The 545,386-nt window shown below is 42.9% G+C and overlaps 2 protein-coding genes, 2 long non-coding RNA genes and 1 other non-coding gene across 5 annotated transcripts; 2 read left to right on the top strand and 3 right to left on the bottom strand.

Annotated features, from left to right (window-relative positions):
• Positions 1-9,711: 9,711 nt before the first annotated feature.
• Positions 9,712-43,127, bottom strand: LOC138737128 (myelin and lymphocyte protein-like). Its single transcript, XM_069887680.1, has 4 exons — positions 42,895-43,127; positions 24,589-24,756; positions 16,068-16,190; positions 9,712-12,283 (listed from the first exon to the last, which is right to left on the bottom strand). The coding sequence occupies exons 1-4, from the start codon at positions 43,000-43,002 to the stop codon at positions 12,209-12,211; spliced, it is 474 nt and encodes a 157-aa protein (XP_069743781.1). The 5' UTR covers positions 43,003-43,127; the 3' UTR covers positions 9,712-12,208.
• Positions 43,128-78,246: 35,119 nt separating this feature from the next.
• Positions 78,247-351,862, top strand: anapc1 (anaphase promoting complex subunit 1). Its single transcript, XM_069887679.1, has 48 exons — positions 78,247-78,421; positions 86,088-86,324; positions 89,183-89,344; positions 96,491-96,533; positions 105,974-106,074; positions 106,453-106,535; positions 109,004-109,077; positions 110,687-110,835; positions 113,169-113,395; positions 116,620-116,829; positions 123,292-123,387; positions 124,428-124,518; positions 147,191-147,260; positions 151,061-151,194; positions 153,723-153,863; positions 154,312-154,372; positions 154,539-154,726; positions 162,276-162,350; positions 166,522-166,787; positions 170,872-170,963; positions 188,631-188,779; positions 194,978-195,056; positions 198,776-198,812; positions 198,915-198,985; positions 201,780-201,958; positions 203,572-203,798; positions 217,116-217,234; positions 226,586-226,857; positions 240,603-240,837; positions 242,364-242,455; positions 250,753-250,887; positions 252,468-252,550; positions 265,171-265,249; positions 276,947-277,021; positions 291,593-291,654; positions 298,210-298,300; positions 298,427-298,480; positions 301,499-301,692; positions 304,343-304,429; positions 308,177-308,294; positions 328,017-328,094; positions 329,926-329,993; positions 330,101-330,239; positions 330,396-330,482; positions 333,169-333,264; positions 336,893-337,088; positions 349,009-349,143; positions 351,539-351,862. The coding sequence occupies exons 2-48, from the start codon at positions 86,112-86,114 to the stop codon at positions 351,652-351,654; spliced, it is 5,829 nt and encodes a 1,942-aa protein (XP_069743780.1). The 5' UTR covers positions 78,247-78,421; positions 86,088-86,111; the 3' UTR covers positions 351,655-351,862.
• On the top strand, positions 317,342-322,116 carry LOC138737127 (uncharacterized). Its single transcript, XR_011340776.1, has 2 exons — positions 317,342-317,414; positions 321,813-322,116. It is a non-coding gene; the product is annotated as an uncharacterized lncRNA (long non-coding RNA).
• A 55,477-nt stretch (positions 351,863-407,339) lies between the features above and the next one.
• LOC138737120 (uncharacterized) lies at positions 407,340-433,774 on the bottom strand. The gene is made up of 4 exons (XR_011340775.1): positions 433,673-433,774; positions 416,931-417,096; positions 412,604-412,729; positions 407,340-412,498 (listed from the first exon to the last, which is right to left on the bottom strand). It is a non-coding gene; the product is annotated as an uncharacterized lncRNA (long non-coding RNA).
• Positions 433,775-460,796: 27,022 nt separating this feature from the next.
• trnat-ugu (transfer RNA threonine (anticodon UGU)) lies at positions 460,797-460,870 on the bottom strand. Its single transcript has one exon. It is a non-coding gene; the product is annotated as a tRNA-Thr (tRNA).
• Positions 460,871-545,386: the final 84,516 nt, after the last annotated feature.

Below are 545,386 nucleotides of genomic sequence, written 5' to 3'. Positions count from 1 at the left end.
CCCAGCTGAGTTTCTCCAGCACATTTGGAGACTTTCTTGTATGACTGGTTTTTCCAGCAGTGGTCTTTCCTGAAATAACTCTTCCTCTTTCACTCCTTCCTTCCAGACCGCATTCACTCTTAATTCTGTTCACCAGCCCCTTTCTGGATGCGATAAAGGGATAATCATATGTCAATGTTAATAAGCTGGCTGCCTCCACATGATAATGCCCTTGTGCCATGTTGGTGAGAGTTTGAGGGATGATGTGCCCTGTGGTCACGGTTGCCAACCCTTTCAATTGACACCAATACAAATCAGGCAAACAGCATGCTGAGGTGGCACACTTGGAGCTTCACCTGCTTCTGGATCCATAACACAGTGTTTCACATGAAAATGTTACTGACTTTTGTTCATTCAGAACAGCAACAAAAATGAAAAATATCCATTTGTTCAACTCCAAAACTACAAAGATACTATATATATTTAAAAAATCACAACATCGTACAGGCCCTTCAGCCCACAATGTTGAGCTGAACTATGTAAACCTACTCCACAACAATCTAATCCTTCCCTACTGCAGACCCATAACCCTCTATTTTTCTGACAAAATATGAAGACTATGTAAAGATTTAATTATGAAGTTGTGGCAACTCACCAATAGGCAGGCGAACCGGCCCCGCTTGTAAGCCACGCGGTGGGGCAACCAGCCAAAATGGCGCCATCGGAGGTGTTCCCTTCCTCCCAGCACGGGGCTTAGAAGCCCGCGCTGGGGGACCATGTGACACCCGGGTGACGTCAGCGCCCTCCAGCGCGGTTCTCAGCCAGGTCCGGGCTGGGAGTATAAGTACAGCCCAGCAGCCTGCAATAAACCAGTCTGCTCACTGAGCTCAACCCATCTGGTTGTGTGTGTTCTTTGAGGAGCAGTGTAGCTGCCGCTACAATTGGTGACCCCGACTGGTTCAAACGTCTTTGAACCCATCATGAGTGAGCCTGGGATCAGTGCTATAGCCATGAAACTGCCTGAATTCTGGGTTCGGAGCCGGAGACCAGGTTCAATCATGTGGAGGCTCAGTTTCACCTCCCCCAGATTTCATCCGACACGACCAAATTCTATCATGTGGTCACTGCCCTGGACCAGGCCACCGCCAGACACGTGCTGCACCTCGTTCAGCACCCACCTGCCAAAGACAAATACGAGACCATCAAGCAAGTGCTTACCGGATCCCTCGGACTATCCAGACACCAGCGTGCCGCTCAGATGCCGCACCACGATGCCCTGGGGGACAGGTCCCCGATGGAGCTGATGGACGAGATGCTCGCAAACCAACTGCCCACTTTTTAAGCGTATTTTCCTCGATCATATGCCCAGGGACATCAAGCCGCTCCTGGTCCAGGAGAGCTTCACTGACCTGAGGAAGGTCGCCCAGAAGGCCCAAGAGCTATGGCTCGCACGATTCCCGGAGGGGTCAGCGGTCCAGCAGGTCACGAGGCATGACCACGCCAAGCCTGCCCCTAGCGCTGTGGTAGAGCATCCAGCCCCCAGGAGCATAACCAAGGCCACAGCATCCGCTCCAGGCCTCTGCTTCTACCACCAGTGCTGGGGAGCCAAGGCTCAGAAGTGTCGTCAGCCCTGCTCATTCCAGGAAACAACCAGGCCGGCCGCTGTTAATGGCTGCGGCGGCTGGTCAAGGACACAGCCTCCTCTCTGTGGGACTCAGTCAGCAGCTGGCGGTTCCTTGTTGACACTGGAGCCCAGATCAGCATCATCCTGGCCATGGCCGTCGAGTTCAGGAACCGACGTCGTGGACCTCCCCTCCGTGTGGCCAACGCAACAGCAATCCGGACGTATGGAGACAAGACAGTCCACTTCCAGATCGGCCAATGAAATTTCGCATGGACGTTCACCGTCTATCCCTCCTGACTGCCATCCTGGGTGCAGACTTCCTCCACGCACATGGGCTTCTGGTGGACATTCGAGGCAGGCACCTGGTGGAGGCCCGTACCTTCAAGGCTGTTTGCCTCGACACTTCCTACTCGGAGTAACTGCAAATGGCCACGATCAGCACACCCAGAGATGAATTCCAGCGAATCCTGGACGAGTTCCTGGCACTCCTTTTTGTAATAATTTTTCATTTTTCATATTGTGAACCATATCAACCAAAATATGTACAAACGTATCTCATTAAATTTACACAGTGGTCTTTTCTCCCCTTTTCCCCCCCTCTTCCCTCCCTCCCCTCTACCCACCCCCCTCCAATACCCATAAATAAAACAATATTTTCACACAAAGGAAAATAAACAAGAAAAATGCGTCATCTATTTATTACACACTGAATCTAGTCGTTTTGTCTTCTTATCATTTTCATTCTCATTTTAGGGGATGGAGGTCGTAGGCAGGCTCTCTCTGATATGTTTCATGTATGGTTCCCAAATTTGTTGAAACATTGTGACTTTATTTTTTAAATTATATGTTATTTTTTCCAATGGAATACATTTATTCATTTCCATGTACCATTGCTGTATACTCAGGCTCTCTTCCATTTTCCAAGTTGACATTACACATTTTTTTTGCTATCGCTAAGGCTATCATAATGAATTTTTTTGCACTTTATCAAATTTGAGGCCTAATTCTCCACTTCTTATGTTACTTAAAAGAAATATCTCTGGTTTTTTGGTATGTTATTTTTTGTAATTTTATTTAGTATCTGACTTAATTCTTCCCAAAACATATTCACTTTCTCACATGCCCAAGTTGCATGTAATGTTGTTCCCATTTCCTTCTTACAGTGAAAACATCTATCCGATAATGTTGTATCCCATTTTTAAAATTTTTGATAATATACCCTGTGTAACCAATTATACTGTATCATACATAACCTTGTGTTTATTGTATTCTTCATCGTTCCAGAACAAAACTTTTCCCATACTTCATTTTTTATCTTTATGTTTAGATCCTTTTCCTACTTCTGCTTAGGTTTATAGTTTATTTCATTTTCCTTATCTTGCAGCTTAATGTACATGTTGATTATAAATCTTTTAATTATCATTGTGTCTCTAATCACTTATTCAAAGCTGCTTCCTTCTGGTAATCTCAGTCTGTTTCCCAATTTATCCTTTAAATAAGCTTTCAGTTGATGATATGCAAACATTGTGCCATGAGTTATTCCATATTTGTACTTCAACTGTTCAAATGTTAATAAATTATTTCCCAAAAAACAATTTTCTATTCTTTTGATTCCTATTCTCTCCCATTCTCTAAAGGAAAGTTTGTCTATTGTAAAAGGGATTAGCGGATTTTGCATCAATAGTAATTTTGGTATTTTATAATTCTTTTATTTCCTTTCTAAGTGAATCTTCTTCCATGTATTAAGTAAATGATGCAGTACTGGTGAGTTTTTTATTGCACCAGCTTTTCATCCCACTTAAAAAGTATATGTTCCGGTACCTTTGCCCCTATTTTATCTAGTTCTATCTTAGTCCAGTCTGGTTTTTCCCTTGTCTGGTAAAAATCTGATAAATACCTTAATTGTGCGGCTCTATAATAATTTCTAAAATTTGGTAACTGTAAACCACCTTGATTATACCTTTCTGCTAATTTATCTAATGCTACCCTTGGATTCCTCCCTGTACACAAGAATTTCCTTATTATTCTCTTTGGTTCCTTAAAGAATTTTTCTGTTAAGGGAATTGGTAACGTTTGAAATAAGTATTGTATCCTTGGGAACATGTTAATTTTAATGCAGTTTACCCTCCCTATCAACGTTAGTGATAATTTTTTCCATTGTTCTAAGTCTTCCTGTAATTTATTTATTAGTGGCTGATAATTTAGTTTGTACAAGTGGCTTAAGTTATTATCTAACCTGATCCCTAGGTATCGGATTGCTTGTGTTTGCCATTTAAATGGTGATTCTTTTTAAAATTCTGTATAATCCGCATTATTCATTGGCATCACTTCACTTTTATTTGCATTGATCTTGTACCCCGATATTTCTCCATATTTCTTCAATTTCTTGTAATTCTTTTACTGATACCTCTGGTTCTGTTAGCTATACTATGATGTAATCTGCAAATAAGCTGATTTTATACTCCTTCTCCTTTATTTTATCCCTTTTATTTTACTTTCTATTCTTATCAGTTCTGCCAAAGGTTCTATTGCTAAGGTGAACAATGAGGGGGATAGTGGACATCCCTGTCTAGTTGACCTACTTAATTTAAAGTGACTCAATACATATCCATTTACTGTTACCTTCGCCAATGGTCCATTATACAATGCTTTAATCCAATTTATATATTTTTCTGGTAGATTGAACTTCTGTAATACTTTAAATAAGTAATTCCACTCTACTCTGTCAAAGGCTTTTTCTGCATCTAGAGCAACAGCCACTGTTGGTTTTTTATTTCCTTGAACTGCGTTGATTAGATTAATAAGTTTACAGACATTGTCCGCTGTTCGTCTTTTCTTATTAAATCCAGTTTGATCTTGTTTTAATATGTTAGGTACACAATTGGTCAATCTGTTTGCTAATAATTTTGCTATTATCTTATAGTCTGAGTTAAGTAGAGATATTGGTCTAAATGATGCTGATGTTAGTGGATCCTTCCCCGTCTTTGGTATTACTGTAATTATTGCTGTCTTACATGAATCTGGCAAGTTTTGTATTTCTTCTATCTGGTTCATAACTTCCAGGAGAGGAGGAATTAATAATTTTAAATGTTTTATAAAATTCTATTCGGAATCCATCCTCTCCTGGTGTTTTATTGTTTGGCAGCATTTTTAATATATCCTGTACTTCTATTTCAAATGGTTTTATCAGTTTGTTTTGTTCCTCTTGCAATTTCGGCAGTTCAATTTTAGCTAAAAATTCCTCTATTTTATCATCTTTCCCCTCGTTCTCAGTTTCATACAATTGTTCATAAAATTCCTTAAAATTTTCATTAATCTGTTGGATTATATGTAATTTGTTTGTCCTTTTTCCTTGATGCCAGTATCATTCTTTTAGCTTGTTCTGTTTTAGGTTGCCAGGCTAATATTTTATGTGTTTTTCTCCCAGTTCATAATACTTTTGCTTTATTTTCATTATGTTCTTCTCCACCTTGTACGTTTGTAATGTTTCGTATTTAATTTTTTTTCCCGCCAGTTCTCTCCTTTTTGTTTTATCATCCCTTTTTACTAATTCCTTTTCTGTACTTACTATCTCCTTTTCCAACTGCTCTATTTCCCGATTGTAGTCCTTTTTCATTAACTTATTATCTGCCCTCTAATGAAGCCTTTCATTGCGTCCCATAATGTAAATTAGTCTTTCACTGATCCTGTGTTTATTTCAAAATATGTTTTAATTTGGCATTCAATAAACTCCCTAAATTCCTGTCTTTTAAGTAGCTTGGAGTTTAACCTCCATCTATATGTTTTTGGTGGGATGTCCTCCAGTTCTATTGCTAATAATAGGGGTGAATGATCTGATAGTAGTCTAGCTTTATATTCAGTTTTCCTAACTCTCACTTGAATATGGGCTGACAAAAAAAACATATCAATCCTTGAGTAAGTTTTGTGCCGACTTGAATAATATGAAAATTCCTTCTCTCTTGGGTGTTGCCTCCTCCATATATCCTTAAGTTTCATTTCCTGTATTGATTTAACCATCAATTTGGCTACTTTATTCTTTTTACTTGTCTTTTGTCCAGTTTTATCTAACATTGGGTCCAAATTAAGGTTAAAATCCCCTCCTATCAATATATTTCTTTGTGTGTCTGCAATCTTTAAAAAAATATCCTGCATAAACTTTTGATCCTCCTCGTTTGGAGCCTATACATTGAGCAAATTCCAAAATTCTGAATATATCTGACACTTTATCATTACATACCTCCCTGCTGGATCTATTATTTCCTCCTCTATTTTGATTGGTACATTTTTGTTAACTAGTATGGCTTCCCCTCTAGCTTTTGAATTATATGATGCTGCTGTTACTTGTCCTACCCAGTCTCTCTTTAATTTGTTATGTTCCGCTTCAGTTAGATGTGTTTACTGCACAAATGCTGTATCTACTTTTTCCTTCTTCAATAAATTTATAATAATTTCAATAAGTGTCCACTTCAATAAATGTATGTGGTAGATCATGTCAAACCAATCATATAGAGTTGTTTGATAAGGTTACCAGGAATGTTGATGAAGGAAAAGCAATGGGAGTTGTTTTAATGGACTTTAGTCCTGCATGGGAGGTTGGTCCAGAATGTTCATGCAGGATGAGGTAGTAAATTAAATTGGACATTGTTTTTGTGGGAGAAGTCAGAGAGTGGTAGTAGAGAATTGCCTCTCTGACTGGACGTCTGTGATTAGTGGTGTTTCTCCGGGATCAGTGCTGGATCCGGTGTTGTTTGTCATCTCTATCAGGGACATGAATGATAACGTAATAAATTGGATCAGTAAATTTGGAGATGACACTTGCATTGGAGGTATTTTCAACGGCAAAGAAGACTTTCAAAGCTTCCAGAGAGATCTTGACCAGCTGGAAAAATGGGGTGCAAATGGCAGATGGAATTTAATAAGGAACAGTTTGAGGTGTTGCACTTTGAGAGGACAAACTAGGCAAGGTGGCGAACTGCAGTGGAGTGGGACAGAGGGATTTGGGAAATCAGATACATAATTCCCTGAAAGTGGTGTCACAAATAGGGTTGTAAAGAAAGATTTTGATATGTTAGCCTTCCTAAATCTAGGTATTTACATGAAATAATTAACAGAATCAGTTGTTTATTAGTAAAAATAATCAAATAATCAATATAATGGACACTAGAAAAAAAAGTATTCCTTATCATTAGGATGGAAAAAAAAGCCATATATCTAAAATCTCACACTTTAGCAAGAAAAAAATGAATGAATAAGGCAGACTTACTTAATGCAGCTGTTCGAGAAGAGGAATGGTCTGACAGGATCTAACCAACAATTGAAGTCTCCACCCATTACCAGAGAATATATGTTTAAGTTCAGTAAGGAAGAAAAAAAAACGTTTAAAAAAGCCCAGGTCATCAACATTAGGACTATAAATATTAGCAAAAGTAATCCTTCTATTATATAATTTTCCATGAGCAATAAGAAAAGGAACCTTTGTGTGTCAGAGACAACGTTATGATGAACAAATGGAATAAATTGGTCAATTAAAATCGAAACCCCTCGCCTTTGGCATAGAAGATCCATAAAAATGCTACCCCTTCCAATATCAGAAAGGATGCAAAATGCCATTCAAATGGATAGGCATTTCTTGTAAAAATATAATGTCAGCTTTAAAAATTTTAATGCACATAAATATTTTCTTGCACTTAATAACATTAACATTAATAACTTTATTCATGATGTAGCAGGCGCACATGCCACGCAAACTTTTCAGCGGCTTATGGATGCTCTAGGCAGAGATTTAGACTTTGCGTATATTTAATTGGACAACATCCGTGTAGCAAGTCAAAATGAGCAAGATCACCACCTGCATTTGCGCCGCCTTTTCCAACGGCTCCAAGACTTTGATCTGACAATTAACCTTGACAAGTGTCAATTTGTCAAGTCATCCATAGAATTCTTAGGGCATAAAATTACAGCAGATAGCATATCTCCATTATCAGGCAAGATAGATGACATCTGTACATTCTCCAGACCTGTCACCGTCAAAAGGGCGAAGATTTTGGGAATGACAAGTTTTTATCACAGATTTATTCCCAGAATTGCTGACATCCTGTAACCCCTGTTTGACATCATCTCTGCTCCAAACAAAAACATTACCAGGACCGCAGAGACAGAGGCCGCATTTATGTCCGCCAAAGAGGCATTAGCCAAAGCAGTAATGCTTGCGCATCTAAATCCTGAAGCTGCTTTGGCACTTAGCACAGATGCCTTGGGAACAGCTATTGGTGCAGTTCTGGAACAATACATCAATGGCCATTATCAGCCCCTTGCCTTCTTTAGTTGTCATCTAAGACCAGCGGAAATAAAGTACAGAGCCTTTGATCGAGAACTATTAGTACTTTATCTGGCTATAAGGCACTTTCATTATATCTTGGAAGGTCGATATTTCACCATATTCACAGACCATAAACCGCTCATTTTTACCTTTAGCAAGGTCAAGATCCTTGGTCAGCAAGACAACAATGACTACATTTTGGAGTTTACTACAGACATACGTCATATTTCGGGAAAGGACAATCTGGTCGCAGATGTGCTCTAGATCAAGTGTGTGCCATATTCAAGGTGGAGTCAACATTGCTGAACTGGCTGCGGCACAATCCGCGGATCCAGATATACAGGCATACAGTACAGCTATCACTGGGCTCGACATTCAACAGGTGGCACCACAACAAGGTAGTCCAAAACTCCTTTGTGATATATTGTTGGTCTATCCTCGACCATTGGTCCTATTATCTTGGAGATGGCACCTTTTTGATGACATTCACAATGTATCACACCCATCCATCAAGAGTTCAGTCAAAATAATGTCAAACAAGTACATGTGGCATGGGCTGAAAAAAGATGTCACGCACAATGGGCAAGAACGTGTATATCCTGCCAATCTGGGAAAATTCAACACCACACCAAGGCACCCCTGCAGCCTTTCCCGACAATACGCAGAAGATTTGAGCATGTGCACGTGGATCTGGTTGGACCATTACCAGTATCACAGGACATGAGGTATATTCTCACGGTAGTAAACCGCTTCACACACTGGCCAGAGGTCAGTGATACTGAGGCATGTGCTAGAGCATTCATCTTAAATTGAATTGCTAGATTTGGAGTGCCTACACACATAACTTGGACCGTGGACCACAGTTCACTTCGGCGTTATGGGCTTCCTTGGCTCGTTTTTGTGGTACACAGTTGCACCACACTACTGCGTACCATCTGCAGTCCAATGGCCTGGTGGAACATTTCCATCGACAACTATCTTCACTGAAGGCCTGACTCACCGGCCCCAACTGGGTCGATGAACTACCTTGGGTTCTACTAGGAGTACAAATAGTTCCGAAAGAAGATTTGTCTGCATCGTCTGCAGAATTGATGTATGGTATGGCCCTTATGGTTCCAGGAGATATTCACTTCACAAGCAATTCAGGCGTGGACATCCTGCAACAACTCCGCAAGGGTATTGCTAACAGCAAACCATCCTCTACCAACTGGGTTGGCAAACCTAGGCAACAAGTGCCCCAATCACTATTAAACACTGAATTTGTATTCGTATGAAGACCGGTTCCAGGGGCACCGTTACTAAAACCATATGAAAGACCATTTTGTGTGATTAAGAGAGATGGAGTGGTATATACATTAGACATCAGAGAGCATCTGCAGCTATTCAGCATGGACAGACTTAAACCCACCCACACGGACCCTACTTCACCAGTTCATTGCCCTCAACCCAGGCGACGTGGACGTCCACCTAAGTCAAGCGTATCTGGCATCTTAAGTTATGATGACGATTCTGGGGGGGGGGGGGTGGGGGTGATGTAGCAGGCACACAGTGCAGTATTGCGAACCGCCACCATCAGTTCACAGACTTACCTGACACATCGTGGGCTAGCAGTTCTGGGCGCCAAAGTACAGCGAATGGATCAGATGAAGCCCCTGCCAAAAGGCACAGGGCGCTAATGGCTCATAGCTTTAACCTGCTGGTCCTGTGGACCAGCCGCTGTCGAGCTCATTAACAGGCAGGGAATAAAAGGTGTGTATGTCTGCAATAAACCACTCTTGAGTTGACGACCTTTGTGTGTGTTTGCCTTTATTTAGTAGCATCTACCATCGTAGCCACTACAATATTTAATTAAATTAAAAGCAAAGATATTTGTAAAGAAAATTCATAAACCAAATAACTGTTTGGCTGTGAGATTGGAAAAGCTCGACCCAAGAAGGAGTGTAAGCAAATCATAAATCACCAGAGCAAACTTCAAAAAGGAATCCAAAAGCAAATCCTTCCTCCTCCCCCCCCACCCCCTCACCAAAACTATCCCAAATGATAGCAAGCTAAAACTCAAACAATCCATCCTCCCAAATTTTTCCTTGAAGGCACCATTAAATCTTCCGGTTAAACTGAACTTGTGACTAATGTCTAAATAGCAAGGTCGGATTTAGATAGCTCAACAGAAAATGGCCATTAAAAAAAATTACAAGATGAACAATATGACTTTGATGTAACAGGCCAATTAAATTTAAAATATCTTAAAATGTTCGAGAAGAGTAAGTCAAAGTACCAGATAATTAAAAAAATCAAACCTCTAAGAATATCAAACCATAACATATGAGAAAAAACATTATGAATAAAGTAATATATATATATATATATATATATATATATATAAAAAGAGATAACTGGAACATCCTTATTTCTCATACAGCCATGTATAAGTGGAGTAACCTTAAACAATCAAAGAAACAAAGAAGTAATTATTGATTCACAGTAGAAGAGAGTTCATTGAGAAATTTGTAGGCATCTGATGGTGAGCACAGCCAATGTTTTGAATTGTTCGGGTGTGTGATCTGTAGGTGTGCCAGGAAAATGTAGGGAGGGTTTGCAGCCTCCTCTTTGCAGCCTGGACTTAACTTCTTTATATTCGGCATGTTCTTTCATCACCTCCATGGGATAATGTTCAATGATTCTGATTTTCTGTTGACGATATGTTCAGCCACGTTCACGTATTAGTAAGTCTTTTACTTGGAAATATTGTAAACAGAGAATCACCAAATGAGGTTTATCCCTGGGGCGGGCGATCTATGAGCTCTGTCCAGTTGAGGCAAAGTAGGTAGCGATGTCTTACCAAACACTTCCCGAAGTAATTCTGCAAAACATTTTGTAAATTCTCTCTTTCAGACCAAGAATTCTCAAGTTGTTTCGTCTGCTTCTTGTTTCTACGTCAGCCACCTTCTTCCGTAGGTAGCCATTTGATTTGCTTAATCGAGTATTAATTGCTTGTATATCATCCAGCTAGGATTCCAAACATTCTGCAGCCCGTTCAAGAGACTTAATCCATTCTTTATGGTCTTCAGTTACCTTATGAATTTCATTGGACTTCACGTCTATTTGATTAACTGTGGCTTTGATATCTTTAACACCATCAGTTCCTTAATGTATTCCATCAAGGAACTCATTGAACCTAAAAGTGAAGGGTTTTCCTCTTCTTTCCTCCCACCCTTAACACTTCTTGTTTAGGTCAATTAAAAATTACAATAATTAGCTGAAAAATATCTGAAGGAAAGGAAAAAAAATCTTTTGAAATAAGGATGTAGGAAGTGGAAGGTAATTAAAAAATTACGAGAGTCTGCAGTTAGCTGCTCTTCCATCAATTACCTGCAGGGAAGTCTGACTCCTCATTTAAGGAAGGATGTACTGACATTGGAGAGGGTTCAAAGGAGGATCGCTGGAATGATTCCATGAATGAAAGTGGTGAATGCGGGCTCAATTTTAACAGTTAAGAGAAATTTGGACAGGTAGTGGATCAGAGAGATAGGGAAGGCTATGGACTGGGTGCAGCTCAGTGGAACAAGGCAATAAAAATGGTTTGGCACAGACCAGAAGGGCTGTTTCTGTGCTATGATTCTATATGAGAAGTGGTTGGCAGCTCTTGGCCTGTATTCTTTGGAATTTTTGAGAATGGGGGGAAATCTCATTGAAACATTTCAAATATTGAAAGGCATGGACAGAATAGATGTAGAAAGGTTGTTCCCCGTGGAGGGAGAGTCCAGGACAAGAGGGCACAACTTCAGGATTGAAGGGCATCTGCTTAGAACAGAGATGTGGAGGAACGTCTTTTGTTGCCGCAGGCAGTTGTGGAAACCAGGTCATCGGGTGTATTTAAGGCATTGATTGATTGGTTCTTCATTATCCAGGGCATCAAAAGTTATGAAGTGAAGGCCAGGTGGTGAGGCTGAGCGGGGGGGGGAAACAATGGATCAGCTCATGATTGAATGGTTTATTTTTGTTCCTATGTCTTATGATCTATGTTGAATATGAATTGGGGGCAATTTAAGTGTTGAAAATACACAGAAAATTATAGCACCGTTATACCTCATTGCCGTTGAGGCGAGTTGAGAGAAAATGAACTAGCCTCTGGAGACCAATCACTATCTTCTACAGATTCAATGGACTGATGGGATATTTGGCCATTGTTAATTACCTGAGTGGAGTGGTAGAATTTGAGAGAGGATAAAGTGGGACTAGAATGAACTTATTCTGTAAACATCTGACTATTGTGATCACGAAGAAGGCTAAACAGTTTTCCATCTTTTGAATGAGAATATTGCGTGAATCACATAGAGCACAGTGGCTACATAAGCGAATACCTGCAGGGAGAAAAGAAAGAGGTTCTATTGTACATCGCCACCTTCAATCACCATTTAAGTTTATCATCATCTGGACCATATGTACAATCCAAACAAACAGCATTTCTCAGCTGTAGTTCACACACAAACACACGCTCACCTTCCCACTCACACATGTTCTCTCTCTCTCTCTCACGATCTGGGCTGGACCCTCCAGCACGATAAAGGCACCATGTGTTCTTTGTTCTCTCTCTTTGCCAGCTTGGGACCACCCTGCTTCACTGCAAGCCTAGTAATGTGCAAGGGCGCTGGAGAAACTGTTGGTAAGATGTTTATTGTTCAAAGGGTTGGGAGCTTTTAATTAGTGTCCATTGAGGCATAGAGCTGTGCCTGCACTGAGTCAAGGGGTGTTGGAGTGATTTTTCCCTGATCACTGTTTGTATGTGTGTGTGTGTGTATTTTGTTCTCATGCTATTTTCCCCACATTCATTATTAATTGTCCGCTATAACTTTCCCACAGCTGCTGTAAACAATGTGTGTGTGTGTGTGTGTGTGTGTGTGTGTGTGCTGCATCAGTTACCATTTCCCATGCTTGCCTTCTGTCAATAAAATCCTTCCCCATCAAAACTCTGTGTCCAGAGTCCTTCCCTTTGAGATCTACCAAACCTGTTTCCTTGCTCATAACAGGTGGTAATAGCAAACACCAAAAGACAACTGTATAAGGTGAGCAGAGGAAAGTATCGGGGAGATGTCAGTTGAATTTTTACTCACAAGGTGGTGGGTGCCTGGAATGCATTGCCAGAGGTGGTGGTGGAGGCTGGTACAATTCTTTCTTTTTCTTTGGCTTGGCTTCGCGGACGAAGATTTATGGAGGGGGTAAAAAGTCCACGTCAGCTGCAGGCTCGTTTGTGGCTGACAAGTCCGATGCGGGACAGGCAGACACGATTGCAGCGGTTGCAGGGGAAAATTGGTTGGTTGGGGTTGGGTGCTGGGACATTCAAAAGACATTCAAAAGGCATGTGGATTTAAGAAAAATAGAGGAGTATGGGTATGAAGTAGGGAAGGGTTAGATTGCGGTGGAGTAGATTTACACAGGTCACCTCAGGGCCTGCACTATGCTGTAATGTTCTATTGAACTTGCCTCCACCATTACCCCTGGCAATACATTCCAGGCATGCATCATTTTAAAAAAATTGCCTTCCACATCTCCCCTAAACTTTCCTCCACTCACCTTAAACATGCCATTGTTTTTTTTTAATACTTTATTTATATATTTTCAAATTTGAACTCAGTTTACAGCTATCAATAGTTACAAGTTTATACTGATTGCAACTTATTCTTATCCAACCTATGTGGATTTTTTTCTATCGAGTCCAAGCCTAACACCCTTCCCTCTCTCTCCCTCCTCCCGCTCCATTCCCCCAACACACAACCAATCAAAGAAGAACATTTAAGACATTAGAAACTTTTACAACATAGGAGTAAATCATAATGGGGAGTCATAGGTCTGGTCTGGCCCAGCAGCCTGAGATTGGGCCGATTTTTTTTTTTTTTCCCCTAATTTTACTTGGCAGGAATGAGGTTGACCCCTCGTCCCTCCACCCCACCCCACTACCCCCACCCCCCCAGAATTGGGGAGGAATTGGAGCAGACCGGTTCCCAAGGCAAAATTATCCTCTTCATAACCGCGCTCCTATGCAGTTCAGGTAAGGCTGCCAAACTTTTTGAAAGGTGCCATACCTTCCCTTCAGGTTAACCTTCTCCAGGGGAACACAAGCTTGCATCTCCTTGCTCCATTCCGCAATGCTCAGGTGAGAGACGGATTTCGAGGTTGCCGCTATGCCCTTCCTGGCCACTGCCAATGCGATGATTACAAATTGAATTTGGAAAGTTTCATTTTAAGTCTTGCGTCCATTATGTTGCCCAACAGGAACAACTCAGGGTCCTGCAGGAATTCCTTACCTACAATTTTCCCTAGGGCTTTACCTAGCTCCACCCAGAAGGGCCTCACCTTGGTACATGTCCAGGTTGTGTGCACAAAGGTTCCTGTCTCAATGCCGCATCAAAAACATTGGTCTGATAGTTCTGGTTTAGATCTGTTAATCTTTTGCGGCATCAGGTACAGTGATGATTGCAGTCATGCCGGCCCAACACAGGCTGGACCAGCACCGCTCATCAATCATTACTCCTAAGTCCACTCCCATCTCTGCCTCGTTTAGGTCCTTCCAGTTGGAGCAGGAAATACATTGCCGAAATAAATTTCCATGTGATTCCCCATCAAATCCTGGGCTCGATGTCATTGCACTTTGGTAGGACCATGGGTGGACCCAATTTGTCCTGTAGAAAAGATCTTAAATGAATGTAGCAGTGGAATGACTTACTTGATAAATCATATTTCCGCCGAAGTGGTTCAAATGACATTAATTGCCCCTGCTCATAACAGTCCATTCCGACGCCAAGTTTCCAGGGTCTTGTTACCTACTGTCATAGGTATTAATTGATTTGAAGTTGGGGTGTTTTTGGGGACAGCCCCACTTTTATTCCTAAATATTGGTTAATTTGTTTTAATATAAGGCCGTCTGTTTTTCCATCCCATTTATAAATAAAGCCTTCTGCTATGCTCTCGTCCACCAAGTTCAAACAAATTTGTGTCTAGGATGTTACCTCTTCTACCCCCCCCCACCCCCAAAGAGTGAGGAGATGTACCTCAACTGGGCTTCCCAATAATATTTTTTAAAATCCGGAATTTGCAATCCACCCAGACTGTAATCCCAGGTCAATTTCTCCATAGAGACCCTGGCCACTTTCCCTTTCCATAGTCATGAGAGCAGGGTTTGAAAAATTGTTGCCCTGAGAAAAAGGTGCTGGGTGTTCACTTGTATTTATGCCTCTAATATTCTTATGCGATTTAGTGAGTTGTCTTTGGTGAAGGTGCTCTCGCTGTTCTGTGGGAAAGGAACTCTCTGAATTTTGCGTCCACTGACGATGGTATGTGACTTGGTGGTGTTGTTTGGTGGGTGATGGTGACAGTGGTCCTGTCCATCTCCTCTCATTGTTACTCCTGTTGGGGAAGGGTGTTAACTTTGAGAGCTGTTGGTGAAGTTCCCCAGCAAATTATTGAAGTGCATCTTGTCGGTGAAAGATGCTGTAGCCTGGTGCAGTGGGGGAAGAGAGGATGAATAATAACACGTGGGTGGGGTGCCAACCAAGTGGGCAGTTGGATTTTGGAAGATTCCTCAGTGTCAGTGAAACTGCTGCCTTCCTTGCCCTCCCTTGAAATTTTTGCAAGCTTTTTGTTTGAGCGCCCCGAAGCATTGAAGATTAAAAACAGAGGATGCTGGTTTGGGACGCTGTAGGCTTGGAACATATGACCTTCTAAATGTTTCTCAGCATCTGTTTTATTTCAGGCCTTAGACATTTGCAGTAACCCCGCGACTCAGTTGACCCAGGAAATGCTGTGATGCACACCGCACACACCCCTGCTCACACGCACATGCACACGGACACGCACCAAGTGCTCACGCAGACAGGCGGCGAGAAGATTTTCCCACAAGAAGCAGTACGCATCAGCTCTCTCTTCTCATTTGCGTTCATGGCATTTCCACATCTGACACTCTGAGAGAAAGAACGCACTGAACACAAAGGCCTTGGTTTTCCAATTGCGATGCCGTTTGTGAAATCTCGATACATGCGCATTTCTCTCAGATGGCACCGGTTATTATTTTTTGCGACTATGTTGATGAAAGCAAGATTTGAGAAGAATCGTTAGCATTGCAACATTTAAGCATTGGGAGTGTTTAGTTACCGAGGCAGCAATGAGAGTGTCGTATATCTTTCCAGGCAAATTGTCCCGACGTACAGTAGCATTGGCCACCAGTACTGCACCGCTGAAATAGAAAACAGATCCAATCCCATGGTAGAAAGCATCCTGTTGAGAGAAAATGGGAAAAGTTTGTATCATTAAAACATTTAGCGTAATCTCAATGTAATCTCTAAGCAGGTGGGAAACTACAGAGTTAAAGAAATTTAGACACCTATTTGCAAAAAAAAACTGAGTTGAGGAACTCAGACCATCATACAAACATGCTGTCTCCTACCCCGCCCCACCACCACCATCCCCCACAGTACACAATGAATCCCAGCCTTGGATAAGCAGCCAACATATTGAAAGACATCCCACTCCAGCCACTCTCCCCCCCCCCCCACCGTTGCAAAAGAGATTCATGGTTGTGAGATCATGCACCACCAAATTCAACCTCATTTTCTTTCCTGCCATGATTAGACTCCTGAATGGTCCCCACATTAGTTTTTAAAATGCTGCTGTTACGGAGTCCAGAGGACCCCAAAAACCAGAAGCAATAGATATGCACCACAACACAGGGTTACTGAAACAAAAGTAGTTTTTAACTATATTTGAACAAGAAAACAGAATTCAACTTTAACTTAACACTTAACCTACCTAACTACTTAATCCCCCCTCTAATACTAAGCGCAGGTGTGTGTAATGTACATTTAAGATTAGAAAAGTTCTTTGGTTCACAGTCCAATCTCACTGGTTGCAGGCAATTCTTGTGCTGTGCACAGAAGTTAGCATTAACAAAGTTCACCAGTCTTTGGTGCTTAACAGGCAAATGGTTACCACTCAGGAGGGTTCTTGTTGGTTTTCAGAGAGAGATTCTGTTTCCAGAATACTGATTCCTTCTCAATCAGTCTTGTTGACGAAACTTGCCCCCTTCAGGGTTCTCCAGATGATCCTCTTTCTTTCAGGTCACCTTTCAGACAGCCAGTCTTCTTTGACCAGACAGCCTTCCAAAGTTTGCCACCTTTGTCCTTCCAGAACTGATTTCTGTCTCCTTTCTCTCTGTTTCACACCCTCCATCTCTGAGAGCAAAACTGTTCTCACTCCCTGCAAAGATCACATGCTCTCCAAGGCATGGGGTATTCTGCAACTTTGTTGCTTTCTGCAAAAAGCATTCTGCAAAAGTCCTGCAAATATTCTGTTTGAAAATATTTGTGTGCAATCTGATCTAACAATTCCTCCCAAACCGTCTCGAAATACTCTGTCACACTGCCTTTGCTCCACTTTAACTGATACTTCTCAGCAGCTCTGCAGCTGTACGTCGGTGCTCTGTACATGATGATTAAATGGGCTGATCTCAAAATGAACTTTCTCACAGCACCTTTGGTACACATGGCAAACTTGAAACTGGGGAGGAAAGGTTCAGAGGGATGCGGACCAAATGCAGGCTTTAGCCTTGATAGACATCTTGCTGCACACAGACAAGTTGGGCCAAAGGGCCTGTTTCTGTGTTGTTAAAACTCTGTTTGTCTATGAGCCTTACACAGAGCCAGAGCCACAACCTGAGTTTCCTTCAGACACCAACCTGATGTTGAAAGTTTTTTTTCCAAATTTAGATATACAGCATTTCGGCCCACGAGCCCATGCCACCCAATTGACCTACACCCATGGTGAAGGGAGGGAGGAAACCAGAGCCCCCGGGGGAAACCCACGCAGATACGGGGAGAAAGTACAAACTCCTTATAGACAGCATGGGATCGAACCCCTCGCCCCCATTCCCAATCGCTGGTGCTGTGAAGGTGTTGCGCTAACTGTGTCATCCTTGTGTCAATGAGCAATGTCCATTTTGCTCTGTATTGTGAAACTGATCATAAAGGGGGCTTCACAGTGGTATGGGTGGGCATGCTGAGTGAGTGGGTGGAAAATGACAGGTGAAATGCAACATAGAAGGAAATGAGGTTTGGTGAAATTTATTGTGACAATAAGAGAGAAGCAGCAATTGGATAGTCTTGATGCTCAAAAGGACCAGGGCATGATTGTAGAGTGAAGACCAACTTGCAGGTGCAGTAGGTAAACAATAAGCTCGTCTTTATTCAAAGGGAATTTCTTCTCTGTCCATTCACAGAGCCACTCACCGTCCCTCCCTTATCCACCTCTTATCTCCTCCCTGTGAGCCTGTGATCCTCCCTGCCCCACCATTTTGTTCTTACTTTGATGAAGGGCTCAAGCCTGAAACATTGGTCATGTATCTTTATCTTTGCTATATGACAGAAAACTGTTTGACCTGCTGAGTTTCTCCAGCACTGTGTTTTAACTTTAACCACGGTGCCTGCAGACTTTCGTGTTTTACTCCTTTATGATGACAGGGACAAGGAAGTCTTATTGCTGATATATCGGGCTTTGGAGAGACAACAGCTGGAGTTCTGTGCAGAGTATTCTTCTTACCCAAGAAAAGGCGAGTTTGTCATCAGGGCGATGTCGGGAATATTAATTTAGTTCCAAAGATGGCAAGATTGTTTTACAAAGAGTGATTGAGACTGAATCTGTATTCTCCAGAGTGTCTTGCAGAGATTTCATCAAAGTCTTCCAAATTCCCAAGTTTGATGTAGGGAAGATCTTTAGCCGGGAGAGAAGGCAAAAATAAAATCGCAGATGCTGGGATCATGAGTGAGTAACCAAAGAGAAGCTGGAGGGACTTAGCAGATGATCAGGCAGCGCCCATGGAGAGAAAATGGTCAGTCAACATTACGGGTCGGGACCCTATAGCAAGACTTGGACGTCATAAAATTGGAGGGTCATGAGCTGTAAAGGTAGGGTTAAATTAATGTGGCGTAGGTTTCATGGGTCAGTGGGCTGAAGGGTCCAGACTGAGCAGCAATGTTCAATTTTCTTTTTTTTTCAATGCAAGAGGCTCAAAAGTGAGATGACATGGTTTAAAGCAGTGGTTCTCAACCTTTTCCTTTCCACTCACCTACCACTTTAAGTAGTCCCTATGCCATCGGTGCTCTGTGATTAGTAAGGCATTGCTTAAGGTGGGATGTGAGTGGGAAGGGAAGGTTGAGAATCACTGCTCTAAACCCAATTGTTACTGAAATATTTTGCTTGAGAAAAATTGTCATTGGCCCATTTCCTTTGGAGTTATGAAACCGTGCACATAACGAGTCAGTTAGATACGATTAAAACAATGCAGCTGGCTCCATTTGAAGGTCTCGATGATTTCTTCACAGAACAACACCTTCATCTGTCTGAATGGTGTATAATCTTGGTTGGACTTCACTAAGGACAGATCCCTTCTGAGTCTTACTTGGTCACCAGTGTGGAGTTCCGATAGGTTTTTCGTTCCTCTTTCAAAGTAATTCTTTTCTGTTGTTCTTTGAAGTTCCTCACTTTCTCCCCCTCTTTTGTTTTTAGGAGGTTTTCCTGAATGGGTAGGTTTGATCTTAGCCTACTTCCCATAAGGAGATGTGCTGGTGACATATCACAATCGAGCGGCGTTGTGCGGTATACTAGTGTACTCTGGTAGAAGTCCGTTCCACTGTCTTTTGCCCTGTACATCAGTCTTTTCACTGTCTGTACCGATTTTTCCTGAGATCATTGGACTGTGGAAAATGAGGACTTGATGTGATGTGTACAAAGTCTCACTCTTTGGCAAACTCTTGGAACTTTAAATTGCAAAATTGGGGTCCATTGTCTGTGAAGACCTCATTTGCCACACCATGTCTGGAGAATATGGCTTTCATACCTGTTATTACAGCATCTGCAGTGGTGGTCTTAAGTCTACACACCTCTGGATACAGTCTGTGGTAGTCCTTCTGTTGATATTCGAATAGATCAGCGCCTACTTTCTGGAAAGTTCTGTGTGGTGCTGGGTGTGACTTTAATGGTTCTGCAAGATTTCTTGCTTGATATTTCTGGCATATTGTACAGTTTGACACTTCATTTGTTGTATCATTGTTGATTCCTGGCCAGTACAGCACCTCTCATGCTCTTTTTCTTACACTTTTTAGTTCCAAGATGTCCTTCATGGATCCTTTTTAGCACCTCTTTTCTCAGATTCTTTGGGATAAGGATTTTACTTCCTTTGTAGATGATGTCTTCAACCACTGATAGTTCCTCCCTGCAGTTCTAGTACTCTGCAACATCAGGTGGGCAGTCCTGCTTCATGTTGGCCCATCCATCCAAGATGCTTTTTCTCAGTTGTCCCAGTGTTTCATCTTTGTTTGTCTCTGACTTTGAGCTCCATTTTTGCATCTGATATGGGCAGTGAACTTGTGATCATGTCCACGAAGGTGTTCACGTCTTCATCCATTTTGGTGTTTGTGGGCTCTCCAATGTCAACAGCTCTAGACAATGTGTCTACCATGTACATTAGCTTACCTGGAGTGTACGCTACATTCAATGTATAGCATTGCAGTCTAATCGTCATTCTTTGTATTCTCAGTGGACATTCATTTAATGGCTTTTGGAACAATGGAATCAAGGGCTTCTGGTCAGTCTCTACACTGATTGCTTGTCCTGACACAACCTGATGAAATCTCTCACAGGCGTATGTGATGCTGATCAGCTCCTTTTCAATTTGAGTGTATCGCTTCTCCGCGTCTGTCATTGAGCCTGTTGCATACATGATGGGTTGCCAATCATCATATTTTTGCAGATGAACTGCACCAAGTCCACTATATAATGCATCTGATGATATCTTGACAGGTCTCGGTGGGTCGTAAAATCTCAGAACTGGTTCCTCTGTGAGCAGTTTCTTTAGTTCGGTCCATGACTTTTCACGCTCCTGATTCCACTCCCATTCAATGTTCTTTTCTGTTAGTCTTCTCAATGGAGCCATCTTTTCTGAGAGGTTGCATATGAATTTACCCATATAGTTGACCATTCCATTAAACTTCTGTATGTCCTTTATGCCTTGTGGCCTTGGCATGTTCCCAATAGCGGACACCTTTCTGGGATCTGGTCTGATGCCCTCACTGCCAATAATATCTCCTACAAATGTTAGTTCTGTCACCCCGAGCTGGCATTTCTCTCTATTCAGCTTCAGGTTTCCTTTCCTTGTTACTTCCTCCATTTTCCTTTGTCTCTCATCCTGCTCCATTCTCACGGTTCCCCAGACTATGATGTCATCCATTGAGGTATCAACTCCGTCCGGGTGCTCATAGACCACATGGATAGTTTTGTGATACATTTCAGGACCTGAGGCAACTCCGAATGGTCACCTTAGGAATCTGTATCTGCCAAATGGACTATTGAACGTGCACAGTCTTGAACTTGCTTCATCCAATTTTAACTGGCAAAATCCTGATGATGCATCTAACTTGCTGAAAAACTTTGCATTTACAAACTGTGACATGATTTCTTCACGCGTCGGAAGCTTAAAATGTTCTCTCTTTATTGCTCTGTTTAGATCTCTTGGATCCAGGCAAATTCTAAGCTTTCCATTCTTTTTGTCCACAACAACGAGTGAATTCACCCACCTGTTGGCTCATCTATCTTCTGAATCACATTCAGGCTTTCCATCCTGTCCAACCCTACCTTTAGTTGCTTTTGAACTGCAAATATAACTTTTCTGCATGGATGTATTATCGAAGGCACAAGTTTATCCACTCTGATCGTGTGTTCTCCTGGAAGGCAGCCTAGATCCTGAAAAAGGTCATTGTACTTCATCATGAGTTCATCATAGACTGTCTCTCCTTCGCTTTCCACAATGAGGACTCTTTTTACCAGGTTCAGTTTTTCACAGGCAGTTAAACCTAGTATGGCCTGTACATCACTTGGTACCACGTTGAATGTTAGCTTGTGCTCTTTGTCCTTGTGTTTCACTTTGACCATGTATTCTCCTTGCCCTGGTATATTGGTACCTGAATATCCTGTCACCTTCAATTTTTTTCCTTACATCTTTGGTCTGGGTCTAATTTTTTTTAAATCAGTCTCTGATATCACTTTAATTTGTGCTCCAGTATCAAATTTAACTGAAATGTATATGTCATTCATTTTTAATCTCAATATCCAGGCTCTGTTTTCTTTCTTGTTTTCAGTCACAGCATCTACATAGATTTCCTCTATCTCCCTTTCATCTACTGCATGAACCTTGCTTTGTTGCACTTGGTTTCTATAGCAACGGGCATAATGGTTGCTTTTGTTACACATATTGCATGTTTTACCATAAGCTGGACACTTTTTTGGTAGGTGTTGTGTACAGCATCGACAACATGGATTTCGATTGTCCCTTTCATTTTTGTTTCCTGGCCATGCCTCTCTTTCCACTTTGGCGCATTTTTTGTTAAACAGTTTATGTCTGTTCTTGCTCACTGCATCTACGTTGCAGCTAGTTTCACTGAACAGCTCTTTTGCCTGCAATTTTACAGTTTCTGCAGCCCTACAGAGTGCTATGGCTTTTTCCAGGTCTAGATTTTGCTCTCTTAGAAGTCTTTCCCTTAGACAATTATCTGGAATACCACACACAAATCTATCTTTTATCAGTCAGTCTGTCCACCAGATTCACACTTTTTGATTCTTTTTCTCAATTCAGTCACATACTGATCAATACTTTCTTCCGTTTTCAGTAAACTTGTTAAAAATCTGTGCCTCTCAAATTTCATGTTATGTTTAGGTATGCAGTGTGCCTCAAACTGTTCCATTATTTTTTCCAGTTTCATTTTGTCCCCTTCAGCAGCAAATGTGAAGTTATTATACACATCCAGGGCTTCATCACCCACGACATGTAAGAAAACTGATGCATTCACTTTATCAGTTTTCTCGTCAGCTCTGACTGCCACTAAATACAATCCAAAATACTGTTTAAATCTGTTCCAATTTTCAGCCACTTTAACTGTCAGCTGAAGTTTCACTGCTGGATGTAATCCTTCCATTTTTCCACTTTGTTATCTTCTCCTTACTGATCAGTTGCTGACTTTAGATTTTACCTTTGAAAGTATTTCCTTCTAATTTGCTTCAGCCCACTTCTGACACCATGTTTCATCTTGTACTCATATGTGTGTGTTCTTAAGACAACACTTAGATGAAGGAAAAAGTTCTTTAATTTAAAATTGATGTTAGCAGCACCATGAGGCTGCAAGCCTCCATTACAGATCTGCATACTGTGTGCGTCATCCCCCTGCTGGCAGCCAAGTCTAATCAAACAGTAAGGCATTGCTAGTTGCCATGCAAATATGATCTGTATCATTACCAGCACCCGTCTGCTTTTTACTCATTCCTTGAAGAAGGGATCAGGCTTGAAATGTCGATTATATTATCTTTATCTCCGGTGGATGCTGTGAGACCTGCTGAGATCCCCCAGCATTTTTGTATTTTTACCACAATCTGCAGATTTTTGTGTTTCGCATGGTCTCACCAACTCCTCAATCATGAGCTCTCATATTTTGAATCAAACAATGCTTTGCTGTTAAACTCATTTGCTCCCAAAACACTTTTTTTCTTGCTATTTATTTATTGATAAGCTGTAGGTACTCCTTGCAAGAGTAGCCTTCGTTGCCTTCTGCCAATCATCCTCGAGAAGGTGAAATGGCCTTCTTGTAATAACAAATAGGAGCAGGAGTTGGCCCTCTGGCCCGTCGAGTCTGCTCCGCCATTCAATGTGATCATGGCTGACCTGATAATATGCTCATTTCCATCTACCTCCAAATATTGCTTAATTCCCTTACGATGTAAAAATCTATCCAGCCCCTTGTACTGAGGTTACCTCCACTGCTTCAATGGGCAGTAAATTCCATAGATTCACCAACCTTTGGGAAAAGCAGTTCCTCCCCACTCTGTCCTAAATCTACAACCCTGAATCTTGAGGCTATACCCCCTAGTTCTCGTCTCCCCCACTAATGGAAACAACTTACCTACCTCCATCTTATCTATGCCTTTAATAATTTTATGTTCCATAAGATCCCCTCTCACTCTTCTAAATTCCAGTCAGTGCAGTCCCAGGTGGCTCAATCTCTCTTCACAGGCGAACCCCTTCATCCCTGGAATCATCCTGGTGAACCTCCTCCAAAGCCAGTCCATCCTTCCTCAAGTAAGGAGACCAGAACTGCATGTAGCAAGCGTGGGGAGTTGGCCATCTGGTGAAGGTACTCCCACAGGGTGACAAGGAGAGGACTGCAGGATCTCTGACCCAGCAACAATGTCGGAGCAGCGATGTAAAATAAACTCCGCCCCCTCCCCATACCTGCCAGAACTTGCCAGTTGAGTTTGTGTGTTGCGAGGATTGGCAAACTGAGTGCTGGAGGGCGCCAATTTAAAACTTTTGTATTTTTTACCTATTTGCTTTCCGCGAGTTTTTTTTGCCAGTTGCTTGAATTCCAGATAACGAGTTTTACCGTACTTCCAAGACAAAGTGGGGCATGATTTGGTGTTCCCTCTAACTGCTTCTACCTCAGCGGTCTATGTCTTAGATAACCCTCAGCAGTTTGAAGGCCACTTTTTACACTTGATCTCATTATTTCAGTAAATAACCCAATGACTCAGCTTGGCAATAAAGCCCCCAAGGTGATCAAAGGACGTCACAGACCCTTACCAAGAAGCACCACGCCGATGAATTTCGGGGCAACCCAAAGAGGTAGCAGAAGAGCAGCAGCAGCGTTAACGCGAACAAGAGAAGAGAAACAAATATCACCCAACCGAGAGTATCTGGATCGTAAACCTTGATGGAAGCCACCAGAATCCAGACTAAGCCACCGAAGACCTGGAGGAAGAGAAAAAAAAAATTAGTATTGACTTTAACGGTTCCCTGACTTCTCCTGCATAATTATTTAACTGAGGCACCAAGAAAACCTGGTTGCAAACAATATTGGTCCCATTTGTGGACAGGGTGACCTTTGATCTCTGGTAGAAATTGCTCCTCTCCATCCCCCAATGCTGCGGCCACTGCCCTCTGCTGAACATTATCAACAACCTGGCATCCACGAGGAATCGAGTGGACCTGTGGCTGACAACCTCCTGTGATGAATCTGTGTCATGCTGTCAGTCTTTTGGTATACTTAGTCTGCTCTACTGATATTGGACAAGTATTATCTTTACCACTAAAGACTCTCCCCTTGGCTATAACTGTGTATGCACCCATTATCATTCAATATTGTACTACTTAGTTTCTACTAATAAAAGCCATGATTCCTGGTTAACTGCACAGCCTTCGATTTCTTCATTAACCGGCACTTCACCTCCCTCCACTCTCTCCCACCACACGAGGCTTAGGCTATTCAGCCCATCGAGTCTGCCCATCATTCTTCCTGTGACCAAATTCATCTTAATGACTTGGATAAGGTTGCAGCTTAAAGGCACCGTATGCGCATCTTTTCAATGATTAATTTTGGCATCTGTCAACGTGACTCTCACATCAGAGTCAAATCAGAATATTATTGTCGTGTACGTCACAAAATTTGTTGATCTGCGGCATCACAGAGCAAACATTTCGACAAACCACCTTACAAAATAAAAAAAAAATGCAAGTAAAAGAAAATGCAAAGTACAGAGGTGTCTTTGGTTCATTGTTTATTCAGGAATCTGATGGCGGGGGGGGGGGGGGGAAAGAAGCTGTCCTTGTGCCGCTGAGTGCTCGTCTTCAGGCTCCTGTACCTTTTTCCCGATGGTAGCAGAGTAAAGAGGGCCATGGTCTGGGTGGTGGGGAGCCTTGGAGGATAGAGGCTGCTTTTTTAAGACACCGCCTCATGTAGATGTCCTCGATGGAATGAAGTCTGGGGCCTGTGATGTCGCAGGCCGAGTTAACAACCCTCCGGAGTTTATTCTTGTCCTGAGAGTTGGCACCTCTATACTAGGCAGTGATGCAACCAGCCAGAATGCTCTCCACAGTGCACCTGCGGAAGTTTACGAGTGTCTTTGTTGACATGCTGAATCTCCTGAAACTCCTCATAAAGCCTAAACACTCAGTTGGCCATTATGCAGCAAAGATAAAGGCACATAACCAACATTTTGGCTTGAGCCCTTCATCAAGGTATGAACAAATGTCAGCAGGTGCCTGAACAAAATGGTGTGGCTGGGGAGTGGAGCATGGTCCCAAAGGCATGCGGTAATAGGTGGATAAAGGAGGGAGGGCTCACCAGCAAGCAGGGGGTGGAGGGAGGGCTCAAGTCTGAAACATTGGTTATGTATTTTTATCTTTGTTACATAAAGTACACTGCTTGACCTGTTTAGTTTCTCCAGTGTTGTTTTTAACTTTAACCACTGTAAGACTGTGACAGAGTATACAGAAATGTTTTTGGGAGATAAATTGGGAAAGGTTTGTTAGAGTAGGTCTTATGCAAACACTTTAAAATAGATCTTATTTGAAATACTGGAGCTATGCTCGACATAGTGGCTTCTCACACCTTTTTGCAAGTGCTTTGAAGAGGGCTCAAGAGATGTCACTAATGGGTTGTTGTTTACAAAATCCACAGTTGGAAGAGAATGCTGGCACCACTATTGGCTGCAGGAGAGTTTTGCTGTTGTAAGACAGTCATGTGGTTTTGCAAGCAAAGAGAGTCAAACAGGCTTTCTCTGAGAGTGTGTGTGTGTGTGTGTGTGTGTGTGTGTGTGTGTGTGTGTGTGTGTGTGTGAGTGTGTGAGTGTGAGAGAGAGAGATCGAGAGAGAGAGAAGTAGAAATCACTTGACAGTGTCAGCCAGCAGAAGTTGCTGAAACTGGAACAGGACAAGCTGGCAAGCTTTTGGAATATAGCCTGATTGAAGCCCTTGTGGTTCATACAAGAGGAGAGGATTGGCTGTCTAATGTTTCACTTGGAATAAGAGAAACAGAAAGGAACACTGTGATGACCTGAAAGAAAGAGGTTATCATCTGGAGAACTCTGAAGGGGCAAGTTTCATCAGGAAGACACTGGAGTGTAGTTGTGGATGTCCTTGAACAACAAATCTCTCTCTGAAAACCAACAAGAACCTTCCTGAGCGGATACTATTTACTTTTCAAGCACCAAAGCTGGTGAACTTTATACATGCTTGTGGTGGTACACCACTGGCCTACTGCAGGGGGCAACCTCTGCAAAAGAGAATGGGAACAAGACAACACCTGGCCAGCTGTCAATCAGCCAACCTGAATGGACCAAGCCCCACCTGGTCAGGTGTCAATCACTTTCTGGGATATAAGCCTGAGCCGGCCCTTCGAAGACACTCTCAGAGTTTACAGCAGACAGCACCACACTCTCACAACTGGCTCTGTGGAGTTTTACGTCGAATAAAGCCTGTTGTCCAGTCTTTTGGTTTTGTGTGTTTGCTTCTGACCGACAGTGCACCACAATTTATTCAATGTAAAATTTTACAAGCTGCTATGGAAAAGCTCCTGAGTGCAGGGAGCCTCGAGATCGACCCACGCCACCCGGAACCACAAACACATGTCGAGATCTGGAGGCACACGGTCGAAGCGATCATCGAAGCTCACACTGACGACATCCTGGACTCCAATCAAAAGAGACTCATCTTACTCCGATCCAAGCTGGGTCCCTGAGCCTTCCAGGATCTCAAAGACTGCACTGGGTACTCGGAAGTGATGAGCACCCTTGAGGCCATGTACAAACCTCCCACAAATGTGGTATTTGCAAGGTACCTCCTGATTATCTGAGTCCAACAACCTGGGGAAGTGGCCTAGTCCTACTTGGGAGCTGAACCTGGGGTAAGAGAAAGGGAGGTCGAGTTATCAGGGATGCCTACATCTGAGGGCTATGTGCAAGGGCCACCAGGCAGAAGCTACTGGAAGAAAATATCTACTCACTGGCCAAAACAGTGGAAGTAGTTCAAACCCTGGAGGCAGTAGTTCAAACCCTGGAGGCAGCAGTCCTGCACCCTGAAGCCTTTGACTCCAGGCTCCCTCAGGCCTTTTCGTAGTCAGCACATTTGGCTGCTGTGGCCCTGGATCAAGCTGGGGAAGAAAACTTCACTGCTGCGGGCGCCCAGCACCCCTGTAAGTACTGTGGGTCCCGGTGTGGGTCTGATTGTTGATCACGCCAAAACTGCCCGGCCAAATCCCAATATTGCTCGAGGTCCAGCAAGAAAGGCCACTTTGCGAAAGTATGCCTCTCAAAGCCAATTGGCAGCTCAGCGGCCCTCTACAATCTTCCCCCCCTCCCTCACAGCCACTACCACATGCAACTGCCAGGCGGCGCCATTGCTCACGCAGCCACTTCCTGCCTCCCCAGCCCCGGCGACCCAACTTCCGGCCTTGATGGCAACAATCGCCACATGTGCACCATGTGCTTGGCCCAGCCCTCGCTCTTGCCAGCGCCACCCGCCAAAGACTACAACGACATCACTTCCGGTCGATGGAATAATGTCACTTCCACCAGCCGTGATGATGTCACCCTCCCCGACAGCCAGCAGAGTGATGTCACTTCCCCCGATGCACCGAGCGAAGCTGGAGAAGAAGGATGGCCATGCCTCACCCTCCCACGCGGTGCCACCATCGTGGACCAGACCGATACAGACACCTCCATCACCGAGGTCCCCCCAGGCTTCCAGCGACGATGACGTGGTCAACATAGGCGCTGAGCAGGCCACCCTACTGATGCACTCCATGCCTCTGGACGCTGCCAACCGCCGCACACCACACCCCACGACTACGGAGAGCACCACTGATTGACACTCACCTCTCACGATATCTTCAGTAGACTCTGACAACCACACCTCGCCTCCACTGTCGGGAAACGACGACTCGGATCCCGAGATGGTCCTAGCACCCACTACCCTGACCAGGAATATTCCTCACGAGTTTGGGCACTCCATCATGGACATTAAAATCAATGGACAGGTAAAAAAGTGTCTAATCGACAGTGGCAGCAAGAGTTTCATTCACTTGAGCGTGGCCCACTCACTAAAGCTAAAATTCCACCTCACCACCTTCTCTATCACTTTCGCCACCAAAGAATGGACTATCAATACCCTCGGGTACTGCTCGGCCGATCTGACTGTGCGAGGGGAGACATACACTGGGTTCAGGCCCCTGTTCATGCCCAAACTGCATCCCAGTCCTCCTGGGCTTAGACTTCCAGTGCCACCTGCAGAGCATCACCCTCGCCTTCGATGGGCCCCTACACCCAGTCACGCTCCACAGCACACCTTCCAACCAGCCCCGGCCAACCTGCAGCCTCTGCACCCTGCGCATTGCCCCTCCCGCCCTCTTCTCACACCTCACACCAGACTGCAAACTGATAGCCGCCAGAAGTAGGCGCTACTGCACAGTGGACAGAGAGTTCATTAGAGTGGATGTGCAGCGGCTTCTGGGGGAAGGTGTCATAGAGCCCAGTAACAGCCCTTGGATAGCCCAAGTCCTCATGGTCAAAGGAGGAAGCATGCCGAGGATCGTCATGGACTATAGCCAGACCATCAACCGGTACACCCAGTTGGACACCTATCCCTTACCAAGAATAGCCAACGTGGTCAACGAGATAGCCCGTTACCAGGTCTTCTCCACAATTGACCTGAAGTCGGCATATCACCAACTCCCCATCCACCCACAGGACAAGCCCTATACTGCCTTCGAAGCAGACGGGCCCCTCTACCAATTCTGCTGGGTTCTGTTTGGGGTCATGAATGGGGTCTCCATCTTCCAGCAGGAGATGGATCGAATGGTAGACCAGCACAAGCTAAAGGTGACTTTACTGTACCTGGATAATGTCACCATCTGGGGCCACGACCAGAAGGACCATGATGCCAACCTGGAGAAATTTCTCCTGACGGCCGAGGAGCTGAACCTAAATTACAACAAAGAGAAGTGCGTGTTCAGCACCACCCGCCTCGCCATCCTGGGGTACATCGTGGCTCATGGTGTAAACAGCCCAGATCCAGAACGGATGCACCTGTTAATGGAGCTGCCCCTCCCCACCATGCTCAAAGCCCTCCACATGTGCCTTGGCTTGTTCTCTCATTACTCCCAGTGGGTTCCCTGCTTCTCGGACAAGGTCTACCCACTGACCCAGGCCACCATATTTCCCCTCCCACCCAAGGCGCAGGGAGCCTTCACGCACACCAGGCAGGATATCACAGATGCCATGATGCATGGTCATAGACGAGTACTCCCGCTTCCCCTTTGCCATCCCTTGCCCAGACACCTCCACAGCTCCATCATTAGGGCACTGACACAGATTTTCACCATGTTTGGCTATCCTGCATTTATCCACAGAGATCGGAGGTCTAGCTTCATGAGTGAGGAACTGCGCCAGTACCTGACATCAAGGGGCATCGCGACTAGTTGCACAACTAGTTACAATCCGAGAGGTATCGGGCAAGTGGAATGCGAGAACAGGGTGATCTGGAAGGCAGTTCTTTTGGCTATTACGTCAAAAGGGTGGCCATAGAGTACTGGCAGGACGCTCTTCTGGACTTGCTCCATGCCATTCAGTCACTTCTGTGCACGGCTACAAACGTGACCCCTCACGAATGTCTGTTTTTGTTCCCCAGGAGATCGGCAATGGGAACGTCTCTCCTGGCATGGCTCGCGTCCCCGGGTCCGGTGCTCCTGCAAAGACTCGTGTGGGCGTACAAGGCCAAACCCCTGGTCGAGCAGGTATTCCTCCTACACGTGAACCACAACTATGCCTACGTTAGGTTCAGCAGGGGCACCGTCTCAATCAGGAACCTGGCACCGGCAGGAGCACCCACCATAACACAGCATCTAGGACCCCGCCGGCCTGACACACACCCCTGACCCCGAACAGCTAAGGGGCCACTCAAGACCTCTTTGGGCACTCTTTGCTACAAATGTGGGAGATGAACCTGCTCCCCTGACCATCCGATGCGATGCACACGACCTAACTCCGGCCTCACCTCCGCGCCGCACCTCACCAGCCGCTCTGGCCCCTGCCCCAAGCCCTCCCACACCCTCACCGACCAGTGTCCAGGAGCCAGTCCTGTGACGGTTGTAGAGACTCCGACTGTCGCTGGACCATTTTAATTTGTAAATATTGTATATGTTGTGGCTTTTACTGCAACTTCCCCCTCCCCCACCCCGGGTCAATTTTAAAGAAGGAGGTGAATGTGGTGGTAAACCACTGGCCTACTGCAGGGAGCAACCTCTATACCTGCAAAAGAGCATGGGGACAAGACAACACCTGGCCGGCTGTCAATCAGCCGACCTGAATGGACCAACCCGCCCACACCCCCCCCCCCCCACAACACCCTCGGTCGGGTGTCAATTACCCTCAGGGATATAAGCCTGAGCCGGCCCTTCGAAGTCACTCTCAGACTTCACAGCAGACAGCAGTACACTCTCACAGCTGGTTCTGTGGAGTTTTACGTCAAATAAAGCCTGTTGTACAGATTTTTGGTTTTGTGTGTTTGATTCTGACTGATAGCGCACCACAGTGTTAAATTCTGTGCTTAGTAGAAGAAATGCTTGCGACCAGTGAACTTGGAGGAATGAGAAGTGAAATTGGACTGTGAATCAAATAACTCACGTGCGCTTAGAATTAGAAGGGGGTTAAGTTAATAATAGATAGGTTAAAGTTTGATTCTGTTTTCATATTTCAAGATAATTAAAAGCAACTTTTGTTTAAGTAACCATTTGTCTTGGTGAATATCTACTGCTGCTGGGTTGTGGGGTCCTCTGGGCTCAGAACAAGACCTTCTTGTTTTACTTTTTTTCCTTACAAAGTGTAGCCATTGGCGAACCTTCCTATGGAGGTAACTTAAAAATGTGATCAAGCAGTCTTCCAAAAATCACTACTGTCTTCAAACCAAGGACCTGACTGGAATTTGAAGAGAGCAGTGATTTTGGATGCCTGCAAGGTTATAATCTAGTAGTAAAAACTTAGCCTTTCCCTGGAACTCCAGCTCTCTAGTCCTGTCAATTTTCTGATGAATTCTCTCTGCATTCCCACAGTTTTAGTTGTGAGCTCTGCCTCTAAACCTCCCCACCTTATGACCTCATTTGCACCTTTCACCACTCCCTTTGGACTACCTCATTGACTAGATGCTCCAAATCATACATTTTAACATCTCCATATTTGGTTCACTTTGTTACACACCCATGACCTGCTGTTGGAGTGGAGTGAAATAAATGACATTTCCATGCAACAGTTTCTCTCAGGTCCCCAACTGCTCGATAATATTAACCTATGGCAGGTGATTAATTGTATTTCAAGGTAGGATATTTGGCCCACTGTGTATTCTGATTTGTTTGGAGCAAAAAGATCCCCTAGATGAGTTGAAAACTGTCTGCTGTTCTGCTGTGTCGTTCAATGATTACCTCCCTGGCTCCCTCTCTTTTCTTTCCCCTCTGTCTCCTTTCCTCCACCTCCCCACCCCCTTCCTTTCCGTTTCCTATCTGAAGGTACCCTCCCCCCATCACTTCTCGGCTTCTTTTCTCTACTACCCTCCCATCTGTATCCACCCTTGATCTCTTAACTGGTAGCCTGTGCTCCTTCCCGTGCCCCTTCCCTCCTCCCCCACTTTTTCATTCAGACGCCCGTCTGTTTTTTTGCTCATACCTTAACGAAGGGCACAGGCCTGAAACCTTGGTTCTGTACCTTCCATACATAAAGAACACTGCACTGAGTTTCTCCAGCACTTCAGTGTATTGAACTCAACATTAAATGTCTGCAAACTTGGGAGGAAGTCACGTGATGCAGTAGTGACCGGTAAGAAAATACCAGCCCTCTCCAGAAAAGTTAACATAAAGTAAAGAAAAAGCAAAGCCACAAACACAGAAACCATAAAAAATTAAAAATAAAAGTGTGGAGAAAATGGCAGCAAAGAAAGAAAAACCAAAACCATGGGAAGAAAAGAGGAAGGAAAGACTTAGGAAGAGAAAGATGAAGGCCTTACCTGTACGAGGAGGCCCGCCGTGGAGAGAGAAGCCCACTCCCTGAGGTCAGTGGAAATCCCGAGCGCAGGACTACAAAGATGGCTCACGGAGCCAAACAAAAGTGTGCAACCGCGGATGACAAAAACAACACCGACAGGAGGGGGAACCAGCTGAGGAGTAGAACTCCACAGCAGAAACAGACAAGTATAACACGACAGCAAGACTCTCAACAGGAAAACATAGAAAATAACGGGAACAAGAAGGAAGAGAATAAAAATAAGAAATCAAAGAAACAACAGATGACCAACCCAGAGGAAGAAGACCAACACCAAGACACTTCTAATAAAAATAAGAAGACCAAAAATACTCAACAAAATAAAACAAACAACCCAACAAGAAAATCAAAAGAGACAGTGGTAAAGGACACAGATCCTGGAGTGGACTCAGAAGAAGAGGAGGGAGAACATCAAACTCTACACAGAGAAATGGAAGATGAAGGGAAGGGACAGTACATGGATAAAAAAATTTTTAAAGAATATATGGAAACAGTAAAAGAATGGCTGACACAAGAATTCGGTGAAATAAAAAGGTACAGAAGAAAAAAGTGAATAGATTAGAGATGAACATGACAGATATAGGAAAAAGAGTAGACAAGGTGGAAGAATGAGAAACAGCCATAGAAATGGAGGTAGATGACTTAAAAAAGAAATTAGAAGAATCTGATAAAAATGTTAAAGAAACACAGAAGTTGTTAGCTCAGAAGATGGATATAATGGAAAACTATAATAGGAGAAACAATATAAAGATAGTGGGCCTGAAGGAAGATGAAGAAGGCAAAAATATGAGAGAATTTATAAAAGAATGGATCCCCAGGGTCCTCGGAATGCCAGAATTACAGGAAGGAATGGAAATAGAAAGGGCACACAGAACATTTGCCCCTAAACCACAGCCACAACAAAAAACAAGATCCATTCTAGTAAAATTTCTAAGATATATGACAAGAGAAAATATACTGGAGAAGGCAATGAAAAAAATAAGAGAAGACAAAAAACCACTGGGATACAAAGGTCAAAAAAATTTTTTCTATCCAGACATAAGTTTTGAACTCGTGAAGAAGAGGAAGGAGTTTAACGCAGCAAAATTGACCCTATGGAAAAAAGGTTATAAATTTATGTTAAAATATACAGCGGTGCTTAAAATAGTTATCCCGGGGCAGCAAAGCAAACTCGGATTGTTCTCAGATCTGGAAAAAGCACGAGAATTTGCAGAACACCTACAAAACAGACAGAGAGATGAAGAGATGTAACAAGAACAAAAATGACAACAAACTATATATAAAAAAGAAGAATAAAGTATAAGTAAGAACTAAGAAGGGAAAGAAAGGGAAGAAAGGAAGTAAGGAGGGAATTAAGAGAGTAGCTTTGTTATATATGAAGACTAAAATCTTTTCTGGGGGGCTGGGTGGGGAAGAATAACAGTCACTGCGAAATCAGTTGACGCTTGCGAGCCGATTCGCAAATCCAAATGGAGAGGGGAGATGTGGTTGCCCGACAAGGGACAAAGGGAAACTCAGAGAGGGGAGGGACTATTGGGGTTAAAGGAATTTTAGATATGGGAATAGTGGAAATATTTTATGTTTTAGAAATGTTGTCTTATAATGTGTTCAAAAAAAGAAAGCAGAAATGGATAAGGAGGGAAGGTGGTGATGAGGAAACGGAAAGGAAAGATAAACAAAGTATGAAATGGCCATGTTGAACTATATGACTTTAAATATTAACGGAATACATAACCAAATCAAAAGGAAGAAGCTGTTAAATTTACTGAAGAAAGAAAAAACTGATATAGCATTCGTGCAAGAAACACACTAAACTGAAGTGGAACACAAGAAATTAAAGAGAGATTGGATAGGGCATGTAACAGCAGCATCGTATAATTCAAAAGCTAGAGGAGTAGCTATATTAATCAGTAAAAATGTACCAATCAAAATAGAAGAGGAAATAATAGATCCAGCAGGGAGATATGTAATGATAAAATGTCAGATATATTCAGAATTTTGGAATTTGCTCAATGAATACACACCTAATGAAGAAGATCAAAAATTTATGCAAGATATCTTTTTGAAGATCGCAGATACACAAGGGAATATACTAATTTGGACTCAAACATGGATAAAACTGGAAAAAAGACTAACAGAAAGAACAAAGTAACCAAATTTATAATTAAATCGATGCAGGAAATGCAACTTTTGGATATATGGAGGAAACAACACCCAAAGGAAAAGGAATATTCATATTATTTGGGTAGACATAAAACATACTCAAGGATAGACCTATTCCTGTTATCAGCCCACATTCAAGGAAGAGTTAAGAAAACAGAATATAAAGCTAGATTGTTATCGGATCACTCACCCCTGTTATAGGCAATAGAGCTAGAGGACATCCCACCAAGAATGTATAGAAGGAGATTAAACTCCATGCTACTTAAAAGACAGGATTTTAGAGAATTCATTGAGCGACAAATTAAAATGTACTTTGAAATAAATACGGAATCAGTAAAAAATAAATTTATACTATGGGACGCAAAGAAAGCCTTCATCAGAGGACAGATAATAATTTATGTAACTAAGATGAAGAAGGACTACAATCGAGAAATAGAACAATTGGAAAGGGAAATAACAAATACAGAAAAAGAATTAGCAATAAAGCAAGATATAACTAAAAGAAGAAAATAAAATATGAAACACTACAAACATATAAGGTGGAGAAGAATATAATGAAGACAAAACAGAAATATTATGAACTAGGAGAAAAAACGCACAAAAAAAAAAGCCTGGCAGCTTAAGACAGAACAAACTAAAAGAACAGTATTGGCATCAAGGAAAAAGGACAAACAAATTACATATAACCCAATGCAGATCAACGAAACTTCAGGGAATTCTATGAACAACTATATCAAACTGAAAACGAAGGGAAAGAAGACAAAATAGATGAATTTCTAACTAAAATTGAACTACCGAAATTACGAACAGAGGAGGAAAATAAATTAATAAAACCATTTGAAATAGAAGAAATACAGGAGATATTAAAAAAACTACCGAACAATAAAACACCGGGAGAGGATGGACTCCCAATAGAATTTTATAAAACATTTAAAGACTTATTAATTCCTCCTCTCCTCGAAATAATGAACCAGATTGAAAAAACACAAAACATACCAGATTCATGCAAAACAGCAATAATTACAGTAATACCAAAGACGGGGAAAGATCCACTAACACCAGCATCGTATAGACCAATATCTCTACTTAACACAGATTATAAGATAATAGCTAAACTTTTACCAAACAGAATGGCCGACTGTGTACCAAAAATATTAAAACTAGACCAAACTGGATTTATTAAAAAACGACGAACAACGGACAATATCTGTAAATTCATTAACTTAATCCATGCAGTACAAGGAAACAAAACTCCAACAGTAGCAGTTGCTTTAGACGCAGAGAAAGCCTTTGACAGAGTAGAATGGAATTATTTATTCAAAGTACTACAAAAATTCAACCTACCAGAGAAATATATTAATTGGATTAAAGCATTATATAAGGGACCATTGGCGAAAGTGACAGTAAATGGATATATATCAAAACAATTTAACTTAAGCAGATCAACAAGGCAGGGATGTCCACTATCTCCCTCACTATTTGTGTTAGCTCTAGAACCACTAGCAGAGCTGATAAGAACAGAAAATAAAATAAGAGGGATAAAAATAAAGAGAAGGAATATAAAATCAGTCTATTTGCAGATGACGTTATAATATACTTCTTCTTTGGCTTGGCTTCGCGGACGAAGATTTATGGAGGTGTAAATGTCCATGTCAGCTGCAGGCTCGTTTGTGGCTGACAAGTCCAATGCGGGACAGGCAGACATGGTTGCAGCGGTTGCAGGGGAAAATTGGTTGGTTGGGGTTGGGTGTTGGGTTTTTCCTCCTTTGTCTTTTGTCAGTGAGGTGGGCTCTGCGGTCTTCTTCAAAGGAGGTTGCTGCCCGCCGAACTGTGAGTCATCAAGATGCACAGTTTGAGGCGATATCAGCCCACTGGCGGTGGTCAATGTGGCAGGCACCAAGAGATTTCTTTAGGCAGTCCTTGTACCTCTTCTTTGGTGCACCTCTGTCACGGTGGCCAGTGGAGAGCTCGCCATATAACACGATCTTGGGAAGGCGATGGTTCTCCATTCTGGAGACGTGACCTACCCAGCGCAGTTGGATCTTCAGCAGCATGGATTCGATGTCGTCGGCCTCTGCCATCTCGAGTACTTCGATGTTAGGGATGAAGTCGCTCCAATGGATGTTGAGGATGGAGCGGAGACAACGCTGGTGGAAGCGTTCTAGGAGCCGTAGGTGATGCCGGTAGAGGACCCACGATTCAGAGCCGAACAGGAGTGTGGGTATGACAACGGCTCTGTATTCGCTAATCTTTGTGAGGTTTTTCAGTTGGTTGTTTTTCCAGAACCAGAAATATCAATAAAAGAATTATATAAGAAATTGAAGGAATATAGAGAAATATCGGGGTACAAGATCAACGCAAATAAAAGTGAAGCAATGCCAATGAATAATGCGGATTTCACAAAGTTTAAGAAAGAATCACCATTTAGATGGCAAACACAAGCAATTCGATACCTAGATATACAACTAAATAATAATCTCGGCCATCTATATAAACTAAATTATCAGCCATTAATGAAAAAATTACAAGACAACTTAGAGCAATGGAAAGACTTACCACTAACACTGATAGGAAGGATAAACTGTATTAAAATGAGCATCTTCTCAAGGATACAATACCTATTTCAATCATTACCAATTCACCTTACAGAGAAATTCTTCGAGGAGCGAAAGAAAATAATAAGGAAATTCTTATGGAAAGGTGGGAAACCGAGGATAGCACTAGATAAATTAACAGAATTGTACAAATAAGGAGGCTTACAACTACCAAACTTTAAGAATTATTATAGGGCAGCACAATTAAGTTACCTATCAGATTTTTATCAAACAAGGGAAAAACCAGATTGGACCAGATTAGAACTAGATAAAATAGGGGAGAAGATACCTGAACATATACTATATAAGTGGGATGATAAATTGGTGCAACGTAGGAATTCACCAGTATTGCACCATCTGCTCAACATTTGGAAGAACATTCACGTAGAAAGGAATAAAATAAATTATCAACTACCAAAATTAATATTGACACAAAATCAACTAATCCCTTTCACAATAAATAACCTTTCCTTCAGAGAATGGGAGAGAAAAGGGATCAAAAGAATAGAAAATTGTTTTTCAGGAAATAAATTATTATCTTTTGAACAAATGAAGGACAAATATAATATAACTCATGATACAAGGTTTTCATACCACCAACTGAAAACCTACTTGAAGGACAAATTGGGAAACAGTCTGAGGTTACCAGAAGGAAGCAATTTTGAATATGTGATTACAGACACAATGATAATTTAAAAATTTATAACAAACATGTACATCAAACTGCAAGAAAAGGAGAACGAGGAAACTAACTGTAAACCTAAACAAAAATGGGAACAAGATCTAAACATAAAGATAAAGAATGAAACATGGGAAAATCTATGGTCCGGAACTATGAGAAATACAATAAACACGAGGTTACGCGTGATACAATATAATTGGTTACACAGGCTATACATCACACCCCAAAAGTTAAATTAATGGGACCGAACAGTATCAGACAGATGTTTTCACTGTAAAAAGGAAATGGGAACAACAATACATGCAATTTGGACATGTGAGAAAGTGAAAAAATTTTGGGAAGATCTAAATCAGGTATTAAATAAAATGACAAAAGCAATATACCAAAAAACCCAGAGATCTTCCTTCTAAGTAATATAAGAAATAAAGAATTTGGACTTGATTTCGATGAAGTACAAAAAAGATTTATTATGATAGCCCTAGCTATAGCAAAAAAATGTATTATGTCAACCTGGAAATTAGAAGACAACTTGAGAATACAACAATGGTACATAGAAATGAATAAATGTATTCCATTAGAAAAAATAACATATAATTTAAGAAATAACATCACAATATTTGAACAAATATGGGAGCCATACATGAAATACAATAGAGAAATCCTACCACGGACCTCCACCACCTAAAATGACAGAAGAAGAAGACAATGAAATGAACTGACTCAGTATATAAAAGTAAAAGATAAAAATTTCTTGTTTATTTTATTAAGTGATGACATTAACGGGTTTAATGTATCTTATAGATTGAACTTTGAATAAATAGGAAGGGGTGTGAGGGAGGGAGGGAAGGGGGGGGAAAGGGGAGAAAATGACACTGTATATGTTCAAGAGAAAAAATATCTGTATGTATTTTGGTCAGTTTGGTTTATAGTGTGAAAAATAAAAAAAATTAAAAATGTCTGCAAACTTTCCTGTTTAATTACACTGGCCAATGACGATTTTGCTTCCTGAAAAACTTTGGGGTTTATTTGATGGATTTTGGGCTGCTGATCACGAAAAGCACCTTAACATTTTCCCATCACATACCTTTTTTTTTAGATATAACCCATTTTTGTGATTCCTTCAAGTCTACTTCAAGCATTTAAAATTCACTTTCTGCCTTTGCTCTTGGATTTCTTCCTTGCTGATCTTGGTGCAGCCAGTGACGAACACGGTGAAAGGTTTCACCAGGACATTGAAAAATGGTATCGGGGCAACCGGAATCCATCGATGTTGGCCAACTATTGTTGAACACTGACACGAGAGGCATCAGATGCAGAGTACAAACGAAAATCAGTGGCCAGTTTTTAGGTCAGTTGAATCAATGCAATGTGTCAGCATTAAACATGTTAGAAATTCAGTAAACATTAATTTAATGTTTCTCCAACTTCCTACATAATAGAGCAAATCTGCAATTATCTTTGTGTTCAGCTTGAAGTTGTCTATCATAATCCCCAATTTTTTTTCAGGAAGCCAAATTTATGGAAACATTTGTTGTTCAGTGTTATATCCATCTTTTCTTCTTTGCAGCTCCTCAAGTTTGAGGTTGACTTTCATTCACTTCTTTCTGAAATGGCCAATGAACCCAGTGTGGGAACTGAAGATTCCTCCACAGATGAGTCGAGGTAGGGGTCGTTTGCATTCCTTCTGTTGATCATGCTCATGGCTTTGAGGTTCTCAGTTCCATCCCAAATGTTCATTCTCCACCTTGAATAAACATAAATATGAAAGCTACACTGCAAGATGCCAACCATGGCACTGCATCTTGCAGTGTAGCCTCTGTATTTCTGTTCGTGAGATTTTGTGAGGACAGTCGTCATTGACATATCCGCACCTGCCTCCTTAAGAGTGTTTCTGATCTGTTGGACATACGTTTAAGGATTTTTCCTCATTATGATTAGAATTCTTCCTTGGCCAACCAGTCCCTTTGCGATTGCTAAGTTCACCAGTCCGCTCTTTCTTCCTAATTATGTTCTAAACTGTTGATTTTGGTCATCCTAAGGTTTGGGCGGTGTCTCTTACTATATTATTCCTGTTTTACAGCCTCATAATGGCTTCTTTGACTTTGATTGGGCATAAGTCAGACCCTCATGTAGAAAAATGGCAACTACAGACTCCAAAGGTGATCTTTGAGGTCTAACAAACACCTGTGAAGCCAAATGTCCCAAACATTCTGGTGTCCTGAAATGTATAGACCAAAATGTATACAAATAACCTTGAATAAAATCAGGAATGTGCACTTTAATTACATGTGAATTGTTTGATTACGAATTTAAAAATGTGGAGCACGGGCAAATAAAGGAAAAAAGTGTCTTTGTCCCAAATATTATGGAAGACATTGTAAATTTAAGTCTTCCTTTCACCAAGTCCTGCTCCTTTCTTCCATTGTGCCTGGAGCCCACCTACCCAACATGGTAAATAGTATGTTGTGCAAAATATTTTAAAAATCAGAGTGAGCTTGTATGGGTGTGGGATTCGTAGAAATATTGACACCAAGGAGCAGGAGTAGGCCATTTGGCCCTCTAGATCCATTCCTCATATAATTTCCCCCCCCCTTTTCTCCCCATTGTCCTTGGTCACATGATCACATTTACAGAAGCAGGCCACTCGGCCCATCGAGTCTGTTCCGTGACTCTACACTAAGCCGAATTACGCCCACACCTAGTTCCAACTTCCAGCCTTTTCTCCATATCCCTTTGTGAGAAATAATGGAATATGGGAAGTCAAGCAAGTGCTAAATAGGAATGAATTAGGATGGGGTGAAGGGATAACGGAATATGGGAAGTCAAGCAAGTGCTAAAAAGGAATGAATTAGGATGGGGTGAAGGGATAATGGAATATGGGAAGTCAAGCAAGTGCTAAATAGGAATGAATTAGGATGGGGTGAAGGGATAACGGAATATGGGAAGTCAAGCAAGTGCTAAATAGGAATGAATTAGGATGGGGTGAAGGGATAACGGAATATGGGAAGTCAAGCAAGTGCTAAATAGGAATGAATTAGGATGGGGTGAAGGGATAATGGAATATGGGAAGTCAAGCAAGTGCTAAATAGGAATTAATTAGGATGGGGTGAAGGGATAACGGAATATGGGAAGTCAAGCAAGTGCTAAATAGGAATGAATTAGGATGGGGTGAAGGGATAACGGAATATGGGAAGTCAAGCAAGTGCTAAATAGGAATGAATTAGGATGGGTTGAATAAGGGTGGAGTAAGAATGGAATGTGAGGAAGGGTTAAGCAAGTATAATAGAATGGAGGTCTTATAGCAAGTAGATAGATTTAGCAAGTCCTGGGGGTTGAGATTTATGAATAAGAACAAAGACATGACATTTCCTGGCGAACAAGTTTACAGAAAGGCACATAAACAGCACGTAGGCAGAATTACCTAAGCTAAACCAATCCAGGAGGCAGAAGAATGTTAAGGGAGGAGGTACCTCTGTACTGAAATAGAATGTATAAAAAGTTGGGTAAGCCCCAGTATGTGTGTGTATTCCCAGGGTAAGGGGAAGCACCCAACTTTGCACTGTTGTAAAATAAATGTTCTTTGTTCTCAATTTTTGTCTCGAGTGAAATCTGTGAAGGCACCTCTGCGTCTCACACCTTGATACCCTTACTAATGATACTTATCCAACTCTTGTTTAAACGCTCCCAGTGATCTGGCCTCCACTGCTTTGTGCGGCAGTGAGTTCTACAGATCCACGACCCTCTGACTAAAGAAGTTCTTCCTCCTCTCTGTTTTAATTGGACCCCTTGTCCTTGATTCACCCATCAAGGGAAACATCTTATCTGCATTCACTTTATCAAATCTTTCAGTATTCAAAACGTCTCTCTGAGATCCCTCCCCTCACTCTCCTATGCTCCAACAAATACAACCCAAGAGCTGTCATACGTTTCCCATACTCCAGCCCCTGCATTCCAGGAATCATCCTAGTAAATCTCCTCTACACACTCTCCAACAATGTCACATATTTTCTAAGATAGGGGACTCAAAACTGTACACAGTACTCTAGATGGGGTCTCACCAGTGCCCCCCAGAGCCTCATTAACACCTCTCTACTCTTAAACACTATACCTCTCGAATGAATGCTGGCATTACCCAAGGTTCAACAGGCTTGACACTTTTTTACTGATTTGCTGATTGTCATTTGATTAAAACGATTTATTTTTTTTAAAAAGGGCGATTGAAACTGTCCATCAGGGCTGGTCAAACGAAGCCCACCAGGCCAACTGTGGCCCTTGCCCCTTTTGAAGTGGGAAGAAGAAGGCAGCAGCGGCGCTGCTGTTGGTGCGGACCCACGGAGAGCAAAGTCTCAGTGCTCCCTCCGCGGGGTCCAACCACCCCGTTTGACTGCCCTCGGCTCTGTACAGGCAGTTGAAAACTGCACTGCACTTTTCCACATGTGGCCCACAACCAAAAAGGTTTGCCCACCCCTGCTTGCACATGAACGCAAAGAAAATCCATCTGCAAACACACAAGTTTCCCTAATACATCAGCAAGTCAAACCGAGATCTGTAAATTCTTTTTCAGTGAATCATCCTTTTTTCTACTCACAAGCTCCGGAAACATGAGAAGATCTGGGATGCTGGTTAGTAATCTTATCCCTGAAGGAATAATGGAATCCGATGGAGCTTCAACATTCCCGGCTGCTGGTGATGCCATGATATTTTACCACCGTCCCCCCAGAGAAAACTGCTAATAAACCCTCGTGCTTTTATGTCGTCCGCTACAGTCAGCAACCAAGGCAGTGCGAGGTGAGCCCAGACCTGGACACACCTCTTCCAATCTTTTCACCCGAAAAACTGGTTTTGGCCCCTTGTACCTGACACTCCCAAACACACCACAGTTTCTCATTCAGATGTAATCGCTCTCTTGGTGACCAAATGTGAAGAAACCAAAAACAAGTCGCTTGGATTGTCAGAAGCAGGTCCACGTGGATAAAGTGGCCCGAATCGCTAAGGTTTTATACCTTCCTCTGTGTAGGTGGGCTCATTGAAATGCGAAGCTTGAGATTGAATTTGATTTGCAGCCTGCTCCCACTGAGAAACCTACACCACTCATGAACATGTTAGTTAGCCTGTTTGACAGAAACAAACAAATGATGTTTATCATTCAGGCATGTGGGAGAAACACTGCATTGGGGAGCTTCAAGTGGAAACAACCTGCTTAAAAGTGAATAAAAGGACTCCGATCAACCTGGCCACACAATGGTTGGCAACAAAGATTAGAACTAGGACTGGGAAGCTTTTAGGATTTGAGTAAATGCTGTGGAATACAGACTTTTACAAAGGAATGGTTGGAGAGCTTGCAGTCATCATTCTACCCAGGAGGGATCAAGCATTTTGAGGTGTTGGAGGAATAAAGGAAGTGTCAAATAGAGCTAAATTTGGGCGACACAGTTAGTGTAGCAGTGACCACAATACTATTACATCACAAGCTACACGGGTTTGAATCCAGCGCTGTCTGTAAGAGGTGTGTACTTTTTCCCCATGTCTGCTTGGGTTTCCTTGCACATTCCAAAGACATACAGGGTTAGTAGGTTAATTAGCCACATGGGTGTATTTGGGCAGCGCGGGCTTGTGGGCAGGAAGGGCACATTACCGTGCTGTATCTCTAAATTTAAAAAAAATCATGTTGCCAAGGGCATTAATGTGTCCTGGTGCAATGTCTGTGATGAGACTTCACAGAATCTGACTACCTCACACATTTCAGAATCGGAATCATGAGCGTGTGTCACAACATTTTGTTCTTTCACTGTACTGTGTAGAGTGGAAAATTACAAGAGATTACAATTACAGTATTGTTGGGCAGGGACGCAAGTCACTTGGCAACTCCAATCACAGGAGTAGATTGCACCAAAATGTGCATGACTAATACTTGATGTATCTTGTCGTTTGGTGCCCACTTGTTAAGACAACTCTTCCAACGACAATTCAGGAGCATGAAAATTCAAGTTGATACATCATTAACCTCAATTTAGGTCTAATCATTTTAATATTACCCAACAAAAATAACATCGGGTCCTGTGGTAGTGTAACTCCTAATATTTTCTACAAAGAATGTCCTACCTGTAACCAAAATGGTTTTTTTTTACCCGAGGACACCTCCATGTAGAATGCAAAAAAGAACTGAATTCCTGACCACATCTAAAGCATAAATCTGATAATATTGGGTTCAATTTTTAAGGGGTTAAGTATAATTGATGCAAAAATAATTATATTGAACCAATCGATACCTAACATTAATAATTTTTATCATATTTTCTTTACATAATTGCACCCAATCGCAATACAGTTTTCTCTCCACTGAAAGGACAATCCTTTCTTTCATCCCAAGAATTAGTCTGACAAGTCTCCTGTGGTTAGTTCACTCTTGGGTGAGTGGATCAAATCTATGCATCACCAGAAACCCAATTGTTATAAACCATTTACCCTCTTAGCAACTTGTTGCACCTGAGGCTTGTGGCAATAAGTCAGGTTCGTACTGAATGGCAATGCAAGCTTGAAGGATCTGGCAGAAGATTACCTGTGATCCTGTGTGATACACTCTATCAGTGACTCCAAAGCCGTAGGGTGAGGAATCATAGACTTTATTACACTTTAGACGTAGCTGGCCTGATTCCAAGTGCTCGACTGAGGACAGGGAGAGGGAGGTCGGCCTTTATTCCAGGGTCACAAGGGGAGGAGTTACCAGGGAGTGAGTCACCAGTGGGGGATGGGCCACATTCACCCCCTCTTTTAAAACAAAACACTGCTGGGTTAAAAATCCTAAAGGCTCAGCTGGTCGGGTGGTCTCTTTTGCCTCTGTGACCGGTGCAGTTCTGCCAGTGGTATAATGTTCGGCTCCATTGCCAGTCATGTGTCTTGAGGCTGGGGAAGGAGGGCTGGGTCCATAGGAGATGGGGCTTGGCTGTATGTGGGGACAGTCATGGTCGGAGCAGCTGGAGTAGGGTCCAGGGTGTATGGCGTGGTGGGTGGGGGTGAGTCGCTAACCTTCACCAAGACCCTGACGGGGGCAGCATGGGTGTAGGTTGGATCTGGGTTGAAGGGGGTGGAGAGTAGGTATGGGTCTCTGACATGCGCCAGGTCCCGGATGGAGACCATGTCTTCGTGGCCATCTAGATACACCATGTAGGCATACTGAAGGATAGCATGCAGGAGTTGCACCTCTTCGACCAATGAGTTGGACTTGTGACCTCTCTTATGTTTCTGCAGCAGGACAGGTCCCAGGGTGGAAGTGTGGTTGCCGACTTCCTGGAGGAAGGAAAATATGCGTTTATGTGGGGTTGAGTTGGTATCGGTGCATAACAGAGATCGGATGGCATGGAGTGCTTCTACAGCAGGACTTCCTGCCAATGGGACACTTGCCAGGCCCTTGGATTTGAGAGCCAGGAGGACAGCTTTCCAAAACTGTGGCATTTTCTCTCTCTACTTCTCCGTTCCCCTGGGGGTTGTAACAGGTACTGTCGCAGTGTGTTGCTCATAAAAGAGGACCCCCGATCACTGTGAATGTTAATTTGGGTACCTGAAGAGGGTATATATACTGCGGAGGACCTTTATGAAGGTGGCTGAGGTCATGTCAGGACAGGGGATGGCAAAAAGGAACCTGGAGCGTCAGTGACGTTCAGGAAATATAAGTTTCTGTTGGACAAGAGAAGGGGCCCCCTGAGTCAATACTGAGTCATTCAAAGGGGTGCATGGCCCTTATGAGGTGCGACTTGTCGGGCCAGAAGAACTGTGGTTTGCAGTCCACGCAGACCCAAAGGTGTCTGTGAGCTGACATCCTCAATAGAGTAGGGAAGGTACCATGTTTTCACGAAGTGGTCAATCTCGTAACTCTGGGGTGGAAAAGGTCATCATGGAAGGACTGGAGGCAGCCGAGATCCATGCTGGTGCACGTCCCCCAGGATAGGGCTTCTATGGGTGGGGGGGGGGGGTTCATTGAGCTTGTCTGGCCGGTATAGGATGTCGTAGTTGTAGGTGGAGAGCTCAATTCTCCACCTCAGGATTTTGTCATTTTTGATCTTACCCCGCAATTTGGGATTGAACATGGTCCATTAGCAAGGTAAATCTCTACCTGGTCAGGTAATGACGCCAGTGGCATACCACCTCAATGATGGTCTGTGCCTCCTTCTTGACGAAGTAATGCTGTGTCTCAGGACTGTGAAGGGTGTGGGAAAAAATTGCTACTGGCCTGCCTGCCTGGTTGAGAGTGGTGCCCTGTGCGAAGTCAGAAGCATTGCTTTCCACTGGAATGAGATGGATTCATCCATAGCTTTGGTAATGTCTCCCTTGATCTGCTCAGGCTTTTGTTGATATGGGGAATATTGTGGATCTTACCAGGAGGTAAGCTTTATTGGCATAGTTGGGCACCCATTGGGCGTAATAGGAGAAGAACTCTAGGCACCTTTTTAATGGCTTGAGATTAAGTGGGATCGGGAGTTCCACAAGGGGACGCGTGCGGAATGGGTCGGGGTCAATGACAACATGTACTACAATGCATATGAGAGGTCCTTGTTGTCGGTCAAATTGAGGGACTTGGCAGTGTGGATGAACTTGACGAGGTTTGCGTCGTGGTCCTGCTGGTCGTGGCCGCAGGTAGTGACATTGTCTAGGTGGGGGAATGTGGCCGTCCGTTTGTTCTTGTCCACCATTCGATCCACTTCTCTCTGAAATACGGAGACACCTGCTTGATGACTCTGAAGTGTAGCCAGAGGAAGTGGTAGAGTCTGGCATCCGCTTTGAATGCGGTACACTGGTGGTCCCCTAGGCGAAGGAGAAGTTGGTGGTATGTCAACTTTAGGTCAATGGTGGAGAACACCCTATACTGGGTGATCTTATTGACCATGTTGGCGATCTGGGGAAGGAGGATATGCGTCCAGCTGCGTGAAGCAGTTAATCGTTTGATCTACTTTCGCCCCTGACCACCACGACCCTGGCTTTCCACAGGCTGGAGCTATGCGCTATGACCCCCTTCACCAGGAGTTGCTGCACCTTGGACTTTATGAATGCCCTGTCCTCAGGGCTGTAGTGTTTACTCTTTGTGGCTTTGGGCTAACCTGAACACTCCTGAACTGACTCTGGAAGGATCGGTACGCAGAGTTGAGGCGTAACAGTAAACGAAAATTGTCATTACATTCGCCTCACACTGTCAACGATGAAATACAATACCCACGGATCTCGGCAGATTGGTCCATTTCGGCCATTGTTATCGTGCTGCTCATTTGTCTGACAAGGAGAGAGAGTTTGTGAGCAGTGTCCAGGGTGGATGAAGCTTTCAGTGTTTCCACCATCGAACAGACAGTTAGTTCATTTCCCATTTACCTCAATCTCCATCATCGAGTGGGTGATCGGGTGAGGGCTGCCTTGATCTAAGATGATGGATGCCAGTACTGGATCACTGTTGCTGTTGGAGGGGAAGCGGGTTTGGTAAGATGGCGGCCCCAATGTTGACCATACGGGTGCACCAGGAGAGGTAGATGAAGATGGCAGAAGTGACATCATCCACGATAGTGGAAGTAGAGTCAGGTAAGATGGCGACCTCCAAGTCCTGCATGGGGTCGAGTCGTTCAGGCCAGAAGTAACGCCATCGCTCGGGGAGGAAGTGGAGTCAGGTTCGATAGCTGACGCCCGAAGATGCACGTGGCGCTGCTCAATAGGAAAAACTTCAACTTACACACTCTCTCGTAGTGTCCTTTCTTCCTGCATCCTGTGTAGGTGGCTTCTCTTGCCGGGCAGCGTCACCGTTGGCTGTAGAAGTAGCACTTCGGGCGTTCAGCTGTGGCAGCAGTGGGGTTGGGGCCTTTCTGTACAGAGGCGGTCTGTAACTTCATGTCCCAAAGATGCTGTGCCAGCGGCCCACACGTGGAGGGCCCGATGCCGGCAGCAATGGGTTCAGCATGGCGGTGAACTGAATCTAGTCTTGGTGAGCTGGAGAGCTCTCTGCAATGGCAGCCTGTCTTCCTCTAGCAGTCACTGATGAATATAGTCTGACCTCACACCAGCCACGCAGGCGTCCCGGATCAGCTCTTCCACATACTGGTCTGCCGACACTGGGGCAGGGATATTGCTCCTGCATTCTCACCCCAGATCATGCAGGACCTGAAAGAAATCATCCAGGGACTCACCAGGTTTCTGTTTTTTTGTGGCCAGTAGGTACTGTCAGTAGACTTCATTTCCCCGTGGTCTGTAAAGGTTGTGGAGCTCAGTCAGGGTACAGGGTAAGTCATGCAGCCCCTGATCGCCACGTGTGCACAGTGGCCCAACCTTACTCTCAGTAGCTTGAGTTTCTTCTCTTCAGAGTCCATGAGGTCCTCAGAAGCTTCCAGGAAGTCTGAGAAACATTCGATCCACTGCTCGTACGGCTCCAGGCATCTGTGGGTCGAGGACTAGCCTGTCGGGTCACAGCAGTTTGTCCATCCTGTGTGGAAAATTTAGAGTGTAATAAATTTATACACTCTATCAATCACTCCAAAGCTGTAGAGTGAGAAACGATAGGCTTTATTACACTTTAGACGTAGCTGGCCCGATTCCAAGAGCTCGACTGAGGACAGAGAGAAAGGTCAACCTTTATTCCAGGGTCACAAGAGGAGGAGTAACCAGGGAGCGAGTCACCAGTGGGGGATGGGGCCAGCTAGTCACATATCTCCTTTGGCTTGGCTTCGCGGACGAAGATTTATGGAGGGGGTAAAAGTCCACGTCTGCTGCAGGCTCGTTTGTGGCTGACAAGTCCGATGCGGGACAGGCAGACACGGTTGCAGCGGCTGCAGGGGAAAATTGGTTGGTTGGGGTTGGGTGTTGGGTTTTTCCTCCTTTGCCTTTTGTCAGTGAGGTGGGCTCTGCGGTCTTCTTCAAAGGAAGTTGCTGCCCGCCAAACTGTGAGGCGCCAACATTCACGGTTTGAGGCGATATCAGCCCACTGGCGGTGGTCAATGTGGCAGGCACCAAGAGATTTCTTTAGGCAGTCCTTGTACCTTTTCTTTGGTGCACCTCTGTCACGGTGGCCAGTGGAGAGCTCGCCATATAATACGATCTTGGGAAGGCGATGGTCCTCCAATCTGGAGACGTGACCCACCCAGCGCAGCTGGATCTTCAGCAGCGTGGACTCGATGCTGTCGACCTCTGCCATCTCGAGTACTTCGACGTTAGGGATGAAAGCGCTCCAATGGATGTTGAGGATGGAGCGGAGACAACGCTGGTGGAAGCGTTCTAGGAGCCGTAGGTGATGCCGGTAGAGGACCCATGATTCGGAGCCGAACAGGAGTGTGGGTATGACAACGGCTCTGTATACGGTTATCTTTGTGAGGTTTTTCAGTTGGTTGTTTTTCCAGACTCTTTTGTGTAGTCTTCCAAAGGCGCTATTTGCCTTGGCGAGTCTGTTGTCTATCTCGTTGTCGATCCTTGCATCTGATGAAATGGTGCAGCCGAGATAGGTAAACTGGTTGACCGTTTTGAGTTTTGTGTGCCCGATGGAGATGTGGGGGGGCTGGTAGTCATGGTGGGGAGCTGGCTGATGGAGGACCTCAGTTTTCTTCAGGCTGACTTCCAGGCCAAACATTTTGGCAGTTTCCGCAAAACTGGACGTCAAGCGCTGAAGAGCTGGCTCTGAATGGGCAACTAAAGGGGCATCGTCTGCAAAGAGTAGTTCACGGACAAGTTTCTCTTGTGTCTTGGTGTAAGCTTGCAGGCGCCTCAGATTGCAGTCTCACATATCACTAGACTATGGAATAACACCAAAGGCACAAATGGCCATGGGTTGAGTCATGGATATTTGTTATGCTTGCTTTCGTAGGCTGAGGCTCAGAGTGTAAGAGTTGGTTCGACCACAGTTCTGTGCACCACAAACCACAGGTGGATTTGGCAGCATTTGAAAGAGAGCAGGAGATTCATCAATGATGTCTGAAATGGATATTTTAATTTTAAAATAATTCCAGCCCATGAAACCCATTCAGCCCAATTACACCCAATTAACCTTCCAAACTCGCACGTTATGGACGGTGGAAGGAAACCAGAGCACCCCAGGAAAACGCACGCAGGCCATCGGAAGAATGTACAAACTCCTGTGGCAGATACGGCTGGTGCTGCAATAGCGTTGCAGTAACTGGGAGATCTGCAGTCAGAACGAGAGATTGACTGGGTTTATTCTCACAGGAATCTGATGGAGGTTTATAAAATGACAAGGGGATGACAAATAGGACAAACAGTCTGATTTTTTTTCATGAGGGCAAGGGAGAAATGGAGGGCACAGGTTTAAGGTGAGAAACTTTAAGGAGATCTACAGAGTAAGTTCCTCACCCAGAGGATTCTGGAAGTATGGTATTGTTAGAAACAGAAGTACCTTCACAGAAATTGCTCGAGACAAAAATTGAGAACAAAGAACATTTATTATGCAACAATGTAAAGTTGGGTGCTTCCCCTTACCCTGGGAATACACACATACACTGAGGCTCACCCAACTTTTATACAGTTGATTTCAGTATAGGAATACCCTCCCCCTTACATTCTTCTGCCTCCTGGATGAGTTTGGCATTAGGCAATCCTGTCTGCCTACGTGCTGTTTCTGTGAACTTGGAGGACCAGGGGGTATCCTGTCGGTGTCCCATCATGTCATTGTCCTTATTCACACCTTCCTGACTCTCAGGGCTTACTAACTTCTTACATGCAGAACTTGATAATTCTGTCTAAGGCTAGAAGACCCTTATCTTATTCAGACTAACTTTACTTCCTACATTCTATTATCTATTCTTATCCTATTCATACTGGCTTTATTCATTACACATATATCTATATTAGTTTCCTCATCATCATATTTTTATATCAGTTTTACTCATCTCTCACAATCCTCACTTTTCTTTTAGCTACGCTTCGTGAATTCTCAACTGAAATGTATTACTTGCAAACTTGGTCTTTTTCCCAGCTGGTCAGTAAACGAAGTGCAGTCTCAGCATCATCAGACAGAATTTGGGAAACATATATCCTTTGGGTTATAGTGTTCTGACGAGGGGTTCGATGAATTAAATACTGCACACAAGTCTTTAGGCAGGGGAGCACCATAATGGCCAGAATAGCGAGTCCAGCTGCTATAAGGGCAGTGGGTATCAGACTCCAGTTACCAATGAAAGGTCTAGTCCATCCCACACCGGACCAAGGTTGCCAAGTCTGAATCTGGGCATGGGAAGATTTTGGAACTCCTGAAGAAGTGTCTTTAACCGCCTGACCGTTGTGAGCTTTGTCATTAACCAGTCTTTCACAAACGCTGCCTTCAGCAGCCAACGAGGAATCGAGAGCCAGGCGGTTTTGTTGAACTGTGGCTCGTATCTGTCGTCTTTCTTCAGCCCCTAAATTCAGGGCCATCACTGTCTGTTCGGTGATGATCTCCAAGGCTGGAGTCTGATTAAACTATTTAAATGCCAAGCAGCTGTGGTGTTCTGGAGCAGCTTACGTCGTTTACAACTGGAACTCCCCTTACAGTCGTGGTTCTTAACATTCCAAATGTCTGTAAAGGATGATTTACAGGAGACCAAGTTGGGGAGGGGTGTTTCTTGTCACTTAACCTGTGAGTTGCAGCTTGTCTGCGAACATTTAGCATAAGTATCATTGAACCTGTGAGTTGCAGCCTGTCTGCGAACATTAGCATATGTATTCACTCTATCTGCTACATGTACAATCCTGACTAACATTCTGTCTGTCTTTGTCCCACCATCTTCTTTGTGCTATCCCTTTAAAACTCCTCTTTTTAATACCTGTAGAGGCCAAAATACAAATCAAATCTACTCCTCTAGAACCGTTCTGTTTCCCGGTCCATGTTGGGATCCTATATTAACCCATACCCCACTATGACTATACTTTATATCTATGCCCTGTCTACATTCTAAAGGTAAATAATTGTCACCTCTGCTGCCCCATTCCAGGAGGACTTAATACATCATGAGTAATTTAGGGATGTCCCAAAAATTGGGAACCAACAAGTAAACAATACAGTAAATGGTAAAAACAACATTACAGCACTTTTTCCCGGCGTAGTGTAACTTTCAGATCAGAAGGATGAAGGACAGCACGCCAGGTGGAGGGTAGATTATCAATGTCGTTAGTGTGTGGTTCAGCAGCTCGTTTAATTTGTTGGATGTGGCTCCATCCCTTTTCTTTCGTTCGCACGGCAGTGTCTGTAATCAAAAGTACACAATAGGGGCCATCCCAGACAGGTTTTAGTTGGTGATGTTGCCATGCTTTTACATATACCCAATCACCAGGTTTAATAGAATGAATAGGATACTCCAGGGGTGGGCAGTAACAGCTGCATGTCTATTTTCTCCGTGAGCACAGCCTGTTTGGCAGCTGCATCTGCCTGTCTGTACCCCTGTGCTTCAGGACTGTCACCACTTTGATGGCTTTGTACATGAACTACAGCTATTTCCTCAGGTAATGTAAGAGCATCTAGAGATTGGACAATTAAGTTTTCATGGATCAACTTTTGTCCTTTTCCAGTTATCATTCCCCGCTCTTTCCAGATCTTCCCAAAGGTGTGCACTACACCAAAAGCGTATTTTGAGTCCGTGTAGATAGTGCCCACCTTGTTCTCTAGACCCTGGAGAGCTCTACAGAGGGCATACAATTCACAAGATTGTGCTGACCAATGACCGGGAAGGTGACTGGCTTCAATCACCACTCCTTCTTTCCCATCCACTACACTATACCCGCTATAGCGAGTGCCATCAATGCAACGGGAAGATCCATCAATAAACCACCTTTCACCCTCCTGTAAAGGCTCATCGCTTAAATCCTCTCTAACTTTGGTCTGTAAATCTATTACCTCTAAACATACATGTTCGAACTCATTTATGGTATTGTCAGAATTTGGAGAAACCAAGAAAGCTGCTGGATTGTGTTCTTTATTCGTAATCAGGGTGAAATCATCCCTATCCATTAGGATCGCTTCATATTTTAAAATTCTAGAGTCTGTGAGTCACCTTCCAGCACGTTGTAAGAGAATATTGCGGACTGTGTGAGGGGTGTGAACTATCATCGGGGCACCAAACGTAATCTTTCGTCCTTCCTCAACTAAAATAGCAGTGGCTGCGATGGCTTGCACACATTCTGGCCAACCATGACAAACAGGGTCTAAAACTTTTGACAGAAAAGCACTGGTTGTCTACAGCCTGCCCTCTCTTGTGTTAGTACTCCGGTGGCTACACCTCCTTTCACATTGATATATAGGTCAAATGGCTTATTTAGGTTGGGTAAAGCCAACACTGGGGCACTAATAAAGCGCTGTTTCACCAAGTTAAAATCTTTAATCTTTTCCTCTGTCCAGACAACAGCTTCGCCCCCTAGAATTGTGAGTTTATCATAGAGAAATCTGACCAGGCTAGAATAATTTTCAATCCAGATTCTACAGTATCCCACTAAACCAAGGAATTTCCTAAGTTCTTGGGCATTCTTGGGAGGTGGGATCTGTAGAATATCACGTAGCCTCTCTGGATTTATTTTCCTAGTTCCCTGGCTTACCAGATGACCTAAGTATTTAACTTCTGATTGAACAAATTGTAATTTGGATTCACTCACCCTGAGACCCTTATTCTCCAGAAAATTCAAAAGTTCAACAGTATACTGTTTAGCTAATTCGTACGTTTTTTCCGTAATTAACAAATCATCAACATATTGTATCAACTGGCAATTCTCTCTCCGAGGAGCCTCATCTAATATTTGTTCTAAGACCTGGCCGAATAAATTTGGTGATTCTGTAAAGCCCTGGGGAAGGACCGTCCACCGGTATTGATTCTTGCGTCCAGTAAAAGGATTTTCCCATTCAAAGGCAAACATGTCTCTGCTCTCTGTTGCTAACGGACAGGTCCAGAAAGCATCTTTGAGGTCAATCACACGAAACCATTTACTATGGGGATCGATTTTACCCATTATTGTATAGGGATTAGGTACAACCGGGTGACAGGTGAGAATAATTTTGTTCAGCTCCCTCAAGTCCTGCACTAATTGATAGGTACCGTCTGGTTTTTTGACAGGTAAAATTGGGGTATTAAAAGGTTCGAGTATCCCATCTTTCACCAACTGGTCAATTACTGGCTGCAGCCCCTTTCGGCCAGCCATCGGAATTGGATACTGCTTTCGTCTAATTACTTGCTCAGGATCTTTTAGAGTAACTTGCAGGGGAGGAATATCTAACACTCCTCTATTGTCTCTTTCTGCCCATACTCCAGGATTTATTAGTTCTCGATCTTCCTTGCTTAATACATACAATTGAACCCCGATACCCGATTCCTGTGGTTTGGTGCCGATAGCCAATTGGTCCTGTAAATCTCGTCCTAACAAACAAACTCCAGCTTGGGGAATTAGTAAAATATCCTTTGTTATTATCTTTTCTTCCATTTGTATTCTTACATCCCTTAATACAGGGACTGTAAAGTCTCTTCCTCCTACTCCCGAAACTATCACTGTCCCCTCTATCCTAACACCCTCGGGTGGTTGTAAAATACTTGTCCGGGCTGCCCCAGAATCTACTAAAAAGGTCATCTTGTCACTGTGGGGTTCTATGCTTAAATTTACCAATGGTTCTCCGTGCAGCCCCACGGTGTGTATTGACTGAGAACCGTGACCCCTCCTATTCATAATCTGCTTCCATCTGTCTGACTCTGGCTTTACCCTACCCTTAATTTAGTCTATGTGTCGTCTGAGTCCAGCGTGTTCGTTAAATGAAGTGATAGGAGAAGGTATTCGGTTCAACAATCAGTTTATTACACAGCACAAGAATAAAGCTTAACAGAGCTCTGGTTCAGTCGTTAGTTCATAGGTCACCTGCACAGTGAGCTATTCCCCAAGAATGACCTCTACTGTCCAGTCTCTACAGTTTATATAGCTCAACCTTATCATACAGAACAAAAGTTGGCTTCCTTTGCTAGATTTCTTGCATAAGATTTATCACAAGTAATTTCCTGCTCTGCAGATATCTGGGGTGTAGAGCTCCCATCTTTCTTTTTAATCCTCAAGGTCAGAATATCCTGTTGTTTTGATCAGAAATCAATTCATACCCCAGATATTTCTAATTATTTCTTTGTTCTCATCTGGCCATATTCTTCTGTTCTACTCAACACCTCCTTCTGTCTTAGCTTCTTACTGATTCCATTCTCTTTGTTTCTGACAGTCTCTGTCAGGATTCTTTTTGTTTGTGCTAATCAACACCTCCTTTTGCCTTAACCTTCCTACTAAAATGTTTCATACATATCCTCTCTTTTGTATTTTGGGAGTAGACGATTCTAAACCTACTGTAATCAGCCAACTTTGCTACATACTGTGGCTGCCCCTTACTTACATTACTCTTTCCCTTCAGCATGAGGTAAATATTAACAATGGCGTGAAGCAAGACTGTGTTCTCGCACCACCCTCTTTTCAATCTTCTTCAGCATGATGCTGAACCAAGCCATGAAAGACCCCAACAATGAAGACGCTGTTTACATCCGGTACCGCACGGATGGCAGTCTCTTCAATCTGAGGCGCCTGCAAGCTCACACCAAGACACAAGAGAAACTTGTCCGTGAACTACTCTTTGCAGACGATGCCGCTTTAGTTGCCCATTCAGAGCCAGCTCTTCAGCGCTTGATGTCCTGCTTTGCGGAAACTGCCAAAATGTTTGGCCTGGAAGTCAGCCTGAAGAAAACTGAGGTCCTCCATCAGCCAGCTCCCCACCATGACTACCAGCCCCCCCACATCTCCATCGGGCACACAAAACTCAAAACGGTCAACCAGTTTACCTATCTCGGCTGCACCATTTCATTGGATGCAAGGATCGACAATGAGATAGACAACAGACTCGCCAAGGCAAATAGCGCCTTTGGAAGACTACACAAAAGAGTCTGGAAAAACAACCAACTGAAAAACCTCACAAAGATAAGCGTATACAGAGCCGTTGTCATACCCACACTCCTGTTCGGCTCCGAATCATGGGTCCTCTACCGGCAACACCTACGGCTCCTAGAACGCTTCCACCAGCGTTGTCTCCGCTCCATCCTCAACATTCATTGGAGCGCTTTCATCCCTAACGTCGAAGTACTCGAGATGGCAGAGGTCGACAGCATCGAGTCCACGCTGCTGAAGATCCAGCTGCGCTGGGTGGGTCACGTCTCCAGAATGGAGGACCATCGCCTTCCCAAGATCGTGTTATATGGCGAGCTCTCCACTGGCCACCGTGACAGAGGTGCACCAAAGAAAAGGTACAAGGACTGCCTAAAGAAATCTCTTGGTGCCTGCCACATTGACCACCGCCAGTGGGCTGATATCGCCTCAAACCGTGAATGTTGGCGCCTCACAGTTTGGCGGGCAGCAACCTCCTTTAAAGAAGACCGCAGAGCCCACCTCACTGACAAAAGGCAAAGGAGGAAAAACCCAACACCCAACCCCAACCAACCAATTTTCCCCTGCAACCGCTGCAACCGTGTCTGCCTGTCCCGCATCGGACTTGTCAGCCACAAACGAGCCTGCAGCTGACGTGGACATTTACCCCCCTCCATAAATCTTCGTCCACGAAGCCAAGCCAAAGAAGAAGAAGAAGTACTGGATTCATGTATACAAACTGAATAGTACATAAGCATATATTCTACATATTTTCTATGATTAATTAACCCCTATATTCCAACACATCAGTGCGTAAGATCGCATCTCCCTGGCTCGTATTGGGCATTCCCTCTTAAAATGTCCCTCCTTTTTACAATGGTAGCAAACTAATGCTGTTGTTTCCCAATTCCTACCGGGATTACCACGAAGTCCCGGGAACGGTCGCCGTCCCCGGAATTCCCCTCTACCCTTGCCCCTGCTCTGGTCTCTACTCTCCCACTCCCGGAGCTCCTCCCAATGTCCAGGAGCTGGCACACAGCCCCTACCCTTTCCTTGCTGTCCCTCCATGACTTCCTTGACTGCCTGCATCAAAATCTTAGCCTTTCCTTTCTGTTTATTGGGCATTCTTTCTTAAAATTACGCACCTCCGTACTAGTCAGGGGCATATTTACAAAACCGAGACCCCCTCCCATGGGAACTTCCCGTAAAGGTCTCATCCAGTTAATTTCTGGCTGAAAATGTCTAGATTCCTGCTCTCCGGGAAATGAATCAAAGGGTTCAGCCTTTCCCTCCCGGAGGGTCTCACACTGTTTTGAATCAAAGTCTCCTCCCTCTCTTGTCAATTTAGGTGGTAATCTAGTACTTTGTGAACAGGTCATCATACCACCGGTACTTTCTTCTCCTTTCTTTAGCTGTGGGGGAGGAGGGGAAGGTGCAGAAGGGTAGAGCATAGGAGAGAGGGGAAAGATAGGAGCCGGCATAGGAGGAGCATAAGGTGGAGGAAGGGAATGTAACACATCCCATCCTTGTGTTTCAGGGACAAAAGGTTCCTTATCTTTCTTGTCCTTGCATTCCTTTTCATTCAAAACCAGTTGATCAAACGATCCCCTGAGCCAGCAGGCTGCATATTCCCTGCTCTCAAGATTATCTCTTTTGGTTTTGATAGAGCCAGATGTTCAATGCCTGACACATCCAGTCATCCTCGAATCCGAGCTTTGGCCAATATACTGAACTCCCTTTTATCGGACTTTTAACCCATTCCAAGCAGCAATACCTGACCATGGTCAGTTTGTCTTTCCCACGGGTTCTCCCCGCACCCCAATCAGATAACATTAATCCTAACGGACTTTGCTTGGTTATCTGATCTTCCCATCCTTACTTAGGACTCTCTTCCTTGCTACTCACACCTCCCATACTAACAGGTAAGTAAAATTTCTCTTACCGAGATCCAGTAGCTAGCTCTAGCACGCTTCCTTAACGTCCTCTCGTTATTTGTTCTCAATGCCTCTTCTCGGATATCACTCGCTTCATCCACTGACCAGTCACCCTTCGTCTGTGAGTCCAGCTGAATCAGCTGGGGTGCATCTACCCCCGTCGTCGGGCACTCTGTCAGTGGAGGGAGTGGGATCCCAGACGAGACCCCATTTGTTAGAAACAGAAATACCTTCACAGAAATTGCTCGAGACAAAAATTGAGAACAAAGAACATTTATTATACAACAATGCAAAGTTGGGTGCTTCCCCTTACCCTGGGAATACACACATACACTTGGGCTCACCCAACTTTTATACAGTTGATTTCAGTATAGGAAAACCCTCCCCCTTACATTCTTCTGCCTCCTGGATGAGTTTGGCATTAGGCAATCCTATCTGCCTACATGCTGTTTCTGTGAACTTGGAGGACCAGGGGGTATCCTGTCGGTGTCCCATCATGTCATTGTCCTTATTCACACCTTCCTGACTCTCAGGGCTTACTAACTTCTTATATGCAGAACTTGCTAATTCTGTCTAAGGCTAGAAGACCCTTATCTTATTCAGACTAACTTTACTTCCTACATTCTATTATCTATTCTTATCCTATTCATACTGGCTTTATTCATTACACATATATCTATACTAGTTTCCTCATCATCATATTTTTATATCAGTTTTACTCATCTCTCACAATCCTCACTTTTCTTTTAGATCAGTGTTACTCATCTCTCACAGTATTAACTTCCAGAGGTCTTGGGAGAAACATACAATTAGAAGATTTCAATGGCAAATGGACAAGGATGGGAAAGGCATGGAGGGATACAGGCCTAATGCGGGCAAATGAGATGAGTTTAAATAGGTTGGCATGGACAAGGGGCGGCAAGGTTGGCGTGGCGATTAGTGCAACGCCTTGGCAGAGCCAGGGAATGGGACCGGGGTTTGACTCCCACGTTGTCTATAAGGAGTTGGTACGTTCTCCCCCTGTCTGCGTGGGTTTTCCCCGCGGGCTCCTCCCATTGTTCAAAACATAGCAGGGGTGTAGGTTAATGGGATGTAAAATGGGTGGCAAGGACTCGTGCGCCAAAATGGCCTGATACCATGCTGTCCGTCCAAATTAAATTAAATTCAATTTAGAAGATTCTTTGTTGTTAAATAGGGTTCTATGATTGTAACCTGCTGAGTTTCCCCAGCACTTTTGTGTACTGGGCTATGATTCTTCCTTCTGCATCTTAAGTTGTTGGACTAGGCCAGTTCAGACTTGTTTGCTGACATTGGTAGGTTCCCTTTGTTAAATTGTAAATGCAATTTGTGACATTCAAATGCAACAATTTAGTGCAAAGTGAAGTCAAGTTTAGTAAAGTTATTTTCCTGATATTTTTAGCTTTAAATTTAAATTTTTAATTTAGATATACAGCACAGTCACAGGCCATTTCGGCCCATGATAAACAAGACAGCCATTGTTCAGGTAAAATAAAGGTGTTAGTAGTGTGTTGGAACGCTGTATTGCAGACATTGTACTGGCTGGCTCGTCCCTGATACTGTAACTTCTCCCCTGCCCTCCAGGATTCCTAATAAAGGTAGTATTGCCCAATCCTTTCCTTCAGTACTCAGTACTCCCTTGGAATCAGGTAAGATATGCCTGTAAATTTGTAGCAGTTAAAGGCTATTAATCTCAACTTCTAATTGATAGCGCTACAATTTAATCGTTATACCTACATGCCATGGACAAGGCTATTCGAATGGAGAAGCTGGACACTGACCCTAAGGACCCAGAGGCCTCTGTAAAATTTGACCAGTGGCTGCACTGCCTGAACACCTCCATAAGGCGACACGACATCTAGGACAAGGACGATAAGAGAGACCTGCTGTTTGCACAGGTCGACCACTGTATCTTCCAGATGATAAGAGACGGTGGGACCTACTCAGCTGCTCTGGGGCTCCTGAAGAAGCAATATCTGGCCCCGAAGAATGTTATCAATGCCAGATACTTCCTGGGCAGCCGTCGACATACACCTGGCGAGTCTGTTGACGAATACATTCGGGCCTTGCAAGAGCTGGGGAGAGCTTGTGGCTGCACTGACGTTACGGCAGCCGTCTACCAGGAGGAGCTGATCAGGGACACATGTGTGGCCGGTCTCAAGTCTGATCATATCAGACAAAGGCTCCTGGAGAAGGGCAGTCAGACCCTGCAGGAAGTGGCCGATCTCGCAAAGGCACTAGAGACGGCCCAGCAAAACGTGGAGGTTTACTCCACCGGCAGCACGGCCACCACGTGGGGAGTTCAGGCGCTGCCATCTTAGGATGTGGGGCCCCAAACAGCAGCCCCTATTGCCGAACACCTGAAGCCAGACAAAGCACCCACGGAAGAACTGCCCTGCCAGTAGTGCGACCCGATCCTGCTGTGAAAGAAAAGGACACTAAGCAAGGGTCTTAGACATTCCCCTTGCAGTGCTGCATGTGAACAATAACCATTGCCATCTTGGACCGTGTCACTTCTGGGCCCCACTTCCGGTCATGGAAAACAGCAGGGTGTGGGGCTGAGTGCGACAGCCAGGGCCGACATCTCTTCCGGTGGCGATCGCATTGCAAACCATGGGGGCAGCCATCTTGGAGGCCGCTGACACGCACATACAGTAGCAGCAGCTCAGACAACAAACTGATGCTGGCATCCATCATTCTGGATCAGAGCAGCCCATTCGCAAGGTCTACTATGGACATTGAGGTAAATGACCACATTGCAAACTGCTTGTTTGATATGGGAAGCACCGAAAGCTTCATAAACCCAGGCACTGTACAGCACTGATCTCTCACAGTGACCACAGTCCAGTGTAAAATCTCATTGGTTTCCAAGCCCCATTAGAGAGCGCAGGTGTGAATGTCTCTTTCTCTTTGGCTTGGCTTCGCGGACGAAGATTTAAGGAGGGGGTAAAAGTCCACGTCAGCTGCAGGCTCGTTTGTGGCTGACAAGTCCGATGCGGGACAGGCAGACACGGTTGCAAGGGAAAATTGGTTGATTGGGGTTGGGTTTTTCCTCCTTTGCCTTTTGTCAGTGAGGTGGGCTCTGCGGTCTTCTTCAAAGGAGGTTGCTGCCCGCCGAACTGTGAGGCGCCAAGATGCACGGTTTGAGGCGATATCAGCCCGCTGGCGGTGGTCAATGTGGCAGGCACCAAGAGATTTCTTTAGGCAGTCCTTGTACCTTTTCTTTGGTGCACCTCTGTCACGGTGGCCAGTGGAGAGCTCGCCATATAACACGATCTTGGGAAGGCGATGTTCCTCCATTCTTGAGACGTGACCCATCCAGCGAAGTCAACAGAATTTAGGGGGCTGTGATGGACACTATGTGGGGACTATGGGTGATGTTGTTCCTAGCCCTTGAAGCATCTGGAGAAGGAAACAACTGTACAAAGTGTTTGTGATCAGCCTGGGAGGCCCATAACGAACTGAAACAGTACTTTGCGGATTGGACTGACGTTCCTGAACACAGTGTTGGGGCCCCCACTGGACTGAAGTGTGTTCATAATGGCCAAGTTTGTGAGGTTAAGTTTAACAAGGGGTCAGAGATGTCGGTCCTTGCAAAAACTCCTGAGGTCTTGGTCCCATAAGTTAACTGGTGGTTGGTCTAATTTTCATGAGACCAAAAGGGGGACTGTTGGAATCTAGGGGTTAAAACATTATGAAAGAAATGATTAATTAATAATTTTATATTTACTGTATGGTTCAGGGAAAAAGAGGAATGTGATTAAGTGGCAATCTCAGCATGGAGCAAAGTTGGCTGAGCAAAATTGTCTGCTCCCAAATACAGGGAGAGGAAATGCATAAAACGATTTAGGAGGAATGCTCAAACTGAAGGAGGTGGTGAGTAGCACAGGAGACACAGGCCAGATCAGAACAAAGAATGGCCTGTAAGAAACAAAGGGAATGGAAAACCAGTCTAGGAGGAAGATTAAGGGAGGAGGAGGTGTTAAAGAGAACAGCAGAAATTGGCCAGACAAGAACAGAATGGTGATTAGAAATATCTGGGGATGAATTAATTTCTGATCAACACAACAGGATAGTCTGGCCTGGAGGATTAAGATGGGAGTGCTACACCCCAGATATCTGCAAAACAGGAGATGACTTGTGATAACCCTTATGCAAAAAGATCCAGCAAAGGAAGACAACTTTTGTTCTGTATGATAATGAAATCTAGCAAAGGAAGCCAACTTTTGTTCTGTATGATAAGGTTGACCTATATAAACTGAACCAACTGGACAATAGGGGTCAGTCTTGGGGAGTAGCTCACTGTGCAGGTGACCTATGAACTAATGAGTGACCCAGAGCTCTGTTAAGTTTTATTCTTGTGCTGTGTAATAAATTGACTGTTGAACCGAATACCTTCTCCTATCACTTCATTCAAAGAACACGCTGGACTCAGACCACACATAGACTAAATTAAGAGTAAGGTAAAGCCAGAGTCCGACAATTTGGTGACCCCGACGTGATGAAGATGGAGAAGTGACGGAAGAAAAAGATACGAAACACCGGTCGATTGTGGTGTGGTGATAACAACAAGTGACCATTCAACAAAGGGAGGTAAGCAGACGCCTGTTTAAACGAAGTTCTGCTATTGGCAACGATAAAATTGTGTGTTGTCACTACTCTGCAAAAGCCCTCGTTAAAGCCAAAGAATAAAACAAAAGGGGGTTGGATTCCCCCTAGTAGAACGGGGTTGGAGTCCCCTGTAGTAGAAGGGGGTTGGAGTCCTCCTAGTAGAACAGGGTTGGAGTCCCCTGTAGTAGAAGGGGGTTGGAGTCCTCCTAGTAGAACGGGGTTGGAGTCCCCTGTAGTAAAAAGGGGGTTGGAGTCCTCCTAGTAGAAAGGGGGTTGGAGTCCTCCTAGTAGAATGGGGTTGGAGTCCCCTCGTAGCGATCTCGAGAGATAGCTTTAGACACTTGGCCAATTTGAATAAGGTGTATGGTGATGGTTATTTGCTTCTATAGTGTGTAATAAGTATTTGACTAAGGATCGTGTGCCATAGTAGTGTATAAGTATCTGTATAAGGTGCATTGTGATGGTTATTTGTTTTCATAGTGTGTAATAAGTATTTGATTAAGGATCGTATACCATAGTAGTGGATAATCAGTATCTGTATAAGGTGTATTGTGTTATAGTTATTTGCTTCTATAGTGGATAAGTATCTGTTTAGGAATCGTCTAGTGTATCATAATAGTTTATAATAAGTATTTGTTTAAGGATCGTGTGTAGTGTGCCGCTGGTCTTCATAATAACGTGGGAAGGGACGAAGTAAATTGCAGGGTGTCAAAATCCTACCAGGGGAGAGACCCAGTGAAGTACGAAGTCTAAAGGGTAAAAAATCGGAACATAAGATGGAAGGAGTAAATAGGGATGTAGGGCAAGAGCTCGGGGGAGACAGAGGGGTTCCCCCATCTGTAAACCGACAGTGGGAAAAAACAAGGAATCAATTACTGGGAGGATTACTGAAGGGAGAGGAGGTACAGGCTATGGCACGGTACGAACAGATATGGAGAGAGCTGCAGAATCAGGGGAAGGTACCACGAGGGTTTGAAAAAATCCGGCTGGTACTGTACTTAGGAGAAGCAGAGAGGGAAGCAGCCAAGGAGGTACAGGAACATGAGGCAAAGGGACAAGGATCTATATGGAATAGAAGAAGGCTTAAACAGCAGAAAGAAGTGAAGGAACAGAGAAAGCCAGATTTACACAATATGACATTGGCTTGCATGGCTGTGGAAGCGAACCTTCAACATGATATTAAAAAGGGATCCCATATCACAAAGGAGAAAACGGGGGAGGTTAAGCCGTCAGCCCCGCTATATCCAAAGTTACCAGAGACATTGCCACCACCTTATCCTATTCCCCAGATGCCAGTGATGCAGATAAATGAGGGAATAGTGAATGTCACTGAATTAGCAGGTCACGAACTCCAGGAGGCGAAGGAGAGACTTAAGAGAGTTATGCAGGAAAGGGTGGAGGAAATGAAGGAGTTAACAAAGGAAATACAGAATGTATGTAAAGTAAGGGAAACTAGTATGCCACTGGAAAAAACAAATGAGAGAGAGCAAGAACAGACACTTGAGAATGCCTTCTCGGTAGGAATGTCAGAGGATCACACCACCCCCACTCCTCACAATAGACAAAAGGAGTCAGAGGATGAGGAGATCTTGACCTTTTTGAGTCAGTGTAAGGAGAGTTGGACGGATAAAGCAGGAGTACACCCAGCCACAGATCCCTTGCAGACTACACTCTTTAGGGCTGCAGTAACGAGCGGACTGCCAGCTGTAGTTAGGGAGGCGTTAGAGAATAACCCTGATATTCCTGGTTGCTCGAGTGAGCAATGGGAAAAACATTTGACCCATCACATGAAATGTTACAGGGCTAAGCAAAAGGAGGACAAACAAACTACGGAGTCGGCACAAGTGCAACTCCTTAAGCTTCAATTGGCAGAGGCTAGGCAAAAGGCAAATGAGGAAAAAAAAAGATTTCCTCAAAGGGTGCGAACCAGATGATTCAGCAGCCAACGCAGCCACCACAAGGGAATGATACTAATTGGCACCCGGCCCCATATTGGGCACCGGGTCCCACCTATGGGGGCAGAATGGGAGGTCCAATGGGGGGATTCCGAGTAAGAGGGAGAGGTCAGGGTGCTCCACGAATGCAACCAGCCGTATGTTTTGTATGCGGTCAGCCAGGACACTGGAAGAGAGACTGCCCCCTAGCTTGGGATCCTCGGGACACTGGGGGAATGGGATATGGACCACCACAAAATGAGCATTGGGTCCAGCCCCAGAGATCGTCAGTGCCACCCCCGGTACATCAGGCACCCTATGCGGCTCTAGCTCCGAAGAGACAATTCCCTTTACTGACAGGAGGAGCAATATTGCCCACAGTGACGGAGCCCAAGCACCCACGAGCAGGCTAGGTTGGCAGACCCTTTCCTGCAGATTAAAGTAATGGACATGGAAGTATCCTTTTTAGTGGATATGGGAGCCAGATTTTCAACACTCACTGGCGCTGAGTTTCAAGATAAAACATCATCCTCTAGCATCCAGCTGATAGGGTTCTCAGGTACACCAGAAAATCTGCCGTTTTCTACACCACTAGTCACTTCTGTGGCGGGACAGACTTTTACACATCAATACATTTTGTCAGCCAGGTGCCCTACCAATCTTTTGGGCAGAGACCTGTTGGTCAGGTGCGGAGCATCGATCCTTTGTGGACCCAGCGGAATAGAGGTCACCTTTCCAAATGGATATTCTATGAACTGTTCAGTAACTACACTTCATTCCGGTTCTCAGATGTTGTTGGCGGCAGCTGGAGGATCCGCGTCTGAGGGACAATGGGCTGACATTTACTGGGGGCTGTTGGAACCAGAGGACCCACAGAAGGGAGGGCTGATAAAGCTTTATAATCAATGGAAGCCGTGGATCCAGACGTTACACCCGTATACCCCTCCCTCGGACCCTCCCCATATGACTCTCTTTTATGATAGGGATGGGGATGAAATGTATCAGCATGCCTTTTATGAAGAGGTAGAGGGCAGGCAATGGGAGATTAATTCGGACTACATAGTGGTAGGAAAGGAGAGAGTGGCCGCTACGGTAGCACTGACATCTGAACAGCTGGAATGGTATGAGATGGCAGGTGAAGCCATTCCTCATGTCACCCTTGCAATTGGCACTACTCACCAGGCAAAAGATTTGGGACCGATGTGTCGGAACTTGATGTCCCTAAGTGACTGGTCTGACACCCAAATACCGACTGCAGTTCTCCTCATCTGGTCAGGCATACAGAATTTTGTCTCCGACATATGATCAAGTCCTCCTTGAGCATAGACAGATTGAACGCTTTCATGGTAGAGAGAAGATGGATCACCCCGACTCGGCCCCTATGCTAGATTCTCTCCCTGAGAACCTGTGGTCAGTGGGACCAGCAGATGTGGGTTTTTGTCAGCAGGTTGATCCCATAACCTTCGAACTGTCAGATTACACCCCTATTTGGCAGATGCAGTATCCCCACAAACCTGAAGCTGAGGAAGGTTTGGCAGAGACCATTGATGGCCTTATGTATTCAGGGGTGTTGGAACATTCGCGTTCTAGTTGGAATACACCCATTTTACCTGTTCCTAAACAAGACACGGGCAAATATCGGATGGCCCATGACTTAAGGCGCATCAATGGTATTGTGCGAACACCCACAGTTCCAGTACCAAACCCATATACTGCCATGACTGCTTTAACCCCTAACCACAAGTGGTTCTCTTGCATAGATTTAGCGAATGCTTTCTTTTGCTTGCCGCTGGCAAAACCATTAAGAGATGTGTTTTCGTTCACGTATAGAGGTAGAAAGTTGCGGTATACTAGGCTTCCGCAGGGCTTTATCTTATCTCCAGGGATTTTCAATCAGGTGTTGAAAGAACAGCTGGGGGGGCTAGCACTGCCAGGTGGGGTAGTTCTGATCCAGTATGTAGATGACATCCTATTAGCAGCACCTGATCATACTTCCTGTTTGGAGGCCACACGTCTCCTGCTTGTGCAGCTGTTCAAGGCAGGTTTTAAAGTCTCTCGCTCAAAGCTGCAATGCTGCAGGCAGGTGGTCACCTTTTTAGGTAGAATGGTCTCAGCGAAAGGCACAGGGATTTCCCCTGCACATCGAACAGCGATACTACATCATCCAAAACCAAAGACAGTAAAGGAGATGCTTTCGTTTTTGGGTTTGACAGGTTATAGTAGGCAGTTTATCCCATCGTATGGTGAGTTGACACATCCACTGCGAACTTTGGTGAATGAGCAGGGGATGAGGAATCTGGGAGCTACACTTGATTGGACTGCACAGGCTGAGATGAGTTTTATTCTACTTAAGCAAGCTCTTACAACAGCTATAGATTTGGCGATTCCAAATTATAGACACTCTTTCTTTTTGGATGTTTCTGAAAAAGCACACACGATTGTTGGTGTCCTTTTCAGAAAAAAGGGGGTGGAAGATGCGTGCTCATGGATGTGAGTATCACACTAGACCCGACGGAAGACAGACACCCACCATGTACGAGACATGCAGCGGGAGTAGCAAAGATTTTACAAAAGGTGGCACACATAGTAATGGGACATGGCCTGATGGTATTAACAACACATAGTATTGTAGCATTTGTGAGCTCGACAGCATTTACAATGACTTCGCTAAGGCAGACGAGACTAGAAAAGATCCTGAATGCTCCAAATGTTATGTTTACCCATGAAGGCATTAACATGGCAGACAATATGGGAGAGGGAGAACCACACTGTTGTGAGAAGAGGGCAGTAAAGGATATTAAAATAAGACCTGACTTACAGGCTACACCCTTAAGAGAACCAGATGAAACCTTGTTTACAGTTGGGTGTTGTTACAGACACCCCACAAATGGATTGAAAGCTGCCTATGCGGTGGTACGAAAAACTACAGGAGGATTTGAAGAAATCATTACAGGGACAGTGAGAGGAAAGGAGTCAGCACAACTCGCAGGGAATGATAGCAGCATTAGAATGGGCAGAAGGGAAGGAGGTCAATATATATACAGACTCGGCATATGTGGTAGGGACAATTCAGGTCGAACTTAGTCAATGGATTAGAAGTGGGTTTTTAACAGCAGCAATGACCCCAATTAAACACGAGAAGGATGTTAGGAAACTGGCTGAGGCCCTCCTGAAACCAAGGGCATTAGCAGTTCTTAAATGTAAAGGACATGATAGAACAGATACGATGGTGGCTCGGGGAAATCAGGAAGCGGACATGGCCGCTAAAAGGGCAGCAGGATACGGCCCTCAGTTTATTATGATACAGACAGACAGAACAGCACATGACTTATTACCACCGTGTAGGGTAGAAGTAATAATACAGGAACAAGCAAAGGCATCACCTCAGGAAAGGATGGTATGGGAGGAAAGGGGGGCAACCGAGGATCAAGGACTATGGAGATCGATAGACTGGAGGCCAGTTTTACCATCTGGACTCATGAAACCCCTCCTCGAGGAGGCGCATGGGCTAACACACTGTGGAAAGAAGCAGATGATAAAGTATTTGATACATTGGTGGCACCACTTCCTGCCGGCGATGGTGGAGAACCATATTAGAGAGTGTGAGGTATGTATAACTTTCAATGTCAAGGCGACTGTAAAGCCACATGAAGGACAGTTCCCGTTACCTAAGTTACCAGGGCAGGAAATTGTACTTGATTATACGGACATTATTGAGAAGGTAAGTGGCTATCGATACCTCTTAGTAGCAGTAGATGTGTTCACAGGGTGGCCGGAGGCAATCTCTGCCAAAAGAGAAGATGCAAGGACGGTAAGTAAATTCCTGATCAACCAGTATATTCCGAGACACGGATTTCCTAGAAAAATTAGGTCCGATAATGGAAGTCATTTTAAGAATAACGATCTACAGGAGGTAGAAGCAATGTTGGGATTGAAACATGCCTTTGGAACGGTGTACCATCCGCAATCCCAAGGGAAAGTGGAGAGGATGAACCAAACAATAAAAGGTAAGATCGGGAAAGTACAGGCACGAACCAAACTAAATTGGGTGGATGCGTTGCCCCTGGCATTAATGTCAATAAGGAGTTCGGTAAGTTCTGTGACAGGATTTACTCCATATGAACTACAAACAGGGCACCAGTTTCCAGGACCGGGAGCCGGAATTCAGACAACGAAGAATGAGGTAAGCTCAATGGGATGCAAGCTTTATTATGAAAAACTAACGGCTCTGGTGTCAGATTTTTCACAAAAGGTCACAAGTCCCAACAGAGAAGGGGAAACACCGATACCTTCAGTCGCGGAGTGGGTTCTGCTAAAGGTCATCAAAAGAAAGTGGTCGGAGCCCAGGTGGACAGGACCCTACAGAGTGGTGGAGAGGACATCCCACGCGGTTCGACTAAAAGGAAAAGGCGAGACGTGGTATCATTGGAGTCAGTGAACAGCAACGGACCCACCGACACGGACACTGGAACAGATTCAAACGGAGGTGACTGAGAACCTGTGAAGCAACCACGGACTAAGAACACTTAACGTCCCTTTTTAAAGAGACTATTGGACTACGGTGACTGTATTTCAGTATTCAAAGTGATATTTCTATATTGAAGTCAACAGAATTTAGGGGGCTGTGATGGACACTATGTGGGGACTATGGGTGATGTTGTTCCTAGCCCTTGAAGCATCTGGAGAAGGAAACAACTGTACAAAGTGTTTGTGATCAGCCTGGGAGGCCCATAACGAACTGAAACAGTACTTTGCGGATTGGACTGACGTTCCTGAACACAGTGTTGGGGTCCCCACTGGACTGAAGTGTGTTCATAATGGCCAAGTTTGTGAGGTTAAGTTTAACAAGGGGTCGGAGATGTCGGTCCTTGCAAAAACTCCTGAGGTCTTGGTCCCATAAGTTAACTGGTGGTTGGTCTAATTTTCATGAGACCAAAAGGGGGACTGTTGGAATCTAGGGGTTAAAACATTATGAAAGAAATGATTAATTAATAATTTTATATTTACTGTATGGTTCAGGGAAAAAGAGGAATGTGATTAAGTGGCAATCTCAGCATGGAGCAAAGTTGGCTGAGCAAAATTGTCTGCTCCCAAATACAGGGAGAGGAAATGCATAAAACGATTTAGGAGGAATGCTCAAACTGAAGGAGGTGGTGAGTAGCACAGGAGACACAGGCCAGATCAGAACAAAGAATGGCCTGTAAGAAACAAAGGGAATGGAAAACCAGTCTAGGAGGAAGATTAAGGGAGGAGGAGGTGTTAAAGAGAACAGCAGAAATTGGCCAGACAGGAACAGAATGGTGATTAGAAATATCTGGGGATGAATTAATTTCTGATCAACACAACAGGATAGTCTGGCCTGGAGGATTAAGATGGGAGTGCTACACCCCAGATATCTGCAAAACAGGAGATGACTTGTGATAACCCTTATGCAAAAAGATCCAGCAAAGGAAGACAACTTTTGTTCTGTATGATAATGAAATCTAGCAAAGGAAGCCAACTTTTGTTCTGTATGATAAGGTTGACCTATATAAACTGAACCAACTGGACAATAGGGGTCAGTCTTGGGGAGTAGCTCACTGTGCAGGTGACCTATGAACTAATGAGTGACCCAGAGCTCTGTTAAGTTTTATTCTTGTGCTGTGTAATAAATTGACTGTTGAACCGAATACCTTCTCCTATCACTTCATTCAAAGAACACGCTGGACTCAGACCACACATAGACTAAATTAAGAGTAAGGTAAAGCCAGAGTCCGACAGTGGCCACTGTCATTAAGTCCCTGTGTAACCTCTTCATGCTCTTCAGATACCCGAGTTATATTCACAGTGACCGGGGATCCTCATTCATGAGCGAGGTGTTGCACCAATACTTGCTGGCCAAAGGCATAGCCCCTGAGGGAATGGCCAGGTGAAAAAGGAGAAAGGGAGTCCTCCTGACCCTCAAGTCAAAAGGGACACCCGATTCCCAGTGGCATGAGGTCCTATCAGAGGTGCTTCCACGCCACCAGGTCCCTCCTCTGCAGAGTGACGAATGTGACTCCGCATGAAAAATTTATTCTCATTCCCCAGGAGGTTGGCGTTGGGAACCACGCTACAGGTCTGGCTGTGGACCCCAGGGCCTGTGTTACTCTGGAGACACACCAGAACTCACAACACAGACCCCCTGGTCGAGAAGGTCCATGCAAACTCCCAGTACGTCTAAATGCAGTACCCGGATGAGCGGACAGACCCTGTTTCCGTTCAGGACCTGGCATGTGCAGGGGCCCCTGCAACTGAACCATCCGCAGTCGATCGACCAGCACCCCCCCTCCCCACGACTAGCAGAGACACTGTCGAGAATCCGATCCCACCATTGGTACCAGCTGCTCCGTTCCAACTCCAAATCACACCTACCCCCCGCACCAACTGAATCTGTTCAGCCACCTGAATCGCAGTCCGTCACACAGAGCACTGCCCAGGGGCCTACACCAACACCACAGCCGGCACTGCAACGGCCAGTTCGACAGACATTTTCAACCCTTTAGACTGTGTCCCAGTTTTCAGTACTTTCAACAAGCGCATATACTCCGTGTGAAGAGCAAAGGAGTACAGGCACGGAAGGGAGGTGACCAGAGGTGATGAGGTTGGTGGTGGTGGCTTGATGTGCTGTGGTGGATAAGTAGGAGGAGGTATCTGACACCAGTTGTCTTGATGAAGAGCTGAAGCCTGAAACATTGGTTATTGTCGGACTCTGGCTTTACCTCACTCTTAATTTAGTCTATGTGTAGTCTGAGTCCAGCGTGTTCTTTGAATGAAGTGATAGGAGAAGGTATTCGGTTCAACAATCAATTTATTACACAGCACAAGAATAAAGCTTAACAGAGCTCTGGATCAGTCGTTAGTTCATAGGTCACCTGCACAGTGAGCTATTCCCCAAGACTGACCCCTATTGTCCAGTTGGCTCAGTTTATATAGATCAACCTTATCATACAGAACAAAAGTTGGCTTCCTTTGCTAGATTTCATTATCATACAGAACAAAAGTTGTCTTCCTTTGCTAGATCTTTTTGCATAAGGGTTATCACAAGTCATCTCCTGTTTTGCAGATATCTGGGGTGTAGCACTCCCATCTTAATCCTCCAGGCCAGACTATCCTGTTGATTGGATCAGAAATTAATTCATTCCCAGATATTTCTAATCACCATTCTGTTCCTGTCTGGCCAATTTCTGCTGTTCTCTTTAACACCTCCTCCTGTCTTAATCTTCCTCCTAGACTGGTTTTCCATTCCCTTTGTTTCTTGCAGGCCATTCTTTGTTCTGGTCTGGCCTGTGTCTCCTGTGCTACTCCCCACCTCCTTCAGTTTGAATTCCTCCTAAATCGTTTTATGCATTTCCTCTCCCAGTATTTGGGAGCAGACCATTTTGCTCAGCCAACTTTGCTCCATGCTGTGATTGCCACTTAATCACATTCCTCTTTTCCCCTGAACCATGCAGTAAATATAAACTTATTAATTAATCATTTCTTTCATAATGTTTTAACCCCTAGATTCCAACATTATGTATCTTTATCTTCGCTAAAGTTTGACCTGCTGAGTTTCTCAAGCATTTTTTGCATATACTCCATCCCAGTTTTTAGGATTGACCAACAAGCACATATACTCTGTGTCCCCATTTTCTGGAAGTAGCTAACACCCAACCTCCAGTTGGTTTGTACTGGTGTTCATACATCTTCCTCTGTAAAGAAAAAAATCCATGTTTGCCCAAACGCTCCTTATAGTTCATACCCTCTAATCCAGGCAGCATCCTGATAAACCTAAACCAAGGGCTTCACAACCTTCCTAAAATGGGGATGGCCTGAGTTGCACACAATACTCCCAGTGAACCTTCTGAAATGCTACCAGGGAACGTAGGCAGATTTAAGTTCTTGGGAGTTACCATCTTGGAGGATCTTTCTAGAGCCAACACACTAACGTCAGCGCCTCTACTTCGTCAGGAGTTTGCAGAGGTGTGGTATGACATTGGAAACCCAAGCAAATTTCTACAGAGGTGTGGTGGGATGTGTACTGACCGTCTGCCCCACGGTCTGGTATGGGAACACCAATACCCCTGAGCATAAAGCCCTGCAAAAAGTAATGGATGCAGCCCAGGACATCACAGGCAAACTCCTCCCCACTATTGAGTACATCTATAGGGAACGTTGTTGTCGAAGAGCAGCAGCATTTATCAAGGATCCACATCACCCAGCACATGCTCTGTTCTTGCTGCTACCATCAGGAAAGAGGTATAGGTGCTACAAAACTCACATCACCAGGTTCAGAAACAACTGCTACCCCTTCACCGTCAGACTCCTCAACAACAAACAATTAGGGTGTAGCTGTGCATGCGTGGAGCCACTGACCAGCCCACAAAGTGGCCAACAAATGCGGTGTCCACGTGGACTTGGGGGGGGGGGGTGACACCGGTCATTATCCCAGGTGACCTCAGCACTGCGGGAATATTGGGAATGCTGCCCAATCTTATGCCAGCGCTCCGAGGATGCGGGGTCCTGACGACAGCGCCTGGGGCTCATAAAAGCGCGACAGCCAGAGCAATAAACCAGTCTCGTTTTCAAAGACTTTGGTGTGTGCGTCATTCTTCTCCACACTCACGTAGCACAAATGCTACATTGGTGACCCCGACAGGTCCAACTAGCAGTTGAACCTGAAGATGATGGATCAAGCAGAGCCAAGGACCATCCACACGGTCTCTCTCAGGCTCCCAACGATCTGGGTGTTGCAGCCACACGTGAGGTTCAAGAGGGTCAAGGCTCAATTCCAGCTTTGCCGCATCACCACTGACAACACCTGCTATTTCTACGGTATGAGCACCCTTGATCAGGACACAGCGCCAAGGTTGTAGGCAGCCTCTGGAGTAAAGCAAATATACAGCCCTCAATGAACTGTTAACCCGCACTTTCGGGATCTCCCAGCACGAGCGTGCCGCCTGATTGCTGCATATGAACGAATTGAGGACAGGGCCCCGTCTGCCCTAATGACTGAGGTGCTTGCTCTAACAGAGGGCCATAAGCCTTGCCTGCTCTTTGAGCAGATCTTTCTGGAGCAGCTGCCCGACGATATCCGACTCTTGCTCATGGACAAGGGTCGCAGTCCAGGAGGACATGCTCTGGAGAGCAAAGAAGGATACCAGCACCACCATAGACCAGTTCAGCAAGCCCCACAAACAGCCATCTGTGAAATCAAGACCAATTCAGGGGCAAGTTAATACCCCGGGATAATTCAGCTACCACCATCAGTGGAGGGGTGTGAAGACCCATCGATGCCGCCCACTCTCCGGGTTTCCAGGAAATGCCCTGGCCAACCGTCATTGATGGCTGCGGCGGTTGGCCCACGCGATAATCTCCTCTATGTATGGGACTCCTAGTCGGGCATGCGTTTCCTGGTCAACATTGGTGCTGAAATAAGTGTCCTACCCACCCCCCCACCCCCCCAGCCGGCCTCAACACCCGCAATGGCAAGCAGGGCCTAGCACTGAGGGCGGCCAACAGATCCTGCATTCAGTCTTTTGGGACCCTCATCATTCCTCCGGTTCAGCAACAGCCAGTTTACATGGACCTTCACCCTTGCAGCAGTGGTGCAACCGCTCCTGGGGGCCAACTTCCTCCGGGCCCACTGCTTGCTGCTCGACCTCAAGGGAACCTTTCAGTCTCTGCCTCTGGGGAAGGCGAGCTGCCCACCCCCCGCCCACCTGGACTCTATAACACCTTCGGGCAACGAGTTTGCCCGCATCCTGGTGGAGTTCCCCTCGATAGTAGCACCACAGTTCTCTGTGGCTGAGCCAAAGCACGGGTGAGGTAAGGTACCACATACTGATCGAGGGCTACCCCACTCCATGCCAGGGCACGCTGACTCCCTCCTGAAAAGTTCAGCCTGGCAAAGGAGGAGCTCAATTAACTGGAGGAGCTTGGGATTGTGCGGCGCTCTGACAGTCCCTGGGCCTCCCCCCTTCCACATTGTGCCCAAATCAGCAGGGGGTTGGAGACTATGCGGCGACTACCGCCACCTCAATGAGGCCACCACGTCCGACAGATACCCTGTGCCCCACATCCAAGACTTCGCCACCACTCTGCACGGGGCACGAGTATTATCCAAGGTAGACCTCATCTGGGGTTATCACCAAATCCCAGTTCACCCCCCGGACATCCCCAAGACTGCAATCATAACTCCCTTTGGCTGATTTGAATTCTCTGCATGCCTTTCGGTCGAAAGAACACGACACAAACTTTCCAGCAGCTGATGGATGCAGTTGGCTGGGACCTCTCATTTACATTCATCTATTTGGATGATATTCTCATCACCATCTGCAGCCGCAAAGACCACCCGGCCCTCCTGAGACAGCTGTGCACCCGGCTGAATGAGTTTGGGCTGACCACCAACCCCACAAAGAGCCAATTTGATCTGAACACCATCAAATTCCTGGGGCACAAGATAAACAGACATAGGGCTACACCCCGCCGTGAGAAGGTCAAGACGGTCCAGCACTTTGCTAAGCCACGCACAGTAAAAGGGCTACAGGAATTTGCCAGTATGATAAACTTTTACTACAGATTCATACCAGCAGCGACACACATCTTGCACCCCACACCCCCCACCCCCACTTTGTACTGATGGCAGGCAAGTCAAAAAGTCAAAAGACATTACTTGGGACAATGAGTCTTCCAGGATCTTCCAGAATGCCAAAGTTACGCTGGCCAACGCCACCCTGCTGGCCCTGACAGTCAATGCCTCCAGCACAATGGTAGGGGACATATTGGAACACCTCATTGAGGGCCAGTGCTACCCCTGGCCTTTTCATCAGGCTCCTCTGCCCCCCAGAGCTCAAATACAGCGCTTTCAACCGGGAGCTATTGGTGCTGTACCTGGTGGTAAGACATTTCAGCTTCTTTTTGGAAGGCCGGCAATTCAAGGACTTCACTAATCACAAGCCGCTGACCTAAACCTTCCATAAGGTATCAGACCCGTGGTCACAAAGTCACTTGTCCTACGTGTCCAAATTTACAATGAATGTACAGCACAACGTGGGGAAAAGCAACATGGTAGCCAATGTTCTGTCACGCCCTGCCCAAAAGGGTCGACTACGTGGCCCTCGCCAAAATGCAGCAGCAGGACTCTGAGATCCCTGCATATAGGACAGCCGCCTCCGGTCTCAGGGTGGAGGAAGTTCCCATCGGCCCAGGTAACCTGACAATGCTGTGCGACTTCTCTAATGGCAACCACTGCCCCATTGTTCCGGCTGCATGGAGACACCATACACAACCTGGCGCACCCTGCAATCCACACCATGGTCAAAATGGTGGCCAGAAGGTTTGTCTGACATGGCCTCCATAAACAGGTCAGCCAGTGGGACAAGTCCTGCATATACTGTCTGTCCTCCAAAGTGCAGTTTTACATGAGAGTGGCCACACAGACTTTTGAACTAGCTCAGTGCACACATCGACACAGTGTGTCCATTACTGGTTTCCCATGGGGCGAGATACCTCTTGACCATGGTTGACTGTTCCACAAGGTGGCCGGAGTTGGTCCTGCTGGTTAATACCACCATAGAAACCTGCGCTAGGACACTCATCAATACATGGGTGTCTAGATTCAGGGACCCAGAGCACCTAACCTTGGAGAATGGGGCACAATTCATCTCTGGGCTCTAGGCAGCGCTGGCTAACTTTCTGGGGACACAGTCCACTACACCACAGCGTTTCACCCTCAGGCCAATGGGTTGGTGAAGCGGTTCCACAGGCACCTCAAGGCAGCCTTAATGGCCCGGCTCAAGGGTCCCAACTGGGTAGACGAACTGTCTTGGGTCCAGTTGCGGATTTATACTGCGTCAAAGGAGGTCTTCAATTCCCGGCCCCTGATAAATGCCCGGAAGACCCTACTGCAACCTTTGAGAACTTGCAGTGAAAACTAGTGTCCCTGGTCCCATGGCAAAACTCATCACACGGCCAGCCCAAACATAATGTATTCGTGAGAAGGGCTGACCCTATGAAGGGCCCTACAGGTCGTCAGGGACGACAGTCCCACCTTTGTTCTCAACATCGGCTGTAAGGTGGAGACTTTACCACTGATCATTTGAAACCAGCATATCTCGACTATAATGAGTCAGTCTCCATTCCTCCCCCGCGACGCAGGGGCAAACCGCCCAAGGCTACAGTCATTAGCCTGGTCGCCGGATCTGGGAGGAGTTGCGCAGTGGCCTGCACACGGAGACATGGTTAGGCCCTCAAAATGGTCAACTGACTGCGTGGACCTGGGGTATTCTGGCAGGATGGCCAGCCAGTCCCAGGTCGGCGTTCTGATGACGCAGGGCTATGACATCAGTGCCTGGGACTCATATAAGCGCAACGGCCAGAGAAATAAACCAGTCTTGTTTTCCAAGGCTTTGGTGTGCATGTTGTTCTTCTCCACACTCGCGAAGTGCGAGCGCTACCGTGGACTCATTTAAAGACTCTTTTGCACTTTATTGATTTTTCTTTTCCCTCTCTGTATTGCAGTCATTTTGTTTACATTTCTTTATTTGTTTACATGTCCATGTATCTTTTTGAGTCCAGTTTTTTGCACTCCCAATAAGTAGTAATTCTGCCTCACCCACAGGAAAAATCTCTCAGGGACAATAAATCTGAAATTGGGATCTAAGGGGATAAAGAGCTCTAGGAGCCCATGAGTAATTAAAATCACACAGATATGTATCATGTGGCATGATGCCCTCTCCCCACGATGCCCCACAGATATACCACCGTCCTAAATATTTTGATGACCTCCTTTACTTTGTACTATTCCAGTTTCTCGGTTGGTCTGTATCTCAATCTACTCAAACACCCAATTGAGTAACTCCACATTGCACTTTTTGTTTGGTGTAAACATTGGTTCATGGTAAGGTGGACGAGATCTGCTCGGCAGGCCAGAACGATACAAGCCAAGCAGCCTACCAATAGGTCCCACACCTGCCGGAGAGCTAGAGCAATCATCAAGGAGCCACACCACCCTGTTCACACTGCTACCATTAGGAAAGAGGTAGAGATGCCACAAGAATCACACCACCAGGTCCAGGAACAGCTGCAACCCCTCCACCATCTGACTCCTCAACAACAAACTCAATCAGGGACTCATTTAAGGCCCTTACTTTTGCACTTTATTGTTTTTTGCACAGTTTGCTTTCATTTCTTTATTGGTTGACGTGTCTTTAAGTGGCAATTCTGCTTCACCTGCGTGAAAAAGAATCTCAGGGTTGTATGTGATGTACAAACTTGGACAATAAATCTCCTGACATCAACTACAAGTTGATCCTTAGGGAATCCTGATCTTGCATTCCTAAAGGCACCTCCACTTTCTGAATTCTCTCTCCATTTTGAAATTAGTTTTTATTCATTGGTTGGGGTGGGAGGGGGAGATAGTGGGAAGAGGGAGGGTTCAGACATGGACTGACTCACTGGGAGAAAGAACAGGTCAGTTCCTCCAACTGCCGGCCGGTGGCGCTCTCTCTCTCCCTCTCTTCCCACCCCGCAGCGAGAGCGACTCGAATGCGCGTGCGTTGGGAGGGGCGCGGTGACTGACGGGAGTCCAAGATGGCGGCGCCCATCCGAGTCTGTAATTCGGATCTTCAGTGAGTTTCGGATTTGGCGCCGATTCCCGGCTGTCGATTCACTGGCGGGGCCGCGCATCGAGCGGCGGGAGTGCGGGGAAACTCAGCTGCAGGAGCTTCACTTGTTGTTTTAACAGGTCGGTTTGATCTCTGGAAGCGGAACGGAGAACGTGGGGGAGGATGGGCTCGATCCGTGCAGTATTACCTCCCCCCCCCCCATAATACTCCCCTTAGCCTCAACGATGCTCCCCTCGCCCCCAAACGATACCTCCCCTCCCAACGATGCTCCCCTCACCCCCCTAAATGATGCTCCACTCATCCCCCCCACCCAGTGATGCTCCCCTCACCTTGGATGTAAAAAGGAGGGTTATAGATGTTAGGTATTAGATTGTTGTGAAGTAATTTTATGAAGATTGGCACGGCATCATGGGCTGAAGGGCCTGTTCTATGTTCCACAGTACAGGATGCCAATCTAGCTCGTAACACCTGCCTGCACAAGATGCCTATCCTTCTATTCTCCATCCATTTGCGTTTTTGTCCAGATACCCCTTAAATGTTGCTGTTGTATCTTTTCACCATCTCTGCTGTCAGCATGTTCCAGGCACATATCACTCGGTATGTTTAAAAAAAAACTTGCCTTGCAAATCTCCTTTAAATTACCCCATTACCCCATTTCACCTTAAACATATGCCCTGTGTTTAGCTTGCGCTGCCAGTGATGTTTCATGTTGATGCTCAACCAAATATTAAGTTCAGATTTAAAAAAAATATTTAATTGTTTTCATCATTACAGGAAAAAATGGATTAATCAAATATTCCTAGCCAATTATACAAAAAAATGTACTTTTATATATTTTCTCCCCATCCCCCCCTCCCACCCAAAGGAAAGAAAAGAAACACCTACCATTTAATATACAATATTAGCATAGACAATCATTAATTGTTACTAAAAATTACTTATTGTTCAGATTCAGATTTTTAATCAGATTGCATAAGTGACATCACATACATCCCTGAAATTATTTTTCTTGCAGGCAAGGCAAAATTACCACTTATTAGCAATGCAAAAAAAAACAGACTCAAATGTACACATGTAAACAAACAAAGAAACATAAACAAACTGTGCAATATAGAGAAAAAAATCAATAAAATACTGTAATGGATTATAAATATTTGGGAGAATTTGGTAAGATTACTGGGTGACATGCACTCACACATTTTAAAACTGATCCTATTTGAAAGACTGAAAAATTCATATTCAATAACATTGCAGGATCTCTGGAGAATGTGATGCACATTTCACAAGTAGGTGCTACTTGAAATGATGTCATAAAATTAAAGACCATTATTTTGGAGCAGACAAACTGACTACAAGTATCTTTTTGCAAATTGCTCACAGAAAGGTCACTCCTGGGTTTTGTTTATCTAAGACAACATGGTGACTAAGAGAAGAACTCCTGTTGTTTGCTGGAGAAGGTAGGGTTTTCTGGCAGTTGGAGAGAGAGAGAGAGAGAGAGAGACAAGTTAACAAGCTCTCCCAGTTAGTGTGGGTGTGACACTAAAGGAGCTGAACAGTGCAAGCCAGGAAGAGCTGGTTGGAAACAGAAAGTTCTAAAGCAGTGGATGGCTGGAAGTCCTCTATGTCTGATGGTCTCTTGGAATAAGTGGAACAGAAAGGAACTCTGTGATAGCCTGAAGAAAGAGGTTATAATCTGGAAAACCCTGATGGGGCAAGTTTCATCAGCAAGACATTGAGGTGACTAATGGTGGTACCTCAGTTGTGGAAATCCTGGAACAACACATCTCTCTCTCTGCAAACTTACAAAGAACCTTCCTGAGTGGTAAACATTTACCTTTCGAGCACCAAAGCCTGATGAATTTTTTCATGTTAAATTCTGTGCACAGGATAAGAATTGCCTGCATCCAGAGAACTTGGAAAAGGGAGAAGTGAGATTTGTCATGATAATGAATATGTATGAGATGTACCGGAAGTCACGTGGTATGAGAGAGAGAGATAAGAACACAAGCAGGAGAACAAAGGAAACGGGAAAATAAAGCCACTGAGAAGTTTACCTGATAAAACTTGTGTTTAATGTTTTATTAACTTCACATTTCGGGCCACAAATGTGACATTGGCGACGAGGATGAAAGAAGCTTGAAGAAAATTAAAGACTAAATAAGATTACAGAGGATTACAGACAACTTCAAGGTGATAAGAATTTTCTCTTTGTCTCAGTACTTTTGGGGCTTGAATATTTCCTCATGGCTGGGGCAGACGGTAACTTTCTAACACATAGTAGATTTGCTCATTTTGACCCAACAGGTGATTCAAGCACTGTAAGTGTGAAGTGGAAGGCATGGCTGGAAGAATTTGAATCCTACGCCGACAGTCGTGGCCTATTTCTAGATACCGGTACAGTTGAACAAAAAGGGCAGAGAAGGGCGTTACTTCTTTTCACTGCAGGACCCTCAGTTCGGGAAACATTTAAGACACTTTTGAATACTGGAAGAAAGGATGAGTACCAGAAAGCGGTAGATGCATTAAATGCACACTATGTAGTGACACCGAATGCTACATTTCAACGCCATTTGTTTCGGAGAACGAGACAAGAAGATGGCCAGACAATTGCTCAGTACGTGACGAGACTACGCCAGCTAGCTGTTGGATGCAATTACATGCCAGCTGATTTGGACAACCAATTATTGGATCAAGTCGTACAGCACTGCAGATCAGATAAACTCAGAAGACGTCTACTGGAAAGAGGGAGTGAGTTGGAACTCACCGATGCTTTAACCATTGCTGCTGCATTAGAGGCTGTTGAAGGGCAATTTCATACCATGACCCTGAAAGACAACTCAAGCCAGCAAATTAAGAGGCTCTCACATCGCCATAATCAGCCAAGATATACGTCGACACATGACGTGGAGTGTTATCGATGTGGATACCGAGGTCACTTTGGAAAAGACCCATATTGCCCAGCCAAAGGCAAAGTTTGCAGAAAGTGTGGAGGTAAGGACCACTTTGCAAAGAAGTGCAAAAGCAAGTCCAATGCAGACCAGAAGAGGAAGAGTACAACTTCTAAAGGCAAAGCGGGTGGGGGAAAGGAAAGTATCCTGGAAGGAAAGATACCATTCGCCAGATAGACGGTGACGATGATGATACCCAGGAGGAACAGAGTTGTTACCAATTCATGTTGAATGAAGTACATCATGAGAAGGTCCCAGTGATCATTGGTGGAGTGACAGTGCAGGTCATTGTAGACTCAGGCAGTGATAGTAATGTGATTGATCAACATTTATGGGAGAAGTTGAAAAGGAAAAAGATCATCTGTACCTCAAAGAAGTGTTCCAAGAAACTGTATCCATACACAGCAACCAAGCCATTGCAGACCATTGGATGTTTTACTGCAACTGTTGAAGCTGGCGATAAGTACACCGAAGCAGAGTTTATGGTCATAGAAAAGAGGGGAGAACCATTGCTGAGTAGAAGCACAGCGCAAGACCTGGCAATACTTCATATTGGAGCTTGTGTCAATTCAATTCAGTCATACGAGGATATGAAGCAAGAATTCCCCGCAGTCTTCCAAGGAGTAGGAAAGCTGAAAGGTCGACAATTGAAGCTAGCGGTAGATGAAGCGGTCAAACCCAAGGCACAACCAATGCGCCGAACTCCGTTTGGACTTCGTGGGAAAGTCGAAGCCAAAATTAAAGAATTGATCGAACAAGACATTATTGAACCGGTGGAACATTCGACACAATGGGTCAGTCCCGTAGTGATTGTGCCCAAACCAAAGGGTGACATAAGACTATGTGTTGACATGAGAATAGCCAATGAAGCTATAATTAGAGAACGACACCCTATACCAACAGTGGAGGAAATACTTCAAGAACTAACTACCAGCAAGGTATTCTCAAAAATTGATCTGAAATGGGGCTATCATCAATTAGAGCTGGATCCAGGTTCCCGAGATATGACAACATTTGTGACTCACTGTGGATTGTATCGTTACAAGAGACTATCATTTGGAATTAATGCAGCTTCGGAGATATACCAGTATGAAATCCATCGAGTGATTCAAGGCATTCCTGGAGTTGCCAACATTTTTGACAACATCATAGTTCATGCACCAACGAAGGAAGAGCATGACAAACGGTTGAGGCGTGTACTATCTAGACTACAGGAGGCAGGCCTTACCGTGAATGGAAACAAGTGCCAGTTCGGTTTGTCAGAAATGGACTTAATGGGACACAGACTTACACGGGAAGGACTAAACCCTGCAGAGGCCAAGGTGAAAGCTATTGCAGAGGCACGTGCACCTCAGAACGCAACAGAGGTGAGGAGTTTCCTGGGATTGGTCAATTTTTGTGCATAGTTCATTCCTAATTTCGCTACAGTGGCAGAACCACTAAGGAAACTAACCAGGAAAGGTGTACCATTTCATTTTGGATCTGAGCAGAAGAAAGCGTTCACAGCGCTGAAGCAAAGCCTGACAGATGCAAAAACTCTTGGATATTACGATCCGGCGGCATCAACCAAAGTCATAGCGGATGCCAGCCCAGTTGATTTAGGAGCAGTGTTGGTCCAGATGCATGATGGAGGACCAAGAATCATTGCCTATGCCAGCAGATCGTTATCGGATGTGGAAAGAAGATACTCTCAGACAGAGAAAGAAGCACACGGACTTGTATGGGCCTGTGAGAGGTTCCATGCATATTTATACGGCATTGAATTTGAACTCATCACAGATCATAAGCCATTAGAGGTGATCGATGCACCTAGATCCAAACCATGTGCCAGAATAGAGAGATGGGTACTCAGACTACAACCCTACAAATATAAAGTAATCCACATTGCAGGGAAAACAAACATTGCTGATCCGCTGTCCAGATTGGTGAAGGATAGTGGTCCACAATCCAAGTCAGAATTGGGAACAGAAACAGAGAGCTTTGTACGCTTCGTAGCTATTCAGGCGACACCGAAAGCTGTGACTACGAAGGAAGTCGAGAGAGAATCCGAACGTGATCCAGAACTCATGGAAGTAAGAGAATGCATACAGAGTGGACAATGGGACAAGTGTACTCACAAGGCTTACATTCCCATTAGAGACGAACTTTGTTGCATCGGACAGTGTGTATTAAGAGGTTGCAGATTGCTGATACCGCAAAGATTGAGACCGAAGATCGTATCCTTAGCACATGAAGGACACCTAGGTATTGTTGGTACCAAGCAAAACCTCAGGACCAAGGTATGGTGGCCAGGTTGTGATAAAGACACAGAGAAATTTGTTAAAACTTGTCACGGATGTCAAATCACAAGTAGGAATAATCCGCCAGAACCGATCCGGAGTACGCTACTCCTGACTGGACCATGGATCGACGTAGCTGTTGATTTTCTTGGACCTTTACCGACGGGTGAATCAATTATGGTAGTGATAGATTACTACAGCAGATACTATGAGTACGTGGTGTTGAAGTCCACAACCACTGAAAAAACAATACAAGCGTTAGCAGAGATATTCGCAAGATATGGATTACCTGTTACATTATATTCTGACAATGGTCCACAATTCATTTCAAAGACATTTGCGGAATACATGAGGACCACAGTAACTCCGAAATGGCCGCAAGCCAACGGAGAAGTAGAGAGACAAAATCAGTCCATTGAAAAACGATTGAGGATTGCACACGCAGGACAAAATTGGCGAGAAGCATTGCTATCTTATGTGGCTGTCTATCGAGCAACGCCTCATGCAACCACTGGAAAAAGTCCTGCAGAAGCATTTTTTGGGAGAAAAATCCGCACAAAAATGCCAGAAATAAAGGAAATCCGAGACGACCAGGAGATGAGGGACCACGATGCTGAAAAGAAAGGTGCAGCAAAGCTGTACACAGATTCGAAACGTGGAGCCAAGTACTCAGACATCATGCCAGGAGATAATGTTCTTGGAGGCATGAAACTGGTGGTAAGCTAGACACACCTTATTACCATCAACCCTATACTGTCGTATCCAGAAGTGGCAGTATGGTGACAGTCAAGTCTCCGACTGGAGTCCTGTATAAGAGAAATGTATCAAGTGTAAAAAGGTACCAGTCCAGAGATACATCGAGCGAAGAGGTTAAAGGCCAATACGAGATGCTGAAACTGAGAGACCTGATGATGTTCCAGAGGCAGTTACCAGCACTCCTGATGAAGTGACTAGAGCGCCAGAAACACCTGAAGCCGTGGCGAGCAGTATTTCCGACGCCAAGAGTGAACAACCGAGAAGCGACGACAATATCGCAGGCAGGCCGAAACGAAACCGGAAAGTGCCCAAACGATACGAAGACTTTGTGCCATAGTTTTAATAAGAACTTTGGGACAGTATTTTAATCTTATATCATAAAGTGCATGTATGAGTACTGTAGGAAGTAAATTTTATGTAGTTGAGTTATAGTATTACCATTAGTTACGATGTTTGTATGTTTCCGAGGGATATTGGTAAGTGAAGGTAAAGTTTATTTCTGATTAAAGGAGGGATGTCATGATAATGAATATGTATGAGATGTACCGGAAGTCACGTGGTATGAGAGAGAGAGATAAGAACACAAGCAGGAGAACAAAGGAAACGGGAAAATAAAGCCACTGAGAAGTTTACCTGATAAAACTTGTGTTTAATGTTTTATTAACTTCACATTTCAGGCCACAAATGTGACAAGATTGAACTGTGAACCAAAGAACTTTTCTTAAATTTACACACCCATTACATACACGCGCACTTAGAATTTGAAGGGGGTTAATTTTGGTTAGTTAAGTATAGAGATAAGTTAAAGTTTGATTCTGTTTTCATGTTTAAAGTTGATTAAAAATAACTTTTGTTTTAAAAACCACTTGTCCTGGTGAATGTCTATTGCTGCTGGGTTTTGGGGTCCTTTGGGCTCATAACAGTACTAAAGTAAGAGTCCTTAAATTGGTCCCAGGTTGAGTTTGTTGTTGAGGAGTCTGATGGTGGAAGGGTAGCAGCTGTTCCTAAACCTGGTGGTGCGAATCTTGTGGCACCTCTACAAATGAGAAAAAGTGTGCGCTGGGTTGTGTGGAACCTTGATAATTGCTGCTGCTCTCCGGCAGCACCATTCCTTGCAGATGTTCTCGATGGTGGGGAGGGTTGCGATCCAATTTAATGAAGTCATCTCTGATAATTCAATATTCATTTGGAGAACATCGTTGGGGAGATCAAATAACAAGAGTGGAGATAAAGCACGGAACAGGAGGCGAAGAAGAGAAAGAAGATCAGACGGTTGCGACATGGGTGGGAGAACCATTTTCTGAAAATATCTGCGCTTTGCATCGAATGGTAGCTGGCTTGGAGGAGGTGATTATGCACCTTTTAGTGCTGTCACATACATTGAAATCTTTGTCATAACCCTGCTTGACGACAAGCCTTAAGGCTTCCTTTGTATTCCGATGATATCAAGATAGTATTTGGCAGTGACATGAGTTACCATTCTCTTTTTGTAATTCAGCAAGGTACATGGAACACTTATTAAATGTGTCCTTAACAGTTAAAAGAAAATAAGTGAAAAATAAGCGATCCAGTCCATTAACTCTTAATCTCCCTCTCACTATTTCTGTTTATTCCTGTCACACTTGGTCTCTTACCAAGTATTTCCATTTTGTTCTTTAATTGCAGATTTGCAGCTTTGACTCTTGCTTCTGTGCTAGACAGTTTAATTACGACCTGGTCCTGCAGCAAATGTATGACCATTGGAGCACGTGGAACAAAAGGGCATACTTTGAATTTGTAAATTTCTTGTTTTCTCCAAGCAGAAATAATGCTGATATCTGGAACCCATGTCGAACGTGTATGAAGAAAGGGTAACGATGATCGCAGCAGGGGAAATGCAGGAGTTTGTTCCTTTTGGCCGTGACCACTGCAGGCGCCACCCTAATGCCACGAACCTTCAGCTTCGGCAGCTGCAGCCTGCGTCAGAACTGTGGTCCTCTGATGGAGACGCCGGATTGGTGGGATCACTGAGGGAGGTTACAATCCATGAGAAACAAAAGGTACATGCATGATTCAGAGTTGCATTGGAAAGCATGAGTTGATCCTCGGGTAAAGCAGATGTCTCTCCCGTGTGTGAAAAATGGAATATCATCTGGATGAATTTTTAAAATATTTAAAGGGTTAAAGGTCAATCCAGACACAGGGTCGAATGATCACAACAGATGGGTGTGTGGAACTGTACAGCGCAGGAACAGGCCCTTCAGCCCATGAGGAAAAATTAAACTACAGTCCTTCTGCCTGTACCTGATTCATATCAGTCCAAACACTATATTCATGTGTCTATTGGAAAAAACCTCTTAAAGTTACAATCATTTCTGCTTCTACCACTACCAGACAGGCCATTGCAGGCATCTACCACTCTGTGAAAAAAAAAGGTCCCATACACCAAGTTTAAATTTTTTCTCTTTCATCTTAAATGCACATCCTTTAGTGTTTGACATTGGGGGCGGGGTGGAATACTCTTTAGGCCTTTCATAATCTGATAAACTTCCATCAGATCTCCTCTCAACTTCTAGCACTCCAGAGTAAACAGCCCATATTTTTCCAATCTTTCCCCCCCCTATCTCATTGACATCCTGGTAAATCTCTTCTCTACTCTTTCAAAAGCTTCCACATCCTTAATGTAATGGGGTGACCAGAATTGCGCTCAATAACTTAAACTCAATCGATTAAGTAATTATGATAAGAAGCTAATGTTGAAAATTGTGCTGGAGTGTCACAACTTTTTGCAAGCTGTCGGTGTCTGCTCACATTACCCAGGTTTTCACCATCTCCGTAAGCCTTACAGTGAACAATTCAAATCAATTCAATAATGGTAACTCAATTGCAGAAATGCCATGGCTTAGTCGAGGCCTTGCACCTGATCAGGGCTGTTCCTGTTCTTGGAAGACCGACCTGATCAGTCCAGTTCCACAGCCTTTACTTTTAAATCCATGCAGATTATTTTCTCAATGCCTGTTCAACTCGATTAAAAGTTTTGGTTTCTACCGCCTTACAGATCCCCCTTCAAGTTAAGTCAAGTTTATTGCCATCTGATTGTAGAAGTACAACCCGATGAATCAACGTTCTCTGGTCCTCGGTGCAAAACACTCAGACATACAATCAGACATAGCTCATATACAGACAATCAATACATCGGCAGGACAAGTATTCATCTGTACAAATAAATAAATAGATATTGTGTCATGAATGCAAGAGTCCCGGATGGTCAGTGTGAGCAGTTCCTTTGGTCGTTCAGCATTCTCATTGCCTTTGGGAAGAAGTTGTTCCTCAGCCTGGTGGTGCTGATGGGAGCAGCTGAAAGATGCTGTGTACAGGGTGGAAGGGGTACTCGATGATTACGCATCCTCTTCCAACAGTGATCCTGGTAGTCCATGTTGATGTGGTGGGGGTGGGGGGGGGAGGAGGAGACTCCCCTCCCCACCACCTTCCACTGAGGAATTACTTTCCTTGTTTTGGATTCTAAGTAGATTTGATCTCTCTCTCATCCTTTTTTTTAAAAAGTTTGATCAAATCACTCTTTGCTTTCTAATTCTTGAGAATTGAGCCCTGTTTGGTGATCTCTAAAACAGGGTTAAATTCTCCAGCATTAGAAAGCAAAGACTAACTTGATCAAACCTTTTTAACTTGTGGAGGTCCAGGTATTGTTTTGGTTTAAATAGCAGATTAAGTAGCATATGTGGAGAGAGAAACAGAGTTAAAATTTCAGGTGATGACATTTCATCAGGAAACATTACCGACCTGAAGGATTCTGATAAATTCATCAGGCATTTTCAATATTACTTCAGATTTCCATCATCTGCAGTTTTAATTCTTAGAAATTCATACGTTGCTTCTTCAAAATTAAGATATTAAAATTAAACACACAATGCTGAAGAAACTCAGCAGGTCAATCATTTAACACTTAAATCAGGTCATTTCATCCATAATTTTCCATCAGATCGCCTCTCAACTCTCAAATTAACCAGAGGACATAGTGTCCTTTATATAGCAAAGATAAAATTACACGACTGACGTTTCAGGCTTGAGCCCTTCATGTTATCTTTATTCTGATATGGGACCGGAGCAACTCAGCACCACACATTCTATTTTCGTAATGCATTTGTACCTTCATGTCCTTATGGCTTGGTGAATGACTGAATAAATCCACCAAACCATCAGAAATGTTGGTAGAAATTCTTCAAATTAATTTAAAAAGAAAAAATCCCCTTGCTGATGAATCCATGTATCAAATTTTAAATTACTCTTGAAAATTTGTTTTTTAAAAAAATATCTTGAAGTGAAATTAGAAACATCTGTGCGACCAAATAACTTTATTCAATTGCTATCTTGGAAATGTTCCAGCAATAGTCATCCAATGACAGATTGCCTTTGGGTGTGATTAATACTGATACTGGAGGGGCATTACCCTGCCTACTCATGCTCAATGGGCATGTGACGTCATGTTTAAATTTAGAGATGATTAGATGCTCAAGTTCCAAGTTGAATGTAAATTTTCAAACTCTGTGGGGACCCTTTTTAAATTACTTTTATAATCTTTGATTTATTATGAAGGTAGAACTGTTGATTAGTGAGATAATTTATCATTCTGATAAGAATTCTGTCTTTTTTTTTGGCCAAACAGCTTCTTTCTTGGTAGTGGGTTTATATTTTCCTTTATTATAGTAAAATATCAATACAATACAATCTGTTTGATTAAATGTGGGGTACCTTGGATGAAATGATATGATTTAAATGTAATGTATGCTTTTGAATTTTAACATGTATCTTTATGTTCTTTGTACTTTTGGATGTGAAATTTCAATGTTAATAAAAATATTGAAGAAAAAGAATACTGATGTTGGTGGTTTTGATGCAGGAGAGCTGGCACCTGAGGAAAGGCTGTTGCGATGTTGGTGAAGAGCTGGACTTTGATGAAGAGCTTTATGTGACTGGAAACATGGTCACCTGGAGCCGAGGAAGTAAAAACCATGCCTCTTCAGTTTATAAAGCATTCACAGTGGATGGCCCAGTCCTGCAGGTTTGATAATGATTTATGCAAGCCCACAGAAATAGACCTGCACTTGTGTTCACTCAGATTTGATCAGAATTGACCTCATTCCTGGTTCTCTTCAATCTCAAGTGTAATTGTGTTTGTACATTTGAAATAATTAAGAAACCTATTTTCAACATTGAGTTGGGGAGGTCATGTTGCAATTCTCTAAAGTGTTGATGAGATCCCATTTAGAGTATTGTGTTCGTTGTGCCATCGGAAGGATGGAGAGGGTGCAGAGAAGATTTAGGAGGATGTTGCTGATACTGGGGGGTTGGGGGGGGGGATGGTTGCTGAGCCATAGGGGGAGATTGAGCAGGATGGTACATAGGTGTACGCAATCACCAGAAGAATAGATCGAGTGAACGCAGAGAGTCTGTTGCCTTGAGTCGAGGAATCAGTAACCAGATGACAGGTTTAATGTGAGGGGGGGAGAGATTTAACAGGAACTTTTTTACACCGAGGGGCAATATTCTAGCAGACTTAAAATATGACAGGAAATCAATAAAATAGGTTATATCTAAAAAAAATGGTATGTGATAGGAAAGGTTTAAGGTGATTTTCATGATCAACTGCCAAAATCCAAAAATACACCCAAAAAGTTCAGGAAGCAAAATCTTCATTATCCAGTGTTGTATGTTGGAACATAGCATTGAAGCACCTGGATCTTCTGCAATCCTTCTGGTGATGGTATTCCTACAAGTTGGGATTGGGTGGGGGGGACGACAGGTGGGGGGGGCATGGGGTCAGAATTTTGAGCAAGTGATGCTGAACGAAAATGGATTTGCTTTTAAAATCAGAAGATGACGTGATGAGGAGGGAAACTAGCAGGTGTCCCTCTTGTTGTTAGAGGGTGTGAGGTGCCCTAGCATTGGGCTTACAGTTCACAGCCATGGTGTACCAATGGAAGCCATGTGTACCTTGTCCAACAGTCAACTCTGCTGTTGCCTTGGATGTGCTGTTGTTCTTTTCAGTCTATGGGACTTGACTAAATGGGAGGTGAATCACATTCACCTTAGAATATTGATTTCATGGTTGGTATTGTTAATTTCGTGATCAATGGTGACTCTTAGGATGTGTATGATTCAGCAGTGGAAATGTCTGAGTCGATCAAAACACAGAAATGCTGGAGGAACTCAGCCAGTCTTGCAGTGTCCAAAGGAGGTAAAGATATATTACCGACGTTTCCAGCCTGAGCCCAAAACGTTGGTAAATATCTTTACTTCCTAAGGATGCTGTGAGACCAGCTGAGTTTCTCCGGCATTGCTGTGTTTTCACTACAATCACAGCGTCTGCAGACTTTCATGTTTCGCTTCTGGCTGACTCTATATCTGACTGTATTGTTGGGGACATTCAATATTTGTGAATGTGGTGCCATTTAGTAGCCTGTAACTTGGCGTTGTTCCGGTTTTCCTGCACGATTTGTAGATTTTGCTTTGGATGTTGTCCTGGAACGGTGCCAGTACATCAGCCCTTTTGTGGATCTACCATGCAACTTCCCATGGAGGAGAGAATAAATGCCCCCAGTACTTAAAAAAATAAATAAAATAAAGTGAATCAGAATTTCTCTTTTTAACTTAGCACGTAAGAAAATGAAAAGGTCAGAAATAAATCATAATGAACTTGTGACGTTGAGAGAAAGAGGGGAGAAGGCCCAAAAGCAAAAATCTCAGATGCAGAAAAATCTGAAATACGAACAGGAAAAGATGGTCAGGCAGCTTCTGTAGAGAGATCCTTAATCAGAAATTTAAGGTCTGTGATGGGATAAGTCAATGGTGAAACCAAGATGGGCAACACTGCAGAGCGTCTAAACAGGGATTGTACAGACACAAGGTGTGACTCCAGAGGTAGAATGAAAAGGAATAATATATTTATTACTGGACATTTTTGGGCCCAGAATCTGTCTCATTAAGAAAGATTAAACTAAGAAAATGCTGCAAAATACAGGAGTCTGCAGACGTGATTGTTGTGAAAACATGGAATTGCTGGAGGAACTCTGCTTCCATAGGAGGTAGAGATATGTTACCGACACTATGGGCCTGAGCCCAAATTCAAGGTGTAGGTAAAATGCAGGCAGGCGTGATGAGGAAGAAGGAAAGAAAAGACAGGGGGAGGGGCGCGGATGAACAGACAAAAGGTAATAATTGGACATGGGAGGGAAAGGTGAGAATTGATGGGAGGCTCTGTGAATCTAGAGCTGGATGAAAGGAGACAGAGGGAAAAGGAAAAAGAGAAAGATAAAGCTAGAAGAAAGAAGAAATAGGGATAGATGGGGGAGCTAATGGAAACCGGAGAAGTCAATGTTGATACCTTTTGGAGGGAGGGCGCTCTGATGAATAAGAGGTGTTGTTCCTCCAATTTGCAGGTGGTCTCAGTCTGACAATGCACAAGACCATGGACAGACATGTTGGCATGGGAATTATGGGGTTGGGGGGGATGTGTGTTATTGAAATGGGTGGCCACTGGGAAAGCTTCACCACCTTTTGGGGCCCAAACAGTTCATCCAAGTGAAGCAACACTTGTGAATCTGCAGGGGTCATCTACTGCACCCTGTGCTCCTGTTGTGGACTCCTGTGCATCAGACAAGAAAAAACACAATGCTGGAGGAAACTCAGCAGGTCAAATAGTGTACCTGTACTTCACGTAGCAAAGGTTTCAAGCTTGAGCCCTTCATCTGGGCGCAAACCAAGAGATCTCTTCATTTGAGCACATTGTCTCTGTCCATCACAGTATGTCGTTTTTCCGCTCTGGCAATCCTCAGACTATCCACAACACAACCCACTTTCAAGTTGAGTTTATTACAATTGCAAACCAACAAAACAGCATTCTATGGTCCTTGGTACAAAACATGCAGACGTACAACTAAACAATACACATACAGGACAAGTATTCTTCAACACAAATAAATAAATATTGTTTTGTGAATATGTGAGTCTTGGATGGTTCATGTCATTCTCAAACTTGCTCACCTACCCTTCCACTTCCTCATCCAGATAAACATCACAATGAGGTAGAGTCCCAGAAAAGATCTCTTTGGAACTCAACTGGTCACATACCTCCCTGTATAATCCATCTGTAATCCCCCTTTTGCAAGCAATGTTCCCTCTAATTTTTAAGTAGTTAGCGTGTGCAACACTATTATGTTGTGCAAATTCTTTTCCTGTGACAAAAGTATGTGTGCACTGAATGCTTGTGCATAAGTAAATTTGACATTATTTGAAGATTAGCCCATCTTTCATGGCTAATCAAACTATATTGGCATGTTTTAATATAATACAAGTTTATTTTCAAGAAGTATAATTATTAATGACTACATTATTTTAGGTAACTAACCTTGTGTACACACATTAATTTCCTTTGCGCACTGGTGGCCAAACAGGTGTGCGTGCGCACAGCTTTGAGGGATGGATTGGCAAGCCATTTTGGTCTCCACAAAGCAAGGCCTCCCTGGATTCCTTGCCTTTTTACTTTCTGAATGAATCTTGCATGGGGAACCTTTCTGAAATCCATATACATTACTCTTCCTTCATCAATGCTTTTTGTTACATCCTCAAAGAATTCAATTGGGCTTGTGAGATGTAGCCTTCCCTTGAGGAACCCATGCCTGATCAGAATATCCTTCTCTAAGGTCCTCTCTCTCAGGATCTTCTCCAAGAGCTTGCCCACCACTGAAGTAAGATTCACTGGTCAAATATTCTTTGGTTATCTCCTTTTCTTGAGCAAGAACATGACATGAAGAATAGTGGTGGTGTTGACAGTGAGGAGAATATTCTTTTACCACAGGGTGACATTGCTAAGTTGGTAAAAATTGGAGGAAAAATGGTACAGTAAAACTTAATCTTGAAAAATGTAATGGGATGCATTTTGGCACGATTGAGAAGGCCAGGATATGGACAAACAGGTAGCACCCCAAGAAGTACAAAGGAACAGAAATATTTTGATGTACGAGAAAAGGATCCCTGAAGTCAGAAATAGAGGTTGATAATGTTTTGAAGAAGGCATATTTACTAAAAATGATGAGCTTAAAATGGAGCACTTCAGCTCACCAAACTATAGAAAGGATGTGATTGCGCTGGAGAGGGAGGAAAAGAGATTCACCTGGGATGAAGCATTTTATTTACATGGAGAGATTAGATGAACTGGGTTTTTAATTTGATGGGGAGAAGGTTGAAGGAGGGTCCTGATTGAGGTATAAGGGGCTTAGATAGATTGGCTTCTGAGAAACCTTGCTCCTTCGCCGGTGTATGTATAATCAGAGGGCATTGTTTTAAAATAAGGAGTGGGGAATGCAGGACGTTTGGGTAGGTTTTTTCCACCCAGGTGATGGTTCAAACCCGCAGACATTCTTATTTGGATAAGGACTTGAAGTGCCATTTTGTTGAAGGCTGATGGTTGAGTACTGGAAAACTATTAGTAAAGATAGGGGATCAGTGAGTTGAAGGTCCTGTTTTTATGGAGAATGACTGACATCTTGTTGAATGGCAGAGCAGGCTTGATCACCTATTCCTTCTTCTCTTCCTGTCCATGTGATATTCTTGTGTTCTGAATCTCTTTTTTTACCCACCTGTCTTCTTCTGAAGATTACACTTTGCCCTGACCCCATGTGAAACCACAGAAGTGAGGCTAGTACTGAAGTGAATTTTTGCATCTCACGTGCAGCTACTGTATAATGTTTGGTTGATGACATTTTATTGTCCCATCCATCTCCTCATTAGTATTATGTGGCAGGTTGCCTGTGTTCTGAACTGGTCCAGGGTATTTGAATAATTGATCTGGGTTGCCTTAGAACTGATCTGGAAAAATAAAAATCAAACACAAGTAGTTGTGAAATCATACAGTATGGAAACAGACCCTTTTGGCCAACTTTGCCATCCCATTCAGGTTGCCTGTTGAAGCCAGCCTGCAGTAACAACAAAAAACTGGAGAAACTCAGCAGGTATTGCAAAGGTAAAAATACGTAACCGACATTTCGGGCTCGAGCCCTTCAAGATACGGAAAAATGTCAGTGGGGGGAGGGGCAAGGTGTGGTCACAAAGGCTGGAGGTGATAGGCGGAGAAGGGAGCGATGTGACAGCAATGATCAAGGGGTGGAGGGATCGCTTGGTGAAGGGAGGGAGAAGAACTGAAAAAGGGAAGGGAAGGGGGAAGAGGAGAGCAGGTTATAAGAAATGGAAAAGTTGATGTTAATGTTATCTGGCTGGAGAGTGCCCAGATGGAAAATCAGGTGGTGTTTATCCAATTTGCGGGTGACTATCCCACCAAGACCTTTAACATCGACTTTTCCAGTTTATGCTCACCTCTCCTCTTCCCCCTCCCCCTTTCCTTTTCCAGTTCTCCTCCCTCCCTTCATCAAGCCATCCCTCCTCCCCTTGATAGCTGCTGTCCTTTCCCTCCCTTCTCCACGTATTGCCTCCAGCCTTGACCACCCCTCCCCCTACTCTATTGTTCGGATGCCTGCCGACATTTTTCCAAACCTTGATGAAAAGCTCTAGCTTGAAATGTCGGTTATGCATTTTTACATTTGCTTTATAAAGGACACTGCTTGACCTGCTGAGTTTCTCCAGCTTTGTGTTTTTACTTCATCTATGGTGTCTGCAGATTTTCATGTTTTACCTCATTTGCCTACATCTGGTTCATATCCCCTCTGAACATTTATGACCTATGTACCTATCAAAATATCATAATCGTATCTTTCTGCACACCTTCCACTGGCAACTTGTTCCATACCCTCTGTGTGAAGAAGTTGTCCCTTAGGCTCCTTTTAAATTTCCCTGCATCCCTCTCACTTTAAACCATGGGTGGCTAAACTATGGCCCCTGGCCAACTGTGACCTGTTGCCCATTTTTAAGTGGCCTGTTAGAGCATAGTCTTTAACCATAAATGGCACTGCATGTACATTGCACTTCTTAGTTTCAACACTAGATGTCACTGCCATTTTGACCAACAACTAGTTTCCACTCACATACCACTTTAAGTAATCCCTGTGCCATACATGCTCTGTGATTAGTAAGGTGGTATGTGGGTGGAAAGAAAAAGTTTGAAAACCACTGTTATGTGCACAGTTTCAGAACTCCAAAAAAATGAGCCAAGGACAATTTTTCTCAAGCAAAATATTTCAGTAACAATTGGGTCGAGAGTAGTGATTCTCAACCTTCTCTTCCCACTCATATCCCACCTTAAGCAATCCCTTACTAATCACAGAGCATCGATGGCACAGGGATCACTTAAAGTGGTATGTGAGTGGAAAGAAAAAGGTCGAGAACCACTGGACTAGACCAACTGTTGGAATGTTACTCATCGATGAAAACTTTTACCTTAGTTAAAAAACCACTTAACTCAGTTGATTAAACATGGCGGAACTGAAAAGACGGAAAATAGCAAGTGATTGCCGAACATATCAGATGTGGTGGGGGAAATGTATACTTTTTCCACAGAAGTCAAGGGGAAGTGTGTTTGTTTGATTTGCAAGGAATCTGTTAACTTTATTCGCCCATCCTTAATACACCTTAATCATTAAGGTGGGCATTTGGGCCATTGAACTATATTCACTGAAAGTTGTCGAGGAATGTTGGAGACTGCCTTGTCCCCTTCTTGATCTTTTTTCCTGTTCTTATTTTGCACTGCTTTTTGAATGAGAGTTGTAACGAGTTTTATTGTATTCATTTAAATTAAATTTAATAGCAGCAGATACAGAAATGCCTACTGTAGCATGTGAGCATATCAATAAACTACTGTAATATCAAAGTTAAACTGTTCAGTTATTTTGATAGAAGATGAATTTTCTATTGCATTAGGGTTTTCAGGTCTAAAACCATCGTTCTTGTGTAATTGGTTGAAAACTGCTGAGCTCAATATTGTTTGGACCATGACTCTTTATATTTTTCTGTATGTGGCCCACAACCAAAAAGATTTGGCCACCCTCTGCTTTAAACATATGCCCTCTAGTTTTAGGCTCTCCCACCCTGTGGGAAAGACTGTGTCCGTTATCTTACCTATGCCCCTTATTATATGGTAGGGCTCTGTCAGACCCCCCCCCCCCGCCTCCCATAGCCTCCTGCACTCCAGAAATAAAAGTCTTAGCCTTTCCAATCTCTCCCTATATGATCAAAAGGTTTCTTTCTGTCTTGATTTTAGGCACTCTGGTGCGACTTCTGTATACCACAGGAAAAGACTGAAGGTAAATTCCCATGTTAAATTTTGACAGATAAAAGGGTTTATTTTCATATTTCAATTTATGGATGAAAGAATGAAGTTGTGAATTTTCTCTTGGCCTCTTTGCTTGGATAAACTGGAAGTTGATTAATGTTCATATCTGTCGTAAATTGCTTTTACAACAATAATTAATGTTGACTGACTTGTTTGCCTTACATTTTGTGTGATATCCAACTGCCATCATTATATTTTTCTACACCTCTTCTGTTGCAATTTGAATCGCAATCTGAATCTACATATGGTACCAATGGTGAAATATCACTGAACTATCAACCATTAGCCCTCTCTGACAATTTGAATTTCTGAATTTTTCAGTTGATTCACAAGATGACTATTGCATAGAAACATGGGAAGTAGGAACAGGAGTAGGCCAAAAATGGCCCATCGAGCCTGCTCCGCCATTCAATACGATCATGGCTGATCTAATTTATGACCTAACTCCACCTACCAGCCTTCTCCCCATATCCCCTAATTCCTCTATCATGTAAAAATTTATCTAGCAGAATTTTAAATATGTTTAATGAGGCAACCTCAACCACTTCCTTGGTTAGAGAATTCCAAACATTCACTACTCTCTGGGAAAAACTATTTTTCCTCATCTCTGTCCTAAATCTACTCCCCCAAATCTTGAGACTGTGTCCTCTCGTTTCAGTTTCCCTGGCCAGCTCAAAAAGCCTTCCTACATCTATCCTATCCATACCCTTCATAATCCTATATGTTTCTATAAGATCTCCTCTCATTCTTCTGAACTCGAGCGAATACAATCCTAGACGATTTAATCTTTCATCATAAGTCAACCCCTTCATCCCAGGGATCAACCTAGTAAACCTCCTCTGGACCGTCTCCAAAGCCAGTATATCCTTTCTCAAATATGCAGACCAGAACTGGACACAGTACTCCAGGTGCGGTATCACCAGTACCTTATACAGTTCCAACATTACCTCCCCACTCCTGAATTCAATTCCTCTAGCGATGAAGGCCAACATTCCATTTGCCTTCTTAATAACCTGCTGCACCTGCAACCTAACTTTTTGCGATTCATGCACAAGCCCTCCCAAGTCCCTCTGCACAACAGCATGCTGTAGTTTTCACCCTTTAAATAATATTCAGCTCTTTTATTTTTCTTGCCAAAGTGGATAACCTCACACTTACTAACATTGTACTCCATCTGCCAGACCTTTGCCCACTCATCCAGTTTAACTATATCCCTCTGCAGACTCTCCACATCCTCATTACAATTTGCTCTTCCACTCAATTTGGTGTCATCCGCAAACTTGGCTACACCACATTTTGTCCCCTCCTCCAAGTCATCAATGTAAATGATGAACAATTGTGGGCCTAACACTGACCCTTGCGGCACCCCACTTACCATTCTCTGCCAACCTGAAAAACTCCCATTTATCTCGACTCTCTGCCTCCTGTCAGACAACCAATTTTCAATCCAGGCCAATATACTTCCCCGGACTCCACTTTCCTGTAACTTACTGATAAGTCTCTTGTGCGGCACCTTATCAAACGCTTTCTGGAAATTCAAATATACAACATTAACCTGTTCCCCTCCATCCACCGCACCCATTATATCCTCAAAGAATCCTAACAAGTTTGTCAAACAAGATCTTCCCTTTCTAAAACCATGCTGCGTCTGCCTGATTGAACCCTTACGTTCTAAAAGTTTCACTATTTCATCTTTAATTACGGCTTCAAGCATTTTTCCAACTACAGACGTCAAGCTAATTGGCCGATAATTTCCACTCTTCTGCCTACATCCCTTCTTAAAAAGTGGCGTGACATTTGTTGTCTTCCAGTCTGCCGGGACCTGCCCAGAATCCAAGGAATTTTTGTATATGACCACCAATGCATCAACTATAACTTCTGCCATTTCCTTCAGAACCCTTGGATGCATATCATCAGGACCAGATGATTTGTCTGGCTTTAGTCCCATTAGTTTCTCAATCACTACTTCCTTTGTAACAACTATTTTATCAAGGCCCTCCCCAACATTCGCATCCTTAACTCTGCACTTGGGCATGGTGGACGTGTCTTCCACCGTGAAGACTGACACAAAATATTTGTTTAATGCCTCGGCCATTTCCTCATTTTTTGCTACCAGTTTTCCTTTCTCATCCTCCAAGGGTTCTACTCTCTGGCCTCCCTCTTCCGTTTTATACATTTATAACATTTTTTGCTTTCTGTTTTTATATTTTGTGCCAATTTACTTTCATAATCCTTTTTCCCATTTCTTATTACCCTCTTTGTAACCCCTTGTTGTCTCTTAAAGTTTTTCCAATCTTCCAGTTTCCCACTGCTCTTTGCAGCTTTGTACCCCTGCGCCTTCAATTTTATACTCTCCTTTATTTCCTTTGTTAGCCACATCCTTCCTTCTTTTTCAATCCTTTTATTAATCATATTAGAGATAAACAATACATAAGGAGACTAGGAGTACAGAATCAAAATATATGTTCTCATCTCAAGATGGAATCTAAAAAAAAAGAATGATTTTATTATATAAAACCCTATCTACTCTAAGAAAAAGACTGGACAGCCTTTCTTGAGAATTTATTGATTAAAAATTAATCACCTCGTCTTCACCAACAAAGAAAAAGAGAAGTAAAATATTGTCCGCAAGGGAAAATAATGATACAACCTAAGTCACATGGAAATAATTTATAAAAGGTTGCCAAGTCTCTTCAAATTTAACAGTCATATCAAATTTCCTCTAAACTTGAACATGACATAATTTGAGAGAGCCATTGAGCCAAAGTAGGTGGATTGGAATCTTTCCATTTAAATAAGATAGCTCTTCTAGCCAACAATGTAGAAAAGGCCACAACCCAATGTGTGGAAGTGGGAACTCATCCCACGTTTGGAGGTATAATTCCAAAAGGAGCTGTCAATGTGTTAGGTTGCAAACTAATATCCAGTATAGCTGTCAAAGTCTTAAAAAATATCTATCCAATACCGCTCTGACATAGGGCATGGCCAAAACATATGAGTTAGAGAAGCCACTTCCCATTTACATCTATCACAAATAGGACTAACGTTATAAAAAATACAGGCGATTTTGTCTTTCGATGTATGAGCCCGATGCACCATTTTAAACTGAATCAAAGAATGACAAGCACATATTGAAGAGGTATTAAGCAATTCAAAAAGCTTCTCCCATGATCCCTCAGGAAGATGTCACAGAAGTTCCTCTTCCCAGACCATTTTAATTTTGTCATTAGAATTTGATTGCAATTTTAATAACTTATTATAAATGTTACCTTTTAAACCCTTATGAGAAGGGTTCAAATGAAAAAAGTATCAACTAAAGACAAGTTGTCTTTTGCATCCTGGGCTGATGATTATTGCATCATCCTGATTGCCTTTGAGAAGCTGTTGATCTCTTCCTGCTTCTCCTCTAAGAAGAGAGTGGGGTCTGGCACCTGGGTTGGCTGACACAAAATAAAAAAATCCTTCACCCATTGAATCTTTGGATGTCTCTGGCTGAGAGGGCTGAGGTGCTGAGTATATTTGAGGCAGAGAGGAGAGGTAGCTGATGTTCTGGTCAATGATCAACCAAGCTCGTTGAATGACAGCATTGACATGATGGCCAAGTCACCAAATCTTGTAGACATCTGCTTCATAACTTCTTGCATTTGTTTAAATCTTGTGGTAAAATATAGCTCTTTTAATGTGGTTTTAGCTTATCTGCCCCAATATATGGCTCAAATTATTTCTTTATAGCATTCCTGGGAAAATCTTTAAGTACCACCAGAATGAGACTCAAAAAATGGTCAGACAAATAATCCAGTTCTGCTGCTACAGGAAAATATCTCCAATTCTCAAATAAACCAGTGGAGAACAGCAGGTGTGAAACGAGAAGGCCCACAGACACAGTGATTATTGGAAAAAGCACGGAAATAGTGGAGGAACTTAGCAGGTCTTACAGCATCCATAGGAGGGAAAGGTGCCCATGTCCTTCTTCAAAGTAGAGAGAAACAGTTAGGATTTTTGGTCTGACCTTTCAACAGAACTGCGAAAATCTTGAAATCAAACAAGCTTCAGATTTCAGAGAAGGGGAGGAGAGATGGAAAGTACGAAGGGAAACCAATGGCAGGTTTGAGATTGAATAATGAAATGGTAAAGATCTGCCTGAAGGGGGTGTAAGTAGAAGGAGGAGAGAGAAAAGAAAAGCTGGCGCGCGAGAAACAAAACATGAGAACACGAGTGACTGGAAATCAGAGATAAATGAGAGTGCAGGGAAAGAGAGAGAGAGAGAGAGAGAAGTGGGGGGGGGGGAGTAATTGATCCATCATCAGAACAAGGCAGTTCTAACATAAACCATAAATGCTGATGCTTTTGGAATTAGGCTGAAGAACCTGAGGGGCAACATTTTCACTCAGAGCGTAGTCCGAGCGAGCTGCCAGAGAAAGCTATCGAATCAGGTATATTTACAGTGTTGAAAAGGCATTTGAAGGATTTGGAGGGACAGGGACCAATTGCAGGGAAATGGGACAAGCCCAGAATGCTAACTTGGCATGGATCAGTTGGGCTGAAGGGCCTAGTCTCTGCTGGGTGGATGCAAATTCTAAGAAAGAAGGTGCAGGCAGAAGGACAGGAAATGGAGCAGATGCAGCTGTGAACCTGTCAACTAGGTTGGCGGGGAATCCACCAACAAGCAAAAAGGAAGACATCTCTGAAGCACTGACGTGGAACAGAAGAACATAAGAAATAGGGGCAGGAGTAGGCCATGTGGCTTGTCGAGCCTGTTCTGCCATTCAGTGAGATCATGGCTGATCTGATGATGGGCTCATCTCCACCTACCTGCCTTTTCTCCATATCCCTTAATTCGCTTACTATGTCGAGACCTATCCAACCTTGTCTCCACTGCTTCAATGGGCAGTGAATTTCACCGATCCACCACCCTCTGGGCAAAGCAGTTCCTCATCTCTTTCCTAAATCTACTACCCTGAATTTTTTTTAATGCTTTTTTTAAAAAAAACCTGATTTATTTGAAAAATCATTAGTAATAATACAACATACATTCAAAAAAAACAATTTTATATAAGTATATATTTAAAAAAATAATCCCCACCCACCCTCCCACCTCGTCAGCCAGCTCTCTTAAGGAGAGCCCAAATATATATGTTTATAAACTAAAACTCTCTTTGTCGATCCTTGCATCAGATGAAATGGTGCAGCTGAGGTAGATAAACTGGTTGACCGTTTTGAGTTTTGTGTGCCCGATGGAGATGTGGGGGGGCTGGTGGTCATGGTGGGGAGCTGGCTGATGGAGGACCTCAGTTTTCTTCAGGCTGACTTCCAGGTCAAACATTTTGGCAGTTTCCGCAAAACAGGACGTCATGCGCTGGAGAGCTGGCTCTGAATGGACAACTAAAGCGGCATCGTCTGCAAAGAGTAGTTCACGGACAAGTTTCTCTTGTGTCTTGGTGTGAAGAAACACACAATGATCAGCGTTTACAGAGCCGTTGTCATACCCACGCTCCTGTTCGGCTCCGAATCATGGGTCCTCTACCGGCATCACCTACGGCTCCTAGAACGCTTCCATCAGCGCTGTCTCCGCTCCATCCTCAACATTCATTGGAATGACTTCATCACCAACATCGAAGTACTCGAGCTGGCAGAGTTCGCAAGCATCGAATCCATGCTGCTGAAGATCCAACTGCGCTGGGTGGGTCACGTCTCCAGAATGGAGGACCATCGCCTTCCCAAGATCGTGTTCTACGGTGAGCTCTCCACTGGCCACCGAGACAGAGGTGCACCAAAGAAGAGGTACAAGGACTGCCTGGTGCCTGCCACATTGACCACCACCAGTGGGCTGATATCGCCTCCAACCGTGCATCTTGGCGCCTCACCGTTCGGCGGGCAGCAACCTCCTTTGAAGAAGACCGCAGAGCCCACCTCACTGACAAAAGACAAAGGAGGAAAAACCCAACACCCAGCCCCAACCCACCAATTTTCCCCTGCAACCACTGCATCCGTGCCTGCCTCTCCCGCATCGGACTTGTCAGTCACCAACGAGCCTGCAGCAGACGTGGACATTTACCCCCTCCATAAATCTTCGTCCACGAAGCCAAGCCAAAGAAGAAAGAAACTAAAACTAAAAACTAAGAATCTATAATAAAGCAAAATATATCTAAATACATATATTCTGAATATGATAACCACTTGTTAACAAAAAAAATAATTATCATGCAAATTATATATAATTTTTTCCATAACAATACAAGCTTTCAATTCATTCTGCCATCGCTAACGGCTCAATAGCCAATGCAAACAGGGCTGGTGACAATGGGCAATCTTATCGAGTTGAAAGTGTCAATTTAAACAGTAATGAAACTTGACCATTTGTCACCACCCTAGCAGTCAGGTTCGTATATAAAGCTTTAACCCAACCAATAAAAATCAAAGGCTTTTTCCGCATCAAGCTCCTGTCGATATGCATTGACTAAACTAATCAGTCGAAGAATATTATCTAAAGCACACATGTCAAACTCAGGCCCGCGGGCCAAATTTTGGCCCGCAAGATCATATCAAATGATCTACCGCTGGCCGCCGCACCAGTATAGTGCATGCACAGCTAATACCACAAATCCCAGAATGCTTTGCAAATGCGTTGGCGCCGGCTAATCGCCCCCACCTCCTCTCTTTACTTTCACTAGCATCTGCGACCTGTCGCCTAACTCACATGTAATAAACCCCTTACGAAAAATGGCCAAACCAAAGACAGAAAACAGGTCCTTTCAAGACAGGTGGGAGGCAAACTCTGACCCCAGAGTTTGATGAACTTGCATCTAAGAAGAGATGCCAAGTATCTGGTTTAGACCCAGGTGCATCAGAGTAAATCACAGTGTAGCAAGCTAAGCTTGGATTAATATTTTCTTTGGTCAACTTTAGACTGTTCATAGTTGAAAGATTGGATTTTCATTGAAGCAAGTTTTTTTTTGACTTGTTGGCTTGTGAAAAAAAATACATTTAAAAGGAGCTTAAAGGCTATAGAGAAATATTATTTATTGAATATTTTATTTCTCATTTCTTCTGGAAAGAGTTTAACCAAAACTATTATTAAACATTTATTTTAATAAGAAAAAGTTTAACATTACATATGTTGAAAGAAGAGAAAACATGCAGATGTTGTTGAAAATTTTCAATAAATATTTAGTTTGGCCCACGACTTAGTCCAAGTTTTTAATTTTGGCCCTCGGTGAATTTGAGTTTGACACCCCTGATCTAAAGCATTTCTGTGCTTAATAAAACCTGTTTAATCAACATGTATCAATTTAGATAAATACTTAGCAAATCAATTTGCTAGCTACTACCCTGAATTTTGAGGCTCTGTGCAATCTCTTGCCATTCTTCCATTTTTCCTTCCAAAATGGATAACCTCTAGTTTCCCAACATTGCACTCCATCTGCCAGACTTAACCTATCTATCTCTCTGCAGATGCTCCATGTCCACTGCAAGCTTTGATACACTAGACTCTGACCCCTCTTTAAGATCGTTTCAATGTTAAAACGAACGTGATGGGATAAAGTGGGAGCGTGAATTGAATCTATACAAGAAACAGCATGGTCAATGTATCTGTGGTGATCACTAATCAGACAGAAGTCCAGCACCTCTCGGTCCAGAACAGTTTTTTGTCCAACAATTCTGAGACTCCTGAACTTCCCCATATCGCTCAACTCCACATCAATGCAATCATGAAGAAGGCCCGCCAGTGGCTATACTTTGTAAGGCGTTTGAAGAGTTTCTGAGCCAATTCTCAGGACAAGTAAAAACTCCAGAGGGTTGTTAACTTGTCCTGAGACGCCACAGGCACCAGACTCCACTCTATCAAGGACATCTGCAAGCGGTGTCTTTAAAAAGCAGCTTCTATCTTCAAAGACCCCCCCCACCACCCTTCACTCTGCTCCCACCGGAAAAAAAGTACAGGACCCTAAAGACAAGCCCTCTTCCCCACTGCCATTGGATTCCTGAATAATCAATGAGCCAAAGACCCTGCCTTACTTTTTTTTACACTTTAAATAAATTTATTGTAGTAAAAGTGGTTTTATATGAATGTTTGCAGAATGATGCTCCCTCAAAACGCCGAATTTAATGACTTGTTCATGACAATAAATTCTGATTCTGATTCTAAAACAATAACTACTCTGGGATCACCAAAAGATCTGTCTGTACATTGAAATGTCACATTTTTTGCTGCACTAATTATAATAATGAATATTTATTTTTCCTTTTTTTTAATCAATTATCTCTTTTTCTGTTTTGCCATGTTGTGATAATTTAATGGATAGTACCGTAGTTGGTGTTTCTTATGTACCTGCGTGGCTAATTTTGAACTTGTGTCCCTGGAGATGGAGGTGTATCTCTAATTTTGTTAGTTTGAACAAAAAAATACATTGACCTTATATTTTCTCTTTTGTTGTGATATTCACCCTCCTGCACAGAAGGATTCAGCAAGGATAAATGCATCCTCTGTGTCTGGGATTCTTTCAACTTAGTTTCAGTTAACCTATTGTTTAATGCTTGATACAAATGCTGGCCCCAACCAGAAGATCTTTGGTGATTTTAAATTTAAATTTAGACACACAGCACAGTATCAGGCCCTTTCAACCCATGTGCTTGCGGTACATTTTTGAGCCGTGGGAGGAAACCGGAGCATCGGGGGAAAGCCACGTTGTCTCGGGGAGAACGTACGAACTCTTTACAGATGGGCAGATTCAAACCCTGGTCGCTGGTGCTGTATCTGTGCTGTCCCTACTCTTAGAAAAATAGTAATATTTTAACTGTATTTTGTCTGAGTTGGATGTTCCAAAGCTTTCACTTCTGGTAATTAGACTCTTCTCTCCAAGGTTCGAGGGGTATTGTGCATTTCAGAATTTGCAAATTCAAACTCTACATAGGTAGGTTTTAGAATCCCTCAGACCTGTTGTTGGGTTTTGGTAATAAAAACGCTGGAGGAACACAGCCAGTCGTTTTAGTATTTACAGAAGTCAAAGATATATTGCTGATGTTTCAGGCCTGAGCCCTTCTTCAAGGACTAAGCAGAATAAGTGAGAAGCAGGAAATCTCAGGATTCAAACAATGAGGGACGAATCCAGACGAACAAAAGGTGTTAATTGGAAAGACATGTGGAAGCAAATCTAGGTGAGAACATGGTCGTATTGCTTGAGAGCAGCTGGAAGTGCAGATGGGGAGCAGTGAGAGAGACTCTCACAGACCTCCCTTTGAAGAGTGGCGAACTTCTTACCCAAGCAGACCACACACAGAGCATTTGACTGAAGCGCACCATCAGATAGCACTGTTGTGGTAAAGGATGTCGTAACTTGTCAATTTTATTCCAAATTTCCCTTATTTGCTTTGCTTGCTCATGAACTCTAATTAAAATACTTTCTCCTTCAGCTCAAGAGAAGAGGGAGAAGTGCGTTTGCATTGTGCAAAAATCCAGTGTAAACGTGCACACCATCGATGGAAAGGATTACATTGCCCCTTTACCTTTCCAGGTAGTTAATGATGTTCATAAGCATTTCTTGGTCAACACCCTTTCCTCAACCAGCATTGTTCGAAATATATAATCAATATGTAATTTTTAAAAGTAAATATATCAGTTGGAATCAAATGATGACTCCATTTATTGAGACGGCAACCTGACTTGATTTTCATAAAATATTTTGACATTCTGGGAGGTCTGGTGCAGTTGCAAGTCCCCTCTCTCTTAATTACTAAACTGGGAAGAGATAGTAATAGGATTTGAACAAGTTATGTCCATCTCATTAAAGTAAAAAGATTTTATAAATTATGACTTTGTGGTTTAAACTCATTGAAACAAGCTGGTTGAAAATTGCTCACACCCTCAAGTTCTCGTGCCTTCTCTTTATTAGGTAGCAGATGTATGGGCGACTGCGTACGGACTAATGTTTGAACGTAGTAACCCTGTTCAAGAAATTCCTTTAAGTCCTCTAAGGTAGGAATGTGAAAAACAAAAGCACACGCATTGATTCAGTTAAATTCTCTTGCAAGTGTATCACTGACTTCTGCAAACAAAGAATTACTGGGGGCAATCAGCTAGACAGACAACATCCATGGGTAGAAATGGTCAGTCATTGTTTTCAGGTCGATACCTTTTGTCAAGAGTATGATAGAATGGGTGAAATTGTGGACACAAAGGGGGGAAGAAGCTGGGGGAGGGAGGTGATGGGGTGTGGGAGGTGGAGAGGAAGAAACCTTAAGGGGGGGGGGAAGAGGATGGAAGAAATGTTAGAGAGAGAAAAAATAAGCATAGCAGTAGATAAAGAAGAGATGGAAACAGTTGAATCAGATGAGGGTGGGTTACCTAAAATGGGAAAAAAATTAGGTCTAAGGCTGTGCAGGAGAAATACGATTTCCTGGTGTACCTCAGATTCTTTGTCTTGGGAGACACACTTGGGTTATTTGGGGATAAATACCCTCAAAATTAGATTCAGACTAGTATAATGGTAGGAAGACAAATTATTCTGAGAGGTTGGAAAAATTTGGGGGAAACAAAGTGGCTGCCTTTGAGTGGATGTCTTTAAAAAAAATTCAATAAATTGGATGTTTATATATACAAAAATGGGGCAAATATCTAGATTTCCTTGGGGAGGGTGGGAAATAGTGGTGGCTGTCGTGTTGAAGCATATTAATGAACGGCATTTTTTTCTGTTATTAGAGGTCGAAATAGACACATATGGTTATTGTATTGACTTTTTTGCTGCCATGTTTGTTTCTATTTTATTGGATAAGTTCATGTGATTTACGTAACTTTAACACTGACTCAAGGGTTTTGGGAATTTTTTTTAAAGAACTCAATAAAATTTAAATCATTAAAAGAAAGAAACTTTCCTGATAGTTTATCCTTCGTCTCCACCTCCCGCATCTGTGGTTGCTCACCTTTGGGTCCCTCCCCTAGCTTCTTTTCCCCCTTTATATACAGAATTTTACCTATTTTACCTCAATGAGACCCGAAACATTGGCCAACTATTTCTACCCATGGACGCTGCCTGACCTGCTGAGTTCCTCCAGCAATTCTTTGTCTGCCCATGTAACACCACTGTTTGCTCCTTCTCAGCCAAATTTCAATCCTCGCCAAACCATGCTGTTTAATTTTATCTACTAAACTGTTGGGAGAAGGGTGGGGGAATATTATTTTCTGAATGCCCTCTGAAAATTCAAGTGCACCACATCTACTGGTTCTTCCTTTTCCATTCTAAAATTAACACCTCAAAATTACTCCCAATAAGTTTGTTCAATGGTTTTTCCATTTCATAAAGCTATAACCAGTCTCATCCCACAACGAAAGATATGCTGATGGATAATTGGTAACTGTAAATTTGCCCATGGAGTAGGTGGCAAAAGAATCAAAGGGGAGTTGCTGGGGAAGAGAGCGAAAGTAGGAGTGGAAATGGGACTGAGGGATTGGTCTGCTGCGAGACGGTTTAACCCAATGTGCTGAATAGAATAATTCAGAACAGAAATGGGTCCTTGGAGCCCTTCTCATCCATGCCAATCTCATTATCTATTTATGCGAATCCCATTTGCCTGTATTGGTCTCATATTCCATAATGCTGTTCTGACCTAAGTTCAAATTCCTAATTGTATCTCTGTATGTCACCTCCACAAGCAGTTTGTATTGGATAACTAGAACCCTCCGTGTGAGGAACCCCTGTCAGATTTCCTTTAAATTTCTTTGCCTTACCTTAAACCTGCACCCTCTAGTTCTGGACTCAACTGGGACAAAGACTCTATCTGTCCCATCTCTGCCTTTCATAATGAATCTGTGTAAAGTCATGTGCCTCCTGTGTCCTTATTAAATAAAGTCAATCTGTATAATCTTACATTATTAATGAAATGTTTCATTCCATGCAACTTTCTGTGGTGTAATGAGTAACTTTCCCATATGCAGGGGAGATTAATAGAGGCAAAGAGTTTCAAGACAGAGTAACGCTCATACCGACCAAATTGTCTACCCAAGCTAGTCCCATTATAAGCATTATAAGCCGCTTTCAGGTGGCCAGAATACCCGACTGTAAAGCCGCTTATTCTACCCCAATGCGGCTGTCGGCTGGCCTCCGGCCAGGAGGAGTACTTACCTAACCCTCCTCGGGTAGGTATATTCTCTGGCTCGGAGAATCCCCCGTTGCACCTGAAAGCAGCAGTGGGAATACAGCCACAATCCACAGGAGCCGGCATTCACTCGGATATGGCTCTCTTCAGCCGGCACGTTCAGGTGACAGAGAGGCGACCTCTCCGCAGCCCAGCCACCTGAACATCCCAGCTTCACTCCCACAGCCGGGTCTGCTGGCGCATTATCTGCGTCCGAGCACCTGAAAGCGGCTATAGAGTAATAGAGTTGTGCCTTGTATAATCATGTTGCAGTATTAATTTCAGTGCCTGTTGCTGTGTAACTGATTGCAGGGAGCCATTACCCACAATGTTCAGCATGCTGCACCCACTGGACGAAATTGCACCTGTTGTCTGTAAACCAGGAGGTGAGTACCACAGCAGGCACCAAATTATATTACCCATTTATATGTGGGTGATCTGTCCTGCATCTCAAGGGAATTTGTGACGTGAAATATCGTGTGATCTTCAAAGAGGAAACAGGGAAAGTTGTTCATTCATTCCAAAATTTCCCCATGTTGGGATTCAGAAATCTTTTCTTCTTGTTGTCAAGGAAGCTGTTTTAGCAAAGTCGAATTGGAAAATTTCACTGAGCAAAAGGAAAGAGAAATATTATGCGGCACATGTATTTAGAAGGGGGCTGCAGAGATGATACACTGTCAAACAGAAACACAAGGGGCTGTTATGCCTTCAGTAGAGTTATTAATTTAGTCCCATGTTGCTTCACTTACCCCGCTATCCTGAAATGTTTCTTGTATTTGTCCAGAAAATGTTTTTAATTATTAATGTTGAATGTTAAGTTTATTCCAAAGGAACCAAGAAATGTTCTGCAGATCTTATGCTTTAATGTGACAACGTTTATCCAAGACACCTCATGCAAACAAAAACGACGTTCATTAGTGCAAACATGCAAGCATCTGAATCCTGAACCAAGCCTTGAGGAGGAAGGGGAGGCAAAAATATTTGGGGAAGGATTTCCAGGGATGATAGATGAAAAGGTCAAAATTTGAAGAGATCCAGAAATCGTGAAAAAGATTGCCAATTCTGGAGAGGTTTCGACAAGCAGGGATGAGGATTTGAAAATTGAGGGATTGCTGAACCAAGCCAGCATGTGCAGCTGTAATTGGTTAACAGGACTTGACACAAGGAGCAGAGTTACTAATGATGTGGCCATGAAGTCCAGGGCTCAGGTTGCCAGCAGTCTGGTTCAGTTTCAGAAAGTTACCATAGTGAGGGATGAAGTTGAGGAGGGAGCAGTTTCTGTTCATCCATTACTGTACATCAGATGAAATATCACCTCAGTTAACTTCCATTAACAATGTTTATCTCCTCCCAGAATTATATTAAGTTTGGTTACTAATACTCCTGTTGTGTAACAATGCTGTTCAAATCTACCCACAACTTGTATTTTTATTTGTGAGGCACATTATAGAATCTTCTGTTTGTATTCAAATTGCTTGCATTATTTGATGGAGGAAATTGGTTCTCTTGGTGCAGATTATGCGCTAGTTGAATCATAATTTATTGCATTCAAGAGTAAATGTGCAATTTTTTTTACATGTTGAATTTATTTGACTTGGCAAATATAAAACAATTTAAAATGCTGGGTAAAGTCGCAAAGGGATAAAGATTGTTAATGACTTCTCGAGATGTCAAGGATTTTGAATGTAATATGACAAGAAATCAACAGACAAATGCAGCCTAAAGAGAAATAGACTCTTAATATTTCAAATAAATATAGTATGCAATTAATGGGAACTAAATTGCTATTTACAAGAAGAAAAAAATAACACTTGGAAAATTAATAATTATGCTACCACAGTATATTTGAAAGCCAGAATTGTGATGAATCAGTTTTTAGGATGCCTTCTGTGAATTTAGTATCAGAACTATTTTGATAGTATTTCAAATAACATCGGAACGCAAAGCATTTGTTTACTGAATGTGACAATTAAAGTAATATTTTCTCCCTTCCAGGAGGTGTGACCAGTGCAACAAGAGTACAGTATGTGGCGGACTACACCCTGAAAATAGTTTTCTCCAGCACAGCACCTTCAATCATCTTGACTTACGATACAGTACAGTGTTTGCACACCGTGTGGGCATTGCGCAAAATTAAAACAGAGGTGCCTGTTCTATTGAGATTTTTTCTTTTTCCAACCTCCTGAAGTGGCGATGGAGATTCTTTGCTGTTTTCTTCGGATACAGAACTCTGTTCATTTGAACAGAGTTATGAAATTGGATAGAATAGAAAGAGGAGCTGGATAGAGGAGTGTTCAAGTTTATTATCATCCGACTGTACAAGTACAACCCAAGGTGCAAAAACATAAACGCTCAGACATAGCTCACACACAGACTAATAATGTGTGTGTCGTACCTGCATATTTATACATCTCTTAAAATAAGTATTAACTAAATAGTAAAGACTCAGAGGGTTGTGTGATGTTAAGTAAGAAGCACCATTGAGGTTTTCAGGTGAGGATGGTGAAGATACATGAAACAGGTTATTATTAACTGGCTTATTGAGCGAGGCATCACACACTGATGGCTGGAGTATTATAACAATAAATCTCTCCTCTTGTCAACTTCACAGCTTGAGTTACTGGATCCATAGAAGTCATAGTTTACCAGCACAGAAAGAACTGAGCCAATTGCCCACCCAAGCCAGCCCGACCCGCTTGTGCTTGGCCCATATCCCTCTAAACCAGCCATTCTCAACAGGGGCCCTTACTGACCCTGGGCAGGGGGTGGCCAACTTTTTCATTTTTAATTTATATATACAGTATGGTAACGGGCCATTTCGACCCATGGGTGCATGCCACCCAATCAGTCTTCACCCCTGATACATTCTCATGGGCCAAAATGGGCTGTTACCATGCATTTAATGTTCATCTGGTGGCTCATTCCACACTCCCTCCACTCTCTGCAAGAAGTTCCCTCTAATGTTCTCTTTAACTTTTCCCCTTACACCCTTAACCAATGTCCTCTAGTTTTTCATCTCTCCAAACCTCAGTGGAAAAATCCTGTGCACTTATACTATCAATATATATTTTTTTCTCTCTCTCAAACTGCTCTATCAGGTTGTATCCAGCTGTATTGACTTAATCTTTCCACGCTCCTCTGACTCCCACTCAGGACCAGCTGCGTCAGGTCACCTAATGTAGATCAAGCTGAAATAACCCTCAACAAAACTGTGGTTATTGCAAGATTAGAATGCATCAACTTTGCAGCTGTACCTTCTATACTGGGCATGCTCAGTGAAACCGTTTCTGCCGCCACCATACTTCGATTAATAATAGCATTATAGAATCTGGAATAGTACAGCACGGGAATAGGCCCTTTCATCCCACCATATGTGTGCTGTGAATGTGATGTCAAATAAAATGTAATCTCTCCTGCTTGCACGTGATATCCTTTTCCCTGTATTCCTCGCATATCATGACCTTATTATTACATTCCATGTCACAACTTCCAAGTCCTGATAAGAGGCTGTAAATTGGAGCAAAAAACAAATCCGCACCAGTGGGAGCAAAGCAATTGTCGACAAGTAGTTCCTCCAGCAGGTTGATATGTGACTGGATCTGGGACTTGAATCCCACTTCTGGACATCCTCGAGGTTCAAGAACAGTTTTTCCCCAGCAGATGTCAGGTTTTTTTTGGAACTCCACTCATGAATTGGGCACACCAGCAAACGGGGGGCGAGGGGGGGGGGGAATGGCTCTGTAAATGGAGATGGAAAGGGGTGAAGAGCTAGAGGAAAGAAGACAGAGGGACAGGGGAGAACGAGAGTGGGCGAGCAGAAACCAGAAAAGTGGAGGCTAATGCCATCCGGTTGGATAGTGCCCAAGTGGATATGTATCAGGGGTGTAGACTGATTGGGTGGCATGCACCCATGGGCCAAAATGGCCTGTTACCATACTGTTTATATAAATTAAAAACTAGAGGACATTGGTTAAGGGTGTAAGGGGAAAAGTTTAAAGGGCATCACGAACTGTTCTGGCACAATAAAAACGATGTACTATTGAAACACCACGCTTTTGCATGATTGTAACTGACTATTAATTATCTTTTACATTTATTATTTCTTTCCGTGCGGTCATTCAATTTATACTATTGAAGTTATTCCAGTTCCTTTTTTTTAAACGAAGTACCATCTTGGCTGCTACATATAAGAATTTTAGTGGATATCCGTATTGCACTTAGCGCCAGTGATTGGGACTGCGCTGTCCATTCTCCTAGTGTCTGCTTGGCTTTTCCCCAGGGGGCTTCGGTTTCCTTCCACCATTCGAAATGTACTGGGGGTGTAGGTTAATTGGGTGTAAATTGGGAGGCACAGACTTGTGGGTTGAAATGGGTGTACGTCAAAAATAAGATTGAGTATTAATAAACTCATTATCAATATTCTCACTCGTGGTTTCTCTTAATTCCTGGCAATAGTCATTATTCCTTCCCCCAACAGGAGCAAAGCACAGTTCTCCGGAACCCTGGCACATCTGGGACTCCTCAGCAGATAGCCACGAGCAGTTCCCTGACTGCTCACCTCCGAAGCGTCTCAAAGGGAGAGTCACCAATAGCATCTCCGTTCCAAAACTTCTCCTCCTTTCCCGGCCAGAACAGATCCGGTGCCTCTCCGGGAACGCACTCTCGCTCTCATTCTCCTTCCATCTCAAGCATGGCGGCCCTGAGGTGAGCAATTGCACAATGGCCTCATTGTATTTGGAGAAAGCAATGGGGAAGTGGTGGAAATGGTAGTGCAGGGTGAACCAACTCCTGCACTGGCCTGGTGGGGTGATATGATGTTTATTTTATAATGCTATGCAAATTGTTTTGCTTCTGACAGAAGAACATTTGCCTCTCCCCCACCCACTCCTCCCCCCCAACACTTCTGTGTCCCCCTCCAAGCCAGTGTCTTCATTCAATGGTATCACATCTTTCACCTTCACTTTCCTGTTTCATTGCAAATATTCCAGGTTGAAATGAGGGAGACAGTAAAACTGGAGGCTGGGGAGTGGGGTTGAGTTGGACACTGGATCAGTTCATGATTGAATGGTGGGGCAAACTCGATGGGCTGAATAGCCTATTTCTGCTCCAATGTTTTATGGTCTTATAAGAAGGCAATAGAGACTTCATGGGATGGAATTAAGGAACAGGAAATAACTTAAATCTACATTGGGAATTGTGATTTTTGAGTAGTTGTGAAGTGGTGGAATCCATCAATACAGAGACATATGTGTGTTGTAATCTCATTTGTATTGTGGAGCATTTTAATTTGTTTTTTGATGGGAATCGGTTTTGTTAAAAACTTTTAAGTTGGAGATAATCTTGGCATGCTTACTTGTATTGCAGTGTAGGTTATGTGAGTATGTCTTCATTTTTAAGTTATAGTTCATAATTTTGTCAATGGCCATGTCTGCCTGTGGCCCTCATCTTTCTTTCTGGTCTCCTTGCACATGGTTCCACTCTTTCACACCTCCACACGTGCGTGCAGACGTTATTCATCCACTTCACTTAGTCATTCACTGCACAGCTCAACACCATCTTTTGCAGCTGGGCACAGATCAGCTTCAAGCAAACCAGCTCCTACCATTTCCGACCTCTGTTCAGGGTTCCCCTTCGTTCACGTACAAGGGATGCAGCTTTTGATCTTGATCCCCTGCAGGATGTGTGCAATGTGGATGCAGGCTGCTTCCAAAATTTGGTCCCATTGAAGTCAGCAGAATCAATTTTCCAAAGTGCACTGCACTGCTCAACTGCAATCATTTGTACTTTTAACGCATGATGTAGGGTAATATTCTACCCTTCAGCCATTTTGCTTTCTCCTCTCTCCCACCTCTTTTATTTTTATCTAACATTTTTGTGTTATCCCAGATAATAAGAATTTTTAAAAAATCTTAAGACTTTGCTAATGTTTGATTTACCTCTTGCCTTCTTGAGATCTGTTACCTCAAAAAGACAGCCTGAATCATAAAGACCCCCATCACCCTGGGCACAATCTCTTCTTACTGCTACCTTTGAGCAGAAGTTACAGAAGCTGAAAGACCAGTACCACCAGGTTCAAGAACAGATTCTTTCCAACATTTATCAATGAGTTAATTAATTTAACACTAACTTGAACACTTTGTCATAGGACGGCAGACACCATTGTAAAGCTGATTTGTTTTCCTTTTCTTGCATGATGGTGACTGAATATGCATGAATTAATTATTTATGTTTTGTGATTATTACCTATTTTTAATTTAATTTACACTATTGTCGTGTTTATTTTTTTATGAAATACCTGTTCGGCTACAGCAGGGAAGAATTTCAGCGCAAATCTACATTGTGCATCATAAATTTTGCTTATTTCCCCACAGGTACATCTGAAATTTCCAGCCTTTTTTTTATCTTTGTGGATGCAATTTGTTGTTTTTGTTGTCTTGAAATGGGGATCAGTGAGCGATCGCTTCACTGAACACCTTCGCTCTGTATGCATCCATGACAGGGATCTCCCAGTGGCCAACCATTTCAATTCTGCGCCCCTCTCTAGCGCTGACATGTCTGTCTATGGCCCCATGTACTACCAAAGCAAGGCCACTTGAAAATTGGAGGAGAAAATAGCCACTTGAGTACTTTCCAAACGGATGGCAGTAGCCTCCACTTTTCCGGTTTCTGCTCGCCCACTCTCCATTCTCCCCTGTCTCTCTGTCTTCTTTCCTCTAGCTCTTCACCCCCTTCCATCTCAATTTACAGAGCCATCCCCCCCTCCCCCTGTTTGCTGATGTGCCCTCCCTCCCTGATCCTCCTATTAACCCCTGCCCTGCCCCACCCCCACCATTTTGTTTGGGCATTCGCCTACATTTTCCTCATACCTTGATGAAGGCCTCAAGCCTGAAACATTGGTTCTGTATCTTTATCTTTGCTATATAACCAGTTTACCTATCTCGGCTGCACCATTTCATTGGATGCAAGGATCGACAATGAGATAGACAACAGACTCGCCAAGGCAAATAGTGCCTTTAGAAGACTACACAAAAGAGTCTGGAAAAACAACCAACTGAAAAACCTCACAAAGATTAGCGTATACAGAGCCGTTGTCATACCCACACTCCTGTTCGGCTCCGAATCATGGGTCCTCTACCGGCATCACCTATGGCTCCTAGAACGCTTCCACCAGCATTGTCTCCGCTCCATCCTCAACATTCATTGGAGCGACTTCTTCCCTAACATCGAAGTACTCGAGATGGCAGAGGCCGACAGCATCGAATCCACGCTGCTGAAGATCCAACTGCGCTGGGTAGGTCACGTCTCCAGAATGGAGGACCATCGCCTTCCCAAGATCATGTTATATGGGGAGCTCTCCACTGGCCACCGAGACAGAGGTGCACGAAAGAAGAGGTACAAGGACTGCCTAAAGAAATCTCTTGGTGCCTGCCACATTGACCACCGCCAGTGGGCTGATATCGCCTCCAACCGTGCATCTTGGCGCCTCACCGTTCGGCGGGCAGCAACCTCCTTCGAAGAAGACCGCAGAGCCCACCTCACTGACAAAAGACAAAGGAGGAAAAACCCAACACCCAACCCCAACCCACCAATTTTCTCCTGCAACCGCTGCAACCGTGTCTGCCTGTCCCGCATCGGACTTGACAGCCACAAACGAGGCTGCAGCTGACGTGGACATTTACCCCCTCCATAAATCTTCGTCCACGAAGCCAAGCCAAAGAAAGATAATGTACACTGTTTGACCTGCTGAGTTTCCCCAGCTTTATATTTTTATTACAATGATCCCTTTGCATTAATTTCAGCATTAATGCTCCAAATCAACCACTTGTCCTTCATGAGTAGCACTGGTTGAAAATATATTGCTGGATTTGTCTGTCATCATCATCTAGTCCTAGGCCTCTGCTCATTCAAATTTTTCTCTTTCCTTCTAGCCGTTCTCACTCCCCTTCGCTGGGATCTTCAGCTTTCTCTGGTATTCAGCGATTCAGCTTATCAACCTACACCCCGTCTCCGAAGCGAGGCCGGAATTCCCATTCCCTGAACAGCACTCTCTGTGATTCTCTGCTTGTATCTGAAACGGAACCAGTCATTCCAGAGCTGTGTCTTGACCACTTGTGGACAGAAAGCGTGTTCAGCATGAGGTCAGTCAAGAGATTTTTTTAAATGATTGTTAGTTTCTCTTCAAACATCAATCCATGGTTTCTTTGAGGCACTGAGTCATTTCTGCTTATTGAAAATAACTATTTTGGTTATATTGGTATCTATATTTCTGTACGATCTTGATGACTTGTGAATTATCTCTTCTAATTAACGACATGGGTTATAATCTCTAACTTTGTGTCCAGCCAGGTTTTACATGCTGCCAAGAGGTTAAACAAAGATACTTTTTTATGGGTTATATTATTATGGTTATGGATAAATATGTCTATAAAAGAAACAATAAAACCACAAAAGACATCTCATTTAAAATGCAAGAGTTTTGCTGAAGCTCGACGTTGAGGCTCTGGAGAGACAATGGAATTGCTTTGGAAAGAACTTCAAGAGGAGGTGCAAATTGGAACAGAGTCAGGCTCAAGTACTGATAAGATCTTTCAAAGTTTGGGTTTGGAGCCTTGGGAGAGGTCATTTGGTTTTTACAAGTAAAGAGAGAAAAAAACAAACAGGATTCTTAGAGAGAGAGAGAGAGAGAGAGAGAGAGAGAGAGAGAGAGAGAACTGAGTTCTACAGTTGTAGTTGAGGCTGCAACATGGCAAACTGGCAGGCTTGTTGAAAGACCCCATTTTGAAGACGGGTTGTGAGTTCTGAGTTCAGCCTGTTCAAAACCCTTGTAGTCCTTACAAGAGGAAATGACTGGTTAGAGTGTTTCACCTGAAATAAGGGAAACAAGAGGAACTCTGTGGTGACCAGGAAGAAGAAGTTTTCATTTGGAAAACCCTTGATGGGGCAAGTTCCTTCAGCAAGACACTGAAGTGACTGACCGAGGAAATCCGTTTGTGTGTGTCCAGCGAGCAACAAATATCTCTCTGAAATCAACAAGAACCTTCCTGAGCAGTAACCATTTAACTTTAATCCCCAGAGCCTGGTGAAGATTCATAAATATTAAATTCTGTGCACAGTGTAAGAATTGCCTGATACCAGTGAACTTGGAAAAGTGAATGATTGGGCAAAGAACTTTCCTGAACATATACACATTACATGCACGCGCGCTTAGAATTAGAAGGGGGGGTTAAGTTTAAGATTGATCTTGATCTCATGTTTAAAGAGAATTAAAACCAACTTTTGTTTCTGTTGCTGCTGGACTTTGAACTCGTAACAAGTTGCCGGAGGAACTCTGGGTCAGGAAGCAAAGAGTTTAATGTTTTGAGTGGCAACTCAAATCAGTGACTTTCCATTTCCCTCTGTAGAAGCTGCTGGAACTGCTGTGCACCTCCAGCAAGCTGGTTTTCAAACTTGATTCCAACAGTTGGAGTCTCTTGTGTGTCCCAGCAACGGGTTAATTTGCCAGCTCCAGACATTTAGTATGAAGGACAATTGCTGGCCAAAATAGTGGAGAACTTGCTCAGTTTCCTTTTGGACCACAGTGGTGCACCCATACCATCGCCATGCATCCATGGAAATGGACACTCTGTCCAAGTTTCTGAAAGTAGGAGTTGCCTCGATTTTGTGACGCAGTATCTGTATTCAAAGTTGAAAACCACAGCTGCATTTGAATAAACCATTCTCCTCAGTAATCAATGTATATTTCAAAGCAAGCAAAAACAAACTGCTAGAGGAACTCAATGGAGGCTGAGAGAGGTGGTTGACAGCCTGGATCCTGATGCAGGGACTCGACCCGAACGGTCTACCGACCGTTTGTTTCCACAGATGCCACATGCTGCCTCCCCTACTGAGTTCCTTCAAGCAGCTTGCTTTTGCTCCAGATTACAGCATCTGTGGTCTCCTGCATCTCTGTATTATTCGATTCACCACTCAGGTTGTTTTGCATGACATATGAACGATCAAAGAAACTGCTCACACGAACCATCCGAAACTCTCATAATTACACAAAAATATCAATTTATTTATTTATATATATATGTGTCTATTTGTCCAGTGTATGTCATGCTTGTGTGTGACGTGTCTGGTTAAGTGTCTGTGTGTTGGGCACTGACCACCGGAGAACTTTGTTTCATTGGGTTGCACTTGTGCCATCGGATGATAATGAAGTTAAGATACCTTGCACTGATGCAGAATTTTTTCTGCATTCCTTTTGGGACGTTACCGAGCACCTGATAGACAGTAAAGCTAAATTGCAGACATCAGTAACCACCACATCCAATTTCTGCAGCAGGTCACCACAAGCACCAATGTGACAGTAACCTGGTCATGCAAGCTGAAGAATTAATGTAAGGCAGGGCATTGAGGGTCACATATCTGGCTAAGTTTGAAATAATGCTTGGGGATCTCTTGTGTCCCGTTGTCGTCTCGGATCAGGAATTGTTGGTGTGACACCTCGAATGAAAAGCACTACCTTTGACTGTGCAGCAGTACCTGAAATGATGAGGGAGGGTCAGGGTAAATTTGTTTTGGCTTTGGTTTCCCGAGTGAGACTTGAAACCTGCAACCTTCTGACCAAGAGGCAAGTTTGCTACCAATAACTACTTGCAGTCGAAGTCTGAAAATCCAGACTGCTGGCATTTGGGTTGGTCTGGAATTCGGATTTTCCAGACTCTTGGGCAGTACTTTTAAAATTCAAATTTAAGAAGGAATAAAGAAGAGCTTCACAGGGACATTTTAGTCATTTATTCATTTGCAAATGCAGGATGCTTCATTTATCAAAATGAACAGTTTTAAAGAAAAATAAAGTGACCGTTTGTTGTTGTTGTGCATCTGTGGCACTTATGCATGCACCTGTGCACACAAAAGCCCATTAAATTTAAAAGGTTTGAGAGTTTTCAAAAAGTCCAGATATTTGGGTGGTCTGGATTTCTGGTGTTCGGATATTTGGACTTCTACTTATGCAACTAACAACCATCCATACATATGGCCGAAAAAAAACTGTATAAATTAAAAAAAAAATATATATATTTAAGTATAAAAACTGCGTCAGGTCCTGGGGATCCAGGGATTGTTTATTCTGATGGACCAACACGGCGTTGGCCACGGACCAGGAGGGCATTGAGACTCCGCTGCTGCCGAATGGGTTCTATTTTCGGGACACAAATGCGGTGCCATGCCCGATGTTCAAGGTGAGGAGGTGAGCGCAGGCCAGGTGATGACGACAATGGGTCTGTCCAGGACTGGGCCGTGGACGAAGTGCTGTGGCTCCCGCTTAAGAATGTGTCAGCATACGTCTGACTTGCGTCCGTTTTGAGATCCTACCGGGCAGTCAGAACAGAACTTGGACATGTATCGGGGACCATCTGTACAAGGTTTTATCGAGGGCCACTCTCTCACAGGTGTTTTTCTTGCGTTATTCCTAAGGAAGTAATGGGGCCACATTTAAAATATCAGTGTTAATGCCTGTTCCTTCATTACTTTTATCGACTGTTATCTCCCTCTAAAGCCCTTGGTGAAATATGGGGGTGAATCAGGGATATAAGTAAGTCAAGGAAATGGCTTCCACAATACTTTGGTTATTTGTTAATTCAAGTTTCAGCTCAATAGCTAAAATGTAGTGGTTATTTTGTTTTGATGTGTAAAAGGGCCATGTGCAGAAACACATCGTTGCATTTAACATATAAACTATTGCTGCATCCTAAAATGAGTTTAAGACTGGAGTGCAAAGTATGTTTTATTATCAGGGCAGGGAATGCACTGAAACATGAATTGAGTTTATTATTTCCTGTTGCAAAATCTGACTGCCACATGTGGGAGCATCTCATTTGCATTATGATGCCGAGTGTTGATGAAAGAAATAAGCTCTTTCATGTGGCACTTCAATAAGTAATTTAAAAGAGCAAAATAAATTGTGATGTTGCTATGAAAAGGGCAAAATTAAAGCAGGATATTATGTTAAAGCCCAGTTTGGATTGTTTGGACGTCATTTGATACTTCAATTCTGAACCCTCTTAGTTTGGTCTTTGATATTCCCTAGCTCTTTAATTCTCTCTGCAGTCGCATTATAAAAGCAACGTGATTCATTTTACTGAAGAAACCACTTTGGAAATTCTGAGTCGACTTGAAATGTTCACTGGAATGCAACTGTTAATCAGCAAGTCCTGCTTTTGATTTGTGGTTGGTGATAAGTGCTTTGATCTCAGTCTGCGCAGCAGTGAAAGTTGTCTCAAATCCTATTTTAACTTAACCACGTTTCCTTACCACAGAGAAGACTGCCATTCGGCCCACTAGATCAATGCTAATTTGCCTAAAAATTCTATTAATTGCATTCTCCAAGTTAATTCCCTGTAACCTGTGCTTTCTCACAGGCTTAGCAAGTCTCCCCCTGCCCCCCCCCCCCCCCACCCTCAGATCGATCACCTACCTAAAGTAAGGGTAATTTTACAGGAGCCGTTTAACATACAACCACCATGTCTTTGGTATATGAGAAGAAACAGAAAGCCCCGAGGGAAAATCACCAAGTCACGAGGAGAACATGCAAACTCCCCACAGACAGCACCGTTAACATAGCGGTTAAGGCGATGCTTTAGCAAGACCAGTGACCAGGGTTTGAATCCACCGCGGTCTGTCAGGAGTTTGTATGTTCTCCCCATGTCTGCGTGGGTTTCCTCCCACTGTTCAAAAACATTAGGAGCATTTAAGAGACTCCGAGACAGGCACATGGATGAAAGTAAAATAGAGAGTTACATAGTTTGATAGGAATATGTAGGTTGGGACAATATCGAGGGGCAAAGGGCCTGTATTGTGCTGTATGTCTAAATTTAAAAATAACTTGAGCAAATTTCAATATATTTTACTACATTGGTGCAATTATCAATGTTGGATCAGAGAAAGGGGGGTAACACACATAGAATTAACAGGAAGACATCAGTGTTTTATCTTTCTGTGTGGCTGATGGTATATTTGGGCAGCATGTTCGACGTAGCAGTTAGTGTAGTGCTACCACAGTGCCAGCGACCCAGCTTTGAATCCGGCACTGTCTCAGTATTTGTACATTCTCTCCGTCTTTTTTCTGGGTGCTCTGGTTTCCTCCCACATTCAATTAAACATGCGGAGTTGTTCGGTTAATTGGGTGGCACCGCTTTCAGTGGCTGGAATCAGCTTCTACCTGAATGCTCGTACCTCTGCGACAGCAATGCAATGTTAATCAGAGCTGCCGCATTGGAAAATCATCCAGAGCAAATCAACAGCACAAATCTGACCACATTCTCAATATAGACCGTTCATTATTTCAGGCTAATTCATGCTTCCGTCAGCTTTGAGCTCAGTGATAAATACATTGGTTTGAGTGCTCCTAGATTTGTATCTGGAATCTCATTTCCCAGGCAAATGGTTAAAGGTTAGGAAGGAACAACTGTGGTACCTTTTGTTGTTTGAAAAATACTGTCAGCACTTGAGTCCCAACTCAAATTTGACAGATGTCACCCCACAAAAATTACACCAATATGAACCTGAGTTATCAGAGAGATGTTTAGGTGTGGTAGAGAGGTTAGTGTCTTCTTACATTCTACCTGTCTTTGCACAAAGGTGAGGCCCTTCTGGTATGACCTCTGTGACACCCTGACCAAGATCAGGGGAGTCACCTTCCCAGTCGACCCAGAACTTTGTCTTTTGGGGAACTTTACCACAGTTGGTAGATCATTAACCAATTCTTAAATTTACAGAAATTGCCTCATTTGTGGCCAGGAAATGCATAGTAGTAACGTGGAAGTCTGGTTGCCATCTACTCATGGAGTGGTGGTCTTCGGAGATGAATAGCTGCATCCCACTTGAAAAGGTCACTTACAGTCTCAGGAAGGGATCTAAAAATCTGGCAGCCTTATTTAGAACATATTGATAACCCTCTGGTAGCAATATAGGGTGACGATTGCAACTGGCTAGCCAGTAGACCCCTGTAGAGATCTTAACACTGTGATATTATCATGACTCCTATGTTTTACTGTTTGCACTGACAATGGGATGATTTTTTTTGGTGTTTCTTTTTCTTTGTTCTTTCTCTGTTTAATAGGACTTGTATAGGGGGGTGGCAGGAGGGGTTCTCTTGATGTTTTGTGTTTGGTATGATCGTTGATTGTTAAATATATTTAAAATAATTTTAAAAATTACAAACAAAAATTGACACGTGACCCATGTGAAGAAAGTTGTGCAGAACTTGTGGTATTATAAGGGGCCTCCAGAGAGACAAGAACAGTGAGATAAAAGGTTAAAAAAAATGTTGCTGTAGTTCAGATGAAAAAAATGCAGATGGTAAATAGTATTTAAGTAGAAAAAGCATGGAATTAACCAAATGAGCTCCTCAAGAGAGTCTGAAATTAATTTTCATTATATCCACATATCTGAATTCCACTCTTCTGTCTGGTTATAAAATCTTTTCTCTGAACCCTCAAGATGATAGGTATGTAAGAAAAAATGGGGATAAATGTTTATGGGTGAACCCTGATCAGATTACCAGGCTTTAACCTCAGTAGCAACACTTTACCTGATCCTAAATTCTGCTTTCACAGGGAAAAGAATTCCCAGGCCACAAAAGTATTTATCACCAGTGATCTCTGCGGTCAGAAATTCTTGTGTTACTTGGTGGAATCTCGCCATCAGCTGCGGTGAGTGCATTCACTTAAGAGCTTGTCAAACTTACAAGACCTTGGCGTTCTGGATAATCTGGATGAATATTTGGAAGGACAATTTAAAATGAAAACATGGAGATTTGAAATAAAGCAGAAAATATTCAGCGTTCAGGTAGCATCTGGGCAGAGAGGAGCAGGGTTGATCTCTCCTAGTTCCTTATGGTAAATTTGGTTTTAACCAGGAACCCCCTTGTTTTCCTACTTTGCTCTCAGTATGGTCTTTCTTTTTTTTTAAGATTAGTTAGAGGGGATTTTGCAATAAAAAAAATTTTTTCCTCTCTTTTTTATTTTGATTTTTCTAGAGGAGATTTATGGTTAATATATATTTGTTAAATTTCTTACATGCTTGCAAATACATGAATGTAATGTAACCCTTGTGTATAAGTTCGATATAACTCAATAAACAGATTGAAAAAGAGTTGATCTGCTTTAAAAGCTCTTCAACCTGAAATGTGGAAGTTTTCTCTCTCCACAGATGGTGTCTGACTCACTACATATTTCCAGTTTTATAAGAAACTATAAATGGGGATCCAGCGTGTTTTTGTTTGATTTAATTTGGGGACTCGGATACATAACTCATTCCAAGCTATGTTGCACTCTTCTCCAGAGGTGCTTGATTTTGCTGTAATTTATATTATTACACAAGCTTAAAGATTTTTAGTACATTTATTTAATTGCCATGTAAATGCATAATTTCTGACCATTACTCTACCTTCCATTCAGAGAATGTTATTTACTGATGTTCAGAAATTGAGTGAAATCCACAAGAGAAAAAAGTTACAGACAGGACGAACTTGTAAGGGCTTTACTTGCACATCCCAGACATTTTCCCGCATCACACATTCCTTCTGGAAATTTGATGAGATTTAAAGATTGTACAATTCATTTTTAAATGTTTGCTGTGGTGCTTTCCCATTGAAAAAATTTGGTCAAGCACCTGGTTGCTTACTCAGTGTTGGGAAATGCTGGTGACCTGCCATTCTTAGGCCTCATGCCTCCGCTTAAATCCTCAACAGGTGTGTGAAATTTGAAGAAAGCAGTACTTTAACTCAGCTAATATTTGGAACGATTACAATCATACAAGCAAAAGATGCTGCTCCTCTGGAGGTGAGTTGAACCCTGCGTGCAGAATCCGCGCACAATCGCTAATAATTGACAATGTTTTTCCTCTGAATTTTCCTTTAATTGAGATCGGTGTTAGGATCCCTGTCATTTGCTGTGATTCAGCTTAGCTGGGCTTACCTGTATTTCAAGCTCTGTCTGCCTAATTTCTCCCTTCTCCTTGTGCACTGCAGCAGGAGACATCCATTCAAATTGAAATGGGACCACTTTTGGAATGGTATCCTTAAACTGATGTATGGTTCTCACATGATCTTGTCCAATTTCATACCCACGACATTCACCGGGCTACTGCCAGGACAAGAGGGCCTGAATGATAGGGAGAGGTTAGATCGGCTGGGTCTTTATTCCAAAGAGCGTCGGAAGCTGAGCAATGACCTTGGAGAGGTTTATTAAATGATCAGGGTCATAAATAAAGTGAATGCTCACAATCATTTTCCCGGGATAGGTGATTCTTATACAGGAGGACAGGATCGAAGGGCCAACTTTTTCACTTAGATGGTGGAGCGTATCTGGAGTGAGTTACCAGAAACAGGTACAGATACAACATTCAGAAACATTTGAACTGGTGTATGGATCAGAAGGACCTTGAAGAATATGGATCAAAAGCAGGAAATTGGACTAGCTCGTTCGGTTGGTATGGATGTGTTAGAACCGCCGAACAAAAGTAGCCCCTTCAGCCCATCTAGTCGCTGCAGAACTCTTTATTCCACCAGATCCTCTCAGTCTGCACCCAGGCAAGAGCCCTCCATACCCCAACTATTCTTGTACTTCAATGTTGAAACAAGCCAGCATTAACCATGTCTGCTCATTCCACACTTTCACCATCCTCTGAGTGAAGAAGTTCCCCCTAATGTTCCCCTTAAACATTTCACTTTTTGTTATCCTCTAGTTCTTGCCCAATCCATCTTCAATGGAAAAAGCCTGCTTGCATCTACTCTATCAATATCCCTCTTAATTTTGAACACTTTTATCTAATTGTTCATTCTTCTACACTCTAGGGAATAAAGTCTGAACATATTCAAACTTTCCCTACAACTCAACTTGAGAAGTCCCGGCAACATCCTTGTAAATTTTCTCTGCGCTCTTTCAATCTTAGTGACCTCTTCCCTGCAGCTAGTTGACTAAAACTACATGCAATACTCCAAATTTGGTCTCATCATTGTTTCCTACAACTTCAACAAAACATCCCAACTCCTTTATACAATACTTTTATGAAGGCCAACATGCCAAAAAGCTTTCTTTACGACCTTATCTACCTGTGGTGCTACTTTCAAGGAGTTGCATATCTATATTCCAATATCTATCTGTTCTGCCACATTCCACAACTCCCTCCCATTTACCTGTAAGTCCTACCCTTGTTTGTCCTCCCAAAATGCAACACATCACACTTGTCCACATTAAATTCCATCTACCAGTTGACAGCCCATTTTTCCAACTGGTCCAGATCCTTCTGCAAGCTTTGAAAGTCTTTCTTGCTGTCCACTACACTCCCAATCTTAATATCAGATTTTAAAATCTAATTTATCACATAATTACTGGACATTATCTCATGACAAACAGAAATGGACCAAGTGTTGATCTCTGAGGTACACCACCAGTCACAGTCTGAGAGTCAATCCTCTGCTATCACTCTCTGGCTTCTCCCACAAAGCCAATGTCTATAATACATTTTATTACCTCATCCTGGAAGCCAAGTGAACCTTTTGACTAACCTTCTGTGCAGGACTTGCTAAAGTCCATGGAGACACATCTACTACCTCTCCTTCATCAATTTTCCTGTAAACTCGAAGATTGATTAGCCATGATCTACCACACAAAGCTATCTTGACTATCCAAGTAATTGTATATCAGGACTTTTCCAACATTTCACCCCCCTACTGATGTCAGGCACACTGGCCTAGAATCTCCCAGATTATTTTTAGAGCTTTCTTAAACAACTTTACCGATCCTCCGGTACCTCACCTGTGTCTAAAGAAGTTTCAAAAACCTCTGGTAGGGGCCCTACAATTTATGCACAAGCCTCTCTCATGGCCCAAGGGAATATCTTGTCAGCTTGGGGATTTACCCACTGTTACAAGATCAAACCAGCAACCACAAAGAAGGCATATCACACAGGGGTAAAGATGAACAATTACTTTATTAACAAAAATTCACCTTCAAACTTTAATTCAAAATCCCCCCTTTTATAACAATGCCCACTGGTTACTATGCAAATTTCTATAACAGTGTAAAACTAATAAATTCCACAGCCTAAATATAACATATGTAATCAAAGTCTAAGTTATATTTCCAACCAGCCCACAGAAAAACTTAGACACAAAACACATAAGACTCACAAAACTTCGATCTCAACCGAAGCAAAGATCATAAACAAAATTCAGTTTGTTTGGTAAACTGAAGCCAAAAGATCTTTGAGAGAGAGAGAGAGAGAGAGAGAGAGAGCACAAAATTCGAAGTTGTCTTGTGTTGCTTGCAGACAGAGGAACAATGGCTTGGTCCGGATCCTTCTGGCTGCCTTCGGAATGTTCCTCCCTTTCAAAATGTCCAACATTCTAAACTGTCTTTCAGACAAAGACTCATGTTTTGGGCCTCCTTCCACTCCACAGCCATACCCAGTGGTGGTTTGTCTTCCAAATCCAGAAATTTTTAGATCATTTTCTGCACTTCCCAGTCCATCATCTCCCACTCTCTCAGCAGTCCACCTTCACCTTGGCTCTTAAAGGCAAACTGTCTCTTTTTAACATAAAACCAAACAACACATAGGTCAATACACAACACAGAACTCTGTAACACCACCTTTATTTGACTCAAGACAGCAAACATCTCCTCCTCTTTAATCTCTATGGGGTCCATGACCTCACCTGTTTTGCCTCACATCTGTAGACTGTGTACATCTCCCATGTAAATACAGATGCAAAAGCCCATTGCAGATATACTCAATGTCTTTGGTTCTATGTGTAAATAACCATTTTGATCTTTAAAAGGACTAATTTTGACCCTTTTTGTCCTTTTGCTCTTAATTTATCTGTAGGATCCTTGAGGAATTTTTTTCACATTGTCCACCAGAGCAACCTTGTGCCTTTTAGGACTTCTGATGTTTTCCTTAAATGTTGTCTTGCTCCTCATTTGTTTCTTGTTGCCCATGTCTGCTCTGCACCCCCTTTCTCATTATCCAGAGCTTTAATATCTTTCGAAAAAACAAGGTTGCTTTGACCTGTTAGTTTTGCCTTTAATTTTGACAGGAACACACAAACTTTGTACCCCCAAAATTTCACTTTTGTGGCCTCCCACTTATTAATCGCAACTTTGCCACCCAATCCACACTTGCCAGATTCTTTCTGATTCTATCGAAAGTGGGCTTTCTCCATTTTAAAATCTCAACCTGAGGACCAGACTTATTCCTTTCCACAATTATCTCAAAACTAATGGGATTATGATCACTAGATCCAAAGTGTTCCCTTGCACACTTCTGTCACATGCCCTGTCTCATTCCCTCATAGGAGATCTAATGTTAGACTCTCCCTTGTTTGGTCATCAATATAGAGATTAAAGAAATTTTCCAGACAAACTCGCCCATCCAGCTCCTTTACTGTATGAGACTCCCAGTCAATATGTGCGAAGTTAAAATCATCTACTGTCACAACCTTATGTTTCTTTCTATTGTCTGTGATTGTTACAAGAACAAACCAGCAACCACAAAGAAGGCATATCACACCAATGAACAATTACTTTATTAATAAAATTTCACCTTCAAACTTTAATTCAAAATCCCCCCTTTTTTAACAATGCCCACTGGTTAATATACAAATTTCTATAACAGTGTAAAACGAATAAATTCCCCAGCCTAAATATAACATATGTAATTAAAGTCTAAGTTATATTTCCAACCAGCCCACAGAAAAAAACTTAGACACAAAACTCATAAGACTCACAAAACTTTGATTACAATCTAAGTAAAGATCTCAAACAAAATTCAGTTTGTTTGGTAAATTGAAGCCAAAAAATCTTTTAGAGAGAGAGAGAGAGAGAGAGCACAAAATTTGAAGTGGTCTGCTTCTGTTGCTTGAAGAGAGAAGAAAAAAATGCTTAGTCCGCATCCTTCTGGCTACCTTCAGAATCTTCATCCCTTTTAAAATGCCCAACATTCCAAACTGCCTCCCAGACAATGACTCATGCTTGGGCCTCCTTCCACTCCACAGTCACACCCAGCCGTGGTTTGTCTTCCAAGTCCAGAAATCTCTAGATCATCTTCTGCACATGCCCAGTCCATCTCTCACTTTCTCTGCAGTCCACCTTCACCTTGGCTCTCAAAGGCAAACTGTCACTTTTTAACATAAAACCACAATACACATAGGTCAATACACAACACAGAACTCTGTAACACCTCCCCTGTTTAAAAAAAATTGGTTGACAAGAACAAATTTTTTAACAATTAATGGATATTACATAAATAAAATGAAATAAACACTCCATTTTTACAGTAAGTATGTCATTAGATTCTATTCTACCCAGATTAACATATTGACAGATAATCTATTACACTATCCGTCCCCTTTATGTGTGTAATAATTCAATCATACTCTTGTAATAGTAAGCTCCAGTTCAATAACCGTCTGTTCTTATTTTCCATTTTAGACAAAAAAACTAATGGATTATGATCAGTATATATTATTAATGGTTTTTGAGCAGTACAAATATACACATCAAAATGTTGCAACGCTAAAACAAGTGCTAATAACTCTTTCTGAATGGTCGAGTAATTTCGTTGATGATCGTTAAACTTTTTCGAGAAGCACAAAATAGGATGTTCTATTCCATCACCATCCTTCTGTAACAATACAGCATCAACCGCTTTGTCACTGGCGTCCAAGGCTAAAGAGAATGGCTTTTCAAAGTTAGGGAGCACAAGTACAGCTGATAGCATAAAATGGCCTTTAACTTCAGAAACGCTTCCTGGCATGCATCTGACCAGATAAATTTTTCTTTCTTTCCAAGTAGTTTTGTTAATGGGAGTGCAATTTCTGCAAAGTTTTTACAAAATCAACGATAGTAGCCAATCACACCTAGAAATCTCCGAAGCGCTTTCTTATTACCAGGGATAGGGAATGCAGTGATAGCCAATACTTTCACTCCAACTGGTGCCACCTGTCCCTGTCCTACCACATAACCCAGATAAATTACAGTGGCATGTCCAAACTCACTCTTGTGCAAATTCTCTGTGAGGTGCGCTTCCACCAGTCTCTGAAATAACTGCTCTAATTCAAGCATGTGTTCTTCTCATGTATTCGTACTAATTACTAAATCATCGATATAGGCTCCTGTGTGCTCTGAACCCTGAATGACTGCATTAATCATTCTCTGAAATGTGCCAAGTGCATTTTTCATCCCAAAAGGCATAACATTATACTCATACAATCCCGAAGGTGTAACAAATGCAGAAATCTCCCTGCCTTTCTCTGTCAAAGGAACACACTAGTATCCTCTTAAGAGATCAATCTTTGTAAGAAACTTGCCTTCCCCACCTTACCTATACAATCATCTATTCTGGGAATAGGGAACGCATTAGTCTTTGTCACCATGTTTACCTTTCGATAATCTGTACTGAACCTAATTGAGCCATCTGGCTTTGGCACCAGAATACAGGGTGAACTCCAATTTGAATTTGATTTTTGGATGATGTCATTTTTGAGCATATAATCCACCTCTTGATTCAACAATCTGCCCTTTTCCTGATTAACTCGGTAAGGATGCTGCATCACCGACCTCCACATCATGACAAGCCACAGTAGTTCTTTTTGGAACATCTGGGAATATATTCTTAAATTTCATAAGTAATGTCTTCATTTCTTCCCTTTCTAATTTAGTCAAATGCATTAACTTGGTTTCTAAGTTTTGCAAAACTGTGGAATTTTCCAGTCTGGGGCTTATCACTTTCTGTGCTCCATGACCTTCCACGAAACTTATCTCCTCCTTACTTTTCTCCATAACTAGCACCTTGGTTGGAATCCTAGACTCCCCCTCAGTCATTTCTCAAAGTAAGGTTTAACATGACAGACCTGTGTCTCTCTTCAACAATCAGGCATCTCAATGACATGGTTAATTTTTGATTTCACCTTATATGGTCCTGAAAACCAAGCTCTCAAAGGGTTTGACTGCATTGGAAACAAAACCAATACTTTGTCACTAGGTTTAATGTCCCTAATTTTTGCTTTTTGATTATACCGAATTTTCATTTTTCCCTGAGCAGTTTTTAAATTTTCCATTGCCATCTCGCAAGACTGATGTAATCTCTTTTTAAATTTTGAATACATAATCGAACAGATTTGATTGTATATCATTATGTATCCACTGTTCCTTCAACAATAGTAATGGACCCCTGACTTCATGACCAAACACCAACTCAAATGGACTAAAGCCAAGAGACTCCTGAGTTGCCTCTCTAACAGCAAACAATAACAAATGGATTCCTTCTTCCCAATCCTTTTTATTTTCCACACAATAAGCCCTCATCATATTTTTCACAGTTAAATGGAACCTTTCCAAGGCCCCTTGACTTTCAGGATGATAGACAGACGACACAATTTGATGGGCTCCCAATTCATACAACACCTGTTGAAATATTCCAGACATAAAATGACTCCCTTGGTCCGACTGAATTTACCTTGGTTGGCCAAACAGTGTGAAAAAATGTAGCATAGCCTTCACAATCGTCTTCACTTTAATGTTTCTCAGGGGAATAGCCTCTGGAAACCTTGACGCTGTGCACATGAGTGTTAACAAATATTCATTTCCCACCTTGGTTTTTGGCAATGGGCCAACATAATCCACTATCACTTTTGAGAAGGGCTCCCCGAAAGCAGGGATGGGTTGTAAAGGTGCCACTGGTGGTCCTTGATTAGGCTTGCCCACCAGTAACAAGTGTGGCAGGTTCTACAAAAGTTCACAGCATCCTTTCTTAATTTTGGCCAATAAAACTGTTTCCTTATCTTTTCTACCATCTTTTTCACTCCAAGATGACCTCCTAAAGATGTACTATGAGGCAACTTTAATATTTAATTCCTGTAAGTTTTAGGAATTACAACTTGCCTTATTACCACCCAGTTTTCACTGGCAGGTATAACTTGTGGTCTCCACTTTCTCATCAATATTCCATCTTGAACAAAGTAACCTACTGGCACAGTTTCAATCTCCTGGTTAGACAGAATCTTATCTCTTATCCCAGCAAGATCAGGATCATGCTTTTGTCTAGCTATTAATTCTTCTCTTGATAACATCAAAGCTGGATCCTTAGGTTTGTCCCTCAATGCTTGCCTCCAGTACAGGATCATCACAGACTTTCTCTACCTCTACCTTTTTTCTAGACATGGATCTAGTAATGGCACACGCAGGGTAGATTTCCAAATTCTTTTTGGACTCAAACCAATGGCTTACTTGTGCGTTTCACCACAGGTATGACTTTACCCTCTGCTAAATCATTTCCTCACAAAAGAGAAACCCCGTCCACCGGCAGACTTGATCTTATCCCTATCGTAACCGGGCCATTAACTAAGTCTGATTTCATCACTATTCTATGCAAAGGTGTAGTCTCTGCTTCACCATCAGTCCCTTTAATCAAATTCACATCTCCAGATTCGGTGTCCTCACCAAAGTTCAAAATGTTGCTTAATATGTGATTAGGCTGTTCCAGTATCCCGCAGGATTTTAACTGGCACTTGATTGGATCCTTCTTTAACCAAAATGAAACCTTCATTCATGAATGGTTTAAAAATATCCCTAACTTTCTCACTCTGAACACAGGCGGATGGTACTATCCCTTTCTCTTTCTTCCTTTTCAGTACAGGACAATTTGCTATTATGTGCCCTGGCTTCTTACAATAGTGACAAATAACACTCGAAAATTTTTCCTTCACCCATTTCTCTTCCTCTCTTCCTTTAACCTCACTTATAGATTTTCTTTCTACTCTACTTGGATTATCAGCAGTATTCCTTTGAAAAGTTTTCCCTGGTGTCCACTTAGGCTTGTGGGTTAAAGCATATTCCTCTGGGAATTTAACGAATTCTTGCCGTTTTTATATTTTTCTCTGCCAAGTACACTTGAATATTGTCAGGAACACAATTTTTAATCTCCTCAATCAGAATGATTTCCCTCAATAAATCAAAATTATTTTCTACTTTCATTGCGGCACACCACCGATCAAAACACACAACCTTCCTATAAACAAAATCCAGGTAAGATTGGGTTGTTGCTTTTTTTAAACTCCTGAACTTTTGTCTATAAGCCTCTGGGACTAGTTCATAAGATCGGAGTATAGCCTGCTTTACGAATTTGTAATCAGCTGCTTGTTGTACATTGAGACACGAGTATACCTGTTGGGCTTTCCCTTTAAGAACACTTTGTAGCAGGAGTGACCACTGGTCTGGTGGCCATTTTAAATTTACAGCTACTTTCTCAAAATGCTTAAAATACTGGTCTATTTCAGCTTCATCAAATGGGGGAACTAACCTCACTTCTCTACTGACCAGAAACCTCTCCTCCTGACCAGCACGTGGGTTTTGGGCTTCTTCCTCTCCTTGGGTTAGGGTCTACCTCAATTTAGCTAGTTCTAGCTCAAGTTTCCGTTGTTTTTCTCTCTCCTCCCTTGCGGCTGCCCTTTCATCCCTTTCTGTCTCCCTTACTGCTTCCAGTTCGGCTTTCCTATCTGCCTCTCTTTTTTCCTCTCTCTCTCTCTCTTCCCTTTCTGCCTGCCTTACTGCTTCCCGTTCGGCTTTCCTTTCTGCCTCTCTTTTTTCCTCTCTCTCTCTCTCTCTTCCATTTCTGCCTGCCTTACTGCTTCCCGTTCGGCTTTCCTTTCTGCCTCTCTTTTTTTCCCTCTAACTCTAGTTTTCTCAAAGCCAACTGTACTTCCTCTGAAGTTTTCTCCTTTGGAAATTGTTCTAATGCAGCTTCTTCAAATACCCCCTTTCCTACATAGTGCTTAACAATCTTTCGGACAATTTCCTTTTTTTTCATCCCAATTCTTACTGTAAGAAGTTTTAACTTGCCAAATATAACCATCAGTTCTGACTTTTTAGCCATTTTTAAATTAACCACTGAAGGGTTCGCGATGAACTGGTCAATATTCATTGTTGCTGGTTTTTCTGCTGGTCATTTATACACTCACCATTTATTTTTAATTTCAAGCTGAAGGTTGAGTCTAACTCAGACGACTGATAATTAAGCACAAATCAATTGTCCCTAAAGCTTCCAAATTGGTTTGATCCCGGACGATATACCCAAATTATGTTACAAGATCAAACCAGCATCCACAAAGAAGGCAGATCACTCAGGGGTAAAGATGAACAATTACTTTATTAACAAAATTTCACCTTCAAATTTAATTCAAAATCCCCCCCTTTTATAACAATGCTGACTGGTTAATATACAAATTTCTATAACAATGTAAAACTAATAAATTCCCCAGCCTAAATATAACATATGTAATCAAAGTCTAAGTTATATTTCCAACCAGCCCACAGAAAAATATTTAGACATAAAACTCACAAAACTTCGATTACAATCGAAGTAAAGATTGTAAACAAAATTCAGTTTGTTTGGTAAACTGAAGCCAAAATATCTTTTAGAGAGAGAGAGAGAGCACAAAATTCAAAGTGGTCTTCTTGTGTTGCTTGCAGACAGAGGAACAATGGCTTGGTCTGGATCCTTCTGGGTACCTTCGGAATGTTCCTCCCTTTCAAAATGCCCAACATTATAAACTACCTCCCAGACAATGACTCATGTTTTGGGCCTCCTTCCACTCCACAGCCATGCCCAGCCGTGGCTTGTCTTCCAAGTCCAGAAATCTCTAGATCATCTTCTGCACATGCCCAGTCTGTCTACTTACAAATTTACTCCTCCAATTCTTGCTGACTATTGGGTGGTTTATAATATATTCCTCCTAATGTGGCTATCACTTTCTCATTCCTCAGTACCACCTCAGTGGATGACCCCTCTTGTCTATCCTGTCTGTGCACTGTCGTGACACTTTCCCTGACTAGTAAAGCCATGCCTCCCTCTCTATTACGTCTAAAACAGTGGAACCCTAGAACATTAAGCTCTCAGTCCTGGGCCTCCTTCAACCAAGTCTCAGGGCTGATATCTTAATATCTTCATTGAAATAACTGCAACTCAGAGCATCATTCCCACCATATTCAACCTTTCTATACCTGCCTTTGCCTGCAGGCCCAACATCTTTTTCCACAACCTGCTCTCGTGCACTGATTCCCATGGAACTATATGGCAAACATTCCTCAAGGATTGCTCCCCTTCCAGGTGGGTGGAAGAGCCTGTTCTGTGCTGTATGATCCATGGCTCCCATTTCTTCACATTTCAAAATCTTAGTTTTACTGCTAGAAAAAGACCCTTTTGCCCATTTTGTCCATGCTAACCAAGTTTTCTACCCATGCTAATCCCATTTACCTATGCTTAGCCCATGGCCCTTGTCTTGGGTAAACTTATACCTCTCATTTTGTTTGTTTTAGATTGGTCACAGCGTTTGAGCTACCGAAAGAAAATAGACACACACACCGAGAGCAGTTCAGTTTATACAAATGTTTATTACAAATTCAAAAGCTGATTTCACACTACAATATGCAAGCCCTTCCCAACTATACTTATCAACGCTTGGACTGGTCCCAACTGCCGAAGAGAGGCAATGACTCCACACTTGTCGTAGGTTGTCAGGGCGCCGGTAGCAGCTTGTCCACCTCCCCTGACCGGGATGTTGGCTGGACTCCAGAAGTTCTTCTTCTTGCTGAGAGATGTTGCCACCTCTTGGAGAGTCTCAAACTTCAGCAGCGGGACCATGGCTTATATTACCCAAAAGCTGCTTACCCACCTATTCCCAGCACAGCAACAAAGATAAGCAAGCAAGCTAGCATGCTAGGCTTCTAACGAATAACATAATTTTCAGCTTATCACTTTGAATACAATGGTTTATTTTGCATCAAGGCTAGGCTTCTGACAGTCTGTGACCAAAACAAGCAGGAAGATTAAATGTTCTTGGTACACAGATGTCCTTTAAATTCCACCAAGGGGCCAGAGATGCTGTTATCTGACGAAAGGACATCTGTGTACCAAGAACATTTAATCTTCCTGCTTGCTTATGTCTGCTGATTCTAAAACACAAGCAGGTTCTCAGCCTTGCAGAACCCAGAGCTGCAAGTTTAAAAAAACAGGTTAGAATCTTCCATTACAGCCCTGTAAACATTTGCTATCCATGTACCTGTCTAAATGTCATTTAGAACCATAGAACATTACAGCACAGAAACAGGCCTCTTCGGCCCTTCTAGTCTGTGCCGAACTATTTTTTTTGCCTCATCCCACTGTCCTGCACCGTCTATAGCCCTTCATTCATGTACCTGTCCAAATTCCTCTTTTTTTTATTTAATTTTTTATTTTTCACACCATAAACCACATTGACCATGATACATACATTTTCCTTTTCAAATATATACAGTGTCATTTTCTCCCCCCACTCCCTCCTCCCATCCCACCCTCCCTACCTCCCCCCCATCCATTTAAAGTACAAAATCTAAGATACATTAAACCAGTCAAACAATGTTGTCATTCAATAAAAATAAACAAGAAATTCCACTGAGTCAATTCTTTTCATTTCCTTCTTCTTTCGTTAATTTAGGTAGTGAATGTCCCCGGTAGGTTTTCTCTATTGTGTTTCATGTAAGGCTCCCATATTTGTTCAAATATTTCAATATTATTTCTTAAACTATATGTTATTTTTTCTAATGGAATACATTTATTCATTTCTATATACCATTATTGTATTTTCAAATTATCTTCCAATTTCCAGGTTGACATAATACATTTTTTTGCTACGGCTAGAGCTATCTTAACAAATCTTTTTTGTGCACCATCCAAATCAATTCCAAATTCTTTGTTTTTTATGTTACTTAGGAGGAAGATCTCTGGATTTTTTGGTATATTGTTTTCTGTAATTTTATTTAATATCTGGTTTAGATCTTCCCAAAATTTTTCTACTTTCTCACATGTCCAGATTGCATGAATTGTTGTTCCCATTTCTTTTTTACATCGAAAACATCTGTCAGATACTGTTGGGTCCCATTTATTTAACTTTTGAGGTGTAATGTATAGCCTGTGTATCCAGTTATATTGTATCATACGTAACCTTGTATTTATTGTATTTCTCATCGTTCCGGAACATAACTTCTCCCATGTTTCCTTTTTTATCTTTATATTTAAATCTTGTTCCCATTTTTGTTTAGTTTTACCATTTGTTTCCTCATTCTCCTTTTCTTGCAGTTTAATATACATATTTGTTATAAATCTTTTGATTATCATTGTGTCTGTAATCACATATTCAAAGCTACTTCCCTCTTGTAACCTCAGACTGCTTCCTAATTTGTCCTTCAAGTAGGATCTCAATTGGTAATATGCCAGCACTGTATCTTGAGTTATATTGTATTTATCTTTCATTTGTTCAAAGGATAATAATCTATTTCCTGAAAAACAATTTTCTATTCTTTTGATCCCTTTTTTCTCCCATTCTCTAAAGGAAAGGTTATCTATTGTAAAAGGGAGTAACTGATTTTGCGTCAATATTAGTTTTGGTAATTGGTAATTTGTTTTATTCCTTTCTACATGAATCTTCTTACAAATATTGAGTAGATGATGTAATACTGGAAAACTCCTACCTTGTACCAATTTTTCATCCCATTTATATAATATGTGTTCAGGTATCTTTTCCCCTATTTTATCTAGTTCTAATCTAGTCCAATCTGGCTTTTCCCTTGTTTGGTAAAAATCTGATAGGTATCTTAATTGTGCGGCTCTATAATAATTTTTAAAGTTGTAAGCCTCCTTGTTTATACCATTCTGTTAATTTATCTAGTGCTATCCTTGGTTTCCCCCCTTTCCATAAAAATTTCCTTATTATTTTCTTTAACTCCTTGAAGAATTTCTCTGTCAAGTGTATTGGCAATGCCTGAAATAGGTATAATATCCTTGGGAAAATGTTCATTTTAATACAGTTTATCCTTCCTATTAGTGTTAATGGTAAATCTTTACAATGCTCTAAATCGTCCTGTAATTTTTTCATTAGTGGATAATAATTGAGTTTATATAGATGGCCGAGATTTTTATTTATTTGTATACCTAGGTATCTTATTGCTTGCATTTGCCATCTGAATGGTGATTCCTTCTTAAATTTTGAGAAATCCGCATTATTCATTGGCATTGCTTCACTTTTCTTTACGTTAATCTTGTAACCCGACACTTCTCCATATTCCTTCAATTTCTTATGTAATTCTTTTATTGATATTTCTGGTTCTGTTAAGTATACTATAACATCATCCGCAAATAAATTGATTTTATATTCCTTGTCTTTTATTTTTATCCCTTTTATATTATTTTCTGTTCTTATCAATTCTGCTAGTGGTTTTATAGCTAACGCGAACAATAAGGGTGATAGTGGGCATCCCTGCCGTATTGACCTGCTTAAGTTAAATTGCTTTGATATATATCCATTTACTGTCACTTTCGCCAATGGCCCCTTATAATGCTTTAATCCAATTAATATACTTCTCTGGTAAACTGAATTTTTGCAATACTTTGAATAAATAATTCCATTCTACTCTGTCAAAAGCCTTCTCTGCGTCTAAAGCAACTGCTACTGTTGGTGCTTTACTCCTTTCTACTGCATGAATTAAGTTAATAAATTTACAAATATTGTCTGTTGTGCGTCTTTTTTTAATAAATCCAGTTTGGTCTAGATTTACCATTTTAGGTACATACTCTGCTAATCTGTTTGCTAATAGTTTAGCTATTATCTTATAATCTGTGTTAAGTAATGATATTGGTCTATATGACGCTGGTGCGAGTGGATCTTTCCCTTGCTTTAGTATTACTGTAATTCTTTCTTTTTTTTCTTTGGCTTGGCTTCGCGGACGAAGATTTATGGAAGGGGTAAAAAGTCCACGTCAGCTGCAGGCTCGTTTGTGGCTGACAAGTCCGATGCGGGACAGGCAGACACGATTGCAGCGGTTGCAGGGGAAAATTGGTTGGTTGGGGTTGGGTGTTGGGTTTTTCCTCCTTTGCCTTTTGTCAGTGAGGTGGGCTCTGCGGTCTTCTTCAAAGGAGGTTGCTGCCCGCCAAACTGTGAGGCGCCAAGATGCACGGTTTGAGGCGTTATCAGCCCACTGGCGGTGGTCAATGTGGCAGGCACCAAGAGATTTCTTTAGGCAGTCCTTGTACCTTTTCTTTGGTGCACCTCTGTCACGGTGGCCAGTGGAGAGCTCGCCATATAACACGATCTTGGGAAGGCGATGGTCCTCCATTCTGGAGACGTGACCCATCCAGCGCAGCTGGATCTCCAGCAGCGTGGACTCGATGCTGTCGACCTCTGCCATCTCGAGTACTTCGACGTTAGGGATGTAAGCGCTCCAATGGATGTTGAAGATGGAGCGGAGACAACGCTGGTGGAAGCGTTCTAGGAGCCGTAGGTGGTGCCGGTAGAGGACCCATGATTCGGAGCCGGACAGGAGTGTGGGTATGACAACGGCTCTGTATACGCTTATCTTTGTGAGGTTTTTCAGTTGGTTGTTTTTCCAGACTCTTTTGTGTAGTCTTCCAAAGGCGCTATTTGCCTTGGCGAGTCTGTTGTCTATCTCATTGTCGATCCTTGCATCTGATGATCTTTCCCTTGCTTTAGTATTACTGTAATTATTGCTGTTTTAAATGAATCTGGTAAGCTTTGTGTTTTATCAATCTGGTTGATTACTTCCAGGAGGGGAGGAATTAATAAATCTTTAAATGTTTTATAGAATTCTATTGGGAATCCATCCTCTCCTGGTGTTTTATTATTTGGTAATTTTTTTATTATCTCTTGTATTTCTACTATTTCAAATGGTTCTATTAATTTATTTTGTTCCTCTATTTGTAATTTTGGTAGTTCAATTTTAGTTAAAAATTCATCTATTTTGCCTTCTTTCCCTTCGTTTTCAGTTTGGTTTAATTGTTCATAGCATTCTCTAAAGTTTTCCTTGATCTCCGTTGGATTATATGTGATTTGTTTGTCTTTTTTCCTTGATGCCAATACCATTTACTTAGCTTGTTCTGTCTTAAGCTGCCATGCTAGAATTTTGTGCATTTTTTCCCCTAGTTCATAATATTTCTGTTTTGTCTTCATTATGTTCTTCTCCACCTTATATGTTTGTAGTGTTTCATATTTTATTTTTTTATCTGCCAATTCTCTTCTTTTAGTTGTATCTTCCTTCATTGCTAATTCTTTTTCTGTATTTACTATTTCCCTTTCCAACTGCTCTGTTTCCTGATTATAGTCCTTCTTCATCTTGGTTACATAACTTATTATTTTGCCCTCTAATGAACGCTTTCATTGCATCCCATAGTATAAACTTATCTTTCACTGATTCCGTATTTATTTCAAAATACATTTTAATATGTCTTTCAATGAATTCTCTAAAATCTTGCCTTTTAAGTAGCATGGAGTTTAATCTCCATCTATACATTCTTGGAGGGATGTGCTCTAACTCTATTGTCAATATCAAGGGTGAATGGTCCAATAATATTCTAGCTTTATATTCTGTTTTTCTTACTCTATCTTGCATACGAGCTGATAACAAAAATAGGTCTATTCTTGAGTATGTTTTATGTCTACCCGAATAATATGAATATTCCTTTTCCTTTGGGTGTTGTTTCCTCCATATATCCAAAAGTTGCATTTCTTCCATCGATTTAATTATAAATTTGGTTACTTTGTTCTTTCTGTTAATTTTTTTCCCAGTTTTGTCCATATTTGAATCCAAATTCAGGTTGAAATCTCCTCCTATTATTATGTTCCCTTCCGTATCTGCTATCTTCAAAAAAATATCTTGCATAAACTTTTGATCTTCTTCGTTAGGTGAATATACATTGAGTCGATTCCAAAACTCCGAATATATCTGACATTTTATCATTACATATCTCCCTGCTGGATCTATTATTTCCTCTTCTATTTTAATTGGCACATTTTTACTAATTAATATAGCTACTCCTCTTGCTTTTGACTTATACGACGCTGCTGTTACATGTCCTACCCAATCTCTCTTTAATTTCTTGTGCTCCAATTCAGTTAAATGTGTTTCTTGCACAAATGCTACATCAATTTTTTCTTTTTTCAGTAAATTTAGCAGTTTCTTCCTTTTGATTTGGTTATGTATTCCGTTAATATTTAAAGTCATATAGTTCAGCGTCGCCATTTTATACTTTGTTTATCTTCCCTTTCCATTTCTCCATCATCACCTTTCCTTCTTATCCATTTCTGCTTTCTTGTTTTGAACACTTTATAAGACAACATTTCTAAAACATCAAACATTTTCCTTATTCTCCTAGTTAAAACTTCTTTAACCCCATTCTCCCCTCCCCCTCCTGAGTTGCCCTTTATCCCTTGTCGGGTTTCCACATCTCCCCTCTCCATTTGGATTTGCGAATTCACTTGCAAACGTCAACTGATTTTGCAGTGACCGTAACTCCTCCCCACCCAGCCTCCTTATTCCCTCTATTCCCTTTCCCTCCCTTATTAATTCTTATCTATAATCTATATATTTTCCTCTAAATACAGATACATTCATGTATACACACTATATATATACATACATATACCCCTATACACACATACATATAGTTCGTGGTCATTTTTACTCTCATTACATGTCTTCATCTCTCTTCTTGTTTTGTAGTTGTTCTGCAAATTTTCTTGCTTCCTCTGGATCCGAGAATAGTCTGTTTTGCTGCCCTGGAATAACTATTTTAAGTACCGCTGGGTACTTTAACATAAATTTATATCCTTTTTTCCATAAGATCGTTTTTGCTCTATTGAACTCCTTCCTCTTCTTCAGGAGTTCAAAACTTATGTCTGGATAGAAAAAATTTTTTTGACCTTTATATTCCAGTGGCTTTTTGTCCTCTCTTACTTTCTTCATTGCTTTCTCCAATATATTTTCTCTTGTTGTATATCTTAAGAATTTTACTAAAATGGATCTTGGTTTTTGCTGCGGTTGTGGTTTCGGGGCTAAAGTTCGATGTGCCCTCTCTATTTCCATTTCTTCCTGTAATTCTGGTCTTCCCAGGACCCTGGGGATCCAATCTTTTATAAATTCTCTCATATTCTTGCCTTCTTCATCTTCCTTAAGGCCCACTATCTTTATATTATTTCTTCTATTATAGTTTTCTATTATATCTATCTTCTGAGCTAACAGCTCATGTGCCTCTTTAACTTTTTTATTAGATTCTTCTAATTTCTCTTTTAAGTCCTCTACTTCCATTTCTACAATTATTTCTTGTTCTTCCATATTTTCCACTCTTTTTCCTATCTCTGACATGGCCATTTCCATTTTATTTATTTTTTTCTTCTGCATTCTTAATTCTTCTTTTTATCTCATTAAATTCTTGTAATTGCCATTCTTTCACTGATTCCATATATTCTTTAAAAAAAGATACATCCATTGTCTTGCCTTTCTCTTCTTCTTCCACTTCTTTCTGTTCTTCTTCTTTTTCCTCTGGGTTGACCATCTGTTGTTTCCTTGTTTTCTTTTTACCCTCTTCTTTCTTGTTGTCGTTATTGTCTGTGTTCTGCACCTGCTGCTGTGTTGCAGGTGTCTCTCTCAGCTGTGGAGATCGACTCCGCAGCTGTTCCCCCTCCCGTCAGTGTGGTTTTTTTCATGCGCATCGCGCATGTGCGACTCCTCGCGCATGCGCGGTTGTGCACTTTTACTCGGCTCTGTGAGCCATTTTTGTAGTCCCGAGCCCGGGACTTCCACTGACCTGAGGGAGCGGACTTCTCTCTCCGCGGCGGGCCTCTTCGGACATGTAAGGCCTTCACCTTCTTCTTCCGACGTTCTTTCTTCCTCTTTTCTTCCTGTTTTCGACTTTTCTCTCTTCGCTGCCATTTTCTTCTCACCTTTATTTTTACTTTGTTGTAAATTTTAATCTTGTACCTTTGTGCTTTGTGTGTTTTTTTTTAACTTTTGGGGAGAGGGCTGGTATTCCCTGACTGACCACTACTCCATCACGTGACTCCTCTTTAATGATAAAATTGAGCCCGCATTCACCACTGCAGCTGGAAGCTCATTGCACACTCCCACTACTGTCTGTGTGAAGAAGATCCCCCTCACATTCTCCCTAAACTTTTCCCCTTTCATTCTTAACCCATGTCCTCTGGTTTGTATCTCACCTACTCTCAGTGGAAAAAGCCTATCTACATTTACTCTTGTCTGTCCCTCTCATAATTTTAAATACCTCTATCAAATCTCCCCTCATTCTTCTACACTCCAGGGAATGGTCCTAATCTGTTTAACCTTTCCCTGTAACTCAGTTCCTGAAGTTGGGGCAACATTCTAGTAAATATTCTGTAATGTTAAAATTGTGCTCACTTCCTCTGAACCTCATTCCATATACTCACCACCTTCTGTGTGGCACTCCCCGATCCCTTTTAAATCTTTCCTTTCTCACCTTGAGTCCGTGCCCTCTTGCTTCAGATTCCCATTAACCCAGGAAAAAGACTGTGACAAGTCACCTTATCTATGACGCTCATGATTTTGCAAACTTCGACAAGGACCCACCCCACCACCCCCCCTCCACCTCTGCCTCCTACACTAAAAAGAACATAATAACATAAGAAATAGTAGCAAGAGTAGGCCATTCAGCCTGTCAAGCTTGCTCCGCCATCATGGCTGATCTGATGATGGATTCATCTCCACCTACCTGCCTTTTCCCCATAACCCTTAATTGCCTTACTATATAGAAATCTATCCAACCTTCAATGGGCAGCGAATTCCACAGATTGACCACCCTCTGGGAAAAGCAGTTCCTCCTCATCTCAGTCCTAAATTTACTATCCTGAATCTTGAGGCCTAGTTCTGGTCTCCATTTTCAATGGAAACAAATTCCCTTCCTCAACCTTATCTAGGCCTTTCATAAATTTTTATTTTATTAGATCCCCTCTCATTCTTCTAAATTCCTGAAGCACAGTACCAGACAACTCAATCTCTCCTCTTAGGCTGACCCTTTATCCCTGGAATCAACCTGGTGAACCTCCTCTGAACCGCCTCTAAAGCAGTACATCGTTCTTCAAGTAAGGAGACCAGAAGTGCATGCAAGTACTCCAGATGCAGTCTCACCAGTACAGTTGCAACATAACTCCCTGTCCTTAAATTCAATCCCTCAAACCAAGAAGAAAAGTCCCAGGCTCTCCTGATAATTCATGCAAACATCATCAGATGAGCCCATCATCAGATCAACCATGACAGGCCAGATGGCCTACTCCTGCTCCTATTCCTTATGTTCTTATTCTTGTGAAACTTTTCCTTTTAACATTCTCTCACATTCCTTTTATCATCACCTACCCCAAATTTTACTGACACCCACCTACACCAGGGGAAGAGTGGAAACTGGTACACCTTGGGGAGATGCACCCAGCCACAGGAGAGCATGCAAACTCCGCATGTTCAATAATGGTTATATAGGGGCCTGTACCCCTTCTACAATCCCTTTCTTGCAGAAGACCTTGACTGCACATTATTCTATCGCACTCTTCAGAGGTTAGGAACCAGAAATTTACAAGGCTAGAGAAGTTTCTATTCATTAAATTTAAGTGGAGATTTAAGTTTTCTACTGATCCATCAAGGAACATTGGGAAGAGAAAGTTGCAAGAACTCCATCTTTGAACAATAAAGAACAGCATCCAATTTTCTATGTGGTCGCCTTCAGTTCCATCTGGATGAACGTTGAGAAGGGCAATGCTAGAACTTTGCGCAAAGATTTGCTGGAGGAACTCAGTAAGCTAGACGTGGTCTATGGGTAGAAATGGTTAGTCAACATTTCAGGCCTTGTCAAGGAATGCTATCTGACCAGCATTGAATTTTCCAGTTTCAGGTAACCCATGCCCCCTGTGTTCATTTCCCATTCTTAGGTTCTCCTGGGTTCTTTCCCTTTGCTTACTTTTCCATTCCTCCCCACATCCCAGGTTGCATTGACTTGTCACCATCATCCCACCAGGGTTTCTTATCCCTTGGCCTGCCCTTCCTATTCCTTTCCCCATTTGGTTCCATCTGCTCATTATCCTTCTATAATCGTTCCTTTTTATCTCATCTTAATCTTAACTCTCATCATTCCCCCTACCAGACTCTATCGGCCCTCCCTTACTGTGGTTCCACATCATCTTCCAGTCTCATTCTCTTACTTACCCCTTCCCTTCCCCTTCTCCCACCCCCAACCTGGTTCCATTATTGTTCTTTTCTGTTCCCATCTATCACCTGCTGCATTTGTCTCTTCATCTGCACGTCAACTCCGTGACCTTGGAAGCTAAGCAGGCTCAGGCGACTGGGAAGGGAGACTGCCTGGGAATACCAGGGTTTTTGTGAGGGGCGCTGGACAAAGATAGACAAAGAATTCCATGTACACTGCATTCTAAGTGTTGTATCACATGACAATAATGGAACCTTTGCCGATATTCCTCCCCCTCATTTCTCCTTCATGGTGATTTCATAAGTAGTTTATAGTTTGGGTCATACGGAGAGGTTCAGGAGCTTGACAGCTGCTGGACAGAAACTGTTTTGTTGGACCTGGAAGTGCTGGACTTCACGCTTCTGTACCTTCTGCCCGAAGGTAGCAGCAAAAGGAGGTTGTGTCTGGGTTAAGGGCAACCTTCATGATGCTGGCTGCCTTCTTGAGGCAGCGCCTCACACACTGAACAGGAGGCCAGTCAGTGCCTGTGATGGACTTGGCCGATGACCATTGGGAATGTGAGGAAGAGCTTCAAAAGCCCTGGAATGAGCACATCAGCTGCCTTGCTACATCGCGCCCCTCCTCACTGTGCATGTGTGGCAGAGAATCGGCCCTCTTGTCTCACAGAGATCAGGAGGGAAAAAAAGTCTGCCAAAAAGGAGATGCGTGGATAATAAACTAATTATTTTATTTACTGAGAATGAAATGGGCAACAAAACCCGTGACCACAAATAAAAATTAAAAGTGTTCAGAATGTGGTGATGGGAAAGATGCATTTTTTCGTCAATATTGATGGAAGTGATGCGGTTTATAGTGCAATTTGAAACTTTTATGATTTGATAAATACTGGGCCATTTGATAGATCGAACACCTTTTTATCTGCCTGTGTTCGTCCATTGACAATAGTTGCTAATATTGTCAACATCTGAATTTTTAAAAAAAACTCAACTGCTGATACTGAATCCAAAGTGAAAACAAAACACTGGAAATACTCTGCAAGTCAGGTCACATCTGTGGGAAGAGAACCAGTGGGTGATCTGGTCAAATATTTGTGTTATTATCAGCTTAGTTTGTTTCAGCCATTTTATCTTTGTTTTTGGGCAACAGCATACCTCTGGTTGCTTCTGTTCTACAAACCCACCTTCAGCTGTACTCAAAAATACAATTAAATGTCTGGAAATTTTCTAAAAAAAAAAGCCATTTTATCTTTTGGAATGGAAGACATGCCCCACCTGACCTGCTGGACATGTCCTCCTGCCCAATATTTCACGACTCCTGCGCTCTTCTGTCTCTGTTCCTTTGTCCATGCTCTCACACCCTAACTGCTCCCATTCATTCATTGACCAGGTAACCTTGTTTACAGCTTATCCCCCTGGTCAGCCTAGTTTTACAGAGACATCCCCCTCCCCATACTCTACAGATAAACAAATTTCTCTTCTTTCCTTTCCGGTCATGACAAACGGTTCTCAGCCTGAAGAATTCATTTTGTTTCTCTTCCTTCGGATGCAGTTTCCAACATTTTCTGCTTTTATCGTCAGTATTTGCACTGATTTTAAAAGTTTCCAACTGCCAATTAGTGATTGTTAATGAACTTAATGCTTGATCTGGTCCGAAATGCTTTTAATGTAGCGTGTATCAGATGGGAGCACCTTTGTAATAATTTATTTGGGAATATCCTTGGGGGAGATCTAATCTGGTGGGATCATAAACTTGAACATGCACCTTGTTTGAATAAAGCCCTCCATTCCATTTCTCACCACCTGGCTATGTCATTAATGTTGAAGTTTCTGTGGTCATTGTACATGTTTGTGTATGACCCATTTGGAAAAAAAAGGTAAATATTCCATTATTGTCACATAATATTACATTTAGAATGTAACATACATGAAATTCTTTAATTTTTGTCCACTGTAAGGAAGTCAGAGTTGCCACTTTGTCGAGCACCCGTCACAGAAACCTACAGAACCAGGTGTTCCTCGGCGGTCTCCCCTCCAAGTACTGACTAGTCCTACAGTCATTCAAACCAGTTCCTCCACCAGTTATCCCCATCTCCCCAATCAATGCTGGGACCAGAAGACATTCCTTTCCAATCCCAGGTTTGTGTTCAGGAAGAAAAATTTTAATTAAAGAAAAAATTTAGACATCCAACACCGGTAACAGGTCCTTTTGGCCCCACGAGTCCGTGCCATCCAATTTCACCCAATTGACCCCTTAGGCTTTGAAGTACAAGTAATATAATTTTTGAATTGATTAAATAATTGCAACAAAGTCTTTTTTTAAAAAAAAGATAGATAAGCTTCACATAAACCAAATGCAAGAATTAAATGTGCAACTTGACCCTTTTTGTTTTTGTGTTGTGAACAGAGTATTGACACCATGGTGGTCCTGGAATGTAGCGGTAATCTGGTTCTGTACACTGGTATTATTCGGGTAGGTTTCTGTATGATAATTTTACATGGCAATTTTTTTTGCTATATAGTGATTTCTGAAAATGTTTGCAACCATTTGCATTGATCCAATTCAAGTTTATTATTATCTGACTGTCCGTATACTACCAGATGAAACAGTGTTTCTCCAGACTACGGTGCTCGCTCATACACAATACCTGGCGCATAATAATCACATAGATACATGAAGATATAATTTAACATAAATAAATGTATATATTTTTGGAGGATTAACTCGATTGATAGGACACTGTTCATCAATCTCACAAGCTGCTATTTCCCAGCCCGGCAGACCTGATTTTGATGCTCCTGTACCACCCCCTTGATGGGGGTGTTCTGGATGGAAAGGGACCTCTATAATTTGAGCCCTATTTAACCCCAGTTTCCAGTAAATGCCATCAATAGAGGCATTCATCTTCTGTTATCTTCTCGGCTGTTTTGAGAATCCTCTGTATTAATTTCCAGTCCTGTGCTTTGCTGCTGCTATGCCATGCAATGATGCAGCCAGGCACTCTCAATTGTGCTGCTCTTAAATGTTGTCAAGATGGAGGTCAATAGCCTTGCCCTGCTCAACCTCCCAAGAAAGTGCAGATGCTATTGCATGTTCCTACTTTTAGAGTTTGAACAAAATCTGTTGTAATATTTTATGTCAGACCTGTGCAAGAAAAAAATGTTTATCTAGTTAGTAATGGAGAGAATAAATGCTGAAAGGATGAGCTTATCGTCATATACCGTTCACAATGCACCCATGCATCAACATTGATTGCGGCTTAATAGGTACTTTGGGGAAAAAAACCCAGTTACAGTAGTATACTTAATTGAATTAAAAAGAGACAAAAAATACAAAAGATTGCTAAATATTTACAATGATCCTAGTGCAAAATAAAGTGACTGCAACAGCGCAGACAGTCATTTAACCATATAACCATTTACGGAGCGGAAACAGGCCATGTCGGCCTTTTGAGTCCGCACCAGTTCACTAGAACAACTCCACTAACTCAAACCTCCCGCTCACCGCCAATAACCCTCCAACCCTCTCACCTCCATGTGCACATCCAACGTTCTCTTAAATGACAGAAGGGACGCTGCCGCAACTATCTCATTCGGAAGTTCATTCCATTCTGCCACCACTCGCTGAATAAAAAAGCCACCTCTAATATTTCTCCTCAAGTGTTGCCCCCTTACCCTTAACTCGTGGCCTTTTGTACCAACCTCCCCTGCCCTCAGGGGAAAGTGTCTGTTTATGTCTAGTCTTTCTATTCCTTTCATAATTTTAAATACCTCTATCAAGTCCTCTCTCAGTTGTCAAGTCAGAAGCCAGGAATTTACTGAGTCAGGGTCCAGTGGAAAAGGAATACTGTCCGAACGCTGGCATCAGATGACATCATCTCACTGCCTATCCCCAATGTTAGCTGACACTGGCACGCTGATTAAAAAAAACCATTGGAATCAGTAGAAAGTCACCCATTTCCAGTTCAGGGTAGAACACTCTGATCCCCTGGGATGGATGAATTCAGTGGAAAAGCAATTAGTGTGTCCCAGTTAAGGGTGGCCGAGTGGAAATGGCACAAAGGGCTTCCTATCCCGGGGACACTGCTCGGCCAATTAATTGGGATGCCAGTGGAAAAGGGGCTAGAGCAGTCCCAGATTAGCATAACAAGGGGAGATTCAAGCTCCTGATGGCTGTTGGAAAGAGTCTATTTTTAAACCTCAAGTTGCTGGCCTTCAGGCTTCTCTCTTTCTGCCCAAAAATAGCAATGAAAAGAGGTTGTGACCAGGATGATGGGGGTCCTACATAGTGTTGAAATAAGGCTGATGGATGGTAGGAAGAATAGCCATAGTTAAGAGAGATGGAATACATCCAGGTACTCTTGAATGCTCTAGCTCAATTTTGGTGGGGAAAAGGAATGGATAAGCATTGAATGACCAACCTCATTGAACCTTTGGAAGAGGCAACTTAGCTTAGATAAAACTTCTGTAGGTGAATGCAATTTCTAAAAATTCTGCAAAGTCTTTGTTAGTGTTCTACACAACAGATCAACATCAGAACATTAGGGTGAGCAAGTGCAAGTAGCAGATTGGACAGCAATCTATCCACTATTTAAAAGACATAGAATATGTGTCCAGTCCATCAATTATTTATTTTTAAAAATGTGGATATACAGCACTGTAACAGGCTAATTCGGCTCTATGAATCCATGCCGCCAAATTTACACCCCATAAACTTGGTAGGGTGGGAGGAAACCAGAGTCCCTTGAGAAAACTCATGCAGATACGGGGAGAATGTATAAACTCCTTACAGGCAGCGTGCGGTTTGAACCCAGGTCCGGTCCTGATGGCTGGCCCTGTAAAAGCATTGCGCCAACCATACCATCAACTGCTACACCAATCGTGCCGCCAATCAGTTTAGAATGCCTCCAATCAAACAATTAGAATCTCCCAGTAGTCAACCACTTCAATTCTGCATCCGACTACCATACTCACATGTCTGTTCATGGCCTCATGTACTATCCCACCAAGACCACCTGTAAATTAGAGGAGCAATATTAATTTTCCATCAGGGCACTCTCCAACTGGATGGCATTAACATTGACTTCTCCATTTCTGCTAGCCTATTCTCTATTCTCCCTTCCCTTTTCCCTTTGTCTTCTTTCCCTCAGCTCTCCATCCCATTTCCTCTCTGTTCACCAAGCCATCCCTCCTCCCCCAGTTGCTGGTGTGCCTCCCACCCTCCCTTATCCACCTATTACCTTGTGCCTTTGGGTATGTGCTCTGCCCCCTACCCCTCGCCCCCTAACATCTTGTTCTGGCGCCTGCCAATGTTTGTGCATACCTTGATGAAGGGCTCAAGCCAGAAACAATGGTTATGTATCTTTGCTATATAAAGGACACTGTTGGGCCTGCTGAATTTCTCCAGCATTGTATTTTTTCTCAACCACGTTGTCTGCAGACTTTTGTATTTTATGTCTTCAAGCTGTTTAGAATGACAGATTACAAGCAAAGTTCTGCAGAAATCACTGCTGGGTCCATTATTGTTAAAAACACGGCAGCAGTTCATATTTTAGAATGGGAAGTAATACTATATTTGTGGTTGACACTAAATGAAAGTTTGTGGGGGAAGGATTGGATAGGGTGAGTGGTCAATGCTGAAGGCGAAAACAAATAAAAATAAGGTAGTTATTAAGTCCCAGAGCCGGCAAATTAATCTGCTTTGCAAGTTAGTGATGCTAGTTTTGAGAGGCTATAGCACAGAAAACAGGTCCTTCGGCCCTTCTAGTCTGTGCCGAACTGTTCATCTGCCCAAGTCCCACTGCATCTCCTTACCTTGCCTATCCATGTACTTGTCCAAAGTCTTCTTAAATGTTAAAATTGAGCCTGCATTCACCAATTCAGGTGGCAGCTCGTTCCACACCCCCACTACTCTTTGTGTGAAGATGTTGCCCATAAACGTACCTTTCACCCCCGAGTCCATGTCCTCTGATTTGTGTCTCTCCTCAGTGGAAAAAGCCCACTCTGTCTATACCCCTCAGAATTTTGTAAACCTCTATCAAATCTCCCCTTATTCTTCTATGCTCCAGGGAGTAAAGTCCTAACCTGTTTAACCTTTCCCTGGGGCTTTTCGTTCAAACCAACGTTTAAGTACACCCTGTAATTCCCTTTATTGCCCAGTTTTGTTTCCTCCTCACCATCTTGTTTTGTGTAATTTGAATTTCCAAATGATGACTGATTTTTCTGTTTGTAAATTATTATGCATGTTTAACTGTACCACTTCTGTTTTTAAAGGTAGGAAAGGTTTTTATTGCTGGCCATCCAGCACCCTCGTTATCCATGTCCAACCCAATGCCACGACCTAGCACTCCAATGGGCAGTGTTAGTACTCCAGCTAGGCCTTTGAGCAGGCATCCTGGCGCACTGGATGAGGTAGGAAATTATGTCATTTTGTTCTTCTAAATGTGGTTGACAGAACTCTATGACAGGAAGTGATTATTGATTATTGTTTCCGGCTGAGGTAGCAGCTTGCAGTGCAGCAATAGGATTGAGTTTGTCCGATTCTGTTCGACTGTTTGCAATATCCCCTGTTCTAAATGTGTAGCAACGGCATCTTATTGTTTTGTATCGAGCTTTTCAATTCTGTCACTGGCCCAAATTGCATTCAGATGAACGTATTCCACTCCCTTTGCTTGGCTTTAGTGTCTCAAGCACAGAATAATGCTATTCTATTCATAACCGTTCTATTCATTATTGGTCATGAGAATCATATTCGTACAATGTTACATGCAGCTGATACTCCTGGTTTGTACTGGTGACTACCTCTTGCTCAGAGTTCTGGAGCTTTTTAATTTTAGTCAGTACAATACTAGTTTTTAATGCTATATTTAAGAAAAATACAGTAAAATTCCCATTATCCGCCACCTACAGAGATCGTGGATGCCAGAAATGCCAATGTTCTGGTTGACTGAGGCTTAACTCTTACAATGCCTAACTAATACACCATTTAAAGTGCAAAATGTAAAGTAATTTGAAAAAAAAACAGTATTGTAGTCTTTAATGATGTAAAGTTCACTTTAAACAGAAATTCCCATAACTTACAAAATTTAAATTCGATCGCCATATGCTACGCTAACCTTGCTGCTGTTATAATTAACCCCACCCCACCCCCCAAGTTTACAGATATACCTATTACAAGTTTACTAATATACTTACTACTAATAAAGATTTCGACTCTTACTAGGCAGAGATGGGGAGACCCTTTGGGAGAGTCATCCCAGCATCAAGAGGCATCAACCAGCTCTTCATCCCAGTGTCCCAATCAGGCCCTTGGCACATCTTGACTCATCTCCATGCAAGTGTCCTGCTCAGGCCCTCCGCACGCCTCCTTTAAATTCGATCCTTGGTCGGTGGCACTGCAACAGCGTTACACTAACCGCTATGTGAACCATGCCTTTGCCATAATTCTGCCCCCCCCCCCCCCACTCTCCCAAGTTTAATAATATACTTAAAAATATACTAATAAAGATAAATACTTTTACCTGGCAGGGATAGGGAGTCATTTTGAGAGAGTCATCCCAGCGGTGAGTGGCATTGGCTGGCTCTTCAGCCTGGGCACCACCATTTTATTCAAACACAACTTTATTGAAACTTTATTCAAACAGCTGCTGCGGGCGGGGAACGACCGGGATATTCCGCTGGCTGAATGTTTGCTCCCAAGGGGTTGTTTGTTGCTGTTGAGAACATTTACAGTTTAAAATTTTTATTTAAACTTCTATTTAAAACTTCCTTTATACTTAGTTTTTTTAAAAATCTTTTTTTTTTTCAACGGTTGCTTGAATTTCCGTTTGATTGAATGCCGGTTCATGGGGATTTACTATATTGGCAAAAATTGTGATTTTTCAACAGTCTTGTCAGGTTTTACAGTAAGAATGTTTTTAGTTGGTATGTCACTATTCAGACTATTGGAATCAACCTGCTTTCCTTTGAGACATGCTAAGTATTTTACAAGCCAATGTTTTACAAGACACTGGCAGAATTATGAGGAAATAATTTGGCATACAAACAGAAAATGCTGGAACTATTTAGTGGATCAGGCAATATGTTTTGGAGAAAGATTTAACATTTCAGTTCAGAGACCAGATGTTCTCATGAAAATACATGAATTACAGTTTATTGTGTATATAAATAAATATGTACAGTTGCAATGAAATTCTTACTTGCTGCACTTTCCCGGTGATGTAAAACATGTTCACAACAATTGGAGTATAATTAAGATGCCATAAATAGAAAATAGTGCAAAAATTGTGCAGATAGATCTTTGGTTTTGGAGTAGTGTTGCAATTTGGGTGATATGGGGAAGTTCAAGAGCCTGATGGCTGTTGGAAAGAAACTGCTCGTGAACCTTGAGGTGCTAGGCTTCAGGCTTCTGTACCTTCTGCCTGGAAATAGTCGTGAGAAGAGAACATGGGTTGTGAGCTGAGAAGTCTTTGAAATGAAATGTAAAGTCTGATTCTCTCACCACAAATTCTGCCTGATCTGCTGAGTATTAGAACTCTATAGCACAGTGTTGTGCCGACCTCCAAACCTACTCTGCCAAGGGTCTGGAATTTCATAACACTCCATTTTTCTCAGTTCCATGTACCTGTCTCATAGTGCTCCAATCGAGCTGCCTGCATCACCATTGCTGGGAGTGCATAACATGAACCCCCCCCCCCCCCCCCACATAACCTACCTCTTACATCCCCTCCTGTACTAACTCCCAAGTACCTTAAAGCTCTCTCCCCTGGTGTTAGGCATTTCAGTCCTGGGAAAAAGACTCTGGCTGTCCAAACCATCAGTGCCTCCCATCTCCAAGTTTTATCATTTTTTGGGGGGTCTGATTTTATTTCAGATTTTCAGAATCTGCAGTATTTTGATTTTACATTATTATCAATTGGTGTTTGATGCTTTGTTTTAAGACTCTGTGGCCCTCTCCAGTCCCAGAGCTGAGTGATTCCAGTAAAATTCCGGACTCAACCTACATGGATGATTGTACTTTCCATCAGATGGGAACGTATATTCACTCTCTTCGGGATCCTGTCCAAAACCGAGTTACCCTGGTAAGTCTGTGCAGTGGACTGAAGTACATCACAAAATTCTGTAGACACCATGGTGGAAGTATCGTTACCGTTGCGACATAAAGAACACTGCTGAGCTTCTCCAGCATCTTGTGTGTTTTTTTGTGCAGTGGACTTGCTTGTTGGAAATATTATTGTCACGATAAAGATCTTGAGACTCTGGTTAAGAAGAAAGAGGAGGTGCATGAACTATTTTTTTTTCTGAAGTTCATCTTCATGGGCAGGTGTAGCCCCAGAACTGATGCCTTTATAACTCGTATCCCTCTCCTCCCAGCTTTCTGACCAAGCTTATTAGACACAGCTGACATAGCATAAAATATGGCCATACAGTCACCTAAATTGGTTGTTAAATTAATTTGCTTTTATAAATTGAGCTTTGTGTGTGCATCTTCATTCATTGATAGGGTCTTTTGCATTTTTCTCTGTTCAGGAAATGAGTAACGGCAATTTAGTTAGGATCGCAACGCCTGAAATAACCAACTCTCAGTTGGGTAAGTGCAAGAAAATGTTGATATTCTTCAATGCTCTTAAATGCAATTATATGGGTGAAAAAAAAGTCACAAGATGTGATAAATTCAGTGAGGCCTTGGCCATTTGTTTTCACTGCAGAAGAAATCATCGTCCACTCATACATTGTTTTTGTTTACTCTTTAATAGTGAAAAAATGCTTGCAAGCTATAAAATACATCCTCCCGAAAGAGGTAGCGGTGCAGGTTTTGATTAAGTGGTACAACACCTACAATGCTCCTGGAGGACCCAACTATCATTCAGAGTGGAATCTGTTTGTGACCTGCCTAATGAACATGATGGGCTACAGCACAGATAGGCTTGCATGGACTCGCAACGTAAGTACTCCCTCGAGGTGTGAGCGGATTTCATGTTGCCAGGAGAAGGGGCAGGAGTTTAAAACAATATGGCTTTAATGCTCTGATTAAATAGAGGTTGCAAAAAACATGCGTTGAAGATGCAGCACATTTGTTTGGCAGCATTGGATGACTGGGAAATCAGGATTGATCCACTTCGCACATCCTAAGTTGTTTTCCAACTTAACATTGTGTTCTTGGAGCTCTTTCAAGTTTATGAAACCCATGGGAAAAATGCATACATTCTGATCATTATTTCTTCCATGTGGTATTCATTGATGCATGCGTTATATTGTTCCAAGAAGTGCTCGAGTAGACACTGGCTAACTCGAACTTTTACCTCTTCCAAATTTTCGTGAATTGTTACTGTTAATCAATTCAAAAGTAATTTGGCTCATTTTGCATGGCAGGAAGTAAGCTTTGAATGCAAAGGTAGCACCCTGGTCCATGAACCTCAACAACAAAATGGTTGGGGTGCAAAAACCATCCCTGGATGTTGTCAGCCATGTCTTCCATGTTAACTGGATGACAAGCAAAATCCAGTCTGTTCCTCACTCTTCCACTGTAGCTGGAAGGTGTTGACAGACGTTCTATGTGCCTAATTGGCATTGTCGTATCTTCCTCAGATGGAGTAGGATTGTTCTGGGGTTTGGGTTTCATGTTCAATTTTTGGCAAAATTTTTATGTACTCCTATGGCGACCCACTTACCAGTAAGTGAACTGGTTCCAAAATGGCGGACGTGCTGTGGAAAACGTGGGAAATTGACATGCATCCACCACAGGTTTTTATCTGGGCTGATGACATCACCAATGATGACATCACTTCCTGTCCATGTAACAGAAGCAGCAATGTATATAAGCCCAACATGGAAACCTGGAGATGTCAGTCTTGCACTAGACTCCACAGTGTGTACATTGACTTCCCCGCATTGTGACCTGCCTAATGAACATGATGGGCTACAGCACAGATAGGCTTGCATGGACTCGCAACGTAAGTACTCCCTCGAGGTGTGAGTGGATTTCATGTTGCCAGGAGAAGGGGCATTGTCAATGTGTACAGTGATTTCACAACATGTACACCGATGTCTATACTAGCTTAGTGTAGAATACTTTGCTACATTAGTGACCCCAACACGGAAAACTTTTCTTTGATGCATGCCCTGGCTCGGAAACTGCCAACATTTTGGACTTCGCAACTACGTGTATGGTTTGACCAAGCAGAAGCCCATTCCAATTGAGGCAGATAACATCTGATTCCATGTGTTACTATGTAGTAAGTGCCCTGGACCAAAAGATGGCATGCTGAGTTTCTGATTTTCTGCAGCGGACTCCAGAGGAGGGCAAGTATATGGCGCTCAAGAGACTGCTTATCCATACTTATCACGTTGTGAGTGAGGAGCCCGTTTACTTCACTTGGATGGCTTGGGAGACAGGACCCCTTCCGTGCTCATGAATGAAATGCTGCCACTAGCCTCATGTTCGAGCAGGCTTTCTCGTAGCAGTTGCCAGAAGTTATCCACATGCTGCTGGCCGATGAGGATTCCAGTGACCATGGAGAGTCATGGCCCGTGTTAACGTTCTATGGCAGGCGAAGCGAGAAAGCATGACAGGTCACCAGATCCTTCTCACAGCAGCAGGACCATGCAACTCCAACATTAGTCCGGCAGCAGGATTGATCAAATCTGTTGTCAGACCTCCAGTCGACCAGCAGACAACGGGACAGAGGTAGCACCCACTGGTGTTTCTACCATCAACGGTGGGATGCTGCCAACCTCCCTATGCATTTCAGGGAAATGCCGTGGCCAGCTGTCGCTAATGGCACATCAAGGGCGGAACACTCTCCATTGCCTTGAATGTTACCATTCTTCCTCTGTAAAGCTCAGAGTGCAGCAAAGCGCAATAGGCTGATGAAGGCTGGCCGTCGGGACAGCCTTTTATATGTCTGGGATACACATTCCAGCCAGCGTTTCTTGGTGGATACAGGGGCTGAGATCAGTGACATGTAACAGAAAACCCGGGTCATCATTGAAAGCTGTAAAACGACAACACTATCCAGACATTTGGCACGTGTTAGGATCCCGCTTCAGCTCGGCGATACGGAGTTCACGTTGGGTATGGTTGCACAACTGCTAGGGGAGGTGATTTTCTCAGAGCACATGGCCTGCTGGTTGATCTAGAGGGATGAAGGCTTGTATGTACCAACATTTCCAGACCTTCGCCCTGCGTGACGCCAACCTGCCAGGCCCCACGTTTAGATTCCGTTACTCTTTCGGCGAATGAATTTGCCAGGTTGTTGGCAGATAAAAATCACCTCGGCAGATGCCGAAACGTTGGGTGCAGTGCCACATAGCAACCAAAGGGCCACCACTGCATGCCTGAGCTTGCAGGCTCCCTCCAGATAAACTTCATCTGGCCAACGAGGAGTTTGAAAGGATGGAGGACATGGGTATTTTACAACAGTCTGATAGCTCCTGGGCCTCCCTGTTCCACGTGGTACCCAAGGCCACAGACGGATGGATAACCTGTGGTGATTACTGCAGGTGGAATGAGGTTACCGCACTGGATCGCTACCCAGTAGTGCATTTATAGGACTTCGTGTCCAACCTGCAGGGAGCCCACATTTTTTCCAAGGTTGACCTGGTCTGGGGGTATCATCAGATCCTGGTCCACCCAGAGAACATTCCAAAAATAGCTATTATTATATCCTTTGTGATTTTTTTAAATTCAGAAGGATACCTTTTAGGCTTAAGAATGCCATGCAGACTTACCATTGTTTAATGGACAGAATCTCGACTTTACCTTCAAATACCAAGATGACATACTTATCGTTAGCCACAGTCATCAGGAACATCTGTCCCACCTGCACAAGCTTTTCACTCATTTGAATGAGTTTGGGCTGACCATCAACCCGGCCAAGTAACCATCGACTTTCTGGGCCTTAGAATCGACAAACATGGTGCAAAGCCACAAACGGCAAAGGTTGGGGCAAGGCCAGCACAGTTAAAGACCTCCAGGAGTTTGTTGGAATGATTAATTTTTATCGTTGATTTCTACCATCAGCTTTTACAGACCACAAGCTGTTTACATTTTCCTTCACTAAGGATTCAGATCCATGGTCAACTCATCAACAGAGACATTTATGATATATTTCTGAGTTCACGATCCATCGAACACATCTCAGGAATGCCCAGCTGTACAATCCGTGCAGACCTCAGCACAAGAGGTCTTGTGAAAGCGCAACAGGCAGACGAAGAAATTCTGCGCTACGGAAGAAGAGTCTCATACCTGCAGCTGGAAGAAATTCCAGTGGCCCGGAAGAGCTCAAACTCCTGTGTGACGTATTTGCAGGTCGTCCTCGCCCAATTATCTGGAGGCGGCAGGTATTTGACGCACTGCACAGGATGGCACATCCATCGATCAGAACATCTTGAACTACAGCCCAACAGTCATGTGATAGATATATTATGTGGCAGTTTGATTATTGAAAGAAATGAAAACATGCACACATGTGCACGTATGGGCACACCTGATTTGTAAAGCTCAGAGTGCAGCAAAGTTAACTTTTATCAATAATGTAAGGAAATAGCACACCTTTGTTATGAGTATGAAAAGCTAATGACCGTGTATAAATATAAGCTCTTCAGAAGGGCGAGATTGGGTGATTCTTTGGGTATTATGTGGGAAGGGAAATGTTTGGTGGGTTCAAAGGGCAATGAGTCTGGACACAGGCTGAACACGGGATCGCAACAAAGATAACACACACTAGTACTCTCAGTCACACAACACAGTATTATCAGTCACGTTGGACTCCACACTACCGATACTAGCAACTGCTTACACACGTACAAGCACAGTACAACCCAATCGCGTCAGATACAACGATTACCGATACTAGCAACTGTTCATACAGACTTGTATCACAACGAAGGACTGCAATAGGCTGCCTGCCTTTCCTCATCTGACATGGGTATGGCTCAGTTGCTATCTACAACACTGTACAATAGCCCCTATCCCTACGTAGTGCATACCTTCACCTTCCCAATGAATCCTCCAGCATTGTCCACAGTTCACGACCTGGAGTGGAGCAGGGTTTGTCTCAGGCCCGAAGAGCAAAAGACTTTAACAGTAAGCTAGAGGGTCCAGCCCAAGTATTTGCTAAATGATTAAAAGGGCCAATGGTCACGAGTAATTGGTCGGTGATGCGACATCTGACGAGTTGGTATTCTCCTGTGACAGACGAGATTCTCTACACTACAGGTATTAAGAACATTGAAAAACAGTATTGGAAGCCAAATTAGCAATGGCCTTTTGTAGTGTGTCGAGTATTTTTTTGAGTATTTATAGTACTTAACTATTATCAGCGAGCAGTTAGATGTGACAGTCTACATAAAGAAGCTCTGTAATCACATACCAATCTATGATTATATGAAAGGTAACATGGGCTGCTTTTTGAAAACTTGTCTGAAGACATATGCATATTGAATGGAATAAGTTTTGCATTTTTTTTTTGCAAATTTTATTTTTTAATCAAAATAAGTTATACAATAAGAATACACTTAAATGCATAATATTTTATCATATTTAATCCCCCCGCCCCATAAACTACCCCAAAGAAAAGAAAGGAAAAGATAGAGTAAAAGAGGAGATCAACTTGCATAACAACCTTCAACTTTTGCCATGGTTTGGTGCAACCCCAACAACTGTGGGGAAGAAAAACTTACAAATTCAAACCCATATATCTCATATATGGGCTCCAAACTTTAACAAAGGAAGGATAATTATTATGGAAATTGTATGTTATTTTTTCCAATGGGATACAAGATCTCATCTCCGAATTCCACCGTTGAATACTCAAATCAGTCTCATTTTACCAAGTAATTGCCAAACATTTTCTAGCCACAGCTAATGCCAATCTCAAAAGGGCAATTAGAGACTTAACTAATTTTAATTTCAAACTCAATTTCTTAATATAACCCAATAAAAATACCATGGGATCAAGCAAAATTTTAAATTTAAATAAAATTTCCAAAAGTTCCTTAATTCTATTCCAAACAGGTTTCACATAACTAAGTAGAGTGCAAGAAAGAGCCAACTTGCTTATGGCACCTAAAACATAAATCAGAAGAAATAAATTTATATTTCCTTAACTTCTCAGGAGTGAAATATAACTGATGAATAAAGTTATTATGAACCAATCTAAATCTTACATTTACAATCTTAGTCATACTATTCTCACATATAGTCATCCAATCATCTGGAGAAATAGATATGGATAAATCTTTTTCCCGTTTTAATTTAGATTTATGAATTTCCGGCTTAGGCATTCCATCCTGTAATAAAGCATACATCTCAGATATAAATCCTCCTCTTGTACACCCAAAATTATCCAACAATAAGGCTTTAACTTGTTAATAAGTAAACAAAGTATTTGAAGAAATTTCATATTTCTCTTTCATTCTTTGGAACGAAACAAAACACCCAGCCTCATAACAATCCTCTACCAATTTAATTCCTTTCTGTTCCCACACTTTCAAAAGTTGATTATTGAATGTAAAAGAAAAAAGCATTTTGAAATAAAGGTGTTTTAGCCGAGATTTTGCCTTCCGTACCTGTAATTCCATTCTTCTTAGTGCCTAACACCATTAAATGTTTCAACACCAATAAATTATAACTCTGTAAAAGCTGAAGATTCCATTTATAAATAAAATGATCTATCTTTTCATCAATCTGAGATAATTCAATCTTGGCCCAAACCAAAGTTTTATCCACTTCAAACATCCAATTAATAAATTTCAACTCCGCTGATTCATAATAATTCTGAAAATGAGGAAGTTGCTGTCCTCCTAAAGCATATTTCTAAGTCCATTTCTGCAACGACACTCTCGCCATTTTACCTTTCCATAAAAATTTCCTCACCAAAGCATTCAAATCTTTGAAAAGTTTTTGGGGAATTCTACAAGGAATAGACGGAAAAAAATATTGAATACGAGGAAGGACATTCATCTTCACACGATTAACTCATCCTATTAACGTTATTGTTAAATCTTTCCACCGATTTAAATCATATTTAATTTTAGACAACAAAGGTAAATAATTTGATTCATATAAATGATTATACTTACTATCTATTATAATTCTTAAATACTTAATTTGATCAGATCACTTAAATTTCTCAATATGTTTACAAGATGAATAATCTGCATCAGTCAAAGGTATAATTTCACTCTTATCCCAATTAATCTTGTATCCTGATAATTCACCATATTGCTCCAGTCTTGCATGCAAACTCCCCAAAGATTGCATAGGTTGCGTTAAACATATCAAAACATCATCTGCAAATAAATTTACTTTATATTCATCCACTTTCATCCTAATACCCTTAATATTAATATCTTGTCTAATTGAGCCAAAGGTTCAATGACCAATGCAAATAGAGCTGGTGACAGCCCTGTCTAGTCGATCTAGATAATACAAAAAAAGATACCTGTCCATTTTTCACAACTCTAGGCGTAGGATTTCTATATAAAGCCTTAAGCCATCCAATAAAAAGAGGCCCAAATTTTAACTTTTCTAACACTTTAAACAAAAAAATCTCCATTCCACTTTATCAAAGGCCTTTTTGGCATCAAGAGCAATTACCATAGGTTGGTTGGATTTCTCTCGAGAAATATTAATTAAAGAAGTCAACTTCACAATATTATCTGCTAAATACTGATTTTTAATAAAACCCGCCTGGTCTACATGAATCAAATCTGGTAAATATTTAGCTAGTCTATCAGCTAGAACCTTGGCAACAATTTTATAATTACATTTAATAGAGAAATAGGTCTATAAGATCCCACTTTCAATGGGTCCCTATAGGAATAACTGTAATAAGTGCATTAGAAAAAGAATCCGGAAAAGAACCAGTCTCCTTTGTCTGCTTCAATACATCTATCAATATAGGAATTAATAAATCCTGAAATTCTTTATAAAATTCAGAAGTAAAACCATCCTCTCCTGGAGATTTCCCACCAGGCATTGATTGAAATGCATCCCTCACCTCTGTAACAGTATATTCTTCAAAGACGGCAAAGCCAATTCTGACAAAAAAGTATCAATTTTAACATTGTCCTCCAATACTTCAGAAGTATATAATTTCTCATAAAATAAACGAAATTCGTTGTTAATTTCCTGAAGCTTGTAGGTAATTAGCGAGTCGTGTCTAACAGCATTACTATGAGTTGGCTGAAAGAGCCCATAAAGTATTAACATGGCAATTAAAGACTGAACAGGCCTCTCGAACAAGTTTTGCATTGTCGTGAGCAGATGTGTATGTATAGTCTGGCCCATAAAAAATGCTGGTTTATTTTTATATTTTCCACAGTTTTTTTGCATTAAAAATAAACAAATTTATTTTGGGACTCTGTGCATTATTAAAAACTTCAAAATGCTGCATGCTTTAGGAATATTGGAGACAGTTGGAATTTAGTCTGAAACAGTTGTGATTCAATGAAAACATGACAGATAAAATTTCTATTCATTCACGCAGCTTGATTTAGAAGGCTCGCTGTCGCCTGTGATCGCTGCCAAAAAAGCCAGGCCTTCAGAAGTTGGCTCAGAGGAGGTAAGGAAATTGTTCTGCAAAATACTTCATCAGGAAGCAATCTGGAAGCTATTGTTTTTCTGGCGGGGGAGCAAGTCTTATTGTATTGAACTATTAGTACTGGATGGGTGCAGTATCCTGGAGACTCTTAAATTAGACTTGAATTGCAAAGCTCCAACCCTACCACATAACAATAAATCTATTTGTGAAATAACTAGTTATTAGTTTTCATCCTTCTCTTCCATCCATCATGTAATGTGCAGGGCCTCCTGAATCACATCGACCATTCTTGTTTTTCCTGGAGGACTCTATCCTCCATCTCCCTGGCCACAGCAACCTATTCTGGTCAGCCTTGCTGCTACCCCTCATTGGCATGGACTAGAAGGACTGAACTGGCCTGTTTCTGTGTTGTAATTGTTATATATGGGAAGAATTTGGTTTGGTTTTATGGGTTCCAATGTGGCTAATAGGCAATGAGGCATGCATGGATATTTGTGAGCTAGTATTCTCCTGTGACTGACACATGCCTTCTGCATTCTCCTGATATGTGGTCTCAAGGATCTCAATACCACCCCAAATGCTCAATTTTGACTTAGTGCATTAGAAGTTCCCAAAAATCGTAAAGGGGAAAAAGTAGGAGTTTGCTGTCTGGCCCATTGAGCCTTCTCTGCCATTTAATAAGATCATGGTTGATCTGGCTGTGCACTCAGCTCTACCTACCTGCCTTTTCCCCTCAACCCTACTATGTAAAAATTTGTCTTGGCAAGGTAACCTCACTTGCTCTTTGCAACAGACGGCAGGTAGGGGTGGGAGCAATGAACAGCAGGGTGGTGGGCCATGGACAGCCGGGGGTGGGGGTGGAGGTGACGGATAGCCAGGGGGCAGGGAGCGACAGCTGGGGTGGGGACGGCAGGGTGACGGACGGGCGAGGGCAGGGCAATGGATGCCCGGGGGGAGACAGATGGCCAGGGACGGGCGGGGGCAGGTGAGGTGGGGTGACAGACAGCCGGGGTGGGGGGACGACAACAGAAGGCCGGTGAGTGCATAACACATCATCGCGGGTGAGGGGGGGGGTGGCAAGATGGATGGCCAAGGACAGGGGAGGGAGGCAAGGCGATGGCTGGCCGGGAAAGCAATGGATGGCTGGGGGAAGAGCGGGAATGATGGGAGGCCAGGGGTGGGGGGGGAAACGACGACACTTACTCCTGTGAGTGCATAATGCGTCATCACTGGGGCCGGGACCCCATCCCCTAAATTGCTGGGGAGGGAAAATTAGAGAAACTTTGGACCGCTGTGTGAAAGGCCTGGTAGGTCCTGGCTTCCCAGGAATTTCACCTGGGACCAAGTAGGGTCACCGCTCGCCGGTGATGTGAAAAGGACTATAATGTAGCTTTGTTTGGGTCACTTAGATTGGTTAATTTGCCGACCTCTTGGCTACTCTCATGGCTTGCAAACCCTTCTGGAGACAAATTCCTGAGGGAAGCCATGAAGCTGAATTAGTATTTGTGGCCTCCTATTTGATGGAAGCAAAGGTTTTAGCAAGGTCAAATTTGGACATGTACAGCAGTTTCTCCCACTTTTGTATTGGAGTTATTGTGACTCAGGATGGACAGAACGCAGACACTAATTCTGGGAGGAGCTGTTTAACCACAAGGAAAAGGTTAATACTATCCTTCCGACAGACCCCACAGGGACCCCTCTAATTCTCACAACTGGACATCTCCTGTCTTGAAGATGGTTAAAATTATGGAATTACCAAAGGCCCTGCTATATCTCCCAGATGTAGATAATGAGATTTTAGATTTATAACTGAATCTCTTAGCATATGAATTTTGGCACCACATTAGTCTGCTATGTTTGGTTTAAGAGATGGTCATCATGACCTCTCCCCGATCAGGAGTAGCAGCAAGGTTGACCAGAATAGGTTGCTGTGGCCTGGGGTTTGGAGGATAGCGTCCTAGTTGAGGTCTTCAAAGTGAGAAACACAAAAGCTGCAGTGGTTGGAGTCTTGACTGGACAAAATCTTCAAGGGTTCAGACCTAAGATGTTGACTGACCATTTCTATCCCTGGATACTGGTTTGGCTTGCAGAGATCCTCCAGCAATTCTTGTCAACTTAAGGTTTTCAAGATTTTTTTTCTCCCAACAAGCATTTCCAACTGCTTGTCTGCCCTTGATCAGTTCACCTACCATTCTTGGTTCTCAGGGTGGAACATTTGGTGCCGAAACAGAACTGTTGGAGGATCTCAGCAGGTTAGACATCCATGGATCAAAATAGTTTTGTGTTTGTACTGTTTATCAAGACAAAGACTAATTAATGTTCTAATACACAAAATATAATTGTACATTAAATTCGTCTCAGCTTTTGCATGCCTTAAAGTGCTTCTGCAGCCACTCCTAGTCTCCTGTTCGCTCAATTGGAAAGATACGACAGATGATGTGAGAGGTGGAGAGACGAGTAGAGGGAGAAGCCATTAGAAAGGACAAGGGGGGGAAAGTAGATGGAAAAAGCATTTGCCAAATAAATTGCAGAAAATAGGTAGGAAAAAATACTGGTTTAAAATTGGCGCTTCTCACCGTTAGTTCGCCAGTCACACAATCTCAAGCAACTGTAAAATTCACTTATCTGGCATCTACCAATCCCCAAAGGTGCCAGATACCAGGGGTTTTGCTGTAGTGAGATCAGGTGAAGATGGGGGTGACCTACATTTAGAAAAAAACAATGTTCGTGCCATTAGGACATTTTGTGTTTGGGTCATGGATGATTTTTCTCGCATAAGAGCCTGTCAGCAAGTTCTGTGCCTTTTATCCTGCATAAAGTTGGTGCTTCCAATCCAAAAACAGCTGATGTTTGTGGTTAATTAGCTGCTCAATTGCCTTATCATTCTCATGAAACAAGACCCTGTACCTCCTGACAGAAAAGTCAAGAGTCTCTTCATGGGTGCCTATTTTGCCAGCTTTACCCATAAACTTTGTGCACACTCCTGAAGGCTGGGACTTGTCGGGTTGTGTGTGTGGTGCTGTGTGAGACACGCTGCCTCTTGTTGAGCTCTTGAGAGTTTTGCCATGAATTTTCGTCTGTTATGTCAGATAGAGGGAGCAAATGATGGGGCTAATGTTGTGCATGAGGCCATGGTTGACCCAGCAGTCATGGGTGGCTGTCTTCAACATCCTTGTGGTCCCTTGTTTGCACCAATGTTTGCACAAGATTTTGATATGACAGCCTGTGCCTGGCTCCTTCCCTGATAAAGGGTGTTGGCCTGAAACATTGCGACCTGCTGAGTTCCTCTAACATCCTGTACTTTGTTTACTCTGATAAGACTGATCTCTGGCCATCTTGTCAAGAGAAGGACCATGTTGGAGTTGGTCTCCCTTGCTCACTGTTTTATGGGTTGAATCTCATCCTTGCTCATTGTTCTTTGGGTTGAATCTTATCCCACTTTAGCAGTGATGTGGCCCAGGAGGATTGATTCCTTTTGATGTCGAGATGCCTCAGTGGCCTCATCAAAAGCTTTCCATAGTTTGGTCTCTTGCATGGAAGACACCAACCTGTTGGTTTTGAGATTAAATGAACCAAAGGGTCATAAACCTCTGCTAGTTCCAGTTAACTGTGGACAAAAGCCTTTCAGTTACAGTATATGGAGAAAACATCATGCAGGTTGATAGATTAATTGGGCACTGTAAATCACCCCTACTCTGTAGGTTGAATCTGGGGACAGTTGATAAGAATGAGGAGAGAATTAAAGATGGGGTGAATATCAAATTATTGTAAATGGACGATTGATGGTTAACGCAAATGCAGTGGCACAAAGGGCTGTTTCCATGCTGTATAATTCTATGACTGTACTAGATCAACTTGCATGTGCAGATGAAGACAAGTTATCACTGGCAAGGTCAGGGCTTGAACAGAATTGTTTCATCATTTGTATTTTGAGGGTAAGAATTTTGCAGAAACCTGTGATTTATACTGAACTTATACAATTGGATTTATACAAGTCAGTTTGTTTATATTTTGTTATCTGTTTACAGTTCTCTATTTGTTTACATTGTGTAAGTTTTTTTTTCGTACTGCCAATAAGTAGTGATTCTGCCTCGACTGCAGGAAAAGAATCTCAGGGTTGTATGTGATGTCATGTATGTCCTCTCACAATAAATCTGAAATTTGGCTTAATAAAAATATATCGTATTTTCAGGATTGGGACTACCTTTTGGCATGTGACTACCACCGTAATTTTGAGTCTCATCTTTTGGCTGGAGCTCTGCATTTGGACCCCCTGAAGGTGCTGCGTCCCAAGGACGAAATATTTCCCAACCTTGGTCTGGATTCGACCACTCTTCTTTTTAGCCACATTCCTACCATCTTGTTTGTTCTTCACTTGATTTACGAGGAGCTGAAGCTGGATAATCTGATGCGAGAAGGAGCACGATCGCTTGTTGTTCTCCTGCACCAGTTGGCAAGGTACCAAAGCATCTCTTTGAAAGGGGCACTAGTATTGTCTTTCCAATGTGGCGCCTTAACTAGTGCAGGAAGAGATTGCCATCAAGCTAATAAAGAACTTTGGCTGTCCCAAAAATAAATCACGTTAATAAATAAAAGCAGAAGTCCATATGGGACTTCATTCCCATATGGTGGTGGGTATGAGGAAGGTAGTCCCTGAGGAAGTGGGAGAGGTGTAACCTTTAAAAGACATTTAGACGAGTACATGAATAGAGTGAAGTTTGCGGGTGCTGTAATTGCAATGAAAGCACAGAAATCCTTGAGGAACTCAGCAGGTCTTGCGTGAGTCTTTCTTCAAGGTATGAGTAAAAAGCAGGAAGATGTCTGAAAGAAAGGGCATGGGGAGGAGGACAGACCAATAGTCAAAAGGTGATCATTGAACATGGATGAACAGAGGAACCTTGGGGTCCAAATCCATACATCCCTCAAGGTCACCGCACAAGTTGATAGGATTGTTAAGAAGGCCTAAGGGATGCTGGGCTTTATTAAGAGCAGAGGACATGTTGCAAATCTACAAATCTCTGGTGAGACCACACTTAAAGCGTTGTGTTCAGTTCTGGTCACCTCATGATAGGAAGGATGTGGAAGCTATGGAGAGGGTGTAGAGGAGATTTACCAGGAAGTTACCTGGATTGGAAAATAAGCCTTATTAGGCAAAGTTAGTGGGCTGGGACCTTTCTCTTTGGAGCGTAGAGGGATGAGAGGAGACTTAATAGAGGCCTACAAGATTATGAGAGGGTGAACAGCCAACACTTGTTTCCCAGAGTTGGAATAGCAAACGCCAGAGAACATGTGTGCAAAGTTAAGGGAGGGAAGTTTAGGGGAGACATCAGGGGTAAGTTTTTTATTCGGAATGTCTTGCCGGGGATGTTGGTGGAGGCTGAAACATTGAGACTTTTAGACAAGCACATGGATGGAAGTAAAATAGAGGGTCACGGGGGTAGGGAGGGTTTAGTATTTCTTTACAAGAATATATGGATTGACACATGTTGAGGGCCAAAGGACCTGCATTGTGCTATAGTGTTCTATGGATAGGAGGACAGGAGAGGAAAGGTGAGAATTGATTGGGGGAGAGGCAATGAACAAAGGTGCTGGAGAAACACAGCAGAAAGCAAAGGTGTGAACCCCTCCCCAAGGCATAATCAAAAAGCAGGCAGGCACTGGAGCAAAAAGGATGAGGAGTGGAGGATGGGTGAAGACTACCGGCCAAAAGGCCAGAGGTGGACAAGTTGGGTTGAAAGGTCTGTGTCCATGCTGTAAAATTCTGACTCTGCTCCTGTGCAGCCAATCATTAGGATGGATTGCTGTTTTCCCTCAGTACACTTTACCGTGCTCGACATAACCCTCGAATCCTTTAATATTCAATGTTTGAGTCTGCATGACCTCTTGAGTAGAACGCATCATCTAAGAAAGATTTAAAGGGATGCGGTCCAAAGACAGCCATTTGAGACTTATTGGCATGGACGAGTTGAGCCAAAGGGCACGTTTTCCTTTTCTTTAGGTGTCTGTCTCTATGATGCTCCAGCTCTGCAGGATTCCCAAAATCCTGCACTGGCATTCTGATGTTAACGTTGAGGTTAGATTAAAGCCACAAACTTAGGACCAAAATGAATGAGTGTGGTTAGCTTAACCACACTGGCATAGTACACAAGTTTTATTTAATCATAATTTGGTTCAACATGTGTACTACAAATGAAAGCTGAAAATGCTGGAAACACTCCACAGACCCTGGCTGACATGCTGAAAGAGAGTCAGATCCCCTTTGACCTGAAAGATTGGCTGTTTTTATCTCTCTCACAGATCCTGCCTGACTCCTGGGGTGTTTCCAGCACTTCTTGTGCTTCATTCAGATTTTCACCATCTGCAGTGTTTTCTTCATTTTAATTTGCTAGAAACATCGGCAACATAGCTGAACAATGTTTTAGAACCATGGAATACGCAGCACCGAAAACAAGCACTTTGGCCCTTCTACTTTGTGTCAAACTTTTATTCTGCATTGTTCCACTGACCTGCATTCATTCCATCTCCCTCCATGCCTGTCAAAATATTTTCTTGAATGTTAAAATTAAGCCTGCATTCAGCACTTCAGCTGGCAGTTCGTTCTCTACTCCCAGCAGCCTCTTTGCAGAAGTTCCACCTAATGTTCTCCCTAAACTTCTCCCCTTTCACCCTTAACCCATGCACTGTGGTTTGAATCTCACCTGAGTGGAAAAAGCCTTCTTGCATTTACTTTATCTATTCCCATCATAATTTTGTATACCTCTATCGAATCTCCCCCTATTCTTCTACGCTCCAGGAAAAAAAGTCCTAACCTGTTTCAGCTTTCCCTGCAACTCAGTTCCTGAAGTACTGGCAACATCCTAGTAAATCTTCTCTGCACACTTTCAATCTCATTGATATCAGGACAGTTATGGTTCAAGAGTCCATGCGCCTAATTTACAGCCAATTAAGTTACAGCCCCCAGTAAATTTTGAACGGTGGGAGGAAACCTGAAGCTCCGGGAAAAACCCATGTAGACATGGGGAGGATGTACAAACTTCTTACAGACAGCGCGGGATTTGAACCCCAGTCACAATTTCTGGTGCTGCAAAGGCGTTGCGCTAACCACTGTGCCACCGTGCCATATGGTTACACAATATTCCAAATTTGGCCTCACTGATGCCTTATACAACCTTAAGATATGCCAGCTCCGATATTCAGCTCTTTGATTTATGAAGGTCAATATGCCAAAAACCTTTTACGATCCTATCTATCTGTGACATCACTTTCATGGAATTCCTCAGTGTCCTACTATTTACCACATTTGTCCAACCTTGGTTTGTCCTTCCAAATTGCAACATATCAACACTTGTCTGCATTAAACTCCATCTGCCATTTTGCAGCCCAATTTTCCAGGTGGTCTGGATCCTTCTGAAAGCTTTGAAAGCCTTCGTCACTGTCCACAATCTTTGTGTCATCTTTTATCAAACTTGCATTTTGATGTGCATAGTTCATCGTTTCCAAGAAAAAATGATATTAACTAGATAATTTGTTATGAATGAATTTTAGTGATCCAATATATTTGGTAGTGTTATGCCTCCTACTTCAACAGTTCTGGGTCTCAGAACGGGCACTGCAGGATTCTGGCCTTGACAGTGATGTCTTCATCCTTTAAAAGAATCAAAAGCTGCAATGGCTTTGTCCCCCATGTGGTCACTCATAGTTTTCTCCAGTAAAATAAATGATCAATTGTTTTAAGTACTATTCTTTTAGACCAGTGGTTCCCAACCTTTTTTTTTCTACTCACATACCACTTTAAGTATTCCCTAGGCCATAAGTGCTCTGTGATTAGTAAGGGATTGCTTAAGGTGGTATGTGGGTGGAAAGAAAAAGTTCGAAAACCACTATTTTAATCGTACCTAATTGATTCATTATGTGCACGGTTTCATAACTCCAAAGGAAATAGGCCAATGACAATTTTTCTCAAGCAAAATATTTCAGTAACAATTGGATCTGGAGCAGTGATTCTCATCCTTCCCTTCCCACTCACATACCACCTTAAGCAATCACTTACTAATCACAGAGCACTTACGGCATAGGGAATAAAGTGGTATGTGTGTGGAAAGAAAAAGGTTGGGAACCACTGTTTTAGAGGGTCTAGCAAAAAGCATTTTATTTGTGTCACTGTGTGTTTTGAAATGGAGATCAAAACATTAGCCTAGTTAAAATTACATTTGCATAAAAAGGATAATTTTCTAACTACTGCTGCAAAGTAGCAAAAATTTAACAAATTTCTGAAATGTCATAAAATGAGAAATTTTGTTGCTCTCTCAAGGACCTTCTCAATCATTGTGAAAGCCAGTGCAAAATAACTGACCGTGGATAAGATTGTGAGATCCTGATGTTTCTTTTCGTTAACCTTGTTAAATGTTATGAAGGCATTTGAACCTTGGAAATTAAAATTTATAAGCAGGGAAAACTTAAGGCTATGATGGCTGTTTAAACCATTGACAGAGGGATAGCACATTGAAAGTATATTTAAACGGCTTATTATTTTCTTTACAAGGGATTTGAAACTGGATGCCTACATGGATTCTTATTGGCGGGACTACCCTTTGTTGGTGAAAAACTTGAAGCAAAGCTGTAAAATTGATCAAGGTAACACTGATTCAGCAATTGTGTCTTATGTTTGGGGAAAAGTAGCATCTGCCTTTGCTCTACATTAATCTACTTTGAAGGATTTCAAATGCAGGGATCAGAGGATAAACTCAAGATTCAATTTATTGGGGGGGTGCCACACAATGACGTGGGGTTAGACTTGGAATCCCTTCTCTCTCTAAAAAAGTTTTTTTTAAAAAAGAGTCCAAAAAAGCTGGTGAGTTTGAAAAAAAAAGAAAAGATGTCAGAAGGCCTACAGAACAAAACAGAATGTCACCAAAGAAGGATAAAACAACTATTACTTCTCTAGAAATCAAGCAAAAAAAAAACAGATAAAGAAGGGAGGCTTGAAGAAGGATCCTGGAGCTGTCCAGAAGGTAGGAGCAGGTGGAGACAAGCCTGGAGCTGGGGAGACCTTGGACATCGCTGTACAATGGCCGTCTGCCACGGGTGAAGAAGTGAGCACAGAAAAAAAAACGGAGGTAATTTTAAAAAATGCTCATGAAACCTCCTGCTCCAGTGATCAGGAAGAAGAGGAAGAACAAGAAATGTATGTAGAACAGAGAATTTTGACTAAAAAAAACAGGAGAAACTGAAAGAGACATATCTACAACAGAAATGAAGAAATATTTGGATACTTCTCAGCCATCTTTGCTGCAATTGACAATGGAAGTGAATAAGTATAATGAGAGTATAGTTGAGAATATGAGCTTTAAAAAAAAGGCAGAAATGATGTCACAAATAGATAAAAAATTTAAAGTTTTGGAAGAAAAAAATTAAAGGGAGCTCATTTAAAATACAAAAATGTTAAAGAACAGATGAAAAAAATTCAAGTAGAAGCGGCCGCAACAAAAGATCAATTAACTCAAAAAATTGATACGCAAGAAAATTTCAGTGTAGAACAAATAATATAAAAATTGTAGGACTCAAAGAAGATGACAAAGGACAAGACATGAAGAGGTTTTTGCAACATTGGATTCCACAATCTTAGGGGGTAATCTAATTTCAAGGAGACCTTGGGATTGAAAGAGCTCATAGACCAAAACTGTAGCCAGATCAAAAGCCATGCTCGATACTGGTCAAATTACTTTGTTACGAAGTGAGGGAAAAACCTTGGAACTGGCAGCCAAGCAAGCGAAAGAGAGGCAATCACCATTAATTTATAATGGAAATAAGATATTTTTTTTACCCTGACATAAGTTTTGATTTGTTGAAAAAAAGAAAATAATTCAATGCTGTTAAAAATGTGTTATGTCGAAAAGGTTATGCTTTTGTTTTAAGGTACCCGGCAGTATTGAAAGTTTTTGTTCCTGTTGGGAAAAAATAGATTTTTTATGGAACCCAATGAGGCAAAAGTGTTTGCAGATTCATTACCTGAGAAAGAGAGAAACAAGAAGTGAGTGATGTTTGAAGTGAGAGAGGAAGTAGAAAGATTACAGCCGAAGATTTCGAGAAGAAAAGAAATACGTTTTGAGAGAGAGAGAATATTAGGGAGGAAAGTTCTTACCTGGAAGAAATGGACCTTAATGAATGTGTATGCACCAAATGTAGATGATGGTAAATTTATACGAGAAGTTTTTATGCAATTATCAAATACCAAGGGAAAATTTATATAAGGGGAGATTTTAATTTTGCTTTAGACCCTAAAGTGGATAGATCAGGAGATAAAATGACAAAAAATAAAATAGCAAAATAGCAGTAGATTGAATGAAAGATAGGGATCTAGTGAATATTTAGAGAAGAATTCATCCAAATGAAAGAGATTATTCCTTTTATTAATTTCGATAAAATATATTCACGAATAGATATGTTTTTAATTTCTACACAATTTCAACATAGAGTACAAAGTGAGGAATATAATAAGTTAAAGTTGGTAATCGGCAGAGATTGAATGGATCTGAGGCAATAAGAGACAGTATAATATTTTGGGGGAGTCTGTTGGGAGTATGAGCCTAGCTTCTGCGGACTCATGCATGCGGATGTGGTTTTGACCACAACTCCTATAGATCAGGGGTAGAAGGATGTATTATTAATAATGTATGCCTTGGTGGGGTTGGGGTTTTATCTTTTCCTGTGCTTCCCTTTTTCTTTCTTAATACACCTAAATATAATAATTATATTATGAAACATACTATTAATGTTTTAAATGTGAGTGGAAAGATGGATGGTTAATAGATTTAGTGGAAGAGTTGATGGTTAAAAAGTTAAATTTTATTAGTATTAATATTAATGGGATACAGAACCAAATAAAGTGGAAAAAATATTACTATATATGTAAAAACTAAAGTGGACATTACCTTTTTACAAGAAACACATTTAACAGAAAAAGAACATGAAAAATTAAAAAGAGACTGGGTAGGAACTGTAATTGCATGATTGTTTAATTCTAAGGCCAGACGTACTGTAATATTGATAAACAAAAAATTACCAGTAAAATTATTAGCTACTAATGTAGATGTAGCTGGAAGATTTGTTATGGTAAATTCAGATTTACTTGGTAAAATGGACCTTAATGAAGGTGTATGCACCAAATCTAGATGATGGTAAATTTATACGAGATGTTTTTATGCAATTATAAAATACCAAGGGAAAATTTATATCAGGGGGAGATTTTAATTTTGCTTTAGACCCTAAAGTGGATAGATCATGAGATAAAATGACAAAAAAATAAAATAGCAAAATAGTAGTAGATTGAATGAAAGATAGGGATCTAGTGAATATTTAGAGAAGAATTCATCCAAATGAAAGAGATTATTCCTTTTATTAATTTCGATAAAATATATTCACGAATAGATATGTTTTTAATTTCTACACAATTTCAACATAGAGTACAAAGTGAGGAATATAATAAGTTAAAGTTGGTAATCGGCAGAGATTGAATGGATCTGAGGCAATAAGAGACAGTATAATATTTTGGGGGAGTCTGTTGGGAGTATGAGCCTAGCTTCTGCGGACTCATGCATGCGGATGTGGTTTTGACCACAACTCCTATAGATCAGGGGTAGAAGGATGTATTATTAATAATGTATGCCTTGGTGGGGTTGGGGTTTTATCTTTTCCTGTGCTTCCCTTTTTCTTTCTTAATACACCTAAATATAATAATTATATTATGAAACATACTATTAATGTTTTAAATGTGAGTGGAAAGATGGATGGTTAATAGATTTAGTGGAAGAGTTGATGGTTAAAAAGTTAAATTTTATTAGTATTAATATTAATGGGATACAGAACCAAATAAAGTGGAAAAAATATTACTATATATGTAAAAACTAAAGTGGACATTACCTTTTTACAAGAAACACATTTAACAGAAAAAGAACATGAAAAATTAAAAAGAGACTGGGTAGGAACTGTAATTGCATGATTGTTTAATTCTAAGGCCAGACGTACTGTAATATTGATAAACAAAAAATTACCAGTAAAATTATTAGCTACTAATGTAGATGTAGCTGGAAGATTTGTTATGGTAAATTCAGATTTACTTGGTAAAATGGACCTTAATGAAGGTGTATGCACCAAATCTAGATGATGGTAAATTTATACGAGATGTTTTTATGCAATTATAAAATACCAAGGGAAAATTTATATCAGGGGGAGATTTTAATTTTGCTTTAGACCCTAAAGTGGATAGATCATGAGATAAAATGACAAAAAAATAAAATAGCAAAATAGTAGTAGATTTAATGAAAGATAGGGATCTAGTGAATATTTAGAGAAGAATTCATCCAAATGAAAGGGATTATTCCTTTTATTAATTTCGATAAAATATATTCAAGAATAGATATGTTTTTAATTTCTACACAAGTTCAACATGGAGTACAAAGTGTGGAATATCAAGCACGTGTTTTATCGGATCATTCACCTTTAATTTTTGTCAATTTTATTGGAAGGAGAGCAAAAGAAAGGCTTTGGATGGAGGTTAAATGCCACCTTATTGAAGAAAAAATAATTTTGTGATGATATGAGACAGCAGATAAAAGTTTTTCTTGAAACCAATAAAGATTCAGTAACAAGTAAGCTTACAATATGGGACTCTGAAGGCATAGTTAAGAGGTCAAATAATAAGTTATACTTCAAAGTAAAGAAAAAATATATGAAAGAATTAGACCAGTTAGAAATTGAAATTGACCAAATACAATGCCAAAAAATGAGAAGAGAAAACTGTTAGAGTTTAAGAAATGAAGATTTAATACAATACAGACTTATAGAATGGACTATACTATAAAGCAACTCAATTGAGATTCTTGTCCTCCTGTTATCAAAGGGGTGAAAGGGCGCATAAAGTCTTAGCAGAGCAATTAAAAACTGAACACCTTTCTAGAACAGTAACTACAATTAAAAAAACCTACAAGCCAGATTACTTAACAACCACAGGAAATAAATGATAATTTTAAGGAATTTTATACTAAACTTTATCATTCAGAATCTTTGAAAGATAACAACAGAATAAAGAAGTATTTGAGACAAGTTAACTTGCTTGTGCTAAAAGATGATGAAAAGCTAAGGTTGCGTAATAATTTTTCTGAAATATAAGTTTATGGGACCCTAATGTCTTTACAGAATAATAAAGTACTGGGTGAGGATGGTTTTCCACCAGAGTTTTATAAAGAGTTTAAGGAGTTTCTCTTTGGCTTGGCTTCGCGGACGAAGATTTATGGAGGGGGTAAAAAGTCCACGTCAGCTGCAGGCTCGTTTGTGGCTGACCAGTCCGATGCGGGACAGGCAGACACGATTGCAGCGGTTGCAAGGGAAAATTGGTTGGTTGGGGTTGGGTGTTGGGTTTTTCCTCCTTTGCCTTTTGTCAGTGAGGTGGGCTCTGCGGTCTTCTTCAAAGGAGGCTGCTGCCCGCCAAACTGTGAGGCGCCAAGATGCACGGTTTGAGGCGTTATCAGCCCACTGGCGGTGGTCAATGTGGCAGGCACCAAGAGATTTCTTTAGGCAGTCCTTGTACCTTTTCTTTGGTGCACCTCTGTCACGGTGGCCAGTGGAGAGCTCGCCATATAATACGATCTTGGGAAGGCGATGGTCCTCCATTCTGGAGACGTGACCCATCCAGCGCAGCTGGATCTTCAGCAGCGTGGACTCGATGCTGTCGACCTCTGCCATCTCGAGTACCTCGACGTTAGGGGTGTGAGCGCTCCAATGGATGTTGAGGATGGAGCGGAGACAACGCTGGTGGAAGCGTTCTAGGAGCCGTAGGTGGTGCCGGTAGAGGATCCATGATTCGGAGCCGAACAGGAGTGTGGGTATGACAACGGCTCTGTATACGCTTATCTTTGTGAGGTTTTTCAGTTGGTTGTTTTTCCAGACTCTTTTGTGTAGTCTTCCAAAGGCGCTATTTGCCTTGGCGAGTCTGTTGTCTATCTCATTGTCGATCCTTGCATCTGATGAAATGGTGCAGCCGAGATAGGTAAACTGGTTGACCGTTTTGAGTTTTGTGTGCCCGATGGAGATGTGGGGGGGCTGGTAGTCATGGTGGGGAGCTGGCTGATGGAGGACCTCAGTTTTCTTCAGGCTGACTTCCAGGCCAAACATTTTGGCAGTTTCCGCAAAGCAGGACGTCAAGCGCTGAAGAGCTGGCTCTGAATGAGCAACTAAAGCGGCATCATCTGCAAAGAGTAGTTCACGGACAAGTTTCTCTTGTGTCTTGGTGTGAGCTTGCAGGCGCCTCAGATTGAAGAGACTGCCATCCGTGCGGTACCGGATGTAAACAGCGTCTTCATTGTTGGGGTCTTTCATGGCTTGGTTCAGCATCATGCTGAAGAAGATTGAAAAGAGGGTTGGTGCGAGAACACAGCCTTGCTTCACGCCATTGTTAATGGAGAAGGGTTCAGAGAGCTCATTGCTGTATCTGACCCGACCTTGTTGGTTTTCGTGCAGTTGGATAATCATGTTGAGGAACTTTGGGGGACATCCGATGCGCTCTAGTATTTGCCAAAGCCCTTTCCTGCTCACGGTGTCGAAGGCTTTGGTGAGGTCAACAAAGGTGATGTAGAGTCCTTTGTTTTGTTCTCTGCACTTTTCTTGGAGCTGTCTGAGGGCAAAGACCATGTCAGTGGTTCCTCTGTTTGCGCGAAAGCCGCACTGTGATTCTGGGAGAATATTCTCGGCGACACTAGGTATTATTCTATTTAGTAGAATCCTAGCGAAGATTTTGCCTGCAATGGAGAGCAACGTGATTCCCCTGTAGTTTGAGCAGTCTGATTTCTCGCCTTTGTTTTTGTACAGGGTGATGATGGTGGCATCACGAAGATCCTGAGGCAGTTTACCTTGGTCCCAACAAAGCTTGAAAAACTCATGCAGTTTGGCATGCAGAGTTTTGCCGCCAGCCTTCCAGACTTCTGGGGGGATTCCATCCATACCTGCTGCTTTGCCACTTTTCAGTTGTTCGATTGCCTTATATGTCTCATCCAGGGTGGGAACCTCATCCAGCTCTAGCCTTAGGGGCTGTTGAGGGAGCTGGAGCAGGGCGGAATCTTGGACTGAGCGGTTGGTACTGAAAAGAGATTGGAAGTGTTCTGACCATCGGTTGAGGATGGAGATCTTGTCGCTGAGGAGGACTTTGCCGTCTGAGCTGCGCAGCGGGCTTTGGACTTGGGGTGAGGGGCCGTACACAGCCTTTAGAGCCTCGTAGAAACCCCTGAAGTCGCCAATGTCCGCGCTGAGCTGTGTTCGTTTGGCGAGGCTAGTCCACCACTCATTTTGGATCTCCCGGAATTTGCGCTGAAGATGGCTGCATGCGCGACGGAAGGCTTGTTTTTTCTCTGGACAGGACGGCTTTGTAAGGTGAGCCTGGTGGGCAGCTCGCTTCTTTGCCAGCAGCTCCTGGATTTCCTGGCTGTTTTCGTCAAACCAGTCCTTGTTTTTCCTGGAGGAGAAGCCCAGTACCTCTTCAGTGGATTGCAGTATGGTAGTCTTCAACTGATCCCAGAGGGTTTCAGGGGACGGGTCCGGGAGGCGGGTTGCAACGTCGAGCTTTGCTTTGAGGTTTGCCTGGAAGTTTCCTCTCGCTTCGTCTGACTGCAGGTTTCCAACATTGAACCTCTTTCTGGGGGCTTTATTGTTCCTGGGCTTTGGCTTGAAGTGAAGGTTGAGCTTGCAGCGAACCAGCCGGTGGTCAGTGTGGCATTCCGCGCTAGGCATGACCCTGGTGTGGAGCACATCTTGTTTGTCACTTTCTCGCACCAGGATGTAGTCCAGGAGGTGCCAGTGTTTGGATCGGGGATGCATCCAGGTGGTCTTAAGGCTGTCCCTCTGCTGAAAAAGGGTGTTTGTAATGACAAGCCGCTGTTCTGCGCAGAGCTCCAACAGGAGGCGCCCATTGTCGTTGCACTTGCCGACGCCATGCTTGTCCAGGATTCCTGGCCAGGTTTCTGAGTCTTTGCCGACACGAGCGTTGAAGTCGCCCAGGATGACAACCTTGTCGGCTGTAGGGGTACGTTGGATGAGGTTGCGCAGGTCGGTGTAGAACTTGTTCTTTTCTGCTGGTTCCGCCTGGAGGGTTGGAACATAGACACTGATGAGGGTGATGTGATGCTTGTTTTGAAGTGGGAGTCGCATGGACATGATTCGGTCCGAGAGGCCTGTCGGAAGGTTTTCGAGTTTGGAGGCAATGAAGCTCTTGACCATGAAGCCTACACCAGATAGGCGTCGTTCATCCGAAGGCTTGCCAGACCAGTAGAGTGTGTAGCCCGCGCCGCGTTCTTGGAGGCTGCCTACATCTGCCAGGCGGACTTCACTGAGAGCGGCTATGTCGATGTCAAGTCTGAGGAGTTCATGTGCAATGAGGGCAGACCGACGTTCAGGTCGGTGGCTGTCAGTCTTGTCTAGCATGGTTCTGATGTTCCAGCATGCTAGCTTGAGTTTGTGAGCATCTTTTGAGGGGGAGGACGTGGAGGGGGAGGACGTGGAGGGGGAGGACGTGGAGGGGGAGGACGTGGAGGGGGAGGACGTGGAGGGGGAGGACGTGGAGGGGGAGGACGATGAGGGGGAGGACGTGGACCTGTCCTCGGGCCTGCGCAAAGGAGCTTTTAGGTGGAGTGCAGTGCGCGCAGTACTGGCCCCACCCTTTACACCCATGGTTCGTGTGCCGTGGCCAAGCAAGCTGGGACGTGGCAGCGAGGTCCTTGGGTCGTAGGTTTTATATCGGAGTGGCCTTCTCCTATGCAGGTTTCTTACCCGGGCTGGAGGGGCCTGCCTCCCCTCCTAGGTCGGTCCATACTGCCCGGACCGGGGCCGAGGCCGCCGCAGTTCACCCTGTGCCTGGACTGGGGCCACCGCCTCCCACTCCCTGCCCGGACAGGGGCCTCCGCCTGCCTCACTCGACCGAGGCTGGGGCCGCCGTCTCCCCCTTGCTCCTGCCCGTATCGGGGCCGCCGCCGTTTACCCTTCGCCCGGACCGGGGCCGGGGCCGCTGCTGCTCTCCCTGTGCCCGGACTGGGGCCGCCGTCTCCCCCTTGCTCCTGCCCGTATCGGGGCCGCCGCCGTTTACCCTTCGCCCGGACCGGGGCCGGGGCCGCTGCTGCTCTCCCTGTGCCCGGACTGGGGCCGCCGCCTGCCTCACTCGACCGAGGCCGGGGCCGCCGTCTCCCCCTTGCTCCTGCCCGTATCGGGGCCGCCGCCGTCTACCCTTCGCCCGGACCGGGGCCGGGGCCGCTGCTGCTCTCCCTGTGCCCGGACTGGGGCCGCCGTCTCCCCCTTGCTCCTGCCCGTATCGGGGCCGCCGCCGTTTACCCTTCGCCCGGACCGGGGCCGGGGCCGCTGCTGCTCTCCCTGTGCCCGGACTGGGGCCGCCGTCTCCCCCTTGCTCCTGCCCGTATCGGGGCCGCCGCCGTCTACCCTTCGCCCGGACCGGGGCCGGGGCCGCTGCTGCTCTCCCTGTGCCCGGACTGGGGCCGCCGTCTCCCCCTTGCTCCTGTTTCTAATAATAAAGGAGTTTCTAATACCTGTATTATTGGAGGTATAAAGAGGTACATGATTTTGCATTAGCAATTGAGCCATTAGCAGAAATAATCATAGCTGATAGAGAAATTAAAGGGTTTGAAGTAGATAATAAAGAGCATAAAATTAGCCTATTTGTAGATGATGTTATAGTATATTTAACAAGACCAGAAATATTGTTAAATAAGTTGAATAAGTGATTAGAAGAGTATGGATGAGTATCGGGTTATAAAATTAATGTTCATAGAAGTGAGGCGATGCCTATGGTAGATATGGATTATTCTCAGTGTAAAAGATTGATACAATTTAAGTGGCAAAATGATGCAATCAAATATTTAGGAATAAAAATGATAGAGATATAAATAATTTGTTTAAGTTAAATTATTTACCATTATTGTAAAAAAGATGGAAGAAGATTTGTGAAGATGGAAAAAATTAGCAATAATGCTAATAGGATGGGTGAATTGTATTAAAATGAATATTTTTCTGCGAATACAATATTTATTTCAATTGTTACCCATCCATGTACCTAAATTATTTTTTCAAAGTTTGAATAAAATGATACGAGAATTTATTTGGAAAGGTAAGATGTCAAGAGTTGATCAAGAAAAATTAACATGGAAATTTGATCAGGGTGGACTAAGATTACTAAATTTTAAGAATTATTTAAAGCAGACCTCCTGTTATCAAAGGGGTGAACAAACAGCTTGGGTTCGAATTTAAATGAATAACATTGGAGAATCTATCCCAGAACAAATTTTATAGAGATGTAATAGTGAGTTGTTTAAAGGGATTAGGTAGACTTTAGTTTTAAAACATATATTTAAAATATGGAATAGAATTCATATGGAGAGAGGACTTAAAAACTATCAACTATCAAAAATGTTGGTAAAACAAAATCAACTTCTTTTACTTTGAGTAATTCTTTATTTGATAATTGGTTCAGTAAAGGTTTACAGAGAATAAAAGATTGTTTCTTAGGATAATTCTTTTTAACTTTTGAACAATTAAAAGTTAAATATAATATACAGACTTGACATTGTGAAGTCCGCCTTGCAGATGTAGGCAGCCTCCAAGAATGCGGCGCGTGCTACACGCTCTACTGGTCTGGCAAGCCTATGGATGAACGACGCCTATCTAGTGTAGGCTTCATGGTCAAGAACTCCAATGCCTCCAAACTCGAAAACCTCCCGACAGGCCACTCGGACCGGATCATGTCCATGCGACTCCCCCTTCAAAACAAGCGTCGCATCACCCTCATCAGTGTCTATGCTCCAACCCTCCAGGCGGATCCAGCAGAAAAGGACAAGTTTTACACTGATCTGCGCAACCTCATTCGACGCACCCCTACATCCGACAAGGTTGTCATCCTTGGCGACTTCAACGCTCGCGTCGGCAAAGACTCAGAAACCTGGCCAGGAATCCTGGGCAAGCATGGTGTCGGCAAGTGCAACAAAAACGGGAGCCTCCTGTTGGAGCTCTGCGCAGAACAGCGGCTTGTCATTACAAACACCCTTTTTCAGCAGAGGGACAGCCTGAAGACTACCTGGATGCATCCCCGATCCAAACACTGGCACCTCCTGAACTACGTCCTGGTGCGAGAAAGAGACAAACGAGATGTGCTCCACACCAGGGTCATGCCCAGCACGGAATGCCACACTGACCACTGGCTGGTTCGCTGCAAGCTCAACCTTCACTTCAAGCCAAAGTCCAGGAACAGTAAAGCTCCCAGAAAGAGGTTCAATGTTGGAAACTTGGAGTCAGACAAAGTGAGAGGAAACTTCCAGGCAAACCTCAAAGCAAAGCTTGAGGATGCAATCCGCCTCACGGACTCGTCCCCTGAAACCCTCTGGGATCAGCTATCAACTGAAGAGGTACTGGGCTTCTCTAGAAAAAACAAGAACTGGTTCGACGAAAACAACCAGGAAATCCAGGAGCTGCTGGCAAAGAAGCGAGCTACCCACCAGGCTAACCTTGCAAAGCCGTCCTGACCGGAGAAGAAACGAGCCTTCCGTCGCGCATGCAACCATCTTCAGCGCAAACTCCGGGAGATCCAAAATGAGTGGTGGGCTAGCCTCGCCAAACGAACCCAGCTCAGCGCAGACATTGGCGACTTAAGGGGTTTTTACGAGGCTCTAAAGGCTGTTGATGGCCCCTCACCCCAAGTCCAAAGCCCGCTGCGCAGCTCATATGGCAAAGTCCTCCTCAGCAACAAGATCTCCATCCTCAACCGATGGTCAGAACACTTCCAATCTCTTTTCAGTGCCAACCGCTCAGTCCAAGAATCTGCCCTGCTTCAGATCCCTCAACAGCCCTTAAGGCTAGAGCTGGATGAGGTCCTCACCCGGGAAGAGACATATAAGGCAATTGAACAACTGAAAAGTGGCAAAGCAGCAGGTATGGATGGAATCCCCCCAGAGGTCTGGAAGGCTGGCGGCAAAACTCTTCATGCCAAACTGCATGAGTTTTTCAAGCTCTGCTGGGACCAAGGAAAGTTGCCTCAGGACCTTCATGATGCCATCATCATCACCCTGTACAAAAACAAAGGCGAGAAATCAGACTGCTCAAAGTACAGGGTAATCACGCTGCTCTCCATTGCAAGCAAAATCTTCGCTAGGATTCTCCTAAATAGAATAATACCTAGTGTCGCCGAAAATGTTCTCCCAGAATCACAGTGCGGCTTTCGTGCAAACAGAGGAACTACTGACATGGTCTTTGCCCTCAGACAGCTCCAAGAAAAGTGCAGAGAACAAAACAAAGGACTCTACAACTCTACATCACCTTTGTTGACATCACCAAAGCCTTCGATACCGTGAGTAGGAAAGGGCTTTGGCAAATACTAGAGCGCCTCGGATGCCCCCCAAATCCAACTGCACGAAAACCAACAAGGTCGGGTCAGATACAGCAATGAACTCTCTGAACCCTTCTCCATTAACAATGGCGTGAAGCAAGGCTGCGTTCTCGCACCAACCCTCTTTTCAATCTTCTTCAGCATGATGCTGAAACAAGCCATGAAAGACCTCAACAATGAAGACGCTGTTTACATCCGGTACCGCACGGATGGCAGTCTCTTCAATCTGAGGCGCCTACAAGCTCACACCAAGACACAAGAGCAACTTGTCCGTGAACTACTCTTTGCAGACGATGCCGCTTTAGTTGCCCATTTAGAGCCAGCTCTTCAGCGCTTGACGTCCTGTTTTGCGGAAATTGCCAAAATGTTTGGCCTGGAAGTCAGCCTGAAGAAAACTGAGGTCCTTCATCAGCCAGCTCCCCACCATGACTACCAGCCCCCCCACATCTCCATCGGGCACACAAAACTCAAAACGGTCAACCAGTTTATCTATCTCGGCTGCGCCATTTCATCGGATGCAAGGATTGACAACGAGATAGACAACAGACTCGCCAAGGCAAATAGCACCTTTGGAAGACTACACAAAAGAGTCTGGAAAAACAACCAACTGAAAAACCTCACAAAGATTAGCGTATACAGAGCTGTTGTTATACCCACATTCCTGTTCCGGCTCCGAATCATGGGTCCTTTACCGGCATCACCTACGGCTCCTAGAACGCTTCCACCAGCGTTGTCTCCGCTCCATCCTCAACATTAATTGGAGCAACTTCATCTCCAACATCGAAGTACTCAAGATGGCAGAGGCCGACAGCATCGAATCCACGCTGCTGAAGATCAAACTGCGCTAGGTAGGTCACGTCTCCAGAATGGAGGACCATCGCCTTCCCAAGGTTGTGTTATATGGCGAGCTCTCCACTGGCCACTGACACAGAGGTGCACCAAAGAAGAGGTACAAGGACTGCCTAAAGAAATCTCTTGGTGCCTGCCACATTGACCATCGCCAGTGGGCTAATATCACCTCAAACCGTGCATCTTGGCGCCTCACAGTTCGGCAGGCAGCAACCTCCTTTGAAGAAGACCGCAGAGTCCACCTCACTGTCAAAAGACAAAGGAGGAAAAACCCAACACCCAGTCCCAACCCACCAATTTTCCCTTGCAACCGCTGCAACCTGTCCCGCATCGGACTTGTCAGCCACAAACGAGCCTGCAGCTCCATAAATCTTTGTCCGCGAAGCCAAGCCAAAAAGAAAATAATATACAAAATAATACAATCTTTGCATACTATCAGTTAAAATTTTATTAAAAAAAGGAATTGGGAACAGATTTGAGGCTTCAAAAACAAAGTCAATTTGAAGATACATTTATGTTAAAGAAATTTATTGATCATATGTATGTAAAATTATAAGCAACTACGAGGAAAAAAGATTTATATAAATAAAAAATGCGATGAGAAAAATATTTAAACATTCAAATTCAAGAGGAATGTGGTCAAAATTGTGTCAAGAAAGTGTTATGAATACAGTTAATGCCAGATACCAAATGGCCCAATATAACTTTCTCCATCAATTTTATTATACTCCATAAAAATTAAATGGACTTAATTCTAATTATTCCAAAAAGTGTTTTCGAGGTACAAAAGAAATATGAACTTTTTTAACATGCGGATGGTCTTGTGAAAAATTGGAAAGGTTTTGGTATGATTTGACTGTTTTACTAGTACAAATTATGAAGATAAAGATTCAAAAGGACCCAAGAATATTTTTACTTGGGAATATAAATGAAAAGGATGTAAAGTTGAAATTGGATAATTGTCAAGAGAAATTTTTAAGTATAGCAGTAGCGACTGCAAAGAGATGTATAGCAATAACATGGAAAGCTGAAAATGTATCACTTCGAAGATTGCATAGTCAAATGCAAAATTGTATACCTTTAGGAAAAATAACATAGTTGAAGGAGTTGAGTTGAAAATATCTATTATATTTGGAAGCCATATATGGATTTTATGAATAAATTTCCATCCACGTCTTCCAGCATACCCAACCCTTTTCAATTAGAGACTATAATAATTATGTATATGCCAACAATACTTCTTCTTTGGCTTGGCTTCGCAGACGAAGATTTATGGAGGGGGTAAATGTCCACGTCAGCTGCAGGCTCGTTTGGGCAAACAAGTCCGATGCGGGACAGGCAGACACAGTTGCAGCGGTTGCAGGGGAAAATTGGTTGGTTGGGGTTGGGTGTTGGGTTTTTCCTCCTTTGCCTTTTGTCAGTGAGGTGGGCTCTGCGGTCTTCTTCAAAGGAGGTTGCTGCCCGCCGAACTGTGAGGCGCCAAGATGCACGGTTTGAGGCGATATCAGCCCACTGGCGGTGGTCAATGTGGCAGGCACCAAGAGATTTCTTTAGGCGGTCCTTGTACCTTTTCTTTGGTGCACCTCTGTCACAGTGGCCAGTGGAGAGCTCGCCATATAACATGATCTTGGGAAGGCGATGGTCCTCCATTCTGGAGACGTGACCCACCCAGCGCAGCTGGATCTTCAGCAGCGTGGACTCGATGCTGTCGGCCTCTGCCATCTCGAGTACTTCGACGTTAGGGATGAAAGCGCTCCAATGAATACTATTTATGTAACAAATGGTGTTCTTGCTTTTCTTTTTTTTCTTTCTTTCTGGAGGGGGGGTTAGGAAGAAAAATTTAAAGGTCCTTTTTATTGTATCACTATGGATGACTAAATGATTAATGTTATATTATTGAATTATTTTTTACATGATACAATGATAATTAAAATTTTCAAAAAAAACCAAAGATCCAATTTCTTGTCATTGTAATAAAACAGGGCCATATTACATGAAGTTGCTTTTGCCTGCTGTAAGGCAGACACGTTCACCATCGGCCGAAATTGCCTGAAGCACCTCTTACAGTCAGGGAAAGAGAAGCAAAATAGAGTCCACCCCCCCCCCCCCCCCAACATAGAATCATCGAATGTCCGTAGAGTCCAGTCCAAACCATTGCAACCCGAGCTCCAAATCTGAGACTCTGACATAGTCACAAACTCTTCAGCGGCTTCAGCACCCCCTGGCATCCCGGTACCCCTTAAGCCAGTTTCAAGCCGGGTTTCAGCTAGTCCATAGCCTGGCGCGAGACTCCCGATAGCAGTCCACAACCTTTGTGGGTTCTTCGCCTCGAGTCGTTAAGCAGCCCGCTGCATTCATGGGTCTATCAGCCGCAGAACCCCTTCACTGGTCCGCCGCTGTGGTCACTGTCCCTTGGGTCGTCTCCTCTGCTTCTCCTTCTCAGATGGGGAATGGTCTTCCCGTTTTCTGGTGCCCCGAGCCAGTCCACAGCTCCCCGGGAGTCTACAACCCCTTGAGGCTGCTGCCGATCAGAGGCACCGCCATCTTGGGTCCAGACCCTGCAGTCGCAGGATTTTAAATAAAACTACCATCGGCTTCTTTAACAGGCCATTCAAAGCCTGTGTGGAGCCGACGTCAGTTTACTGGGTGGTTGGACCTCGCGGGAGCACCGTATCTCTGCTCCTTGCTCTCCGCAGGTCCACGCCAATGGCAGAACTGGATTTCCGCAGGAAAGCTAGTACTCTCTTGCAGAATTTTTAGCTGTGTAATTGTATGAATGTTTGGGACCTCCTAGGAGCATGTAATAATGCCGAGGTCACAAGCTTTTGTTCAACGGACTTGAAGGTGACTCCTAATTGACCGTTGGACTTCTCATGGAGCCCAGCAACAGATGCGAATCTCTGCCCATTTCTCGGCTCTCCTCACAGATATTTGTCTGCTTTCAAGCCAACCCGTGGTCTAATGAGCTCCTTCATTATTGCACAGAGAAGCGCGACTGCAAGGGGGAAGAGTCATTTAAAAAAGAATCACACAATTTTGATTTCATCATGGTAATTTAAAAATGATTATTTGTTTGTCTTCAATTGTGTTCAATGCTCCCATTTTATATTAAAATGCTTTAACTTTAAATCCATTTGAACAACCTTTCATATTTTTTGAAAGAAATAATTTTCAGGATCTGGCAATTGTAGGCAAGGCCAACATTTGTTATCTATCCTTAAGTGCCCTTGGGAAGTGCTGGTGAGTCAACTACATGGGTAGGTCTCGAATCTTGAGCAGCAGTGGTATATTTTCTCCCCTGAAGGACATTGGAGAACCAGATGGGATTTAGGGCCATCAGTAGTTTTCTTTTTCATGGTCATGTTCTAGTGACGTGGAACATAGAGTACTGCACGGGAATGTGCCCTTCATTCCATGATAGCTGCTGAACATGATGTCAAATTAAACTAAATCTATTGATGCATATCCCTCTTTTCTCTGCATATTCATGTGTCTATTTAGAAACTTCTGTTTTTTTCCAAATTGTTAAGAATTCCGCCATTAACCATATACTCTGCCTTCAAGTCATGATGTCTGCTGACTTTCGGATTTTCCTCCTACTTCGGCCTAAAGCCTCTATCTTCTGTGGGTCAGCCAATACTGAATCTAAACTATCAATTCATCAAGGACCCTATGCATCCTTGCCTTCTTGATCAACCTACCATGAAGAAACTTATGAAATGCCTTTCATTCATCTTTCAGCTCCTTTCCCCTCCCACCCACATCCATCTGTCACCTGTCCTCCGCGTCCTTCCGCCCACCCTTATTCAGGCATCTGTCTAATTCTCGGCATTCCTGAAAAAGAGCTCGGGCCTTAAACATTGTCTACCTTTTGTTTTTTTTGTGCACGCTGCATGACTTAACTGAGTTTCTCCAGCATTATGTTGTACTGCACTAAACCTCAGCATCTGCAGGTTTCTTGTTCACTTCAATAAAAGCAGGAATAACTTGTAAGCAGGATACCAAGGGGGAAGAGATGCAGGAGCAAAATCTGAGGCAAAGTAAATACTTTGTGCCCGAATGAAGGCAGATAGTAAACCAGATTTTGTTCATGAAACTTGAAATGTTCAAAGCATAAATGTCTTGATGAACTATTGAAATGAGTGGTGATCGTAGTTGGACCCTGAATATGAGAGAACATACATCTTCATTCTAGAGCAGTGGTTCTCGACCTTTTTCTTACTTTAAGTAATTCCTATCCCATCGGTGCTCTGTGATTAGTAAAGGATTGCTTAAGGTGGGACGTGAGTGGAAAGGGAAGGTTGAGAATCACTGCTCTAGACCCAATTGTTACTGAAATATTTTGCTTGAGAAATATGGTCATTGGCCCATTTCCTTTGGAGTTAGGCAACCGTGTCTGCCTGTCCCGCATCGGACTTGTCAGCCACAAACGAGCCTGCAGCTGACGTGGACATTTACCCCCTCCATAAATCTTCGTCCGCGAAGCCAAGCCAAAGAAAAAAGAAGGAAACTGTGCACTTAACGAGTCAATTCGGTAGAATTAAAACAGTGGTTTTTCAAACATTTTCTTTCCACCCTCTTATCACCTTAAGCTATCCCTTAGCACCTATGGCTTAGGGAATACTTAAAGTGGTATGTGAGTGGAAACCTGTGGTCTAGAAATTGCACTATTAAGTTTGATCCTCCTTCCCCCATTATTTTACATAGACAACACTGATACTGAGGGGTGTTTCATCCAGCAAAGTGACTACCACGCAGTTTCTCGTCCTTTGGTAACAGCTGATGATAATAACATCATAATTTTTGATTATGCTTGTGGGTTTGCATCTGCTTCATGATGAGATTTAATTGCAGGTTGTTGCAGTGCTTTTTGTAACCATTGGCCTAACCAAGGATGAAAAAAAAGTCTTGGTGGAGAAGTTCTCTACACCCCTCTATTGCCCTGAGATGAATGTTGAGGGAAACCTAAACCTTAGAACATTGCAAAGCCATTGAGATTCAAATTTTTTTCTCCTTCTTCAATGCAGCGCAAATGAGACTCATGAACCAGCCGCCTTTCCTCACTGTGGAGCCTCCAAGCATTTATCACTGGCTCAGTTCGTGTCTGAATGGTGATGTGATATGTCCTTTCCCATACCTGCCTGGCATCTGTGAAAGAACAAAACTCGTGGTGCAGGTAAGGTGCTTTTGAATGGCAACCTAGATCCAAAATTGGCTTGGTGATGGGAGACAGTAGTTGAGGGTTTTTTTTTCCTGATCAGAATCTAACCAGTAGTGCATTCAAACGACAAGTGCTGGTTCCATCGTTCTTTGTCTTTTTTTAAGCATTTTGGGACACCGTATGCTAATGTCAGGAATCTCAAGAGTTTTTATCAATAGAGGTGCATATTCACACCGAGGAAGGCATTCAACGTGCCCACCTTCACAGGCTGAGGCGAAATGAAACCAGCTGATGCTGGATGTACTGAACAGGTCAGGCTGCATCAGTGGGTTGATACACAGAATCTATAGGCCTTTGCATGTCAGGCCTCCACCTGGAGGCCGACTACAAGCATTGAGGGAAACCGTAAAACTTTTTTTTCATGGAGGAGCCCTAAAAGGCTGCTCCTGCGCTCCAGAGCCAGTGAGGGTGAGGTGGGGAGGAACTGGTGCTGTAATGCCACCCATCACAAATACATGGCAGAGCAAAGGCCATCATCCCTACCCATAATCCACCACGCAGCTAGAACCGCTCTGTTTTCCAGGACATTTCCAGCTGCCTGGGACATAATGAGTAGGGAAGACGGCCATTGCTCTGTTGCATTTTGAGCCGCAGAGAGTGGCCACAAAGGCCGAAGCGGCCCAGTGAGATGCCGGAGCGGCCGGCGGGGCTGTCACAGCCCACGCTGGCTTCTCTCTGATGGCCAATTTCCCCTGACGGCCCCTGCCTTGATGGCTCCTGCTGGCTGCCCCTCCCTGACAGCTCCCGCTGGCCCTTGCTCCCTGACAGCTCCTGGCCGGCGCCCCTGCCCTGACGGCTACTGTTGGCCGCCCCTGCCCTGACGGCTCCCGCTGGCCTCCCCTGCCCTGATGGCTCCCGCCGGCCGCCCCTGCCCTGACAGCTCCCGCCGGCCGCCTCTGCCTTGACAGCTCCCGCCGGCCGCCTCTGCCTTGACAGCTCCCGCCGGCCGCCCCTGCCTTAAGTGGGTCATGAAAGGAGAGGGGTGAGTGGGGAGATGGGTTGCGGGCTGTCAGCGTCATCAGCCTGCCCCAACCAGCCACTTGTTGTGGGGCAGAGGAGCGCAGCGCCCTGCCGATTATCCTTCCCCAAGTGGAATTGCAGTCGGCTACGGTGCATTCAAGAAGGTAAGTCTCCCGATGTTAGGGCAGAGAATCTCTGCCTTTACAGTCGGGATTTTTCTTTGCATGTTTCAGGTTGGATTTCCTTCATAAGAACTGGAAAGAAGATAAAAGAAGCTGGTAAAGCTTCAATGAGAATGAGGGAGGTGGAATATCTGATGGAGTAAAACTGCAGTGACCAAGGGGATAAGCTGTAAACAAGGTTAAGATTCCTTTATGGTCATTCAATAATACATACAATTTAACAACGTGTTCACCGTAAAGGCAAACAAAGAGGCGCCACCCAACAATAAGAGAAAGGGAAGCAGGTGAGAGCCCCCTTAGAGAGGGTGTGAATTTGCCTCCAGTGTTCCCACAGCCTCCGCTGCTGCACAGCCACCTGTGGGATCCATTGGTGAACCCAAGCATTTCTACCCATGGATGCTGTCTGACCAGCATCTGCAGCTATTGTGTTTCTCTATTGCACCATCATCTGTCATTTACAGATCAGAGTTAACAAGGTGAAACACCTTCTCCAAGTAAAACTAGAGTAATTTCTCTAAATAAACAAAATGAATGGAGATTAATCACATACAATTTACAAGGACAGGATTGTGGTGTGGTCACAAAGCGAGATTGATATTGAATGACGTTTTTGATCCAAATAGTTGTCAATCTGAAGCTAGCCAGAGTAGCGATGGTGAGGTCATTGGTAAACTAAAAGCCTGCAGGTGCTGCAAATCTGGCATAAAAACAAATTGATGTGAACACTCAGCAGATCAGACAGAATCTGTGAGGACAGAGAGTCAACATTTCAGGCCATTGTGGAAATCCAGATATTATTTAAACATCAATACATGTGGAGAATATTACCTGTCCACAGATTACTTTGTTTTTGACTGAGAATGCTAATTCGGTAGATAGTCGCTTTGTATTATGGGATGCATTAAAAGCTTATTTAAGAGGGCAGATTATAAGTTATACTACTAAAGTTAAGAAACAGTATATGGCAGAGAGTTTGGAACTGGAGAAGCAAATTGCTGAATTGGAGAAGAAATTTCCAAAAGATGTAACAGAAGATAAAAAAAAGTGGCTTTGGCTAATTTGAAATTACATTATAATACATTGCAAACTTATCAATTTGAGCGTTTAATTAATCGATCTAAGCAATGTTGATATGAGTTGGGTGAGAGGACACATAAACTACTAGTGTGGCAGTTAAATCGGAACAGGTTTCACGGACTATTAATGCTATTAAAAAGAATTCAACAGTTACCTATAAACCTCAGGAAATCAATGACCAGCTTTATTCATTTTACAAAAAATTGTATACTTCTTAGGGGAAACAGGAGAGTAGTTCTATTGAATCTTATTTATCTAAGTTAACATTACCAGCATTGGAAGAGGAGAATGTTATGGATCTGGAAGCTCTGTTTACAGAATTTGAGATTAAGGAAGCTATGTTGGAGATGCCAAATGGGAAGTCACCAGGGGATGATGGATTTTCTGTGGAATTTTATAAAATTTTTAATGAAGATTTATCTTCTGTGTTTGAGGAGGTATTACCACAAGTAACCGAAGAGCATGAGTTGCCAGAATCTTGTTCTAGCGCTTTAATTACTGTGATTCTGAAAAAAGATAGAGACTTGTTGAAAATGTCTTCGTATAGACCTATTTCTTTACTGAATGTAGATTATAAAATCATTGCGTAAGTCGAAAATCGACTTGCCAAGTATTTACCTAAATTAATACATATTGATCAAACAGGTTTTATTAAGAATAGAAATGCTTTAGATAATATTCTTCGATTAATTACTTTGGTCAATGCATATCGACAGCAGTCCGACCATCTAATGGGGGTTGCTCTTGACACTGAAAAAGATTTCGACTGGAAAAGTTTAAATTTTGCCCCTTTTTTATTGGTTGGGTTAAAGCTTTATATACGAACCCAATTGCCAGGGTGGTGAAAAATGGTCAAGTTTCATTACCGTTTAAATTAACATGTTTGACCCGACAAGGGTCACCAGCCCTGTTTGCATTGGCTATTGAACCGTTAGCTCAAACAATAAGACAGAATGAGCAGATAAGAGGGGTGAGAGTTATGGATGGAGAGTATAAGATTAATCTATTTGCAGATGATGTTTTAATGTATTTAACTTCCAGAACAATCATTGCTGCATTTGCGAGAATGTTTATTACGATATGGAACATTATCTGGATACAAGGTTAATTGGGATAAGAGTAAAATTTTGCCAGATGGAGAAGGAGATTATTCAGAATATTAAAAATGTTATTAAATTGAAATGGTCTGATAAAATTAAGTATTTAGGAATAATTGTTAATGTTGATTATCAATCTTTACATAAGTTAAATTATGTTCTTTTATTAAAAAAGATTAAAGCAGATTTAATTAAGTGGAAAGATCTCCCGTTAACTTTAATTGGTCACGTTAATTGTATTAAGATGAATATATTTTTCCTCGAATTCAATATTTATTTCAATCAATACCATGCTCTCTTTCAAAGGGAGTTTTTCAGGATTTAAATAAAGCTATGAGAGAATTTTTATGGAAAGGTAAATTATATAAACTTACTTGGAAATATGTGTTAGGTGGGCTTCAATTACCCCATTTTCAAAATTATTATGAAGCAGCCCAGTTGATTGTTAACATAGAAACATAGAAACATAGAAGATAGGAGCAGGAGTAGGTCATTCGACCCTTCAAGCCTGCTTCGCCATTCAACGAGATCATGGCTGATCTTAAAGTTAAGTACCCCGTCCCCGCCTTCTCTCCGTAACCTTTAATACCCTTATACTGAAGAAATAGATCTAATTCCCTCTTAAATATATTTAATGAACCTGCCTCTACTGCCCTCTGTGGCAATGAATTCCACAGATTCACCACCCTCTGGGTAAAGAAATTCCTCCTCATCTCGGTCCTAAATGGTTTGCCTATTATCCTCGAACCATGGCCCTGGGTTCTGGATTTTCCCATCCTTGGAAACATCCCATCTGCATCCATTCTGTCCAGTCCTGCCAGAATTTTATAGGTCTCTATGAGATCCCCTCTCAATCTTCTAAACTCCAGCGAGTACAATCCCAATTTGCGCAATCTTTCCTCATAAGTCATTCCTGCCATTCCAGGTATCAGCCTGGTGAATCGCCTCTGCACTCCCTCCATTGCAAGAACATCCTTCCTTAGATAAGGTGACCAAAACTGCACACAATACTCCAGGTGGGGTCTCACCAAGGCCCTGTACAGCTGCAGTAAGGTATCCTTGTTCCTATACTCAAACCCTCTTGATATGAAGGCCAACATACCATTTGCCTTTTTAACCGCCTGCTGTACCTGCATGCTCGCCTTCAGAGACTGGTGTACAAGTACCCCTAGGTCTCTCTGCACTTCCCCATCTCTTAATCTATTTTGGTAAAGTTGAGATGGCTTGTATTTCTGAAGTTGAGGTGCATCAATTTATATTTTGATGGAATGTAAATTTGTTGTGGGAATATAATGTGCCGATATTAAAACATCTCTTAAAGGTATGGACTAAAAAAACTAAGATTTGAGGATCAAAGGGTAAATTGTCAATTTTAACTCCATTATATAATAATCAGCTTATTCCTTTTTCAATGTTTAATAATCATTTAAAGAGTTGGGATTCTAAGGGTATAAAGATGTTACAGGATTGTTTTGGTTATCTTTCTTTTAATCAATTGAAAGAGCGTTTTGATATTGCTGAAAATTCTGTTTGTTTGTTTATCTTTGGTGAAAGATATGTATGGTAGAGAGATGATTTTACCTGTATTGACGGAATTAGAGTCTTTGATTTCTTCTATACCAAAAAAGGGTTATATTTCTGTTATGTACCAAGTATTAAAAGACAATATGGATAAACCGGAATGGGAGAAGTCTAAGCTTAAATGGGAAAATGATTTAGCTTTTGTTTTTCCTGAAGATTATTGGGCAGATACATGTCATGATAGTGTAACTAAATTGACGAATGTGCAGTAAAACTTTTTGCATCAGTTGTATTTAACCCCAGAGAAATTGAAAAAATATGGTTTTAGTAATTTGGATTCTTGTTTTAGATGTGGTGTATGTACTGGAACTTTTTTTACATGCTGTTTGGTCTTGTGTTTATGTACAACCATTTTGGCAAGAAATTAGGTTAATTTTGGAAAAATTATATGACATTAAGTTACCACTAGATCCATCTATTTTTTTTAATGGGTTATATAATCCCTTTGAAGGGATTAGGGTTGGACAAATTTCAAATTGCATTTGTATGCTTAGCATTGTCTGTAGCTCGAAAATGTGTAGCAAGTACATGGAAAGATAACATAGTGATTAATATAATGCGATGACAGAATGAATTGAAAGCTTGTATTGTTAAGGAAAAAAATTACATATAATCTACATGAAATTATTCTTTTTTTGAAAATAAGTGGTTACCGTATTTGGAATATATGCATTTAGATGTATTTTGATTTATTATAAATTCTTAATTTCTGTTTATATATTTTTGGTTCTCCTTAAGAGGGCTAACTGATGGGGTGGGAGGGTGGGTGGGTACTTTTTTTTCTGTTTATCTTTTTTTTAAAATATATATACTTATATAAAATTGTTTTTATGGAATGTATTTTGTATTATTACTAATGATCTTTCAAATAAATAATTTAAAAAAAAAGAGAATATTACCTGTCCAGGGTTGTTGTGGGCATAAAAGACTTTTTGACAAATTCAGGAAGGGACTGAGGGGAGAACTGCACAGCTATTACAGCGCCAGCGACTCAAGTTCAGATCCTGTAAGGGCTGTGTACATTCTCCCTGTATCTGCCTGGGTTTCCCCCGGGTGCTCCAGTTTCCTCCCATCCTTCATTACGTCGGTTACTTGGGGTATTTGGGCAGCATGAGCTCGTTGGCCAGAAGGGCCTGTTATCATGCTCCATGTCTAAATTTAAAATTTGTCTCTGGTGGAGGAAATCATGGGAGAGTGTAATGCATGGAGCAGAGCATGGTATTCTGCTAACTTATCCACTATTTTTTGTGTTGCAGAGTTTTGCGTTGTACGTACTTGGTGATGAAAATGCGCTTTCCCGCGAGCCATCCATGTATTTATCTCGAATCTCTGCAGGTCGGTATCAAATAAAAATTCTCTCACATTTGGAAGGAATGTCAGGAATTTAATGATAAATACGACAAGCAAGCGACTTTACTGTGGATGAAGTCTCTGTTTCAGTGGGTAATCCAGGCTACTGGCTGTGAGTCATTCTGCCACTCCACCTCCAACCTTGATCCATTTTCCTATACTGCTGACCAATGATGGAGTAAAATACTTGCTCTATGGTTGCTATCTTATCAGTGGAACAAGCAAAAAGTTATGATGTCCAAATAAACCCACAAAGATAGAAGTGAAACACGAAAGGCTGTCGATGCTGTGATTGTAGTAAAGTCACTGAAATGCCAGAGGAACTCAGCCGGTCTTTTCAGCATCTGAAAGAGACAAAGATATTTTGCCGACATTTAGGGCCTGAGCCCTTCTTCGAGGAAAAATCAGGAGAAGGCAGAAATAGGATGTATCAGAAAGTCTCAGAATTCAAACAATGGGGGAGGAATCTGGACCAACAGAAGGTGTTAAATGGATGTGATCAGGGAGTAGGTAAAATTTATGATGTCTGTGCCAAAGAAGTCACGGAAAGGAGAGATGACGGGGGTGGGGGGGGTGACGAAAGCCAGAGAAATCGATATTAATTGCCATCCAGTTGGAAGGTGCCCAGTTGGAAAATGAGGTGTTGTTCCTCCAATTTATGGGTGGTCTCAGTCTGGCAGTGCACGAGATCATGGACAGACATGTTGGGAAGGGGAATGGGATAGAGATTTGAAATGGGTGGTCACAGTGCCTTATCATATTCAGTTAACATCTCTTGATGGTCTCGATTCCTAACCATTATTCTGAGACTTTCAGATACAACCTGCTTCTGCCTTTTCAGATTTTTTTCCTTGAAGAAGGGCTTAACCCCAAAACGTCGGCAGTAAATAATGGTCTGCTATAGATGCTGGAAAGACCAGCTGAGTTCCTCCAGCATTTCGGTGTGTTTACCACCAAGATAAAATCCTTGCTGTCCTCCAACACAGAGCAGTTGATCAGTCAGCCTGTTGAGCCTCAAAGTCCAATTCTGAGTATTTGCAGTTACCTTCCCAAGAACTGGTAATGAATATGTTCGACATGGTTGTCAGACAATTAGTTGTGTTGAAACTAAGCACAGACATTTTTGTGATCAAGAATGTTTCTTGAAATGATCATTATTAAACACTGCAAGAACAGTTGGGAATGTGACCCAACAAATGGAATTCATTAGGGAGTTACCTTTAAAGACATCACGCGCAGAGAATGTATATGAAGTGAATCACTTCAGTACACAGTGCCATCGTTTTTGAAACTATGATTGGGACAGCACAGACTTCATGCAGAGCTAACAAGTATGGAATGCAGTTTTGATTGTCTCACTTCACTCCCAAATGATTACTAGCTGAGAAATATAAATGAACACCAATCGAGTAAATGACTGTTTTTGGAAGCACTCCGAGCCCGCTACTTTGAAATGTGTGGGCGAGTTCAGATCCATTTCTTCATCCTTGTCTTGCAAGAAGAGCAAAGGGGAGGGGAAAGATAAATGGCAAGTGTTTAAGGCTGAACGATGTGTACACCTTTGAAGTTCTGTAGTAGTAGCAAGAAGCTAACTCTCAGTGAACAGAGCATGGAAGTCATATAACATATAACCATATACAGCACAGAACAGGCCAGTTTGGCCCGACTAGTCCATGCCGGATCAAATCCCCACCCTCCTAGTCCCACTGACCAGCACCTGGTCCATACCCCTCCACTCCATGTAATTATCCAGTCATTCCTTAAATGTAAATAACGTCCTTGCTTCAACCACCTCTGCCGGAAGCTTATTCCACATCCCAACCACCCTTTGCGTGAAGAAATTTCCCCTCATGTTCCCCTTATAATTTTCCCCCTGCAATCTCAAACCATGGCCTCTGGTTTGAATATTCCCCACTCTTAATTGAAAAAGCCTTTCCACATTGACTCTCCCTGTCCCTTTTAAAATCTTGAACACCTCCATCAAATCCCCCCTCAATCTTCTACGCTCCAGAGAAAAAAGCCCCAGGCTGCTCAACCTTTCTCTGTAACTCAAACCCTGACATCCTGTCAACATTCTCTTGAACCTTCTCTGCACTCTCTCTACTTTGTTTATATCCTTCCTATAATTCGGTGACCAAAATTGCACACAATATTCCAAACTTGGCCTTACCAATGCTTTGTACAATTTCATCATAACATCCCAACTCTTGAATTCAGTATTCCGATTTATGAAGGCCAACATTCATGGTGAAAGTATTAACTGTTTAAGTTCCCCAGAGCAATTTTAATGACAGCAGCGAAGCATTCCTCTGTTCTGGTCAATATTTATCTGCTGACTGACATCAACAGCCTGTTATGCCTGTGAAATGGATTCCTGTTTTCCTCTCATGAGAGTGAGTACACTACAAAATTGTTTGAAATATTTGGTATGAACTGCTGTGGAATATCCCAGAATCATTAAAGATCCTGTATGGAAATACAATATTGTTTATTTCCGAGCCTGTTTTCCCTTATAGAATATAGTACATAACGGCACATTACAGGCCCTTTGCCTACTCAACAAACTACCCTACACACATAACCCTCTATGTTTCTTGCATTCATGAGCCTGTCCAAGAGTCTTAAATGTCCCAGTTGTACCAGTCTCAACCAAATCCCCAGGCAATGTATTCGAGGCATCCACTACTGTGTGTTTATGTGTGTATATATATTAAAAAAACAATTTGCTCCTAATATCTCCCCAAAACTTTCCAACCCTCACCTTGTCCTCTGGTCTTGTCCCAGGAAAAAAGTGTTGGCTGTTCACCCTATCTAGGCCTTGTTGACCTCGATTAAGTCACCTCTCATCTTTCTTCGCTTCAAAGAGAAAAACCCTAGCTCTATTAACCTTGCCTGAAAAAAGACACGTTCTCCAATCCAGGCAACATCCTGGTAAATTTTCTGTGCAGCCTCTCCTTTCTATGATGAGGCGACCAGAAATTAACATAATGTTCAGATTTCAGATGTTTTGTCAAGAGGACATACATGACATCACATACAACCCTGAGATGCTTTCTTCTGTGGGCGAGGCAGAATTACAAAAAAAAACTGTACACAGCGTACACATGTAAGAAATAAAGAACTATAAAGAGGTAATGAATGTAAACAAACTTTGCAATACAGAGAGAATGAAAAGAAAAATCAATAAAGAGCACAAGTACAAGCCCTTAAATGAGTCCCTGATTGAGTTTGCTGTTGAGGAGTCTGATGGTGGAGGGGGAGCCGCTGTTCCTGAACCTGGTGGTCCGAGTGGGGACTAGAGTTTTATAGAGCTGCAATATTAACTCACGACTCTTCAACTCAACCCCCCTGATTAATAAGGCCAGAAAACCATAAGCCTTCTTAACTACCCCATGAACCTGTGCAGCAACTTCGAGAGATGTATGGATTTGGACCCCCAAGGTCCCTCTGCTCTTCCTCACTTGATGGCATGTACTCTGCATTCACGTTTGACTTTCTAAACTGCATCACTTCACTCCTTCATTTCCTTCCTTCTTTTCATCCCTCCCTTTTATGCTTTCCTCTGCTTTCTATCTATATAGTTATACACAATTTAACAAGTAGTCTCCTTGCTACACATGTCCTAATTTATTTCTCTTTAACCATGTTTTACGAACAAGTAAGACTAAAGCTGGCTTCTGAATAACTGCAAAATTATTCCACAGGGCAAAGGAAGCAGCAAGTGGAAGAAGGCGACAAAAGGTAACCAATCTTTACTTCCTCTCGCTCGTTCTGCTGCTCACTAATGTAGGCACTGGCCTTCTTTTACCTTTCACTCTCTCTCTCTCTCTCTCCCCACCTCAGGCTCAGTTTGAGTCCATGCACTCATTCCACCAGCCTAGCAGCAAAACTGGTCATTTCGCTTACAGACCTGGGTAAGCTTCCGAGACTGATGTTTCCTTTTGGTTTTACGATCGATCGGGATGTGACCAATCTGTGCCACTCGCCAGGCTGCTCTTGGGAAGAGGCCACTGTCTCCTCCGATAGCAGGGGAGGGGTGGGGCAGCGGTTGGACAACATGGGCCAATCTTCCAAATTTGGTCAAACTCGCTTGCATGGCAGTTGATTCCCACCTTATCACGAGAAAGTTTGGGGGGGGGGGGGTGGCTTAAATGGTAGAATCATACAATGCAGAAGGAGGCTGTTTGATCCATTGTGTCTTTGCGAGCTGCTTGAAACCATTAAACCGCCTCTAGCTTTCCACAAATTTTCCTATTTAGGTTTATGTACATTTCAGAATGTGGATACCAGATCTACTTCTGCCACTCTTTCAGGCAGTGATTAAAATGTAGTCAAGTGTAGATTTACTCGTAAAGATTGGCCACTTCCTGAGTTTTGTTACTTTTCACCTGCTTAATTAGAACAATAGAACATTACACCTCAGTACAGTCTCTTTGGCACATCATGTTCTGATGACCAGGATAAACCTGCTCCACTTCAGTCTAACCCTTAAACCCCCTCACGTCCATAACTCTCCATTTTTCTTGCATCCATGTGCCTGTCCCAGAGTCTTTTAAATGTTCCCAGTGTACCAGCTTCCACCACCATCCTGGCAATGCATTCCAGCTACCCTCCACTCACCTTAAACAGATGTCGTCTGGTATATGATATTGTCCACCTTGGGAAAAAGATGCTGGCTGTCTACCCTATCTAAGTCCATCATAATCTTGTAGACCTCTATTATGTCACCTCTCAACCCTCTTCGCTCAAAAGAGAAAAAAGCCCAAGCTCAGTCGACTGTGCCTCGTGTGATATGTTCTCCAGTCCAGGCACCATCTTGGTAAAACTCCTCTGCACCCTTTCCAAAGCATCTACATCCTTCCTGTAATGAGGACATTTATTATAAAATAATACAGAAAGTTGCTGTACAAGGATCAACAGACAACAGATTGGTCAGAAAATAATAGCGATCTTTTAAGCAATAAGAAATTTAATGCAGCACATCTGATATTCCCCCACACTCTCCTTCTGCTCCTCTGTGAGTGTTTGTAATGCCAATTCACCTGATATATCATTGGGGGGGGTGTGGGTGGAACAACACCAGCAAATGGGGAATTTGGGTTGTTCGCCAGTAAATAATGTAATAGTCAGAGAGAAAGAGAGGGGTGGCAAAAGGTTAATAGATCTAAACCAGAACTATCCAACCATTGTTTTAGAATGAGGCATTGAGACAGGAACCTTTGTGCACGCGACCTGGACAAGTACCAAGGTGAAGTCCTTTTGGGTGGAACTTGGCAAAGTCCTAGGGAAAATTGTTGGTAAAGAATTCCTGCAGGACCCTGAGTTGTTCCTGTTGGGCAGCATAATGGATGCAAGACTTAAAATGAAACTGTCCAAATTCCAAATTCAATTTGTAATCATCGCATTGGCGGTGGCCAGGAGGTGCATAGCAGCAACCTGGAAGTCTGACTCTTGTCTGAGTATTGTGTGGTGGAGCATGGAAATGCAAGGCCATGTTCCCCTGGAGAAAATTACCTGTAACTTAAAGGGAAAGTACAGTACTTTCCAAAAAATTTGGCAACCATTAAACAGTTGTCAAGAGGATCTCTGCGCCTCATTGCCCTGACTTCCCCACTTCCTCCTCAACCTTGTGGGGAGGGGGGTCCGTCTCCTTCCAGCCAGGAAACGAAATCGGCCTTGAACTCAGGCCACCATGCCGTGACAAACCTACAACTCCCTGATATGCTTTCCTCCTTTCTTGGAAGTGCTTTTAATGTCCTGTCTGTTTTTTGATTAGTTAAGCGTTAAGTGTTATGTGTCAAGGGAATGAGAAGGGGAGGGGATAAACTTGGACTCAACAGAGGAATCTGTATAGAATAGATATGGATTAAAAAGTAGTTGGTGCTGAATTGTAATGTTAGAAACTTTGAGTTCAAGTCTGGAAAATCATGAGTAAAATACTCAAAAGAGAGGGATGAAAAAACAAGGCAGAAAGGAAGATAGTGAGTGATAGACAAAGAAAAGGTTAAAAGAGAGGAAGGACGGTGCATGGTCAGGATGGGTTTAGAGGGATATGGACCAGACGCAGACAGGTGGGGCACTTTGAATCAAAGGGCCTGTTTCCACTCTTTATGATTCTAAAAGGCTCTGTCCACCCTATCAATACCTCTTTTAACTTCATAAACTTCCATCAGGTCTCCCCTCAGCCTTCAATGCTCCAAAAACAATAACCCAAGTTTGTCCAACCTCTCGTGAAAGCTCATTCTCTCTTTTCAGGGCAGCATCCTGGTAAATCTCTTTCCAAGGCCTCCGCATCCTTCTTGTAAACAGGGTGACCAAAACTGCACATAGTCAGCAGCATGATGAGCTTCTCTGTTATCCGTGTTTCCACATTGCCAGGCCTGCACCAATTGAGAAATACTTTCCTTCCCATATCCAATGCATTTCAGGGACAAACCGAGGTTAAAGTTAGGGTGTTGCTGATCTGTCTGGTTCAACTTGCCAATGATGAAACTTGCTGAGCCATTAGGTGTGGCCCCCATCATTTCCCTGTGGTGCATTGGGGAGGTACTGAGTTAGTTTCATGGTTCCCTCAGATGAAAACTATTGCAGGGCCAGTTAGGGCTCAAAGGGAAATTAGATTCTCTGCAAATTAGTTGTTTAATCATTCATAATTGATGTGAAGGATCTGTATCTAGTTTTAAATTCATGTAACATTAATTTTTCTAGGGTTTACCTTGAAGGATTTGGAATCTGTTCCCTTTGGAGTGGCCCTCCCAATACGGAATGCTATTTATCACTGTCGAGAACAGCCTTCCTCGGATTGGTCTGAAGCAGCATGTTCACTTATTGGACGTCAGGATCTTTCCAAACAGGCACACGAAGGAAAACTGCACAAGACCAAATCTGTAGGTTCCTTCTCTATTATGCTGGGATCGAGCCATTGGAATGGGAGTTTTTGTTGTTGAGGCTTCTTGGCAGACCTCAACTTTAGGCTTGTGCAACTTGTACGGTGAATTGGTAGGGAGATGCACGACAGATCTAGTAGCATTTCTCGTCAAGTAGTTGGAAGTAAGAGGCATTCAAATCTAAAGTGGCAGTAAAATCTAAAGAGCAACCACAGGATATTATGAGATACGTAGCAAATAAACTGGCAATGCAGAAGTAGTCCATGTCTTGATGAGTATAGGAGGGGAGGGTTCATGTCATGATAAGAAGCTGAGAGGAGCAGTTAATGTTTCAGATCATTAATCAAACTTCAGCTTAGGCATTGGGGGAGCTGGAGGTAATTACAGGTACAGAGAATAGCCAAGGGAGAACAAAGCATGGAATCTGCCTCTCAGTGCTGCTGGAGACCGTGATTATATCAAAACGAAACAGGTTAGTCTTGATGTTTTCAAATGGCTGTGAATGCAGCTATTAATCTCTCCGAAGAAATAAATGAAATGCTCCACTGGTGTGAGATCAAACTCCTGATGTCGAAGAATGCACTTGCACAAAAAAATAGCCCACTCCTGTCACCCTGAACCACTCAACTCATGGCCAAGTTTGAGAGCTCCAACTTTCTTTCATATTCCCGTCTTCTAAATTGCGCTTGCGTCTGTGAGAGCTTTCATTCCTGACCCAGGTGCAGTTTCATGCTCGTTAGCAATGTAACCTTTCCTTGAGTAATTGCCTGTGTGTCTCAGAGGAAGGACCAAACATTCAAGAGGGAGTTGTGGAGAAATTCCTCCTGGCCAAGGGCTGTGAACAGATTGCTCCAGGGAGATGTGGAAGCAGTATTGTTCAGGAGTTTTGGTCTGTATGAGAACAGTTTATGAAAATCAAAAAATGGAATGCTGGAGGAACTCAGTGGGTCAGGGAGCATCCATTGGAGAGAAATAGATCATTGAGATTTTAGGTCGAAGCCCTGCTTCAGGACTGAGTTGAGGTTATGGGGATAATGGCACAATACAATTATCCAGAAGCAGTGTCTTTTGTCTGTTCCAATCCTGATTCTTAAACTCTTATATGAGACTTTTGATGCAGATCCAGGATGCAATTAGAAAAGCAAATAGTTGCCCTGATTGGAATCTGGGATCACAGTTTCAGAATAAAGGAGTCAGCCATTCAGGGCCGAATCAAGGAGAAAGCTCTCCCCTCATAAGCTAGTGAATATTAGGAACTCTATCCAAATTGACTGCGGAGGTTCAGTCACTGAGCATATTTCAGGACAGAGATCCATATTAGCTTTTTAGTGATTAAGGGAATCTCAACTGTCCTCCACGGACATCCGTCATGCTTTCAGAGCAGATAACTCTGAAAACTTTTCGAAGTCAAGAGCTTAGGAGGTTCATCCCTGTCCTTCACCAAGTCACTAAGGCCAATTGTAGTACTGCCCAAATCCGACATCACTGCCAAAAAAAACTCTGATCAGCACACCTGAGTTGTCCTCTGTAATCTGTTGTGAAACAGCGAGTCTGGAAACTTATCCTCTTGTGCTGTGGCAACCATTGCCTGCTTATTCCGGTCATGTTTGCAGGCGATTGGACGCTTGCTGGTGTCCGATGGAGCTTCCGGAAACGAAACCGAGGAGGAGGAAGACGGTATGAATGACATGAATCAAGATTTAATGTCCTTGATTTGGAATGAAGACCTGCGCGTTCAGGAGGTCCGGCGCCTCCTTCAAAGCACGCACCCCGTGCGGGTCAATGTGGTGCAGATGCCGGAAGTGAATGACCATGAGTTCATTGAGGAAAAGGAAAACAGGTAAGGAAAGCCTCACGTGCGCGTGGTGTAGCAGTCGGGGTTGCTACCCATCTACTCCAGCAACGTGGGTTTGATCCTGGCTCTGGTGTTGTCTGTGTGGGGTTTACAGGTTCTTCTGGTTTTCCCCCAGGTGTTCGGGTTTCCTCCCACATCCCACAGAATTTGCAGAGCAAATCTCTTTGATCCACCAGGTTCATACTCTCTTCCACAAATTAACACTGATTCCATTTCCAGTGATCAGCATTGACCTTGCACCATAATCTCTCGGCTGGGAATAGCTGCAGTCAAAATAAAGGAAAAGGGGGAAAAAGCAGCTTCTGTCTGATAGGAGGTGATGAGAGACACAAGCAGGTGTTGTCAGTCCCCAGCCATGGCCCGTACTTGCCCTTCATGTCAGAGGGCAGCTCAGAGCCCCTGCTGAGCCTGCTAATCCCAGCCCCACATCTAGCCTTGGAGCTATTTATTGCTTGTGGAGGGCTAGTGAGGTAAAGAAGCATTCCTGCCACATTCTGAGCTCTCAGTGCTGTTGATATCGCATCTCTGCAAACGTGATGCCAAAAGGACCAAGTTTAGGGTTGATTCATCAGTGACACGAGACTTCCGGCAGAAATCAGGAGTAGAAATCTCAGCTGAGGTGATCAGAGAAGGGACTTGTGCCTTCTTTCTGCTCAGGATGGCGCAATTGTTGATTTTTTAAATGATCATTTACATTAATTTCGGAGAATTGACCTGAAGCATTTTAACCTGAACCTTGTTTTTGACTTATCTATTTACTTTCTGTGGTTTGGGCAGGGCTCTGACATAATATGCACCTCAGCCCAGCCGTTTGTTGAATTCCAGTAAACAGGAAATTGCTCTTCTGCCCTTTTGTTCACCTCATTTGACTCCAAAATATTCCTGATGGATGGATACTTGGAATTTTCTTGTCTCTTTGACTCTGCCATCAGCCCCTTTCTTGACCCAAAGGATACTTTCTACCTTTTGGTACAATTATTTCAAGGTGAAGAAGCGAATTGCAACTTGTTACACAGAGTCATTGGCTTTTACAGGCCCTGCGATCCAACTCGTCCATGATGACCAAGCTCGACCCATTTGCCTCAAAATTTTAAAGCAATTTTGTATGTACAAAGCAATGCAAACTCTCCATGATCAGTTCTTCCCTTTCCAATATAGATCCTGTCCCTCAGAATTCCCCCCCCCCCCCTAGTAACTGACCCATGCAGATATTTAGCTAACTGGCTTGTCCATGTAATCTTGTTGAAATAAAGGCACAACCTTTACCATCATCCAGTTTCACCTGGCAGTTCATCCAGGCTAAACAATAATTCCAGGGATCCCGCAGTGAAAAAGGTATAGATGCCACAGGACTCGTGCTAACAGGTTCAGGAATAGTTGCTACCTCCCAACCATCAGACTCCTAACAACAGACTTATGATAGACTCATTTCAGGACTCTTACTTTGCACATTATTTATCACTGAATATTTTTTCTGTATTTGCACAGTCAGTTTGATTGCATTTTTTCGGTTGTTTGCATTTCTCTCTTGAGCATTCTTCTTGAGTACAGTTTAGAGTTACTAATAAGTAGAAATTCTGCCTGGCCCGCAGGAAAAAGAATCTCAGGGTTGCTTGTTTTTTGTGCTCTGACATAAATTTGAACTTCAGTTTCAACCCGAGCTTCTCACACAGGCACGTTTTTGCATCACTGTTGGGCATGATTTTTGAAGCTACATACTGCCTGTTTTTAAAGCCAAGTCAAATGAAAATTGATGTTACTCAGCCACCTGAGTTCATGAGGTATCTTGTTTCCTGAGTTTGTCTCCGCCTTAAGTGAAGGTTCCAATTGACCAACCTTGGTGTATGTACTTGGAGGTTAAGTTTCAACTCATAGTAGATTTATTCACTGAAACATATGAGAATAGGGGGCTTGTGTTCAATAGTTTTTTAACAGTTGAGAAAAAAGGTATTCAAAAACACAGAAATTACAATCCACCAGGCAGCAATGATGCCTGCCTACCTATAAACTTTTGAGACATGAATGACCATTGACAGGCATCTCAAGGCACTTGAAAGATACCACCACTTCTGCTTCCACAAGAATGTATCCACTTCCTGGCCAACATCCTCTATCAACTCCTTTGGGCAGGCAGTGCATTTAGCATACATGACTCCCGTCTCCCAAAACTGACACACCTGATCTGAGCTCTGTCGCCACAAGAGATGACAGGAAGAATATCAAGGATGGGCTCAAAGCCTTTTTGGAAAACAAATGCAGCATTTTGAGCTAGGATCGCTCATAATGGAGAAGGAACATTTGGGATGGGATGGAGAACCTCAAGGATGCTTTCTGGGAGTGCACACAAACCCTGAGAAAATGGAAGAAGGAGCACACTACATCACAAACCATCCACCTGCCAACCCTGTCGACCATTTCCTGCCCTATCCATGCAAGAATCTGCTTCCCATATTTTCCTCGGTCACCTCAAAGCCCGTTGAACTACATATCATCCACCATCAGGGCCTGCCTGAGAAGTAGTAGATATTGAATTGAATTGTTTATTGTCATGTGATATGGTATTTTGCATGCTATCCAGGTAAGTCAGCCTATCCTTGAATAGTTTGTTTATTATCATCTGATTATACATAAACAACCTGACAAAACAGCATACTTCAGACCATTGTGCGCACACACACAGGACACCAACACCATGTACACAGTGATCCAAAATAAATATACATAAAAATAATTGATGGGTTTCGAGAATTGTTCAACAGTCTCACCGCCTACAGTAAGAAGCTATGTCCTAGCCTGGCAGTCCTGATTTTTAACACTACCTTGAGCGTGGTGTCTCAAAAATATTGATGACTGGATAGTAAGCGTCTTCGATGATTTTCTGCGCCCTCTTTAAGCATCGCTCCCTGTTGATGTTGTCAATAGAGGGAAGGGAGATCCCAGTGATCTTCTCAGCAGTTTTAATCACCCTCCGTACTGAACTCCAATCTGATGCTCGACAGCTACAATACTACACAATGATGCAGCCAGCTGAAGCATTCTCTATTGTCTATTATTGTAGCCTGAAGAACGTTGTTAGGATGGTGGCCCTCCTCAACCTAGGAAGGGTATGTGCTGCTGTGCCTTCCTGACTAATGAGGAAGTGTTGTGGCTCCGGGGTAGGTCGTCCCACTCTCCGCAATGGAGCTATTGACATCTAGTGGGGAGTGGTCCTTCTTCCTGAAGTCCAAAGTCTTTTCCGCACCGAGATTCTGTTGTTGCTCTTGCACTGCTCTACAAGCCTAACAGGTAGGGTACGATGAAACAAGTGTTCCGAATGTGGCGTTGCAGAGATAAAGTTCAGTTAAAACAGAGCAAGGGCAGCATCATTTTTCTCATGAGACATTCATTGTACCCGTTGATAGCAACCAGGCAAAAATTATCCTTGGATTTTGTGGTGTGTGCTTGCAAGCTCGTATGCCTTCTGCCGGACAAGAATGGGTACGGGAAAGGGAGTGTGACGAGGACGGGATGGTTACTTTATTATGTTGGCTACTTTCCTGAGGCAGCAAGAAGTGTGCATAGAGCTGATGGAGGGGGGGTTGGCTTGAATGATGGCCTGGGCTGATTTTATAGTCGTGCAATTTCTTGCTGTCTTGGGATGAGCAGTTCCCGCACCAAGCTGTGTTGTATCCGGACAGAATACTTTCCATGGTGCATCAATAAAAATAGGGTATAAAATTGGGTGATTGACAGAAGGAAAAATCTGTTTCAAACCAAAGTCTGTTCCACATCAAAATTGTTCTTCACCAAAATTGCCTAAAATATCTTTTGTTAATGCTTTGTAACATTTTCTAATTTTTTTTAAAAACTGCACACTGGAAAATTGAAATAAAGACAAAAATGCTGGAAAAACACCTTGTTAGACCAGGGGTTCTCAATCTTTTTTCCACTCATATACCACTTTAAGGAATCCCTTACTAACTCTTACAAGTTAGTAAAAGATTACTTAAGGTGGTATGTGAGTAGGGGGGGGGGGGGTGGTGGGGGGAAACCACTGAGTTAGACAGCATCTGTGGAAAGAGTAACAGTTAACATTTTAGTTGAGGACCACTGAGTTAGACAGCATCTGTGCAAAGGGTAACAGTTAACGTTTTAGTTGAGGACCACTGAGTTAGACAGCATCTGTGGAAAGAGTAACAGTTAACGTTTTAGATTGAAGACCATCAACATTGACATGGTTTTGATTGGTTACTGAGGTAGGGATATCCAAATCAATGAGCTCCAAACACAAGAGAGTAGTAAATAAGTTAAATGAAAAAAAATCAGGAAAAGCTTGGGTATTCAGAGAATGCTCGCACTGTGAAACCTTCTACCTAAATCCAAGTAACAAAGTGAAGCACAGAAGTCTGCAGGCGCTGTTATTGTGGTAAAAATACAGAGATGCTGGAGGACTTATCTGGTCTCACTGCATTCAAAGTGCAGTGAAAAATATTGACAATTGGTTTATTGTCTTACACATGAGTACAATACAAATTTGCAGCAAAACTCTTACTCTCCAATGGTGTACAGTAAATTACCAAATGACATAAATATGAGAGGACATGGCTGTAGGGGGAAAGGTTTAGGGGGAACTTCTTCATTCAGAGAGTGGTGGGAGTGTGGAACCAGCTGCCTTCTGTCGTGGTAAATGCAAGTTCAAGTTTTAGGAAAAAATTGGATAGATACATGAATGGGAGAAGTCTGGAGCGTTATGGAGTGGGTGCAGGTCAGTGGGACTAGCAGAATGATGTTTTGGCACAGACTAGAAGGGGTGAATAGCCTGTTTTCTGTGCTGTGGTGTTCTATGGTTCTTTAAAAAAAATAAATAAATATTCACAGTGACAGTTAGTACAAAAAGAATCTGAAAGAAATAATGTAATAATACAGAGGGGTCTTTTTTGCAGTCCCAGCATAGTTTATGGTTAGGGTTGTGCTAGGACATCTCCAGGAGTGGGTGTTACTAGTTCTTGGGTCTTGAGCCATCAATCAACTAATTCAGTCATGTGTGTGTGAGATGGCTCGCAAGAGTTCCCTCGGGACCAAGGCCACTGTAAATACTATAAATACTTCTCTAATTGTAAATAAAAGAGTTTGTTCTTTGGATTTAGGAAATCACTGGTGTCACGTCATTTCTCTCTGGGTCTAACGAGGTAGAAGCTTGTATTCCACGCAACACGTGCACAGTACAAATATTCAGCCCATTTGCAACATTTTGGCAATGAGGTGACAATGTCAGTCACAATGGAACAGCTGCAGGACCACATAAGAAATATTAGTGAGCTAATTGACCAGCTGGCCGTAAAAATGTCCACTGGGTCTTCACCCGTTTTAGAAGGTGAGCCTGAAGTTCATTCAAATTCGGCAGTTGCTTTAATGAGCTCTATTGAGTTCTCATTTGAGTTCTCATTTGTCCCAGAATCAAGCATATTTGAAACTTGGTTTAAAAAGTATGAAGACTTATTTTCAGTCAACTTTGCCAAGTTCAACATGCATGGAAAATAAGGCTGTTGTTGCGGAAGTTAGGCCCTTGAGAACATGAGTGCGACACAAACTTCATTCTGCCAAAACTTCCCCGTGAGCTCAGCTTCAGGGAAAAATTTAATGTTTTGGCAGAGATATTCGATGAGCAAACATGCTGGAAAAACACCTTGTTAGACCAGGGGTTCTCAATCTTTTTTCCACTCATATCTTTCTTTGGCTTGGCTTCGCGGATGAAGATTTATGGAGGGGTAATGTCCATATCAGCTGCAGGCTCTTTGTGGCTGACAAGTCCGATGCGGGACAGGCAGACACGGTTGCAGTGGTTGCAAGGAAAATTGGTGGGTTGGGGTTGGGTGTTGGGTTTTTCCTCCTTTGTCTTTTGTCAGTGAGGTGGGCTCTGCGGTCTTCTTCAAAGGAGGTTGCTGCCCGCCGAACTGTGAGGCGCCAAGATGCACGGTTTGAGGTGATATCAGCCCACTGGCGGTGGTCAATGTGGCAGGCACCAAGAGATTTCTTTAGGCAGTCCTTGTACCTCTTTGGTGCACCTCTGTCTCGGTGGCCAGTGGAGAGCTTGCCATATAACACGATCTTGGGAAGGTGATGGTCCTCCATTATGGAGACATGACCTACCCAGCGCAGTTTGATCTTCAGCAGCATGGATTCGATGCTGTCGGCCTCTGCCTTCTCGAGTACTTCGATGTTGGTGATGAAGTCGCTCCAATGAATGTTGAGGATGGAGCGGAGACAACGCTGGTGGAAGTGTTCTAGGAGCCGTTGGTGATGCCGGTAAGGACCCATGATTCGGAGCCGAACAGGAGTGTGGGTATGACAACGGCTCTGTATACGCTAATCTTTGTGAGGTTTTTCAGTTGGTTGTTTTTCCAGACTCTTTTGTGTAGTCTTCCAAAGGCGCTATTTCCCCTGGCGAGTCTGTTGTCGATCCTTGCATCCGATGAAATGGTGCAGCCGAGATAGGTAAACTGGTTGACCGTTTTGAGTTTTGTGTGCCCGATGGAGATGTGGGGGGGCTGGCTGATGGAGGCTGACTTCAGGCTGACTTCCAGGCCAAACATTTTGGCATGTCAAGCGCTTTAGTATAAGTGCCTCAAGACAACTAAGAAAGATACTGAAGATTTTGTGTCATATGCGGGTATGGTGAATCGACTGCAAGCATTTTAAACTCCCCTCGCTGACTGAAGACCAGTTTGTCTTTGCAGCGGGAATGCAGTTGCCACAAGATGCCGACCTCAGAACACATTTACTAGCGATGATTGAGCAGGAGTCAGAAATGACTCTTCAAAGACTAAAATCCAACTGCCAATGCTTAATTAATCTGAAACACGACAGCAAAATGGTGTAAGCAGAACCATTTTCAAGTGGTTGTGTCCAGACAGTCAAGTCAATAGACCCCGCTAGACAAAACAAAAGTGTGACCCGCCCAACCAAACCGCCCAGTACCTGTTGGAACTGCAATGAGATGTATTGCTAGTACGTGGAAAGATACCAATATTATTGATAATAATAGATGGAAAATTGAGATGAAATATTGTTTAATAATGGAAAAAATTACATATGTTTCGCGTAATAACTATAGTTTCTTTATTAATAGGTGGTTGTTATATTCAGAATATTTACATTTTGATTTACGTTGATTAGATCTTAATCTCTAGCTTAATTTTTTCTTAATTTTTTTTTCTTCTCTTTATGGCTCTCCTTAGGAGAGTTGGCTGAAGGGGGGGGTTCTTTTTTTTTCTCTTTCTTTTTTTATATATATATAATATATTACATTCATGTTTATGGTTTATTGTTATATATGTTACTTATTATCTGTACTTTGAATGAATAAATAAAGTTTAAAAAAGGAACTGCAATGAGTGGCACTACACGTGTGACTGCCAGTAAATGCAAGCACCTGAGGCATAAAGCAAAATGCTGTAGAGCTGGAAGATGGAAAACACCCGATTAGTTCACTTCATCCTCAAAAGTGAAACCAATCACAGCGACTTTCAAGGTGGCTAACGCCAAATGGAGGAAATATGTGAAAGTGCACATTAACGGCATCCAAGTGAGGCTTCAAATTGATACAAGGTCTGACATTACCCTAATATCAAATAAAATGTGGAAACTGATTGGTCATCCAGAGGTGACTCAACCGAAAACATGGCATGGAACACTTGCAGGGGGATCCTGGAGTTAAGAGGTTAAGATGACTGTTCCTTCAGCTTAAACAGCGCAGGAGAAAATGGAACATGTTATCTGGTAAAATGTCCTAACCTCGATCTCATGGGTCTTGACTGGATTGAAAGGTTGACCGGCCACTCAACAATACTTGCCAGAAGTTGCACATACCCCAGAAACGGAGAATACCCCACAAAAGTTGCTGGTAAAGCTAAAGTAACGCCACGCAACGGTATTTTCCAAAGGCCTCGGACGATGCACTAAAACAAAGGCGAAACTGTCCTCCGGCAAATGTGAAACAGACTTTTCAAGCTAAAATGTCCTGTCTTATACACAGCACGACAAGAATTGGAATGGCTGTAACATGAATGAGTAATTGAACTGGTCAACTACTCATCATGGGCTGCACTTATCATGGTGGTGAAAAGAATCGAATGGCTCGAGACTGTGTGCTGATTTCTCAACTGGTCCGAATGCAGCATTGGACACCTATCAATACCCACTGCCATTGCCTGATGACCTCTTCGCTAAGCTGAATGGTGGCAAATGTTTTGCAAAGATCAACTTAGCAGAGGCTTATCTACAGGTGGAGGTTGATGACGAATCCAAGGAATTACTAACGTCAACCCACACCGTGAATGGAACAGATACACATGTCTGCCATTCGGAGTGGAGACTGCTCCAGCTACCTTTCAACAGATCATAGACACAATGTTGAACAATGTTCTGGGAATTGCACTGTACCTAGAATTGTTTGATCATTTTGATTGTATTCTGTCCCACATCAAAGACTACGGTTTTTGGGTGGGTCCAGAAGTCGGTGAAATATCTAGGTTTCATCATTGATGAACATGGATGACGACCAGATCCACAAAACACTGACACTATCAAGCACATGGCTGCACCCACAGATGTGACCACCCTACATTCATTCTTGGTCTTATCAGTCACTGCAGTTCATTTCTGCCGAAGATGAATAAACTCCGTGATCCACTCAACAAGCCTCTTACCATTTTAGGGGGTGGAGGTCTGAGGTAAGCCCTCTCTGTTATGTTCCATGTACGGCTCCTAAATTTGTTCAAATAATGTGACTTTATTTTTTAAATTCTATGTTATTTTTCCCAATGGAATACATTTATTCATTTCCATGTACCATTGCTGTACTCTCAGGCTCTCTTCTGATTTCTAAGATGACATACATTTTTTTGCTACAGCTAAGGCTATCATAATAAATCTTTTTTTGTGATAAGAAGACAAAATGAACTGACCCAGTGTGTAAAAGTAGATGACACATTTTTCTTGTTTATTTTTCATTGTGTGATGACATTGTTTTAATGGTTTTATTGTATTGTATATGTTGAATGTTTAATGGGTTTGGAGGGGGGAGGGAAGGTAGGGGGAAAAAAGGAGAGAAAACACTATATTTAAGAGGGAAATGTTTGTATGTATTTTGATTGATATGGTTCACAGTGTGAAAAATTTTAAAAAACAAGCAAATGGAAATGGATATCAAAATGTCAAGAGTTGTTCAATCAAGTTAAGTTGATGCTAAACTTGAACCTTCTTTTGACGCACTACAATCCAAACTGGGAGATTGTCGTAGCTTCAGATGCATCACAGACTGGGCTGGGTGCAGTCATTTCTCACATATTCCCCGATGGAAATCAAAGGCCCATAGCACATGCAGCACACCCTCTAACAGCAGCAGAGTGTAACTATGGACAAATTGAAAAGGAAGCTCAAGCAATTGTTTTTGTGGTGAAGAAGCTCCATAAAATGCTCCATGGACAGCAATTCACTCTTGTGACAGATCACAAGCCGCTTCTAGCAGTATTTGGTTCAAAGAAAGGAATTCCAATATACATGGCAAACCATCTGGAAAGATGGGCAACCATGCTACTTGGTTATGACTTCAAAATTAAATACCTGCCGACCACAAGTATCGGGCAAGCTGATGCACTGTCATAACTCATTAGCGAGCGGGAAACGGAGCCAGAAGATATTCTTGTCGCAGAACTCTCTGTAGGGGCAGAGGTCAACCAGGTATTCAAAGATGTTATTAACTCACTGCTGGTCACAGCAGAAAGAATCAGACAAGCAACGAGCGAAGGTGACCTCCGACAATTAATAATGCGTTATCATTGTTCAGGATAGCTAAAAACTTGTTCACGAATGGAAATCCAGCCATTTTTCAAAAGACAGGAAGCATTGGCAATCACTAAGGGCTGACTTTTGTTTGCAGAAATTATTGTGATTCCCAAAGCTCTGCAATCTACAATCCTCAAACAGTTAAACAGTGGACATCCTGGAACGAACCGAGGGAACACACTTGCATGAAGCCTCTGATGGATGGCCATATTGAACAACTGACACGGTCATGTGCCTTGACTGTGAAATTCCCTGTTAAGACAAATCTACATTCCTGGCTTTAACCAAGTGGGCCATGGAATCGTCTTCATGTTGATTATGCAGGACCAATTAAAGGGGAGTACTACCTAATCATAGTGGATGCATATTCCAAATGGCCTGAGATCATCAAAGTAGCTTGACCAACTGCATTGGCTACAATCATGGAACTCGTCCATATTCAATCGCTTTGGTTCTCCTGTAACATTAGTTTTAGACAATGGGACTTAATCCCTTGCAGCTGGCTTCGTTTTGTTTTTTTTTTTGCAAGCAATACAGCATCACACATATGAGCTCGTTCATACAAGCTCTGAACAAGGAAAGGGGAGGGTACAACTGAGGAGGTCTTGCAGACATTCTTGTTGAATTACAGGATCACTCCAAACCCACAAACTCCAGGGTTGCACTTTGCCTGCTGAAAACCTCTTTGGTAGGAAATTTACGAGCACCATATGATATCCTTTTCCATAAAGACCAGAATCTGGACTGACATATAGTATTGAAACAGCAGTACAATTGCCGACATGGGTCCAAAGAAGCATGTTGGTCAACATGTGTTGGTGCAGAAATGCAGAGATAAGTCCGATGTATGGCAGCTGGGGAGAATCCTAAGAAAAAATTGGAGATGTTCTCTACCATGTATAATTTGGCCAGACAGGCCAACCAGTTGCGACCAACAGAATGCAACCTCGCTGAAACAACTCCTGCGCAACTCAGCCTGGATGCTCTATTGGACACATTTGAACGTCAGAAACCATTGAACCACTAATCATACGGAAATGAGCCTATACCTTCGACATCACTGGAACCCGTAAGGAAGTCTCAAAGAGTTTGGAGACCAGTGAAGCCCTTCCAAGTGGATCCCAGCCTCCACTCATATGAGTAACCAATTCAAAGGGGGAGGTGCTAGGATGCCTGAAACACAGCGACCCCACCGTCGCTAGGAGTGGGTGTTACCGGTTCTTGGGTTTTGACCCATCTATCGACTAATTCAGTCATGTGTGTGAGATGGCTCGCGAGAGTTCCCTCGGGACCAAGGGCATTGTAAATACTATAAATAGTTCTTTAATTGTAAATAAAAGGGTTTGTTCTTTGGATTTGGGAGAACACTGGTGTGCTGTCATTTCTCTCTGGGTCTAACAAGGTGGAAGCTTGTACTTCACACAGCGTATGCATAGCACAAACATTTGGCACATTTACAACAGGTAGCAAGGGGAAGTTCAAGTGCCCGAAAGCTCTTGGAAAGAAAAGCTCTTTTGAGGCTGGAGGTGCTGGATTTCAGGCTTCTGAATCTTCTTTTCTCAGAAGTCGCTGCAAGAAGAAGTTATGACCAGGGTAATGGGGGACCTTTGTGATATTGACTGCCTTACTGAGGCAGCGCCTCCCCATAGACATCTCCCGGACTGTGGGTTTTGAAAGAGGTGGCTTTGGAGATTGTGGATCCATTGACGACAATCTTTCAGAAATCATTAGTCTCTGGCGTGGTTCCAGGGGATTGGAAGGTTGTGAATGTGGTTCCGCTGTACAAGAAAGGTGGGAAACAGAAAAAAGAAAACTATATACCTATAAGTCTGACGTTGGTGGTTGGGAAGATACTAGAGTCAATCCTCAAGGATAAAGTTATGAAATACCTGGAAATGCATGACAGGATTGGTCCTAGTCAGTATGGTTTATTAAAGGGTAGATCATTCCTGACTAACCTATTAGACTGTGAATGTTGTATATTTGGATTTTCAAAAGGCTTTCGATAAGGTGCCGCATGTTAGGCTGCTAAATAAGATGAAGGTCCATGGAATTACAGGGATGCTATTGGACTGGATACAAAATTGGCTGATAGGCAGAAAGCAAAGGGTTGAAATTAAGGAATCCCGTTCAGAATGGTGTTCCGCAGGGGTCGGTCATGGGGCTGCTGTTGTTTACAATTTATATTAACGATTTGGATTGTGGAATGAATGGTTTTATGGCCAAATTTGCGGATGGCACTAAGATAGGTGGTGGAGCAGGAACTGTTGAAGAAACCGTAAAATTGCAGAGGGTGACTGGGCAAAAATTTGGCAGATGAAGTTCATTGTTGAGAGTGCTCGGTTCTACATTTTGGCAGCAGAAATAAACAGGTAGAGAACTATTTGGATGGGGAGAAAATGCGATCTTCGGTTGTGCAAAGAGACCTGGGCATCCTTGTGCAGAGTCATCTAAAAGTTAACGCCCAGGTCGGATTGGTAGTGAAGAAGGCGAATGCTATGCTAACATTCATTTCAAGAGGTATAGTGTATGAGTAGAGAGGTGTTAATTAAACTCTATGGGGCACTGGTGAGACCCCCAGTTGAGAGTACTGTGCACGGTTTTGGGCCCCCTAGCTTAGAAAGGATGTGATGTTGTTGGAGAGGGTGCAGAGTTGATTTTCTAGGATGATTCCTGGAATGCAGGGGCTGGCATATGGAGAGCATTTGGCAGCCCTTGGGTTGTATTCATTTGAGTATAGGAGAATGAGGGGGGGATCTCATCGAGACATTTCAAATATTGAAAGGTTTTAACAGAGTGAATGTGGTAAGATGTTTCCCTTGATGGGTGAATCGAGAACAAGGGGTCATAGTATTAAAATTAGAAGTTATCCAATTAAAACAGACAGGAGGAAGAACTTCTTTCATCAGAGGGTCGTGGATCTGTGGAACTCACTGCCGCACAAAGCAGTGGAGGCCAGATCACTGGGAGTATTTAAACAAGAAATGGATAAGTATCTCATTAGTAAGGGTATCAAGGGATATGGGGAAAAGGTTGGAAATTGGAACTAGGTGTGAGCATAATTCAGCTTAGTGTAGAGACACGGAACAGACTCGGTGGGCCTAGTGGTCTGCTTCTGTTCCTTTATCTTGTGATCTTTTGAAAGCTCGTGATGGGCGAGACTCTGCTTTCTACCTTCTGTAGTCTTCTGCATTTCTGGGTTCTCAAATTACCAAGCCAGGAGAAGTTTGTGTTCATGTGGGAGGAAGGGGAAAAAAAAGATAGGATTTGATACAGTAAAAAATGGTAGAATAACTAATGATCATGAACCCCAGTATAAATGGTTTCCCCAATGCACTGACTGGAGAAAAGTTCTATATGAACACTGGTTATTAATTTATTAGTTTGTGCCATGATATTGTCACCGTGATCCACATGTGAAAGGATTCAATGCTCTCATGAATGCTTGTATAATCTATTTATTTCCACTTTGGACAGGTTGTTACAGCTGTGTCAACGAACCATGGCGCTCCCTCCAGGAAGAGGGATGTTCACTCTCTTCTCCTACCACCCAGTGCCAACTGAGCCACTTCCTATTCCAAAGCTAAATCTGACAGGTATTTATTTCTCAAACTCTTTTAAGCACGGTGTTTTTTTCAAGCAATTGCACTGTCCTTTCTGGCAGTCAGCTGGTTTTGCACACGTTGAGTAGATTGTGGTCTGAGAGCCCATTTGCCACCCCACACTTTGAGTGACGCACTGTCCTGATTAGATCAGGGTTTGGGCTTAGACTAATTCTGAAAGTTGCCCTCACTGTGTCTGTGTGTGAAGATTTAAGGCAGCCCCAGGGTTTGGAATTTTGCCCTTAATCTCTCAACCTCTTAAATTGCTCAGACTTTGCAATTCTAAACCAAGATTTTGGCCACCTATCTCACTATCCCTTCTTTGACTTGCTATGAATTGTTATATTGCACACTTGTTGTGTTTTATTTCATTAAGGTAAATATAAATTGTTATCGAGCTCCTTACGGTATCAAGAGTTAAACAGGAAGTACTGCAGGCGCTGGGGTTGAGTGCAATACACACGTACTGGAGAAACTCAACAGGTCACACAGCATCTATAAGAAATAAAGGGTAACCAATGCTGATACCTTAATGAAGGGCTCAGAGCTGAAACGTTGGTTACCCTTTACTTCCTGTTGATGTAACGTGACTCGATGAGTTTTTCCAGCATATTTATGTATTGCAAGGTATCAACATGCTGAATTTCACTGAATTCTTGTGTCAGCCATTCTTTTAATGTTTCCACATATTCTTGAAAAAAAAATTTTTATCCATGTACTGTCCCTTCCCTTCATCTTCCATTTCTCTGTGTAGAGTTTGATGTTCTCCCTCCTCTTCTTCTGAATCCACTCCAGGATCTGTGTCCTTTACCTCTGTCTCTTCTGGTTTTCTTGTTGGGTTGTTTGTTTTATTTTGTTGGGTATTTTTGTTCTTCTTATTTTTAATAAAAGTGTCTTGGTGTTGGTCGTCTTCCTCTGGGTTGGTCATCTGTTGTTTCTCTAATTTCCTTTTTTTATTCTCTTCCTTCTTGTTCCCGTTATTTTCTATGTTTTCCTGTTGAGAGTCTTGCTGTCGTGTTATACTTGTCTGTTCCTGCTGTGGAGTTCTACTCCTCAGCTGGTCCCCTCTCCCGTCGGTGTTGTTTTTGTCATGTGCATCACAGTTGCGCACTTGTTTGGCTCCGTGAGCCATCTTTGTAGTTCTGTGTTCGGGGTTTCCACTGACCTCAGGGAGTGGGCTTCTCTCTCCACGGCAGGCCTCCTCGTACAGGTAAGGCCTTCACCTTTCTCTTCCGACATCTTTCCTTCTTCTTTTCTTCCCGTTGTTTTTGGTTTTTCTTTCTTTGCTGCCATATTCTCCACACTTTTATTTTTAATTTGTTATGGTTTCTGTGTTTGTGGCTTTGCTTTTTCTATAATTTTTTTTAACTTTTCTGGAGAGGGCTGGTATTTTCTTACCGGTCACTACTCCATCACGTGACTTCATGTAAAAAAAAGAATAAAAGGTACAGAAGAAAAAATGAATAGATTAGAGATGGTCAAATGGAGGTAGATGACTTAAAAAAGAAATCAGAAGAATCTGATAAAAAAGTTAAAGAAACACAGGAGTTGTTAGCTCTGAAGATGGATATAATGGAAAACTATAATAGGAGAAACAATATAAAGGTAGTGGGCCTAAAGGAAGATGAAGAAGGCAAAAATATGAAAGAATTTCTAAAAGAATGGATCCCCAGGGTCCTAGGAAGGCCAGAATTACAGGAAGAATTGGAAATAGAAAGGGCACACAGAACATTGGCCCCTAAACCACAGCCACAACAAAAACCAAGATCCATTCTTGTAAAATTCTTAAGATATACGACAAGAGAAAATATATTGGACAAGACAATGAAAAAAATAAGAGAAGACAAAAAACCACTGGGATACAAAGATCAAAAAAAATTTTTCTATCCAGACATAAGTTGAATTTGTGAAGAAGAGGAAGGAGTTTAACGCAGCAAAATCGACCCTATGGAAAAAAGGTTATAAATTTATGTTAAAATATCCAGCGGTGCTTAAAATAGTTATCCCGGGGCAGCAAAGCAAACTTTTCTCAGATCCGGAGAAAGCACGAGAATTTGCAGAACACCTACAAAACAGACAGAGAGATGAAGAGATGTAACAAGAACAAAAATGACAACAAACTATATGTAAAAAAGAAGAAAGTATAAGTAAGAACTAAGAAGGGAAAGAAAGGAAGTAAGGAGGGAATTAAGAGAGTAGCTTTGTTATATATGAAGATTAAAATCTTTTCTGGGGGGCTGGGTGGGGAAGAATTACAGTCACTGCGAAATCAGTTGACGCGATCCGATTCGCAAATCCAAATGGAGAGGGGAGATGTGGTTGCCCGACAAGGGACAAAGGGAAACTCAGAGAAGGGAGGGACTATTGGGGTTAAAGGAATTTTAGATGTGGGAATAGTGGAAATATTTTGTGTTTTAGAAGTGTTGTCTTACAATGTGTTCAAAAAAAGAAAGCAGAAATGGATAAGAAGGGAAGGTGGTGATGAGGAAACGGAAAGGAAAGATAAACAAAGTATGAAATGGCCATGTTGAATTATATGACTAAATATTAACAGAATACATAACCAAATCAAAAGGAAGAAGCTGTTAAATTTACTGAAGAAAGAAAAAATTGATATAGCATTCGTGCAAGAAACACATCTAACTGAAGTGGAACACAAGAAATTAAAGAGAGATTGGATAGGACATGTAACAGCAGCATCATATAATTCAAAAGCCAGAGGAGTAGCTATATTAATCAGTAAAAATGTACCAATCAAAATAGAAGAGGAAATAATAGATCCAGCAGGGAGATATGTAATGATAAAATGTCAGATATATTCAGAATTTTGGAATTTACTCAATGAATACACACCTAATGAAGAAGATCAAAAATTTATGCAAGATATCTTTTTGAAGATCGCAGATACGCAAGGGAATATACTAATAGGAGGGGATTTTAGGAATTTAGGAAAAGTTGAATTTGGACTCAAACATGGATAAAACTGGAAAAAAGACTAACAGAAAGAACAAAGTAACCAAATTTGTAATTAAATCGATGCAGCAAATGCAACTTTTGGATATATGGAGGAAACAACACCCAAAGGAAAAGGAATATTCATATTATTCGGGTAGACATGAAACATACTCAAGAATAGACCTATTCCTGTTATCAGCCCACATTCAAGGAAGAGTTAGGAAAACGGAATATAAAGCTAGATTGTTATCGGATCACTCACCCCTGGAGGATATCCCACCAAGAATGTATAGATGGAGATTAAACTCCATGCTACTTAAAAGACAGGATTTTAGAGAATTCATTGAGCGACAAATTAAAATGTACTTTGAAATAAATACGGAATCAGTGAAAAATAAATTTATACTATGGGACGCAATGAAAGCATTCATCAGAGGGCAAATCATAAGTTTTGTAACTAAGATGAAGAAGGACTACAATCGAGAAATAGAACAATTGGAAAGGGAAAAAACAAATACAGAAAAAGAATTAGCAATAAAGGAAGATACAACTAAAAGAAGAGAATTGACAGACAAGAAAATAAAATATGAAACACTACAAACATATAAGGTGGAGAAGAACATAATGAAGACAAAGCAGAAGTATAATGAGCTAGGAGAAAATAACGCACAAAATACTAGCGTGGCAGCTTAAGACAGAACAAACTAAAAGAACGGTATTGGCATCAAGGAAAAAGGACAAACAAATTACATTTAACCCAACGGAGATCAACGAAAACTTCTGGGAATTCTACGAACAACTATATCAAACTGAAAACGAAAGGAAAGAAGACAAAATAGATGAAATTCTAACTAAAATTGAACTACCAAAATTGCAAACAGAGGAGCAAAACAGATTAATAAAACCATTTGAAATAGAAGAAATACAGGAGATATTAAAAAAACTACCAAACAATAAAACACCAGGAGAGAATGGATTCCCAATAGAATTCTATAAAACATTTAAAGACTTATTAATTCCTCCTCTCCTCAAAGTAATGAACCAGATTGAAAAAAAACACAAAACATACCAGATTCATGCAAAACAGCAATAATTACAGTTATACCAAAGACGGGGAAAGATCCACTAACACCAGCATCATTTAGACAAATATCTCCACTTAACACAGATTATAAGATAATAGCTAAACTATTAGCAAACAGATTGGCCGACTGTGTACCAAAAATAGTAAAACTAGACCAAACTGGATTTATTAAAAAAAGACGAACAACGGACAATATCTGTAAATTCATTAACTTAATCCACGCAGTACAAGGAACCAAAACTCCAACAGTACCATTGCTTTAGACACAGAGAAAGCTTTTGACAGAGTAGAATGGAATTATTTATTCAAAGTACTACAAAAATTCAACCTACCAGAGAAATATATCAATTGGATTATATAAGGGACCATTGGTGAAGGTGACAGTAAATGGATATATATTAAGCCAATTTAAATTAAGCAGATCAACAAGGCAGGGATGTCCACTATCTCCCTCACTGTTCGCGTTAGCTATAGAACCACTAGCAGAACTGATAAGAACAGAAAATAAAATAAGAGGGATAAAAATAAAAGAGAAGGAATATAAAATCAGTCTATTTGCAGATGACGTTATAATATACTTAACAGAACCAGAAATATCAATAAAAGAATTACATAAGAAATTGAAGGAATATGGAGAAATATCGGGGTACAAGATCAACACAAATAAAAGTGAAGCGATGCCAATGAATAATGCGGATTTCACAAAGTTTAAGAAAGAATCACCATTTAGATGGCAAACTCAAGCAATTCGATACCTAGGTATACAACTAAATAATAATCTCGGCCATCTATATAAACTAAATTATCAGCCATTAATGAAAAAATTACAAGACAACTTAGAGCACTGGAAAGACTTACAACTAACACTGATAGGAAGGATAAACTGTATTAAAATGAACATCTTCCCAAGGATACAATACCTATTTCAATCATTACCAATTCACCTAACAGAGAAATTCTTCAAGGAGCTAAAGAATATAATAAGGAAATTCTTATGGAAAGGTGGGAAACCGAGGACAGCACTAGATAAATTAACAAAATGGTACAAACAAGGAGGCTTACAACTACCAAACTTTAAGAATTATTATAGAGCAGCACAATTAAGATACCTATCAGATTTTTATCAAACAAAGGAAAAACCAGATTGGACCAGATTAGAGCTAGATAAAATATGGGGAGAAGATACCTGAACATATACTATATAAGTGAGATGAAAAATTGGTGCAACATAGGAATTTACCAGTATTGCACCATCTGCTCAACATTTGGAAGAAGATTCACGTAGAAAGAAATAAAATAAATTATCAACTACCAAAATTAATATTGACACAAAATCAACTAATCGCTTTCACAATAAATAGCCTTTCCTTCAGAGAATGGGAGAGAAAAGGGATCAAAAGAATAGAAAATTGTTTTTTGGGAAATAAATTATTATCTTTTGAACAAATGAAGGACAAATATAATATAACTCATGATACAATGTTTGCATACCACCAACTGAAAACCTACTTAAAGGACAAATTGGGAAGCAGGCTGAGGTTACCAGAAGGAAGCAATTTTGAATATGTGATTACAGACACAATGATAATTTAAAAATTTATAACAAACATGTACATCAAACTGCAAGAAAAGGAGAACAAGGAAACAAGCTGTAAACCCAAACAAAAATGGGAACAAGATCTAAACATAAAGATAAAGAATGAAACATGGGAAATATGAGAAATACAATAAACACGAGGTTACGCATGATACAATATAATTGGTTACATCATACCCTAAACGTTAAATAAATGGGACCCAACAGTGTCAGACAGATGTTTTCGATGTAAAAAGGAAAAGGGAACAAGAGTACATGCAATTTGGGCATGTGAGAAAGTGAAAAAATTTTGGGAAGATCTAAACCAGATATTAAATAAAATCACAAAAAGCAATATATCAAAAAACCCAGAGATCCTCCTTCTAAGTAATATAAGAAATAAAGAATTTGGACTCGATTTGGATGGAGCACAAAAAAGATTTATTATGATAGCCCTAGCTGTAGCAAAAAAATGTATTATGTCAACCTGGAAATTAGAAGACAACTTGAGAATACAACAATGGTACATAGAAATAAATAAATGTATTCCATTAGAAAAAATAACATAGTTTAAAAAATAACATCACAGTATTCGAACAAATTTGGGAACCGTACATGAAACACAATAGAGAAATCCTACCACGGACCTCCACCACATAAATGACAGAAGAAGAAGACAATGAAATGAACTGACTCAGTATGTAAAAGTAAAAGATAAAAATTTCTTGTTTATTTTTATTAAGTGACGATATTGTTTAACGGATTTAATGTATCTTATAGATTGAACTTTGAATAAATGGGAAGGGGGCTGAGGGAGGGGGGAAAAAGGGGAGAAAATGACGCTATATATTCAAGAGAAAAATGTCTATGTATTTTGGTCAGTATGGTTTATTGTGTGAAAAATTAAAAAAATTAAAAAAACAGAAAAAATAGAAAAATTGGCTATTCACCCTTGAAAGGAACCAAATCAGAATTAATTTTGTAGTAGTTGTAAAAGGTACTGAAGAACAAAGTTGAACCAAAGCAGGAATTTGGATCAGCAGCTATAATGCAAGGTATGACAAGCTCTGTGTCCATGTCAGAATAGATACCTTGAACATCTGAGCTGAAGGATCTCGAGGCTGATCTATGGTTTATGCTGTAGCAAACTGGATAAGGGCTGCTGATGGGGGGGGGGGGCGGGGGTGTGGGTGATGGTCTCTGAGGGTGAAATTCGTTTCCTGGTCTTAATCACTAGTCCCTTTTTCACTGGCATCCCAGTTCATTGGCCATTCAGTGAATTGGGATAGGAAGCCATTTGTTCTTTTTCCACTGGGCCACCTTTAACTGGTTTTCCACTGAACATATTCATCCCCAGAGATCGGAGTGTTCTACCTTCAACTGGAAATGGGTGACTTTCTACTGTCCTTTTTCCACTCGTTTAATTGGCATGCCGGTCAGGGATGTGAGTAGGGGTAGAGGCTGTCAGTCCCCAGAGTGAAATGCCGTCATTTGACGTCAGCCTGCTGATTGTTTTCTTTTTCCGCTGGACGCTGTTCCAGCTAATTCCCCACTAATTCCTGGGACAATGTGCCAGTGGAAAAGGGACGACTGTCTATCATCTCCCTGCTTTAAATGGAGATGATCATGAAACCGGGGATGGAAATTGAATGCATAAGTTGGCATAAGTTGGCAAAGTTGTGATGCTGTCTGCCCCTGTGAAAAGCTAAGAGGCTCATTGAAAGACGGAGTCAAGGCTCATGCTGCTGGCTTAGTCGCCAGAGTTTCATCCAACTGGAGACCAGATGGAATATAGTTGATGAATTGGAGCAATTCATGAAAAATGTGCAAATTTCCTTCTGTGCTCTCTGGGGTGAACTGAGAAAATGCTTGCAATACCATTGCTATTAGCTCCCTTGCTCACAATTCAATTCCAAAAGCAATGCAAGAGTGTTAGGGCTAATCAGATCCAGAGATGTACCCTTTGGATGTTAATGAAAGTATCTGCGATCAGTGTAACATCATCTTCAATTATTTCTCTCTCTGTTTGGAGAAATATTTGAAAAGTCTGAAGCAGCAGGCAAAGGCTGCAAATGTGCTGAATAGGTTTGGTGCCGGGTTTGAAGGCAAGAGGTTAAATAGTTGGAGGGGAAGCTGTATTTAAGCAAAGAAAACTCAAGATTCCACTGGTGGGTGAATCTCAAATGAAGGGATATAGTGGCAAAATTAGGGGGCGGTCATTTTAAGCAAGCAGGTACCAAAGAATGCTACCTCTGCAGTGTATCTTTTAGTGTATCACTTTGGATCGAATCTATTTTTAGCTTCCAAACTTTTGAAGAACAAAGGGCTAATACAAGCGGTGTAATTCAGATATTCTTAGTGTTCCATGCTATTTCTCGCTGTTCATGCTACCGATACTCACACAATGTAAAGCACTAATTGCATTCTTTTAAATATCATCGAGGTGCGATGAGGAATCTTTCGCACTTCCTAAATTTGTACTGGCTATTTTTCAAGAGCCAAAATTATCTGGGGGAAAAAAACACAGAAAAATCTGGTCACAGAGCATCTGCGTGGGGGAAAAAAAAAATCGGAGAATGTTCAGATCAGAGACCCTTCACAGAACTGGAAAAGAAAGATTAAAAAGTTATGGGAATGAATGGAGAGGACAGAGGGGGCCACATCAAATGAGCCTGGCCTGTCTCAAATTCAGCAGTTGACAATGTATCGGGCTAGTCAAAATTTCAATGAGAGTTTCGCCTTGGGGTTCAATTGATCTCAATTGGATGACCTCTGATCCTGCAGGCTAGTGGCAGGCAAAGCTTGTTCTTGGCTCCTGATTTCTACTCCGTGTGCCTTGCATGTTTAGAACAAAGCCTCATGTCCCAAGTCTTTCATTGTTGAGTACCCCAAGGATAGGCACTTCAGAGCCATGAAAGATTCTTTCTATTAAAAACCTTCTTCAAACCATCTTCTGATAGCTGTTTTCCTAGTCCCAGCTTTTAATTGTTCTGTGGCATTTCCAAGGGGCAACTTTAAACGGTTTGCTGCATTAACAGAGCGTTATTATATTGTGAATGTGACTCTTTTTCAAAATCGAACAAAGTTTTATTCACTCATTCCCTGGATGTGGGATTCATTGGCAAAGCCCTTCCATAATCCCCTTTGAGAGGTGATAATAAACCTCCGTGTTAAAGCCTACATAGGATGCCATAGGTGCTCTGTGGTTAGTAGGGGATAACTTAAGGTGGTAGGCGAGCGGGGGGAAAAAAGGTTGAGAAGCACTGCCTAATGACAATAATATCACTGCCATGTTGACACAGAACTTGGTGGAGAACCTGCTGCCACTGGTCTATTTGATGCCCTGGTCCTCAGTGGTAGAGGTGGCAGGTGCTATTAGAGCTGCCGCGGTGAAAACCTACTGCAAAAATTTGGATGTTACACAGTGTAGCCACTTTGAACCAGTCGTGCATGCTTTTGATGGATGGGGTACTAACCAAATGAACTGCTATGCCCTGGATGGCTTCTTGAGCGTTTTTCAGGCTGCACTGATCCAGTAAGTGGAGAGTATACCATTGCACAGTTATGTAAGTGGTACTAAAAACAAAATGGAAGTTGTTAAAGGTAGGGGCTACATAAATGCTCTACCTCCGCAATAATTTTAATTGAGTTACTGCCAGCTGTTGATAAGAAGTAATCCATTGGTTCCTGTGCTAACTGACCATGCCCATCAATGTCTCCATTTTATCAGGCCGGGCACCTCCTCGAAACACAACTGTTGACTTGAACAGCGGAAACATTGATGTGCCACCCAACATGGCGAGCTGGGCCAGCTTTCACAATGGGGTTGCTGCTGGGCTGAAGATTGCCCCAGCTTCTCAGATAGACTCCGCCTGGATTGTGTACAACCGACAGAAAAACACCGAGCTGACCAACGAGTACGCTGGCTTGCTCATGGCACTGGGCCTCAATGGGCACCTGAGCAAACTGACCACGATGAGCATTCATGACTACCTCAGTAAGGTAGGTGTTGAGCATGCAGAAAACATAGCTTGTCACAGCATGTAAACCTTAAGAGTGATTGAAGCAGGACATCTAGTGCAAGGAGTCACTGATATTAAATTACTCCCAAGTCAGGGAACCGTTTTGTGCTCTTTCTTTTCCCATTGTCTGAAGTTTTAATATCTTTGTATCATGATGTTGTCTCACACATTTGCAGCCATCACAGTTTCATACAGCTCTTCAGCCCAACTAGTCTATGCTGAATTCATAATAAAGGTTTATGAATCTCTGGATTCAAGTGGCTCAGTTGATCACTTGGAGAGCTACTGTTGAGAATATTGAACCAGCACAGGGCCAGCAGCTTGAAAAATTGGTCAAGGCTCTTCCAAATTTTGCCCTGGGGCTTCATAGCACTCTCGGAGAAAACAAGATGATGCTCAGCTTTCACAGTTGCTTCACCCATTGGAAACAAACCACCAAGACAGGGCAAACTTGCTGCTCATTTTCATGCACGTGGACGACGATCACACGAATCACGGGGAATGTTTGGGGAGAAAGTATGCTCTTCCGAATACGTTTCGCAAGACTGAACTCTGGAAAAAAGAAAGGAGAAAATTGGCAGAGAAAGGGGTGAGGTGGGGAAGAAAGTGAAAGAGGAACAGTTAAAGCTTAGAAAGGTCACTGTCAACAGAACTACAGCTGATTCAGAAAACAGAGTTGGCTGACTGCTATCTGGCCCTCAGATTTTAGTTTAATTTCTTTATCCAAACCTGTTGCTTGGCAAAATGGATAGTCAATAACCCTAATATTAAATGTGTTTCATTTTAATATTATTCCTGATGTGACTTTGATTTCTGTTTTCATGGATTTTCAATTAAATGCAGCAGTCACGAAATACGATATTTGTTTGTTCACTTCATTTTACCCTCATCTTAGAACCATAGAAAACTACAGCACAGAAAATAGGCCATTCGGCCCTTCTAGTCTGTGCCAAAACATTCTGCTAGTCCTATTGACCAGTACCCATTCCATAACCCTCCAGACCTCTCCCATCCGTGTATCTATCCAATTTATTCTTAAAACTTAGAATTAGCCAGCATACCAGCTTGTTCCACACTCCCACCACGCTCTGAGTAAAGATATTCCATCTAAAGCCATGTCCTCTCGTATTTATCTCTCCTAATCTCAGTAGAAAGAGCCTAATCGCATTTTCTCTGTTTATACCCCTCATAATTTTGTAATCCTCTATCAAATCTCCCCTCATTCTTATATGCTCCAAGGAATAAAGTCCTAACCTGTTTAATCTTTCCAAGTAACTCAACTTCTGAAGACCCAGCAACATCCTAGTAAATCTTCTCTACACTCTTTCAATCTACTGATATGCTTCCTGGAGTTTGGCCAACAGAACTGCACACCAATGTCTTATACAACTTCACTATAATGTACCACCTCCTATACTCAATACTTTGATTTATGAAGGCCAAGATGCCAAAAGCTATCTTTACACCCTGTCTACCTGTGAGGCCACTTTAAGGGAATTATGCATCTGTATTCCCAGATCCCTTTGTTCCTCTGCACTCCTCACTGCCCTACTATTTACTGTGTATACCTTACCTTGAATTGTCCTTCCAAAATGCAATCTCACTTGTCTGCATTAAATTCCATCTGCCATTTTCTGGCCTATTTTTCCAGTTGGCCTAGATCCGCTAACCACAGTGCCTCCAATCTTAGTGACATCAGCAAACTTTCTGATCCAGTTTACCACATTATCATCCAGATCATTGATGTAGATGAAAAACAATGGTGGTCCCAGCATCGATCCTTGAGGAACACCACTAATCCCATTAGCAATTTCGAATTCAGTTTACAACCTCTTCAAGGATACCTAATGTCTGAACCTTCTGACCCTGTCCAAGGCCTTACTAAAGTCCATGTTGACAACATCCATAGCTTTTCCTTCATCTACTTTCTCGGTAACCTCCTTGAAAAACTGTAAGATTCATTAAGCAAGACTTACCACACAGAAAGCCATGCTGATTATCCTTAAACAGCCCTTGGCTCTCAAAATACTTGCATATCCAATCTCTCAGAGCACCCTCCAATAATTTACTCACTACTGACATCAGGCTTACCAGCTTGTACTTTCCTGGTTTACTTTGGGAGCTTTTTTAAAACTACATGACAACACGAGCTACATTCCAATTCTCCGGCACCTCACCTAAGGACATTTTAAATATATCTGCCAGGGTCCTTGCAATTTCTACACTAGTCCCCCATGAGGTCTGAGAGAATATCATAACATGTTATTTTTAACTTTGCAAATGATGAAAAAAGAACAACATCTGAATTGTGTTTTCTTTGGGATTTGGTTCTGAAATCTGTTACTACCTCAAATTAGAAATCCATGACTTAATTTAAAAGCGCAACTACGCAGTTAGATTTGGACCAGAAAAATAGTAAATGTCCCTTTACCACGACTGGAGAAATTAAAGCCTGCATATTTGCTGTCTTTTTACTTTTGAATCCAATCACGAGATAATTGCATGTGAGAAAAGTTCCTTGGTCTCCCTGAACTTACTCATCTGGAGAAAGTAATCCTGCAATTGTTCCATAACCTCAGGCCCAAAACTTTGGTCACACTTTACTTCCCATCGATGCCGCCTGACCTGCTGAGTTTCTTCAGCACTTTTGTGTATTGCATATCATTCCATAAAAGTCTGTAGACACTAGAATTTGGAGCCCCCAACCAAACCACTGGAGGAACTCGGTAGGCCGATAGGCATCAGATGGGAAAAAAGAATGGTTGACATTTCATGTCTTCATGAAGAGATTCAACCTCAGATTTCAGATTTATTGTCAGAGTATGTCACGTATAACCCTGAGATTCCTTTTTCCTGCGGGCACGGGAGAATTACCATTAATTGATAATACAAAAATAAACTACACCTCATAAACATGTAAACAAAAGAACTATAAACAGATAATGAATATAAATAAACTGACTGTGCAATACAGAGAACAAAAAGAAAATCAATAAAGTGCACAAGTAAAAGTCCTTAAATGAGTCTCTGATTGAGTTCCGATCTGCCGTAACTGAAACAGTTCTGATGTCAGCATTCTGGTGCAGTACTTTGTTTCCCAGCTGATGGCCTGTCAGTTAAAAGATGTCTGGTAGAAATTGCACAACAGAAAACAAAAGATACATTTGGACATACATTTGTTAAAAGGGGAATGGAGGGGTATGGTCTGGATACAGGTTAGTGAAACTGAGCAGAATAATTGTTCGGCATAGACTAGAAGGACTGAAGAGCCTGTTTTCGGTGCTGTAATGTTCTATGGTTCCAGTGTCAGCTTTACTAATTGAAACATGGATGAGTATAGCGCATCGATCATTTCTGTTAAACTGGCATCACGTCCAATAGCTTTGATAACCGAGAAAGTGACTAAAGGTTTGCAAAATCATGATCGTTTGTTCCTCATCCATTAGGAATGTGAGACTTGTGTGTGTTCTGTGATGTATTTTTCGAGATGACTTTGATTCAAGTTGTTAAAAAACCTTTTCAGCTTTACCACAGGCTCTATGTAGACACTGCCTCGGTTTAGTTTCATGCAATTAGTGGGCGATCCATCCTCTGGCGCTGTGCTTAATTTACTATGTCATGTTTAATTGAACATGGTTGAGTGTGTTTGAAACTCATTTAGAATTTAAGAAAATGGGATGACACGGTTGGCATAACGGTTAGCACAGCACCTTTACAGTGGCAGTGATCGGAACGGGGTTTTGAATCCTGCTCCGTCTCTAAGGAGTTTGTACTGTTACGGGCCCAGAGGACCCCAAAACCCAGCAGCAATAGAAATTCACCAAGACAAATGGTTACTTAAACAAAAGATGCTTTTAACTTTCTTTAAACACAAAAACAGGATCAAACTTTAACTTATTACTATTACCTTAACCTAATTTAACCCCCTTCTCATTCTAAGCGCACGTGTGTGTAATGTGTATTCAGTAAAGTTCTTTGATTCACAGTCCAATCTCACTTCTCACTCCTCCAAGTTCACTGGTACCAGGCAATTCTTATACTGTGCACAAAATTTAACATTTATGAATTTCACCAGGCTCTGGTGAAAAGGTAAATGGTTACCGCTCAGGAAGGTTCTCGTTGGTTTCAGAGAGAGATTCATTGCTCGTTGGACACACACAAACTGATTTACTTCCATCAGTCACTTCAGTGTCTTGCCGAAGCAACTTGCCCCATCAGGGTTTTCCAAATGATAACCTCTTCTTCCAGGTCACCACCGAGTTCCTCTTGTTTTCCTTATTTCAGGTGAAACACTCTAGCCAGCCATTACATCTTGTTAGGACCACAAGGGTTTTTCAACAGGCTAAACTCAGATCTCACAACCCGTCTTCAAACTGGGGGTTTCAACCAAGCTTGTCAGCTTCCAAAAGCCACTGCAGAACAACTCCAACTGAATTCTCTCTATCTCTCCTAGTGAAAGCCCATTTGGTCTTTTCTCTCTCTGCTTGCAAAACCACTTGACCTTCTTTCAGGGCTCCGGACCCAGTCTCTGAAAGATCTGATATACCTCTGAGCTTGGACTGTTTCATTTGCACCTGGTTTTGAAATTCCTTCGCAAAGCATTTCCAAAATAGTTTTTATTGTCTTTGCAAAGGCACTTGGTGCCTCAATATCTCACTTTCAGCAAAGCTCTTGCATTTTAAATGAGATGTGAAGTGTTACTTTGTTTGTGAAGTGACCTACTCTTTAAACTCCCCACAATCTATCTCTTTTAAAAATATGTTAATATATAATATAAAATATCATAAACTTCATCAGTACATTCTCCCCATGTCTGCGTAGGTTTTCCTCGGGGGCTCCGGTTTCCTCCCACCGTTTGAAACGAACAGGAGGTTGTAGGTTAATTGGGTACAAATTGGGTGGCACGGCCTCGTGGGCCAAAATGGTCTGTTACCGTGCTGAATGTTTAAATTTAAAATTAAAAATAAATATGGACCATAGCCAGAGAAGTAATTAAAGAAGGAACCAGACATAAAAATTGCTTTGAAAAATTAAGTTGTTCACTTCGTAGCCCCTCAAGTCTAATCTACCCTTTTAATTTCTTCGCTGCGCTATGACCTAACTCCAGAAGCCAACATGGGTTGTTCTCCTTACTGTCAGAAAATGTTGACGGGGGATCTGATACAAGGTATTTGAAATCAAAACAGGACTGGCCGGAGTAGATAGAAAATTATTCATGTCAGCAGAATAGCCAGGGTATATAAGATAAAGGGAATAAAGGACCAAAGATTATTTGATGAAAAGCCTTTTTTTAACGCCCTCTGTGGTCAGAATCTGGAAAGCTTTGCCGTCATGTGCAGTGGCGGTGGATTCAGTTGTGGGGTTCGAAAGGGAATTGGAAGAAGAGATAAGAGGAAACCTTCGTACCAGGAGCCTCTATTGTCTTTGTTCGCCATTACGGCAAGCAAAAATTGAAGTATTTAGTGTATATTGATTTTTTGATATCATTACATGACTAGAAAGGAAACCTCGAAGGGGCAGAATTTGTGCGTTCAGGCGAGTGCTCTTGAAGCAGTGGCATGTCAATGGGGGGGGGGGAGGCTGTGCTTTTTATGTTTAGAAATGCAGCACACATCAACAAGCCATTTCAATTTCACCCATGTGACCAATTACCTAGCCCCAAACATCTTGGGAATGTGGAAGGAAGTCGGAGCCACCGGAGGAAACTCGCGCGGTCATCAGAAGAGCATACAAGCTTCTTACAGACAGTGGTGGTCTCGAACTTGGATGCTGGTGCTATAAATAACGATTGCTAACCATGAAGCACAGATCCAACACCTTAGACCTCCTAGCCACACTATCGTACTACACCTTGTCTTGGGAAATGAGCCTGGCCAGGTGAATAGAATTTCAGCGGGCAAGCATTTCGGGAATGGTGAGCACTTTTCCTTAACTTTCAAGAGAGTTGAGGATGAGGATAAGCTTGAGGCTTGCAAAAAGTACTAAACTGGGGGAGGTAAAATTATGATAGATCTAGGCAGGAGCCAGCAAACTGAGAGCAGCTGCTCTCAGGCAAGCCCGTGACTGTCATGAGGCACTTGTTCAAGGACCAGCAATGTGTGTCCAGGCCTGGCATGTTCCAGTGTGAGGGAAGGATAGGGATGGCATGGTAACAATCTTAGATGATGAGAGGTCACAGAGGAAAAGGAGACAAATGTCAGGTTCAGGAAGCTATGATCAGACAGGTCCCTGGAGAAATATAAATATTTGCAGAAAAGAACTCACCAAGCAGGGCATTTGGACGGCAAAAGGGCCACAAAATATTCTTGGTGGGCTGGATTTTTTAAAAAATCCCAAGGCATTTTATACAAATGAAAAACAAGAGGATGACTAATGAAAGGATGGGATCATTCATGGGCAAAGGAGACAATTTATGCTTGGAATCAGTAAATGGGAATGATACTTGATGAGTACTCGTGAGGCTATACTGAGAGTATTTTGCTCAGTTCTGGTCACCTCATTATAGGAAGTATGTGGACGCTATGGATGTTACCTGGAGTGGAAAACAAATCTTATGAGGCGATGTTAGTAGAGCTGGGACTCTTCTCTTTGGAGCGTAGAAGGATGGGAGAAGATTTGATAGAGGTCTACAGGATTATGAGAAGCATAGATAGGGTGGACAGCCAGCACCTGTTTCCCAGGGCAGGAATAGCAAACAACCAGAGGACATATGTACAAAGTGAAAGGAGGGAAGTTTAGGGGAGACATCGGGGATAAGTTTGTAATGCAAAGTTGCAGGTGCCTGGAATGCTTGCCAGTGATGGTGCTGAAGGCTGAAACCTTGGGGACATCTAAGAGACTCCTCAATGAGCACATGGATGAAAGATAAATAGAGGATTATGGGGCAGGGTGGGTTTAGTACATTTTTTTAAGGAATATAGAAGTCGTCACAACATCAAGGGCCGAAGGGCCTGTACTGTGCTGTAATGTAATGGTGGTGGTGGTGTTTTTGAGAAACATTTCAGTGGATGTTCCCTGAACCTGATGGGATCTATCCCTGGTTGTTTCAAGAGGCAAGTGAAGGCATTGCAGGGTCCTTGACAGAAATCTCTGCATCTGCACTCGTGACCAGGGTGATCCCAGAGGACTGGAAAGCAGCTAATGTCATATCTGTGTTCAAGAAGAGAATAAAGGATAATCCAGGAAATGATCAGTGGTAGGGAAACAATTGCAAAGGATACTTAGGATTTGTGCTGATTTTGAAAGGCACAGTTAGAGTTGCAGGAGTCAACATTGCATTGTGAGAGGGAGGTCATATCTTTACAGTTTGATTGAGTTTTTTGAGAAGACCAAGATGAGGGTGGAGCAGTGGATGTTGTCTACAAGGGCTTTATTAGACATTTGACAAAGTCACTCATGGTAGGCTGATTCAGACAATCCGGATGTATTGGGGTCATGGTGAGTCGATAGTTTGGATATGAAATTGACTGGCCCATAGAAAACAGATGCTGGTGGTGGAAGGATGTTATTTGGATTGGTGACCTCTGACCAGGGGTGTTCCGTGGGAAGCATGTTGGGTTCCTTGTTTGTGATCTATATGAATGACAGTCAAAAAAGTAGAGGTATTGGTAAGTGTAGAGGGCTATCAAATAATACAATAGGATATGAAGATAAAGGCAGAGAAATGGCAGATGGAGTTTTATCCAGACAAGTTTTTGGGAGGTAAAATGTAAGGGAAATGTATGCAGTTAATGAGAGGGCAGAGGGATCTGGGGGTCCAGGTCCATCGTCCATTGAAAGTGGCCATGCAAATAGATAGGGTCAAGAGAGACGTGGGGGACAAATATTTTGTATAAGAGAGTAGGGGATGTCTGGAACGGGCTGGCAAATGCAGTGTAGGAAGTCAATATAATTGTAGCATTTAAGAGACTTCTAAATAGACAGTTGAATATGAAAGGGATGGGGGGATATTTATGGAGTGAAAACAGCAGACTTTCAGTTTGATTTGGACATCATGTTCAGCACAGACACATGGGATGAAGGACATGTTAATGTGCTGTACTCTTCTATTTTTGAAAAGAGAATTTCATATTCTGACATTTCCAAAAAGAATTCTTTTGCACCATATCATTCTTGAAAACCCCTTCCCCAACATTTTCGATTTGATGGGAGTTGCTTCATGCCGTCTGTCCTATTGGTTTCTGATCGGATGACTGTAAAGTAAGGTTTGGCTGTGGACTTTGCTCTCTCTTCACAAGTGCATGAGAGGTCCTCAATTATCCTTCACCAGCAATAATTTGATCTGCTTCTGCGCTAAGTGAAATCTTTTACTCAGTGTTAATCAGTTACTTCGCTGTGGTTTGTGTTGGAGAGGAACAAGAGTTCAAGCTGCAACTTGCACATTCCTTGAGGTTTCATGAGTCTGCACTCACTGCTCTGAAAGTGAAGAAAGAAACGTGAGAATGGTGTATGGTTTTACTTTTACTGTTGAATTTTCCATTGTTGAGTATGCATACAGTTCCAAGTAAAATCTTCCTTGACATCAGTGTTCAAGTATCAATAATTTCCTACAGTATCCTGCATAACTCCATATTAGTTAATGTTCTTTGTTGGAGATCTCAAATTTGGTAAATTGTGCTTTCTTTCTAAAAGAGTCATTAACCACATCTTGACGTGACTGTTGTATAATAAGGTCTTTGAGCATTTGTTATCATTTTGCCTTTTTGACGTACGGAAATTTTTTTGATCAGATAAAATAGTCTTTTCATGTGGACAAGCTGACACTAATATAAATAGGAAAATACAAAAAGATTTGCACTGAAAGATGTTAGAACCATAGAACACTGCTGCACAGGAAACAGCCATTCGGCCCTTCTAATCTGTGCCAAAATATTATTCCGCTAGTCACATTGGCCTGCACCTAGTCCCTAAGCCTCCAGACCTCTCCCATCCATGCATCTATCCAATTTATTCTTAAAACTTGAGTGAGCCTGCATTTACCACATCAGATGGCAGCTTGTTCCACACTCCCACCACTCTCTGAGTGAAGAAGTTCCCCCTAAACCTTTTACCCTTCAGGCATGACCTCTTGTATTTATCTCTCCTTTCTTCTTTGGCTTGGCTTCGCGGACGAAGATTTATGGAGGGGGTAAAAGTCCACGTCAGCTGCAGGCTCGATTGTGGCTGACAAGTCCGATGCGGGACAGGCAGACACGGTTGCAGCGGTTGCAGGGGAAAATTGGTTGGTTGGGGTTGGGTGTTGGGTTTTTCCTCCTTTGTCTTTTGTCAGTGAGGTGGGCTCTGCGGTCTTCTTCAAAGGAGGTTGCTGCCCGCCGAACTGTGAGGCGCCAAGATGTACGGTTTGAGGCGATATCAGCCCACTGGCGGTGGTCAATGTGGCAGGCACCAAGAGATTTCTTTAGGCAGTCCTTGTACCTCTTCTTTGGTGCACCTCTGTCACGGTGGCCAGTGGAGAGCTCGCCATATAACACGATCTTGGAAAGGCGATGGTCCTCCATTCTGGAGACGTGACACACCCAGCGCTGAAGAACCTACTCTCATTTACTTTGTTTATACCCTCATAATTTTGTAAACCTCTATCAAATCTCCCCTCATTCTTATATGCTCCAAGGAATAAAGTCCTAACCTGTTTAATCTTTCCTTGTAGCTCAACTTCTGAAGACCCAGCAACATCCTAGTAAATCTTCTCTGCACTCTTTCAATCTTAATGATAGCCTTCCTGTAGTTAGGCCACCAATCTCCACTCAATACTCCAAATTTGGCCTCGCCTATATCTTATGTAACTCACCATAATGTGCCAATTCCTAAACTCAATACTTTGATTTATGAAGGCCAAGATGTCAAAAGCTTTCTTTACATCCTGTCTACCTGTGAGGCCACTTTAAGGGAATTATGTATCTGCATTCCCAGGTCCCTTTGTTCCTCTGCACCCTACCATTTATTGTGTATTTGCTACCTTGGTTTGCCATTGCAAAATGCAACACCTCATACTTGTCTGGATTATATTCCATCTGTCTTTTTCTGGCCTATTTTTCCAGTTGGTCCAGATCCCTCTGCAAGCTTTGAAAACCTTCCTCGCTGTCCACACGCCTCCAATCTTAGTGTCATCAGCAAATTTGCTGATCCAATTTCCCACATTATCATCCAGATCATTGATAAAGACATCAATAGTCCCAGCACTGATCTCTGAGGCACACCACTAATCACAGGCCTCCTGTTTGAAAAGCAGTCATCCACTACCACTCCCTGGCTTCTCCCATGAAGCCAATTTCGAATCCAGTTTACAATCTCTCCATGGATACTTAGTGTCTGAACCTTCTGAACTAACCTTCCACGTGGGACTTTGTTTATGTTTTTTCGGAATCCAGGATATCTTTGCAACCTATTTATGCAGAGAATGTTTCCTGATACGCAATGTTACAGTGAAACCCCGTGATAATCCGCCTCAATTTTATGCGAACCAGATATTGCGCGAGGAACCATTGGTCCTTTTTTTTGCTCTTTCCAGAATTTAAATATGATTTATATCAAAATGGAACAAAACATGAGAAAAATAAAATCTTTCTCCATGAAAGATAAGCTTCTCCTACTCAACACAATCAAGAATAAAAGTCAAACCCAAGTTGCACGAGACCTCGGCGTACCTGAATCAACACTTTGTGGCTGGAAATTTCAGGAAGATAAGTTATGCATGTCACTTTGCAAAGTTGAAGAAGAATCAGGACTCAAAGCCAAACACCTGAAGACAGCCAAAGATGTCAGCCTCAATTACTCCCTGTATGAGTAGTTTGTTCAAGCTCGCTCAGAAGGCCTTCCAGTTTCTGGGCCTATTCTCAAAGCTCAAGCTGATAAGTTTGATCAGCTGATCATCAAAGAAACCTCACGGTTCAAAGCTAGCAGTGGATGGCTAGACCAGTTTAAACACCGTCATGGGATTGCCAAAGTGTTAGTGTCTGGAGAAATTTGCTCAGCCGACAGTGCCACCACCAGTGAATATCCGGCAGGACTAAAAGCTCTGTTAGAAAAAGGTGGTTATGTCGAAGAACAAGTGCACAGCTGTGATGAAACAGACCTCTCCTACAAGATGATCCCAAATCGTACAGTGTCTAATAAAGATGGCACCCATCAACGTGAGGGGTTCAAACAACGCACCCGCCAACTGCCTACTTAGTAAGCTGTGATGGAAAGATCCGAGTTTCTTACATCTAACACGACATCTAAGATCCAGCACCGAGATCAGGAGATCATCTCCATGTTCAAGCAGAATTACAGACGTGAATTAATTCGTAACGCTGAAAGACTATCTGAAAAGCCTGAACATTCAGGAAGTTTGCCTCCTGGGTGGGAAGGTCTGGGCAGCAGCCAGCGCCTCATGTAGAAAAATGCTGGGAGAAGTGTCTGGGTCCAGCCTTTTCATCACGCCAATCCACCAAGGAAGATGATGATGGCGAGCCGGATTTCTCCGGCTTCAAAGATGAAGATGTGTGTGAGAAAATTCCTCCAGCTCCGAAGCATTCTAGATTTCGCTCACGGCCAGTGACGTGCTGCGTTGAAGCAAGGAATGCCGGATCGTTTTTTCAAGAAACAAAACAATCGCGTTATAATGGGGTTTCACTGTGTAAGGATCAGAGAAACTTGTATTTTATTCTAAGTGTAAATGCTAAGAGATAACTCTTGTTCACTTTCATTGCAGTTCTACTTGATCTTTTAAGTTCACCAGTGAATTGGTTTAGTGTTTCATGTGAAAATCAGCACCTCTGTCAGGACTTGTACTGTAGCCCCAGAGTGTCATGGAATGCTACAGCACAGAAACAGCCCTTCTGCTCTGTGCCAAGCCATTTTTTTTGTGCCAAGCCCCACTGACCTGCACCCAGTCCATAGCCCTCCATATCTCTCCCATCCATGCACCTGTCCAAATTCTTCTTAAAGAAGTTACCTGAGACATTGATGTGGACATATCTGGAGCAGAACTTGAACTTGCACAGAGGCAAGATCTGTGCTGGTGACTGTGAAATGGAAACAGGCAAAGAACAACTAAGTTTAAGAATGAACGACATGGATGACTGCAGCCAGTCTACGAGGTTACACCAACTCAAATGATCCCAATTGTATCTGAAAATGTACTTTCCTTGCATTGCCGACCAAACTTACCTTTGCAAGTCCATTGAAACATACGTTATTTTTCTGAAACCTTCTTTCTTTCCTCCTCACCATATGTTGATGAAGATCAATGAGAGAAAATTGGTCCACAGTTCAGTTTTATACTTTTATTTTGCCAATTACTGTTTCATTTACTATACCTCCTAATTTGGAGAAATGAATGGGAATGCCATCATCCATTTCAAAACAACACACTTAGAAGTGTAATTTGTCTGTGTGTGGTTTCTTTTGAAGTGGGGTGTCTGTGGCACAGCAGCAACCACATTCATGGGCAAAGTGAAGTCTTGGACCGAAAGCAAGGATCAAGCAATTGTAGAGCAGGCTTTGCTACATACACAGGGATAGACACTAATTCTAATTTGGAACAGATGCAGACTACCCATACCCTTCCCCTCCCCCCCCAAGCATCTGCCGACACCCCCACGCATCCACGTACACACACATGTGCATGCATGTGCACGCATGCACAATATATGCATGCATCCACATCCACAACTACAGATGTATTTTCATTCATATAATGCGCAGAAGATCATAAACTGTGTAAAAATATTTTCATATAACACACATCTAAATTCTGACTGGCAAAACAATTTGCATTTAAATAGGACATGAGACAAAGCACACACCAGTACCTGCCACAGTTAATCTTACGCAATGAACACCCAATCAACTTCCCCCCAGAGGTGTCAATCGCCCACTATATAGATGATATCCTCCTGCAACACATTAACAAGCTTTGGAGAGGAATCAATTAAATAGATCGAAGACAGGCTTCAGAGTTAAACAGGATTTTAATTCTAATGTCTGAAATAAGAGGCACTTGATATGTTTATCTCCTCCCTTAGGGACGCATCTGGGCAATTAACATTGATAACGTGAAGTGCCCAAGCCAGAATGTCCTGTTTATAAGAATAGCATGGTATTCAGTACAAAGAGAGCAAAATTTCCCATGCCCGCTATAAATTGTGCCCATTCATTCATTGCCATGATTACATTCTCATGCTTGCAATCATATTCCCAAGCTCGCTATAAATTGTGTCTTTCTCAATGCTACTAGCATTGCCTGTTCTTTCAATGCCGCTATTATATTCCCACGCTTGGTATAAATTGCCAATTTGACTTTCCCACATGCGTATTCTTTCAACATGTAAAAATCTCGTATAGCGTGCACACGCATATAATGTGCGGGATGGGGGGGGAAATCTGGTTTGTAAAATACGCATATAGTTGCGCATTATACATGTAAAAATACAGTAATCTGGAGCACCAAAGCAAACCGCTGGATGGTCTCAGCAGATCAGCCACCATCTGTGGAAGCAGAGGGGTGGTCACCTCCAATTTGGAAATGTTGACCATCCCCTCTGCTTCCACAGCTGATGCCTGACCTGCTGAGTCCATCCAGCGGTTTTTCTGTATTTTCTTGGTATGGTCTGGCAAGTGATTTAACGGAAAGAATTGTATGATCTAACATGTGTTCCAAGATCATTTAAAATTGCTAATTTATCTTTGCAGGGCTCCGTCTAAACTGAAGATGATGTGTTTTTTTCTTGAACTCTCTGGCAGGGTCATGAGATGACCAGCATTGGATTGCTGCTGGGCATTTCGGCTGCAAAACTTGGCACGATGGATATCTCAGTCACCCGCCTTCTCAGCATTCACATCCCGGCTCTGTTACCTCCGACATCAACTGAGCTGGATGTTCCCCACAACTTGCAGGTGGCTGCCGTCATGGGCGTTGGACTTGTGTACCAAGGCACTGCCCACAGGCACATTGCCGAAGTACTTCTGACTGAGATTGGTGAGATAGCTTTGCTTCAAACAAAAAAAGAGAATAGTGCCATTTGTGTTCAGTTGATACTGTTCGTTTCTGTCAAATGCAGGCTTCCCTGCCCAGGGTTTGAATTTATAATAAGATGTCACTTTGGGGAAAGGATTTTAGATAATACAGTGCACAAAAGGGCGGGAGAAATACAGCCAGGCTACGCAGCACATCCTTAGAAAGCAAAAGCAGTCATCATTTTGGTCCTGAGCCCTCCATCAGGAGTACCAAAAATCATCCGAAAATATGAACTCGTTGACTTTATCTACTTTGCTGCCCACTTTCATGCCGGCCTCAAATTCACTGGGTCCATCTCTAGCAAGACTCTTCCCTTTCTCAATCTCACTGTCTTCCTATTGGGAGAAAATCTTTCGACAGATATCTTCTACAAGCCCACTAACTCCCACAGCTACCTTGACTACCCCTCTATTCCCTGAAAGGATTCCATTCCTTTCTTTCAATTCCTCCGTCTCCATCACATCTGCTCCCAGGTCGGGGCCTTCCATGCCAGATCATCTGATTCTACATCTTTACCTCCTGTGGACGTTTGTGAGGCCTGCTGAGTTCCTCCAGCATTTCTGTGTTTCTACTGCAATCACAGTGTCTGCAGACTTCCGTGTTTCATTCCACTTCAAACACCTTGCATTCCGTCTCATCACTCTCCAACCAGACAGCATAACTCGCAACCTCCAATTTCTTTTCTCCCCCTCTCCCTTTTCCTCATCCATCTGTCTCCCTTCTGCCAGCTCCCCAGCCTTTTCTCTTCCTTTTCCTATCCGAGAGCTCTTTCTTAGCCCTCTGCTTCCTCCCCCATCACTCTCTTCTTCCTTCAGCCACCTCTATCCACACTGCCTCCACCTCCTTTTTATTCATGACTGTCTGATTTTCTCCAATCCTGAAGAAGGGCTCAGGACTGAACCATCGATGGCCTTTTACTTCCTATGGAAACTGCGTGACTTGCTGCACTTTAGTGTACCATATGAGACCACAGCGTCTGCAGATTTCTACTTAACCTTCATTTTGCAACAAGGTGTTCTTAAAACTGAGTGGTGAATGGCTACTATCTATATATCAGACACAGCAGAAAAAAAAGATATTTTGGAGGTTAACTGCCTGCCGCAAGGTGGAGATGACAGAGGTTGGGTTGTTTTTAATGCAAGGGAGCAGTGGCTTCCTCGAATGGATTTCTATTTATGGTTTCTTTACGGTTAAAACTGGCAGAATAGTTAGAAATGAGAAAGAAGAGTTAGATAGATCGTGGAGCAGGTTTATGTAGGTCAGCACAACAGCTTGAGAATAACAGTTGAAAATAAAGAGCTTGTAGAAATGAAACAACTTTTTAAAAGGAAAATATTGCAGATTATGTAATATCTGCAGGTAGAGTGAGATAGGCTTAACAGCCCCTCAGAAAAAAATCTTCATATCAAATTTGAAAGCAAATGCAGCTTTGCTTTTTGTACCTGTTTGAAGAAAGGGTTTAATTTGGTCCCGTATCCATGATTTAGGTCGCCCACCAGGCCCTGAAATGGAGAATTGTACTGACAGGGAATCATACTCACTGGCTGCTGGCCTTGCTCTTGGTATGGTCTGCCTCGGGGTAAGTGTAATGTTTGTCTTTAAAATAGTTAATAGTTATGGTTGGTGGGGGGAAGGGTAGAATCTGAATGAATCCAGTATTGATCTACCCTGATTTATTTTCTTGCTCACTCTCTCAATCTCACTCTCTCCCTCTCTCTTTCACATGCACTCTCTCACTCTTATGCTCTCTCTCGCTTCCTCTTGATCACTCACATTCTCTCACTTTCTTTTCCTCCCTCCTCCCCCTCCCCATTTGAATTTCTCTAACTGCCTTCCTTTCATATCTCTAATCTGGGTAAAACTCCATGAGATACATAAGTCTAAATAAACTTTTTAATGGGAAGTCACGTGATGGAGTAGTGGCCAGTAGGGGAATACCAGCCCTCACCAGAAAAGAAGAAATAAAGTGAAGAAAATACAAAGTTCAAAAAATATAAAACATAATAAATAAAATATAAAGTTGTAGAGAAAAGAAAGAAAATGGCACCCAAGAAGGAAAAAGTAAAAACAACGGGAAAAAAAGAAGAAAAGACGCCGGAAGAGAAAGGAGAAGGCCTTACCTGCATGAAGAAACAGGGAGCCGTTGTGGAGAAGAAAACCCGATCTATGAGGTTGGTGACGACCCCGCAGAGTCGTGACCGCCCCCCCCCCCCCCGACCGCTGGACTGCAAAAATGGCTCTCTGACCCAAACAAAAGTAGCAGCTGCGCTTACGAAGGAGAAGAAGAACACCGACGGGAGGGGGGCTCAGCTGAGGAGTGGGCAAACACAACATGACCAGCTGAGGGATGCCCGACACCAGGGTTTTCAGCTGAAAGAAGAGAAAAGCGACAGGAAAGGGAGTGAAAGGAAAGAAGAGCAGCAGCAGGAGGTCCAACAGATGAGTAGCCCAGAAGAAGAGGACCAACAGCAAGAAGCCAAGCAAGAAGAAGCCCAGCAAAGTGAGACAAGCAACTCATCAGGAAAGTCAGAAGAGACACAGATACAAGGAAGAGAAGAAGCAGAAGAAGAAGACACAAACACAGGTGCAGACACAGAAGAGGAAGAAGACGACCAAGATCTGCACAGAGAAATAGAAGGTAAAACAGATGGACAGAATATAGAAAAAGATTTTTTTCAAGAACAAATGAGAGCATTAAAAGAATGGTTGACATTAAAATTTAATGAAATTAAAAGAAAAATGAAAAGTACAGAAGAAAAAGTGAAGAGATTAGAGCTAGTCATGACAGAAATAGGGAAAAGATTAGAAAATGTGGAAGAACGAGAAATGGCTGTAGAAATGGAAGTGAATGACTTAAGAGGAAAATTGGAAGAAAGTGATAAAAAAAAGTTAGAGACACAAGAGTTGTTTGCTCAGAAAACTGATATGTTGGAAAATTATAGGAGGCAAAACAACATAAAGATAGTGGGCCTGAAGGAAGATAAAGGTGGCACAGGTATGAAGGAATTTATAAAAGAATGGATCCCGAAGGTCCTGGGAACGACCGAAATAGAAGAAGGAATGGAAATAGAAAGGACACACAAAACACTAGGCCCGAAACCAGTCACATCAAAAACCAAGATCCGTTTTAGTGAAATTTTTGAGATAAACGACAAGAGAAAATATACTGGAACAGGCAAGGAATAAAATTAGAGAAGACAATAAACCATTGGAATACAAGGGTCAAAAAATATATTTTTTACCCAGACATAAGTTTTGAACTCTTAAAGAAAAGGAAGAAGTTTAACACAGCAAAATCGATCCTATGAAAAAAAGGTTATAAATTTATGTTAAGACATGCAGCTGTGCTTAAAATATTTATCCCTGGGGAGCAAAACAGACTGTTCTCAGATCCAGAGGAAGCATGAGAATTTGCAGAACCCCTGCAGGAGAGAAGGAGAGATGAAGAGTTGTAACAAGAATGAAGAACGGCGATAAAAATATATATAAAGATGTAAAAATAATGTAAGGGAAAAAGAAGGGAAGAAAGGAAGTAAGGGGGGAAAAAAAAGTGGGTGAACTTTGTTATATGTCTAAAAAAAGTCTTCTGGGAGGGGTTAGGTGGGAGAGAATAACTGTCACTGTGAAATCAGTTGACGCTTGCGAGCGAGTTCGCAATTGGATGGGGGAGTTGTTGAACTATTTTATGTTTTAAATGTGTTGTCATACATTGAGTTTAAAAAGGGAAAACTGAGAGATGAAAATGAGGAAAAGGGGGATGGAGGTGGTGAGGAAGCAGAAATGAGGTGTCAACAGGTCAACAGGATATGAGATGGCCATGTTGAATTATATGACTATAAATATTAATGGAATACATAACCAAATTAAACAGAAGAGCCTATTAAATTTACTAAAAAAAAAATGCAGGAAATGCATCAAACTGAAGTGGAACATAATAAATTAAAGAGACACTGGGTAGGGCATGTAATGGCAGCATCAGATAATTCAAAAGCTAGAGGTGTAGCTATATTAATTAATAAAAATGTACCAATCAAAATAGAGGAGGAAATAATAGATCCAGCAGGGAGGTATATAATGATAAAGTGTCAGATATATTCAGAATTTTGGAATTCGCTCAATATATATGCACTTAATGACGAGGATCTAAAGTTTATGACCATTGGCGAAGGTAACAGTAAATGAATATGTATCGAACTAATTTAAATCAAATAGGTCAACTAGGCAGGGATGTCCATTATCTCCCTCACTGTTCGCTTTAGCAATAGAACCATTGGCAGAACTGATAAGAACAGAAAATAAAATAAAAGGGATAAAAATAAAGGAGATGGAGTATAAAATCAGTTTATTTTCAGATGACATCATAGTATACTTAACAGAACCAGAAATATCAATAAAAGAACTACATAAGAAATTGAAGGAGTATGGAGAAATATCGGGGTACAAGATCAATGCAAATAAAAGTGAAGTGATGCCAATGAGTAATGCGGATTATACAGAATTTAAAAAAAGAATCACCATTTAAATAGCAAACACATGCAATCCGATACCTAGGTATTAGGTTAGATAATAATTTAAGCCACTTGTACAAATTAAATTATCAGCCACTAATAAAGAAATTGCAGGAAGACTTAGAACATTGGAAAGAATTACTGCTAACGTTGATAGGGAGATTAAATTGCATTAAAATGAAAGTCTTCACAAGGATACAATACTTATTTCAATCATTACCAATTCCCTTAAGAGAAATTCTTTAATGAACTAAAGAAAATAATAAGGGAATTTTATGAAAAGGGGGGAAACCGAGGATAGCGTTAAATAAATTAACAGAGAGGTACAACCAAGGTGGTTTGCAGTTACCAAACTTTAAAAATTATTATAGAGCAGCACAATTAAGGTATTTATCAGATTTTTATCAGACAAGGGAAAAACCAGACTGGACTAAGATAGAACTAGATAAAATAGGGGAGAAGGTACCGGAACATATACTGAATAAGTGGGATGAAAAGCTGGTACGATATAAAAGCTCACCAGTATTGCATAATTTACTCAATATATGGAAGAAGATTCAGTTAGAAAGGAAAAAAAAACCAAATACCAAAATTATTATTGACGCAAAATAAGCTAATCCCTTTTACTATAGATAACCTTTCCTTTAGAGAATGGGAGAGAAAAGGAATTAAAAGAATAGAAAATTGTTTTTTGGGAAATAATTTATTAACATTTGAACAATTGAAGTACAAATATGGAATAACTCATGGTACAATGTTTGCATACCACCAACTGAAAGCCTACTTAAAGGATAAATTGGGAAACAGACTGAGATTACCAGAAGGAAGCAGCTTTGAATATGTGATTACAGACACAATGATAATTAAAAGATTTATAACGAACATGTACATCAAGCTGCAAGATAAGGAAAATGATGAAATAAGCTATAAACCTAAACAAAAGTGGGAAAAAGATTTAAACATAAAGATAAAAAATGAAACATGGGAAAAGTTATGTTCTGGAATGATGAAGAATATAATAAACACAAGCTTATGCATGATACAGTATAATTGGTTACACAGGTTATATATCACGCCCTAAAAGTTAAATAAATGGGATCCAACATTATCAGATAGATGTTTTCGCTGTAAGAAGGAAATGAGAACAACAGTACATGCAATTTGGGCATGTGAGAAAGTGAAAAAGTTTTGGGAAGATCTAAATCAGATATTAAATAAAATCACAAAAAGCAACATACCAAAAAATCCAGAGATCTTTCTTCTAAGTAATGTAAGAAGTAAAGAACTAGGCCTCAAACTGGAAGAAGCGCGAAAAAGATTTATTATAATAGCCTTAGCTGTAGCAAAAAAATGTATAATATCAACTTGGAAATCAGAAGAGAGCCTGAGAATACAGCAATGGTACATGGAAATGAATAAATTTTTCCATTGGAAAAAATATCATATAATTAAAAAAATTAAGTCACATTATTTGAACAAATTTGGGAACCGTACATGGAACATAACAGAGAGGGCTTGCCTCGGACCTCCACCCCCTAAAATGATAAGACAAAATGACTTGATCCAGTGTGTAAAAGTAGATGACACATTTTTCTTGTTTATTTTTCATTGTGTGATTACATTATTTAATGGTTTTATTGTATATGTTGAATGTTTATTGATTTTGGAGGGAGGTGGGAAGGGGGGAGGGAAGGTAGGGGGAAAAAAAGGGGGAGACAATGTCACTGTGTATATTTAAGAGGGAAATGTTTGTATGTATTTTGGTTGATATGGTTCACAGTGTGAAAAATAAAAAAATAATTAAAAAAAAATAAACTTTTTAATTTAGACAGACAGCACCGGAACAGGCCATTTCGGCCCGTGAGTCCATACCACCTAATTTACACACAAATGACCTACACCCATGGTACATTTAGAACGGTGGGAGGAAACTGGAGTCCCTGGGGAAAATCTATGTGAACACGGGGAGAACATACAAACTCCCTACAGACATCGTGGGATTCAAACTCCGGTTTCAATTGTCAATACTCAAAAGGCATTGCACCAACCGGGGCGGGCTATCCCTAATCATCTTGGTGTGCTGCCAAGGATTGATCTAACAAATACTTGTGTGCACAACTTGTTCTCCTTACAAAGTTTGTTTTATCATTATAATTTCTCCTTCAACTGGTACTCCATTTGAGATTTAATGGGAATTTGTAAAGCACTATCCATGATCCCTGGGACTTTTCCATTTTTGAAATCAAATCATCCAGCTTCAGAGAACAACATTCATTCATTTGAGTCTTTGCTGGGTCTTTCAAAGAATAATGAGCTTTGTCCTACTTGTATTCTGTGTGCTGTTGACACCACCAGCACTTACTGTTTCTTCTTTGGCTTGGCTTCGCGGACGAAGATTTATGGAGGGGGTAAAAGTCCACGTCAGCTGCAGGCTCGATTGTGGCTGACAAGTCCGATGCGGGACAGGCAGACACGGTTGCAGGGGAAAATTGGTTGGTTGGGGTTGGGTGTTGGGTTTTTCCTCCTTTGCCTTTTGTCAGTGAGCATTACTGTTTAATGCTCTTGAAAAGGTGTCATTGGGCTCTGACTTACAAGATTTAAACCCATTTCCTCAGGCAGACTCTTTCCAGGGGCTCATTGCATCTAATCAATTAGCCCTTTTATACACCGTGGACCTAAAGGGCTTCCAGCTCGTCACCTTTGTCAGAATTGTGGCAAATTCACTTTGCAGTCCTGAAATCTACAGTGATCCTCCTGGCTATTACCCGCTTTCCAAGTTTCACATCAGTTTACAAGGGTGATCATACACACAAGTCAAGAGAAGTGAGGAGGGAACATTTACCAAAAGGATGGAGGTGATTTGGAGAGGGTACAGAGGAGATTTACCAGGATTCTGCCTGTATTGGAGAACATGTCATATGAAGCAAGGCTGACAGAGCATGGCTTTTCTCTTTTGGAGTGATGATGGATGAGTTGGGACTTAACAGAGGTCTATAAGATTATGAGGGGGTTGGAATGGGCAGCCAGAACATTTTTCCTGTGGTGACAATGGCAAGTACCAGATGACATCTGGTGAAGGTGAGTAGAGGAATTGTCAGATATTAGTGTTTTAGTCCAAATGGTAGGTGCCTGGAATGCATTGCTGGGGTGGTGGTGGAGGATGGTACAATATTATTCACAAGACTCTTAGACAGACACATGAATATAGGAAAAATAGAGCGTTGTGAGTGTAAGATGGGGAAAGATTTGATCATTGTGGAGAGGTTTACTTAGGTTGGTACAACATAGTGGGCCAAAAGCCCTGTTTGTTCTCTGTTCTCTCATGCCTTTACTTCCCATTGAAGATCATGGCTGATCGTTTATCTCTTACACTTTTCTGTACAATCCCCATACTTGGTTTCTCTTCGTGTCCAACACAAAATTGTGGGATGAAGGGCCAGCACTGTTCTGGTAATATTCTCTGTTCTTTGAGAAATCTATAAAAGTCTCAAAGGTGGAAAGCAAAAAGGATTTGTGTACAATTTTCATTCGGTCAGGCCCTTCAGAATGTAGCTACATATACTGGCAGAAATAAGTGGGAACGCATGATAACAAGTCAATGAATTAGAATATCAACCTATGATAAAGTGACATCCTGACATTGGGCCTTCAGGGTCATCCATTGGAAAGTGTTCATTGATGAAAGAAAAGCGTTGGTAGCACTTGGAGCTCAGGCTTGCAGAACTGTCTTCATTGCAGTGAAAGTAGAGCAAGGGATGTAAATCTTCTCACTCGACGAGGTGGGGGCAAGTGATGCAGCTGTGAGCAAGTCATTTGAATTGAACCGAAGCAACAGTGTTAAGAAGTGACATTGGGTTTCTTGTTAATGAAATTGAGTAAAATATTCCAGAATATTTATGCATATATATTTTATATTCTATTTTTATGTATGTTTGTAATGATTTGGTGATGTATGAGAAATGTATAACGTGCATGTGCCCTGTGATCTGGTGAATCGATGGTTTGTCTTATTGTATATGTACGGTCCGAATCATGGGTCCTCTACCGGCACCACCTACGGCTCCTAGAACGCTTCCACCAGCGTTGTCTCCGCTCCATCCTCAACATCCATTGGAGCGCTCACACCCCTAACGTCGAGGTACTCGAGATGGCAGAGGTCGACAGCATCGAGTCCACGCTGCTGAAGATCCAGCTGCGCTGGATGGGTCACGTCTCCAGAATGGAGGACCATCGCCTTCCCAAGATCGTATTATATGGCGAGCTCTCCACTGGCCACCGTGACAGAGGTGCACCAAAGAAAAGGTACAAGGACTGCCTAAAGAAATCTCTTGGTGCCTGCCACATTGACCACCGCCAGTGGGCTGATAACGCCTCAAACCGTGCATCTTGGCGCCTCACAGTTTGGCGGGCAGCAGCCTCCTTTGAAGAAGACCGCAGAGCCCACCTCACTGACAAAAGGCAAAGGAGGAAAAACCCAACACCCAACCCCAACCAACCAATTTTCCCTTGCAACCGCTGCAATCGTGTCTGCCTGTCCCGCATCGGACTGGTCAGCCACAAACGAGCCTGCAGCTGACGTGGACTTTTTACCCCCTCCATAAATCTTCGTCCGCGAAGCCAAGCCAAAGAAGAAAGAAGAAGATATGTACGGTCAGTTGATATTGAACTTGATTTTTGAGCTTCAAAATCAACCAGCTCCTAGAAAGACTGTTGGGTGTTTTTCTATCCAAGTGCAAGTGAAGATCTGTAAGGACCCCTAAAATAGTTGATTTTCTGTTGATAACTCCTGTCAAAAATCTCGTTGAAGCTGTAGACTGAGCGTTGGGTTAGAAGGATGTCAATGCAATGATGCAAATCCTTACATGCAGACAAATACAGTAAATTGCTGGCATTTTGTACAATGGCTTCTGGGTCCAAGAAGGATAAAGCAAATGATATCAGCTTATGATCTTTGGAGATTGTGGGTTTTTTAAAAAATTTTAAAATTTAGACATACAACTCAGTAACAGGCCATTTTTGCCCCACGTGTCCGTGCCTCCCAATTTACACCCCATTAACCTTCACCCCCGGTACATTTTAAACGGTGGGAGGAAACCTGAGCCCCAGAGAAAACCCATGCAGACACTGGGAGAACAAACTCCTTACAAACAGCATGGGATTTTGGCCCCGGTCTGGCCCCGACCGCTGTAAAAGGGTTGCACTAACCGCTACGCCAACCATGTTTGTCTTCTATGTTGGAGCAGAGCTCTTGATAATGCAGATTATATGTGGTCTGCAATTGGGCTAAAAGCAACGTGATCTTTCTCTTCTTAAAGTTTTGAATTGGTCATTGCCTCTCCTTGTGGTAACATTACCTGTTGTCTTGCAGCATGGGAGCAATCTTATTGGCATGTCTGACCTGAATGTCCCAGACCAACTGTACCAGTACATGGTGGGAGGCCACAGACGAGCCCAGGCTGGAATCCTCAGAGAAAAGCATAAATCACCCAGTTATCAGATCAAGGTCTGTACTTCTGTTTTGCTTATAAATTATTGTGGATGCCATTGACAAATGTTACAAAGCCCAGATGGCACCTTTCGAGTCAGAGAGATATACAACATGGAAGCCCACTGAGTCAATCCTAGCCACCAATCATCCATTCGTATTAATTTGATACGAATCTCAATTTATTCTCCCCATATTCTCATATGCACGTGGTGGAAATTCACACTGTCACAGGGAGAACGTGCAAGCTCCACACAGACAGTTCCTGAGGTCACCATTGAATCATCGCTCTAAGATGGCAACTCCAGCCGCTGTGTCATTGTGCTGCCCCAAATCCCATGATGCAAGGTTTTTACATAAAATTAATTTAAAAATGCATGTCTTAAAATCATAAAATCCGCACGGAGACCATTCGGCACATCGTTCATATTCTGGCTCTCTAAAGAATTTACTTCATCTGATTTACTACCTTGCCCTTTTCCAGTAATACTTGAGTTTTCAAGTTTCTCTCAACGGTTGTGATGGGAAATCTGTTGCAAGAAATAATTGTAAAGCAATACATTTTAAACATTACTTTGCTCTTACCCACCCTGTGATTTTTGAGTTATTGTCAAACATTTTCCAATCACTAAAAATTTTGCTTGTCTGCTGTTTGAAAAATCTACCTCAGACAGATATTCTGTGGACCACTTTTTGTCGCAATAGAGGGAGCAGATGTTCCTCTATTTTGTGGCTGAGGTTATCTTTGTGAATCTCTTGTGCAGCCTCTCTGTCAAATAATATTACTGATAGAAGAGCTCAAAACCAAGGCCAGTCGTCTAATTGTAGCCGAGCACGTGAATGTTTAACATTGATCTCTGAACAAAATCTGGTTGATGATGTATTGGGAACACACATGAGACTGCAGATGTTGAATATTCTGGAACAAAAATACAATCTGCTGGAGGATCTAATGGGTCGAGCAGTCAACGTTTCGAGCTGGAACTCAACTTAAACTGTTGAAACCTTTCACCGGTCTTCTTGACACTTTCATAATTCTTTTTCCACTCGGTTCCTCCAGTCGGTTGATTTTTGCCTCAAAATCTGGATAATCTTTTTTTAAAAAATTGAATATTTGTCTGCTCCCCTCCCCCCCCCCCCCCCCCCACCACCAACTCCACTGTGAGATATGTGGACTATTGTTTTGGAAATGGAATTTATTTTCATTGTTATGAGGTTTATAAATTGAGTAAATGCAAACAGGCTTTTTCCTCTGCGGTTAAGTGAGGCGTGATGTAGAGGACTTGGATTCAGGTGCAAGGTGAAATGTTTAAAGGAAACATCAGGGGGAAGTTCTTCATGCAGAGTGGTGAGTGTGTGCAACAGGCCTCCAGCTGAAGTTGTGAAAGCAGGCTCAATTTTGGGACATTTAAGAAAAATCTGGATAGGTACAAGGATAGGAGGGAAATGGAGGGATGTGACCCGGGTGCAGGTTATGGGACCGGGTGGAATAATAGTTCGGCACAGACTGGATGAAAGAAGGGCCTGTTCTGTGCCATCGTGTTCTATGATTCTATGTTGCTTCTTGAAAGTCTGATTGTAATTCTGCTCTTTGACAGGAAGGGGACACTGTGAATGTGGATGTTACATGTCCTGGAGCCACTCTTGCACTAGCCTTACTCTATCTGAAAACAAACAACAGGTATGATGTGTAAATGGTAATATAACTCCAGCTCACCACAGGACTGTGATTGCATTGTGCCACAACACTAATGCTAGCCCATTGAGAGGGCTCTCCTTTCATTTCGAGATACTGAACAGCAACAGGCCCTTCCAGTCTATGAGTCTGTGCTGCCCAACTGCTCCCATGTGACCATGCTGGCGCTCCCAGAGGAAACCCTTGTGGTCACTTAGAAAAGGTGCAAACTTCTTACGAACAGCGTCGGATTTGAACCCGGGTGGCGAATGCTGTAATAGCATTATTGCTAAACACGACACCAACCTTGTCACCCTTTGTTTTTTCATGTCCCCACTCTTTCCCAATAGCCCTGCAAAATTTTCCATTTTTCAGTATTTATTCAGTTCTCTCTTAAAATCTATTATTGAGTGTGCATTGATCATTTGTTCTGTGCCACAACTATTTTTGAAAATGGATTATTTTATTTGACTTCGCTGAAATTCTGCACCTGTCCCAATTCTGACAGTGTTTTGGCCTGAGGTATTAACCCTATTCATCTTACCGCTGTTGTTGACATTTTCCAGCATGTTGTTTTTATTTAAGATTTTGAGCATTTGCAGTATTCTTTTTATTATTTTCACATCAATCCCTTTTTGTTTGCCACCATATCCATCACTTGGTTCTTGAAATATATTGTTTTGATATTCCCTCCTCTCTCAACTGATCAACAGAACTGATCAGAACCCATTGCTGATAAATCATCAACTTGCAGGATTAACTATTTTTTCCTTCTTTCCCTGTGGGTCCTTCCTGACCTTCATTTCAAACGGTTTCTGTTTACTTTTCCAGATTTCCATAGCTACCAATGCATTGCATCCTCCGTTTTACCCTAATTTCTCCTCTCATTACATTTTCAAAAACTCTTAACAGATTTTACAAAGAAAATTTTCCTTTTCTAAGTTAGCATTGACTCTGCCCAGTCTTAATATTATTTTGGAAATGACCCACCACTGCTTCATTAATCGGTTGCAGTATTTTCCCTACTATACATTGTGCCTGTTGAAACCCTCAACATCGGGACCTGGCCATTGAAGGACCACAGAAAATGCTAGAAAACAAAAATTGACCCCAAAGGTAGAACAAAGTTTAAAACAGGAAATAGGGCGGAACAGTTAGTGACACATTTACGGCGCCAGTGATTGGGACCGGGATTCAAGTCCTGCATTGTCTGTTAGGAGTTTATACTAACGACAGCAGATACAATCTTTACAGCTCCAGCAATCGGGACCAGGGTTTGAGTCCCGCGCTGTCTGTAAGGAGTTTGTACTAACGGCAGCAGATACAGTCTTTACAGCTCCAGCGATCGGGACCAGGGTTCGAGTCCTGCGCTGTCTTTAAGGAGTTTGTACTATCGGCAGAAGATACAATCTTTACAGCTCCAGCGATCAGGACCAGGGTTCGAGTCCTGCACTGTCTGTAAGGAGTTTGTACTAACGGTAGCAGATACAATCTTTACAGCTCCAGCGATTGGGACCAGGGTTCGAGTCCCGCGCTGTCTGTAAGGAGTTTGTACTAACGGCAGCAGATACAATCTTTACAGCTCCAGCGATCGGGACCAGGGTTCGAGTCCCGCGCTGTCTGTAAGGAGTTTGTACTAATGACGGCAGATTTAAACGTCCCGGACCATGGGAGTTGTTGGATCACAGAGCACCAGATAAGAGGTAAAGCAAGCTGTACTGTGGTTCTCTCGAGCTCTCTCCTTTCCTAAATAGTGGGAGTCACAATAGAATCCATGGAATTTTGGAAGATGACAATCAGTGTATCTGCTATCATTGCAGTCATCTCTTTCAAAAACCTTGTGGTGTGCTAGGTATTTATTGGATTTCAGTCTTATTAATATAACGGCACTAATTTCAACCTGATGCTCAAAACTTTCACAGTAATCAAATGCAAAAGTTGAAGATGCTGGAAATATGAAATTTAAAAAAACATACTTAGAAACATGGGTAGCATCTGGAATATTCTGAGTAGAAATAATGAATTTGAATTACAATTTCTGAGATCTTCTCTCCATAGATGTCGACTGACCTGCTGAGTATCTCCAGCATTTTCTGTTTTTTTTTTTTAATTTCTGTTCCTTTTATCCCTTCATTCTCTCCAACTTGTTTTCTTTTCAATATGTGGAAAGTTATTTTGTGTGTCTTTTACCCTAACAACTGAAGATTTAATTCCTTGATTCCCTAAAGTAAGATCCAAGGTCTGATAAATTATGAAGTGCAGTACAACTCAGATTATCCAAAATCTGATTCCTAATTTATCTGGAATGTTTAAAACATTTTAGATAAATGAGGATATCTGAAATAAATCAGAAATCCTCATTTATCCAAAATTTTTTCGGAGCCAAGCTGACCGGGGACAAGGCTTCCGGCAGCAGAGAGGACCTTGGGCTCCCAGCAAGAGCAGAAACATAGAGCTCCCGGCAGGAGCAGGGCCTCAGTGGGGAAGTGTCAGTGATGAGCAGTGGCCAGCATTTTTTTTGGTGAGAATTAAACATTATTTTAATGCTTAAAAAGCCTTCCCTTGTTGTTTGTTGGTGTTTAAACACTGTTACAAGTGACTTGCTTTTGCTACTGGCTGCTTTTAAAAAATGACCAGTCCTCCAAAAATAAACATTTATCTAACCATTTTGGATAATCAGAGATCACAAGATTCACAAGACAAAGGAACAAAAGCAGACCACTGGGCCCATCGAGTCTGTTCTGTAAATCTACACTGAGGAACTCTACACTAGTTCTAATTTCCGGCCTTTTCCCCATATCCCTTGATGCCCTCACTCATGAGATACTATTCTATTTCTTGTTTAAATGCTCCCAGTGATCTGGCTTCCACTGCTGTATGCGGCAGCAAGTTCCACAGATCCACGACCCTTTAGCTAAAGAAGTTCTTCCTAATCTCTGTTTTAAATGGATAACTTCTAATTTTCAGACTATGGCCCCTTGTCCTCGATTCACCCACATCTTACCTGCAGCCACTCTATCTAAACCTTTCAAAATACGAAATGTCTCTATGAGATCTCCTCTCACTCTCCTATACTCCAATGAATACAACCCAAGAGCTGTCAAACGCTCCTCGAACGTTAGCCCCTGCATTCTAGGAATCATTCTAGTAAATATCCTCTGCACTCTCTCCAACAACATCACAACCTTTCTTAGATAGGGGGCCCAAAACTCCACCCAGTCCTCGAGATCGGGTCTCACCAGTGCACCAAGGAGCCTCATGGAGAACCCATTTACTGTATCTATTTGAAATAGTTCATTCATTCAATTCATGTCTGATTTGTGATCTTCCTCCTTCTACCTTCCCTTAACTCCATATATCTTAATAAACTTAACATAAATTTATAAGTTCCTGATTTAAAATTAAAAATCACTATGCTGTCAGCAGACATAAGGAGTTTAGAAGGGTTAAGGATGATTTGATTGCACTTTTAAAAGATATTAGGATAGATATATTGATAGGAAAGAGCCTGCAAATGGGACTAACTCAAGATGGCACCTTGGTTAGCATTGTAAAGTTGCGCTGAGGGGGCCTGCTTCTGTGCTTTGAGGGTGGATGAGGAGAGGATGTTTCCTCATGGGAGAATCTAGAACTGGAGGTCACCTTTTAGAAATAAGAAATCACACAGTTAAAATGGAGATGAGAGCTTTTTGGAACCTATCTTCAAAGTGGAAACCAAGATCTTGAACTTTTTTAAGATAATGACAGATAGAAATTTGATCACTAAAGAAATGCAAGTTTACTGGGGGAGGAATATCCCACCCCGTTAAGTCCCATATGAATTGTGTTTGTTTCAATTCAATGAGACCCCTACTCTGAAGAGAATAGGCCAGTCAGATTAACCTCTCTTTCAAGAAACTCGCCATGCTAGGAATCAATTCTTTACATTCCATCTTTTCTTTTCCAAATATTCCAGGACCCTCCTCCACAGATCTTCATAAGATATAGGAGCTGAAATAGGCCCATTGAGTCTGCTCTGCCGTTCTAATCTTGAGTTGATCCATCATCCCACTGCCTTGGCTTTCTCCTTGTAATCATTGACCCCCCCCCGACTAATCAAATAGTTGTCAATCTCTGCCTTAAGTACGTCCAGTGACCTCGCTTCCACAGTCACCTGTGGCAACAAGTTCCACAGACTCATGACCCTCTGACTAGAGACATTTTTCCGCATCTCTTTTTGCATTGAAGGCGAATCTACAAATTTCCTTTGTAATTGCTTGCTGTAGCTGCTTAGTAACGTTTACCAAAATGTCTCGCTCTCTCGCAACAACAACACTTAACTCTCTCACCATTGAAAATATCTTCTGCTTTTCTATGTTTTCTACCAAAGTACACCATTTTCTGCATGGTGTTCCATCTTTCCTGTCCTCACCCATTCATTTTGCCTATCCACACTGCCCTGAACCCTTTCTGCATATCATAATTCACACCACCTCCATCATTCTCTGTTTCTCCCCCCCCCCCCCACCAAAATAAACTTGGTTTCATTCTCCAGATTCACATTTAATTTCAGATGCCTGTGAAATGTCAGAGTGGACAAGGTCTAACTGAATATTAGATCAGAAAGAGTAATCCTTGCTTGTTCGGTGTCTATGCAGTGATTTGTTAATTTAAGCTGACCTTCAAAAGTAAGCATCATGTTAAGAATTAACTGCTTGATTACAAAACTATCATGAACAGTGATGAACTGCGCCAGTTTTACGAGTCCCAGATTTCTTCAGTAGTCTGAAATTTAGGCAGAGAGATAAACAGGGTATGGGCAGCCCGGTAGTGCAATGCGACCCGGGTTCAAATCTGCCGCTGTCTGTAAGAAGTTTGTATGGTCTCCTCGTGTACGCATGTGTTTCCTCCGGGTGCATCAGTTTCCTCCCACATGCCAAAAATGTATGTCAGTGGGTTAATTGGGTGTTACGGGTTGGAAAGGTCTGTTACTGCGCTGAATCTCTAAATTAAAATAATATTTTACAATTAGAGGTTGTGTCTCTTCAAGTTGTATGGCCAAGATCACTCCATAACTTCACGATGTGTCTGAATCTTTGAATCTAACCAAGGCAACAGCAGGTTTAATTTTCTCCAACTCCACCTGCGTTCTCTTCCTTCCTCCTCCTCCATGCTCACTCTGAACTCTTGGTGCTTCTGCTAATGGTAGTGTGTGGGTCACCTACAACAAAAGCTTCAGTTGCTCACCTAGGCTTTTCTGACAGTTATTCCCAAGCTCCAGTCACAACACTCAGGGCAAGGGTGGCAGAGGCATGAGAATATCACCCCAGTGGTCCCTCCAAGACATGAATCATCCTGTTTCCACTTCATTGCTGGGACATCCCACCAAGAACTGGTTGACCGTTTTGGTTTTGTGTGCCCGATGGAGATGTGGGGGGGCTGGTAGTCATGGTGGGGAGCTGGCTGATGGAGGACCTCAGTTTTCTTCAGGCTGACTTCCAGGCCAAACATTTTGGCAGTTTCCGCAAAGCAGGACGTCAAGCGCTGAAGAGCTGGCTCTGAATAAGCAACTAAAGCGGCATCGTCTGCAAAGAGTAGTTCACGGACAAGTTTCTCTTGTGTCTTGGTGTGAGCTTGCAGGCGCCTCAGATTGAAGAGACTGCCATCCGTGCGGTACCGGATGTAAACAGCGTCTTCATTGTTGGGGTCTTTCATGGCTTGGTTCAGCATCATGCTGAAGAAGATTGAAAAGAGGGTTGGTGCGAGAACACAGCCTTGCTTCACGCCATTGTTAATGGAGAAGGGTTCAGAGAGCTCATTGCTGTATCTGACCCGATCTTGTTGGTTTTCGTGCAGTTGGATAATCATGTTGAGGAACTTTGGGGGACATCCGATGCGCTCTAGTATTTGCCAAAGCCCTTTCCTGCTCACGGTGTCGAAGGCTTTGGTGAGGTCAACAAAGGTGATGTAGAGTCCTTTGTTTTGTTCTCTGCACTTTTCTTGGAGCTGTCTGAGGGCAAAGACCATGTCAGTAGTTCCTCTGTTTGCGCGAAAGCCGCACTGTGATTCTGGGAGAATATTCTCGGCGATACTAGGTATTATTCTATTTAGTAGAATCCTAGTGAAGATTTTGCCTGCAATGGAGAGCAACGTGATTCCCCTGTAGTTTGAGCAGTCTGATTTCTCGCCTTTGTTTTTGTACAGGGTGATGATGGTGGCATCACGAAGATCCTGAGGCAGTTTTCCTTGGTCCCAACAAAGCTTGAAAAACTCATGCAGTTTGGCATGCAGAGTTTTGCCGCCAGCCTTCCAGACCTCTGGGGGGATTCATATAGATGGAGGTTAAATTCCATGCTACTTAAAAGACAGGAATTTAGGGAGTTTATTGAATGCCAAATTAAAACATATTTTGAAATAAACACATGATCAGTGAAAGACAAATTTACATTATGGGACGCAATGAAAGCCTTCATTAGAGGGCAGATAATAAGTTATGTAACTAAGATGAAAAAGGATTACAATTGGGAAATAGAGCAGTTGGAAAAGGAGATAGTAAGTACAGAAAAGGAATTAGTAAAAAGGGATGATATAACGAAAAGGAGAGAAGTGGCGGACAAAAAAATTAAATACGAAACATTACAAACATACAAGGTGGAGAAGAACATAATGAAAACAAAGCAAAAGTATTACGAACTGGGAGAAAAAAAACACATAAAATATTAGCCTGGCAACTTAAAACAGAACAAGCTAAAAGAACTGTATTGGCATCAAGGAAAAAGGACAAACAAATTACATTTAACCCAACGGAGATCAACGAAAACTTCTGGGAATTCTACGAACAACTATATCAAACTGAAAACGAAAGGAAAGAAGACAAAATAGATGAAATTCTAACTAAAATTGAACTACCAAAATTGCAAACAGAGGAGCAAAACAGATTAATAAAACCATTTGAAATAGAAGAAATACAGGAGATATTAAAAAAACTACCAAACAATAAAACACCAGGAGAGGATGGATTCCCAATAGAATTCTATAAAACATTTAAAGAGTTATTAATTCCTCCTCTCCTCAAAGTAATGAACCAGATTGAAGAAACACAAAACTTGCCAGATTGATGTAAGACAGCAATAATTACAGTAATACCAAAGACAGGGAAGTAAGTATCCATTAATACCACCATCGTATAGACCATATCTCTACTCAACACAGATTGTAAGATAATAGCTAAAGTATTAGCAAACAGATTTGCTAACTGTGTACCAAAAATAGTAAAAGTAGATCAAACTGGATTTATTAAGAAAAGACGAACAATGGACAATATCTGTAAGTTCATTAACTTAATCCACGCAGTACAAGGAAACAAGACGCCAACAGTGGCGGTTGCCTTAGACGCAGAGAAAGCCTTTGACAGAGTAGAATGGAATTATTTATTCAAAGTACTACAGAGGTTCAACCTACCAGAGAAATATATTAATTGGATTAAAGCATTATATAAGGGACCATTGGCGAAGGTGACAGTAAATGGATATATATCAAGCCAATTTAAATTAAGTAGGTCAACTAGGCACTATCTCCCTCACTGTTCGCGTTAGCTATTGAACCATTGGCAGAACTGATAAGAACAGAAAATAAAATAAGGGGGATAAAAATAAAAGAGAAGGAATATAAAATCAGTCTATTTGCAGATGACGTCATAGTATACTTAACAGAACCAGAATTATCAATAAAAGAATTACATAAGAAATTGAAGGACTATGGAGAAGTATCGGGGTATAAGATCAACGCAAATAAAAGTGAACCGATGCCATTGAATAATGCGGATTTCACAAAGTTTAAGAAAGAATCACCATTTAAATGGCAAACACAAGCAATTCGATACCAAGGTACTAGACTAGATAATAATCTAGGCCATCTATACAAATTAAATTATCAGCCATTAATGAAGAAATTACAAGATGACTTAGAACATTGGAAAGATTTACCACTAACACTGATAGGAAGGGTAAATTGCATTAAAATGAATATCTTCCCAAGGATACAATACCTATTCCAATCGTTACCAGTTCACTTAACAGAGAAATTCTTCAATGAGCTAAAGAAAATAATAAGGAAATTCTTATGGAAAGGTGGGAAACCGAGGATAGCACTAGATAAATTAACAGAATGGTACAAACAAGGAGGCTTACAACTACCAAACTTTAAGAATTATTATAGAGCAGCACAATTAAGATACCTATCAGATTTTTATCAAACAAGGGAAAAACCAGATTGGACCAGATTAGAACTAGATAAAATAGGGGAGAATATACATGAATATATACTATATAAGTGGGATGAAAAGCTGGTGCAACATAGGAATTCACCAGTACTGCACCATCTGCTCAACATTTGGAAGAAGATTCATGTCGAAAGGAAAAAAAACAAATGATCAGCTACCAAAATAATATTTTTTTTTTAATTTTTTATTTTTTTTTTAAATTTTTTATTTTTCACACTATGAACCATACTGACCAAAATACACACAAACATTTCCCTCTTCAATATACACAGTGTTATTTTCTACCAAAATTAATATTGACGCAAAATCAACTAATCCCCTTCGCAATAGATAACCTTTCCTTTAGAGAATGGGAGAGAAAAGGGATCAAAAGAATAGAAAATTGTTTTTCGGGAAATAAATTATTATCTTTTGAACAAATGAAATGCAAATATAATATAACTCACAGTACAATGTTTGCATACCACCAACTGAAAACCTACTTGAAGGACAAATTGGGAAGCAGGCTGAGGTTACCAGAAGGAAGCAGTTTTGAATATGTGATTACAGACACAATGATAATTAAAAGATTTATAACAAACATGTACATCAAATTGCAAGAGAAAGAGAACGAGGAAATAAGCTGTAAACCCAAACAAAAGTGGGAACAAGATCTAAACATAAAGATAAAGAATGAAACATGGGAAAAGCTATGGTCTGGAACTATGAGAAATACAATAAACACAAGGTTACGCATGATACAATATAATTGGTTACACAGACTATATATCATGCCCCAAAAGTTAAATAAATGGGACCCAACAGTATCAGATAAATGTTTTTGCTGTAAGGAGGAAACGCGAACAACATTACATGCAATTTGGGCATGTGAGAAAGTGAAAAAGTTTTGGGAAGATCTAAATCAGGTATTAAATAAAATCACAAAAAGCAACATACAAAAAATCCAGAGATCTTTCTTCTAAGTAATATAAGAAGTAAAGAACTTGGCCTCAATTTGGATAGAACACAAAAAAGATTTATTATGATAGCTTTAGCTAAAGCAAAAAAATGTATTATGTCAACCTGGAAATCAGAAGAGAGCCTGAGAGTACAGCAATGGTACATAGAAATTAATAAATGTATTCCATTGGAAAAAATAACATATAATTTAAGAAATAACATCATAGTATTCGAACAAATTTGGGAACTGTACATGGAATACAACAGAGAAATCCTACCTCGGACCTCCACCACCTAAAATGACAGAATGAGAAGAAGACGAAATGAACTGACCCAGTGTGTAAAAGTAGATGACACAATTTTCTTGTTTATTTTCATTGTGTGATGACATTGTTTAATGGGTTTAATGTATCATATATGTTGAACATTGAGTGGGTGGGGAGGGGGGTGGGAAGGAGGGAGGGGGGGAAGAGAAGAAAATGACACTGTATATTCAAGAGGGAAATGTTTATGTGTATTTTGGTCAATATGGTTCATAGTGTGAAAAATTTTTAAAAACTAGATAGGGATGACCACTATCCCCCTCATTTATCGCCTTAGCAATAGAACCTTTGGCAGAACTAATAAGAATAGAAAATAAAATAGAAGGGATAAAAATAAAGGAGAAGGAGTATAAAATCAGCTTATTTTCAGATGACATCATAGTATACTTAACAGAACCAGAGGTATCAGTAAAAGATAAATGGCAAGCACAAGCAATCCAATACCTAGGGATCAGGTTAGATAATAACTTAAGCCACTTGTACAAACTAAATTATCAGCCACTAATAAAGTTATTGCAGGAAGACTTAGAACATTGGAAAGAATTATCGCTAACGTTGATAAGGAGGGTAAACTGCATTAAAATGAACATGTTCCCAAGGATACAATACTTATTTCAAACGTTACCAATTCCTTTAACAGAAAAATTCTTTAAGGAACTAAAGAGAATAATAAGGAAATTCTTGTGGAAAGGGAGGAATCCAAGGATAGCGTTAGATAAATTAGCAGAGAGGTAAAATCAAGGTGGTTTGCAGTTACTAAATTTAAGAAATTATTATAGAGCCGCACAATTGAGGTATTTATCAGATTTTTACCAGACAAGGGAAAAACAAGACTGGACTAAGATAGAACTGGATAAAATAGGGGAAAAGGTACCGGAACAAATACTTTATAAGTGGGTTGAAAAGCTGGTGCAATATAAAAACTCACCAGTAATGTATCATTTACTTAATACATGGAAGAAGATTCACTTAGAAAGGAAAAAAAAGAATTATCAAATACCAAAATTACTATTGATGCAAAATCCGCTAATCCCTTTTACAATAGACAAACTTTCCTTTAGAGAATGGGAGAGAAAAGGAATCAAAAGAATAGAAAATTGGTTTTTGGGAAATAATTTATTAACATTTGAACAGTTGAAGTACAAATATGGAATAACTCATGGTACAATGTTTGCATATCATCAATTGAAAGCTTATTTAAAGGATAAATTTGGAAACAGCTTGAGATGGCCAGAAGGAAGCAGCTTTGAATATGTGATTACAGACACAATGATAATTAAAAGATTTATAATCAACATGTACATTAAGCTGCAAGATAAGGAAAATGACATAAACTATAAACCTAAGCAGAAGTGGGAAAAGGATCTAAACATAAAGATAAAAAATGAAGTATGGGAAAAGTTCTGTTCTGGAACGATGAAGAATACAATAAAAACAAGGTTATGTATGATACAGTATAATTGGTTACACAGGGTATATTATCAAAAATTTTAAAAATGTGATTCAACATTATCAGATAGATGTTTTCACTGTAAGAAGGAAATGGGAACAACATTACATGCAACTTGGGCATGTACGAAAGTAAATACGTTTTGGGAAGAATTAAATTCTTCTTTCATTGGCTTGGCTTCGCGGACGAAGATTTATGGAGGGGGTAAATGTCCACGTCAGCTGCAGGCTCGTTTGTGGCTGACAAGTCCGATGCGGGACAGGCAGACACGGTTGCAGCGGTTGCAGGGGAAAATTGGTTGGGTGTTGGGTTTTTCCTCCTTTGCCTTTAAAATTACAAAAAATAACATACCAAAAAAAACCAGAGATATTTCTTTTAAGTTAAAATAGGAAGTAGAGAATTAGGCCTCAAATTGGATTAAAAAAATTCATTATGATAGCCTTAACGATAGCAAAAAAATGTATAATGTCAACTTGGGAAATGGAAGAGAGCCTGAGTATACAGGAATGGTACATGGAAATGAATAAATGTATTCCATTGGAAAAAAATAACATATAATTTAAAAATTAAAGTCACAATGTTCGAACAAATTAGGGAACCATACATGGAACATATCAGAGAGAGCTTGCCTATGACCTCCATCCCCTAAAATGAGAATGAAAATGATAAGAAGACAAAATGACTAGATTCAGTGTGTAATAAATAGATGACGCATTTTTCTTGTTTATTTTCCTTTGTGTGAAGATATTGTTTTATGGTTTTATTGTACTGTACATGTTGAATATTTATAGTTTTTGGAGGGGGGTGGGTAGAAAAGAGGGGGAAAAAGGGGGAGAAAAGACCACAGTGTAAATTTAATGAGAAACGTTTGTACATATTTTGGTTGATATGGTTCATAGTGTGAAAAATAAAAAAATATTTAAAAAAAAAAAAGAAGGATATCCCAGATGTCCTGGAATGGGAAGCCTCATCCTGGAGCAGTTGGGGTGGAGGCGGAGGAATTAAGAGAAAGCAGATAGAATAGAAAGTCTCATCCTTAAAGTGTGGTATCACCAACTTCTTGTACCATTGCAGCATGACACCCAAACTCCTCTGTTCGATGCCCTTACCGGCAAGTGTGTCCACCACTGCCTTCATTACACTGTCTACCTGCATTACCACTTTCAGGGAACTATGCACCCCCCAGGCCGCCCTGTTGTGGTAAGGTTCAGCACCAGTAGAGCAGCCTTCTGTGATCACTTGCGCAGAAGCTGCACTTGAGTGCTGGTGAATCTTGGACATTTTCATAAAGGTGCCTGAGCCTTGGATATCTTCAACAATGCCTGGGCACAATTGCGCAAGGTCTTGAGGAAGACCTACAGCAAATTGTTACAGATCATCACATGATAGAAATGGTCAGTGATCAACAGTGTCTGGAAAGAGAAACAAAGTTACCTTTGTGTGTGGATGACCTTTCTATATTAACCTGAAGCATGAACTCAGTTTCTCCCTTCAAATCTGCTGAACATTTCCAACATTTTATCTTTGTTATGTTACAGTGATAATTTCTGCTCTGTGAACTTCCAACACCCTTGGTAAATCTTTACGATTTTGACAAATGTTGCTTCTGCAGTACGTACCATGGAATAACTATCCTCTCTCCTGTGTTGCATAGATCAATTGCAGACTGGCTTCGAGCCCCAGACACTCAGTACTTGTTGGACTTTGTGAAGCCTGAATTTCTTCTAATGCGGGTGAGTAATAAATGTGAAAAAGCAAATGTGATGCAAATTCTTGCGTTAATGCGGTTTGCCCAAATATGTTCTCATATAATTGAACTGCAATCGATGTAGACAAATTTTATATTTGGACGAAATTGCTGACCGCGGTAGAACATACTGAACAGATAAAGGGTTGAAATTTTAAGGATGTATATTTGATAAGCTTCTTGATAAGGTGCGACCAAATACAATTGCACATGATGTTAAAGAGAAATTAATGATAAAGAGTTTATTGTCTTTTACATTGTGCAATGTACATATACTCCAAAATTCTTACTTGCTGCAGCCGAACATGTTTTTTTTTCAGAAATACAGCACAGTAACAGGCCATTTCAGCCCACGAGTCCGTGCCGCCCAATTTACACCCAATTAACCTACACCCCTAATATGTTTTGAATGGGGGAGAAAGCCAGAGACCCCGTGGAAAACCCACGCAGACTCGGGGAGAATTTACAAACTCTTTACAGACAGCTATGTTTGCGAAAAATAACTAAACTAGTATACTTTAAATGAAATTAAAAAGATATAATAAATACAACAGACAAAATAAAAGTTCACAGTTCCCGTATTCAACATTGAAAGTGGCTTTACAATAACGTAGATAGTTTCTGGTGTGGAAGATGTGGGTGACGCAGTTAGCCTCGCGGTTAGCACAATGCTGTTACAGCGCCAGTGACTGGGACCAGGGTTTGAATCCCACGCTATCTGTAAAGAGTTTGTACATTCTCCCCGTGTCTGCAAGGGTTTTCTCCGGGTGCTCCGGTTTCCTACCACCGTTCAAAAACGTACTGGAGGTTGTAAGTCAATTGGGTGTAATTAGGCGGCATGAGCTCGTGGGCCGAAATGGCCGGTTGCCGTGCTGTATGTCTAAATTTAAAATTATTAGTGTAACAAGGAGAGGTTCAAGAGCCTGCTAGTTGTTGGTAAGAAACTATTCATGAACGTAGAGGTGCTGGTCTTCACCTTCTGACCAAAGGTAGCAGTGAGAAGAATTTGTGACCATGGTAATGGGGGTCCTGTGTGAAGTTGGCTGCTTTCTTTTTTTTTTCTTTTCTTTTTTTTTAAATGTTTTATTTTTCACACCATAAATCACATTAGCCATGATATACACTTTTTCTTTTTCACACATATACAGTGACTTTTTCTCCTCCCAAGCCACCCCCCACCCACCCCCTCTCATCCATTTTAGGTATACAATCTAGGTTGCATTAAGCCAGTCAGACAATGTTGTCATTCAACAAAAATACACCAGAAATTCTACTGAGTCCATTCTTTTCTTTCCTTCTCCTTCCATCAACTTAGGTAATGTTTGTTCCCGGTAGGTTTTCGCTATTGTATTTAATGTAAGGCTCCCATACTTGTTCGAATATTTCAATATTATTTCTTAAACTATATGTTATTTTTTCTAATGGAATACATTTAATCATTTCTATATACCATTGTTGTATTTTCAAATTATCTTCCAATTTCCAGGTTGACATAATACATTTTTTTGCTACGGCTAGGGCTATCTTAACAAATCTTTTTTGTGCATCCTCCAAATCAATTCCGAATTCTTTGTTTTTTATGTTACTTAGGAGAAAGATCTCTGGATTCTTTGGTATATTGTTTTCTGTTATTTTATTTAATATCTGATTGAAATCATCCCAAAATTTTTCTACTCTCTCACATGTCCAGATTTCATGAATTGTTGTTCCCATTTCTTTTTTACATCGAAAACATCTATCAGATACTGTTGGGTCCCATTTATTTAACTTTTGCGGTGTAATGAAGTTGGCTGCTTTCTTGAGGCAATACCTCACATTAATGCCTTCAGTCAAATGGGAGGTCAGAGCCTGAATTGGACTGGCAATGTTTGGTACCTTCAACTGCATTCCTGGGCACTTGCATGACCTAACCAGGCATGATGCAAACAGTCAGTATACTTTCCACAGTGCATCTCTAGTAGTTTGATAGGGTATTTGACGACATGTTAAATCTCCACAGACTTGCCTGTATAATTTAAATCAATGGAAATCTGGGACAGAAAGAGAAAACCTGGGACAAATGGCCTGGTTTTGGCTTGTCTTATTTGTGTACCTTCAGCCTGTGCTGGAACCTCTTGTTTTGGTCCATAGGAAATGATTCAGATGCAAGACCTTGAGGAATGTCTTTGAGTTTGGTCAATGATACCAGCTTGTCAGCAATAATATTAAGCATGTGATGGAATGTGCAAGGGGGATGTTAACAATTTGTTCTGCAGAGTGCAGTTATTGAGGATTGGTGACAACACCTCCATCATTATAATCCCAAGCCCCAGCAGGCTGTGTTCTCAGCCCCTTACTCCATACCTAATAACTACTTTGTAGATGAAAAAGTCATCTAACCTTGTACGTGACAAACAAGTTCTCAGGTGTCATCTCTACAATGAGCCAAATCTCAAACCATGAGATGGAGTACAAGAAGGAGAAAGAAGGCCCAGTGGCATGGTGTCTTGACAATCACCTCTCCCTCAATGTCAGCAGCATGAAGAAGCTGGTCATGGACCTCAGGAAGTCAGGTGGAGCACACATCCCTGTTGAAGTCTATGGTGTTGAGGTAGAGCTTCAAGTTTTTAATTTTCGCCAACAATCTGTCCTGCACCAATCATATTGACGCTACGGCCAAGAAAGTGCACCAGCGGCTCTCTACCTTCTCAGAAGGTAACTCAGCATGTTCCCAATGACTCTTCCCAACTTTTATGCATGAATCATAGGAAGTATCCTGCCCGGATGCATCACCGCTTGGATCAGGAACTGCAACACCCAAGGCGCCAAGAAATTGCAGAGTTATGACCACAGCTCAGGCCATCACACAAAACTGCGTCTTCGCCACCAATTTTGTCTGTACTTCCCGCTGCCTCAGGAAAGCAGCCAACCTTTTCAAGAACTCTTCCCACCCTGGTCATACTCTCCTTCATCAGGCAGAAGATACATTTACTTGAAAGTACAAACCTCCCAATACAAGGACTGTTTCTTTCCTGCTGTTATCAGAGTCTTGAACAGACCTCTCATTGGTAAAATGATATTGTCCTTACACTGTTTTAACTGAGATTTTTTTTCTCTCTGCAACACTCTAGTCTGCACTCTTGCTTAGCGCAACGTCAGAATTAATGATGGGTTGACTTGCCATCTTGGTGCACATGACAAGAAACAATTGAATTCATTGTCTTGGTCGCAAACCATTCCAATTCTCATTTCCATTTGCACATTGGCCTGTCTGCCCTCTGCCTCCTCATCTGCCAGGGTGAGACCAAACACAAACTTGAAGAATAGCAGCTCACATTCTGTCCAGGTAGTCAACAACTCAATGGCATGAACACTGAATTCTCAATTTTCAGGTAACCTTCACCAACTCTGTTCCTTTCTCTGTCCTTCTAATCCAGCTTCTATCACACACAATTCTCTTTCCAACCACCCCGTGCCCCACCCTGCCCCATGTTACCCATTTTATTTCACCTCCCTCCCTACTCCATCTCCTCATCACCCACACACTCCCCCCACTGACTGTCCTATTCCCCTCCATCTACCCACCATCCCTCCTTTATTTGGTTCCATGCTTTCCTTTATTAGATTCCATAATCCTCACCCCTTTGTTACTTCCACTTCACCTCCCAGCCTGTTGCTATCACCACTCTTCTCTCCCTTTCCTGGCTCCATCTGCCAATCAAGCCCTCCTCAACTGAATCCATTGATTGGCTGCGAGCCCTTGCCTAATCACTCCCCCTCACCCCTTTATCCTGGCTATCTCCACTCTACTCTTTGAGTACACATGCAGGGCCTCAACTCAAAACGTCGACTGCCCATTTCCCTTCACAGTTTCTGCAAAACCTGCTGTATCTTTCAAGCAGATTATCTTCTGCCGCAGAATGTATCAACTCCAGTTAAAGAAACGAAATGTGGAATAGTACTGGTGCAGGGAGTTGTTGTATCTTCAAATTAAGTGAACAGGTAGAAATTTGAATGTTTAAAGTGCAACTGCAAGAGAGGAAAGAAAAATGGTGATTTGTTTTACCAACATGAACAAGGAAATAGCTTTAATGTGTACAAAATACAAGTTAAAGGTGAATGAATATGTGGAGATTTGAATGCCCCATTGTAAAATAAAAAAAACACGCAGAGAGTGGTGAGAGTGTGAAATGAGCTGCCAGCTGAAGTAGTGGACGCTGGCTTGAGGTTGACATTTATTGAAGAATTTGAATAGGGGGTATATATGATCCGGGTGCAGGTCAGTGGGACAGTGCAGAATAATAGTTTGGAGCAGACGAGATGTGCCAGTGGGCCTGTTTCTGTGCTGTAATGTTCTATGTTAACTTCTCTGACTTCATCCCTGTTACCTTCGTTCATTTATAGTTATAACCTTGAACGCTGTCTCAGGATCTGATCCTGGAATTAAATGGTGAGACCGCACTGCTTTCACTCCAAAACAGTTGCTCTTCTGAATTCCCTCAACTCTTTTGTGACGCACACCCACCCCCCCACCCCCCCCCCCCCCATCGAAGTCTTATATTTCCTTTCACCGCCTCCATTCTCACACCTATCCATGAATCCAGTCCCTGAGACCAGTGGCTAGTCAACCTAATCTCCAGCACATCTTTGGGAAGAAGCTGGAGACCCTGGGGAAAATCCATGCAGTCACAGGGAGAACATGCATGGGGCGAATTCCACACAGACAGCTCTGGAGTTCAGATGCTGAGGCCAACTGCTTTGTTTACAACATGTCTCTTGTCAAAACTGGCCACGGTTTGCAACTTGGGTCATTCCGACCCAGATTTGTCTGTCAAATAAACAGTCATGCTGTTGGAGCCTGCCATGTTTACGTCCAAGTGGTTCAAGCTAGGGGAAGTTGCATGGTAGAGACAGGAATCCAAAATGCTGTGTAAGATGTGATAATCTGTCCTTTTTCTTCTTTGGCATCTCTTTGATTCAGGGGGTTACATTACCTCCTTGGAGTTGTACAGTACAAGAATTTGCCCTTCAGCCCATTGTGTCGATCATGAAGCGCCTATCCATACTAATCCCATTCTTCAGTACTTCTCCCAGGATCTTCTATTCTTTGGCATTGAAATTGCTGAAGCTTTAAATGTTGTGAGGTGGGGGAAAGAGAAATGTTTATGGTAATCGGGGATCATATAGTTGGGGAATAGTCAAAGTTCCCCTTTGCAGGGATAGAGCATCCCAAAGGTTATGTTGCCTGCTTGGTGCCCGGGTTTGGGACATCTTATCTGTGTGGCGCACTGTGTGCAGTAAGCAGACGCAAAAACACAGAAAAGGCGGTACTACAAGCTTTAATCCATTAAAAGTCTTTACACCAGTTTCAGTCCCAATGGCTCCACGAGTGACTGGCCCAGGAAGGGGCTGGCTCAGGTTTACATTCCAGTCGGCTGATTGACAGCCGGCCAGGTGGAATCAGTCCCTTAGGTGGTCTTCATGCACGTACAGAGGTCACCCCCTGGAGTAGTCATATTACTACATTCACCCCTTTCTTAAAATAAGTCAAGGGGGTGGTGTGGAGTGGTGCCAGGTGGTATTTACAAGTTCAGGTGGTCCGGCGTGGCCGGGGCGGACGACAGTGTGGGTAGGGTGGTTTCTGTGTGTGGGGTGGGGGGGTGGCTGGGTGGGTCTGATCCACAAGGAGTGGGGCCCTCTGGTGAGGCGGAGAGAGGAGGTCGGCTCCTGAATCCTGAGTGGGCCAAGGGTACCCATGGTGGGAAGGTTAAACTGGGTACTCGTGATGTTGGGGAGGTGGGGCCCCTGCTGGTGCCAGATCCCTGGACAAAACAGTGACCTCACAGCCATTGGGGTATCTGATGTAGGCGTAGTTCTGGTTGGAATGGAGGAGGAGCACCTGCTCAACCAGTGGGTTAGATTTGTGGGCCCGAATGTGTTTGCGGAGGAGCACCAGACCCAGAGATGTGAGCCAAGTTGGGAGGGGAACGAGAATAGGAGCTCGTGAGGTGTCTGATTAGTACCTGTGCACAAGAGCGACCTAATGGCGTGGAGTGCGTCGGGGAGGGCCTCTTGCCAGTAGTCGATGGACCAGCCTTTGGACCTCAGGGCCAGGAGGACTGCCTTCCAAATCACCTCATTTTCGCCCTACACCTGCCTGTTGCCCCTCAGTCCGTAGCTAGTCGCGTGACTCATTGCAATACCTTGTGCTACCAGGTACTGGCGCAGTTCCTCACTAATGAAGCCAGACCCCCCAGTCACTGTGGATGAATGGCGGGTATCCAAACATGGTAAAGATCTGCATCAGCGCCTTGATAAGGGTGGCTGTGGAGGTATCAAGGCAAGGGATAATGAAGGGAAAACGGAAATAATAATCTACAACTGAGAAGAAGTAGACGTTCTTGTTCGCGGAAGGCAGGGGGCGCTTGAAGACGATACTGAGCCATTTGAAGGGCTGAGTGGCCTTCACTTTATGGGCCTGTGGTGGACAGAAGAACTGCAGTTTGCCTGCATGACTCGGTCATGGTCCAGACTTCCAGCACTTAATGAAGTGATACAGGCACAAGACACCCAGGTGGCAAAGGGTGTCGTTCAGCGCCTGCAGCTGTTCAGACTGCACATTAACACAGGTCCGGGACAGGGCATTGGGGGAGTCATTGAACTTGCCCCGGTCTGTACTGCATGTTGTAGCTGATGTGGCCAGCTTGACTCTCCAGCGCAAGATCTTGTCATTCTTGATCTTGCCATTGTGGATGGTACTGATCATGAAAGCCACTGTGCATTGGTCGGTGAGGAGGGCGAACCTCCTGCCTGCCGGGTAGTGGTGCCAATGGCGGACCTCTTCCACGATTGCCTGGGCCTCATTTTCAATGGCGGAGTGCCCGAGCTCTGAACCGTGGAGGGTCCTTGGTTGAGGGTGGCCGCAAGGGCCCCATTAGAGGCATTGCACTCCACCTGGAATGGGGTGTCTTCATCCACGGTAGGCATTGTGGCATTGGTGATGTCCTGCCTGATGTGAGCAAAAGCTGCTTGCGCCTCAGGGGTGAGGGTAAAGGTGGTGGCTTGGGCCAGTGGGTGGACCTTGTCTGATAAATGGGGGACCCACTGGGAGTAATAGGCGAAAAGCCCAAGGCACCTGCGGAGGGCCTTGAATGTGTTGGGGAGGGACAGCTCCATTATTGGATGGCTGCATTCTGGGTCAGCACCATTGACACCATGTTGCACAATGTACCCTAGGATGGCGAGGTGGGTGGTGCTGAACACATACTTCTCTTTGTTGTCCATGAGGGTCAGCTCCTCGGACGTCCGGGGAAATGTCTCCAGGTTGTCATTGTGGTCCTGCTGGTCTTGGCTGCAGATGGTGACATTGTCCAAGTATGGAAAGGTCACTCTTAGGTTGTGCCTGTCTACCATGCGGTGCATCTCCTGCTTAGTGACTCCAAAGGGAACTCAGTAGAACTGGTAGAGGCACCCGTCTGCCTCAAAAGTGGTATATGGTTTATTGCAGGCATGGATAGGGAGGTGGTGGTAGGCCGACTTTCGATCAATTGTCGAAAAGACCTTATAGTGGGCTATCAAGGTACGGGGTAGGTGTCCAGCTGTGTGTACTGGTTAATAGTCTGACTGATGACCATCCTCGGTTTGCTACCCCCCTTTTACCACCAGGACCTCGGCTCTCCAGGGGTTGGTGCTGGGGCCGATGATACCTTCTGCCAGAAGCCACCTCACTTCTGCCTTGATGAAGACCCTGTTGGCCGTGCAATAGCTCTTTCTCTTGGCAGCTATGGGCTTGCAGACTGCCATCAGGTAGTTGAAGAGGGATGGAGGGAGGTACCTGTAGTGTGGAGAGGCCGCAGGTGGATAATGGGCAGTCGCTGGGCTGTGTTCTGTGGAGTGTGAGTGGGAGGAGGGGCCCGCCGAAAGTGAGGGTGAGACTTTGGAGGTGGCACAGGAAGTCCAGCCCTTAGATGACTGAAGCACAGAGCTGGGGCATTACAAGGAGCCTGAACCCTCGGTATGTTTCCCCACCCACTGTCAGGTCTACTGAGCAGCGCCCGAGGGCCGTGATGGAGCGGTCCTGGTCAGTGAAGGCTATGGAAATGTTGATGGGATAGATTTTGAGCTTTCGTGTCCAGGCTACGTTTGGATACACGAAGCTATCAGTACTACCTGTATCAAACAGGCATTTTGTTACCTTCCCATTGACAGCGATGTCAATCATTGAGTGCCCAAGTCCATGGGAATGTCCCTTCTTAAGGTGGTGGACACTAGGACCATCTCAGGATCCGAGTTGTTGCTCCCTGATGGATGTGGTGAGTAACGGTCAGTGGCTTCCGTCCAAGGCGTGGGGTGCATCGGGTGGGCGATTGGGTATACACCCACGTTGACCATGTCATCCCGTCAATGTGGTGCGCGCTTTGCGGCACTCAGGGGCCAGCTGATCCAAGATGGCGGTGCCCTGTGGACGCATGTGGCGTCAGTGCGGTTGGATCACCCGATCAGCAGTGAAGCCAGAGATGACATCATCCGTGTGGGCAGGAGTGACATCTTAGGTGCGGGTGAAAGTCATCCGGAAGAAGATGGCAGAGCCTGGGGAGAGCACACTGTAGCGGTGTTGGCCAGTGGCTGGGCCAGAAGTGACATCGGCGGTGAGGGCGGAGTGGTGAGACAAGTAATGGCGTCACCCGGTCCTTGCACGTGGCGGCATTTGGGAGGGCGCCCAGCTGGTCACAGAGAGCCGCAGCGCACCTTAGCAAGGTGGCCTTTCTTACCACATCGGGAGCAATGCAAGTTCCTCACTGGACAGCCTTTTTTGGGAGTGCCTGTCTGACCCACACCAGGACCTACAGTACTTACAGGGGCGAGCTGCCCTGGAGGCTGCAATCGTCTCCTATGCGGTGGTCACCTGCATCGGCCAGGCAGGGGGTTGGGGGAGTCAGGCATCGAAAACTTCCGCATAATGTGCCGCAGCTTCCTGGGAGCGGACTACCTCCATTGTTCTGGTGAGTGAGGCAATGTTCTCTTCCAGCAGCTTCCGTCGGGTGCCCCTCAATCATAGCCCTCACATGCAGGCATCCCGGAGCAGTCGTTCCACTTCCCCTTCGGTCACCCCAGTTAGGGACGGGTGAGCTAACTCACACAGAGACCCCAGATGGGCATCTGCCGTCTCACGTGGTTGCAGCACCCTGTGCATGCTTTCCAGGATGGCCACCGAGGTTTATAGTTCGTGCCGTCTCTGATGGCTAGGAAAGCTCGTGGCCCAGCTTGGTGCGGAGTACCATGAGTCACTTCTGGTTCGTGTTGATCACCTCGGCCTGCGTCTGATCGATCACCTCAATCGCGTGCTTCCAGATCTCGAAGCGTGCCAGGGCATCTGGATGTTGAGAGTTGATTTCAGACTTCTGATAGTTAGAAACTTCTCCATCGTCTCTCTTTTAAAATTTTAATGGATTAAATTGTGGTGCACTGTGGTGCAGCAAGCAGACAAAAACATAGAAAAGACTGCACTGCAGGCTTTAATCCATTAAAAATCTGTACACCAGTTTCAGTCTCGATGGCTCCAGGAGTGACTGGCCCAAGAGGGGCCGGCTCAGGTTTATAACCAAGTCGGTTGATTGACATCCGGCCAGGTGGTCTTCCTGCAGGTACAGAGGTCGTCCCCTGCAGTAGGCTGGTGGTCTCATCACCACAAGCTGACCTGCAGAGGAATTTGCTGTGGGAGGGGAAAGATCTGGTTGTCGTGGTCCATGTGGGTACCAACAACGGAGGAAGAATCAGGAAAGATGTTCAGCTGAGGGAATTTAAGGACCTAGGGACTAAATTAAAAAGCAGGACCAAAAATGTGGCACTCTCTGGATTCCTACCTGAACTACGAGCAAATTGGCACAGGGTCCAGAAGATTCGAGAGCTTAAAGATTGGTGTGGGAGAAGTGGGTTTCAATTCTTGGGAAATTGGCACCAGTATTGGGGAAGAAAGCAAATGTTCAAAGGGGACCAGCTCCATCTGAACCATCATGGGGCCTGAATCCTAATGAATCACATAACTAGAACTGTGGACAGGGCTTTAAACTAAATAGTAGAGGGGTGTGCTCAATGGATCAGAGAGGGATGGATATAGTAAAAGAGAAGAGTGTGGATAAAGTAAAGCAAAAATTATAAAAAGAGAAAAATACGAGAAGAGTCAAGGGCAAAAGAGACAAAGGTTAGATTTTAAAAGCACAATGAGTATAAGGTTTCTTAATCTGAATGCCTGTTGTATTAAAAACAAGGTCAGTGAATTTGTGGCACAAATTAGTACAAAGGGCTTACCTCAGTTAATATATTTAAGATCAGGTTGGATAGATTTTTATGCAGTATAAAGGATTTAAGGAATATGGGGAAAAGGCAGGTAGGTGGAGATGAGCCCATCATCAGATCAGAATGGCGGAGCAGGCTTGATGGGCCGGATGGTCGACTCCTGCTCCCATTTCATATGTTCTTATGGGCGTACATGCCTCCACCATTATGTATTTCAAGATCCCTTGAAGTGAAAAACAAATTCCGAAGATCCTTCCTGTTCTTCCCTCGTGTCCTCTTGTTTTTCACAGCTCTACAAAGGGAAAAAGGTTCTCACTATTTGCCTTAGATGTGTCCCTCGCAACTTGGAATACCTCAACCATGATTTCCACCACCCACCCTGGAAAAGAAGCCCAGTCCATCCAGTCTCTCCTCACTCACGGCAGTATCCTAGTGAATATGTACCCGGATTGGAAATGATAATTCTCCATTATTCTCCATGGATGCTGCCTAACCAACCAAGTCCCTCTACCTCCTCCTTGTTTGCTCGAGGCCTGCTGTTCTTGTGTTTCCTATTGTCATTGAAAGGGGTGGATGTTTTCATCTGGTGGACATCAAGCCAGTGTCGCAGGAAAAACAAACAGATTTAAAACAGAGATGCAGAGGAATTTTCTTTCGCCAGAGAGTGGTGAACCCTGGAAATTTGCCACCAACGGCAGTTGTGGAGGCCAAGTCGTCGGGTGTATTTAAGGCAGAGATTGATAGGGACCCGAACAGTCTAAGTATCAAAGGTTATAAGGAGAAGGCAAGGGAATGGGCCGGAGTGGGAGAGTGGATCGCCTCATGATGGAATGGCAGAATGGATTTGGTGGGCCAAATGGCCTACTCCTGCTCTGATATCTTATGGTCTAAAATAATTAGCAAGGCTACAGCAAAAGCGATGGAATCAGAATAACAAAATGCATAGAAATGGTTGATTGACTGAATGACCAACACCTGTGGTGTAACAATTTTGGTATCCCCAAGAAAGCCTTTGACACCATGTGATGAATTGCAAGTTTTGTACACACTGCATCCATTGGCAAAGTCTAGTACAGATTCTCATCTATGAGGCACCAAAATCTCTTTGAAATTAGATTTGGTTATTTGTACTCTAGTTGTACGCTCTGCTACAAAATCTCAGCAGCTAAAACATTGTGAAGTACGTGAGGTGATTTGCAGGAGTCTTGACAGGCAAAAATTGACACCTAGCAATTTGAGGTAACTAATTGGTTTTATTACCTCCCAGAGAGAAGGGAGGAAATTAGCACATTGCCATCAGTAGGTCATAATGTAACATTGTTCATGGGAATGCAGGAGTTGTCATTCGATCAGATGGAAATACCACATTGTTTTGCTAAATATAATGTGTGTCTGATTCTTTCCTTAGACTTTGGCAAGAGGATTAATCATGTGGGATGAAATAAAGCCAAACCCAGCATGGATTAATAGCAACATACCCCCAGTAAGTACTTCTATTATTCAATATTATTTCAGTTCACTTCCACCTATTTTATTTAAGCTCCTTTTCAGGAGATTTTGATATTTCCTCAAATCTCCCCCATGGTGAACTCAGTAAAGGTTTCTTGTCTATAATTACACTTCAGAGTTCCTGTTGCAGCTACTTTTGATGCAAGGTACCAAAAACACCACGCATGTGAGATTTTGTGTTCAAAGGATGTTTTAGGTATTGATTAACCCTGATGCTGAAATAGCAACCACTTCTTATCCATTTGAAAGGATTGGGGTAAATAACACTTATATCTTTAAGAAGAGGTAAGTTACTTGAGCTGGATTTTGCATTGTTCTGCTTTTACAACTATGGAACTACAACGATGTGATAGTACAAATTGTATCAGGCATTGATCTGCTGAGTCGATAAATGATCAATTGTGGCATCCTGCACTATATCTACCTTTTGTATTTTCAGATAGTCCTCAACTTATGATGGGGTTGAGTTCCGGCATTCCCATTGTAAGCCAAAAAAGGGCAGTGTGGGGACTGACACGGGGCCGTTGGGAGAGAGTGGGGCAGTGGGATCAGTGCGGGGACTGACACGGAGACGTCGGGAGTGAGCTGGGCAGTGGGATCAGTGCGGGGACTGACACGGGGTCGTCTGGAGAGAGCGGGGCAGTGGGATCAGTGCGGGGACTGACATGGGGACGTCGGGAGAGAGCGGGGCAGTGGGATCAGTGCGGGGACTGACACGGGGACGTCGGGAGAGAGTGGGGCAGTGGGATCAGTGTGGGGACTGACACAGGGATGTCGGGAGAGAGCGGGGCAGTAGGATCAGTTTGGGGACTGATACAGCACTATTGAGAAATGCTAACCATCATAGCCGAGTCAAATTTCCAAAGTATAATACGGATTCGAACCATCGTAACTTTGAAAAATCGTAAGTCGGACCATCGTACATAGAACATTACAACACAGTACAGGGCCTTCAGCCCTCGATGATGTGCCGACCCATACATCCTAAAAAAAATCAAGGACTTTTTTTTGGAATTGGGCTTCACTAATGAAATCATTATTTTTGTATACCTTTCTGAAAGAGGAAGTAAAATATGAAAGTCTTCAGATGCTGTGATTGTAGTAAAAACACACAGAAATGCTGGAGGAACTCAGCCAGTCTTGCAGTGTCCATCGGAGGTAAAGCTATTTCTGATGTTTTGGCCTGAGCCTTTCTTCAAGGAAAGAGGTAATGACCTACCTTGAGCCATTCCAATCGCTATAGTGAAGGTACTCTCAAGGGAGTGTTGGGTGGAACCTCCTGGCAATGAAGAAGGTCCAGTGAAATATTTCCATCTCAGGATGGAGTGGGACCTGGAGGGAACAAATATTTAGAGCATGTTGAATGGGATATCAGTCAAGCTAAACTCACGCCTCCAGGTTCACGAACAGTTTTTTGAGTGAAGTTGGAGTTGCACTCATCTAGAGGCAAGGAGAGTATTCCATTGTCCTCTTAACTTGGGCTTTTTAAATGATGGAAAGGAATGAAACAACAAAGAACATCCGATAGCTGTGGCAGGGCCGAAATGACATAACCTGTCCCAAAACCAAATCTGGTGCAGGCAGTAAGAGATGGCAAAGCTTCACTCCCAGAGGAACTCAATGCCCGATTTGACCATAGGATAGGATCATCAAGGAATGTTGGAGACCCTCCACTCCCCCATGTCCCCTGATGATCCTCTCCTGTCTGTATCTGAGGGTGACGTGCATGGTGGCTTCAGGAGAATGAATCTGAGGAAAGCATCTGGTCCAGATAGAGAACTTGACCAAGAATTAAATATCTGTGTGTTGACCAACTTACCAATGTATTCACGGATATCTTCAACATCTCATTCCAGCAGGGTGTGGTACCCACCTGTTTCAAACAGGTGTTGATGATACTGGTGCCCAAGAAGAGTGCAGTGACCTGCCTTAATGACTATTGACCAGTAGCACTTTTGTCAACAGTGATGAAGTGGTCTACAGCGGATGCCATCTCACTAGCTTTACAAAGCCCTGGAACATCTGGACATCAAAGATACATTCATCAGGATGCTCTTTATCGACTTAAATGGTGTTTGACAATTAACAGCATCATCCCCTCAAAACTGATCAGCAAACTTCAAGACCTGCGACTCAACACCCCACGGTCTATATTGGATCATGGATTTCCTCACGCCTAGACCACAATTAATGAGGATTGGGAAGAACATCTCCTCCACAATCTCCCATCAGAACCAGGGCTGCATTCTTCGCCTCTGCTCTATTCACTTTACACCTACGACTGTGTGGCTCAGTACGACAATAACACCATCTGCAAATTTGGAGATGATACCACGGTAGTGGGTTGTATAAAGAAAGGTGATAAGTCAGCATACAGGAGGAAGACTGAAAGCTTGGCCGAATGGTGCACCAACAACCTTGCACGCAATGTCACCAAAACCAAGGAACTGATCGTTAACTTCAGGAACGAAAACCAGAGGTACAAGGTCAAGTGATCATTGAGGGATCAGTGGTGGAGAGGGTGAGCAAATTTCAATTTTCAGGAGTCACTATCTGGGAGGATCTGTCCTTGACCCAATACACCAATGGCATAGTGAAGAAAATACGTCAGTGCGTCCACTTTCTCAGGAGTTTGCAGAGGTTTGGTATGACCAGAAACCTTGGCAAATTTCTACAGAGATGTGGTGGAAAGAGTGCTGACTGGCTGCATCACAGTCTGGTATGGGGACACCATTACCCCTGACTATAAGACCCTCCAAAAGGTAGTGGACACAGCCTAGGACATCACAGGTAAAAACCCTCACCACTACAGGAAATGCTGCTGTCAGAGGGCAGCAGCAATCATCAAGGATCCACACCACTCGGCACACTCACTGTTCTCATTGCCGCAATCGGCAAAGACTCACGCCACCAGGTTCATGAACAGCTACTCCCCCTCCACCATCAGACTCCTCAACAACAAAGTCAATAGGGACTCATTTAAGGACTCTTACTTGTGCACTTTATTGATTTTTTAAAAATTCTCTTTGCATTGCATAGTCAGTTTGCTTACATTCATTGTCTTTTTACAGTTCTTTATTTGTTTACATGTGTAATTCCCCCTTGCCCTCAGGAAAAATGAAATCAGGGAGTTTCAGGAAACATCATGGGAGAGCGAAAGAGATTAATTAACATAAAACATTACAGCACCGTTCAGGGCCTTCAGCCAACATTGTTGTGCCGACCTACATATACCTACCAAAAAAAACCTAAACCTTTCCAACTTCATAACCCCCTATTTTTCTTTCAACTATGTACCTAAGAGCCACTTAAATGCCCCTATTGTTCCAGCTTTCAATACCACCCGTGCCAATGCATTCCAGGCACCTACAATTCTCCTGTTTCAAAAGAAACTTACCCCTGATGTCTCCCCAAAACCTTCCTCCCTTTAATTTGTACAGAAGCCCTCTGGTGTTTACTTCTGCCCTCGGAAAAGGTGTTGGCTGTCCACCTTATCTATGTCTCTCATAATCTTGAAGACCTCTGTTAAGTCACCTGTCATCCTTCTTTGCTCCAAAGAGAAAAGCCCTTACTCTGCTAGCCTTGCCTCATGTTTTCCAATCCAGGCAACATTCTGGTAAATCCTCTCTGCACCCTCTCCATAGCTTCCCCATACTTCCTGTAATGAGTTAACCAGAACCAAACACAATATTCCAATTTAACATTTCATCCTGAAGACATTTCATCCGAATCAATTCATTAATATCTGCTTTTCCAGACAGAATATTGCCAGCTTCGGCTCATGTTGGCTCTCCTGTGACTTGAGTGATAGTCCAGAGCAGAGATTCTGCAAATGTTACTGAAAGATGCAACCGTGACAGGACCAATGGAGTTTCTTGCTCCAATTTTCTCTTTATTTTACTGCCTTCAACTATACATCGTCATGTGTGAAACCATTTTGTTTTGCAGTTAAAGTATGTTGTCCATCTGAGATGCCTTTGCGGTTTATTTCAGTGTTGCCCACAAACGTTTGAGTTGTCATTCAGTAAATGATGATGGACAGTGTGTTTAGATGTTACATTCGAAACCAGAGATTTCTTTGATGATATAAACTGCAACTCTGCTTTTGCAATATGCACTCAAGGTTCTTAACAACTGACTGTTACAACAAATGCTTTCACTATTAGTTGAAGATGAACTGAGAGAATATTTCTGTTGTCACCTCAGTAAAATATTGATATAATTTTTCCTCATTCATTGTTGCCTTGATGTTCATTTGCTTCAATGGCCACATTTCTTTGCACTAAATTTGGCAGAGCAATTACTTCTTGACTATTGATGGTGCTCAACTCTTAGTGAAACTTGTACAATCCAGATTCCTTCGAAATCTCCTTAACTCATCAAGTACATTCCTTGGAAGCTCTCATGAGGCATCTGGGATCTTTTACTGCATTGAAGACACAACAAAGATACAAGTTGTTCATTTAACCTGACTTTGGGTGGTCCTTCAGGCAGAGCTGAATGATGTGTCTGGGAAACCATCAGATCCATAAGATACCGTATATGCTGGCATACAATGTGACTCGAGTATGAGACGACCCCTGAATTTCCACCTAATATGTAGGTTTTGAGCAATACTTGCTGTTTAAAGACTACCCCAAGTCTGCCACTTAGCACTGACCAGTGGAGTATATTTAATATACTAACTCACAATATTTTAAAAGCAAATTACCTAGTAAAGGTTTAAATTTTATAAGCATATTTCAAAATAAACCACCATCAGCTCCTTCAACAGGCTGTTTAAAGCCTGTACAGAGCCGATGGCAGTCAGGCTGGGCAGATGGACACCGTGGGGGAGTGCTGAGACTTTGCTGTTCAGGTTCGGATTTTAAACTTGGCGAATAAGACAGCCCTGGTTTTGAGGTGACATTTTTAACATTCAAGACCGTCTTATACACTGGCATATATGGTATCCAGCTGTTTGCAGATATAGCAGATGTCTGTTGCACCACAGCTCATCAACACAAGATCGGGACCCTCTGCAAACCAGCCCCATTGTATAACATGCCATCTGATCACAAAAATAAAGATTCACAGCAAAGTCCAGAAAAAGTAGATCACGTCACATATCTTGGAAGCAAACCTCCACAAAGACCGACATCCATGATGAAATTCACCACAGGCTTCAACATCCCAGCACAGCCTTAGGTCAGTGGAGAAAAAACATTTGAAGATCAAGACCTTATGTGTGGTACAAAACTCATGGTCTATTTGGCAGCAGTGATCCAGAAAGTCATAGAGGTTTAGAATCAGAACCCAGTTAATTGTCCTCAATGTGTCCGTTCAGAAATCTGCTGGCAGATTTTGAAGCTGTTTCTGTGGTATTGGATATTTGTCCTCAGGCTCCTGTACCTCCTTCCTGATGATAGCAGTGAGAAGAAGGCATGGCTTGAGTGCTGAGGGTACTTGATGATAAGGGCTGCTTTCTTGAGACACCGCCTCTTAATGAAGAGAAGACTAATGTCCATGATGGCGGTGCAGGCCGAATGTACAACTCTCTTTAGCCTTTTTTCTGTCCTGTTCATTGGCATCACCATACCAGTCAGAATGCTCTCCATCAGCATCTGGAAGACTTATAACATGGAAATAAGCCCTTCAGCCCAATTTGTCCCTGACAGCTAAGTTTGCTTCCTAAGCTAGTCCCATTCGACTTGCACTCCCCTGAATCTTGCCTATCCATGTATCTGCCTAAATTTATTTTTAGACATCCATCTTTATTGTCTAGGAAGGATCCAGATCAATTAGAAAAGTGGCCCAAGGAGCAGCAAATGAAATTTAACTCTGACAAGTGCAAAGTATTGCACTTTGGAAGGTCAAACCAGGTTGGGAGTTACACAGTCAATGGCGGGGCCTTGGCAAATATTGTAGTTCAGAGAGACAGAGGGGTACCAGAGCATATTTCCTTGAAAATGGCAACTCAGGTGCCCAGGGTGGTGCAGAAGGTACTTAGTACTTTTGCCTTCATCAGGCAGTGTATTGAGTACAAAAGTTGGGACCTCATGATTTAGCTGCACTGCAGAGATCACATTTAGAGGACCATGTGCTGTTCAGGTTGCCCAACTATTAGAAGGACATCAACGTGTAGGGATGCGGAGGCAATACACAAGGATGCTGCCAGAACTAGAGGACTTGAGTTGTTGTAGGCTCGGTCTTAATTCCCCAGAGCATAAGAGGCTTAGGAATGACCTTGTAGAGGTTTATAAAATCATGAGGGATGCAGGTAAAGTGAATGCTCTCAGTTTTTTTTTACCCAGGGTAGAGAATTCAAGAACTGGAGGGTGTGGATTTAAGATAAGAGGGGAGAGATTTAAGAGGGACCTAAGGCACAACTTTTTCACTCAGAGGGTGGTCCATATCTGGACTGACCTGCCACAGGAAACTAGAACCGGGTACAATTTTGACAAACAAAGGACATTTGGACAGTTACATGGATAGAAAGAGCTTCAAGGGATAGGAAGCTCATGCAGGCAAATGAGACTATCCCAGAATGCCAACTTGCTGGCATTGACGAGTTGGGCTGAATGGCCTGTTTCCTGGTGCATAACTCTGTCAAGGCTGTCAAAATGAGAAGCTGTTTTGTGTTTCTTTTCTGCACTTTTTGTCCTGGTGATCTGGGCTCCTCTGGGTGTTTATATAAATAATATAAATATCTCTCTGTGGGTGGCAAGTTCTGCAATTCATATAATTTCTGTAAATCCATTGGTCTACACTGATGTGGTGTAAATACTATGCATCAATAATTTGGAATTGCTCCAAATGTGCTTCATTTCAAACTGCTCGAAGCTTCTCTGCACTCTCATCCAGCCCTCTTATTCTAATCCCTTTAATCATTTCATTGTTTATGACTTCATCTTGAAATGTCAAGGACCTGTAGCTCTTTACCTCACCGCTCTTTCTGATGCTTCGAAAAACTCCTTAAATCTATGATCAAGGTTTTGGATTTGAGTCAGAAATTTGTATTTCTTTGTTCCATTTTGAGATCAGCGAGGCCAGCATTTGTTGGTCCTTGTGTTGCTCCCATGGATAAGTTTGGGCGAATTTAAACAAGAGAAGGTCTGCAGATGCAGTGATTGTGGTCCAAGTGCACAAAAATGCTCAAAAAACTCAGCAAGCCATGCAGCATTCTTTTTTTTTTTTTTAAATTTTTCACACCATAAATCACATTAGCCATGATATACACTATTTCTTTTTCACACATATACAGTGACTTTTTCTCCCCCCCCCCTTTCCTCCCAAACCACCCCCCCACCCCCCCCTCTCATCCATTTTAGGTATACAATCTAGGTTGCATTAAGCCAGTCAGACAATGTTGTCATTCAACAAAATTACACCCGAAATTCTACTGAGTCCATTCTTTTCTTTCCTTCTCCTTCCATCAACTTAGGTAATGTTTGTCCCCAGTAGGTTTTCGCTATTGTATTTAATGTAAGGCTCCTATACTTGTTCGAATATTTCAATATTATTTCTTAACCAATATGTTATTTTTTCTAATGGAATACATTTATTCATTTAAATTTGGTAGTTTCTTCCTTTTAATTTGGTTATGTATTCCATTAATATTTAAAGACATATAGTTCAGCGTAGCCCTTTTATATTTTGTTTATCTTCTCTTTCCGTTTTTCCATCATTACCTTTCCTCCTTTTCCATTTCTGTTTTCTTATTTTCAACTCTTTATAAGACAACATTCCTACAACATCTAACATTTTCCTTATTCTCCTATTTCTATCTTATTTATCCCCAATCTCCCCTTCACCTCCTGAGTTGGCCATGCAGCATTCTTTACGTTTTTCTCCCCCCTCACGGAGAATTTGCAGTGGAGTAGCTGAATGGAGTTAAACGAGAAAGTCTACAGATGCAGTGATTCTAATTCAATACATAAAAGTGCTGGAAATATTCAGCATGTTATTTTGGGTGGACAGTTTCAGGACCTGGATGCAGAGGCAATGAGGGATGACCAATGCCTATCCATAAGAGCATAAGATATAGGAGCAGAAATAGACCCTTCGAGTCTGCCCCGCCATTTAATCATGAGCTAGTCCATTCCCCCCCCTCAGCCCCACTGCCCGGCCTTCTCCCCATAACCTTTGATGCCCTGGGTAATCAAAAACCTATCAATCTCTCCCTTAAATGACCTGGCCTCCACAACTTCCTATGACAACAATTTCCACAGATTTGCCACCCTCTGGCTGAAGAAGTCCCTCCACATCTTTGTTCTTAGCAGATGCCCTTCAATCTTGTCCAAGACTCTTCCACCATGGGAAACACCCTTTCACCATCTGCTCTGTTCATGCCATTCAATATTTGAAATTTTTCAATAAGATGCCCCCTCCCCATTCTTCTAAATTTCAATGAATAAAAGGCCAAGAGCTTCCAAATGCTCCTCTTATGATCACCTTCTCATCCTGGTGAAACTCCTTTCTACCCAGTACATCCTTTCTTAAATGAGGATCCCAAAACTGCTCACAATACTCCAAGTGAGGTCTCACCAGTGCCTTATTAAGCCTCGATTAAGGCAATTAAGCCTTAATCGCAAAAAGTTAGGTTGCAGGTGCAGCAGGTTATTAAGAAGGCAAATGGAATGTTGGCCTTCATCGCTAGAGGAATTGAATTCAGGAGTAGGGAGGTAATGTTGCAACTGTATAAGGTACTGGTGAGACCGCACCTGGAGTACTGTGTCCAGCTCTGGTCTCCATATTTGAGGAAGGATATACTGGCTTTGGAGACGGTCCAGAGGAGGTTTACTAGGTTGATCCCTGGGATGAAGGGGTTAACTTATGATGAAAGATTAAATCGTCTAGGATTGTATTCGCTCGAGTTCAGAAGAATGAGAGGAGATCTTATAGAAACATATAGGATTATGAAGGGTATGGATAGGATAGATGTAGGAAGGTTTTTTGAGCTGGCCGGGGAAACTAAAACGAGAGGGCACAGTCTCAAGATTCAGGGGAGTAGACTGAGGACAGAGATGAGGAAAAATAGTTTTTCCCAGAGAGTAGTGAATGTTTGGAATTTTCTAACCAGGGAAGTGGTTGAGGCTGCCTCATTAAACATATTTAAAATTTGGTGAGAAAAATTTTTACATGATAGAGGAATTAGGGGATATGGGGGGAAGGCAGGTAGGTGGAGTTAGGTCATAAATTAGATCAGCCATGATCGTATTGAATGGCGGAGCAGGCTCGATGGGCCATTTTTGGCCTACTGTTCCTATGTTCCTAATAACATTCCTGTTCTTGCATGCTTGGACATATGTCAGAGATCACCTGTATACTCAAGTAAATGTCAAATTTTTTTCAGGTCAAACAGAAAGGGGTGGATGGTCGACTTTTACCAGGTTAAATTTTTGACCTCATAAGTACCTGTGTTGTTTTCAAGGCACCGGGAGCTCGGATGGCTGGGGCCAAGTGGTATGTCCGCGGTTGGGGCATTGGGAGCTCGAATGGTCTGACAGCTAGGGCCTAAGAGAGAGTCTGTGGCTGGAGCGTCAGGAGCTCGGATGGGTGGGCAGCTGGGGCAAGGATCGTGGTTGGGACCTCAGATGAGTGTACTGCTGAGGTGTCAGAAAATCGGATGGGCGGTCTGCCAGTGCAAGGATTCATGATTGGGAACTCGGAGGGGCTGGAGCCTGGGCATTGGGAGCTCCAGTTGGCGGGTTGCCTGGGCGAGGGTCCACCATCGGGGCATCACGAGATCCGGTGGGCGGGCAGCCGGGACGAAGATCTGCTGTCGGGGTGTCAAGAGGTTGGGGGGGGGGGGGTGTTAAATTTTACATGGATCATACAAAAACACCTGATTTTTGGGCCAAAAAGTGAGTGGGGGGAGGGGTTGATGATGATACGCGGTATCAACAATTACACAGATATATATGGTAGGTGGTGGGAAGACCTTGGAATATGGGGCAACGAGACACTGACCTCAGGATATCCAATCTCTATCATCCACATAATCAACGTTTAGTTTCTGGTTAATGGTGAAACATTTCTCGTTGCTAACTTTGCAGGTCCAGGTCAAAGAACAGTTTCTTTCCAATGGCTTTGAGGCTCTTGAACCTCGTTTTATTAAACTCAATCACGGAGTACTCTGGCACCATAAGGGGACTGTCTGCAATATCTTTTTCTTGGACTATGCCAATTGTGTATATTATCCATGGATCTTTTGTATCCATTACCTATTTTCAATCCCGTTTAATGCTTTTCAATTTAATTGAATGCAAACTATTGTAGTTTAAAGTACCCTGTCCAGCTGTAGCAAGCAAGAATTTCAGTGCATACAATATCTGTATATGACAATAAACTCATTACTATTGAGAGTGGTGAACACAATGTTGGTAATGCCATTGAATATCATGATTGGAGATAAGGGTTGTTTGGCGCATTACATGTGAGAATGTCGCACGGCCAGATATTGGCCCGTCCAGATATTGTGTATCGGCCCGGGCTGCTTCTTTTGCTGAGGAGTTGTGAAACATTTCTTCTGATGTTCTGATGCAAAGAAGGCTGTTGATTAGGCAGCTGCAATGGTTGGGCCTAGGGCACTGCCCTGAGGGACTCGTGCAATGGTATTTTGAGGCTAGGATGATTGACCTCCAGCAAGCACAGACATCTTCCTTTAGGTGATGCATGACCCCCATCTCTTAGGGTGCTTTAATGGTCATTAACTCCAAGAGGAGTCCTGAGGCTGCCCTCTGTCAAAATCTATCTTGAAGTCAAAGGGCGGCATGGTTAGGGCAGATGTTGTGCTGGAGAGGTCTTCTGAAACATAGACTCCCAGCATCCTGACCCTCTCAACATTCATCCCATCAATATGGACATGTATGTGGTTCCTTAGCCTCTCCTTCCTGAAATCAACTCCAAGTTCCTTGGTCTTGGTGACTTTAAGAGCAAGATTGTTGTTCTGGCACCACCCAACCTAGTTCTCTATCCTCCATCATGTTTTCTGATCCATCATTTCCAGTTATTCAGCTAACAATGATGGCGTCATCAGCAAATTTGTAGACTAAGTTGGAGCTGAACTTGGCTGCTCAGTTATGGATGTGCAGGAACTAGATGGGGGGGGGGGGGGGGAACTAGACACATAGCTTTGGGGTGCCACTGTGTTGATGGTCAGCGTAAAAGAGGTGATATTGCTGATTCACACTGTTTGGGATCGGCTGTTGAGAACGTCGAGGATCCAACGGCAGAGGGATGGGCAGAGGCCTAGATCCTTCAGCTTGGTGATCAGGTTTGAATGTTTGATGGCATTGAACAGTGAACAACATCCTGACATCGGTGTTACTCTGAGTCTGGGTGATCTAATGTAGAGTGGAGGACCAGCGAGCTGGCCTCTGCCTTTGACCTGTCGTGCGATAGGTGAACGGAAGTGGATCCAGGTCTTTCCTGAGATGGGAGTTGATTTGCTCCATAACCATCCTCTCAAAGTGCTTCACCCCGATAGACTTCATTGACACCAGCCGATAGTCGTTGAGGCAGGTCGCTTGCTTTTCTTTGACACCAGTATGCCCTGTTGAAGGGGAGTTCTGACCATTGTCACGAGAGGTTGAAAATTTTTGTTTAAAAACTCCAGCCAGTGATTCCCACAGGTGATAAGGACATGGTCGTGTTCACTGCCTGGATTCATCCTCCTGAAGTTTCTGTTTACCTCAGAGACTGGGAGCACAGTCACCATGGTCTGTTGACAGTGGCAAAGGTTATTCATTGTTCTCCATTTTGAAGTGCATGTAAGGCATTGAACACATCTGGAAAAGATGTATCACAGTTAATGAAACTTCCCTTGTTTCGCCTTGTTGGATGTAATGGTGTGCAAGCCCTGACACATCTGTCTGAGATTGCACCTTAATCCAGAATTATCCCTTTGCACTGGTGATGGTCTTTCGGAGGCTGCACCTGGTCTTTTTATATGTTTCTGAATCTCCAGTACTAAATGCCACAAATCTGGTCTTCAGTTGTTTGTGGGTCCCTTGGTTCATCCATGGTTTCTGATCAGGATTCATGGGGATAGTCTTGGTCGTAACACACTCATTCATGGATTTCCTGATAAAGTTGGTGACCAATGTAGCATATTCATTCACCCAACTGCAGACACTCACGAAGCTGTTCTTCTGCCTCCCCTGAACATCTCTGGGCAGCCTTCACTGCTGGTTCCGTGGAAGAAGGCAGGTTCAAGAACCTGTTAATACTCTTCTTGAACCTGGAGGTGCCGGAGTTCACGCTTCTGTACCTTCTGTCTGAAAGGTAGCAGAGAAAAGCGATTGTTACCAGATTAATAAGGATTTTTTATGATGTCTGCTTTCCTGAAGCAGCGTCTCATCGAGATGTCTTCAATGAACTCATGATGGGCTTGGTTAGGTTTGCCACTTCCTGCTACCTTCTGTGTTCCTGTGCTCCTGAGTTTCCAAACCAGTGCAAAGGGATAATTCTGGATCAAGCTGCAGTGTTCTTTGCACAGTGAACCTGCAGAGCTTCAAATTGAGTATTCGACAGCATGCTCTGAAATTAAAAATATCGGTGTGCCTTATTGGTTGCCACAATGTGCTGGCCCAAGAAGAGGCCCTCTGATATGAGGACACCAGGGAACCTTGTGTGATTAACCCTCTTCCCCGCCATCCTGCCACTGAAGACAGGTGCATGGTCCTTAGGCCTCCCCTTATTATAGTTCACAGTAAGCTCCAAGGGCACTGAGGAGTATGGTAGAACAGAGGGATCTGGGAATACAGATATGCAATTCTCTTGAGAGTGGTGTCATAGGTAGATAGGGTTGTAAAGAGAGCTTTTGGCATTTCTTTTAGACATGAAGCACAGTAATAGACCATTTCGGCCCACATGTCCATGCTGCCCAATTTACACCCAATCACCCTACACCCTGGTATGTTTCAAATGATGGGAGGAAACCAGAGCACTTGGGGAAAATCCATGCAGACACATGGAAAACATACAAACACCTTCCAGACAGCGCAAGATTCGAACCCCGGTCCCGATTGCTGGCACTGTAAGAGCATTGTGCTAACTGGTACACCAACTGTGCCACCCTGATATTGGCCTTCGTTAATCAAAGTATTGATTATAGGAGTTGGGATGTTATGGTAAAGTTATACAAGGCATTGGTGAGGCCATATTTGGAGTATAGTGTGCAGTTTTGGAATCCAAACTACAGGAAAGATATGAATAAAATTGATAGAGAACAGAGAAGATTTACTAAAATGTTACCAGGAGGTGAGTTACTGGCAAGGGTTAAACAGGTTAAGATTTCATTCCTTGGAGAGTAGAAGAATGAGGGGAGATTTGATAGAGGTATACAAAATGTTAAGGGGTGGAGACAGAGTAAATGCAAGTAGGCTTTTTCCACTGAGGTTAGGTGGAAATGAAACTAATGCTGGTGGTTATGACCAGAGGACATATGTTAAAGGTGAAAGGGGAAATGTTTAGGGGGAATATGAGAGAACTTCTTCACACAGAGAGTAGTGGGAGTGTGGAATGAGCTGAAGTAATCAATGCGGGCTCAAATTTAACTAAGAAAATTTTATGTAGGTGCATGGATGGGAGGAGTATGGAGTTCTATAAACTGGGTGCGGGTCAGTGGGACTAGACAGAATAATAATTTGGCACAGACTAGAAGGGCCAGAGGCCTGTTTTCTGTGCTGTAATGTTCTCTGGTTCTATCTTAGTGATGTTGAGTGCAAACTTGTTAATTCTGACTCCATGCAACTAGGTTCTCAATCTCCATCCAATCAGATCATTGCCCCTGATTCAACCTGCAGTGGTGGTGTCATCAACAAATTTACAAATTGGATTGGAACCAAATTTGGTTACCTGATCATGGGTGAAGACGGGAATAGAACAGGGGACCAAGCTCTCAGCCTTGTGGTTCACCAGCATTGATGGCCAGCAAGAAGGAGGTGATCAGCACTGATTGGGAGCTTCTTATCATGATCTTCAGGATCAAATTGCAAAGAGTCCCAGATCCCTCTGTGTAAGACGAGTATTCAACGGCATAAGGGCAGCTTCTTCCCTGCTGCCATTAAATTCTTGAATAATCAATAAACCAAAGACTCTGTCTTACTTTTCGTGCACTACTATTTTAATATTTTTTTACAGTAATGTTGTAAGATGGTTATAAGATGAACGTTTCCTCAATGAAGCTGCTGCAGAACACCAAATTTCATGACTTGTTCGTGACAATAAATTCTGATTCTGGGATTGTACGTGTATTTGGCAATAAACTCTTATTTCATTCATTCCTTCAGAGACTTTGTTTTGAGTATTCTTTAACTCTTTGCACTGAGCATAAGAGGGAATAATGATGGAACACCACAGTCTTTTTTTGAAATTTGATTTGACTACATTTTTTTTAAACTTTGCTCCGGTCTTCAGAAATAGTCTTGTTCCAGATATCACTCTCAAAATCTAACTTTGCCAACAAGCCGATGCCAGGGTGAGTCTTCTGGATTAGAATGTGCTGAATTCATTTTGTGTGAAAATGTGCTTCCAGCTTCTTCTTCATTTTTATTTGTAGATTGTGAGGCAGAACGCAGCAGATGGACAAGCGCCAGAAGGTGTTGACTTACAAACAATGCGGTGAGTTATCTTTTGGGTTTTTTATTTCTTGCCAAGGGACTGATTCATTCATGGGCAATGCTGAACTGAACTGAGTGGGCAATTAAGAATCGACCACACTGGTAGATGCTGGAGTTGTATGGGAGGTCAGGCAGGGGTGGCAAAGTTCATTTCCTGGAGGTCGTTTGTGAACTTGATGGGTTTTCACAACAATCCGGTGGGTTTTGTGATCATAACCACCAGCATTAGTTTCATTTCCAGATTGATTTACAGTAATTATTTGAATTTAAATTCTTGGCTGCTTCTGCCTCGAAATCAATGTTCCACACCTTTAGATTCCATTCCAGTAAGTGAGCATGTACAATTTCATGTCTCTGACAATTGTAGTTCACTTGGTATCGTTCTTGTATCGGAATCTGAGATTGTGGATTCAAGTCCGACTTTAGGGTAAACAGCCTACATTTTTTCCCCTCGGGGCAACAATATCAACTACCAGAGGACGTATGTTTAAGGTGAATGGAGGAAAGTTTAGATGAGACGTCAGGGGTAAGTGTTTTTTTGGACAGAGACTGGAGGGTGCCAAGAATGCATAGCCAGGGGTGGCGGTGGAGAATGGTATAATAGGGACATCAAAATGACAGTTAGTTATGCACATGGGTGTAAGAAAAATAGAGCTTCAGAGGTTTTAGGTCAGAAAAAAATGAGATTTTTTTTTTTAAATTTTTTATTTTTCACACCATAAATCACATTAGCCATGATATACACTATTTCTTTTTCACACATATACAGTGACTTTTTCTCCCCCCCCCCCCCTCCTCCCAAGCCACCCCCCCACCCCCCCCTCTCATCCATTTTAGGTATACAATCTAGGTTGCATTAAGCCAGTCAGACAATGTTGTCATTCAACAAAAATACACCAGAAATTCTACTGAGTCCATTCTTTTCTTTCCTTCTCCTTCCATCAACTTAGGTAATGTTTGTCCCCGGTAGGTTTTCGCTATTGTATTTAATGTAAGGCTCCTATACTTGTTTGAATATTTCAATATTATTTCTTAACCTATATGTTATTTTTTCTAATGGAATACATTTATTCATTTAAATTTAGTAGTTTCTTCCTTTTAATTTGGTTATGTATTCCATTAATATTTAAAGTCATATAGTTCAGCGTAGCCCTTTTATATTTTGTTTATCTTCTCTTTCCGTTTTTCCATCATTACCTTTCCTCCTTTTCCATTTCTGTTTTCTTATTTTCAACTCTTTATAAGACAACATTCCTACAACATCCAACATTTTCCTTATTCTCCTATTTCTATCTTATTTATCCCCAATCTCCCCTTCCCCTCCTGAGTTGTCCTTTATCCCTTGTCGGACAACCACATCTCCCCTCTCCATTTGGATTTGCGAATCCACTCGCAAGCGTCAACTGATTTTGCAGTGACCGCTATTTCCCCTCACCCCGCCCCCCCAGAAAAGATTTCACTTTTCATATGTCACAAAGGTCACTCTTTTAATTCCCTCCTTATTCTCTCTATTCCATTACCTTCCCTTATTAATTCTTGTCTATACTATCTATATTTTCCTCTAAGTACAGATACATTCACGTATGCACATTGTCTCTATTCACTCTTGTACCTCTTTACCCGCATACATATCAATCGTGATCATTTTTACTCTCATTACCCGTCTTCATCCCTCAGTCTATTTTTGTCTTTACCCACATACATATCAATCGTGATCATTTTAACTCTCATTACCCGTCTTCCTCCCTCAGTCTATTTTTGTAATTGTTCTGCAAATTTTCGTGCTTCTTCTGGATCCGAGAATAGTCTGTTTTGTTGTCCTGGAATAAATATTTTCAATACCGCTGGATGCTTTAGTATAAATTTATACCCTTTCTTCCATAAAATCGCCTTTGCTGTATTGAACTCTTTTCTCTTCTTTAGGAGTTCAAAACTTATATCTGGATAAATGAAGATTTTTTGCCCTTTATACTCCAGTGGTTTGTTGCCCTCTCTTACTTTTTCCATTGTCTTCTCCAGTACCTTTTCTCTTGTAGTATATCTTAGGAATTTTACTACAATAGATCTTGGTTTTTGTTGTGGTTGTGGTTTAGAGGCCAATACTCTATGTGCCCTTTCTATTTCCATTTCTTGCTGTAGTTCTGGACATCCTAGGGTCTTAGGGATCCACTCTTTTATAAACTCCCTCATATTCTTGCCTTCTTCATCTTCCTTAAGGCCCACTATCTTTATGTTATTTCTTCTGTTATAATTTTCCATTGTATCTATTTTTTGAGCTAGTAGTTCTTGTGTCTCTTTAGTTTTTTTTATTAGATTCCTCCAATTTCTTTTTTAAGTCTTCTACCTCCATTTCTGCTGCTACTGCCCGCTCTTCCATCATGTCCATTTTCTTTCCCATTTCTGTTAAGGTCATCTCTATTTTATTCATTTTCTCTTCTGTGTTGTTTATTCTTTTTCTTAAATCCTTAAATTCCTGTGTTTGCCATTCTTTAAATGACTCCATGTATCCTTTAATAAGAGAAAGTATATCCTTTACCTTGCCTTTCTTTTCTTCTTCTATTTCACTGTACTCTTCCTCTTCTTCTTCCTCTGGGTTGACCATCTGTTGTTTCTTTGTTGCCCTTTCCTTCTCTTCTTTCTTGTTTCTATTGTCTTCTGTGGTCTCTTCTTGCTGCAGGTGTTCTGCAGCTGTCGTTGCCGGCCGTGGAGATCGACTCCCCAGCTGGTCCCCCCTCCCGTCGGTGTGTTTTTTTTCATTCGCATCGCGCATGCGCGATTCCTCGCGCATGCGCGGTTGCGCACTTTTACTCGGCTCAGCGAGCCATTTTTGTAGTCCATTATTTACCGACCTGAGGGAGCGGGTTTCTCTCTCCGCAGCGGGCCTCTTTGGACAGGTAAGGCCTTCACCTTTTTCCTCCTTTGTCTTCTCTTCCTCTCTTCTTACCGTTGCTTTCGATTTTTCTTTTTTTGTCGCCATCTTCTTTCCACCTTTATACTCACTTTTCTGTAACTTTTATTTCTGTGCCTTTGTGTTTTCCTTTGTTTTTCCCGACTTTTCTGGAGAGGGCTGGAGTTCACCGTCCGGTCACTACTCCATCACGTGACTCTCCAGAAAAAAATGAGATTGTTGTGGGTAGATATACATAGGTTACATGATGGGCTGAAGGGCCTGAACTGTGTTGTAATCTTCTACGATCTAAGAATTGAACGCAAAAACCTATTCTGCAACACTGCTTTAAGTTCAAACTTGAGTCTTTTGAGCATCCAAATGAGGCCCCATTTACCCTTTCAGGAGGATGTCAGTGACCTCCTGGCACTATTTCACCATCAGCTCATATCATTGTGTCAACTGGGCATTGTTAAATTGCTGTTTTTGGGGTATTGCTGTGTCTAAGTTGGCTGGCACATTTCCTCCATTACAATGTTAATAACCTTGAAAAGTTAATTGGTTCTGCAGCATTCTGAGACTTTTTCCATTGTAAACCTCCCACAAATATCTAGTCTGTTCCGTATCAGGACTGTTCACAAAGTGCATCACTAGCAAAAGACCAAATTTACTTTTTCCATCTTGGTGCCAGACAAGAAATTTAACTCAGTTAAGGTTTTAATCAGAACAAGCTTTGGAAGGTTCCTACAGATGTTCCACTCCGTTTAAGAATTTTATGCCAGCGCCCGGTGTATCATTCAGTGCCGTGACTTGCATTGATGGTATAGCTTAAACTTAAAAATAACTACAATTTATTTTTATCATGGGTGTAAAACATCGCTTTTGTGCAAATGTCTTGGCTTAAAGTCTTTGCAACGCACCTGCTCTCTGTACATTGATTGTTGGGGCATTGTGAAGCTTGTCTGCTCAGGTGATTTAACAGAAGAGAATGGAGGAGACCTTCTATCGGATTAGTCAGGGGAGTAGGTTGCTGATGTGATTAGGCCATGTCAGCCTGACCTGCATGTGTCAGAAAATAATCTACAGTAGTGGAAGCCAAAGTCTAATAGGGATGGAGAGCTGACTGTTTTGTTTGGAAGAAAACACCGCAGATTTGCAATGTTTAGTCTTAAACCCACTTTATTTTCAATTTCAAACCTAATTGGGCATCAACTTATTACTACTATTTCACATCACAGGACGTAATAGCCTGATGATTAATGAACGATTGATCTGAACCTATTAGTCTGAATTCCTCAACTGAAGAATTTAAGTACCACTTTTCCTAATAGAACTAACAACTGATGATAGAAACCCACTTGGCTTCAAATGTCTTCTGCTGTTCCTCCCTATGGTTTATCTAAAATTCTCAGCATTACCAATATAGTTTACCTATTACTGCTCTATGAAATGCTCTGGAAAGCTTCTTATTTTGAGGGACAGCCTGCAGTATTCACATTTCTCAAATGAATAGTAAAAAGGTTTACAGTTTGTAGTTTTAAGCAAATCTTTATGAAAAAAACAAAATTAATTATCTTGCTTGTGGAATTGTCTTGGTTGGGATATATATATTTATATATAGATATATATGTATATAAAACAAACTGGCTTCTCAGGAAACAATGAAGGCGGAAATCCAGAAATGTTTGTGCATATTGTGCAAGCTGGGTTATGAATGACCTGACATGGAAATCGGTCTTTTCATTGATTCATCCATTTATCCAGCTGGTAATAATAATTAAATGTTCATTAATGGCTTGCTACAATTTAATTATGAATACTTTTGAGATGCTTTATCTATGAAATTAAAGAATGATCAGATTAATGTTGTACAATATGTGTTATTATAGAAAATAGAAATTTCTGACAGATAGAAAAATTGGTTTTCAGGAATGCGGCCCTGGAACTGCCTGTTTCTATATTTCAGATTTGTAAAGATAACATCTCAAAAATGTTAAAGTGACTGATCCACGCCCATATTGATTACCTTTGCTTATGCACAAAACTTTTATCTGGATTTCCCAAGAAGCCAGTGTTATTTTTTTTTTCTCTCTCTCTCTCTGAATCAGAATCTATTGTCATGAACAAATCATGAGATTCGATGTTTTGTGGCAGCATCACAGTCCAAACATTTATATTGTAACCGTCTTACAACATGACTCTCAAAAAAAAAATCAGTGCATGAAAAGTAAGACATGTCATTTAGCCAGAACACTCAGTAAGGAACAAAGTTGCACCTCATGTAGTAAATCCACAGCTTCAGATGCAGTTTCCCAGATTCTGGAGATAGATGTATCCACTTGAGCACTGATTTTCCATCCTCTTGTTCATCCCTTTAAACTGCCTTGTCCAGTTGGAATAATTAAACAGTGCAATTTGTCTTTTATGTCTTGTCCTTCAAGTTCCCTTGCACCTGACCATCAGAGGTTGCAATATGCAGTGTATCAGACCTTGTGCATGTACCAAATGTAGTAGATTTCATCAGAATTGTTATTTCTTTATGATAGAAGGAGGCTATTCAGTCCATCGAAGCTGTACCAGATGTCAGGGCAATCCTGTTTCCCTCCCTCCCCCCCCCCCCCCCCCCCACTCTTCCACTCTTCCCTGCAACACATTCTCTTACATTCCCCTCCCGGCCACCTACGATGGAGAAACTTTCATCAGCCAATCAACTCAACGTGATCATAATGTATTTAGGGCACACAGGATTCACCAAGAAAGCGTACAAACTTCACACAAGCAGCACTGGAGTTCAGAATCAAGCTCTGCTTGCTGGAGCTATGAAGCAGCTATGCTCCCTGCAGCACTGCTGTGCCACACCATCATCACTGTGGGATGAACTGCCGAATGCAGGACTTAGGGATTGAAATTTTTTCTGCAGAAGTCAGCCAGGAAGATGATTTCAGAACTGTTATGCACCTCTCAATGTCATTTTTTTAAAAAATTTGGAGATACAGGCCCTTCTGGCCCATAACCCTGCACCTCCCAAATACACCCAAGTGACCAATTAACCTACTCACCCTGTACATCTGGAATTTGGGAGGAAACTGTAGCACCCAGAGGAAACCTATAGGGAGAATGTACAAACTCTTTACAGACAACACTAGATTTGAATCCAGGTGGCTGGCCCTGCATTAGCGTGCTAATACCCTTACACTAACTCTACTGCCTTATTCTAACCGTATAAATAGTCAAGCTGTCTGTAAGGGGTTTGTATGTTCTCTCCGTGTCCGCATGGATTTCCTCCAGGTGCTCCGGTTTCCTCCCACCCTTCAAAACGTATGGGGGTTGTAGGTTAATTGGGCGGCACGGGCTCGTGGGCCAGAAAGGCCTGTTACTGTGCTGTATGTCTAAATTTAAAGCTCTCGATCATCCACTGACCAGTTTATCACCTTGCTTGCATGGCTGACTGTCTGCCAACTTATCAATCGCAGCCTGCAGATCCCTGACAGCCCCTCTTCTTTTACCTGGCCATCACTCCCTGTGGCACTGAGGCAAATTCTAAGTCCTTGCATTGTCTCCGACTTTGCATTATCCTTCCCTCAACCTGGATGATGAGGAGTCAGCTGTATGTGAATAAGTTGGTGCTGTTCTTTTGAATAATTTTTTGCATGTTATTATTGCTCGCAGCCAAGCTCACATCAACATTATTGCGGGTGCCTGCATGGCAATGGGCCTGCGATTTGCAGGATCTTCAAATGTAGCAGCTTTCAATTGTTTGGTAAGTAATGCTGCATAACTAAAAGCCCTTTATTAAAATAATTATTTATGAGGCTTTATCATTTTGTAGCTGTAGGCTGCTGTTTTCAAGTCTTATATCAAATTAACTCTTGTTTTCATTATCTAGTATAAATATGTGAAAATGTTTCTGGAATCTGTCTCCTCACCCATGGCTGTACTGGTAAGTCCCAGCTCCTCCAAACCCCCTACCCAAACATGGGCACACATATTTTTATAATGATTTCATTGTTGTAAGATTAATATAACAGCAGTGCTTCTATTTTTAAATTTTAAATTAGACATACAGCACTGTAACAGGCCAATTTGGCCCTACGAGTCCGTGCCGCCCAAATTGCACCCCATTAACCGATTACCCGGTACGTTTTCGAAGGGTGGGAGGAAACCGGAGCCCCCAGAGAAAACTTACGCAGACATGGGGAAAACGTCCAAACTCCTTACAGACAGCACGGGATTCGAACCCAGGTCTAGTCCTTATAGCTGTAAAAGCATCGCGCTAACCACAGCCCAAGGTTAGGTTGAGGTATTTCCTCCGGGTCTATGCCATTAAATCCATCGGTCATTTCACAGAATATTTTTAGAGTAAGAGAGAGTACTTTGTGCCATCATTCTTGAGGTTAAAAAGCTTTAGTGTTGGTTAATGGCAAAAGGAATCAAAGTGAAGTTGAGTGAAATGCACGAGTGTGCTGGGGAAACTCAGTAGGTCATGAAGCATTCATAGGAAGAAAGGGATAACCGATGTTTCAGGCCTGTGACCTTCATCAGGTATGAGAAAAATTGGTGGGGGAAGGAAGCGGAAGGGCAAGGAGCACAAGGTCATAGGTAAAGGGTGGGAGGTTAAAAGAGATAAAAAGCTGACATGATAGGAGGAGAGGGCTGAGGATTGCCCTATGATTGGAGAAGGAGTGGAAGGGAGACAGAGGGATAGCAAAAGAGAGAGAGAGAGACGCGGGGGGGGGGGGGAAAGAGGTGAACGAAAATTGGTGAAGTCGACATTAATGCTGTCTGGGAGATGATGGGCATTTTTGAGGGGGAATAAGTAGCAGAACTTGAAGGGAATAGAACTCATCGGATTGCTCTGCTGGGATGGGCCAAAATAGCTCAAGTGTCATTAAAGTATAAACTCAGACCACATCTGAATGTGGGTCCCAAAGAAGACGTTGCAATCTCTTCTTTGGACTGCCTTAATACTTAGATTTGAAAGTGTGAACCACAAGAAATGTGTCCTCTGGAGAATGACCCTGCAGATACTGGAAACATTATTTATTTTATCAACAGCCATCGTGATGTTATTGCGCTATTACATTTTTGTTAATTCTTTCTGCTGGATGCCATCAGGCTGGAATCATTTGGCTAAACCGACCACCATGGTGCAGAATATTAGATTAAGATTTATCTTATTGACAGATCCAGAGAAGTTTCTTTTTTTTGAAGAGTTGAAAATCTTTGGAAAACTCTGAAAATGTTTGTCAAGCCAAGAAAGTGATTTTTTTTTTCTTACGCTGAGCAACTCAAGTGGCTGTGCGATTTGTACTTCTGTTCCTATTTCTTATATAATATCATCCATAGCTGATAGATGGCTCATTGCAGTCTGGAAGAAACTTTTGGCAAATTTTCATTGCTTTTCTGTGGTCATCCTCAGTATTTGGCAAAGTTAGCGTAGCGGTTAACACGATGCTATTACAGTGCCAGTGACCCAGGTTGGATCACGCGATCTGCAAGGAGTTTGTACGTTCTCCCCGTGACCTGTGGGTTTTCTACAGGTGCTCCATGTACATAGGTTAATTTGGTTTCATTGGGCGGCATGGATTTCATGGCTTGAAGGGCTTTCAACTGTGCTGCATTGTTAAAAAAAATTTAAATATTCTTGTAAAGCCTTTGAGTTGAGAAGGCTGAGTCACTCAATATTTTCAAGGTTCAGATGGACTGAAGGGGAGTTGAATGTTCTTTCAAAAAATTGGTTCAACAACTTTAAAGTTGTTTTCACTATTTATCCACGTGATTGGATAACCTGCAGCAGTTAATTAACTTATCAGTGTGCCTCCAGGTTGTGGGAAGAAACTGGAGCACCTGACCGAAACCCACACTGACACAGAGGGAATTCGAGAGCTTGGGATCAAACTCAGGCTATCTGAGCTTTCACTGCTGCACCATCTGGCTGCCCTCCAATTTTCTGCCTGTTCACCTCTTCATTTAACTCTCCTACCACAGTCTTGAATACAGAGTGATTCAACTTCCATAACTCTCCCTTGGAGAGCTGAGGATTCGCGATTCTGAGAAACAAACTCTCCTTGAGTGAATGGCACTTTATTCAGAAAATATGATCTTCAGAATTAGTTCTCCTGAATCATCTTTTTCAGTAAATTCGCCTCCTACTTTTGCAAAGTCCTGCGGTAGTAAAATAAAAAGGGAATGACTTTGCTCAGACGGAACAGGTGAAGGCGTTTGCATGTCCTCAGGACAGTGGGACCACATGAAGATTTCTCTGAATCGGAATAATGAGATAGTTTTGTTAGTGCAAGGATGTTCCCAGTTCTCCCGAATCTACTGTTTCCGTAAATTCTCCTCATGGTTTTGTCAACTCCAGTTGTAGGCACCAGTTTCCTCCTTTCATACACCATTCCCTTTGCAGTAAAGGCCAATACAGGGGGTATTGGTTCCATTCCTAATTACTCTCTGCAACAGCATGCCAGCTTCTGACCTTATGTACAAGCATGCTCTGTTGCAACGTTCAGTCAGTCTTACTATTTCAATAATTTTCTGATTTTTCCATTCTTCCCTCTGAAGTGGATAACTTCACACTTCTCGACATTACACTGATCCAATCACTCCTCCCCCACCAAGTGAAAATAACCTTAAAGAGGAGCTGGAGAGAGAGAGAGAGAGAGAGAGAGAGAGAGAGAGAGAGAGAGGAAGTTGCAGGGCTGCAGGGAGAAAGGGAACAGGACTGGTTTGATTTCTCACCTGGGAGTCAACATGGACTCAATGGCCATGATCACATTGATCAGAGGATGCTCAGGTCAGGCTTAACAAGCGTAGAGGCAGAGGGCGGAAGAGAGAAGAAACTTGTCGGCTTTCACAAGTGCCGCGAGACCAGCGGAGTTCTTGCAGCATGTTGTGTGTTCTTCCTACAGTCACGACGTCCGCAGACTTACGTGTTTCACACCTTTGCTTTCTACAGGCTGGTCACCACAACCTGGAAACTTGTCTGAGTGTGGTTCTGCTGTCCCTTGCCTTAGTCATGGCAGGCACTGGGAACCTGAAGGTCCTCCAGCTGTGTCGATATATGCACAAAAGGACAGGGGGAGAAATGAACTACGGATTCCACATGGCCACACATATGGCCCTTGGCCTCCTCTTCCTGGGAGGGGGAAGGTAAATTGAAACTGTTTTATTTGAGCACCACATCAACCGTATTGTGTTCAGTGCCAGGCCTTTTGGCATGGAACAATTATACTCTTCCTCTTTGAGTCCTCAATGGAGAGGTCGATTGAAAGACAAGACCAGCAGTTGTGGAGACAAGGGGAATCGTCCAGAACAAAAATCTGTAAATCTACAACAATGAACCATTAGCAGATCAGAAAAAGGGAGCAAACAAAGGAAAGATTGAAAGAGGACAGAGATTTACCAGGATGTTGCTGGGACCTAAGGAACTGAGTTGCAGGGAAATGTTAAACAGATTGGGTCTCTATTCCCCAGAGCATAGAGGGGAGATTTAATTGAGATATTCAAAATTATGAGGGGTTTCGGCAGAGCAAATGCAAACAGGCTTTTTCCACTGAGGTTAGGTGAGACAAGAACGAGAGGATGTGGGTTCAGGGGGGATAGTTTAAAGGGGGGTCTTTCATGCTGAGTGGTGAGAGTATGGAATGAGCTGTCAGCTGAACTGGTGAATGCAGGCTCAATTTTGACATTTAAGAAAACTTTGGATATGTATGTGGATGGGAGTCATATAGAGGGCTATAGACTTGGTGTAGGTCAATGGGACTAGTCAAAATAATCATTCAGCCCAGACTAGATAGGCCTGTTTCTATACAATAGTGTTCTGTGGTTCTTCTATGGTTCAAAATTGATATGTTTTCACCAGATGCAGGAAACTCCCACAGTGCCACATCTTACATTGTTTCTCATCACTGCCCCAGTTCAAGCAACCTCCCATTGTCCACAGCAACCATCTCATCCCCATTATGGTTGTCAATAAGGGACAATTTTGCTTTCTAGGCCCAGGCCCACCAGGAATCAGATAAATATTAGCTAGATGTTTCATAGGTCTATAGGATACATATATTTGCAGTTATCTGCATTGTACATTGAATTCAAACCTCAACCTCTTACATGTGACAATAAACGTGAACATGAGCTTTTAAATTTTTTTTGAGGGGGTCGGGTGGATTGAAAATATTTCCTTCCAGAATCATCAATGATCATCATTTTTATGAGTGGAAAATGCCAGGAATTACCATTAGCCATTCTTGCCCTTGTTCATGGCAGACTTGTCAGTATCTGTCAGGGAAAGTACAGGTGAAACGTTTATGTTGTAGAATCTTTGTCAAAGCAAATGAATAGTTGTTCTCCTCCCAGTTCAGTGAGTCCAGCACGCAAGTGCGGCTGTACGTCACAGGTGGGACCAGTATTTTGTTAAGCTTGTGATGCTTTTCACAGTTGAATCGCCCATGAATGTTCACCAGCTGAGATTAACCGCATGAGGAAGATGCCCAAAAGGTTGCAATGCACCATGACGCGAGATGATGGCCTGAAGAAACTATTTTAAAGAAGAGAATACAAATTAAAATTGATAGGATGTCAGTTTTTCGAAGTTGCCAAGTTGATGTATGTAGTCCAAAGGGGAAAAGTAGCCGTTGTTCAACTGTCAGGTAGAGCATGTGTGAGTTATATAGGAAAGCATTTTACAATGTCAGGGATTCATTGTTGTACATATACCAGACAAACAATGTGTAATATATTTATTTTGTTTCCATTTCCTTCCTATTCACTGATGTTCACTTATCATCCCACATATTTTTATAAATATGATTATTTATGTGTTCTTTGTGTCCTGTGTATTGTGTTTTTTTTTTGTCCGTGCACCATGGTCTGGAGAGATGCTGTTTTGTTAGGTTGTATGTGTGCAGTCAGATGATAATGTACTTGATCTAGATTACTAGCCTGAATATGCCTGATATTGTCTGATCTCAGAAGCTAAGCAGGCACAGGACTGGTCAGTACTTGGGGGAGAGACCACCTAGGAACACCAGATGCTGTAGGTATCTGTGAGGAGTGCTGGACAAAGTACCTTATGATATACAAAAGTTAAAGAATTTCATGTATGTTACATTCTAAATGTAGTACCTTTACCTTCTCGCTTGTCCAACTCCATTCAGCAAAGTCACTCATCAGGTCCTGGTTTGATTGTCCTAACAATCACATCCATGTCAGCCATTCTGTCCACCTCGCTCGTCCTCCCATCTTGAACACACATCGTTCCCATCTGAATTGCCTATCTGACCCCACCTTGCAGTGCTTGCCCACCTCCCATCTTGCTCGCGTACTGCCTCACCCGACCCCATCTTCCGCACCTAATTTCAACTGCACCCAGCCTAATTAGTCTTACTCACTTATCCCTCGCTGGCCTGTTCACAGATCACTCGTTACTCAACACCTACAACTGCACATCTATCTCTTCAGTCACCAGTCTCACCCACTGTTCCAATCATCTCATCACTCAATGCACATTAAACGCCCACTTTGCTGATGCAGCTTCCTCCCCTCCCATTACTTACCTTCATCTCATTTGAGACCCACCTTTTCTCATAGCTCAGCAGTACACACTGGTCTGGAGATGATCCATGCTACCATAATGATGTAAACTTCTACCCACGTTTTCTAAAATGATTGAAGGCAGTTAAATTTGCGGCTTTACAAACCCTTCTTTTAGCAGTTATTTTTTTAAAGAAATGAGTCTTCCTGCAACTGTTTTCATTTGTATTTTTGTTGAGCCTTGTATGTCCATTTAAATCTTTTACAGATACTCCATGTGCACGTCCAATTCTGCCATTGCAGCTCTGCTTTGTGCACTTTATCCTCGTTTTCCAGCTCACAGCACTGACAATAGGTAAGTGCTCCTTCAATAAATATAGGATTGTACCAGCACTTTTTTGTAATAGAGTCATAGAGTAATGCAAATTAGAAACTTGCTTAGTTCGTGTGGTCTAATCAGAGTTTTATAGAGGGCAACATTACCTCGCAGCTATTGTATTCAATCCCCTGAGACTTCTTGGCCACCCTTTCAACCTTGAAGGATCTATGGACCTGGACCCTGAGATCCCCCTGTTCCTCCACACCTCTAAATATCCTACCATTCACCATGTGCTCAACCTTCACACTTTTCTAGATTGAACCCCCATCTGCCACTTCTCCACCCAAATCTGCATCCTATTTATATTCAGATGTAATCTGTGACAAACATCTACGTAATCCACAACATCTCCTAACTTCATGTCTTACTAACTCTTGTCCTCGGTGTTCTTTGCGAAAAAGACAAGCATCTTCTTCACTGTCTGCCAGTATCTACCAGTCAAGGAGCAATGTACTTTTACCGCGCCCCCCCCCCCACCCCAAGTCTATGGGTACCTGTCATTCACCAGATTCACCAGGTGTTTTCATTTAAACTCCATCTGACATTCCTTTGCAAGCCTTGTAAAAGTCACCATGATAACATCAAACACCCTGTCCTCATTAATCCTCTTAGTTACCACTTAAAAAAAATCAATCAAGTTTGTGAGACAAATTTCCCACACATGAAGACTGTCCCTAATCAGTTCTTGCTTTCACAAATACAGATAGATCCTGACTCTCGGAATCCCTTTCACTAACTTTCCCACCGCTGTTGTTAGGCTCACCAGCTTGCCTTATCCTTGCAGCCCTTAAATAAAGCCACAATTTCAGCCACTGGCACTTGGGCTAGGGAAGATACAAAAAAAATTCTGCCACTTCACAGCAATCACTTAACATACCAACTCGCACATCTTTGGGGTGTGGGAGAAAACCTGATAACTTGGTCAAATATGCTCTGCTCCCCCCACATAAAAACTTAACTGGTCAAGTTGGGAAATCTCTCAAGGGCAGCGAGCCACCCTATGGCGGGAGCAGCGATGTCTGTTTAACTAATTTATTTCAGCATTATTACAGCTTGTGGACCCCCCCACCCCTCCCAGTTACTTTTCAAGCCTCCTCCATTCCCCTTCCACCACATCACCAAAATGATCATGCCTCACTGGTTTGATGGGTAGGATTTGAACCCTCAAGTGTTCTGGGTTCAAATCCCACCTCACCCTGAGCACAAAAACAGGGCTAACGTTGTAGCATCTGCTGAAGGAATACCTCGCTGTTGGAGGTGCCACCTTTGGAATGATACTCCGCTCATGCACCATGTGGCATCATCGTGAAGCAGAGCAAGGGACAAACTGCCCAGTGTTCTGGTGGATACTTCCTGATAATAGATTATCAGGTTTGTGGGAGCTTGCTGTGCAGAAATGACACTCAGGTTCCCCAGCGCCCTTGAAAACAGGAGGCAGAAAAGCAATCCGCTGGAGGATCTCAGTGGGCCAAGCAGCATCGGGGGGAGAAAATAGCAGTTAATACAATGCCAGCATCCCAAATTCAAATCTGCAGCTCTCTGTAAGGATGTTATACGTGACCTGCATGAGTTTCCTCCGGGCACTCTGGTTTCCTCCCATATTCACTGGGTGTAAGTTGGCTGCATGGGTTTCAGGAGCTGGCAAGGCTGTATTGTTAAATTTTTAAAAATAATAAAGTTAAAAAGAATGTTTGACCTTTCAGGTTAGAACTTTCATGAAAATCTGAGCAGAGAATTTATTTTCTCCCTCTGATGTTGCACAATCTGCTGAGTTTCTCCAGCAGGTTGAATTGTTTTGCTCCAGTCACTTCAGATACTGAAATCTTGTGGATAGACTTGAAAGTTACTTTGGATCTCTGAGGCACCCAGCAATCAAAGCAGCAAGAAACCAGGGAGGGAAGGAGATGTCGATCAGCTGAACATCTTAATTTATAAAAAAAAAAAAAATTTGTACCCCGTGCTGCCAAAATACACCCACACTACCAATCAACCTATTAATCCTATATGTCTATGGAATGTGGGAGGAAACCGGAGGGCTCGGAGGAAACCTATACAGGTCACGGGGTCACCAGTCAGCTGGTGCTGTAATAGAATTGTAAGCACTCCACCAACTGTGTTGCCTTGCCTTCCAAGTTCGAGTCTTTGTACAAAATCCTTACATAGAATGGCAGATTTGAACCCTTCCTTTTCCTACCAATCCTCCCCTGACAATTCACACAATTTCAACCAAGCATGCATGTTATCATCTTGCTTTTCATCACACCTGATAGCTATCAACTTCCTGTCTCATACTTACCTGCCCTCTTGCTTCCTCTTGCCCCAATATAATTAGCTCTTCCTGTCCCTCAGTTGTGTGTGTTTGATGTCTCAGGATTGGCTTTGAGAAAAAGGATAATGAGGAAGATAAAATTAGATTATAAAAAAACACATTTGAATGCTATTAGTAATATTTATCCTCTTATAAACCATAATTGCCATAATTGACCTGATATTTTATTATTGTATGTAGATATGTTTTAAAGGAGATCAATTGGGGCAGGTTTTTGAGTTTAGGTCACATACAAACACTTCAAAACAGATCTAATTTAAATTGCCAGAGCTCTGCTCAAACCAGAATCCAGGCTCTGAGTGCCTTTGCAAAAACTTTGAAGAAGTCCCTATAGGGACTTCACAAGTAGGTGTTAATGGGACATGTTGTGGAGTAATGGATTATTGTTTTGGAAAGAACAGATGAACCAACTGATTAGGTCTGGAGCCGCAGTCTTAATGCAGTTGGCTGTTCTAAGAGGGGCGTGTGGTTTTTTTTCTGAGGGGGAGAGAGAGAATTCAGATCTACAGTTCACCAGCAGCTGGGACTGGAACAGGACAAGCTGGCAGACTTGTGGAAACCCAATTTTGAAGATGGATTGTGAGTTCTTAGTTCAGCCTAGTCAAAGCCCTTGTGGTTCATACAAGAGGAAATGGCTGGCTGTATAATGTTTCACTTGAAATAAGGGGAAACAGAAAAACAACTCTGGTGACCTGAAAGAAAGAGGTTATCATCTGGAAAACCCTGATGGGGCAAGTTTCTTCAGCAAGACACTGGAGTGACTGATTGGAAGGAATCAGTTGTGGGTGTTCAATGAGCAACAAATCTCTCAACAAACCAACAAGAATCTTCCTGAGTGATCGTTAACCATATACCTTTCAAGCACCAAAGCCTGATGAAATTCATAAATGTTAAATTCTGTGCACAGTATAAGAATTGTCTGCAACCAGTGAACTTGGAGGAGTGAGAAGTGAGATTGGACTGTGAATCAAAGAACTTTTCTGAATTTACACACACATTAAATAGACATGCACTTTGAATTAGAAGGGGGTTAAGTTAATAGTAATAAGTTAGAGTTTGATCCTATTTTCATGTTTAAAGATAATTAAAAGCAACTTTTTTTTAAGTAACCATTTGTTTTGGTTTGAAGAGATTGCTGCTGGGTTTTGGGGTCCTCTGGGCCCAGAACAGATAGAAAATCCCAGAAGAACATTGTGTTCTTCTTTCAGTATATTTTGGTTCTAATCACTCCTTGGTGTACAGGACGAATTATTGTTTTCCTATTGAAAGGCTTTACTGACTCCATACACACCAAACATCAGGAATCAGTGGGGAGGGGGTGGCGAAGTTCATCAGGGAATCGCTTGAGTCAATAAGAGCTGAGTCATGGCAGTGATTTTTCTCCCTCTTTCCAGGTATCACCTTCAAGCGCTCAGGCACTTGTATGTGCTTGCTGCCGAGCCACGTCTCCTGGTGCCTGTTGATGTGGATACAAACACACCGTGTTATGCCCTCATCAAAGTTACCTACAAGGTATGTGAGCTGAAGTTAGCTGTGTTTATAATCAAAGCAGCACTGAATAGTTGACCAATGTTCCTGCAGAGAGATTTGTTCATACCACTCAGGGCTTAAACTCATTTCAAGAGGATAAATCAAGCAAGGGCGGCATGCTTGGCGTAGCTGTTAGAGCAACGCCTTTACAGCGCTAGTGATCTGGACCAGGGTTCAAATCCTGCGATATCTGGAAGGAATTTGTACATTCTGTGTGGGTTTTCTCCAGTTTCCTCCCACCATTTGAAACATACCGGGGTTGTAGGTTAATTGGATGGCACAGGTCTGTGGGCCAAAATGGCCTGTTACCATGCTGTATATTTAAATTTTAAAAATTTTAAATTTAAGGCAAGTGGAGAGAGCAGAGAGTTCCAGAGCATGGAAGGGTTGCCAAGCTCAATTGCCCTGACTTTAATGCAGGAAATACACCAGAATAATCTATGTGTGGATACAGGTAACGTGGGTGAGGTCCTAAATGAATAATTCTCATCTGGATTCAGCAAGGACATGGAAGATGATGAGTTCTGGGAGGATTAGAACATAGAATAATACAGCACAGTACAGGCCCTTCAGTCCTCAATGTTGTGCCGACTCAAATATTCTTCCTAAAAAAAATTTTAAAACGTACTAAATCCTCCCTACCCCATAACCTTTTATTTTTCTTTCATCCATATGTCAGTCTAAGAGTCTCTTAAATGCTCCCAATGTTTCATCCTCCATCACAATCCCCAGTAAGGCATTCCGGGCACCCACAATTGTCTGCGTAAAAAAGATTTACCCCTTAATGTCTCCCCTAAACCTCCCTCCCTTCACTTTGTACATATGTCCTCTGGTGTTTGCTGATCCTGTGGGAAACAGGTGCTGGCTGTCCACCCTATCTATGCCTCTCATAATCAAGTCTCCTCTCATCCTTCTTTGCTCCAAAGAGAAAAGTCCCAGCTCTACTAACCTTGCCTCATCAGACTTGTTTCCAGTCTAGGCAACATCCTGGTAAATTTCCTCTGTACCGTCTCCATAGCTTCCACATTCTTCCTATAATGAGGTGACCAGAACTGAACACAATACTCTTAAGTGTGGTCCTGCCAAAGGTTTGTAGAGTTGTGTCATCACCTCTCTACTCCTGAATTCAATCCCCCATTAATGAATCCCAGAAACCCATAGGCCTTCTAAACTAACCTATCAATCACTGCGGCGACCTTGAGGGGTGTATGGATTGGAACCTCAAGGTTCCTCTGTTCATCCACACTCTTAAGTAACTAATCATTAACCCTATACTCAGCCTTCTGGTTTGTCCTTCCAAAATCCATCACCCCATACTTATCCGCATTGAAATCTATCTGCTACTTTTCTGCCCAACTCTGCATCCTGTCTATATACTTTTATAACCTTTGACAAACTTTAGATCCATCCACAACTCCTTCAATCTTCCATGTCATCCGCATACTTACTGACCCATCGTTCTGCCTCTTCATCCAGGTCACATAAAAATCACAAAGACCAGGGGTCCCAGAACAGATCCTTGTGACACTCAACTAGTTACCAACCTCCAGGTAGAATACTTTCCTTCCACCACTACTCTCTGCTTTCTACCTGCAAGTCAATTTTTTTATCCATACAGCCAAGATTCCGCTGATCCCATGCCTCATGACTTTCTGGACGAGTCTCTCATGGGGGACCTTGTCGAATGCCTTGCTAAATTCCATGTCGACCACATCTGTTGCCCTACCCTCATCAATTTCTTTTGTTACCTCCACAAAAAAGTCAGTTGGACATCATGGATAATCTGGAGCAGTTTATTATTAAGAAGGTTGCAATGTTAAATGTTAGGATACACATGAGTTGATAAATCCCAGGGCCAGACAAAATGTATCCCAGGTTGACATCAGAACCAAGGACGATATAAATGTGACCATAACAGAGATCACTGAATTTTCATCAGGGATTACCGAATTACAGGATAGTTAATATTGTCTCTTTATTTGAGAAAGACATCAGAAGAAGGATAGGTAGTTATGAGCCACTGAGTCTTACCCCAGTGGGTATGAAAATATTTGGTCATATCTACATTGGAAGGTCTGGGATAGTCAGCATATTTTTGTGTGAGGAAAATCATGCCACACTAATTTGAAATTTTTGAGAAGGTAACTCAGAAGAATGATGAAGAGAGAAGAGTAGATATTGTTTCCATGGATTTCACTAAGGCATTTGAGAAGATCCACATGATGGGCTGATCCAGAAGTAGAAGCAACTGGAAACCAGATGGTGGTGGTGGATCGATACTTTTCTGACTGGTCTGTCTGTGTCCAATAAAGCCCCAAAGGGATCAGGGATGGGACCCTTGTTATTTGAAATATATTTTAATAACTTAAATGTGAATATAGAAGGTATAATCAGTACGTTTTCAGAGGGCGTGGAGATTGGTGGTGTAGATGTAACCATAACTAAGGTTACAACAGGATATGGGTGTGGACCATTGGCAGATAAAAGTTAATCCTGGTAAGTATCAGGAGATGCACTGAAAAGTCAAAAAGGAGTCGGATACATTACAGTAAATGGTAAGGTGCTGAGGGATGTTGATGGCCAAATTGACTTTGGATTTTCAGTCAAATGTTCCTTGAAAGTGGTAACAACGGAAGATACGGTGGTGAAGAAGGCATATTGCATGCTTCCCAAGTGCTCTGGACATAGAAGAGAAAAATTGGAGTGTTGTATTGCAGCTTTAAAAACTATTGTTATGGCAGCAGTTCTGGTCACTACATTATAGGAAGAATGTGGTTGCGCTGGAGAGAGTGCAGAAGAGATTCATCAGGATGTTGCCTAGAGTGGAGGATTTTAGTTATCAGAAAAGATTGGACAGATGGTGCTTGTTTTGCCTGAAGCCAAGAAGGATGATGAGTGGCCTGTTCAAGATGTAGGAAATTATAAGAGACATAGATAGGATAGTAAGAATCTTTTTCCCTTATGAGGGGTATCAAAAGCAAGAGGACTTAGTTTCAAGCTGAGGGGAAGCAGCATTAAAAGAGTTCTGATGGGTTTTGTCCACAGAGAGTGATTGATACTGGGCGTCTGCCAGAGGTAGTGGAATCAGATGCAATCACGTTATTTGAGAGATATTTAGACAGGCAGTCTAAACTTCCACCAGCGTTGTCTCCGCTCCATCCTCAACATCCATTGGAGCGCTTACATCCCTAACGTCGAAGTACTCGAGATGGCAGAGGTCGACAGCATCGAGTCCACGCTGCTGAAGATCCAGCTGCGCTGGATGGGTCACGTCTCCGGAATGGAGGACCATCGCCTTCCCAAGATCGTGTTATATGGCGAGCTCTCCACTGGCCACCGTGACAGAGGTGCACCAAAGAAAAGGTACAAGGACTGCCTAAAGAAATCTCTTGGTGCCTGCCACATTGACCACCGCCAGTGGGCTGATAACGCCTCAAACCGTGCATCTTGGTGCCTCACAGTTTGGCGGGCAGCAACCTCCTTTGAAGAAGACCGCAGAGCCCACTTCACTGACAAAAGGCAAAGGAGGAAAAACCCAACACCCAACCCCAACCAACCAATTTTCCCCTGCAACCGCTGCAATCGTGTCTGCCTGTCCCGCATCGGACTTGTCAGCCACAAACGAGCCTGCAGCTGACGTGGACTTTTTACCCCCTCCATAAATCTTCACCCGCGAAGCCAAGCCAAAGAAAAGACAGGCAGTTGGCAAGGCATTGAAGGATATGCGCCTAATGCAGGCAAATGGGCAAGAAGTTCAACATGGTTGTGCAGAACTGAAAAGTCCATTTGTGTACTGCACAACTCTGACCTTCCTCATTTTAGTCCATTGCACCTAACATGTGAACAAGCCAAGGTTTCTGGAATCTGACATTTGAGGCTTTTCCATAAATGTAATAACTGAGACTTGTCTCTCATTGATATTAGAGATATCACTGCCAATTGTTTCCCATGTCACAGAGCCGTAGATTTGCCCAACATGGAATCTGGCTCCTTGGCTCACTAAGTTTGCACCAACTATCAGCCAACCATTTACAATCATCCTATTCTGATTTTCTCTCATCCTCATCAAGTACACCCCACCCCCCGCCCCAGATTCCACCTCTCTCCTGAACACTTGGGGCAAATTTATAATGTCTAATTAACTTAAAGGCTCACTTGTCTTTGGGATGAGGGAGAAAACTAGAAGAAACCCAATGCAATCATAGGGGGAACGTGAAAACTCCACAAAGACAGAACTGGAGGTCAAGATTGACCCTGGGTCACCAGAGCTATGCACTGGAACTGCAGTACCACCTGCACCAATGTGCCTCCTGACAGACAGCATGTGTAACATCAGGCTGATTGACCCAAGAATAGGCTGTTTATAAACATATATAACCATAACAGTTCGGAAACAGGCCATATCGACCCTTCTAGTCTGCACCAATTTAAATGAAACTCCACTAGTTCCACCTACCTGCTCCTTGCCCATAACCCTCCAACCCCCTCACATCCATGCACTCATCTAACTTCCTCTTAAATGACAACATTGACCCTGCTGCAACCACCTCTTCTGGAAGGTCATTCCACTCAGCCACCACTCTCTGAGTGAAGAAGTATCCTCTTATATTACTTCTAAAGTTCTGCTCCCTAACCCTTAACTTATGACCCCTTGTTCCAATCTCTTCTACCCTCAAGGGGAGTAGCCTATTCACATCTACTCTATTCCCCTCATAATTTTAAATACCTCTATCAAATCCCCCCCTCAACCTCCTACGCTCCAATGAATAAAGTCCCAATCGACTCAATCTTTCTCCGTATTCCAGATACTGGAATCCAGGCAACATTTTAGTAAATCTTCTCTGCACCCTCTCTACCTTATTGATATCCTTTCTATAATTTGGAGACCAGAACTGCACACAATATTCCAAACTTGGCCTCACCAATGCCTTGAACAGTCTCAACATCACCTCCCAGTTCCTTTATTCTATGCTATGATTTATAAAGGCCAGCGTACCAACAGCCTTCTTCACCACTACATGAGAATCCACCTTCACTAACACTGGACAACAAATGTTTCCAAAAGGTTTGCTTCCTGAAAAATAAATTGGAGATGATGATGAACAACTTCCAACTGAACATAAAATAATTTTAGATTTGCTATATCATGTAGGAAGTTGGAGAAATATGAACGTTTATTGAATTTAGCATGTTTAATCGGGTAATGACGCTGACACATTGCGTTAGTTCAACTGGCATAAAAATGTCTTGTCGCTGATTTTCGTTTGTACTCAGCACCTGATGCCTCTCGTGTCAGTGTCCAATGATATTCGGCCGGCATTCCAGCTGCCCAGATACAGCTTTTCCATAGTCGCAATGTCCTGGTGAAATCTTTCAGCATGTTTGTCACTGACTGCACCAAGATCAGCAGGGAAGACGTCCAAGTGCAAAAGCAGAAAATGAATTTTCAATGACATGTACTTCTTAAAATATGTCAAGAAATCACAAAAATAGATTATATCTAAAAAATGGTATGTGATAGGAAATTTTGGGGCATTTTTCGTGATCACCAGCCCGAAAATCCATAAAATAAATCCCAAAGTGTTTAGAAAGCAAAATCTTCATTGTCCAGTGAGTCTTGAACCCAGAAGACCCCAAAACCTAGCAGCAATAGAAATTCACCAAGACAAATGGTTTCTTAAACACAAGTTGCTTTTAATTTTCTTTAAGCATAAAAACAGGATCAAACTTCAATTTATTTTTATTAATTTAACCTAACTTAATTCCCTACATGTGTATGTAGTGTGTATATGTTCAGGAAAGTTCTTTGCTTTAATTGCATTAATTTCTCACTCCTCCAAGTTCACCGATTTCAGGCAATTCTTATACTGTGCACAGAATTTAACATTTATGAATTTCACTAGATTCTGGTGCTTAGAGGTAAATGGTAAAGAATCAAAGACTTGTTGATCCAAACCAAGGCTTTTATTAACGAGAAGACTGGAGCATATCACAAGTAGGTCGACCAGTCCAGAATGATCTGGGCCTGGCTAGGAGCAACCCTTTAAGACCTGCCAGTAGGTGTGGCTACACTCTCAGCCAATCACAACCATTCTATACCACAATATATACATATACACATTGGTGATAGAATCCGTACTATCACATTCACCCCTTCTTTGAGAACTGACCCTGGGGTGAATGGAGGGCTGTAAAAATAAAAAAAGGGGGGGAACTGGTGGGAGGTTAGGGGCTGTAATGGTCGGGGGCCTAATCATCTAGCGCGACCTCTGTAGTGCTGGGATTGGGGTCGCTGGTGTCGTGTCACTGGCGGGCTCTTTGGGTGCGGCCACCACTTCGCTCAATTCCCCAACGGTGTTGTCGACAGGCTGGCCTGAGTTGGTGGGGTGGTGCTGATCCCTCTGTTCGAGCACGTGACCTAGGGGAGAAGGAGTTGGAGGAGGTTGGGTTGGGAGCACTGCTGGGTTCGATCCGGCTTGGGCTAGGTCTCTTACCGAGACTGTGTCCTCCCGCCTGTCCGAGTACTCAATGTATGCATAATTCGGGTTCGCATGGAGCAGCATCCCTCGGTCAACCAAAGGATCGTTCTTTGAGTACCAGACGTGGCGTTGCAGGAGGACAGGCCCAGGAACTGTGACCCACACCGGCGTGGTTATTCCCAATTCGGATTTCCTCGGGAAAGAGAACATCTTTCCTCGGGAAAGAGAACACGTGTAGGCATTGGTCACGGTGGATAGGAGGGAGCGGATGGAGTGTAGGGTGCTAGTGAGCACGTCTTGCCAGCGAGCGGTGGGGAGGCCTTTGGACCGGAGGGTAAGCGTAACCGCTTTCCAGACGGTGGCATTCTCTCTTTCGACCTGCCCATTACCACATGGGTTATAGCTGGTGGTCCTGCTCGAAGCAATACCACACTCCAGAAGGTACTGCCGCAACTCGGCGCTCATAAACGAGGACCCGCGGTCACTGTGGATATAACTGGGGTACCCAAAGATGGTGAAGATGCTGTGCAGGGCCTCTATAACTGAGGAGGCGGTCATGTCCGAGCAGGGTACAGCGATCGGGAAGTGAGAATGCTCGTCGATCCCCGTAAAAATGTAGGTGTTACGGTTGGTCGATGGTAGGGGCCCCTTGAAGTCCACGCTTAGACCTTTAAAGGGTCTAGTGGCTTTGATGACGTGGGTATTCTCCGGACGGAAGAAGTGGGGCTTGCACTCAGGGCACACCGGGCAGGCTCAGGTCATGGAGCGAATCTCCTTGACCATGTAGGGCAGGTTACGAGCCTTAACAAAATGCATGAACCTAGTGACCCCTGGATGACAGAGCTCCTCATGGAGTCTGCAGCCTGTCCAGTTGTATGTTGGCGCAAGTCTTCCTGGAGAGCGCATCTGGCGGGTGGTTAAGTTTACCAGGCCGGTACAGTATGTCACAATTGAAGGTGGAGAGTTCGATTCTCCAACTAGTGATCTTGTCGATCTTGATCTTACCTCGCTGGGTATTGCTAAATATGAACGAGACCGCACATTGGTCAGTCAGCAGTGTAAAGCGCCTGCCAGTGAGGTAGTGTCTCCAACGATGTACTGCCTCGACTATGGCCTAGGCCTCCTTCTCGACAGAGAAGTGTCGGCTCTCAGGGCCCTGGAGGGTCCTGGAGAAGAAGGTTACCGGCCGGCCGGCCTGGTTCATAGTGGCTGCCAGTGCAAAGTCGGATGCATCGCTCTCGACTTGGAACGGAATGAACTCATCAAAGGTCGCTCTGGCCTCGGTTGACAGGGGGAAGGAGGTGGTCTTGATAAGTGGCTGTGCCTTGTCAGCATAGTGTGGAACCCATTGGCCATAGTACAAAAAGAAACCCAGGCAGCGTCTGAGCGCCTTTTGGGTGTGGGGTGGGGGGGGTGCAAGTCCATGAGGGGACGCATGCGGTCAGGGTCTGGCATTACCACCCCATTCTCCACCACACAACCTAGAATTGCGAGCCGAGTGGTCCGGAAAATACACTTGTCGAAATTGTAGGTTAAGTTCAGCCGTATCACAATCTGAAAAAATTTCTCGAGGTTGGCATCATGGTCCTGCTTGTCATGGCCACAGATGGTGACATTGTCCAGATGCGGGAAAGTAGCTGTTAGCCCGTTCTGGTCTACCATCCGGTCCATTTCCCGCTGGAAAACCACGACACCATTCGTGACCCCAAAGGGTACCCTGAGGAATTGATACAGCTGCCCATTCGCTTTGAAGGCAGTGAAAAGTCGGTCTTCTCGGCGGATCGGGAGCTGGCGATCAACCACCATTCGCTGCTTCTCCCCGTTTTTAACCTCCCCACCTGGGCCCTCCATGGACTTGAGCTGGATTTGATAATGCCCTCGTCCAGCAATCTGCGCACCTCACTTGTGATGAACTTCCTGTCCCTGAAACTATACTGCTGGCTTTTGGTGGCCATTGGCTTCCAGCCAGGAGTGAGGTTTGCGAAGAGTGCTGGAGGAGCGACCTGGAGGGTGGAGAGGCTACACATGGGGCGCTGGTGGCTTGGGCTGTCGCTGGCAGGAGGCCTCTGGGGTGGAGTGGTTACAGAGAGTGGGGTGTGGGGCCCCCCCATAGTGCAAGGAAATATAGTGCACTGAAAATCCAGTCCCAGCAATACGAGAGCACACAGTTCGGGGACGACTAATAGTTTAAAATCGTTAAATGTGATGCCCTGGACTTTCAGGGTCACCAAGCAATACCCCTTTACCCCAGTGGAGTGCGACCTGTTGCCAATTAAATCCTTTGGTCAGTGGGGAGAATGACCAGTCCGCAACGGTGGGCCAGGTCTGGATGGATAAAACTCTCCATTGACCCCGAGTCAAATAAGAAATTGGTATGGTGTCCATGCACTTTAATCAGTTCCATTGCTTTTGTAAGGGGATGAGGGCAGTCCTGGTCCAGGGTCACTGATGCAGAGACCAGTGCTGGGAACAATAGAGTCTTACATGATGACGTCACACAGCATCGGGCCTGAAGTGCACTACGTGTGCATGGTGACATCACAGAAGCAATCGGGCTGGAGCTGTCAGTATCGAGGAGCTGGGCTGCTGCCTGCAGCCTGCTGGGGTTGTCGGCCAGCCAACGGTAATTTCTGGGGGTCGCTGCTTGCAGTCGGCAGTGGTGGGGCGGTCAGGCGGGCAGTCGTTGGCGGTAGTGGCGGAGGGTACCAGGTCGCTAGAGCCGGCAGGTACCAGGTCGGATGTGGCGGCAGCGTTGGTAGCGATGACTGGTACCTGGTCGGCACTGTCTGTGGCGGCAGGTCCCTGGTTGGCAGCAGTGGTAGTGGCAGCCAGGCAGGTACCTGGTCAGTGGCGGCGGGTCCCTGGTAGGCAGCGTCGGTGGCTGTGGTGGCAGCGGGTCCCTGGTAGGCAGCGTCGGTGGCTGTGGTGGCGGCGGCAGTGGTTGTTGAAGTCGGGGCTGGGGCCTGGACAGTCGTTGATCTGTGTGGGAGGTCCAAGCAGGCCAATGTCATAACAGCGAGGGTGGGCTATACATTCCGCGCTCGGTGCCTGCCCCGTGACGTCAGGTGCTGTCACGCAGTGGAGCCCCTGCTCTCATTGGACGAGAGGTCTGAAGAAGAGATGTTTGAATGGGAGGGTGACGGTTAGGCCTCACACGAGGCGCTGTGTTTGACGGCAGCCATTTTGGAGTGACGGACTACAGCAAAGTGCCCATTTTTAAGGCATTTCTGGCACCTGCTTTCCTCGCCAAACACTGGGACCTGCTGTGCTTATCCCTCCCGCAGAAGTAGCACTTCAGGGTCGCATCAGGCAGTGTAGCGATAGCCGACAGGCCTTTGGTGGGCCGTGGGGTAGTAGGGTTGAGGGAGGGCATCCTACTCACTTCATAGCCTGGAGTCCAGCCCAAAGACCACATCCTCCATTGTCTCTGCGATCTGGATCACATCCTCTCGGTTTTCTCCCCCGTGCTCTAGCAGGTGCTGCCTCACCTCATTCGATTGAACCCCAGCAACGTAAGCATCCTAAATGAGATCGTCGGTGGTCTCAGCAGCAGTTCTGTCTGAGCAGGCACAGGCTCTGCCCAGTGCCCTTAGTGCTTGGCTATAAGCTCTACAGGACTCACCGGGCAGTTGCCTCCTGGTTGCTAGTTTGTACCAGGCGTAGACCATGTTTACCTGTCGCTCGTAGAGTCCTTTCAACACCTTCATGGCTGCGGCATAAGTGGCTGCGTCCTGGATGCTCTCATAGGCTCTCAGGGACACCATAGACATCAATACTAGTAGTCGATGGCCATCCTCCTCCACAGCAGGGTCAGAGAGTTGTAGGTAAGCTTTGAAACACCTCACCCAGTGCTTAAAGTCATTCGAAGCTGTAGCCAACTGTTAAGGCGTTCCGGACGCAGCATACGCTCCATCCCTTGAAAACTTCCTCGTTAATAAAATTGTGGTGCACGTCGAAAGAATCAAAGGCTTGTTGATCCAAACCAAGGCTTTTATTAACTAGAAGACTGGAGCGTATCACATGTACGTCGACCAGTCCAGAATGATCTGCGTCTGGCTAGGAGCAACCCTTTAAGACCTGCCAGTAGGCGTGGCTACGCTCACAGCCAATCACCACCATCCTATACCACAATATATATGTATACTCATTGGTGATGGACAGTTCCCATGCATTGTTCTCAAGCAAGGGAGTTCCTGCTGACACAAGCACCGACTTCCACTGAGAAGCTGGATTCAAGAACCGCAATTGTATGACAAATTGGGGTGTGCTTGATGTTCTACTGATCATCCCACACAGAAGATTCCGTGGAGTCTGATGCATGAGATGAACTGACTGGCTCAGCAAATCCAGAAAAGAGATTGTTGTGATGTCATTAAACATTAATAATGGCTTTAAGAAAGAGAATGGTTCCACTTACAGAGGCTTCAAAACAAAAGGCTACAAGTAAAAGATAGCAAGGGCGTTACTCAATTTTAAAGCATGGAAACTGGCCCTTCTTGCCCATGTCTATCTATGCCAGTACCATTTACTGACATTCTACCTGTAATCCTCTGAACCTTTCCTATCCTTGTACGTGTCTCAATGATTTTGAGGATTAAAATAGGACCCACCTGTACCACTTCCTCTGGCTTCTCATTCCACATATCTAACACACTTGAAATGAAAAAGGTGCCTCTGAGGTCTCTTTTAAATCTTTCCCCTCTCACCTTAAATCTGTGCCTTCTAATTTTAGACTCCCCTACCCTGGGGTAAAAACAATGACTCTCACCTCATCTGTGCCCCTCACAATTTCATATCCATCTATAAGATCTCCTCTAAGCCTTTTGTACTCCAGGAAGAAAAGTCCCAGCCTGACATTATGACTTTAGCCATCTAGTCCTGGTATTGTACAAAGCATTGGTGAGGCCAAGTTTGGAATACTGTGTGCAGTTTTGGTCACCAAATTATAGGAAGGATATAAACAAAATAGAGAGAGTGCAGAGAAGGTTCACGAGAATGTTGACAGGATGTCAGGGTTTGAGTTACAGAGAAACGTTGAGCAGCCTGGGGCTTTTTTCTCTGGAGCGTAGAAGATTGAGGGGGGGATTTGATGGAGGTGTTCAAGATTTTAAAAGGGACAGAGAGAGTCAACATGGATAGGCTTTTTCAATTAAGAGTGGGGGATATTCAAACCAGAGGCCATGGTTTGAGATTGCAGGGGGAAAATTATAAGGGGAACATGAGGGGAAATTTCTTCACGCAAAGGGTAGTTGGGATGTGGAATAAGCTTCCGGCAGAGGTGGTTGAAGCAAGGACATTATTTACATTTAAGGAAAGACTGGATAATTACATGGAGGGGAGAGGATTGGAGGGGTATGGACCCAGGTGCTGGTCAGTGGGACTAGGAGAGTGGGGATTTGTTCTGGCATGGACTAGTCGGGCCAAACTGGCCTGTTCAGTGCTGTATATGGGTTATATGGTTATAACGCCTTCGTGAATCTTTGGAGCACCCTTTCCAGTGCATTGACATCCTTCTGATGGCTGGTCAACTAGAACTGCACGCCATGCCCAGCTCCTGCACTCGTTACCTGACGAATGAAGGGAAGCATGCCAAACATCTTGGATGGATTTATTTTACCACCTAGCATTGACAGTTATAAAGATACAAGTGAACAAGGCAAAGTTTTGCTTGTACATTGTCCAGACCATGGCACCATAAGACTTAGGAACAGAATAGGTATATCAGCTGATCGATCCTGCCCCTTCATTTAATCATGAGTGATTCATTTTCCCACTCAGCCTGACTTTCCTGCCCTTTGATGCCATTGCTAATCAGGAACGTCAATCTCTGCCTTAAATTCACCCAATGACTTTGCCTCTACAACTGCCTGCGGCAACTAATTCCACAGGTTCCGGTATCTCTGTACTAAGCAGCCCTTAAATTGTGAAGTCGTGCCCTCTTTTCCTCAACTCTCCCATCATGGGAAACAACCATTCTATGTCACTCTGTCCAACCAGTACAGGCAAGAGTTGTTAAACACTTCTCATAAGATAACCCTTTCATTCCCTGTATCAGCCTTGTGTGAACCTCCCCTAAACCCACTCCAACGTCAGCACATCCTGTCTTAAACGAGGAGCCCAAAACTGCTCACAGTACTCCAAGTGAGGTCTCACTGGTGCCTTATAAAGCCTCAACGTCACATCCCCACTTATGTTCATCTCAAAGGTCTGATCAAAGTCTTTAAAGGCAGGTAGTTTATGAGGTTCCTGACCTAATAATTGACCCATGGTTTAATTCAACAAGCCTTTTGTAACTTTGCTCGCGGTCACTTCTAGCATAGTTAACTGAGCCTAGATCATCTGCAGAGTGAACTTGGTTTGCCCTTTGCCCAAACCATTGGCTGGAGTTCATGATGCACCAGTCTGATTTCCTGGAACTGCAAAAACTAAAAAGTCAGAGAGGTCTGAAGAGCAGCGAGAGAACAAGTGAACTGCTTTTAATGTCACTCAAGGGTGAAATCCTTCATGAGAGCACCCCAGTTTTCTTTTGACAACAGCTTACATTTACATGTTAGCCTTTATGACTTAAAAGAAACCTGTTAGCGTAGCAATTACCACCTGCTATTATAACACCAGTGATTCAGGTTCGAATTTGGCGTTCTCCCTGTGTCTGCGTGGATTTTCTCCTGTTCCCTCCCACTTTTAAAAATTATGGGGTTGTAGGTCATATGGGTGTGTCTGGGGAGGGGCACAGGCTTGTGGGCCACAAAAGCCTGTTATTGTGCTGTATACAGGTATACCCTGCTTTACGAAACTAGAGGGTTCCTACAGAACCTTTCGTAAGCCGAAAAGGCATCAAATGAGAAAGCAATTACCCATTGATATTATGAGAAAAAATGTTTTGAGCATTCCCAGACCCCAAAAAAACCCCACCCAATCATACCAAATAACACATAAAACCTAAAATAACACCAACACGAGTGATATGATAAATACACAGCCAATATAAAGTAGAAATAATGTATGTACTTTCACTTACCAGAATCAGGAAAACAGCGGGTTTTGACAGCCCTGCCGGCCGCGTACTGACAGCCCTGCCGGCCACCCTGCGACCGCCCTGTCGGCCATGCGCTGACAGCCGTGCTTGCCACCCTGTGTCCGCCCTGCCAGCTGCATGCTGAGAACCCTGCTCTGTGACAGCCCTGTGGTCGGCCACCCTGTGACCACCCCTCCGGTCGTGCGCTGACAGACCCACCGACCATTCTGTGACAGCTCCACAACCTGCTTTTTCGTGAAATCAAAAATCCTTTCATTAAAGCAAATACAGGTTTCTTTGTAACAGTGAATTTGTGTGAAGCGAGTATTTGTGGCCTCCAGCCACACAGATTCCAGTCCAAACCAGTGTGTCTAAATTAAAGAGCAGGAACAAGAAAATGGTGGGAAGAAGAACTTGGGGCTTTGGCAGCTAAAAATAGGGCTGCCTAAAACAGGGCACGGCTAGTAGAGCCAAGGCTTCACAGCACCAGAGATCCAGGTTTAGTCCTTCTCTTGGGTGCTGCCCATGTGGAGTTGGCATGCTCTCCCTGTGACTTTGTCAGATTCCTCAATGTGCTCTGGGTTTCCTCCTTCATCACAAAGGTGTAGTTGGTAGGCTATTGGCCATTGTAAAAATTGCCCACATTGTATAAATTGGTGTTAGAATCTGGTGAGGAGGGGAATATTAACAAGAATGTGTACAGGAGGCAAAAATGGTATTAATATCAGATTTGTGTCAATGGGTGGTTAATGCTCAGCACAGATTCAGTAGGCTGACGAGCCTATTTCCTCTCTTTACTGTATAACTCTTCTATGACTACTGAGGGGGAATATAGAGGTAAGGAAGACATGGCCAATAAATCTGAAATAAAGCCCCAGAGTTTTCAGTGTGAATTAATTTTCAATTCCATCTGAACACAATATACATTCTATGACAGTCAGTCCTGATTTCGTATCTTGTCATTGTTTTAATTGAAGCACAATTGGCTCAATCTTGGAGTTTTTGATGCTCTGTGGAGTGCAGATTAGGACTAGGTACGTGGTGAAAATATTTTCACAGATCTGCTGAGCTTCAGATCTATTAAAGTTCAGCTTTTTATTTAAGATTCTTTTATTGTCATGTAATAAAACAGAAAATGCACTATTACATGAAATTTCCTTTTATCTACCATAAGGCAGTTAAAGATTTGCCATCAGTAGAAATTGCACAGTGTCCCTTACAATCAGAGAAGGAGAAGCAAAAGAGAGTCCCCCCAGAGTCACTGAGTGCCGATGGATTCACCTCCAGCCACACAGACTCCAGTCCAAACCATTGGCAAGCTGAGCTCCAGATGCAAACCTCTGACAGGATCAGGAAGCCTCTCGCATCTGGGTTCTGATACCTGATACCCATTCTGCCTGTCTCGGGCCGATCTTCAGCAGTCCGCAGCCTGGTGATGTGAGGAATGTGGGTGGGGCATTATCATGCAAAGGGAAAATACCTTCCAACATTAGGGACTTGCAGCATTGAGATCTGAGGTGGAACCGAAGACATTAACCGGGAAGAATCTTTGTGCTGCTGTATGAGATGAGAAAGAAAGTAAGAATCACTTGCTTGTATTTTAATTATGATTTATTGCTCTCTCATCCAGGGCAGAGACAATCTTCCCACGCTGTTCCAAGAGCCCGTTGTCATATCCTCTGGGCTCAATATCAGTAAAGAATTGACTAAACAGGAGACTTTTTCCATTTTCCTTTATAGTTGGTGCCTTTCTGTCAACCTTGATATTCTACTACTGATTGGGGATAATTCTTAAAAGTTATCCTTGTTCAAACAATGCTCAGAACTCCTATCTTAACAGTGAGGTCATGATGAATGTGTGAAAACTTCTTTTGCATCATTTCTCTCTGAGTAGTGGGTGCGTGGAATGTGATGGAGGCAGGTACAATGGAATCTTTTTAGAGGTAGGTACATGGAACGGAGAAAATTGGAGAGTTATGCAGCAGGGAAATTCTCTGGCAGTTGTTTGAGTAGGTTATTAGGTTGGCCCAACCCTGGGTTTGTACTGTGCAGCGGATTTCTGCTTTATACTCTTTGGAGATCTGCAAATGCTGGAGTCTTCTGCAATACACAAAAGAGAGAAATCTGACTGACGTCGGACTGCTCAGTCGTTACAAGGTGACAATGATATGGAGCTCAGTGTTTTTTTTAAAATTTATTTATTTTTTTAAATTTTTTATTTTTCACACCATAAATCACGTTAGCCATGATATACACTTTTTCTTTTTCACACATATACAGTGACTTTTTCTCACCCCCCCCTCCCTCCTCCCAAGCCACCCCCCCACCCCCCCCTCTCATCCATTTTAGGTATACAATCTAGGTTGCATTAAGCCAGTCAGACAATGTTGTCATTCAACAAAAATACACCAGAAATTCTACTGAGTCCATTCTTTTCTTTTCTTCTCCTTCCATCAACTTAGGTAATGTTTGTTCCCGGTAGGTTTTCGCTATTGTATTTAATGTAAGGCTCCCATACTTGAAGAGGCTCAGACCACCATGAGCCCTGGAGAGTAACCAACAATGCTGACTCCAGAAGTCCACTGGCTGAATTATCAAGCCGACATCAGCATCCTCTCCCAACACTGAGCCACTTCAAACAAGCATTGAGATGTTGGGCTCTTGTCACTCAAAATGTAGGAGGAGGGAAGAACAGTATAAGCTTTTCAAGAGCAGACCAACCCTGCAAATTTGCCACCAGTCCTACACGCCAAGCCTTAGGGACGTGGTGAATTCATCGACTGCCTCAGAACTAGGTGGATTTAGCACAGTGCTGTTACAGTGCCATGGACCTGGGATCAAATCTGGCACTGTCTATAAGGTGTTTTTCGTTCTCCCCGTGTTTGCGTGGGTTTTGTCCAAATGCTCCAGTTTCCTCTCAGCCTTCAAACCGTACGGGGGTTGTAAGTCAATTGGCTGTAATTGGGAGGTACGGGCTCAGGCCCAGAAGGGGCCAGGCAAATCCCTGAGGCAGTTGTATCAAGGCACAGTAGAGAAGCACAAAAGCTGTGTTGAACCATGGAACACTACAAGCACAAAAACAGGCCCATCTATTCCATGCTGAACTATTTTCCCACCCAGTCTCATTGACCTCACTCGGGGTGCCTTCAGGAAAGTGAATCCAGGGAAACCATCCAGTCCGGATGGAGTACCCAGTCGAGTATTAAAAGTCTGTGCTGACCAAATTGCCAATGTATTCACAGGTACTATATCTTCAACATCTTACTCTGGCAGGGCATGGGCCCCACCTGTTTCAAACAGGTACCAATTGTACCAATGCCCAGGAAGAACGTAGTAACCTACTGAAATGATTACTGACTAGTGGCACTCATATCAACAGTGATGAAATGTTAGTAAGGCTGTTGTTGAAGCATGCCAGCTCTTGCCTCAGTGCTGACATAGATCCATTCCAATTCAGCTCTCTTAACAACAAGTCTATGCAGATACCATCTCACTGGTTCTACACAAAGCCCTGGAACACCGAGACAACAAAGATGTAAAAATCAGGATGCTCCTTATCACTAACAGTTCAGCATTTAACACCATTATCCCCTCAAAATTGATCAACAAACTCCAAGACCTAGGATTCAATACGCCACAATCAGTGAGAATTGCTAAGAACATCTCCTCCTCAATCTCCATCAGTACCTGAGCACCACAGGGCTGTGTACTTAGGGCCCTGCTCGACTCGCTATACGCCTATGACTGTGTGGCTCTGTGCTACAACACCATCTACAAATTTACCTGATGATACCAAGGTTGTATAAAAAGGGGTGATTAGTCAGCATACAGGAAGGAGATTGAAAACTTGGCTGAATGTTGCACCAACCTTGCACTCAATGTCACCTAAACCAAGGAGCTGATTGTTTACTTCAGGAAGGGAAAACCGGTGATCATTGGGGGATCAGAGGTGGAGAGGGTGAGGAAATTTAAGTTCTTGGGAGTCATTATCTCAGAGGATCTTTCCTAGACTGAACACACGAATGGCATCATGAAGAAAGCAAGTCAGCACCTCTACTTCCTCAGGAGTTTGCAGAGGTCTTGTATGACATCGGAAACCCTGGCAAATTTCTACAGATGTGGGGTGGAATATGCGCTGACTGGGTGCATCACAGTCTAGGTGGGGATACCAATACCCAAAAGCAGTAAGCCCTTCAATAGGTAGTGGACACAGCACAGGACATCAAAGACAAAACCCTCCCCACCATTGAGAACATCTACAGGGAATTATGAAAGATCCACGTCACCCAGCATATGCTCTGTTCTCACTGCTACCCTCAGAAAAAAGATATAGGTGCCCCAAGACTCGTACCACCAGGTTCAGGAACAGCTGCTCCCCTCCACCATCAGACTCCTCAACAACAAACTCCATCAGAGGCTCATTTAAGGACTCTACTTGTGCACTTTATTGATTTTTTTTGGACAGTTTGTTTATGTTTCATTATTTGTTTACACGTGTACGTTGAATTTGAATGCACTAATTTTTTTGCACTACCAATAAGTGGTAATTCCGCCTGGCCCGCAGGAAAAAGAATCTCAAGGTTGTATATGATGTCATGTATGTGCTCTGACAAGAAATCTGAAATCTAAAATCTAAAAGGACAACACAGTTAATGTAGTGGTTAGCACAGCACGATTACAGCGCCAGCTGGACGGTTTCAAATCCGGCGCTGTTCTTCCCATGTCTGCATGGGTTTCCTCTAGGTGCTCCGATTTCCTCCCACCCTTCCAAAACGTATGGGGATTGTAGGTTAATTGGGATATTTGGGCATCAAGGGCTCATGGGCAGGAATGCCTGTTGTTGTGCTGTATGTCTAAATTTTTTTTTTAATAGTTGGGACTGGCTGTGTTCCATGGTGTTTAGAAGAATAAGCATACAAGATCCTTAGAGGACTTGACATGGTAGAAGTTGTGACGTTTTCACTCATGGGAGAATCACGAACAAGGAGACCTAACTTCAAGATACAGGACTGGACATTGAAAACTGAATTATGGGGAAATTTGGAAAATCTCTGGATTTCTCTTCCCCAGTGGGTGGTGGCCACTGGATCTTTAAAGTGGAGGTGGATATATAATTGATGGATCACAGAGGAGAGGAGTAGGGAGAAATGGTACGTTCCCTGAAGGTAGAAACTCACGTGAATAGGGTGGTGAAGAAGGCTTTTAGTATGCTGGCCTTTATCAATCATTGCATGAAATATAGGAGTTGGGAGGTGATGTTGAGATTGTATAAGACGTTGGTGCGGCCTAATTTGGAGTTCTGTGTGCAGTTAGAGGAAGGATATAAACAGAGTGGAGAGAGTGCAGAGAAGGTTTACCAGAATGTTACCTGGGTTTAAGCATCTAGAGTATAGGGAGAGATTGGACAGATTAGGTCTTTATTCTTTGGAGCTTAGAAGGTTGAGAGGGGATTTGATAGAAGTATTTAAGATTATGAAAGGGATAGACAGAGTGGATGTGGATAGACTATTTCCGTTAAGAGGAGGAAAGATTAAAACGAGGACATGAGTTAAGAATTAAGGGGCAGAGGTTTAGAGGTAACATGAGGGGGAACTTCTTTACTCAGAGAGTGGTAGCCGTGTGGAATGAGCTTCCGGGAGAAATAGTGGCGGCGGAGTCAATTGTATTATTTAAGAAAAGGTTGGACAGATATATGGATGAGAAGAAGATGGAGGGTTATGGGCATTGTGCAGGGAGGTGGGACTAGAAAGGGGTGTGTGGTTCGGTGCGGACTAGAAGGGCCTAATGGCCTGTTTCCGTGCTGTAATTGTTGTTATGTTATGTTATGTTAAGAGTAATTGAGGTCTGCCAAGTTCAGCCATGATCATGTTAAAGGGGAACACAGGCTTGAAGAGCCTGTTCATGCCTTCAGTGTTCTTGTTTATGTTCTGTGGTTGAGAATGCACGTGCGTTCCTTGAAATACGTGTTTGTGGTTGTTGTTGTTAGGCTCCCAGTAATGAGCAATGTGGGTTTGTGCTTGCATTTCCCTCTGAAGTGAAATTCCAGATCTCATTCGTCTTCCCAGAAGAAAATGAAGCTGGCAGCAGATCCACATAACTACAGGAATCGGACTGATGGAGGCCATCCAACATCCACGTCAGGAGAGTGGTGTTTGAAAAATACATTCAGATATTTTTACCAAAAGATTAATATCTCTGTTTTTAATCTAGGCGTCTCAGTGGTGTGAGGAAATGACAGTAAACCTCATGGCCCCTTGCCTTCTTCCTGAACTACATTTACTGAAAGAGGTAAAGTAGACCATCCTTTCACAAGACTGCACTTGGAAGGATTAATCGAATGATTCTCTCGTGGGAATATAATATTTTCAATATTATCTCAAATATTATATACCAATAGACATTTTAAATCTGATTGTTGTTTACAGACTACTACTACAAATTAATTATGCAGTTAAATACACAATTACACTTATAACCACTGAAAAATTCTTTCTTTAATTTTTGCCACTATTGCTGTAGGTTTGAACAAAGATGATCAAAGTAGCGGGTTTTTAAACTCGGCTGTCCTATTGAGTGGAATGATTTGGAGTAGAAGGATATGTAAAGAATAGGAGAGGCAACTGAACAATGTTCACCTATGTTATTATGTAATAATGGGAAAGTGAGTAATCTTTCAGATCTGCTTTGAAGACCGATATAGTCCCCTTGTTTAAAAAAGGTAATAGGGAGAATCTTGGGAATTATAGGCTGGAAAGTTTTACATCACTGTGTGCAAACCTTTGAAGAAGATTCTATCCTAAGGATAGGATATGTGAATATTTGGAGGAGTCTACTCAAGGATAGTCATCTTGGCTTTGCGAAGGGAAGGTCGTGCCTTACGAGTCTAATTGAGTTTTTTTGAGAAAGTAACAAAGATGAGGGTTGGACAATAGATGTGGTCTACATGAACTTTAGTAGGGCATTTGACAAGGTCCCCTACGAGAGACTCATTCAGAAAGTCATAAGGTATGAAGGATCCGTGGAACCTGGGCTGTGTGGATAAAAAAATGGGCTTGCAGATTGAAAACAGAGAGTAGTAGTGGAAATAAAATATTCTGTCTAGAGGTTGGTGACTCGTGGAGTACCGCAGTGATCTGTTCTGGGACCCCTGCTCTTTGTGATATTTATAAATGACCTGGATAAAGAGGCAGAAGGATGGATCAGTAAGTTTGAAGATGATATGAAGGTTGGAGGAGTTGTGGATGGAGCTGAAGGTTGTTGAGAGTTACATGAGGATGTAGACAGGGTGCAGAGTTGGGTGGAAAAGTGGCAAATGGAGTTCAATCTGGATAAGTGTAAGGTGATACATTTTGGAAAGGCAAACCAGAAGGGTCATGATAGGTTACTTAAGAGTGTGGATGAACAGAGGGACCTTGAGGTTCAAATCCATACATCCCTCAAGGTTGTCACACAAAATGATAGGATAGTTAAAAAGGCCTATGGGATGCTGGGATTCATTAATGGGGGGGAATGAGTTGAAGATCGAGAGGTCATGTCTACAAATCTCTGGTGAGACTACACTGAGAGTATTGTGCTCAGTTCTGGTCACCTCATTACAGGAAGGATGTGGAAGCTATGGAGAGGGTAGAAGAATTTACCAGGATGTTGCCTGAATTGAGAAATACGCCTTATGAGGCAAGGTTAGCGGAGCTGGGACTTTTCTCTTTAGAGGGTAGAAGGATAAGAGGAGACTTATAGAGATCTACAAGATTATGAGAGGCATAGATAGGGTGGACAGCTAGTGCCTGTTTCCCAGGGCAGGAATAGCAAACACCAGAGGACATATGCACAAAGTGAAGGGAGAGAAGTTTAGGGGAGACATCAGGGGTACGTCTTTTTATGCAGAGAGTTGTGGGTGCCTGGAATGCCTTGCTGGGGATGGTGATGAAGGCTGAAACATTAAGGGCATTTAAGAGACTCTTAGACAGGTATGTGGATGGAAGAAATATAGAGGGTTAAGAGGTAGGGAGGGTTTAGTAATTTTTTTTAAGGAATTCATGGGTTAGCACAATATTGAGGGTTGAATAGCCTGTACTGTGCTGCAGTGTTCTACAGATAACAACTGGCTTATTCTTTCCAGATCAAAGTGAAAGGTCCCAAGTATTGGGAGATTATGATGGATCTGTCCAAAGGAGCTCAAAGTTTGCAGTGAGTATACAAATAACAGCATTCCGTTCATCTGAAAAGTGTACGAGGAATATTTGAGAGTTAGATTTTGCTGCTGCTGGGTAATTTGCTTTTGGACTTGCTTTTAGATCAATCCTGTCAAAAGATGGTTTTCTTTATATCAAGCTGCGAGCTGGACATCTCTCCTACACAGAAGATCCAAAAGGGTTTCGCAGTCTTTTGGCTCAAACGTTCACTCATAGAAACCCTGAGTTCCTTTCTATTAAGGTAAAACCAATGGACTGTTTCTAGGAACTACTCCAACGTGTCGGAAATAGCTTGTGCCTCGGCTAATAAAATTCATTAGAAATAAAATCGTGCAGGTCTTTTTTTTACTGCTGTGAAATAGCTGGATGTTAAAATGATGCCGTGCTTTCTTTACAGCCAGAAGCCGTTTCAGCTTTTACCTCTGACCCAGCTCTGCTGTCATTTGCAGAGTACTTCTGCAAGCATTCAAAGAAAGATGGGGAGGTAAGGGTTGCTTGCTTATCAGAGAATCTTAACTATACAAGATTATAATCTTATTCAATCTCTCATTAATCTCAAATGCTGAGTTGTGCTGTAATTGATGGAGAGTCCATTCAACTCTTGTTTCAGTTCTTGCTTTCTGCTGTTTGGGCAAATGCTGCAGTGTGATTAGTTACGGCCAGTGAACCACTTGGTCTGCTGTTGAATTGCCATAGCATGAGGAATAGAACGTGATTCCACTCATACGATGGTTTAGCTGGAATCATAATAACATAAGAAAATTGGTGCAGGAGAAGCCATTCAATCATTCAAGCCCGCTCTACCATTCAGTTTGATTATGGCTGATCCTATGATTTCAATACCTGTTCTTTCTTTCGCCCTTTGAGTCAATAGGCCTGCATCCAACTCCCTTTTGAATCTATCAAAGTCTGTCGTAAGGGAGTTTTACAATTTTCTAAGTGAAGAAATTTCTCCTCATTTCAATCCTAAATAGTTTATCCCTCATCTTTAGTCTGTGACACCCCACCCCCTTATTCAGGACTCCTCCAACGTCGGGAACAATTTTCCTTCGAAATTTCAATGAGTATAAATCTGGTTTATTCAGTCCTGTCATCCCTTAAATCAGTCTGGTTAAACTTTGCTGCACTCCTTCAAGAGCAAGAAAGTCCTTCCTCAGGTTAGGAGACGCAAACTGTACACAATACTCAAGGTGTGGGCTCATTAAGGTCCTATGCAACTGCAGTAAGGCCTCGAGATGCGTAGGAGGCTGCAGATGCTGGAATCTGAACCCTTGAAACGTCGACCATTCTTTTTCTCTCACACAATGACTGAACCACCATAACACACAGGTCTCATACACCTCCCATTTTTCCACCATTCATGTAATAATCTGCCATCCTATTATGGCCACCAAAGCTGATAACCTCACTTTTGTTTTGGTGATTCTATTTTTTTAATATTTTATTTAATATAAAACCACTTAACAAACATATCATAATATTTCAGAATTAATCCAAACACATGTGGTGTTTTATATTAAAAAAATAAAGTTAAAAAAAATACAAAAGAAAGAAAAAACCTCCTGAATGCCCCCCAACTCCCTACAAACTAAAGAAAAAGAAAAAGGGACAAGAAAACCACAACGGGAGCACTTCACTTTCCAATACTTTTAAACATAATCATAGAGACCCATAAGAGAAAGGGTATGTTCGAGATTCATTTAAATTGTAATAACAACCGTTTGTAAATATGAGCTCCACATTTCACCCCAAAAAATGATATTTATCTCTTAAATTATAAGTAATTTTCTCAAGTGGAATACAACTCTGAACTTCTGCATACCATCTGTATTGCCAAATCAATAACTGACTTCCAAGTTATAACAATACATTTTCCAGCTATTACCAAAGTAATTTTGATACATATTCAATTTTAGCTTAGGTTTAGTCCCTCTAACATCTCCCAGTAAAAATAACATTTGATCCTGTGGGAATCTTACTCCAGTTATTTCTTTGAATAAATTACCCCCAAATCAAGCCAAAAAAGGTTTAATTGTTGAATACAAAAAAAATTACCAACTTGTTTTGGTGACTCTCATAAGAAACTGCCAGTTATTTGCCATGGTGCTTTTTGTTTATCTGAATATAAAGAAAAATTGGAATCAAGTCTGACCACCTGTGGGAGGGACTGAAGAAATATTTCTGGTGCAGGTGGCTATACAGCTGGGACACTTGCTTTTGTTCCCCTGAATATCATCAAGTAATCATAATCCTCAGTCCTTAGAGATTGTGTAATATTGTTTAAATTTAGACATACAGCCTGTGTCGCCCAAATACACCGTACATTTTTGAATGGTGGGAGGTACCTGGAGCATCCGGAAGAAAGCCAAGCGGTCACGGGGAGAATGCTCAAGCCCCTTACAGATAGCGCTGGATTCAAACCCAGGTTGCTGGCCCTATAATAGTGTTGTACTAACCGCTACACTCACCAAACTGCCCTAACTGCTGAGAAAGGTGGGGCTAAAGAAGTGGCCAGGCACAGCTATAACTTAGCAGCATGGAAGCCTTCTGGGTCTCTGATTTAATTCTCCGTTACTTCTGTTTTTCAACGAAGAAACCAGAAATTGTTTGTAGGACGCTGCTTGCATTCTGTTGTGAATCGGTAAGGATGTTACGAATTCCCTATGATTTCCACCCTCCGGTTTTCAGGTGAAGTTGGAAGCTTGAAGACGTTTGAAGTTAGGGACATTCACTGCCTTACATTTGTGCCCCTCCCCCCACCCAACCTCAGTCCTGAAGAAAGCTCAGGCTATTGCCTTGCCAATTTGAAACAAATTGGACCAAGTTTCAATGTTAAAAATGTAAAAGGTTCAAGCTTAAAATCTGGAGCATTTTGCCAAACTTTCAGGCCAGTTCAGATTTTTAATGTCTTCTGGAGAAGTTGGGTGGAAGGGTCTGTCTCTACCATATGACTAAATTAGTTCTGACATATGCTTAATGTCACTTTTGAAAGAGGCGATATACATAATCCATGTTTCATTTATGTATAAGGAATTGCTGGATATATTTGCTTGTTTTTTTTACCCCCTCCATAAATCTTCGTCCGCGAAGCCAAGCCAAAGAAGAGATAATGTACCTTTTGTGATTGTTTATAATATTGTTTTATCAATAAATTCATTGTTTTCCAACAGAAGCTGGTTGTGCTGGATTTGCTTTCATCTATCCTATATGAATGTGTTACTCAAGAGAAGCCCGAAATGTTGCCCACATATGTGGCCATTGACCAGGTAAATAGTTATCTTGTGGAATTCTCAGTGCAGTCGAAGAAATCTCATTTCCAACCATAGAACTTAATGACATTCAATTCATCATGTCTGTTGGCTCCTTTTGGAGAAATATCTATCACTATTTTTGCAGCTCCACTCTCTTTCCCTGTCATCCTGTAACTTCATCCAATATTCTTTTAAAAGTTTATTGCCGCAGACGATTACCTCACTGGAACATTTCGTATTCTTACTCTTTATGGAAAGATGTTTCTCCTGGCCTCTCTGTCCCTGGATTTAATTTGATAAGCTCTTGTCCCTCTCCCCATGTAGAAGAAATGTGATCATTTCACCACACCTTTAAATCCTGCATTAAACCTCTCCTTGGCCTCCTCTGGTCCAGCAGAGAATCACCACAGAACATTCCTAGTCTTATTCTTCCGACATTATTGAATACGGGCTCTATTTATGGGTTGAAAATTATTCCATGAATGGAGGTACTCAAAACTATGTGGCACTAAAACTATGTGTCCTGTAAAAGAGGACGCTGCTGGAACAAAAGCTCACACTGATATGTTTGTCACAACATCTTGTTCTGTGCTGGTCCCATCCCTGTTGGTAAATACTTTGGCAGTGTCAGACACTGTGTATTGCACGGGAGATACTCATGGAAGAGTCGGCATCTCCTCTTTATTCAAGACGTTCCATTGGATAATATTCCATTCTAATTTTACATGTGGCTTGCATTTTCTAGAAACTGACTTGAGCCTTGGTCTATGTTTATTGACAAGCCTCATCACCTTCCACTTACTTTTCCACCATGGTATGTAGCACCCCTCTTCCTTTTATTAAGATGCACATGAGACTGACGGCAGGAGGAGGAGGCAGCAGGAACTCCATTGTTCTGGAGCTCAGCTTTTTGTCTCTCAGGGAGAGTTGATAGAAGTTTTCCAAATTACACGAGGCATCAGGAGAAAGTCATAATCTTTTCCCCAGGATAGAACTGTCAAAATCGAGAGAACGTGTATTTAAAATGGTGGTGGGGAAGGGGAGGCATTTTCAAAGACACATATAACCATATAACCACTTACAGTACAGAACACTTATCTGTATTAAATTCTGACGAATTATATGTATTAAATTCATCAGCCATTTCTCAGCCCACAGCCTTCCTAAATCACCTTTTAATCTACGGTAATCTTCCTCACTGTCCACAACACCACCAATCTTTGTATCATCTTCAAACTTGCTTATCCAATTGTCCAGCCCTACTTCCAGATCGTTAATATATATAACAAACAATAGTGGACCCAGGACCGATCCCTGAGGAACTCCACTAGTCACCGGCCTCCAATTGGACAAACAATTTTCCACCACTACTCTCTGACACCTCCCATCCAACCATTGCTGAATCCATTGCACTACCTCCTTACTTATATCTAATTTCACTACTTCCTTATTTATACCTAATGCCTCCACCTTTTTTCCTAACCTCCTGTGGGGAACTTTGTCAAAAGCTTTACTAAAGTCTAAATAGACAACATCCACAGCTTTCCCTTCATCAACCTTTTTTGTAACCCCCTCGAAAACTCAAACAGGTTTGTCAAGCATGATCTACCCCTGACAAAACCATGCTGATTACTCCCTATCAATCCCTGTACCTCCAAATATTTGTAAATACCATCCCTCAGAACACTTTCCATCAACTTACCCACCACAGACGTCAGACTCACGGGCCTATAATTCCCAGGTTTACATTTGAACCCTTTCTTAAACAGCGGAACCACATGCGCCACCCTCCAATCCTTTGGCACTACTCCCGTGAACAGTGACATCCTAAATATCTCTGTTAATGGCCCCACTATCTGTCCACAAGCCTCCCTGAATGTCCTTGGGAATATTTTGTAGGGCAAGCTTTCTACGCAGAGTGGCGGATGCCTGGAATGAGCTGGCAGGAGTTGTGATGGAAGTAAATATGGTGGTAGCGTTTTTGAGTCTTCAGATAAACACTTGAATGTGCAGGGATTTGAGGGACATATATCTCATTCAAGCAGCAGAGTTTTAGTTTAATTTGGTATCATGTCATGGGAGTAAGGGTCTTGTACTTGCGCTGGAACGCAGCAGCGCGAGACTGTTTGGTTTCTTGTTCCTTCCTGCTATTCAAAAGTGGAAAGATCATCTGCAAAATGCCTATTTTGTTCCCTGTATCTGTCTATGACACTGCAAAGTATGATTACTGCAAGAGAGCTGCAGTTTAACAGATAAATTGTTGGACTAGTTACTCAAAGGTCTTTGTTGATGAGTTTAAATCCCACCATAGAACACTACAGCACAGGAACGGGCCCCTTCGGCCCTTCTTGTCTTTTCCGAACCTTTTTTTTCCTTGTCCCACTGACCTGCTTCCAGACCATGAGAACTGATGAATTTTTAACAGTTGTCAGGTTCACTGATGAAGGAAATTTCAATCTTTATCTGGTTTGCTGTATATCTGGTGCCTTCTGAAATGGCCCAATACCTTTTCCAAATGGTTGTGTGGCACCTAGGAGCCCTAATAATAGGAAGATAGGCATCAAAGGGGAAGTGCTCAGCTGGTTTGAATCATTCTTCAGACAAAGCAAAATGGTTGCGGTTGTTAGAGAACATTGCTGCAGGATATCTTTGCAGCTGTCTCTGTAAAGGTTAAAACCTTGAGTTTTTGATTCTTAGTTAATTTTGTGCCTCTCTTTAAGAAAAGAACTGTTTATAGTGTTACCAGAGGGACTATATCATAAGATCTTGCATCTCATTCTTCGACGAACTATGAAGAGGGTGTGAGCTCGAGATAATTTTCTTTGAATTCGTCTTATTTCTTCTTTTATATCTCTTTAAAGTTGAATAGCGTTATATCTTTAAATACAGTAAATGCTTTGTTTATTCATCGTTACAAAAATCTTAATGCAAAGTTGTGCAAAATGTTTCACCATTTTATCAACGAATTAAAGCTACTTAAAGCTGCATCTACAAAGTTTGGCTTATTGGATTAATAAGATAGTAATTCGGGATATCATCCCCACGTTTCTCTGAAGATGACACGTTTTGAAATTGGGAAATACTAGAATCTGGAGAGTGTCATCTATAGTCTCCAGGACCCAACAATCCTCAGATGCTTCATTTATGATCTTTTTTTTTTTTTTTTTAATTTTTTATTTTTCACACCATAAGTCACAATAGCCATGATATACACTTTTTCTTTTCCACACATTTACAGTATCTATGATCTTCCTGATGATTGACTTGATACAGACATCACGAGGAGGGCAAGTTCGGTTATTTAAGAGGACCTTTAAAAAAATTAAAGTAAATAATAAAAATAAAATTTAAAAAAATATATGACCTTCCTTCCGTCAGAAATGGCCAGAAAGTGCAGAGTCCTCTCTTGGAAGTTACCCCAGAGGTTTTCTGTTTCCACCCGCAAAACGTGAACAGAATATTGTGGGACTACCCCAGCGTGCGTCCAAATCAGAAGATGAATCCAAGTGAAAGAAATGCTTTTCATTGACTTCACTATATTTTCTGAAATGGGACCTTCAGAATAAAGTAATTTTGCATTATATTACCACTTAAATGGGAAGAGTGAAAAGTGATTTAATGTGCTTACCCCTCTTCTCTTCAGGCTGTCAGGAGATTAGAACGGAAAGAAATGTCGGAAACCTTTGAGTTATGGCAGATAAAACTAGTGCAGCAGTTCTATAACTCCATTTCACTCCAGAATAACTTGAAGAACAGCAGCACTGGACTTCTTATCAACCCCGAGTTTCTCCTTGCTATGAAGAGTTCGTTAGATAGCACCCTGGATCAATGGCTCCATGGTATGTATATAGAGTGGCATTCCTGATATTTTGGGTAGGAATGTGCAGTTTTAAAGTTGATGTCATATGATCTGCTTTGATTTAAAATTCAAAAAAAAGACAATGTGCCTGTGAGACAATGGTGAAAGGAAGTTGGATAACTTGGCAATTTGAGATCTGTGGGCAGACTGTTAAAAGACTTGGTTATTTTAGAAGAGGTCTGTCTGTGGGCTTCTGAACTATTCTGGCGTGGTCCAATGCAAGCTTGCGGAGCATGGCTTCGTCATCTGTTTGAACGTGCTGCATCCTCCTGAATTTGACTTTGAATTCGCTGACTGTTGCCAATGTACCAAGGTGCAGTGAGAAGGTGTGTTTTGCAAGCAGTCCCGTTTGACTTCCCATGCATTGTGCAGCAAGTAAGATGCAGTACAGAAGTGCAGAACAACAGAAATAAATCAGTTAGTACAGAGCAAATGCAACATAATTTTATTTTATTACGAGTTTCATTCAGGGGTCTAATAAAGGCAGGAAAGAAACAGTTCTTGAATCTGGTGGTGCATTATCTCACACTCATGAATCTTCTTCCCTGATGGGAGAAATGTGGTGAAGAGATTGTGGCTGGCGTAAGATTACACTTTTCATATGAAGTAAGCGACCAGGCTTTCAACAATTTCTGGTAGGTCGCTTTCTCTGCTTTCAGAATTGACCATCAATAGCATTTTTTATCTACTGACACTGCTTGATTTTCTGGGCCTTTCTCCCAATGCTAATCTGCATTTCACAATTTATGCACCCTTTGTTTTCTGCCTTTCTAACTTCTCTCATTCACCTATCAACCAGACGGTCTCATCACAGCAAACCCCCCACCACCTTCACCATTTCAAGCGATCGTCGCTCTATCCTTTCTATGCCTCCTGTATCTTTTAAATTTAAGTTTTTTAAATTTAGGCATGCTGCCTGATAACAGGCCCTTTCGACCCACGAGCCCGTGCCGCCCAATTCACCTACAACCCCAAGTACATTTTGAATGGTGGGACAAAACCAGAGCTCCCGGGGAAAACCCATGCAATCCTCTTTGCAATTTCAAATGACTTTCTATTTATTTTATAGTTCTGACAAAGAGTTTTTGTCCTGAAGTATTAGTTCTGTGGCTCTTTTCACAGATGCTGCCGGTCCTGCTGAGCATTTTTGCCATTCTCTACTTTTTAGTTCAGCCTTAGAATAGAGCTGTATTAGTTGTTTTTGAGCAAGATGTAAAGAACATTATTGCATCTCATACTCCTGGGTCGCTGTGATGTGGAGAACAAGTTCAGAGGGTCAAAGAAGTGGCATCTGAACACATTTCAATAAAAAACAAGGATCTTTATGTATACATGGGGCAAGTCGCAAGTGATCACACACTCAGACGTAGACACTACTCACAATTCATGCTCATTGGATACAGGTTAATCACTGATAATCGCATCTCCTGGTAGTGAAACGGGGGTTAAACAAACAGTACCCAGCACCCACGAGCATGGTATCCACCCTAGCTAGCTACAGGATGTTATCACGCTGATACAAGAATAGGGCACAACAGTCCTTATTAGGTACAAATAGCCACCCACCATGTACTGGCACACACCTTACAATTGACTCTCCAGCGTCGCCAAGGCTTACAACCTGGAGTGGAGCTAGGTTTCGTTCTCAGGGGAAAAAGAGCGAGAGTTGCTCCATTACGTGGGCTTTATACTGCAGCCGGCTGAAGGGGCTGGCTCAGGTATGCCCAAGTGAAGCAAGGTATTCAAGAGAGTCAATCGTCAGGTGTACCCTCACCTGTGGGTGGGGTAACCTTGAGTGACATGGGGAAATTACTTTCGACCTGGTCAGATGATCTTCCAGGAGCAAGCAAATGGATTATCCTTTATTTGGAGCAGTTTCCTATCGGATAATCCTCCAGATAACAGTCGCCAGGGAAACAATCTTGTTCCTAACCATTATCTCATAGTCCTTGCCACATAGGTGACTCCAGTCGTCAGCAATCCAATAGCTTCCGAGTAACTAGGCACAATCAAGAAGAGGACTCCCTTAGATAAGACATTGAAGCATGACTGTGCACTTGCCAGGTAGTCAACAATTACGGAAGATATTCATCAATGCAATTCAGAAGGCATTTCACAAGAAATCCTTTAGTCTCTGTTACTGCAGTTGACTTTAGTGACACCTGTGTTCGATTTCATTCACTCAACTCATAAGGTAGAGGACAACAATGGCAAGAGAAAGTCAAAATTTAATACACACCACTCAAATAGGGGGAGACAACAAAATAAAGCCTCATTCTGTTGGCTTCCCATGACTAAATTTCCATTTTTGTTTGGCAGAAATCAAACAGGAATTCTAAATATGATCAGATCGCCATTTTCCAAGGGTGTCATTTCAAAAAGTCAATTTATGTGTTTACTAACTAATATGAAAATTCCAAGTAAATCCCAAATTTTTGCATTGAGCCTGTGACTGAGTCAACAAATAAAGAAGCCACGTCAAAAATAAGTAACTTTTCACTGGATCAAATTGAGTTGCTAATATGCAGTTCTATTTTCACATGTTTTCTTCGTGCCAAAAACTCAAATTCTCTATTTTCTGACACTTTGCTCAGAATTTTTTTTTGGTTTGAGGAAACAAAGCTCAGTTCATAACCCGCAAAACTAAAATGTTCCTTCCTGTGTGCTTATTATTTTTAGCTAGCTTTTTTTTTAGTTTAAAATTCAAATGATTTTGAAATTCAGTTGTGGAGGATGAGCTTAAAAGTATCTTGGTCACAGTCTTCCATTTCAATGCAATTGAACGTGAAGATGATGTTTCCAGCAGTGGGAGAGTCTCGGACCAGAGGGCACAGCCTCAGAATAAAAGGATATCTCTTTTGAACAGAGATGAGGAAGCATTTCTTCAACCAGAGGGTTGTGAATCTGTGAAATTCTTTGCCACAGATAACTGTAGAGGCTGCTATTGGATTTATTTAAAATGGAGGTTGATTCACAAGTGTGTCCTCCAGTCTGAAAAACTGCCCTCTACAGCCAATTTCTAACTCCTGTCACCCAATTTCAGTATCTAATTCACTTCCAAGCCTCTGTCCCCAAACCTTCCACACCAATCTACTGTGTTGGACCTTATCATTTTCTTTCTTTGACTTGGCTTCGTAGACGAAGATTTATGGAGGGGTAATGTCCACGTCAGCTGCAGGCTCGTTTGTGGCTGACAAGTCCGATGTGGGACAGGCAGACACGGTTGCAGGGGAAAATTGGTTGGTTGAGGTTGGGTGGGGTGTTGGGTTTTTCCTCCTTTGTCTTTTGTCAGTGAGGTGGGCTCTGCGGTCTCCTTCAAAGGAGGTTGCTGCCCGCCGAACTGTGAGGTGCCAAGATGCACGGTTTGAGGCGATTTCAGCCCACTGGCGGTGGTCAATGTGGCAGGCACCAAGAAATTTCTTTAGGCATTCCTTGTACTTCTTCTTTGGTGCACCTCTGTCACAGTGGCCAGTGGAGAGCTTGCCATATAACACGATCTTGGGATGGTGATGGTCCTCCATTCTGGAGACGCAGCGCAGTTGGATCTTCAGCAGCGTGAATTCGATGCTGTCGGCCTCTGCCATCTCGAGTACTTCGATGTTGGGGATGAAGTCGCTCCAATGAATGTTGAGGATGGAGCGGAGACAACGCTGGTGGAAGCGTTCTAGGAGCCGTAGGTGATGCCGGTAGAGGACCCATGATTCGGAGCCGAACAGAAGTGTGGGTATGACAACGGCTCTGTATACGCTAATCCTTTACTAAAAATAATCTAAATAATATCATCCAAAATAATGTCATCATCGATTCTTTTTATTGCCTCTTCAAAAATTTCTATCAAGTTTATGAGACCTGATTTCCCATGCACAAATCCATGTTGGCTCTCCTTAAATTTCCCCTGGCCTTCCAAATCTTGATAGAATCCTGCAATTTCCGTACCACTGACATCAGACAAACAGCTCTGAGGTGATCCTAGCTGTCCTCAGCCCTTTTTCAAATAATGGCATCCATCACATTTGCCATCCTCCAATCCACCTTGATAATGATCTAAGACTATTAACACCATTCACCTCTAGTCTGTCAGTAGTTACCATGCCACGCCTCCTACTCTTGCTTCACAGTAACCACATTGACAAGATTTTTTCTTATTTCCTCTGGCTTTACACATGATCCTTGAGGGGGCGACCTATTCTTTCCTTTATTACCTTTGTGTCTCATTATAGATAAACTATTTTTGGATTACACCAGCCATTCTCAACGGGGACCCTACCCTGTCTTAAGTAAAAGCCGTGTTTTCTTTTTACCTCACGTAATATAATTTTTTTTATGCAGACAGTCAGAGAGAACTATGGAAGAAACCAAAACTTGACTGCTTCACACAGAAGGGGGCCCATAAACTTTGAGCAGAGTCATGAGGGTGGGGGGGGGGCAATAGCTGAAAAATGGTTGAGAATGGCTGCCTGACACTGTCTGCCAAAGCCATTCCAAAACCTCTTTATTTCAATCTTCATTATCCTCTAACATTGCAACCACTGCCTGCCACCTCCCTTTCCACTGTTTCTATCACACCTGTGTCTATCATACCCAGGAATATTGAGTTCTGGACCTCCTCAACTACGTCTCCATATTGGTTATAGTGTCCTACCGTTCTGTACCTATCCATTCCCTAAGGTCATTTGCTTTAAATTAAATACAACAAAGTTTGCCTGTCTTACCTCGACACTTGTTCTTTATTTATTTATTTTTTTTTAGACATACAGCGCGGTATCAGGCCATGTCAGCCCACAAGCCTGAGCTGCCCAATTGACCGACAACCGGACAGTGAAGGGAAACCAGAGCTCCCGGAGAAAGCCCATGCAGACATGGGGAGAACGTACAAACTCCTTACAGACAGCGCAGGATTCAAACCCCAGTCCTGATCGCTGTAACAGCGTTGCGCTAACCTCTACCCTATCCATGCCGCCTTTCTCCATCCTGTTCTGCTTCAATGCACTTCAAGCCTTCCTTCTTAACCTCTTCAATCCCCAACTCTCTATCTTGGGTCCCAGCTGCCTGTCAGACAAGTTTTAAGCCAACTGGGTGAATCAAGCAAATCTCCCCGCTAGAATATTGGTCTCACTTTGGTTCAGGTGTAACGAATATCTATGGCACATGCCACCTCTGCCCAAGAAAAGATCCCAATTTTTAAAAAAAATCTGAAATCCTCCATCCCTTACGAACTGCTCTGCCACGTGCTCATGTGCTCTCTCCTCCAATTTCTACCCTTACTGGTGCACGACACCAGTAGTATTCCAAAGCTTACCATCTTGAAGCTCCTTTTTAACTTGCTTTCTAACTCCCTGTATTTGTTATGTGGGACCTTCTCCTATCCTTTACAAATGCTGTGGGCTCGATTTGACACAAGCTTGACCCAGGGTCCTGGGAGGCAACACACCTATAAATCCCTCTCAGACTATTGTATGCCCTATTACTACCAGTCTCTCTTCCCTTCTGAGCCTCAGAGCCAGACTCTGGCAGATACATGGTCGCTGCGGCTTCCTCCTTGCAGGGAAGGTTCACCAGACTGATCCCTGGAATGAAGGGACTGATGGATGAAGAAAGGTTGAGCAAGCTGGACCTAAATATGTATAAATAGTGAAGCTGCACAGATCCAGACCCTTGTGCTGCCCCATTACACCCATGCGACTAATTAACCGACTAACCCCCATACATCTTTGGTACATGGGAAGACACTGGAGTACCCGGTGGGGGAAACCCACACGGTCATGGGGAGAAAGTGCAAGCTCCAGAACTCAATAATCATGATTCCTTTAGGGCCATTGCAGCACAGAACAAAAGGTGATCATATTGAAATGGATAAGAGTTTGAGGGATACTTTCAAGATGCATACTGAGTGTGTGCTACATAATTTGGGAATAAGGATTACCCATTTTGAAGGGAGGTGAGTCGGAGAAGTTTCTTGCAGAGCGTTGTGACTTTGGAATTCTCTATCTCAGGGAACCAAGATCAAAATTCAATTTATTGTCATTAGAATAAAAGAGTGTCCAATTACACCATCGGCAGAAATTGCCTGAAGTACCTCCTACAGTCAGAGAAAGAGAGTTCCTTCCCCCACCCCTCCCCCGCCCCCAACCAAGTCACCATGTTCATAGATTCGCCTCCAGCACTTCCACAGTCCGAAATGTTGGCAACCCGAGCTCCAGATCCGAACTCTGGTACAGTGAGGGACCCTTCGCCGCCCCTTTGCATCTCGGTTCCAATACTTGGTACCCCCTTCGTCAGTTTCGAGCCGGTCTCCTGCAGCCCGCAGCCTGGCGCGAGTCTCCTGTCAGCAGTCTCCAGCGGCCCAAAGCTTCCTTACCTTGAGTCGGCAGCGGCCTGCCACATGCATTGGTCTTTCAGCCACAGAGCCCCCCTCACTGGTCCGCCGCCATGGTCACTGCCCCTTGATGCCCTGCTCTCGTCCTCTGCTCCCTTGGAGTCTGCAACCCCTTGTGGCTGCCTGCTGATCAGAGGTGTCGTCATCTTCAGCGCAGACCTGTGGTCAGTGAATCTTAAGTAAAACTACCATTGGCTCCTTTACCAGGCTGTTCAAAGCCTCTGTGGAGCTGATGGCAGTTGACTGGGCGGTTGGACCCCTCCGCGAGAGCACTGTATCTCTGCTCCTCGCTTCCCACCAGCGGCAGTGCTGCCGTTACAGCGGATCCGGCAGCACTGCCATTTTTGCAGTAGATGTATCGAACATTTGCAGCACAGAAACAGGCCACTCGGCTCCTCTAGTCTGTGCTGACCATTTTTTAACTAGTCCCACTGACCTGCATCCAGCCCATAGCCCTACATACTCCTCCCATCCATGTACCTGTCCAAATTCTTCTTAAATTTAAAAATTGAGCCCGCACTTACCACTTCGGCTGGAAGATTGTTCCACGCCTCTAAGGAAGATGTCAACAAACAGTTAAACCACAAGGCGCTCAAGAAGCATGGGAAGAAAGCAGGAAAGATGATAATGAGTTTATTGTGTATTGTACAATGGATAATGTGACAGCACTGCTCCCTACCTTGTCAGAGGACACACCAGCTGCCAATCAAGGTTTGGTTCCCCCCCCCCCCCCCCCCCCCCCCACCCCACCCCACAATAGATGTATGCTCTGAAATACTTGCTGAACAGATCAGTGTGAATTCCCATGCATATCTTTGGCTTGGCTTCGCGGACGAAGATTTATGGAGGGGGTAAAAAGTCCACGTACATTATACAAGATAATAGACCAGCTATTATCATGTTTAGTACTGTTAAGAGTGGCAAAATAGTGTTGAGGCCCAGATTGGATCATATTGGAGTCATAGTGTTTTACAGGCATAGAAACGGACCCACGACGTCCACGCTGATCTTTCTCCCCATCAACATTCAACCCATTGGATTGCTCTGTCTTGCCTATTGATCGATGGAGCCAGATCAAGTTAGATTAATTAGATCAAGTTTCTAATTAAAATATTTCTGTTCCACTCTCCCGCATTGTGTTAAAATTAAGCTTCCTTCTTTTCCCACAACCTGCTGGTGCAGTGGCAGGAATCCGAGCATGTTTTGCATTATGTTGCCAACTTCAGACTTCAAGTTGTCAGGGAATAATTTCATCAACTGGATGAAATACATTTTCACTTTTCGTCAAGAATAATGGTTTAAAATATATATTTCCCAGAACCATAAGGTGCAATTACACTGGACAACAGTTTTTTTTTTCAAAAGGATGGCTTCATGAAAAAAAAATTGGGTTTATGATAGACAACTTCAAGCTGAACACAAAGATAATTTCAGATTTGCTGTATCACGTAGGGAGTTAAAGAAATATGAAATTGATTTTTGAGAGAAACATTAAATTGACTTTTATTGAATTTAGCATCTTTAATCGCAAAATGATGTTGACAGATTACGTTAGTTCAACTGTCCTTAAAATGGTTTTGCTTCTGACTTTTGTTTGTACTCAGAATCTGATGCCTCTCATGTCACTGTCCAACCATAGTTAGCTAGCATTGATGGATTCCAGTTGCCCTGGTTACCACTCTTCCATGGTTGCAATGTCCTGGTGAAACCTTTCATCACGTTTGTCACTGAGTAGCCGGGAAGACGTCCAAGTGCGAATGCAGGAAATGAATTTTCAATGACATGCTGCACTTTGTGGATTTGGACGCTTGAAGCACGTTGTCAATCAGCTGGACGTAGTTTGGTGCTCTGTAGTTGCCAAGAAAATTCTCAACAACATTCTTAAATGCCCTCCATGCTATTTAGGCCAAAGAGAACATTTGCATAGCACCTGCCCAGGCATGCTTGGACTGACCAAAACAGCTTGCTTTGTGGGCAGTAGGCTAAAAATATGACAGGAAATCACAAAAATAGATGATAGCTTTAAAAAAATGGTATGTGACAGGAAAATTTTAAGGTGATTTTCATGAGAAGAAGATGGAGGGTTATGGGCATTGTGCAGGGAGGTGGGACTAGAAAGGAGTGTTTGGTTCAGTGCGGACTAGAAGGCCCTAATGACCTGTTTCCGTGCTGTAATTGTTATGTTATATGTTATGTTATATGTTATATGATAAGAAGCCCAAAATCCATAAAATACACCCAGAAGTGTTCAGGAAGCAAAATCTTTCTTTAGTGTTATTAGTGTTTGGTAGCTTTTGTAATAAATTAATTTGGTTTGTTTAACTATTTTAATAGTTTTTAGTCATGTGTCCCTAACCAAGTTGGAATTATGCATGATTTTGCAATGAATTGGAACATGCCTTCTCAAGGCAGAAGCAATGACCTCATCAAGTATCACAGACTCTCCCCTCAGCAGCACTTCCTGTCGTTCATCAGTCACTCTGCTCCCTGTCGCAGGAAACAGACCATATGCTAACTCACCACCACTTGGTTCTAGTTTCGTTCTTTTGACTTGTAAGTCTGGTGTTGTCAATTGACATGGTGCAGAAAGGAAAGATGAATGAAAAATAATATTCTGATACAGAGGCATCAGGTTTGACCCTTGATCACAACCAATGGAAACCAAATCCATGGCCAAGGACTTGTAAATCTTCTGATGCTCAATGCAACCCCAGCATCACCATTCGGCAGCCCTTCCTGGCCAAATGCATTTAAATTGAGGGGATTAGCTTATGAGAAGAGACTTCTGGGACTGTACTCACTAGAATTTAGAAAAATGCGAGGGGATCTTGGAGAAATGTATACCATTACGAAAGACATAAGTAGGATGTTTACGTTGGTGGGCGACACTAGAACTAGGGGATATAGCCTCAAGATTCAGTGTAGTGAATTTAGGACAGAGATGGAGGAACTGCTTTTCCCAGAGGCTGATGAATCTGTGGAATTCACTGCCCATTGAAGCAGTGGAGGCAACCTCAGTAAATATATTTAAGGCAAGGTTGGATAGATTTTTACTTAAGGGATATGGGAGAAAAGGCAGGGAGGTGGAGACGAGCCTATCATCAATTCAGCCGTGATCTCATTGAATAGCGGAGCAGGCATGACAGGCCGGAATGCTGTCCCTCCAGCATTTCTGCGCTTTCTCTACAATCGCTGCGTCTGCAGACTTTCGTGGTTCACTCCCCTATGATCCAGACTGGATAAGGACAGCAGACTTCATCCCCTGAAGAATATTACTGATCGAGAACACATTTGAGTCACAATCCAAAATGAAAACTTGTTGTGGAGGATGTTTGGAAAAAATGTGTGATGTGTGAAAACAATTATGGTGATCAATAACATTAAATTGCCTTGTTAGAAGGAAGAGAGAGTCTTGTTGATTTCCAGAGTGCCCATCGGTTGAGTTAATTCGTAGAACCAGATGAATCATTATCTCCACAACTCTGAACATTTTTTCTCTTACTTTAATATTTGTTATTTTTTATACTCTGGGCTATCATGTGTTGATTACACTTAGTTTGTTAGTAGCTTTACATCAGTGGAAAGCTGCAGCATGTAAGACTTTCATTATATTTGTACTTGTGTATATAGTAAACCGTTCATCAGTTAGAACACAGAACATCAGAGCACAATACAGGCCTTTCGGCCCACAATGTTGTGTTAATCAAGTGGTTTTCAAACTGCCCCCCTAAACTTGCATTCCACTTTAAGTAATCCCTATGCCATAGTGCTCTGTGATTATTTTAAGGGATTGCTTATAGTGGGATGTGAGTGGGGACAAAAAGTTGAGAACCACTGCTCTAGACCCAATTGTTACTGAAATATTTTGCTTGAGAAAAATTGCCATTGGCCCATTTCCTTTGGAGCTCTGAAACCATGCACATAACGAGTCAATGAGGGATGATTAAAACAGTGGTTTTCAAATGCTTTCTTTCTACTCCCATATCACCTTAATCACAGAACACTTATGCTTAAGATGAAATGTGAGTGTAAGGGGGGGGGTAGTTTGAAGGGCACTGCGCTAACCTACTCAACAATGTCAACTTTCCCTCCCTCACACCCATAACCCTCTATTTTGTTTGCCTGTACCACATGCCTGTCTGAGAGGCTTTTAAATGCCCACATTGTACCAGCCTCCACCACCCCGGCAATGTATTCCAGGCACTCACTATTCTGTGTAAAAAAAAACTTGCTACTGTTGCTTGGGGAACAGGTGTTGGCTCCCATCAGTGCCTCGATGCTTATCATAATCTTGTAGACCTCTGTTAAATCATCCCTCATTCTTCTGTACTCTGAAGAGAAAAGCCCTGGCTGTGTTTACCTTGCCTCATAAGACTTATTTTCCAATCTCCTCTGCGTCTTCTCCAAAGCTCCCACATCCTTGCTGTAATGAGGTGACCAGAACTGAACACGATAGCTCTTCAATTTGAAAGTATAGTTCTCTGGCAGGAATTAGCAGCAGGTTAAAAAAAAAAGAAAGTCCTTTAAAGAGCTTCGGAAGAAGGATTAAGTAATGACCAAAAATTATGGATAAAGCTGGCACCAGAATAGATTGTTCAGAGAACTGACAATTGTTTCCCAAGTACTCAATTGGTGAAATAATGTTGATCAGGGAAAAGAAACCTGCTACTTTCTGCCAAACGTACCCTGCACGTGTCTGCACTGCCTTGTTCATTCTTTCTTTGCTGGTGGTCACTTTAAGGGAGGGTATCTACATCCAGATGTGCTGCTGCACATTTGGACTGATGATTAATTTCTCCCTCACACCAAGGTAGTGTAGCAACCTGATTAATTTGTCTAGAATGTGCCCCAAGAATAAATTGCTCCATTGCCTCGTAGAGTGGTACAGTGAGAGATCAGCAAATTCAAAGTGGAGTGGAATGTTAGAGTTCATTAGTGGAGTTATTGTGTCTCAGAACCCAACTGCACTGGGTGGGTCACGTCTCCAGAATGGAGGACCATCGCCTTCCCAAGATCGTGTTCTATGGTGAGCTTTCCACTGGCCACCGAGACAGAGGTGCACCAAAGAAGAGGTACAAGAACTGCTTAAAGAAATCTCTTGGTGCCTGCCACATTGACCACCACCAGTGGACTGATATCGCCTCAAACCGTACATCTTGGCGCCTCACAGTTCGGCGGGCAGCAACCTCCTTTGAAGAAGACCACAGAGCCCACCTCACTGACAAAAGACAAAGGAGGAAAAGCCCAACACCCAACCCCAACCCACCAATTTTCCCTTGCAACCGCTGCAACCGTGCCTGCCTGTCCCGCATCGGACTTGTCAGTCACCAACGAGCCTGCAGCAGTCGTGGACATAACCCTTCATAAATCTTCGTCCACGAAGCCAAGCCAACGAAAGAAAGAAAAGAAGAAGAACTGTTTTGGTAAATAGAGATTCAAGGTATTGGTTACAGAATGTTGCTTGGAATGAAAATAATCTGGGTATCTTTCTATTTTTTTTTCCTTTCCAAACTACTGTTTTTAGCATCGGGAGATGTGCTGTTACATTCCTACCTAAGCAGTCAGCCGGTAGAGGAATCGCAAATTGCCATGCTGGCTTGTTTTTTGGTTTATCATTCAGTGCCAACACGCCAGCAAATCACAGCCATGGGAATTGAAGGTAAGGTCAAAGCTTAAATAACTTGAATAGGTTCATGCGTAAAGGAGTTGGATTAATACTTGAAGGGGGACTGTCTTTGGGAAAAGAGGGAGTAAATTAATATTTTGGACAACAATATTTTTCAAAAGGTTTGCTTTGTGAAAACAAATTGGGGAATTATGATGGACAACTTCAAGGTGAACTCAGAATTTCAGATTTCAGGGTGGCCAGGTTGGCATACCGGTTAGCACAACGTCTTTACAGCACCAGCGATTGGGGCCGGACCAGGGTTCCAGTCCTGCGTGTCTGTAAGGAGTTTGTACGTTCTACCCAAGTCTGTGGTTTCTTCCCACCATTCAAAAAAGTGTATTTTGATGTGGTGTAAATTGCATGGCATGGACTCGTGGGCCAAACTGGCCTGTTATCATGCTCTATATCTAAATTTTTTTAATTTTAAATTTGCTATATCAAATTGATGTACACAGAGCACCAATGGCATAGGAAGTTGGAGAAACCTTAAATTAACTTTTATTGAATTTGCCATGTTTAATCACATAATAATGCTGACACATTGGATTAGTTCAACAGACCGAAAAATGTTTTGCCACTGATTTTTGTTGGTACTCAGCATCTGATGCCTCTCATGTCAGTGTCCAACAATAGTCGGCCAAAATTGATGGATTCCACTTGCCCTGATACCATATTTCCATGGTTGCAATGTCCTGGTGAAACCTTTCACCATGTTCGTCACTGACTGCACTGAGATTAGCCGGGAAGACGTCCAAGTGCGAAGGCAGAAAATTAATTTTCAAGGACAAGTTGCATTTCATGGTTTTCTACGCTCGAAGTAGACTTAAAATATGACAGGAAAACACAAAAACCAGTAATATCTAATAAATGGGATTTGATTGGAAACTTTTACAGTGACTTTTGAAATCAGCATCCCAGACTCCATAAAATACACCCAAAGGTGTTCAGAAAGCAAAATCTTCTGTGTCCAGTGTACTCTAGCAGGGGAACTATCTTCTCCTGGTTGACGCCTTGATTCCAGGTATCTTTGCAGTTGTAAAATCCATAAAGAGAAATTAAAGAACAATTTGGAAATTATGAAATGAGACATAAAACTGCAAATTTAAAAAAAATAGGACTGGAATTCAGTTTTGGATCTCAAAGGAGATGTACATTTTTATTGTTAAAATCCGTCAGAGTTTAGAGGGACGACCTTCAGAACAAACTGTTTCCAGAGCCAGGTGGCCGATAATCGTGGGCCCAGATTTGGGCCCAGATCAATGGAAAAAAAAAGTGATGAGGATTTGGAACGGACTGTCTGACCGTGTCAATGAAATGAGGGGAGGGGAATACTACTGGAATATGGGGGCGCAAGACCATCCAGGTTTCCCTTTGGAGACTCGTTGACGCTCATTTGTGGTGTGTAATTTTTGATTTTAGGAAATCTTTTTTTGATAGATGTGTGAGATTGACAAGAAAGCTCTTCCACTGAATGCTAATATTCATTTTCATGGCACTGCACATTTATTCCAGTAGCTAGCATTCATTTGGAGAGGGATAGCATATAAAAGTAGAGATATAATGTGGAGGCATTGGTCACATGGAGGATTGTCCTTCTCTATGCTTGGAGGATCATGAATAGTTTTGGGCTCCTTATCTAAGGAAGGATGTGTTGACATTAGAGGGGGTCTAGAGGAGGTTCACTAGAAGGATCCCTGGCCTGAAATGGTTATCATCTGAAGAGCATTTGACGGCTCTGGGACTGTACTGTTTAGAAGAATGAGGAGGGGGGGAATCTCATTCAAACTTATCAAGTACTGAAAGACCTAGATAGAGCGGACATGGAGAGGATTTTTCCCAAAAGTGGAGGAGTCTGGGACCAGAAGTGAAGAGGAGTGCCTTTACCCAGAAGGCGATTAATCTACAGAATTCATTGTTGTGGACAGCTATGGAGGCCAAGTCAGTGGGAATATTTAAGACAGGGGTAGATAGATTCTTCATTAGGAAGGAAATCAAGGGTTATGGGGAGAAGGTTAGTAAATCAGCCATGATGAAATGCTGGGGCTGACTCGATGGGCCAAATGGCCAAATTCAACTCCTACGCCTTGTGCTCCTATGGTCTACACATTGTACTCAAGCAGCAAGTCTGGTATGAGACTCATGAACTTACTCTTTTACAGTGGTGACTGAGGAAATATTGAGAACGGGGGGGGGGAGGAAATCCCTGCTCTTTTCCAAATATCCTGGAGAATCTTTTAGATTCAAAGGATTGAGTTTTGGTTAAAGATGTCATCAGTCCATACACTTTCCACTGTTCATTTGCAAATCATACTGGCATTCTTTTACAACGACTTGAAACTATTGCGTGTATTTTAACCCACACTGCATTTTCTGTTTCATTCTTCAGGGACAACCAGCTTTTCAGAACTCCTGCTGAAATTTGGCCAGCGACGCTTACCTGTGCAAGCGTTGTTGAGGCTAGCTCCAGTGATTCTCGGTAATCCCCAGGCCATGTTGGTTTGATGTCCCCTGACCCTTACTAACAGCTTTGGAGCCAGTAGGTCCATCCGTCGAACTTCGGCCGTCCGGTTATGGAGTTGAATGTTCTTGAACTAGAGCCTGTTAGCCACCAATGTTAAATCCTACCGTGTGTTACCGTGTCATGTCATAGGTGTGTGCTTGTTGACCAAATGTGGATTTAATCTGTGAATAAAGACGTCTACTTTTGCAATGGCTTGTGACACTTTCCTTTATTGCAATGTTTGCTTAATGAGGCTGCGGTAAGATCTGATTAACACAAAACTTAGCTGGTCCCTTGAGGCAGACCATAAACCCCACCTTCCTACAATCGGCCATCCAAGGAAGCTCCTTGAAAAAGCAAAATACAGAAGTAGTTTAGGTGAGTGTGCTTGGAGAGTAGGTTGGCAGGAGTTCCAGAAATGATCTTTGCAGTTGCCGAAAAGAATCAAAGTACAGTATAGATGTTCCTCTGCTAACGATGGTCCGACTTAGGATTGTTCTAAGTTGTGATAGTACGACAGTGATAAGCATTCTAATGGAAATACCTCTTGTAGTCACTTGGTCCTGTCGTTTCACAACCCGCCGCACGGTGGTGTTGGTGTGACTGTCATTACTGGTTATCTCACAACAGCTGATGGATGCTTTGGCTGGCGCTACATTTCATGATTAAAAATAAAAAAAACACTTTGGTGTGGAATAAAAGTTAATCAACATTTAATTATAAAATAGGCTTTGTTTTAGATATATTTGCCCAGCTGTAGGCTAGGTTAAGTGGTCTGAGCGCATTAAAGCCAGGCCAGCCTAAGCGGAACAAAAATTCTTCCAGTCGTCAATAAATTGCATGAGATATTCAATGCTTTATGATAAAATAGACTTTGTATTAGATGATTTTGCCCAACTGTAGGCCACAGTGTGTTTTCTGAGCAAGTTTAAGGTAGGGTAGGCCATGATGTTCAACAGGTGTGATGTCCTTTCTCGACTTGCGGTTGTTCCACTTGTGATGGGTTTATCGGAACGCATTCCCATCGTAAGTCGAGAAGCATCTGTAGTTCCTTGTGAACTGGAGGACATATATCAACAGGGCGCACAGATGCTGGAATCTAAAGACAAACCCAATCTGCTGGAAGGGTTCAACGAGTCGAGTGGGAGAAAAAGAATGATGGACATCTCGGGCCGAAACCCATGCCCCGGTAAGTTATGATTTGAAACTCGCTCTGGGGGGATTGGGATTTATTTAGCACCCCTCACTATTTCCTTCACTCCAAGGAGTTAGTATGTTCTCTGGTGACCTGTGTGGGGTTTCTCCGGGTGCTCCTGTTTCCTCCCACCCTCCAAAATGTATGGACCTGGTAGGTTAATTGGATTTCATGGGTTTCATGGACCAGAAGAGCCTTCTGTATCATTGAAAATTAAATCTCAGGACATCCCCAGAGCTGATAAAGCATCAATTGAAATGTTGTTCCTGTTCCATAGCAGCTGATTTAAGCATGTCAAACCCTCAGATATGTGATAACGGCCAGGCAATTTCTTTTAGCGATACCAATATTGGCTGGAGCATGATCTTATCTCCCCCTAATCCTCTTCAAAACAGTGCCACATGGTTGTGTCCAGCTGAGAGCAAACATCTCATCTGAAGAGCGGCAAGGATTTAACAAGGAAGTCTGCAGATGCTGAGATCGGGTGCATAACACAAACGTACTGGAGAAACTCAGCAGGTCACACAGCATCCAGAGGAAGTGAACCCTTCATCAAGGTATGACCAAAAAAACAGGGAGGTGCCCAAATCCAAAGGTAGGAAGGAAGGGGCAGGGGGAGGAGCGTGAGCTAACAGGTAGGATGGAAGAGAACCATGCTGAGAGGTGATGGTAGGTTTATGATAGGAGGTGGAAGGGAAAAGGGTGAGGAGCTGGAGGAAAGGAAACGGGGGCGGGGGGGAGAAGTGAAGAGAGGAACTTGGGGGAAGGGATTTAACAGAAATTGGAGAAGTTAATGTTAATGCCATATTCTGGTATTGGTACTTCTTGAACCTTGACAGGGCTAAACTATCACAATATGGTTGGAGAGTGCCCAGGAGAAATACATGTTCCTCCAATTTGCATGTAGCCCTGGTTTGGCAGTGCATGAGGCCGTGGACGGAAATGTCGGCATGGGAATGGTGCATGGAATTAAAATGGTTGGCCATTGGGAGGGCCTTACATTTGCCAAAGCCAAAAAAAGCAGTGACTCTCCCTGACTAATGCGCTCAGCTTGCTTGAGGCTAACTTCACATGCCCCACTTTTAAAATTGCACGCTATTCGGTAGTTTTGCAGTCAGCCGTTGGCTTAATGAAGGTGCATTCACATCTGACTTGAAAAGTTTTGCGTTTAAAGTTCAGTCAATAAATTGGAGCACCTATCCAGGTGGGCACGCACTCAGGGAAAGTGCTGCTCTGCCTTTCATGAGAATCGTCAGGCCAAGGTTTCTATTGGTTGGGTGTGGAAGATCCCAAAGTGCCATTTCAGGGAGCAAGGTAGTTTTCCCCACTCATCCTCTTCCCCTCTCCCCTAAGTGGCCTGTATCAAATATAAATTTAGATGTACAGCACGGTAACAGGCCCTTCCAGCTCATGAGCCTATACCCCCCCCCCCCTCCACAAAGTTACAGAATCATGCAGCCAAGGACAGGCCTTTTAGCCTGACTCGTCCATGCTGCCAATTTGGCATTCTGGGCTAGTTCCACTTGTTTAGTTTTGGTCCTTAACCTTAAATGGTTACATATCAACAGAACTTCCCAACATTGGTTTTCTGGCCATTGTATTGGACAACAATTTTTTCATAAGATTTGCTTCCTGAATAAAAATTGGGGATTATGATAGACAGCTTCAAGCTGAACACAAAGATAATTTCAGATTTGCTGTATCACGTAAGAAGTTGGAGAAATATTAAATTAACATTTATTGAATTTTACATATGTAATGGCATAATGAGCTGACACATTGTGTTAGTTCAACTGACCGAAAAATGTTTTGCCGTTGATTTTCACTTGTGCTCAGCATCTGATGCCTTTTGTGTCAGTGTCCAACAATAGTTGGCCAACATTGATGGATTCCAGTTGTCCTGATCCCACTTTTCAGTGGTCACAATGTCCTGGTGAACCCTTTCACCATGTTCGTCACTGACAGCAGGGATTAAGTCCAAGTGCGAATGCAGAAAATTAATTTTCAATGGCAGGTTGCACCCAATGGTTTTGTATGTTTGAAGCAGACCTAAAATATGACAGGAAATCACAAAAATGTGATTTCTAAATCATCTAAAAAATATCTAAAAAAACAGTACGTGATAGGAAATTTTTAAGGTGGCTTTCATTGATCAGCCGTCCAAAATCCATAAAATGCACACAAAAGGTAAAAGTTCGATTATTGTCACGTCATACTACATTTAGAATGACAAAATGGGAGAACCACAATTGGCAATGAGGAAGCGTACAGGAGGAGACAGATCAGCTCGTTGAATAGTGTAATGATAACAACCTTGCACTCAACGTCAGCAAAACCAAGGAGGTGATTGTGGACCTCAGGAGGAAGTCAAGGGTACACGACCCAGTCCTTATCAAGGACTCAGTAGCGAAGAGGGTCAAAAATTTCAAATTCTCCAATGATCTGTCCTGGAGCAATCACTAAGAAGGCTCACCAGTAGCTATTCTTTGTGAGGTGTCTGCGGAGGTTTGGTATGTCACCAAAGACTATCATAAGCTTCTACAGGTGGACTGTGGAGCGCATTCTGGCTGGTTGCATCACTGCCTGGTATGGAGGTGCCAACTCTCAGGACAAGAATAAACTCCAGAGGGTTGATAGCAGCCTGCAACAGCATAGACACCAGACTTCACCGAGGACATCTACATGAGGCGGTGTCTTAAAAAAGCAGTGTCTATCGTCAAGGACCCCACCACCAACCAGGCCACGCCCTCTTCACTCTGCTACCATCAGGAAAAAGGTACAGGAGCCTAAAGACGAGCCCTCAGCGGCACAAGGACAGCTTCTTCCCCGCTGCCATTGGATTCCTGAATAATCAATGAACCAAAGAGGCTGCCTTACTTTTCGTGTACTATTTTAATTTTTTTTACAGTACTTGTCATAAGTTGGTTATAATATGTATGTTTGCACTGTGGCGCTGCCACAAAACACCGAATTTCATGACTTGTTCATGGCAATAAGTTCTGAATTCTAACATTCCTGAAATTCTTTAACCTTTGTCCACCGTAAGGCAGACAGAAAGTCGCCTCCTTGTCCAGTGCCCCTCACAGAAACCTACTGCACCTGGTCTCCCCTCCAAGTACTGACCAGGCTTATGCTTGCTTAGCTTTTGTAATGAGACTATCCTATCCTAGGGTTTGGGTTAGGAAAGTGTTCATGAAGCAAAATCTTTTGTTGTCTAGTGTTACAACACTGTTTTGAGAACTTGCTCTGTTGTAATTGGCTGATAACTTCTTTACAATGGCCAAGCAGAAGATGACGAAGCAAGTTCTTGCAGTCAGTGCACGATGCCTTCACTGGGTCGGTCGAGCAGAGGGATTATCCATTTGGCACAATAATTAGGAGGAAACAAAAAATGATACATGGCAGGGCTCTGTGGCATGGTTTCAATATAAAAAAGATCCATGTTTTGTAAAAATTGGGAACTAACATTTTTCCTTTGCACAAGGATCATCCTGTGAATGCAACAGTCTGCCAGGTCTGAAGCAGAGCTATCAGCCCCACTATCTGTTGACAGGGAGCAAACAGATCAAGGAAAAGCTTCCTGTCATCTATTACTAAGTAAATATAGCTTGTGAGAAAATGCTGGAGTTCAGCGCTTCAGAAAGCATTTTTTTTAACTTGTGCAGGACAGGTCACAGCTGTTCAGTTTAATCAGACTTGATAAATAAGGATGTGTGCATTGCTGGGTTAAAGCTAACCAAGATCAACGTGCAGTAAACACCCCCTGTTATCTGGGAATCAAGCAACCTACAAAAAAAAATCAAGGAAAACAAATAAATAGAAAATTTGGAATAAATAACAAACCCATTCTTTGGCTTGGCTTCGCGGACGAAGATTTATGGAGGGGGTAAAAAGTCCACGTCAGCTGCAGGTTCGTTTGTGGCTGACAAGTCCGATGCGGGACAGGCAGACACGGTTGCAGTGGTTGCAGGAGAAAATTGGTTGGTTGGGGTTGGGTGTTGGGTTTTTCCTCCTTTGCCTTTTGTCAGTGAGGTGGGCTCTGCGGTCTTCTTCAAAGGAGGTTGCTGCCCGCCAAACTGTGAGGCGCCAAGATGCACGGTTTGAGGCTTTATCAGCCCACTGGCGGTGGTCAATGTGGCAGGCACCAAGAGATTTCTTTAGGCAGTCCTTGTACCTTTTCTTTGGTGCACCTCTGTCACGGTGGCCAGTGGAGAGCTCGCCATGTAACACGATCTTGGGAAGGCGATGGTCCTCCATTCTGGAGACGTGACCCATCCAGCGCAGCTGGATCTTCAGCAGCGTGGACTCGATGCTGTCGACCTCTGCCATCTCGAGTACTTCGACGTTAGGGATGAAAGCGCTCCAATGGATGTTGAGGATGGAGCGGAGACAACGTTGGTGGAAGCGTTCTAGGAGCCGTAGGTGGTGCCGGTAGAGGACCCCTGATATATGTCGTGAGTGTCTTGAATGTTGTGTGTAACTGTGGTTAGTTAAGTGTTAAATGTTTTTTGTTTTTTTTTAATTTTTTATTTTTCACACTATAGATCACATTATTAAAGATATACACATTTCTCCTTTCAAATATATACAGTGTCGTTTTCTCCCCCCCCCTCCCCTCCCCCCCCCCACCTCCCCCTCCATCCATTCAAAACTCTGAGTCCAAGATACATCAAACCCATCAAACAATGTTGTCACTCAACATTAACGAACAAAAACTTCCACTGAGTCAATTCTTTCCATTCTCTTTTCCTTTTGTCATTTTAGGTGATAGATGTCCCGGTAGGTTTTTTCTATTATATTCCATGTACGGCTCCCATATTTGTTCAAATAATGTTATATTATTTCTTAAACTATATGTTATTTTTTCTAAAGGAATACATTTATTCATTTCTATATACCATTGTTGTATTTTCAAATTATCTTCTAATTTCCAGTTTGACATAATACATTTTTTTGCTACAGCTAGGGCTATCTTAACAAATCTTTTTGTACACCCTCCAAATCAAGTCCAAGTTCTTTATTTTTTATGTTACTTAGGAGGAAGATCTCTGGTTTTTTTGGTATATTGTTTTCTGTAATTTTATTTAATATCTGGTTTAGATCGTCCCAAAATTTTTTCACCTTTTCACAAGTCCAGATTGCATGAATTGTTGTTCCTATTTCTTTTTTACAACGAAAGCATCTGTCAGATACTGTTGGATCCCATTTATTTAACTTTTGAGGAGTGATATATAACCTATGTATCCAATTATATTGTATCATACGTAATCTCGTATTTATTGTATTTCTCATAGTTCCTAAACATAACCTCTCCCATGTTTCCTTTTTTATCTTTATGTTTAGATCTTGTTCCCACTTTTGTTTAGTTTTATCATTTATTTCCTCATTCTCCTTTTCTTGTAATTTGATATACATGTTTGTTATAAATTTTTTAATTATCATTGTGTCTGTAATCAGATATTCAAAATTTCTTCCTTCTGGTAACTTCAGACTACTTCCCAATTTATCCTTTAAATAGGATTTCAATTGGTAATATGCCATCACTGTATCTTGAGTTATATTATATTTATCCTTCATTTGTTCAAAGGATAATAATTTATTCCCCAAAAAACAATTTTCTATTCTTTTAATCCCTTTTTCTCCCATTCTCTAAAAGACAGGTTATCTACCGTAAAAGGGATTAGCTGATTTTGCGTCAGTATTAGTTTTGATAATTGGTAGTTTGTTTTATTTCTTTCTACATGAATCTTCTTCCAAATATTAAGCAAATGGTGCAATACTGGAGAATTCCTATGTTTTACCAATTTTTCATCCCATTTATATAATATATGTTCAGGTATCTTCTCCCCTATTTTGTCTAACTCTAATCTAGTCCAATCTGGCTTTTCTTTTGTTTGGTAAAAATCTGATAGATATCTTAATTGTGCGGCTCTATAACAACTTTTAAAATTTGGCAGTTGTAAGCCTCCTTGTCTATACCATTCTGTTAATTTATCTAGTGCTATCCTTGGTTTCCCCCCTTTCCATAAAAATTTCCTTATTATTTTCTTTAACTCCTTAAAGAATTTTTCTGTCAAGTGTATTGGTAGTGCCTGAAATAGGTATTGTATCCTTGGAAAAATGTTAATTTTAATACAGTTTATCCTTCCTATTAGTGTTAATGGTAAGTCTTTCCAATGCTCTAAATCTTCCTGTATTTTTTTCATTAGTGGATAGTAATTAAGTTTATATAGATGGCTGAGGTTTTTATTTATTTGTATACCTAGGTATCGTATTGTTTGCATTTGCCATCTAAACGGTGATTCTTTCTTGAATTTTGAGAAATCCTCATTATTCATTGGCACTGCTTCACTTTTATTTGCATTAATCTTGTATCCTGACACTTCTCCATACTCCTTCAATTTCTTATGTAATTCCTTTATTGATGTTTCTGGTTCCGTTAGATATACTATATCTTTGGCTTGGCTTCGCGGACGAAGATTTATGGAGGGGGTAAAAAGTCCACGTCAGCTGCAGGCTCGTTTGTGGCTGACCAGTCCGATGCGGGACAGGCAGACATGATTGCAGCGGTTGCAAGGGAAAATTGGTTGGTTGGGGTTGGGTGTTGGGTTTTTCCTCCTTTGCCTTTTGTCAGTGAGGTGGGCTCTGCGGTCTTCTTCAAAGGAGGCTGCTGCCCGCCAAACTGTGAGGCGCCAAGATGCACGGTTTGAGGCGTTATCAGCCCACTGGCGGTGGTCAATGTGGCAGGCACCAAGAGATTTCTTTAGGCAGTCCTTGTACCTTTTCTTTGGTGCACCTCTGTCACGGTGGCCAGTGGAGAGCTCGCCATATAATACGATCTTGGGAAGGCGATGGTCCTCCATTCTGGAGACGTGACCCATCCAGCGCAGCTGGATCTTCAGCAGCGTGGACTCGATGCTGTCGACCTCTGCCATCTCGAGTACCTCGACGTTAGGGGTGTGAGCGCTCCAATGGATGTTGAGGATGGAGCGGAGACAACGCTGGTGGAAGCGTTCTAGGAGCCGTAGGTGGTGCCGGTAGAGGACCCATGATTCGGAGCCGAACAGGAGTGTGGGTATGACAACGGCTCTGTATACGCTTATCTTTGTGAGGTTTTTCAGTTGGTTGTTTTTCCAGACTCTTTTGTGTAGTCTTCCAAAGGCGCTATTTGCCTTGGCGAGTCTGTTGTCTATCTCATTGTCGATCCTTGCATCTGATGAAATGGTGCAGCCGAGATAGGTAAACTGGTTGACCGTTTTGAGTTTTGTGTGCCCGATGGAGATGTGGGGGGGCTGGTAGTCATGGTGGGGAGCTGGCTGATGGAGTCACGGATGGCAGTCTCTTCAATCTGAGGCGCCTGCAAGCTCACACCAAGACACAAGAGAAACTTGTCCGTGAACTACTCTTTGCAGATGATGCCGCTTTAGTTGCCCATTCAGAGCCAGCTCTTCAGCGCTTGACGTCCTGCTTTGCGGAAACTGCCAAAATGTTTGGCCTGGAAGTCAGCCTGAAGAAAACTGAGGTCCTCCATCAGCCAGCTCCCCACCAGATATACTATAACATCATCTGCAAATAAACTGATTTTGTATTCCTTGCCTTTTATTTTTATCCCTTTTATTTTATTTTCTGTTCTTATCAATTCTGCTAGTGGTTCTATGGCTAACGCGAACAATAAGGGTGATAGTGGGCATCCCTGTCTTGTTGATCTGCTTAAGTTAAAATGTTTTGATACATATCCATTTACTGTCACTCTTGCCAATGGCCCCTTATATAATGCTTTAATCCAATTAATATATTTTCTGGTAAACTAAATTTTTGTAGTACCTTGAATAAATAATTCCATTCTACTCTGTCGAAGGCCTTCTCTGCGTCTAAAGCAACCGCTACTGTTAGAGTTTTATTTCCTTCTACTGCATGAATTAAGTTAATAAACTTACAAATATTATCTGTTGTTCGTCTTTTTTTTATGAATCCAGTTTGGTCTAGATTTACTATTTTTGGTACATAATCAGCTAATCTGTTTGCTAATAATTTAGCTATTATCTTATAATCTGTGTTAAGTAGAGATATTGGTCTATATGACGCTGGTGCGAGTGGATCTTTCCCTGCCTTTGGTATTACTGTAATTATTGCTGTTTTGCACGAATCTGGTAAGCTTTGTGTTTCATCAATCTGGTTGATTACTTCCAGGAGGGGAGGAATTAATAAATCTTTAAATGTTTTATAGAATTCTATTGGGAATCCATCCTCTCCTGGTGTTTTATTATTCGGCAGATTTTTTATTGTCTCTTGTATTTCTACTATTTCAAATGGTTCTATTAATTTATTTTGTTCCTCTGTTTGTAATTTCGGTAGTTCAATTTTAGTTAAGAATTCATCTATTTTGCCTTCTTTCCCTTCGTTTTCAGTTTGGTATAATTGTTCGTAGAATTCTCTGAAATTTTCATTAATTTCCGTTGGATTATATGTGATCTGTTTGTCTTTTTTCCTTGATGCAATACCATTCTTTTAGTTTGTTCTGTCTTAAGCTGCCACGCTAGAATTTTGTGCGTTTTTTCTCCTAGTTCGTAATATTTCTGCTTTGTCTTCATTATATTTTTCTCCACCTTATATGTTTGAAATGTTTCATATTTTATTTTTTTATCTACCAATTCCCTTCTTTTAGTAGTGTCTTCCTTCCTTGCTAATTCTTTCTCTATATCTGCTATTTCCTTTTCCAACTGTTCTGTTTCCTGATTGTAATCCTTCTTCATCTTAGTTACGTAACTTATTATTTGCCCTCTGATGAACGCTTTCATTGCATCCCATAATATAAACTTATCCTTCACTGATTCCGTATTTATTTCAAAATACATTTTAATTTGTCTTTCTATGAATTCTCTAAAATCCTGTCTTTTAAGTAGCAAGGAGTTTAATCTCCATCTATACATTCTTGGAGGGATATCCTCTAACTCTATTGTCAATATCAAGGGTGAATGGTCCGATAATATTCTAGCTTTATATTCTGTTTTCCTAACTCTATCTTGTATGCAAGCTGATAACAGGAATAAATCTATTCTTGAATATGTTTTATATTCCTTTGAATATTCCTTTTCCTTTGGGTGTTGTTTCCTCCATATATCCAAAAGTTGCATTTCTTGCATCGATTTAATTATAAATTTGGTTACTTTATTCTTTCTGTTAATTTTTTTCCCGGTTTTATCTATGTTTGAATCCAAATTGAGATTGAAATCCCCTCCTATTAATATATTCCCTTGCGTATCTGCTATCTTCAAAAAAATAGCAGCTGTTTGAATGAAGTTGTGTGAAACAGCAATGGTGTCACCCAGGATGAAGAGATGGTTGATGCCGCTTGCCGTTGGGGTGACTCTCTTAAAGTGTCTCCTTATCCTTGCCTAGTAAGAGTTGCCCCTGTCAGAGGCTTCTTATGTAAACTTGGGGGAGTGAGAGTGAATTATCTATGATGTTATTGTTAGTTTTTCTGGAGGCTCTGTGGAGGGGGAGGAGCCTGCAGATGCAGCGATGGTTAAATGTTATCAAAGAATAAAATGCTTTAAGGTTTAGATATTCATGCAAGTGAAGTTTGTTCAGTGCAAGTACAGTATAATATTTTTGTCTTTTAAACTCTTAATGCAGGTGTATTAATTTGGCATTGTAAGACTGAATCTCAAGCAACCTACTCACTCCATAGGTCTTGGAACAATCTTTCCATAGATATTATGGGATGTTCTTCCACCCCTAGGCTGCAGTGATTCAAGAAGACAGGCCAGCTTTCAGGTCAATGACCTTTCACCTGGTGAAGGGTCATGGAGCTGATGTTTCTCCCATCATTGCTGCAACGTGGCCTGCTGCACATTTCATGCATTTTCAGTTTCCATGCCAAAGGTCATTCTGAACTCCACCTGTAACTGCATCCACTGCCATCTCACTGATTCATTCAAAATTTGTAGATCAAGACCAATCCATCCATGCTTCCATTTATGATTGATCCAAATGGTTTTAGTTTTCGAACAAAACAACATTAAAAAAATGCGAGCAAGTGTCACTCATCTAGCCTGTGTAGACGGCTCCACCATTCAATAAGATCATGGCTGATCTGGTTGTGGACTCAGCTCCATTTACCTGCTTGTTCCCCATAACCCTATATTCCTCTGAAGGGCAATCATTTACCCGTGTCCTGGGTGCATTTAGTAAGGCAACCTTTACTTCCTTTGGCAGAGAATTCCAATATTAATACAGTATGGCTTTATGTTACCTTAACCATATTGAACATGAAGCCCACCATTTTGTATTTTCCTGAGTTTATTTACAATTCAAGTGTATTGTCATCTGATCAGACAGTACAACCCGATGAAATAGTGCTCTCGGTCCATTTGCTTCCAAGCACACTCATGTTAGAGCTGAGCATTGCAGGTGATTAAGGACTGGCCTTTCATTACTATGCCAAGCTCTAAGAGTGCACCAGAGAGGAGATTCAGGGCAGTTGAGGGCAAGAAACCAAGCCGCCACACCTCCTTTAATTTAACTGTCTTGTTTTGATCTCCACAAGCAGGCAGAATATATTGATCTAAAACTTTGGAGGAAGATAACAGATTATAGGTGTGGGGTAAGGATTAGATTGTAATGGAGTAGGTTTACATAGGGCAGCACAACATCGTGGGCTGGATAGTCTGTATTGTGGTGTAATGTTCTAAGATATGATTGTTGAGTGAAACATGAAACCCTGATCCTGGAGAGAATGTGTCTGATGGTCCAAAGTTCCATTTTCTTACCATTATTCCTCGCCATCAATGGTACTTCTACAGCTTGCCTTGAGCTGGGCAAAACCATTATTCACTATTGTAAATGGCTGTGCTCAATCAGGAGGTGGAAGATCTCTTAGATACATTTATTTCAATGCAAGGAGTGTGGTAAACAGGATGGATGAACTAATGGTGTGGATTGACATGTGGCGTTATGATGTGATAGCAATTAGTGAGACATGGTTGAAGGAAGGTTGTGACTGGCAGCTAAATATTCAGGGGTTTCGCTGCTTTAGACGTGACAGAATTGGTGAGTACGAGGGGGAGGTGTGGCATTGCTTGTTATGGAAGATATTACAGCGGTGCTGAGGCAGAATAGACTGGAGGACTCATCACGCAAGGCTCTGTGGGTTAAACTAAAAAACAAGAAAGGTGAGGCAACAAATATAGGGGTATATTATAGGCCACCAAAAGAGGATAGGGAACTGGAAGAGCAAATGTTCAGGGAAATAGCTGAGATGTGTAGTAGAAATAGGGTTGTGATAGTTGGGGATTTCAATTTTCCCAATATTGATTGGGAAACTCAATCAGTGAGAGGGCAGGATAGCTTAGACTTTTTACAGCAGTATATTGAGGTGCCTACTAGATAAGGAGGCAGTGTTAGAATCTATTGTTAGGGAACAAGAATAGGGCAGTGAAAACTTGGAATAAAGTTCTGCAGGAAACTAAATGGTATTTTTTTTGTTAAGGTTTGCATTGGCTAGTGGCCACAGTCACAATGTGATTCAAATCTTTTTTTAACCCATCTCTCTTCTAAATCAGTGTTTTGTAATTATATGCAAATTGATAGGTGCTTATGAATGATTAAACTTTGTTTGGTTCATTCATTGACAAGATCTGGAAGCAAAGGAGAGCTTGCGTTGAATCATTGTTGTGTTGCAAGGAAATGTGAGAATCAATTTCTGCGTAACCTGAGCTTCTTTGGCTTGGCTTCGCGGACGAAGATTTATGGAGGGGGTAAATGTCCACGTCAGCTGCAGGCTCGTTTGTGGCTGACAAGTCCAATGCGGGACAGGCAGACACGGTTGCAGTGGTTGCAGGGGAAAATTGGTTGGTTGGGATTGGGTGTTGGGTTTTTCCTCCTTTGTCTTTTGTCAGTGAGGTGGGCTCTGCGGTCTTCTTCAAAGGAGGTTGCTGCCCGCCGAACTGTGAGGCGCCAAGATGTACGGTTTGAGGCGATATCAGCCCACTGGTGTTGGTCAATGTGGCAGGCACCAAGAGATTTCTTTAGGCAGTACTTGTACCTCTTCTTTGGTGCACCTCTGTCACGGTGGCCAGTGGCGAGCTCGCCATATAACCTGAGCTAAAATATTACCAAAGACTCAAACTTCTACAGGTGTACCACGGAGAGCATTCTGTCCAGTCTGGTACGGGGATGCCAATGCTCAGGACAGCAAAAAACTCAAGGGTTGTAAATTTGGCCTGCCACATCACAGGTAATCATCTTCACTCTAAGGTGGGCATCTACAAGAGAGTGGTGTCTTAAAAAAGCAGCTTCTATCCTCAAAGACCCCCACCACCCAGGCCATGCCCTCGTCACACTACTCCCATCAGGGAAAAGGTACAGAAGCTTGAAGGCGAGTCCGCAGCAGCACAAGGACGGCTTCATTCCCACTGAATGATCAATGAACCACAGAGACTGCCTGGCTTTGATTTTGTCTTGCGTTATTTTTTACATTTATTTTGTAAGGTGGTTTATCTGAATGTTTGCTCTGTGACGCTGCGACCAAACAACAAATTTTGTGACATGTTCCTGACAATAAATTCTGATTCTGATTCCGAAATAAAGGGAGGATATGCAGCCGTTTTCTAATCAAAAATATACTTTATTCACAATAAAATATTTACAACCAAGAAATCGAGTCTTTTTACACTCATTATGTCAATCATGACTATGCATTCTAATCAATATACATTTTTGCATTGTTCTCTAAATACCCTGTTACCACCACTGTGGCACCTTGTCATTCCCCTACCCCCCCCCCCCCCCCGTGTTGGATGAGGGTCTTCCCCTCGGCCTCGATGCCTGATAATGGGAGAGCCCTAGACTGTGGTTCTTCCCCACTGCGCCCTCGCGTTGGCTGCACCGAGCCTCAGTCCGTTCCTGAGCACAGACTCCTGGTGCCTGGAATGCGCCAGTCGGCCGCGTTCCTGGACCGACGTCCTGCTACCATGGGACTTCGCACTCATGGATTTGTGGTCCTGAATTCGTCTGCTAATCCAGTCATTTAATGGCAACACTTTGAAAACTTGAGAATGGAATAAGTGCTCAATGGCAGGATCTTTAACAGTGTGGAGGAACGAAGGGATCTTGATTTCCAAGTCTATAGATCCCTCGAGATTGCCACATCAGTTGATGGGGTGGTTATGAAGGCACCTGGTACACTGGCCTTCATTAATAGAGGGATCAAGAGCTGTGAGGTGTTGTTGCAGCTCTATTATACTCTGGAGGATTACATTCAGTTCTGGTCACCTCACTGCAGAAAGGAGACGGAAGTTTAAGAGAGGGTGCAGAACAGATTACCAGGGTGTTGCTTCCACCATGGTAGGTTTGTCCGATCATATCAAGAGTGCTGAGGGTGAGTGAGGAAGGAGGAAAATGCAGAACAGAGAGTTCATGGGATGCTGCCTGTTGTGTGAGGAAATAAAGATTTCCAAACAATCAAGCTGAGATCATAGAGGGCGGCTGGGTGGTACGGTTAACGTAGTGGTTAGCACAGTATCGGGGTTCGAATCTGCATGGGTTTTTCCCATGGGCTCTGGTTTCCTCTTGCCCTTCAAAACATACCAGGGGTTGTAGGTCAATTGAGTGCAAATGGGCAGCGCAGACTTGTGGGTTGAAAGGGCCTGTGATGGTGCTGAAGGTCTAAATGCTGGGCAGAATTAGGTCTAAATGGTTAAAGATAGGCCAGAGGGTCAAAGAAAAGGCTGGGAGTAAAAGATTACATTCCTAAGAATGTTCCAAGTCGCCCATTTTGAAGTTGAGCGGAGAGAACAATAGAGAGTTAGTCAGAGGTGGAACATGGTTTCATTTTCAGAAGTAGGGCAAGGTGCCACGTAAACATTCAAGGAGGGGTGTAAATAAATCAATGTGATCGGGTCACTTGCTTGATTAATGGCTAATTATCCCATCAGGGAAAAGGTACAGAAGCTTGAAGGCGAGTCCTCAGCAAGTTTACCCACGGGACGTGACAGCTGTAAATGAGGGTCATCTGACCCACAATCTCACTGCCCCCCCCCCCCCCCATGTCAAATATTTGCCAAGTGCAATGTACCTTTCATAAAACCATATTGACACTGCAGATTATATTATGGTTATATCCTGCAACTACTTCCTTAATTTGTGGATACCAGCATTGTTTGATTTATTCAATTTTGCATAATATATTTCCAAGAATGGCTCGAATACAGTTGCAATTTGAATATTTCCCACGCTCCCAAATCCTTGGAGTCCCTTTGACTGAATCACAGTAAAATGATCATCAATTGCAATAGTTCTAAAAATACACAAGTTTCATATGTAGTGGACTTTGTAAAGAAGCTGCGTCGAAAGCCATTATTTGTCCTGCTTTCAAAAAAGGGCATGAGAGGTTAAGTTAGGGCGTTAGTCAAAAAAAAAGGTCGGTCGCTGAAATTTGTTTTTTATTTTTAATTTATTTTTAAAATCTAGCCCTTTCGGCCCACTAGTTCCTGCTGCCCCATTTACACCCCATTAACCCCGGTACGTTTTTGAACAGTGGGATGAAATGAGCCCCTACTCATCAGTGAAATATTTAATGTACATAAGAGAATGTGACTAAATTCAATTGAATTCTTAAGGTTCAGAACTAGTCTGAACAGGGGGGAGGTTGAAAACTTGGCTGAAAGGTGCACTGATAGCAGCCTCACACTCAGTGTCACCAAAGCCAAGGAGCTGATTGTTGACTTCGGGAAGGGAAAACCAGAGTTGTACGATCCAGTGATCGCTGGGGGATCAGAGGTGGAGAGGGGGAGCAAATTTAAGTTCTTGGAAATCACTCGGAGGGTCTTTCCTCGACCTAACTCACAAATGGCGTAATGAAGAAAGCACGTCAGCACCTCTACTTCCTCAGGCAAAGGCTTGGTATGACACCAGAAACTCTGGCAAATATATACAGAGGTGTGGTTAAAAGTGTGGTGACTGGCAGCATCTTGGTCTGGTACGGGAAGTGTAAGTCCCTTAAAAGGTACTGGACGCAGTCAGAACATTGCGGGTAAAACCCTTCCCACCGTCGAGAACATCTACAGGGAGCGCTGCTGTCGGAGAGCAGCACCAATCATCTAGGATCCACACCACCCAGCACACGCTAAGTTCTCGCTGCTGCCATCAGGAAAGAAGTATAAGTGCCACAAGACTCGCACCACCAAGTTCAGGAACAGCTGCTCCCCCTCCACCATCAGACTCCTCAACAACAAACTCCATCAGCGACACATTTGTGCACTTTATTGATTTTTTTTTCTCTCTGTATTGCAGAATCAGTTTGTTTACATTTCTTTATTTATTTACAGGGGTACATTGAGTCAGGTGTTTTCTTTTGTACTGCCAATAAGTGGTAATTCTGTCTGGCCCACAGGAATAAAAATGTCAGTTATATGCGATGTCACGTATGTACAATAAATGTGAAATCTGAATCTGAAATCATCAGTTAGTGGCAATATTTCCACAAGGACAGTGCCTTCAGTTAGAGCATAGAACATTACAGGCCCTTCAGCCCATGATGTGGTGCCATCCTAAGTAGGTGGTGTTCCCCCGCTCTGGAGCTTTGGGACAATCCCATAATCCTCTTGGACTGGACTACCGAGCACAGGGGCTGCCATCTTGGGCACCGGTCGTCTGTGGTCTTCAATGTTTAAAAATAACTGCGACCGGCCCCATTTTACAGACAGTTTCAACCTGTACGGGGCCATCTGGCAAGATGGCTGGGCAGTAGGACCCCGTGGAAGAGGGCTGGCGTCTCCGCTCCCTGCTCCTCCTGGGTCTGTGCCAGGGGCAGCGATGCCACTCCAGCAGTGTCCCATTACGTTCCTGGTGTGCTTTGCTGTCTTTGGGCATCAGGAATTGTGTTTTATTTTGCGACAGAGCACCCAGCCCCTGACCTGCTCTTGGAGCCACAGCATTTATGTGACAGATCCTACAATGCTTCTGGTTAATGGTGATCCCAGAATGTTGACTGTGGGGCCTTCAATAATAATCATAGACATACAACGTGGAAACAGGCCCTTTGGTCTAACAAGCCCTCCCCGACCAAAATTTCACACCCACCTTCATTTGGCCCATGTCATTCTAAACCCATCGTACCCATGTATCCATCCATGTTTCCTTAAAAATTGCAATAGTACCTGCCTCAGCCACCTCTCCATTTAATGCACCCACCACCCTCTGTGTAAAAAAAAGTCACCCTCAGGTTCCTGTTAAATCTCTCCTCCCTCCTCATCTTAAACCTATGTCCTCTGGTTACTGACTCTGGGCAAAAGATTCCATTCATTGATCCGATCTGTTCCTCTCATTATTTTACAGACCTCAATGAGATCACTCCCTCCTCCTCTTGCACTCCAAGGAATAAAGTTCTCTCCTCCTCAACTTCTCCCTGTAACTGAGGTCCCCGAGTCCTGGCAACATCCTCACTTCTATACTCACTACTCTGACTGATGAAGACCAATGTGCTGCAAGCTTTTTTGACCAATCCATTTACACGTGGCACCACTTTCAAGGTACCTGCCAAATCTCTGCTCTACAGCGCTTGCCAAAACCCTACCATTCACTGCGTAGGTCCTACCCATTTTAGTCCTCCCAAAATCCAACACTGCACACTTCTTTGTATTAAATTCCATCAATCATTCCTCTGCTGACCTGCCCACCCACTGAAATCTTGCTGCAATCTTTGGCAACCATCTTAACTCTCTGCAAAACCAGACACATTGGTGTCATCCACAAATTTGCTTGATACAAATTTGTTGTTTCGCTGCAGCATTACAGGTCCAAATATTGCAATAAATTTCATTTTAAAAATAATTAAATTAGCAGGAAAAAAAATCAGAGAAAGGGAGGTGGCGTCTGTGGTTCATTGTCCATTCAGAAATCTGATGGCAGAGGGGAGGAAGCTGCTTTTTACGCCTCTGTGTGTTTGTCCACAGGCTCCTGCACCACCTTCCCAATGGTAGCAGTATGTAGAGTGTATGGCCTGGGTGGTAAGGGTCCTTGAGAATAGAGGCTCCTTTTTTAAAACACAGCCTCTTGCAGATGTCCTTAATGGAGTGAATGGAGTGATACCCCTGATGGCACTGGCCAAGTTCACAACTCTCTGTAGATTTTACCTGTCCTGTGCATTGGCACCTCCTTACTAGACAGTTATGCAACCAGTCCAAATGCTCTCCACAGTCCAACTGTAGAAATTTACAGGAGGTTTCGGTGACATACCAAATTTCCGAAAGTCTCACGAAGTTTGGTGGCTGGCGAGCCTTCTTCGTGATTGCATCGACATGGAGGCAACAGGACAGATCTTCAGAGATGTCGACACCCAGGAATATGAAGTTCTTAACCCTTTCCACTGCTGACCCCTTGATGAGGACTGGTTTGCGTTCTCCTGATTTCCCCCTCCTGAAGTCCTCAATTATCTCCTCACATTGAGTTGTTGTTATGACATCACTCAACCAGCTGATTTATTTCATCCCTGTACACTTCCTTATTGGCATCTGTGATTCTGCCGACGACCGTGGTGTGAACGGCAAATTTGTAGGCAGCATTTGAATTGTGCCTGGCTACACAGTCATGGGTGTAGAGCAAGTAGATCTGTGGGGTAAACCACACATCCTTAATGTGCACCTGTGTTGAGGATGAGACATTGTTTACAATATGAACTGACTATATTCTTCCAATGAGGAAATCAATGATTCAGTTGCAGAGGAGGGTGGAGAGACCCAGGGTTTGGGGCTTGTTGACCAGGAAGCTCACTCTACCAGGAATGTGGTTACTGCAATGTTGATGAAGGAAAGGCCGTAGATGTTGTCTACATGGACTTGAGTAAGGCCTTTGACTAGGTCCCATGTGGAAGGTTAGTCAGAAAGGTTCAGTTGCTCGGTGTTCATGGTGAGCTAGACATTGGCTTTACGGGAGATGCCAGAGAGTGATCGCCTCTCTAACTGGAGGCCTGTGCCTCAAGGATCAGAGCTGGGTCCATTGTTGTTTGTCATCTGTGCCATTGATTTAGACGATAATGGGGTAAATTGGATCAGCAAGTTTGCAGATGACACAAAGGTTGGAGGTGTATGTCGGAGGTTTTCAAAACTTGCAAAGGGATCTGGACCAGCTGGAAAAATGGGCTGCAAAATGGCAGATGGAATTTAGTGCAGATAAATATAAGGCATTCCAATTTGGAAGGACAAACCAAGGTAAATAAGGAATTGCGGTTGAATGGAAGGATCTTGGAATGCAGATATATATTTCGCTGAAAGTGGTGCCACAAGTGGATAGGGTCATAAAGAGCATTTAGGCCTTCATAAATCAAAGTTTTGAGTATAGGAGTTGGGGTGTTCTGGTAAAGTTCTATAAGGCATTGGGTGCAGTTTTAGTCACCTGGCTACAGGAAAATTACCAATAAAATTGGGAGAGCGCAGAGGAGGTTTACAAGACTTAAAGAACTAAGTTACAGGAAAGGTTGGAGAGCTCAGGACTTTATTCCCTGGAGCATTGAAACATGATTTTTCTTTGGCTTGGCTTCGCGGACGAAGATTTATGGAGGGGGTAAAAGTCCACGTCAGCTGCAGGCTCGATTGTGGCTGACAAGTCCGATGCGGGACAGGCAGACACGGTTGCAGCGATTGCAGGGGAAAATTGGTTGGTTGGGGTTGGGTGTTGGGTTTTTCCTCCTTTGTCTTTTGTCAGTGATGTGGGCTCTGCGGTCTTCTTCAAAGGAGGTTGCTGCCCGCCGAACTGTGAGGTGGCAAGATGCACGGTTTGAGGCGAGATCAGCCCACTGGCGGTGGTCACTGTGGCAGGCACCAAGAGATTTCTTTAGGCAGTCCTTGTACCTCTTCTTTGGTGCACCTCTGTCACGGTGGCCAGTGGAGAGCTCGCCATATAACACGATCTTGGGAAGGCGATGGTCCTCCATTCTGGAGACGTGACCCACCCAGCGCAGCTGGATCTTTATCAGCATGGACTCGATGCTGTCGGCCTCTGCCATCTCGAGTACTTCGACGTTAGGGATGAAGTCGCTCCAATGAATTTTGAGGATGGAGCGGAGACAACGCTGGTGGAAGCGTTCTAGGAGCCGTAGGTGATGCAGGACCCATGATTCGGAGCCGAACAGGAGTGTGGGTATGACAACGGCTCTGTTTCGCTAATCTTTGTGAGGTTTTTCAGTTGGTCGTTTTTCCAGACTCTTTTGTGTAGTCTTCCAAAGGCGCTATTTGATAGAGGTATACAAAATTATGATGGGTGTAGATCGAGTAAATGCAAGCAGGCTTTCACCATGGAGATTAGGAGAGATTAAACTAGAGCAAAGAGGTTAAGGGTGAAAAGGTTAAATGTCAAAAGTGAACATGAGGGAACTTCACGCAGAGAGTGGTGGGAGTGTGGAATGAGCCGCCAGCTGAATTGGTAAATGTAGACTCATTTTTGACATTTAAGAAAAATTTAGACATGCCCATGGATGGGAGGGGGGTGGTCCACGTGCATGCCAGTGGGACTCAATAGAATAATAGTCTGGATTTTTTGATGGGCCTGTTTCTATGCCGTGCTGTTCCATGCTCCCAACCTATCTGTATATAGGCTGTGCGCATCAATTAGAAAAACAGAGGTGAGTGGTATTGCTGGTAATTTGGAGATATCTGAGACTGTACTGCTGCATTGCAGGGGTGGGGGAGGTTGTTGGTGGACCATCCCTGTTGAAGGCAGCCAAGAGAAAGAGCAGGTGCAGTCTGTTATCTTTCAGATGCCGCCACTGAGGCACATCTCCATTGAACCGGCATGGAGGCCGGTGGTCTTATGCGTGGGATGGTAACTATTCAGTTTTAAAGCTTGCAACATTAGATCATTTGATGGTCGTTTGTTACTGCCATTCTTGCATTTTCTGGATGAAGCAATCCATGCCAAGGTCCTGGTGCAAAACACTGGCTGACGATTTCCCAACAATGGAGACGCTTCACTAATTCATATGTTTTGGACATGTCCGAGGCTTGAGAAATACTGGAAGGAAGTATTTCAACCCTTTCCTGTTCTTCATAAAGTAAATGTTAAGCCTTATCCTTTAACTGCCTTGTTTGGTATTGTTGGAGAGAGAGGCATAACTTTAACGCCACCTGATTTGCATATATTAGCTAGGCAGGCAGTGTTGCTCAGATGGAAAGATTCTCCTCCGCCTACCCAAGCTCAATGGTTAGGTGACATGTCATGTTTAAATTTAGAGAAGATTCGATGCTCAATTTCTGATTTGAATTTACATTTTTCAAACACTGGGGGGGACCCTTTTTGAATTACTTTCAAAATCTTTGATTTGGTATTAATGCAGAAGTGTTGGCTAATAAGGTGATTTATTCCTGCGACGGGGATTTTTTTTCCCCTCTTTGCCAAACAGCTTCGGGTTTGGTAGTGGGATTATATTTTTCCTTTGACTATCTTTATTAGTTTCATCGTTCAAATGTTACAAATCTTATATAATAATACAGATGGTGTTATAACTGATGTGACATTAAAAAGAAGTGGGGAGAAATACTACTTATCTAACCCCAGCCTACTTATTGGCTTAACATGGACAGAACTTTACTGATAATGAAAAAAAAATAAGGTCTCCAATGGGGTCATAAACCAGAGTTAAGATTCATTTCGGTAGTGGAGCATCTAATTTTTTTTCCAAGGTCAGACATGCCATCACATCGGACAACCAGTGAGTGATAAGTGGGAGGGATGGCATCTTCCCATCTCATCATTATGGCCCATCAAGCAATAAGGGAGGCGAGGGCAACTACGTGGGATTGTGAAGCCATCAGAATTAAACCAGATGGCCAACTCATTCCCATCTCATCATTATGGCCCATCAAGCAATAAGGGAGACGAGGGCAAATATGTGGGATTGTGAAGCCATCAGAATTAAACCAGATGGCCCACTTATTCCCATCTCATCATTATGGCCCATCAAGCAATAAGGGAGGCGAGGGCAACTACGTGGGATTGTGAAGCCATCAGAATTAAACCAGATGGCCAACTTATTCCCATCTCATCATTATGGCCCATCAAGCAATAAGGGAGACGAGGGCAAATATGTGGGATTGTGAAGCCATCAGAATTAAACCAGATGGCCCACTTATTCCCATCTCATCATTATGGCCCATCAAGCAATAAGGGAGGCGAGGGCAACTACGTGGGATTGTGAAGTCATCAGAATTAAACCAGATGGCCCACTTATTCCCATCTCATCATTATGGCCCATCAAGCAATAAGGGAGGCGAGGGTAACTACGTGGGATTGTGAAGCCATCAGAATTAAACCAGATGGCCCACTTATTCCCATCTCATCATTATGGCCCATCAAGCAATAAGGGAGGCGAGGGCAACTACGTGGGATTGTGAAGCCATCAGAATTAAACCAGATGGCCCACTTATTCCCATCTCATCATTATGGCCCATCAAGCAATAAGGGAGGCGAGGGCAACTACGTGGGATTGTGAAGCCATCAGAATTAAACCAGATGGCCCACTTATTCCCATCTCATCATTATGGCCCATCAAGCAATAAGGGAGGCGAGGGCAACTACGTGGGATTGTGAAGCCATCAGAATTAAACCAGATGGCCCACTTATTCCGAAGAGAGCGAGGTGAGGATTGGGAGTCAAAGTAATAGGGACTTAGACCAAAGTTGAAGTAAATGTATATGGTTTATATGGTTATAACGATGTGTCAATCGGAATTTGTGAAAATTGCTTCAGCAATATCTAGGAAATGAATGGCAATGACATGGAAATCAGATATTGATCTGAGAATGGAAAGGTGGAATGCTGAAATTTGTAGTTGTGCACCATTTGAGAAGATAACGTGTAGTTTGAAGAATAAATTTCATGTATTTTGGAAAATAATGGAGCCCATATATGCAAAAGGGGTCAATATATTGGCAGCTAGGTTTGGTACAGCCGTCGGGTGCGGTTTAAACTACTTTGGCAGGGGGGTGGGAACCTGTATGATAGGGCAAAGGACTGAAAAGATAAAACAGGAAAAGTTAGGTTAGGCAGCGAAAGTAAAAAATCAGAAAGAGCAAGGAGGGTGAAAAAAGCAAATATGAAGGCTTTATATCTTAATGCAAGAAGCATTCGGAACAAGGTAGATGAATTAGCTGTGGAAATTGAGATAAACAAATATGATTTGATTGGGATTACAGAAACATGGCTGCAGGGTGGGCAAGCCTGGGAACTTAACATCCCGGGGTATATGATATTTAGGAGGGATCGGCAAGAAAGAAAAGGGGGTGGGGTAGTATTGATGGTGAGAGAAGGGACCGACACGATTGACAGGAAGGATATTAACTCAGAAGATGCGGAATCTATATGGGTAGAACTGAGGAATAGTAAGGGGTGGAAAACGTTAGTGGGGGTGGTATATAGGCCTCCAAATAGTAGTGTAGAGGTGAGGGAAGGCATTAAAAGAGAAATTAGAAAAGCGTGCAATAAGGGAACAGCTGTCATCATGGGAGACTTTAATTTGCATATAGATTGGACTAGTCAAATTGGTAAAAATACTGAGGAGGAGGAATTCCTTGAATGTTTACGGGACGGTTATCTAGACCAATATGTGGAGGAACCAACTCGGGAGCAGGCCATTTTAGATTGGGTATTATGCAATGATAAGGGGCTAATCAACAATCTTGTTGTACGAGGCCCTTTGGGTAGGAGCGATCACAATATGATCGAATTCTCACTCGACATGGAGAGTGATGAAATTAAAACCGAGACTAAGGTCCTGAATTTAAATAAAGGGAATTATGATGGTATGAGACGGGAGTTGAGTAAGATTGATTGGGTGGTGTTTATGGGGGGGTTGACGGTGGATAGACAATGGAAAGCATTCACAGATCTAATGGAGAAATTGCAAAAATCGTTTATACCGGTTTGGCATAAAAATAAACCAAAAAAAGTGACTCAACCATGGATAACAAGGGAAATTAGAGACAGCATTAGGTCCAAAGAGAGAGCATATCAATTGGCCAAAAAAAGTACCACAACCGAAGACTGGGAGCAGTTCAAGATGCACCAACGGAGGACAAAGGGATTAATCAAGAGAGCAAAAATAAATTACGAAAGTAAGCTTGCGGCAAATATAAAAACCGACTGCAAAAGCTTTTATAAATACATCAAGAGGAAAAGATTGGTGAAATCCAGAGTAGGTCCTTTGCAGTCGGAATCAGGGGAATATATAATGGGGAATAAGGAGATGGTAGACCAATTAAATTCTTACTTTAGTTCTGTTTTTACAAGAGAGGATACAAATAACCTCCCAAGGATGTTGGGAAACATAGAGACTAATGCAAGGGAGGAACTGAAAGAAATCAGTATCTCTAAGGACATGGTCTTGGGGAAATTGAAGGGATTGAAGGCAGATAAATCCCAAGGGCCTGATAATCTACATCCTAGGGTACTTAAAGAAGTGGACATTCAGATAACAGATGCTTTAAGAATTATTTTCCAGAACTCGATAGACTCAGGATCAGTACCCATGGATTGGAGGGTAGCTAATGTTACCTAACTATTTAAAAAGGAGGGGGGTAGAGAAAAAGCGGGGAATTATAGGCCTTACACCAGAAGTGGGCAAAAGATTTACAAAAGGTAAATCGTGCTTGACAAATCTATTGGAATTCTTTGAGATGGTGGCAGGTAAAATAGATGGGGGAGAGCCAGTGGATTTGGTGTACCTGGACTTCCAAAAGGCCTTCAATGAGGTCCCGCATAAACGACTGGCTTCCAAAATCAAGGCTCATGGGATTGGGGGCAAAGTATTGATGTGGATTGAGAACTAGCTGGCAGGTAGAAGACAGAGAGTTGGGATAAATGGCTCATTTTCTGAGTGGCAGGCGGTGACCAGTGGGATGCCACAGGGATCTGTACTGGGACCCCAGCTGTTCACAATTTACATTAATGATCTGGATGAGGGGATTGGATGTAATATCTCCAAATTTGCAGATGACACTAAGCTAGGAGGGGTTGTGTGCACGGAAGAGGGGGTCAGGAAGCTCCAGTGTGATTTGGATAAATTGAGGGACTGGGCAGATACATGGCAAATGCACTACAATGTGGATAAATGTGAGGTTATCCACTTTGGTAATACAAACCGGAGGGCAGATTACTATTTGAATGGCAATAGATTAAGAGATGGGGAAGTGCAGAGAGACCTAGGGGTACTTGTACACCAGTCTCTGAAGGCGAGCATGCAGGTACAGCAGGCGGTTAAAAAGGCAAATGGTACGTTGGCCTTCATATCAAGAGGGTTTGAGTATAGGAACAAGGATACCTTACTGCAGCTGTACAGGGCCTTGGTGAGACCCCACCTGGAGTATTGTGTGCAGTTTTGGTCACCTTATCTAAGGAAGGATGTTCTTGCAATGGAGGGAGTGCAGAGGCGATTCACCAGGCTGATACCTGGAATGGCAGGAATGACTTATGAGGAAAGATTGCGCAAATTGGGATTGTACTCGCTGGAGTTTAGAAGATTGAGAGGGGATCTCATGGAGACCTATAAAATTCTGGCAGGACTGGACAGAATGGATGCAGATGGGATGTTTCCAAGGATGGGAAAATCCAGAACCCGGGGCCATGGTTCGAGGATAATAGGCAAACCATTTAGGACCGAGATGAGGAGGAATTTATTTACCCAGAGGGTGGTGAATCTGTGGAATTCATTGCCACAGAGGGCAGTAGAAGCAGGTTCATTTAAGAGGGAATTAGATCTATTTCTTCAGTATAAGGGTATTAAAGGTTACGGAGAGAAGGTGGGGACGGGGTACTGAACCTTAAGATCAGCCATGATCTCGTTGAACGGTGGAGCAGGCTCGAAGGGTCGAATGACCTACTCCTGCTCCTATCTTCTATGTTTCTATGTAAAAGATATCTATTAAATTTTTTAATATTTCTTTGGAAGCCTCAATCTTGATAGCTTCCCCCAACATCAGCAAGAGGAGATACATATATATATATATATATATATAAAATATATATGATTGTTGAATAGCATTCACTTTTAATTCATTTTATTTTGTTTTTTTGTTGTTCCTTTGAGGGGTGGAGGGTGGGGGAGTAGGTACCGTTATTTATTTTGTTTTCTTTTCCTTTTATACCTACATTGTAAATTGATCAATGTAATTAATCAATTTTAAGTTTAAGAATATATGTATATTCAATGTGGAAAAATCTATAAATAAAGAACAAAAGACAAGGTATGAAATACCCCTTCCCAAAAATTGGTAAAAGAACATAACCTAACATAAGATACATATTTTAAATATAATAGAATATTACTATAATATAATTTGTTTGATTAAGAATGCGGGGTCCTGTGGATGAAATTGTATGATTTCAGTGTATTCTGTACTTCTCTATTTTTTGACATTTAATATTGATTTTTATGTGCTCTGTATTTTTTTTTATGTGGAATTTCAATTAAAATATTGAAAAAGATGATCTCTCTCCACAGACGCTGCCTGACCCAGAGTCCCTCCAGCTTCTCTTTGTTCCCTCGAGATTCCAGTATCTGCAGCTCTGGGGTTTCTCTTTCTTACCCCCCCCCCCCACAGATATCCTCGCTGAAAGCAATGTGGGCAACATTGATTTTCTTTTTAATGATCTTCACACATTTTCTGACCTGTTTTCTGTATCTGTTCGTATTATTATTTCACAGAGTATCCCACCAATCGCACACTTATTTCCCTGTCACCAATTCTCTCTGCTGTGTCCACTGTTTCCCCTCTCACCATCCTACACTTGTCAACCAGGACATCTCTGGGCTATTGAGTAATTAGAAGACTCCGAGGAGACTCACACCATCACAAGTAGAATCTGCAAACTCCACACAGAGAGTATTGGAGGCCAGGATTGAACCCAAGTGCCTGGAACTAGTTCAAGTTCATTACCATCTGACTATACATATACAACCAGATAAAACAGTGTTTGTCTGGACCACAGTACACACATGTACGCACACAGTACACAGGACATAATAATCACATATATACAGCAGATATAATTTAAAATAAGTATATATAAATATTATGGTGTAATTTACTCGATTACAGAATTTACTCTTTCATCAATCTCACAACCTGTGGGAAGAAGCTTTTTTCCAGCCTGGCAGTCTGTCTTTTGATGCTCCTGTACTTCCATCCTGATGGCAGTGGGCCAGAAATACCGTGTGATGGTTGGAAAGGGGCCTCAATAATTCTTTGAGCCCTATTTAAGCAATGCTCACGGTGAACGCCATCAGTAAAGTAAAGGAAGACGCCAGTGATCTTTTTGGCTGTTTTGATGATCCTCTGTTTTGACCTCCAGTCCGATGCTTTGCAGCTACTGTACCAGGCAAACTGTGAGGGAGTAGTTCCACTCTGCCACTGTGGTGCCCAAGCATTTTAAACATTGCTCCAGTGGGAAAGTATCACTCAGACTCATTTACAACTGGAAAAGAAAGTGGGAGGTAATATGTTGTTTTAAAGCAGAGCATTTAAAGGAAAGGCTTGCCTGCATACAACATCTTTCAAGGGCTCGAATACATGTCAGCCAAAGCTAAAGTCAAATTATTGTAAGGTAGAGATATTGTAAGGACAGAAGTAGCATTTGAAAGATTAATGTTGGCTGGAAAATGATCCTGCTCTTCAATTAGTGGTTAGGGATCTTTTTAAAATATCTGAGTTCAATGTTCCACTGAACATTAGCAGGTCTTGTGATTCAGAAACTCTTCAGTTCTTTGCCATGTTCGGTCATGTGTCTGGGCTTGAACCCATAGACTTCTACCTGAATCACCGGAGACTCAGGAGAATCCAGATTCTGAAATCTGGAGCAAACCCCTCCCTTATCGAGTTCCACTCATCACTTTCCTTTTTGATCAGATTCCATTGTCTGCAGTCCCGAACACCTCCGTTCCATTGATGTCAGCATTGGGGCGTCTTCCTTCACCTGTGCAGAAAGCATCAGTTTTATCAACTTTTCTGCTTACCTCCATCCTGTTCTGAAATTCACTTGGACCATTTTTGACACCTCTCTATCTTCACCTCTGGATACGAGTGATCAACAGTAAAACCCCTGTTATCCGGAATTCAAGCAGCCAGCAAAAAAAATGTTGTGGAAAATAAATAGATAAAAAATACGGAAGTTTACAATTGGTGCGCCTTGCCTTTAGTTCACCAGTCACACAACTCGCCATCTCAAACAACCAGAAAATTCATTTATCCAGCATCTACCAATCCCCATCCGTGCTGGATACCAGGGATTTTAATGTACTGGTATTTACTATAAATCCACTGACTCCCACAGCTACCTCAATGACACCTCCTCCCACCTGGTCTCCTTTAAGGATGCCATCCCTTTCTCCCAGTTTTGACACCTTGGCAACATCTGCCCTCAAGATGAGGCCTTCCATTCCAGGACATCTGAAATGTTCTTCATTTACAAGCAAGTTGGCTTCCCCTCTATGGTCGTCGACAAAGGCATCTCACACATTTCCTCCTTCTCCTAGAGTTCCGTTATGCCTCCCTCCCTCCAAAGAGAACAAGGATAGGGTTTCTTGTCCTAACCTTTCACCCCCCCCACCAGCCTCTACATTCAAGTCCAAGGTTCCTTGAATGTTATGTACATAATTCACAAAATTTGTCAACTTTTGCTTGCCGTAGAGGCACACCAGGTGCTGCAACTAGCCTGGAGATCCCGAGTGGCCATGGGCTGAGCTCCAGCTGCCTCTGTAGCCTCATTGCGTCTTGTCCATTACAGTGGTGAACCTGAGCTCCTGGTTCCACACGATGTGATCTGGAATTAAAGCTCTTATCCTTCCTTATTTTCTGTCCCCTTTCTTACCCAGACCCCCCCATACCTTGTCATCCCTCCTCCTCTGATTACATTCCCTTCCATCTCTGTATGCCCCTGACCCCCTCTCTCTCTCCCTCTCTTTGCCCCTCTACCTCTCCCTTGCCCTCCCTCTCCATCCCCCATCCTTCTCCTTCCTTATCTTTATACCTTCTCTTTCTATTGAATTCTAATCACCCACCCTACACTTTGCATCATCTTCCTCCATATTCTGACCTCTTTCTCCCCATTCACCCCACCCCTATTTTGTCTGGCATTTCCCACTTCTCTGCCTCTGTCCATCAAGCTTCACCCCTTCCTGGTTCACCAATCCCTTAAGGGGATCCTGTCCCTCACCTCCCACCCTGCCTTCTTCAACATAACCAGTCTCGGTTAAGAGTTTGGGGCTGAAAGATCGACCATTCTTTTTCTCCCACTGATGCAGCTTGGCCTGTTGAGTTCCTCCAGAAGATTGTGTTTGACACCAGTGTCTATTTATCACTTCCTAGTCTCTGTGGAAATCTCCACCAGTGGCAGATTAACCATTAAGCTGAGTGGCCTAGGGGTCCAGAAGGGGGAGGGGCCCAAGAGGAAAAAAATAGTTTATTGATGATATTTCATTATTTTTGCGTATATTTTTCTTATATCTGGAATATTACAAATACTGTTTTGTTTTCTAAATTAGGCTCCAACATATAAACATTCAGAAGAAATGATTTTAGAACTTCATACTACAGCTACAAGATTATGTTTACCACGATGACATTATGGCATTAACATGCACCTATACTGGTTAAAGACGGAGCAAAGCCTGTTGGAACATGAATGCAAGTATTGCGAAATCTACAAAATATGACAGAGAACAGAAACATTACTTTAGTGAGTCCATGTTTTACCGCTCCCTTACACATGGCTAGGAAAATCAGAAGTTGGCTGTGCTATACTCCAAGCATGGGTAAGGAATTCTGTTTTAACTGCAAACAGTTTTCAAGTAAAGACCATGCTTTATTCGAAGCAAGCCTTCCCTGTCTGGAAAAATGCAAGTTAAAGACTAGAAATTCACGAAAAGAGCCAAGGTGTCCAGGATGCGACCAGTACCCTCACTACCAGGTCTCAAGGTTCCATTATTGTCACCTAATTAGAATGTAACATGCATAAAATTCTTTGACTTTTGTCTACCATAAGGCAGAGAGTGGTCACTTTGTCCTGCGCCCCTCACAAAAATCTACAGCACTTGGTGTTCCCAGGCATTCTCCCCTCCAAGTACTGATCAGGCCTGATCCTGTTTAGCTTTTGAGATCAGACAATCTCAGCCATATTTATTGGATGTGTTCACAGCTTGATTACACGACAATACCAGTCACAATTCAATTACATGAAAGCACCTCTGAAAGGGTTGTTGCTCCAATTAAATTTCTTCCTTGTATATGAGTACATTGTACATAGTACAACGATATGTAATTTGATGTAACTTAACTTCACTTTATTCTATTCAATGAAGGGTGGGGCAGGGAGGCAATGTCAAGGAGAGCCTTACAAAAGCTCGGCCTAGGGGCTCGGGTGGTAGTTAATCCGCCACTGATCTCCACAAGTCCCCGCCTGGGGCCATCTGCCCATGAACCCCTGTTCTGGATCTGCCTATTGCTTTCCAGCTCCAATAAAATCTTTTAAGAGACTATCAGGCAGGTACAAGGAACAGGGGGAAAAGGAGGCTTATGCAGTACAGAAATTCTAGGGAGTTAGTCAAGAAGGTTACTTATGACGGCACAACACTGTGGGCTGAAGGGCCTGTTCTATGTTCCATGTACCCTCTTTCTATATTCTCTGTACTGCTGCACCCATCCTCTACATCTCTATCTATTGGTTATCTTTCCTTTGCACTGTGCAGGATCTCAAGCGAATACAATGACTGTCCACTTCCCCTTCATAGGTGACATGGTTTGTGTAGCCGTTTGCACAATGCTCTTACACTGCCAGCGACCCAGTTATGAATCTAGCGCTCTCTATAAGGAGTTTGTACGTTCTCCCTGTGTATCCCACCTTCCAAAATGTACGAGGTTGAACATTAATTTGGTGTAATTGGGCAGCATGGGTTTGACTGGTCAGAATTGGCTTCTACCGTGCTGCAAGTAAAATTAATTTTTTTTAAAATGTTTGTCAGGTCTTGGACTGTACTGCTTGGAGTTCAGAACAATGATGGGAAGCTCATAGAAACATTTTGAATGTTGAAAGGCCTGGACAGCATCGATGTAACTAAGCTGTTTCCCATGGTAGGGGGAGTCTAGGACAAGAGGACACATCTTCAGGGTTGAAGGGGGCTCATTTAAAACAGAGATGCAGAGGAATTTCTTTAGCCAGTGAGTTGTGAACCTCTGGAATTTTCCATCACAGATGGTTGTGGAGGCCAGGATGTTGGTTGTATTTGAGGAAGAGGTATCTGAATAGTCAGGGTATCAAAGGTAATGGGGAGAAGCAGGGGAGTGGGAGAATGGATCAGGTCATGATGGAATGGCAGAGCAGACTCATTGGGCTGAATGGCCTACATCAGCTCCTATATCTGACTTGATCCACCGAGTTTCACCAGCTGTTTGCATTTGTTACTCTGGATTCCAGCATTTGCAGATTCTTCTGTCTCCATCCATAACAAATGGTGTCTCATCTCTTTCTCATCAATTTTGCCAAAGGCCTGACAAACATGAAAGCCCTGGTTAAAATTTATCTTTTTTTAATCTGGTTGAACAGTAGGGATCATATTAAAGGTTGAGAAAATACTTGTGGTTTCGTGTCGGCTTAACAAGTTGGTCTACATTTCATTCTGCTCTTAAAAAAAAATGAGAAACACACCACACTTGGGAAAGTAAAACCACAAAGCTGGAGGAACTCAGCAGGTCAGACAGTGAACATTCTGTCGCAAAGATATAGCCAACATTTTAGGCTTGAGCCCTTCACGAAGCTCCTCACGTGCTTCTTGAGAAGGACTGGACCAAGACTAGTGAGCCAGGCTGGGAGCGTAGTCCCTGATGCCGACCTTGAGCTCTTGGAGAGTAGCATTGGTCACTGTGCAGAGTAGCGACCGAATTGAGTGTTGCGCGATGGAGAGGACGTCCTGCCAGTGTGAGTCTGGAAGGCCTTTTTATTTCAGGGCAAGTTTGACACCCTTCCAGATTGTGGCGTTTTCTTTTTCAACCTACCCTTTCCCCTGGGGGTTGTAGCTGGTAGTCTTGCTGGATGCGGTGCCCCTCACCAGCAGGTACTGAAGCAGCTCATCGTTCATGAAGGCTGAGCCCCGTTCGCTATGAATATACCTGGGATACCCGAACAGGGTGAAAATAGAGTCCAGTGCCTTCATAACGGATGAGGCGGATGTGTCTGAGCATGGGATGGTGAACGGGAAGCGGGAGTACTCGTTGATAACCGAGAGAAAGTAGATGTTCCCGTTCATGGAGTGAAGAGGTCCCTTAAAATCAACTCTGAGCCGTTCGAAGGGCCTGGATGATTTAATCAGGTGCGCTTTTGCGGGGTGAAAAAAGTGCGGCTTGCACTCAGCGCAGACCATGACGTCTTGAGTAGGGCAAATTGTGGGACTTGACAAAATGAGCCATGTGGGTGACCCCTGGATGGCAGAGCTCATTGTGTATGATCCGCAGTTGACCAGTGTGTGCGGAGGCACAGCATCCCCTGGACAAGGCATCTGGAGGGTCGTTAAAGGCCCCAGGCCAGTGGACAATTTCAAAGCTGTATGTAGAGAGTTCGATCCTCCATCCAGCATTTTTGTCATTCTAGATTTTGCCCCTCTTGGGATTGCTGAACACGAATGCACTAGTCCATGAGGAGCGTAAATCTTCTACCAGCCAGGTAGTTCCTCCAGTGCCTTGTGGCTTCTTCAATGGCCCGAGCCTCCTTTTCCCCAGTCAGGTTTCGGAGCTCGTGGCCTTGAAGCATCTGTAAGAAAAAGGCAACCAGCCTGCCCGTCTGATTGAGCGAAGTGGCCAGGGCTACGTCCGAAATGTCACTTTCCACTTGGAAAGGTACATTCTCATCTACATTCTCATCTACTGTGTGCATGGGGGCTTTTGCAATGTAACTTCGGAGGTAACTAAAAGCCATTTGGGCTTCGGCCAGAAAGGGGAAAGTGGTGGCCTTTAAGAGGGGACGAACCTTGCCAGTGTATTGAGGGACCCACTGGGCGACATATGAGAAAAACCCCAGGCATCTCCTCAAAGTCTTTATGATTCCAGGGAGGGGAAGCTCTAACAGGGGGTGCATCCTATCAGGGGGCGCATCCTATCAGGGTCAGGGCCACCATGTATCTAAGGATAGCCAGTCTTGTAGTCCTGAATACACACTTGTCAGAATTGTAAGTGATATTCAGGGCTCTTGCCGCTTGGAGAAACCTGGAGGTTGGCATCATGGACTTCCACGGTGTGGCCACAGATGGTGAAATTGTCGAGGTAGGGGAAGGTAACCTTCAACCCATACTCATCCACCATTCTGTCCATCTGTCTCTGGAAGATAGAAACCCCGTTAGTGATACCGAAAGGGACCCTCCAGAACTGATAGAGTCGACCATTAGCCTCAAATGCCATATAAGGGTGGACCTTGGAATGGATTGGCAGCTGGTGATAGGCAGCTTTCAGGTTGATGGTCAAATAGACCCAATACTGTGCAATATCGGTCACCATATCTGGTATGCGTCCAGGAGTGTGTATCTGTTAATTGTTTGGCTATAACCAATCACTAACCTGGACTTGATTTCCCCCTTTACTACCACCGCTAGCGCTCTCCACCGGCCTAGTGCTGGGTTCGATGATCCCCTTCTCCAACAAGCACTGGGTCTCCGTCTTTATAAACTCCCTGCCTGGCGCACTGTACCTCCTGCTCTTGGTGGCGATGGGCTTACAGTTGGCAATCAAGTTTGGAACAGCAGCAGTGGTGGGGGGGGCGTGAGGGGTTGATGTTCAGCGTGGAGAGGCTTCAAATGGGTTCTGATTTTGAGGGCCTTCCGTTCCGAACTGTTACTGGGGGAAGGGGACCAGAAAACTCAAAGGTCACACTTTTAAGGTGACACAGGAAGTCCAGACTCAACAATACTGGAGTAGACGTGATGGAGTAGTGGCCGGACGGTGAACTCCAGCCCTCTCCAGAAAAGTCGGGAAAAACGAGAGAAAATACAAAGGCACAGAAATACAAGTTAAAGAAAAGTGAATATAAAGGTGGAAAGAAGATGGAGACAAAAGGAGAAAAATCAAAATCAACGGAAAGAAGAGAGGAAGAGAAGACAACGGAGGAAAAAGGTGAAGGCCTTACCTGTCCGAAGAGGCCCGCTGTGGAGAGAAGACCCCACTACCTCAGGTCGGTAGAAAGAGAACTACAACAATGGCTCACAGAGCCGAGTAAAAGTGCGCAACCGCGCATGCGCGACTCCTCGCGCATGCGCGATGCGCATACAAAAAAACACACCGACGGGAGGGGGGACCAGCTGGGGAGTCGATCTCCACAGCCGGCAACGACAGCTGCAGAACACCTGCAGCAAGAAGACACCACAGAAGACAATGGAAACAAGAAAGAAGAGGAGGAAAGGGCAGCAAAGAAACAACAGATGGTCAACCTAGAGGAAGAAGAAGAGGAAGAGGAAGAGTACAGGGAAATAGAAGAAGAAAAGATAGGCAAGGTAAAGGAGGTACTTGCTCTTGTTAGAGGATACATGGACTCATTTAAAGAATGGCAAACACAGGAATTCAATGATTTAAGAAGAAGAATAAACAACACAGAAAAGAAAATAAATAAAATGGATATGACCTTAACAGAAATGGGGAAAAAAATGGACAAGATGGAAGAACGGGCAATAGCAGCAGAAATGGAGGTAGAAGACTTAAAAAAGAAATTGGAGGAATCTAATAAAAAAACTAAAGAGACACAAGAATTACTAGCCCAAAAAATAGATATAATGGAAAATTATAACAGAAGAAATAACATAAAGATAGTGGGCCTTAAGGAAGATGTAGAAGGCAAGAATATGAGGGAGTTTATAAAAGAATGGATCCCTAAGGCCCTAGGATGTCCAGAACTACAGCAAGAAATGGAAATAGAAAGGGCACATAGAGCATTGGCCCCTAAACCACAACCACAACAAAAACCAAGATCTATTGTAGTAAAATTCCTAAGATATACTACAAGAGAAAAGGTGCTGGAGAAGACAATGGAAAAAGTAAGAGAGGGCAACAAACCACTGGAGTATAAAGGGCAAAAAATCTTCATTTATCCAGATATAAGCTTTGAACTCCTAAAGAAGAGAAAAGAGTTCAATGCAGCAAAAGCGATTTTATGGAAGAAAGGATATAAATTTACACTGAAGCATCCTGCGGTATTGAAAATATTTATTCCAGGACAACAAAACAGACTATTCTCGGATCCAGAAGAAGCACGAAAATTTGCAGAACAATTACAAAAATAGACTGAGGGATGAAGACGGGTAATGAGAGCAAAAATTATCACGATTGATATGTATGTGGGTAAAGACAAAAATAGACTGAGGGATGAAGACGGGTAAGGAGGGTAAAAATGACCACGATTGATATGTATGCGGGTAAAGAGGTATAAGAGTGAATAGAGACAACGGGCATATGTGAAAGTATCTGTAATTAGAGGAAAACATAGAAAGTATAGACAAGAATTAATAAGGGAAGGTAATGGAATAGAGAGAATAAGGAGGGAACTAAAAGAGTGACCTTTGTGACATATAAAAAACGAAATCTTTTCTGGGGGGGGCTGGGTGGGGGGAAAAGAGCGGTCACTGCAAAATCAGTTGACGCTTGCGAGTGGATTCGCAAATCCAAATGGAGAGGGGAGATGTGGTTGTCCGACAAGGGATAAAGGGCAACTCAGGAGGGGAAGGGGAGATTGGGGATAAAGAAGATAGAAATAGGAGAATAAGGAAAATGTTGGATGTTGTAGGAATGTTGTCTGGTAAAGAGTTGAAAATAAGAAAACAGAAATGGAAAAGGAGGAAAGGTAATGATGGAAAAACGGAAAGAGAAGATAAACAAAATATAAAATGGCTACGCTGAACTATATGACTCTAAATATTAATGGAATACATAACCAAATTAAAAGGAAGAAACTACTAAATTTACTGAAAAAGGAAAAAATAGATATAGCATTTGTCCAAGAAACACATTTAACTGAATTGGAGCACAAGAAATTAAAGAGAGATTGGGTAGGACATGTAACAGCAGCATCGTATAATTCAAAAGCAAGAGGAGTGGCTATATTAATTAGCAAAAATGTGCCATTTAAAATAGAAGAGGAAATAATAGATCCAGCAGGGAGATATGTTATGATAAAATGTCAGATATATTCAGAGCTTTGGAATCTACTTAATATATATTCACCTAACGAAGAAGATCAAAAGTTTATGCAAGATATCTTTTTGAAGGTAGCTAATACGCAAGGGAACATACTAATAGGAGGGGATTTCAATCTGAATTTGGATCCAAATATGGATAAAACGGGGAAAAAAATTAACAGGAAGAACAAAGTAACCAAATTTATAATTAAATCAATGCAAGAAATGAAACTTGTGGACATATGGAGGAAACAAAACCCAAAAGAAAAGGAATACTCATACTACTCGACTAGACATAAAACATACTCAAGGATAGACCTATTCCTGTTATCAGCCCACATACAAGGGAGAGTTAGGAAAACGGAATATAAAGCTAGACTATTATCGGACCACTCACCCCTGTTATTGGCAATAGAGCTAGAAGACATCCCTCCAAGAATGTATAGATGGAGATTAAACCCCATGCTACTTAAAAGACAGGATTTTAGAGAATTTATTGAAAAACAATTAAAAATGTACTTTGAAGTAAATACGGAATCAGTGGAAGATAAGTTTATACTATGGGACGCAATGAAAGCATTCATTAGAGGGCAAATAATAAGTTATGCAACCAAGATGAAGAAGGACTATAATCAGGAAACAGAGCAGTTGGAAAGGGAAATAATAAACATAGAAAAAAAATTAGCAATAAAGGAAGATACAACCAAAAGAAGAGAATTGGCGGATAAAAAAATAAAATATGAAACATTACAAACATATAAGGTGGAGAAGAATATAATGAAGACAAAACAGAAATATTATGAACTAGGGGAAAAAACACACAAAATCCTAGCATGGCAGCTTAAGACAGAGCAAACTAAGAAAACGGTATTGGCAACAAGGAAAAAAGACAAACAAATTACATATAATCCAAAAGAAATTAAGGAAAACTTCAGAGAATTCTATGAACAATTATACCGAACCGAAAACGAAGGGAAAGAAGGGAAAATAGATGAATTTTTGACTAAAATTGAACTACCAAAACTACAAATAGAGGAACAAAATAAATTAACAGAACCATTTGGAACAGTAGAAATACAAGAGATAATAAAAAATTTACCAAATAATAAGACACCAGGAGAGGATGGACTCCCAATAGAATTCTACAAAACATTTAAAGACCTAATAATACCGCCCCTCCTGGATGTAATCAACCAGATTGATGAGACACAAAACTTACCAGATTCATGTAAAACAGCAATAATTACAGTGATACTAAAACAAGGGAAAGATCCACTCTCACCAGCGTCATATAGACCAATATCTTTGCTAAACACAGATTATAAGATAATAGCTAAACTATTAGCGAACAGATTAGCAGAACAGGTACCGAAAATGGTAAATTTAGACCAAACTGGATTTATCAAAAAAAGACGCACAACAGACAATATTTGTAAATTTATTAACTTAATTCATGCAGTAGAAGGAAATAAAGCACCGGCAGTAGCAGTTGCTTTAGACGCAGAGAAGGCCTTCGACAGAGTAGAATGGAATTACTTGTTCAAAGTATTGCAAAAATTCAGTTTACCGGAGAAGTATATTAATTGGATTAAAGCATTATATAAGGGACCGTTAGCGAAAGTGACAGTAAATGGACATGTATCAAAGCAATTTAACTTAAGCAGGTCAACGCGGCAGGGATGCCCACTATCACCATTATTGTTTGCGCTAGCTATAGAACCACTAGCAGAATCGATAAGAAGAGATAATAATATAAAAGGAATAAAAATAAAAGACAGGGAATATAAAATCAGTCTGTTTGCGGATGATGTGATAGTGTACTTAACAGAACCAGAACTATCAATAAAAGAACTATATAAGAAATTGAAGGAATATGGAGAAGTGTCGGGATACAAGATAAACGTAAATAAAAGTGAAGCAATGCCTATGAATAACGCGGATTTCTCAAAATTTAAGGAGGAATCCCCATTCAGATGGCAAACGCAGGCAATAAGATACCTAGGTGTGCAAATAAACAAAAATCTAGGCCAATTATATAAACTCAATTACAATCCACTAATGAAAAAACTACAGGACGATTTAGAGCATTGGAAAGAGCTACCACTAACACTGATAGGAAGGATAAACTGTATTAAAATGAACATTTTTCCAAGGATACTATACTTATTTCAGGCATTGCCAATACAACTGACAGAAAAATTCTTCAAAGAGTTAAAGAAAATAATAAGGAGATTTTTATGGAGAGGGGGGAAACCGAGGATAGCACTAGACAAATTAACAGAATGGTATAAACAAGGAGGCTTACAATTGCCAAACTTCAAAAATTATTATAGAACCGCACAATTAAGGTACCTATCAGATTTTTATCAAACAAGGGAAAAACCAGACTGGACGAGACTAGAATTAGATAAAATAGGGGAAAAGATACCTGAACACATATTATATAAATGGGACGAAAAATTGGTACAACATAGAACTTCTCCAGTATTACACCATCTCCTCAATATATGGAAGAAGATACATGTAGAAAGAAATAAAATAAATTACCAAATACCAAAACTAATATTGACGCAAAATAAGCTACTCCCTTTTACAATAGACAACCTTGCCTTTAGAAAATGGGAAAAAAAAGGGATTAAAAGAATAGAAAATTGTTTTTCAGGAAGTAGATTCTTATCCTTTGAACAAATGAGAGATAAGTACAATATAACGGGAGATACAGCGCTGGCATATTACCAACTGAGATCCTACTTGAAAGATAAATTAGGAAGCAACTTGAGTTTACCAGAGGGAAGTATCCTTGAATATGTGATTACAGATACAATGTTAATCAAAAGATTTATAAAAAATATGTATATTAAACTGCAAGAAAAGGAAAATGAGGAAACAAATGGTAAAACTAAACAAAAATGGGAACAAGATTTAAATATAAAGATAAAAAAGGAAACATGGGAGAAGTTATGCTCTGGAACGATGAGAAATACAATAAATACGAGGCTGCGTATGATACAATATAATTGGTTACACAGACTATACATTACACCGCAAAAGTTAAATAAATGGGACCCAACAGTATCTGATAGATGTTTTCGATGTAAAAAAGAAAGGGGAACAACAATTCATGCAATCTGGACATGTGAGAGAGTAGAAAAATTTTGGGATGATCTCAATCAGATATTAAATAAAATAACAGAAAACAATATACCAAAGAATCCAGAGATCTTTCTCCTAAGTAACATAAAAAATAAAGAATTTGGAATTGACTTGGAGGATGCACAAAAAAGATTTGTTAAGATAGCCCTAGCTGTAGCAAAAAAATGTATTATGTCAACCTGGAAATTGGAAGATAATTTGAAAATACAACAATGGTATATAGAAATGAATAAATGTATTCCATTAGAAAAAATAACATATAGTTTAAGAAATAATATTGAAATATTCGAACAAGTATGGGAGCCTTACATTAAATACAATAGCGAAAACCTACCGGGAACAAACATTACCTAAGTTGATGGAAGGAGAAGAGAAGAAAAAAATGGACTCAGTAGAATTTCTGGTGTATTTTTGTTGAATGACAACATTGTCTAACTGAATTAATGCAACCTAGATTGTATAACTAAAATGGATGAGAGGGGGGAGGGATGGGGGGGTGGCTTGGGAGGAGGGAGGGGGGAGGGAGAAAAAGTCACTGTAAATGTGTGGAAAAGAAAAAGTGTATATCATGGCTATTGTGATTTATGGTGTGAAAAATAAAAAATTTAAAAAAAAAAAAAAAAAAAAAAAAAAAAAAAAAAAACAATACTGGAGTACACAATTAATCTAAGATGTACATGTGAAATTTACAAAATTCGCCCCCTTCAAATGACAGATGAACTATACAATATTTCTGTACCTGCGCCCAATGGGACTGGGACCCTAGGAAGATTCGGTAATTAGAGGAATACATTTTTAAGTTATATTTTTGCATAGTTTGTGAGTCGATAAAACTTGCCGTGGAGACTGTGTCAAACAGACACTTAGTCGAATGTCCATTTACCTTCACTGTCACCACTGAGTTACTGAGCTGGTGAGGTCTATTCTGGTCGAGGACCAGCAATACCAGGTTGCCGGAGACACTGTGTTCTTCTCTCAAGTGGCCCTTTCTGTCCTGAATTGACCTGTGCAGGTAAAATGGCGCCGACCTCGTGGCGCGGCAAGATGGCCGCCCTCCTTCCTTCTCTGATAATGATGGCACTGAATTCAAAATCAGCCACCGCAAGATGGCCGCCGAGTCTTTTCGCTGTTTCCATAGGCGGTGGGTTGCGCAGCAGGCGATCTCAGGCAAGTTCGGCGCAGACGACTTGGGGCTGGCATTGGATCCAGGAGCGGGACAGGCCATGGACTTCCCAGACCTCCCTTCGCGTGGCAGACCCTCACCCAATGTCCCTTCTTCCCACAGCTGGAGCACCCCGAGTCTTTGGCCAGGCAGCGGGCACGAGGGTGCTGTCCCTTGCCACAGAAAAAGCACTCCTGAGCTTGGGAAGCAATAGGTGTTAGAGCGGGGGCTGCCGTAGTGGGACCAGCTGGTCCTTGGTGGTGCTCACCCGAGAGCATGAGAGTTCACTGGCCTCGAGATCGTCCTTCTCAAGACTAGCCTGTTCCAGTGTTTTGGCCAGCTCGACATGGCTAGTGAGGTCCTTCCTTCCCGACTTGAGCAATTGCTGCCTCACGTACCTCGAGTGGATCCCTGCGACCAGGGTGTCCCGGATCCATTCATCTTCCCGGACGCGGCCCAAAGTGGCCTCAAACCTGCACTTCTTAGCCAGCATCTGCAGATCCAGCAGGTAGGCGTCGATTGACTCTCTGGGCCGTTGGCAGCGTAGGGCGAGCTGGTGCCTCGCTAGGACCTTGTTCAGAGCTTTCATGTAGCGGGCCTTCAGCTGGTGGTCTTGTACCTCGGGCAGTCTTGGACGACTACATACCCCTTCGTCCCTACCCTTGAGTTGAGCGCTGACCTCCGGAGCTCATCTGTATGGAAGACGTCCCTGGTTGCATTCAGGTAGGCCTGGAAGCAGTCTAGCCAATGCGCAAACTCCTCAGCCACGGCAGGGGACTGGGGGTCTATTAACAGCATACTAGGCTTGAGTAACGCCTCCATCCTTGTTTAAAAAGCTAAATAAAATTGTAGCGTAGATAAAAGCTCACACTCAATTGGAGGGAGAACAAACGTTTTAATTAGCTTATGGGTAGGGTTCCTGAACAGGCTTCAGAGGGGTTCAGGGTTTAGGGAGGAAACCAGGGCTATATATGGGCTCCTGGACAAGGAGCCAGGAAGCGGGGCCAGTCATCAGTACAGGACATTTCTAGTGAATCCCAGTTCCCACAACATTATGTCATGCTTTTGACTCATGCTGTTAGAATTCTAGGAATGAATGAAAACATTACCAATCTCCCCGGGCGGTACCTCAGAATCGAGGATGATTTAATTCCACTCTTTCTTTTTGTGTGGATACTGATTTTTTTTTTGTGGCTTTTGAGGTCAGTGCAGGAACTGCAGACACTTCCACGGAGGTGATGCGCGGTGGGTGACGGGGTAGGCTGGTTGGCAGCTTTATTACCATCAGGCTGTATGCGTACAACCAGACAAAACAGCTTTTCTCCGGGCCACAGAGCACACAAAATGCACAGCATTATCATGTATACACTTTAAAATAGAGCTTAAAATGTATCAGAATAGGAATTTATTGTCAGGGACACTTTTTTTTGTTTTGCAGCAACATTACAGTGCAAATATTGCTATGAATTATATTTCAAAACAAAGAAAAAAAGTGGAAGAAAATAGGAGAAAGTGAGGCAGTGTCTGTGGTTCATTGACCATTCAGAAATCTGATGGCAGAGGAGGAAGTAGCTGTCCTTATGCCTTTGGGGGCTTGTCTTCAGGCTCCTGTACCTCTTTCCTGATGGTAGCAGAGTGAAGGGGACTTGGCCTGTGTGGTGGGGAGTTCATTGAGGATAGAGGCTGCTTTCTTAAGACAGATGCCCTCGATGGAGTGATGACTGGTGCCCGTGATGGTGCTGGCTGAGTTAACAACTCTCTGGAGTTTTTTTCCTGTCCTGTGCATTGGCATCTCCGTACTAGAGAGTGATGCAACCAGACAGAATTCTCTTCATGGTACACCTGTAGAAATTTGCAAGAGTCATTGGTGACGTTCCGAATCCCCTCAAACTCCTCACAAAGTGTTGCACTAGCGAGCCTTCTTCATGATTGCATCAACATGGAGGTCCAAGGACAGATCTTCAGAGATATTTTCACCCAGGTATTTGAAATTCTTGACCATCTCCGCTGAGGACTGGTTTGCGTTCTCCTGATTACCCCTCCGCCCCTCCTGAAGTCAGGTTTTGTTAACATCGAGTGCAAGGTTGCTGTTGTCACCCCTCTCAACCTGCTGATCTACCTGTACGCTTCCTCATTGCTCTCTGTGATTCTACTTATGACCATGGTGTCATTGGCAAATTTGGATACGGCATTTGAATGATGCCTCGCCACACAGTCATGGGCATAGAGTGAGTAGAACAGTGGGCTAAGCACGCATCCTTGAGGTGCCTCTGCGTTGATCATCAATAAGGAGGAGATGCTGAATCAAATAAATCAAGGTTTCTGTACAGTGACAGTGCCTGGAATTGGAGGTTCTCAAAGCTCAGCGCTCGGTCGCAGAGGATGGCCCCCTAGAAGAGGACCGCTCCGCCGGTCTAGGGTATATGACATAGCTACTCCCCTGCTAGTCTAAACCTCAAATGTTCCACTCTCCTCAATGTTCCATCTCTACTGGGAGTGGGCGAGGGTCAGAGATTGTCAGGAGTCGGTGCATTTCTCTTGGGAGGCTTTGAGCACATCCTTGAATAGTTTTGTCTGTCCGCCTGGTAATCATCTCCCATGACAGAGTTTAGAATACAGTGTCAGTTTCATGATCCTGGTGTCAGGTATGCAAATAATATAGCCTACTCAATGTAGCCAGCCATGTGTAACCAAGTCCTGCGAGAAGATGCTCACATTGACTCATCTTTCCTTCCAGGGAAATTTCCCAAGACAGTGTCATTACTTCCAAAGTCCTGACGTGGCCCCTCCATATGCCAGGAGAAAATAGGAAGGCAGGACCCAGTTGGCCATGGGTTTTGTGCCAAGTTCGAGGTCTTAAACTCCAAAAGCCTGTTTCCTTAACTGATCAAAACTGTGCTGGGGGTTTAAAGGTGCTGGTGAATTTTGTCATTCATGTTTCTTATGCTGACAGGTAGCTACACCATGGAGCAGTAGTGCTCAACCTTTTTTCTTTCCACTCACGTACCTCTTTAAGTATTCCCTATGCCATTGGTGCTCTGTGATGAGTAAGAGATTGCTTAAGGTGGTATGTGAGTGGAAAGAAAAAATTTGAGAACCACTGTTTTAATCGTACCTCATTGACTCGTTATGTGCGTGGTTTCATAACTCCAAAGGAAATGGGAAACTGACAATTTTTCTCAAGCGAAATATTTCAGTGACAATTGGGTCCAGAGCAGTGGTTCTCAACTTTCCCTTCCCGCTCACAGACCATCTTAAGCAATCTCTCATTTATCACAGAACACTGATGGCATAGGGATTACTTAAAGTGGTCTGTGAGTGGAAAGCAAAGGGTTGAGAATCCCTGCCATAGAAGGCCCAGCCCGTGTGTTCATTCAACAGAGTCTTCCCGCAAGGTCATTAAGAAGGAACAGGGATAGGCTGGTGGAAGATCTTTGCCTTGTGGATGTTGGGTGTGAGGCAGGTTTTTGCATCTTTAGGTAAAGGCTAGGAGAAGGAAACTCTGACTTCAAATCTCCGGGCTCGTCTCGCCCAGCCATCAGTACCTGGAAAGGGCCCCTGCTAGGGGCAAATAGCACATGTCAGTCTGGCAGCAGGAGGCTGGCAGCTGTGACAGAGCGCAAGAAACTGTTTCCAAAGCAGTCTGCAGCGGCAAACTCGGTGGGCGAAGGATCCGTAAGGACAACGGCCAGCGAGCATGGTCTTGAAACAGACCATTGCAAGGCAATCCCACATCACTCTGGCTGACGTGCCTCGCATTCCACCAGGCTCAGTGACATGGCACTCGCCTCCCAAGTCCTTGCCCCGGCACACGGTGCCTAAAGCTGAAAAGCTATAAAGCACCGTGTTCACCTTCGCTTGCGAAGGGATGGGCCATGGATGGATGGGATGGAGTAAAAACACACAGATATGTTGGAGTAACGCAGGTGGTCTCGCAGCATCCAAAGGAGGTAAATACTGGATATATTACCGACGTTTCAGGCTTGATCCCTTCTTCAAGGTATAAGCAAATAGTAGGCAGGCATCTTAGTTAAAGACTAGAGATTAAGGGGGAAGAAAGGGAGGGGAGGAGTCCACACCCAACAAAAGGTGTTAATTGGATATGATAACAGGAAAGGTGAGAATTCATTTTGGCTCTGTGAAAGGAGACAGAGGGAAAAGAGAGAGAGGGAGAGAGAGAGAGAGAGAGAGAGAGACCCTGGGGAAAAGGTGAGAAGGTCGGGGGAGGGGGTGGACTTTAATAGAAACTGGAGAAGGCGATGTTTATGCCATCCTGTTGGCAGGATGTTCTCTCTTCCTCCCGAGAGAGGAGGAAAATCGTTCTGCATTGGCTTCTAAACAACCAGAACAGCTTAAAAGAACACCCTTGGATGCAAAGTTAAAAAAAAAGAAACTGCTGGAGGAACTCAGCGGGTCAAGCAGCATCTGTGGAGCTAAAGGTATGGTTGATGTTTTGGGTCAAGACCGTGCATCAGGACTGAGAGTGTGGATGGAAGATAGAGAATTCACTGCAGCGGAAGGGTTATCGAGCGGCATGCTTAATGCAACGTCTTTACAGCACCAGCGATTGGGACCGGGATTTGAATCACGTGCTGTCTGTAAGGAGTTTGTATGTCCTCCCTGTGTCTCTGTGGATTTTTCCATGGTGCTCTGGTTTCCTTCCACCATTCAATACATACCGGGGTTATAGGTCAATTGGGTGTAATTGGGCGGCACGGGCTCGTGGGTTAAAAGAGCCTGTTACCATGCCATGTGTCTAAATTTAAATTTAAATTTAAAAAAAATTTAACACTCCAAGACTCCTGAGACAGCCTCTTCCAAACTCACAACCTCAACCAACTCGATGGACAAGGGCAGCAAAAAGAGAAGTGGAAAATCTTGTGTTATGGTGTGAGAATAACAGCCTGAGCCTTGACGTGGACAAGACAAAGGAGATTGTGGACTTCAGGAGGACTCGGGATGACCACCTTCCACAGTATCACCTAATTGCCTGAATACGCCTGAGATCATCTGATCTTGGAAGCTAAGCAGACTCAGGCCTGGTCACTATTTGGAGGGGAGACCGCTTAGGAACACAAGGTGCTGTAGGTTTCTGTGAGGGGCACTGGACAAAGTGGCTTACAGTAGACAAAAGTTAAAGAATTTCAAATATGATATATTCTAATATAGTATTACATGACAATAATGGAACATTTATCTTTTCATCAATAACTCTGTAGTGGAGAGAGTAGAGAGCACCAAGTTCCTTGGAGTCCACTTAAGTAGTGTCCTTCCGTGGACACATCACAACAGCAACTGCACTTCCTGAGAAGACTGAGACGAGCAAGGCTGTCAACTTTCCACAGGAGTTCGATTGAGATCATCCTGGCTGGCTATACCCATGGTGTGGTGTGGTTGTTGGAGAACACTGGATTGGAGGTCAATCCACAGGACCCTAAGAGCAGCGGAGAAGGGTCTTTCTCTCCTCCCCCAGCTCCCCCCCCCCCCCCACAATCAACATGATCTACCACGATCGCTGTTTGAAGAGGGCTCGCAAATACCATCCCACAAACAACATCTTCCAGCTACTCCCCTTGGGAAACAGAAGTATCAGAGCCAGAACCACCAGGCTGAGAGACAGCATCTTTCAGTGAGATTACACTGAGCACCTAAGAACGCTGATTCATCCAGTTGTACTTATACAATTGTATGATAATAATAAACTGGAACTTGAACTTGAACAACCTGGGATCTAGAAGTTGCCTTCTGCACTGTTTTGATCTCCATAACAAAAAAGGATATTGAAGGCAGTACAAAGGAGATTTTCCGGGCCAATTCCTGGGATGGCAGATGTCTTGTCAAGAGAAGCTCAGCAGTTTGTGTTTGTGACCCTCGGAATTTAGAACAATGTGGGATAACTTTATTCAAATATGTGAGGCATTAAGGGGCTTGACAGGGTAGATGTGTAAGTACTTAGTGGGTCGAGCAGCTCTTATTGAAGCAAAGGGATGGTCAGTACTTCCAGGCGAGATTCTGTATCAGAACTGAGAGCACCGAGGGAAGAAAGCCCGTATATTAGAAGTGAGAGGGAGGGGAAAGATGGAGGCTGGGATAGAAACAAATGAGAGATATGATGGGCAGCTGATCCAGGTTGGGGGGGGGGGGGTGCGGAAAAGTAGAGGATAGGGAGAACAAGCCCAGATCTGTGGGAGATGGGCAGATGGAACCAAGTGATGGGGGGGGGGGTGGTGGGGGGGAGGGAATGGGATAGGAGGGGTGGACTAAGAGAGAACAAGCCTAGATCTGTGGGAGATGGGTAGATGGAACCAGGTGGAAGGGGTGGTGGGTAGGGGATAGGAGTTGTGGACCAAGAGAGAACAAGCCCAGGTCTGTGGGAGATGAGCAGATGGAATCAGGTGGAGGGGGTGGTGGGGGGAGTAGGGGATAGGAGATGTGGACCAAGAGAGAACAAGCCAGATCTGTGGGAGATGGGCAGATGGAACCAGGTGGAGGGGGTGGTGGGTAGGGGATAGGAGTTGTGGACCAAGAGAGAACAAGCCCAGGTCTGTGGGAGATGAGCAGATGGAATCAGGTGGAGGGGGTGGTGGGGGGAGTAGGGGATAGGAGATGTGGACCAAGAGAGAACAAGCCAGATCTGTGGGAGATGGGCAGATGGAACCAGGTGGAGGGGGTGGTGGGTAGGGGATAGGAGTTGTGGACCAAGAGAGAACAAGCCCAGATCTGTGGGAGATGAGCAGATGGAATCAGGTGGAGGGGGTGGTGGGGGGAGTAGGGGATAGGAGATGTGGACCAAGAGAGAGCAAGCCAGATCTGTGGGAGATGGGCAGATGGAACCAGGTGGAGGGGGTGGTGGGTAGGGGATAGGAGTTGTGGACCAAGAGAGAACAAGCCCAGGTCTGTGGGAGATGAGCAGATGGAATCAGGTGGAGGGGGTGGTGGGGGGAGTAGTGGATAGGAGATGTGGACCAAGAGAGAACAAGCCAGATCTGTGGGAGATGGGCAGATGGAACCAGGTGGAGGGGGTGGTGGGTAGGGGATAGGAGTTGTGGACCAAGAGAGAGCAAGCCAGATCTGTGGGAGATGAGCAGATGGAACCAGGTGGAGGGGGTGGTGGGTAGGGGATAGGAGTTGTGGACCAAGAGAGAGCAAGCCAGATCTGTGGGAGATGAGCAGATGGAACCAGGTGGAGGGGGTGGTGGGTAGGGGATAGGAGATGTGGACCAAGAGAGAACAAGCCCAGGTCTGTGGGAGATGGGTGTGATGATGTTAAGCGGGTGGGGGTGTTGTATTATACTGACTGCTTCTCATGTATGGATTTGCTTGCTATTGGCTATGGCTGTAGAGATGCTCCCCCCCAACTGGTATAACAGATGGAGATGCTTTCCCACTGGCCAGTATAGCGGTGGCTGAGAGTCTGTTAATAATAGGCCTGTATTCGTGTAACATTTGTCTGGTCCATGTCTATGGCATATCAATGGGGAAATGGAACCAGGTGGGGAAGGATGATATGTCCTTATGGCAAGGGGAGGAAGTTGAACCAAGGGGAAAAAGACGGGTGGACCAGTAGGAATGGGAAAAGAACACAAATGTGTGGGTTACCTGAAGTTAGAAACTCCAAAGCTCATACCATAGCTTTGACTCACAACCATCCAGAAGGAGGTAAAGGAGCATCAAATTCAAGTCTGTCAGCTGAGAAATAGCTTCTTCTTGCAGGCTGTGAGATTTATGTCCTGCACCCAAGTAAATCATCCCAAAATATCAAAATATAATTATTTCAAATTATATCTTCCTGTATATATGTGATTATCATGTACTGTGTATTGTGTGTGCTCCGTGATCCAGAGAAACGCTGTTTTGTCACGTTGTATGTGTACAGTCAGGTGATAATAAACATTAACACCAGTCTTTGACCCCATCCTCTCCCATCTGGATCCATCTGCTGAAATTTCTCCCACCTCCCTTCACCTATTGCCAACTACCAGCCTCTGTCTCAACACTCCTCGCCATCCATTGCCAGATTCCATCTACCCATCACTTATTGTTCCAGATTTTCCTTTGCCTTCTACAGGTGGTCCCCAGATTATGTAAGGATTCAACTTCTGAGATCTGCCTGTTTCTCCGTAGGTCAGACATACCTATTTTCTACTGTATACCATAACACAAAGCTAAGCTTGCTACACTTCTTCCATAACCTTGAATGAACACCTAACACTATATAATTAAACTAATTAAAGATTTTATAATTAGTAATTATTATTCTTATTATTCCTTGCTTGAAAAAGGCATTAAAATGTATGGGAGAATTTGCATGGTTGGATCTTTATATATCAAGTCATTCATGACCCAGGAAGCCTTTGTACTTACCTTGACACTCTCAGTCCTGCAGGGACTCAGTCAAAGTAGCAGCATTCTCTTTGCACTCAGAGATGCTGTTTTCTCCGCTGTCTTTTCCCGGCATTGTATTTTTCTTCTCACTCCAGATTCCAGCGTCTGCAGCCTCTTGAGTCTCCAGGGCAGAAGTGGAGATGTTTTCACCAAGTGAGGGAGCCATGAACTAGGAGATGTAGCTCCAAAATAAGTGGTCAATCATTTGCCACTGAGATGCGGCAGGATTTCTTCTCTCAGAGGACAGTGAATCTCTGGTACTCTCTCTGGAGATTGGCGGCCAGATCATTAAATATACTTGAGGTAGTGATGGATATTTAAGAGGGTTATAGGGAACTGACAAAGAAGATCAGCCAAGATCATATTGAATGGTGGTGAAGATTGATGGGCTGAGTCGTCTGCTCCTATTAGAAAACAGGAACAGACGACTTCACCCTTACCCAGCAGAAAAGAACATCACGTACAGCCACGGAATCATATTAACACTTATCCTCCTCATCTAGGGCACTGTGTACAGGAATGAAACAATCTTAACTCTTATTCTATTGAACAAGGAGACTGCAAACTAAAATGAGTTAAAAGCAATCATATCTTGCTGAATCAGGGCACCATGTACATGACTGAGCTCATGTTAACCTTGACCTGTTGGTTATCTACACCAGTGGGACTGTGTAAACCAAGCAACCATATAAAAAGCCAATGGCAGAGCAACCCCAGATTCCATTGTCATGTAGGAAACTCATTGGGCAAATTTGTGCACAGTGGAATTCCAATAATTAACAACAAAATGATCACTCAAATAATTTGATTTTAATGAGGTTCCCTATTTTTCTTCCAGTGAAGTGAGTGGGCCCTTTTTGTAGGCCAGAAAGGTGGGATGGACAGAAGAAAAAAGTTTTGATTGTGGAAAACACGGTTAGGGTGGCACAGTTGGCGTCACGGTCGGTGCAACACCCTTATAGCTCCAGTGATCGGGACTGGGGTTCAAATCCCGCACTGTCCGTAAGGAGTTTGCACGTGTCTTCCCGCGTCTACGTGGATTTTCCCCGGGGACCCCGGTTTCCTCCCACTGCTTGAAACGCACCAGGGTGTAGACTAATTAGGCGGCATGGACTCGTGGGCCAAAATGGCCTGTTACCGTGCTGCATGTCTAAATTAAATTAAATAAAATCCCTGCATCAAAGCCTTAATGACATTTAACTCTGTAAGGAGTTATACTGCATGGAACAGGCCCTTACTTATCCATGCTGGATATTCTGGGGTTGACGGCAAGTTAGTTAGCATGGGAAGATTGGGCTGAAAGGTCTGTCTCACTGCTTGAATAATCTTACGACCTTATGACCATCTACTCTAGAGGGTGTTAGCAAGTCTTTTGCGCAGGATTCTCTGAAGAAAGACTTGAATCCTGATAAAGGTGAGAAAGTTGGCAATGTTTTAACTCAACCATGAGTTAGAACTAGAGAAACATACAACGCCACAGCACGGAAACAGGTCCTTTGGCCCATCTATCCTATGCTGAACTATTATTCTGTGCAGTCCCCTTGACCTGCACCTGGACCATACTCCTCCCATCCATGTATAGATCCAATTTTTTCTTTAATATCAAAATCAAACCCACATTCATCATTTCTGTTGGCAACTCGTTCCCAATGTTGTCTTTAAACATTTTATCTTTCTCCCGTAAACTATGTCCTCCAGTTCTGGTCTCATCTAACCTCAGTGGAAAATGCCTGCTTGCATTTAACCTCTCTATATCCCTCTTGTGTACCTCATGAAATCTACCTTCATTCTATGGCACTCCAAACCTGTTTATTTTTTCCCTGTAACTCAGCTCTTAAAGTCCTCCTTTTTCCCTGTAACTCAGTTCCTAAATTTTTTCTGCTCTCCTTCAATTTTTTTTTGGCTATCTTTCCTGTAGTTATGTGACCAAAACAGCAAAATACTGGCATTGTACAGTCAAGAATTAGCTTCAGTGAAATTAGCCAGCTCATGTTGACACAACAATCACCGCAGACAATAGAAGGGGACAGAAGGTGATGGCGGAAGGTCGCATTTCTAATTGGAGGCCTGTGATGTGCTGCAGGGGTCAGAGCTGGGTCCACTGTTGTTTGTCATCTTTGCAATTAACATGATTGGTAAATCTGCAGGTGACACCAACATTGGGAGTTCAGTGCAGAGTGAGAAAGGCTATCCAAGCTTACAAAATAGTTGGGAAGGTGGGTCATGGAATTTAACTCCAACAAGTGTGAAGTGTGACACTTTGGTAAATGGCAGGGCCATGGAAAGTATTGTAGAATAGAGAGACCGAGAGGCTCAGTTGCATAGTTCCATAAAAGAGGCAGCTTAGGTGGGCAGGGTGGTAAAAGGGCACAGGCCTTCGTTGGCAGGACATTAGAGTCGAAAAGTTGAGAATTTATGATACAGCTGTTCATGGTGTTGGTGAGACCACACAGAGTACTTTTGCAGTTCTGGTCACCCAGCTGTAGGTAGGATATCAATATTTTGGAAGACGTGCGGAGAAAATTCATCAGGATGTTGCTGGGACTGGCCAGCGTGAGGTGCAGGGAGAGGTTAGATATTCTAGGTCTTTATTTCTTTTTTTTTAGAGAATATACCAGAGGTCATTTATTAATGCCACTATTTTATTAGTTGATATGATGAAATCCACCAGAGTTGCACTCTCTGAATGGCAACATGAGACGCACACACCCCAATATGAAAAATGGCTGAAAGGAACATGTACAACCTTGAGAGCTGTATGTATTTGGACTATGAGGTTCCTCCACACTGTTAAGTATCCAACTATTAACCCTGTATTTAGCCTTCAGGTTTGACCTTCCAAAATGCATCACCTCACACTTATCCAGATTGAAGTCCATCTGCCACTTTTCCACCCAACTCTGCATCCTTTTGTAACCTAGTCAGTACTATCCACAACTCCTCCAATCTTCGTACCATCCACAAACTTACTGACCCATCCTTCTGCTTCTTCATCTAGGTCATTTATAAAAATCACAAAGACCAGGGGTCTCAGAACAGATCTTTGCGGAACTCCACGAGTCACTGACCTCCAGGCAGAATACTTACCATCCACTGCTACTTTCCACATGCAAGCTCATTTTTAATCCACACAGCCAAGGTTTCGTGGATCCCATGCCTCATGACTTTCTGAACAAGTATTTCATGGGGGAACCTTGTCAAATGGTTTACTAAAATCCATATAGTCCATATCCACTGCCCTAGCTTCATAAATTTCTTTCAACTCCTCACAAAACTCATTTAGGCGCATAATTTCCCTTCACAAAGCCATAAAACAACATTTCTAATTACATAGCAGGCTTTGATTTAGCTGAAATTCACAAAATATGTCAGTATTCCTTCCCATTTACCTCAGAAAGCACCATCTAAGCTTACAAATTTAATTCCATCATCTACTTTTCCCTATATTCAATACATTTAAATTAACAAACACAAGCTTGTTAATGACCATCCATGCAATTTACTCTCAGCTTTCTGTATCAATATCAAAAAGGATAACTCTTAATTTCCAGATATTCTTCGGCAATCCTTTTTTTTAAAATTTCTTCAAGCACAAGAGGTTGAGGGGTGACCTTATAGAAGTTCATCAAATCAGGAGGGACCTGGGTAAAGCGAATGCCCACTGTCTTTTCCCCAGGTGGATGATTTGTGAACTAGAGGGTATAGGTTTAAGATGAGAGAAGATTTAAGAGGGAACTGAAGAGAACCTTATTTTACTCAGAGGGTGGTCTGTGTCTGGAACGAGCTACCAGGCGAAGCTATACAAGGGAGTACAACTATAAGTTAAAAAAGACATTTGAACAGATGTATGGATAGGAAGGGTTTGAAAGGATATGAGCCAAATGAAAGCAAATATGACTAGCCCAGAATGATAACTTGGCTAGCATGGACAAGATGGGCTGAAGGGATGTACGACGATATGAATAATTTGCAATACAAAACACTGGAAATACCTGCAGTTCTGGTCAACACACAATAGGAAGAATGAGATTTGTGCTGCAGAGGAGATTCATCAAGATGTTGTCTGGAAGACTTTAATTATGGGGAGGGACAAAATAGAATGGGTTTATTGTCCTTGGAACAAAGGATAGTCTGACAGGGGTATACAAGATCATGAGAGCAGAGAGAGGAGAGTTAGTCAGAATTGTTTTCCCACTGAAGGGTTATCAAAAGCAAGATAGCACAGGTTTAAGGTGAGAGGAAGGAGTTTTAAAATATTATTTTCCCTCTGGAATGTGCTGTCATGGGAGATGGTGGAATTAGATACAATTAATATGTTAAAGGGGTATTGAGACAGTGTTGAAGGATACAGTCTTAATGTCGACAAAAAGCTCAGTGCAGACTCGATGTGCAGATGACACTAAGATGGAGGCATTATGAACAGAGAGGAAAGCAAGCAGAGGGATCTGAACCAGCTGGAAAAATGGGGTGAAAAATGGCAGATGGAATTTAATGCAGACAAGCGTGAGGTGCTGCTTTTTGGAAGGACAAACCAAGTAAGGACATATACGGTAAATGGTCAGGCACTGAGGAGTGCAATAGAACAGAGGGATCTGGAAATACAGATGCATAATTTCCTGAAAGTGGTGACACAGGTGGATAGTGTTGTAAAGAGAGCTTTTGGCATCAAAATCAAAATCTAAGTATTGAGTGTAGGAGTTGGGATGTTATGGTAAAGTTGTATAAGACATGGGTGAGGACAAATCTGGCGTAATGTGTGCAGTTTTCTTTCTTTGGCTTGGCTTTGCGGACGAAGATTTATGGAGGGGTAATGTCCACGTCAGCTGCAGGCTCGTTTGTGGCTGACAAGTCCGATGCAGGACAGGCAGACACGGTTGCAGCGGTTGCAAGGGAAAATTGGTGGGTTGGGGTGGGTGTTGGGTTTTTCCTCCTTTGTCTTTTGTCAGTGAGGTGGGCTCTGCGGTCTTCTTCCAAGGAGGTTGCTGCCCGCCGAACTGTGAGGCGCCAAGATGCACGGTTGGAGGCGATATCAGCCCACTGGCAGTGGTCGATGTGGCAGGAAAAAAATAAAGGAAAGGTATCAAGATGGAAAGAGTGGAGAGATTTACTAGGATGTTGCCCCGACTTCAGGGACTGGGTTACAGGGGAAGGTTAAACAGGTTAGGACTTTATTTCCTGGAGCAAGATTTGATAGAGCTATTTAAAATGATGAGGGGTATAGACAAGAGTAAATGGAGGGAGCCGCAATTTTCCCCTGCAACCGCTGCAACCGTGTCTGCCTGTCCCGCATCGGACTTGTCAGCCACAAACGAGCCTGCAGCTGACGTGGACATTTACCCCCTCCATAAATCTTCGTCCGCGAAGCCAAGCCAAAGGAGAAATGGAGGGAGGCTTTTTCCATTGAGGTGAGGTGAAATACAAACCAGAGGACATGGGTCAAGGGTGAAAGGAGAAAAGTTGAGGGGGAAACATCTTCACACAGAGAGTGGCGGAAGTGTGGAAGGAACTGCCAGCTGAAGTGGTGAGTTTTAACATTCAAGAAAAATTTGGACCCTTACATGGGCATGGACTGGGTGCAGGTCAGTGGGGCGAGGCAGAATTAGACTTCTGCACAGACTAGAAGGGCCGAAGGGCCTGTTTTGAGCTGTATGGTCGAATGGATGCAAATTGTTAAGCTGCCGGGTATACCGCCCATCCCATGCACTTCCAACGCATTGGCCATCCAGCCCCCTTTCACCCAAGCCATCTGGGCAACGTGGACGGGCGCTCGTCCTCCAGCGTTGACGATCGCGCTGGCAGGGGGCGTGGTCACGGCCGCCGGAGCCCTGTGATTGACGGACGGACGGGATCTGCCGCTCAGCCTGCAACCCAGAACTGGGCAGCAGGACATGTCTGGGGGAGGTGGAAGGGCTCAACTTGAGCGAGTTGCTGAGAGGGGACAAGTTGTCCAGGGGAGGGGGGAGCCTTAAACAGGGAGCAGCGATGGAAAAGGGACCTGCAGGGAGAAAGTTCCTTGAAAGGTAAGTGGCAAATCTTCCTTCTTGCCTTTGACCTTGCAAAACAAGCAGTGACTTTGCACAGGGATGCAAGTTGCAATTCATGAGCTGTGGCACAATTATTGCTATTAATCTCAGGTCAAAGATGTTATTGCTGCTTGAACAGTACATGGAGATGGTCTCAATATCTCCAGCTCAAGCACAGTTGAGCTATTGCTGGGAGAATCCTCATTGGAAGTTAAGATTTGCAGTCATTGAATCAAATGATTGAGGCAAGATTTCTCACTGTGCTGCTTTAGATAGAGGGGAAGTAATGTGGTGGAGCGAGAGCAATGAAGTTGTAATGAGCTTCCTGTTTCTTTTTCAAAAATTCAAAGAATTTTTTAAAAAAATAAACACGTTTTTAATTGGTTCTGATAAATTGAGGCAAAAAGACCCTCTGCAACAATGAAAAGAGTAAAAATTGGTTGTAAGCCTGAAGCAAGTGCTCAGTAGCTCTGGTCATTTGAAGGAATGTGAGCTGTGGCTTTTCAGATCACAATAAAAGTTTTTTTTTAAAAGAAACATACACAAGTGTTTCCAGATAACATTGTAAATCTTAAACCGGATGGATTGCATTGCGTTTAATATAATTCCTTGGTTACATTCCATGCATGACTGAGAAGCTTTGTGTATTCATACAAAGTTCAGACCACACTCTGCTGGGATGTTTAGCACAGTCGTTTGAATGAGTTTCATGATTAAACTCCTCAGTGGTGGTTGAAAGTTTGGAAGTATTACTGCAAGAGGTGCTTGAGGACACTGAGGCACGAGCAACGTTGACCCAGCCTTTTGCTGAGCTGAATGGTACTGGGGTGAAAATCCTTTGCTCATCTTAAATTGAAGGTCAATGGGAGGGAGGCTGGCTTGGGCAGAGTCGATAATGCTAGCTTTGAATTTGGCTCCATACACCTCCAGTGCTCACCTCGTACCATGTGCAGTTCAGTGGAAAGGAAAGAGGTAACCACTGTATTGGATCAGTGCTAACCCCATAAGTGAGGCAGTTCCGGCTGTGAAATTCTGTTGGCTTGTATTCTTGCATAACGAGCTTTGCCTATTTCACCAGTTGGAAAGAGTGTAAATGAACATTGGAGAGATGTGTACAGATAATTAAGGTTTTATTTAGTCAAAAGTCCTTGTGGAAAATGCTAAATTAAATGCTTTGAAGGACTGGCTGCAGTATTCATGGGGCACTTGGCTGCAAGTGCAATCAGTCAGATGAAGCAGACCTGACAACAGAACATTGTTTTATTGATGGGATTCCTTCTCCAATTGAATTGTCTGCGGCAGTAGTGAATCAAGGCTGCACACGTGAAGTGCTTTATGGTTTTTTTAAATAAATGCAACCAATTCTCATGACTCGCTTCTTGGTGAAAAGTTTTGGACATGAGATGACTGAGCTGCAGTTGAGGGCTCTCACTTTTTGATTTCAGGCACTGGCCAATCTATCAAATCTCTTCGCTTTCTGTGTCTTGGTCCTGTTTTATAGCTCCATTTTTTCATATGTTTGAGCTCACTACGCTTCTTTCTGTGGATCATTTTCTTTTTTTGCTGTCACCCACATGGATTTAGTACATAATGATCAGCCAAAGATAAAGGTAGACATTGCACTTGGCACAGTATTATTATTGAATAGTAACTGTCTACAAGATCAGAGGTCTACAAGGTTATGAGAGGCATAGATAGGGTGAAACACTCCTGTTTCCCAGGACAGGATCAGCAAACACCAGAGGACAAAGTGAAGGGAAGGAACTTGAAGGGAAATATTAGGGGTAAGATGTTAGAGGTAATTTATTTTTACACAGAGTTGTGGGTGCTTGGACAGGAAGAAAAATAAAGGGTCACAAGGCAGGAATGGTTTAGTACTTTAAAAAAAAAATGGGTTGGCACAACATTGCGGGCTGAAGGGCCTGTACGGTGCTATAGTGTTTTCTGTTCTATGTCTCTGGTTGTCTATCATTCCTCTGCTTCCTCGCTCCGTTCTCGTGTTGTCTTTCCTTCTACTCTTTCTTCCAAATCCTGTACGGTGTGGTGTCTTTCTCTACCTCTGTGTTCTCATTTCAGCCCACGCTGCGGATCCACTGCTTTCACTTCTGCCTGAGGTACTTACCAGGGGCTGCATCTTCACTGGGTCACTCCATCTCTGGCCCCTCTGTTAGGGCTTCCGAGAACCCAGCATCCACTGATTGATTGCCTTGGATTTGATCACTCGTTGCTTCAGGCTGCATTTGGTTTGTTTCTTTCATGACTTGAAAGGTGGGAGTCATGGTCCATTTTCCATTTTTAACTTGCATTTTCTGATCACCTGCCTCCTTTTTGTTCCAGCATTGTCAGAAATGTGTTTTGCACCCCGGTTTTGGAATGTTGATTAATTTTCAGTCTCGTATTTACCATGTTGTTTCCATCTCTATTTGACTTTGGTTGAAATTTGTAGTCACCCTGCTTCTTTTCCCGAATGGTACCAGAGCATGTTAATGACGACCCTCTATTAACTCCGATCCTATCATCTTGGATGCAGTCAATATCTTTGGATCCCATCATGTGTTTATGTCCCTCGTTTTGAATATATTCTTAATATGGCTAATTAGTGAATTTTCCCATTCCCAATGTCTGTACCTCAGTTCCATTGACCACCAGTGTTTCATTTGTCTCAAATCCTCCTGGCTTGCTATTAATGTAGTCCTCCCCATTTTGTGAATTACTGTGCTCCATTTTGGAGATCCCAGGAAAGGACACAGAAATGGCCACCTGGAGAAAAATCTCCGAATGATCCACGTGCGTGGAAAATGTCTGGGTTTACTTAAGCCCCTGCACTACCATATTCACTTCCTGTCCTCTTTGCCACATGCTCTGCTCTTTGGAGAACCCAGTTGCAAGAGCCATCTTGCTGGTTCTCAATCTCCTGTTTAGAAGTAGTAGTATCCCAAACTTATCACCAACATAATGTCTTCTGGGTTTCTTTGGCCTTGCTACAACTACTGGTCCTCATCAGAGATGGGTCGTAGTACAGAATATCCTTAATAAACATAGGACACCTCAGCACAGTGTTGGCCCATTAGCCCGCTATGTGTGTGCCGGCCTATGTAAACCTACTCGCTAGTTTTTCCCGACCTCACACCCGTAACCCTTCATTTTCTTCTTGCGTCCATGTGCCTGAGTCTTTTGAATGTTCCTTTTTGTACCAGCCCCCACCACCACCCTTGGCAAGGCATCCCAGGCACCCACCATTCTCAGTGTAAATTTAAAAATAGACCCACATCATGGGTTATCTCAAACAGATGTCCTCTGGTGTTGTCCATGGGGGATAAAGGTGCTGACTGGCCACCCTATCTGTGCCTCTCACAATCTCGTACGCCTCTAAGTTGTTTCTCATTCTCCTTGCTTGCTCAGCCATTCTTTCATAAAACATGTTCTCCTATCCAGACAACATCCTGGTTAGTCTCCTCTGCACCCTCTCTAATGCTTCCATGTCCTTCCTGTAATAAAGCAACCAGAGCTGGACACAATACTCAATGTTCACAGTGCCTAGTACAAGTGTATCAAGATTATACCATGGTGTGCACAACACTTTTGCTTCTAGCTATACATGTTCTTTATAACTAAGATGTGTTTAAGTAAGATCACAAGGCTAGTCAGATACTTGACCCTGTTCAATTAGATCACGGGTGAACTCTATGCACCCGATACTACCACACGAGTTTTGAGAACCAAAGATGTGATCAAACTTGTAACTCAGGTTGATGTTTCATCTGGTGTTGTGGCTGTGTTCCAAATATCTACTGCCCTCCTGCTAGATGAGGTAGGACAATGATGCTGAATCAAACATCAGTGACCTTGGCTCTGATCCTATTCTCTGGTGCTGTCTATGTGGAGTTTGCATGTTGTCCCTGTGATAATGTGGGTTTCTTCCAGGTGCTCTGGTTTCACATTCTGGTTTATTGCCCACATTGTACTTTGTACAGTGAGAAGGGTTCCTCTGCAAGTCGTCTAGCAACTCGTCTCTAAAATGCGTACAGCGGTACAAATGGAGGGGGCAAAGAGCACAGATTAGTGGTTTAAAAAAAACAGTTGGTATATAGCGTGGACACTGTGCAGTTCAGTCACGAGCTTGGCAGTTGCAAGAAGATGCAAGCTTTGAGCCTGATGTCACACGATTTCACACTCTTGAGCCACTTTCCTGATGGGTGGGGGGAGAAATGTGTGTGCCCGGGGTGGGGTAGGCCTCCAAAGATGTGCAGACTGCAATTGGCCGCTCTAAATGGTCCCTTGTGAGAAGGGGAGTTGAAGGGGAATATGGGGAGAATGAAATGGAATTGGTGTAGTGGTTGTACAGTGGCCAGAAGAACCCATTCTGTGCTGTTTGATTCTATGACATATTTCCTAGGCCCTTGGGAAAGAACAGGCTCTAATTTTATTCAAGGATTCTACCCTGTAGTGCTAAGGTCCCTGTGTCACTCCGCTAAATCAACATGGCAAGCTCTCTCTGGCCAACAAAATTCTTCTTGTGCTTTGTTCTTTGAGCTCTTGGCCTGTATTCATTGGAATTTAGGAGAATGAGGGGGAGAAATCTCATTGAAACATTTCAAAGGTTGAAAGGGAGGGATGGAGTAGATGTAGAAAGGTTGTATCCCAGGGTGGGCCTCAACCATATGGGCACAATTTAGGATTGAAGGGTGCCCGCCTAGAACAGAGATGTTAGCTGGGGGGTGGTAAATCTGTAGAATTTGTTGCCGTGGGCAGTTGTGGATGCCAGGTCACTGGGTGTATTTAAGACAGAGATTGATAGTTCTTGATTAGCCAGGGCATGAAAGGCCGGGCAGAGGGACTGAGTGGGGAAATGGATCGGCTCATGATTAAATGGCAGGAGCAGACTCGATGGGCTGAATAGCTTATTTCTGCTCCCTATGTCTTATGGAGCCACACCTGCTCACAGTGTCCCTGGCATCAAGTTTTGAGGAAGGAGACTTGAACTCGCTGAAGAAATAAATCAAGTGGCCACAGGAGGAACTTTCGGGTGGCTGTTCAGAGGGGGTCGTCATGGAGGGGTTGGGGAAAGAGAGAAACACAAGAACTGCATATGCTGGAATCTTGAGTAAATACTGGGTCAAGCAAAATAAGTTTATAGTCATTTAAAATTGAAACGAATCACGAGTTGTACCTTTTGGTGTTTTGAAAAGTGGAATGTGAATGACTGTTCTTGATGAATTGTGGCAAATAAATGCCCTTTGGTATCTTCCATAATGGGATGGAACAGATCCCTTGTACAAACGTGATTTCAGGAGGTTTGCTCTGACACCTTCTCATCCCTGATGCCGGGTGTCGTTTCAATAGAATGAATGTGTGGTCATCCTGTATCAAGCAGGAGGCTGCCAGCAGTTAGCTGTGCAAACCTTGTGGCTTATCAATTCAAGGGCTTTGCTTCACGCAAACTTGGTTCGAGCTGTTCCTAAGAACCGCAGGTGTCCGGAATCAGCTCTGTGGACGCCTTTGTGAATGGGCGAGAGAGCGGGCCATCATTCGGTGGTGGGGGGTATGGGCTGGGCAGCCTCGCGCTGACTGCTGACCGTCGGTGATTCTCCTTTCTAAGCAGCAATTTTCATAGACAGTACCTGGATTCCCGGCACACCCACCATATCGAACCACTGGACACGATGGCTGTTAAACCCGTCCGCACTCTGCAGGGTTGCAGTCGTGGAAGAGGAATGGCTTCTGAAAGCTAAACTTCGAACTTTATAAGAAAAAGATTATTTTAGTTTCAAGCAAAGAGTTTAACCACCCCACTCCCCCAGAAAAAAAAATCCTCTATTTTCCAGTAAATTGTCAGTTCACTAACCGGTTGCCCTGCTTTCATTTTGAAGAGGAAGTGGTTGCTTTGAGCGCGACGTTCATGAAAGTTTTAAAACGTGCTTTAAAAATAGACCAATTCTAAACGTTCAGATTCATCAAAACCCATTCATTACTAGAATTTAAAAAAAAATAAGTTAGTCCCCTTTTGAAGGATTTTCTTATTTAAAGAAAAATTACATTCAAGTCGGATTCAACTTTGTCAAGGGGTGGAAATAACTGGAGGGTTTAATTCACAGTGTATGGCTGGGTAGAGGAAGATTGTTTTGTTCCCCTAATGTTGCTGCTTTCATCACTTTTCAATTTCTATTTGAGGGTATGAATCCCATTGAGTTTCACTCAGTGGGAGGGGGAGCAGTGGGCGGGTTCTGAAAATAAAAGTATGGCGTGAGCTATCGTTTTAAGGTAATTTTATGGTGGTCGGGCTGCAGAGCACCAGGCAAAATGCAAAGTCATCTTTGAATTTGACTGGGCCTTTGTTTTTTTACTCTACACAGTGGTTCTCAACCTTTTTCTTTCCACTCACAAACTACTCTAAGCATTCCCTATGCCATCGGTGCTCTGTGATTAGTAAGGGATTGCTTAAGGTGGGATGTGGGTGGAAAGAAAATATTTGAAAACCACTGGTTTATTTGTCCCTAATTGACTTGTCATGTGCATGGTTTCAGAACTCCAAAGGGAATGGGCCAATGACCATTTTTCTCAAGCGAAATATTTCAGTAACAATTGGGTCTGGAGCAGTGATTCTCAACCTTCCCTTCCCACTCACATCCCACCTTAAGCAATCCCTTACTAATCTCAAAGCACCGATGGCATCGGGATAACTTAAGGCACTGCGGCACTAGTCGCCCCCCCACCTCCTCCATCAGATCCAGAGGTGCTACGAGGCTCCTCTGGATATGAATGGGCCCTTTCAGGTGGACCAGACAACGCTGCAGCAGCCTTTTAGGGCTGCCACTTGAAAGGTGAGTCCGCAAGTTAAGATCCGCTCCTGCCACCAGCCTCAAGGCAGAGGGTCCATCAGAAACAGCCCCATGATGCTTCCATCTATTTTATCGAGCAGAGATCGATGGATGTACCGAAGAGAAACTACGTTTTAAATTTCACATCAAGCCAGATTTCCCACTGTGTCGCACTTCCTCAGTTCCACGTCTTTCCACTCACATCCTGGAGGAACATTGAGTGATGTTACCGAAGGGGGAAGTTTATGGTTTTTTTTAAAAAACTCTTTCTCAGCCATACAGTTTTGGTAGCCCATTTGTCAGATGCTTACTTGTTGCATGAATGTTCTGTTTCCAAGATCACAGAATGATGGAAGTGACCTTAAAGATCCATTGCTGTCAAATGCACAGCTGCTTCCTTATAAAATTTAAATTTCGTGATCCAGCATGGTAACAGGCCCTTCCAGCCCGCGCAGCCCAAGTACACCCAATTAACCATCGTCTTTGGAATGTGGGAGTAAACCCACGCAGAATCGAGGAAAACGCAAGTCTCCTGGCAGATGGGGCCAGATTCGAACCGGGTTGCTGGGGCTGTAATAGTGTTGAGCTGCCCACTGGTAGTGCTGCTCATTTGTGCCTCAGAATGGCCCGGGGTAGAGATTGGGTATTGACACAAAGTAAGACAGCAAGCTCAAAATTATGGAGGGACCAGAGCCTGAGGCTGCTGGAATGTGGAGCGCGATATAATCTGCTGTCAACTGGAAGGGCTGAGCGGTGTCTGTGAGGACCTTTCAACGATTCCTGTTGTTGCTCGACCCACTTAGCTCATCCAGCAAATGGGCTTCAGCCCAGAACTCTGTCCTCCTTAAGATTGTGGAGGCCACAACTGAGAACTAATTCTTGCCCTGCTCTTTGTTAGGATGTGATTGAATCAACCATTTTTAATTTGGAGATGCAGTATAACAGGCCCTTCTGGCCCTCAAGCACGCGCCACCCAATGAACCTCCCAACCCCCGTACAGGTAGTCCTCGACTTCTGACCTATGCGAGTTATTTCCACCCAAATTAAAAAAAAAAATCTTTATTTAAATTACTTTACAAGTTCATTTTCTGTCATAAAAGTACTGAAAACAGTGGTCCCTGTTATAACACCAATGGGTCCAAAAAAATCTCATCACAAATAAAGCAGGGTTGTGCTAAATCGGGGTTTTGAAATCAGCTGAACTCGGCAAATAACCTTCTACATCAGCCAGGGCTTTCCGTGCTGTTAGTCAATTGGCCTGTCACGCCAGTCAAATTTTAAATTAATTACTTCAGGACTGGAAGTTAATGCAGAGTGACAGGTTGAATGAAAGCTCTGGGCATGCCATAACCTTCAAGAGTTATAGTTGAAATTAAAATCCAAATTATTTTTTAGAAAACTGACGGTCCCCGCTCCCGGCGGCAGCCCAAGGTCTCTGTATATGTTGAAATTCTTTATTTACTCGAAGTTCATATGTTGAGTATCTTTATTAAAGGTACTGTACACACTTGATTAAAAGTTCATTTGTTGAAAATTTTTTTCGTAAAAATTGCTCTAAGACCTTGTTTAGCCAGCGGAGTGGGGTGAATCTGACTTGCGCCCAATCCCAGTTACGACCAATTCTTCAGTCTCAATTACGGTCGTAAGCCGGGGACTACCTGTACATCTTTGGAGTGCAGAAGGAAAGTAGAGCACCCGTGGGCAAACCCACACAGACGTGGGGAGAACGTATCAACTCCTTACAGCCATGGCAGGATTGGAACCTGGCACTTTAATAGCATTCCACCATGCTAACCCCTACCACCCTTGCTGCTTGTGGTAAGTGTTTACAAAAGAAGCCATTCCCAAATGGCAGTGAAACATCCCTCTCCCAAAAGGTTCCAGGATTTGTTACTCCTTCTGTATTGCTCAGTCAAAATCCTGGGATTCCACCTCTAATTATTGGACTCACTTTTGCCACAGAACACCATGAGTTCTAAGCAGTACAGAACCTTCACCTAGCTCCTGGATGGACGATAAACGCTGACCTCGTGCATGAATCTGGAGGATTCTGAGCCAGATGTAGAGCCACGAGAGCAAATTATTTGTGACATTGGAGAAAAAAAACCCACAAAATTACTTGGGGGGGCAGAAATGTCAAGGAATTTTTAAAAATTGCTTACATTTCCTTGGATGCAGCCTGATTGGTGCAGTGCCATTAGAGCGCCAGTGATCAGAATGGGAGTTCAAATCCCGCGCTCTCTGTAAGGGGTTTGTATGCTCTCCCTATGTCTGCGTGGGTTTTCCCCGGGGGCTCCGGTTTCCTCCCACCATTCAAACGTACTGTGGAGTGGAGGTTAATTGGATTCAATTGGGCAGAATGGACTTGGGGGCTGAAAGGGCCTGCTACCGTGCTGCATGTCTAAAGTTAAAATTCAAATGTAAAAAGTCTAAAGGAAGGAGTAGTGGGAGTGTGGAACCAGCTGGCAGCTGAAGTGGTGATTTTGACATTTAAGAAAAAATTTGGATGGGTGGGGTAAGGAGGGATCTGGTCCGGGTGCAGGTCAAGGGATTACTGGGGACTCGATGGGCTGAAGGGCCTGTTTCTATGCTGTGATATTCAATGGCATTGAGAAGAAAAGACTTGATAATGTTCAGCCTCTGCTGCAGGTGTCCTTGTGCATGCTTGCGTATGCACACAATGTGAAAACTCTGTGACCTCAAGAGAAGGGCACTGATTCAGTGTGAAGCTTCAGCAGGAACTCGTGCGCTCGGCCGGGTGGGGGGCACTTCCAGCCGAGATCTGGTTCACTTGAAATTTCTCAGGATGAATTTTCTAAACAAAAGTGGAGGCCAAATGACTAATTCTGCTGGGCTTCCTGCCTTGGCTCTGCCATGCATTGTTCACCAGATAAACACGACGTGGGGGAGAGAAGGCATTGGAATGGTCGGTACAGTGGTTGGAAAGTGCTGAGATTTCCCCAGTGCAGATAACTTTTCCATTTTTTTTTGTTTCATTTCCTTGTGGGAGAGTTTGAGCAATTTTCCAAGTAACGTGAAGGTCACCTGCATTTTAAAAAGTCTGAACACGAGCGAGCTCTTGTAGGGAATGGCCAAGTCGTTCTATTTCAGTTATATGCCAAGTGCCAGGGGAGTTGGGGGTGGAGGGAAAGAGAGGAAGATGGCGGAGGGTTCAGGGGAAGTTGGGATATGCGGGAAAAACTTTGGTGAAGGTACTTAGCCCCTGTATTATATTAATGCCATCCTGAAGAAAGCACGACAGAGCCTCTACTTCCTCCGGAGTTTGTGGAGGTTCGGTACGACATCAGAAACCCTGGTAAACGTCTGCAGATGGGCAGTGGAAAGTGTGCTTACCAGCTGCATCACGACCAATAGCCCTGTGAGAGTCATGGACGCAGCCCGGTACATCACGGGCAAAACTCTCCCCACCATCGAGAACATCTGCAGGGAACGGCGCCGTCGAAGAGCAGCAGCGATCCTCAAGGGTCCACGCCACCCAGGGCACGCTCTGTTCTCGCTGCTGCCATCAGGAAGGAAAGACACCGGTGTCACAGCAGTCGCACTACCAGGTTCGGGAATGGGCGCTACACCTCAACTATCAGACTCCTAAACAACAGGCTCCTTCAGAGTCATTTAAGGAGGCACTCTTTGCTCATTATTACTGTCGATTTATACCTCTGCATTGGAATTTGGTTCCAGTTCTTTCTTTGACGGCAGTTTACAGTCACTGGTAATCAGAAATTCTGCCTGGTCCACAGAACAAAGAATCTGAGTTGTACGCACGTACTGTGATGCTAAATTTGAACTTTGAAGGTAGCATGAAGTAGAGGTGATTGGTGGATAAGGAGCGGAGTGTAGCAGAGGAAGCGGGGACTGACCCTCTTTCTCTACTTCAATCTACTCCTGCATTTTCTGTATTTCTAACCTTTCTCCCCCTCCTCTCCTATTTAGGGGCCTGTCTCTCCCATCTTCTTTCTCCTTTGATATATTGCACATCATATCACCACCCTCTTTTCATGTTCAGAGCCTGCCCTAAAACGCCGACTGACCATTTCTACCCACAGATAACCTCGGACCCGCTGAGTCCCTCCAGCAAATCTTTGCTCAAGATTCTAGCTTCACTAATTCGTTCTTGTTTTGCGCACCTTCTGTGACTGTGACCTGGGTCCTGTCACACGCACAGCCGCCTTAACCTGTTACTGGGCAGGCTCTGGTGGGGAGGAAGTCTCTTGACGTCCTCGTGGAACTGCATTCCACCTTGTCAATCTGTGGCAGACAACTTGATGAAGTGACCCTGTAGTGCAGATGACTGATTGGTTTTGCAAATTTCAACCCTCCAATCAAATGCTTTCATTTTCATTCATTCTGATGGCAGATTTAAATTGACACAAGGTATAGTTACCTTCATTCAGCCACAACAGTTCCATAACACGTTTCATTTAAATAAAATGTTTAAAAATTAAAGTCACGTGCAAAAATAAACTCAAAAAGTAAATGATCTGGCTGCTTTTTTTTTCATTCCCTTCGTCCACATCTAATTTGCAAACAGACAGATATACATTCTTTGATTTTTAGATGCAACCTCAAAAGAAAAATGAAAGAAATCTACGTTTCTAAGTAAATTGCCTGTGCAGTGTAGTGGGATCAATAGCCTGCCAGATACAAAGCAAGTGATTAAAGGCTTTAATATCCTGAATTACCCAGCACATAACTACATGCTTCCAGCGCAGATCCAAAGCTGACCCTGTGGGAGGATGCTGGGGCTCTCTGCCTTTGTTGGGAAACTACGGGGAGGAATTACCAGGTCTGAGGCTGGCCAGTCTGAGCAGTTCCAGTGAGGTCCCCCCCCCTCCTCCAACCTGCGTTACTGTGTTCCACCACATACATAACTCAGATAGTGCATCCTACACCCACCACGTGTGGCCTGCTGGTGAAGAGGGAAGTCAGAAGTGCTGGGTTCTGCAAATTTTTTTTTTTGCAAGTGTGCTCACTGTTTCAATAGTTGGTCAACTTGTAGTAGTGAAAAAGATGGGAAGTGAAGGGCAGGAGAACTTCTGTCTCTTATAAATTGAGGAACTTCCTGCAGATTTTTTTGTTTTTGAGCACTCATTTTTAAAAAAAAAGTTTTCTCGATGCAAGTACTGCTATTATGCGAACTTGAAAATGACAGAGCAAGATAGGAGTTCTAAGAATTTTAGTTTGTGGTTGAGGATTAAGAAGTTCAAATGCTGATTATAGTCACATGAATGGATTTGGCGCCCTCTGGTGTGTATTTCAGCCTTATTCCAAGCAAGAGGAACCAAACTGCTGGAGGATCATCTTAATGAATTATTGTCATATACATAAGTACAATGCATTGGCATTCTTGCGAGCTGCAGACACACAGGTGCTTTTGTAAAATATAAACTACAAGTGTACATGTTAAATTACCCTAGTATTTTAAATTGCTCTGTTCTTGATTAGCGTTAAAATGTTATGGGAGAAGGTTGGGCAGTGGGTCTGAGTGGGGGAAAAAGGGATTAAATGGCAGGATGGACTCGATGGGCTGAATAGCCTATTTCTGCTCCGATGTCTTGTGGTCTTGAATTTAAACGTGCACGCCCTTCTGGCCCCTGAGCCCATGCCCTCTAATATACTCATTAACCTATCAACTCTACATTTTGAAGGATGGGAGGAAATCAGACTGCCCAGAGGAACCCCCCCCCCCCCCCACCCGCAGGTCACGGGGAGAACGTACAAGCTCGTTACAGACCCATCGGATTCTAACCTGGGCCGCTGGCGCTGTAATAGTGTTGCACTGACCACTATGTTGACAGTGCAGTCTGGAACAGGATGGTGAATGGAACAGATTAATAAGCATCATCTCTCAACACGGCGGATGAGAGGGTGGGAGGGAAGAAAATCTCTGCATTAGGACTGAGGGCAAGCCCCGATGACTCCATGCGAGGTGGTCTCCACCACTGATACCAATACGAAAAGCTTTGCTCGATGCAAGATTTGAGAAGTGGGATGAAGTAGCTTGGTGTGGGGAAAACAAATAAAACTGCAGATGCCAGAATCTGAAACAAGAACAAATTCTGGAAGAACTCGGGCAGTCGAGCAGCATCAATCGAAAGGTAGACCAATTGATATTTTAGGCCAGCGACCTTTGTTCTGGACTGTGCCCCGCCCGGAATGTGAACTGTTTTTTTATTTTAAATTTAAATGTTTAAACTTAGACATACAGCATGGTAACATTTTGGCCCACAAACCCGCGCCACCCAATTAACCTTTACCTCCGGTACCTTTTGAACAGTGGGAGGAAACCGGTTGGAGCCCCTGGTGGAAAACCCATGCAGACACAGGGAGAAAGTACCCACTCCTTACAGACAGTGTGGGATTTTAACCCTGGACCCGATCGCTGCCGCTGTAAAGGTGTGGGCGCTGACCACTCCGTCAAACGTGCTGAAGTTCACTTCCCACAGATGCTGCTTGATTGGCTGCAATCTACCAGTTTTACAGTTAGAAACCGCCCAGTAATCTACACCTAATACCTATTGGTGAACAAAAAAAAGAACTAAAGGAAAACAGGAATTCAATAGGAAAGTGCTTGAAACACTCAATGAGCCAGGCAGCTTCAGTAGAGAGAGAAAAATGGAGTTGTTGTTTCAGGTCAACATTCTTTCTTGGTCAGGTTTTAACTGACTGATTCAGTGGGGAGAGCCAAAGACTGATGTCCTGACGTTAATTTTCTGTTTCCCTGCAGATGCTACTGGATCTGCCAAACTTTTCCAGAGTTCTCTCTTTTCGTGCCCGACTTCGAGCTGCTGTGTTCGTTCGGGTTCTGCTCGAATGTGGCATCACCTCTGCTGGATTGCTCTCTGTCGTTGCCCTCTTATTTCCACATGCCCTGTGGCCTTGCACAGTTATCAAGTTCTGCAATGGGGAAACAGCTGCCCAACTTGACCATGCCAACCAAGCTAATCCCATTTTCCCCCATTCAGCCCGTATCTCTCTTAAACCTTTCTGATCAAAGTGTCTTTTAAATGTTGTAATTGGCCCTGCTTCCACCTCTTCCTCCGGAAACTTGTTCCATGTTACTGCCACCCTCTGTGTGAAGGAGGGCCCACCCCACTTACTGCATTCAGCGTGGCCTCCTTTACTTCACTTGAGGCTCGATGCAGATTGGGTCTCAGCTGTGACCTGGCGGTGGGTCCAAGCTAAAACTCTAGGCTTCCGATTGCTTTTTTTCCCCACCCCCACACTGACCACTGAAGACTACAAAATTCGGAACACACTGTCCTCCAAGGGTTCTGGATAAAGGATTGTGTACTTGCATGTGGAGTTTAAAGATCTTAAAGGATTTATTATAGGGTTTGAGTCACAGTACTCTGTTTTCTTGCTTCCTGCATCTGTTCCTTGACTTGGCTGTAACGCGGTATGAAATTTTGGACACCAACTACCACGTTCTAACGAATTTTTACTGTATTATCAACACCTCAATTATAACAGCTGAAAGCACACTGGGCATGAAGAATGTCTGAAGCATTAAATTAAAATGATCTGCCATCACCCAGCATCAAGAGAGAGTAGCGTACTGCATTATCGCAGTCGAGGGAACAGATTGGAATTTGAAATTGAAGGTACAGATTTGAACCATCAGAACTTTGAAAAACCAGAAGTCGGACCATGGTAAGTAGGGGAGCGCCTGTAATGCCATTCCTTTTCCCCAGTTTCTCCATCTTTACAGCATTTGCTCTCAAATTGAGGCCTTCCATTCCAAGGCACCTAAAAGGTCCTCCTTTTTTTTCAGGAAACTTAGAGAGGCAAATGAAAAAATGCAAGAAAAATAAATAATTGTGGGCTGCGATGATGGGAAGGGTTAGATTGATGTTCGAAGAGATCAACACAAAATTGTGGGCTGAATAGCCTGTACAATGCTTTCTGTTCTCTGAAATGTGACTTCCCTTCCATGTGATTGATGAAGCTCTCGCTAGAATTTCCTCTTTTTTGTCCCTGGGTTTCTCCTCTCACCCCACCTTCTACTTGTTAGAACAAGAGTAGAGTTCCTTTAGACCTAGCGTTTCATCCTACCGGCCTCCCATGGGGACTAACCTTTTAGGCTCAATCTCCCACGTGAGCCCTTGTCAAAGGCCTTCCTCGGTGTCGACTGCATTATTCTCATTGACTCACTTGATCACCTTCTGAGAGCTGGACAGGATCTCCCTCTAACTACAAGAGTACCAGAGCCAGCACCACCAGGCTGACGAACAGCTTCTCCCCACGGGCAGTGAGAACGCTGAACGACCAAACGACCTGCTCACTCTAACCAACTGAGGCTCTCATTTGTACAAAGCAGTATTTATAATAAGAGAATATGCTTGTCCTGCATGTGTACTATTTGTCTGCATGTGTGATATGTCTGGTTGTGTGTCTGTGTTTTGCACCGAGGACCGGAGAGTGCTGTTTCGTCGGGTTGCACTTGTACAATCAGATGAAACTTGACTTAACTAATCCATCCTGAATATCCTTCATTATTCCTTGCTTCTCTCAGTGCAGCTTCCTCCTGCCCATCAGAATCTTTCCCCCCAATAATTTTCCTGCCATTTGTCAGTCTGTGATCACCAAGCCTATCTCTGCTGCTTTTTAACTTTTGGAGAGACACAACCGCAACAGGCCTTTCTATTGCCGCCAAAAAACACCAATTAGCCTGCAAACCCCACACATTTTTTTTCTTTTGAAGGGTGGGAGGAAACTGGAACACCCATGGGAAATCCATGTGACACAAAGAGAATTTACAAATTCCTTACAGACAGCACCAGATTCTAACCCAGGTTGTTGGTGCTGTATTAGCATTGCACTATGTTAACCATATCCTTCTTGAACCAAGATACCACATTTGCAGTCCTCCAGTTACTTGGCACATCGTCTGTATCCGGTGATGTTTTTTAAAAAAAAAAAATTCTCAGGCCTGCAGAATTCTCCTGCCTTGTTTCTCTAAACTGCCTGGGATAAATTTCATCTGGCCCTCCCTTGGGGATTTGTAAACCTTGAAGCTCCCTAAAACGTCTAATCTCTTCTCGTTTTTAATGGTAATTTGTCCTAGTATTCCACTGTCTCCTCCCTGAATTCTCATTCTACCGTCTGCTTCAAGTTCAAGTTTGTTATTTTCTGACTGTACATTTACAACCAGATGAATCAGCGATTCTCCAGACCATGGTGAACACAATACACATAATAATCACATGTACATAAAGATATAATTTTAAATAAATATGTATGAATATTTTGGAATAGCTTGGTTTGTTTCATTTTGGTGCCAGAACCAATGCTAGAGGGGGCATTAGTGTGTTGTGGGGGTGGGGGTTGGGCCACAGTGCATAAACTCGCTCAGCAAGGGGGGGGGGAGGTGCTGTCGCCATCACCTGCCCCTCCGATGTAGGTGCCAAGAGCGCTGCTTTTATGGCGTCAAGGCGCTCTTGACGCAGGCGAGTGACGCAGCCTGGGGCGGGTGGAGAGTCGCTAGCGTGCGTCAAGCTGGACGCTAGTGTCGCTGGTGGGTCTGACGGCGAGCGATGGTCGCGACCGTATGGGGTATGGGGTGCCCCCCCCCTCAACTTGGCGCTGACCCTGCTTCATTTACTAGAGGCTCAAGGTTACATCGATCTCGCAGCATGCAGGAAGAAGCTATTTTCTAGCCTGGTAGTCCCGATTTTGATGCTCTTGTTCCTTCCTTCCTTTTTTAAAATTTTTTTTATTTTTCACACTATAAACCATATTGACCAAGATACATACAGACATTTTTCTTCTTAAATATATACAGTGTCGTTTTCTCCCCCTTTTTCCCCCTCCCTTCCCTCCCTCCCTCACTCCCTTTCCCATTTATTTAAAGTTCAAACTATAAGATACATTAAACCCGTTAAACAATGTTGTCAATTAACAAAAATAAACAAGAAATTTTACTGAGTCAGTTCTTTTCGTTATCTTCTCCTTCTGTCATTTTAGGTGGTGGAAGTCCATGGTAGGATTTCTCTATTGTGTTTCATGTATGGCTCCCATATTTGTTCGAATATTGTGATATTACTTCTTAAATTATATTTTATTTTTTCTAATGGAATACATTTATTTATTTCTATGTACCATTGTTGTATTCTCAAGTTATCTTCTAATATCCAGGCTGACATAATACATTTTTTTGCTACAGCGAGGGCTATCCTAACAAATCTTTTTTGTGCTCCATCCAAATCCAGTCCAAATTCTTTGTTTTTTATGTTACTTAGGAGGAAGATCTCTGGGTTTTTTGGTATATTGCTTTTTGTGATTTTATTTAATATCTGGTTTAGATCTTCCCAAAATTTTTTCACTTTCTCACATGTCCAAATTGCATGAATTGTTGTTCCCGTTTCCTTTTTACAGCGAAAACATCTGTCTGATACTGTTGGGTCCCATTTATTTAACTTTTGAGGTGTGATGTATAGCCTGTGTATCCAGTTATATTGCATCATGCGTAACCTCGTATTTATTGTATTTCTCATAGTTCCAGAGCATAGCTTCTCCCATGTTTCATTCTTTATCTTTATGTTTAGATCTTGTTCCCATTTTTGTTTAGTTTTACCATTTGTTTCCTCGTTCTCCTTTTCTCGCAATTTGATGTACATGATTGTTACAAATTTTTAAATTATCATTGTGTCTGTAATCACATATTCAAAATTGCTTCCTTCTGGTAACCTCAGACTGTTTCCCAATTTGTCCTTCAAATAGGTTTTCAGTTGGTGGTATGCCAACATTGTATCGTGAGTTATATTATATTTATCCTTCATTTGTTCAAAGGATCATTTATTTCCCGAAAAACAATTTTTTATTCTTTTGATCCCTTTTCTCTCCCTTTCTCTAAAGGAAAGGTTATCTATTGTAAAAGGGATTAGCTGATTTTGCGTCAATATTAGTTTTGATAGTTGGTAATTTGTTTTATTCCTTTCTACATGAATCTTCTTCCAAATGTTGAGCAGATGATGCAATACCGGTGAATCCCTACGTTGTACCAATTTTTCATCCCATTTATATAGTATATGTTCAGGTATCTTCTCCCCTATTTTATCTAGTTCTAATCTGGTCCAATCTGGTTTTCCCTTGTTTGATAAAAATCTGATAGGTATCTTAATTGTGCGGCTCTATAATAATTTTTAAAGTTTGGTAGTTGTGAGCCTTCTTGTTTGTACCATTCTGTTAATTTATCTAGTGCTATCCTCGGTTTCCCCCCTTTTCATAAGAATTTCCTTATTATTTTCTTTAACTCCTTGAAGAATTTCTCTGTTAGGCATATTGGTAATGACTGAAATAGGTATTGTATCCTTGGGAAAATGTTCATTTTAATACAGTTTATCCTTCCTATCAGTGTTAGTGGTAAGTCTTTCTAATGCTCTAAGTCGTCTTGTAATTTTTTCATTAATGGATGGTAATTGAGTTTATATAGATGGCCGAGATTTTTATTTATTTGTATACCTAGGTATCGCATTGCTTGTGTTTGCCATCTAAATGGCAATTCTTTCTTAAACTTTGAGAAATCCGCATTATTCATTGGCATTGCTTCACTTTTATTTGCGTTGATCTTGTACCCCGACTCTTCTCCATATTCCTTTAATTTCCTATGTAATTCTTTTATTGACAATTCTGGTTCTGTTAAGTATATTATAACGTCATCTGCAAATAGACTGATTTTATATTCCTTCTCTTTTATTTTTATCCATTTTATTTTATTTTATTTAGTTCTGCTAGTGGTTCAATATCTAACGCGAACAGTGAGGGAGATAGTGGACATCCCTGCCTTGTTGATCTGCTTAAGTTAAATTGTTTTGATATATATCCATTTACTGTCACTTTCGCCAATGGCCCCTTATATAATGCTTTAATCCAATTAATATATTTCTCTGGTAAGCTGAATTTTTGTAGTACTTTCAATAAATAATTCCATTCTACTCTGTCAAAAGCCTTCTCTGCGTCTAAAGCAACCGCTACTGTTGGAATTTTATTTCCTTCTTTTCTTTCTTTCTTTGGCTTGGCTTCGCGGACGAAGATTTATGGAGGGGATAAAAGTCCACGTCAGCTGCAGGCTCGATTGTGGCTGACAAGTCCGATGCGGGACAGGCAGACACGGTTGCAGCGGTTGCAGGGGAAAATTGGTTGGTTGGGGTTGGGTGTTGGGTTTTTCCTCCTTTGTCTTTTGTCAGTGAGGTGGGCTCTGCGGTCTTCTTCAAAGGAGGTTGCTGCCCGCCGAACTGTGAGGCGCCAAGATGCACGGTTTGAGGCGATATCAGCCCACTGGCGGTGGTCAATGTGGCAGGCACCAAGAGTTTTCTTTAGGCAGTCCTTGTACCTCTTCTTTGGTGCACCTCTGTCACGGTGGCCAGTGGAGAGCTCGCCATATAACACGATCTTGGGAAGGCGATGGTCCTCCATTCTGGAGACGTGACCCACCCAGCGCAGCTGGATCTTCAGCAGCGTGAATTAAGTTAATAAATTTACAGATATTGTCTGTTGTTCATCTTTTTTTAATAAATCCAGTTTTGCCTAGATTTACTATTTTTGGTACATAGTCGGCTAATCTGTTTGCTAATAGTTTAGCTATTATCTTATAATCTGTGTTAAGTAAAGATATTGGTCTATATGACGCTGGTGCGAGTGGATCTTTCCCTGTCTTTGGTATTACTGTAATTATTGCTGTTTTGCATGAATCTGGTATGCTTTGAGCTTTATCAATCTGGTTGATTACTTCCAGAAGGGGAGGAATTAATAAATCTTTAAATGTTTTATAGAATTCTATTGGGAATCCATCCTCTCCTGGTGTTTTATTGTTCGGTAGTTTTTTTATTATCTCCTGTAATTCTTCTATTTCAAATGGTTTTATTAATTTATTTTGCTCCTCTGTTTGTAATTTCGGTAGTTCAATTTTAGTTAGAAATTCATCTATTTTATCTTCTTTCCCTTCGTTTTCAGTTTGATATAGTTGCTTGTAGAATTCCCTGAAGTTTTCATTGATCTCCGTTGGATTATATGTAATTTGCTTGTCCTTTTTCCTTAATGCCAATACCATTCTTTTAGTTTGTTCTGTCTTAAGCTGCCATGCTAGAATTTTGTGCGTTTTTTCTCCTAGCTCATAATATTTCTGTTTTGTCTTCAATATGTTCTTCTCCACCTTATATGTTTGTAGTGTTTCATATTTTATTTTTTTATCCGCCAATTCTCTTCTTTTAGTTGTATCTTCCTTCATTGCTAATTCTTTTTCTATATTTGCTATTTCCCTTTCCAATTGCTCTGTTTCCTGATTGTAGTCCTTCTTCATCTTAGTTACATAACTTATTATTTGCCATCTGATGAACGCTTTCATTGCGTCCCATAGTATAAATTTATCTTTCACTGATTCTGTATTTATTTCAAAGTACATTTTAATTTGTCGTTCAATGAATTTTCTAAAATCCTGTCTTTTAAGTAGCATGGAGTTTAATCTCCATCTATACATTCTTGGTGGGATGTCCTCTAGCTCTATTGTCAATATCAGGGGTGAGTGGTCCAATGATAGTCTAGCTTTATATTCCGTTTTCCTAACTCTCCCTTGAACGTGGGCTGATAACAAGTGTTCCTTCCTTCCTGATGGCAGTAAGTCAAATAGTGTATATAGGACAGAAGCATTCATGTCGTTGCAGGTTGAAGCCCCTTCTCTCTCTCTTCAGCTGCCACAGATCTTCAATGTGTTTCCAGCACCTTACAATTGTCTCCCAGTCACAGCAGCCAGTTTCCTATCACTTGTGAACAGTGGTTTTACCTGTGGGCTGTTATGCCACCTATCGGCTGATCAGAGAATATCACCATTCTGGCTTAACATTGGCTCAAGGTATGTTGGGGGGGAGGAGGGGGGGGGGGGGGAGGGAGACACTGAAATGCTGGAGGAACTTGGCCAGTCTCACAGCATCCACAGGAGGTAAATAGACATAACTGACACTGGGCCTGAGCACTTCTTCAAGGGGTGAGTAAAAACCAGGCAGGTGGCTGAATTAAAAGGCTGGGGAGGGAGGAACGGGCAGGGGAAGGAGTACTGACCAACAGACAGGTGTAATTGGATATGTTTGGGTCTGTGAATGCAGAGCTGGGGGGAAAAGGGGACAGAGGGAAAAGAGAGAGAGAGGGAAGAGTGAAACAGCTTGAGGAGACATGGGGAACGATGTGGTGGGTGGGGGGGGGGGGTGCTAATGGAAACTGGAGGTCAATGTTTAATGCCATCAGGTTGGAGGGTGCCCGGTCAGAGAATGAGGTGCTGTGGCGACGTAGAAAGAGAAATTATGTTGTTTTTCATCGTATATGTTTAGGTGAAGAAGGGAGAACTGAGGGCAGAATGCACTCACAGAAGTTAATTGATTCCCTTAATATTTTTGGCTGCAAATTAAAGGAGAAATCAAGCAGCGTGAATGAATATAAACAGTCATGTTTTCTATCTATCTCTGGAAGTTTACATGGCAACTGCAATGCCACAGTGATGGTAATGGTGGAAATAGAAATTAATGTAGCAATGTACAGTGATGGAAATGTCTGGATATGAGACCAAGGCTGGGGACAGATTTCGAACAGTTTTCCTTTTGTAAGTAACTTATTGGGAATAGAGTCTATTTTTGATTTTTTTAAAACTGCTTTGCTGGCAGGGACAATGAACATGAAGGAAATGTACTTGGAGGAAAGACCTATGTGAGGTGTTCGGGTCAAGGAATGATTAGGGATCTCTCTTAATCTTTTTGATTTGTTTGTTCGGAACTCTGGGGAGTTCAGGTGGTAGAACAGTTGATGCAATGTGTAGTTAGTTTGTGGAGAAGGGCAGACAGTGGAGGGAGCATAAATGTCGTCATTTGGAGGGTGGGAAATGTTTATTTCAATGCAAGAAGTATTGGAAATAAAGGAGGTGAACAGAGCATGGATCAGTATGTGGAATTACTATAGAATACAGAACATTGCAGCCAGTGCCAGATTAAGGTATTGTGGGGCATGTAGCAAATATTTTAAAGGGGCCCTAAATAGTGCTGGCTGGTGCATGCACGGTGAGGAGAAAGCACCTTCACTGAAATTACACCTACATTGGAATTATCCCCTCACCTTGACAGGCGACACAACCACTCCCTGCCCAGTGGGACGAGTTGGGAGATATGACCTCTCCCTGCCCAGCAGAATGGGGGAATGGGCTGGGGAGGTGCGACCTCTCCCTGCCCAGTGGGATGGGGGAATGGGCCGGGGGTGTAACCTCTCCATGTCCAGCGGGACAGGGCAAGGGGATACAACCTCTCCCTGTTAAAACAGTGGCTGGCAGTATGTGGGATCAATGGCCATCTTCATGACCCATAATCCATGCAGCTGGAACCGTTCTGCATTTCCCTGGTGCTGACACTGGCAGAGCGGTTCCAGCTCTGTAGGGAATTATGGGTAACCAACACAGCTATTACTCCTGCATTGAGCCATCAAGGGATAGTCTGTGTTAATAATCCCCTAGATTGTATACCTAAAATGGATGAGGGGGGGGGGTGGGGGGGTGGCTTGGGAGGAGGGGGGGGGGGGAGAAAAAGTCACTGTATATGTGTGAAAAAGAAAAAGTGTATATCATGGCTAATGTGATTTATGGTGTGAAAAATAAAAAATTTAAAAAAAAAACTAAAAAAAAATTTAAGGTTAGTGATTTTAGCCAATTATCACCTTAAATCAGGGTTATTAACACAGACTCAGTGGAATCTGAGAGCTGGCTGCAGAAAGATGAAAACAAAAAAGTTTATCATAATTTGTAGTTCATAAACGCGGGGGCTCTTGAAATTATGGGGCCTGTAGCATTTGCTATATTGTTACTACATTAATCCTGCCGTGATTACAGCATAGTGCAGGTCCTTTAGCCCACGATGTTGTGCCTGCCAATAGAAATCGGTCCAATAAGTGAAACACTCCCTACCTCATAACCCTCTATTTTACTTGGTTTAATCTGCCTGACTAAGTTTTTTTTAAAGACCCTCTTGTACCAGCCTCTATCACCAACTTTGGCAATGCATTCCCAGAAGCTACTATTTTCTCCAAAACTTCTCTCTCCCCCCCTTTAAATAGATGTCCTCTGGTATTTGGTACTGTTATCCCAGAACAAAAAAAGTGCTGGATGGCCACCTTGTCTGTGCCTCTCATAATCTTGTAGACTTCTAAGTCACCTCTCATCCTTCGCTCCAAAGAGAAAAGCCCTAGGTTTGTTAACCTTGCCCCAACAGCCACATTCTCCAATCCAGGCATCACCTTCATAAATCTCCATAGCTTCCACATGCAGTACATCCTTCCTTATGATGAAGTGACCAGAACTAAATACAAAATGTAATTTAACCCGAGTTTTATAGAGCTGCAGCATTAACTCACAACTCTTGAATTCAATCCCTCAACTAATGAAGGCCTACAGACCATAAGCCTTCTTAACTACTGTATTAATGTCCAAAGCAACCTTTTTTTTAACTATTTTATTTTCAATTTTAAGTCATATCATATTAATTGATATATTGATACAAACATTATGCAATTGAATAAACCTCCCTCATTCACCTAACAAACACCCACCTTCCTCCCCTACCCACCTAACACCCTCCCTCCTCCCCTACCCACCTAACACCCTCCCTCCTCCCCTACCCACCTAACACCCTCCCTCCTCCCCTACCCACCAAACATCCTCCCTCCTCTCCTACCCACCTAACACCCTCCCTCCTCCCCTACCCACCTAACACCCTCCCTCCTCCCCTACCCACCTAACACCCTCCCCCCCCCCCTACCCACCTACAAAGAAAGGAGATCATCGTGAAGGACAACAATATCAACTTTTTAGGTGCAGAGACAGAATTATCCACCGGAGCGACTGGGAGATTGCATTTTAATACCAAGAGTTTATAAATATCGGCTCATACTTTTACAAAAAAAAAGATATTTATCCCTCAAATCATACGTTATCTTTTCTAGAGGAATGCAAAATTTCATTTCAATCTGCTATCTTTGCATTCCTAAAACTAAATCAGATTTCCAATTAATAGCCAAACATTTTTTTTAGAAACAGCCAAAGCCAAATGTAAATATTCAATTTGGTACATAGTCACTCTCAATCCTAAAGCAATCGACTTAATGTCCCATAATAAAAATAACATTGGATCATATGGTAAACTTACTTTCAATACTTGTTCCAAAAACCAATAAACTTGTATCCAAAAATTCTTAACCTTAGAACAAGTCCAAGTCAAATGGGGGGAAAAAAATATGTATTTCTTGTCCACATCCCAAACATAAATCTGAAGAAATTAATTCAAATTTCTTTAATTTCTGAGGAGTTAAATACAATTGATGTAAAAGATAATATTGTACTAATCTATATGTTACATTTATAACCTTAATCTTACTATCCTTGCACAAGTTTTTCCAAACATTTTAATCTATCTTTCTATTTAAATCAAATTCCCATTTCATTCTTGATTTATCAACATACAACTTGGGCATTTTATTTTGTAATAACTTGTACATTTCAGAAATACATTTATTTGGTTCTTCCTGAGTGGGCAATAATTCTAAAGCCAATTGTCTAGGTAATTTTAAACTGTGGCCTAATATTTCTAATAAAAATGTTTTAACCTGATAATAACAAAAAAAAGTATTACTAGGAACTTGAAACTTCTTCATCCGATTAAAAGATTAAAAACTTCCCTGCTTCAAAACAATCTTCAACTTCTTAAATCCCCAATTGATTCCATTTCTTTAAAAACGGGTTATTGACAGTAAAAGGAAAAAGTTTATTTTGATACAGAGGCATTTTCGCTGAGATCTTTCCCTTTCCACCTATCTGATAATCAATTTTATTCCATACTTCAATTAAATGTTTCAATATTGGTGGGTCCCTACCAATGAACAATTTTGAATTCCACTTATAAATACATTTGGACATAGATTTATCATCAATTTGATCTAAATCTACATTCGCCCAAATAGAAGATTTATTTAAATCAAACATTGCATTAATAAATTTCAATTGTGCAGCCTTATAATAATTCTAAAAATGTGGAAGTTGTAAGCCACCTAATTCAAAGTTCCATCATTTTCCCCTTCCATAAAAAATTCCTTACAACTAAGTTAAGGTCTTTTAAAAAATTTTTTAGGTACTGAACAAAGAATAGATTGAAAAATATATTGAATCCTTGGAAAAATATTAATTTTAATACAATTCACTCCACCTATTTAAATCATCTTTAATTTTATTAAATAATGGAACATAATTTAACAGAAAAATTATCTAAATTTTTATCATTTCTAATACCTAAATATTTAATTGGATTATTTGTCCACCTAAATTGAGCTAAACATTTACAACGATCATATAAAGCAACCTTGAGAGATCTATGGATTTGGACTCCAAGGTCCCTCTTTTCTTTTTCACTGTCAAGAATCCTGTCATTAACCATATACTTGCCTTCATTTTTGAGGTCTGTGCCGCCCAATTTACACCCCATTAACCTACACCCACTGTATGTTTTGATTGGTGGGAGGAAACTGGAGCCCCCAGCGCAGAAGCTTGTTCTATACTGACCTCACATTGACCCTTCTCCCTGGTGAACAGCAAAGGAAAGTGTTCATTTAGGAATTCCTCTGCCTCCAGGGACATGTTGGCTCCTTTAATTTTAAGTCCCGTCCCCCCCACCTTCACTCTCATCATCATTCTGCTCTTCACATATGCATAGAAGGCCTTCCCTAGGCCATCGATGCTCTGTGAGGGATTACTTAAGGTGGGAGGTGGGTGGAAAGAAAAAGTTTGAAAATCACTGTCATTGACTCGTGGTGCTCGCAGTTTCGGATCTCCAAAGGAAATGGGCCAATGACAATTTTTCTCAAGCAAACTATTTCCGTAAGAACTGGGTCTAGAGCAGTGCTTCTCAACCTTCCCTTCTCACCCACGTCCCACTAATCACGGAGCACCGATGGCACAGGGATGACTTAACGTGGTATGTGAGTGGAAAGGAAAAACGTTCAGAACCACTGCCTTAGGATGTTACTTGCCAAAAGCCTTCTCCTGCCCCCTTCTGGATCTATTTAGTCTTTAGCTCCTTCCTGGCTACCATGTAGTTCTCATGATCCTTCTGTATGTTTCCTTCTTCCTCTTAGCATCTGTTTTGTCAATCGCAGTTCCCTTATCCAACCATCTTTTCCGTCTCAATGGGACAAACCTATCCAGAACTCTGCACAAATGGTCCCTGAACTTCCTCCACGTTACCTTTGGTAGAGGCTGGTACAATAGTGATATTTAAAAGACTCTAGGACCAGCATATGGATACAGAGGGTTATGGATGTAAGGTCGGGAAAGCTTACTTTATTGAGTAGGTTTCTATCAATTGGCACAACATTGTGGGCTGAAGAACCTGTAATGTGCTGTAATATTCTATGTTGTGTATGTTCTATGAACCTCCATCTCCTGTTGTTTCAATAACTTTTTAAGTAATTTCTTTTCAGCTTGTGCTAACACCTCCTCCCTCGCCACCATTCAGGGCCCCAAACTGTCCTTCCAAGTGAAATAATACTTCACTTGTGAATCTTCAGGGGTCATCTACTGCATCCGGTGCTTTCATGTGGTCTCCTCTACGTCAGAGAGACTGAATGGGGACTGAGAGATCCCTTCGTTGAGCACCTTTGCTCTGCCCGCTGCAATAGCTGGGCTCCTCCAGCGGAAAACCTATTTCAATTCTCCATCCCGTTCCCACACTGACGGGTCTGTCCGCGGTCTCGTGCACTGAGACCACCCACAAATTGGAGGAACAGCATCTCATCATCCGTCTGTGGACCCTCTAACCGGATGGCATTAACATCCACTTCTCCGGTTACCGTTACCCCCCCCCAACCCCTTCCACCCCCCACCCCCCCATCTTGCCCCTTCCCCTATCATTATGTCTCCTTTTTTTTCAGCTCTGCATTCGCAGGAAACCCCCCTCCCACCCATTCTGATCTTTTCTCACCTTTCCTCCCCTATCCACGACCAATTGACCCAGGCCATTTGGCCTGTGCTCCACCCTCTGCCTTTTCTTCCCTCCTCTCCATACCTTTTTAATTCGGGCATCTGCCAGCTTTTTGCTCAGACCGTGAAAGGCTCAGGCCCGCAATGTTGGTTATGCATCTTTGCCTCCTGTGGATGCTACGTGACGGGCTGAGTTCCTGTGTTTTTATGACAATCACAGTGTCAGCAGACTTTTGAGTTTCACTTCCTTACTGCTGAGTTTGTGACGGTTCAGGAAGCATTCTGGCCTCTGAGTCAGCAAGCTGAGATAGGTTCACATTCACACTTGAGACATTTGAATGAGGGGGGGGGGGAATGCTAGTGGAGTGACACTGAGTAAATGGTTCAGTCTAATGAGGCATGAAACCGAGAGCGTGTCCGCCCTCAGGGCGGCGCGGTTGGCTCATCACCTTCACAGCGCTAGCGATTGGGGCCGGGTCCGAATAATCCCGCGCTGTCTGTAAAGAGTTGTTACATTCTCCCCGTGTCTGCGCGGGTTTTCCCCTGGGCTCCGACCTTTCAAAATGTACTAGGGGTGGAGGTTAATTGGGTGTAAACTGAACACATGGACTCGTGGGCTGAAATGGCCTGTTATTTAAAATTTTTTTTAAATTTAAAAGAAAATTATATGTGCGAATAAACGGTATTGGGGAACCATTGCAAATTAAGGCCAGGGAATTAACCTGAGCAAAATTTATTCTAATCATTCTCGTGTGGACATTTGATACATGGTTGTCATATTACCACATTAAAAATAACCTAGTGTCTTTTAAAGTGCTTTCAGACACCGTGACGTTGTGTAAGAGGCAATATAACAGTATTTCTTTAACACCCTTTTCTCCCATGCTGACCCATTCTCAATTACAGGGGCTCCTCAACTTGCGATGGGGTTACGTTCCAGCAGACCCATCGTAAGTCGAAAAAGAATATCACGGCGACCATTTTTTAGTAATTAAAAGGTGAAAACCTTTATTCCACACTGAAAAATAAACCATTAACGTGCACACTGGGCATGAAGAAAGTTTGAAGCATTGAACATAACATAACATAACAATTACAGCACGGAAACAGGCCATTAGGCCCTTCTAGTCCGCACCGAACCAAACACCCCTCTCTAGTCCCACCTCCCTGCACAATGCCGATAACCCTCCATCTTCTTCTCATCCATATACCTGTCCAACCTTTTCTTAAATAATACAATTGACTCCGCCGCCACTATTTCTCCCGGAAGATCATTCCACACGGCTACCACTCTCTGAGTAAAGAAGTTCCCCCTCATGTTACCTCTAAACCTCTGCCCCTTAATTCTTAACTCATGTCCTCTTGTTTTAATCTTTCCTCCTCTTAACTCAAATTAATTGCTGGACGGTGGGGATGTTAAAAGTGACAGGTCATCAATTTCACTCTCTGCTACTGATGCTCGAGAACAACTCATAGAATGCACTGCATTGCAAGACAGAATGCTATACGATACTCTCGTGCGATGCTGCCATTGCCCAGTGAGAGAGTATCGTACTGCATAGAGCCAGCGCGGGAACAGATTGGAATTAAGTGAAAGTACGGACTCGAACCATTGTAGCTTCGAAAAATAGTAAGTTGGACCATAGTAATGGGGTCCACCTGTACAAATCAATGAACGACCAGGGTTAAAGGGGAAAAGTTTAAAGGGAACATGAGGGGATATTTCTTCACTCAGACTGTAGTGGGAGTGTGAAAGGAGCTGCCAGCACAATTGGTAAATACAGTCTCAGTTTTGGCATTCAAGGAAAATGTGGATGCAGTACGTGGACGGAAGGGGTAGGGAGGGATGTGGTCTCAGTGCAGTTTAGTGGGACTGGGCAGACTAATAGCTTGGCACAGTGTAGAAGTGTCAAATGGCCTGTTTCTGTGCTGTAATGTTCTTTGGCTCTAACAGTTCTTTTCTGTGATTTAGATGGATCTTTCATTGTCTTGTGTTCATGTAATAAAGAGAGAAGTACACAAAAGGAGCAAAAAAAGATGAGACATAATAGAGGTCTACGAGATTCAGAGCGGCATACACAAGGTTGACAGCCAGCACCTTTTTCTCAAGGGGGAGTAGCAAACACCACCGGGAATCTCTAGAGAGTTGTGGGTGACTGGAATGCTTTGTCAAGGGAGATAGAGGCTGAAATAATTGGAGCATTTAAGAGACTCAGTAGCCCCTTTCACACTGGCACATGAAAGTGGGAATTAACTCCCAATTTACTGGTCCTCCTGCCAGTGTGAACACTCCCAACCTGGTTGGGGGTGGGGGGTTCCAAATTGACCCAGGAATTAACCGCCTAGGGACGGTGTATCATTGCTAATCCGTTTTGAAGCAGTGTACTGGGTTGCCCAATGTGAATGGGCGACCCAGTATGCTGGGTCCCATTGGGGACACAACGATCATGTTCTTGTGTGCATGGGAGGCTGTTAAAGAGCAAAAAAAAAAAGGGTTTTACACAGCATTCGCGTGACTTTTCTGTTACGAAGAGCCTCCAATTTGGCCATTTTGGTCCTTCACGCTGAAACAAACAAAGCTGGCGTTTTTTATGGATCAGTGTGTCTTTTTACACAGCAAGCCGTATGTGACAGCATGTTGGACCCACTTGGTTTTCCCAAAAAATGGCTTAAAAATACCCTCCCATTCAAAAAAAATTATATAAAATTTAGAATATGAATTATGGATATGATTTACAATTCATGTATGTTTTTGACAGACTGAATGTCTCATTCAGTTTGTGTAACTATCCTTGTCTCATTGAATTGCGCCTTTTTTTGTATAAGTTCTTTATTAAAATCATTAAAAATATTTTAAAAAGAAAAATATTCCCCCGGTCTTGTATACCAGGTTGAAATTAGGGTGATAATAGTGAGTAAAGCTGTCAGTCTCCGCACTGGTCATTGCGTTGAGAAAATGTCAGGTCCATGAGAGATGAGTCAGGGTACAGGGGTTTGCTATGGAAAACACACAACAAATAATAGAATAACAGGGGAGAATCATAGCGGGAATAAAATACATATGAGCACAATGTATAAATGAGCGTGGGGAAATACACACACAATTTAAGAAACCGTACAAACACAATGTATAAAGGAGTGTGGGGAAATACACACACAATTTAAGAAACCGTACAAACACAATGTATAAAGGAGCGTGGGGAAATACACACACAATTTAAGAAACCGTACAAACACAATGTATAAAGGAGTGTGGGGAAATACACACACAATTTAAGAAACCGTACAAACACAATGTATAAATGAGCGTGGGGAAATACACACACAATTTAAGAAACCGTACAAACACAATGTATAAAGGAGTGTGGGAAAATACACACACAATTTAAGAAACCGTACAAACACAATGTATAAAGGAGTGTGGGGAAATACACACACAATTTAAGAAACCGTACAAACACAATGTATAAATGAGCGTGGGGAAATACACACACAATTTAAGAAACCGTACAAACACAATGTATAAAGGAGTGTGGGAAAATACACACACAATTTAAGAAACCGTACAAACACAATGTATAAAGGAGTGTGGGGAAATACACACACAATTTAAGAAACCGTACAAACACAATGTATAAATGAGCGTGGGGAAATACACACACAATTTAAGAAACCGTACAAACACAATGTATAAAGGAGCGTGGGGAAATACACACACAATTTAAGAAACCGTACAAACACAATGTATAAAGGAGTGTGGGAAAATACACACACAATTTAAGAAACCGTACAAACACAATGTATAAAGGAGTGTGGGAAAATACACACACAATTTAAGAAACCGTACAAACACAATGTATAAAGGAGTGTGGGGAAATACACACACAATTTAAGAAACCGTACAAACACAATGTATAAATGAGCGTGGGGAAATACACACACAATTTAAGAAACCGTACAAACACAATGTATAAAGGAGCGTGGGGAAATACACACACAATTTAAGAAACCGTACAAACACAATGTATAAAGGAGTGTGGGAAAATACACACACAATTTAAGAAACCGTACAAACACAATGTATAAAGGAGTGTGGGGAAAATACACACACAATTTAAGAAACCGTACAAACACAATGTATAAATGAGCGTGGGGAAATACACACACAATTTAAGAAACCGTACAAACACAATGTATAAAGGAGTGTGGGGAAATACACACACAATTTAAGAAACCGTACAAACACAATGTATAAAGGAGTGTGGGAAAATACACACACAATTTAAGAAACCGTACAAACACAATGTATAAAGGAGTGTGGGAAAATACACACACAATTTAAGAAACCGTACAAACACAATGTATAAAGGAGTGTGGGGAAATACACACACAATTTAAGAAACCGTACAAACACAATGTATAAAGGAGTGTGGGGAAATACACACACAATTTAAGAAACCGTACAAACACAATGTATAAAGGAGTGTGGGGAAATACACACACAATTTAAGAAACCGTACAAACACAATGTATAAAGGAGTGTGGGGAAATACACACACAATTTAAGAAACCGTACAAACACAATGTATAAATGAGCGTGGGGAAATACACACACAATTTAAGAAACCGTACAAACACAATGTATAAAGGAGCGTGGGGAAATACACACACAATTTAAGAAACCGTACAAACACAATGTATAAAGGAGTGTGGGAAAATACACACACAATTTAAGAAACCGTACAAACACAATGTATAAAGGAGTGTGGGAAAATACACACACAATTTAAGAAACCGTACAAACACAATGTATAAAGGAGTGTGGGGAAATACACACACAATTTAAGAAACCGTACAAACACAATGTATAAATGAGCGTGGGGAAATACACACACAATTTAAGAAACCGTACAAACACAATGTATAAAGGAGCGTGGGGAAATACACACACAATTTAAGAAACCGTACAAACACAATGTATAAAGGAGTGTGGGAAAATACACACACAATTTAAGAAACCGTACAAACACAATGTATAAAGGAGTGTGGGGAAAATACACACACAATTTAAGAAACCGTACAAACACAATGTATAAATGAGCGTGGGGAAATACACACACAATTTAAGAAACCGTACAAACACAATGTATAAAGGAGTGTGGGGAAATACACACACAATTTAAGAAACCGTACAAACACAATGTATAAAGGAGTGTGGGAAAATACACACACAATTTAAGAAACCGTACAAACACAATGTATAAAGGAGTGTGGGAAAATACACACACAATTTAAGAAACCGTACAAACACAATGTATAAAGGAGTGTGGGGAAATACACACACAATTTAAGAAACCGTACAAACACAATGTATAAAGGAGTGTGGGGAAATACACACACAATTTAAGAAACCGTACAAACACAATGTATAAAGGAGTGTGGGAAAATACACACACAATTTAAGAAACCGTACAAACACAATGTATAAAGGAGTGTGGGGAAATACACACACAATTTAAGAAACCGTACAAACACAATGTATAAAGGAGTGTGGGAAAATACACACACAATTTAAGAAACCGTACAAACACAATGTATAAATGAGTGTGGGAAAATACACACACAATTTAAGAAACCGTACAAACACAATGTATAAATGAGCGTGGGGAAATACACACACAATTTAAGAAACCGTACAAACACAATGTATAAAGGAGTGTGGGGAAAATCTACTGCAAGAATTGACCTATGAAAGTGGATTTTAAACTTTTTCTTTCCGCTCACATCACACCTTAAATAATCCCTTACTAATCACTGCTACCTATTGTTGGGAGCTGGTGGCGGCCTGTTGGGGGGAGGGGGAGCAGATTGGTGGGCTTCAGACTGTTCAAAATGAGGGCGACCCATAGACCAGCTTGCTCGCAATCTGGCAGACCTAGTGTCAAATCTAGAGTTAGGGTCAGGGTTAGACTTACCCACGCTCGTATGTGTTTCATTCCCCCTACCAGTTTCCCATGCTCACTATAAACTCTGTGTGTGTGAGATCCATGTTACCATTTTCTCACGCCCATCTTTTGTAAATAAAATCATTTCCTACAAAACTATATACATCTGTTTTCAGATTGTGGGAAAATATGTGCACAGTTTAATCAAACAACTGAATTAAAGTATATTGTACTTCAAAAGTTCTGTTTTAGCTTGTGGCAAGAATGCACCCAACTAAATTTGAGATTCAGCCATCTTTATTGTTTGTTATTTTCCAGAAGGATTTTATCTGCTCCATTATCCTCCTGCTGTTGTGTGGGATTGTGGGGGTGTCCATGTGGGGGAGGGGTGCGGGTTGCATATGTTGGGGGGGGTTTGTGTGGGGCATATGTGTGCCCATGTTGGTTTGGAGAGGTGGGGGATGCAGTGTGGGGATTGGAGAGGGGCACTGATCCAAGTGCCTCCAATAATCCCAGGGTTCCAATAGCAATGCCTGCCCTTGGGCTACAACATCTTCCTCTCCCAGAGCCACATTCTTGGAGGTCCTTGCACCCAGGAAATGCAGCCCAGCTGATTACTCCCCCTGGCACCACCGTCATCGCCATCTTCAACTTTGCCCTCCTCCTGTGACCACGGCGACCACGGTTTCAACAATGTCTATCAGCCCCCCCCCCCGACCGACAGCGTCCTGGTATGTTTCTGCACATCCCCCATGAATGCCGTGCAGGGATAGGGAATCCCCATGACTCCCTACACTGATGGGAAATCCCAGTGACCCCTGCGAGGACAAGGAACCCCACATGGTTTGCTACAGCCAACAGGCTTCTCTGTTCTTGGGCACTGAAATTTCCAAACCAGGTTGTGATACAATCAGTGGTCTCTTTTCCAATGGCACCCTGTCCCAGGAATTAACTGTGATTTTACTGGAGAGGGTCCAGTGGAAAAGGAACACTGTCCGAATGTCAAATGATGCCATTTAACGTCGAGGATTAACCACCTCTACCCCCCACTCATATCCCTGTCGTTTGCTGACACCGACGTGCTGATAAAACCAGTGGAACCAGCAGAAAGTCACCCATTTCCAGTTGAAGGTAGAACACTCTGATCCCCTGGGATGGATGTGTTCAGTGGAAAAGCAATTAGTGTCCCAGTTAAGGGTGGCCCAGTGGAAACGGCACAAAGGGCTTCCAATCCAAGGACACTGCACAGCCAATTAACTGGGATGCTCATGGAAAAGGGGCTAGTCATTAATTAAAATAGGCTTATTTTGTATCCTGACAAGAAATTCACAGAAGATTGGAAGGAAGGAGTTGAAGAAGCATTACAATTTTCCTTTTCCCTTGCGTACCATCCCTTGTGGTCTCCTCTATATCGAAGAGACTGGGTTCAGATTGGGAGATCACTTCATTGAGCACATGGGCCCCATTCCCCGCATTAGCATGGATAACCCAGTGGCCACCCATTTCAATTCCCCTTCCCATTCCCTTGTTGACATGGTCTCATGCGCTGCCAGACTGAGACCACCTGGAAATTGGAGGAACAACACCTAATCTTCTGACTGGGCACCCTCTAACCGGATGGAATTAACATCGTCTTAAATGGTGTCTGTTAGCAACACGCCCAACCCCCCCCCCCCATTGTCTCCTTTCCTGTATCTCTCTCTCTCTCTATCTCTCTCTCTCTCTCTCTCTCTCTCTCTCTCTCTCCCCCCCCACCCCCCTTTTGTCTGTTGTTCTGTCCTCCTCCCCCTGTTGGTTATTTAATTCAGGCACTGCCTGCTTTTTTTTCATACCTTGAGGAAGTGCTCAGTCCCAAAACATCAATAATATATCTTTACCTCCCATGGATGTTGCGAGTTCCTCCAGTATTTCAGTGTTTTTAATACCACCTTGTAATTTGGCACACTGTCACCCAATTAATTCAAAATTCAATTGATTGTCATGTAATTAAACAGTGTTATGTTACATGAAACTGCTTTTGCCTGCTGTAAGGCAGACCAATTTTCCATTGGCAGAAATTGCCTGAAGCGCCTCTTGCATTTATAGAGAGGAGAGAGAGAGGAGGGGAGAGAGGAGGGGAGAGAGGAGGGGAGAGAGGAGGGGAGAGAGGAGGGGAGAGAGGAGGGGAGAGAGGAGGGGAGAGAGGAGGGGAGAGAGGAGGGGAGAGAGGAGGGGAGAGAGGAGGGGAGAGAGGAGGGGAGAGAGGAGGGGAGAGAGGAGGGGAGAGAGAGGGGAGAGAGAGGAGCAAGCAAGAGAGAGAGGCCTCAGAGTCACTGTGTGTCCATGGATTTTCCTCCAGCACTTTCGCAGCCTCCAGAGCCACACAGAGTCCAGTCCAAACCATTCGCAACCCGAGCTCCAGATCTGAACCACTGACACGGACAGGAACCCTTCACGCCTTCGGCAGCCCCTTGCGTCCATGTGGTACCCCCTTCAGTCAGTTTTGAGCCCGTCTCCAGCAGCCCGCAACCCGGCACGAGTCTACAGACTCCAGTTGCCAGCAGCTCGCTGCATGCGTGGGTCTTTCCGTCACCATGGTCTCTGTACTGACAATAACCACACCAGCATTGCGAGTATAAGACAGCTTTAATAAACTAATATGTACACTAAGAGGTCTTGTCTCTCCACAAGACGAACCTGGAAGGCTAGACTGCAGCTCCGGACTGCTTTATATACAAGGTGACTGGGATGACCCCTGGTGACCTAGTGGTGTAATTACATATCACCACAGTCTCCACCCTGTGGATCGTCTCTGCTTCTTCTCAGATGAGGGGATGGGGGAGGGTGTGGGTGGACTCCTCGTTTTCTGGTGCTCTGCTCCAGTCCTCTGCTCCCCTGGAGTCTGCAGTGCCACTGCCGACCAGAGGTGCCACCATCTTGGCTGCAGGCCCTGTGGTCGCGGGATTTTAAATAAAACTTCCGTCGGCTCCTTTAATGGACCATTCAAAGCCTGTGAGGAGCTGATGGCAGTCGGACTGGGCTGTTGGACCTCCACGGGAGCATTGTATCTCCGCACCTCGCTATCCGTGGGTCCACACCAGTGGCAGCCCTGCGATATGAACCTTAAGCATTCATTCAGGACCTGGTGATCAAGATGTACAGATTTTTTTCTGTGCGTTATTTTGCCTCAAATTCTTGGAGAAACGTCCAGGCAGCCTGTAGGTTTGAGAATGGAAAACAATAAAACTGCAGATTTGGGAAATTGAAACAAAAAACAAATGCTGAGAGAATTCATTGCACCAGGAAGCATCTGTGGTAGGAGAAGGTAAACAAGAAGACTGCAGATGCTGCAGCCTAGTGCCGTACACAGAAGGGCTGGAGAAACCCAGTAGGTTGCGCGGCATCCATAGAAAGGGGTACGCAGTCGATATTTCAGGTCTGAACCCTTCAGTATGGTGAAGGGAGGCAATAGATGGAGGGGGCAGTGGGCTGAAAGAGATGCTCCCTGACAGCAAAAGAAAGGAAAAGGGGCAGGAGAGCTAAGGGAAGGGAGTCTGAGAGATGAGGGAAAGTCAGAGGCCGTGGGAAAGGGGGTTGCTGGAAACTGAGGAAGTTAGTATTGTCTGGTTGGCGACGGAATATACAAGTGTTGCTCCCTCCGTTCGTGGTGAGTGGCCTCAACCTGGAGGTAGCATGAGGAATGGACAGATACGTCATTGGGGCATTGGGGTGTGGAATTGAAGAGACTGGCCTCTGGGAGGACCTTGCTGTTGCCGCAGACAGAGCTAAGGTGCTCATTGAAGCAATTTCTTCTACCCAAACCCCCATCTGTGTGTAGATAAAGCTACTTTGGGAGCACTGGTTGTAGTACATGATCCCAGTCGATGTTTCAGGATACCGACCCTTCCTCAGAACTGAAGCTACCCGCACAAATGCGACTCGACTGGCTTAATTCTCCTGGTTCTTTTGATCTTGTGGACGTGAGAACGCTGCATAGCCTTTTTCTTAATTTCGAAGGAAGTTTTGCTATTAATAATCATTGTCAATAATCAAGTCTTGTAGAAAGAAACCGCACGGAATAAAGCCCTTTGACCCTGAGTCCATATTGACCCTCTGTCTAGATTATGCCGGAGTGTGGTGGCATTTTGCCAGCTTTTCCTGCCAGATCTTTCACATACAATACAATAATTCTAACCTCTTGTTATCTCTACTCTTACCCCCCCCCCCCCACCCCCTCCGTGTGTTTTGTTTCACAATTGGTGAGGCCAGGTTTGGAGTATTGTGTTCAATTCTGGTCTCCAAATTATAGGAAGGATATAGATAAGGTGGAGAGGGTGCAGAGAAGATTTACCAGGATGTTGCCTGGCTTAAAATACCTAGAGTACAGAGAAAGATTGAAGAGGTTAGGATTTTATTCCTTGGAATGTAGACGGTTGAGAGGGGATTTGATAGAGGTGTTTAAAATTATGAAGGGAATGAATAGCCTAGATGCAAATAGACTCTTCCCCCTGAGAGCAGGGGAGGTTCAAACAAGAGGACGCAAGTTGATTTTGTGAGCTGAAAGGGCCTGTACCGTGCTGTATGTTTAAGGGGGCAAAATGTTAGGAGAAACATTAGAGGGTGCTTCTTCACTCAGAGAGTGGTGGCTGAATGGAATAATCTTTCGGAGGAAATAGCTGAGGCAGAATCAATTCTTTAAGAGGAGGCTGGATATATACATGGATAAGAGGGGGTTGGAGGGTTATGGGTGGAGAATAGGTGGGGGGAGCTTGTGGAGTTGTTTGAGTGAACCGGCGTGGACTTGAATGGCCGAGATGGCCTGTTTCCATGCCATGAACTGTTATATGGTTATACTAAGGAGAAAGATATTGAATTGTCTTTATTCAAAGAGTGGGGTCTGTGTGGACTGAGCTTCCAGTGGAGGCAGGAGCAATATTATCTTTCAGGAAAAATTTGGATAGGTATATGGGCATCTGTATGCAGGGTTGTGGGCAGAATGCAGGTCATTGGGACAAGGGGAGTGTAATTGTTTCGGCATGGACAAGAAGGGCCGTGATGTCCTGTTTCCATACTGTAATTGTTATATGGTTTTATATGGTTAATCTATTCAAACTCTTCATGATTTTAAATGCTTCTATCAAATAGCAGCTTCCACATAAAGCATGAGTGTTATTTAGTTAAAGTTCCCACAGCTGTGACAGAAATCAGTTCCATCTCGAACTTTCCTGTAGGTTCAGAACACTTCTTCACTGCCCAACCTGAGGCCTGGTTAGCATCGAGAGAGGGGATGGGAAGTAGGCAGCACAGAAGCAGACCATTTGGCCCATCTCATCCATTCTGGCCATGTTGCGCATCTGAGCAAGTCCTATTTGCCTGCACATGGCCCCATGTCCCTCCAAACCTTCCCGATCCATTGACCTGCCAAACAAGACTTTCAAAAGTCTGCATTGTACCCATCTCTACCACAGCCTCTACTCAGTGCGCTTTGCTTTCCAGATGCAGTCAGGGACTGCCAAGGAAGGGTCGGGGGAGATTCCAGGCTGCAGGCCGATCCTTGCACCGTATAACCCAACGCTTCACTGTGTCATTCCAACCGACTTGGCTGGTGTTGTGGAGGCATGAGAGCAGCATCCGTTGGAGAAAAAGAATTGTCTTGAGTTGAGGTCAGATCTCGATAATGGGCTCTGACCCACAATGTTGACCAACCACTCTTTCTCCCATTGCTGCTGCTCAGCCTGCTGTTGGTTGGTGTGATACCATTGGCCAACACTTGGTGGCAGTGTTCGTTTACAACAGTGAGGCTTGATTTCATCTGGAGGGTGTTAACTTTTTAATAAGCTTGGTCAGGTAAATATGTAGCTTGGGTCTCATAACGCATGGGTGGCATGGTTAGCATAGTATTTAGTGCAACGCTGTCACAGTTCGAATCCGGCGCTGTCTGGATGGATTTTACATGTTCTCCCCGTGTCTGCTTCCTTTGGGCACTCTGTTTTCCTCCCACGGTTTAAAACATAACGGCGTTGTAGGTTAATTGGGTGTAATTGGGCAACACATGCTCGTGAGCCGAAAGGGCCTGTACCACCGTGCTGTATGTTTAAATTTGTGTGTGTGTGTGTATTCACAAAGCGGTCCAGAGAGATGCTGTTGTGACTGCATGTACATGTACTGATGGCCAGAGTCTCCTCAGGTGCTGCCTAAGTTATTAGAGAAAGGTTAAACAAGTTGGGTCTTTATTCCTTGGAGTGTAAAAGACTGAGGGAGTTTGATAGAGGTCTTTAAAATGTTGAGGGGGATAGATAGAGTAGATGTGGATAGGCCTTTTTCCATTGAGGACAGGGGAGATTCAAACTAGAGGACATGAGCTGAGAGTTGGGGGCAAACGTTTAGGTGCAACACAAGGGGAAGCTTCTTTAGTGGGATCTGTGTGGAATGAGCTTCTCCTGTTTTCTGACAGAGAGCAGCTGGTATTAAGCATCCCACACATTAGTACTGTCAGAAGTTTTTACCTGATCGAGAAAGTTGCACAGTGGCCAACCATTTTAATTCTGCACACCATTACCACACTGACATGTCTGTCCAAGGCCTCGTGCACTGCCAAATCGAGGCTACCCGCAAATTGGAGGAACAAAACTTTGTATTCTGTTCTAGCAGTGTCCGACCAAACGGTATCAATATCGACTTCTCCAATTTCTGTTAATCCTCCCTCCTCCATGTTTTTAATCTCTCCCTCCCCCTCTGTCTCCTTTCTTCCAGCTCTCCATCCTTTCCCTTAGCCTTTTACCCTCTCTCCTCTCAGCTTCGATCTCTTCCACCTTCCCATCTGTATTCATTGCTTGCCTGTTAACCTGTGCTACTCTCCCTTCCTCTTTCTCCTTCCTTCTCTCTTTGTTCCCCTACTGTTTCATTCAGGCCTCTTCCTGTTTTTCCACGTACCGGATGAAGGGCTCAGGCCCAAATCGTCGGTTCCTTTTACTTCCTGTTGACGCTGCATGACCTGCTGAATTTCTCCAGCTCTTGTGTGCATTGCACAGACTCTGCAGACTTCCCTATTTAACTCCGGTGTCCTTCAAAGCAAAATTGCATAATTTTGGCCCATATGGAGTTAAAGAGGAGAGATCATCTGAAGTAAATGTACAAAATTCAAAATTGTTGACGCAACAGGCAGTGGGATTTCTTCTGGTGACTAGAATAAGTGGTTGACAGCAAGATGAGGGTGCTGAGGTCACGTGATCTTCCATGATCGTATGGAATGGTGATGCCGGCTCGAAAGACCCACTGGACTCTTGTACTTGTATTCTATATGGAAAGGCACATTTTTGACTGTAGACACAATTGAGATATGTGTCTAGGACTTGTATGGTGGAAAGGAATGAAGATGGTTGGCCCTTGGACACTAACCCTGTAGTGATGTCCTAAGGATGGGATGATTCAGCTCCAACAACCACAACCATCTCCCTTTTGTACAAGGTTACATCTAAAACTACTGAATGTTTTCAAGTTCAAGTTTAATATCATCTGACTGTATGTATACATGAACCAGTGCTTTTCCAGAGTTTCAACCAAGGTGTATCTACATACACACACAAGACCAAGCACATAATATTCATATATGCACATAGAGATACAATTTAATATAAATATTTTGGAATGATTTTTATTTGTCTCAGAGCCTGTGGGAAGTCTGGATTTTGATGCTTCTGTACCTCCTTAATGCTAGTGGGCCAAAGGTACTGTGTGTTGGATGAAAAGTGTCCTCAATAATTTTTTAAGTCCTATTAAAGCAGTGCTCCCAGTGAATGTCGTCGATAGAGGTAAGGGCAACTCCAGTAATCTTCTTGGCCTTCTTGGCCGGAATCTTTACAGCAACCACACCACACAATGTTAATGTCCTTGCATAAAATGGTATCAAAATGGGGCCGAGTAGTCTCACCTTTGTCAACCTCCTGAGGAAGTGTAGACGCTTTTGATGCCCGTTGACTTCAGTTTAACTGGGGGTCCTTGATGTTAAGGGCAGAAACCTGCCTCACTTCTGAATTTGTTGTGTGGACCAAGACTGGAATGACATTGGCTGTTGGGGTTTTCTTTACCCTGAGCAAACCAGTGACATTGATGAACAGGTTGAGAGTAGACGCCACTTAATAGCACTGTCCTATCATGTGAATGGTGCAGCAGGCCCCAGGGGGGCAGCAGACCTCGGGGGGCAGCATGCACCCTTCTTCCGTCCCAGCTCTGTCTGTTGTTTTGTGAATCTGACCATCCCGTAATAAGTGTGAAATGTTCAAAATCTGGGACAGCTGTTATAACACTGAATGTTAATGCTTTAGGGGAATGTGCTTCATCAGGAGTTGCTTGGAAGATCAAACCATGGTGCCATGCTATGGGGAAATGATGATAGGGGTGGACTACATGGGTAGATCCTTCAAACAAACTGACACCGTCAGCAAGGGACTTGTATGAAATAGAACAATGGAAAAAGAAATAAAACCTTTAGAAAGAGAAAGGGTTAGGTTGGTAACTACTTGGGAAATGCTCAACTCATTCGATTGCTAAGGGGTGGCTGTATCCGCTTTTTCCATTTCCCACATGCTTTATCTTTCCAGTTACAAGCAGATGTTCATATTTTTTATTTTAAAAAATATCATAAACCCTGTCTTGCTTCTACGGTATTGCCTGGACCACCACCAAGTCATAGAGCGGCAAAGTTCAGACTGGCTGTTTTAATCTTAACATTGCATGCTGGGTAATTAGGTGTTCGATGGAGGCTCAGCCAGATTGATGGATGGAGTGCTGGGAGCCACCATAGACTCGATGGGCTGAATGGCATGAGGAAATATATTGCAATCAATTTGGTAATGTACGCTAGATGAGTAAGTTCTCTATATTTTTTATTCTCAGGAATACTCATTGTTGCAAAGGACAATGAACCTGATTCTCAATGTTAGTTTCCTTCTCACCATTGTTCCTGCAGGTTTCTTTCTTTCCTTCCATCCCCAAACCCCCGCAGCCATCCAACTCGTGAAGTTCTACAGTTTCGTACACCTGATAAACCACAATGGTTTGCAAATTGAAGGCTGGATGTGTCGTATATGCATTTGCACAATTAGGACTCAGTGCTTTTGTCATTTTTAAAATTTAAAAAAAAAATTTTCACACTATGAACCATATTAACCAAAATACATTTCCCTCTTCAATATACACAGTGTCATTTTCTCCCTTTTTCCCCCCTCCCTTCCCTCTCTCCTTCCCACCCCCCTCCCCACCCACTAAACATTCAACATATTCAATACATTAAACTGCTTTTGTCATTTTTAATGCGATCAGACTAAAACGGGTACTGGCATACAGAGATAGATATAGAGGGGTGACATCATGACGGGCTTATACACAACAGGAAGTGGTTTGTACTACAAGAGCATCAAGCTCCCAATTTATTTTATGCAGTTGACTTCTGGATTTCTGGTTAACATAATTCATGTCATAGTCTTATGTCACAGAACCCTATCTTCAGTGTGCCATCAAAAAGCACGCAGCACCGTAGGGGGTTTTAAACATTTGGGCAGGCAAACGCCATCCACAAAGCTGACTTGATTGCAACAAATTGGAAGCTTTAGCTAAGAGTGTCTTATTGCAGGTTCTCTGCCACAATGAGAATGGAAAAGAAAATGTACTAAGCCTGGGATGCTGTCTGTGGCTGGCAGGGTGTGGGAAGGGCCTGGCAGTTTTTTTTTTTATCTTGTCACCTCGGGAGGCCTTTTAGCCCATAAAGTCCATGCTGGCTCAAAGAGCATTCCCATCAATCCCATTTCACCCTTGGTTAATGGAATAATGAGTCATTTGTGGTCATGCAAGGAGATGTCATGAGCAATGAATTTGAAATATGTCACTACCTTAGAGACATCATGGGATCAATCATTAGTGCCTTGATTGATTTCAAGGAATGGCTAGAATTACACAACCAATAAAGATATGAACCCTTTGCATGAAACGAGGGTGGGTATTTTATGGCTCATGGACTCATTTAATGGACTATGGTTCCATAAACAAGTTTAACGCCTTGCTGGCACATGAATTGCACATTCTCATTCTTGTATGTGATAATTTGGTGTGAGATCTTAGAACATGGAATATGACAGCCAAAGAACAGGCCCTTTAGCCCACTATGTCTGTACTGAACATGGTCCCCAAATTAAACTAAAACTCCGGCACTTGCAGTGACTACTCATCTCTCGACCTTTTTCTTTCCACTTACATTCCACCTTAAGTAATCCCTATGCCATCAGTGCTCTGTGATTAGTAAGGGATTGCTTAAGGTGGGATGTGGGTGGGAAGGGAAGGGTGAGAATCATTGCTCTGGACCTAATCGTTACTGAACTATTTTGCTTGAGAAAAATTGTCATTGTCCCATTTCCTTTGGAGTTCTGAAACCCTGCACATAACGAGTCCATGAGGGATGATTAAAACAGCGGTTTTCAAACCTTTCCACCCACATCCCACCTGAAGCAATCCCTCACTAATCACAGAGCACCTATGGCATAGGGAGTACTTAAAGTGGTATGCGAGTGGAAAGAAAAAGGTTGAGAACCACTGTCCTATGCCATAGTGGTTCTTTCCACTCACATTCCACCTTAAGTAATCCCTCTGCCATCGGTGCTCTGTGATTAGTAAGGGATTGCTTAAGGTGGGATGGGAATGGGAAGGGAAGGGTGAGAATCACTGCTCTGGACCTAATCGTTACTGAACTATTTTGCTTGAGAAAAATTGTCATTGGCCCATTTCCTTTGGAGTTCTGAAACCCTGCACATAACGAGTCCATGAGGGATGATTAAAACAGCAGTTTTCAAACCTTTCCACCCACATCCCACCTGAAGCAATCCCTCACTAATCACAGAGCACCTATGGCATAGGGAGTACTTAAAGTGGTATGCGAGTGGAAAGAAAAAGGTTGAGAACCACTGTCCTATGCCATAGGTGCTCTGTGATTAATAAGGGATTATTTAAAGTGGTGTGAGTGGAAACCACTGCCCTGTTCCTTGCATATTCATGTGTTTATTAAAAGCCTCTTAAACACCACTATTGCATGCATGTGTAAAATATAACACTTGCCTTAAAACATCTCCTTCAAACTTTCCAGTTTATCTTTTTTTTATATACATATAGTATTTATGAATTTTCAAAAGGAAAAACTGTACATGTATATTTTTAATCCTGTTACTTTTGAAGGCCCATACGTGCAATGTATCCAGAAGTCCATTTGCAATTGTTGGAGCCATTCAATGTATTTCGTGTGTATGTTATATGAATCAACAGGAGCACCTGAGCTTGCTGATCATCTGTCTCTGGAGGTCAGCTTTTCTTGCAACAGGCCACTACCCCTTTGGGAAAAATGGTGGGAAAAGCCTCTCCGGGCAGGTCCCAGTTTCAGATTTGTTCCAAACAAGTGGGCAGGCCTTGCAATCTGCTTTCCAAAGCTGTTGTTTCAGTTGAATGTTGCCACCAATTTTGGCATGAACAGACATCCACGAAAAGCATTCCAGCACCAGTGCTAAGTAAAACGCATCAAAACATTTCAAAAAGCAGAACACAGATGCAGCTTGTTGAGCCATTGCCTCACAGCACCAGAGACCCAGGTTCAAACCTGTGGAACATGACAGTGCAGAACAGGCCTATTAGCTCGTGATGTTGTGCCAACCTATGCAAAGCTACTCCACAACAATTTAATCCCTTCCAGAATGCTCTTTTTTTTTGAAAAATCGTGTAACCATGTGCCTATCTACGACTTTAAATGTCCCTCCTGTACCAGCCTCCACTATCACCCTCGGCAACGCACACCAGGCACCCACCAGTCTATTTTAAAAAAAAACAAATGAGAAAATTAAGAGGGAAAGGTTAGATTGTTGTGAAGTAGATTTATATCGGTTGGCACACATCATGGGCTGAGTGGCCTCAACGGTGCTGTAATGCTCTCTAAATTGGTATTGATTGGGAATGATCTCCTTGGTGGGCCCAATTTCATCCTGCTATGAAATGAGAAATTAAGGGCAAGGACTAAAACCTTCAACTTGTTTCAGAATGTGGGCTATCGCAAACAGAGTTAAAAGAACCCTTGACAAAGGGTATTTCTTTCTTTTTAAAACATGTTTATTGCACTTTTTTTTGTGTTCTTTATTCAAATCAATTCAATAAGATGATAAGGTTACATAAACTTAATAAGGCATTCAGTATGACAAAAGCATACATGAATTGTAAATCATATCCATAATTCATATTCTAAATGATTTTTTTGTATATTTGTTTGTAAAAAGTACAGTTACAAATTTTAATAATAAATTGGAAAAAAAGATACATTTGTTGTGTGTGTGTGTGTGTGTGTGTGTGTGTGTGTGTGTGTGTGTGTGTGTGTATATATTTATATATTTTCTTTCTTTGGCTTGGCTTCGCGGACGAAGATTTATGGAGGGGGTAAAAGTCCACGTCAGCTGCAGGCTCGTTTGTGGCTGACAAGTCCGATGCAGGACAGGCAGACACGGTTGCAGCGGCTGCAGGGGAAAATTGGTTGGTTGGGGTTGGGTGTTGGGTTTTTCCTCCTTTGCCTTTTGTCAGTGAGGTGGGCTCTGCGGTCTTCTTCAAAGGAGGTTGCTGCCCGCCAAACTGTGAGGCGCCAAGATGCACGGTTTGAGGCGATATCAGCCCACTGGCGGTGGTCAATGTGGCAGGCACCAAGAGATTTCTTTAGGCAGTCCTTGTACCTTTTCTTTGGTGCACCTCTGTCACGGTGGCCAGTGGAGAGCTCGCCATATAACACGATCTTGGGAAGGCGATGGTCCTCCATTCTGGAGATGTGACCCACCCCCCCCCCCCCCACTACCCCTAAACCCTTAAAAGAAAGAAAAAAAAGGAAGGAAAGAAAAGAAAACAGAGAGTGTCAAAAATACAACATCAATTCAATAACTGTGGAGCTGAAAAATCACCACCCGAACGAATTATTGAGAGCTCTAAATTTTCAAACCAATGTATTGTAAATATGGGCTCCATATTTTCCAAAAAGAAATTATATTTATTGCGTGAACTGTTATTTTTATTCAAGAGGAATACAACGTCGTAACTCGGTATTTCCATCTTTGAATTCCTCAGTTTATGTCTGATTTCCAAGAAATAGCTAAAGCTAATTGTAAAAATTCAGTTTGATACATAGTTCATCTTAATTTTAGACGAACCATTTTAATAATCCCCAACAAAAATAAAACCTGGTCAAGCGGGAGTTTAGCCTTTTAATATTTTCTCCAAGAATATTTTCATCTGTTTCCTTGGAGCTAAATCTATTAATCTATTAAAACCTAAATCTATTAATGTTGAATTAAATCTTTTTGATTTTTGAGGAGTTAAATATAATTGATGTAAAATAAAATTATATGTTACCAATCTATACCTAACATAACTGTTTCCAATCTTTCTTTCAATCTAAATCAATTTCCCATCTCAATCTTGATTTATGAAAACCAAACTTAGGAGCTCTTCTTTAAAGTAATTTATACAGTTCTGAAATAAATTTATTCATATCACCCTTAGTAATTAATAATTCTAATTCATTCTGTCTAATCTTAAATTTTGACCTAATTTATTCATCAAAAAAGCTTTAACGATAATAAAAAAAAAAGGTTTTATTCGGACCATTAAATTAACTTTTCCTTCATTTGTTGAAAAGTAATAAAACTACCTGCTTCAAACACTCTTTCAGACAGAGCGGGATTCAAACCCTGGTCCCGATCGCTGGCACTGCAAAGGTGTTGCGCTAACCACTGCCCTAAATTGTAATTTACTGGCGGCAAGTTGCCTTTGCACCCACTTCCTTACGACGACCAGAACTGCACACGGAACTGATCTATGGCCTGAATAAAGTTTTATAAAGTTGTACTATTTCCCTTCTCCTGTATTCTATCCCTCAGCTGATGAAAGCGAGCATCATTTTAATCACCATATGTGCCTGGGCTGTGGTTGATTTTATTCACAGAGGAACAAACTCAAAACCTGCCATGTATTTCAGAGAATCCAGGATCTAATGAGAATAATAAATTGAAGTACCTTGAATAATTTTTTTTAATGGTATATGAATTGTTGAGCTTGAAAGCTGATAAATTCCAAAAATATAAAGATTTGTATCCCAGAATATTGTCCATCAGGTGATTTTCCAGGTAATGAATGTTTTGCTGATCACCTCCCAAAGTTCTATCAATTCTGAAATGGTTCCTGGGGATTGGAAGAAGCAAATGTCAAAAGTATCATTCAGGTGCCTTGCCATTCGGTGTGGGCGATCGTGTCTCTCCATCCATCACAATCTCTGACCCTCCAAATTGTAGTTAGTTGTTGTTTCCCCTGTTCTCCTTCAGTGAAGGCTCCACATTTTGAGCTGAGACCATGTTGAGTTCATGATTATACAAGGGAAAAATACTGGTTTCCCGTTGCCTTCTTCAGTTGCGGTGTCCATACTGGACAGGTAACCCTGGCCATTGATCAGCAGATTTATCTGCCCAGAGTTTATAGTTTTACCACTGTGAATTCCAATTTGTAGAATCTGCTTGTAAAAACCATCCACCATCTGCAAGCCATGACCCTGACTGGGAGGCTAAACAGGCCCAAAGGTGACCTGTAGGCTATCAGATGGATGGAACTCCTTTTGCTGAGCGCAGCACCAACACTGATGTCAAAAATATAAACTCGCTAGTTAAGAAGGGAGTGAGAAAAGACCAGAACCTGTTCGCTGGATATCAGTGGTAGAGACGATAGGGAGGAATGACAAAACAGAACGTCTTCCAACGAATAATGAGCGAGTTGAGCCAAAATGAATTTATCAAGTAAGAACTGTTTGATTAATCTGCAAAATGAATTTATCAAGTAAGAACTGTTTGATTAATCTGATGGAGTTCTTGGAAAACGTGACGAGTAAAATCTGTGAGGGGTAACGTAGAAGTAGTGTATTTGGAATTTTCTGAAGGTGAAAGATCGGTTATTGACTAGAAGAGCAAGGACAAAGGACTGGGTAGATGACTGGTTCTATTTTCTTGTGCTTTTGCGTTATATGTTCTCATTAATTTTGAATAACTTCTCATCATTGCGTCAAGCTGCAGGGTGTATATGAAAATAAACCAGGAGTTATTTTAAATGAACACCTTCTATCTATTGCTATCTTGTCGTACTTCCTCTGCAATCAAGAAGCATTAAGGTTTGCTATAAGCAACTTCTATAGAAAGTAGTGCATATCACTCACAAGCTAGGCATGCCTAGGCTTGTGTCATTGTCTCATAGGGACACACCCAAGAAGAACTCTCTGCAACGAATATATTAAGCAAACATGATTGTATGTTCTCACTCCCCATAGCACAACGTTTTCTCAATAATGTCACACAGCCTTCCATAACACCTCCTCAATGATCATCAACACAGGCGCACCCCAAGGATGTGTGCTGAGCCCACTGCTCTACTCATTATACACTCATGATTGTGTGGCCAGACACAATTCCAAGCCATCTACAAATTTGCCGATGACACCACAGTTGTCAGACGAATCACAAACGGCAATGAGGATGCGTACGGGAGATAGATAGATGGTGGAACGACAACAACTTTGTACTCAACGTCAGCAAAACCATGGGGATGATTGTGGACTTCAGGAGGAAGTCAGGGGAATACAACCCAGTCCTCGTGGAGGACTCGGTAGTGGAGAGGGTCAAGAACTTCACATTTCTGGGTGTCAACATCTCCGCGGATCTGTCCTGGAGCCTTCACATTGATGCAATCACAAAGAAGGCTCACCAGCGGATATACTTCGTGAGGAGTCTGAGGAGATTCGGTACGTCACTGAAGACTATCATAAGCTTCTACAGGTACACCGTAGAGAGCATTCTGGCTGGTTGCATCACTGCCTGGTATGGAGGCACCAACTCTCAGGACATGAATAAACTCCAGAGGATTGTTAACTCAGCCTGCGACTTCACAGGCACCAAACTTCACTCCATCGAGGACATCTGCAAGAGGAGGTGTCTTAAAAAGCAGCCTTTTTCTTCAAAGACCCCCACCACCCAGGCCATGTCCTCTTCACTGGAACCATCGGGAAAGAGGTACAGGAGCCTGAAGACGAGCACTCAATGGCACAAGGACAGCTTCTTCCCTGCTGCCATCAGATTCCTCAATAATCAATGAACTAAAGACACTGCCTTACTTTTTGTGATCTATTATCTTTAATTTTTTTATAGTAATGTTGTAAGATAGTTATAATATGCTGCAAAACACTGACTTTCAAGACAATAAATTCTGATTCCGATAACTGTGGCTGATACCTAGCCATCACAAGACACCCTAGAGTGCTATCCTTGTTTCTCACGTCAGACTCGTGGACTTGTACAGTATGGAAACCCCCATCAAAGTGTACCAACCATAATAATCCCATTATTTTCTCCCCACTGTCCTATCAATTCTCCTCAGCTTCTTCCATTCAATGACTCCAGAGCCAACTTATAGTGGCCAATTCACCTACCAACCCACAAGTCTTTGAGTGGGAGGAAATAGGTGTACTCGGAGGAAATGCACGCTATTTCAGGGAGAATATGGAAAATCCACACAGAACAGGCCTGAGGTCAGTACTGAACCAAGGTTGCTGGAGCTGTTCGACAGCAATTCTACTCTGCAGTCACTATGTAGATACCTTCAGGCAAGTTGGCTCCCTCAATATAGTGGTAGAAGCTCATTCACTTATAAAAAGAAGTGGAATATCACTAAAGGAGAGTCTATTTTCCAGTCGGCCAACTGGTTGCTTTAAAAGGCTTTCAGAATCTCGTGAGATCTAATTTAGATTATTTTGTTTCTATTGAAAGAGAAAGACGGCAGATCATTTCCCTTCTCACTTCCTGCCGTCTTAACTCAAGTTTGTTACTGGTCGTAAGAATAGGAGATAAAGGACATAAGAAATAGATGTAGGTGTGGGTTTCTCTTGCCTGCACTGCTCTACAAGGAGACAGATGAGCATTAACCCAATGGCCCTCTCCTGCGGAAACTACCTATCCATTCATTAGTTAATGTCTTTAAAAATATGCCTCTGTCTTGAAACCTTTAGTGGCGCTTGGGTGAATATGGTTTGTGCTTTGCCACCACTACAAAGTTGTGAGAGTTGGCTACACACAAGTCTTGGCCTTTAAATTTAAATATACAACACGGTAACAGGCCATTTCGGCCCCCAAGTCTGTGCCACCCAATTTGCACCCAATTAACCTACACCCCCAGTTCGTTTCGAATGGTGGGAACCCCCGGGGAAAACCCATGGAGACACAGGAAAAACGTATAAACTCCTTTCAGACAGCGTGGGATTTGAACCCCGGTCCTACTCCCTGGCACCGTAAAGATGTTGTGCTGATCTGGGGTTGGCAAACTACAGCCCGCGGGCCCAATGCGGCCCATGATCCAAATTTATCCAGCCCAGTGTGCAGCTGCCCCCCCCCCCTCAGTATGAGGTTCTCCCCCCCCCACCCCACTGTGTTGATGCGTTGAAAGACCCATCCCACTCTTTTTTGTGGCCTCCTGTGTTGGAGACCCCCCCCCCCCACCCCCCGCCTTCTCCCTTTATCTCTGTGTAAATCTCTGTGACTTCCTCTCTGTGTGTCACTCATCTCTCTGTGGCATGCCCCTGTCTGCGTGAGAGCCCCCTCTCTTTGTGTGACAATCCCCCTCTCCACTGTGACATTCTCCCCCCTCTCACTCCCGTTTTGGGGTTATTTTGTCTTCATTGAAAATAATATTTTTAATCTTTTTGACTTTTCTGTTTTTTTAAAAAATATTGTGTAATTTTAATGAATAATGTGATTTTTGGTGCATTTCCAGATTTGAAGATGCCTTCCCTGACCTAAAGTACATCACTATTTATTCCATTCATTTATTCCACCTCTATTTCATTTATGCTAGCATCAGTGCGGCCCACTGTTCAACCACTGACACACCATCCGATGTGGTAAAAGGTTGCCCGCCCCTGCGCTAACTGCTACGCCAGCTGTGTTGCACTTTCTGGAGGCTGTACAGCAAGCCCTGGTGGCGGTGTGGCTGGTAGAAGCTAATGGCAGATTGTTGGCTCTTAAATGAGAATACAAGTTTAGTGGTGCCAGGATAGAGCTACAGAAGTATCAGGAGCCAGAACCACTAGTCTGAGAAACAGCTTCTTCCCATAGGCAGTGAGACTGTCGAAAAACTCATACAAACTCTCCGAGACCCTACTACTTATTGGACAATATTTATTTATCCATATGTATGTACTGCATATAAATTATTTGCAAATATGTGTGCAATGTCTATACGTATTGGCATGTCTTTTTTTTCCACCAAGGACTGAAGAATGCAGTTTATCCAGTTGTGCTTGTACTCATCCAGTGGGATGACAGTAATAAACTTGAACAACCCTGCTCAAAGGGTTGGAGATTTTTTCGCATTCTTTATCTAAAGAGTCTTTGGATGTTTGAGTGCATTTGGGAACAAGTATGGATTAGATATATGACTAGCCCAGTGGTTTTCAGCCTTTTTTCTTTCCACTCACTTACCACTTTAAGTATTCCCTACGTGATTAGTAAGGGATTGCTTAACGTGGCAGGTGAGTGGGAAGGAAAGGTTGAGAATCACTGCTCTAGACCCAATTGTTACTGAAATATTTTGCTTGAGAAAAATCGCCATTGGCCCATTTCCTTTGGAGTTTTGAAACCGTGCACATCACAAGTCAATTCGGTACAATTAAAACAGGGGTTTTCAAACCTTTTATTTCCACTCACATACCACCTTAAGCCATCCCTCACTAATCACAGAGCACCTATGGCATAGGGAATACTTAAAGAGGAAGGTGAGTGGAGAGAAAAAGGTGAGAACCACTGGACTAGCCGCAATCATTATTGATGAACAAGCTTATTTGAAGACCTATTGGATCTCCATGCCGAATGATATTACAGCGAAAGGAAGTGGCGAGGTGGAAAAATCTTGTTAATGATGTCATGTGGTGTGTTTGTCCTGTGTATTTCACATTATTTGTCATGCAATACTTTTAATTTTGTGTTCTTGAATGAGGGAGAAATCGTGAGGAATTTTCTGTCTGTTAGACAATGTTATTTTTAAAAATACTTGAACTACTGAGAATGGACCTCGGTTTGCATCTCAAATGAACCTCTTGCTTCAGAGCTTCTTTCTAATGGTGCTGGAGTAATAATTGAAGCTATGCAGGAAGAGAGAGGGTTCTAATTCAGATGAAGCAGTGATAAACTGATGAGACTCGTACATTTAAAAAAAAATAACATGCCATTTGGGTCATTAATAATTGCCCATTCTTTGTAGTATCTTTTCGGTTGAGATTTTGCTCAATCTTGTTTGGTGTTACAATGGTGTATTTAGAGCAAGAGAAACTTGTCCGTGAACTACTCTTTGCAGATGATGCCGCTTTAGTTGCCCATTCAGAGCCAGCTCTTCAGCGCTTGACGTCCTGCTTTGCGGAAACTGCCAAAATGTTTGGCCTGGAAGTCAGCCTGAAGAAAACTGAGGTCCTCCATCAGCCAGCTCCCCACCATGACTACCAGCCCCCCCACATCTCCATCGGGCACACAAAACTCAAAACGGTCAACCAGTTTACCTATCTCGGCTGCACCATTTCATCAGATGCAAGGATCGACAATGAGATAGACAACAGACTCGCCAAGGCAAATAGCGCCTTTGGAAGACTACACAAAAGAGTCTGGAAAAACAACCAACTGAAAAACCTCACAAAGATAAGCGTATACAGAGCCGTTGTCATACCCACACTCCTGTTCGGCTCCGAATCATGGGTCCTCTACCGGCACCACCTACGGCTCCTAGAACGCTTCCACCAGCGTTGTCTCCGCTCCATCCTCAACATCCATTGGAGCGCTCACACCCCTAACGTCGAGGTACTCGAGATGGCAGAGGTCGACAGCATCGAGTCCACGCTGCTGAAGATCCAGCTGCGCTGGATGGGTCACGTCTCCAGAATGGAGGACCATCGCCTTCCCAAGATCGTATTATATGGCGAGCTCTCCACTGGCCACCGTGACAGAGGTGCACCAAAGAAAAGGTACAAGGACTGCCTAAAGAAATCTCTTGGTGCCTGCCACATTGACCACCGCCAGTGGGCTGATAACGCCTCAAACCGTGCATCTTGGCGCCACACAGTTTGGCGGGCAGCAGCCTCCTTTGAAGAAGACCGCAGAGCCCACCTCACTGACAAAAGGCAAAGGAGGAAAAACCCAACACCCAACCCCAACCAACCAATTTTCCCTTGCAACCGCTGCAATCGTGTCTGCCTGTCCCGCATCGGACTGGTCAGCCACAAACGAGCCTGCAGCTGACGTGGACTTTTTACCCCCTCCATAAATCTTCGTCCGCGAAGCCAAGCCAAAGACAGACACACCAGTGCACGCATCTCCTGTAATTTTGTTACCACAACCGGCAGGGAAAGGTCAAGGTAATTACTACTGGAAGCAAAACTTGATTTTCAAGCACAGTTTATCATTTGTATTTATATTTTAAATTTTAATGATACAGCATGGCGGAAGCCTGTTCCGGCCCAATTACATCCAATTAAAGGTAAAAGTTCCATTATTTTGTCACAAAATACTACATTAGAACGTAACGTACATGAAATTCTTTAACCTTGTCTGCCGTAGGAATTCCCAAAGTGGATGCTGCCGCCCCTCCCACCCCGCGTGTGGGCAGTGGTAAGATATAAGGGGGTGTTCTAAACCTTCAGTCTAGTTATTATTCAGTCTGCTGCAAAGTTTAATGAAGAAACCAGTGCAGTAATTTTCTGGCCAGATTCGGGGTGGCCGTAGTGAGCAAAATAAAGGGCGACAAGGTGTTCTCGCGAGAGCTCGTCTCGGTGGCTGCTATGTTGTACTGGCCCCACTCAGAGAAGCTGCCGCCATTACCCCTCCTCTCAGCACTGCAACTAATCCCCCTCTCAGCACCGTCATTATCCCCCCTCAGAACCGCCGCCACTATCCTCCCCTCAGAACTGCCACCAATGCCCCACTCAGCGCCGCCACCTCCAACCCCCCCCTGCTCAGCACCGCCACAAGTCCAACCCCCCCCCTCTTAGCACCGCCACTAACTACACCCCCCCCCCCCCCCCGCCGTGCCATTGTAAGGGGGTACTCGGGATATGGCTTGAAGGCCTGAAAAAGTTTGGGAACAGCTGGTCTACCGTAAGGAAGACAGAGTCAGCACTTTGTCCAGCGCCCCTCACAGAGATAAGGCCCCAGGCTCCAGTGAGGAATGAACTCACAACCCCTGGTTTACAAGACCAGTGCTCTCACCACTGAGCTATCAGAGCCTCAATTAACCTGCCAACCCTGTGCATTTTAGAGGTTGGGAGGAAACCTGAGCACCCGGGGAGAACCCACGCAGGTTGTGGGGAGAATGTACAGACTCCTTGCAGAAAGCGCTAACTTAGCTGCCTAATGATGTTGATCAACGGAGTTCTCTTTAAAAATGATGTGTGTAAGTCTATTTTGCTTTACAAATTTGACTTCCTTTCATTGTCCCCATCATAAGAAATAGGTGCAGGGGTCGGCCATCTGGCCCGTCGAGCCTGCTCCGCCATTCAGTATGATCAGGGGTGATCTGATAATAGGCTTGTCTCCACCTACCAGCCTTTTCCCCATATCCCTTAATTCCCCTACTATGTAAAAATCTATCCAACTCTCCCCTGATGATGTTAGTCTGACTTTGCATTTGAATGTGGCCACTTTTCATGTTAAACCGTAGGCCGCTCAGTTTGCAGCTTGATTTAGCCTGTCTTGGAGCCAACAAATCAGTTGATGCTGCCTGGCACATTTCAGCACTCTGGAGGACTGGCTAAGACACCCTTTCCCACACACTCTCTGCACCGTGGCCGGAGCTCACTCCTGGCGACTGCAGGGCTCTAAAATCTATCCCTACCTACATGCTCTGATTTCTTCCCTCTTGTCGATGTTCAGCTCAGTTGAACCATCTCTGATGCTTCCCAAGATAGAACTACTTTGTCAAACCATGTGGTTGAAGGAGCCTTTGGTTTGATTGACTCATCTAGAATAAATATGTTCTAGGTAGCTCACTCGAGAAAAATGCGGCAATCTCAGGTTACAAGGTTATCTTTGGTATGCAAATATTGGTTAAATTGAAGACTCTGTTCTGTGGTGTATGAAGGTTAATTGAAGTTTTAAATAGAAATTGCATTTTCATCCAAGCCATCAGTTTCCGTGTTCAGTGAGCAAATGATTCTAATCATGTTTATACACATAGTTCTCAGAATTCTTCAAATCCTTTCCCTTAATCTGGCTAATGTAATCACAGGTTCACGTTAAGAAGCAGAAGCAGGCCATTAGGCCCATCGAGTCTATTCTGTGAATCCACACTGAGCTGAACTATGCTCACCCCTAGTTCCAATTTTCAGCCTTTTCCTCATTTGATAGCCTTACTAATGAGGTATTTGTCCATTTCCTGTTTAAATTACTCCCAGTGATCTGGCCTCCACTGCTTTGTGCGGCAGTGAGTTCCACAGATCCACGACCCTCTGACTAAAGGAGTTTTTTCTTCCTCTCTGTTCTAATTGGACCACTTATAATTTTAAGACTATGACCCCTTGACCTCGGTTCACCCATCAAGGGAAACATCTTATCTGCGTTCACTCTATCAAAACCTTTCAATATTCGAAACATTTCTATGAGATCCCCCCTCATTCTCCTATGATCCAACGTATACAACAGAAGAGCTGTCAAACGCTCCCCATACGCCAGCCCTGCATTGCAGGAATCATCCTAGTAAATCTCCTCTGCACCCTCTCCAGCAACATCAGATCCTTTCTAAGATAGCGGGCCCAAAATTGTTCACAATACTCCAGTTGGGGTCTCATCAGTGCCCCATAGAGCCTCATTAACACCTCTCTACTCCTATATACTGTACCTATTGAAATGAATGCTAGCATAGCATTCGCCTTCTTCACTACCAATCCCACCTGGGCATTAACTTTTAGATGACTCAGCTCAAGGACGCCCAGGTCTCTTTGCACCTCCGAGGTTTGAATTTCCCCCCCATCCAGATAGTTCTCTGCCTGTTTATTTCCGCTGCCAAAATGTAGAACCGAACACTTCTCAACATTTTACTTCATCTGCCATATGTTTGCCCAGTCTCCCAATCGGTCAATATCCCTCTGAAGATTTACGGTTTCGTCAACAGTCCCTGCTCCGCCACCTATCTTAGTGTCATCCACAAATTTGGCCACAAAACCATTCATTCTACAATCAAAATCGTTAATATAAATTGTAAACAGCCGCAGCCCCAAGACTGACCCCTGCGGAACACCACTTGTTAAAGGCAGCCAACCTAAACGGGATCCCTTAATTTCAACCCTTTGCTTTCTGCCTATCGGCCAAGTTTCTATCCAGTCCTGTAATTCCATGGACTATTATTTTATTTATTAGCCTAGCATGTGGCACCTTATCGAAAGCCTTTTAAAAATCCAAATATACAATATCTACAGCTTCCCCTTTTGTCTGTCCTATGTGAGGTTTCTTCAAAAAAACTCTAATAGGTTAGTCAGACATGATCTACCCTTTAAAAAAACCATGCACCTGTGATGCATTTCCAGATATTTCATAACTTCATCTTTGAGGATTGACTCTAATATCTTCCCCACCACTGATGTCAGACTTATAGGTCTATACTTTTTTCTGTTTCCCACCTTTCTTGTACAACAGAACCACATTCACAACCTTCCAATCCCCTGAAACCACGCCAGAGACTATTGATTTTTGAAAGATTGTCACCAATGGATCTACAATCTTTAAAGCCACCTCTTTCAAAACCCGTGGGAGTACCTCGTCCAGTCCGGGAGATATATCTGTCTTTAATCCATTCAATTTATCTAGCACAATTTATCTAGTAATCTTAACTATATCCAACTCTACTCCCTGAAGCCCCTGTCTGTAAGGGATATAACTAATGTCCTCCACTGTGAATACAGACGTAAAATATTAATTTAATTCTTTTGCCATATCTTTGTAACCCATTATAATTTTTTCAGCATCGTTTTCTATCAACACATGTCAACACATGTTCCTCTTTTATTCTTTATTTATTTAAAAAAACTCTTAGTATCTTTTTCTATATTGTTTGCCAATCTCCTTCCATAACTCATCTTTTCTTTCCTAATGACTTTATTTCTTTCTGTAAGTTTCTAAAGGAATCCCAGCCACTTGACATTTTAGTGGCTGCTGCAAAGAATTGCAGGGTCTCTTGACATAAACTTCTTGCCAACTTCTTGCCATCCACTCCAAACCTCTTGCACAGTTTTGCACTGTAATTCTATGGACCTCGACGCCCACGACAGCCTGCTTCTATATCCCATTGCAAACACTGCTAACCTATTGGACACCAATTTGCATTCCAGTGAACAAGACTTACATTTACAAGTTTTTTGTCTCCTTCATTTGCAGCCTTTCTGTTTTGAGCATGGCTTGCCTCTGGTTTGTATGGGTTCTGAGATGGTAATCTGTGAACTGCCAGATGAGGCTGATGGAACGGGCGCCGCTCTTCTTCTGTGGCCTCTGCGTTCCAATGCATGGCTTTGAGTTTCGAAGCATCATCCCGAATATTCCTGCTCCACTTTGAGTGTTCACAGATCAAATAATCTCAGGAACTGATGTGATTCTTTTCCTTCTTAACATATTTTTATTAATTTTAATAAAGATCTTATCGTTCCAATACATGATATAGATAGTTACACATAATTAATAAAGCAATCAGTATACCAAAAGCAAATGTAAATTGTAAAACATATCCATAATTCATAGACCAAGTAATATTTAGAAAAAAGAAAATGGAGAAAAAAGGAAATAAAAAAGAGAAAAAAAGATTAAAAAGACCAAAAAAAAACAAGCAAAAAGGAAAACTCCATATCCATCCCTAGTAGTGTTGCCAGATGCTATTACATGATTAACATGAAAGGAAAAACACAGGAAGAAAATAAAATGTGGAAAAGATATGAGTCAGAAAATACAACTACATTGAAGTAATATTATAAAATAAGAAACTGAGTCATAAATGACCACCCCTCCTCCCACCACACAGCATCCGGCATCTTGTATCTGAAATACTAACTGAATAATGAATCTTTTCCATATTTGCACAGGAACTGGGGTCACGCGGGTCATGAGTAAGCGGGGCAGCATCCTTCCATTTAAGTAAAGACCCCACGCCTCGCCAAAAGGCGAACGAAACGGCATGCCTCTGAACCAGGGACAAAGGAGATCCACTCCCTCCCACTGTATGGCATTTCTCCTCTGTGGTCCCTCATGGTAGGCTGATCTAGAGGAATTCCATGGCGACTTGGGTAAATTGGATTAAAAATGGGCTTGGCCAGAGAAGTCGGAGGGTAGTGGTGGCTGGGTATTTTCCTGATTGGAGGTCAGCAGCGCTGTTCCACAGGGATCAGTGCTGTGACCACTATTTATAGCATTTATAAGTTACCTTTATTTATCTTTTATACCATTCTCGCACAGTAAAGATGAGATAGTGTTTCTCCAGGACCATGGAGCATATTTACATGAATGTAAGTTAGAATAGAAGCTAAAACTCACTAAAATATTAAGACATGCAGTAACAGTCCACGGTACCCTATCCCCATATGTTTTGGGAATTCAGGAGCCTGGTGGCTTGGGGCGGGGTGGGGGGGGGGGGGGGGGGAGAAAAATAACTTGCCCAATCTGGACAGAAGGGCCCAAGTGCTACAGTATCTCCTACCAGATGGCGGAAGGGCAAACAGTTTACATGAGGGGTGTGTGCAACCCTTCACGATGTCTATTGCCCTTCATCTGCATCGAGTGTTGTAGATGTCCTTCGTGGTAGGAAGTCCTTTTCAGCTGACTTCACTATCCTCTGCAGTGTCTTGTGGTCCAGCTTCCAATGTAATCGGTGATGCAGTTGCCCAGGATGCTTTCGATATATCCTCTGTAGAATGGAGGGTGGGAGATGAACTTTCCTCAGCCTTCACTGGAAGTAGAGGGGCTGCTGGGCTTTCTTGGCTATGGAACTGGTGCTAAGGGACCAGGGGATGATAATAGAAGGTTATTATTATATACTAACTGCTGCCAAATAGGTACACAAAACTACAATAGTAAAGTATCACTATAATATGCCAAGGCTGAGAAATAGATAATAAATATAAAATGATAGATAAATAAATAATAACAGTTGCAACTACTGCAGACAGATCTTTTAATGGTTCCAGAGTAGTTTATGGTTAGGGTAGCATTCGTTCAAGAGCCTGATTGCTGTTTGGGAGTTGGGAGAGGGAGGCATGTAATTGAACCTAAAGTTTGGAAGAAAATGCAGATAGGTTAATTAGTAAGTTTGCAAATAACACACAAATTGGTAGAGTTGTAGATAGTGAAGGTTGTCAAAGGATGTGGCAGGAAATATCAGTTGGCAATATGGTCAGAGGAATGGTAGCTGGTGAAGTGTTGTGTTTTGGGAGGTCAAGTGCAAGAGGAAAGTATGCAGGACCTTTAGGTGCAATGATCTACAGAGGGATCTCTGGTTCAGGTCCATTTAGCTCCCTGAAGGTGCTAACACAGGTAGATAAGGTAGTAAAGAATAAGAGGCTTGCTGTCATCAGTAGGGACATTCAAAGCTGTATAATGCTTCTGTTAAACCACATTGAGATCATGTGCCCCACTACAGGAAGATTGTGGAAGGTTTGGAGAGGGTGTTGAAGTGTTCACCAAGATGCTGCCTGGCTTAGAGGGTATGTATTTTTAGGAGCGCTGGGCAAACTTGGATTACTCTCTCTGGAGTGTCTGAGGCCTGATCAAACTTTTTATAAAAATTATGTGAGCATAGACAGGGTCTTTTCCCAATGTGGAAATGTCACATGCGAGAAGGCATAGTTTCAAGGTGAAACGGGGGGCGGTGGGGGGGGAGGTAGTTTAAAGAGAACAAGTGAAGCGCATTTCTTTGTTTCTGCACTGAGTCATGCAGCCTACATGGGGCATGGTGGAAGCAGATACAGTCGTGATGGTTAAGAAGCATTTAGACAAGCACATGAACAGGCAGGGAGTGGAGGATGTGGAAATATACAAGAATATGGCATCAATTTATCATGGTCAGCACAGAGATTGGGGGCCAAATGGCCTTTCCTGTACTTTATAATGCTCTATGAAGGTCTGAGCACCTCCTTAATCTTCTAATCACCTAGTAATCTCCCTTGATCAAGATTGAAAGAAGTAAAACCTAAAAATATGTGGACATGGTGGATGAAGTAAAAACACAAAATGCTGGAGAAACTCAGCTGGTCCCTTCTGAAGGAACCTTGATGAAGGGCTCAAGCCCAAAACGACGGTTCTGTAGTTTTACCTTTGTGGGTCACGTCTCCAGAATGGAGGACCATCGCCTTCCCAAGATCGTGTTATATGGCGAGCTCACCACTGGCCACCGTGACAGAGGTGCACCAAAGAAGAGGTACAAGGACTGCCTAAAGAAATCTCTTGGTGCCTGCCACATTGACCACAGCCAGTGGGCTGATATCGCCTCAAACCGTACATCTTGGCGCCTCACAGTTCGGCGGGCAGCAACCTCTTTTGAAGTAGACCGCAGAGCCCACCTCACTGACAAAAGACAAAGGAGGAAAAACCCAACACCCAACCCCGACCAACCAATTTTCCCCGCAACCGCTGCAACCGTGTCTGCCTGTCCCGCATCAGACTTGTCAGCCACAAACGAGCCTGCAGCTGACGTGGACATTTACCTCCTCCATAAATCTTCGTCCGCAAAGCCAAGCCAAAGAGAGAGAGATAAAAGACACTGACCAGCTGAGTTTCTCCAGCATTGTGTTTTTACAGAGAGATTGGAAGCGTTGGGATTGTATTGTTAAATGTCTTGGCATGGCCAATGTCTGCAAGCAAAGAGAGCCTTGGAAGGCATGTTGGCCTACAAGATGTTGGTTCACTAATCCATTCAGTACATTTGAAGGATTTTGTGGAAACCGGTTTTTCCAGTATCTTGCGATACCCCTGGAATTCTCTTCTCCTGAGTGTGGCAGATCATCTGATTATATTTAAGATGGAGATAAATATTTGAGAGATCAAGAAATTGGGGGTTATGGGGAATGGGAACAGAAGAGGAGTTGAGGCCAGCATAAATCAACCATGATCACATTGAATGGTGGGGCAGGTTTGTGGCCTACTCCTTTCTTGTGTTCTTGACAGGTCTCAGGAAGAAATGGACGGACTGGGATTTCTGCTGCCAAGTAGACCTTGCGATTCTGTCTCAGCCATGAGCTCATATTGGGGAACATCTAATGGTGACTGCAATGTCTTCACCTCAATATCCTTCCAGCTCTGAACCCATTACGTTACAACTTGATTAATATATTCTTCACCAAAAGTGACTTTTTCTTGTGATTTAAAAAAAAAATGGATTATTAACTTGAAGGAGCTCCCCAAATATTCCAGTGCACCAAAAGAATATTTTTAAATAAATCATATATGTATCAACTCATACTTTGTGTAATTGAACTGCATTTTGCTGCATTTCTCGAACTTTACCAGTAAACGTATAGTTGTGATCGATTTTTCACTCGACCGCAGTAACATGGGCTCATGATTGAGGCTGGCTCTCCTACAGCACTGATACTGTTCTGTCAAAGGTTCGGTCTTTTCACTTCACTCTGTCCCACCTGGAGAACAACGCCTCTTATACCAGGCTGCTATTCATTGACTTCAGCTCAGCTTTTAAGACGATCATTCCACAGAGGCTGGTGGAGAAGCTTTCCTCACTGGGACTCAAAACCCCTCTCTGTATCTGGAATCTGGACTTCCTAATGGAAAGACCACAGTCTGTCTGGATCGGTAGCAGAATGTTGAGCCCCGGCACGCTGAGCACTGGCACACTTCCGGGCTGCGTGCTCAGCCCACTCCTGTTCACGCTACCATTGTAACGCCAGATTCCGCTCTTGACAGTGTCATCAAGTTTGCAGATGATACAACAGTCATCGGCCTCATCAGCAACAATGATGAGTCGCTCTACAGAGAAGAGGTGGAAAATCTCGTGAAATGGAGCCAGAGGCTCAATGTGGACAAGTTGAAGGAGATGATTATGGATTTCTGGAGGACCGGGAACGACCAACTACACTATACAACAACTCTATAGGAGAGAGAGTGGAGAGCAACAAGTTCCTTGGAGTTTTACTTAACTAATGACCTATTGTGGACACTCAACATCTCCCCACTTGTCAGGAAGGCACAACAGCAACTGCACGTCCTGAGAAGATTGAAGTGGACAAGGCCACTGGCCACCATTATGTCAACATCCTGTAGGAGCTCTAACAATTGCGTCCTGGCCGGCTGCATCACAATGCTATACGGCTACCGCAGAGAAATGGAGAGGAGGTCAATACACAGGACTGTAAGAGTGCCAGAGAGGATCACTGGAACGATAGTTGTCTGAAGAGGGTGCACAAAATAATTGAGGGCCCCTTCCACTCTGCACACAGCTGCTCCCATCGGGGAAGAGATACAGGAGGATCAGAGCCAGCACCACCAGGCTGAGGAACAGCTTCTTTCCACGGGCAGTGAGAACGCTGAATGACCAAAGGAACTGCTCACACTGACCACCCGAGACTCTAATTTGGAAAAAGCCATAGCTAGCTATTTATTTGTTTGCATCGATTAAATACTGTGCGCGCGTGCTTTGTCTGGTGGTGTGTCTGCATGTTTTGCACTGAGGACCGGACAAAAATGTTTCGTTAGGTTGTACTTGTACAATGAAATGATAATAAACTTGACGACGTCATTTGCGTAAAGAGGCTCTTCAGCCAATTGCAGTAAAGACAATTAGCCATTTATCTCCATCTTGCTGTGCAGAAATTGCGGACACATTTTCTGCGAAACAATTTCACCTCTTGAACTGGGGCATGTATCAAATTTCTCTCGAAGTCTCTTTTCCAGAAATGCTAACTGTGTATCTATTGCTGGAGATTCTGCTTCACTTGTTAAGCATTTCCACGAACTCTTTTTGTTTCACTTTTCCAGCATCTGCAGTTTTCTTCTTTCTTTTGCTTCCTCCCCTTCCATCATCCTGGGTCCCTTTCAGATGGAGCACCGAATTCATTGCACTTTCGGCCACTGCATCTGCTGCTCACGTTGTGGTCTCTCCTGCACGAGGAAACGAAACCCCAGTTGGATGATCGTTTTTGCAGAGTGTACCTCCACTCTCAGCCAGAGGATCTGCTTCAGGTTTATTATAGATTTAGACATGCAGCTCAGTAACATGCCCACGAGCCAATTATGCCAATTAACCTACAACCAACCCCCTGGTTGTGGGTTGGGAGGAAGCCTGAGGAAGCCCAAGCAGACACGGGGAGAACTCTTTCCAGGCAGTGCCGGATTCGATCTCAGGTCGCTGTGGTAATGTTGTGCTGACCGCTACACTAACCATGCTGCCCCACACCCCCATCCCACTGTGACTGTACAACCAGATGGAAGTGTTTCTCCAGACCCCGGTGTGCACTCATCAACAATCAATACAATAAAGGATGACCCTGTGGCACGCGGGGGCCGTCACTCGTATTCTCACTCTCACATCTGTCATCAGCTTCTGACTCTGTTCGAACTGAAAATAAATTTAAGCTGAAGGAACAGTATCTCCTCTTCAGTCCTGGTACACACCCTGAGAAACTCGATGTTGAATTCGAGATAATTGGCCGTTCCAGCCCCGAATCTTGTATTTTTAGCATGCGTTTTTATTCTCTCTTTGTCTGGTATTTATATTCTTTCCTACCTGTAGATACTTTACAAGACAAATCTTATGTTAATTTTCACTTCAGCTGAGGAGTTTGATGTTACAGCCTCTGTGCCTATATCCAAATTAATAAAATTGAACCCTGTGGAACATGATGACCTAATTCCTAACAGTGTTTGATACTGCGATCATGCAGTATCTTCAGGAAGTAAAGTGCATCCACCATTTTGGGCCTATGGCCTTGGTCCAGGTATGAACAAAAAAGCAGAAAGATGCCTGAATAAAAAGGTGGGGTGAGGGGGGTGGAGAGGAGAAGAGGGAGGAAGTGGCGGGGGGGGGGGTGGTGGGGGGAACGACACGAGCACAGACTAACAGGTGTAGATATAGGTGGAAGGTAGAAGAGGAGAAAAACTGGGAAGTGACAGAGGACAAGGCTCACAGCAATAACAATAACTTGCCAGAATCTTGCACCTTACCAATGTAGCAAAAACACCCATGTGTTTTCTTAAACATATTGTTAGTATGAATGTTAAAATGAAGTTAAGATTAAGTTGTGTGTATGGTTGCTTAATCATGAATGGATCCCAGCTGTTCACAATTATGATTCAGAAGATTTGGATCTGGTGTAATTCATCCAAGAACACCGATGATAGGCAGTCGAGCTAATGTAAGGTGGGGAAGAATGCAGGTTAAATCAATGATTGGGATGTGGCGGACGGATCATAACTTGAAAAAAAATGTGGTTATCAGCTTTGATGTGAAAAGATAAAAAGATATTGTGCTTATATTTAATATGTTGAGCGACTGAAAGGTGTTAGTGTTTGAGAGATCTAGATATCCTCCTACTTGCAAATCTAATAAGTAATTGTGAAAGGAAATTATATGATGGCTTTTTGCACGAGTAGCCATGTCAGACTCCTATGACATGGATTCAGTCACGGAGTCTGCAGACTTTCACGTTGTGCTCCCATTTATGTCCCCATTTGTTCACCCTGCTTCTGGAAAATTATGCTCATGGTAGCGGGAAAATTGATTCCTGGGAAGACCAGTTTGTGGTACGAGGAAAGATTACACAGACTGAGCTGTGGCGCTTTGGAGATGGGAGACGAGAGGCGATCTCATTGAAGTGTACGAAATTCTTAGGGAGCTTGACTGGGCAGACGCAGAGTTAACGTTTCCCTTGTCTGATGGGTCCAGCACCAGCCGGTCATGGTCTGAGAATAAAAATAAACCGTCAAAGCAGAGATGAAGAGACGTTTCTTCATCCAGAAGATCGCAGGTCTTTGTAATCCTTCCAAGCAAAATGGGTGTGGAAGGTCAGTAATTGACTACAGGTATACCCTGCTTTACGAAACTAGAGCGTTCCTATAAAACCTTTCGTAAGCCGAAATGGCGTAGAGCAAGAACCCATTCACTACCATTAAAGGTTATTTTTATAAAAGTGAAAACCCATTCAAATCCTTTTGTAAAAGTGAACACGTGTCCAAGATTTTTAAATTTTATTTATTATTTGTTATTTAAACTAAATTAATTAAAATTAATTTATATGTCATTTGTGGAAGAAAATGTCACTGTAAAATTATTAAATGGCAGAGCACGTATAAAGGCTGAATTAATGCCTTGGGCTTTATTTTCTTAATAGACTCTTCGATTAGCAATAATCACAAACCATTAAAACTTTTCATCAGGTGAAAAAAAACTGTGTGAAACTAATGGATCTCAAAGCTTCGGATTAGCGAAAAGGCTGGTAATGACTGTCTCTACCTTCCTGTAGTTATAGATGTACAATTGCTGCTCTTGGTATACTCTGGTCTACTGAAATGGTGACAAAGTAAACACAGCAATAAGTTGAAACAAGCCACATATGATAAATTAGACAATTTGTCTTGAAAGAATGTGATTGAGGTCTTCTTGCTTCATTCTTGAAGTGTAGGAGGAAACAGTGAACAGATAACGAGTTAAGATTATTGACATTACTGACTGCCTCCCTCCACTGATGAAACATTGTTGGTTTTGCAACTTTCTAGATTGTCAGGCTGTCAATGGAACCAAGTGTGGGTCTATCTTCTGAGGGGAAAGGGTTCAGAAACTTTTATCAACATGAAATTCCTTCAAAATTCTATAGAGGCACTGTAATATTGGTTCACCATTCTAACTCCTTGGGGTAACAACATTAGGTCAGCAGTTAAACCAAGTTTGCAGATGCAGGGGTCAATTGCAATGCAGAAACCTGCTGGAGAAACTCGGCAGGTCATCCAGCATCTATGGGAAGCAGAGGGCAACCAATGTTTTGGACCTGGGTACTTTATCAGGAGTAAGCCAAAACAGTCATGAATCTGAAACCACCCCCGCCCCAGTCACCTTTTTATTCAGCCTCCTGCCTCTTTGCTTATACCATGGCGAGGGGCTCAGGCCTGAATCAGGCCTTTATTTCCTATGGATGCCGTGTGACCTGCTGAGTTTCCCCAGCAGATTTGTGCATTCCACTCGGCCCCAGCCTCTGTGGAATTTCTTGTTTAACTCTGGTCACAAAGTCTGTGATTTTGTGTGTGTGTGTGTGTGTGTGTGTGTGTGTGTGTGTGTGTGTGTGTGTGTGTGTGTGTGTGTGTGTGGACCCCACCTTGTCCATTCTTACCAGGAATTCTTCTTGCCTTCCACTTGGCGATGTCACCATCAGTGACCCCCTCTTTCCTTTTGCCAGGAGGAAGAATATCTTGTTTTACAAGTTCTCCGTCATACTGTGTTGATTTTTTTTCCCCCTTTTATTAAAAAAAAATCTCATTGTATCTCATCCTGTACTTGTGTTTTGCCCCTTTTTAAAAGAAAATCTTTGATCATTCCTGTCAAAGACTTTTAGGTTTGCCCATTTCTTTTGCTGATTAGAGCATTAGTGCTCGAAATAGCACCCTCCTCCCTCCCGCCCCCCCCGCCCTTTGCTTCCTGGCCTTGTGTCCCCTGAGGAAGATAGTGGCCATCTGGACTGTGTAAGCATGCACAATGGTGTTCTTGTGAGTGCAGAGACAAAAGGATTGCTAATCAGCACTTCTCGAGAACTGCGGGTGGCTGTCAGCTTCAGTGGAAAGTAGTAAGGGAGAGGCACTGAGACTTGGGTCACTTGTGGTTGCTTTGATGGTTTTAAGGTTGAATATTGACGTCTGGTTGCTGAAGTTTAAATAAAGAGCCAGGTGCCTGTACCATGTACGGCAAAATTACTGAAATAGTTAAATCTTTCACGCTTTTTTTAATGCATAACTACAAGACATTTGTCCTTGCACGGAAATTATTCTCTTTTGAAAGTGCTCTGGGAAAATATGAGGATAAATGTGCAGAATTCTTTATTTTCTTTTTAGGGGGTAGTAATGATTTTAAAAGTGAAGCTCAGAACTTGTTGGTGGCCACATTTTTGATTTTTAAACAAATTTTCCTGTCTCTCCTCTATATCTGATTTATTACTGCTGTTGGATTTAGTCTTGGCGGAGACAGTTTGAAAGGTGCTTTATTTTGTTTAAGCGTTTCTTTCTGAGAAATTACCTTGTGCCGCAAGAAAAATTAAACTTGCATTTAAGTGTGGTCTCCAGTGCACTCCAGACTCTGGAGGTGGTCATTAGTTGGAGAAGGTCTTGAATGCACCAGTGGCCAACATGCTGTCCCTCGACACAGACATGGAAGTATTAGTGTCTTGAAAGAGGAGCAGGGAGTCAGGGTAGGCTGACGGTCTGGTGCCTGGACTGTCGAATGCCCACCTGGATGTGACGGCAGTCCTACAAGGAAGTACAGGCACAAAAATGCTGGAGAAACACAGCAGGTCATGTAGCAGTCATGGGAAGTAAAAGGCAGTCGACGTTTTAGGATAGGGTAGGCACATGAATCAAAAGGTGGGGGGGGGGGTGATGGGAGAGGGTCCATCTACCTGTTTTTCTCTGTACTCGACGAAAGCTCAGGCGCCGAATCTTTGACTGCCTTTTGCTTCCCACAGATGCTGCATGATCTGCTGAGTTTCTCCAGTGCTATTGTCTAGTTCACTGGGCCCCCATCATCTGTAGATTTTATGCCCACTAGAAGTTGCCTTGGTTGGACCAAGGCACAGCAAGCCATACTCACAACAGCATTCCAGGAAAGTTGGTCCTGATAAAGATAAAAAGGTCTGCAATACTGAATTTTCAAAATTAAGCAATGTTTCAAAAGTAAATGGAGAGATGTCTTCTATGTTCTGGAGGATGTCGAACAAAGGTTTCAGAAGTGGTTAGCAAAAGGGAGCAGGTTAGTAGATATGATCCTTTGAAAATATTATTAAAACATGAGCTACATTGTCTTTGAAGATAATTCAGCAGTTTTCAAACTGCCCCACTAAACTCGCATTCCACCTTGAGCAATCCCTATGCCATAAGTGCTCTGTGATCAGTAAGGGATTGCTTAAGATGGTATGTGAGTGGGAAGTGAAGGTTGAGAACCACAGCTCTAGATCCAGTTGTCACTGAACTATTTTGCTTGAGAAAAAATGGTCATTGGCCCACTTCCTTTGGAGTTCTGAAACTGTGCACATAACGAGTCAATGAGGGACGATTAAAACAGTGGGTTTTCAAACTTTTTCTTTCCACCCACATCCCACCTTAAGCCTTCCCTCACTAATCACAGAGCACCCATGGCATGGGGAATACTTAAGATGGAATGCAAATTGAAGGCGGCAGTTTGAAAACCACTGATTTAAGCAAGCATAGAGGAGTAATTGTTAGGCTTGGACGACTTAAGGAGTAGGTATTTGTTTTGCTGATAAAGGATATGGAAAAGCTCAGGAAATTGGATCTGGAGTAGATAGATTCTTTCCGAGATTAATGTACATAGACACAGGAGGTCAGCACAACTCCCATCTGAAGAACTCCTGTAATTGATGTTCAAGAAAGAGATCCAAGCAATGTGTGCATTGTCAAGTTGCTGAGAAAAAATTCTTATACAGAGAAGTTATTGTTAAATAAACATTAGGCTCATAATTTATTGCAAATTTAACTGACATGAATAATACTTTTCAATTTGTCCATAATTGGTTTTTAGCAAGTTTGAGCAACTTTACAGGAATATGGACTGATCTTGAGTCTTGCACTTAATAGAAATTCAAACAGTCAAAAATAACTACAGGTTCTGAGAAGATGAAATAAAACAAATTCTGAAAATACATAGCAGGTCAGACAGCATCTGTTGATAAAAGTAGTTTCAAGTTGATAGTCTTTCATTAGAATCAGTTCTAACAGGTCAACGACCTGAATCAGTGACTCTGTGCTAACTCACCTATTAAGACTGTATTGATATTTTCTTTCAGAAGTGCAAGCAGGTGTGTGTCAGTTATAAATCTTTTATACTGCTTCTAAATGAATATTGTGTTGTACGGCAGAGAAATGGGCTCCATAGCCCTCAGCATCAATGCCAGCCATCGTGCCTGTCTATGCTAATCCTGCTTCCCTGCAGTGATTCCATACCTTCCCCCCCCCCCCCCCCCCCCGCCTTGATCATTCACGTACCTGTCCAGGTACGTCGGAAATATTGTTACCTTCTGCCTCCACCATTTTCTCTGGTAGCTCAGGTACCAACTACACTGTGTGATTAAAATTTACCCCTTTAGATCCCCTTTAAACTTGATCTCCCTCACCTTTAACTAAGGTACTTTTGTTTTTGACACCCCTACTATGGGGAATGGACTCTGGCATCCCCTGTCTTTGCCTCTCTTAATTTTATATACCTCTATCATGTCAGCTCTTTCCCGCCTTTACCTAAGGGACAACAGTCCGAGCGTAACCAATCCCTCTTTATAAGTCAAGCCCTCTATTTTAGACAACATTTTTGTGAATGTTTTCCCTACGACCTCCATCTCTCTTTTCTCTGTGGCAACAGCACTGCACACAATACCTCGTGTGCAGTCTGTCCAGTGTTTTGTGCATTGCATCGTGATACCCTAACTGTTGCTCAATGCCTCAGCCGATGAAGGCAAGTATGCCACCCCCTCCACCCCACCATTCTGCTTTCCCTCATCCCAGGCCTGATTCTTCCTTCTCTTTTCCTCTCTCCCTACCTCCCGCAACTTCCTTCCTGCAACCTGTACCCCCTTCTCTTCCTTCTTCCTATCAGAGTGCACCTTTCTCAGCCCCTTACTTTGGTTCCTTTTTTTCTTTTCCCCTCCCACCTGCATTCACCTGTCGCATATAGACACGTAACCAGAAATAACACACATGTAGACCAACAATATGTATGCAGGACAAGTATTCTATCTATAAAAATAAATAAATATTGCTTTGTACAAATGAGAGTCTCAGACGGTCAGTGCAAGCAGTTCCTTGGGTCGTTCAGCATCTTCACTGCCCATGTGAACAAATTGTTCCTCAGTCTGGGGGGGCTGGCTCTGATCCTCCTATATCTCTTCCCCAATGGGAGCAGCTGAAAGATCCTATGTGCAGGGTAGAAGGGGTCTTCAATGATTTTACACGCCCTCTTCAGATAACAATTCCAGTAGATCGATGTCGGGGGGGGGGGGGGGGGGGAGACTCCAGTGATCCTCTCTGCCACCCTTATGATCCTGTGGATTGACCTCTGATCCATTTCTGTGCAGCATCCGTACCACACTGTGATGCAGTCAGCCAGGGGACTCTTGAAAGAGCTTCTATAGAATGTTGACGTGATGGTGGCTGGTAGCCTTACTGGCCTCAGTCTCCTCAGGATGCGCAGTTGCTGTTGTGCCTTCCTGACAAGTGAGGAGATGCTTCATTTCCACGATAGGTAATTAGTTAAGTGTGCTCCAAGGAACTTGGTGCTCTCCCCTCTCTCTGCTACAGAGTGGTTGATGTTTAGTGGAGGGTGGTCATTCCTGGTCCTCCTGAAGTTCACAAACATCTCCTTCGACTTGTCCAGGTTGTTAATCTTCCACTTCTTATCTGTAGAGCGACTCCTCATTGTTGCTTGATGAGGTGAGCGATTGTTGTGTCATCTGCAAACGTTGTCCCTGTTGGAGCTGGATCTGGCAATGCAGTCGTGGGTCAGTAGCGTGAACAGGAGTGGACTGAGCACACTGCCCGGAGGTGCACGATTCTTGCTATACCTGATGAATGGTTCCCATCCGAAACATCCGCCGTTGCTTTCCACAGATCCTGCCTGGCCCACTGAGTATGTGCTGCACATATGCCTTCTTCACTACCTTGACCTCGCATGAGGCCGCGTTGCAGGAACTACAAGAACATAAGGGAGGCACGGTTAGCACAACATTGTTACACCACCAGCGATTGGGACCTGGGGTTGAATCCCATGCTATCTGTAAGGAGTTTGTCTGTATGAGTTTCCTTCCATCATTAAAACATACTGGGGTGGGGGAGTTGTAGGTTAATTGGGTGTAATTGGGCAGCACTGGCTTGTGGGCTGAAAGGATCTGTTACCATTTAAAAAAGGTAATTTATATACGTGACCCAAGGTCTCTGATTAACAACACCTATTAAGCCCCTACCAACACTGTGTATGTCTTGCCCTGGTCTAACTTTTCAATAGGCATCACTCTGCACTTTGCTGAGTTAAATTCCACTGATCACTTCCTTGTGCATGTTCTCAGTTGATCTGTGTCCTGTGGTAACCTTTTAGGTTACCATTAGGTTTGGTGTCATCTGCAAGCTGCATGCATTGGGATGTTCTTTATCGTCTACAGTTCAGCGTTCAACACCATCATCAGATTTCAGATTTATTGTCAGAGAACATACATGACTTCACATATAAACCTGAGGTTCTTTTCTCTGCAGGCGAGGCAGAATTACCACTTACTGGTAGTGCAATAAAACACTGTACACAATGTATACATGTAAACTAAGAAAGAACTGTAAACTGATAATGAATGTAAATAAACTGTGCAACACAGAGGGAATAAAAAAAAATCAATAAAGTGCACAAGTGAAAGTCCTTAAATGAGCCCCTGATTGAGTTTGTCATTGAGGAGCCTGATGGTGGAGGGGTAGCAGCTGTTCCTGAACCTGGGGGTGCGAATCTTGTGGCACCGACACCTCTTTCCTGACGGCAGCAGCGAGAACAGACCATGTACTGGGTGGTGTGGATCCTTGATGATTGCTGCTGCTCTCCAACGGCAGCGTTCCCTGTAGATGTTCTCGTTAGTGGGGAGGGTTTTGCCTGTGATGTCCTGGGCTATGCCCACTAACTTTTGGAGGGCTTTACACTCAGGGGTATTGGTGTCTCCATACCAGACCATGATGCAGCTGGTCAGCACACTTTCCACCATACCTCTGTTGAAATTTTCCAGGGTTTCTGGTGTCATACCAAATCTCCACAAACTCCTGAGGAAGTAGAAGCACTGACGTGGTGTGTTGGGTCCAGGAAAGATCCTCCAATATAGTGACTCCCAAGGACCTTAACCCAATGATCACTGGATTGTAGACCTCTGGTTCTCCCATCCTGAAGTCAACAATCGACTCTTTAGTTTTGGTGACATTGAGTGCAAGGTTGTTGTTTTCGCACCATTCAACCAAGTTTCAATCATTGTTGACTCATTATCTTCCTTTATACAACCTACTAACGTGGTATCGTTGGCAAATTTGTAGATCGTGTTATTGTCGTACTGAGCCACACAGTCGTAGGTGTAAAGTGATTAGAGCAGGTGGCTAAGAACCCTGTGGTGCTCTGGAACTGATGGAGATTGTGGAAGAGATGTTTTTACCAATCTTCACTGATTGTGGTCTGGAGGTGAGAAAATCCCATGATCCAATTATACAGTGAGATGTTGAGTTCCAGGTCTTGGAGTTTGCTGATCAGTTTTGGTGTTAAATGCCAAACTGTAGTCGATAAAGAGTATCCTGATGCATGCATCTTTACTGTCCAGGTGTTCCAGGGCTTTGTGTAGAGCCAGTGAGATGGACCTGTTGGTATGATAAGCAAACTGGAACATATCCATATCACTGCTCAGACAGGAGCTGATCTGCTTCAACACCAGCCTTTCAAAACACTTCATCACTGTTAATGTAAGTGCTACTTGTCGATAGTCGTTAAGGCAGGTTACTGCCCTCTTCTTGGGCACCGATATGATTGACACCTGTTTGAAACAGGTGGGTACCATGCTCTGTTGGATTGAGATGTTGAAGATATCCATGAATACACTGGTAAATTGGTCAGCACAGATTTTTAAGACTTGGCCAGGTACACCATCTGGGTCAGGTGCTTTCCTTGGATTCACTGTCCTGAAGGCAGCACGCACGTCATCCGCAGATGTGGACAGGATGGGATCATCAAGGGGCCTTGGGGGAACAGAGGCGTGGTTCTTCACTGTTACTGTGGTCATACTCTTCAAACTCCAAGACCTGGGTCTCAATATTCCACTATGTAATTGAATCTTGGATTTCCTCACATCCAGACCACAATCAGCGAGGATTGGTAAGAATATCTCCTCTACAATCTCCCATCAGTACCAGAGCACCCCGGGGCTGTGTTCTTAGCCCCCTGCTTTATTATTTTACACCTATAGCTGTGTGACTCAGTACAACAGCAAAATCATTTTTGGATTTGCTGAGAATATTGCAGTCGAGGGCTATATGAGAAGGGGGTGATGAGTCAGCGTACAGGAGGGAGATTGCAAACTTGACTGAATTGTGTACCACAACATCGAAAACCTTGACAAACTTCCACAGATGTTCGGTGGAAAGCGTGCTGACGGGCTGCATCATGGTTTGGTAAGGGGGTCCCAATACCTCCGAGTGGAAAGCCCTGCAAACACGGCCCCATATATCACAGGCAAAACCCTCCCCACCATCGAGAAAATCTACATGGGATGCTGCTGACGGAGCAGCAGCAATCATCAAGGATCCACAACTGTTCTTACTACTGCCAGCAGGAAAGTGGTAGAGGTGCCATAAGGCTCCTACCACCATTTTCAGGAATAAATGCTATCAGTTCACCTTCAGACTCCAAAACAACTGATTGAACGAGAGACTCATTTAAAGGCACTTACTTTGCACGTTATTTATTGCTGAATATTTTTTTCTGTACATGAACAGTTTTTTTTACATTTCTTTCTTTGTTTACATTTTTTTGTATACATATCTTTGTCTTGAGTACAATTTTTTTTCTTGCATCACCAATGAGTAGAAATTCTGCCTGGCCCACGGGTAAAAGGAATCTCAGGGTTATATGCAAGGCCATGTGCGCAACTTGGACAATGCATTTGAACTTGAAGCTTACTAATCTTGATATATACATTCGCATCCAAATCATTCATAACTATGACAAACAGTAGAAGATCTGGTACTGATCCCTCCACTGGTCACAGGCCACTGTTCTGAAGAACAACCCTCGACTACCACCTTGGCCACCAAACTGATTTGTTATTCATATGGCTAGCTCTCTGGTTTCCCCACCCTCGCCACCCAACCTCTTACCTCTCCTGTCCTGTTCTCCTGCCTACATACAATCAAGAGTTATTTAACATCCTCCCTGCTTGTTAATTGCTTCTATTCCCATTTTGTATGCTCCATATTACCTCTCCCACCATCCAGGGAATAGCAGGGTGAATGAAAGTGAGAGACTCTACTAATATTTTTTTTTAAATTTAGACGTTCAACAGGGTAACAGGCCCTTCTGGCCCACAAACTCCTGCCTCCAAAATGCACCAATCTTTTTGGAGGGTGGGAGGAAACCACAGCACCCAGAGGAAATCCCAAGCAGGCATGGGATGCGTACAGACGGCGATGGATTCGAACACGGGGCACTGGTACGGTAACTGTGCCGCCCACGAAGTAAACCAAAAAAATCTTAATGATTATGGATTGGCATGATTAAGAAATCTAGTTGCCTGATTGGTTAATGTTAGACTGCAATGATTGGAGCTTTAGTGCCAAGATTTATTTTGCAATTCAATTTGCAGAAATATCGTTGAATGCGCACAATTTAGTCAGGGTCCTGACCTTAACGCTGCGCTGCATGGTAAAGCCATTATAAGGGAAGTGTTTTCTTAAGATCAACACACATTTGGATTTATTTAGCTCCCTTCCCAATGTCGGCACATCCTGCAGTATTTCACAGCCAGTGAAATTCTTTTGAAGTATAATCGGTTTTTACATGGAAGTGCTGGAATTAAATGTATTTTGACTTTTTAATAAACTGCTGACACTCACTTCAGATGGTGGTCTTTTTTGAAAAGTGTCAGCGCAGATTTCAGAAAAAAAATGTCTGCAGTTGCAGCTTGAGTCACTGAGCGATCGAGCCACTCAGTCCATGCTCACGATCCGCACCCCTCTTCCAACAATCCCGTTTTCTACGTTTTCCCACATTTTTTTTCTTTAACTCCCCACCTATCTCTGTCACTCACCTGCAAACTGGGGGAAATTTGTAGCAACTAATTGAGCTACCGACCTTTACATCTCGGGATATGGGAGCACCCAGAAGAGACCAACTCGGCCACAGAGAGGGGGGGCCTTGGCGAAGGGCTCAAGCCCGAAACGTTGGTTGGGCATTTTTGTTACCATTGCTACATAAGGGACGCTCTTTGACCTGCTGAGTTTCTCCAGCATTTTTGTGTGCTTTTTAAAAAAACTTCAGCCATGGTGTCTACATATTTGCGTGTTTTACTTCAGTCACAGACTCCACCCAGACTGCGAGTCTTCACTCTGATAATTATGCAGATATAGTTACTGAAACAATATCTCTTCTCCCTTGCTATTTGTCTTCCAGTTGAAAAATGAATGGAGATTTGTTTTTAGTCTGCGTAATTGGCCTTCCATTACCCAAACGCCTTTGCTGTAGATTTGAAGGGTGCAGGCTACCTTCAGAGTTATAAAACACATTATGTCTGATGGGCATCATTTCTTGCATTAAGCTGTCTATTGATTCTCCCTGACCTGCTGTAATCTGAATGGCTGATTATTTTTCTTGTTTTGTCAACCTGATCTTTAGAACTTGAACAAAAAAAATCAAAAACATACACGATACCATGATCCTTTGTGCCAAAGCTGACACTTTGAAAGAGCTAGCCAAATAAACTCACTTACCCTGCCATTTCCCCACAGTTCTGAAGTGTTTTCTTTTTCAATGTATTGCTCCCTCATGACTTGATATTGAATCTGTTCCAACTACTGCTGGTTTGTAGATTCCAGGTTGTCGTAGCTCACTTTGACATTAAAAAAAAATCAACTCCTCCACTCCAGTTTCATTATTTTGCCAATATCCTTCAATCTGTTTCTCCTAAATATTCACTGCCTTGCCATCGGAGGGAGTCTCTTTCAATTTGCTCAATTAGGTCTTGAACTGCTGCCAATCTTTGGTATCCTGAGACAGGACAAGCCTTTGCAGATGGAAGGAGTGCCTAAATGAGTTTTTGGGAGCTAGATAGTAAGTTCAAAGATGTTCAGGGTTGTAACGCCAGGGTTGTTCCTTGTGCCGCACGTTAGCAGCACCAGGAAATGGGAAGATAGTGCGGTTCAACTTGTGGTGAAGAGATGGGAGGCAAGAGGGAAGACCATATGGGCTCTCTTCCACACAGATGAGACCTGGACAAGACCTAAAAAAAGGAGGGGAGCCAATATTCTCACCAAAATGTTCGCTTGTGCTACTCGGGAGGGTTCAAGCTAGAGTGGCAGGGGGTGGGCGTCAAAGCAGTGGGGCAGCAAGTGGAGGAGCTGAGGGGCTAGGGGAGGTGTTAGGGCAAGCTAGTCTGAAATGAAAGGGCTGGTCAATGCACACAGCGAGAATTAAAATGTGTTTATTTCAGTACAAGGAGCATAAGGCAGATGCATTTGGAGCCTGGATTGATACATGGTATAGCCGTTGTGGAGATTTAGCTGGAAGCGGGATAGGACTGACAGCTTGATGTTCCTGGGTTTTGATGTTTTACACTGGATAGATTGGAAGATAAAGAAGCTGGTTGAGCTGCATTACTAATCAAGAAAACTGTCTCAACTGCCCTCGGAGAATGTACTGGAAGGATCATCCATTGGGGGTGTATGGGTGGAGATCAAAAATAAAAATAAAAAGGACAATCATTCTGAGAGCATCAGGATTTATTGTCATGAACAAGTCATGAAATTCGGTGTTTTGCGGCAGCGTTGTAGTGCAAACATTCATATTATGTTATACTATAGGTCACCCAATTGCTACCATGACATTAGAGGAACAGATATACTGACAGACTATGGAAAGATGAGCAGGGTTGTTGCAGTGGGAGACTTTAATTTCACCAATATTGACTGGGACTTCCTTAGTGGGAGAGGCCTAAATGGGATAGTGAACCCAGGAGAGTTGCTTCCACCAGCATGAAGATTGGCCAGTGACAGAAAGAGCCTTGCACTGGAAGTGAGCCTGGCCAGGTGATCAGAGTTTCACTGGGAGAGCATTTTGGGAACAGCAAACACAATTCTTTAAGTTTCATGGTCGTTGACCTTGTGGGGGGAAATGGTAAATTAGGGGAGGGCAAATTATGACATTAATTAGACAGGAGCAAGAGACTGTTAACTGGGAATGTCTACAACTGGCATGTGGGAGTTGTGTAAGGAACAGCTGATCAGAGTACAGGATTGGCTTGTTGCACCAAGGAGGATGGGGCGGGGGCGGGAGGGGGGGGGGTGGTAACATGATAAAGCTGTGAATTTAGTGAAAAAGTCAAAGGAAGCACGTGCAAGGTTTACGAATCTAAAATCGCTCAGACTTCTTTTACTAGAACATAGACGACTGAGTGGTGACCTTATGAAGGTATATAAAATCATGTGGGGCATAAATAAGGTGAATGGTCCGTCTTTTTCTAAGGATAGCAAGGTCTGAAGTTGAGAGGAGAAAGATTTAAAGAGGACGACCTCAAGGGCAAGTTTTTTTCCCACACAGAGGGTGGTAGGTGTGTGGAACGAGCTGCTGAAGGAAGTGGGTCAAGGTGAGTATAATTACAGTGTTTAAGTGATATTGGGCAGGTGCATGGATAGGACCAATATGTGCCAAATGCAGGCAAGTTAGACCATCTAAGGTAGGCACCTTGGTTGAGCTGGATCAGGGAGCCCATGCTGTAAAATTCTGTGACTGAAAACAAGATTAATAAATTTGGCTCAAGGCTTTCTTAAGTAGATGGCCCCTTCATTTTCCAACAGTGACCCTTAGCCTACGTTTACCTTAACAGGAAACGATCTGTCCACATTCATCCTGTCAAGACCTCTGAAATGTTTATGCTTCAACCAAGTCCCCTCTCACTTTTCTAAACTCCAGTGAATTTGAGCCTTGTCTGACCAACCTTCTCATCGCAGCTGCAAGTCTAGTGAACTTCCCCCAACTACTTCCAATGCATTAACCTCAATCCTTATGGAGACTAATTTTCCACAGTTCTGGGGATGTGGTTGCACCAATGTCTTGTAAAGCTGGAGCATAACCTCCTTGAGCAATAAACAGTAACATTCTGCTAGTTCTCTTAATTATATGTAGTACCTGCATCCAAGCCTTTTGCCACCTCTGCAGCAGGACACACAAATCTTTCTGCATCCCAGCACCCTGCAGTCTCTCACTACTTAAAGGATGTTTTATTTCTCTCATTTTATCCCAGACCTTAGCCCACTCACTTCCCTTGTCTCAATCCTTTTTGTAGGCTCCTTGTGTCCTCTGTTACCAGCCATTCTTAACCTTACTTTTAGCTATGGCCTCATCAGGTCTCTGCTCAAAGTTGATGGGCCCTCTTCCCTGCGAAGCAGTTGTTTAGTTGGTTTCTTCCTTGCTTCTCTCTGACCCTACTACATTTTTTTTTTAATGATATTAGTCCATGCCTGTCCCTTAAATATGCTGAACATCCCGGGGGTTGCCGGGGTGGGGGCAGAGCCTACAACCCCAGCGAGAATGGATGCTCAATACAACTTATTTTCCAACCCTCCCTCCCCCCTTTAGCACCTTCAGTGCTAACATTATGTGTGTCAGGTCACTCATCTCAGTGCTACTGGTACGATGTGACCTAGTAGTACCTGTCAGATGGTCGCCGACTAAACTGGCTCCTCCATTGGCATCCCTTGCATCGAAGCTTGGTCTCGCCATTCACTGCAACAGAACCTCCCCCAGCCATCTTGGACCTCGCTGTGCCACTGGATCCGGGAGGGGATGTCAAGAGGGTGGGTCTGGACCTGTGCAGGCCCCATCTCATCTCAAATCTGTTCATGCACACGCTCTTGCACATATCAAATGCCATAAGCTGACTGAAAGGAACCATCATCAACCTGCAGGATGGATTGCCAGAAGAAGCTATCATCGAAGTTGCTTGTAGAAATTGTTAACAGTTGAGGTCCCAGCACCAATTCCCATGGCACACCAGTTGCACATTCCCAAGCAGAGAGGAAAAAAAACCAATTTGTATCTCTTCTGTAGGGTGTAGCCAACTAATCTTCTGTCCATGCCAATACATTTCTCCTACACATGAGCTTTTATTGAAATAATCTTTGATGTGGCACCTTATCAAATGTCTTCTGGAAATCTAAGAATAGTACACCTACAGGTTCCCCTTTATCCACAGCACATGTTACTTCTTCAAAGCACTGTGGTAACTTGTCAAATATGGTTTCCCTTTCACAAAACTATATTGACGTTCCCAATTACCCTGAAAATTTCTAAGTGTCTGACTATAATGTTTTTCATAATAGCTTTCAACAATTTCCAACAATGACAAATGTTAACCAACTAGCCTGCACTTTCCTGCTTTCTGTAATGTTTATTTGCTGTAGTTAAGTACAATTTATGATTTTCTTCTTTCTTCTTTGGCTTGGCTTCGCGGACGAAGATTTATGGAGGGGGTAAAAAGTCCACGTCAGCTGCAGGCTCGTTTGTGGCTGACCAGTCCGATGCGGGACAGGCAGACACGATTGCAGCGGTTGCAAGGGAAAATTGGTTGGTTGGGGTTGGGTGTTGGGTTTTTCCTCCTTTGCCTTTTGTCAGTGAGGTGGGCTCTGCGGTCTTCTTCAAAGGAGGCTGCTGCCCGCCAAACTGTGAGGCGCCAAGATGCACGGTTTGAGGCGTTATCAGCCCACTGGCGGTGGTCAATGTGGCAGGCACCAAGAGATTTCTTTAGGCAGTCCTTGTACCTTTTCTTTGGTGCACCTCTGTCACGGTGGCCAGTGGAAAGCTCGCCATATAATACGATCTTGGGAAGGCGATGGTCCTCCATTCTGGAGACGTGACCCATCCAGCGCAGCTGGATCTTCAGCAGCGTGGACTCGATGCTGTCGACCTCTGCCCTCTCGAGTACCTCGACGTTAGGGGTGTGAGCGCTCCAATGGATGTTGAGGATGGAGCGGAGACAACGCTGGTGGAAGCGTTCTAGGAGCCGTAGGTGGTGCCGGTAGAGGACCCATGATTCGGAGCCGAACAGGAGTGTGGGTATGACAACGGCTCTGTATACGCTTATCTTTGTGAGGTTTTTCAGTTGGTTGTTTTTCCAGACTCTTTTGTGTAGTCTTCCAAAGGCGCTATTTGCCTTGGCGAGTCTGTTGTCTATCTCATTGTCGATCCTTGCATCTGATGAAATGGTGCAGCCGAGATAGGTAAATTTAAAAATAAAATCACATGCTTGTAAGTTGTCGTTTTAAGAATTGATGTCTTCATTTTGAACATTGGAGGCTCTGCTAGCTCAGTGGTTAGAACACTGGCCTTGGAAACCAGGGGTTGTGAGTTTGTTCCTCGCTGGGGCCTCATTTCTGTGAGGGGCGCTGGACAATATGGTGACTCTCGGTCTTCCTTATGGTAGACTAAGTTAAAGAGTTTCACGTACGTTACATTCTAAATGTAGTATGACGTGACAATAATGGAACCTTTACCCTTTTTACCTTTTATGAAAAGCTAAAATTTTACTTTGCAATTAAATTGATAGTTATTTCCACTGCTCCCCTACACTTTTTTCTTATTTATCAATTTGTTCATTTGTTGTTGTTATTTCATCACCTGTTGTGTGGATTAACTTGTTTGGATAGCATACAAAATGAAGCCTTTTAGTGTTTATCATGGCAATGAAACAAATTGATTAGTTAAAAAAAAATCCTCCATTGTTTGAAGTGCTTTTCTTTCCCTGTACCACTCAAGATGGTTGATTTGTGAGCTGTGTGCCACAATTAACAGAGCCATGGAATTGCACAGGGCAGAGATGGGCCCTTCGACCCATCCAGTGCAGGCCAACCATTTACATTAATCCTATTTTAATCCCTGTCTTTATCCTATTTATATTCTCATCAGATGCAACAACTCACCAACAATTAGCCGACCAAGCCGCTCAGCTTGGGGATGGTGGCAGCAAATCAGAGTACCTGGAGAAAATGCACGCACCATCAGGGTGACTGTGTGAACTCCAAGCAGACAGAAGCTGAGGTCAGGATTGAACCCTTGAGTTCTATCAGCTGCGCCACTCTGCTGTCAAATTTTTACAGCGTTTTGTTTTAAACAAGGATCCTTTTATTGCCATGTAGTGAGACATAAAAATGTAATGTACATGATATGCTTCAAGTTTTGCCTGCCGTGGGCAGATAAGGATTTGCCATGAGCATTTCCCAGCACCCCTAACAATAAGAAAGAGAATCCCTTCGGAGACACTGGTGTCCGTGGATATGCCTCCAGCACTCACGAAGCCTCTATAGCCGCACAGACTCCTGTTCAAACCATTGGCAGCCCGAGTTCTAGATCCAAACCTTGGATACGATCAGGAAACCTGCAGCGCCTGAGGCCCTTCCACGAATCCCGGTTCTGAAATCTGGTTCCCAACAGCCAGTCTCCAGCAGCCCACAGCCCATGTGGGCCTTCAGCCGCTGAGCCCCTTCCTGGTCACTTTCCCTGCAGGGTCATCTCCCGGGCTTCTCTTTCTTAACAGGTGGTGCTTTCCCCATTTCTGTTGCTCTGCGCCAGTCCGCTGCTCTCCCTGAGGGGTGCAACTCCTCAGGGTACACTGCCCAGCATAGCCGCCACCATCTTGGGCAACCAAGATGCTTCAGCCGAAAGTTTGACACTGAATTCAACAGGACATGCCAAGGTTGGTAGAGCCCAAAGATTGGCCAAGTAGTGTTTTGAGGGAGAAGAGCAAAAGGTAAAGCAGCAAGGGAAAATGACTGGTGGAGAGAGGGGAAAATCCAGGAAGGTCAGACATGGAGGAGCTTGAATATCCTTGGAGGCTTGTCGAGCTAGGGCAAAAAGTGGGATCCGGTTTGAGATGAACAGCACAGAATGATTAAAATAAATGTGCATTTAGTTCAGACAAATTTATCTGATCGGCACATATTGACATTTAATTGTATCTGAAGGCTTTCAACAGTTAATTCACCTGTAAGAAAAAAAAGAAACCAAATTCAGATTTGAGTGCCGTCAGAGTGAAAACAAAGGTATGCTTTCACTGTATTTTAATGCTGTGAAGTGATGCACACTAATTATTGAACGTAATCCTGGAGTTAGTCTTGGTTGAGAGATCCCTGGCAGCAAATGGGCCACTGGTGATATTGGTTAACAGCTGGGAGTCTTTTGTTGGCTCTGTGGTGACTGATTACCAGAATGCTGCATTAGATCTCTTTAGAAAGTGCTAATTGTGGGAAACTGTTGATGGCAACAATCCCACATAAAGAGACATAGAAACATAATTACAGGGCACATTAGTGTGGCCTAAAATCAAGTGTTCCCACTCTGAATTAGTACAATGCTTTATCTGGCAGATAATTCTTCTGCGTGTCATTGCATTATACAGCCCTAACCCATTCCCACTCACTCCATTTGTGTCTAACAGTTCCATTATGAGGCTCTGGTGGGATCTCTCTTGGTGTACTGTGAGCAGTTTTGGGCTCCTCACTTAAGAAGGGATGTTCAGCTGACGTTGAAGAGGGTTCAGAGGAGGTTCACCAGGATGATTCCAGGAATGAAAGGGTTATCATATGAGGAGAATTTGACAGCTCTTGGTCTGTACTTGTTAGAATCTGGGAGAATTGTGGGTGGGTGGGGGGGGCGGGGAGGGGGGGTGGGGATCTCATTGAAACATTTTGAAGTGTGCACAGAGTAGATGTAGAAAAGGTGTTTCCCATGGTGGGAGAGTCTAAGACAAGAGGGCACAACTTCAGGGCATCCTCTTAGGACAGAGATGTGAGGGTATTTCTTGAGCCAGAGGGTGATAAATCTGTGGAATTTGTTACCTCAGGTGGTTGCGGAAGCCAGGTCATTGGGTGTATTTAAGGCAGAGATGGTTAGGTTCTTGATTAGCCAGGGCATCAAAGTTTATGGGGAGAAGGCCGGGCAGTGGGACGGAATGGGAAAATGGATCAGCTCATGATTAAATGGCAGGGCAGACTTGATGGGCTGAATAGCCTATTTCTGCTCCCAAGTCTTGTGGTCCTATTATTGAACTAAGCAGTTGAATCCTTTTTGATTTGCATATCCACATCTCTTTGACCAGATTAATAGAATGAAAGGTGTGTTCGTATTATTTCGATTCCTGACCTGGGGCTGCTCTCTTGAATACCCCCCCAGTTGGCCTGATAATTAGCAAAACATAACACAACTTCTTTGCCATTACCTCCCCCATGTCCCAATATTCTTCTCCTTCCATTGTAACTCTGTTAGAGCACACCCATAAATGATCGTTTCAGGGATGCATTGAGTGACTCTTTCAGGGCTTGGTTCATGACGATCAGAATCAGGATGATTGTTATGAACATGTGACGCGAACTTTGTTGTTTTGCGACAGCAGTACTGTGCAGAACAAGGTGCAAATTATAATTCCATAAATACAAGATTTAAAAAAAACCAACTAGTACAAAAAAGAGAAAAAGTGTGGTAGCGCCCATAGGTTTATTGCCCGTTCAGAAATCTGATGGCGGATGGGAAGAAGCTGTTTTTGAAACGTTGACTGCGTGTCTTCAGGCTCCAGGACCTCTTTCCTGATGCTCACAGTGAGTAAAGGGCCCGGCCTGGGTGGTGATGGAAGCTCAACATTCCAATGAATGTTGAATCCTCAACATTCATTGGAGCGCCTTCATCCCTAACATCGAAGTACTCGAGATGGCAGAGGCCGACAGCATCGAGTCCACGCTGCTGAAGATCCAGCTGCGTTGGGTGGGTCACGTCTCCAGAATGGAGGACCATCGCCTTCCCAAGATCGTGTTCTATGGCGAGCTCTCCACTGGCCACCGTGACAGAGGTGCACCAAAGAAGAGGTACAAGGACTGCCTAAAGAAATCTCTTGGTGCCTGCCACATTGACCACCGCCAGTGGACTGATATCGCCTCAAACCGTGCATCTTGGCGCCTCACAGTTCGGCGGGCAGCAACCTCCTTTGAAGAAGACCGCAGAGCCCACCTCACTGACAAAAGACAAAGGAGGAAAAACCCAACCCCGACCAACCAATTTTCCCCTGCAACCGTGTCTGCCTGTCCCGCATCGGACTTGTCAGCCACAAACGAGCCTGCAGCTGACGTGGACATTTACCCCCTCTATAAATCTTCGTCCGCGAAGCCAAGCCAAAGAAAGAAAGGAGTGAAGACAAATGCCCCTGAAAATGCTGGCCAAGTTTACACTTGTACGTAGCCTGTTCCTGTCCTGTGCATTGTCACCTCCAGACCAGACAGTGATGCAACCAGTCAGAATGCTCTCCACGGTCCACCTGTAGAAATTTGCAAGAGTCTTTGGTGACATGTCAAACCTCCTCAACTTCCTGAAGCGAGGACAATACCTGGTTTGGATTGGTACTCATGTGCTTTATACATGGAATCAGAAAAATAAATGATCTCAAGATGCTTTGGAAACAGTCCAGAGATTCTGATAAAAGGCAAAAACAGAACCGCTTCCCAAGGATCAGTGCATTTGTACTTGCGTAGAATACACTTCAGCTGTCACTCTTGGTTTCTGTTGACATTTAACACTTCGCTGCAAGGTAGTGCAACGGTAGAGATAACACTAAATAATTTCCAGTGTCTGCACTGAGTCATCGTTGTTGGAGTTTCACTGCAACCACATTTTCCACCCCCTCTACCCCAAACCCCCCCCCTCCCTGCCCCATCACCCCTCCCCTCCCCCGAAGACTTGCTTCCTTTCAACTTTCCCAGTTCCTCCCAATTTAAGAAATTGTCAAAGCCAGCTTAAACTTCAAAGTGAGTTTCCCCTTGTGCGATGTCATGGTAAACATAGTTTACTGTCGCCCTTGGAAACCTTTTAACAAAGTTGGTTTGATTGTGAGATGTACCATCAGCTGCAGACTTGCAATCTTCCAAGTTAATAAGATTCTTCAGGTCGGTGGCACCTTTCATTTTGTTCCAAACTTCGAACTTAAAAATAATCTGATATCAACTCAAATACTGTAGGAGCTCTCCCACTGACAATTAAACGACACTGCCCCAGGATATTGGTGGACGAAAGCCTCGCATCGTGCCGCTCTAGTTGATCTTTATCCAGTGACTGAGCAATGTAGGCGGTGGGGCTGGGGGAGTGGGATGGTGGATGCCAGTGCTGAGTTAGCTAATCCCTTAGATCAGCTCTGTCAAAGTGCTGGCAGGGGCACAGTGGATCTCATGGACACCTGTCCTGTATGGTTCTGTAATGTCAGCTCTTGCATTGGATGGGCATCGCACTTGTGGCCGCCCTTTACAATTCTCCTTTCCCTTGCCGACATGTCTGTCCATGGCGTCGTGTACTGCCAGACTGAGACCACCCGTAGTTTGGAGGAACAGCACCTTATCTTCCAACTGGGCACCTTCCACCCGGATGGCATTTATATCAACTTCTCTGGCTTTTGTTCACCCCGTCCCCCACCCTTGCTTCTCCCATCATCTCTCCATTGCCTATCTCCTTTTGCACAGCAATGATAAATTCCACCTAGTCCCTTATCATGTCCAATTAACACCTTTTGTAGGTCTGGATTCCTCGGCCATTGATTGAATTCTGAGACTTCCTGATTCTTCCTTTTTGATTCTTCCTTGAAGAAAGGCTCAGGCCTGAAATGTCTCCTTCATCAGCTAAATAAACCACGTAAGTTTCTCCAACATTTCGGTGTTTTTACTTAGTGCACTTGTGGTCATTGGTTTGAAGGGGATACAGATCATTACCCAATAATTCCTGCCCATGTGTTTTTTGTGGGTGTGCACCTACAATGAAGTTTGGGTAAGGATATTTAACCTTATCTGGATAAATATCCCATCATTCCTTCCTCGCATGTTGCATCCTCTTGAGAAAATGGCTGCACTATTGATTAAATGGCTGGGCGGCATGGTTAGCGTGGTGTTTAACGAGATGCTGTCGCAGCGCCAGCGACCCAGGTCCGAATCTGGCACCGTCTGTAAGTGCGTTCTCCCCCCCCCCCACTCTGTGTCTGCGTAGGTTTCCTCTGGGAACTCCGATATCCTTCCACCCTTCAAAAAAAAATACAGTAGAAGTCTAAAAATCTGGATGCCAGAAATGAGAATGTGGACGTTTCGAAAATGCACAACCGTTTAAAATTCCACGGGCTGTTGTACGTATGCACAAGCATCACAGGTGCACAGTGGCAACAAGGGCCCATGCAGTCGCCATTTTGAAACGAGCAATCAATCTTTGGCAACGCGATAATTTTCTGTCCTCCTCTTTCCATTTGCCATATACAGCATACGTATTTACAAACCCATAATAATGGACTCTAAACCAAATAAACCATGGTGTGAAGAGAAAGAACACGTTGAAATTGAGTGACAAACTTGAAATAATCATGAAACTAGAATGTGGTGGAAGCAATAATTTCAAGCATTACACGCTTTTTTTTCGTAGTGAAAATTTTTAAATGTTTACATCTTTGTCAAGTGTTGACTTTTTTTGTCTTTAAAGTTGCTCGTTTGGATAAGTGAAACAGGCTGTATTTACTGATGAATAAACTAACAAAATTTACCTGTTAATCTTTTATTCCTCTTTAAATTTGAATTTTATAAGTACTGCTCAAGAATCCAGACCGACCCAATCCCTAAGCAGTCCAGATTTTTGGACTTCTACGGTATGGGGATTGGAGGTTGTAATTGGGCCGCACGGTCTCATGGGCCAGTAGGGTCTGTTACTGGGCTGTATGTCTAAATTTAACGTAAAAATTTTAATTTACTTTGAGCTCATGCTTTAACTCGCCCTTCACTTTCTATTCCATCACCTGAGCTTGTTTTGTTCTTGTTGGTGTTCCAACCTTTGGCTGCTGCCAACCCAGGCTTGAAGCTTCCTTTTTCATCAACTGTGCTCCAACATGTAAATGGCAATAAGCTAGGTTTGCTGAAAACACACGGGAGACTGAAGGGGGGTTAGAATCTGAAGCAAAAGATCAGGCCTTCTTCATGAAGGGTTTCAAGCCTGAAACGGTGACCATCATTTTTACTCCCACAGTTACTGCTCAACCTTCTGATATCCTCCGGGACCAGCCCATGCTGCCTGCGCCAAAGACGACGACAAAATTAAATGAGATCTCTTCACGCGACTCACACCCTTCTATTCCCTGTACATTCGGAGCGTATCCTAAAGCCATTTGAACTCTATTATTGTAGAGCCTATTCCAGGCACCAGAGTAAAAGAAAATGCTACACACCTCTTTTAAATTTGTAATGATCGCATTGGCAGTGGCGACCTGGGAATCCGACTAGTCCCTGGAGCGCAGAAATGAAAAGCTGCGATCCCCTGGAGAAAATTACTTACAACTTGAGAAAAAAGTGTAACACATTTTTGAATATTTGGCAACCATACTTAAATTTATTAGAAGCCCAATTATAGTGTGGGCCATCGTGCGTCGCCGGCCTATCTTCCCCGTCTATCCCTCAATCGGATGGGGTGGGGGTTCCATCCCACCCCAACCAGGAAAAGGCAAGAGAAGAAAACAGCCTGAGCACTGGCTGCTGTGTCATGATAAATCCATAAAACCCTGATACACCCTTACACCTTCGTTGTGAGAGTCTTGAATGTTGTGTGTAACTGTGGTTAGTTAATGATGCACCATCAATCATTCAGCCTATTGTGGAGAAACCAATAGACCTTGATTCACTTGAGTACATAGCACATCCCTACTGTTCGGCTGTCCTGCACTGGGTTGCAGGGGACTGTGGAACAGCCACCTTTAGCCTGTGGGGAGGGGCCACAGGTTTTGGCGATAGGCATGCTTGATGCTTGACCAGATAATTGTACTTTACAGTGCACAGTTAAGCATTAATTGTTAAATGTGAAGGGTGAGGAGGGAGGGAGATGAAAAGAGCTTGAACTCTGCAGGAAATGGTATAAAATGGACCATTGTAAATTGTAGTCAATGTTGATACTGTTAACATTGACTAATAATGTTGATAACTGAGTTTAAGTTTGAAAAATCATAAATATTCAAATGAAAAACACATCTCCATCATCTAAAATACATGTGACATTTTGATCATGTCGGGGCAGGGTGGGGGGGGGAGGGGGAAAGGGAAGATTCTGACCGTATGACTTCCATAATTTTATAAACTTGTGTCGGGTTACCCCCCCACCCCCCAACCACCATTGCTCCAGAGAAAATGACCCACGTTTGTCTAACCTCTTGTTATAGCTCATACCCTCTCATCCAGATAGCACCCTGGTCCTATCACATCCTTCCGGTAACGGATGGTCATAATTTCAGGCATGTGACCAAACTCAAGTTTTATATAATTACAATGTGGCTTCCTTACATTATATTCAATGCCCTTACCAATGAAGACAAGCATGCCATTAGCATTCTTTACCAACCTGCCCACTTTGTGATGTTTGAATAGGGTACATTACTCAGGCGAAGTTTGGGGCCCCACCATTTGAGATTTTATCAAATATTACAAAGAAGCTGGAGAGCAATATTGTGTCGTCTGAATGCATAGTAAATTGAGAAAAAAACAATTTAATTGGGAGGATAAATAATTGTAATAAGCATTGACTGACCCGTTGAAACCCCTGCTAGTTTGGTTAAGTTGGGATAGTGAAGAGATTGGCTCGCATTCCTCTTTTAATCGCCAAAATTAGAGTCCAGCCAACTCCTTTCATGTCTGGTGATTAGGAATTCATTCCCAGTTGAGTTCTCCTCCCTTTGCAAGGGCAGAAACCGTGCACGGTGTTTATTTAACATGCATCAAACTTTATAATAAATAGCAGCTTTCTTTAATTTTGGTGACAGCAGACTAAATGGCCTCCTCGAATGTAACTGTTCTGTGGTCCTTTAAAGGAGACATTTCTATTGATGCGAAGCTGTGTAATTCAGATTTTTAAGGCAAAGTTGAAACGCAATAAAAATAGGGATTGCTGAAAATACTCAAGCAGGAGAAATGTCACCAGCCTGAGCAGGAATCACAGATGCAGCCTAATCTGAGTGTTTCTAGCATTTTATTTCTATTTTGGATTTCCAATATCTGCTTTTTAAAAAAAAAAGATTCCTGCAAGCACTGCGTAGGTAATTACAAAGTTCTGTGAACCAGAAGAGGAGGCGGTAGATAGCTTAACGTTCCTGAGAGTAGACCTGGACTAACCAAGCTGACAGAGCAGACGAGAAGCTATACCAAAGCCTCGACTTACTTCAAAGACTGAGGAAAGTATGGTGTGTCCCCCCATGCCACTCATCCACTTTGACAGGTGAACGATCGAAAGTGTAATTGGTAGATGCATCACAAGGTGATGTTACGGCTCTGTCCTACTCAAGATTGGAATATCTGCAGAAGGTGGCAAATGCAGTTCAGAACATCATACAAATTTCCTTCTCCTTCATTTCCTCCATCCATACTTCTTGCTGCTGAGGAACAGCTGCCAACATGCTGGGTGACCTATTGCACCCTGGCCACACTCTCTTCACCCACCTCCTAATGGGGAGAAGGTTCAAGAGTATGAAATCTCACACCAACAGTCTTAAAGACCATTTCTTTCCCACTGTCAGTGGGCTCCTGAATGAATCCCATCACAGAACTCTCATACTGCCCTTGCTGTCTTTCTCATTATTATCTTGGCTATCCCTCAAGGTAGAGGACTATGGCCTTCATTCCATTGATCCACCTAGCGAAGATGCCTGTGCGTCTACTTATTTAACGTGGACTGATGTTGCACTCCAAGAAGCACACGGTACTTCACAAATCAACCAACTAATTTCAATGGCATGGTGACGAATGGAGCTGAAGGATTTGTTGCAGCCTTCGTCCGCCTTCACAGCGGTTGAGTTCAGAATAACTTCATCCACCTGTTCCACCATTGAGGACTTGGTTGGATTGTTTTTTTTTGTCTGGGACCTCACCCTCGACCTTACCGCCATGGGTAGCTCCAGATGGCATTGCTCTCAGGATCACAGTACCACACAAGCTTCTCCACCACGGCAAGGTGACAATCCACAGAGAAGCTCTCATTGTAACCCTATGCTCTGTAACTATGCCCTTGCCCAGCTCCTTGGTACGGCTCTGTGGTGCTACCACTATGTGTATAGATGTATATATGTGCGGTATGGGCTGGCCTGTCCTTGAACTCTGACTCCTCCCTCCCAGATATCCCCATAAAGACTGTTACACCCAAACCCCTCCCTCAGTACCTGCCTTGGGTCCGGGCCAGCAAAATTCAAGCTGTGCTGACACTTTTAAGGTGATTAAAGCCTGTTAATCACGATTCTCTGTCTTATTGTGCTTGATTGGTTGTACAAGCTCTATGTATATCTTTAAATTCTATAGATACTGTGAGGCTGGCTGAGCTCCGCCAGCATTTCTGTGTGCTTTTATGGCTCTATAAATGTTAGAATTGACTTGCTCGACTGCTTGGAGAAGAACCCTTCTCACTGTACTGCATATGATGTGACAATAACCTTTGAAACAAAGGGAATTGGCAATTCTGTTTCTGCCAATCATACCGTCTGTATCCAGCCCACTTTCTGCGACCATCATGTGAACTGTTACATTATTGAAGGGTTCACTTTTGCTTTGCTACTATCCAGATCTTTGCAAGGTGCATTGACAGATGTTGATTGAGCATATTGAAGCTGTTAAAGTCAATTGAGAATCTTAAAATGGCAGTTGTAATTACTAATGTTTCTTTAAAGCCTAGTTGCCTGAATTGTCAATGTGGGAAGACTGATGTCCAGAAAATTCAAGAGGCCAAATCCCCTCCATGATCCAGCCCAATGAGTTTTTTTGTTGTTTGCCCCTAATCAGAGCACCTACTCATGGAAATTCCTTTCTCAAAGACAATAGCGTAAAAAGTCTAATTCAGAACAAATAGTTCTGTTGGTTTTGTGACCTTTGAGAATGTAATCGTGCATCAGTTCTCCACTGAGAGCATAGTATCTGAGGTTCTGAAAATGGAGCATGAAGTCTTCTAGCCCAGTGGTTCTCAGCTTTTTTCTTTCCACTCATATACCACTAAGTATTCCCTATGCCATTGGTGCTCTGTGATTATTAAGGGATTGCTTAAGGTGGTATGTGGTTGGAAAGAAAAAGTTTGAAAACCACTGTTTTAATTGCACCTCATTGACTCGTTATGTGCAGGGTTTCAGAACTCCAAAGGAAATGGGCCAATGACAATTTTTCTCAAGCAAAATATTTCAGTAATAATTGGGTCGAGAACAGTGGTTCTCAACCTTCCCTTCCCACTCACATCCCACCTTAAGCAATCCCTTACTAATCACAGAGCACCGATGGCAGAGGGATTACTTAAGGTGGAATGTGAGTGGAAAGAACCACTGGTCTAGCCCATTGGGGTGAATACACTGAATAACAAGGAGCATTGGAGGGTGTGCAGTGTGTTTACCCTTGAGTAAAATATGAATCACAAGGTGGGGTGGGAAAACAAACTAAAATGATACATGATAATGATGCTTATGAGAGGAATGAAAATATTAATACCATCAATGTAAAGATGGCATGAATCTCTAGACTACATATTCTGTAGATCCTAGCTGAAGTTGCGGTCATGGGGCTGTTACAATTTCCCAAAGCTCAGGAGAAAATTAATCTGCTGCACTTTAACTGATGTCAACGGAGAAATTATTATTGGTAAACATTAATTTTTTTCCATCACTATCTGGTACTGAATGTAAGGGAGTTGTGCACTCACCTGCCCCTTGGAATAGTGGAAGCGAATTGGATGTTTGTTTTCTTCACGTGTCCAACTTGACTTTCATCTGACGCTGTTGGTAAAATTAAAATGTTTGTAAATCTAGTGCTGAAATCATTGGTTCATTTATTTTTTAAAAATATAAAATAGTTTAGAATGTAAATCAAAGTGCAAAGGATTGTAGAATGGATAATCTTAACAAGGAGGTCCATGGCCATTTCTGTGTTTGCAAACTCTGTGCAGGCAAATAATCTTCAAAACATGGCAGAATAAGGAATGGGAAATCAAATCAGAAAATACTCCATGAGTCAGGCAGCATCTACAGAGATAGCTACCACAACTTTGACAAGGTCCCACTTGGGAGGATAGTCAGGAAGCTTCAGTCGCTTGGTGTACATGGTGAGGTAACTGGATTTGACTTTGGCTGGGCAGTAGAGACCAGAGAGTGGTGGTGGATGATTGCTTCTCAGACTGGAGGCCTGTGACTAATGGTGTGCCACAGGGATCGGTGCTGGGGCCATTGTTGTTTGTCATCGATATCAATGATCTGGATGATGATGCAGTAAATTGGATCAGCAAGTTTGCAGATGCCACAAAGACAGGAGGTGTTGTGGACAGCGAGGAAGGTTTTTAAAGCTTGCAGCTGGAAAAATGAGCTGAAAACTGGCAGACAAGTGTGAAGTGTTGCATTTTGGAAGGACAATTCAAGAAAGGACATACATGGTAAATGAAAGGGCACTGAGGAGTGCGGTAGAACAGAGGAATCTGTGAATACAGAATCATAATTTCCAGAACTTGGCGTCACGTGTGGATAGGGTTGTGAAGAGAGCTTTTGGCATATTGCCCTTCATAAATCAAAGTATTGAGTATAAGAGTTGGGATGTTATGGTAAGGTTGTATAAGACATTGGTGAGGCTGAATTTGGAGTATTGTGTGTAGTTTTGGTTACCTAACTACAGGAAAGATATCAATAATTTGGGCGGCAAGGTTGGCAGAGCAGTTAGTGCAACGCTTTTGCAGCATCAGTAATTGGGACAAGGGTCCGAACCTTGCACAGTCTGTTAGGAGTTTATATGTTCTTCCCGTGTCTGTGTGGATTTTCCCCAGAGGCTTTGGTTTCCTCCCACCATTGGAAGATTTAATAAACGACTATATAACATGCAAAAAAAAAAGTTGGGAGGGGGGGGTTCAGATCTGCCGGTCCAGTACCACCAAAGATCTTCTTCTTTCTTTGGCTTGGCTTCGCGGACGAAGATTTAAGGAGGGGGTAAAAGTCCACGTCAGCTGCAGGCTCGTTTGTGGCTGACAAGTCCGATGCGGGACAGGCAGACACGGTTGCAGCGGCTGCAGGGGAAAATTGGTTGGTTGGGGTTGGGTGTTGGGTTTTTCCTCCTTTGCCTTTTGTCAGTGAGGTGGGCTCTGCGGTCTTCTTCAAAGGAGGTTGCTGCCCGCCAAACTGTGAGGCGCCAAGATGCACGGTTTGAGGCGATATCAGCCCACTGGCGGTGGTCAATGTGGCAGGCACCAAGAGATTTCTTTAGGCAGTCCTTGTACCTTTTCTTTGGTGCACCTCTGTCACGGTGGCCAGTGGAGAGCTCGCCATATAACACGATCTTGGGAAGGCGATGGTCCTCCATTCTGGAGACGTGACCCATCCAGCGCAGCTGGATCTTCAGCAGCGTGGACTCGATGCTGTCGACCTCTGCCCTCTCGAGTACCTCGACGTTAGGGGTGTGAGCGCTCCAATGGATGTTGAGGATGGAGCGGAGACAACGCTGGTGGAAGCGTTCTAGGAGCCGTAGGTGGTGCCGGTAGAGGACCCATGATTCGAAGCCGAACAGGAGTGTGGGTATGACAACGGCTCTGTATACGCTTATCTTTGTGAGGTTTTTCAGTTGGTTGTTTTTCCAGACTCTTTTGTGTAGTCTTCCAAAGGCGCTATTTGCCTTGGCGAGTCTGTTGTCTATCTCGTTGTCGATCCTTGCATCTGATGAAATGGTGCAGCCGAGATAGGTAAACTGGTTGACCGTTTTGAGTTTTGTGTGCCCGATGGAGATGTGGGGGGGCTGGTAGTCATGGTGGGGAGCTGGCTGATGGAGGACCTCAGTTTTCTTCTGGCTGACTTCCAGGCCAAACATTTTGGCAGTTTCCGCAAAGCAGGACGTCAAGCGCTGAAGAGCTGGCTCTGAATGGGCAACTAAAGCGGCATCGTCTGCAAAGAGTAGTTCACGGACAAGTTTCTCTTGTGTCTTGGTGTGAGCTTGCAGGCGCCTCAGATTGAAGAGACTGCCATCCGTGCGGTACCGGATGTAAACAGCGTTTTCATTGTTGGGGTCTCTCATGGCTTGGTTCAGCATCATGCTGAAGAAGATTGAAAAGAGGGTTGGTGCGAGAACACAGCCTTGCTTCACGCCATTATTAATGGAGAAGGGTTCAGAGAGCTCATTGCTGTATCTGACCCGACCTTGTTGGTTTTCGTGCAGTTGGATAATCATGTTGAGGAACTTTGGGGGACATCCGATGCGCTCTGGTATTTGCCAAAGCCCTTTCCTGCTCACGGTGTCGAAGGCTTTGGTGAGGTCAACAAAGGTGATGTAGAGTCCTTTGTTTTGTTCTCTGCACTTTTCTTGGAGCTGTCTGAGGGCAAAGACCATGTCAGTAGTTCCTCTGTTTGCGCGAAAGCCGCACTGTGATTCTGGGAGAATATTCTCGGCGACACTAGGTATTATTCTATTTAGTAGAATCCTAGCGAAGATTTTGCCTGCAATGGAGAGCAACGTGATTCCCCTGTAGTTTGAGCAGTCTGATTTCTCGCCTTTGATTTTGTACAGGGTGATGATGGTGGCATCACGAAGATCCTGAGGCAGTTTTCCTTGGTCCCAACAAAGCTTGAAAAACTCATGCAGTTTGGCATGCAGAGTTTTGCCGCCAGCCTTCCAGACCTCTGGGGGGATTCCATCCATACCTGCTGCTTTGCCACTTTTCAGTTGTTCGATTGCCTTATATGTCTCATCCAGGGTGAGGACCTCATCCAGCTCTAGCCTTAGGGGCTGTTGAGGGAGCTGGAGCAGGGCGGAATCTTGGACTGAGCGGTTGGCACTGAAAAGAGATTGGAAGTGTTCTGACCATCGGTTGAGGATGGAGATCTTGTCGCTGAGGAGGACTTTGCCGTCTGAGCTGCGCAGCGGGCTTTGGACTTGGGGTGAGGGGCCGTACACAGCCTTTAGAGCCTCGTAGAAACCCCTGAAGTCGCCAATGTCCGCGCTGAGCTGGGTTCGTTTGGCGAGGCTAGTCCACCACTCATTTTGGATCTCCCAGAGTTTGCGCTGAAGATGGCTGCATGCGCGACGGAAGGCTTGTTTCTTCTCTGGACAGGACGGCTTTGTAAGGTGAGCCTGGTGGGCAGCTCGCTTCTTTGCCAGCAGCTCCTGGATGGAAGTAAAACACAGAAGCCTACAGACACTGAGGTTGAAGTGAAAACAGAAACGCTGGAGAAACTCAGCAGGTCCAACGGTGTCCTTTATATAGCAAAGACAAAGATACATAACCATTGTTTTGGATTTGAGCCCTTCATCAAGGTATGACAAAATGTAGACAGGTACCTGAACAAAATGGTGGGGAGACTGGGCAGGGAGAGAAGCACAATCCCAAAGGCAGGAGGTAATAGGTGGATAAGGGAGGGAGGGAACATGAGCAAACAGGTGAGGAGGGAATTCTCTGTTAACAGAGATGAAAAGGGGTGGAGAGCTGGAGTAAACTAGCAGAAATCGGAGAAGTCGATGTTAATGGAGAGCGTCTTGATGGAAAATTTAAAGTTGCTCCTTCAATTTATGGGTGGCCTTGGTGAGACAGTACATGAGGTCATAGACAGACATGTCAGCACGGGATTGGGGTGTGGAATTGAAGTGCTATGGCCACTGGGAGATGACTTTCATTTATATGGTAGAGCGAAGTGATCGCCCAGTCCGCATCCAGTCCTGAGCCCTTAGGTTGCTGGATTGACAGAGTTTTACTGTTTTGTCTTGATTTTGTGTCCCAGCACCATTTTGGAGTGTGACTGAGAGTGATTGCAACCTTGACTTTCATAAACAAAACAATCCAGGCCCACAGGTAAGCCTGTATTGGAGGCCAGGGATCTTGGTGAAGGCCTAGTCCAGGTTCAACTGGCCCTTTTGATAGCACAATTTCAAGGGAAATTGGGTTGGTAAAACCCTATTGATCTGTGAGTGAATAAGAACTGTCATTTTTTTCAAGCAAGTCAGGTTAAAAATTACACAACCAACCAATTGCATAGGTTCCACTAGAGTTGATGTCATTTGTCTAGGTTAAATGGTGGGTGGAAAGGGGCCTTTGGGTGCTTGGATGCCCTCAAATAATCTCAATATTGCAGGGTCATAATTTTCAGTGGCACGGAATTGATTCTTGCTTTAGATTCATGGGAAGGAGTTTCTAGTCCAGCATCTGACCTGTTACAAATGGTTAGATCAGTGGTTCTCAATCTTTTTCTTTCCATTCACATATCACTTTAAGCAATCCCTAGGCCATCGGTGCTCTGTAATTAGTAAGATATTGCTTAAGGTGGTATGTGAGTGGGAAGGAAAGGTTGAGAACCATTGCTCTGGACCCAATTGTCACAGAAATATTTTGCTTGAGAAAAATGGTCATTGGCCCATTTCCTTTGGAGTTCTGAAACCGTGCACATAACGAGTCAATGAGGGACGATTAAAACAGTGGTTTTCAAACATTTTCTTTTCATCCACATACCACCTTGCGCAATCCCTTATTAATCACAGAGCACCAATGGGATAGGGAATACTTGAAGTGGTATGTGAGTGGAAAGAAAAAGGTTGAGAACCGCTGGGTTAGATCTATCTGTAAAACTGCATTTTGTCACGACCCAGCTAAAGGCAGGTGGTCAGGTCATTCAATGTTCTCTCTTCTGAAAGAAGATGTAATTGATAAAATTATTGCTGGATAACCCTAACCCTAACCCTAACCCTAACCCTAACCCTAACCCTTTATTCATCATGGCTTATGGAGGTTGGCAACACCAACATTTATTGTTCTCCCCTTTTGTTACTTAAATGTGACAAACCCATTGGTGGGTTAGGATTTTAATATACGCCACATCAGAGCAGATGTCCAAGTTGCAGTGTATTTGAACTTAATGACATAAATATACAATAAAATCCCCATTATCTTGAATTCAAGCAACAGGCAAAACAAAAATCACGGAAAATAAATGGGTAAAAATTACGGATGTTTAAAATTGGCGTGCTTCGCCATTAGTTCTCCATTCACGCAGTCTCAAGCAACCAGAAAACTCACTTATCCGGCACCTACCAATAGGTGCTGGATATGAGGGGTTTTAAAAATGAAATGGGCTAAAATATTTTACTTTACGCCAGGAATAATTCAAGTACTGAAATGCTACTTATTTCTATGGACATCTGTTTACGTTGGTTTATGATATTTATTTTTGGATCTTTTCAGAATCTTTCAAATTTGCATACTTGTGAAATTTGAAAGCAGTAAAGTCTTTAATCAGAAAAAGTAACTTTTTTTAGCCCCTGCGAAGGTCATTATTAATATACTGATTTATAAAAAGATATTTGGATATGTAAAAGACAGGCTTTTAATCATGCAATTTCCTGTTGTTCCTCTGTGATTTTTTCGATTTAAAGGAAATGAAGATTACTTAATAATTTTGCACAATTAGCCAAATGGTGCTTGATTTGTTGGTTCTTAAAAGCTGGCATAGATTTTTTTCCCTCTCCTCTGGGGTCTTTCTATCGAAGAACAGTGGTCCGGCATCAAATTGTGTTCCACAGAGATTATGCAGAAATTCAAGGCATGTTACACCAGAATAAGTTGTTTGGCTTTATCCATCTTTTTACCACTTTTCTCCTGATTCATTTCTTATGGTTCCATTAACGTCCTTTGTCGGAACAGTCTTTACACTTGGTGGATCAGCAGGTATTTTTTCAGCTCTACCCTCACATCCTCTTCACATTTTTATTAGACTGTTGCACGTCTGACCACCTTTTAAAAACGCCATTGCCAGTTGGAAAGATGGCGAGCTGTTTTCTTAAACCACTGCAACCCATGTGGTACTCCCATCCTGGTTCTGGGTAGGCACATCCAGTGTTTTTATCAGTGGCCATGATGGATTCAGCGCCATGACTCTTGGGCAGGAAAGCATGTGATCTGGAAGCAAATAGTACAGTGAAGTCTTTGGTGGTTGGCTTGGACACAATGGGCTGAAAGTCCAGTTCCTGTGCTCGATGACACACGGTTTTAAACATGAATGTTTAGGATGGTGTGTGAACACCACTCAGGAGGGCTTCTTTGTCTTGAATGATATTCAAGTTCAAGTTTATTAACATCTGACTATATACAAGCAGGCGCACCAACTTTTCTCCAGACGGCGGTGCACACATATAATACACAGCACATGATACTCATTAATATGCAGGTGCTCCTCAAATTACGATGGGGATTCTTACGATCGTTCCAGCAAGTCGAAAAAAATTGCAAGTCGAAAAAGAATACAGGTACACATTGTATAACACTGGCAGGGCTATGTCTGACCCCACTCTGATCCCACTGCCCTACTCTCTCCCGACAGTGCTGTATCAGTCCCCACATTGATCCCATTGCCCCGCTCTCTCCCGACAGTGGTGTATCAGTCCCCACACTGATCTTACTGCCCCGTTCTTTCCCAAAAGTGATGTATCAGTCCCCACACTGATCGCACTGACCCCTTCTCTCCCGACAGTGCTGTATCAGTCCCCACACTGATCCCACTGCCCCGATCTCTCCCAACAGAAGCTGCATCAGTCCCCACACTGATCCCACTGCCCCACTCTCTCCCAATAGAGCTGTATCAGTCCCCATACTGATCCCACTGCCCCGCACTCTCCCGACAGAACTGTATCAGTCCCCACACTGATCGCACTGCCCCGTTCTTTCCCAAAAGTGATGTATCAGTCCCCACACTGATCCCACTGCCCCCTTCTCTCCCGACAGTGCTGTATCAGTCCCCACACTGATCCCACTGCCCCGATCTCTCCCGACAGAGCTGTATCAGTCCCCACACTGATCCCACTGCCCCGTTCTCTCCCAACAGAGCTGTATCAGTCCCCACACTGATCCCACTGCCCCGCACTCTCCCAACAGTGCTGTATCAGTCCCCATACTGATCCCACTGCCCCGCACTCTCCCAACAGAGCTGTATCAGTCCCCACACTGATCCCACTGCCCCGCAGTCTCCCGACAGAGCTGTATCAGTCCCCACACTGATCCCACTGCCCCGCACTCTCCCGACAGAGCTGTATCAGTCCCCACACTGATCCCACTGCCCCGCTCTCTCCCAACAGAGCTGTATCAGTCCCCATACTGATCCCACTGCCCCGTTCTCTCCCGACAGACCTGTATCAGTCCCCATACTGATCCCACTGCCCTCCTCTCTCCTGACAGTGCTATATCAGTCTCTACAAGCTTTTTAACATATAACATGTAATTGTAGTCACTCTATTGTACCATCGTAACTTCGACAAACTGTAAATGGGACCATCGTAAGTTGGGGAGCACCTGGTACATAAAGTTATAATATAAAATAAATATATTTAAATATATTGGGATGATTTACTCAGTTACAGGATACCGTCCATCAATCTCACAGCCTGCGAGAAGAAGCTATTTCCCAACCTGGTACCCCTGATTTTGATGCTCCTGTGTACCTCCATCCTGATGGTTGTAGCTCAATGACACTGTGTACTGGGTGGAAACACTCCAGAATAATTCTTTGAGCCCTGTTTAAGCAACACTCTGGGTGAATGTCATCAACACAGGATCCTCTGAATTCACTTCCGGCCTGATGCCTTGCAGCTACCAAACCACAAGTGATGCAATAGGACAGGATCCTCTCATTCATGCTCCTGCAAGACATTGTCAAGATTGTGCCGGCAGCCTTGCTCTCCTCAACCTCCTGAGGAAGTGTCGATGCTGCTTCCTTGAAGACACCCATCCAGACATGTAGTTTGTCTTCTGTCAGACTTCTGACCTGTGACTCATGGATATGGCAAGAAGATGAGGAGGCAAGGTGCTGATCCACCAATGTTCCACAGTATTTATGGCCTCGTTCAGTTCCAAGTCGGTTGTGACGCCATGACAGTATTAGGAGAACGGTGTGGGACTTGTACTGTCAGAAATGGTCAGTACCTGTCAGGGTGTGGGACAGTAGTTCTGAGGAACTCTGCGAGGAAATGTTGCATCCGTGCACCAATGGCTTTTTTTTGGAGCAGGGAAGGTTTGCTGTCATCAGAAATCACACATCAATGCTGCTTCTAGAAACAACAAAGGTTACTCAGTCATAATGAGGACAGGGATTTTTTAAATAACATTTGTCCTCTTCCACCTCCCCACCATCAACACCAACCCCTCCCCCCTCACTGATAATGATCAGGACTGAATCATTCTCTTTTTCGAAGTGATGCAATGGGTTTCTAAAGTTGAAATGTTGGTTGAATTTAAAATTGTGCGAATAGAAGGCAAAATGTGTTTCTTTATCAACTAATTGACAGTCCTTTATTACTTTCTCAGCCACTGCACTTGGCTACGAGTGAACCATTGCCCCTCGTTCTCAATATGTTCCATGAGTGTGCCCCTGTGGATTACTTCCGTACAAGTCTTCCAAGGCAAAGTTAGCAGAGCTGGGACTTTTCTCTTTGGAGTGCAGAAGGATGAGAGGTTTATTAAGAGGTCTGCAAGATTATGAGAGACTTCGATAGGGTGGACAGCCAGCACCTTTTTCCTCAGGGCAGGAATAGCAAACACTACTGGATATTTGCACAAAGGGAAGGGAAGAAAGTTAAAGGAGAAAAAAAAAGGGAAGGGAGGAAAACGTATGAGTGACATCAGGAGTAGGTTTTTTTTACACGGAGAGTCGTGGGTGCCCGGAATGCCTTGCCAGGGATGGCGGTGAAGGCTTGGACATTAGGGACATTTAAGACATTCTTAGACAGGTACATGGATGGAAGATAAATGGAGGGATACGGGGTAGGGAGGGTTTAGTATTTTATTTTTTTTAGGAATATGAGTCGGACAACATCGATGGCCAAAGAGCCTGTACTGTGCTGTAGTTATCGATGATCTATGTTCTATCTATCTTCTGCTTGATATTTAATCTCTTCCCATCTTCCCCATCTCTCCGTTTCTCGCCGACCGTATGTTCCCTACGACACTGCATTTTGAGTGCTTGATCCCAAACCACTTCATGCAACTGCCATTGGACCATCCACTGGAACAAATGAAACAAGCTTCTTCCGTAACATCATTGCTCCCTTTTGATAAATTGCAGGTTTATGAGTCTCCCATTTGACTTGGGTTGAGGTGTTAAAACAAAGTCATTATTCAGTTTTGAATGAAGAATAGCAGTAGGGGATGTTAAAGATCTGCAAATTCCTTTGCTCAGATTATCTCCATTCTAAAGCATTGAAAGGATTCACTTTAAAATAAAAAATCAAGGAAAATGTGAGTATCAGATTAAAAAGCCTGAATTTAATAATATCAATGTTATTGAAATTCCTCAGACTCCGATAAGCTCACTGGTCTTGTAAACCAGGAGTCGTGACTTTGTTCCTTGCTGGGGCCTCATTTCTGTGAGGGGCACTGGACGAAGTGTCGACTCTCGGTCTTCCTTACGGTAGACAAAGTTAAAGAGTTTCATGTGTGTTACATTCTAAATGTAGTATGACGTGACAAAAATTGAACTTTTACCTTAACCAGAAATGAGTAAAACCTGAATCTTTAAAATAATAATGAGAGCACTTAAAATACTCTGGAGATGTGATTTCAATAGTTCCCAAAATGAACGTCCATTAAAGTGGCACGGTTGTGTTAGCGGTTCCCACTACGCCTTCACAGTGCCAGCGATCTGGACCAGGGTTTGAATCCCGCACTGTTTGTATGGAGTTTGTACGTTCTCCCCATGTCTGCGTGGGTTTCCCCAGGGGGAGCTCTGGTTTCCTCCCACTGTTCGAAACATAAGTTGGGTGGCACGGACTCACTGCTGTGCCGTATGTCGAAAAGTAAATGAGAAAAAAATGAACATAAACTATTTCTCCACAAAAGCCAACTCTTGCGCTGTTGGGAATGGCCTTGCAGATGCTAAACATCTGAAATAAAGAGGATTCAAGAAATACTCGTTATTAGGCGAAGTTGCATCTGTGGAGAGAGAAAAGCAAAGCTAATGTTTGAAGGTGAGTGATTTTCATCAGAACCTGTAAATTGATAAAAAGCAATTGATCTGATAAAATCTGACCTGAAAAGGGATATGTCCATAGATATGTCCTGAGCAAAATGTTTCTAGGTCTCAAGAGTGGGGCTATGCAAGATTTTTGTGTTCCATAGAATCATAGAACACTACAGCACAGAAACTGGCTCTTTGGCCCATCTAGCCCCTGCCATTCTATTATTCTCCCTAATCTCTTCAGCCTGCATCTGGAACAGAGGCCTCCATACCCCTCCCATTCATGAACCTATCCAATCTTCTCTTAAATGTTGAAATTGAATCTGCATCCACCACAACTCGTTCCACGCTCTGAGTGAAGAAGTTCCACCTAATGTTCCCCTTAAACATTTCACCTTTCATCCTTTACCCATGTCGGTCTCACCAATTTTTAAATGTTTTAAATTAAATTAAAACAAAATTAGACATACAGCACGGTAACAGGTCATTTTGGCCCATGTGTCCATGATGCCCAATTTACACGCCATTAGCCTACACTCCCCATGGTGGGAGGAAACCACGGCCCCTGGAGAAAATTCACACAGGCATTGGGAGAGCATACAAACTCCCTACATATAGCGCAAAGTTCTAACCCCAGTCTGAATCTTCAGTGGAAAAAACTTGTTTGCATTTACCTGATCTATACACCTCATAATTTTATATACCTCTGTCAAATCTATGACACTCCAGGGAATAAAATCCTGACCTACTCAACCTTTCCCTGTAACTCAGCTCCCCAAGTCCCGGCAACATCTTGGTACATCTTCTTTCACTCTTTGAATCTTATTGATATCTTTCTGTAGGCAGAAGTAAAACCCAGGATTCTGTTGACACCGTCGTTAGGTGAAAAAACACACAAATGCTGGAGAAACTCAGCAGGTCAAACAGTGCCTTTATGTAACTAAGGTAAAGATACATCACCGATGTTTTGGGCTTGAGCCCTCATCAAGGAATGGGGGAGTCTGAACAAAAGGGTGAGGGTGGGAGATGATAGGTGGAAGGGGGGAGGAGTCTAGGCTAGGTGGGGAGAGAAAGGAAGTAGGAACTGGAATAACTAGTTAAGGGGGGGGGGCAAAGAGGGGATAAAGGCAAGTTAATTAGTGGAATGCAGTGAACTCACTGTTCATGCCATAAGGTTGGAGAGCACCCAGACGAAAAATGAGGTGTTGTTCCTCCAATCTGCGGGAGGTCAGGGTGGGATAGTGTGAAAGGAAAGGGACAGACATGTGAGCTTGAGAGGATGACTCAGAATTGAAATGGTTGGCTACGGGGAGGTCACTTTTGTTGCAGACAGAGAGGAGGTGCTGGGCTTCAACTAGTTATTCCAGTTCCTGTCTCTCTCTCCACCTAGTCTAGACTCCTTCCCCCCCTTCTTGCAGTCCTCCCCAGCCCCCGCCCCCCACACCTATCATCTCCCACCCTCACCACCCCCTCCCCTCTTCTTCCTTTTGTTCGGACATCTCTCATATTTCCCCGCACCTTGATGAAGAACTCAAGCCCGAATCGTTGGTGATGTATCTTTACCTTTGCGACATAAAGGCACTGTTTGACCTGCTGAGTTTCTCCAGCATTTGTGTGTTCTTTCTGTAGATAGATCTCCAAAACTGCAAACAATGCTTCTAATTTTCCTCACCAATGTCTTAAACCAGGGCTTCTCAACCTTTTTCTTTCCACTCACTAACCACTTTAAGTGATCCCTCTGCCATCGGTGCTCTGTGTAAGGGATTGCTTAAGGTGGTATGTGAGTGGGAAGCGAAGGTTGAGAATCACTGCTCCAGATCCAGTTGTTACTGAAATATTTTGCTTGAGAAAAATGGTCATTGGCCCATTTCCTTTGGAGTTCTGAAACCGTGCACATAACGAGTCAATGAGGTACGATTAAAATAGTGGTTTTCAAACTTTTTCTTTCCACCCACATACCACCTTAAGCAATCCCTTGCTAATCACAGGGTGCCGATGGCATAGGGAATACTTAAAGTGGTATGTACGTGGAAAGAAAAAGGTTGAGAACCACTGTCTTATACAATTTCAAAATTACATTCCAACTCCTGTTCTCAATACTTTGATTTATGGTCAAAATGCCAAACACATTTTTCACAACCCTATGCCACTGTGATGCCACTTTGAAGGAATCTATAATTCAAGATCCCCCTGTTCTACCAGACACTGCAGTGCCCCACCGTGCACCGTGCAAGTCCTGTCCTGATTTGTCCTCCCAAAATGCACCACCTTGCACTTCTCGGCATTAAATTCCATCTGCCATTTTGCTGCCCATTTTTCCAGATCCCTCTGCAATCTTTTAAAAACTTATCTCTCTTTCCATAACGCCTCCAATCTTTGTGTCATCTGGAAACTTGCTGATCCAATTTAGCAGATGATCATCCAGATTGTTGATTATAGATGACAAACAACAATGGGTCCAGCACAGATGACACTAGGCTCCGGCCTTGTTCAAAACTGAACATTAATGAGGAGTGTGGAGGGAGGCCAGGGGAAAGTGGTGGCCAGTGAACTTCTAAGTATGGTGTATTGCGGCGTTACCTGCTGGAGAATTGTAGGAGCTTCCAGACCTGAGAGGGCAGATTTGCTGGGCAAGTAGGAAGAATGCAGAATAATCCTGAAAATTGAATGCCAATTTTATGCTAAAAAAAATCCAATAATATGCAAGTGATTAATTAGGTGTTGGTTGTTACAAAGTTGGAGATTACATAAAAGTAGCAGCATTGTTTTACGAACGCTGATGACCCATTTTCTTTCTAAGTCCATGTGTATTCCTGTTTAAATTCATCGATGGTTTGTGTGATGTGCACGTATAGTAGTAATTACACAAACTACTGCTTAATAGTCGGCAGCCCTGCACTGCAGTAAATGATAGATGGGTGTCAGTGTTTTACACTCCATCAGTACCTCCACCACTTATCCACTGCACAAGTGAAATTCCAAGCAGTTTTCTCGGTGGATGAAACAAATAAGGAAGCAAAATTTAAAAAAATCAATTTTGAAACTAATTGGATTATAATGCTGAAGGATAAAACATGATAACCCCCTATTTGGATGACATAAACCTGTCAACACATTCCCCTGGCCTCCCTCCACACTCCTCAAGGCAAAAAAAAACTTTTTAATGGTTCCTTAACTTTTATTTTTCAATAGGCCAAGGAAGGCTGGTCCTGAGCTTGAAATAGAGTAATAATTAAATGTGATAAATATCAACTAAAAGTAAGTAATTAAATTGATTCTGAGTGAGGAGAATAGTTTGCATGTGGTAGAACTAAACAATGCCTCAAGCATTGTTAGATTAGATTACTACACGAGACCGAATCCTGTTCTTGGGGAGTCTTGATGCCCTTGCCTGTGAGTGAACCTTTTGTGTTGTTTGAGTAGTACAGTAATGGTTGATTAATTCCATTGCCTTCTTGCTTTCCTCTCCATTTTTTTTAAAGGCCACAACTACATTGATTCATTCTGGTTCCATCTGTCGTGACACAGTTAATTGCCAGCTAAGAGATGTTTGACCAAAAACCAGCCAATGTTTGTAACTGTTTCAGTGACTCAGACTCAATGCAGCAGGGCCAAACACAAATTGTGGGTGAAGCTATTTGAAATTTCACAATGTGGTGCTCTATTTTGTTACTGCAAACTTTGTACAACATTCACGTTTCAGGTCACACCTTATGAATGGCGCAAGCACGCGCGCACTCACACACACACACACACACACACACACACACACACACACACACACACACACACACACACACACACACACACACACACAGAGACGCACACACACATACATCTGTGTGGGTGTATGTATATACATACGTGTGTGGTGAAACCACTATTGTACATATTTGTCATATGTAAATTACATGACCTTGCCTGGTTGACCCTGCTGTCACTGGCCGGTCTTCCCTATAAAGACCGTCATGCCACAAGCCTCCCCCAAGTTTGAGCGACCAACACAGCGATGCTGTGTGTGTGTGCGCGTGCGTGCGTGCGTGCGTGTGTGTGTGCACGTGCGTGCGTGTGTGTGTGCGCGTGTGTGCGTGTGTGTGTGCGCGCGTGTGCGCGTGCGTGCGTGTGTGCGCGCGCGCGCTTGTGTGTGCGCGCGTGCGTGCGTGTGTGTGCGCGCGTGCGTGCGTGTGTGTGTGCGCGTGTGTGCGTGTGTGTGTGCGCGCGTGTGCGCGTGCGTGCGTGTGTGCGCGCGCGCGCGTGTGTGTGCGCGCGTGCGTGCGTGTGTGTGCGCGCGTGCGTGCGTGTGTGTGTGTGCGCGTGCGTGCGTGCGTGCGTGTGTGCGCGTGCGCGCGTGCGTGTGTGTGTGTGCGCGTGCGTGCGTGCGTGCGTGTGTGCGTATGTGTGTGTGCGTGCGCGCGCGTGCGTGTGTGCGTGTGTGTGTGTGCGCGCGTGCGTGCGTGCGTGTGTGTGTGTGCGCGTGCGTGCGCGTGTGCGCGCGTGCGTGCGTGTGTGTGTGCGCGCGCGCGCGTGCGTGCGTGCGTGCGTGTGTGTGCGCGTGCGTGCGTGCGTGTGTGTGCGCGTGCGTCCGTGTGTGTGTGCGCGCGCGCGTGCGTGCGTGTGTGCGCGTGCGCGCGTGTGTGTGTGCGCGCGTGCGTGCGTGCGTGCGTGCGTGCGTGCGTGCGTGCGTGCGTGCGTGCGTGCGTGCGTGCGTGCGTGTATTTATATATAAATAAATATAAAACTCACACACGCACATGTTGACATATATGAAACAGTATATTTGATGTTGAGGTGCAATACCTGCCCAGAATTAACAATACATTATTTTTCCAGGAGTAAATATTGTTTGCAGGTTTAGCCACTGAATATCCAAGTAATTTGTGAATGTATCCGAGAAAACAAATACAAACAAGGTTGTAGGGGGAAGAAAGTTAGGCAGGGTCAAACGGGGCTCTCGAAGTTGTAAGATCCTATCCTATCAGTGGCTGTGCCACTGGGATCAGTGTGAGTGATATGAATCTAATGGTCTCCACCTCATCGGAGCTTGGAGCCGTATGCTTGCAGGGGGTGACTGGAACCAAAGAGGAGAATGCAAGGTGATGCTGCAAAAGATTAAAAATAATAGTACAGTAAAATCCATGTTATCCGGAATGCAAGTAACCGGCAACCTCAAGCAACAGGAAAACTTACTTATCCAGCATCTACCAATCCCAGCAGGTGCCGGAATCCAAGGGTTTTACTGTACATAGAAAATCATTTGGCCGTGAATCACTCTGGATATCGTGAGAGAGTCAAGTGTGCAAATTTCTCATTGGGTATATCCCTGTGTGTTCTCCTCCATGACTGAAGCTGACTTACTTCCCACTCCAATTGTGAGAAGTGGAAGTTGCCTGCGCTCAAATTATTTTTAATGGTAGACTTGCCATGCGATGTAGGATAAGGAAAAGATGGTAGTTAGAACTCCAGAAATACAGGACCTGAGATGATAGGAGAGATCTTTTAAGAGACTATCAGATAGGTGCATGGAACTGAGAAAAAAATGGAAGGTTATGTCGTGGAGAAATTCTAGGCACAACACTGTGGGCCAAAGGATCTGTACTATGCATATATATGTTCTCGATACAGGCTGGGGACTGCTTCCTGAGAGCAAAGGAGGATCAGGGGAGACATAAGAAATAGGAGCAGGAGTCGGCCATCTGGTCCGTCGAGTCTACTCCCCATTCAATAAGATCAAGGTTCATCTGATCATTGACTGAACTCTGCCTTTCCCCATATCCCCTTGATTCCTTTCTAATGTCAAAATCTGTCTAACTGAACCTTAACTATGTTTAATGAAGTCCCCTCAACTGCTTCCCTGGGCAGAGAATTCCACAGATTCACCACTCTCTGGGAAAAACAGTTTTTCCTCCTCTCCGTCTTCAGTCGACTCCCCTGAATCTTGAGGCTGTGTCCCCCTCGTTCTGGTCTCGCCTCCCAGTGAAAACAATTTTCCTGCCTCTCTCTTATCTATCCCTTTCATAATTTTATATGTTTCTATAAGATCTCGCCTCATTCTTCTGAATTCGAGCGACAGAGGTTCATGAAATTGGGTGTCAATAGAGTAGATTCAGTCTCTGTTTAAATCTTTTTAGGGCATAGGTTCAAGGGCACAGTGCTAATTTTTTAGGTGCCAGAGCTCACCCAGTTTGGCAACAAGAAGGTGCCGGAACCGCCCCTTGGGCGGGGCTTGGGTGAGCTCCAGCAGCACTGCAACTTGCATAGGCTTAAGATGAAAGTGAGGAGATTTAAAAGGGTACATATTTCTCACCAGGAATGCTGATAACTGGACTGAGCTGCCAGAGGAGGTGATCGAGGCAGGAGCAGTAACAACATTCAATAGGCATCTGAACAGCTCCTGAATGAGTAGGACAGAGAGGGATATGACGACTGGGATGAGTGGAGATAGGCATAATGAATGGCATAAATGTGGGGAACCAAAGGACCTGTTTCAATGAACTTGATCCTTTGAATTGAGTAAAAGATAGACCAAGTGTACAATTTTGTAGGCTACATCATTAAAGTACTCAAAAAGTGATTTTGTTGAACAAAGCTAAATTTTGTGCATGATCGATGGACTCACCATTGTGGAAGATTTTAGTTAGCTGAAAGAATGTGGTGGACAATGGATTTTTTTCCGCCCCCAGTTGTATCTACTTCTTCCTTGTCCTTAGACCAGAATGGAGTGGGACAACGGAGTAACTTTGTCACTAAACATATATTCCAGCAGCCAAGACTGATCAGGGGATAGACAGGATTACTTTTCCCCCCAAAATCCAAAGGGGTGTTTAAATTTAGTTCATTAAATAACCTCTTGAATTTAAAAAAAAAACAAAGCTCATAGAGGTAATGGGGATTATTGTTGCAAAATCCTGGAATCTCAAGTCTGTCGGCGAACAGAGTTTGACTCCAGATCCACAGCAAAGTGATTTGAGTTTTAACCACCTTCTGAAATGGCTGAGCGAAGATCACTGGAACGGCGATGTGCTATGGTCAGCAAGATTTAACCTCTGAATTTAAAGAAAAAAGGAATACAGTGAAGAAGAGAGAATCATGGTGTAAAAGGGTGCCAAGTAGTTCAAGTTTATTATGTACAACGGGACGAAACAACGTTCTTCAATCCTTGGTGCAAAAACATACGCAGATCTATTTACAAGCAATTTATATGCAGTACGTATCTAAAAATAAATAAATATTGTTAAATAAATAGTAGCATCTTGGGAGGATTGTGTCCCTTCAACAGTCTCACTGCCTGTGGGAAGAAAGCTGTTTCTCAAACTAGACATTCTGGCTCTGATACTTCTGCTCTCTTTCCCGACAAGAATAGCTAGAAGATGCCTTGCGCGGGGTGGTAAGGGTCCTAAGCAATCTTGTGTGCCCTCTTCAGACAGTAGCCCCGGTCGATCACATTGATGGGGGAGGAAGGGATCTTCTCTGCTGCTCTTACGGTCCTGTGGATTGACCTCCGATCCCATGCTCAACTGCAGCCAACCAGGCTCTTCTGGACTGCGAGCCTGTGCCACCCAAATACGCCACCTCACCTGCAAACCCTGTACATTATTGGGGTGGGGAGGAAACCGGAGCCCCTGGAGAAAACACACGGTAACACTGGGAGAACGTCCAAACTCCTTACAGGCAGCATCGGCGATGAACCCGGGTCGCTGGTACTGTAATAGTGTTGGAGCAGCATCGTTTTTTGGAAAGGATGTGTGCAAATTTGTTAGCAGTCCCAAGTTGCCCTTGAGAATGTTGTGAAGAGCCTTTTTTTTTAAAACCACTGCGCCCCTTTTTGTGAATCTGTCCCAGCTGGAGTGTCCTGGGATTGTGAACGACAGGACTATAAATAAATTGGAGGTGAACTTGCAGGTGGTGGTATCCCCATGTACTGAAGCTCCTGCTCTTCTTGAAGAAAAGGGGATGCAGGTTTGGGAGGTAAGTAGTAGCAGTGCTGTTTGAATAGGATAGCTGGGGTGCACGGGCGGCAGAGGACGTGAATGTTCCAAGTGGAGCATCAATCACATGGGCTAATTGGCCCTGAACATTGTCAAACTTTGGTGGCATTTCTACTTTCAATGCCTGTTCAACTATTCCTCAATGTTGTATCGATCCATCACTTAAGGAGAAAGAAAGGTGGCAATCAGTAGGAGTTAGCCTTGCCTACGTTTGTTTGATGCCATGAGATAAAATGGAGTCTCGTGTTGACAATTTCCAGGCATTTCTCTCCTGGCTGTGCATCTGTAGCAGATCTGTCCAAACAACTGCATAGGACGTACCAGGTGTTGTGATGAACTGGTCTGCAGGACCGTACTCCTAAATTGGACAGTGGACCCAGATGTATTTGTGATGGATGTGGCAAGGCTGATTACTTTAGGCCCTTTTCCACTGGCATCCCAGTTAATTGGCTGTGTTGTGCCATTTCCACTGGGGGGCCCCCCTTTAACTGGGACACTAATTGCTTTTCCACAACTCATCCCTAGGGATCGGAGTGTTCTGACTGGAAACGGGTGACTTTCTGCTGCCACTTTTCCACTGGTTTTATCAGCAGGCTGATATCAGCAAACGTTGGGGTACGAGTAGGGGACGAGGTGGTTAATCCCCGGCGTGAAATGACGTCATTTGACTGGCTTTTGGACAATGTTCCTTTTCCACTGGACCCTGTCCCAGTTAATTCCTGCGATAGGGTGCCAATGGAAAAGGGGCTTTTGACTGAGCTCTTTTTCTGTTTCATGTTACAGTTAAGATACATTTGAGTACATTGCCAGGTCATTATCAGAGAGCATTTAGAAGCCAACTACATCGCAGCAGGTCCGGACGGAATCATATAGGAGCCATTCTGGATAAGCCTATTGGACTTAACGTGCACATCATGTTTGGTATGGACACGCAGGCTGAAGGACCTGAAGGCATTGAGTTCTATTTCCTTCTTTTACGACCCCAGTGAAACAGGCTGGTTCTTGTCATTTGGTAGTCATTATTACAGATTATTTGTTTTTTTTTAAAACAATCCAGGTTACTAAATGAACTTAAATTTCACAGCATACGTGGGATTTGAATCATGGAATGGCATTGACATTTTTCAACGTTTACCACAAAATCTTTGTTGGAATGCAATAGGGGAGCCATTTGGTTTGTTGCATCCTTGTTAGCTCTGTAAAACACCTGATCGCTCAGTCCCTCTTACTGCAATGACATGTTTACTTTTCAAACATTTTAAAGATCCTTTCTTGGTTCCAATTCTACATCTTCACGTATTCTTGCCGCACAACTTCTCAAGCGAAAATTTGCCAACAAATTCACATATACCTTTTCCCAGCGATGGCTGCATCCTCCCCCCCCCCCCCCCCCCCAAAATTCATGCTATGGCAACACTATGACAGCCTCAGCAACCTGGGTTCAAATCTGGAGCTGTCTGTGAGGAGTTGTCGTATCAGTCAATAGCCCTTTTGTGAAATGAATATTCTACCTCTCACTTTGTTGTTTACACTTATGCCTTTAGATATTAATTAAATGAGTCACAGAAAATAATTTTTCCCTTCTGATGTTATCTAAATTCTGACGCATTCGAATACTTTGTCAGATTTTCTGATAACGTTCTTTTCATTCTTATGAAAAGGGTCCCAGTATCATAAATCATTACTCAAAATATTTCATCTCAGCTGATGTTAGTAACTATCTTCTATCCCTTCTGTGCTCTCAGTATTCTCTTTATTACCGCTTAACATTCTGTCATAAAAGCAAAATATTGCTGTGTTGGAAATTTAAATGAAAACACCATGTGGAGAGAGAAACAATGTTTCAGCTCGTTGAGTGCAGTTTAATCAATAGTCCGCAGACTTCCGCCCCTTTCACGCTTGCCAGTGATCCCAGGAATCAAATGCCAATCGGCCTGTAAAGTGGCAAGCGTGAAAGCAAAATCTTGCTCAGTGCTGGCGTCAGATGACATCACCTCCACCCCTAGTACAATCCCCGGCGTCTGCAGACGCCGGCGTCGAGATCAGGTGAGTGTGAAACGGGCAATTGCAATGCAGGCACTTCCTAATAAAGGTAGAACAGACCAAATGCCGGGGATAAACCCTTGAAGTGTGAAAGCGTTCAGTGTCCCTGTTAGGGGTGCTCCAGTGTGAAAGGCCAAAGCCCCCATTCCTATCCCGGGACACTGAACGGTCGATTTACTGGGATGCAAGTGTGAAAGGACCTTTAGAGATACTGTATTCCTTCTGCATTTAGCCACTCTTTAAAATGTATTTTCTTCATGCAATTTGCTTTAATCATCTGAATACTTTTCAAGGTTTGGGTTTTTAAGCTTGTAGATCTTGCCCTCTTTTGCAGGATAAAGAGAAGGGGGGCAGGGAATGGGACCAGAGAAGCTGGTGCGGGCTTGATGGGGACAAGTTTCCTCCTTCTATCTCTATCTCGACAAACTCTTGCAAATTAGTGAGTGAATGGGAACGTGCAAAACATCTTTGAAAAAATAAATTTAGAAGAGAACGAGACTGCTTTTGTTCCTCAACCTTCACTCCTGATAAATTGATGGCTTTGGTAGCAGAGCCTATGGCTATCCCCAAGAGTAGAAGCTAACGATTCTGGGCACCTGGGAATTTAAATTCCACAAATTGATTAAGTCTGGAAATTTTAAGAATATAAATCTCGTACTAGTAACAATAACTATCAGTGCCAGTAACAATATGACCACTGCTTTATTAGTAGCAGCCCATTTGTTTCACTAATATCATGGAATCATAGAAAATTAATCCAGGAGAAGGCCATTCAGCCTTTCAAGTCTGCTCCACCATTCAACATGATCGGGCCTGATCATGTGGCCTTGGTATCCTCTTCCTGCTTTCTCTCCATATGCTTTGATCCCTTTAGCCATAAAGGGCTACATCCAACTCCCTAATGAACTGGCCTCAATAACTTTCTGTGGTGAAGAGTTCCACAAAGTTGTGTGTTCTCCTCATCCGAGACCTAAATGGCTTACCCCTTTATCCTTTTGTTCTGGACATCAGGAAAGTACTTCCTGCATCTAACCTCATCAGTCAGAATTTGAAAAATCCCTCTTACTCTTCTAAATTCCACTGAGTGTAATCCTAGTCTACCCAGTCTTTCTTCATACATCACTTCTGCTATCCCAGGAATGAATTTGGTGAACCTTTCCTACATTCCCTCAGTAGCAAGAATGCCCTTTCGCTGATTATGAGACCAAAGCACAACACAATACGCAAGGTGTGGCCTCACCAAGGCCCTAGAGACCTCCCTGATTCTGTATTTAAAGGCCAGCATACCATTTGCCTTCTTCAGCTGCCTACTGAACCCTCCTCAAAGATTGATTCACTAAGACACCCCGGTCTCATTGCACCACCCCTTTTCCTAATTTCTCACCATTCAGATAATAACGCGCCTTCCTGTCATTGTCACCAATCTTCTACTATTATCTTCTAACTTGCAAATGCCCACTCCGCTAATCTATTCAAATCACCCTTCGAATCTTCCTCACAGCTCACACAAGCATCATATCATTTGCAAACTTTGAGATATTAAAAACAATTCCTTCATTAGTATACGTAGTCAATAGTGAAATGTTTGGAGTTACTAATCTTACCACGGTTATGTATGGCTGAGTCCCACACCACTCATGACTGCCTGCCAATCTGAAAAAGACCCATTTATTACTATTCTCTGCCTCCAATTTGTCTATGCATTATGTGTCAGTACATTACCCTCCATGCCATGTTCTCTAACTGTGCACACTTGTATACAGGATCTAATCAAAGGCCTTTTGAAATGCACCATGTCAACGGGTTCACCACTGTCTTCTTGGCTGGTTACACCCTCAAACAATTCTGGAAGATTTGTCAATTGCATTTTCCCTTTTGTAATTCTCTCATGGTTTTTAGACTGCAGGCATGTAACAGCACAATCCAGGAATTTTGCTGCTACACGGACAGTCTAAAAATGAACGTGCAGGAATTTTGAGCCAATTCCTGCACCGTGATTTATCCTGCAGGACCCCTACAACTTTTTGGAGGAAGCCTTCAGTGTAAATCACACCGGAAAAATTCATTGACTGTCACCCCCGGGACTGTTGCACTCATCTACCTGCAGTCTAAAAAGGCACCCAGTGTGAACAACCACACAGGCAGTAATTAGGCTAATATTTTTCAACGATTCTTCCCGACATTGCTGTCTAAAAAAACATTTATGCTGACCTGGACTATGATAACCCTCCCCAATGCACAGCAATTATGTCTTAAATGATTGATTCCAGTATTTTCAGACGAAGTGGTCCACAATTCCATAATTTTTCCCTTGCACCCACCCCCCCATCTCTTTTCTTAAAAAGTGGTGTCACAGTTATAATCCTCCAATCCAAAGGAACTGACCCAGAAGGTATAGAATGTCCTTCTGGAAGGCATCTGCCATCCTTTTATGATCTCGTTCACGTCGACTCCAGAACAACTAAAGTTGTTGACTCCCGAGACCATGAGCTGTACACGAGTCAGGATTTATTATCATGAGCAAGTCGTGAAATGCGGTGTTTGTGGCAGCGTCACAGTGTAAACATTCATATTATAACCATCTTACAACAATAAATATATAAAACAAATTAAAAATTGCATGAAAAGTAAGGCAGTGTCTTTGATTCATTGATTATTCGGGAATCTGATGGAAGCAGGGACGAAGCTGTCCTTGTGCCGTTGAGGGCTCATCTTTAGGTTTCTGTATCGTGTACAGCACATGTAAACATTCCCAATAGCATCTATATCATATGAACGAATAAATAAAAATAATAATTTTACTTCTGATGAATGGTCTCAGACCCAAAACGTTAACTATTTTTAGAATATAGAAATCTACCTCAGAGTACAGGCCCTTTGGCCCACAATGTTCTGCCAGCCTAATAACCTACTTTAACCCATAATTTCCCAACTGCATAATCCTCCATTTTTCTCAGTGCCATGTACCTATCTAATTGTCCCTTAAAAGATCCTATTGTAGCTTCCTCCACCACCATTGCTGGCAGCATTGCATGCACCACCATTCTCTGTGTGAATCACTTACCTCTTGTATCCCCCCTGTCTTGCACCCGTGCACCTTAAACCTATGCCTCCTCATCTTGGAGGCACTGGGAAAAAGTTTCTGGCCATCCACACCATCAATATCTCTTGTTACCTTGTACACCTCTATCAGGTCACCCCTCATTCTCCATCGCTCCAAGGAGAAAAGTCCAAGTTCACTCAACCTAGCTATCTACTTAAGGCATGGTATCAAATCTAGGCAGCATCTTTGTAAACGTCCTCTGCACCCTTTCAATAGCATCCACATCCTTTTAATCGTGCGGTGACCAGAACAGAACACAATATTCCATGTAGGATCTAAGGTCTTGTATAGGTGCAACATTACCTCATGGCCTTTGAACTCGATCCCACATTTATTGAAGGTCAACGCACCATATGCTTTTTTTAAAAAACTTTATTCATGCAAAAAACAAATAATATATGACATATACAGCAATTAAATATGAACATGAACATTTTTATATTAAAATCTATAATCAATATACATTGAAATGTAAATATTCTGAGTATAACAACTACTTACTAATAAAAAAATTATAATTATCATGTGAAACATATGTAATTTTTTCCATTATTAAACAATATTTCACCTCATTATGCCATCTATTAATATCAATCATATTTGTATCTTTCCACGTTCTAGCAATACATTTTTTCGCTACGGATAAAGCTAAATATACAAAAGCAAGCTGAAACTTATCTAATCCCAAGCCTTTCAGAGGTTGCAAACTACCCAATAAAAATACTGTTGGATCTAAAACTATTTTAATCTTATACAGATATTCTAAAAATGATTGAATTTTCTTCCAAAAAGATTGTATATGTATACATGACCAAATAGCATGAAAAAAAGTTCCAACCGATTCACCACATCTAAAACACAAATCTGATTCATTAAAAATATATTTTTAAAATTTTTCAGGTGTCAAATATAATTGATGTAAAAAATTGTAATTAATCATTGCATAACGTGCATTTATCAATCTAGTTACACAATCATAACAGATCTAACCAATCATCTTCAGAAAAAATAAAACCAATATCCACTTCCCATTTAATTTTAGATCTATCCCAACCCTTTTTATCCATACCATCCTGTATTATTTGATACATAAATGAAATATAACCCTTCCCTAGTACCTTCATAAGGGAAGTCTCAAATTTAATCATTTTAGATAAAATCATATCTCTACCAAACATACATTTTACCAAAGATCGAATTTGATAATAAAGAAATAAAGAATTCTTATCAATACCAAAATCTTCCCTCATCTGATTAAAAGATAAAAACTTACTCTCTTTAAAACAATCTCCCAAACTTTCCACACCTTTAAATCTCCAATGCAATAAACGTTGATTATGTATTGAAAAAGAAATAAGTTGATTATTATACAAATGAGTCAAAGCCAATAATTTACCCCTAGAACCCATCATTTTATTTTTCTTTATCCATAACTTCATTAAATGTTTTAATATAGGCACATTATATTGTTGTAACAAATTCATATTCCACCAAAACAAAAATTGATGTATTTCAAATTCAGAAATACTTGCCATCTCAATTTTAGCCCAACTAGGAGGCCGTACCAAATCCATCAATGAACTAATAAATTTAAGTTGGGCTGCCTCATAATAATTTTGAAAATGTGGTAAACATAATCCCCCTAACTCATATTTCCAAGTTAATTTATTCAAAGCTACTCTCGAAAATTTACCTCTCCATAAAAACTCCCTAACCATTTTATTTAAATTTTGAAAAATTTTTTATCAAGTAAATACGGAATAGATTGAAACAAATATTGTATACACGGAAAGATATTCATCTTAATTATATTTATCCTTCCCATTAAATTAATAGGTAAATATTTCCATTTAATCAAATCAGTTTTAATTTTTTTCATTAATGGAAAATTAATTTATATAAATTAATTTATATAAAGATTGATAATTAACATTCAAAATTATACCCAGATATTTAATTCGATCAGTCCACTTCAAATTAATAATATTCTTATAAACTGAATAATCTCCTTCATTTACCGGTAATATTTCACTTTTTTCCCAGTTAACTTTATTCCAGAAAGACATCCATATTGTATTAAACATTCCTTCAAATGCAAAAGTGACTGAGCTGGATTTATTAAATACACCAATACGTCATCAGAAAATAAATTAATTTTATACTCCTCATCTAAAACTTTCATACCTTGTATCTGTGTATTTTGTCTTATCAACTGTGCTAAAGGTTCAATCACTAACTCAAACAAAGCTGGTGATAAAGGACAACCTTGATGAGTTGATCGAGTTAACTTAAAAGATACTGAAATCAAACCATTCGTCAATACTCTAGCTACCTGTTTACTATATAGAGCCCTAATCCAACCAATAAAATAAGGACCAAACTTAAATTTCTCCTAAACTTTAAACAAAAAATTCCATTCAACTCGATCAAATGCTTTTTCTGCATCTAAGGATATCACTATCGGATGATCTAAAGATTGTCGAAATTTATTTATCAAACTAATCACACGCAAAATATTATCTGAAGCATATCTATTCTTTATAAAACCTGTTTGATCAATATGTATCAACTTTGGTAAAAATTTAGCAAATTTATTCACTAATACTTTAGCTATTATTTTATGATCTACATTTAACAACAAAATTGGTGTATATGAAGATACTTTCAAAGGATCTCTATCTTTTTTAGGAATTACTGTAATTAAAGCACTAGAACAAGACTCAGGTAATTCATAATGTTCTCCAACTTGACGTAATACATCCCCAAACACTGTAGATAAATCATCATAAAAAATTTATAAAATTCAACCGAAAATCCATAATCACCAGACGATTTACCATTTGGCATTTCCAGCATAGCCATTTTAATTTCCGAATCAGTAAATGGTTCTTCTAACTCCTGTATATCTGCATCCTCTAATATCGGTAAATTCAAGTGTGATAAAAAAAAATCAATCGATCCAGTTTCCTGTTTTCCTTCAGATGTATATAACTTTTTATAAAATGAATAAAATTCATCATTAATCTCACGAGGTTTATAACTAATAAGAGAATTCAGTCTAACAGCATTAATAGTCCTCGATATCTGTTCTTTCTTTAATTGCCACGCCAATACCTTGTGTGCTTTCTCTCCCCATTCATAATTCCGTTGTTTAGTCCTATTAATCACACATTCAAATTGATAAGATTGCAAGGTATTATATTTTAATTTCAACCGAGATAATTCTATTTTCTAATCTTCTGCAGCATCTTTTTGAAATTCCTTTTCATCAATCTGTTTCTCTAATTCAAGACTCTAATTTAATCGATTCTTTTTTATTTTAGAAGTATAACTAATTATTTGTCCTCTCAAATAGGCTTTCGTAGCATCCCATAATACAAACTTACTTTGAACAGATTTGGAATTTTCTTTCAAAAAAATTAATTTGTTTTTTCAAAAAATCAATAAATTCCATATTTTTTAACGACATTGTGTTAAACCTCCAACGATAAGCCATTTGAATTTTCTCAGAAGTTTCATATGTAAAATATAACAGAAAATGATCTGAAATCACCCTACTTTTATATTCCACTTGTTGTATTTTGCCTTGTAAATGTGCCGATACTAAAAAGAATTCAATCCTTGAAAACTATTCATGTCTCGATGAATAAAAGGAAAAATCTTTCTCTGTCGGATTAAGACGTCTCCAAATATCTACTAAATTAAGATCTTTCATTAACGCTTGGACCTGGATTGCCATCTTGGATTTTTTAACTTTCTTTGGAGATTTATCTAATAAAGGATCCAAAACACAATTAAAATCACCACCAACTAAAATATTATCATTACTTGACCCAAACATAAAAATGCATCCAAAATAAATACTTCATCATCCGCATTTGGAGCATAAATATTAAGTAAAGTCCAAAATTCACTAAAAATCTTACAATTCAAGAATACATCCTGCCTTTTCCTCCATTAATTCTAATTCAAAAGATAAATTTTTAGGTATCAAAATTGCTACACCTTTAGCTCTAGAATTAAATGAAGAAAAATATACATGCCCAACCCAATCCCTTTTTAATTTCACACTTTCCTTCACTTTCAAATGTGTTTCTTGTAAAAGGCAATATCAATGTTCATTTTCTTAATATATGCCAAGACTCGCTTACGTTTAATCGTACAATTTAATCCTCGAACATTAAAAGTAGCGAACCTCAACTTCGACATATCTACTATTATTACTAAATACCAATAATATCTTTATATAAAAACTCAAATCAACATATATAGGCCCTCCAATAAAAAAAATCACAAATTAAAAACTAAGGAAAAAGTTTTAAAAAATTAAAATAAAAAAAAACAATAAAAAAATCCTCCCCCCCCAAAAAAAAACTACTAAAAGGTAGTAATCCCCTAAACAAAATTGGGTGTGGATCACCCACCAGTGGCTGATGACTAGTAAAGAACTTAGTGCAAATCTCCCCCTCCCCAGCCAAACAGTCAGTAACATCAAAATATCATAATAACAAAATAAAAAATAAAATAAGAAAATTCTTCTTTTCATCCAAAAGACTCCAGTCTCAAAAATCCCATTTCAGAAGGAGGTGGACTCTTTCCATTCCCATTTTTCCCATTTCTGCCATTTCTTCTGTTTCCAGAACTACCAAATTTTTCTTTAGGAGATAATGGTGAGCTACGTCTTTGTCCTCTCATATCTGGCAATGAATCAGCAAAAATCATTGCTTCACAATCAGTTTCAAAAAACCGAAATTGATAGTCTCCATAAAAGACCTTCAACACTGCAAGGTAACGAAAAGTAGACTTATAACCTTTACGCCACAAAACTTCTTTAACTGGATTAAATCGACGTTGAATGACATCTTGACTCAGATCAGGATTTAAAAAAAGACTCGACTATTCTGAATCAATAATGGGGTTTGTCATTGTCTCGCATTTTGTACTGCAAGTCGAAGTATTACTTCTCTATCCAAATAACTCAGACATCGAATTATTACCGGCCTCGGGGGTTAACCAGCTGAGGGTATTCTTCTTAAAGCTCAGTGGGCTCTTTCCAGTGCCAATCCCCCAGAGAAAAATTCTTGCCCTAATATTTATGGAATCCAGTCTTTAAAGAAACGAAGAGGGTCTTGTCCTTCTATACCTTCTGGCAAACCAACAATTTTCACATTATTCCTTCTGCTTTGATTTTCCAAATAATCCATTTTTCTTTCTAGCTCCTTCTCACGATCTCCTAATTCTATGACTGATTTTTCCACCTTCAACACTTTTTCTGTATTAGAAGTCACTTGTTGTTTACAGTCTTAAAAAAACAGTCTGAAATTTTTTAAATTCTTCAAAAGATGCATCCACATGTGTCTTAACCATATTTAATTCTGAACTTATACCAGCATTCATTTGAACCATCTTATTCATTAGAGATGTCAACGTAGGTTGAATAACTGCATTTAATTGCATACATTGTGAATTCGTAAATCTCAGCTCTGCTCTCTCTGACGTGGTCGCAGAACAAGGTAACTGCAGCTCCTGCTGCAATTCAACAAAAGGCATTTTAAAAGATTTACTGTGGGTCTGGACTCCCAGCGACGGCATCCCGACTTCTTTAGGGAGTCGCCGCTGGTCTCCCCCCGCATCTTGTTGTCTTCTCATCCATTCGCGAAGAAAAACGACTTCTTCAGATTGTAATGCTGCCTGATGCATTTCCTTTTCAGCCTCCACAGGCGATCCTTGGGATTTAGGCAATGAAGAAATTGAGCCTAGGGCTGCTTCAAGTTGTCTAGGTCCCAAATCTTCAGCACTTCGAAAATGTATTTTCTTTTGAACTTGAGATTTAGTCTTTTTACCATTAGTGGCCATAATAATTCCTTAATACTTTAAACTAAAATTTAAAAAGTTTAAACTTGGAAACAAAGGGTTAAAAAACAGGTATTTAAAAGCCTGGCCAGAGAGGTCGAGATTGCACATCTAGACTCTACGCCATCTTGCCACACCCCCTTGACCATACGCTTTCTTAACAACACTATCAACCTGTGCAGCAGGTTGAGTGCCCTCTGGGCAATTACCCCAAGATCTCAGAGTTCATCCACACTTCTCAGTGTCCTCACATTAATATTTTATTCTGCCTTCAAATTTGACCACTTGGGTTAAACTCCATCTGCTATTTCTCAGCCAGATCTGCAACCTATCAATCTCCCTTTGTATCCTCGGGCAACCCTCCAGTCAATCCACCACACCACCAATTATCGTGCAAACCCACCTTTCCACTTCCTCGTCCAGGTCATTCATAAAATTTACAGAGGAGGTGGGGGGGGGGGGGGGGGGTTCCAAAGCAGATCTCTGTGGAACGCCACTGGTCACCGACCACCAGGAAGAATATGGACCGTCTACAACCACCCTCTTTGCCTTCTGTGGGCGAGCCAATTCTTTACCACAAAAGCAAGACCTCCTTGGATTTCAGGCCTCCTTACTTTCTGGATGAAATATCTTTGTCCAGATATTGTCTGGCCTGCTACTGAAGAAACACAGATTATGTGTTCAGATATTGAACAAACAAACTGAGCCAAGTCTGACATGTTCCACTTCTGAATCTCCCACTTCAATGAAAGCAGTTTGGTTGAAATGCTGAAGCATTGAGAATTGCATGGCTGTAAATTATCTGCATGAGTACAGTATTACTGAGAGGAGAGGGTTACTGGATCACAAAGACTAGAATCTATGCTTATGGCTAGAATCTCTTCAGTGGGTGAATCATGTTTGTAATTTATGGAAACAACTCACCCCTGTGTTGTTCACATCCTTTGTATAATAAGCAAACACATCTATGATTTCATGATGTGGAAATGACACAAATGTGTTATGAAATTTCATTTCCCCAACATTCGGTGTAAACGAAGATAAGGAGCCCAGTTTACTGTGTGTTCTCCAGACATTTTAACGCTAACCCATATAATCTCTCTCTCTGCATAGTGTGCGAATGGGTCCCTGATTTCCATCCAACACATTAGCTTGGTCTCTCTTTCACCCTGAAGCCAAGAGATTTTGAGCAAACAATCTGCATTGAGGCTGCAGGCCAGAACTGAGGATGTGTCAGAAATCTTTCTGCCCCTTGGGAAGAAGGAAAGAAATCGCATGAATGGGGATGTTTCTTTGGGCACTCTGGATGTCAAAATCATGCCTTCCCTTTCTTTCTCCATTTTAGTCAAGCTTCTCCCTATCCATTCCACACTGACAGGTACACTCTATTTGAGCCAGCTCCCTCCTCTCATTATCTGATCGACCATCAGACCCCACTAATTTTCCCATCTAGCTTCCTCTTCCTCAGGGTTCAGGTTCTGCATTCTTGGTACAGAACCCTTTTCCTGAATTACCTGCTTGATTGCCTGGTCTTCTATTGACGACCTCCGGTCTTGCTCACACCACCTTTGCCTCCACTCTTGGCAAAAGGTTCCAGAATTTTAAAGACTTATTGGTTTCTCCCACAGCCTCATTTACTCAAGGGGAAGCCAGCCTGCCTGTGTTCATTCTTTCCTGATTTATATGCAGTTCTCGGCATTTTGAAAACAATGTAAATTTAATATTTGAAAAGTTTAGACATACAGTATAATAACAGGACATTTTGGTCCATGCCGCCAAAATTTTACACCCAATTAATCTACACCCCTGATACATTTTGAATAGTGGGAGGAAACCGGAGCCCCCGGGGGGAAAACCCACACAGACATGGGGAGAGTGTACAAACTCCTTAGAGAAGGAAAGAAATCGCATGAATGGGGATGTTTCTTTGGGCACTCTGGATGTCAAAATCATGCCTTCCCTTTCTTTCTCAGGAACCCTTGTCCTGATTGCTGGCGCTGTAAAGGCATTGTAACCACTACGCCAACTGTGCTGTCAATTGTTTTCATTGCTGTTGTATACCTTTTACAATATGATGACCACAACAGGACACAGTACTTTTCAATGCAATCTAAATGAGGCTCAGTGGAGATTTAACATTACTTCCCGACACTTTAATTTTAGCTGAGTGGAATTGAATCCCAGTGCCTGGTTTTATTGGCTCTTTCAACCTGTGGCTCAATCTTTGATGTGTTTCTACTTCCAAGATCTTTCTTTACCTCTGCCACACGTCGACTCTCCAAGTAACAAGTAACCTCCTCATTCTTCCTTTCAAAAATGAATTACGCATTAACTGTACAATGGTGTTTAATGGTTGATATCATGTAAAAGTTGACCCTCCTATTTTTGGCCCCAGCCACCCGCTCTCTAGAGCTCCCGATGTCCCGACCTCGCTGTCTCGCCTAGGCCATGACAGCCCACCCATCTGAGCCCTTGATGCCTAGGGTTACCGGATATGGCACCAGATTTTTAAAAATTTGGATTAAAAAAAAGTAAAAAGGGCCAACAGAACCAAAAAAGCCTAAAAATCTTCTAAAACCACCAAAAACCTGCCAATCAGCATTTTCTGCCACCAACCGATTCAGGAAAGCGCCAAATTTCTGCTGTTTGGTGCCCAATCTGGCAACCCTCCTGACACCCCGACCGTGGACTTACCACATGGTTGTGGCTCCCCCCCGCCATTGGAATTTGCGACGCCTCGAGCCGCAGTCAAAAGAAATGTCCGTGTAACAGTCGCTCCCCTAAATTTTGCTCTAAAAATCAGTCCACAAAATTTCACAATTACATGAGCATATACGGTATCTGCGTTAAACTTTATTTGCCAATTGTTTCACGTTTGTTGACGTGTACTAAGGTGCAGTACGAAAATTTATCTTGTGAATCAGACCAGCTGGTCAGCCCGTGCATAGTACAGAGAGTAAAACACAGCACAGAGTGCAGTGAGGGAGTGAGATCAGTCAAGCCGTGTTATCTGCCCCTTCAGCAAATTTATTGATGCACTTCAAAGTGCACTTGATGCTGGAAGAACATTGTGGTAATGAAACGGTGAGAAGACCATGCAAATACCTATTATCACTTTTACTGTAATGTTATATTACAAAAATTGTAATGTACTCCACATACTTCAACTTGCAAACAAAAAGTTGCCATGAGCATTTCCTGTCGCTCCCCCCCCCCCCCCACAGCAATAAGCAAAGGAGAGTCCCTTCAGAGTCACTGAGTGTCCTTGGATTCACCTCCAGCACTCCCGCAACCTCTGCAGCCACTCTGTTCAATCCATTTGCAACACAAACTCCAGATCCAAACCTCTGGCAGAATTGGAAAGCCTTCAGGGCCTGAGGCCCTTCTATCATTTATTAGTCTCCAGAATGGAGGACCATCGCCTTCCCAAGAACGTGTTATATGGCGAGCTCTCCACTGGCCACCGTGACAGAGGTGCACCAAAGAAGAGGTACAAGGACTGCCTAAAGTAATCTCTTGGTGCCTGCCACATTGACCACCGCCAATGGGCTGATATCGCCTCAAACCGTGCATCTTGGCGCCTCACAGTTCGGCGGGCAGCAACCTCCTTTGAAGAAGACCGCAGAGCCCACCTCACTGACAAAAGACAAAGGAGGAAAAACCCAACACCCAACCCCAACCCACCAATTTTCCCTTGCAACCGCTGCAACTGTGCCTGCCTGTCCCGCATCGGACTTGTTAGCCACAAACGAGCCTGCAGCTGACATGGACATACCCCTCCATAAATCTTTGTCCGCGAAGCCAAGCCAAAGAAAGAAGAACATGCCCTCATCTCAAATTCTGGTGGTGATGTTCTCCGAACTGCATTAACGGGGAAACCCAATTAAATTCAGATTTAAACAAAAGCAAAATCCACTGCTTTGAAAGATTTGATGGCACTGGACATTTCTGCTTGTAATTTCCTTATCTCATGAAATAAGGAATAGGAACCACCTGAAATGACGCAATTTCTTGAGAGACCTTTTATGATATATCTGGGCTTTCACGTTGGTCTTGGACACCCATTCTCAATGGGACCCTACAGCCTTCTCCCCCACCCCTCAACCCTGCCGGGGGCCATAGCACATTTAAGGAGAGGGGGGTCACGGAGTGAAATCATAAATTATTTTTATGTACTCGGTAGGTGAGAAGTATGGAAGAGGCCAACTAAACCTGACTGCTTCACGGGGGAAGGTTCTCTCATCTTTAGTAGTCAGTGCATGCAAGTATCTTATGTTGCGCAATTTTTTTTTGGATCTACATCTGACACTTCTCTTCCCAACTGTATCCAGTCTATATCCTGTTGTTACCACCTATGACAACCTCCTACACTATCCCTCAACACCTGCAATTTTTGTGTCATTTGCAAGGTTGCGGACCCATCTCCTCTACTTCTTCGTCTCACTCGGAATCTAAGCACCCAAGGTTCCCTGGATCCCATGACTTTCTAAATGAGTGTGCCATGGGGGAGCCTTGTCCAATGCCTTACTAAAATCCACATGCACCACATCCACTTCATCACCGTACAAATTTCTTGCATCACCTCCTCAAAAAAATGCATTTAGGCTCATGAGGCACAACCTGCCCCTCACAAAGCAATGCTGACTATCGCGGAGAAGGCAATGTTTTTCTAAATGCTCTTAAATCCTGACCCTAAGAATCTTCCCCAATATTCTTCTCACCACTGATATAAGACTCACTGGTCAATAATTCCCAGGATTCTCCATCTTGCCTTTCTCAAGCAAGGGGATTACAATTTGTCATTCTCCAATCCTTTGCCACCTCCCCTGTGGCCAGGGAGGGGGCAAAAATTGTCAACAACAATCTCTTCCCTCGTTTCCTGTCGTAACTTGGGGCATATTGTACCTGAATATTTTTAATGAAGATTCTGCACTTCCTTTTTCTTAACCTCGACATGTTCCAGCACATTCCCCTGTTTGTACGGACCTCGCATTCACCAAACTTCCTCTCTCTCTTGAACACTGAAGCAATGCATTCATTTAGGACCTCCTCTGCCTCCAGACATATGTTCCCTCCTTTATCCCTAATTGCCCCTACCTTCACTCTCATCATGCTCTGCTTCTTCATTTGTGTGTAGAACACCTTTGGGTTGTCCTTAATCCAAGTTTCCAAGGCCTTCTCATGCCACCTTCTAATTCTCTGAAGGCCTTTCTTAAATTCCTTCTTGGTGATATGCGATCAATAACTCATGTCAGATAGAAGTTGTGATTAAAAAAGCTTTAATCACCATAAACTGCAAGCATGTCTTGCATGTTACTGGCCCGGTTTCAAGGCAGATACTGAGGGAGGGGTTTGGGCGTAACCACCTTTATGGGAATTCTGAAGGAGAGGAGTCACAGGGACGGGGTGGGCCAACCCATACAATACATTCATATTAGACATCTAGAAGAGTTACACAGTGGTTCCACCACATTCACCCTTTCCTCTAAAACAGATTCCAGCAGGGTAAAGTGGATCAAAGCCCATTATAGGTTCAGCCTGTCCGGTGGTCTTGTCTGTCGTAGTGCCAGCTGTGTGCTCCTGGCGGTGTTTTGCAGGCTGGGTGTCTGGTGGCTGAAAAGAGTTAATTGGGTCAGGGGGAGGTGGGTTGTTTGGTCTGTGGTTGGGGTGGGTCACTGGGTGCCTTTGGTGGGGCTGGGTACTATATTGTGTCACTGGTAGTTATGGGGGGGAGGGGGGAATGCTGGTTGTACTGGAAGGATCGTTGGGGCTCCTGCATGTGCCAGGTCCTGTAGAGAAACAGTGTCTTTCTGCCCATCCTGGGGGTTTGCGTGGAGGAGGTGGACCTTCTCGACCAGGGAATCTGTCTTAAGTTCCTGGTGTGTCTCCAGAGCAGAATGGACCCAGGGGTCGTCAGCCAGAACGGCAGTGTGGTTCCTGACGCTGACTTCCTGGGGAAGGAAAACAGTCTTTCATGTGGTGATACAGAGGAGGGATCTGATGGCATGGACTGCCTCTGAGAAGACCTCTTGCCACTGGGAAATGGGCAGGCTTTTCAACCTGAGGACTAGGAGGACTGCCCTCCAAATGGTGGCATTCTCCCTTTACACCTGGCCATTCCCTCAGGGTTGTAGCTGGTGGTCTTGCTCATGGCTGTACCCTTGGCCAGCAGGTACTGGCACAACTCGTCACTCATAAAGGAGAACCCCCGGTCACTGTGACCCCAGGGTATCTGAACAGAGTGAACAGGTTGTGCAGTGACGATGACTGTGGCCATGGCCATGTCTGGGCAGGGGATGGCAAAAGGGAAACTGAGTACTCGTCGATGGCATTAAGAAAGTACACATTCCGGTTAGTGGAGGGAGGGGGCCTTTGAAGTCCATACTTGGACATTTAAAGGGGTGGGTGGCCTTAATCAGGTGAGCTTTCTCCAGCCAGTAGAATTGTGGTTTGCCCTCCATGCAGACCAGGCAGTTCCGTGTCAATTCCCTGATGTCCTCAACTGAGTAAGGAGGTTGTGAGCTCTAACTAAGTGGTAGAGCCTGGTGTCCCCAGGGTGGCAAAGGTTGTTGTAGACAGCTTGGAGGCAACCTGTCTGTGTGTTAGTGCATGCCCCCCAGGACAGTGCATCGGGGGGCTCATTGAGCTTCCTGGCCTGTACAAGATCTTGTAGTTGTAGGTGGATAGCTCAATTCTCCACCTCAGGGTCTCTTGTTCTTGATTTTTCCCCGCTGTCCATTGGTAAGTCAGCAGGGTGAATGGTTTGCCAGCCAAGTTGTGCCTCCAGTGGCGCACAGCTTCCACTACAGCCTGGGCTTCCTTTCCAATGGTTTAGTGCTGGAGTTTGGGGCCCTGGAGGGTATGGGAAAAAACTACCATAGGCCTGCCCACCTGGTTAAATGTGGCAGCCAGGGAAAAGTCGGAAGCACCAATCTCCATATAACCATATAACAATTACAGTGCGGAAGCAGGCCATCTCGACCCTTCAAGTCCACACCGAACCAAGTACTCTCCTCTAGTCCCACCTACCTGCACCTTGCCCATAACCCTCCATTCCCCACCCATCCATATACCTATCCATTTTTTCCGTAAATGACATAATGGACCGTTGCCACTAGTTCTCCCGGAAGCTCATTCTATACAGCCACCACTTTCTGTGAAGAAGTTCCCCCCTCATGTTACTTCTAAACATTTGCCCCTTAACTCTTAACTCATGACCTCTTGTTTCAATCTCTCCAACCATCAAGGTAAAAAGCCTATCCACAACTCTATCTATCCCCTTCATAATCTTAAATACCTCTATCAAATCCCCCCCCACCTCAACCTTCTACACTCCGAGAATAAAGACCTAATCTGCTCAATCTTTCTTTGTAATCTGGATTCTGAAACCTAGGTAACATTTTCATAAATATTCTCTGCACTCTCTCTACTTTGTTGATGTCCTTCCTATAATTCACTGACCAGAACTGCACACGGTATTCCAAGTTTGGCCTCAACATCACTTCCTACAATGCGCCTTGTGCTCTTTCTTGAAAATAGTCATGATCACAGCTTCTCAGAGGTTATCTGGAATGTTTTTATTTCAAATACAAGTAGGTAAGTCATGAATTTCTTTGGCCAGCATCAAAATTTCAATCAAATTCACTCAACTTTGGTGGGTGGACCACATCATTTATACCTCTGAAATGTACGTTTTAAGCTCTATCAGATGAAGGAATTCCCAGGTTAACGAAAAATACTTCAAGGACATTCATAAACTCTTTGATTTGGGTGGGGGGGTGGGAGGGGTGGGGAGTAACATCCTATAGACTAGCATGAATCCTTGATCGTTGAAAAGTGTGCATCTCCATCTGGAATGGGATGGATTTGTCCACAGCATGCATTGCTGTCTTGGCAATGTCAATGGACAGTAGGTGCTGGAGTAGGCTATTCAGCCCATCAAGGCAGCAGTGCCATTCATTTAGATCATAGCTGATCTTCCATTATCACTACCCTGCCTCTGCCTTCTCCCATAACCCTTAATTTCCCTGTCCACAAAAAACTTATCTAACTCCCTCTTGAACTTGTCCAGAGAACCCACCTCTACCACCCTCTGTGGCAAAGCATTCCACAGGCCAGCAACTCTCTGGGTACATTTTTTTTTCTATTCCCTGTCCTAAAGGGCCTTTTCTGTATTCTTGAACTATGGCCTCTAGTCCTAATCTCTCCCAACATCGGGAACATGTAATCAGTGTCTAATCCCTTAATAATCTCAAATACCTCAATCCCATCTCCCCTCATCCTTCTAGATTCCAACGTATGCAACCCAAGCTTATCCAACCTTTCGGCATATGTCAATCCCGCCATCCTGGGAACTAACCTTATGAATCTACGCTGCACTCCCTCAATAGCGAGAATGTCCTTCCTCAAATTAGGAGACCAGAACTGGATGCAATTCTCCAGGTGTGGTCTCACCAGGGCCCTGTACAACTGCAGAAGGACATCTTTACTTCTATATCCTGTTCCCCTTTTTATGAAGGCCAACATACCATTTTCCTTTTTCACAGCTTGCTGAACCTGCATGCTAGCTTTTAGTGACTGGAGTACGAGTACACCTAGATCACGTTGCACTCCATTAAAAAAATAATCTGCCTTCCTGTTCCTGCCACCAAAGTGGATAACCTCACATTTATCCACATTAAACTGCATCTTCCATGCATCCGCCCACTCACCTAACCTGTCCAAGTCCCCCTCCATCTTCCCAACATCCATGTCAGTACCCTACCCCCAATACCATGCTCCCTGATTTTGCTGATTTAAAAAATTGCTGATTTAATCTCCTATGCGGGACCTTATCAAAAGCCTTCTGAAAGTCCAAGTACACCACATCCACTGGCTCATCCATGTCCACCCTCCTTGTCATATCCTCAAAACATTTCATAAGTTTAGTCAAGCATGATCTTCCCTTCAGAAATCCATCCTGGCTTGTAATATTATTTAAGTGTTCTGTTATTTCTTCTTTTATAATAGATTCTAATATCTTCCCCACCACTGATGTCAGGCTAACTGGTCTGTAATTGCCTCTTTCTTCCCTCCATCCCTTCTTGAAAAGCGGCACTACATTAGCCACCCTCCAATCCACAGGCAGCTCTCCTGAATCTATTGAACATTGTTGACCAATGTGTCCGCAATTTCAAGAGCAACCTCCCTAACCCCCCTGGGATGCAGTCCATCCGGCCCTGGGGACCTATCAATCCATTCAATGTACTCAAGACCATATGCTTCCGAATCTGGATTTCCATCAATTCCTCCATTACCGGTGGAATTTCTATCAATTCCTTTGATACTGCCGGACCTCTTACCCTTATCTGACCTTTATTTGTATCTTCCCTAGGGAAGACTGATCCAAAGTATCTGTTAAACTCTTCAGCCATTTCCTTGCTTCCCATAATGATTTCACCCATTTCTGTTTTTAAGGGTCCAATTTTGGTCCTAACTATTGTTTTCCTCGGCATAGATAAAGAAGTGTTTACTATTCCCTTTAATATTACTTGCTAATTTACTCTCGTACCTCATTTTTTTCCTCCCGATAGCTTTCTTAGTTCTCTTCTATTCCTCTTTGAAGGTTTCCCAATCCTCTAGCTTCCCACTGCTCTTTGCGATATTATACTTCCTCTCCTTGGTCTTGATACTATTCTTGATTTCCTTTCTCAGCTACGATTGCCCTTTGCTTGTTGTAGAACCTTTTTCCTCTTTGGAATGAACTGGTCCTGTACCTTCTGAAAAATGCCCAGAAATGCCTGCCATGTTTGTTCCATAGTTCTCCCAGCCAGGGTATCCTTCCATTGTATTTTGGTGAGCTCCTCCCTCATGGCTGCATAATCCCCTTTATTCAACTGTAATACTGATACTTCTGACTTTCTTTCCTTCTCCCTTTCAAATTGCAAATTAAAACTCACCATATTATGGCCACTATTACCTAATGCCTCCCCTACTTCAAGGTCCCTTATCAAATCCGCATTATTACACAACACCAAATCCAGAATTGTCTTCCCCCTGGTGGGGTCCATCACGAGCTGCTCTAAAAATGTGTCCCTTTCAAATTGCAAATTAAAATTCAGCATATTATGGTCACTATTACCTAATGGCTCCCCTACTTCAAGGTCTCTTATCAAATCCACATTGTTACACAACACCAAAACCAGAGTTGTCTTCCCCCTGGTGGGGTCCATCACGAGCTGCTCTAAAAATGTATCCCTTTCAAATTGCAAATTAAAACTCACCGCATTATGGCCACTATTAACCTAATGGCTCCCCTACTTCAAGGTCCCTTATCAAATCCACATCATTACACAACACCAAATCAAAATTGTCTTCATCCATCACGAGCTGCTATAAGAATGTATCCCTTTCAAATTGTAAATTAAAATTCAATGTATTATGGTCACTATTACCTAATGGCTCCCCTACTTTGAGGTCCCTTATCAAATCCACATCGTTACACCACACCAAAACCAGAATTGTCTTCCCCCTGGTGGGGTCCATCATGAGCTGCTCTAAAAATGTATCCCAGAGACATTCTATAAACTAATTTTCTTGCAATCCCGCACCAGCTAGATTTTCCCAGTCTACCTGCATGTTGAAATCCCCCTTAACAACTGTATCATTTCCATTCTGACATGCCAATCTTAACTCCTGATTTATTCTTCCTCCTATATCTGAGCTACTGTTTGGGGGCCTGTATATGACTCTCATTATGGTCCTTGATGCGTGTGAAGGCTGCTTGGGCTTCTGCCAATGGAGGGAAGGTGGTTGTTTTCACCAGGGGATGGGCCACTAGGCCCATTGAGTCTGTTCCGTGATTAGCTAGGCTTTAATCACCATAAACTGCAAGCACATCTCACATGTTGCTGGCCCGGTTCCAAGGCAGGTACTAAGGAAGGGGTTTGGGCGTAACCACCTTTATGGAAAATCTGAGGTGAGGAGACACAAGGCAGGCCAGCCCATATAATACATTCGTGTTAGACAGCACTAACAGTTACACAGAAGTTCCACCACACCTGGCTACCATATACTTCTCATAAGCCCTTCCAGAATTTTGCTTCCTAAACCTTATGTATGCTTCCTTCTTCCCCTTGACCAGCTGTTCCAGATGTACTGTAGTTGCATTAAATTCCATTGTAAAACTATAAGTGTATGATTCTCATGTAGTAATAGATTGGAAATACTTCCCAACATGCGACAGCCTACACTTCGCTGTTGGAAAAACCCTTTTCTTCAGACATGATGCATTTCTATGGACGTGCGATGTTGCGAAGCAGTACAGGCATTTCATTTCATCGTTAGGCTTTCTAGTAAAGCTGTTTGTTTATTTTAGTGCTTCCCAGAAGAACTCTAATTGAAAGATATTTTAGCCTGCAATTGAGTTTTAATTACAGAGGCATGAGATAATGTCCTGTTTGCTGGTTTGGTTACATTTGAGGTGGTTGTTCCTGGTGTGGGTAGTGCTGGGAGTATTCCATATTCTTTGCTCTGACCACAAAGTTGACCGTCCTCATTGCATGTAAACAACGTCCAACGTTGTGGAATAAGGGAAGTGGGAAATTGATGTCAATTTGGCTGTTTTGAGAATTAAACATATAACTGAGAGTGTAGCAGCTACTTCGGAAGAGCTACTAAAGCAATACACACACACCAGGTTAGTCAACAGAAGAGCGTTTTATTTAGACTTTACGGGCTTCTTTTTATACCTCACATCCCGGGGTCCACAGGATGGGGAGGAACATCACTATGAGTTTGCTGCCAATCCACGGGACCGGCAGATTTAAATGAAGCACCGTGAGCATCCCGCGCCTTCCGGCAGGAGACTCTGTAGTTCCATTATTCGGCATGCAGCACCGCACACATGTGGTCCATTAACTGGGTGAGTTCCCAGCTGTCTTATGGTTCCATGCATCTGCTGGAGAAACGTGCCGGCGACAGTTTGCAATACTGTGCTGTGCCCGCTACATGGCTGCTACAAGGGCAAATTAAAATTATTTAGAATTTTCTCTGGGGCTGGTAAAGTTGTGATAAACCAAGAAAGAATGCATTTTGTTTGGCTAATGAACCCTTGTGTTGATCATCAGTGGATAAATGGAGTTAGAACCCACAAGACACCAGAGACTCACAGATGAGGGGAGCCATTTAATTTTTATTAAACTTTCACCTGAGACACTGTCCACTTCTCCAGATTACAGCAGTAACCGACTCTAGGATTTTCTTCATCCTCTCCACCTTTTTTTCTGTTCTACTGTCCCACCTGTCTCCACCTATGATCTCTTACCTGTTAGTCTGTGCTTCTCCCTCTTTCTCCTTTCTCTCCTCTCCTCCCCCCACCATTTTATTCAGGTACCTCGATGAAGGGCTCGGGCCTGAAACATTGGTTATCCTTTACTTCCTGTGGATGCCATGTGACCCGTTGAGTTTCTCCAGCACATTTGCAGATTGGGCTATTTTTGTTCTCAGAAGTCCCTACTCTGCTTGATCAGCCTTTGGAGGAAGAATAATTTCCTGACATTAACCTCAAATGCATCTATCTATTAGTATTGATTTTTGGTGATTGAACATGGTCAGCAAAGTAGAAATTCCTGGCCTCCATTTATCACAACACACTATTTCTTTCTTTGGCTTGGCTTCGCGGACGAAGATTTATGGAGGGGGTAAAAAGTCCACGTCAGCTGCAGGCTCGTTTGTGGCTGACAAGTCCGATGCGGGACAGGCAGACACGATTGCAGCGGTTGCAAGGGAAAATTGGTTGGTTGGGGTTGGGTGTTGGGTTTTTCCTCCTTTGCCTTTTGTCAGTGAGGTGGGCTCTGCGGTCTTCTTCAAAGGAGGTTGCTGCCCGCCAAACTGTGAGGCGCCAAGATGCACGGTTTGAGGCGTTATCAGCCCACTGGCGGTGGTCAATGTGGCAGGCACCAAGAGATTTCTTTAGGCAGTCCTTGTACCTTTTCTTTGGTGCACCTCTGTCACGGTGGCCAGTGGAGAGCTCGCCATATAACACGATCTTGGGAAGGCGATGGTCCTCCATTCTGGAGACGTGACCCATCCAGCGCAGCTGGATCTTCAGCAGCGTGGACTCGATGCTGTCGACCTCTGCCATCTCGAGTACTTCGACGTTAGGGGTGTAAGCGCTCCAATGGATGTTGAGGATGGAGCGGAGACAACGCTGGTGGAAGCGTTCTAGGAGCCGTAGGTGGTGCCGGTAGAGGACCCATGATTCGGAGCCGAACAGGAGTGTGGGTATGACAACGGCTCTGTATACGCTTATCTTTGTGAGGTTTTTCAGTTGGTTGTTTTTCCAGACTCTTTTGTGTAGTCTTCCAAAGGCGCTATTTGCCTTGGCGAGTCTGTTGTCTATCTCATTGTCGATCCTTGCATCTGATGAAATGGTGCAGCCGAGATAGGTAAACTGGTTGACCATTTTGAGTTTTGTGTGCCCGATGGAGATGTGGGGGGGCTATTCCAGTGCAGTTGCTGTCCTGATGAAGGAAATGCAGTGGCCAATTTATGTACAGCAAGCTCCTGCCAACAGAAATGTGATAATGGTAATTTGGGGCGGCATGGTTGGCATAGCGGTTAGTGCCATGCCTTTACAGCGCCAGCGATCGGGACAGGGGTTCGAAACCCACTCTGTCTGTAAGGAGTTTGTATGTTCTCCCCATGTCTGCATGGGTTTCCCCTGGGGGCTCCATTTTCCTCCCATCATTCGAAATGTACTGGGGACGTAAGTTAATTGGATGTAAATTGGGTGGCACAGGTCCGCGGGCTGGAATGGCCTGTTACCGTGCTGTATGTCTAAAAAATATAGTATGCATTTTAGTTATTACGGGGTGTATATGTGGGAGAAATCAAAGTGAAGAACCCACACAGGTGACTGCAGTCAGGGGACTCACACCAGGCTACAGACTGCTGGAGACTGGCTCAAGTCTGGTTGAAGGGTGGTGGGGGGGGGGAGAACAGGACCAGTTATTGGAATCAGGATGGGATAGGATGCCGAGGGTGCTGTAAGCTTCCTGATTGTGTCGGAGGTTTGGATCTGGAGCTAGGTTTGCTGATGGTTTGGACTAGAATCTTGTATGGCTGCAGGAGTGCTGGACACTTGGTGACTCGGTGGGGGGGGCGGGGTGGAGGGGGGGGAGACTCTCTTTTGCTTCTCTTTCTCTGACCGCAAGGGGCATTGGGCAATTTCCGCACATGGCAAATCCTGGCCCGCCTTACGATAGACTAAAGGTAATTTTGTGCAATATCATATTTTCTGTTTTATTGCATGACAATAAAATAACCTTGAATCTTAATCAGGGCTAGTCGCCTGACTCATTATTGAAATGTTCTGGAGCAAGCTTTTAAATCCAATTCATTATCTTTTCAGACAGTTCTCCGCAGCCTCCCTTGCTGGCTGATGAGGCTATTTTCTCCACACTTCACTCGCAATACAGGTCTTGGGCGTAAGGGGTTTGATTTTTGGCTCATCTGTACATGAATTATCGTGCTTGAATTTCTCCTGTGTTTCCCTGGCAGCCAGAGCTTGGGATCCACTCTAACCAGGGATTAAACTGATTATTAGTGCTCTCTGTGTCTTGCCTGTTATTATCTTGGTGGTATAGTGCAACATTCTTTTGACGTTGATTGCTGTGCATTCCTTGCCCTCTCAAGAGTTCAGCAAATTCAATTGCAGGAGCTTTTGTTTTTCCCCCAAGATGACAATCTTCCACACAATTCAAACTCAAAACAAATCAATCAGCAGCGATTGATTGGGCTTATTAGAAGCCTATTGATTGCCTTCCACTGATTTATCCCCCTTAGGATTTGCTTTTTATAATTTCTGTCATCTTTATTCAATTTAATCTGCAATTTCCGAGCTGCCTCTTCTATTTGACAGCAGTGAACCACAAGACCATAATGAGATCCGAGGTAGAGGGATCCATTCGGCCCATTGACTCTGTTCCATCATTCAAACCATGGCTGATGTATTTTTCCTCTCAACCCCATTCTCCTGCCTTCCCTCCTTAACCTTTGACACCCTTACTCCTCAAGAACCTACTTTAAATATCCCATGACTTTCTCCATGGCCACCTGTGGCAACAAAATCCACTGATTTACTGCCCTTTGGCTGAAAAAAATTTCTTCTCATCAGTGTTCTAAAAGGACGTTCTTTTATTTTGAGGCTGTGCCCTTTGGTCCTAGACTCTCCCACTACTGGAACCATCTTCTCTGTGTTCAATCTATCTAGCCCTTTCAATATTTGGAATGTTTCAAAGAGATTTCTCCCCCCCACCCTCCACCATCTCCTCCTGAACTCCAGTGAGTACAGGCCCAGAGTCATCAAACAATTGTCGAACGTTAACCCTCTCATCCCCTGAGATCATCCCTAAGAACCTCCTCTGGATTGTCTCGAACACCAGCACATCCTAGTTATGGGGCCCAAAACTTGATTACAATGCTCCAAATGTGGTCTGACCAACGCGTTACATCTTTCCTCTCGAAATGAAGGCTATCCTAGAAACCCTCTATTTCTCTTCCATCCATGAGCCGGTCAAGGAGTCTCTTAAATGCCCCTAACATTTCACCCTCCATTACCATCCCTGGCAAAGCATTCCAGGCACCCACAAGTTTGTGTCTCCCCTAAACGTCCCTCCCTTCACTTTGTACTCCTGTCGTCTGGTGTTTGCTATTCCTGGCCTGGGGAAAAGGAGCAGGATCTCTGTCTCCCATAATCTTGCAGACTTCTATTAAGTCTCCTTTCATTCCTTCTTCACTCCAAAGAGAAAAGTCCAAGCTCTGCTAACCTTGCCTCATAAGACTTGTATTCCAATCCTGGTAAATCTCCTCTGCACCCTCTCCATACATCCTTCCTATAATGAGATGACTAGAAGTGAAAATAATGCCAGAGATTTTTAGAGTTGCAATTTGAACTCTTGATTCTTGAACTCAATCCCCCATTAATGAGGCCCAACATCCCATAGACCTTCCTAACTACCCTATCAACCTGTGCGGCAACCTTGAGAGATGCATGGATTTGAACCCTAAGGTCCCTCTGTCCATCCACACTCTTAATAGCCAATCATTAACCCTATACTCAGCCTTTTGCTTTGCCTTCCAAAATGTATCACTTCGCACTAAATTGATTGAACTCCATCTGCCACTTTTCTGTCAACTCTGCTTCCTGACTATATCCTTTCGTAACCTGCGACAAACTTCAGCATCGTCCACAACTCTTCCAACCTTTGTGTCATCTGCAAATTTACTGACCCATCCTACCAGCTCTTCATCTAGGTCATTTATAAAAATAAAAAAGAACAGGGGACCCAGAACAGATCCTTGCGGTACTCCACAAGTCACCGACCTCCAGACAGAACACTTTCTTTCCACTACTACTCTCTGGTTTCTATCTGCAAGCCAACTTTTTATCCACACAGCCAGGGATCCCATGCCTCAAGACTTTCTGAACAAGTCTCTCATGGGGGTCCTTGTCAAATGCCTTACTGAAATCCATGTAGACCACATTTACTGCCTTACCCTCATCAATTTCTTTTGTTACCTTCTCAAAAAATTCAATTAGACTCATGAGGCACAACCTTCCCTTCACAAAGCCAAGCGGACTATCCTTGAAGTAGACTGTACTTCTCCAAATACAGTACTCAAAGTTCCTGCCCTTAAGAATCCTCTCCAGTAGTCTGCAAACCACTCATCAGTCTATAATTCCCAGAATTCGCTCTATTATCTTTTATTCAAGGGGACTACATTTGCCATTCTCCAATCCTCCAGCACCTCCCCTGTGGCCAAAGGCGACTCAAAGATCCTATCCACTGCTCCAGCTATCTCTTCTGTCACTTTCCACAGCAACCTGGGGTATATTGCATCTGGCCCCAGGGACTTATCTTCCTTAATCTCAACATTGTCCAGCACACAAATCTGTTCTATTCAAACCACACCCTGATCAAGGTCCTTTTCTCTTGTGAATACTAAAGCAAATATTCATTTGGGACCTTCACAACCTCCTCCGCCTCCAGGCACATGTTGCCTGCTTTATCCTTTAGCAGCCCGACCTTTATTCTTCATAGAATGCCTTGGGGTGCTCCTTAATCCTACATGTCAAGGGCTTTTTATGCCCCCTTTCAAGTCCTCTCTTAAGATCTTTCCTGGCTACTTGTATACTTCTCATGAGCCCTTCCTGCTTCTTGCATCTTATATCTAACGTATGCTTCCTTCTTCCTTTTGACCAGCTGCCTCATCTGTTTGTCAACTACAGTTCCCTTTTCCTACCATCTTTTGCTTGTCCCATTTTCAAAAATATATCCTGAACCCAGCACAAGTGGTCCCTAAACATTCTCCACATGAGTTCTGTGCTTGCACCCTGTGGAAAACCACTGTATGTGGTTTGGGCACACCATTGGCTGACTGTGGACCCCACCACAGGCTCCGGAGTAAAGGTAACTGTTCCACTGCCCCCCTCCTCAGTGCAGGACAGTCGAGCAGCATGGATGTGCCTTTGTTGTATAGCAAATGAAAGCCTGTCAGTTTGCTCAACTTCAGTCTTTTAATTGTTGATGTTGCATCACAGCCTTGAACATCTGTTTCCAATTTACTCCCTCTAGCTCCTGCCTCATCCTTGGCCTACTCCTGTTCCTACTTCCTATGTTCTTGTGTTCCTATCCCATTGCAATTAACACTTCCTCAATTAAACACTTTCCCATTTTGTCTACTTCTATATTCCTTCTGAATAAGTTCGTGACCATACTCTTCCCTATGCTGTATTCCATCTGCCACATCTTTGCTCATTCTACCAACCTGTCCAAGTCCCTCTGCAGCCTTCCTG

This window comes from Narcine bancroftii, chromosome 6 (assembly GCF_036971445.1).
Source record: "Narcine bancroftii isolate sNarBan1 chromosome 6, sNarBan1.hap1, whole genome shotgun sequence".
In the NCBI taxonomy this organism is placed as follows: Eukaryota; Metazoa; Chordata; class Chondrichthyes; order Torpediniformes; family Narcinidae; genus Narcine; species Narcine bancroftii.
Note: the sequence above shows the minus strand (reverse complement) of the source record. Positions and strands in the feature narration are given on the sequence as shown.

Excerpts from the sequence above, each read along its gene's own strand:
- anapc1 (XM_069887679.1), top strand. The coding sequence starts at position 86,112 with ATGTCGAACGTGTATGAAGAAAGGGTAACGATGATCGCAGCAGGGGAA. Across the intron at positions 147,261-151,060 it reads CACTGGTATTATTCGGGTAG|GAAAGGTTTTTATTGCTGGC; the intron begins GTTTCTGTATGA and ends TTTTAAAGGTAG. Across the intron at positions 330,483-333,168 it reads ATTCAAAGAAAGATGGGGAG|AAGCTGGTTGTGCTGGATTT; the intron begins GTAAGGGTTGCT and ends GTTTTCCAACAG.
- LOC138737128 (XM_069887680.1), bottom strand. The coding sequence starts at position 43,002 with ATGGCATCACCAGCAGCCGGGAATGTTGAAGCTCCATCGGATTCCATT. Across the intron at positions 24,757-42,894 it reads TTCTCATGTTTCCGGAGCTT|GTCTTCGGTGGCTTAGTCTG; the intron begins GTGAGTAGAAAA and ends CTCTTCCTCCAG. Across the intron at positions 16,191-24,588 it reads CATCGGCGTGGTGCTTCTTG|GATGCTTTCTACCATGGGAT; the intron begins GTAAGGGTCTGT and ends TTCTCTCAACAG.